The 576716-nt window shown below is 36.9% G+C and overlaps 1 protein-coding gene and 2 long non-coding RNA genes across 6 annotated transcripts; 2 read left to right on the top strand and 1 right to left on the bottom strand.

Moving 5' to 3' along the window:
• Nucleotides 1-37514: 37514 nt before the first annotated feature.
• FSTL5 (follistatin like 5) lies at nucleotides 37515-362125 on the bottom strand. 4 transcript variants are annotated; one of them, XM_080370934.1, is made up of 16 exons: nucleotides 362015-362125; nucleotides 335750-335888; nucleotides 312555-312585; nucleotides 265765-266013; nucleotides 195668-195864; nucleotides 181973-182093; nucleotides 145146-145312; nucleotides 123986-124106; nucleotides 112770-112931; nucleotides 110462-110596; nucleotides 93639-93665; nucleotides 86950-87068; nucleotides 79804-79953; nucleotides 73043-73150; nucleotides 71415-71539; nucleotides 37515-44162 (listed from the first exon to the last, which is right to left on the bottom strand). In XM_080370934.1, exons 2-16 carry the CDS (start codon nucleotides 335870-335872, stop codon nucleotides 43460-43462), a joined length of 2538 nt encoding a protein of 845 aa, XP_080227060.1. In that variant the 5' UTR covers nucleotides 335873-335888; nucleotides 362015-362125; the 3' UTR covers nucleotides 37515-43459. The 4 variants fall into 4 exon arrangements, with proteins under 4 accessions (XP_080227060.1, XP_080227059.1, XP_080227062.1 ...); XM_080370933.1 differs by having other exon boundaries at nucleotides 312555-312588; XM_080370936.1 differs by lacking the exon at nucleotides 93639-93665.
• LOC308056117 lies at nucleotides 266020-282136 on the top strand. The gene is made up of 2 exons (XR_013924711.1): nucleotides 266020-266957; nucleotides 266992-282136. It is a non-coding gene; the product is annotated as an uncharacterized lncRNA (long non-coding RNA).
• Nucleotides 362126-554517: 192392 nt separating the features above from the next.
• LOC308056122 lies at nucleotides 554518-575215 on the top strand. The gene is made up of 2 exons (XR_013924713.1): nucleotides 554518-558538; nucleotides 565344-575215. It is a non-coding gene; the product is annotated as an uncharacterized lncRNA (long non-coding RNA).
• The last annotated feature ends 1501 nt before the right edge of the window (nucleotides 575216-576716 follow it).

The following is a 576716-nucleotide window of genomic DNA, read 5'->3' on the forward strand; positions in this document are numbered from 1 at the left end:
TGACTCTCTAGCATCTTTATGAAGTTTTTCATTTTATCTGGAAGCAAATCCAACTGTTTCCTTTGATATGCATTCTAACTCATAAATGGAATATAAAGGTCGATATTTTCCCCACTGACATTCACAAGAGTACATGGGACATTTCACATAAAAATGTTGTTTGTTGCTGATTGTCAGACAAGCCTGCCTTCTCAGCTTCCCCTGCTCTCTGCTTTGTCACCCAAAGGAGAACTTGCAGCATAGAGAATCGCTGTTTGGTTTACTGAGTAACTACCTATGACCACTAAACAGGAGGAAAAAAATCTAGCGTACATCACATGGACATGTTCTTAATTTTGTTTAATAGTGGCCACTCAGCAAACAAATACTTGAATAACCCTTCTTTTTCATTTGTATAACTTTCTTTTATACAAGTACTGTGATTTTTAAGTGCATTTTCACAATACTCTTCAAAGATTACAAGTATTGTGTATTCCTACTTTTATATATATACATATATATATGTAAGAAGTATTCCTACTTTTAAAGAAATCTAAAAGCTTAGCCCACAAAATCTACCACATAAACAAAACAAAAAACAAAACCAAAAAAAGTCTACATTTTCAACTGGTGCCTAATACTGAAACAACCACAACTCCTTTGTTGCTTAGGTTCCTACTGAGGTATGGCTCCCTTTACGACCCTGCATATGATAAAAACAGAAAAGCTGCCTGAAATCCTTGATCAGTACTATCAAAAAGCATTGCTTTATCACCAGATCATCCAGGCCTGATTCTAAGCATCTTCCAAATACTCTTAAACCAGGCACAACCCCCAAAGACAACAGCACCAGGAATTGTTTCTCCTTCACATTTGCCTCGTAGCTGGAATATTTCGTTAAGGAGTTGAAGATAAGGTTCAAACCTCCTCTTCAGGGATGCTCCCAGGTATTTCTAAACTGTGGTCCAGCTGCAACCACAGCTCACTCATCTGGATATACGAGCCAATTTAAAAACACAAAGGCGATTACCGTAACAGCGTAACTATGTCAGTATTTAACCCAGTACTACTGTTGTGGGCAGCATGCTGAGCTACATGCTGTTAAACCAGTATTGTTTGACAGTATCCAGGTAGCCAGGTGTATGTACAGGTAAGTTTTAATTGTATTTATTCTCTTTGGCAAAAAGTGGCATTAATTTTTTAAAAAGGCTTCCAGATAAACAAGAACCCCACCAAAACAAACAAACAAACAAACCACCAAACAAAACCCAAAAAAGAACTCAAAATCCAAAACACATTTAAACCCCCATTGTTAAGTATGATATCAGATAGAGTCAGGATGGCTTTTCTAAAGTGAAAGAGCACTATTAGGCTTGGGAACTAGCATTTAAGATAGCTAACAAGTTCATGGATAAGGGAGATCAAACAGATACTGTCAGCTACAAGGCTTTCAAGAAGATTAGTTACCAAAGCCTCTTAAACAAACTAAGTAGTAATGGGATAAAAGGAAGGTCCAATACAATTTGTTGAAATATATTGTGAATTTTTACTGCATAAAAAGGCTGTGAAGACTGTTTCACATGTGCTAGGTTGCATGCTATTCAACACTACAAATACATAAATTACCTGGAAAAGGAAAAAACAAAAACAAAAACAAACCAAACCACAAACAATGAAGTAGCAAAGGCTGCTGATGAAATTACTTTGTTCAAAATAGAAGAATTGAAGGATGACTGCAAAGAACTACAAAGGACTTTATGAAACTTACTAGATTATAAATTGGTAGATGATATTGAACACGAAACTTTGAAGTAATGCAAGTAACAACAATGAAATATAATCCCAGCTGTCTATACATAGTAATGTGCCTACCATTAGCAAAAGAAAACAAAATTTGGGGCTACAATAGATAGCTCTGGAAAAAAATGGCAGCTTAAAGCGTAACAGCAGTGAAAATCAACTTAGTAATTAAGAAATCTGTTGTGCTTAACAGATGCCGCAATGAAACTGTTTGGATCTCAAAATAATCAAATGGCTCTCAAAAGCCTCAAAAGCTGAAGAAGTATAAATTAAGAGCTCAGAAAAATCCACAGTTGAAAGGCAGTTGTTTACAGAAGATGTTAGAAGCCAGCTATGTGGAATGTTTTCTTAGTAACCATAGCATTGGCATCAGCACCAAAATAAATGGATTGGTAAAGAGGAAAGCGTCTTTCAACAAACATAGTACCACAGCTTGCTCTGACCACAGAAACTTACAGGTACTCCCTCAGCAGCGCTTACGCCGTAGCCACTAGAAAAATTCATATGAGCAGCATTGTAAGATCTTAGAGGATGCATCTTCTGTGTTCTACCCAGTACCTGTTTTGGTTACTCCTAGAATTGACTTAAGACAGAAGAATTTGCTCTTAAGTTACAGAAAGAGTGTGACAGTCTCGTGATGGCTTCCCTTCCATGGTAGGGGATAGAATTGCTTTATTTCTGGTATTCAGTTTGTCACATTCTTAAACATTCTTTAAAATAGTTGTAGTCAAATTTAAAACATATCTCATGGGCTGGTCTTGTAAATTTATTTCATGCTAAGATAGGTTTATTTCCATGTTAATATTTTTTTTTTTTTTTTTTTTTACTCTTTACTAGTCATGAAGTCATTTACCCAGCAGAACTCTCTGCTGTTGCCCAGCTGCTCTTCCTACTTTGATGCTGCAGGAATAAACTGAAGAAATAGAATGTTACTTGATTGCCAGAATTATCTTATATATTCACAAAAAATACAACTCTTGAGTATTTCAAGTGAAACACTTAACTTTAAGCAGACCCTTTAAAAACGTAGAACTAGAGGATCGTGGGCTAAAAGAAAGACTCCCTGTTAGTGATCCTGGGCACAGAGTATCCCTCATCTTACAACAAGAAGCGTACCGAGTAGTTTGGATAGTAACTTTGAGCAAAATTAGAAACCCTTTGATTTTCCACCAGGCATATACTACAGTTCTCTTTTTGGTAAAACAACAAGTTCTAGTACACACTTAATGAATAAACCCCCAAATAAACAGTGTTAGAATACAACCCACAGTTAGAGAGAGCACAAGTCAAGTCACACATGCGTCTCAGTATTTGTAAAGCATTGACAACTGTAAAGACTTATCAAAGAGACAAAAATCTGTAAGAAGAATTAGGCATTTTGCTTATCATCCAAGGAACTAAACATAAAAGGCAAAACTTAGTAGATTAGCGTATTATGTAGCGTGTTAACTACAAGACCCGGGTTCTTCTGCTATTCTAGTTACAGTAACCCCTGCGACCACCCCAGGAGAATTTTGGCTTACCTAGCAGAGCCTTTAATCATATCTACAAAATGCGCAAACCTGCAAAGTCTCTTGGTCAGTCATACTTTATAAACAGTATAAGTGCCTTTTTCAAAGCTTATAATACATGATGACATCTGACGGGGAGGATCCTTTTCTATAGCTTCTTCTTGAAAATTATGTTCTGGTACCTGCTGGTCATTAAAGAAACAGTGTTCCGTAAAGAATCCTGTAGTTTCAAAGACTGACATTATTTCAATTGTGCTTTCTTTACATTAAGGAAGAAGATATTTTCATTTCAAGTGTGCTGGGCTTTTGTGGAGATCTGAAAGACAGCTGAAGGCATTAACTTCATACAGAGAAAAATGCCTAATTATTAATAAATATATTTTTCATTAACTTCATTACCTACTAAGTAGGAAAAATCCATGAATAGGCAGGTTACTAAAGCCAGAGAATACTCTCTATTTAATAGTATTTCAAGTATAATAGCCTGGTCATGTTACTTGTTCTGACGCTGCTGTGAAAGGAGCTAAGGGCACCAAGGCCTTTTTTGGAGAGTGCAGTGGAAAAGATCCTAAATGAACTCACATGCTGCAATATTTTGGGTAACTATTTATTTTTTCCTTTCTTCAACTTTGCTTTGACAGTTGCATTGCTTTCACTTTCTTGAGGTGAGATAACCCATCTCAAGGCAGGCGTACGTGGCCCCTCCTGATGCTGTCCTGCCCAGCACCAGCAAAACTGTCAGTAAGTGGAAATATCACGAGGTGTGGTGACTGACACCAGTGTAGTAAGATGAGTAATCGATGTATCTGGCTAAGCTATTCTGTATTTATTTGTCAGGCTCCCAACTCCACATTTAAATGAAGAGTTTCTTCCACCTATTCCCCTCTATGACAGGCTAGCCCACCAAGAACATAGTCTCTTCAGCTCATTTGAAGACTACAAGCAGAGATGGAGCTTTCACTTAAAATGGGTGGAGAACTCTGATCAAAACAATAGCGTTGCCTTTCCTTTCTCACGGAAAACTGGGCTAGCGTAAGGGATGCCGAGTCCCAAGAGATCTTATTTTCAATTAGTCTTGCATTTTTTGCTGTTCCTGTCATCATTGATAGTAAGCTAATGGTATGCTTAGATTTTCTGTGGAGAATATGCTTACTGTCATTCATCGCTTCAATTTATGTAGATCACATAACAGCAATTAAAAGTGGTTGTTTAATCATATGCAGTCAGAATAAGATATAGCCTGTAGAGCAGAATTATTCAGAGGCCTGCAAATATTTTATTTGATAGTCACACTTAAAATATGAGCCAAACAAGCATCACTTTTGGGGGCTTTTGCATATTTCAAGAAATCCAGAATTCTTGGCCAATAAAGAGTCTTTCATTTAAATACTTGTTTTGCCTCTAATGTCAAATAAAAGACTTTATTAACTAACTCTTAACCAAAATTCAAAATTATAAAAGGCTGACTGGCTTTCTTTGTAAGTAATTCTGTGTTGCTACTGGTAACACTCACTTGGTGCCAAACAGAAACCTGAGTATAAATACCAGACTTATCATTCATCCCTTGGTCAAACAGCAGTTGCACGATGCACAATTCAGTGTATAAATTGCAATAATTTTTGCTGGAAGATTTAGACACAAAGATGATGAAATAAAAAAGGAAGCATTTCTTTGGCTCCACAGCTCAAAGCTGTTCACATCAGGGTTTCAGAGACATATAAAAATATAAAGCATTGGATCATAAAGATCCTGTGGTGATACATACAAAGGAGAATTTAAGTTATGGCATTACTAAAGTGAAAATAAACAAGGGGTTTCATACAAGAATAAGACTTTACCATGTGTCCCATAATAAATAATTAAAATCTCTAATAAGTACAAGATACTCTTCATCAACTCTCTGCTGTCAGGGCACGCTTCAGAGATTTATAAATATCTGCTCAGCAAGCTCACTGGAGTGGTGAAGTAAATCCCAGAGAATAGTTCCAATCAATAACAGAAAGTAGATGCAGAAGTGTCATGGCAGGAGCTGCCTGCAGCACTGCAAAGGACTGCTTCGGGCTGCTGTGCAACCGTACGGGCACCCATGGAATATTCAGTGAAACAGCATATCTACTTTGATAGACTCAACAAATCAAATAAAGGTTATCACTCTTAACTGGCATAGGAAGTGATGCATATCCTATAAAAAAAAAAAAAAAGTTTTATAGAAGCATGTCTACTGTAAGTCTCCAAAACTATCAGTGAAATAGCAGATGTGACCTTCGGTTTCCAATTTGCAAGTATTTTTAGCAATCCATAACTATCACATTTGATGAAACTCTCTGCTACCATACCTAAAAGCTTTGTAAAGCTTTCATTATTCCTGAGTAATTGGCAATAATGTGCTCTTGTTCTAATGGGTACTTATGCGTGACTGCAATATTAGGAACATAGCCTTTGATGTAAAGCAGATTGTTTTAAACAGGAAGCAGTATATTAACATTCAAAACTTCATAGTTGGTTTACTTTAACATTTCAAAACTTTAAATAATTTCTTCTTTTTCCTATATAATATTTTAATAAACACTAAAAATCCTTAAATTTATCTGCTTTCCTTGTTGAAAATGTAATTTGTACAATGAAATCTGTAAGATAGGGGAAAAAATCATAACCCAAGGATCTGTTGTATAGATCATTACAACACCAAGTTAAGAACTCATAAAAACTAAATTTCCTAAGTCAAACGTAAGGTGAATACAATCACATTTTAAAAATGTGATTATTATTACCATTATCATGGTTCACTATTATAACCAAAGGAAAATCTACAATTTTAATTTAGCTAGATTTATCTTCCTCGCTAAGGTTACAGGAGTTTCAGTGATTAATCCAAACAGTTCTTCTCTCTTTGCATATTTTTGTAACACTTAAAAGTAATTTATAGGAATTATTAAATAGTTTATTTGTGAACCAGGAAAAGGAAAGATAAATATCCTTTGAAAAATCTTCCATTTTCAGTGTGGATACCAAACATCAGGTCACACAGGCAGTTCACTTTTCCTGCTCCTCTGGGAAAGTGTCACAATAGAAAACAGAGAAGAACCTCATACTACTCAGTACATTATTAATCAATTATTTGTATTGGGTTTAATGTGATGAGGTGATTGTGGGGTCCTGCAAGGGTAGCTTCTGTGAGAAGTGACCAGGAGCTACCCCATGTCAGATAGAACCAGTTCCAGCCAGTTTCACCACCGTCCAAAGCTGAGCACACCAACACCACTGGTGGCACCCCTGTGAGAACATATTTAGGTTAAAAAAAAACAAACAAAAACAAAAAAAAAAACCCACAACCAAAAAACACAAACATAAAAAGTGCTGCATGCCAGTTGTGAGAGAGGGGAGTAAGAACATTTTGAGAGAAACAGCCCTGCAGACACCAAGGTCAGCAGAGAAGGAAGGGGATGAGGTACTTCTGGCACTGGAGCAGAGATTCTCCACCAGCCAACGGAGAGACCATGGTGAAGCAGGTGGTCCCGCTGCAAGATGTGGAAAGGACCACATCAGAGCAGATATCCCCATTGCAGCCCACAGAGGACACCACACCACAGCAGGTGGATATGCCATAAAGGAAGCTGCAATCTGTGGAGAACCCACACAGGAGCAGGCTGCTGGCAGGAGCTGCAACTCATGGAGAGAAGCCCGTGCAGAAACAGTCTGTTCCCAATGGACAGTACCCGATGGCAACCACCACGCTGGAGCAGCTCACGAAGCACTGTATCCCATGAGAGGAAACTCTCAAAGGAGCAGGGGGACTGAGTGAAGAGGAAAGAAGCAGAGATGAAGTGTTATGAACTCCCATTCCCCACCCCCCTGTGTTGCTTATGGAGGAGGATGTAGAAGCACCATGAGCAAATTTGAGATGGAGAAGTAGGGAGGAATGTGAAGAAAGTGTTGAAGTAGGGAGGAATGTGAAGAAAGTGTTTTTACCTTTGTCTTTGTTTCTCACTATCCTACCCTTTTTAACTGGAAGTTAATCTTCCCCAGTCAAGTTTGTTTTGCCCTTGATAGCAATTACAGAATGATCTCCCGGTCTTTATCTCGTCCCGTGAGCTTTTTCATCTTATTTTCTGTCCCTGTCTTGCCGAAGAGAGGGAGCAAGAGAGCAGCTAGGTGGAAAACTGGCAGTCAGCCAAGGGTAACCCACCACAATATTGTAGAACTAGGACAAAAAATATCTAGCTATAAAACACTCTCAAACAGCTTTCCAGAGTCACCTAAAAATAGAAGTTAATTGTTTTATGAAAGGGCTGATGTGATATCCTTACCTGCAGCAATGATACAGGACATCAGCAACTCCAATGTCTTTTGTACCGATAGTCCTTCGAAAGCCAAACCACGGGAAAAAAACCCAACACACAAAACCAGCTGTTGAACTGTTCTGATCTGCACTTAGTACAAGAAATCCAGTGCTATGCATAAGACCTTTTAATCAGACCCTTAATACATCTCTTCAGATAAATCTCTTTAGAAATGTATTGATCGAAGACCATTATCAGCATTTTGAAAAACAGCAGCAAGTAATTACCCTACCCACAATTTCAAGAACTGCCAGTGATTTTTGATTCCCAGTTTGAAATCACTTAGATTTCTAGAAGGCAGGTAACGAGCACTGTCTGAACATCCTGTACATCTGGCAATATATTTAAAAGAAAAAAGAAAAAAAAAGTCACTTCAGTATTCCCACCCCACTTTTTACTTACAGGTAATTCTCAGCACAAAGGTGTCATTACTTAAGTTTAATGAAAGCAAACAGTAAGGAGGGGGGGCGGGGGAAGGCTCTATGAAAGAGTACTAGCTACTAAATGTAATAGCTTTTTTTGTGCAAAAGCACAAAATGTCCTGCTTTACTGAGCTGTAATTTAACATTCTTTGCTTATACCATTATAGGTTTGAATCAACAGTATTAAAAAATTTCCATCTTTAAGGAACTCAATTGAGTATACTCTGTGTTTCAAATGAACATGGAAGTAAGAATAATTTCAGATTAAAACATATCACTATGAAGCCAAGTATGGGGTTTATCATGTCAAAAGAGAATTCGAGATGTTTTTACAATACCCACATGAAAGCAGAACGTAAATAAGACCTGCCAATATACACAAATATCCTGAGGAGTATCAGTCTAGGGGAAGAACTCCGATTTCTACAGTAGTTTGTTCTCATAGTACTAAGACTCTTTTATTGCGCCTTTTTTTTTTTTTTTTATCTGGAAGACACTGGGTGTCAATCCTGGTTGTAAGCCCTAAAGTAAAGGATTACTGTGATAGAGTCAAGCAGTTGTCTGTGTAGAGCATTTTAGATTGTCTACAGCAAGAAAAAAGCATGAGAGCTAGACGTAAGTACAGGAAGATAATCTCTCTGGTAGTGTTTGACATTAACAAGCAAAAAGCTCTCAGACTCCTAGACTGATGCTTCTTCCTAGAGTTCTTACCATGTTCTTTCAGATTTCAAGGTGCTGAGTGATTTATTATTTTTTTTTAGTGGCAAAGAGTACATGATAGATTCTTCTAATTTTATAGGACAACTCAGACATCCACAGACATAAAGTGCTGAAATCATAATCACAGTATATCAAAAGAATAAAAATAAAAGAAAAATGTTGAACAAAATACTTACTATATAAAAGTACAAAACTCTGGGGAAAGAGATATTACTGTAATTTCCCAGTGGCTGGGAAAGAATTGATTCCAGGTGCTACAATTAATTCATTGGAAAAGAAATAAGTGAATAACAGCAGCGAATACCAAATTCCAAAGATTGATTTATTCACAGTTATTTATATGCCTGAGCAGGTGTCTTGATAGCAACATCAGCAGTGAATTTTACAATTCACAGGTGTAACGCCCCTTTCAGAACTGCAGCAAAGACAGCTGTGTTCGAACAGCTTCAGCCTGCCAGCAAACATTTTCTCTTACTCCTGCTTTTCCCAAGACACTGTCACTAAAACTGCTGCAAGCTTGTTCCACCCTTTCACTACAAAGAAACTAAAGGTTCTTTGTGCTTAGGCACAATCATAAGGTTATTTGATGTATTCCTGTTTTGCAACTACATATATAGCAAGATCAGCAATTCCCCAGGACACAGAAGCAAGGTTACTATTTGCAGCCTGAATTTTCCTCACTTACAAGCCATGCAAAAGTCCAGTAAAATGTTTGGAGTTTGCCACAGAACTTATACATACATTTTAGCTACTCATAAATGCCCATTGCAAAGGTGGGGTAGCTTCCCAACCAACAATTTATGCCACCTCTGTGGAAGAGTATTATCTTGGTTTTACAGAGTGGGACATGGGGAACACGAGTCCTGAATCCACATTACACAACTGTGATTTAAGTGACTATTCCTTAAACACAGGAAGAAATAGCCATTTTATAACAGAATTAAAAGGCACCTAAAAAGCTCCATTTCTAAAAACAAAACTGCCTAATAGGAAACATTGTGCCATGGTTGCAAAACTAAAATATATTTTTTTCTGTGCTGTGGCTGCTTTACTTTGTTATGTGGGAAGAAAATATAGTCTTATTATGAAGTCTCAGCAGAGAAAGCTAAACTTCTACAAACCCTCTAGAAGTGAAAAGGTATTTAAAATGCAGATTACACGTGCTCTGTACATTCTCAGATACAACATCCATACTCTAGTTTGTTTGGGTGTTGGTTGGGGTTTTTTCCAAACAGTTCAAGAGATTATGATTTTAATGGAGTATTTGAACAGTGTAAAGGAAATCAAGGAGAGGAAAGTCTTCATTGTACCTCTAATCTGTCAGAAACTCTCATGCTCAAGCAAACCTATTAAAAGTCACCAAGGCTTGAGGTACCAAAAAGCATGCCTGCATTAATTGTAACATCATTTAGACACAACAATGCAGTGGTTTAGTTCTAATGAATCTCTTCCTGATATCCGAGCATCTCAGAAGTACAGCTTTCTTGTACGGTCGTGATCGCAGTTCCTTGCTCCTCAGCCAGCAGGGGCTGAGATTGACAGCTCACTTAACTTCATAGAGAGAAAGACTACCTCTTACCTCATGTAACTTAAAAGTGAGCCTTCTGGCTGGATAAGAGAGACAGATTCCAATGGGAGAGACATCTGTTCTTACTCAGCTAAAAGGAGCATGGTTCTGATGCCAAGATTCAAAGGTAAAATAATGAAAATAGGGCAGAGTGGAAGAACCTTTCTACACTGAATGATACTTACAATCCCCTAGTGGATGTCTCCTATGTTAAACTTCAAATTTTATTCATATCTACAACATCATGAGTCTTGTTCATTAAAATAATTCAATAACATTATACAATGATATTTTACTATGAAATATGCTCAGTAACTGCAACCAGGTCATAGTTACTTCACAAATACATTTGGAAAAACTTAAACAGGCCCTTAGAAAACTGCAGCCACCCCTGGGAAAAAAAAATATTAAAAAATCACCCTAACAGCATTTGCATGAACCACATATTTTAAAAATCTGCATTATATAACATCTGCTACTGCATAATAATGTGTTTCTTTACTTAACATTGCCTGACTCCCCAGTGGCTGAGAAGAGTTAAATATGTACTAGCAATCTCACATGTATCAATTAGTCATGTTAAATAGGAACAAGTCAAAAGGAAAAGCTTTTCAGTTCCACAGAAATAATTTTTTTTAGAAATTCCTCATTGGTCTTATGCTGTTATTGCTAAGTTTACAAGTAGTCCAAGCATGACATTTGCGATAACTTCTGAAATGCAAGTATTTCATGGCCCTCTTTTTCCAGCCAAGGCATACTTTAGCATTAAACTGTAATACAGCTTTAGAGACAGTTCAGATAAAGTCCTAAAAGGAAAATACCTGTTAATATTTTAGAGCTTAAATAACTAGGTAAAAATCAAAGAGCAAATGTATTTATAAATCCAAAGAGAGGGAGAGAGTGGGGGTGTAGGTGGTGTTCTGCATAAGTATAACACACTTGGATAACTAGGGGGATGGGGTGGTTTGGGGTTTTGTGTGTTTTTGGTTCTTCTCCCCCCAGCAGGTTCATTTAGCCTTGAATTTCCATTTATTGTCTCTGCAGTAGAACCAAAGGGCTAAGATATTGCAAACAAACACTATAATCTCTGATAATCCATTGATCTAATGAGCTCTTGTGGCATTCCCAGCTAAAGTCACTGAATAAAGAGATTTTGGCTATTCAGAAGGGTTTTCTCTCCTTTGCATATGTTACAATCAGAATGAAAGGGTGTTATTTTCTTTATTAAATTCTTTATTCTGACCAAGCAAAGCAAACATCAAAACCCTAGCTGAGCAGAATTTGACCCATTAATTATAGCAACCAAATAAATCACACAATCACAGCATGGTCAGGGTTGGAAGAGACCTCTGGAGGTCACCTGGTCCAACCCCCAGCTAAAGCAGGGTCACCCAGAGTAGGTTGCACAGAGTTGCCTCCAGGTGGGTTTGGAACGTCTCCAGAGAAGGAGACTCCACAGCCTCCCCGGGCAGCCTGTCCTGGTGCTCTGTCACCCTCAAGGTAGAGAAGTTCTGCCTCATGTTCAGACAGAACGGCCTGTGCTGGAGTTTGTGCCCGTTGCCCCTTGTCCTGTCACTGGGCACCTCTGGAAGGGGTCTGGTCCCATCACCTTGACACCTGCCCTTGAGATATTTGTAGACACTGGTAAGATCCCCCCTCAGTCTTTCCTTCTCCAGGCTGAGCAGGCCCAGCTCTCTCAGCCTTTCCCCATAAGGGAGCTGCCCCAGTCCCCTCATCATCTGTGCAGCCCTCTGCTGGGCCCTCCCCAGCAGTTCCCTGTCTCTCTGGAACTGGGGAGCCCAGTACTGGACGCAGCTCCAGGTGCAGCCTCACCAGGGCAGAGCAGAGGGGGAGAACAACCTCCCTTGACCTGCTGGCCACCCTCCTCCTAATGCACCCCAGGGTCCCCTTGGCCACCAGGGCACCCTGCTGGCTCATGGGCAACTTGCTGCCCACCAGATCTCCCAGGTCCTTTCCCTCAGAGCTGCCCCCCAGCAGGTCAGCCCCAGCCTGTACTGGTGTGGGGGGTTGTTCCTCCCCAGGTGCAGGGCCTTACACTTGCCTTTGTTGAACTTGATGAGGTTCCTCTCCACCCAGCTCTCCAGCCTGTCCAGGTCTCGCTGAGTGGCAGCGCAACCTGCAGGGGTATCAGCCACTCCTCCCAGTTTTGTTCCATCAGCAACCTTGCTGAGGGTACCCTCTGTCCCTTCAGCCAGGTCACTGATGAATAAATTGAACCAGACTGGACCCAATACTGACCCTTGGGGAACACCAGTAGCTACAGGGCTCCAGCCAGACTCTGTGCTGCTGCTGATCACAACCCTCTGAGCTCTGCCATCAGCCAGTTCTCAATGCACCTCACTGTTCCCTCATCTAGTCCACACCTCCTGAGCTTACCTGTGAGGATATTATGGGACACAATGTCAAAAACCCTGCTGAGGTCAAGGCAGACAACATCCACTACTCTACCCTCATCTACCCGGTCAGTCATTCCATCACAGAAGGCTGTCAGGTTGGTCAGGCATGATTTCCCCTTGGTAAATCCATGTTGACTGCTCCTGATAACCTTCTTTTCCTCCCCATGCTTGGAGATGACCTCAGGATGGGCTGTTCTATCACCTTTCCAGGGATGGAGATGAGGCTGACTGGCAGTTTCCTGGGTCGTCCTCCTTGTCTTTTTTTAAGACTGGAGTGACATTGGCTTTTGTCTAGTCCTCAGGGACCTCTCCTGTCCTCCATGACCTTTCAAAGAGATGATGGAGAGTGGCTTAGCAGATAATTAGTAATAGCTATAAGAATTTGGAAAGAAGAGAATTCTTAGAGTGCAACAGTTCTTGAATCAACTGAGAGTTTAGCTGTTTTGTGTAAAAGTGATCAACATAAACCTGGAGCCAGAAAAAAAAAAAAAAAAAAAAGAATTAAAAAATCACTCCAGTAACTCATTGAAGGGTTTGGAAATATTCTTTCTTTTTAAAAAAAACCCTCACCTCTAAGTTAAATTTTGACCTGTTTAGATATGACACCATTTACCTTTGTGTACTGGGGAACTGGAGTTGCCTTAATGCTGGAGCTTCTGTTTTGCAGAAGCAGAACCCCTGCCCTCTGGAATTGTCCATTTCATAATCTTGAAAACAATGAAGATGATAAATATGTTCACAGTAGGGGACCGGCTGGTCTACTAACCTGTCCTTTGGGAATCAGCTAATAGCTTTCTGTTTGTCAGAGCTGTCAGAAACAATGCAAGTTATTTTGAAGTTTTTGAGATACCTATCATTCATCATTCTCTAGGGCTGCCTTGAGAACAGATGTATAGTTTCACGAGAAAATATCAAAGTTTTCATCTCACATTATAACAAAAAATGGTATCTTTGAACTTCTTGGAAAAATACACAAGAGAAGAAAAACAGCTATAGACCAGGTTACCATCAACACAATGGATTTGAGCACCCGTTTGGTGTACTGAGGGCTCAGGAGCACATGCTTGCCAGGAGGAAGGAGACACACACACACAAAAATAAAAATCAGACAGAACCAGTTTCTTGAATTCCAAGTAAGTGCTTTAACTGACTGATTCCACCATGCCACCCTCTTTGCACATTCAGCCTCCCCAAACAACAATTTTTGCAAAAAATGATGCATTTCAACAAGACAGGTTCGTTTTCCTGAGTTAGAATTTTTCTGACAGAAGCAGTCTTCCAGTGCACCTACTCACTGATGTTCTGCACACCCTGTTTTGCCCATGATAGCTCATTGAATTGCTCGGTGGCTATTCCTGGGTTTCAGATTTGGAAAGCAGGCAGGCTGGCTCTTACCACAGAAGACATTCAGCAACTGCTATTTTATGAAAAAGCAGCAGCCTCTACTGTGAATCAGCGTTAGATGGACACCACAAAATATGACTAGAAGCTACTCTGACTTTCAATGTGTTCTTCTTTGTGTCCACTTATGGAACAAGGACCTCTGAATAGTTTTCAAGTATGTCTATTCTAAGGTGCATGCACTTAAAGTGTAAGTTTACATGATCAGGTTTTCACCATTTAAAAACACACACACGCACGCACGAACCTTTCAATCTTGCCATCTGCCTTCCTGTTCCAGTTTGGGGTTTGGTGGGGCTTTTTTGGTGTTTTGTTCCCCACCACACTATCGAAATGCTACTTTGAAGTGCAGAAATGGCAGAAAAACATCCATGATTTTCTCATACTGAAACTTTGGAACCATTCGATAACATTTAAAGACATCAGGTCCTTTTAAAAAATGCTTAACAAAGGTCCATCTGTGCCATAATATCAGCTATAGCTATCAACTTAATTCTTCATGAGTCCCTTCAGTATGGCGTGTCAGGACAAGGTCAGTTTGGAAATTGTCTCACCCAAAGTTAGGTGTTTACATCAAAGCCAGGGCTCTGAACTCAAGAGAGTTTAGATACAGAGTTACTCAGCTGAGTCACCACCATGGACATAGCTCAGCTCGTTCTATGTTGCACTGGCTAGATTGCAAGCATGCTTAGCTAATATTGGAAAAAAAAATCCCCAACCAAAAAACCAAACTACCACAACCAACAAAAAACCCCACACACAACAACCAACAACAACAACCACAAAAAAAACCCAAACCAAAAAGCCCACCTCACACACTCAGAGACTGAAATAGCTGAGAAGGAACACATTTACTTGGCTTGCTATTAATTTTACTTTTAGCTAGTGAAGCTTTTAACATTTTACTTTACAAATTCAATCCACAACCTTAACCGTGGGAGGTTTTATTTTAAGAAAATGGTCACAGAAACTTCAAGCTCTGCCCTACTTTTGTTCTAAAAATGTTTTAAATATATTTTATGTTACATATTTTTAAACAAAAGCAAGACTTGACTAAGACTCTATCAGATGCATTATACTTGAAGAATATTTCAAATATAATAACATAAGATGGGATGCTTGTAAACATTGTCATGACATTGCCTGAAGACATTTAATGAAAAGATATTGGTCAAAGCTGCATGCTTTACATAAGTAATATTATCATCCAAGGCTTTCTTCTTTCTTACACAGGAGCTGGAGTGATTTTCTGTAAAGAATATACTCTGTATATATAGTGGAATTTACTTTCATATTTTATTTTTTTCCCCTCAAAATCTGAAAAGCAGATTTATTACTATTTTCGGTCTTCTGCTATTAAGGGTCACATCTTTAATAGGAATTTTAAAGAATGCTTCGTATGTATTCTTTTGGAATTATGCATCTCATCTGTGAAATTGAAATATGTTCTTTAGAAACAAGAAAAGGTGCAGTCTCTTCTCACGAAAGAAAGAATATCGATATTTTGTAAGCAGAGATCGCCCTCAGTACAAAAACCTGTTTTCAATAGGAAGTATTTCAATCTGGTCTATTCAGAGATTTTCAAAGCAAGAAGCACAATACAAGGAATTCTGTTCTTTCGTTCTTTGACCATGGCTAAAGGCAGATGATTCTGGCAGTGAAAGTGTAGAAAATAATAAATAAATTAAAAAGTGAAAGGGGGGAATGGGCACTTTTCCACTTAATGAATGAAACAAATTCACAAGTCAGGTGACTAATACCACAAATTTAAAACGCGTGGAAACAGATGGAAAATATGTAATCTCAGCACGTTTTTCAGTAAAATGGTTTACCTTTAGATCTTAAGGAATGGGATTAGCTTCCAAAACACTACGGTGAACATTTGCATTTCTCCTTTTACATTTATGATCTTTCAATCCAGTCCACCAGATGCAGCAAACAGATTTCATAATTGCTTCACAAGTATTTTAAGCTGGGATGGGATCGTTTCAAGATGTGTGCCCTCACCACTCTATTCACAAATCCATTTCACCACGTTCTCTGCCGACTTCCAGTGTTCAGCCTAAACGTATTTGTGGAGACTGTGTAACTGCCAGCTTTTCCATCATTACTGTCCTTTACCTTAACCACCACTAACTTTCCCCTCTTGAACTTCAGGAGAAGTCACACAACCCCTTTGACTGTTGTTATACCAAAGTAAGGAAACCAAATTATTTATTTTTCTCTCGACCCACAATATAAGTTTCAATTTTATTGTTATGCTGGCTGTCTTTCTTCAGGGTTGTTCAACGTGAGAGCTGTACACACAAGAGGTCTCATCAGTGACTTACAAATCAGTGTTAGGACTGCGTTTTTTCCTACTGGAAAAAAAGTGAAAAACTTCCGTAACAAGTTACTTGCAAAACTTTCTAATTTGTTTCCCAGTAGGTATGTGGTTGTTTTATTCACATTGGTGAATGTGTTAATATAAAATTATTTTTGTTTGGATTTGATCCAGATAACCTGTGATCTTGACCCCAGTTCTCACTGTACAACAGCTTTATGTCTTTCCTCATGTTCATTTTATTTTTCAAGCATTGCATGCTTTATTTTTATTTTCATAACTAATTCAGTTTTGTCCATTCTTTCTTTATTTATATGCTTTTAAAAAAAAAATCAAACACAAAAATACCCAGCACCTTGTTTCCTCCATTTTTCACAGAATATATTCTTAGACATCTTGTTTATTCTTTACACTATAAATCTTTTTTTTTTTTTTTAATTGCAAGTATTGACAGGGCACCATTTATTAAGGGTTAGGACATCAACAGCTCCTCACACCTCTATGCAGAGCTCCACAGTTCCCTGACACAGACCATCTGCATGATCATATGCCACTTCACAGACATGTGATTTATGAACAGTCATATCGTCACCTCTGAAGATTTCACTCTCTCTCATAGTATATGAATCTCTAAATTGCCCACACTCTGGCTGAACCTGCAGGAGGACCCATAATAGCATATTCTGGTTTTGCTTATCCAAGGTATTTAGGAAGTATCCCAATAGATGTACCCTTGAAGGACATGTCTGTCAGGAATCTTAAAAGACCTGTGGTTCAGTCTGTTCTTGGAATCAAACAAAATCTTGGTTATGTGGAACAGTAAGTAGTACATTATGTTCAGATGCACGACTTAACAGAGAGTGGAAAAATAACATTTTACATAGTATCATTCCACAGCTACATAGAGCTTCTGAGCTAACTACCACTGTACAAAACATTCTCTGATAACATTTCTTACCACAAAAAAAAAAAAAAAAGTCAGAATTAGTTTTCTAATAGCAAGCATCTCATCAAAACTGAATTAACCAAGCAATATAATCTTATGAACAAATTGATACAAACATTTAGAAAACAAGAGAAAATAAACCTTTTCTGTACTTTTTTTCTCAGGAGTTTTCTATTTGGCTATTATAAGCCAGATAATTATGTTCTGTCATCCGTGATAAAGCATTCATCCAACTCCACTCCTACAGTCTCTACTAGAAGTGAACAACATCGTGAACAACACTTCTAAAGCATCCCATTTTTAACAAATTTGGGTTACCAAACACCAAACAATTTCATGACTTTTTTTTTCCTCCACTATTCCTTTCTTTCATCTCGCATTGCCTGCGGAAAGTATTGCCGGCTCCACTCCAAGACTCTGCCCTCAAACACCACGCTGCCACTACAGCGACTGCTCGGTTTTGTAGCAGGTTGCTGCACCCTCTGAGATGGAGCATTCAGAGGCAGAAAGACTCTAACCACCACCTGTGCGGGACACATTTCGCCTCTGCCACTTTCCAGTTTAAGTAATGCAAAAGAATGTAAACAGTCTGGGAACTCCCAGGAGATGCACAAGCTTCAAGGCAAAAGGTTAATGCAAACACCACCCGATTCCATTTCACCCTATCTCATCTCTATCATCTTTTCAGAACTAATAGGGGTACTGTACGTCATTAAAGTCAGCAGCTCATATCAAACACACATAAAGGTCTATCCATCATTACAGACCTCACTGCACACTTTAAAGACACTTGAAATCTCTAGCTCTAGTTAAACGATTAGATTTTCTTTTAAAAGAAAAGACACGAGGTTCATCACACAATTACCTTAGCCTCCTGCTGCGACAGAAAGGGTCTTCACAACCTGCCTTCAGCTGTACACTTTGGTTTTCATATAACGGCTGATCAGAAGAAGAGTAGTCAGCCTGACTCTGGAGCAGGAAATCTTAAAAGGAATCTTTAAAAACCTGCAGTGTAGTCTGTCCTTGGAGATAAAAGAAAATCTTGGTGCTGTGGAATGAGACTCTCTCCTGGAGGGACAGCAGGACTCCTCCCTTCTGAAAGCACCTGAACAGCTTCAGCTGGGCAGCCACACCACCGCCCTGGAGCACCCCACAGGTGTTGGAGGGGGCAGGCAAAAAGAAGCTGGGGTCAGCCGTCAGAATTAACGAACACAGGGAAAAGAGAGAGCAGGGCAGAGTTTTGGGTAGAAAATCTGTGTTTGTTTACAACTTGTTTGAATTTTTCCGTTTGAAAGAATTTCATTGTTGCCACCTGTCATTGTTTTAATAAGCTTCAAGTGCAAGCAAATTAATCTCAAAGTTCTGTCTTGTTTTCAGCCCCAGCACATCTTTACATCCCTTTAAGGGTTTCTTCAATAATTATTTGTTCTACCAAGGCAAAGAAGAGATAAACCAAATTAATTTTCAAATCCACATTCTTTGTGTAGTCCTTACAAACAAAAGACATAAATCTAGTTATGTTTGTCAGTACCAAGTGAACCATTTAGCCATGCAAAGATACCATATCACTTTGAAAATAGCTATAATTAGGAAAAACATCAATACATAAAAAAATCCATATTTTCCAGAATTAAGTGTTCAAGGAAAATTAATTGGTTTCAGCAGAACAAATGTTTCTTGGTTCTAGATAGCCATTTAAAATTCAACAAAGATAAAATAAATAGACAAGGATTTCCATTTAGCTACAGAATATTTTAGTCCAAATATTTGCTTTTCCTTAGTTCTGAGTGGAGCTAGGATCTGTTGTCTCTGGCCATCCCTCTTATAATCATTCATTTATTGCCTTTGCAGCTGCTGCGTTCAATATTCACCTGGTCAAAAGGGACAGACTCTCGTTTGGTGGTCAGAACATACACCTGAGTCAAGGATAAAAATGACTGCTCTCAAACTGTAAGTGTAAACAGCCAGTGCATCAGGCTGGTCCAGAATGTTTTCTTAAGTGGTTTAGTAAAATGTTTTTTTAATAGTGTATCTTCTATAAAAATATCAAATCTTGAAAACTGTCTATGGGTGAAAATATTTTTTAGCTGCACCCTGTTCTAGGAACATTATTGAGAAATTACTCCTAAGAAGCAAAGCATTTCCATTAACCTTAAAAGAAGAAAATACCTTTAACAACTGGCACTGCTAATCATAATGATGCGTAGGGGAATTGTTATGGAAATTTAAGAAGCATTTCCCTGACATCCCAACAGGGCAATAAAGGCTTTTTCTAAACAATAGAAATGGGTAATGGAGAGTAAGACCTGCCTCTGGATTTTTGTTGTCAGATTCTGTTGGTATTTTGGTCATACTGAACAAGGCTGCAACATGAGCCTTATTCCTGGAAATAATTTCTAAGTGATAGCCTGAGAAATAGAGAAGTCTTGCGAGAAAGTAGGGCTGATACTTTCCCTCCCTACTTCATGTTTCAAAGGTAGTGAGCAAAGATTGACAACCACTTTGCTCAAAAAAACTTGTTAGTGAAAATTCAAATTTGAGTATGATCTAATACAGCATGACCTTGGCAGTGTATAGATGTGATGTCCTTATTGCTGAAAACACAAAGGTTATCATATATGGTATCACAATTTACTCTATCCAAATTAATGCTGAAAGACCAAAGACAGTTTATCTTGCATTCTAGTAGTTGTAAGAACTTCTACAGACTTAGCAAAAATTTATCTGGTCTCCTGTTTTGCTTTAATAGAAGCCAGTAGTCATTGTTTAAGAAACATATAAGAAAAAGGGAAAGAACAGAACAATCTTTTCTATCTTCTGATAAGAATTTAGGAATTTCTTTAATTAGAGATTTGATCTGGAGTGTTATTTGTAATGGTTATTGGGAAAAAGGGGATGTTAATGCTCCATGCTGTTTCATAAGCTGATCTGAAGATTTGGCCCAGAAGTAATAGATAAGCACTTAACCTCTGAATCAGAGAAGAGGGACATTTTGCACTTACAGCAAAAGCCTTCTAAAATTATCTAGCATCAGTTTCACAAAAGTAGGATTAACCAGCTTGGTAAACTACTTGAGTATTTATTAGACAAGTCATGCTTCATGACATTTTTGGATTTTTTTTTTTTTTTAAAGATAATCCTCTAGAAAATCACTAGTGGTACAGAAGCCTCCAAAAGACAGCTAGAGAAAGAAAGAAGTTAGGATCATACAGAATAAAATATATGATTGTGAACAAGAAGAGATATTACAAATGTCACTCTAACATGTATATTTTTACTTTTATCTGAAGGAACAACTTGAGACAGATTTGCAGGTTGCCATTACACTAGCAGCGTGTTTCATCATATGAATGTCCTGACTTGGTCCTTCTGATGGACACTCCACAGGTCCAAAGGGGTTCTGAGGACTCAGGCAGCTTCTCCTAAACACGTTTTCCACGTGTCACTTTTCCAAATAAATTTATTTTCGAGCTTGAATATGTGTTTTCCTCTAACAGGTAGTAGCTGCTAACATGGTATCAATAACAAGTAAATTCACCTCAACCAACAGTAGAATAATAGAATAATCCTGGTTTCTAATTTCCTTGCGGTAAAGGAGACTTAAAAGTTCATCTGTCACACAACTTTTCTGCTGTGCAGCTGTGTTTCTGATAAAGGCCCAGGTATGTTTGGTTGGGGTTTTTTCCCCTCTAGAAAAGGTGACTTTCAAGGGACTTGGACTATGTTATCTGGAATAGAAAAGTTTTGAAGCAGCTGACTTGATCTGGATTGGATTCTGTGGCTCTAACTACATCATTGCAAATTACAGATCAACGGCAGTTTTGGAGAAAGTTTCTAACTCTGTGCAAGAGTGAAGTCAATTTAGAGGACAAAAGTATTTTGTTGTATTAGCACAACACATTTTTCTGGAAAATGGCTGGGTTTCTTTTTCATGCAAATTTGTAGTTGCTAATTTTTTGCACGTGGTAGTAACTTACAAATATCTGAAAAACCAGAATATAGTCACAATTTCATTTTCAGCAACATAAAAAGATACTGGACTGTTCCCTGCACCTCCCATCCCCTCTGCCCCTCTTCTATTTCCGAAACAAGACCAAAAGATAGGTAGATAATTATTGTAATTATTGTAATGAAATTTCCTCAGAACTACTACTACACTTATGACAGTTCTCCAGCAAGGAACATGAACCTAGAACCAAATTCTTGATGTTGCATATCAGTGGATTTAGACACTGACACTTCTTGCACGTAGCCTCATCACTGTGAATCCTCAGCCATTTGCTTTCCAACAGATCTTAGAAACCTGGTTGGTATTCTGTAAAAAGGGATCGGGATATTTTTTTTTTTTTTAACCAACCCATTCCTGTAATTTTGAGAGCAAATAGAATGCAAAAGTAACTGCTATGAAAGTTTGGAGGCAAAATTTTCTAGTATCTTTTGTGAACTATCTGCATAGCCAGCACTTTATTGTATATTCAGACTAAAAGCTAATCCATCTGTTATTGGGAAGTCTTAAAAGGCAATAATTTACAGAAACAGTAAAACCTAACAATATCTGTTGTTTGAGGGGGAAGAAAAAAGGAAAAAAAAGACAACACATTATTCATTATGACAGCGACAGCAAATGCAAAGCAAAGTTCTGGCAAAGCATTTCCAGAAGGAAGAGTTTACTCTATATGACAAATCACACCTTAATGGCTCCTTCTTGAAATATTGAATTCATGCTACTTGCCCTGGGAACCCAACAGCAGATATTGTCAAACATCTAGAAAGTGTTAAGAAGACACTAAGAAAACATGTTTATATTCACAAAAGCTACATATACTGACTTTCTGACTTCTGGTAGTCTGCATAATAATGGAACTACCTTTTGTACCCCAAATTCTTAGTCCACTCTTGAAAATAATTTTCCCTTAAATTTTTTTCCTCCTCATGGAAAATAAATTAGCCTTTCAAAAAATGAGTCTATATTATTTATTTCATCTGTTTTCAAATGCTGGGACTGTTAAAAGAACTGGAGTCGATACAATAACCCATCTGTATGCATCTGTGGAATTTATAACAAATATTGCATTTCACACAAAGGACGAGATTTTTTCAAAAAAGACATTTTTAACATCCTAGTCATTTTAAACCCCAAATGGTATAGTTGGGACCCATAAAATTATATCAACCCAAGATATAATTCAGGTAGATTAGTACTTGATTTTTAGTGCTGTCACTTATGTCTCCAATTGATACAAGACGTAAATGATGCTTATAATGAAAAATTATATCAAATGAGAAAGAATTGGCATCATAGATCTCATAGAAGACATAGTTTTTGCTGCAGGGGTTTCATAAACCAACAACAGTAAGTGCTTTTCAGTCTACCATGTTCTTCCATTCATTTCTCTTTTAGTATGGATGTGCTATATAAGCGTTTATAGGAAGTTAGTATGGACAGGTTGTGCAGATTGATCGTGTCTTCAGGAATCAGAAAAGGATGAAATGAAATGAGAAGAGGTGAAATAGGTCTCAGTTCTCATGCAGAGGTGATAGTGCCCATTATGTGTATGCTATACTCAAAGAACCGTTATGGCCAAAAAAGAACATCATGTTACATATGTAGCCAAGAATTTATTTGTATCCTTAACAGTCTAATTAAAATACCACCAGCTGATTAGTCTAGCTACAGCAATACTAACTCATAGTCCAAATTCATACTGAAAAGCCTTACTGGTGCTGTCATTAAAATTGTTATCCAACGCTTCCTGGTATCTACTGCTTTTGTTTGGTGTTACGCTCACTGCTCACATGTCTCCTGGGTCACAAGGTTGATGGCACTGGTCTCCATCGAGCCAAGGCAGGCAGCAGCGGCAAAGAGCCTTGCAGCGGCTGTCACTATCCTGAGATGTTTCCAGTTAGGGCTTTGGTTTAGGTGTGTGTACAGGATCCTTCTGCCTCAAAACTGGCATTCACCTGTGGCTATTTTGGCATGCTTTCTTAGGACAGTCTGCTTCTTTCCCTGGTTCCCAACTACAGTTTGAAAGTCGCACCATGGGATCCCTCAGCTTGCAGTCTGTTCACAGGGCCTAACTAAAACAAGCTAGGCATTAATCACTAGACTGACAGAGAATCATTAAAAGCAGCTAAAAACAGCTCAAGTCAGGGCAGGCCCAGACAAGTCCTGACACCGGCAGTATCATGTCAATACAGAACCTGTGGCCTTTTACCGGGCACGGCTGAGGTAACACCTACCGGCCTACAAGCAGGGAAAATATGACAATAACAGTCAGGTGGAACTTACCAAAAGAGCAAATGGCAGCCACAGAATTTGACTGCTCAGTCATTACAGTTTAAAATGAGGAAAATAACTGAACAGGGCTTAAGATGCAATGAAAAATGGAAGGATCCAAATAAGAGATTAAAATTGTGAGGTCAAAGAGTTAGGTAAAAATGTATTATGGCAGGTAAAGCACTTTGTAGGTGGAAAACCATGCAGTATTGGCAAAAAAACCCAAACAAACAAACAATAAAAACACGAAAGAAAAACCTGCTCACATTTGCAAACACTTCCAGAAATTACCATGAATTGAAAGTCAAATTTTTGCGCCTTAAGAGTATTTAGATGAATTTTCCCTGTCTCTATGGATCCTTGTACAAGAGACTTAGACATGGGATTTGCTTTCAAAATTGTCATATCCAAGATCTTAATCCCGGAGGTGCGTTTTACGGTGCCCACAGGCGTTGAAGTCCAGCCATGCAAAAAAGCCGCCTTACAATGCCACCACTAGATGGCTGTGGTGCTTGTTGGAGTGCACCGCCTTCAAGGCTTACTGTGGAAACGGCTTCTTCAGGGTTACATTCGATTCTTACTAATCAGTATCTCATCTCTGTATTCACGACTAAATGGAAAAATGAAAATAGTGCACATCTGGGAAAAAAAAACAAAACAAAACCAAACTGGATTTGCGATGATAAAGCAGGAATTTCTATATGAACTGGATAAGAATTTGGAAGCTAGGATGCTCTTGAATGCCTTTCATGTTTGATATATTCAATGAAAAAGCAAATTATATTAGAAAATCACATACTGATCATACACAGTATTGTATGCAATTGGAAAGTGCAAAAAAAGTGTTTTAATTCTACATACAGACCTACAGAAATTATTATAACATCTGCTACATAGAACAACACATCTCTTCTTACTTATTGTTATGTATTACCACTCTTGGAACCTACTTTTCTATGGAAATAACATATTCCAGGCAGAATGGATTGGTGAAGCCTAGGGAGGAAAAAAAAGAAAAAAGATATTTCAAGAAACATTTGCAACTTGCTGATCTTAAGCAATTTCAATTGTGCATGCAGTCATTCAGGCAAACCCCCTTGTGAAGTTTGCAGACTAATGTAAAACACTCACTTGCAGGGAAGCCCCTTTGTATATGCTTCATTGAAATTCATTTCCATGATTGCAGTTAAACTTCAACAAATCTAAAAGTACAAAAGGTTGCCACATGAATTTAAAGACAGAGAGAAGGTATTCCAGCATTCAGTCCCTTCAGCCAAACTGCCCAGAGAGTGGAGAAGATCCCAAAACAGTCTATGCAGACTGTCCTGTGTTAGACTGACAGCATTGTCACTGACCTGGTTGCAGCCAGTACCTCATATAACCTCACACACGAAAAATGAGATTTTATTCTTTAAGACCTAAAAACCCCCAAACACTTTAACAACGTGTATTTTAGTAAAGTCTAAAAATTAATCCTAGAAACACCACTTAAAGTATAGCTTACCCGTGGAGGCAGCTAGCCTACATTTGATTTTGACTTTGAAGTTCCCCCATCCAGAAAGGTCCTAATTCTGCTTTCGTGCAAGCCTACCCCCATCTTCGATAGCAATGAAGAGCTCAATGTTTCATTCACGATGCAGTGTAATTGGGGTGAAAAAAGTAGTAGACCCTTCACTGAGCTTTCCTGAAAAGCTGAATCCAGCAGAACCCTTGATTAAAGGTTTGTGTAGAAAAGTCATTGTGTACACAATGACTGGAGTAACAGAAACAGTATGAATTTTAACAGTTTATGTGTGGTGCTTACAAACCCAGCAGCACTGGTTCAGGACTTCACATGAAGCTAGAAAAGCAGAATTCTACTACTTGGACATCAGCTGCCTCCAGGTCTCCATTGATGTGGAAACAGCTGTAGGAAAGATAAGCAGTTTACTAAAATACAGTATTCTTGGTATTTCCAGCAGATACATGATGATACTAAGGCCATTGTGCAAGGTATTTATGAACGCTCATGTAAAAAAAAAAAACATTCATCTATACATTCAATATGGAAAAGTTCAAAAGTGCTAAAACAATAAGAAAGCCTGTCTCACTAAAGAGCATGAATTTGTAGTTTTTGAAATACAGTCACCTTTTTTCCATGAAAAGCTCAATCAAGTAATCCACTGGATAAGCGTCATCTGCAGCTGTAACTGTGACACCTTCAAGGGTCAAGCCCCCAGACCAGCTGTTGAGGCAGTGTGCCAGGAAGCAGCAGGACCCAGCTGCTCCGGGGGATGCCAGGCAGCAGCAAAGGGTAAAAGACAGGCTGCAACATCACCAGCAAGCACTTCAGCCCCATAGGTCCAAAACAAGAAAAGAGGAAACAGCAACAATGAGCAGGGTCAGGCAGCTGTCCATAGAAATTACCTGCTGCGACAAGGCAAGCCCAAGGTCAAGCCAGGAAGCCAAGCAAAGGCCAGGAGTAGCAAAGAGCAAAACAACAGAACTCATGCAAGGGTCTGAGCTCAAGTGCTGTTCCAGGGCTGGGAAGGGCCCTAATGGGACTTTTCACAGCTGTTTCTCATCATTTAGCCAATTTCACAGCAGTCTGGCCCAGGATTATGCAGCTGTACTGTAGCAGGGATGGACCTGAGCACAGACAGCCCTTGGGAGTGGAGGGAAGGGGTTACACAGTCTGTGGGTGTTCTCAGGGCTCTGACACATCCAGAAAATACTATGTCACCACCCTTACATCTTTTTCACTTCTTCTCTATGTCAAACACTAGTCTTAGCCTCTACAATGTAAGATGAAGATTTTCCCTCTCTTTACAGCTGGAAGGCTGCATTGCTGGACTTCAGGCTCCAAATATGTCAATAGACTCAGAACTGCAGTACTATTGCTCCAGACAAGCCTAAATGTTCTACTAAGCAGCTAGATTTTAAAATGTTGCAGTGTCACCCTGCTTTGGAATGCAGGAGGACCTATACCCTACCCAGCTCATGCCATGGCAGTCCACGGAGGACCCATAGCTCTGCCCTGAACGTGGTTAGGTGACCCTCGTTCAGGTAGGCATCCTGTCCGCAGTCTGTCTTCTGCAAGGAGATCCCAGGAATTTTGTATCTGAGTAGGAAGAATTTTTTTAACTATCCAGCTGGATGACTGACTCTCAGGTCTTTCTGTGAAGGTGGGCTATGTCCCAGGGCCTTCTATGTGCCTGACAAGCTCTGCAGCAACTGTGCTATACCATGACCAGAAAGCCAGTTTTAGCAGAACAAAGTACACGGTTGTGGCACTTACTTACACAGGGCTCCACAGTCTCCCATTGTGAGTCCAAACTCTCATTTAAGAATGTAGAATCATAGAATCATTTAGGTTGGAAAAGACCTTTAAGGTCATCAAATCCAACCGTAAACATGCTCACCAAGGTGTTAGTGTTCATGAGATCTTCGCTTCCCAGGTAGCAGTACCATATATTTTTTTCTCCCTCACTGCTTTATTCATTTGGTGTTATGAAGGAAAGAAAAGCAGGAGGAACTGGAGAGATGCTGCTGATGGGTGGCACCTTACCCGCACATAGCATCTTGCCTGAGACTGTGGCAAAAGCTACTGCCAAATTCAGAGAAATCTGGCATCTTGTGCTGAGTAAGCCAGTGGATCCCGTTGAATTCTTGTGGGGTTCCAGAATGAAGGCATTTGCCTCAGAATGTCAGATGATGCTTCTGCTCAGCATAAAAACATGATATGGCATACAGCCACGTACTGCTCCGCTTCAGGTATTAGCATTAGAGAATAACATGGAGAAAAAAAAGAAACAACTTTCAAATTTTATAAAACAAAGGAATGCTAACAGAGAGTACGTTGGCATTATTGTGACTGAGGATTCCAGTAAGCTGATTAAAAGGGCGTTTTTTTGTCCTAGTCATACTGATTTTTTAACTGGAGTCTGACAGTATGAATGTAACAAACTGAAGGTGGCTCGTTTTTTCCTGCTTACAGGGCCTTGTTTGCATGTTTTCCCAGAGATAACAGACAAGTCACAATAGTTACTTTGTGCAGCAGAGGAGCAATTCGTAGCAACTCTGGCATTTGCTAATAATCTGCAAAAGTGAGGAAATGAAGTGGCTGCTGTTGCAGTGAAATAGTGCAGAGTGCTCTCAGCTTTTTCATACTGTCACTTATTTCTATTACTTAAAGAAGGAAAACAACATGCACTACTTTCCTGGTATGTGGTTATTTCTCACATTCAGTGTTCTAAACCTTATGGGTCAGAAATGGCAGGATTTTCTTGACCTGCCTTGAGATCAGCCCTAGTATGCATACATACACACATATAAACATATTTCCTTTGTTTGTGCTCATAGTAGCAATGCATGGACTATATTGGCTAGAATTTGTACACCATTTCTTTGGAAAAAAAGTTCATTTGTGACTGGGTTGGTGAGGCACAAGATATTTGGGTGCTTAAAACCCTTGCGTTTTCTCACTAAACTTCCATTCACGTGTTGTGAATTCCACTGAGTGCCTGATCGTCTAAGTGTTAGACCTACAAAACATGTAAAATGCCCGAGTACAAAAGGTAGATCCATAAAACATGTGCTTACCTGCTTCCACAACCTGGGTCCCTAAATGCTCCTGTGTGTGTCAGCTTCCTCTGACATATTTTCCAGAAGACAGTCAGACCTTGGTGTGCCCAGAAACAAACGATATTTTAATACTGCTAAGAAATTTGAGAATTTATTTCAGACCTAAATGTCAGTAGAGAGTAGGCTCTTTCTATCCAACAAACAGTGGGGTTTAATTCTGCAGGGTCTTAACCTGGGCTTGATGAAATTTTAACATAATTAGATCAAATTAATAAGTATCTGTCCACAATATCTACACAAAAATCTAAAAGCAGCTCCTAGAAGGCTGGAAATCACCACCTAAGTTGTTTACATTGACATGCGTAAAATGAGAAAGTCCATCCTGCTGCCTCAGTCCAGCCCTCCACCACCTCTGTTTTTACAGAAATGCTCAAACTATATTAAGCAAATGCAAATGCTGAGGTGACTGTTAAGCCTGGTAACAAATTTTACCCTTCAGCAAGCTAGGACATACAATTCATGGTTCAATTTATTTGGTGAGAACTCTACATATTAACAGAATGGACATCCCTGTGTCATGTCCATCTCAGATGAAACCACTGTATTTCTTCAGTGTAATGGCTCTGTAGCACTTGGCTTTGCTACACTCAGCCTTGCTTTGCTTCCACTTTTCAATCTTTCTCTCCTCTCAAATCAAAACAGATCATTTCATTCTCCACAAATCTCAGATATTCATCAGTTTCAGAAACAGTAAGTTGAAACTGGGTCTAATTTGTCCTACTGGAAGACAAGAGCTACTTCACTAAAACCAATGCAATCACACTAAGCAGCAGGTGAAATCCAAATGGAACACCGTATAGTATTCTATAGTAGAAAAAAATAGCTTCTTTGTCATTCTTAAAGTAGATTGGGTACTGTATTAGCAGAACATTTTTTTATTTAGGTAAATGCTTCAGCCTCAGATTCATCTTAGACTTTGCTGTATATCTTCTTCTCAGGTCTGTTCAGGATCTGAATTTGCCAGTAGAGTGTGCTGAGGTTGTTCTCCTGTCCTGGTTATTAAACACCTGAAGGTAATGAAAAGTCTCTTGAAACACAAGCTAAATAAAGGTAAATCACTCTCCAGCTCTTTTCTGCGATTCGAAATGCTTAGGCTTCTGCACAGGTATAACACTGTGAGCCCACACTCTCCCATCAGCATGTTCTTCTGAGTATCAGGAGGAAAGGCAGGTGTTTTGAGGTTTCTGTTCTTCTCAAATGAAGCCAATGACATATTGGGTTGAGTTCATTTTTTTAATCTACTGGTAGAACAACATCTTTCAAACAGCCAAAAGGAAAACAAACTATACTTTGTCGTGCAATTATCCATCAAATACTTTGCTGTATTTTATATACAATTCTAAAGCCATTCCTGTGACTGTTACTGACAAAAATTTCCTGACAGAGGGACTTTTCTTGAACTGAAAATTACCAGCTTCTCACTCAAGGGGAGAAAAGGGAGTTGACAGAACTGTGAACTAAATGGCTTTGTTAAACTTCAAGGAACAAAGCAAAGTGTACTATTTCTCCCCAGACAGAGAAGTATTACTTAATACTTAAAAATCACTAAACTATTCTGGATGTAGTCATTGATGAGGAGACAGAGGATAAGCTGCATGCACAAAGATGTAAACTGTTGGTATTGTGAGCACTGAAAAGGGAAACCTGTAAGAAGCAGTTCAATACATCATTTAAAATTATAAAGGAAATTTAAAAGCATGAATAGCATTTTATTGCAATGATTAGCAATCTATGACAGGCCTAACACTGTGTATATTTGAAAAAGCTAGGAGAATTACTATATTGACTCTCAGAAATCTTCTCAATTGATACAGTCTAACTGGAAAGAACGATACATCATATTACAGCATTCATAATCAACAATGCCCCAAACCATTTTGAATTACAAGGGAAAATGTCAACAGAATAGCATATAGTTCATTTTCTCATTTCGGCTTCCTCCTGTACTGTGGGTACTCTAACGGTTAGGGTGTAGCTGAAATTTTAAAATATTTTGCTACTTTCCTGATTTACCTTCATTGTTAAGAAACTTCTGGTGACCACCACCAGTCACACATTGGTATCATCCTCCCTGTTCACTGTCTGGTGCTGGAGTGTGTTGATGCAAAAATACTTTGTTACTCGACAGCTAGAGAAAGGGAGAGGCATATTTTAGGTAAAATACAGTTGAACTCTGTGAAGCCCTGATTCCAGATAATACAAAGACTTTTTATTCTGTTGGAGTGAAATGTTTTTAATTAAATGAAAGATTTCACAGTTGTTCTGGTCCATGTTTAAAGGAATATAATAAAACTATGCTCATCCTGCAAGCTAACTGGTTCTCAGGTACAAGTAATAATATAAACACTAATAGAAATCTGAGAGTTACAATTAAAAAAAGAAAGAGAGAGAGAGAGAGATCACCTTCAACAACAAGAGAAAAGATGACTGGTAAAACAGCACTATCTGAACACTAGAGTTGTTGAATTTCAGCATGCAGTTTATTGTATAAACTAGTAATAGTAAAAATATTTCAGAATTACTGAAGCTTTGAGTAAAGAGAAAAACGGTTTTCTATTTTCCTCTCTTCTATTTTATGTCTATGTGTCAGGAAAAAAAAATAAGATTCTTGAAAAATGATTTGGAATTATATTGGTATCAAATAATGAAAGACAGAGTGGGACTACAGTACCTTAAACTCCTCAAAAGGCTGTCATTCCAATGGCAGTATATTTGGAGGAGCAACAGGGAAATTTAATTCTGTAACTTTACATATTACTAAATTATCATCTGCCTGTGAGGTGTGTAAATCATGATCAATCTCAGTCAATGAAAATCTACAGTCAGTAACTGAACCTCTAAATAAAACTGTGTTTACTAGATGTTAAAAATAAGTTTTCTAATTAAAAAAAAAAAAAAAAAAGAAAAGAAAAAAGGATAGATCCAGTGACAAAACTCTACATGACAAAGTGATAGGAGTATTATGGTATTAACAAAATCCTTAAAGAGCAGTCATATTTCTTGAACTGAGAATATTCAGCCTTTGGCACATGAAAAATGTTTAGGAAACCAGAAGCATACTCTATAGAACACCAAGTAGATTATTAGATACTCTAATGTATATGTGCTGATTAAATAAGCTCTTTATTTTTTAGGTAAAGCTCATCAGACTTTTAGTTTTCCTTGAAAAAGGGCTTCATTTATGTACACACTTTTCTGTTGTTTTCCACATTATGGCAAGTAGTTAATAAACAGTTTATCCTCTCCTAGGAGACCATGTTTCTGTCCTTAGACTACTACAGCTTTACTGTGTTTTACTATAATTACTTATGTTGGTAAACAGAATGAGGGCAAGCATGAAAAATAGGGACACACAATCATTTCTTCCATCTGTGAACAGCCAAGATGATAGAAATAGCAACGTTTCAGTAACAGAACAATAGGATATGGGTGCCAAAACCAGTATTAATGGTAAAAGTGATAATGAAAAATAGAATAATAATAATGAAAAAGTAAAGCGACCCTACAGACTTTTGTGTTCTCTAAGAAAACTTCCTCAGCCCAAGAGAACAGTGCCTCACCATGGATTGGAGTCCTGTTAGAACCCATGTTTCAGAGGGCTGGGTGCAACGTTTGGTTTGAAACCTGGAATCAACGTTTGTCTTCATCACTTACTGACCCCCCAAATTACAGAAGTTTCATGTGCAGAACTGAAGTTGTTGTTCCACCTGCTTGCTCCAGCCACAGTCAAAGCGCACCGAACAGCCACTGCCGCCTCCCTGCAACTGCTGGCACACTCAGCATGTGAAACAGCAGGGGTTTAACATGGGATGGAAGTATTGCAACACCGCTTGCTTTTGTGTCCTGCTACACACGTCTTGGCTGACGTGGTGCTGCCTCTCTCTTAGCCTTCCTCCTCAGTACACACAAAGTACTGCTGCTAGAGGACGTAAAAGACTAGCTCCACAGGTTATCCATTCTCCTCCAGAGTAAACAAAGATGCAAAAAATGAGGCCACCACCTCCCTTTAGTGAACTGGATGAAAGATGTCTTATTTGGGTTTGAAAAAAAAAAAAAGAAAAAAAAGAGAGAAGTAGGAAAATGTCTCTTCATCTCAAGACTGAGGTTAGCCAAGGTAAATGCAGCTTGACAAAGTGAGCGAAGGAAAAGCAGTAGTTTGTGGAAGTTTAATAGGGTTTAAGAGAAAGTGAAAGTCATTTCAGCCAAAATTGATTTGGGCAGCAGATAGAACTGGAAAGGTCATGCTGATCTAGTGGGGAAGAGGTTCACTTGCTACCACAGCAGTGCTGAATTTGTGCTTGTATTTAACCTTACAGGGAAAAGAGGACCAGACAGCGGGAATGCCACCCCAGAAGTCCACTTAGCTGGAAATATGAAGGACCCAGAGGCCACCAATCAGTGGAGGAGAGATCTGGATGTCTGACACCAGCCTGCACAGTGTAGGTGATGTAGTTCTGCTCTCAAAGTATCAGCACAAACTTTCTGTGTGGAAAGGGTACCCACGTACAGTTTACAAGTGTACCTTCTAAGTTAATATTTACAGTCATCATAGAGGAAATGGCTATTTATTTACAGTTTTAATTAAGACACTTCAAAACTAATTCTACAATGATTTGGAGACCTAGCGCCTCTTTCCTTCTCATTTATGCAATAATTTTTCCTTATGCAATCTTCAATATAAAGATGGTGTTGATTTTACTTCCTCACAGTGTACAGCTGCATCATTAAGAATGATTTTCATCTCAATAGACCTATGCTAAAAATAATGCTGATTATTCTTTCTGCGTTTCTATAATTATGTTTACAGTTTATATTATCTCTTAGAGTATTCACATTAGTAATTTGCATTACACACCTTGCAAAGGAAGCTGGGGCTGGAGGCAGAATCCTTTTTTTAAAACTTGTGACAGCATTTCACAGAAATAAAAGAATATCTTTCATTATTATAATATGATGAAAACTAATAAATTTTGTTCATGAGTGAAAACATGTAGAAGACCAGTTTCTGGGAAGGGAATGTTCTTGTGGAATACTCCAGGGAGTTGCTAGGGGATAGTGAAGCGTGGTTTGTGGTTTTGGGTTGTTTTTTTGGGGGTGGGGTTTTTTTGTTTGTCTGGGGGTTTTAAACACATAAAAAGAAATCACTGAAAAATATTGCCAGGTGATTACATTATTTTTTGCCATAGGTTTAATACACATTTAATAAAAAGGAAAGCATATACTTAAGCTTTCACTACTAGAGAAAATTATAAAAAGAAGTATTGCAAAATGAGAGAACTATTTCCCATCCTTATGAAAAGATAAAGGACACACTACCTCAGGAAGATTAAAAATAAGAACATTAACATCATGACTAATAACAAGAAACTATTTTTTCATCTATTAGATTAAAATAAGAACAATTTTAATATTAATAAGCTAGAAGAAGCAATTTTTCATGCATTACTTCTAAATAGAAAAAGGCAATTTCAGTATCTTTCAGTCTTTTAGCAGTAACCGAATTTGTCATACTTTGTGAAAGATAACTCACCGAAGACAGTTTAAAATAATTTTTAAAGTAGTGGCACAGCAAACAGGGCATTTAAACCATTAAAAAGTGACGGGGGAGACTCAAGTGAAATATATACTTTTAAATCCTGGTTTATGAATTTTTATAAAACTGATGTCAATACATTTTTTTCCTGAACACAGTCTTTTTAGTACCTTCTCTGAAGACTTATTTTTCCATGTTACTGTTGAGAAAAACCCACCACACAAAAAACTTCCAACAATCTGGAAGCTGGTTTCAATTACCTCTGTGAAATAACATAAACATCTCTGCCGTGCAGTTATAAGACACCAATTTAACTCTTAGATTACAGACCCATTGCAATCTCTTCCTTCCCCGGTGTAAGAATGGAATAGTTTACCACATTGTCTGTGTTGCCTTTACTGTTATGTGTAATGTGATGCCCACTGATATGAAAGAACTCCTAATACCAACATAACTAAGATTTTACCCATTTCTTCCAGATGTCATTCTTATTGTAATACCATAAAGCACTGTAAGTGTTTTTTGTGCTTGGTTTTTTGGGTTTTTTTCATTCCAATATGATGTAAAATGGAGTGGTAGTGGGTGAATGTCAGTCCAGTACCCTCTGACTAGATTCTTTCAGATATTCAAGATAAGGAGGGTTTCAAGGTCAGCATCAAATGTACTTATCTGATGTAATTGTCATTGCATGGGATTTTGATTTAATAGAGTGATACGGCAGTATACTGAAATCACAACACAAGCACAATATAGCTATTGCAGCAGGCAGCAGAATCACCATGCAAACATGATTCCCATTACCAGTCTCTACGTGCTCACCATCATGTGCTGGGTGTGCCCAGGCGCCAGGAAGGAATATGAACATTGAAGCCAGGTCAAGCTCGTTGCTCTCTTCAAAGTTCGTTTTATTAGCTGGCCAGTTTTTAAACTTAAAATTAGGTTGTCACATACACACTTTCTCTCCCACACTGCTCTGACTAGCTCAGAAAGACATTAGTCTCCACTAATTAGCTCAGGGAAAGCTGTTTATCCAGTTTGATGAGTCACCGGTATAGCTGTATATAGAAAACAAAGGTTACTCTCCAGTCCCACTAGAAGTACAGCTTGCTTTACAATAATTAGTGGTCATTCTTTACATTCTTCCCTGAGCTCATTATTTTTGGCCTCCTCCTCCGAGTCTTTCTCCATTGTGGGGAGGTCGGTCGCAGTGAACCACTGTCAGTGTGGTATAAATGCAAAAGTCCTTGACTGCTGGACTCAAATCACATCTCTCCAATTAGCAAATATTCATGTTCTGAATGAGTTTTTCCTCTCTCTCGCCTAGTACATTCTGTCTTGTATTTTCTGAATTTGGCTGAAATCGGGATTTTTGAGATGCAGAGTTAAGCCTATGCTTTTCCCATCTTGACAAGTGTACTCACAGAACATTTAATTCATTTTTATGGATCATTACAGCTGAATAGTATTTAAGTACATCTTTTTTTTTTTTTTTTTTTTTTTCTTCCTAGATATTCTATATTTTTGTGGCTAACCTCAAAACACAAGCCATTAGTAAGTTTCCTTAGGACCTGCTTAAAATGAAAACCAAAATGCAAAATACAAGCTGATAAGGGGTGAACAGGGCTTTCTCTGTATTAGTGTTTCCTTTATACAGAATACTGTAGATACGACGAACTCTTCTATTACAAATTGATTAGCAAATTAACAAATCTTTTATTCCACTACTGAATCATATCATAAATGTACACATTAGGTCTCAATTAAATGCCCAGAGCAGACTCATGTGAAGAGTTGTGACCAAGGATACACCGAAACGGCTATGTTCCTGTTTGGACATGCACCAGCTGAGTGTGATGAGACCTCACCTGCAGTGGTGCCCTCGGGAACCCTTCCTTGCTACCACTGCTCTTCGGGTAGTCAGAAAGGAGCACTTACCCTGAGCCTGGGGTTGCCTGGAAGCCAAGAAACGTATTCCAGATTTCAAAATGACAATACCTTTAATACAAGACAAGATGTTTAGAGCTAAGGATTTTAAAGTGCCAAAACATAATTACTTGTTGAGTTGTGCTCAGGCCATATTTCAGCCTAACCTTAACACTTGGGTTTTTCATTTGCAAAAGTACATTTAAATACTTGCTGCGCAAGCTGAGCCAGAAACTTAAACAACTGAAACAAATGAAGATTGCTATTGTTTCCAGTCCCAGGTGATAGAATCACAAGATAATTCAGATTTGAAGGGATCATGGCAGATCTCTAGTCCAACACCCTGGTCAAGCCAGTTCAGCTAAAGCTTAGATGGGCATAATCCAGCCAGGTGCTGGTAACCTCCAACGATGGGGACTGCACAGCTTCTCTGGGCAACCTGCTCCCACGCTTGGCTGTCCTCACAGCTTTCCCTTATATCCAGTCTGAAACTCTTAAATCATTTCATACTGTTGCGTCTTGTCCTCCTGCTACGCATCACTGTGAAGAATCTAGCTACATATTTTTACAACCTCCCCACGGGTACTAGCAGGCTGCTATTAAGCCCCCCTGAAGATGTTTGCTCTCCAGGCTGAACAAGCCCCTTTACCTCAGCTCTTCAGAGGGTTGCCAGGAGCCACGATTTAACTCCAGCTGGTGACTGAAGTACCACACAGCTGCCCACTCACCAACACCCCAGCCCACCCCCAGCCCACCCAGCAGGATGGGGAGGAGAATCATAAAAAAGGTAAAACTTGTGTGTTGAGATAAGAACAATTTAATAATTGAAATAAAGTAAAATGTAATAATAATTGTAAAGAAAAGGAGAAAGAAAAAGGGAAGAATAAAACCCAAGGGAAAAACAAACAAACAAACAAACAAGTGATGCACAATACAGTTGCTCACCGCCCGCTGACCGATGCCCAGCCAGTCCCCGAGCAGGGACTGGCTGCTCCCGGCCAGCTCCCCCCAGTTTATATACTCAGCCTGGCATCCCCTGGTGTGGAACATCTCTGGCCCGTTCAGGTCAGGGCTGCCCTGCCTGCCAGTTCCTTGTGCACCTGCTTGCTGGCAGAGCACAGGAAACTTGGGAAGTCCTTAACTTAGGGTAAGCACTGCTTAGCAACAACTGCCACATCATGTGTTATCAACAATATTCTCATCCTAAATCCAAAAATACAGCACTGTACCAACTACTAAGATGAAAAATATCCCAGCCAAACCACAACACCAGCAAAAATGGAAACTGGGGTTTCAGCTCTTCCCTGTGTTCAGATTAATGCTTTCAGGCAGGCGGGCCACCTTTATTTGAGAAAGCCGAATTTCAACTGGAACAGCTATGAAAACAGCCATGGTGATCAAGTATTTGTCTAACTTCACTGGAAAAAATTATGAGAAATTGTGACAATTCAGTCTGGAAAATATTATCAAAGAAGCAGTGGAATTATTGAAGGCAAAGAATTGTACCACAACAATTGGCATAGTCATGATTAAATTAATGCTGGAAGCCCTCACTGTTTTAACATGGAACTTGGTACAGTTTTGGAGGATTTTTTATATAAATGTAGAAAATAAGCTTGTGATAACAATCCTATACAGTCCAGTATTTTACAAAGGTGTTTTAAAGGAAAGAAAATTATTCTTCTTATATTGATCCCTGGTTTAAGCATTTTTCTGGTTACTTGTGCAAACAAGGAAGGTTTGGGTGTTGGGGTATTTTTTTGGTTGGGTTTTTTTTTTTGGTTGTTTGTTTGCTTTGTTTTGTTGTTTGTTGTTTTTTTTTCTTTTTCTCTTCATTTTCCAAAATATTTATTCTGAGTTTATTTCCTTCAGTGAAGCTCTGAAATTGGCCACAACCTGGCAGAAACAGGGTGCTGTCAGGTCACATTGCTGCTGGTTGATACATGCTGCTGGAGTACTTAGAACTAATTTAGAGTCAGAAGTGCCTTAGGGTTAGGTATTGCTGCTAAGTGGTTTTCTTGAGCTTATTGTTAGGAGTCCCCTGTGTCAGTGGAAACTCTTGAGTGCCTCAGAATCAGAGCTTGGAAAGGCAGAGGATGAAAAAGACCGTCCGGAGGTAGCTAATGGAACTGGCACAGGGTGTAGGACCCTGCTATGACTTCAGTTTGCTACTGAACAGCTGGAAGGTGCCTCCCGCTGTTTTGAATCCAAGTTCAGAAAGCTGAAAACAGCCATCTACAGTCTTTGAAGATGTGGCCTTTCTTTTCTTTGAAAACGTGGATGCAGGAAGAGTGGGTGAAGGCTTCCTCCTTTTTGTACCCAATCCAGTGGTGACAGCACTGGTCCCCAATAAGCACAGCCTGGTTCAAATCCACACATTTATACAACGGAGTTAAATCAGACAACATTGGAATCTGTTGACCTATAAAATAGTTTACAAAGCTTATCCATCTGTATTGGTTTTTCCTAGGGTTGATTGGCAGAATAAGGACAATAGGTGAAAATGTTAGTTAATAGAATTTTGAATTGTTATAATATTCACTAAGCATGTTCCTGTAGCAACTAATGGATTCATTTTTCCAGAAGCTCTTGAAATGCATTACAGGTGTTCAGTTTAAAATACCATGAAAAAGGGGGAAATGAGTACAGATGACTGGCAATCATATGGGGGTTTAGAATTATTTGAGACCTTCCAATTCATTAACAAACTAATCTTCAAAGTATCCTGTCCCTGGTGTTTCATTAGGTAAAAATATATGTCCCAATTAAGCTGTCAATGCTCTTTCAGTTGAAATCAAACCGAGTACCTTGTGGTAAGTAGGAAAAATGATGTAGTAACTATGTTATGTTCTTAATACAACATTCATAATCTGCTATTCTGTAATCCATATTCAGGCATACTTGATTTCTAACTGAAATGCAAACACTACCTCTGTATAACAAAACAGCTGTTCAATAGCACAAAGAAATATCGCATTCAAGCTCAGAATATTCTGTTAATTGAAAGAAGTTGAAACTGCTGATGAAGAGTCACTATTTAAAATCTAAATGCTACCACGATAGTCTTAAATATTCAGATGCCCTTTAACATGTATTTAACAGTCCTAATGATATGGTGTGAGAAGGAGGCTCAATAAAATCTCAAAATGACATTTTTAACCTCATTGATACCACTTACAAAAATACGCAGGGTTCTTTGAAACTCATTTAATGATTTTTTCCATTGAAACTTTTAAAGATATGCATATACAAGATATATTTCTTATGTATTTGCATAGATCTTATTTTTGAATTTATGAACTTTTTGGCATCATGCGTCTAGATGTCGAAATAATTTGTTTATGGGAAATACAATTAGTTGCACTGAAGGGGTTGTTCTGATATCAGTTTACCTATTCATGCAGTTGCTTACCAATTTCTCTCAATTTGATATTATAAACCAAGCAGTCAGAAAGTACACAAATGAAGACAGATAGACCACATGCAAGAAGTTAAAAACTGCAAGACCATACTTTGAAATATAAATCTCTACTAGCTTATAAAAAAGAAACTTAGGAAATCTCTGGGTTTAATTCCTTATGCGTCCATATAGTTGTGCAGCAAATAACTAGCTATTTATCAGCATGGAAGAGCAGCTTAAAAGATTACCTTCATGCATGGACTATTGAAAATGTCTACTGCCAAACTGAAGGGAAAAGCAACATTTCTTTTCACTTTTGCACCATTTTTTCTTTCTTTTGGTGACTCTTAAAATAGCCTGACAGAGCCTTTTGAACATGCTGGAGGAAAATGATCCCATCCAGAGGGACCTTGATAGGCTTGAGAGGTGGGCCCATGTGAACCTCATGAAGTTCAACAAGGCCAAGTGCAAGGTCCTGCACGTGGGTTGGGGCAATCCCCCCATATCAACACAGGGTGGGCAGTGAATGGATAGAGAGCAGTGCTGAGAAGAAGGTCGTGGGGGTGCTGGTGGACGAGAAGCTCAGCATATCCCAGTTATGTGTGCTTGCAACCCAGAAAGCCAACCATATACTGAGCTGCATGAAAAGAAGCATGACCATGAGGTCAGGGGAGGTGATTCTGCACCTCTGGTCTCATGAGACCCCATATCTGAAGGGCTGTGTTCAGCTCTGGGGCCCCCAACATCAGAAGGACATGGACCTGTTGGAGCGAGTCCAGAGGAGGCCACAAAACTGATCAGAGGCTGGAGCACCTCTCCTGTGAAGACAGGCTGAGAGAGTTGGGGATGTTCAGCCTGGAGAAGAGAAGGTTCCAGGGAGACCTTCTAGCAGCCTCCCAGTACCTAATAGGGGCCTACAAGAAAGCTGGAGAGGGGCTTTTTACAAGGGCATGTAGTGACAGGAGAGGGGGGAACGGCTTTAAGCTGAAAGAGGGTGGATTTAGATTAGATATTAGGAAGAAATTCTTTTCTGTGAGGCTGGTGAGGCGCTGGCCCAGGCTGCCCACAGCAGCTGTGGGTGCCCATCCCTGGCAGTGCCCAAGGCCAGGCTGGACAGGGCTGGGAGCAGCCTGGTCTGGTGGAAGGTGTCCCTGCCCATGGCGGGGGCATGGAATTCAATGGTCTTTAGGGTCCCTTCCAATCCAAACCATTCTATGATTCTATGTCTCATAAATATATATTTTTTTAATACCTTAGCAAAAGCAGCTCTATCGTCATAATCCCTGGTAAAGAGCACTCCATCCCGTCCTCACCACATGTGCTTCTCAAATTTGTTAGCATTCAGGAACGTAGTGTAGACTTTCAGCAGCTGTAACACAACTTGGCACATTTGGCTTCTTCCATTACATTCCCATTACCTTCCACTACTTTAATGTATTCTCGTAAGAAAATCCTAAATCTTGAAAGTTTGTAAGAGCCTGTGAAAGCAAACATGAGTGTTTACCATGAATTAAGAGAAGGCAATTGTTGCCTCTGCTTCCAACAGCAACAAGGAACGACAGGACTCGAAGCCAACCGTTGTTACATCTGAGTTTGTATTAAGGGAAAATTGAAACGCTGAAGAGTGTTTGATTTTTCATTCATTCAATGGAACCAAACAACTCCTGGACACCAGAAACCTGTTCCATAGCAATGGGAAAGAAATAAACCCTGGTCTTCGAGCTGGAACACCGGACTAGCTACACAAAATACAGTGAATTGGCAACAGCCCTTTACTGAACTGCTTTAACGTGAGTCAGAGATATTCTTAGGGTGGGAACAGAGATATTGGTTTCAAATGAGAATTGTGAAATGAGGACAGTTTCTGTACTATACTGTGATATTACTGATATTGTTAAATCTGTTAAGTTTATTAATGGAGATATTGGTCTCCTATTTCATGTAATGATCAACATAGTTTATTCAAGTTCTAAAGCTTTTCCTATTGCCAGATGTTGCTAATACAAAAGAGTAAGTTGCTGCCAAAACTGACCACTAACTTGGACTTGAACAGACTGGAAGAGATCACACACAACACAGGACAGCTTTCACCCTCAAGGTAATCTCACCATCGTCATGAGATTCAATTCTTTAACGTTATTGGTTAGGCAAGGAGAGGGCATGGGAAGCGCCAACTCACCTGCACCGAGCAGCCTGGCCAGGCAGCGCCTCCGCTCTGCTGCTGCGGTGCTCGGTGGGCGCTTGTGTGTTTGTGCAGCTCCTAGGCTGGAGGCTGGCGCCAGGGGCTGGCCGTGAGAGCAGACCTCTGTCGATACTCTAATTACTCTGTGCTTAATTGATGAATAGATGACCTTTTCTTTGTAGCAGCCAAAGGAAACTTTTCCAGTTAGTTAAGCTCTTCTAAAAAGTTTTCTTTTCACGTTGTATATTTTATATATACATATATATATATATACAAAAAAACCCTAGTAATAGGCAGATAAACTTCCTTCTACCTTGCTTTCAGAAGAAGTCTGTGTTACACACCACCCCTGTGTGGCTACATTGGAGCACTCACCAAAGTCAGGACTCTTTAAAACTGATGGAGTTTATTCTCCTTTTGTCAAGCATTTTCTACATACAGAACATTCACATGGTGTAAGTTACAGAAGAAAAATGCATGAGACAGACTACTGCAACTAACTGAGTAGCAGACAGATTACATGATTCTTTGTTCACAATGGAGAAAAGTTGTGATAAAGGAAAACAGATTCAGTACCTAGAAATGTAATCAAACTCTTATCTTAGTTATATCTACCTATCAGGAGGTTTGCTCAAGCTGAAGAGAGATCTACTGTACCACACAGGGCAGGATGCTAAATGCACACAAGATTGCAATGCTAGAAAATTCCAGATTCTAAGCAATTTTACACAATCTAAATTGCAGTAAAATTTTGTTTAAAAAAAGATATTTCTTCTTCAGTAAATGGAGGTCAGTTTAAGAGCTTATAAGCATTCTTTAGCAAAAACATAATAAAAATAAAAATACTCCCAAACTTTTAAGTCATTGCTCTAAGTCTGGATAGTTGTTTACTGCTGGCTTTCTGATCCTACTGCCTTGTTACTCTAGTTCTGGGAATCTTATTTTTCCCATTTACATGTTTAACCATTGTTAATATTAGAATTCTAAGTAAACAAACTATAAAAAATACAAAGTTTTTGTTTGTTTTTTGCACTAATCCAATTGGGTGCATGGAATAGAAAACCCGTTGAGCTAACCTAATGGTTTAACAAATATGGATCAATGGTACAATGTATAAGCAAAAATGTTATCTATTGGTTGTAGACATCAGCTCTTTGCAATTTTAGTTTCTTGAAATACATTTTGTTTGTTTTTAAGTAACAGTTTCCTTGATGATATAAGTGAAGCTTTGTGATGCCAGGTTTTTGAATGTGGTTTCCTCTGAAAGGATAAGTGCAATATTTCTCTTTAGTGAACTGAAACTCCTTGCTGATGAAGCCCTGTGATAGCTGAAAAACCTAACATCTGTTTTTTTCTAAAAAAAGGTTAAGCTTCTGCAAGCAGCTCTCTCAACTAAGACTTGCCATAAAAATAAACTCCTCAAATTGCAGTGATCAGAAAACACTGCAAATATAATTTCTCCTTTTTTTTCTCCCCATGTATGTTCCACAACTTGAGACTAGAAATTTGATACCAAAAAGTTTCTTTCCAATGACAGCTAATCCTGTAGCCACAGTGGGAATATATTATACAATTTTTATGTTTTACCTTTCATGTGAGACTTTCGCTTCAAGGCACAAAAAGATTGAACAGTGGACTGGACAGAACAGGACATAAAATTTCAGTTTAAGGAGTCAAAGGTTCCACAACAGCTCTTATTTTGTGTCTGAAGCAAACCAAACCAATAATTGAACCGTACTTAAGTCTTCCATTTACAAATGCAAAGTATCAAATAAAATTCCCTGAAGCTTTTGGGTGTGGTTTTTTCCTAATTCCTTTAAAATAACGTATGGCATTTATAATCAATTTTAATATTTTGTGATTTCAGTCAAAGAACACAATCTTAGCTGACAATTAATAAGAAGTACCATTATCGAATAGCCATTGTTTTAGTAACTCTTATGTAGAAGTTGATTCAAATTGTGTTCAAGTCAAAGAATTTACAGGTATAGAAGGGTCTAACAATTTAAAATTAAAATTGTGTACATTTGAATAACATGTAATTTAAGTGCAATGTACTGTAAAACTATTAATTCGGTAAATATCTAACAGATCTTTATGCTTCTCCAACCCAAATTACTGTGTTGCCTCTCTCAACTTCAGTGATTTCACAATTTAACTTATTGAGCCGTCCATCCAGGATAAACAGAGATTCCTTGGAAGGTGTCATGAGATACTGACCAAAAAGGCCACTGTCTTTAATAAGACGATTCTTACTGTTCCAAGGCCATTCGCCTGCCTCGACAGGCTCCTTCAGACTCTTCACCATCTTAACCTTGCCAGAGGAGAGCTCCATGAAGAGAACATCAGTTTGTGTGCTGGAGCTACAGTAGACATTGTATTGATTAACTTCAGTGAATGATGGCTGAAAAGCTACATCAGATATGTGCAAATTAGTGTGAATGTCAAATGCATCTTGTATTTCTCCTCTCATTGTTATGGACTGGATCCTCATGAGACCTTTCGCATCATCAATGCTGACAAGGTAGCGTCCATCGGGAGAAATATGTGGCGTGCCCGTTACATCGCCGTTGTACCCAATCACTGAGTCAGTAACGCCATCCACTATGAGCTGTGGCAGGACAGCCCCAGTGGTGTCAGGCTTGCAGCAGATGAAAAAGTATCCTCCGAGATGTGTATAAGCCAGTGACTGAGGAATGCAGTTATAATCCTTTAAACTAATTGTCTTGATGTATGACATAGTTTCTAGATCAATTTTCTGGAGCACAGGCTCATCCTTATGAAGAATAAATCCAAACCTGGAAGGAAAAGCACAAAATCAAAGTCAGCTACTGTGTGCACTATGTACAACTGGGGAGAGCCATTCTAAGCAAAGTAGATGAGTTACTATGTGCAGTGGTGTATTGCTATGTATCTCAGCCTCAGATGTTCCAGATATTAAGCAGTTTATAACATTTAATTTTTAGTGTTCTTGTAACTGTAATTTAGAGTGCATCAAATAAAAAGTCTAAAAAACATTAAACTGATTGATGGAAAAGTATTTTTTCCTACTGACATAGGGGAAAGGTAAACATTACTCTCAGCTATCTATTCAGTTACAACTTTTACAAAAGCCAAGTAGGAGAAATAGATCCAGCATCAATAGATAGTACATCCCACATATTTTAATTCACTTCATATATTTCTTCAACTTTCTTGGGAAGATCAACTTAACCTAGCACTCATTGTTATTCAGATAATTATCTGAATCTTCTTCATTGTAATTCATGAATATCATAAAAGGATTTAGGTTTATGCCTCCCAACCATCCAAGGCCCATATTTCTTACAATTTAAATTACCCTTTATGCTTTTCCATACATCAAGGAATTTTCACTGAACATGAATAGTATGGCTAAACTTTAAAATCCTAGAGCTGAATGTTTGTAACATTTTAAGTATAAGCTATATGACTGTTCTCTAATGTTAACATATAAGTTCTGACTGCACGATCATTTGACTGTATATAGGCAAACCCCACCACTCTAAATATTATGGAGTCATGTGAAAGTATATTAGTTTTGCTTATCCAAGTAGCTTTCACAGCACTTTTCCTGAACATCTGCTTTCCTTTGGCACATTTCTTAACATTTGCCACTGAATCTTTGATCCTAAGAATATATAATCTAAAAATACCTTTCATATCTTGTTGATATAAAAAACTATGATGGCTAGAATGTTCCAACAATTGAGCTGAAAATAGCACGAAAAATTTCACACAATACCTTGCAACCTCAATATATATACTAATCAGTGAACCACCAAAGTAACAGGCAAAAAGGTTTCAGGACATTGTTCAGCCAGCTCCTCCCACATGAGACAGGGTGAACGGTATTCGCATTTCCTACTGAATTGATATAAGGACATTTTTAATTTTAGCCCCAAAGTTCTTGCATACTGCTTCAGTACCATAGGATCACAGAACTACAGAATTATTTCAGCTGGAAGGGACCTCTAGCTATCATTTGGTCCAGCTCCCACCAAAGGAAGGGGCAGCATGAATCAGGCTGCCCACAATTATGCATTGAGCTGATAACGAGATCATTTTTGTCTTTGATTGTTCAGTCACTTATATGTAATCTGAATTAAATTGTCTTGCTTAGAAAAAGGCTGAGTGAGCCATTACAAAAATTATGCAAGAGAACTTGACAATCACTGCTACTTTTCCATTCACAAGGTTTGGTTTTTTGTCATGGAGGAAGACTAGGATCATCAAGCAAAACCTGATTTTTAGCTGTTTTGGCCATCTAATGTCCTTTCCTCAGCCTTTTTGGGCAGGCATAAAGTTGTTGATTCTTGATTCTGTTATTGTGTAGCAAGCATTTGTTGGTCATGAGAAACAAACTTGTACTGTATTATGTACAGAATCATCCTGTAATAGAAGACATTAAATAGCAAGCAGCATTCTGACATTTCAAATGTTTACAGTATACCTCAGTGTTAAATAACCAATGTTATACACATGAGCAGTGGTTACAGAAGGACAAGAGAATTAGCTTATTGATTATCTTTTACATAACAGTCTCCAATGTAAAGCAACGATCAGTGAACTGTCCGAGAGCATTCACAATATTCTGGACAATGACTTCAACATATTTGCTACTTAATATTTATTCCTGAAAAACAATAACCAAAACCCCCAATGCATCTTAAAAGGACTTTGGTCTGGATGAGAATTGACTGAGGGCTAGATATTGTCATCACTGTTGGCTTCATTAATACCAAACGCAAAACAGAACTGAAATATCTAGGTTGCTAAATCAAGCATTAAAAACTCAGAAAGCATAAAAGCAACAAATACAAATACAGAAAGTAATGTTAGAGATGATATTATATGCAATATAAACTCGGCCAAACTTCTTGACCTGTCAAGTTTATTGTGTATAATCAATCTTCAGCCTTATTTCTACTACAGCTAAGTTTGGGTAATTACATGCAAAAATTACATGCAGAATTACACACAGAAAACTCTTCATCCCTGCCCTACTCCAGTGCTACTGCTTTGGAATCCATGGGGCATATCTGAGGAGCACAGGCGGTGCATGCGGAGCGGTTCATGTGCTGTCAGTGGGTGGCTGAGTGGAGGATAACTGTGCTTTGGCAGAGGGAAGCGTGGGGTCAGCTCGGCAAGAATTCATCCTATGGCTTCCATTTTGCATGTACAGGTGGCAGGTTAGAAAACGTAGAGAAGGAACGTGGAGAAAAGTGGACATAATGCTGTGCAGGGAGATGGGTGGTACATGCAAGAGAGATTAGCGCGTTTTTAGAGGGAGAAACTGGATATGTGGGAGAACCTGTGATTATTGTAGAACAGTGTAACATGGGACAAATATTACACTGGCTAATCCAAGCATGGAGAAATTTGTCTAAGAGTCACTTAACTGATAAATTCTGGGAAGACTAATTCAGTAACATAAATTGATGAATACTAAGAATATCAGCAAGGCTTACCTGCTAATTTAAATCACTATTAAAATGAAGGATTTAAATCAGTTTGATCCAAAGAAATCTGCCTAACTTATCTTGATTAAGCAGTGTTCATGATAAATCTATGTGATGTTTTTGCATTTAAATGTAATTGATTTCAAGAGGAATATATGTTATTGATCTTTGCTTCTCAAATATTATTCCCAGCATAATGTTTTTGAACCACAAATACATTCAGCTTATGTTAACTCGGGTTGCAATAAAACTCTTGATTTGATAACAGCGAATATGTTCTCCAAAGTTCAATTAAACATAATGTCTTACATACCTTCCCCAAGTGTTAGATCAGTTGAAGGCATGGAAAGACTCGCACTTGACAGCTAGCTTTCCCCACTGAGGAGGATGCTGCCATGGGTTTGTCCCCTAGCTTCTCATTAGCTGGTGGTACCTTCTGCCAGACAGATCCCCTAAATTCTGCCAGGTAAGAGGTTGCAGAAGCATTCCCGCATGCATGTCATTAAGATGAATGTAGCTATTGTGGAATCATTTAAATGCTTAAAATAATACCTGTTGATTAACCTGGTTGGTATGAATGAAATAGTTTAGGAGCCAGAGCAGAATGTGGATATAAACTTTCCCACTAGAACAGGCAGATCTAAAAAAAGGATGTTTTTCTATAGTAAGGGACCCCAGATCTTCAGGGTTAATCACATCTTTATTCTACAGCAAATCGGCAAACATTTTAAAACATAAAGCAGATGATAACATATAATGTCCCAAGCATTCTAGTTTCTTGTGCAGTTTTATCTATCTCTTTATAACATTTAGTTCCCAGACCTAAAGCCACAAGTAAAAATCTTACAGTATCTTGGATAGATTGTTCTTGCAACTGAAGTAGTGGCTTCAGCTTTAGTAACTGAGTTTACTTAAAAAATAAATAAACTGTGTTCAAGACTGCAATAACCTTACCACGATGCTGTATTTGTTGCGCTTAGGAGATCTACTGTCCCTTACTCTGAAGCTATTAAGATAGCTTGATTTTATAACCTCCTGCTGCAGCAGCTATACATATATATAGGATATAGATATATATATGTCAGAATACATATTCTGACCATCAGCTATACCCGAGTACCCATTAACAATGTATCTTATGTTTAAAGTGTGCAAGAAGCAGTTTAATACAGTATTTTTTTTCTACAATTGTTCATTTTCGTATTTTTAAATCTTCCTAACTTTGTAGACTTCAAATTATTTATAATTATCCATGTTATTTGTTGTGTTCTCTTATTTCTGAATTTGAAAACACAGCTTTGTGAGATAAGCCCTCCCTTCCTTCAAGTAGCCATTTCTCTAGCCCTGGAAAAATATAATTCTACTTTCTTGTAATGTTAACATGCTAAAGACTTTTTGCTTTATAGTGTTTTCTGGTTCAATCTTTAAAAACCCACTACTTCAGACATATCTGTGAGGTTAGCCTAGAAGGTGATGGTTTTGGAGCTGGGTACACTAAAAGACCAGCTATGCGAGCAGAATAATACATTGAACTTAAGCAGCAGCTTTTAGTTATTGATTTCAAAGCACTTTACAAATATTACAGCAGACGAGGAAAGAAGCTGAAGGCCTTGCCTAAGGCTATATAATGATCCGCTGGCAACGTCTGTGTGAAAATACAGGTTATCTGAGGCCCAGTGTGATTTCTAACTGATCAGGCTACAGGCTACCATTGCAGCTGAGGTCCTAAAAAGACAGACAGGAGCAAGAAAACTAAAATATATAATTTTGAGTAAGAATATACAAATGTCAAAACATTTTTTAATATTAAAATTAGACAGACTTTTTGAAGTGGGTGGGAGAGAAGATCCAAAGTGGGAAGCTGGTAAACCTTCTCGAAGGGCCTACCCATCCCCAGAACCAGAACTATGGCTGCAAAAAGTAAAACCAAAATCAAAATAAAAAAGAACAAGCAACAACAAAAACCACAAAGAATGCGAAATTATACTTTTTTTTACCTAAAGATGAGGAAGTATTTTGCAAGCCACTAGCAACTGAGAAAGATGATAAACTCTTTTTTTTTTTTTTTTTTTTTTTTTTATAGGAACACATACCTGTTAGGTCAGATAATTCATTCCTGATAATTTTGAGAGTTGATTATCTCTTAACATCTTAATAAATCTCAGAATAACAGGAAAATTAGGAAAGTCTAGATGAAGGTTGTTGAAACATTCATAAGATAAAGGCAGGTATCCCAGCTAAGCTGAATAGCTTGATGCATACCCCGGGGAAATAATAAAATAGAAGATATGAGAACCAACTACAGAAAAACATGAACATAATGCAGTTGACATGGGTTTATAGAAAAATGAACTTTTTCAGCTTAACTTATTTTTTTTTTTTGGAAAACCTTGCTGAATGTAACTGAGTATCAGGAAGGCATACCTTTCTTGGAATAAAACCTGATACCCTCAAGGAAAAATAATTTGTCTGCAATAAAAAGCAGTTGTCAACGCAGAATCAACATTTTGTAGGGGAGTTTTGCTTCTCCTTGGTACCAACTCTGACATGTCACAAAATTTTCAGGCAATTTGGATGTGAATATATGTCCATGACACCAAGGTTGTAAATAGTGACAGGAAAGTTGCTCCTTGTATTATTCAGTTGCTCATTTAAGAAAAATGTGTTCAAACATTGCCAAGCGTAAAGTGGAGCAACTTCACATGTGAATGAGGAGTGTTGGACATTCATAGAGAACAACATCCTGAAAAGCAGTGACTATGAAGGGATTTCAGAATCATAGCAGACATGAGGTCAATATGAGATCTGAGTCTGATGAGTCAAAAAAAAAAAGACCCCAAAGTCCATGTACAGTCCTTGGAGGAATATAGAGAGAGGTGATTAAGAATAATACAACAGTCTTATATCTGTATTCTACACTGAGGAGACCAAATTAAGAATGCTTTATGGTGGTGGTGGTAGTAGTAGTAGTAAATTTCTGCCCTTCTAAAAAGCAATATTAAAAAATTAGAGGTAAGAAAAAATCTGAAAATTCTTTAAGGGAAGGAGACATTGATTTTAAACAAGAGTCTGAGAAAGTCCAATATATTCAGCTTAAAAAATACGTAATTGAGACATGATTTACAACATATATATACCTGAACAGAGAGAATGTACTGTTTAGTAATGTTTTCTTTAATTTCAAAGAAAAATTATAATAATGATTGCAGACTGAAACCAGACAAATTTAAATTAGAAACAGGTAATTTTTTCTAACAATGAGGATAATAAACCATTGCAACAAACTACTATAGAAGTGATTAATTTTCTATGGTGGAAATCTCCAGGTAAAGACTACGCTCTTTTTTGGAAGGTTTGGCCAAACTCAAGTAGACGTAGATTTAGAAATATCAGGTTTGTTATCTGAATCTCTGGATGACTATTTGAAATGTTTAAAACCTATAGTATACACAGAAAGTCAGACAAGATGTTCTTGTGGTCTCCTCTAGCCTGTGAATATATGAAACACCAAATTTTTGGCTTTGTTAATACAATAAAACTTGCATACATACAGTAGATTTTAATCTTATAGCACTCAGTCATTTGATGCCAAGATTTTAACAGCCAATTGTTTAAAATCTCCTGAAATTAGTTGTGCTTTGACACAATATCTTGGCTTATCCACACACACAAGAAAAAAAGTAATATGCAGAGGAATCTCTCTTTCTGCAGATCTGAGGTTTACACTTTTACATCCACTGTACAGAAAAAAAGCTGTTTTTTTAAAAATTAGTTTTACACTGTTTCTGGTCTTAATTAATTGTGAATTTTACATGAGTTATTAGTAACTTTTACAGCTACTGATCTTTCATATACACACATATATCTGTAAAATAAGTGGCCCCCTTGACAATACATTGGTCTCCAAAGTCAGGAAGTTTGTGAATCACTTGTGTAATGTTACAACTACACAACTATAATAGCTATAATTTCACTTGGGAAGAAAGATGTTGTAAGGCTGGGATGGTCATCCCTTTGAGGGTTATTGATCTAAATATGACGGATCATGGTGGAAAGGTTGGAGGAACAGTGATAGAACACAGAGACCTGCTTCACAACAGTTACCTGCTTGCACACAGCAATGATCAGTTGCAACTAAATCGTAGCCCACCGTCCAATAACCCGATTGCTGCCTTCTAACCACCAAGTGAATGTCTACACTTCTACTGTCCAATGTTAAGAACCTTCTCAGCATGCCAGTGTCAGATTATCAACTCTGCTTCCATTACCAGGTTGACCTTCATCTTTTTGATGAAGAGGGAAAAGCAATTGTACAAAAATAGTACTTACCAGATTTGTCAGAAAACAGTATTGCAAGGCAGTAATGTTAAAGGCAGCTTTGGATTTCACAGGTGAGTAGAACTGGGGAACCCAAAAAAGCTGTATGTAATAAAAGTGTTATTTACCAGAGCTGTAACAAAATGTTGTCCTCCAGTGGTGTTTATAGGCCCAGTATAACAGGGACATTTCACAAAATAGATATTAGTAAGAGAGTTTTGTTGGACATCTTGGTAAACCAAATCAGCAAGTGTATGGGCTGTGCTCTCACTATCCTGATTTTTTTTTTTTTCCATTCAAAGTAAAATAAAGCTATTAATCCAAGTAAAGAAGTCTGCACTACTGCTCTGTCTTCTACGGATAGCTGAGCTCAACCCCCACAGCTACCATAATCTTATAAATTTTCAAAACCAGTTATTTTTTTAAAAGGATTAAAAAAAAATACAGCTATTCATGATCATGTGATGAAATTGCCTGTCACCTATGTACTGTTAGCCTGGGCTTTACGATTAGGCTGTTGGAAAATAACAAGTGATACCTGAGAGTACCTTCACTTTTACCAAATGCTTTATAGATGGTGGTGTATTTAATGCAAAGTTTCCTCTCATATAGATTGATATGCAGAAGCCTCCCAGTGTTCATTAATCCCTGATTAATATTTATGAGAATCCCAACCCTCATGTCTTTTCTATGCAGTGAAGTCACACACAGTATCAGACAGCACAGAAAGGTCAGAGTGCATCTCGGGACCCTGCCCAACACAGGCTTGCAAGATATGACAGCAAATCTTCACATTTCCAATAGTTTATTTTACAGTTAATGCAACTGGGAATCTAGCCTCTGAGCATACCACTTTAATTGGAGTAAATGCTAGAACTGTGAAATCTGAGATGGTTTCTTTCTTCACTCATTCTATATGAATGAATAATAACAATTTTAACCCCAGTTTTTTTTCAACCACACATTGTAACAAATAGTTAAGAGAAATAGGAATAATAATACTTTGCAACTCTATTGCACTTTCTGTATGAGTAGTACACTGGGTTTGGCTGGGATGGAGTTAATTTTTTTCTTTACCAGCCTGTATGGTGCTGTATTTTAGATATGTGAACAGAAGTGTTGATAACACAGCTATGTTTTAGTTCCTGTTAAGCAGCGTTCACACGGCTTCGAGGCTGCCTGTTCCCCACTCTGCCCTCCACATGAGTAGGCTGGGGGTGGACAAGAAGTTGGGAGGTGACACAGCTGGCACAGCTGACCGAAGGGACATGCCATGCCATGTAACATCACGTTCAAATTCCTTCCAAAGTAGCCATTGCTCCTGCTAGGATGTGGGCTCAGCTGCCAACTGGGAGTTGCCACAGGGAGTAATTAGCTTTCCATAAAAGCTAATGAGCTTCACAGAACCCAGACAAAGGTATATAAAAATGGTAGATAAAAATGAATTGACCAAACTAACTTAAACAAGACAAAGAATATCCTAAAAGATGTTGATTGCAAAATGCATTTTTAAAAAAATAAAAATTAAGCGAAGCTCATATGGATGAGTGACTTATTTTCCTAATTTTAATGGAAAAGCCCACCCACATTTTTAAGAGCAGAATAATTATAATTACTAAGTTAACAGCATGTCATGAATTATTGTTCTCCTATTGTCTCACAATATAAGTTCAAGACCAGATTTTTTAAAGTATCTTTAAAGCATTTTAAATATATTTAAAAATAGGATTTGGTCCTAGTTTTATGGAACTGTAAGCCTGTATGTACCACAAAAACCGTGAACAGTAAACCCATGACTCATATCATTCTTTTTGCAAAAAATAGTTACCATAAGTATCACTATCCTATTTCCCTAACCTACTGCAAAATGGTTAACCCGAAAACTTTCACAGCCAAGCCGACAAACAAAGGACTCCATATAGCAAGTCCGATTAATGCTCTACCAAATCTAACCCTCTCTCCGTCATCAGAGTATCAAATGCCTCAGAGCATGGGAAATCTTTCAACAAGTGGATTTGGAATAACTTGTTTGCAGGAACTTGCCCATCATTGAGAAGTAGTTTATGCCACAAAGCAGGAATGTTAAATTCATATTTTGAAAGGTATTCATTTTGGAAATCTTACTAGGTATTATTGTTATATATCTACATTACCAGTTTTTACAAGTCTTACTCTCCTCTCTCTTATCATGTCCAGTTTTCATATTATTCTTCACACAATTTTCATCACCTTAAGTTCCATCATTTGTGACAGTTATAAAGGGTAAAAACAAATTTTCATTTAATATAAATCCTCACATGGTATAACAAAATGACTTTCCCTTATGAAAAAATGCGCTAGTGCAGAGTATGTTACCACAACAGGATTTATACAGCTAGTTCCCTTTCACTGTCCACAATATTTATTCAGTCACTGTCCTTTAAGGTGGTGAGCTAGTTTCAAATGAGATCATATCCCCCCGTTACTGTAGAAAAAAATAGTTCATTATGGTTTTGAAAAAGTAATGTTGGGTTTATATAAAATTCCTGTCAAGTCTGTTCAGCCTAAGTAGCTTTGACTATTGTATAGCACAATGGGAATACTTTGCTTTTGAGAAATACACAAGAACCTCTTTTTTTTTTTCTCTTAAACACCTCACTGTTCTTACATATCTGTTATATCATTGTTCTTTCTATGACAAAAATGCTTTGAATGTGGTTAAACTATTTAAAATGTTTAAAATTTAAAAAGTGTATAGCTTCCTGCTCTGTTTTCTGCAGGTTTGTTCCATAACAAGAAGCTAGATTTCAATAAATTAATTACAGAATGTATTGTAGAAATATCAGTGGTAGAATGTGTTATGTATTGGTAGTGGTAAATTAACCTGAAAACCAGAAACTTGACTGAAATCTTCAGTGACTCGCCCAGTTCTGTGGGAGGTTTCTGGTTCCTAGATGTCACGCTATGGGCATAACTCCCCATCTTCATCTCAGTAAAGTACCTAAGTAAAATTTTTCCTGTTTTCTAGTATTGGGGAAAGGCTTAATGAGAAACACATTCCTAATGCCAGATGGTGGGTAATTATTGCCTGCCTGAACTTCAGCAGTGCCACATTCTGATATCCCTTTCCATATCGGGAAAGGGTTGACATTGTTTTCAAATCAAAATATAAAGCCATTGCACAAAGAGGTTGTACGCTGTCCAGCCTACTCTGAAGGCAGTTGTTACAGCCATACAGCAAACATTCACCTTGTGAACTATTACATTTCATAGTTAATGTAATGCTGACTAAAACTGACAAAGTTTCTGCTACCATTTCGTTAGGACTGTGTATAGGTGTGTAACAAAATATCCTTAACTATCTAAGAATTCCTCTCTCTTCAGACCCTCCTTCTGTCGTTTAAATCCTACAGGACAGGGGAGTAATAAGAGGGTAAAAAAGCCACACCAAAGCAGTGCTGAGACTGCACGAAACAGGACTCTCACATACCTGCAGTTTACTTACTCCCAGTCTGCAGAGTTTTAATGGAGATGTGTATTATTTGATATAAAAAGTGCATGTGTAACATAACATAAATATGCACACATGGGTATGTGCATATATAGTAGCTACAATACCTCACTCTGCAGTTGAAACACAGGGCGAAAAACATGCACTGAGGGCATCCCTCCTTTCATTCTATTTTCTTTCACTACCAGAAGTGGATGAGTAAAAATCATTTTTGTCTCGCCTATTCTGGGCTTCATTCCTAATGCTCCAAATGTTTTTACTGCTCCTCCCTGCACGATCCAGTTTCAAATTTGCCTATGAGGAGCCCACTGATGCTTTTTAAGGTCAAATGGTAGGATCCTTGAAAGTGATGACCTTTCCTTGTCCTCTCAAGGGATAAGCATGCTGCCTCCTCTTAGGATTAAACATTTTAATGACACAGTTGATGAATTGGATAGTTGAGTGCTCGTATTTTGGTATCATACATCACTTGGAATAGCAGTGCTAGATCTCAAGCCATGCAAAGCTGAATTTTAGGTGGTGGTGATAAGGATTTCAAGTAATACACCTTAAAGTTAAAAAAGGTCTACTTTAAGCACACGTGCAAAACGAGTACACTGCCACAATGGCCAGTGCAATTTAAGTACTGCATGGTTTTATAATCTGGTCTTTTCATCAGTTTATTAAAAATCAATATATGAACAAAGAAATTAAAAAAATGACAAAAAAAATACATGGCTTAACCCTGTCTGTCTCTTTCAGAGTACACAAAAAAACCAATCTGATATTTACATCCTTACTGCTTTGAAATAAATGAGAAAAAATGTATTTCTGCAGCCCTAATCAAGCACAGCCGCTTCCCTCCTCTATGATCATATCAGTAGGCAGTAAGGAGGCTGAAGAATTGCCATTATGAGTGTTCAGCCTCACCACAGATCCTCACTACAAAAATCACTCTCTACAGGTAGTATTCCTTTCCTACATTTTGTGCATAACCATGCATGCCTGCATATGAGTCAAACATCTAAGTTGCTATTTTTGCCAGCAGAGATCTAGTTCATATAGTCAACAGAGTCTACAGGATTTGTTACTGTGACTAGTGCCAGAGCCCTGCAGGGGGAAAGCAAAATTGCCTTCTAGACTCCAGCATCTGTATAGGCTAGATCCCTATTGGATATAGCAAAAGACAGCTTACAGCCATGGATACACTTTATTTTCACACCTAAATCTAGGTGCCTACAACCTTGCATTCACCATAAGCATCCTATCAGAATGAAAGCATATGAAGCAGAACGAAATCAAAACCAGCCTTATAAAAATTTGCACAGGTTTGGAAAATTGAAGTTTAAATGAGTAAGACTGTACCAGAATGTAAGATAAACATACAGGTATACTTGAAATGTGCTCATGTGTTTCCCCAAACCATTGTAAGAAGTTCAGGTATCACATAGCTGTAGAGGTTACTATATCTGCCCTTTGTGGTCAGAAATTAAAATGACTCCTTAAAGAAGCAGCTAGCACTGTTACAAGTGCCTGGATAGAGAGAAGAATGTTGTGTAAGTCTCCATGCAAAACAGCTAAACACAGAGAAAATGTCCACCCCAGAATTTTCAGGGACCTCTGAAGATGGTTTTCACAGCACTCAAAGGGTAACTTTATCAGAAAACCAAGAATTCACTTTGCTTTCCACAAAAAGTGTATTCTTCCAACCATAATGATCAGCTTCAATATTTTCTCAAGGCTACAGTCATCAAAAAGACAAATAAAAGCTCTTCATAGCCTGCCTTTCATTTTTATTTTCTTAGGGTTTTGCAGAGCTCTAAGAATTGCATGCAAATCTTATAAATGAATTTTCCAAAAGCAATTTTATCACTCTATCTTAGTGAACTACATGTCACTATCAAAGTATTTGACACACTATTAGAACTAATACCGTAGTCTACTGCAAAATACCAAGACAGAATCACATCGTATGACTTCTGTCATTCACACACTGTATTTGCAAATTATAACAAATATTTTTCAAGAAATACTTAATATAATGGAATGTGGTTAGCTATCATGCTATACCTGCTGATTTTAAAAGTTTGGGAAATTTCCTGTTCTTAAAAGATGAATGTTAAAAGTATTTTTTTTTTTTTTTTGTGCAGACAGGAACTATGAAAGCTGTGCAAGGGAATGGTGTACCACCGATGTTACACAATTTTTTACATTCTAGAGCACGGATCCCACGTCGATAACCCAGGAAGGAATCCCAAGCCTGCAGAGGCACTGTTACTTGAAGTAATACCACAGCTGGGCCCAACTTGTCTTACCTTTATTTATTGCCTTTATAATAATGTGAGATTTATACAAGGTTATTGGGCAAAACACACTAAAACAAAGGTCACAAGAGAAAAAGAAAAAGAATTAAAATTCCAGGCAGGACTTAGGACAACCCTGTATGAATAAAGTTTATATTCATTTGCTGCATTTGAAAATTCTTCAGTTCATCCTCTTCGTGCTGCATCTCCAGCAGTTATGCAGATTGAAGGATAACATGAGACCTGTAGCTATAAAAATCAGCGAGGATGCAATCTGAGTTTGATGGGAAGTTCTAGTTCAGTAAAGTATGAATTAACAATGGACCAGATACTCCATACAAAATTCCAATGTCATGTGAACTCTGACGTTACATCTTCAAAATTGTTTTTGCAAGGTATTTCTTTCCACCCTTCCGATAGAATAAGTTAGTTTGCATCTCCTATGCACAATGAATAGCCAAGCAAGATTCTAGTGTGGAGCTGCCAACAAGCAGTAAATTAACAACCTGGCTTCCCGTATGTTATTTTCTTCCTTTAGACAAGGCATATATATTGCTTACTACTGCAACTGCACTTGTTAGAAAAAAGGAAATATCTAAGGACTGGTTAAAAAGATGGAAAAAGAAAAGCCTAAGAATGTTTCTCCTAGGAATGAGGATAAATTTCATTATACTTTTTATAAGATCAACAGAATAGTTCAGAAAGATCGACAGAATAAAAGATTACAACAATGTAAAAATTATGGCCTCCTTTCTTTTTGTTTCTGGCCTTACACCCACAGATTACCATCATAAAGTCAACAGACAGTTTTTGAAGAGGTATCTGAGATCAAACACTTACGGAAAATTATGGTCTCAAAACTGAAACCCAGTAAAAGTGAATTAGATGAGCTACAATCAAAATTATCTGTATAAGAAGGGAACAGTAGTAATATTGTACAAAAGAGAAGTTTTTTAACCTGTATAACTTAATTCAAGAAAATAATAATAAACATTACCTACTCTATCCTGAGTGAATAACATTTGCTTTTAAAGCCACTCAACATTCTGTAGATTAGGGACCATTTTTTGAAAATTTATGCAAAAAAGTCAACCCAGGAAGATAAAGCTCTATTACTACAAAGCTTGATCAAATCTGCTGACCAAAAGTTTTCTGGGACTCAAAGTAAATGCCATTAGCTGTCCAAGGACAGCCTGTTAGAGGGAAAAAGCTTCTACTCTGGCAACATGTGAAAGTCTAACCAATTAAACAAAATTCTAAAGTAGAAGTGTGTTATACAGCAAACAGGTTTTTTTTCTGATGAAATTCAGTTATCCACAGTAGCTCTGGAGAAGGAAGTATTAACAATTAAGGAAAGGAAAAAGGAACATTGGTCTAAGAACTGTTTTCTTAGCTGTATAGCTCAACTGCCTTCGCTGGTCCCTTGATGTTTTGCCACCAGCACAACAAAAAAAATATGCACTTTTCCCTCTAAGGATTTTCTAAGAACTTAACATACAACACTGCAACCATTTTTTCCTTTATTAAAATTACTCTTCACTTTATATCCGTACATAATTATTTCTGAGGAAGGCAGTTAACATTGATTTATTTGACTTCAGAGGCCTTGCACGCATACCATTTAAATCATCACACAGTTAATTTTCCTAACTTAAGTAATTTTAAAATACACCTTTTCTTTTTTATTGTCATTTTCTATTACATTTACTGTAGTTTATTGCACAAATAAAATATTTACCTCTAGATAAAAACCCACACTTTTCATTTTGGAAGTGTTTCTGATTTCAAAAACTGTCAGCATCGCAAGGGCATACCAGTCTTCCCCTCAGGACTTCCAAAATTACTGTTGCCTAGAATAGTTCATTTCTGGCAGGCTGCTGAGAAAATACCTTTCTTAAATTTCTGCAGTTCAGAAATGGTCGTTTGATGATAACAAAAGGCTAAGTGGATTTTGCCCGGTAGCTGTTGCTCATACAGCACAAATGGCACCTTTATTTTGGGTACTATAACAGTCTCTGACCTTTTAAGTTTGTTTTCCTAATTTTGTTCCTCATGCTTTTTACAACATTAAGAACACTTGCTTCATATTTTTGTTTTCCATCAGACAAGAGTTTTTTTCTCCTTCCTTTGTATTTCTATATAACAGCATTAAGCACAAAGCATCTTCCTATCTGAGGACACATTTACATCTTAGAGAACATCTGATAATTCGCTAGTTTTGTGTTTATGTGTGTGAACATAAATATTCACACATATATCTTTAAAATATTTTTGTCCTTTTCACCAATTTTATTTATTTACTGGTAAATTAAATATTTAAAAGTGCCTTCTAAAAAAGACAGAACTAACTTTTGCAGCAGTAATGTGGGACTGCTGGGAGAGCAATGTGTGACACAGCTGGGAAATACTAACATAGCAGTCCTAAAAAACAGGAATGGGGGGAAAATTGGTCAAAAAAAAAAGAAAATCAAAAAACACAGAACAAAAGATTGTGGCATCAGTCATGGAAAATGAGTAATTTTACTGTAAAACAAGATCACTATCAATTCTATCAGATGAATAAGAAGATCTGTGGTGATGAAGAATGGAATCTGATCTGGCTGGTCTCATTTCTGAATGCATATTCTAAATGTATTGACTATTTTGTATTGACAAAGAAGTTCTGGGTTTTGAAAACTCCAGGTTTCTGAATTCTTACAGCCTTGCACATTAAATAGCTCATCTGTACCTTTCCAATTAGAAGCAAAAAATGTCTATACACTAATAGGAATTCTCTGAAATTTATAACTTATGTGGGAGGAAAGATGAAAATGAATATATAGATATAACTTGCTTTCAATGAAAAATAATACTATTTTTATTTTTAATTGTGAATGTGGATTTAAGAATACCTTTTCAGGATGAAAAATATGCCATCAGAGATCAAATCCATCAGAAGTCATATATGCTTTAGAAATTTACTGGTTAATATTGTTACAAAGAAATACAGGTCTTCATAAACTAATTCAGAAAGGAACTTAATATTCAATTGTAAAATCTATGAAACCAACATTTTTAGATCTATGAGAGTGGATTACCTTAATAATGATAGAATTCCTGATTAGATCCTAAAATGTATTGGAATAGAAGAGGGATGACTACCACAAAGGCTGGGGGTGGGAGTGGGGAAGATCCCATGAAAGGCTTGCTGTGTTTCACAGAGGCGGTAACAACTGCTGGACATCACCTAAGAGATCTGAATGGAAGGGAAGGGATCTTTATAGTAAGTATTCAAAGATTTCAGAGATGGCTATTCACAGATTTGCTCTGGAAGCATTGAAGATCTTTATTCCTTTTTGCTATTGCTTTGCACATACCTCATTGAAGTGAAAAAGTTTTCTCTATTTCCATTCTCAGAGAGGGAATTCAGTGTAGAGAGGATGGCTGAGACCCCACAGTCAGTGATGGACAAACATACTAGAATGATTCTTTCTTTTTCTGTCTCAGCACATACTAACCATTATTTGGAAAAATAAGGATATCAAGAACTTCAAGACAGCTGTGCAAGACAGAAGGGAAAAAACAGTATTTCTACAAGGGCTTGAAAATCCTGAAAAGTGCTACAGTCTTAGAAGAAAGGGGTCTCCTCAAATTAAGATCTGTGCTCAGAGCTTGAATTTGAGTAGAAAAATATCCATTCCTAAACAATAAGTGATGGGGACAGGCATGAATGTTGTGAAATAAATTGTTTTTGAGCATTAGTAAGTATTCAGTAAAGGGCAATAATGGAAACATAGTTTCTCAGTTTATCCTACATATTTTTTAATAAGATTGGCTCTAGACTAATAAATGAGTGTCACAAATGTAATGCTGCTGAGCCAAAGTGAATGACATTGTAAGTACCATCAAAAAAATACTTATTTTTATGGTGATAGTTTTCACTCAGGCAGAAAAATCACAGGTGATACAGTCTTTCAAACACTTATTTGTGGGAGAGACTCTGTGCCGATTGTCTTCCGTAAATCAGATGGATAAATGATGGAAGTGCTTACAAGTGAAAGATAAAAATTTCTTAAAGTCTCATCTTGATAACAAAAATAGCATGCTGCCTAAAATCCTTTTAAAATTATACTATTTTCAATTTCTATTTCTTTTTTCTTTTTTTTTCCTTTTATTACTATTTCCAATAAAAAATTTGCTTGCACAGCATTTAAGTCATGTCTCACTAGTGATTTAGAGCAAGGAAATGGACTATAATCTCAAATTCATGTTGAAGAATATCTTCAAATGACCCATGTTGAAAGAACAACCAGGAAAAGTTCCCCACAGTTGACCAGATACTGTGGTGGCTTCTTCAGTCAGTTTTTTACATCTTGCTGGGAGAGTTGACTTGTTTTAACATGTCATACATAGCTAAGAACTTCTGACTCACATTTAGTGTACATTTGAATAGGATAGGGATAAAACCTGAATTTTCAGGGTCCCAGTGATGGAGGAATCTATAAATTGTCCGAGGACTTTCTCATGGAACACCTGCAATGTGGATATACAATACGCTTAATTACTGAAAATTGTTATCCAATGATTACAGCACTCACAAGAAAATAATCCCAGAAATTTTAGGTCAAAGGAAAGCACCTTAACTTCTAGAATTTTATAATCCAGGAATATATTAAACTACTTGTGTTATGTAAAAAAGGAACTTATTCTCAACAAAAGCGTATTTGTAGCATTGGCAGCAAATGTGGTTTCCTTTCTTGTACCTTGTAGGGAAGGAGAGCTAGAAATCTAATCAAAACCCACTCACTTCATTTTTAAAGCAATAAAAATCAAAGAAAGGGCTAGCTACACAGACACAGTGAACAAAAGACATTCCTAAAGATGGTCCTAAATGTCAGTACAAGGTAGGATAGGATTAAGAGGATCTGACACTCCAGAAATTGTGGTAACATCAAGGTGGGCAGATGTCATATGGAATGCACAGCCAAATTTATATATGCCAAAAGAAATAGCCAGCACTAGCAGAAAATGAATAATGAGGTAGAGATAAGGACTACAAAGGTGATAAATTACTTATGTCAAAACAGTCTCAAAAGATCTTTTTCTTCATTTTAAAAATGAAGTTCACATACTGTTATAGCTGGGAATATACAAATATTCAAAAGAACAAATACTGAATTTTACCACAATTCCTGTCTCCCTTTTTTTTCACTAGTGACCCAAATTAAGAAAACGTTAGATTGAACCAAGAAAAGATTTTTTTAAATGTAAAAAACCCAATAAATTATGATTATTTTCTTACATAAAACCACCAGACATAACATTTGTATTGAAAATGCAAGATTATCATTGGGAAAAAAACGTAAGGCACTTCATGGCAAGTTGCTGTGTTCTAATTTGTAGCTAATAAGGGGTGGGATGTGGTGGTGGTGGTGGCTCTCTTAAGATGGAAGTTTGGATGTTTTATCCACAAGAAAATGTTGCATGCTGACGCTTAGCAACCCATGGAAGAAATACAGACAAAACAGTCTATCTGTGTAGATTTGGAAGTTTCCGTAAAGTCTTCAATTCATATGATCTAGCAAGAATCTCAGCTTTACTAGAAGTTAAAAGTTACATTTGTAACATAACATCAAATAGGTAAACTTAAATGTCATGAATAAAAATATTTTTTAAATGCTTAAAAATTGAAATGTACAAATGACAATTTCCAAAAAGATTTTCACTATTCCAAAGTCTCAGATCTAAAACACAGCACAATTCCGGCTGCTATCAAGAAAATCAGCTCCAACCAAGCCAGACCCAGAACAATTTTTTTTAAAATAATTTTGCCCTGGTACTTTATTAGCAAACATATATAAAAATGATTAATTGCATAATTTTAAGATTGCCTAAAAGCTAATAAGTGAATCTTTATAATTTGCTTTATTTGGAAAACCAATGAGTGTTAGAGGCAGCACGAAGATAAGGCAACTTCTAGTCACTGGGTACAACAAATTATGTGCCATAATTGCAGGGGTTACTTGGTTACTTTCTTATATTTTTGTACTTTTCACTGCATCATGTATTTTCACATACTCATACATACTGAATATTTAAAAGCAGGTAGGTGATAGGAAACAGGTACAACAGTTAATTCTTTATAATAATGGTTGGTTTGGCCATGGGCTGCAGATGGGCAGCTCATATTACCTCAAGAGTAAATATTCCTGTAATGACTACTGCATGTGCAAAAGGCAAAAAACCCCAACTTACAGTGTGAAAAACATCTACTGTTTAACAAAACTACCCTTCACTTTAGTAGAGCTCAATAGACTTGCTTAAGCCAGGTTTTGGCCATTTCCTCAGCTAATGGGGAAAGACAAGTAGAACGTAATTTTCCTTTACCGATGCTACAGTTTTATAGCACTACAAAGGCTGGCTGCAATCCCATGTTTTAGGTAACATTTGAAGGGCATTTTCATTTCTAAATAGCCACACTGAAGTGGAAATGTTTTTTGATAATATCTTTTTTTCTCTTGACAGCTGGCATTTTTAGTTTGAGAGCTTTGTGACATTTTACTCAAGCTACCTAAGAGGAAAAGATTTAAAGCCTGAGTTGAATAAATTGGTCAAGCAGCATTTGTATTGTACTGTCAGCTGGCATGGGAAAAGGCATGCAGAATAATTGATTCCAGAAACAAGATAGGTTTCAAGACTGATTTCTTATATACTTGTGTGTGTGCATACGTACATAAATATTGCAAGGTTAGAAGCAATCACAGATTGCAATGCATTATAAAAATATTTTTATTTTAGCTAGATTTACATATGCCATTAACTAGTGATTAAATTTCATAACACTGATCTGAAAATGAACTTTAAAATTCAAAATATTTTCTCCACGAATTCCAAAATGACCTGGCTTAAAAGATGTCATACACACACATCAGGACATCAGGCCTTTGCTTGATTCAGTGACAGCAAAACTAAACTGTAGTTAGGGAGTGCTGGCAGTTGCTTCATAATTTCTGTAGGTACTTCTCCACAGACACAGGTGGGAATTCTTTCTGCCTAGCACATTCTAAACCCTGCAAACACAGGTCTTTTTGATTTAGAATATAAGAGTGGAGCTGAAGGATGATATAGACAAACTAGAAGTATCGGCACATGGTGTACCTTGTATGTACAAAAAGGATTGGGAGTTTCCTAGTTTGAAGATACGTGGTGGCTGCATTTATGGACTCCTAGCTTTTTGGGAGGGACATGTGAACAGAGGAGGAATGAAGTGGAGAATATAGGTTTGATACGATGAAGAGTACCTGCACATTTTCTAAAGAGGCACTTTTTCAACAGTAGTTGCTGTTGCCAATGGTAGTAGTTGAACAAAGCAAGTTTCAGAGCATTTAAACTGTCTGAAGTGAATCTCTCAAACTTTCATTCTCCATATTCCCTCTGGAGCAAAGATGCTGTAAAATCCACCGCTTATAGCAAAAAAAATCCCCAACAAAACAAAAAAAGAAAAAAAAAATAGTTTTTAGTGCCTCCTCTCCATCCTTCCCAGAAGTTCCTATGAATTCCTTTTTCAAAAGCACTACATTTATGGACCAGAAGGGTCCTCCTTTTCAGGGGCAAATTCACAGCGAAGGGGAAATTCCACAAGGTTTCCATTTAGCACTGACATAAAATGATTAAGGAGTTGATTAATAAAATCAAATGTATTGTTAGAGGTTTGACTTTAAGACAATCACAACAAATGAATTGCTAATGGCTAATTCCAGATTCAAGCACTTTTGTCTGTCCTGCTAAGTGCTCTGGCCAGCAAGTTCCCTGCTCAAAGGAGGAAAGCACCACCCCAAGGTCACCCCAAGGTGAATGAGCTGACTGGCAGTTTCACTAACTAGTGGAAAGGTAATTAATTCCAGCAGGGGCAGATGGTGACCCCCAACTCATCGACCACTTACAAGAGAAACCCGCCAGACCAAAAACGAAGCTGAGACTGAGCATGCAAACTAATTAACATGAGAAGTGACAGAATTACTTGCCAAGTAGAAAACTTGAGTATTAAAGGAATAATGTCACTTGTAACCAATGAAGACTGATCAATGTCTTTGCTCGCTATTATATAAATAAGATAAAGTTTTGACAATCAGTGAGCTAGGCATTTGTGGGGGACCACCCAGCTCCCTACCTGCACAAACTACAATAAAGGAACAGAAATACCTCGACTGGGGGTGTGAATTGATGATGTGCACTGAGCAAGGAACCCGCCTACGGGACCAGAGCACTGTCCCCACAAGGACTACTCACAGAGTGGGTGACCCCAGAGGGACCCCCAGCACAGAGGGGTCTCCTTGTGTGCTGTGCTGCCGGGTAGGACTCGTTGATAGATTCCACTATCATTACTGGAAATCGCAGCTACTGTCCAGATCCTCCTTCCTTGCCCTGGTAGTGCCAGGCTCCTTTCTCCAGTTCCTCAAGCTTTCCAGTTATTTCCCCTGTAGTACTATAGATGTTTACAGCCTGATGACTGCGAACTGTTCCAAACTTTCCACTACCCTAATGTGCCTTGTTAACTGAATTTACAAAATATTAAATTGCCCCCATCTTTGAGCTAAATCATATTCTTTATGTGAAAAATTCAACCTCCAAATTTGTTGATGCTTTTTCCTCTCCTCTTTTGTTGATGCTTTGTCTACAGTTGACTCAGCATTTAACACTTCCATTGTTTGCCTTGCAAACCACTGAACAGAAATTTCCTCCTGATTATGTAGGGGTTTTGAAGCAAAGCAGTATTTCTGTTTAGTTATTTGCATAGAAATAGTGTAAATGCTCTCATGGTCCTTCAACTACTTCACACCTCTTAGAGGGGTAACCTCTGGAATGAAGTGTGAATCTACTGAATCACCATCCCACAAGGGTTTCATTTAAGGAGGAATGCCTTGGCAGCACATTCCAATTACCTCTTAAAGGAGAGCTTAGTTTTTGGACTCTTTCATGCAAATGAATAAGTATAATTTTAGAAAGACCGCTTCCCCATACACAACAGAGAAATAAAAGAATAAAAAATCAAACTGATAATGTTTTAACTCTTCAGATCCTGAGCCATCTCACTGTTGAGCTGATTGCTCTTTCTTCCACTTGTTAGGTCACATAACTATACAATATTTAAAATACTTGCTAAAACATTTAAAAAGTTAGAGTTACTCCATTACAGTAAGTTCATTTAATATTGCTTTTGAAACATTTCACAGCAGTGTAATGTCAGACCCTAATTTATTCCAATTATCTTTTGTTCACTTGAATTTATGAACAGTGGAGCTGAAATAATCAGCCCTTTTGTCCTTAGGCTTCCAAGAATATATTTTCATGACTATTGTACAAGTCATCTTTTTGCAGCCATCACACACATTAATTGCATATGTCTATTTTTATGATAAAGAATGGTATTAGCAGACAATTAATGACAAGATCATTGGTTGCTCTGAACTGCTTTGGCACAAAAAATAGTTCACTGAGTAAAATCTTCTCAGTAAACCTATAAGGCCAAATATTGAAAATCTATATATCAATTCTTAAAAGGTGTATCTACAAAAGGAACAAGCTTCAGTAATAACTGGGGAAAAAAACCCCCAAACCCACCCTTGCGGATTTGTACCATTTATTAAGGATTAGTAGATCTCATCCTGTCTACTTTGTGGCCACAGTGTCTGACAATTTTTGAACGAAACGGGGGGAGGGGAAGATTTTTTTCCAAGCTGTGTGCACTGAAAATATGGGCATGAAGGTGTGCATGAAGAACAATGATTTACATTCATTCATTCTTTTGGTATAACTCAACATATATCGGCAGTGAGTGCACATCAGAGGCAAAATAAAGCCAATGTTAACAGCAGGACAAGGTTTTTTTCAAGATATGCAAGATGAATATGTAATTTTTCCCTTTCAAAATCTTCAGACTTTCAATAGTAAGTCTGGGCAAATTTCCTCAAGGGCTCTTTCTATCAATAATTATTACTGGTTTGTGCCATAGCCTCTTTTTAATTGCTGATTGACTAAGAATTTTTGTGAATTGCACTACAACTAGCTGGCACAGGAAACTCAAGCCCACAGGAAACACTGACTTTCTCTAAAGTCTAAACTTACATTTTAGAAGTTTTATGAGAAAAACGTGGCTTTTTATTTCCATCATGAAGTATTGATCAAAGCCACGAGGCAATCCCTCCCTTAGTCTTGTAGAAATTCTAGAACTGAGTCACCTACATTTCTCATGCATCTGTAGCTGAGAATCTGTACAAACAGATTCGCTACTTGGAAACATCAGTGGGGTGCTCTACTCACTATTAGGATGGTAATTAGTAGATTTTTACTAAAACTAATGTACATTTTCTTTTCTTTAATAGATATATTTTCATAAATGGTTAGCAGTTACAAAAATAATACAGCCCAAATATTTCTTGATTCCTAAGGTGTCTGACTGCACAAAACTGTTTTTCCTTCATCTTATCAGGGGAAGGAAATTGGAACGTAAAAGAGAGGGAGACACCTCCCCACTGCAAAACTAACTGATGGTACTGAACCTACCACATTTCTTTCTCCAAAATTATAGTTTCTTTTCCTGTCCTTTTCTGTGCACATAACTATCCTCCCATTACAAAAGTATTTTAAACCAACAGGATTGGTCTGTTCTTCTACTTCTTTTGTCTCATGCCTACTTAGTTTGCTTAGCTGCTGCTTTGATGAATCACCTCAGTTGTTCAGAGCATGAATGTTATGCTTGCTGGTTATCAAATCAAAAAGTTATTTGCCCTAACTTCTGCTGTACTGTAAGTACAACCAAACATTGCCTCAGTCTGTGGTAGGAAAACTCTGGGAAAACATTTCTTTTTTTCTTGGGATCTATTATTGTTCACCTCAGACCAAAATGTGTAGTACCTCTTCAAATGGCTGATCTGGGGCAAGTGCATCCTAAGTTATTTGCTGACCAAGAGAGCAGTAAAATGTGTGGACTTTTCTTTTTAATAATGGCCAGACCATTTCCATCTTCATACATAAAAATAACCCACCTAGGTAATGCAAATATGTAATTCCATTACTTCTTCAATAAAATTAATTTGCAACAAGTTTTAAACATCTATATATGTATTATTGCCAATTAATATTTTAGATATTATTACAAAGAAAAAAATTAATGACCCACCATAGCTTTAAATTATTCACCATATTTCTGTATGTAAGTGTCAACAAGCCTATCTATCTTTACTTTCTGTCCCTTGTTCTTTACAATGATTAAAGAATAACTGATTGGTCAGAATACACAGTAGATGGTAATATGCTGCAGAAGGTAGCAGACGGTTTGTGTTACCTGCGCTACAAAGCTCAGTCCATACTTTTACATGATATGCCTTTTTTGCTTAGAAATGCCATTATTCAGACAAAAAGTTTGGTTCTGGATGCTAATTTGGTAAGCTGTGCACACTCTATATTCTGCTCCATCATTCAGAATTTTAGCTTACAGGTGACAAATGCACCTAGCTACAGAAAGCTTTCATTTTTCCAGAAGGGCCTGGTGTTGCATGGTCAAGGGGAACCAACTTATAACAAAGACTAAATAGGGCCCTTGACCAGTTCACTGTACCAGCTAACGTAGCCAGTGGGGTTATTTCCCTTGTAGCTGTTTTTCTCAGTCGCACTCATAAAATGCTCCCGTGGCTGGTACATACACCAAAGAATTATAAGCTTAAGCTTTATGTTTGTTGCTTATCATCTTTAATAAACACACGCTGTTATTGAGCAGTTTTATTGTTGACTGGTGACAAGTTAGGTTTAATAGATAGTTTTTTCTACATCGCTACTAATTTGATGAATACAGTTAATGTAAACCTTTTCCTGAGACACTACCGACAGTTCATGTTTATTTAAAAAACAAAAAAAATCTAAGTACTTGAAGGCCAAACATTTTATGTAAGGCAAATTATTTAATGACTGACTAACTTCACATGAATAGCTCTTGAAAGAATACATAAAAAGTAGAAATACAGTATCTGTCTACACAGTATTTTGTTGGGTTTTTTTCTTTTCTAGAAAATGCACTTAAAATTAGATAACATTTCAGAAAACTAAAATAAGATTCTCTGCAATTCAAGCAAATTGCACTATTAGGCAAAACCAGATAATTGCTGCTGAATTGATTTTGCCTGTTGAAAACCACAAATCTATGGTTTTAGCATCAAACTACTGTAGGCTTTTTCTCAGACTTCAGAAATTTTATTTTGGTCTTTATCTGTCATGTGAATACAAAAAAAAAAAGCCCAAAACCCAACAACCAACCAAAAGTCACAGCAAGATAATTATACTAGGCCTGAATTGATGTACATGTTCAGTATATATATGTATTCATTTATCCAGTTTTATTCTTTCACTGTTGAATTTCATATTCCTTTTTTTATTTCTGTGCATTCTATTTTATTCTCTAATTCTCTTTTCTCCTAAGTTGCATATAGGACAGGTGAAATGACTCATCAGCTGATAGTGACTGATCAGGCAAAACAGAAACCACCTTGACATGTTTAGGCAAAATACCAACTTAAAACTGTTTGAGTTAGAGTTCCTCACTAGCTTTGGACAGGGACTATTTTTTCTTTTCCCAGTCCTGGTTCCCCTCCTTGTATGATGTTTACTCGTATCCATCTTTTTATTTTCCTATTTACACGACATTATGTATCTAAATGCCAGTTCTGTTGCGATAGTTCCTCTAGTACCTAGTAGTTTATGCAGCAGTAATGTTTGTTCTCTCAAGGCATACCTGTTCCAAATGTAAATTATTTAATGCTTTTCTAAGGCTGAGCGTGAGCACTGCAGATTACTTCAGGGACAGAATGTGTATTTAACTACTCAGTTCAAGAAATATGGCAGTAATGCTACTTAGAGTCAATTTACTTTTCAGCTGTATTAATTTACACATTCTATTTTAAATTGCATATGGCTGATTGCTAATTTGCTGGCTAAGGGTTTTGTAGAAAATTTTGAAAAAAAATATCTTTCATCAACAGCCTTCTTAGGAGAAGCCAAATGTTTTTTTGATACAGAAGACTAGATTCATCACAGGCATGTATAAAGTAAATTCTGGAATCAACTGTAAAATCATCCTAAATTTTCACATTTAAAATACTACTACTCACTACAATCAGAAATTATACCTCTTTTAATGGAGATGCATGTTTACATATGTGATTTGAGATTTTAGCTAAAAGTGAATGATGGTGTCTCGTAACTGTAGGACAATCATCCTAATGAAAACATTTCTACAGAAACTTGAACTTGGAAGAGCAAAATAAACAGTTGAGTTAATTATTTGCAGAGGTGTTTTGAGCTGAAATAGGTCTGCGTCAGGTTGCAAAAAAAAAAACCATACCAAACCATACAAAGTCCTAATAGATGTTAATGCAATATTCAGATGTACAAATCGTGGACTGCAGAATTTTTCAATCCCTACAGATAGAAATGTTACAGAAAAAGTATGAAAATAAAATTGTATTTCACATCCTTGGCAATGTATTTTGAGGAAGAAAAGTAGATTTTCATTTAAGAGGCCTTGGAAAGATCTTTAAAAGATTTCTCCTTTATGCCTGTATTAAGTGTTGCTCTCTTTTCCCCACACTCTTTCTCTGTCCTGTATGTCTTTTAAAATCACACTGGCCACCTTGTTGCATTCTTCCATCCTTAGAGCATTTCTATCACAGTCATAATTTGTCTGTTCTTTGAACAAACACAAAGACAATCCTACAGTCACTAAGAGAAATAACTAATGTCCTAAGAATGTACAGTGTTTCCTGGCATGGATTACAGTATGAACCATTTTAACATCATATACTCAGTAAACATGAAATAAGACTGATTTTATTCATGCATCTAGACAGAGTTTATGTTACCTGCTCAGTCATGGTTTGTTTCAAAAACAGGGAGCCTAATGAAAAGACAGGGGGTAAGAACTCCATGAGCAGGAAAGGCCAGTTCATAGACTCAAGTTACACTGCATCACAATTCCTTTTAAAACTCCGAAACTGTATTTTGGGTTTTTTCTGGTCCATTAATCAAGACAATAACTCCAATATACATGTAATACAATATGGCAAATACTATATATGGCAACTTTTCTGAGCAGTAGAAATTGTTATTTTCAAAAGCCTTACTTAGAAATTAAGATTTATGTTCCTAAATTACGGAATCATCTGTATATAAGAAAACCACAGATAATACTACACCTCAATTTTGGTATGTAGAGCAGTGGAACTTTTGAACATTGGTGACATAAGTATGAAAAACTCTACTAATGTGTTTATTCTTATATCTAGCTTGCTGTCAATAAAACTCACATTTAGTGTGTTTATGAAGAAGGATATTCCAAAGCAATATTGAAGTAGATGGCATGGTGTCAGATTTTCAAGGTCTTTAAATCATACTTTCTTTGAAGACAATGCTATAGGTCCTTTGAAAGTTAGCTGTAATTCAGCTAAAACCTACCTTATATGTGTAATGATGAGGGTTGTAGCTGGAATGAAAAAGTCATCCACTCTGTCAAACTGCTTTCCCACTGGCTGAGTATGGATTGTGTGATGAGAAACACTCCCGCTGGCTTGTGTTATCACCTACATGAAGTAACAGCGTTATACTCTGTAGAAATACTTTCAAAATCTAATTTATATCCAAATAAATTAACACAGTATTGCCTCTGTGTTCCATCTCTTGTATTATCTTTCAGTTATCAAAAAAAACCACCCACAAATGACAGTGAATGAAGCTGATTGGTATTACAGATTTCAGACAACTGTTACACATTTAATCTTTTTCTTCCCCCCCCCCCCCCCCCCCCGTTAAGCCTATATTTATTCATTTACATTATTAAAGCCTCTGGCAGTTCTTAGTGCAAATTACATTTTTTTATTACCTTTTTTGGTTTGGTTTGGTTTTTACTCTAGATCCTAGAGTGAGATTAAATTCCTAAGCACTTCAGCCAGAGTGAAAAGATTAGATGTTATCAGCTAATCCACAGGAAACTATGGCTATGCATACTCCCAATTCTTATCAATCAGGAGGTAATTCAACACAGCACAAATATCTTTCAGAAGAGCAAGCTGATTTGAGTTTACACATTCCTGAAATTGCTATAAACCAATTTGCCTCACATCCCCAAATCTTGGACCTTCTCTGAGGTAAATGTTTGTGGGTCAATAAAAGACAATTCCATGTAATATCCACTATGATATTCATATATAAGCACTGAGAAGCATGTTAAAAAACAAGAAAATGATCTATTATCTATACTGTGAAGAAATCAAGAGCAAAGATGATCAGTTGCTTTAAAACATGCTGAGACTGACTCAGTCATCAGTCATTTTCTGGAGACGAGTGACAGCTAAACTCCCACAAATTACTTTGCATACTCATAGACACTAAGAGTCTGTAGGTGCTAAAAAGGTATTTTCAAATGTTACTCATTTTCCTGCTTGAACCCTGTGTTTGAATTTCTCTTATTCATTATTAAATATATATTTCTAAATACATAAGGATTTTATTAACTTCTAAAGAAAACTACAATAAGCTGAAATAAAAAGGAATTTTGAAATTATGATATGAAAACAATCACCATGTTCTCAGCAAATTACTTTAAGTAAGGAAAAGAAAGTAGTGAAAAAGTAGGAATGCAAGTACAGATTCTTGAAATGTTTCTTTAGTGACTGTCCCTAGGCTTGCCAGTGCTCAGAGGTATGGGATAAGTAAAGATTTTGAATATTTTACATCTGGAAAAAGCAATAAAATAGGAATATGCCTCTTAAAATCCAGTTTATCCTATAATTAGGGACAAAACCATAATAAACGGCAACGGTTTGCTCTCAAAAGAACATGCTGCTGCTTTCAGCTGTATTCCTTATCTTTCTGTCAATTAACATTGTCACTTCTGAGTAACGGTGTTGAAAATAACGTTTTTAGCAAAGTCAGTTGACTGAATTGTTTTCTAGTTACCTGAAATAATTTCACTGCACATGCTGGTGTCATGACAATGCTTAAAGGAAAATGTACAAAATGTTGCAATCACACAAAAGTTCAACTTGTCTAGATTTCCTTACATCTAATCATTGTGATCACCTCACCTGCAAAGTTGGTGAATTCTTTGCCATGTTTCCCCAGCTCAGCACCCAGACTTGATCATGTGATTTATCGTAGTGTAGTTTCACTGGAACAGGATCTGTACTTACTGCCTGAAGCATAATAAAAATAAAAATCCTTAGTTTCTGTCACATTTTCCAAAGAAAAATAATAGATACACTTGAATTAAAATTATGACTGGACATGCATTCCCTGGTGTTTTCCGATTGTATTATAAAATTATGTTTTGAACTGTTGAAACAGCCCTCTTAATGTAAGATGAAACATTGCATGGGTCAAAGTATAAGGTCAAGAAAACCATAAAAAGTATGCCTATGAAAACAAAATAGGAATTAGTTACCTATGAAAAGTAACTTAAAACAATAGGCCCAGAGATAAGACCTGAGACTGATGAACCTAGGGAGCATACCATGAATTGTTAAACACTTTGAAGTGAATCATCCTCATTATATGTTAGTTTTAGCAGGAAAACACACCTCCTCATTGCGAGCCACCCAACTCCAGAAGGAGACCACCACCCAGAGAACATGCGTAGTAAAAATTCATAGACTATGCCTTTCAACTAAAGTGAAGAATGTTGTAACCAAAAATATATGAGAGCAGTGGCTGTAATGGGCGTATCTATAGAAATCTAAATGTATAAATATCACAACATTGTAAACACTGGTACTAGCTTTGTGAATTATTGCCTCGCACCCTTCACTGCACAGATCTGTAAAATAAACTAATACTTGGACTCTGTGGGTGTGATTCTGTTAATGCACATCAGGTAACGATCCCACTTTTGGGACAACACTCTGATTAATAAGAAGTTACTGAATTGCTGAAAAATTTTTTATTCATTATGTGCTCTAACATTTGGCATCAAAATTACACTATGTTGAAGCTGTGATGAAGCTGAAAACAAGTTTTAAATCAAACCAAAAGTACGTATCTTCCTTCCCTATCATCATTCTCACTTTATACATACCAGTTTAAAAACTACACCCGTTACTGGAAAATGGCTAAAAAGGGAAGAGTATTCTCAAACCACATACTGAAATCAGCGTAAGGTGTTACTACACAGTCCTGTGTAAAACCAGCACAACGTTGCTACACCCAAAGCTTCCTGTCTCTGCTAAACTGAGTATATTTTGTTGAAGTTGGAAAGATTGTTTCCCTATCTATTCCAATCACAGTTGCCACTGTAGGTAGACTTGTGATCAGAACCAGAGTTTTCCCTACAGTTTGGGCACTGTCTCTTAAGATCACAAACCTTTCAGACTGCCAGCTCTACACTTCCTTTGTTATGAGAAGAACTGAAGACTTCAAGAGGTATGAAATGGGAGGACAATCTATTTGATTAAGAGACATTCTGCATGAGGTAAACAACTGCGGGGATTGCTTTTCTATTTTCATCATTAAAGCAGAAAACAATAGGTGGAAATTGTTTTTTAGTCTCACCATTATGGAACTGTAAAGCACAGCTTGTTTATCAGTTTGTCAAGGAGAGTACCAGCTGGCTAATTAAGTGAACCTAATTTAAACTAATGATGTAGATCCTCAAGATAATGCACTAATGGCTGGCTGAGACTGCTGATGATACTTAACAGTACTCCTGAGGTGTTGCAAGCCACAGCTTCATCTAGGCAGAATTTGTTTTTCCTTTTGAAAATGGAAAATTAAACCAGGTTGCTCTCTGCCTCATTTAAAATTGGAAAGATACTCCTTGAAAAAGGTCATTTGTGTTTGATAACATTTTTCTGCTGTAGGCTAGGAGAGAAGTTGTCCTAAATAATACTTGGGCTGTTGTAGAGCTAATTTTGTCAGGTGTGTCAAATTTCTTTTTGGCTTCCCCAGAGAAAAGGGCTGACCCAGACCTGTTCTGCGGCATGAATGCCAGCTGTGTTCAGGGTCTGGGCTGCAGCACTGCCAGGAGAAGGCGAGAAGAAGGAATTGCCCGTGGAGCCAAGCGCAGGTAACACAGCTCTCAGGGTAGGCGGCAGCAGCAGAAGGCCATGGAGTGCCGTGGCCGCAGGCCTCCACCGCTGGACCTGGCCAGCCCAGGGGGCAGCTACCAGCACAGCCCAGGCCGAGGGTGATGAGCTCTGGCTCCTTCAGCATGACCTCTGAGTCATCCCAGTCCACCGTGCTCTGCTAAGCTGTTACTGGACAACCGCAGGCAACGGTGCTTGCTTTCAAGAATTTATGAAGAAAGCAAATATTTCTCTTGAACTTTATAATGAGAATTACCTAGCTAAATCAAAAAGTCTATGGATATCTCTCTAAAGATACACCATCCATGTTTCCCATACATTCCAATTTAGTCTGCTGTAGAACCTTCTTTAAGTACTTATTTTGATAAATATAGTTGTCATAGAAACAAATAATCCTCAAATCTAGCTGTGCACCTGTACACACATCTTTTATGTTAACTTTCATAGCAGAAAGGAATAAGTCTAACATATATATTAGTACTTCAGAAAAAACACCATAACAACCAAAACCAAATCAACATTATTTTTACACAGAAACAAGCATAGTTACACAACCTAAACCCCATTCAAATATGTTTTTAGTTGTCTTCAGGTTTTTTGTACCTTTCCAGAACTTTTATTCTGGAATTCATTCAAAACATTCAAAACATGAGTTTTTCTCCATATTTGTTCCTTCTAGAGTATGCATTTTTAAAAACTTGGTTTTACAGAGTAGGTAGGTGGCTTCTTCTTTAAGAAGTAGACTAGAAATAGTTAAAATGTAAATAATACCCTCTGTATTAATGATACTTAGAGAAAAGGCAGTCTAGTAACCAAAATGCTCTTATTCCTGAACAGTTTAGTACCTGTTTTCCAAAAATCAATTACATTTTGGTATTTTTTTCTGTACTAGACAATACTGTAAATAATGAAAGCAGACTTATCTGAGACATTCAACTCCCTTACTTGCTTCCTGTTTGCATAAGTGTTTGTGTACATGCATATGATACAAGTAGAGCAACACGTAATCATTAGAAGAATTCTTTCTGATTGCAAAAAAACAGCACCAAAGATAAATGCTTATTGTTAAAACTTAAGGAACACAGGGCCATGCTTGTTATATGAAATGCTGAACAAAGTATCTTTTGACTTGTCACTAAATTCCAAATTAGCATTATTTCATCTCTAAACACCATCTGTGAATCAGCAGCAGTTCTATTTTCTATAGTCTTTTCCTATGTGTAAAAGATTGTACAGTTTTTATGCTGTCATGACTTGTTCTGTTTGCAACTACTGTTACTTGTCTTTTTTTTTTTTTTTTTTTAACTTTATTTTGAATACCAGCATGGTTAAGCTGGACACAAAACAAGTCTCATAGCACTTTTCCCATGTATTTGGCTAAATGTGTATCCTAGAAAATAATATTCAGGTCAGTAATAAATAGCAGAAATTCTGCTCAGGTGCCCAAATGTGACAGTGACACATTTGGTTTAATTTACTTATCTAGTTCATGTGTTACCCCTCAGTTATATTGTCTTACTAAATGTCTGTGTTAAGTTTTGCAACATGGAAGGGTCATTTATCATTGATATCTAAACATCCCTGAACCATTAAAACTGAGACTTACATTCCTGCAAAAGGTTTCCAAAGATGGGACAGATTTCATTCTACACTTCCCTAAGTTCAAAAGTTGGATATTATTAAAGTAATGCAAAAGCAATGCTGTTCTATCCCTCAAAATAAATAAGTTTCTTTGAAAGTGAAGGGGTTTTTCTCCTGGACTAGCATGAAGGCTTGTGGATATCTGGTTTTAGCTCAATATATTTGCTAAGGAGCACAGACTTAGTGCACAAAGCTCTGTGTAACACCTAGGCATCCTGTATGTGTTTTTCAGCTCACTACAGAAACATGATGATAAAATTTGTTGAATTTTACCTTTTAATTAACATACATAATTGAGACAAGTATCTCTAAACATCCAGTTAATGCTAAAGTACTTAATAAAATAGTAACTAATGTAACTGAAGGCAAATTAGAAGAGTGTACCAATCAAACTGTTCCATAAAACCTAAGTTTTTTCTGTAAAACCTCCAACCCCTCTAGTATTTCTCAGTGAGCTGAAACAGCCTAAGATGCTCTTGCCACTTAAGTGTAAATGCTAATAAATGCAATTACATTGGTATTTCATACAGCATCTGTAGAAAAGCAAGATGACACATGAATGTCAGCCAGAGACCAGGGAAGCCAAAGCCAGAGATTCTAGTCCTTCAAAACTGTAGATTGTGGTAAGACTAGGTTTTTTTAGTCTCTCTGCCTCCAGAAATATGTTGAATTGGTTGTAAAAAAAGCCTTGTTTTCAGAAAACAAAAATGAATTACCAACCCAGTTAATCTCTACTTTGATCTGCAAAGGTCAATGTAACCAAAAAAAAAAAAAAAAAAAGAATAAAAAAAATGAATAACTTCTTATTATTAACCTTTTGAATAAAACATTTCTCAGTCCCTGTCACCATTTGGATAGTTCAGGTTTTGAGGAAGTTATGTCTGCTGAGCCAACAGACATAGAATATAAAAGGAAGAAAATGCAGATGTTTAAAAAAATGCAAAATTAATAAAATTATAATTATTTGTCAAGGCAATGTAATTTTAAAATTGCAATTTTGCTATGTGTTTTTACATTTTATATTAACATATGTAATACATATGTATAGTAATATAATAGAATCATAGAATGGTTTGGTTGAAAGGGACCTTTAAAAGTCATCTAGTTCAGGTCCCCTGCAATGAATAGGGACATCTTCAACTGGATCAGGGTACTCAGAGCCCCATCCAGCCTGAACTTGAATGTTTCTAGCCTTGGGGCATCTACCACCTCCCTGGGCAACCTGTGCCAGTGTTTTGCCACCCTCATGATACCCAAATCATCTTTATATCTAGTCTGTACTCTCTTTTAGTTTAAAACCAGTACCCCTTGTCCTATCATCACAAGCCCTATTAAAAAAATCTGTTCTCTTCTTTCTTCTAAGACCCCTTTAGGTATGGAAAAGCCATAATAAGGTCTCCCCAGAGCCTAATATGTACTATATAATCTATACATTAAAAACTTATGTTCGTTTATCAGAGAAAGGCAAAAGCTTTATTTAAATATTTTTATTAACAATTTAGAATTCTAATTTAAAAAAATGTTTTGTTTAGCTAAAGAACATCTGTTGCCTATTAATGTGATGATACTATAAATAACCCTGTAGATGTTAGACACATTCGTATGATTAAAATTTGAATCAGAACACTCAGTGTGGTGTCACCAGTTTCACATAAAGTGTCCTTTCTTCTGAGAATCAGAGCAGGACTGCTAACAAGTTTTTAACTAGCTTCAGCACTCTTTGCCCAGGAAATAATTTTATTTCAGGAAAAGAAGAATCTTGATTTTAGAGCAAATTTCAAGATTTTATGTGATCTGTAATGTACTTTAAAAGAAATCCCATAAACACTTAAGCCCAACCAAAAACAAAGCCCCTTGTCTGCTAACAAAACTGTTGACAGTCCCCAACTATAACTGATTGACTTTTTTTGCCAGTGAAAGTGAAATAAAACTAATCTTTCTGCATCAAATGGCATCATCTTGAAAGACTAAAGCTAATATAATGATATGTAGTCTACTCTATTTGTCTGATTAAAAAAAAAAGGTGTAGTATGATGGGAATACTAGGCAAAAACCAAATTAAAAAAAAAAAAGATTTTTCCTTTTCCATATGACTTGTTAACACAAATATTTTAAGACCTTAAAAATTCTTTTCATAGTCACAAAATATATTGGTAGAATTCAAGGAGTTTATGGCTATTATTTTCAAATGCATTTTCATATGTTTAAAAGTTCCACAGACTAAAATCTGTCCTTATGTAAATCCCCTATTTAACCTCACAGTACAACAATATCATCGATACCACTGGATACATAAAGGAAAAAAAAAAAAAAAAGGAGAAAAAGAGACAAGAGTACAGCAGTTATAGTATTTGATTTGAGTGGTGGCAACTAATATCAATTTTTTACTCCATCCCAGTAAAACTACTGATCATATTGTGACTCTCTCAGGCTTTCCTGAGGAAACTGTACTGCTCCAAAAAAACCTAATATTCATTTTAGCTTTGCCTTGTACCTTGGTCTTCCACAAACTATACAAGTGCATTAATCCCCATACCATAGCATCGATTTCTCTCTTTTACCCCCAAAAATGTTTTGATTAAGCAGAGTAACTCCAGCATCGCAGAGACCGAGAAACTGATAGTACTACCTACACACTAGAAAGGAATGGAGAAGTAGTTTAAATTCATAGTCTCCAGTCTTGGCTAAGTGTGGTGTTGGCTCTTCCACAATTCCAGTAATTTCTCTGTCAAAATGCTTATGGCGTAACAGTCCTCAACCTTCTGTAGCCAAATCTAACCCCCGACCTTTCCTGTCAAAACTGACATATATGTTCCTGTGATAAGATTCTTAACAAATCTTCATTTTCAACTGGAAAGTACCTCAAGCCAGAAACTTCCCAAAGAACTCATTTCCTCAACTACTTGATTAATAAGAAATATTTTCACGTTGATTCTCTCCCTCCCAATTGCCTATTGGCAAGAACAGTCACTAAACATAAACTTCTGCTAAATGTTGAAAGTAGATCAGCTTTTTTCTAGATATTGTGTTTATTCTCAAGCTAATTGCATTTTTCTTCAAAATATAAAGGAAAACCTTAAAATCTTGTGTCCAAATTAGATAATAAATTAAAAATGAGAAATAAATACCTGTACAACTTTCTGAGACTGTACATCAACAATAAGGACTCTGTCAAGTGTGGGCTGAGACACATAAATGAACTTGTCTTTCACGTTAACGGCAGTTGCCCATACACACCGCTGAACAGGATCTCCATCTGCTTTGGGACAAACTTCATCCTATAATTCACCAGAAACAGGGAAAGGTAAGAATCAAAACAATCAACAATGCAATAGAAAGACAAATTATACTCTTTTTCTTCTTTTTTTAACTGTAAAATAAAACCTCAGAAAATTTAGGGAAGGAAAAAAGGACAGGTGACATTAGGACATAGACTAATATTAGTCAAACTGCAAGTTGTAAGCACCACACAACACAGAAGCACTTCAGAGTAAACTATGCACCAGCTTTTCTGGATGTTTTCCAGATATTCAGACAGGTAGCACCGCTGTCCTGAGAAAGAAATGTAGAAATGAAGTGAGCGAGAGCCAGGAAACAGTAAAAACAGAAAACCAAATTAGACACACAACGCCTTGCTAGCGCGCAGTCGCTGGAAGCTGCCCCATTTGCAGGGTCACCATGCCTTGCCTAGGCAGGCAGGGACAGACCGCTCACACTTGCATCTGAGAACACAGCAGGCACCAGGGCAAATATTAAACTGGGCAGATAATGTATAAATGGAGAGGAAAAGGAAGAGGTGTGGTGCAGGCTGCCACATGGATTAGGGGCAGAGCAGCAGCAGTAGTTAGAGGAATCCGCTTTTTTGGTCACATGGAGAACTGATCTGTTGCTTCAAAGGTCAAGCAGTTTAGCTACGTCTGCCGTAAGACATTCTCATGGCCTATCTCACTAGTGTTAAACCCAACACGAATCAAATAGCTTTTTACTTTCAGTCTTTCGCCCTCTGCCCTTCCATCTCTGCAATAGGATCTATTGGGGGGGGGGAAGTAAAATTCCTGTGGACTTCAGTGAATTCATATTTCATAATACATGTATTTGTAACTATGCACTCTCACTCAGCATAGCTATCCTTAGTTTACATGCTTACTATTCATATTTTTATATAAATATATTACCACTCTTATTTCTATATATTTATACTTTATATTCCTGGTGAAGACTTGCTTTTATCAAAATTAAATGTTATCTGGTCAAATACTTCACCATTCTTTTTTATACCATATATTTTTATATATATAAAAAATAATTTACCAATTTGGAAATTCTCTTTATGAAATAACATGTTTTTTCCTATAATGGACATCAAATTTATGTTTAAAAAAAAAAAAAAAAGGACTTTGAAAATATTCTGCTTGGACAGGTACAGCATGTGTCAAGCTTTTTTGCTTTCCTGACCTATTTCACCAAATCTGAAGTATTCTTTCTTTTTAGCACTTATCTGCTGCTTATTCCTAATTTAGAATACTCTGTCTGATACATCATAACTGGACACTGCAAAAATAATTATGATATATGAACAGGTGATGACTTCTATGTAGAACGCACAACAAGAGTTGATGAGACCTTAAACAAGAACTCTGTTTTTAAGCACGTCTCCTTTTAAATGGAAGAGGAAAAATAATAGGACAGAAGAGCGTATCCAGCACCAAGCAATGCTTTTCAAGAAGATGATGCATTTCAACACTAACTTTTCCGTATCATTACCATTCCTTGCATGCTGTGCCTCTGTGTTTGAGGAAATACACTCGATCTTTATATGCCAAAATAAGAAATAAATCAATTTCCAACTCTAACAGAGGGAGTTTCTTTACAGGATATCGAAAGATACTGCTTGTTCCTACATGGTTCCTAAACTTCCAGAAACGGAAGGTCTTTCAGGAATTGCACTACTAAGGAAAGGTTACTAAACTTAGGTACCTTGGGATGGCACATAATCAGGAACTTCAGCAGAAATTAGAAACAAGTGCAAAGAGTAAGACTTATTTTGCACTGCTAAAAAGCCATGCACTTAAAGGGAGAAGTTGTTTAAAATCTGTTTTTTAAAGAATGATAGGCATGGTGACAAATAACACTTTCATTCTTACAAGTGGCTAAAAGCTTTTCATCACAAGGAGAACTGTCAACATAACAAATATGTCTCCAATATGATGTGCAATCATCAGATCAATGATCTGATTTACTTTCTATGAAAGTAATTTACTTTCTATGCAATTGTCACTTCAGTAGGAAAGTTGCTTCACTAATCTCAATTTTTTATATTCTAAATACACCTTGTCTTAGTTCCATGTTTTATCTGAACAGATACCTACTTTTAGACTGTTCTAAACTGTGTTCTTTCTTCCTCAAAGAATATGTTCTTCAAATAATGCATCTGTAAATATTTACGACAACTCTATACTGTGTCATTACTTTCAGTTATGTCTCTTAGGGACTCACCTTAATATACAGCAATTTTTGGTGCTGTGAAATATATCAAGACATATTCAATGTATTATTAAAAAATAAAACCAAATCTTGCTGATGCTGAAGGAATCTAGGTTTCTCTCACATAGCATAATATAGATTAGTGTAAATGACTCCACTAATCCCATTGTGGGAAGTATATTAGAATGGGAAAAACCTGTAAGTTAAGCACTTATATCTATATCCATAGTTAATCCACCTCCTTAAATATTTTCCTAAATCTGAGTCTAAACACTGACTGAAGCATATTTCTAAATATTATTTCAATGTAAAAGCAATATAAATATAGTTTTTATATATGTATATAGATGTACACTCACATACATATTTTTAATTAGAAACTACAGGGTATGACTTATCTATATAATTCATAAAACTTCCCCCTCTTGTTCCACTTTAAATACAGCAAGTAGAAAGCATGACACCTTATCAGAGCCAGATTAAAAAATATGAAGTAAAAAATAAATTTACATATGTGAATGCAGTTTACTGTTCTAGAATATGTTGTCATAACTTTCTACAAGCCAATGACAACTCTGCCCCAAAACCTAAAGAAAAAAAAAGAAAAATAGGGTTTCTCCAAAGTAACAGTGAAAATTATGCACTAAAATTCTTATATCCAGAACAGTCTTTCTCCTCAGCATGAATCAGTTTATTTAGTTGTTTCTCCAGTTATTCAAATCCATATTTATCTAGATGCCTCAGAAATAGCTTCAATCAATGGAAGTGAAATCTTGCTTTTGAAAAGTTAACATTTAGCTGATTAGACAGTTTGTTTTTTTCTTTTACATTGCAGGCAGGAATTCTGAGGCTCTGTATTAATTTCCCCAGTGGTTGGGTAATCAGTTAAAATAATTTCTCCTTAAAATAGAGGCATAAACCCACCATTTTCTTCTTCTAATTAAAATGTGAGAAATTTACTTTTTCCTAATTTATTCTCTCTAAAAAATCTAACATCTGATAAAACATTAATTTATTTCATTGTTTTTTTCCCCCCAGACTTTTTAATCAAAAAGTGACTTGCCCTGTAACAAGTCAGCAGATGGAGGAAAATAAATCCTTAGAGGAAGTTTTTTGAGGTAGTCTGGGGCAAGAAATTCTCAAGAGAAAACATGTACTTGCAGATTTATATGTGCAAATTCTATGACTAAATTTACACTTGATGCAAGGGTCCTCAGCGTTTTAACAAGCTGTGAGTCAAGCTCTTCAGGCAGTACAATGGAATGCCTGTCCATGCTACAGCTGTCCAAGCGTCAGGTCACTTCACCAGGTTACAACAGTGCATGTATTAAGACATGACTTTATATAAAACACCTATTCTATATTAAGTTACTGTTTACTTGACATTATGTAGTAAAAATCAGACTGTGGACCTTTTTCACTTTTTTTTTTTCAGCAAAGGTTGATAATCTTGCATTTACTATACCTACTGTGCTGTAAGAGGGTAAACCAAAGTAAATTCTGTGGACTGGTAAGTGTGATTCAAGTTCCTTTCCTGTGGAAACTCCACTCTGCCAAGTAGTCACATTAATTATTTTGCAATTAAGTATTTTGCTCCCACCTCCAGCACATACTGAAGTGTGAGATGGCCTAGATCACTGAAATATGGCCATTATGCGCTAGTTGTAACAAAGAGGAAATCAGGGTTAGTTGAAACCCAAAGGATTTTGCCATTGGTCTCAACAAAGGCATGTTTCAATTGCTTCTTTCCCCACCCCTAGCCTCCTGAAATAATTATTCTTATTGGGATTCATTGGGAAGGGAAAATAATGAAAAAAAAAAAATTGTGTAAGAATTTGACTTTCAAGGCTTTAGATAATACCAATTTGCAGAAGATAAATAGAGGTTGCATGTTAGTGCAGAAAATGTCCCAAACACTTCAGAATGATGAGACATTTAAGAGGTGAAAGACTCTACTTGGACCATGGTTAAGAATCTATTTGATGACCGGTTAAACAGCTGTCAAAAATGGTATAACTAAATAGTTCGCATCAGAAAACAGAGATGAGTTTTTTTCTGTCCCTGTGCACCTAGAATTGTGGCTATCAGCCTAATAAAAGTCTACTTTCTTTTCACATTAATTTAAAAGATTCAAGTAATTTAGGAGATTCTGGGGAGCAGAGGAGGAAGCTCTTCATAACATCCTGTGAACCATGACGATCCAGTAAAGCACTAAATCTTTTGGTCACTTTAAACACAATGAAAGTCTAATTGATTCCCATGATAGATACACACTAAAGTGCTTTGCTGCATTGACACCCAGTTGCATAAGAGGCAATTAAATATTTAGATAAGGGTTCTCTAGTATATAGTTACAGAGAAATTACCTTTAGCAAAACTAGCATACCTAAATATGAACATGTGTAACTACTGCAACATTTGTTCACAATACAATACAATGCCATGCAGAAACACCTGAATTCATTCTTTTACAACAGCTCAGCTAAAGGTAATATTTTTTTTTTGACAGGCAAACAGGAAACCTGGGGAGGAACAATATCAGGTGTAATATTCACACATTTTCTGTAACACTTCTAGTACCTAAACTGTGCAGCAGAATTTAGAAATGTTCCTACACTTTAGTAAATGTCTGGCAATGAAACAGGTCTATTGGTGTTTTACTTATCACTTGAATAGCTAATTCAGAAAAGTAAAGAAATGGGAGAGGTTTAAGCAAGCATGTATTTCCTTTAGGTATATGGTAAGAGATAGGAGAACTTATTAGCAATAGCTGCCATGGATGTGAAAGGCTATATAAAGCCACCTCAAAACACGTAGTACACCAACATCTCTGATTAGTAAAGTTATAGGACAGAGACAAAGAGAATTGCTAACAAGTAATTTACGACATGAACTCCTACTACTAAATGATCGCATGCTGAACTCGATAAAATATCTGGTTCTGGGGCAGAACAGGGGGTTTTTTTAGTATTCTTACTCAGAGAAAACAGCTTTTCCAAAGAGGCTTGAGGAAGATATTAAGTTCTTCAAAGGAGAAAACTGTTGTCTAAAGCTTCATAGTCAATGAGGTTTTTTTTTCAAGAATACGTTACCGTTGTCATAGTGTAAGCAGTAAGTGTAGGGAATTCTTTTAAACTCATGTTTCATCCTTCTTGTAGGAGAAAGTAATCTAAAGGATTTTTTCAAAATTTCAATTTTTTTTACTGAAAACTATTCCTCATTTTTTTCTCTTTTTGGAATGCAGACTGAACAAGGATGTCAATATGAGCAGAAAACCAGATTTATTAACCACTATATATGAGGGAAGATGTTTCCAGTGTTCAGGGAAGCAAGCAGAAATATTGTTGAATTTAATGGGCAAAATGACACGCATGCAGGTTCAAAGCTTAATTTCTGGCTGTATATTCACCACACCTACCCACAAACCAAAGGTATCCGAAGAATGACAGGTCTATAGCTACTTTAAAATGAAAGTTATCAAGTACCCAACTCTCCTTGTCTTCCCCTCCCCCCTGCCCCCCCCGAGGATATGATTATCATGCTACTTTAGATTTGAAAGGTACAAAAAGGAAACTAGTTTGACTTATCCACCCTGATTATTACCTTGCTTCAATAAAAATAAACTTAAAATCTAGGCTATACTTTAGACCAATAAAATTTTAACAGACTTCTTAAATAATGAGCTTTTGAATTAAACAGCTATAAAAAAGCTTTTTGACTTATTTTTGGCTGTGTCAACCTAATTTTACTTAAGCAGCACAAATCAAGGTATGATTAGCTGTTCAAAGCATAATTATTCACACTAAAATAAATCTTGCTAAGTACAGCAGCCTTTGACATCAATAATGATAACTGAAGAGGCAAATTCTGTTGAAACAGTTCTGCTATTATTTCAGTGTGCTTTAGGTATTAGGGAAAAAAAACCCCAAACTCTACAGTTTATAGGTTATTACATATTTCAAGGTCACTCATTCAAATCCAAATAATGAGAAAAAGTTACTATTTTTGAAAGGTTATAGATCATATGGAACAAGTCTTAATGTGGTGATGAGTACCAAGTGTTCCTGTGAGAACATGCTTCATATCAGCCAGTAATTTGATTAGCAGTAAAGGAAAAACATCAGAAAAACAAATGGAAGTGGGGAATACACTACTGGTTTTATGTATGCTACACATGTAAACTACTCCATAAACACACAGAATTTGGTGAAATATGCTATAAGTCTATTAACAATAAAATTATTGAAACTACTTATATGAATTGTAAGTTGAGTCAAAACATCAATCATCTCTACTAACTTCAGTGGAGGTGTAAATGTGTTTATCAGGACAGGGATTTGCCTCATTGTAGCTGACAGTTTAATATAGACAAACATCTAGTGAAGGAAAACAAACCATTAGAAATAGTAATCTTACATCTTATATTTAATGGGAAGAGAATCAGTCCCTGCACTTAACTCAGGCAGGGGAGAAAAAACAACCACCAAACCAGAAATAAAGAGTAGAGAGCAGTTAAAGGAAAGGACTGGAAGAAAAGAAGGACAATCAAAGAAATTAAAGGGTTTGAAAAGTATACACAGGGAACATTAAATCTAAAAGAAAGATTGAAAATTTGAATTTGATCAAGGAAAATACAGGAAATTTTGAGTCCACCATTATCAGCTACTTATTAATTGAGAAGACATGTCTGAATTTATCAAGCAGAAAACACTAAACTAGCAATAATAAATTACTACCTAAAGAAAACCATAATTGAGAAAACACTACAAAAAATTGAAAAAATAACTTGCCTGAAAACCGAGGAGTTTTTCACTAGGCTTAATATGTCTCTGAAATTCACATTCCACTGGTTGTATTACTTTGATTCCATCTTCATAAAAAACATAAAACATGTTCCCAATTCCCAGACCTTAGGAACAAAAACACATTGAAATGTATAAAATTAAAAAATGACAAAAAAAGAAAACCCTTATCTTGAACTAAAAACCTCATCACATTTTTGGTATGAGATCAATTTGTTAATGTGTATAGTGCTAATACAGCTCATCCTATGGGATCCTCTGTTGTAAAACTAAAAGAAAATTTTTACGTTATTCAGAATTTCACATCGTTTTCTCCATTGGGAAGACAGTGTCTTTATGAGTACAGATCTGGAAATACATAATTTGACAGCTGCAGTAACAAAGATAACCTTATGGAAGCATTACACTGAAATCGAATTAATATAAATTCTCCATGTAGTCTTATTTTTCTTTTTCTGAGGGATGGAAAAGTTGAAGTAATTTCTCTATAAAGTTGAAAGAGAAGTTCTGAATCTTTGTTATAAACCCATATTTGACATCACTTTTGGTCAAAGAAGGAAATATTCTGTATTGTATTTTATTGGAAAGCCAGAGCTGGGCAGATACTCATTCCAAGCTTGAAGGGCCTCAGATGTTTATAGAACTATTAAATCTTTCTACTGCAATGTTGCTAAATGAGAGACATGATATAACATTTCGTGGAGAAGGTGGGAAGCAGATCTATAGCTTGAGGTCTCATAATATCTGTGGTCATGCTCATGACCACAGAAAAGGACATTCTCCTTACTTTGTCATGTTCCAATTAAGACAGTTTTTTATTCGCTACGTGGATGCTATGATGGGTGATCTGTTCATATTTGTATAATTCGGTGAAGACAGTCACTCATAACATTACCATTATAACTGACTCGGACAGCTGAACCATGGTCTACAGTGATAAAAATGTAGATGTATCTTGGGTACAGGGCCCAAGCTTCCACGTGACATAAAAATATTTGGTATAGGTACACAGGAGAATAAACCCCAGGAAAAATAAATGAGTCTAAAATTCTGCTCATCCTAAATTCTGAAGAAAACCCTGTATCACTAGAGAGAGAATACACCTTAATATCAAATAAATTAATAAAAACAATGAGGGGCAGGGAAAAGTGTGTGTTTCTGCATAGATCAAAGAATCACAGCATGGTCAGGGTTGGAAGAGACCTCTGGAGATCACCTGGTCCAACCCCCAGCTAAAGCAGGGTCACCCAGAGCAGGTTGCACAGAGTTGCCTCCAGGTGGGTTTGGAACGTCTCCAGAGAAGGAGACTCCACAGCCTCCCTGGGCAGCCTGTCCTGGTGCTCTGTCACCCTCAAGGTAGAGAAGTTCTTCCTCATGTTCAGACGGAATGGCCTGTGCTGGAGTTTGTGCCCGTTGCCCCTTGTCCTGTTGCTGGGCACCTCTGAAAGGGGTCTGGTCGCATCACCTTGACACGTGCCCTTGAGATAATTGTATGGATTGGTAAGATCCCCCCTCAGTCTTCCCTTCTCCAGGCTGAATAGGCCCAGCTCTCTCAGCCTGTTCTCATATGGCAGATACTCCAGCCATCATCATAACCCTTTGCTGGACCCCCCTCCGGTAGTTCCCTGTCCCAAACTGGGGAGCCCCAAGAAGGGCACAGTACTCCAAATGCAGCCTCACTAGGGCAGAGCAGAGGGGGAGAACAACCTCCCTCGACCTGCTGGCCACGCTCATGGGCAACTTGCTGCCCACCAGATCTCCCAGGTCCTTCCCCTCAGAGCTGCCGCACAGCAGGTCAGCCCCAGCCTGTGCTGGTGCGTGGGGTTGTTCCTCCCCAGGTGCAGGGCCTTACACTTGCCTTTGTTGAACTTGATGAGGTTCCTCTCCACCCAGCTCTCCAGCCTGTCCAGGTCTCGCTGAGTGGCAGCGCAGCCTGCAGGGGTATCAGCCACTCCTCCCAGTTTTGTTCCATCAGCAATTTTGCTGAGGGTCCCTTCAGCCAGGTCACTGATGAATAACTACTGATCCCAGTACTGACCCCTGGGGAACACCAGTAGCTACAGGCCTCTAACTTGACCCTGCGCCGCTAACCACAACCCTCTGAGCTCTGCCATCAGCCAGTTCTCGATCCACTGCACTATCACCCATCTAGTCCACACCTCCTGAGCTTACCTGTGAGGATACTATGGGACACAGTGTCAAAAGCCTTGCTGAGGTCAAGGCAGACAACATCCACCATTCCCCTTTCATCTACCCAGCCAGTCATTCCATCACAGAAGGCTACTAGATTGATCAGGCATGATTTCCCCTTGGTGAATCCATGTTGACTACTCCTGATGACCTTTTCCTCCCCATGCTTGGAGATGACCTCAGGATGAGCTGTTCCATCACTTTTCCAGGGACGGAGGTGAGGCTGACTGGACTGTAGTTTCCTGGGTCCTCCTTTTTTTCTGAAGACTGGAGTGACATTAGCTTTTGTTGAGTCCTCAGGCACCTCGCCTGTCCTCCATGACCTTTCAAAGATGATGGAGAGTGGCTTGGCAATACCATCTGCCAGTTCCCTCAGCACTTGAGAGTGCATCCCATCAGGGTCTGTGGATTTGTGGGTGTCAAGTTTGCTTAAATGATCTCTAATGTGATCCTCCTCATTCAAGGGAAAGTTCTCCTTTCTCCAGGGTTTTTCTGTTGCTTCCAGGGTCTGGGATTCCAGCAGACTGGCCTTGGCAGTAAAGACTGAAGGAAAAGGCATTCAGTAACTCCATCTTCTCTGTGCCCTTCGGTCAGCAGGGCACCCACCTCATTGAGCATCTGGCCCACATTTCCCTAGCCATCATTTTCCTGCTGATGTACTCAAAGAAGTCCTTCTTGCCCTTCACCTCCCTCACACAGATTTAATTCCAAACAGACCATAGCCTTCCTTGTTGCCTCCCTGCATACTCTGACAGCATTCCTATATTCTTCCCAAGTGGCTTGTCCCTTTTTCCACATCCCATAAACAACTTACTTTTGTTTGAGGTCTGCCAGGAGCTCCTTGCTCATCCACACAGGTCACCTGCCCCCTTTGCTTGATTCCTTACTCATGGGGATGCACCTACCTTGAGCTTAGAGTGAATGATTCTTGAATATTAACCAGCTCTCTTGGACCCCCCTACTTTCTAGAGCTCTAACCCATGGGATTCCTCCAAGTAGGTCCTTGAAGAGGCCAGAGTTAGCTCTCCTGAAGTCCAGGGTTACAGTCCTACTTGTTGCCCTGCTTCCTCCATGCAGAATCTTGAACTCCACCATTTCACCAGCACTGCAACCAAGGTTACCCCCAACCTTCACATCCCCAACCAGTCCTTCTCTGTGAGTACAAAGTGTAGGAACACACTTCACTGTTGGCTTCTGCACCACCTGTGTCAAAAAAATTATCATCAGAGATCTGCAGGAACCTCCTGGACTGTGCGTGCCTAGCTGTGTTTTCTTTCCAGCAGATATCAGGGAGGTCGAAGTCCTGCATGAGAACCAAGGCCTGTGATCGTGGGGCTGCTTCCAATGGTCTGTAGAAAGCCTCATTGACTTCCCCTTCCTGATCAGGTGGCCTGGAGCAAACACACACAAGAGTGTCACCCTTGTTGGCCCATCCCTTAGTCATTACCCGTGAGCCCTTGACTCTTTCTTCATCCATGCGCAGGCAGAGCTCGATACGTTCCAGTTGCTCCCTCACATAAAGAGCAGCTCCAGCACCTCTCCTCGCTGGCCTGCCTTAACTAAAAAGTATGTGGCCATCCAGGACAGCATTCCGGTCACGCTAGCTGTCCCACCATGTCTCTGTTACTGCAACTGTGACCGCACGCAGATCTCTGATTTTTCCCATCTGTTCCCACACTGTACCTGGGTGCACAGGCATTTCAGAGAGGCAACTGAGCACACAGGTTTCCCAGGAGGGAGGTAAGTGGATCCACCACAGCCGTGGCCACCCTTGACATTCTTGGCCTTCTGGTTCTCATCTTGGGAGGCAGCTAAGGAACATTTATCACTGCTCTGGTTGGCCTGGCTTGTTCTCCCACTAGATGTGATGGTGTGAGCATTGCCGCTTTGGACCCTTCCCCAAGTCCTTCAGTTCAAAGCCCACCTCACCGAGCTGGCCAGCCTGCTGCCAAAGACGCCCCTGAGTCTTCTAGAAAGGTGGATCCCATCCCTCCCTAACAGGCTGTAGCTAGAGAATGTGCCATTGTCACTGAAGCCATAACCCCTCACAATGGCACCAGCCATGAAGCCAGAAGCTGATCGATCTGCATTATAGTCCTATTTCTAGCTGCACCCCTTCCTCTTACTGGTAAAATAGAAGAAAAAATAGCTTAGGCACCAAAATTATTCACTTGCACCCCCTGAGCTTTATAGTCTTCCTTGATTCTGCCCAGGTTCTGGCTTGCAGTGTCATCCATGCCCACGTGAAAGAGTAGCAGAGGATAGTAGTCCATGCTCTTGACAAGTTGTGGCAGCCTGTCAGCAACATCTTGGATCTTAGCTCCCAGAAGGCAGCATACCCCACGTGAAGCCCTGTCAGGTTGGCAGACAGGCACTGCAGTATGTACACAGGTATATGGAAGTTCCTATTCCCCGTTAGGAATCACACAGGTACCACTGTCACTTAAAAGGCAGTGATATGCATCAGGGTGTCTGGCAATGCCCACAACAAGTGAGTTCAATTATCTCTGAGAAACCTTGCAGAATCATTTCCCACTTCTGGCCAAGTTTTCCTAAAAAGAAAAAAGGGGCAGTCTCCAAGCAGAGTTTTCCTCATCTTATATCAAACATATCTATTAATAGGATACCAAAAAGTGTGAGAGGAATTTGTCTGTGCTGCATTTGATGTAGCACAGAAGCAGGCTCAGGTTTAAGGAAATTTGCCAATCCCGCCTACGCTGAGCACAGGGTGCACCAAGGGCAATATGCCCACTCTGGGCAGTGGGTACTTTCATGTGCCTTTGCAGGTAAATCATACAGCCTCCATAAGATAATATGTCAAGGTCTTTCTTCAAAGAACACCCGACACTGCGTCCTGTAAGAACAGCTGGAATTTGTAGATAAGCCTGTCTGAGGTTAGGCTGCCCCTACCAGCGAACACAGTGTGGAGATCAATAGCTGAGCAACTGGCTTATTGTATCTTCGTGAGAAATAAATATGTGTGGCTGGCTGAGGGGAAAAAAAAAAAAAAAATCTTTTCCTTTCTCCCTGGTCTACTTGACTAAAGTATATTATAGTTATTAGTGGGATAAGTAATACTAGACTGTTAAGAAGTAAATCAGCTGATAGCCCCAAGCGACACAGACATCTGATAAACAGACTCCTGAAACTTCCCCCTCAGCTGCACATACTCCAAGGCAGCCTTTCCCACGCACCTGAAAAAACACTCCTCAAAAAAATCAAGGGGTTGCCAATGATATTTTCAGTTTTATTCAGGAGAAAATAAAAGTGATACCTTCCCAATAAGTGGTGAAAATACTCTACATTTGAAAACTTTCCTGTTAGAATCTTCTTGTGCACCAGTTTAACCATTAACAGTGGAAGTGTATGAAGCCCTGAACATGGCATGTTTACTCTGCAGGGCCAGCAGGGAGGGGGGTCACAGCTGAGCCCCACTATAACCAGGAACTGACCGCTTATACCAGCTGAGAAACTAGTGAAACAGGGATATTAAAAAAATAAAACTAGTTCATATTTGTAAACACACTGGGAAATGCCAAAGGTTACTATGTAATTAGGCAAATGAAGTATCACATTTTTGAATCTTTAAATTAATTTAAAATAAATTTTTAAGAAATATGCAGAAATGCCATTTGCAGCATGAATTCATAGCAAAGCTTGATCCACTTACAGTATTATCAATCTTTCAGTGGAAGTAATTGAAAATATTTCCTGTTCCTGAAATACATTAATTCCTAAAGAGCAACTTTAAATTAAGAACAGGCTACTTGGAGCAATGGAATAAGAGCTCAACACTTCAATTACGATTTTTTTTTTTTGCAATACCCTTTATGAGACTATCTCATGTATATGAAAATTAAATCTCTTTGTCAGTAACATATCCTTTCTGTACTTTCTATTAACAGCTGATACTGTCTGTATTTATATCTATCCTTCAGCTGGTCACACACCACAAACCTCTGTTACTCCTCCCAACATTTATTTACAAATCCTTCCCTGAGTGTAAGAAGAAAATGCTTTATCTCATTAAGCATGAACAGGTACCTCAGTTTTAATTGAAATGTTTCAGATTATAATTTTGTCAAATAAGAATGATTCATACAAGAAAATTGGTCCCAACAGCATATAGGCTGATTGGTTGGAAGCTTTTATCATGTCAGAAACAAACAAAAGTTAAAGGTCTAAGTTTTAAATCTGAGCTTTTTGTTGTACCCCTCTGAGTAATGTTTGAACAGCTTATTTCCTTCTCTCTTCCCAAAAGGAAAAGCAGTTCACAAAGGTATGAGCATTTAAAGGATTATTTTCCACAATATTTTTTCTTTATATAAAATTCATCAAACATTGCAAGAGGGAAGGTAACTGCTGTAACTGTAGAGTATGAAAAAAAACCCACTAAACCAAAACCCACCAAACACAGAGGAAAGGAACAATAGATGAGCATTTCATCATAATATGGAGAATATAAAAAAAGCCATCTGTATTACTACCTTGCTCTCGCCACAATATGTTTGCAACTGCAGCATGTAAGAGAAAGAACAGAAAACACATATGAACAAGAAAAAACCCTCATGAAATGATATATCAATTATAAAATTATTATGATTCTTTAACCCCTGATTCACTAAAATACTTCTACGGGTAAATCAATGGAAACAATGAATTAACAATAAGGTTAAATAAAGTTCTTTATGTCACATGACAAAATTGTGATTAGCTGTCATGGCTATTGGGGTTAGGGTAAACCCCATCACCCCCCATTATATCTGCCCCCCCAAGATAACTCCATTAGCATTTATCAATAGTGTGTTTCAAAGTCCATTATAAAAAGCACGTGGAGTTTACATACACGTAAATTATGTATTATTAATTACAGGTGATGTAATTTTCATAATTTCCTTTAAAAGCACTGGACTTTGAAGAGATTTATTTCAGGACATAGTTATAAGAGAAACATGTAAAGCCGAAGTGAATAGAAGATATTACTCTGTATTGCTGTAACACAGCCATGCTACTAAAGTTGTCATGCTGTATAATGTTTGCCATTATCTTTGGAAGACCAAGCTGGGAACTGTAAGATGGCATGCTAACCAGCTAAGTGCTTAAGTTGTTTCCACATATTGCACCATCTTGTTTACAATTTCATTTTACACCTTTGAGATGAATAAAACCTGATTATCTTAATTTTGCTCTTTCTGCCTGGGGAGAATAAAAAGAAACATAAATATAATGTTGCAAATTTTAAATTTTTAGAGCTCAGCATGCCATGGAATAAATTGTTTAAAATACCATTACTGAAAACCAGTGTTTTGCAAAGTAATGATCTTAAGAAATACAGAAAAATTAAAGGAAAGGAAAACAACACAGAGAACAGGTATATGTCACAGAGAGACAAACTGAAATTGTAATGTTCAATGAAACGCAGCATTTCAAGACCTAAAAACATTAATGTATTTTTTAAAAAAGTTTGGAAAAAGTAATGGAAGACACATTATTAAAAATTATGATGGTATACAGAAGACCCTCAACTGCTGACTGCTTAAGGTTAAGAGTAGAAACAGGAACAACTATCATTCCTGAATAGTCCCATATACTATGATTTTCCCAAGCATCTTTTACTGGGCTGAAGGCAGGACCAAGATAGGTCTTCTGCCTTATGCAGCACAGTATTTCTCTTGTTCTTGAGCTCTGAAAGAATATACAGATCTGCAAATATGTAGAAGGGTCCTTGGAAAAAATGTCAATCTGCTTTGTGACAAGCTCAAGATTTAGAGTCTCAGGAAAACAGAGCTACTGGGCTTTTGTTTTTTCTCTCCCTCTCCTCTACTATTTTTTGTCTCCTGATTTTTTTACCAATTTTCTCAACAGAGCGATCTCATTATATGACCTTAGACACAGTATTTAAACTGTGTCATTCAGTTATCCCTTGATAAAATGATTACTTTTTACCTTCAGCGCTCTGAAGTGTACAAATGAGAGATCCCCACATAAGCAGAATGTAGCAGTTTTACTGTTTAAGTGAAGTGATACTGAATATTAGAATTAAAAAAAGTTCCCCTTTCCCAACACAGAACATCAATGCAGCTTTCAGACACGCTCAGTCTTTGGTTTATTATCTTTAAACCAGTTTAACTCTCTGGATTATGTGCGCATTATTTTCAAATACCGTCCTTGCGTTTCCTTTAACCATTAGGATGCAGTAAACTGCCAAAAGCCAAGATTAATGGAGTGTGCCATCTCGTCACTTACTCAGGCTGAGTAGTAAACCTTTACAGCAGGAGGCAGAATTTCTGTTGAACTGCTGCTAAAGTGGAAATGGAGTCAACATATTTTAAATTTATTTCTCAGTCATCTGCTTTTATCTGATTTCAGGTTGTTACTTTCAGGAGAGGCTGGCTTTGAAGGAAGTCTTGACTACACTGGCCGAGTATGTGTCCTCTGGACATCCAACTGCTCTGAATGAAACTTCTTGGCAACTAAATCGCTAACACCACTGTAAGTCTTAGATTTATATCCAGTGCTGACAGCACTGAATAGATTTGGTGTACTGTATATTTCAGTGGCAGACATGAACAAGAGCATTTAACATGTCTCTTCTAAGCAACGTTTGGTTGCTTGTGTTTAAAATATTTGATTATTCTCCTGAACTAGACCTCTGACTACAATATGAGTTGCAATCATGAGATGGAGTATTAGTTTAATGCTTTATTGGCAGCTATTATTTTTTAAATAAATACGTGATCAGTTGGTCCTTCTCATCAACTAAATAAGGCACCTGCTTTGCAAGCACTATGCAGTCAAATCTTTCTGCATAAAAGCCAACAACTTCAAAGAGGGAATGTCAAGATGTTTGTATTTGTTTTCTTTTGCCAAAGTGTTAAATAGGTCATTTGTACTTTGACAGACAGGAGGAGGAAAAACACAGCCCTGTGGTATCAGAGGCCGCTGATAACTGGCCTCGGAGTGGCACTGGTGGCACTAATCACAACCTTTGGACCTGGCAGTTCAGCCAACTTTCAGTTCACCCCACTGTCTGTGCACCTAGCCTGTACTTTGTCAGTTCTTCTTTGGAGATGTCATGGCAGACAGTGTCCAAAGCACTTCTAAGGACAAGATAAACATCTACTCCTCCCCTTATCCACTCCACAAGTCACCTGATTACAGAAGGCTCTCAGGCTGACTAGGCACATTGTTCATAAATCCATGCTGACTGCTCCTAAACACATTCTTGTCCTTCATGTTTTTAGGAATGGTTTCCAGGGTTATTTGCTTCCCAGGGATCAAGGTGAGGCTGCTGGGCCTATCATGTCTAGGATTCTCCTTCTTGCCTATCTTGAAGAGTGACACTGGCTTTCTTCCAGACTGCAGAAACTTCCCCTGATACTTCAAAGCCAATCCAGAGTGGCCTCGCAATGCCATGGGCCAGCTTGCCCAGCACCTGTGGAGGCATCCTACCCAGCCCTCTGACCTGGAAGTGTCCAGTTTGTATAAACGGCTTCTAACCTGATCCTATCCACCACAGATAAGGCTTCCTTGCCAGAGGTGGAATTTCTTCGCAGACTTTCCCAGTGGTGTTACATTCCTGGGGCCATTTTTGCCAGGAAAGACTGGGGTGAAGACGACCTTCAGTACAACTTGACTCTTTCCATGCCCTTTATCACCAGGTCCCCCGCCCCACTCGGCAGCAGGTCCATATGTTCCCTAGCTATCTTTATGCTGATGTCCTCATACAAACCCATTTTTTGCCCTTCATGTCCCTCACCAGATTCAGTTCCAGATGGGTTTTGGCACTTCCTTTATCCCTGCATGCCCAAACAGTGGCTCTACAGTCAGTTGACAGTTCTATGCTTGTCTATTTCATCTTATATGTCTTAATAACACAAATTTATTTCACCAGGGCAACCTGGAGGATTTTCTTTAAAATTAGTTTTCCCTTCACATTGTGAGGAAAGAACCATGTAATGTACGGCATTGAGACGCTATACATTTAGCCATAAAATTATACTATTTATCAGTCTTTTTTCTAGGGATGACATTGGAATAAAAATAAAAAAGTAATTACAATTATTCAACTGTGTGAAACTACACAGCATCAAATGAAATGACTTAAGATGCTAAGTACAGAACACATTAATTTGTGTTAATGCAAAATGATATGTGTGGTTCTGAGCTTTGCTCACCTAATACAGATCAAGAAACCTCACATTTTTTAATAGGTCCTATAACTTCTATTCAAGAAAAATGTCCAGTCTTGAAATAAAGACTGTAATGCTGGATCAAGAACAACATCTGTAGATGAAAAGTATGCTAAGAAACATATTCTTTACCTTCCTTTATGGTTAAGCTAAAATTCACGTATTTAGTAGCCGGACCCTATACTCAATTCTCACACATTTATAAACTTCAAGACATAAAAGTACATAATTATTGATAGATTTTAGTAAATTTTTCTGGTTTAAAGACAGAACACAGCCCATCTTCTCTTTGCTTTATTTCCCTGATGTATAAAAAGGAGGGTATTCAGACAACATACAGTTATTAAATAATATAAGGAGATGTACTGAGAGCCTTGCAGAAGATACTGTACTCAAGGGGTTAGTGACCTTGAGTAGGCTATGTCTGCTACATCGGGCCTCATACGTAAGGCTTGAGAAGCCTGTGTGTTAGCATGGGTAGCTGCTGCAAGGGTATATGCCACAACGCTTGTAACAGACTGCACTGCACACTGCACACTGTTACGACAGAGGTAACATTGTGACCTGTCAGAAGATACATGGTTTTGTTTGTCAAACAAGATAAAAGCCGCCATCATATGGGAGGGAGAAGGAACCTCTCCATGGACAGGATCTGCACAGCATGCTGTGGGAAAATCCATCTGGAGTTTGTCTGATGCCATATGCATGCAGGGTACCCAGCGTCTGAAGAGATGTGAGATTTACTTGCTATTCCTCTTTTTACTCTACCTTAAAGCAGCTATTTTATTACACCATTTGTTGCTGGGCCTTTTATATTGACATCCAAAAAGAAACCTGCACCATGCCTCCCTCTCCCCCCACCTACTCAGTGCAGAACAGGGGAGAATCCATGTTTGAGGATATCTTACTTTTTTTTAAAAAAAAAAAAAAAAACAAACCACACACAGCTCCATAAATACCACTCTTCATGGCCCTTACATAGCTATTATATGCTTTTGTGCTCAGACCCAGCCTTTGATTATGAGTAGCTAATATAACACCCGAAAGCCTACTCTTCATCTTCGTTATTCATTTTGTGTGTTGGCTGAACAGTAATAGGATGCACATTTTTCAGTAAACTCTGTCCTTAGTAATTCATGAAATTCTGCAGCGGACAGTAACAGCAGTACAGATTCTTATCCTCTTTGGATGAAAACAACAACTGCAAAAACCCATGGTATTTCTGTTACTAAATGAATAACAGGGTACTACAATGTCACTTTCCAAATAAATTCTTTATCCTACTCCTTATCACATTGGTAATAAATGTCATTACATTCACCTTTCTGTCTCAACAGCCAATGGTAGAGCTTTCAACTGTGTCAACTACAGTGTTCTTCCTCCCTGCTTTTCTTTTTCTCAAACATTTAAGGCATAAGAATTGGAAATAAAGTATGTGTGTGTATATATATATGTACATAGATATTTTGCTAAGAATGACATTCAGTGAATTTGGAGATTAGATTTAGCTCTTCTGCTCCCTTTTGGCCATATAATTACATGTTCACATTATCAGTAATCAGTACAGAATACTATATATATCCGAAGAAAAACAAGATCAGGGCAATAAGATTCAGAAAATAAACCTGTTCTTGAAGTACAATACTTCATTTTCTTCCAGAAACAGTTTTCCGTCCATCACATGCATCAGTGGTCATTATGCAAGAAGATGTTGAATGCACTTTTAAAATATTTTAACTTTTAAAAACTTTTCTTTTAAATTAAAAACTGACATTCTTTTGCAACGATTTTATGTATGTGTGGTTAAATAATCTGAAATTTTCCTTTCTTTTCTTCTAGCATTATGTATGATGAAAATAAAATAATAAATTTCCATAAAATGTTATTTTGTGGCACTGGCACTCAAAAAAAGTGAATATCCAATAAAACTTTAACACCTGAGAAGTTTCCTAGCTTTCTGCACTAAAAGAAAAATCCAGTTTAAAATGGTTTTAAGAAGAGGGAAAAACAGCAGAAAGCCATCTTTTCTGCATTCTGTATTATTCTGATAAATGGGGTGGGGTGGGGTGGGGTGTTGGAACCATTGACATCTTCTGAATGCAAATAATGATTTTTCATTAATATAGAACCACTGTTGTGGGCTCCGGGTTTTGTCTCAACGAAACAGAAGCCTTGTGTTTAAAATTATGGAAATATTTACCTGAATTTCTCTAAGAAGGTAACAGCTGATAAATAACAGTCAACAGGTTTATATCAGCTCATTATGCTAGACTTTGCACCACCACATCAGAAACCACTGTCCCTTTCCAAGCCTTCAATCTCATAATGGCAAGAGGTCACAAGCAGATGTAATAGAAAATAGGACAATGAAGAAGATGCAATAAGGCCAAATGGCAAAAGCGTGGAATTCAATGTTATTTTTCACAATTATGCCACCGTAATCTGCTATACTTCTAATTGTACAAAAAAGTAATTTCAAGTTTGAAGGGATGTTCTCTGCTTACTTCATTGATGGCCACGAACACTGTCCTCACTAATCATATACACATCATAAAGAGAATGTATCTTACTCTTTTTTCCAGTATCTCTAATGTATAAACACATGTCTTTATGTTACAGGGTAAATCTATACCATCATTACTATCTGGTTGCTGAGCCACACAAGGTTTTAATTATCGTTTTTATTTTAAAAAATAATAGTGCTAAAAGTGAGGATGAGATTAAGGTGATTTACTTTTTGCTCAACTTCTACTATCAAGCAGACTGGAAACATATATGCACATATCTGCTTTTAATTTTATTCTTATTTCATAAGAAATTCAGATTTGTTGGTTTTATATACAAATACCTATAAACCTTAATTTTTTAATGAAGCAAACTTTTTTCCTGAAGTTATCTGTTGCTTGCTTCAACAATTTGTGAAGTAATTATCCCAATACACATTCTATCAAAAATCCATTCTGTTCTTATGTGACATGCACTTTAATCTCATGTAAGATTAATACAATAACCAAATACCTGTTTTTATGACTCTTAAACTGTTGTTCAGAAGTTATATGTCAAAGTTAACTGCATTTGGTCAAATATGACCATGTTACCTTATTGTTCATTGATTTATTTTCTATAAATCTTTATAATTAATCATGCTGAAGTCCCTTCCCATAGCACATTAACTCAATCCAGTCTACACTAGCAGGAAGAAAAAATGGTTCATGAGCTGAATTTCTACCCTATAGATGGAAGTTTAAAGTCTTTGCCTCTGATGCTGTCAACAAATATAAACTTGTTTAGCTCTGCCATAAAATTAAATGCCAGCATAAATTATCTCTGAAGAAATTAGGTAAATAGGTACCATTCAGTATAAGATATGACAGGAAGCTTCTATTAACATTGCATAAAGGCTTTCAGAGAAAATTTAGGCCATAAATCACAGTCAAAAGGCTTTTAGTCTCATTCCAAGTTCTAGACAGTGGAGATGCCTGGTTGCTTATGATGGCCATAAAGCTGTCAAGTCAGTAGCATTCAGATCACATAATCCCTTGTTAGGTAATAGGTCTATGTTAGGTAATACACAAAAAAGGCACAGTTAGAAATAGATCTACTTAGTGGTATGGAACGGGTATATTATTTTTTAAATTTAATCACAAGACACAGTACATAAGGCAGATAATTTTAATCCTGCTTTTTGTGACTAGTTGGAATCTGTAGGAGAGGTTGCTTTGCAACACAAGAGTCCGTGATGGATGACCAAGAGTAAAAGCAACCAAATATTAAAATATCATCAAGTACTGTCAAATTGGTCTTGAAAATGCCTTAATAGCATTACTTGATAATTTTCTATCATGATAGTTTTCTCCCCAAGGTACACACGTATGCCTCAATAAATTTTAGAGAAATACTTAAGAAGTCATACTAATCAATAGTAAACTAAACTGCATTTTATAAAATGAAGTTTTGGAAAACATTAAGAGAATGAAAATATTCTAAAAACCAGAAAATGAAATAAACAACAATAAACCCACAACACTGTTTAAAGGGAACAGAACATGTTTTCATGATCTATGACTAGCTCGATAGGATTATGCTACATTGAAACTGAGAAGAAACCAAAGCAGAACTGATAAATATACCTGTCAAAGTCATTGAGAAAGAAGAAGAAAAAAAAAAAAAACCAATGGATTTTTAAAGTTACTTCACTTCCAAATATTTTACTAGTATATGAATTTTAAGTATCTGAAAATCACCCTGGAAATATTCCCTTGTCTTTGATGATCACTCTTTTTTATTTTCCTGATTTCTGAACTGCCAGATTTTCTTTTTTAGATCTATAGATTACACTGATGGTCTCTATTCCATTATTTCAATTAAATATTCCCATGCTACTATAATTTTTCCTTCCTATCCTTTTTTTAAGCTTATAAAATGATTTATTTATAGTCCTTAGCTATGCATTATATTCCACATTCAGCTAACTTTATTTTGACTAAAAAATGAAATTTGGACCAATTCCATTGGTCCTACTACTACCTGAATCTAACCTAAATAAATAAATTCCACAGATGGAAGTTGCCATTCCTTCTTCCTCTATTTGTGATTATTACTGTACTTTGTATCAAGAAAAAAGGCAGCAACATCTTGCCAACTCAATCTTCCTCATAAGTGTATTGTCAAGATACCATGTCAAATTATCTTTGGTCTATGTTTGAATTCTTCTGCTTCCCCATAGTGTTTCAACAAGATCAGGCTGATGATTTTCATTTGCCTTATGGCTTCAAGGAGTTGGGTTGATCCAAATCTGTGTTTGTGACTATCAAAGGTAGCCATCAACATAAATCTGCAGTGGGCCTGTCAGCTTGTGTGCTCATGCTTTAAATGCTGCTAAATCCAGTAGTATGGAGGAGAAAGCTATCAGTTACTAAAATGTTTGAAAATTCCTTAAAGTACATCTGCATGTACTGCAAGCTAGAAAATGAAAAGCCACCTTTATCAGTTACTGTAGAGATGCTGGAGTGCTAGAATGAGGATCCTGTTTACAAAAAGAGAGAAATATCAGTCCTCAAGAAAAGTAGCAGCTTTAGTTACAATTAACATTCCATTTTTGTGCTAACAGATGAAGTTCCAACAGCTTGACATTCCTTTACATCAATGTAGCAGCAAAGGACCCAGAAATCACCACAAATGATTGCTCAAGGTAGAAGTATTGTGATACCAGAATTATTCAAGGTTTAAATTGGACTGATATGAACGTTTTTTCTTAATGTTCCATTGAGAATATACCTCTATAAATATTTTTCCTTATTTTCACAGAAGCAGGATAATAATTAAAAGAAGAGGCTGATTAAATACTTTCTACCTTACAAAGGAACCACAAAGAGGGTAAATGATGTGTAGTCAAGACAAACATTTAAAATAAAAAGGTTCAAATGAAGGACATAAAAATACTTGCTAAAAGTTGTTTCAGATGTTTGGTCTGGTGCTATTGTTTTGAATAATTTTCAGACTATATCATGAAGTTCAAGAGGAGTACTGCTACATATGCCCCTAGAAGCTCCCCCACTCCTTGGAACTTGGTAACTTGAGTAGCCGCAGGTTAGACTGAAGTGTATATCCCAGACAAAAGAATAGACAACACTCGCACAGAATTCAATTCAGTAAGAAATCAAAGGAAATGAATATGATTATAGGTCAGCTAATACATTCTAGCAGAAACCAGGTCACCCCAAACAAACCTGATTATATTCTTTAGATGCAATTAGAAGTTTGGAATGTAAAAATCCATACAGATGTAACTCGGAATTTTGCTAAACATCTGATTTGTTAACACAGAATATTCTGATTAAACAAGTTATACTATAGTAGTAAAGTACATGTTAATTGAATAAAAACTGCCAAATTGATTAATCTGAAAAAGTAGCTTTCATTGTTAAATCATTAGTAAAGGTCAAGACAACAGTGCTGGAATGTGTCCAGAGCAATGGATAGTGAGTTGTCTAAACATTTTCATCAATGATCTGTAAACAAACGTAAAATAATTTCCTAAGAAGCCTGCAAATCACCTGTTATGATAAATGCCAGTTTCAAAAAGTTGTTTCAATTACTTTTTCAAGTACATTGCTAAAATGATTACATTTTGATACAGCCAAATGTAAATTTAGACATCTAGGGAAACATAATACAGTTGATGTTTCCAGTGGGGGGCTGAGAATGTGGGAAGGCACAGGATTTGGAAAGTGAGGCCTGATAGGATATAGGGCAGGTGGTATATAAACATAAACTTCCACTGCTGATACTGCTGGAAAAAAATGGCAAGGGATCAGTGGACATGGAAGTAAAATGTTACCAAAATTCTATTTTTTTCTCCAGAACATTAAAGATTCAAATAATAAATTTCCTTCTGCAAAGAGCCGTTCCCGTTTTTCAAGAAAACCATACCAAAATCAATTACAATCCTCCAGGCAAGGAGACCGTCTGAGTCCTATGGTAACCATCTTATTATGAGAAACATCTACTTAGTGCATCTGAGAGTAAATAATCAATATTTAATGATGGTATATTCATAGGGCAAGAATTCTTGAGGTCAATTTATTGGGGAAAAACTGAGAATCAAAGGAAGAAACTGAGGGAAAAACTGGCTTCAATATGAAAACTAAACATTATTCCACATTACTGAAACTGGTTAATTAGTAAAGCAAAATACAAAGAGAAACAAGGGATTCTCTGACTCTTTGTCTTTCTAACTCAAGCAGATACATTTCTGGGAGGATACAATTCAGACAAACAAGGCATTAAATCTGTACTGAGGCAGAGCAGGATGCAATCTTGTGAAATTGAGAAGATAGCGTTAGATGAAATGGTTGCATCATGCTTAAATCTATGAATCCATTAAATATATGTTCTGAAAAATCAAGCTACATTGGAATGAAACTAAAACCAGATTTTAAACTGCTAGTTGTATTATAAATGTGATTACGCCAGAGGCTCCTTCCAGCACAGCTGAATTCAGGTATTATTAGGGGATCATGACAGTAGGGGAGACTCTGCTGTCTTCAATGAGCTTTAGAGCAGGTTGTTAATCCCCAGAATGTTTTCACCAGTCACAGCAGGGGTTATCCAGCTATCACCCAGACCAGCTAGCTCATTCTTGATGGCTTTAACTGCAAAATTGAGGGAAAATGTAATTCACAGCACAAAAAGTTTCCAGTCTCTAGAGAACAGTTTTTAAAACAACACAGTTTTTGCATTCAGAAATATTTTAGATGCTCCTGTTGTAAGAGTAGGATATACAGATCTATTCACTGTATATGCTGCATGGCTCTTGTCAACTATCAAACTCATGATACTTTAAAATGAATGTTCTGAAAAGGTACATAAGGAGCCAAAAAGGCACAAGAATTACAGAGGTAATTATTTTTTTTTTCCTCTTTATTAATTTAAGATGCTAATTAATACAGAAAAGATAAATAATCTAGTGGGAAAAGCAAATAAATGTTTTACATCTGTATAAAATATCATAATGATCATAAGTAGTTTCCAGTTACAGGAGAACATTTTCTTGAAACATTTACTTTCATCTTAAGGCTAAATCTTCTCAGATTAAAATATAGATTTTCCAACAGATTTTACAAAATCTAGAAGTTCTCAGGCAAGGGCCCTGTTGAGAAGAAGGTAGGAGAACAAAGACCATATGAAATGTATGCACACCAGGAAGAACATTAATGAGAGAACTGGGCTTGTGCAGCCTGGAGAGCAGGCAGCTTTGGGAGCACCTAATAGCAACCTCCCAATGCCTACAGAGGTTCTCAAGAAGACAGTCAGGCTCTCCACAACTGGCTCTGCAGCGACTGCTATTAGAAAAAGCAGACAGCCTTTCACACACACAAGACCTTCAGGTCTGACACAGAAGCAGAATACTTCAAAGCCTAAAGAAGAATTACTGAGCATTTAAATAGTAAAACTGCATTTAGACACATAGATCAGGGAAATCAACTACTGACAGAGGTGGTCAAAATGATACATGAACAACTAGATAAATAAATGTTATCAAAATTATCTCACACTACAGACTGTTCCTACCTAAAAACCTTCTTTTGACTAATTCTTTTCACACTTGCAGATTTTCCTTTAATATACATTTACACTCCAATATGCTTTATTTCTTAAAAAGGCAAGTTAAATACAATGTTCCACCTACTAGAACAGTAGAAAGTTCAGTTTCTCAGATATCACTCTTATTTATTCTGATTGGTACTAGAAGTGGTGGTGTTGTCCACATGGATGAAAAAGGAGCAGCAGTATAAGACATACACTGCCACTGTGTGATCACAAAAATGTAATGACATTAAAGTGACTAGATACTCCTGGATGCAATTCCACATCTTATATAGAGGATTATTATGTATCTTTTAAGGATCACTTTGCCCTTGTGCTCCTATCCCTTTTCCTTCCACCCTCTCTCCTGCAGTGTTTAAATGGTCTCAGTAACCTGTCCTCTTTCACCTGCTGCTACCTGTGTCCTCCCTTTCTTCCTCACATTATTGGCCTCTTCCATTGCCCCTCTCCCCAGGTCTCTTTAACTTCTTCAATTTACTCAGCCTTATTCCTCCTTACCTACCTTTCCTTGGATGCTACTTGGAGGACCACTCAAAGAGCCAAGAATAGCCAAGAGCGTAAGAAGAAAATTATCCTCACTTTCACATCTATGTAAGTCCATAGAGCAAAGAAAAAGCAGATACATTGAGAATCTGCTCTATTCTGGTAATCCTAAAGCCTGGGTCTACTGAGTGCAAATAGTATCTTCAGAACTCTACTGAACTTCCAAGAAGTGTCACCCCACTGTATAGATCAGTGACTGCTTGGAGATTTTTACTGTGTCAAACACATTATTTTTGTGGCCATATGTTCTAGTTAGAATCTCACTGCATGAACCATCAATACCAAGTCCCAGAGTGTGATGTACAAATCTTTCAATAAAATGGCGTAGCATTTTTTAACATGAGTGAAATCATGTTTTCTTCCTAACATCTCTTTTAGGACTGACCACAGTATATTAGCAGAAAAATTAAAAACTAAAAGCAATAAAAAACCCTGTTGTTTGAGACAGCCAGCACTAAAAGAATGCTTCAGTCTAAATGGTCAACATCTGAGGAATTAAACAGAATCTGATAATAGACAGGACCAGATGCTTATCACTTGTACTTGTGAAAGTATTTATATAGGTAATATAAACTAAAAATTTCCATTACAACTTCAAAAATCTAGCAAAAAGTGTGCATGTGTTTGGACACGTTAAGAATATCAAATTTAGCTACAGAATGAGTTAACTGGTAAAAGACAATGCTGAACCTAAGGTATTTTAAAGAAAATTTAATTCCTCTCACCTGAGACAATGCCAAAATGAAAGCATAAGCATGTTTTCAGAAGTTTTATTTTTAGTGCACACTGGAAAAGGCTGACATGTTAATAAGAGGTCAAACTATTCTTGAGTCTGTCATCCACTATTAAAAATTGTACTTAAGTGTGATAGAACGATGGTTCAGTGTTCAGTGCTGGCATCTACTGAACAGATCTGGATGAGAAAGCACTTTTACAGTATTTTCCATTCACTTCTATGTCAAATTACCACCTTGATGATAAATCATTACCATTAAAATATGTTGATTTTTCATGGGAACTGGAATTCAAATTTCTGAAACTGCAAACTTCAAAATAAACAATGTCCTGACAACCCTAAGTCATAATCTACATTACATATTTTTAACTTTGCTATTAGCATCACACTTCCCACAGTGTGTTCGGTATAGGTTTGCCATTCACTCTCTTTTCTGTTTGTAATACAGACAGATGCATCAGATGCCTCTAATCAATGCTGTGAATTTTGGAAAGCTAGCAATCTGCTAACACTTTTAGCCACACAGGTGAAAGAAAGCTTCACTTATTATTTAACAATCTATTTATCCATAATGTCACTAGTTTTATTTTAGGTAGAGGTGCCAGAAAATATAAGCTTTTCTCTTAGGAGCTGTTTATACCACCTGTTCCCAAAGGAACGAGCTAGTCATGCCCTTTTTACTACATATATTAAAGTTTTCTCAAAGCACTGTGCTGAGTTTTCTGCATAACAAATTTGGGATGTGTTGAAAATGAAATTCCGCTGATAACTACCAAAAATTTAGCTTATCATGCAAAGTAGCATTAAAACCCAAAAGCATTTGTATGCATATAAACAATGGGTCAGATAAGTACAAAAGAGAACGTTTCCTTTGACTATTAAAATTTCTAGAAAATAAAATCCATACACTGGTAAAGACGGAACCACGTCCCGAATTCATTAGGTGGCTTAAAAAATGACTATCAGGCTCAGTGCAGTGCAATTGTAGTTTACATTTTTGAGCTCCACTGCAGAAGTTCTCACTACCTTCTCAATAGCCAATCAACTCAATGTTCTGAAATGCTTTTGTTTTGCTATGATTTCTACCTTATGTAACACATAAAAAGTATACAAATTCAGATTAACTGACAAGCTAGTGAGAATGTGTTCTACTTTCGTTCAAAGCAATATCCTAAGAATTCCAAAAGGGAGTACTTCAGTAAGGAGAGGGGGAGGAATAAAAAATTATAAAGGTAAACACATCTGCTTTATTCTCTTAAAGGAGGATAAAAGCAAAATTATTTTTAAAAATGTCACCTATGACAGGCATATTCTATATCAGATCATATGAAATCACATTTACATCACCAGAGACTATCTTTAGAGTGTAACTTGTGTGACCGAATCAGCAGGTTTTAAATTAAAGTAGTAGTAGTACTGTGTTTAAAATGTGTAGGTGGGGGAACAAAAGCCTGCAATCCTATCCATATGGTTTTACCTGTGTCATTTTCTTCCCTAATAATCCCTAATCCGCTGCATGAACTCATGTTCTGGGAGAAATATAAAAACAAGCAGAGAAGAGTTAATAATAAAGACCTTCTCTTAATCTCAGTTTTCTAATGCTAGCAACTCCTCCCTGTCAAGGGGCTTTTTTTAAAACAGAAGCATTTTTTTTTAAATTGCTTGTATGAAAATTTGTACCTATGAAGGCAGTTGATTCATGTAGTTGTGATAATGATATTGATAGTAACTACTTTTTTTTTATTAGTATCTAGCTTAATCTTCTTGCATGTACAGAAATAGGTTTCTGTGCCAAAGCAAGCAAATCAGAGTATCAAAGTAAGCATCTCATGTAAATAGCTATTGCACCTATATTTGAATAATGTAATTATGCAGCTATGGACTATATATGTATTCACAAATCCACCAATTTTTAAGAAACCATGTCCAGACATCAGGGAACACAATGGTAAAGTTCTTCCTTTCAATACACACCACAGAACTTGAAGAGTAAATGACTTCTATAGGAAGAAATTAAGACTATGTCTTTTGGATTGTCTTAGAAGTAACTGGGTTTATATTACGTCTTCCTTCATTCACATCTTTCATGACACTGAGGGTCATCATAACTTACTGCCAGTAGATTTTAAAGCACTTGTTGCAAGTGGTGCTCATTCCATAGCATGTGATTTTACAAATCCTGTAGTTAGCTGATCTAAAATTACTGTATCACATTACAATTCCTGAAAACAGGATTTTGCATAGGTGTGGCTATTTCTGCATAATTGCCACAGATCAGTTCTTTAGAGGATACGACAATTAGGTAACTAAAAATCTTGGAAACTGGACAGGTGTATATAAATGTCTTCTTGTTAAGGGTAAACAAATCTTAACCAAACATAAACAAATTCTAGTTTTGTAATTTGGCAAAATTCACAGTTTTCACAGACTGCAGAAGGCAAATGGAGGTGACCAAGCTACTTCGTATCACCGGATTACTAGAAATTCAGCATGATCAAACAATTTATTTATCCTCAGCTGCCTTCTCAGAATGTCTGAGGAGTCATTTTCATGACAGTTAAAAAAAACAAGTTAAGACTTTTGAAATGACAGTTATAATTAGTATTACTGAAAACAGCTAAGTAAAGATATTGACATTTGGATTATAAAATTTTCCTGCATGGAAGACTTCCTCTGAAGCGTTTAAAGCTTAATAAACCCCTGAACTCAGTATCTTGTCACAGGAAGTGTCAGGCAGGTTTCCAGCGCTACTAATTCTGCCTCTGGTATCTTCCGTCAAGTACTTGGCACTGTTGAATAAGCTTCTAGATGAACGGGAATGCCTTAAGTTAATGCAATCAGACTCAATAGTAAAAATAACTATCATTTTACTAGATTTACTTCTAATCAATATGTAGTAGTCATTAAAGTAACATATTTAAAAGGAAAAAAAAAAAAGGCAAAACCAAACAGGTGAAGTGTAAACTCAGGAATGGATTTTTCTGAGCAGAGGAAAGAAATGGAAGGGGAAAGAAGAATCAAGGCAGATAAATGGCAGGTAAACAAAGTTTATAGGACCCACTACCATTCAACAGAGGATAAAGGAAGCTATGTCTTGGTAGTGGTAGAAATTTCTTTGGCACATTGAACTCCCAACTTAGCAAATGAATGTGATCACTGTTGCTCCACATTTCTGGATAGCCACGGTTATCCAGGCACAAGGCAGCATGGGCAGGCTGGAACTGATTTGGACCTGCTAAGCACTCCAGCAGGTGAGATGAAGTCCTGTGATGACTCTTATGTCATGAGTGCCAAATTTGACACTTGGTTTACCTCAAGAACATACAGGAAGAAAGACTGGAAAAAGTCTTCCTCCCACACTACCATCAAGCCCTAGAAACAACACCATGACTACTGCTGCTTTGCCTTATTCAGGCATCCAGTTCCTTTTTCCCTTCATATTCCCTTCATATGCAACACATCCATCATGAGGAAGCTATCCAAATTTTAACAGCAAAGTGAAAAATATGTCAGTTCACAGAATGAATCAGAGATTTCATTTTACTTTTAAATAAACTTCAGATTACACACTCTGCATTCGATGACTCTTGGATATCATTATGTAAACTTTTTAAAAATCAAGTTATCTACACATTCTCACTTTAATGTATTCAATGTTTCATAGTTTTTAATATGAATTTAATGTTTAAGTGAGGACTACATGTATTTTTATACTTCTCATAATACTTACGGGTCTTCCGAGCAGAATCTTCTACAAAAAGAGAAGAAATGTCTTCATCCACCCCTGCTTCATTCTTTGCAATACAAGTATACGCTCCTGTATCTTCATAGCGCACGTTGCTGATGTGAACCTCACTACCATTTGCTGAAAGAAGAGGAAAAATTCAGCAGGCGGACATGCTACAGTGCTTTCAGATTATACATTCAGAAGGTTTTTTCCGCTCATGCTAATTAAGCCATTTTCATTTCTGAGTTCATAACTTGGATGCATGCCAAACTAATCTAAATGTATTCAACTGGCTAGTGAATTCCACGCACTATTATTTATCTCACAGACAACTGGAATACCTCAGTTGATTTTGCACTTCAAAGCCAAATATCAGCCTGAGGTTTTATATATGTTTAAATGACTATCACTGTCTTTAAATTCAGGTAAATGCTATGTTTTTATTGTGTTGCATTTGGTCAGTTGCCACTATCACTGACTTTACACAAAATAACCCAAGCTTCCATGGAACATAATGGGCTAAAGTTAAAACATAAATAATAATTTTAATAAAATTATCTGTTTCTAGTAGACACCTCATTTTTTTGTGTGTGTGAATGCAGTGTAATAACAGAAGAAAACAGGCACATTGGAATTTTACACCTACATCAGCGTAGGAGTCTAAGGAAACCATGAATTAGTTGTATGTCGGCTTGAGCAGGAATGTCAACAAACAGTCCAGGTTTCACAGGCAAAAGTATTTTAAATAATGTGCTGTGAATAGTGATGTGATTCCATGCATTTTAAGTATAGTATACTTGTTCAACTGTCAGACCTATCTGACAAAAACAGCTTTATAGGTATTCTGAAGTATGGACAAGAGAAGGCACTAGGTTATGGTGTAATGCTCCTCTTAGACCACCTTTTGCTTGAAGCTAAGACATAGATAGTTCAACCTGGGAAAAATTCAGGGAAAACACAACGAAATTTTCAAAATTTTAGTTTAAATAATAATATTCTAGAAAATGTATTTTGCTTGGAGAAGAAACCTTTTTATTTATTTATCTCAAATATACGATACAGAGGTAATGGGAAAAAAAATCCACTCAAATCCCTACCGGAGTAATTAACAGGGTGCTACTACGGAAGAGGAGTACATCACTTTCTGCTCATTGCTGAAAGTGTTTCTGCAAGGTAATTGTTCATATACACCCAGAAGACAGGGCCATTAAAGAACAGAGGACTATGACACCTATAGGGAATGTAAGACTCTCTTCAGAGAAGCATTGCTGTCTGCCTGTTCTGCTGTTTCTCACGCTGACTACTGTCTTATCCTAACACACATCCTGTTTCTGCAGATGAACAAGAGAAGGCTTTGAAAGGAACAATGGCAGCATTACTTTTTTTTTTTTTTTTTTTTTTTTGCTATGGCTAGTTAAAAATCACCAGAAGGACTGCAGAAGCTAGAAGGTTTTGTACTGGGCAGGTTCATTGAATTTGCTGAGCCCTGAGGATTCACAGAAGATTCATAAATACCAGTTTGGCTTTTATTGTTTATTTATTTATTTATTTGATAAACTTTATTGTTGATTAAAAGTAAGACTTTCCTTTAGGGCTTGGGTTTGGTTTTGGTGTTTTTGCTTTGGTTTTCCTGGTTCTGTTTTGTCTGTTTCTTTCTCCTCGTGTGTGCAGTGTCTTTGCACTTTCCTGGAGGCTGTCTGAGACCCCTCAGAAAACAGCACATGCATTTCAGGTATTTCTTCTTCTGTCCTTTCTGCCACCAGGTCCCCAAGTCACACTAAGATTCCTACCAGTTAAAAAAACCTTCTGTTTTCAACTGAGCTGCAGTACAAGTAAAGTTTGGTCTATGTTCTGATTTATATTTAAATTTGGACTCATGAATAATAACTAGATCAATATAAATGCATTAGAATAAATCCTTACAGGAAAAAAAACATTGCCTCTTACTTTAAGTATTAGTGTTGAATACTCGTTGAATGGCATTAATATAGTTGTAGGGGCAAATTCTAATACCAGGTTGGGACTGGGTCTTGGGCTGCTTGCTCTGCTCAGAGGCTGCACTTTTTTGAACAACAGAGAAGAGCATATTGGAATTTGCTGGTAATCCTGCCAGTAAGTACAACTGTTATTCTAACAAAAAGAAAGCAGAGAAGATGTGTGTCTTGGGGAGTAACTGGAAGATATCTTATGAAATATTTTAGCTTAGACTTCAACCCTTGATTAAAATGATGTAGGAAGGACAACTAGTAGAGAAAGGATGCACTGACAGAGCATTCTCAACCTGTAGAAAACAATAAATATGCCCCTTTACCTTGAAGAGTTAGCTGTTTGGATAACTTCGGAGTGATATCAATTCCATTCTTCAGCCAACCAAGTTGTGGGTTGGGAATACCTTCAGCATGGCACCGCAGGCTAGCCGTCACCCCTGGCTCCCTTGCCTGGCTCTCTGGATAGACTCGGATGACTGGTGGAACTGAAGGCAGGAAAAAATTACAATTAGTAGAAAAAAAGCATTATTTTCATTTTAAGAAAAAAGAATTCTAAGCAATTCTGAAGGCTCCTGCAGCTATATATAACAACACACAGAGGTGGTATTAGTCACATATTCAGTGACATTTAATGCTGAACTCTATCACAGTAAATTTATGAAGCAGAAAGAATGTTCTGTGAGAAAATCCTCAATTCACTGCCTGTGGTATCAATGAAAAAAGCCTGAATTCTAATTCAATACTTTGGGATTAAGTACTAAGATTTTTATTTTTCCTTATATTTATTTATAAAATATGAATAGTGTACAACCAGTAAGTTATGATGTGATGTACAGAGATTGTAACTGCCCTGTTTTACAAACCCTTTCTTTAACACTTCATCCCCACCTTTCCCTGCATCCAAAACACCTATCAGCAATCCGTTTTACCTATACAAAACATTTAACCACAGAATCATGTAATAGTTGAAGCTGAAAGGGACATCCAGAGGTCATCTTTTCCAGTGCCCCTGCTCAACCAGGGTCCCTTAGAGCCAGTTGTCCAGGACCAAATCTAGGTTTTAGCCAGGCGTCCTCAAACTTTAACCAGGGGGCCAGCGGATGAAGTGGCAGGCAGTCATCTGTGGCTGCTTGGTTTCCCCCCTCAGCCCCTGGCGGGGGGGGGGGTGGGGGGTGGGTGGGGCGAGGGGGGTCTGTACATACTGGGGGCCGGATTGAGGACCCTGGGGGGCCGTATCTGGCCCGCGGGCCGTAGTTTGAGGACCCCTGCTTTAGAGTATCTCCAAGGAGGGAGAGTCTACCACCTCTCTGGGTAACCCAAGCCAGTGTTTCATCACCCTTACATTAAAAAAACCTGTTTCCTGATGTTCACACAGAACCTCCTATGCCCAGGATACCATTTGCCTTCTGTCACTACATAGGCACATTGCTGGCTCATGTTAAACCTGGTCCCCATCACGACCCCTAGGTCCTTTTTGGTCAAACTGCTTTCTACCTGGGTTGCCCTCAACATATATTCGTGCAATGGGATGTTTTTCCCCAGGTGTAGGACTTTGCAATTCTCCCAGTTGAACTTAATGACATTCCTGCCAGTTCATTTCTGCAGACTGACATGTTACTTCTGAATGGCAGCATGACCCCCAGGGGTATCAGGCACTCCTAGTTTGATGTCATCTGCAAACCTGCTGAAGACACAACTCTGCCCCATCATCATGATCATAGAATCATTTAGGTTGGAAAAGACTTTTAAGATCATTGAGTCCAATCATTAACCTAACACTGTCAAGTCCATCACTTAACCATGTCCCTAAGCACCACATCTGCATCTCTTTTAAATATTCAGGGATGATGACTCCACCACTTCCCTGGGCAGCCTGTTCCAGTGCTTGACAGTACCCTTTCATAGGATTCATCAGGCTGGGCCTGATCCCCTGGTTGTCTTGTATGTGCCGCATGATAACATTGAAGATGATCTGCTCCATCACCTTACCCAGCACTGAGGTCAGGCTGACAACCCTGTAGTTCCCTGGATCATTCTTCCATCCCTTCTTTTAGATGGGCATCACATTGGCTAACTTCCAATCAACTGGGACCTCTTTGGTTAGACAGAACTGCTGATAAATGATGAAAAGTGGCTTGGTGAGGACTTCTGCCAGCTCCCTCTGTTCCCTTGGGTGGATCCTGTCCAGCTCCATAGACTTATGTGTGCCTACATGGTGTAGCCAGTTGCTGATTGTTTCCCCTTTTGAATATGGAGGCTTCATTCTGCTCCCTGTCCTTGTCTTCCAGCTCAGGGGCTGGGTATCCAGAGAAAAACAGGTCTTACTATAAAAGACTGAGGCAAAGAAAGCATTAAGTACATCAGCCTTTTCCTCATCTTTTGTCACGTTTCCCTCTGCATCCAATAAAGGATGCAGAATCTCCTCAGCTCTCCTTTTGTTGTTAATGAATTTATAGAAACTTTTTTTATTGTCTTTTATGGCAGTAGTCAGATTATGTTCTACTTGGGCTTTGGCCCTTCTAATTTTCTCACTGCATAACCTCATGACATCCTTGTAGTCCTGAGTTGCCTGCCCCTTCTTCCAAAGGTCATAAACTTTATTTTTTTCCCTGAGTTCCAGACAAAGTTCTCTGTTCAACCAGGCTGGTCATCTTCTCCATCAGCTCATCTTTTGGCACATGAGGACAGCCTGCTCCTGTGTTTTTAAGATTTTCTTCTTGAAGAGTGCCTCCCTTCCTGCACTTCTTTGCCCTTCAGGACTGGCTCCCAAGGAACTCTGTTAACCAGTCTCCCAAGGCCAACGTCAGCCCGCTCTCCAGAAGTCCAAGGTAGCAGTTCTGCTGACCTCCCTCCTTACTTCTCTAAGAATCAAAAACCTCTATCATTTCATGATCGTTATACCCAAGAGAGCCTCCAACTATCACATCGCTCACAAATCCCTGACTGTTAACAAACAGCAGGTCCAGTGGGATGCCTTCCCCAGTTGATTCACTCACCAGCTGTGTCAGGAAGTTATCTTCCACTCCAGGAATCTCCTAGACTGTTTCCTCTCTGCTGTATTGTATTTCTAGCAGGCATCTGGTAAGTTGGAGTCCCCCATGGGAACAAGGGCTAGTATTATGAAACTTCTACCAGCTGCTTAAGGAATATTTTGTCTGCCTCTCTGCCTCTTCATCCTAGTTGGGTGGTCTATAACAGACTCCCACCATGGCGTCTGCCTTGTTGGCCTTCCCCCTGATTCTTACCCATAAACACTCAACCCTGTCATGACCATCATTAAGCTCTAGACAATCAAAACACTCCCTGACATACAGGGTTATCCCACCACCTCTCCTTCCTTGCCTATCTCTTCTGAATTTATAGCCATCCACTGCAGCACTCCACCATATTTCCGTGACAGCAACTATGTCATAGTTTTCCTCCTGCACGATGGTTTCCAGCTCCTCCTGTTTGTTTCCCATGCTGTGTGCTTGGGCATGGCCGTTGGTGTGGATGCACTTCAGCTGGGCTACTGATCCTGCCACCTTACTGGGGGGAGAAGCCCTAATTCCTATGTGACCATTCTCAGACACTTCCATGGTTTCTATCACATCAATAACCCTTGTGTTTTTGCTGCCACATGGATCTCCACCCCCTGCCTGCACTTAGACAGCAGACTGGAGGACCTTGCTAGCACACTACCCCTTGAACACTGGTATGCTGCCCCCAGGCTCATCTCTAGTGAGCCTGGTTTTATCCCCTTCCCCCTTCAAATCTAGTTTAAAGCTCTTTCAATGAGCCCTGCTAACTCCTGTGCAAAGATCCTTTCCCTGCATTGGGACAGGGGTACCCCGTCTGTCACCAGCAGCCCTGGTGTTGTGTAGACCAACCCATGATCAAAACCCCACAATTCTGCCGGTGACGCCAGGCTCGGAGCCAGGTATTGAGCTGCTGGCTGTTCCCGTTCCTTCCCTCACCATTCCCTGCAGCCGGCAGGACAGAGGGAAGCACAGCTTGTGCCCCCGATCCCCTCACCAGTCGTCCCAAGGCCCTGAAGTCTCTCTTGACTGCCCTCGACTTCTTGTTGCAACTTCACCGCTGCCTACCTGAAAAACCAGTAACGGAATATTATCCGAGGGCTGTGCCAGGGTAGGAAGCTTTCTCCTCACACCTTTAATCCCGGCCCCAGGGACGCAGCAGACCTGCCCAAGAGATGGGTCTGGTCCACACACTGGGCCATCTGCTCCCTTCAGAAGGGTCCCCTGTGACAATGGCCCGTCTGTCTGTCTTTATGGAAGCCGTTCTGATGTGAGGCGCAGGCTGATGTAACCACGGAGATACCTCCATGCTAAATGAACCATCACCCTCATTATTGTTTGGTTCTACTTACAGAACCTCACACTTACCAAGCGAGGGTGCTGGGAAGGTGGGGTGCAGGCCCTGTTCTCCTGGCCTGTTGGTAGCCCTCCCAGCTGCTGGTGCTCCCTGGCGTTCTCTTTTATACACCTGTGGGGGCTTGGCTGCCATTACTCCAGGCCCTGTCTGAGTCCCATCAGCCACTGCCACGTGAGCTGGGGGCTCCTGGGGGCTCCCTTGGCTCCCCAGTGCGGGGACCCCCTGCACACCATGCTAGAGCACCGTGCAGCACCAGAGCTGCTCGCCTCAGCCGCCACCAACGAGGATGTTACACAGCACCGAGTGCTGACATCACTTTCCCAGGGTTTGGAAACTTGCTGCGGAATATGCTTGCCAACTACAAACCTGCCTCATTCCACACGTCAGTATTGGCAGACAGAGGGTATATGATGTCACGACGCACATATTCCTATTGATAATCGCTGATTAAGCAAGATTTTAAAATCTTTCTGTATAGGTTTTTTTAGATGAATAGCTATTGATTTTATCTTTAATTATGTACAGAGAGAACTTGCTTGAGGTTGTTTCTAACAATAAAAAGAATTAACTGTAATGAAGGTTAAAGAAGTGTATTTCCTATTCTCCAAAGTTTTGTTTAAAGCAGCTTTAAAAATGTGGAATACTTAGTTGGTGTCACAAAACACAGCTGGGTAGAGGATGAAGTATCAGTTGATAATGAAAGAAGATAACAAGATCAAAAATTAACTGCACCTATTTTGGCATGAGATTAAATATTTTCAAATGCTATCCAACCGTTTACAAGAAATGTCCCAGCATGCTGTCCTATTAGAGCACAGAAATGCCTGAGATTTTCTACGTTGCAAGAAATACACAAGTGTACTGTGTCTCAGATAGGATGTAAAAATCAGTCCGTTTCAGGGATATTTTAAACCCAGTTAGAGATGAGGGTCTTTTCAAATAACATACATGGAAAATTACACATAATCCCAATGTGCAAACTGCAAAAATACAATTAAAGAAGATGGAGGAAGATTAAAAATATGAAAATTATGGCTGCTAATTCTTTAGACTACCAGCTGAGAGCAAAGGCACATAAAAATCAGGGATTACAGGTTTGTATTGAGTTTTTGGAAGGGACTTTGCTTTTACAGACACAGATCTCTACTTTTCGTTTCAAGCATGACATTCCCATTTCTGCTTCCCTTCTATTTCTTCCGTGTTCTGTGTCCTTTCCCACAGGATTTGTGTTCCATACCCAGACCTTGCCTTCCCTGCTGTGCTCCTCAGACCAAGCCTCACTTGGCCTGAACCTCTGTCAGTACCTCTGCTGACAGCCTTATTCTGCCACACTTCCCAGGGTCCAAATTTCACGTCTGCCCTGATCAGCATTTCTTGACAGAAAGTCTACCCGCTGTTGCAGATTCCCCACTGCATCAAAGCCAAATAGTTTATTTCTCCACCTTGCCTTGAGGAGCAAGAAGCTGCTTCTCCTTGGAGACACAACTGCTGTCATTTAATACTCTCAAGCATCTCAGCAACACAGCATTTAGGCCTAACAGCAAGGCATTGCAACTCACTGCATTCTAACTGCATAGGATATTTCTCATCTTTTTTGTGCCAGTGAACTGTTCTCATTGCACAGAAAATCTTATGGGTATTTAACTATCACTCCTTGACAGACTTTTACTGAGTGTGCATAAAAAGAAAATTTTTAATAGTTCAATTCTGGTGAATTTTCATTGAATATATAAAAATAAATCTATTAGTTCACCATCAGGAAAAGGCAGAAGATACTTTTAGGGCAACTTTACTCTTAGCAAAGTTCTAGCAAATACTGTAACTGTTATCAAATACTTCCTAAACAAAAGCAAACCCTGCATCACAAGATGCTATTGTTGCTAAATTAACTATCAATGGTCAGGATATGGGAAGGTGAGGACCTGCTCAAATGAAATCAAGTCTAAGTTTTCTTCTACTATCTCATATTTCTGTAGTAGATCTTGTTCTCTTTAGCAATGTTTTCCCACACACAGAGGTACCGGAATGACAGAGTTTATTTCTTGCCCTCTCTTTCCTCCATTTGCTGCCATTTCCTACTTTCATCAGCAAATCTATGTCTGATAGGTTAAGTATACAATGTGAAAAGTTTTTGAACCCTTGTTTTGCATTGTATTTTTTTATTTTATATTACCCTAGAGCCTACCTTTAATATGCCACCAAAAACCGTTCACCTGAGGCATGCAGGCAATTAAAATATTAGTGCAGTGTGGGCTCAGTTTAAAAAGTTAATTTGATATGACGGGTTTGATGTAAACTCTTTGGGTTCATTTAAATCACTTTTTTGTGTAACTGACCACAAATATTACCAGCAAGAAAATTTTAATTACACAAATAGTGTGATTACTTATGCTGACTTTCAGAGAGGTATGTTCTCATATCTTAATCTAAAGCAGCCTACTTACCTCTTTATGAGGGTTCATTACATAGGTTAAAAAGAGAGGGAAGGAAAGACACTGCATGACTGCATTTAGCAGAATCATATATAATACATAATTGAATGGATCTGTACATCCCTTATAATTTAGTTCAGAAAGCCATGTGAGACTGTTGGTTCCACATATGGTGATTATGTAACTATTCAATACATCTTAAATTGCTATAAACCCTTCTAAAGATTATTTCAGTCTGGTACAGGTTGGGGGGAGGGCAGAGGGAAGAGAGAAAATAGTCTGTTCAAGCTGTCTGGAGTCAGGGGAGAATGCATGTGTTTAAGAAACAAACATAAGACATATAGTGAGCTAGGTTCTTCTATTACTGTATATGATAACTCTTCTTTTTGATAAAACCGAGATACTTTGTTTGGAAAAACAAAGGTGGTAAACAATTCTTCAGACACTATGACTCAATGATTTATAGCTGGCTGAGCGTCCTTTCTTCTTTGGTACTTTAAGGTACCAAAACTGTTGGCCTTTTGTCTTGGAACTAAGGTGGGGAAAATTCTTGTCACCTCTCTGCAAAGAACTTGCCTTGTAAATCAATGTGAAAGCTCAGGAGTAGGATGCCATTGTTAATATATATAAACAGAAAGGAAAATGTCACATCGGTGCTACGTATATATTAAGCCAATTTGTAACATACACCATAAACACATATAATTTTTAGAGAGGGTTGAATTTAAGGCGGTCTTCTTTTTTCTTTGTAATATGGTTAATGGTGTTTTGTTTATCGAGAAAGAGCTTCCCAAAAGTGAAATTCTTCAGATTTATACTTTTAAAAATCTAGGCTATGACACATAAAAGCTTGTAAAACAGCAAAACTGAGTTGTAAAAAATTAGTATTTAAACTCCTCTAGGTATCACGTCTATAACTGCCAATGAGATCAATAATGTTAACATCTCTGGTTATGGATAGCATAGATCTGTAACTCGATAAACATAAAGTTAATGAGAAAACACAAACTTCTAGGTATTTCAGGTTTTTCAATAGCAATTTTCAAGACTTTGAGTCAGATGTAGATACCATGTTTGTGTAATCCCAAGAACTGTAATAACAAAAAGATCGATTATTTTTAATAATGATCTTTTAATTAATTTAACCAATAACATAAACATAAGGAAAAAAAATCTGGTTTTATTATTCAAAATGTTTTTTCACTTAACTGATGTATAAGGTTCTGTTGTCCTAAATAGCTGAACATTAACATATGACATGCTTAACCAAATATGTTAATACCAAAGGGCATTTTAGAGACAGGTGGCCCCCTACCAAATACAACAACCCATATCACAAGAATATCTGAGTTTCTTACATATTTCTTGCTCTGATCACTGTTTACTACTTTGTTTAGAAGAACTTTACCAGCATTCCCCTATAAACTTTTGAACGGCTGCTGCAGAAAAAAACAGAGGCTAATAAGTATAGGAGTAATGATACAAATCCTTCTGAAATTCAAATTAAGACAGATTTTAACAAATTATGGACTTACTATTATAAATATTTTTGGGGAGACTGAACTACATAGCTCCTTTTTTTTTCAGTGATACTAAGACCATCACATGCACCTATCATCTGAGAACAGACTTTCTAATCCATGGGATTTATGACATGTGATGTCAAGAACACTAAAGGAAAAATACGTAATGAAATGGATCTCAATATCACAGATATATGGAGAAAAAAGTAAAAAATAAAAATGACAGGCTCAGATTCATATAGTCATATAGCCTCAGAATCATTTAGTCAAAAAATTATACACTTTGAAAGTTTTTAAGTATTATGTAAACTCTAATGCTTAGCGTTTAATGAAAGAGTTACTCCTGCCCTATTAAAACTTTGGGTTTGGTTCTTTTTTTAATATTTTATATGAAAAAGGATTAAATAACAATTTATTGTAATATTGCTTGCAACAGTTACTTTACCATATTATTTGTATAAGATTAGACTGAATTTTCTCACCATAAACCATGTCTTTTATAGTGCTCATTATCTGTACTGTTAAGACTCCAAAGGAAGCTCATTATTCTTTACTACTGTACCAGTCAATTCAAAACTCAAAAAATTCCTGAAGATTTTAATCTTAAAGAAAAATAAATAAAAATTATATATCTTTAATATATATAATAATATATATATACATATTATATAAAAATATAGTATTTGCAAACTAGTTGCTGTAAAAAATAATTTTTTTTCCTAAAAATATACAGATTTACACAAATCGAAATAAAGAAAGAACATAAAATCCAGTTACATTGTTTTCATTGAACCTTCACACTGGATCTTTGTGATCAGTGAAGCTTCAATTATCACATAAACCTTTTGTCTGACTCTCTTGTTAATAGAAATATCATTATATTAATTAGTCATTATCAAAGCTACAAGCACTGACCATCATGCCTGTGCTTTGGAGGAAGATTACTGCTTAGAAGTACAGATTTAAACTGTGGAAGAGCGTTCTTTTTGATTTTTAATCTCAATGGTTTTAACTCAGTTTATCCACAATATGCAAAACAAATGATCCTATTGCTCAAAGGGATTTCTTTCCCCTTTTCCTTGCTCCCCAAAAACTCAGCATCCAAAATCATGTTGGAAGGTACCACTCCAGTGCTGACTTGTGGAACAGCAGCTCTCTGAACAGAGCAAACATGGTCTAGTCAATTTGTTCAGACAACTTTAAGTTTATATGAATGATAAAAAGGAGTAACAGTAGTGATTGCCTTTGGCACCACAAAGGTTTACAGTGGTTTCCAGATGAGAAATACAATTTTCTGACAAACACACTGTCACCAGAAAAATCTGCAGTTGTCCTTCACCTCTCTCAAATTATGCTTCTTGGTTTTCTAGTCTCAGAGAAAACTTTCTCCAACTTAAGTGGAGTTTTACCTCATTGTGTGCTGAACTAACACAAACATGAAGAATCATAGTATTTTAACTGTTCCAATGCACCTCTTCAAGATTATTAACACATTGAGATAGGCAGGGAACCTGTCAAGAATATTATTTTTTTTTTTAATAAATTAGGGTAAAGCACACATAAAACAGAGGAGGAGAAAGCTGGTCAAGGACCTTCTATTGTGCTCAATCACCAATTATTCTGCTATGTCTGCAGGAATTAAAATATGAGTAAATGGCACTTCAGTCTTGTCTTACTTTAGCCAGTGTTTTCTACCTGACCTTTTAAATAACACAAAACAATCTCTCAAGAAAAATTTGAAGGAGCAAAAGATGTTGATGCCATGTATTGGCTCACGGAGGACACTCCATTTACAAGTGTTGGAGGTCAGGAGGGTAAGACACGAGAAAAAAAATATTTTAGAGAGATGGATGGACCAATACTTTAAGCCAATTTCCTGGAGAAACACAATGGCAGAGACAACATGTTAAGAAAACCACAAACCACCACTAAACATCAAAGTATTTTGAAGTGTGAAAAATATTAACAACAAAAAGTCAAATAAAAAAGGCTATTGGAAGAAGAATGAATCATATTAAAGGGCAAAGTAATTTGGAAGCTTCATTTGGTGTGAATATCAATGAAAGATATTCGTATCAGAAATTATTTCAGCATTTTTGGATAAGACATGTCAAGAAAAGTCATTTATAGTAGGGATTTATGCAACTGACTAACAATTAAAAAACACCAAAAGAATGATGACAACTGCAGTGGCAAAGAAACTATAGAGTATGCTTCAAGAGAAAGCTAAAGCCTGCTAACGCAAAGGAAATTTGCAGGAGAATATTGAGTGCAAACATGATTCTGGATGGGATTAAATATCAAAATGGAATGACAAACACTGGTAGTTTACTGCAGAAAGGTAGACTTAAGAGTCAAAGATAAATATGAACATTGAAATAACAGGAAGGCACAAGGTCACTCACAAAAATAAGACATTAAACCTCACTGGGGATAAAGTACACTTGGAAACTTCATCAGTGGAGATCAATTGCTTAAAATAACTTAGGAAAAAAATCACATCTGGGAATAAAAGCTAGGAGAGGGTACTATTGGTCAAGAGAAGGGACAGGCCTGTCTTCAATAACCATTGCAGTCAAGTATTGTCCAAGTACAGAGTTGAGGAAAGTGGTTCTTAAAACTTGAACAGATGTAGGAAAATGTAAAGATGAAGATTTCAAGTCCAGATACCTCAAGTTCATCTACTAAAATGGTTAGATTTCAAAATAATAAATGTGAATTTAGAAGCCTACATCAATTACAATACTTTCAGGGTAGTGCATTTTTTAAATCTTCTATTAAATGCAACATTCTTAACACAAGAGACCTATGCACTTAATTTTTCCAATCTCTTCTCCAGAATTGCTAAATTAAGGTGAAAAGCTACTTCATCTCTATATATCTATATTTATATATAAGCCTACTTATTATTCTGCAGATAACATACTGAAAATCCTCACAGGTGAAAAGTTCATAGTGCAGAATAAGTCCTCTGGACTACCTTTAATCCTTTTAATAACTATTATTCATATGGAAAGAATAAATGAAAATTATTATACTTTATTGTTTTGTAAGGTTATTGATAGGAGAATAATAAGGAAAAAAATGAATCTCTTTTTCTGTTAAGCTGTAACACAATATAAAAAAAAGTAAAACAGCAACAACAGATCTGTTTAACAAAATCTAAATCCAAGCCTCTTATGACTTGGTAATTAGAACATTTTTCCTTACCATTCACTTGGAGAATATGAGTTTGATAGAGCTTATCATAGCCATCAGCAAAGCAGGTGTAATTTCCCATATGAGTTGTGGTTACCTTAGTAATGTACAAGGACCCATCATCTCCAAAATCCTACCGGGAAAGATTAAAAACAAGGTTATCATAATTATGCCTGCATCCCTACATTAATTATGCTCATCATCTTGGCAACAAAGCTGTGATGCAAATATCAAGCATTGCAAATATTAACCAGAATAGCTGACAGTAATCTGAAACCCAAACATTGTATTTGTGAGTGGTGGAGTTGTTTGATCTTGCCACATATATTGTGTCTGTAAAAGAAAATACAACTTTTATTTTAGCAACCAGTTAAACTCTGCAGAAGCAACACAACTGTTTCTTTAGTTTGATAGTTATTTGCGGCAGAAAAGCTGTTTAGGACTGGATCTGATCAAATAGAAAAACTAAAGCTTTGCACAATTTAACAAGGTAAATGACATCCTGTGGAAGCGTGGTCATCCTTTAAAATGAACAGATACACAGGAAAAAAATTCTTACTCTTTCTTCAATTTAAATCACAATTTTTTACTCCACCCTTTTATATATCTTTAATTGGCATATGGGTTCCACTGGATTAGAGTGCAAAATTTGACCTTCATTTAAATTCCCAGTCCAATTTTAATTAATACAACATAATTTAAAATTTACAACCAGTTGTAAACTATGCCAATTATTGTAAAAATGCATGGAACATTAAATAGTGGTTTATTTTTCTTTTTATTTTCATGTCTGCAAGTCACTGCAATAATAATCCTAGTCTAGCTGCTTCCTGTCTATGTCTCATATTCTGAAGTGCTTGTAGAAATCCTGCTAGAAATTGTTTTTTCTAAATTCTATTTCATGATTTACTTTTTCAAGGACACTTCATGACCGTTAGTTTCTTTTCAATCTCAGCTTCCAATCTTTTTATTATTACATATGCAGTGTAATTACACAAACCAGCAATTATTTGAGCAAAGACTATGAAATAGAAAGGTAAAAGTCTGAAAAATGTCTTCCAGCCTCATAGATGTTTCTGCTGTAAAATATATAAATCAGAAATTAGAGTGCATAAATTAAGACATAAAACGTGCAAAACAGTCAGCTCCATACTAGGAAAAAGTATGCTGTATCTTCTATAGTATGTAGGTCAGCCCCTGTTCCTGAAGGGAACCCATGTGCTATAATTGTATGCCTAACCCTAACAGTCTATTCTTATGTATACAGTCTTCTTTTTATTTTTATCCTAAACTTATTCATGGTCCTCTTACAGCCATTTTATACACCTTAATGCAAACAGCCTTTAAAATCTGTAAAGTTTGTGATTTACTACAGGATACAGTACTGTAAAGTATACAGATATACAGATTATAATTAAATGCAATATTCACACACACACAGAGGCTTACACACAGAGGCCAAAGTATCCAACAGGTGTCCAATTCATTAGACTAGGGATAATCACCAAGCTACACCATCTACAGGTCTCATTAGATTCTGTGACTCATTACAGGAGCACTAGTTTCGCAAATGCTTTTCGGGGTTCTGGGACTACTGAAGGCAGGGGTTACTGGTAAAGACCACAGCAAAGAAGGCTTCAGTACATCAGCCTCTTTCTGTTGTCACCATGTCCCACGCCCGCTCAGCAGCAGGCTCCTGTTTCCCTACTCTTCCTCTTGGTGCTGACAGAGCCCTGAAGCCCGGTGGAAGCCCTTCCTGTCCCTCACCAGATTCAGCGCCGCCGGGGCATTGTCTTTCCTAATCCTGCACATTCAAGTAGTGACTCCACGTTGTTCCTGGATCACCTGTCCTTGCTTCCACCCTTCTTCCTTTTTACCTGTGTTCTGTCAGGAGCTCCTTGGTCAGTAATACAGGCCTTTGGCTGCCTCGGACAGACCATACTTGAGCACAGAGCAGATGACCCTTGAAAAATTCACCAGCTCTCTTAGACCCCTCTTCTTTAAAGCATGGTCTCTATTGGATTCTTCCAAGCACGTTCTTGAACAGGCTGAAGTCTACTCTCCTGAAGACCAGGGCTGTGCTCCTGCATTTTGCCTTGCTGCCTCCTCTGAGGCTCCTTGACTCTTCCCATCTCACCAACACTGCAGCCAAGGTTGCCCTGACCTTTACATCCCAACCATCTCCTCCTTATTTAATTCTTCACAAATTTTGTAATCTTCTTTGTAAATTCCTCAAATGCACAGAACAGTCTAACAAAATATTTTAAAAAACAGAAACTCAGCTGTAATACCTCACTCAGGGCACCTGTAAGCTGCACAATAAAAGAACTTTGATAAAAAAGTATTACTATATGCTGCCTTATTCTTACATTCTCTCCTTTGAAGGTTATCATGACAAAATACTGGGCCAGATTAACCTCTGGTCCATTATGACTATCCTTATATTCTTCCACGATCTCACCTACCACTTCTCCAATTTTTTTTGGATTAATTTTTTTCAGTTCCCACTTCCCAATTTTTCTTCTTTCCCAGAGAACATAATCTTAATGATTTTATGTTCATATTTCACTCAAGCTGCCTTTCACTATAAGACCTCCAATCAGTAAATTTTTCTGGTTTATTTCATTAAATATACTCAAAATACTATTCAGAAGACTTATGTCTCACTGTATTACTTTGCCCAAAGGGGTTTGGGCAACTAAATTTCACATTGCACATGTGCTTCAGATCATTCTGCTAGTTGCTTATTAAGAGAAGAAAATAACCCATTGTAAAAATTAATCCATCTGGTAAGACCCTCAGTAACTTGCCTTTCTCAAGGCAACTATAACTTTCTGTACTAGCACTTCAGTTACACAGACAGTATTTCTACCAAATCTTAGACAGTATTTCTACCAAATCTTCAATATGCCATTCCATGTTACCATTACAAAATCAGAAAAGAACCCCACTTAAACATTTACTTTTCAACTTTGATTATGTGAATCAACTCAACTAGATTTCCCTTCAAAAAAACCCATGTAAGTAACAAAAAATGTTCCTAATTGGATATTTTTTTATCTTTATCTCTTTCTTAAGTGTATAAAGAAGTAAATTCAATTAACTTTCCCCCCTTACTAGCTAAACACGTTTTCAAAGTGTTGCTCTTCAATTTACGAGCAAAAGAATGAAGAACAGCTGTTCAAAAGAGCCACACTAGCGGTACTTACATTTTATCTAGCAAATGGGTAATATTATTGCTGTCTACATTGTTTTGCCTAATCTCTGCCAAAGGTATTTGTGAACAAAACAGGACATTGGATGGAGTGTATTAACATTTAGCTGCTACAATGAAGTCAAGACTAGTTTAATTTAACATTCCTTATTTAAATTATTAGATATGCTTTGAAGCACGCTTACCTATTCCAGGCCTTTGAGTGATTCACTGTGGTGTGATGATACCTTTAGGTACCACAGTGATTTTCTAAGTAAACTGATGTCTGTGCTACGGCTTCTCCCTTCTTTGTCATAGAAACCATGGGTAAAATACCCCTATGGTTATTTTACTGAGACATCAGTATTCCAACAGGATTCCCACATGACATCACTTGGTTTTTTAACAACAAAACAAATGTCCCTAGCCTACTGTTATACTGAGTTCAATGTTTGTCTTGTTAATTAAAGCAAACAACTCAATAAAAAAGAGCAGTATTTGGAAAGGGATGGTGAAGTACAAACAGCATTCTTTGACACTGAATGTTGACATATATTTAGTGTTTTATAAAATAACTTGCAAGTCTGAAGAACAAGCAACTGAAAAAATCTGCATCTATAGAGACACACACACAAGCATCATAGAAGCAGAGCCTTCATACATCAACTGCAATAAGTATAGAAAAGGGTTTGTTTTTTTCCTTTTGAAAAAATATTTGATGACCCTAAAAACACTGCTACAAGCTCATTTTTTGTTAAATAGCCTACTGATCTAATAGAAATGGCAAAGCACTTCTACAATTACATTGAGAAATTGTAATTATTTTTGTTATGCATAAAAAAATTAGAATTGAACAATTATTTTAACAATGATTCCACTGCAACTCTGTTCTGTTGAAGGACTTGACATTTAAGAATCATGATATGTGTCATGAATAACGAGTAAAGGAATATGGAAATAAAACATTCATTTGACAGTGAATCTTTGCTTAGTTGTCTTAGTGTTAATACAACAGATACCTAAAGGTGATACTTGTTTTTAAATCAACAATTATTTCCTTTGGTTTTATAAGTTGCTGTCATAATGCTAATGCTTTGCATATGAGAAAGTTTATGCTCATCTGCCTGCCCTTCCTAACAGCCCTACAAAGGCTGTTGCCAGCTCTCTCCCCACAGGAGAATGTATAACAAAACAGACTGCTTGAATTTGTTCATTATCATAGAAACTAGGTGGTTTTCTTACACAATAGTCAATTTATTGTCAATATACTGCTGTCTTTTTTTTTTTCCTTTAGCTAAAACCCCTCTATACTCCAAATCTTGAGTATTTTTTCATTTAGAGATCACAACCTTCCCCCCAAAAAAACATCTCCCTCAAAATGAAAAATGGCATGTCTTCATTTGCCTTTTGACTCAGTGCATCCACACTGTTCCCTGCCAAAATCTCACTTGTAATGTCTTGTAGCGTGTAACAGAGAATTTAGTTCAGAGAACATAAGAAGTCCAGAAAACTGAATTGGGAATGCATTCTAGATTTAGGTGGTCTGAAGCCATTACACACAAAATTGACAAAAAATGTTTAATTTTTATTATTTTTTTTTTTAATCAGAGAACATTATTATTCCAAATAAGAAGGTCTAACTTCCTCACAACATAATTTTTGATCCAGTGCTTAGAGTCCCAAATCAGATATAGGTATGCCAGAGTGAAATCATTAACACACATAATTCAAATTAGGGCTTGGTACCTTAAGTTTTCCACTTAAGTGACCCAAAGGGTTCAGCTTGAACTCAAAAAATAGGAAATATTTTCTTTCTGGGGGTTTGGGTTTTTGGTTTGTGGGTTTTTTTGTTTGTTTGGTTGGTTGGGGTTTTTTGGTGGCTTCTTTGTTGTTTTTTTTTTGTTTTGGGTTTGTTTGGGGGTTTTTTATAAGTTTTTTTGTTTGGTTGGTTTTGCTGTTTGTGGTGGTGATGGTGATTAATTATTTTTTACTTGTAATTTTTCAGACCTGATAATACCTTTCTGACCAGCATTTCAGCCTCAGCCTTTCCCATGAAGATATAAACTTTTTATAAAACTGAACATACTGTATTTAAGAGAGCTACGAACTGGTTAAGAATCTTGTTTTGAAATCTCCCCTCTCTAAGCTCAGTTTCTGGCAGTCGATGCACTCTGTGTGTGCTTCCAGGAACACCAGTGAGCACCAGAACCTCAGCACCGGTACACAGTAGAAGGTGATGGTTAGCACCAAAGTTGACACTTACACATTTTCGCAGCACTGATCTTATGGGGCCTGTTTCATGCAGGTCAGAAAAAACAATTGATACAATCTTCTCATGGCCTTAAAATTTTCAACTTCTAAAGAACTGAAAAATATTAATCTTAACTCTAAAATTCCACACCTTTGGGAAGGAAAGAAAAAAGCAAAAGAAAAAAGAAGAGATAACAAGGACAATAAAGAAAAGAATAGAGGAATGAGGACATGAGAACTGGAGATGTGAATCCTTACCTATATGATGCTAGAAAAAACATGAGACAAAAAAATTAGCTTACTGGGTCCTTAATAAATGGAATTAGCAAACATGAAGTATTTTGAATTAACAGCTTTTAGATTAAATATGAAACTTCTATTTCTATTTGCAGTCTTTGGCAAACCTACAACAAAGAAGAAAATTACATTGGTTGGTATCTTTTTTACTGATGGTTAATAATGTAAACACTGTAACCCTGTTATACTAGCTCAGCAATAATGACAACACAATTTGGGTAAGGACTTTCCCCTCATCGTTTTTAAAGGGAAATCATGATTATTTTTTTTTTTTTATGGGAAAAGAGGAAAAAATCATCTGTCTCTGAACTGATCAGAAGAATTATTTTCACTTAAGAATTAAAATATTGCACTGGTCTGCTAAGGGAAAGCTGCCTCAATAATTGCAGCCATCTAGGTATTTTTGAAACAACTGTCGTTTGCTTGTAAAAGACAGCCAGTAAACATAATCACCTTTTTTTCCTGTATACCTCCCCACAGTTTCTGTATTTGACTTCAGTCAGATTGGTACTTATGGAAGTACCAATAATACTAATGTTGCATTTTTGTTCGTATTTTACATAATTATTTTTCAGTATCTGTAATGTACTTCATTACTACAAGGACACAGAAAGCAAATAATCCTTTGAAGGAAACATTTTTTTTAAAAAAATATTAATGTATGCTTGGTTTGCTGGGTAAATTCGTCTCAGACTTTTCATGCTAATGTCAATGTTACAACTCTGGTTTGCTATTGCATGTCAGAAAGAACGTAAATTCCACGAAGAAATCTGAGAATAACTGCATTTGGCACTAATGCAAGATTATTTTAGCTTCCCCAATAGCTCAAGAGGGAAAACAAACCCTAAATTTCCTAAGCGCATATTTTGCATACCTTCTCTGAATCTCCTATCTTACAACTGCAATAAGAACAAAACATGAATCTCGTGTAAAACCACTAGTTGCAGAACCAGCCTGACAGAAAACTGTAAATCAATTAAAAGCCCAAAGAAAGACCGCAGTGTAATACAGTAAGTAGTAGCACAGCATATACAGTAGAAAGGGCCAGGGTCTTAAAAGAAACTCTGTTCTGAAGAATATAACGCCAGACAGCAGTCTGTGGTTATTAATGCAGGCTAACTTGAGTCAAGGGAAATTAATCTTCCTAAGCTTCTTTTTACAGTCAGTTGCAAGAGGTAAAGGTAGCAAAATCCTTTCACAGGACAGTTCAGTGGGTCTGTCTGCTCACTGCTTTGAGTTACTGTCTACCTCTTTCTTGCTGACCACAGAAATAAGCTTCCTAGATATAATTAGACATCAGAAGTATTTCATTGCTCTGTGTTTCTTGACACTGGGGAGACAGTTACAAAAGCTGTTTTTCAGCACAGCACGGTAGCCTCACCAGCATCGCTCTACTGCCAAGGGGAAAAGAGGTGATCGTGCAGTGATTTAGAACACCCTCACTACTGCTCAGACTTTGAGGAAGCCTTCATGCATATCATCCTAAACCTGCCTTACAAATGGTCAATGCAGAGATCACCCTCTAGTATGTCTTCCTACAATGAGACTTTGTAATGCATGAGTCCTGGCCATCACTTGTATTGAACTGGATTTGTCCATATTCAGCAGGTCTGAGAAAAAGATTATTTCTCTGACTATACATGAATAGAAAAACACTGTACCTACTTCTGAAAACAACTTCATAATTACACTGTGATAAGATTGAACTTATTCTCGATCCCTTAGCTTACAAGCACTATTGTTTTAAATTTACAGAGTTTATTGGAGGTTCTGATCTTCCTATTGCATAAAATACTGGGTTTCAGTTTCATGAGTGCAAACCCCTTTTCTTAGGTTGACGATAAAGCATATCTTTGGTTCCTGAACTGCACTCATCTTAAAGTAATAGAACTCATTTTATTTCACAGAAACAAATTTATCAGGTGCTTCTTCACAAACTTGAAAGAATCTACAAACAAGTAAAAAACTAACCCTTTAATTCTGCGTATTACTAAAACTTTCATCCAGTCAATCTCCTGTATTCTGAACTATCCAGGAGTCGGACAGACATGGAGGTAGAGTGTCCTCAAGCTTTATGTAGTCCGAAAAAGCTTGGTGGGATAAATTTCCTTTTGCTACAAACTGCCCTGTATACATATGATAAACCAACCAATGGGCAATAAAATATCTTCTCAAACACATACATCTTTTAAAAGTCTTGCAGACAAAACTACCTAAAAGAAAAAAAAGATACAGATTGTACGGAATCTTTTACTATGTGGTAACTGAAGAGGAGACATAGAGGGGGAAAAAAGCATATTGTAACTTGACTACTTTTCTTTATAATGATCTCTCATTTTATATGTATCATTAATGTATAGTCCCCAGGCAACAGCAGGCAGAAAACAGAGCCACACACATTACTTGGATTATTAATACAGTGCCAGTTTTGTCAGTTTATCAAGTATGTTCCATAAGAAATTGGCACATACATGCTTAGAAATATATTTAATGGCATTCCTGTACAAAAGATTATTTTTTTAAAATATACACCTGAATACATACAACAAAGGGAGTAAGATCTGTGCACTGCATTCTTTTGCTCTTTGTTTATAAAATCAAAATATTAGCAGCTTGAATGCTAGCACAGCATCTTCACTTAAGGGTCTAGTCCAGACTGACACACCCAATACTCATAAAAACATTTCTCTTGGAACCTTTTAAGCAAACAGCAAATTCCAGTCAATCTGAACTAAGTACTTAGTATGAGCTGCAGTACAACAGCAAAGGCTGAATTATACCAATAAAAAACTGAAAGCTAAGACTATTTACCTTTAATACCAATTGTAGCTGTCTGCAAGCATCACACATATGTTGCCTTTGCTCAAACCACTAATATAACATTACATGTTCATCAGTCTAATCTCTTATCACAGGAAAGCTTTAGTAGGCAAGATCAATTGCTGACGTCAATGAAAGAAGACACTTCAGTGTCATTGGCAGATACCTCAAAAACCTCCACTGTAACCACTGAAACTAGTTATGTATGAACAATTTTATTGTTTTTTTTTCTTTCTCTCCTTTTCTCCTCTCTACATAAATTAATTGTGATGATACTTTTTAGTGATACCATTTGTATCCTCTGGTCATGGTTACTGATCAGGTAAAGTGAAAGACGACCCTGGTACAAGACAAGGCAAACTACAGTGTTCAGAAAGCTGTCTGTAGAGAAAAAAAAATAATCAGCATGTGGTGGCACTGACAAGCATATTTTACAGAGCTGTACCAAGTATGACCAAGTATGTTCTTTTACTAATACAAAGCCAAGATGTTATAAAGAAAGTTAGCAAGCCTACAGGTCCCATATACAAATACAACAGCATAATTTGAACTAACAAAATCTCGTCTTTTCTACACATTATGACCAGTAATATACTTGTGTTTCTTCTTTCTGGTACCTATCTTTCTCATAGATCTAGTCTGCTTTCAAGTCACAGAAATGAGGATGGAAGTTCCCCATTTCCTAAAGGGATTGTGAATAGTGGTCGCTAATATTTTCTGCCTGTAATTAACAAAGTAAGGAAATCTTGCTGATATTTAGCAACTTTGTTCTTATTAAACACTCACATCACTTGTTATATGTATAAAGTTTACCATATTCTGCTCCTTGCAGGATAAGCTGTGTATTATTTTGAAGCAAAGTGCCTAATTGAGGTACACGTGTTTCCCATGCATTGTAAGTTTAAAAAAAATGATAAAAATCAAATGCAAGTACTTTCAGTTGCACAGTTGAAAATAAGACCATAAACTCCAGTTAAACAAAACACGTACATGAAAGATTTACATGCAAATCAGAGTATCACCCTGAGTCACGACCATATTCTTGTGCTCTCTGACTTGAGTAACAGGTTCTCCTTCCTGTGAGACTTCCATTGCTCCAATTTTACTACTGCTGTGCCAACCATAAGTAATCCTCTTTCGCTGCAACACTAGTTACCACTTTGTTAACATCAAGTTTCTATGAGAGCTACCAAAATAATTTTACTTCTCAGTACACCATTATTGTTTATATTTTTATTCTGTATTTAATTTTTGCTTTTTTAACTATTGCTTTCTGTAATGGACCCAAATATTCATTAGAGGTACAGGTCCTTTATGAACCATGAACCTATATTTACTATACCTTCTTTTTTCACCTTTGTTCTATGCATTTGTATTAAACAATGGGACAGCAGTATTCATTGCAAAGCTTTTATGCTACTGTCACTGTATGTAGCTGTTACTGAAATACCATCATACAATTTTTTCTTGTATACAGTACAGTCTCACTGTGGAAGGCTGAAATGCACAGTTGTTCTTTTCCTGTTGCTGATCCTCTAGCTAACCCTTGGTTTCAGCTATATTTCACTCTAATTATAACCCTATCATCAACAGTTCCTAACTGATCATAGAATTCATGTCAGAAATAAAAAGGGTGGGAGAAAAGGTGGCATTTTCCCCTTGTCTTCCTTTTACTATAATTTAAAATGTTAATTTTTTTAACACAAAGCTTAAACTTACAAGCCTTCTTCATGAATGAATGTCTCGTCTGATGTTAAAACTAATGTATATCATGTCAAAAACGAAGGCAAAACAGGATTTCTGTCATCTTTCATTAACTGTGACAACAGCAGGAGCTTCACAGGAGTCCTAATAAGTTACCAGATTGCTGCACAAAATTTAAAACATCTCATAGACAAAAGTGGTACAGTATCAATATTTTACTGTGCCAGAGTATGGCAATTCCATTTCATTTCTTGTTAACGTAAACAGGTCTGCAAAGACAGACTTTTGCCTGGAAGGAAGATACAGTCTTATCCCAAGTAACAGGACAGCTTCAAGTGAAATGCATAACTATTGCTGTTATTGTTCAGAATGTTACTCTTCAGAAAATTTATTCTTCAAGAATACATGGACACCCAAATCCGATTTTAAACCAGACAAGACAACCTACTCCAGATGTGAGTGGGCAAGAATGTTTTCTTTTATTAAGATACTCTGAACTTTATTTTAGGTTTAATTTTTCCCCCCCTTTCTTCAAGGGCTTAAGTAAGTATCTATGAGAAGAGACTTAACACTGGAAATCATTAAGATATTTTCCTTAGACAGTTCTAGAAGGAAAATGTTAATCAACAGCAAAAAAACATATTTGCTAAGTATTTTTGGGTAACTGACAAAAATCCAGTAACTTCTACCTCATTTTACTTGCAAAGATGGCAGATTCAGTGATCCTCTGTAAATCCACCTGAATTTTCCTTACTCTAGTGTAAGATAAATTTTTAGACCAAACCAAACTAGGTATTTATTTACAAATGCTGTTTCAACTTCTCTGCTTCTGGCTGGAGTTTGAAGTGCTACATAGCCAGGAGAATAAAACCATAACTAGCAGACATCACTGAGAGCTGTTCCCTAACACAAAAATGCAACTTGCTTCCTGTAATTCTCACCCACTTCCAAGAATCCATCTCCTACGTTCTTTATCAGACTCGATACAGCCCAGAGCAGGCTTCAAAGAGAAACGTAATCGATTCTTCATCAGGGCTTGACAGAGTGTTTTGCGATGCAGAAAACAGAAGATTGAAGCATCCACGTCCAGATATAATAAGTCCAACTCAGGCATGTAACCACCAAAATATGTCATCACTGTACAGATGTGCCAAAATGTGTGTAAAAATGTATGGTTGTATCAACCTTAGTACCTGTAAAATACTGCCAAAATGAGAGTCAGGAGAAGACAGAGCAGCAAACATAACGAAAGGAGCTCAGCTGAGAATAGCCAGAAGGAAACTGTAGGGATGACCATCCTCAATTTTCCTTCAGCTCGGAGCTGAAGCGTGACCAGATGATGGATGGAGAAAGAACACCACTGCTTTACTGAGCAGTTGTTCCCAATGTTTCCAGTGTTCTAAGGTTTTCATGATCATGGCTTGCAAATCTGTCACAGTATTAATCATAGCGAATGTAAACAAATAAAAATTATTTACTAAACCCTGTAGAATATACTACAGTTAAAATTCAGCATTTTGCCTATACAGATGGGAACTAAAATCCTGCATGAAAATCAAGCAAAACTACAGGAACCATTAAAAGTACTGACTGATAAAGGCATTGCCCTAACTCATCCTAAATTTAGGAAAACTTTTACTTTATTTTATCTCCCCTCTTTAACAGAATAATGAAAACACTTTGGATATGGATACAAGGTTAACTATATCCCAATACAAAAAGTTCTAAATGCAAGCTTTTAAAAAGGAGCTCTAGATTATTGAGATAGCTATATAAAAATGGTATAAAGATCATAAGGAAAGGAAGAGTGCACAGGAAGGTGATAAAATTTACATATGGCACAGAAGTTTGGGCAATGACAGAGAAATCAGTCTGTACAAAAGCAGATCAGTAAAATTTAGGTATGAAGGGATACATGGTACTAGGAGTACGGGTAGATACATCACTGAGCAGTTTGATTCAGAAAAATCCTAAATGTCATCATTTGAAAATTGTGGCAGACATACCATCTCCTGTTGCAATCCTGTCACAGCTCACAAATTAAGCAGCCTTGATCTGGGTAAGTAATTTGCTTCATGTCACTTTTGCAAGTAGCAGTACTGGCGATTTTAGAGGTGGGTGGCAATTTTCTTTTTAAGTCAGTACTGAATCAATACCCTGGTGCACTTCTGGAGGATTTGTTTTGTAATTATTATTTTTAAAGATATTATAAATGCCAGTTAAGCCAAATTCCCAATAGGAAATTATGTCCTACCTATCTTAATTCTTCCTCCTGGGAAGCTTTTTTTTGGTGTTTAAGCAATTGTGCTTCTGCGTTCAGTGAAGCAGACTCAGATATCAAAGCACTTCTGTTACTGGTGACGTGACCCTCCTATTTAATGTACTATAGAGATGATTTGAAAGTCAGGGCTGTGAGCCACAGGAGGCCATTAGTAACAAAGCATCTGTCTCATACTTTTAAGGAGGACTGACCTTTCCTGCTAGCTGTAGCCTAGTCTGGGCTGCTCTTTGGAGACTTCTTTTCTAAAATAATAACCTGAAAAGCTTAATATTCTTTCTGTGTCCTATAAAACTCTTTCACACAATTCTTACCAAAGTTGTGGAAAGCATTAAGTCTAATAGGATAGCAAAAGTACTGCAAAATTACCTGGATGAGTTGGAAAAATAAATATGTAACTAGGAATACAAGCGCTCAGAAATGATGGTGTTTTTCACCCAGCTGAGGAAATGTATACTGCAGAAAAACCCAAAAAGAATAAGTCTATAGCTGTACATAAAAAAATCAAACTGCAATTTATTAATGCACTAAGTAGAAATTAATAGCACAAGCTGAATTTGCTAGTATCAGCAATATAAATATATATACATATATAGAAAAGAACAACGGAAACATTGAATTCAAACTGAAAAGAAAGGGTTGAGGAAGATTCTACGGTAGTGAAAAAAGATGCTTATGAAAATTCTGAAAGCAGCTTATAACATTACTGATCAAATAGATTTCTGCTAATTTTAAAATTCAGGGAAGATGGCTAAGAGAGAAAAGAAAGATAGATGTGATAGAAGTCCTGGTGTCTCTGAAAAAAAGGAGTACAAGTTACTAGGAAATTCCTAGATTCCTCAAAAAAAAAAAAAAGTGTCACTGATGTATTCTGGAGTCCCCAATGAAACTAGACAAAATCAACTTTAGTGTACAAGAAAATATGTCTGTGGAGAAGAAGGCTAACAATGTTTTGAACACCTCTGGTATTCATGTATTTCCTGCTCATACAGAAGACCCTCCTAAACAGCTAGGAGTAAAAAACTATATTCTCAGCTGCTCTTCTAAAGATGTGTTCAGTGCACTGTGTTAAGAAATTGGTTTGGAAGAACCAATCAATTCGGAAATCCACAATGTCCCTTTTATTTTATTAACAGTGTCTGTCTGTAGGTGTCAGAACCATATAGTGCTGCCTTCCAGGTAGTTTAACATGGCTTGCCTGGGGTTATTTTCAAGGATTCCTTCATGGCAACTGGGAATGGATGTACATGTTATATTAACACCTTTCACTGTCTTCTGGAAAACAAACAGGAAAATATTAAGAGACTAGTTATTTTGGATATGATTAGCAGAAACAGCTCTAGAATGCAGAATTATGAGTAGCGCAAGACAAGGGACTCAGCTGTACAAGAAGCAATTACTTTGCCAGACTCTGATAGGAAAAGGACCAGCTCATGATCCCAGTTACGCTGTTGAAAGCATGACAGCAGATTATGGTCCACAGAACATGATTCTGTTCACCTCTGAAATCAACACTTCCACTTCTAATGAAGATAAAATGAAACAGACCAATCTAGCACAAAAGAACAGAAAGACCACGATGATACTAATGCTTCTTCATCAAGGCTGAATCAACAGCTGGCTCAAATTTAAAATAGTCCTCACCATAAAAAGATGTATATAATAAGTTGTATCATAAAGTCCTGCTGTATTATATCTTTAATTAAGCTAGAGTTATAGAACTTGCAAGTCCAGATTATTTTAATGGGGATCAATATTTGTGAATGAAACACCTCACCACAATCTTTTTCACTATATTTCATTAACAGATCAATGCTGGTACCTCGTTTAAATGTGTCTTTACAGTGTCATGAAAACAAGATGTACAGTCTAAAGCAGCATTCATCATGTCATTACTAAAATAAATATTAAAATAATATTCCAAAACAAATACATGTAAAATTCTGCAAGTCTTACATGTATCCAAAGTTTCCCTCCTATGTGATATATCCCACTGCTAAATAATTAATTAGGACACAAAATTAGATTCCATGAAAGGGAAGAGAAAAATGAAGGATGGAAGAGAACTGAATGAGATGATTGCTCTAGTGGTCAAGACTTCTGTCATATCTGTAAGTAAATAAAATATTAGAGGTTTAATAAAGCTGATTGGCATCCTTAACAACAACTATATTAACTTTACTTTTTAAGATGAAATCGAGAAAAAAAAAAGATATTTGACCTATTAAATAGAAGAGAAGATTCTACTTATCCTTACATCCTACTTAAAGACTGTGTAACAGATAAAGGGTAATTAAATACAGATAAAAATAGAACTGTGCTGCATTTGAAGAGTCACTGTTAATAAAATCCAACCACTTCATTAAAAAAATCAGTAGAAAAAGAATGAAAGAGATGTAACAGATGGGTTTAAGGGGTGTCATAAGCACAATGTACAAGGAAAACCTGCAACTATGCTGTTAAATTTAACTTCAGATACGCCAGTTGTAACACACACAGAATAGCGCTCAACCATGCAGAAGACGTGACACTAATTGCTGCATCGCAACTTTACTATTATTTACCAAGGAAAGTTCAAAACAAGCTGGTCAGGAACCAGTTTTTCTATTGAACAAGATTGGTAGCTCTTCCCTCTGGTATTATGACTGGTTTGATTTGCTCACTGTTGGACTATGAGTTACTGTCTTCCAAAAATGAAGAGGTTAGGAGCATCATCTCTGAAGGGAAGGAGATCCTTGTGCTCCCTTCACATCACAGGACCCCTACACCTTCCCTCACACAGGGGCAAGAGGGTCAAGCAAAGACTCTGCAGCATCAGCGGAGCAACGGCAAAGCTTTAGGGAGGATGAAACCTTCCTGAGGAATGGAGCAAGACTGTGCAGAGCTTGCTGCAGCAATTCAGAAAGTCACTGGGTTGACAGAAGCCAGACCTGGAAGCAGACATTCCCTCTTTTAGGACACTGGAGAAAGAAGAAATCCTGTTTATTAGAAGCTTGAATTTCTATTCTGTTTTGCCTATTAATCCTCACTGTCTTTAAATTCAAGTCCCCTAGTTTATAACCTAATAAAGCTTTTTCAGATATTTTTTTTTTTACTTTTAAGAACAGTTGCCTTCAGGAAAACAAACAAACAAAAAAAGATTGAGGCATATTTCTCTGTCATTTCTGGCTCATGTGGGATTCTGTCATAAATACAAACACACACAGAAAATTCTTGGCAGACAGGGCATTTGCATTTATGACCAATGCCTTCAAGTCATGCCTGTGACATACTAAGAACCCTTTAACCATGTGTAAGGAGAAGTTTGTATGGAGGTCCAAACTATTCCATAGGAGAGAACATGAAAGGGAATAATTTGTGAGGTTTTCCTGAAAAATTTCTCAAGTATAAAAAACGGGAGAAAAAGGATGAGAAGTTGGAAGGACAATAGAGATGCCAGGAGTCCTTTCTAGGAATTGTGTTTAGCATTTTGGACAATCTGAAAACATTTGTGTCACCAATTGCTGAGCAGAACTCTCCAGAATGGAAGGGAGCATGTTCTTTCAAAGGGCATTAGCTTTTTGTGGCATCTTCTGGAGGGGGCAGGGGGAGAAGGAAGGAGGATGGAGGGGAATATAGCAATAAGAGAATGCAGACTGTTAAATGACAGCAAAAAAAGTGAAAGTTGTAATCTGTAAATTAATTTTAACAAGATGAACAAATAAGTTATGAAAGAAAGATAGTCTATACATAACTCCAAAAGCCCCAAATGGAAATATTACATGCTTCCCCTGAAGGCAACCTCAAGAAAGATATTATGAGCTTTTATCAAAAAGTAAAAGTTGAACTTTAAAAAGTTACTAATTTAAGTACATTAGCAGTTGTTAAACTTTACATGTGGACAAGTCATCTAAGTAGATCTCATACTACTGTAAGAACAACGGGTAGACATCTTGTAAAAAAGAGGAATTGCTGACAGGTTTAAGGAAGAAGCTCAAGGTAAAACTGGAGTAAAAGGTCAGAAAATGATAAAGTAAAATGAGATTTAAAAGCTGTTAAAAACGAATGAACTAACATGGAAAAAAAGAGGAAAAAATGTGCTATTTTAAATTTTTCCATAACTAAGAATTATTTTCTGTAATGAATAATGAGTTAGAAAAACATATTCAAAGAGGGAAGTGGAAAGACAGATAAGAAATCTAAGATGCAAGATAACAGCAGGGAAAAAAAAGCTTTTGTAGATGTGTACTAAAATATCAGCAAAATGTCCCGTAATGTTAATTCTGTAGTGAGTCACAGCAAAATTATATTATAATTTAAGTAAAATTTGCAGAGGCATGCAATTTTTCATAGTTTCATTCAGATGGATGCTGATTATCTCTGACTCCCATCAGTTTCAATAAGAAAAGATCAGTAGCAGGATGTATTACTTCCACAAATAGTAATCATAAGTATCCTACAAAGAGCCGAGGAGTACTAAGGACTTCTAAAATTAACTGGATATTATTAGTAACATTATTAATATCTGACCAAACACTTGATAGCATTCTTTAAGTTATTTTATTATTTTTTAAATGCACTAAATAAAATTTTCATTATCATCCTTTGAAAGTCAAACAATATGCCTTACTATTTCTTTAATATGTCTTAAGAGTATACAACACTCTTCATTATTTAAGACCAGCACTTATCCACTCCATACTTGAGAGCCTTAGACATTATCCCCTGTATACTTTCAGTAGAGGAGTAGACTATTTTTCAACAAAACACAAATTTAACAGTCACAATTTGAGTTTAGACTTGGACTCTTCTGCTGCTGCTTCTTGCATTTTTCGTTTGGACAGCACACTAGGAGATTATATTGTTCTGAGTTTGTCCTTCCCTGAAGCAAATAGCTTAACTCATGTGAGAACTGCATAGTGTAAAACTTAACATCTATGTATGAGGCAAGCACTTGCTATGATATACAAAATCACAGTGTCACTACTGCTTAGTCTAATTGGTTTCCTGCATATGTGTTGAGTTCTGGTTATGACTCTCTCTCATGTATTTTGCTGGAAAAAAAAATTATTTATCTTCCCAGGTGAGTGCTTGTCATGTTTTTTCAGAAAGTGCATTACTATTTACACAACATTATTAGTCTTGAGATGCACGGATGTGGTTCTTGTATAACTGAGTAAATTAATAACTCCCAGAGTTAGGCAAACATAATTGTAGTTTATAATATATCCATAGTAAAGCCTAGAATACTTTGCCTCTCAGAACATCTTAAAATATACAATGACTTAGGTCTTTTGAATGTTTAAAATTACCTGAATAAGTACAACACATTCTGTGGTGATTACATTGCAAAATAAAATGGGCACACTATGTTTCACTGTGCATTTGCTCCTTTGAAGTTAATATTTACTTAAGTACAAAATCATTTTCCATAGTGAATTATAAGATACTGCTCTTTTTTACCCAATTATTTTTTTTCTTTTTCCCAAGGTTTTATCTTTATTACGCTGCCTGAATGGATACTAAATTATGGCTACATAACAGCCTTTAAGCAAAGGTGAAATTGTAAGAACCAAACCGGGAATATATGATGAACAAGGTTCAGAAAGGTATAGAATGACCAGAGAAATTTGGAAGAAAAAAAACCAATAAACCAAAAGAAGATCTAGAAATAAGTACAGGGAGATCAAATCAGTGCAAACAGTGAAACACGTAAAATAAATTTTGAAGAAATAAGACTGGGGACCAATTTAACTCAACGTCTTTATGCCTGATCCTCTTTTTTTTTTCTTTTCTGTTTAATCCAGACTTCATTAACTCTTTCTTCTAGGCTTTGTTAGTTTAGCTACAAAGACAGATTAGATTAATATCACATATATGTATATATTTGAGTGCTATTTAGTGCCTCACTCGATGGATATTGGATCTGTCATTCTCTTTCTATATTTGAATCTTAATTAAACTGTCACTATTGAAGAACTAAGCTGTAACATAATTTTGGCTTATAAAAATTTCCTACCATTCCAGTTTGTTTATGTTTTTCTTAAGCTAACAAATAAAAGATGAATACATTCATCTTCAGAATTATGCGTTCCTGTCACTAGAAGCTTCTTCTGTCATTACAGTTCTTACTGCACTTGTGCACAAAATGCACTCCCAGACATCCCCCTGGCACTCAGGTCACTTTTCACAGACCTTTCTTATATTTGTGGGTGGTCAATCCAGTACACTGTCACACATTCTCCCTCTCCTATTAAATGTAAACAAACCTGGGCAATTCTAGCAATTCCACCTCTGCATATTACATCACCACTGCAATCTGACTTCAAATCGGGTACCCCATGAGACTTCAAAAGTTCCATACTTGACTCTTTTCCAGCTGTATCAATACTTCAGAAGTGTGCTGGCTTGGCCCTGGCTAACAGCCAAACTCCCACCCAGCTGCTCACTCACTCATTTCCCTTCCACCCCCCACAGTAAGATGGGGAGAAAATAAAGAGGAACATGAATGAGAAAGCTCATGGGTTGAGATAAAGACAGGGAGAATGCTTACTCATTACCATGGTGGGCAAAACAGACTTGACCTTGGGAAATTTAGCTTAAGTTATTGTCAACTAAAATAAACAAGTAATCACTAACTTCGGTGGTGGGAAACAAAAGGGCAAACGTTATTAAAACAGCTTTCCTCCCTGCTTTCCCCAGGCTCGACTTCACTTCTTCACCCCCAACTCCTTTACCCTCCATCCGAGTGGCGCAGAATGCTGGAGAGGTACGGTCAGTACACAGCAGTTTCTCTTTGCATCTCCTTTCTCCTAACCCTTTCCACCTGCTCCAGCCAGGACTCTCCATGGGCTGAAGTCCTGCAAGATAAACCTGCTCCAGTCTGGTCTACCATGCAGCACCTCCTGCTTCTCCAGCCTTGGACTTCCCTCTGCTGTTTCTCGCTCTTTTTGATCTCTGCTCCTCTCTCTCCCTGGTGTTTTATGGCCTTTTTTGAGTGTTTTCTCTGAGGTGCTACGAGTGTGGCTGAGGGCACAGCTGTGCCCTGCGGTGGGTCCATTGGAACCAGCTGCCCCCAGCATGGGGTAGCCCCTGGCCCGTCCCCCAGCAGCCACCCCTGCAGCCGCCACTGCCCACACCCAGGCACCTGCACCAGCACTAGAAATTTCTCTGATTTGCTTTTTTGTGGTTTGTTTTTTTTTTTTTTTAAGGTTGGTCTGTTGTTTTTTTGTGGGTTTTTTTTCCATACTTAAAATGTATGTATCGGGCTTTGGAAACACTTGCTCTTTTCCCAACTGCAAATACAGTCAACTGAATCTTTCAGTTTGAAACTGAGCTATTATCTTCATTATTTCCATTCATCATTTCCCTTTTATTTCTGTGTCCAGATGCACATTCTTGTTTCTACAGCTCATGCCATGTATTATACTTAAAACTGATTAGTATGAACGCCAAATCATTATTTATGAGCATCATGAATATTTACAGAAAGCTAACAAACACTGCAGAAAGGAGCTTGTGAACATGGGCAAGACACTTTTGAATGTCAGTCAAATGATTAATACAAAACTAACAAAAGCAACAATTATTTAACTGAGAACTTTTCAGAGGATGCTGGTTTTATCCTAAGCCTCTCAAGTGACTTAAAGCTACCATTGAAGCAAGATGAGCTGTGAAACTGGGCTTTGTTTTACAAAGCACCACTGTGAGGAAGCTCAGTTTACAAACAGAACTAATCTAAAAAGAGCCAATAGAACAAAGGTGATGTGAGACTACAGTTGCCACCTTGGAAAGAAAAGCATTTGTAAGAAAATGAAATAAAACCTAGATATTTGATTATGGCAATATTCCACACACATAACAGTTCCACTGATTTCTGACTCACTTGAGTCACAGAGCAAGCGCAACTCCCATCGCAATGGTTTGTCCACATTTATAACTTTGCTAATATAAAATAGCTACAGCAAAGTAAGCACACCCATAAGGCAAAAAAGTATAGCTGAAAGTTTTAGAGTTTTGCTAGAAGGTGCAATTATGTTTCTCATTTTCTATTTTGCTCCATATTTTGAAGTCATGACAAGGGTAGCTGGCAAAAATTTGCCTTCCTAAAAAGATTTCTAAGTTATACTAATATTCACTGGTGATTCTTTGAAAAGTACCATATATACCACTGAAAATTTGGAGGAATGAGCAAAACAACCAATTTCGTAGTAAAATACTTATTTTGGAAAAAACACTTTTTTATCAAATTATTAGAAGATAAGGCTATTATTGTCATCTGCACATATTAAGTCACTATGAATTTCTTAACATGTTTATTTCACTTTTTTTTTTTTTAAGATATTTGAAGACTGTGTAATCCTGTGAATGTATAATGTTGACTGCGTTTTGGGCTGCAGTTTTGACCTGATGAGCTTTTATTATCATATTTATTCTTTCAAATTATTGGTCTGTGAAACATGTTTTTTCTACATTTAACAGCAAGGCTCTGAATTCACAGCGAAATAAAACCAGACTGAGTTTGGCAGGCATATAAGTTCCGTCTCTTTTCTTTAAAATATCAGGAGTATGGAGCTGGTTACATATCACTTTTCTATTCTTTATGAAACGTTTTGATAATAAGATGTTAAATACAGCTTCCTCTTACTTACATTGATATCTTCCAAGTCTAAACTATTCAGAACAACATTGTTCCTCTTCCAGATGATGGGGGGTCTCAGAGTTCCCTGGATCGCACAACTTAAGACAGCACTTTGTCCCACTGTTGTGGCAGTGGTGCTTAGTTTTTGATCTTCAGGCAGACTCAGCTGAACCACCTCTGCAAAAGATACATTGTTTGTAAGATTAATTAGCAGGCAGTTTCTTAAGGTTAATTAGCATGCAGGTTTTGTACACTGGTAATTTAAGGATTTTAATTGGAATCAAAGTAAAAAAGACTTCTAACAACCACAGGAAGCTCGGAGTATTTCAAATAAAGGTCAGCATGACATTTCAATTAAATTGACTGACAAGTATCACCCTGGAAGAAGAGAAACATTTAACATGAAAATGAATTTCAGAGGTAAGACTGTAATAAACATGACAGTGTATCCAAAATCAGATGCTGAAAGCTATTTGACAGGGGGGGCCAACATAGCAGGGCAGTCAGCACCTCCATCGGAACCGAGATGGCAGGAGTGCTATGAAAGTCATTCATGTGAGGTCATTTTCAGAAAAGAAAAACACAAATGGAGGTCAGAGTACAAAACATAGGACAGACTGAAATGGATAACAAAGGAAATTCTGCATTCAGAATATAAAATTAAGGTATAAGATTTATTTTCTAGTAAGCTGGTTTTTATGGGGCTTTTTCCTTGATATCAGTGAAAGCACAGTTTCCAGATCAAAGTGACATCAGTAATTTCTCCCATTTCAGTCTCAGAAGAAAATGTATTAATCACAGTTCAAACACATTAGTTTATGTCATTTTTCAAAAAACAGTGTTAAACCAATTTCTATTACATTTCTTTGGTCAAGCATGGTTCCTTTTACAACAACTGCAGAAATTTAGAGCCAGAAAAATAAATACTTGTGTACTTTAATAAGTCTCCCTAAATACAGAAAGGGGGGGAAAGAGAGGAGAAAAACCAAAACCCACCCCAGAGCACCCCACTGCATCAATTCCATACGGCTCTGTGTGCCAAGGAGCCTAAGCAACAACCAGGACGGACTATAGCAGGGGGTAAGGACAGGGGACAACACTGTGCAACAGCTAAAGACAAACCTGATGTAAACGCAGTGTGTCACCTGAAATGTATTGTGAATTATCTCAACCTGCAGATATTTGCTGTCTATTATTTGCATTTACTGAACAACACAGTTAGAAACTGCTAGTTTTGACAAGCTATTTCACAAGACTTGCCAAGCCACTTTTAACTTATTTAGTATTACCTAAATTATCCCAATGTAAAATATCTGTATAACAGTAAATTTAGAGGAGGCAGTTTCAAACGTGTCTCACGGGTTTTATTTTTGGGTTGGAATGTGGTTTGGTTTTGTTTTTTTTTTTTCTTCAAGACAGACAAATTGCTACCCCTTTTAGAAGCAAACCCAACAAAAATATTATGCAAACACACATGCTCTGCATGGAGATGCACTTGTATGAGAAAATTCAATCAATATGAGAAATTTGAGGAATACAAAACTGCTTTTTCACATTCATAGTTATTGTTTGAATCATGAAGAAATTTCAACCTCAGTCTTGAGAAGTATCCAGCATTTCTAAAAACAACACCAGTGCAGCAAATTCAAACTCACTTAATATCCTGTGAGAATGAAGACAGTTTACAGCATAGTATGTGAAACATCTAAACAAAATGTGTGATTGCAATACAAAATAAATGTTGTAAAGTTAAAAAAAAAAAAAAAAAAAAGGTAAAGAAAATCCTAATGAAATTAAATTCAGTAGAACAAATATGCTGGTAAAGAGTATGAAGCCTTTAAAGGAAAAGTCTTTTTCTATTTAATTTAAGGAAACCTTAAAATCTACTTGAAGCAAAAAACAGTAAATAAAATTATTAGTAGTAGAGAAGTACTCTCACACCTTTCAACTTAACACTATCAAAGTATATCCTGCCTTATTTTTGATTGCTTCTGGTATTTCATATAGCAAGAAAAACAATGTGTGACTTCAATAACTATCTTTGTACCGTAACACAAACTAAAATCAAAGTAACTGAACAAATTTCCCCAAGAAAAACATAAATTATAAGAACATCCATGTTCATTTCAATCCAAGGGAAAAAATTCTCCCTTTTTCAGGTTAAGTAAAAGTTCATCATTATTCAAGTTTTGAAATAATCCTTTAAAAATGTAGACATATGAGATGGGAGTCCAGACCTTGAAACCTTCTCTGCTAATCTATGTACTAAATAGCTCTACTATTAATGAGCAGCCACTTCACTGCTATGCTCCACAACTCTTTCGGACACTTACATAAAAAACAGTGTGATACACATTAATTTGATGACACTGTATACTCTTCACTCTTGTGTAATTGCTTATAGGTTAGAGGCTGAATAGCTGAATTGTCTTTTCACTTGTGGCATGCCTAATTAAACATAACCTATTCAAATTCTGCATTTGTAAGGATTTTTGTCATATTAGACAAAACAGCTATACAGGAATTGAAGATCATCCAAATAGCAATTTTTCCACTCAGCTGCTAAAGCATGAAAAATCTCTAGGTATTTTCTCTTTCATTTTTTAAATAAATTACAAAAAAGCACCATCTATCTATTCTCTTTTAATTACCAAATTACTTTCATATGAGACACACTAATACTTCCATTATAGCAAAGCAGCAATCTATAAGCAAGCTAATATCCTTTATAGTCTTTTTTAGCCTCATAAAAAAAAAAAAAATCAATACCTTATAATTAACACTTTTTTTCTCCCCACTCCCCCCCCAGAACACAAGCATCATAAGGCCATCTCAATATCTTCAGGGAAGAAAGTTTTGTTGTTCTATAATTAAACTAAATGGTTCCATTTTGTGGGATTCAAAATATTAACTTTATATTTACACAAAAAATATCCCTTATTATTTTCTTTTCCAGAAGAAATATTCTTTGACTCAAAATTGAAGTGATACTGCCCCACCAGACATTGAGATTGTAGGAAAATAAGATTGACTTATTTTTTTCTAACTAGATTCATTACCCGACACAATTTGTTACACTATGGAAATGCACGCATTAAGGTGGATATTGTTCTATTTACTGTAGTTTTTAAAGCATTTCAGCTCCTATGTTGGAGGAGATGGCTCCTCAGGGACAGTGTCCTGCAGACCCTGAGACACACCTGCATGGCTACTGCACCATCCAAAACTTCTGGTAGAAAACTGATCGTACAAACATTTTCCTTCTTTAGTGAATTCACAATGCAAAGGTCTCAAAAGATAGAAAAATATTCTGATATGCCATTTATGAAGGGGTAATTATCTGTGTTTTCCAAAGTCACTATTTAATTTAGGAAAGTCATGAGTAAAGATCATGAAATCAGCTTGTGCTATAGGGACCTCTGAAAAATGTTACCCCTCCCATGATAAACTGATAGCCAATTTAAATTCTACAAGACTTCAAAATCTTGATACAATTAAGTCCAGTATTACTATGGATGCCTGTATACAGAAGGCCAGTAACTATCACATACATGTTTGTAATTTTAATTAGAATGAAAATTATAATTTAATTAGAATTTTAATTAAAATTCCCTTTCAACTAGAAAAGGGAGTATCTATCAATTTTAAAACTTAAAATTTGCTACCTTAGCAAAGATTCTGAAATCAAAATAGAGAGAGGCATTATTGTATTATTTTGTTGACACTAACTGTTCCTCTGATTTTAGTATTCTTTTAAACTGCCTTATTTGTAACAGTAACGATAGCTTTACCATACATAATAAAAATAATAATGTAAGATAGTAACACTGTTTTTGCCAGAGCAATTCCCTAAGAATTATTCAAATAGCTCTCAGTCTTCAATACAGTATTTTTATATTTCATTTACAACTTCTACCACATGCCTACACTGTAATAAAACAGCTGAAGGCAAAATTTCATAAAACCATGAAACAGTTGTCCTAGCTGGAGCTAGTCAATTCACTGATGTTGCACATTTCTTAAAAGTTATGGAAAACCCCTCACTTTAACAAACACACTAGAATCACTGCTTTCCCTCAAAATACTGAACAAAATTTAAGTAAGAATCTTCACGGATTACACAATTAGGTACATTTTAGATTATTATTTCATAGGAGCAATATTATATATGTTATCTTGTAACTTTTTGTATTTTCTAAAGGTAAAGCTATTGTGTTTATGTCCTCCTTACTGGGTAGTCCCACGAGCCCCCTGGCCAGGAGCCCTGGGGCTGCAGAGCAGTGCCTGGAGCAGGACTCGCTGGCAGGGACCCCCCCCCACCCCACCCCATTTGTGAGCCACCTGCAGCCAGGGCACAACAGGCAAACACTGGCGTGCGCGGGCAGGCTGGGCATGCAAAGTCTTCGCAGGTGCACAGGGCAAGCACTGAGCTCAGGCTCCACGACACTCCTTTGGAACCAGGAAAGAGACGCCCAGGAACTAAAAGATGCATTTACCATCGCTTTTCTCCCTGAAAGAAAGAAACCTGGTTCTGAGAGCAAACGTTTTTTTACCAGAGGCTGAAGCCATGGCACTGGGAGATATCACCTACTAGGATGACTCTGATTTCTCTCCATCATCCGGGTGAGAACAATAATTCTTTGAGGTTTAGTTTCACACATTTTTTTCATTTAATTTTAAATGAAAAAGCAGAGTAAAGGTTCAGAAAAAATGAAAGTGAAGTGAATTCATCTTACTAATACCAACAGCAAGAAAAAAAAAAAAAAAGGATATTGTTCATTACAGAACAGTAAATATTATATATAAGTAGCCAGTAGGTTTTCCCTTTTTATGGCTTGCCATTATTAGAAGCATGAATGCTCTACCATGGCACACCATATTAATGAGTTTGTAACTCCTGCAGATGCAATATCAGTCTGATATGTATCCCTGGTTCTTGACTCCAAAAAGTCCCTGGCTATGTTCTTACAGATATTAGATAAAGGGGAGAAAGGCAAACAAAAAAGTGAAAGAAACCCATTTAAATAAAAGCTAATGTTATAGTTAGGACACGTGGACAACAGAATAGGATACAGACAGCTGTGTAAAAATACCTGGTTGGAAGTAACATGAAAGGAGGTCATTTAAAAAAAGAATATAAAAGTAGTGAAACCAGAGTAAGTGCCAACGACTGGGAAGACATTTTAAAACATTAACACTGACCAGGGGAAAAAGAACTCTTGCTGAAGGGCGTCAGAAATACCCAAGATTAAATAAAACCTTATAGTTTAAATATAAGACACTGGTGCACTGGTTGAGGAATGTGTGTTAGATGGTTGAAAGGGTCTGACAAATCTTCTGGCTGCTACAGACACTGCAAACTCCCCCATCCTTCATTCTGCTTTATGGTACCAAGTCAAGTTCTTCTGGTTCCTCCCATCAAGTTTTTCATTACTAAAGTTATCACTGTATTTGATCCAGCTTGAATTTATCCTTCTTGCAAACATGAAATAAAACTGTACACAGTATTTTGAATAAAAATAGTGCCATGTATCAACTTAGCCGTATCTTTTCCTGAATGACTTCAGTCAATACATCTGCAGAATGCAATTGCCATTTTCATATTGATCTCATCTGGTTCCTCACAGTCACCCTGTGATTGACAGGTCTGCAAAATTTCCTTCTGTTCTGCTCTTTCCAGTAGATTAGTTCTCATCTTGAAGTATAATTTCTTACTGTTAACCAAGTATAAAATCTTGCACTTTGTAACACTACTTTTCATTTCACTTTTACTGTGCCAGGCTGTCCAGTTCCTCTATTATTACAGTAATCCAACATTTCTCTGTATTGATGATGACTCCCAAATCTTGGTCTTTGAGAGAGTTACTCGTTTGTTGTTGTTTTTGTTTGTTTTTTTGGTCAGGGTATCAGTAAAAACATTAAATAAGTTTGCTTCCTAAAGTGGTGACCCAGGTGGTCACTGAAGAACTTCACAAACCCCTTCTCAAAGTGGTATTTTCCCATTTCGTCGAACCCGTATCACCTCCCTTTCAGCCAGCTCCTTATTCCTGATTTCTCTACCAACTCCCAGTGTTTTAGTTGACTGAACAGGTTCTCATGTGGCATCATACCAAATGCTTTACTGAAAACCATGAAAGTGTTTCATTTCTCATAGCTTTTCTTTAGTTATCTAGAATCTATGTTATAGACCCAATTTTGTTTGTCCTTCAGTTAAAATTAGATCAAATAAAGTCAGTTTTTCAATTATGATTTTCTAAATGTTTTCTTATATAAATATATTTCTGATATCTTTCTAAAATATCTTCAGAACTTACTGCAACCAAATGCAAACTAACATTACTTCTACTGAATCAGCAAAGAAATTGGACAATTATCTTCTGGGGTTTTGGCTATGCTTTGTTTTGCAATATGTCATACCATTGATATACGTCACTACTACACACACCATTGTTACTTTTGGTTTTAAGCTTAAAGTATTTGTCCATCTCTATCACATGTCCCGGACGGGAATCTTTGGAAGATACAGACAATGCATTCCAAGTGCTTTCCCTAAATAGCTTACAACGTAAAATACATGAAGACCTACACAGTGTGTGTGTGTGTTCACTCATAACGCTTTTAGCTCCACAAGCAGCCCACCTTAGGAAAATGTTTAAAATTTATTGATGAATACAAGTGAAAGTAGCCAAGCATAAATAATTCTGAGGAAGATACTACAGTATTGCAAATGTTGATCAATTAGAAAAGAGTAAGTGCTTTAATTTTCTTAGTTTGCCCAATATTTAGTAATTAAACTCTGAAAGGCAGGGAAAAGGCGTTTTCAAAGCCGACACTGCAAAATTATCCCAGCAGCAATAGGGATAAATCAATAATGGAACTTTACTTTAAGCATTATTTTTTCAAAAGCCATATATAACTCGGGTTGTCATTCTTCATAGAAGTTAAGCCATTTCAGTATTCTTGTAAGCCCACAGATCAAAAGATATCACTGTATTTTTAAAACTTAGCAGGAGGGGTGGGGTAGTGCTAAGGAACAAACGACAGTGATAGCTTAGAGTGCTTTGACCAACCTTTCTGTTTCCTTAACCTTAATTACAATGGGCTGACATCCATAACATGGAACATTCTGAACATCTAAATTGAGCACGTTTATAAAAAGAGTTGTTATACCTGTTTTTATTTAAGTTTTCTGAAGAAGTTAAAGAATAAATAGTAAAAGTTGGGGTATTTCAGTTCGTTCCTACACATGAAAAAAAATCTTACCTCCTACTACTTTGATGGTCCAAAACAGGCTGCAGGAGACTGTACACAATCATAACACTAATTTGTGATCTTAGAATACCGTAGCAGGCTACTAGGAGGAGAACCTAGGAGAAACCCTGAAGCACATTAAATTTCTTGAGGTTAAGTGGTTCCTTACTGTATGACTGGTAAATAAAAGCCACAATATCACCCTGAATAAAAGTTTTGAAAGCTAAGTATGAGAAAGTGTCGTATTGGAACATATAAGGAAGATCTTATGCAACTGTAGACAGTTTTGATTAATTCCATTAACAAATGTGCAACTTGAACCTTCTCACTTACTTACATGAGTTTGTGTAGTTAATTCACAGCAGCCACAAAACACTCTTCCAAGACTAAACTCATGAACATTATGCAGACTTGTACCCACTATATAAAATGAACACCACATCAAGCCTGCATTTATTCTGTTTGCCTATTTCAAACCTAATTTAAAAGCAATCACCTTTTAAAATCAAGCAAAAAAAGCCTTTTTTCCTGTGGACTACAATAAACTCTGTACTAAATGGATAGCTTTACTTGGTGGCTTGAAGTAACTGAAATGCAGCAAGGTAACATGCCTTCTACTCTTGTGGGATTGATCCTACTTTCCTCAAAATGACATAACAAAAGCTTTTTCATCAGTGTCATTTTGCTGTTCTTTCACAGCAGTTTTAAAATCAGCACACATCATGATTAGCATGACTAATTTTGTCATTTTCTGCTGTATCTTCTGCTTTGAATATGTTGTAAACACATTATTCACATATCTAGTAGAATGTTTCAGTATGAGAAGTAACAGAACCTGGTTCATGAGTGGCTGTTCTCTAGGGTCTTACACCAGCAAATTAGTCTTGCTGTTTAACAGCACACACACAAAAAAAGCACAAAAAAAAAACCAAAACCACAACTTTTTCATGACTCCTTAATGTTTCAGCTACAAAACTTGGATTAAAATTCAGGAGGTCTTATTTCCAGCCTTATGGCCAGCATAGCAAAGGATTCTACTGTTATATTACAGTAATATGGTTTCTATTCAAAACCAAAACTTTTAACAGACTTGCCATTATAATTAACATCTATTCATCTTTCCTGACAAGATACTTGAAAATAATTTTTTTTTGACAATTATATTGTAACTGCTCATGTTTTTAAGAAGTCCTGTACAAACCAATTCCATAAAGAAAATTAACAGAAACCATAAAAAGCCCACAATCCTGTCTGCATGCATTTATACTGCTTGTCACTGAGATTTAATGAAGAGTGATTGATAGGTCATGATAAAGAATTATTTTATGGAAGAACTGAAAGTGTTTCTGAAAGACAAATATGAATCAAATAACCTATGGTTTCTATTACCTCTTACAAATATGGATGCAATATTCTTTATTGATACACCTAGAAACACTAAGAACGCTTCAGGTTTTAAAAATAAGGATAAAATACTGTATGTCAGCTGACATCTTGGTTTAGAGAATTTACCATCAAATTATTTTCTTGTTGAAACAGCTTTCATCTTCTAGTTTTTTAAGGACTAAAAATGATCACAAAAGCAAAATTCTTAAAAAAAAAAAAATCGCAAATCAGCTGAAGTTAATAAAAGGACCAAATGAAATATAGATGATTAAATCTTACAGAAGTTCATAGATGTATGCACTAATAAAGTGTTTACCATTAAAGAAAAGTCTATATTTTTTAATGGTTCTTTGAAGTAGTAACAAAAAATGTAGACTGTGAGGAGTAGCTGAGGGACTTTATGAGACTGAGAACCTGAACAATAAAATGGTAGATAAATTCAATGGGGGTGAAAGTATTATACAACAGCAAAAGCAATCCTTCAAATCTAGATCAATGGGCTGTAAGTTTGCTTGGCAGGAAAGAGACAGTGGAGTGATGATAAGTGGCTTTATCAACTGTTCTCTTCAGAAGAGAAAAATTCAGATTAAAGATAAGGAATTCTTGGGAAAGGAACTAAAAGGAAACAAAACCCATAATTTTGCTCCATGGCTTGTCCACATGAATACCATACACAGCTTTGGGTACTCTGTAAAGTAGATAAAACTCAGAGAAAAAACAAGTATGAAAAGGCTATAGAGCAGTTTAAATATGAAAAATGATCAAATAGGCTTAGATTTTTCTTTTACAGAACAGATGATGTAGAGAGCTTTGACAGCAGTCTACAAAATCACGGCTATCGTGGAAAAGCTGGAAAAGATATTGGTGGCTTATTGCTTCTTCCAAGACTGGAAAGCCATCAAAATAAGCAAGTGGGAGGCCAGGTTCAAAACAAGGACAGTAGTTTTCATGCTTGAAGTGACAGATCTGAAAAAACTCTGCTAATGGATATTCCAGAAGCTTACACATGTAGGAAGAAACTTGTGAGAGTTTGAACAAAGTATAACGCTTCTTCAGATGTCAACTTCTGACTGTGGTTGAGAGAAAGTATTGGACTAGCTGTACCTGGGACCAATAATGGCATTTTTATAGTCTTAAGGCATGCTTCTTTATTTTAAATGGAATTCACCCAGAAAATGTGATCTCTAAGTTTTCTTTACAGTGTTTACATGCTCTAGTTTTAAATAAGTGAAACATCATTTGAAGTGTTTTAATGAAAAAAAGTAATTTAACTGTAATTCGGTGGAATGAATAAACAGCTGCCTCCTGAAAATTGTTTTACTCTGCAGTTAAATTGACCTTTCTGATATTTTTAATTGCTTTTAATAGGATTATCTCTGAATGGTGAAGAATCTTTTCTGCATTGCTTAAATATTACAAATGTTTGGTTTAACTGATTTTTTTTAAAAAAATGTCAATGATAGCAATCATTATGAAAATCAGCGATAATGACTTTTTTCTAATTGACAAACTGAAAAAAACTAAAACAAAATTTAAAATCTCATTATACATCTTTTAAATTTCATTCTTACTTTAATTAAATGAATTGCACTTCCTACATCCATTGGATCAAACGCCTCCTCAAACCTCATGTTTCTCACAAACCTGCGCAGCTCAAAGCACTCAACAGGACTCAAGTTATAAATGAGTGCAACATGGACTATAATGATTCACTTAAGTCTTTATAAAAATCAATAAAACATATACTTGCACTTGCTCTGCAGGGCACTAGAATCATTAAAAAACACTTCAGAAGCATTGTTCATGGAAATATGTGGAGTCGTTGATTCTTTAAGACTCTCTTGTCATTGCATACAGAAACACAGGATGCTATGCAGCTTCGGCTGCACCTCATTTAATACATCACACAAGATCAAGAATATCCAGAAGTGCAGTGTGAGCAGCACTGACTGACAACCCAAATACATTCACAGGGTTTCTCAGGTGACCACCCTGTTGCGGTTACTTTGCATCAACATCTGAACCAGATCAGACAGTTGGAGAATTGCTTTATGGACAAGAAATAAATAAGAAACTTGTAAAGAAACACCATTCAAATTTGGCTAAAGCCACTTCAGAAAATACAAAGAAGTATCTATATTAGTGTACTGGGTCTGGCTGAGCTCTGCGGCAGCCCTCATAGCTCTCACAGCGTCAGGGCTGTCTCCAGCATTCCCTCCTCACCAGGACGATGGAGGTGGGCAAGGTCTTGGGAGGAGACACGGCCAGGACAGCTGACCCAGAGTGACCAAAGGGGCATTCCGTACCCTATGACGCCTGCTCAGACATAAAGCTGAGATAAAGCTGGAGGAAGGCAGGCACTCCTTATTTACTTTGCCTTCTGGAGTAACCACTGCTCACAGCGCAGCCCCGCTTCCCAGGCACGGCCCAAACACTGCCTGCTGCTGGGAAGCACCGAGAAACATCTTGTGCTTTCCTTCATGTCCACGTGCGTGGCTTTCACTATTGCTTAATTAAACTGCCTTTATCTTGACCCACAAGGGTTTTTTTCCATCTTACTTTCTCCCTTCCTGTCCTCCTGAGGAAGGGAGCAACAGAGCAGCTCGGTGGGCACCTGGCATCCTGCCAAGGTCAACATACCACAACCGGCTTTTGCTGAATATTCTTGTATTGGTACTACCAGGACACTGGGTACCGCTGAGCATGTTTTGGAAAGTGTCACTACTGCCTATGGTAAGGATATTTACAACAGTGCTGATGAAGGGTTCACCCTACAGATTAGCTTGTTATGAGGATCCTTTGAAGTTACAGAGGCCATTCAGGTCTTCAAAGAATGTTTTTGGCCTAGAGGAAAGCACAGGTCAAGAAAGTCAACTCAGGATCTATATGGCTTCAAAGTCTTCTGTTGTAGGGGAAATCATCAATCGACAGCCTGTGTCTCATGGACTATTTATTAGGGATAAGCAAAACAATCCAAACTTTGCATATCCTGACTGACAGGCTAGTTCTTTCTCCTTCTGAAGAACAGAATCACAGCTTTTATGAATTTACATCTCTTGAGGAGACAGTAAACGAACTGGTAAATAATAAATCTCTCTCCCTCATATTTCTACTATCATCTCACCAGACTGAAACTGCCTGCCCAACCTTAACATATCCTCTCAATATGTTCTGTAACTGATTTTATGCATCATTCAATGAAACCTAAGGAAAATTTCAAAATTATTCTGATGGGTTAAAATTTGATTTGATACATGTTACTGGAATTGCTGATCTGAATGTAGTCAGATATGGTATCTTAGGTTTACGTGCATATACAAACTTGCAGCTTTCATAAACTCAACATTCAAAGCTATACAACAATATCTTTCTAGCCAATAAGGTTGTAGCAAAAGTTAATTTAAAAGTATATTTAGAAGAGAATCTCAGAATAAATGGAACACTAATTTCCTAATACCCTAATGCCATTTTAGACTTCAATCACATTTTAAAGGCCATACCTAAGATTAGTAAGATACAATTTAAAACAGTTGTACTCTAAAAATATTTCCAAAAGAAACCAAAACCACAGCAGACCAGAAAATATGATAAACCCTTTCACCTATGTTACATCATTCTTTAAGAAAATATGTCAAATTACCTATTCCAATCAAACCTGTTTTGATATTCAATGATATGACACCCACAGCTTACACATCTTACCTGTCCAACCATTTGTATGGACACACTAACTGACTGCGCATCCTTAGCATTGCAACCATTTCTGGTGTTCATCTTCGCCAAACATAACGCACCACTCCCAAAGCATATCTCTAATTTTCCTTATAACATCACATTAACATCAGCTTCCCTATGCACATCGCCAAGTCTCTGAACAGCTTCAGTTTGATACTTCTATGCATCCTGTCAACTGCAATACATTTTACCAACTCCTTCATGACATGTTTCTGTGCACTGGAAATTATCTACAAATATCTATCTATCTATCTATATGTACCTCAAAATATATTTTAAGGGTTTTTTGTAGATACCGGAACTACTCACTACTGTAGTGAGTGAGCCTATGAAAGAAAGGTAAAAATAGATATGTTTGCTTTCAACAGTCACTGTAAATACATTCTTACTTCATTAGACTTACAAAAGAAACAGGGAAAGGTACCTGCAGCCCTAAGCTAGGGATGCTGTGGATCATGCATCATAAGCATATATGTGATTGCACAGATACCACTGTCTTCAAATTATGATTATCTTTAATTACTAGGGCAGAAAACGTTCAAGTGAAAGTCTTTATTTTGCTTGTTTTCTTTTGCTTCTTCAGTTAAATATCAGTGTGGGTTTGTTGGTTTCCAGAACAGAATTATAAACAACATTGCATTTATTCATCTGAGTTTGGGGTTAATCGTAAATTTAATAGCTTGCTTTTCAGTTTTGGAATGATGTAGACAGAAACAAGTAGTATGAAGGGTTTGTTTTTGTTCAGCCAAAGACAACACTGAATGTTCCTCTGCTGCAGCAGAATCTGTAATGAGCAGCAACAACAGCTTCAAAGAGGAACAAGGAAGCAATGGGATGGGGCCAGATCAAGCTACAAACTTCCACAACAGGGCTGTAATTGCAGCTGTAAGCTGCTAAGCAATGCTTCTCAATAGCTCAACTAAAAGTCGGATTTATCAAGGCAGAAAAAACCTCTTAAAACCAGGATACTTTCCCCCAGAGAAATGCTTTGAAAAACACCTGTAATTTGATGCAATCTGTTCCACTCAAAAGACAAAAAGATTACTTTTCAATAATACCTTTCACAAAAATCTTTCCATGAAAAAAAATTATATTAAAATGATACTTCATAGGAAGAAACAAGGAGGCTGACGACCAACGACCTCAGTGTTTAGCTGCAAATCAATAATCACTCCAAAAAATATCCATTCAAATGTTACGTATACACAGCCTTACACAAGATTGTTATATTTAAAAGCAGTATTTTAGGCAGCTTCTCTGATTTACTTCCATTTAAAAACTGCTAATAAATATTTGCTTTTTCTTCTAGTTGCTTTGACAGATACACAGAGGCTTGGATACATTTAGAATAGGCTCCACTTTTTAATTTCCCTCTTTCCACCCTCTTTCTTTTCATTTTCTTATTCTCATCTCCTTTTATTTCTCCCCAGCCCTTCATCCATTTTATTTCTCTACCTCACTACTCACACCCAATGATCCTATTAGTTCTACTTATCCTTTCCTAAATATAATCAGATATACTATTTATGCAATAACTGTAGACATCGAAGTGAACATCAGCTGGTTTCTTTTAGAGCTGGAATTCATTTATCTAGATTTATCGCTGGATGGGGTAGGGTGGGGGGAGGAGCGTTCATGGTTACACCTACCTTGTGGCTTGGAGGCACAACTCTGCGTGCTTAGAGTTCATAGGAATGTACCCTTGCAATTCCTGCCTGAATTCTGGGCAAGACATACCAAATTCCCACATGCACATCTCCTCAAGTATGAGAAGAAAGGAGCTGTAATATTCCAGTAAGTAAGCAAGTCTGGACAACAAGGAGACCATGACAGTGAGGATTTCATTTTACATCCAGTATCTTATCTCAGATATTTCATTCAGATTAAGAACTTATTCTGAATCAACAGTACACCCTTTACAAGATGCTCCCAGACTACAATTTGCTGTCAGAATAGCAGGAGTATATCCAACAATTTAATATTAAACAGATCTTTTCTATTGCTACCAACCTTTAAATTTGTTCCAAGATGAGAAAAAAGGCTGTTTTCGAAACACAGTTCACTGATACATTAGCCAGCATAAATCACTACTTAGAGCCTTCCATTTGTGTATCAAATATGTAACAATAACTGTGATTATGTCTCTCCATGTGCATCTTGTAGAGGTCGTCTGCTGAAGTCCCGCTATGGACCCAGACACTGGGTCCCCGTGGCTTTTAGACTTCTATACGCCAAAGAATCTAGAAACAACTCTTCAGATCACTCTTTTCTGATCTTCCTGTATAACTTTTTGCCAAGACCTGGAATGGTATTCAGCTATCTGCAGTGTCAAATCCCAACATCTACAGAACACTTCCATAGCTTAATACAAATTTTCACAGCATCCCATCCAAGACTGTGCAGTTTTAGTTTATTTTCTCAGTCATGCATAGAATAAGCCAATGCATATTGCAGATGCAGATTTAAAATCAAGTATTCACAATTTTTTAGAAATGTAAGCCTAGTCTCACTTCTCCCCACTTCAAATAACTTTTTTCTTGAGAATCCCTAAGGATCTGGGCTTATGAAGCTTGGCCATCTCATCAGGCTCCAGATACAGGAAGATACAGCTTTTCTTATTAGCTCCTAAAATATAAAAGAATCCTACTGAGTGACAGTTGATAAAATGCCCAGTCTGGAAAAGTGCTTCTTGGTAATGCTTTTCGCTAAGTATGGTTAAAGATAAATGATATAAGGGAAGGGGGCAGGGCGGAATGGGGGACACACAGATATGACAGGGAAAATACCCCAAAAATTAACCTTTGCAGTCTAAACTCCAATTGTAGTCTGAATTTACAACAACAAGCAGAATCCTCCATAGCTCTACAGACACAGTCTGTGATCTGTCACAGGAACGCAGCTGTATCTTAAAGCCGCCCTAAACACTTACCAAAAAATCCACAAGGTCAGAGCAGAAGTATCCTTAACTGAATGGCCAGTGCCAAATGCCCCGGGAAGGAAACGCTGGGAAGCACACCACAGTAATCCCCCGAATTCTGCCTTGGCACTGAGCGATACAGTACTGCGTGAGCCAGAGGCAGTTTATGACTGTGACACTAAAATAACGAGTTAAAGCAGTAAATTACCTGGCACGAATAGGAATATAGACCAGCATTAGCTGGCCTGTTAGCTGAACAACTCAACAATTCCACTGTCTTAAACTGAGGGATTCCATAACTCGGAATGGAAGAGGTAGCTTCCCTATGAGGATGAAAGAAAACAAAGTCCTGTCTTCACATTTGTAAAACAATATGATGTTAAAGGAAAAAAGAAAAAAACCAACAAAATCCCAAACCAAAACTAACACTTTATAACTTTTTTTCTTAAAGAAAAAAGCTTGAAATCTCAAATGTCTAGGATTTTGTAACAATTATGAATGACCCCTAAATTAAAAACAAACACTGCTCCTAAGTTATTCATATCTAAGGAATTTATTTTGCATAACATAGTTTAAAACTGTAAAACTGAAATCTTCAAAGACTAACGAGATACTGACAGAGAAAAATAATAGTAGTTTTTATGGTAACTGCTAATTTATTCCAATTATATAAGCACAAAGTCAAAGGATGAAGTTTTGGGACGTGTCTGTCGACGCACACACAAATAGAAAATCCATTTGTGAACAACTTCACTATAAAATATAAATAAAAGAAATTATTGTCTAGGGTGAGTATGACCAGTCTAACTAATAAACCCACCTTGAGTTGCAAATATAAAATTTAAAAAGTTCCATTAGAATTTGCTTTAAAGCAGAAATGGAAAGCTTTTCACAAGATTTTCCTTATCAACCATCATGAGTCTGCCCTCCCAACCTATAACGTATTACTTATTATAAATTGTAAGTTCTACCTTGACTCAGTCCAAGTATCAGCTTATTTGCTTTCCTTCAGCCAATCCCACTCACTTTCCTGGGCTGCTTACACCAGAACATCAGTTTTGTTTCATCTATTACCCAACTCCCATCCTAAATATATCTGTTTGCTCTCTGCTAAGAAATTCATCCTAGCTTGTACACGTCCTTGGAGTCCTCTTTCTTTCAGCTTCACAGGAGGTCACCTTTTGCATCAGTTTTCTTACCCCCTATCATTCTGGGAGAGAGGTCTTCCTTAGGTTTCTTGTCATTTATCTGGCAGACGAGAGACCATATATTCTCCGTAAGCTATATGGGCAGTGAAATTAAAACTAAAATTGTGCCAAAACTGAGTCAATTTAAAATCAGTTTGTCTATCCCTAGTAAGTCTCACTTTTGATGTAATTCTAGGGCTGGTAAGGAAAACAAGTAATGGAGAGAAGACCTTGTATTAAAGCCAATTTTGCCTAACAGACGATATTCAATTTCTACCTTGGATATTTTCAACAGCTTTTGATTTGCAGGACCCTACAAATTTCCAGCTGTTGTGAAAGCTGTTGATTAGGGAGCATAAACTACCGATAACAGATTTCTTTTCTTAACTTTCACCAATGTCTCAGTCATAACTTTGACCTTATATTCTACATGAATGGGATATAACTGAATTTCCTGTTGTAAATATAGTTCTAGATAAACAACAATAGAGTTAAAAGGTTGAATTCCTTTCAATAAAAAGAGTATCCCATAATAACTGGGTTAAGATTGCTGATTTAGCAAATCAGGTAATGCCACCAGATGTTGAAAAAATTATGTTGAAAAAAGCCAAGCATAAAACAAACACTCCCACCCTTCAGGTTTAATGCAACACTAAAGGACACCTTCTCACACTGACATTTTAATGATCAGGTGTATTCATTGACTTAACCACTGATAGTAGTTTCCTTTAAAGCATCTAAAATATCTAAAGATGCATACAATTAATTAACCGTGATGACCGACTACTTTCAAAGACTTCAATTTGAAGAACGCAAAAAAGACTCATAAGTATGAATAAACACATAGAAGGATTATATGCTACATCTTCTAAATCCTCACAGGAAATCTAATGAGGAATAAAGTCAATCATGATTCATGATAAGACCAATTGTAAATGTTTAGCACATCACCGCACAATGTTCACCCAGCACCAGAAATCAGGAATGATGCAAATGGAATGCCATTAAGTTGAAAATAATGCTTTCCATGGAAACAGTGGCATGCATAAGTATTCATGAGTGGTGTTATATGACAAAAATGATCTACATGGTAATTTTTTGAACTTTAATAAATACAAATTATACACCCCTGTGACGATGGCAAATTCAAATACAGAGACTGGTAATGAATGAATGTTGAGGTTTAACCCCAGACAGCAACTAAGTGCCATGCAACTGCTTGCTCACTCTCCCCCCTCACCAGTCCCCCCCTAGGATGGGGAGGAAGATCTGGAAAAAATAAAACCCATGCGTTGAGATAAGAACAACTGAATAATTGAAATTAAAAAAATGTAATAATAATTGTAATGAAAAGGTAATGTTTTTACATTTATTTTGCATTACAATTACAAAAAAAATGTAATGTAAAATAAAAAGAGAGAGGAATAAAACCCAAGAAAAACAAGTGATGCACAGTACAATTGCTCACCACCCACTGACCGATGCCCAGCCAGTTCCCTAGCAGCAATCAGCAGCTCCTGAATAACTCTCCACAGTTTATATACGGAGTGTGATTCTATGGTATGGAACATCCCTTTGGCTGGTTGGGGTCAACTGTCCTGGCTGTGCTCCCCCGCCCCTGGCTTCTTGTGTACCTGCTCACTGGCAGGGCATAGGGAACTGAAAAGTCCTTGACTTAGGGTAAGCACTACTTAGCAACAACACATCAGTTATCAACATTACTGTCATGCTAAAACCAAAACACAGCACTGCACCTGCTACTAGGAAGAAAATTAACTGTCCCAGCTGGAACTCAGACTGTGAATGATAATTTTATATAATTTTTTTAAAAGTCCAATATCAACAAAATTGCAGGCTGCAAAGACAGACACAGGCGACGTTAACAGCAGAAGACTTCCTAGTAAAGTTGAAAAAGCTGTATTTACTAAACGGTGTAGGGGGAACGTTTAGCAGTTAGAGTTAGAGTATACGCATGAAATTTAAGTCTGAACTGGCTTCTGCTATGAAATGAGCCATACGGTTAATGGAACAGCAGTGAATGTCATTTGCTTTAGCCAGGCTTTTATGTAGTCACTCAGGGCACAGCCGGGCCCCAGCTGGGGAGGTGTGGAGAGCAGAGTGGACCCCAGGCAGCTCACTGCACCTTCAGGTCAAAGGGCCGTGGTCAGCATTTCACAGACTAAGGGTCAGCTCACTGCAAGCGGTTTCAGTACTGGGCTGATACCGTTTAACGTCTTCACTGGTGATTGGGATGACAGGACAAACACACCCTCAGAAATCTTGTAGCCAGCACAAAATTCACAGGATAGGGAATCAGGCTTCTACAAGACTGCCCTTCAGAGAGATCTCCATAAGCAGGAGGAAAGAGGCTGACAAACTATGAAATACTACCAAGACAAATGAAAAGTCTTGCAGAGACAGAGTAAGCCCAAGAAACAATACAGAGGTTCAGCTTAGTGGAAGTCAGCTTTGCAGGCAAGGATCCAGCTAGACCACAAGTTGAACATGACTAAAGGCGTCTGGCCAAATGCCTGCCAGAATTCCCCTCTGACATGCTCTGTGAATCGATGAGCCCAGCTATAAAGGAGTCTGTGACAGATCTGAATTACAAATGGCAGTGGTAACGGTTGTGACAGGCAAAGGTGATCCAGTTCACGTAGCCTAGCTGGATTTCTGAAAAGCTTTTAACTGTATCCCTCAAGTCTTCATCAAGAGCTTTGAAGGGACAGCTAAGTGTTTTACAAACCCTGCCAGCATGCCTTCATGTTTCAGTGTGAGTCTAGGGAGCAGTAACATTAACAGCATATAGTTCACTCATGGAATGAAGCAAAGAAAGGTTAAATTGTCCGAAGTGTTCAAGAGGCCTCGGTTTCGAACATGATACTCTTCTTTACTTGGATACCATTTCATTTGTTCAAAGTGCAGTTTCAGTTAATTTCAGCTTCATGTAAGAGTACTCAGAACCTTTGCAAATGCCTCCTTGTCTCAAACTTAACATCCTGAATGTGAGGAACATGCAGTCATGTCCAGTTAAACAATTCAGCCCGACTGGACGAACTGTTACTCTGATGCATTATGTTAGTGAGGAGCTTTGATGCAAAAGCAAAGGCAACTTTGCCACTTAAAAACACATTGGTTTACCGTCAGCTTTCTCTTTTTTTCTCATAGTAATTATCTTCCTTGTTCACTAAACAGCTTCAGCTTCAATAATAAAAGAGGCAGAGGCCTTAACAGACAAAAGTTAGTTTTACGCTATACTTCTAATTCATTCTCCATTCTCTTTATCAAATAAGACAGGAACACTAAGGCATATGTGCAAATACATAATTAAAATTTGCTTCATAATGCAGTAACAAAAACTCAAGTAAAGATGATACATTATTTTTTTTAATATCCTAATTAAAAGTCTGTAATTATACATTATACTAAAAGGATGACGATAAAAATCCCACCATCTGTAACTACTGAAAGCCCAGCTTACATGGATTTAGGCCTTCAGAATGTATAAAACTCCAAATTGATCCAAGAAACCGTAGACTCAAGAGCTGCCATAGCTTCTCATCTTTCTACCAGCATCATCCACTATTCCTGCAGTGGACCCCACAACTGTTTGGTGGCAGCCAAGAGAAAAGACCAAGGATCATGGCTTTCAATTTTAGGTTCTGAGGGAATGTTTGCAAATTATAGGCTCTTCTGGATCTTCTTGCTTAGCAAATTTCTTTCGCTCTCTATCCATCACTGTATTAAACTGCCTTCTTGTGTGTTTTGTCTCCAGCAAGTCCTGCCACCAGTGCTCTCACTTACCCACTTTCTAGTTACATTCAATTAAATCAACTGTCATTAATGGCAGTCTCAACTGAGTAACACACAATCTCAGAAAAACTTAGTAGTCAGATGGTCAAAGGGGTCCACTGTGGAGTATAAAACTATCCAAAATGTCTTGCTTCGCTAGGAGAAGCCTTTCTGCTGCAGATTGCTCTGCATTAGATCATGCAATTAACATGTTGCACTGTCCAGAACCTACTTTTATCTAAAACAGTTAGTTTAAAGCTAACTCAGCTATTTTTAATCAACCTGTAGCCTGCAGCATAAATATTAGGTGCTTCTACTGATATATTGTCCGAGATGCAATGAATTTTTGCAGCTCCTTATTTCTACAGGATCTGTTAAATCACTGGGAAGCAGAGGACAAAACACCTCAACTATTATCAAATGTCCTCTTTCCAGTAGCCTGCAAAAACTTGGTTCAAATACATAAATTCTATCATTGTAGAAGTTTGGTATATTAAGGTAAATGTGATCAGAGAATGCTTCCTTATTCAGTTTTTCAGATTTACAACCGAGCAGTTAAATTGAACCTCAGAACCTCTGTAAATCTAGACCACCTTCTTGTAATGCAGTTGTGATGAACAAATTGAAAAATCATAGCACTATAGTATTCAAAAATAGCTCAAGAACCAAATTTTGCTACGAGCAATGCTTGTACTGTATATTGAAAACTACATATCTTGCAATAAACTAATAAACAGCATTTGGGTGAGTATGGCCAGTAGAGTAACATGCATCAAGAATAATCCATAATTAAAAAGGCATACTAGTCCATTACTCCTTATAACCTTTTTTGTTTTCCTCTAGAAAACGAATTTCACAGGAAATTAGGTATTAAATACAGCTTTCCTGACCAGATAACATGGAAGTGCTAATTTATAAAATTAATAGTGATAATTGGTTTTGACCTTATTTATTGTACAATATGTTGAATTTTTCAAAGGAATTTATGCAAAAAATCGATTTCTGTATGTTCATTGTGTTTGCACATGACTAGTTCAAGCAAAAACATTTTATTTAAATGCTAAGAGTTAGCATAAATATTTTCAAGTCATTTTACTAGTATAAATCCAGATTTAATGCTCCTTCTATTTATTGCAAATACAGATGCTGAACATCAATACTGAACACTTGCAGTTACCTCAAATGAAACACTTAAAATGCAGTGGTTCAATCTATGAAGTATTTTTGGAACTAATCAATAATGAAATGGGAATTTTAAGAGGACAGCTGACAGCCCTGGTAACTCACAGTTTTATGTACAAAGATTTCAGTTTAAAAATATAATAATTTGCCACTTTTATTTACTGTGTAGCTTCATTTCAAATTTCAAAGCTTCTTTCCCAGAATGGTAATAAAATTCCTAAACATCTAAGATCGCTGGACTTATCCTGAGTTCTGTAATAACCCAACTTTGAAAAAACTATCTTCTCCTCCAGTTCTGTCAGGAAAATGACAGGACAATATTCTAAAAGATTAGTGCAGGATTAAATTACCTGAACTGCAAAGGCAGTTAGAAAGCCTGAAGCATAGCAGTGCTACTATATTTCCACTCAAAAAGAGGAGGGCCATGCAACTGTTACTTGACAGTTCCCTGCAATCTGAAGACTAGAGTTATGAAGCAGCTTCTCATAGAAATCTTTAACATAGAAATAAGCACAGATGGGAGCAGTTTTAGGATGAAAGAGGTTCTGAAAAAGCTATCAACTGGCTTATGTGACTGTTTAAATTTAGAGGGGAAAAGAAAGACACAAGACACAAGAAAGACAAGGTAGGCTCTGTTACCTGACTGTACAAAGGCTTCTTAACTTCTGTTACTTCTCAAGTAGAGTTTTACTCATTTTAAGAGCAGATGTCAGTGCAAAGGACCGTGACTTCGTGTTGAGCACAGTAGCACGTTCCAAGAAGAAGCAGGACTCTGAGTATTCCTCTCTTGACTTTGTGTACCTGGTATACCTCCCCAAGGTCAAAGCAGACAATGGGTTATGTATCTAAGATCAGCATGGAGGTTAAAAACCAAATTAAAGACCAACTAGATTAAGCTACAGTTCTTACCACTTTGGTTTTGTATACTACTGTTCTACACAGTACCTTCTGATGTACCCCTTCACAAACAATGTTCATCAGATCTTGTCATGGCCTGGGAACTGATCTTCTTCCATTCTCCACTGAAAGTAGTCTGCTATCAGGTCTCTTAGGAAGAAAAGTCACTAGTGGAGTTCCACCTGGACCTCCACTGGAACTCATGTGGTTCAGCATCATTCAGGAGAAGGGGTGACAAAGTGAAGTATCAAAATTGACTGAGAGAGAATTTTTGGACAACTAATCAAGTAGTTTAGGCAGCAAAGATAAAAGCTAATTGGCTTAAAGACCTTACAATCCTGGCATGCCAAATTCACCATCTTTAATTCAGTATTCAAAGTACTGCAGGAAGAGGAAAAAAAAGTGCCCAAACTTGTTCACACAGTGATGGGCTCTGAACTAGTTATTATTGCTTAGATATGAGACCTTCAGAGTATAATTTGCAGTTTAATGAAAACATCCACTCAGTCCTGAAATATGACAATAAAAGGAATTATAAGGCAAAGAGTGGTATCCAAACATAAAAACAACATTATGCCACTGTATAAAAACATGTTGCATGACCAATTTGACCGTTTGCTTTTTGTCCCTTCCTCTGTAAAAACCTTGCAGTACAATTTGAAAAAGAACAAAGAAACACAAGAATGCAAGAATGTGGGAGGCTTGAGAACAAAGATATGTCAGGAGCCTAAAAAAAAAAAAAAAAAGAAAATAGAAAAAAGGAATAATTCAGTTGTTCATGGTTCCTTATCATACATGAAATAAATAAACTAAAAAGGTGTGCACAATGAAGAAAAAAGATACGTATTCTATCCATATGTCATTAAATTGTGAAAGTCTCTGAAACAGAATGTTGTAGACACTATTTTCACATGGGTACAAAAAGCAATCAAATTTATGAGTAAGGCATCTATCAAGACCTATTAAAGACAAGCAGTCTCTGAGACAGAAGAGAAAGTATACTAGAGAAATCTTATGTGTTTTTCTTCTTCTGTTATCTTCCCCAAATATTCTTAGAGCAAAGATACTGGACTAGATGTATCTTTGTTCTAACCCAGAGAAGTTGTTAATACGTACATGTTGTTACTCAAAGCAGACATTAACTCAGCACTTCACAAACACAAACAAAACATTAATCTTGTTTAGCATCAACTATTTCTCAAATAGAGTTCAGCAAGTTTTAAAATACTGTAACTATTCCCTCCAACAAATACATTGCTACCATATGTCTAGGTTGTGAAGAATTATAATCGTAATGCAAGACATTTTTTTTTTTTTTTATGATGCTTTCTCCAATCATTTATTCATGGCAGAATGGCAACCAGAAGAATTGTTTGGATCCCTAACATCTTAGGCAATCATTTTCCCCAATTCTTATACTAAACTATATAAAGGCGGCTGACGTGGTTTTCCCTTCCTCTAGGTTTTCACTGTTTTGCATGTTTTTAAGACATGTTTTGACACACTATTACGCTATGTATACCTCTGCTTCAAAGGCTTTGTATGACACCTTTTTTACTATGGCAAAAATTGCATTTCCATATAAATCACTTGCAAACCTACTGAAGATAAGACTTGTTACTCTGAGAGCATGACCTGTATAGAACACTGGCTTGAGAATCTATTGACAATTCAATTCTGTATACAACACAATCACGGGGATATTTTATTAGTCTGTGTCTTTATTTCCTTTGGTGGAAAAGTTCAGTTTTTTAAAAGGAGTTTGGGGGGAAGAGTGGGGATTTGTGTGGGTGTTTTTTAAAATTCAAAGGCATCTAAAATACATTTGGATAACTGCACACATGATTTTAGGCCATATATAAAATATGCAATAGTCACCCAACTAAATAAGGGTGCAGTGATCAGAGGGAGTGGAGCAAGCATGATATACAATTTGATTAAATACATGCAACCCACATGTATATAAACGTTCCTACTGAATTGAGCTCACATGTATCTCTCTAATAAATACATAAATAATTATTATACATAATTATGAGATGTTAATCTCTGAGATGTTAAAAAGCCAGGAGTGATGACAGAGATCAAGACTTACTGAAATAATGTTAAAAGAGGGGGGGCGAAAGACCTTTTCACACATCAAAAACTTAAAATAACAAGATGTAAAATATGTTTTCCTTCATTCATGACATCAGAAAATGAAGTTACCAGGTAGACAGAAGTAACAATTTGTCACGCCAGAATCACTTTATCTAAGCCTTGTGAATGCACTAAAATGAATGTCATCAGCTAATATGTGTACTAGCAACTGCTACAAACTAGACTAATAAGATTATAGATGTGTTAACAATATTTTCCTTTTAAAAATCTTCAGATATTTTATTAAAGCAAATGGTTTTCAAATGCTTTTTAGATTACAACATCAATCACACCACACACACCCCCAAAAAAAAAAAAGTTAAGCCTTAAAGATCTCTTATAAGGATTTTTTTTTTAATCATGTATTCCCACTGGTTATTTGATAAATCTACTCATTTCTGTAAAACAAAAACAAATTTAGAGATAATTGGTGTGTTTCACTAAGGCCTGGTAGTATAGTCTTTTTTTTTTTCCCCTTAATGTTTCTGAAGTTAGAAATCAACTTTTTATTATGCTATGCTTTGTAAAGAAAAAAAACTAGGTTGAAAAAATAAATAATGCATTTGTCATGTTTAACTAATATTGCAACTGTCCTACCCTCTCCAAACTTTCTAGCTTTTGATCTTTGGAATGAGCTGAGCATTGAAAACTTACTAGAGCCATGATTTTGATTTAGAAGCACGCCTCTCCCTCCCTACAGTTCAGAGTAGTGCAGGAGATGCAAGTAAGTAGGAGAGATAGACATTTCTGCTTTCCAAAGGGATGCAGCATGAAGCCTCTTGCAAATCACTGCCTTTTACATTTTTCTCCCTTACCATATTTTATGAACAAGCTACAGCTGCTTGCCACATACAGGGTAAAAAAACCTTGGAAATCCCATGACTGCCCTGAGTTTTTCCCTCGTATTCTGTAGCACACTTCAGCATATGGGTCAGGAGCACTTACATGAGCACAACGTTTGCATTTAATTAATCCTTGTTGACCTGGGAATGAAGGGGAAAAGACAAAACCAAGTCCTGAAAACAGTAATTAAGAGGAAACTAAAATGAAATTATATTAAGTTAAAAGATATAACTGAGACAGAATATATGATAAATTGAAGACAGACAGGAAAATGGTCCATCTCTGAACACACTGAAAGTGTATTACCTATGAAGGTTACTGCAATTACTACAGTTTGATTGTCCCCGTAATAAATGCAGACATAACAGGAGTATAATAACTGGTAAGCTGGATGTTCTCCTCTGGCCTATTAAGTGTCTACTTGTGCTATTTTTCCCTTGGAAAGTTTGCAATGGAAAAGACAAATATGTTTGCAGGAGTCACCAAGCAAGGAACACTCAATTCCTTCCGATACTTCCACTCTTTACCGTGGACAGGGTCTGAGGCAACTTTAGAGCCCTCTAGTGTGGAACTGGCCAGAAGGTTCTCTCAAAAATGACATAAAGAGGGCATTTTCAAATAGGAATTTAAAGTTTTAAGTGGTGCCTTAAAAAGCACCCATCAGATTAAATACATACCTATACACTTTTATATAAGGGTACATATATCTTATTTGTACACATTTCTATGTGTACAGCATACATTTAAAATTAAACTACTTCTCTTTTATAAAATAATAAAAAAAAAAAACAGGTAAGAAACCTCAAATTGTTATTGAAGCATTTAATTTAGGATGCCAACATAAATCACTTCACTTATTTTTACTTAAAATGTAGTATGTTGAAAATTTTCATATTGAAAAATCATTTATTCACAATTTCACTGAAACTTTCTATAAAATATTTAGATCAAATATTTTATTTACTGCTTATTTCAGTTGCCCAAAAATAGTGTCTTATTGCCAATGGCATATATGGGTGTGCTAGGATAGTAGTAAACTGCAAAAAAACATACAACATAGCAAACCACACTACCAAAGCACAATATTAAGTGGGAAAAAAACCGCATATGACAAAACAAAAAACAAACTCAAAAACCATGGAGAAATACTATAGTAAAACTCGAAACTGTGCTATTATGTTTTGGAAATGAAGTTAATAATGAAATTTTCTGAAATAAGAACATTTTGCCAGAACCTCATTCACCATGAACAATGGAGTGAACTATAAGGGTTTCTTCTCCAATATATTTCTTTGCAATTGAGGCAGTTTTGAGCTAATTTTTCCTTATTGTATGTCATGGATACCTGAGGGCATTCAACCAAAAAACTTTTCCAATATACTTTTCTATAACACAAAGCTCTACAGAAAATCTCACAAGTTTTGTAAAAATTGGAATTATTTTTTCTATTAACCCCATTTACAGCTTTTCCAAAGTACTTTCACATAATCTAGATGCAAAAGTGTCTTCAGATTCTCTTTTAATAGTGTAGATGTCAGATATGCTTAAGTAATCCAGGTTTCTCAGGAATTACTAAAAGCCTTTTACAATACTCTGTCTATAATAATTTTTCTATTTTTGTTTACCCAGATGCAAGAACAAAACCAAAACAGGCAAGAAGAGTAGATGAGTTATCAAAAAACCCCCAAACCACCCCAAACCAAAAACTCAACAACCTTCTTTCAGGAAAGCTTGTTCCTTTGGACTCCATTGGATGCCTCAGAGGTATAAAGATGAAACAATATGTTCTAAATTTCTCAATAAAATTACTTAGTAACACTTTTCTAAAGTGAACATTAGTGCTGGATATTTAAGAATCACCAGTAAACTCAACCTTGTATGGAGCACAAAGTAATACAAAGCAGCTCAAAACATTCTTCAATGGGCAGGAAGAAAAAAAAAGATACTTGGGAAAAAAAGATATCTTATTCAGTCTTCATCTGATATACTTACATTATCTTAGTGATCAAAACATTCCTCTTTTGATGACTTGGGAAAATGATTTAGAACCATCTTTTATTTTTTTTCCCCCCTCTGTTTCTTAAGTTCAATTGACAAATAACCAATGAGTCTCATCACGTTATAGCAAAGGTCCTTCAGATTTCAAGTTAGCAGTGCTTCTGATAAAGGTGGTTTTTTTTTCATTTTCCAAATATTTCATTATTTAAATTTAATGCTGAACTAATAACCATTTATTTTAACAGGCAGTAATGATCTCCTTTTCTTAAGTGGATTTTAAATTGGTGCATTCAGCCTTATGGAAAATAAAACAACTATCTAGGCACATAAGGAAATACCTGAGATGTAGTTTTGACTATTTCACCTATGTCTTAAATTCAGACTAAAACACTGGTTTTTGCAAGAGGAAAAGGATTTCTCTCTGATGTTTCCTAAAGAAGAAAAATACTCAATATGATTTCAGTTCTTTTTAAAGGAAAGCTAACTTGTATTGAGATTTCATATAATGATAAAATTAAAAATTATTTTAAAAATTATTCTTAATTGAATATTTATTGTTATTTAGTGCTATGTATATATATTGCTAACAGTAGCCAGTTACTCTGAAAGTTGAAATCAGTGACCAGTTTTAAATATGAAATCCAGATAAAGAGGTAGTGCCATGGGTGCAAAGGAAACAAGTAATGCAATGGTTATTGAGACTTTCTTGCTAAATAATCTTTTATGAGCCTATTAATATTCATTATAGCTCCAGAAGAGTTATTCTGCCTGCAAGTAGAGCTACTTAATGCTCTTGCTTGTGGATTAGCTAGTCATTGTCTCCTTTAATGGACAGTTAATATTCCTTCTGTTCTGATAGTATTTCCTCCTTTTTCCCACCTCTGTAATGAGTGCTTCCTTTAAGACTGTTAATAAAGAAAACTGTGACTATAAATTATTATTTTAAATTTGCCTTGAAATGCTCATTACAATATCTAGATAAAGGTGTTTATGAATGTTGGCACATCAGTCCTAGCTTAATCCTACAGGTACACTGTTTTGCAAAGATGAAAATATTCTCAGAACGAGAAACATAACAAAATAGTTGTAACAATACTGTAACTCACCGCAGGTAACCGATTCCTGAGAAACAACTAATAGATCAATTAACGGAGGGACTTTGCTAACCATAACCAGATATACATAATTGCTCAGCGTTTATTTTTTCCTCAACATCCTGTTCCATTCTTCGTAACATTGAAAGGCACACAAGACTTCATTCTCAGGCATTTTGAGCCAGTAACAAATATTATGCAAGTCAATCTCTACCAATTCTCTTGTCTGAAACAATGGCACTGTAATTAAGGTGTTTGATTCCAGTCTTCACCCTCTGCAATCCTATATTTCACAGAGCTATTCTCTGCCAACTTACATCACTGACCCGAGCAAAAAAATCCCAGGTAAACGCGCTGATGGGATTAGAGGTCAGCAGAACTCAAGGTTCATTAACAGCGTCTCTTAATTTCCTCATTATTTCCTGATAGCCAAGGACCTTGTGAAATATTTTTTCATCTACTCATCCAAACCTGATGTGGCCTTGCATTTGTTACTTAACTTGCCCAAAACATGAAGAAAAAACCTTTGGCACCTGGACTTAGCAAAAGGCCAAATTGTAAATTTAAGAACTTCAACACATTTATTTAGCATCACAATGGAATCATGTTTTATCAGTACCCCATTTCTAGCTATCTGGCCTTAGGAAACAACATCTTACTCACACTTACATGTGACCGGGTTCATTTTGACACCTTTTATCCAGTTCTTAAATTACCTAAGCCAGCGCAAACCTTCTACGGCCCAGGAGAGATGGCCCCAGGACTACATAAAATGATGAACATTATACTTCATCAGAGCTTCATGCCAAGCACGTACAATACCTGATCTTACAGTACCTTGACATAATCTTTCATTTGGTGTTTATCCAAAGAAGGCAGGCAAAAATCAAGCAGAATTTTAAAAGAATAAAAAACTTCAGCTGCACGATACTATTTAAGTATTATCAAATGTTTTGAATACATGCTACAAAGAAGGTATGTTAAAATCAGTTCTCTCCTACACTGATCTGGATCCGAACTGGCAAAATATACCAACAGCTTAGTATTTCTCAGAGGACTTCTACATTGTCAAGCAGCAACACTTAAAGATTACTTTTTTAAGAAAGGGCCCTTTTTACTCAGAGACCTTTTGTAATTGAAAAAATGAAATATTTCTTAAAAAAAAAAAAAAAAAACAAAAAAAACACCAAAAAAACCCCCCACAACCACAAAAACCCAAAACCAAAAACCAAAGAAAAACCAAAACACCACCAATTAAAAAACAAACAAACAAACAAACCCAAAAAAAAAACAACAAACCAAAACCACACAGAGTCTTACTGAGGAAGTACCAAATAAACAAATTTATCATCACTTGGAAACTCCTTGACATCAAAATGAACTGACTTAATAGCATAAGATAAATTTCTGGTACACTACTTGAATCCATGAAACAACATTTAATACCTTACATAACTACTTGTTTTAAATGGTCAGTTTAAAATTCTACCCATTCAACAGAAGAGGTTGTATTCTTTTCCAGCTGAGAATCTCTAGATTTAAAATACATGTAGCACAGGTAGGAATTTGAAAGACAGATTAGGTTGAGCAGAAAAATATGACCACTAAATCCAACAGCTCCTATTCGGTATGATGTTAACTGGTATTTTCAGAGGTTAGTGCTGAAATATAACACCCTCTGGAACAATCTAATACACAATGGTTGTTGCTGAAAAGGAATTAAGGAGACAGAATACCTCTTCCTCCCTCAGAAAATCTTTTCTCTACTATTTGTTAACCTGTTTTACTGATGTAGACTCATCATCGTTATAAAGCTCTGACTCAGATTCCACATTAAATACAGTATTTGGGACTTCATACTGAAGTTATTGGAAGTCTAATGACAATAAGAAGGTTTTGAGTTAGGCTTTGTGGACTTGATAACTTATAGAAGCCAATGGGAAGTCTCATTTATTTTAAGAATAATTTAGTATACACTTGTATTTAGATTTTTTTGTTATTGTTGTTAAATTCTGGCCTATTTTGTTTCAGAAATAGAGACATATTTCAAAAAAGGATTTTTGAACATCTGCTTGTAATAACTGCATTTGTCAAATTAAAAAAGAAGCAAAGCTATCATAATGAAATTAGTGATGTTTTAGAATCTTTTTTGAGGACTGAAAGAATGGAATAACTAATCATATGTGATCACAATGAGCCCTGTATTTATGGAGACTTCCTGCTGGTTGCCTTTCCACATGATTCAAGACAATGAAGCACCGAGTATGACAATCTTATTAGGCACTGGCCTCACATTTCAAAAGCTAAGCCCAAAGACAAGTTCTGTACTTTTAGCCCAGATCAACTTCTGTAACAGCTACTGTTACTGTAGGTTTACATATGACTTCAATCACATACCCCAGCAATAAGGATGCTTGAGATCTGAATCTACGTGACCTGAACGGTATTTCAAAATGGAAGGTACTTTTAAATATCTAAAGCAATAGCATGTATTAATGTATAAAATGTATAATAGTAGTAACAATGCAGGTGATCCTGAAACACAGCTGCATGACAGACTAGGTATTGTTGATAGGCTTGAGTGGTACCTGAAAGCACAAGTAGTACCAGTGAAACTATAAAGCAACACTAAGAAGAAGGGACTATAAAATTAGGTCATATCTTATTTTGGCTAGCTAAGTCTTTCTGACAATGTCTTGTACATCTAGTGGTAATTTTTACACTCAAGTCCTCAGTGTGAGGGCCTTCCATGGACCTGTTTTTGAGCATAAGGTAACATCAAAAACAGTTCTACGCTAATGATAGAAAACACTTCTGAAAGATATTGCTATTTTTTCCCCCCATTTTATGTAGGATGTCAATTCATACATAGAGCATTTAGTTGTATTATTTACAATAAACTTGTCATTTACATTCATTGTATTCAATCAGTTCTATCTATAAATGTCTAAATTAGCATCATTCTTTCTACTGCAATCACAAATGGAAGTGCCTACATATACATCTGCACCTGCTGAGTGATCAAACAGAATTTATTACTACTTACTTCTTTGTGGTATGCCTTGAAATTTTGCAACCCACCATGAAGGCCACCTAAAGTACCTACTTTGAAATGTCATTTTAGATGATACTTTAAAGGACACAAACACATACGATTATTTATTTTAGAAAAAAGCACAAGGCAAAGAAAAAGAGATAGCATTTACAGCAAACACAAAATTATCTTGATACCATAGAAAACATTACACAAAGGAAGAAAATAATTGAAAAATAAAGGAAGTACATTGGTTGAGTTTCAGTTTATAGAAGATAAAGCTTTCAAGAGTCTATATTCCCCCTTTCTAGCTTTTGTTTGTCTCCATCATCTTAGACTTTCAGTCACTCTTTCAGAAAAAGTTAAATAAATTTTTCCCCATCTAAAAGAAATATTTGCTGATAGAAAATCCTTTAGCTTGGGGCTGGTTGAGGAAGGAAAACAAAATAGGAAAACAAAACCCTGCAGTGCAGCTGGATCACTTTAGAGGTTTTTACATGATGCAGCTGAAGTAGCTGAGGACCAAAACAACTGATTCCTTCAGTTCCAAGCTCCCAAAACCTAGCCAGATCTAAACTTTCTGGTTTGTTTTCTTATATTAATGGGAATAATTTTTCAGGCTCCTCTCTGAATACACTATTGATCTAGTTAAACTGTTATGGCATCTAGTAGACATATCTAGTAGGCAGAAGCTATAGCACCAAAAAAAAACCCTCATGGTATGAGGGAAAACAGCCAACATCCAGAAAACTGCGTCAGTCTTGCCAGTATGTAAAACACTCCCAAAGGCAATAAGCATCTTCATCTGCTTGTAACATTTCATGAACCTGGGGCTGGCACAAACCTCCAAGGCAGAGAGCACCCTCTCAAGTATTTTCTTTCTTTGTTACTGCCTCAGCATCTGACCTTCTGAAAGGCAAAAAGGACTTTTATTTCACTGCACAGTTACTCACATTTGCTTGTCCTGTTTATTTTGAACTAATTTTGTCAGATAAAATGAGACTGTCAAAAGTAATTCACAAAATACAAGCAAGCATGTACATGCATATATGTATTTATGTGCATGTTAATACCTTTTAAACAGGCAATGATTAATCTTTGCCCTTAAGATGGTTTATTTTCTGCCATGAGAGAAAAAATAGATTTGCCGTTATTTGTGGGGAGCTCTTCATAAAACAGTATAATCTACAGTCACGTTTGATTCTGAATTTACAATCTTTAGATGACAGTCAAATTTCTAATTAAGTATGCCAATGAAAAAGAACCTCTTACCTGCAAATGCTAATAAAAGAGTACTGATAATTAATCCTGATATGCATTCATATTTAAATAAAATGTAATTGCCTAATCCTTTAAAAAGAAACCACTATAAGGGAGTAGGCTGTTCAACAGCATAGTGAAGATAGCTTTTAATCCCATCCAACTGTGTTCAAAATCTTATTCAAGTGTTTTTAAACACCATTTGAAATCACAGCTAGAAATGTGCACGCTAGTTGTATGCTTGATTATCACTATCCTCATTTTAGGCTCAGGCTGATGACACAAGTATCCCTAACGTCTTCTCTCAGCCCTTTTCCAGCCTTCTCATTTTTTTCAAAGGTTCTTCTTTCTGTGCAGCATGATCCTGTGCCAAGTAAAGGGTGTTGATGAACAATTACATGTAGAAAATGAAGGCTGTTTAAACTTTACCAAATTCAAATATGTCTTAAAAGTACATTTGGTTTTCTACAGTAAATTTTATATTTTAGCAGCTTTAGGTACAAACTGTCCTCAAAAGCACACTTGGGGAATTGCCACATATAAAAGCATGGTGCTGGGGCCCCTATCACCCCCCGCTCCCCCGCCACCTATTCCTAGCATTTCAGTGCTCGCCTGACTCTGACTTCACAAACAAGGCATGAGAACTGCTTCCTTTCTGTGCCTTTTCTTCCACTTTGTCTCCATACTTGAAAAAGCAACTTCTTAAAGTTACAGAATTAAAGCAAACAAACAAACAAAAGAAAACCCCTTTGAATTCTGTGCAGCAGCTCTGAATAGGATCAATTTCTCTGGCACTACAAACCCACATTTCCTCCAGCGCCATTCCAGGAATAAACGTAACTCTTGCTCCAGCAGTTCAGCAGGCAAACTGTAATAAGGAGAGTTCAACAGTTCCCAAATCCACCACCTCACTGCTACTAGGGATAAAGACAAATCCACTGGGAGCAGCAGGTATTAATCTCAGATTAAGTTCTAAATGTAGATGAAGAAGGTGGAGATAAAAGAATGAAAAAACAAGTGACAAACACACTGTCAAGCTCAACGGACAGAGGACCAGGTAAGAGGTGAAAAAATTTACAAGCATGTTTCATTTAAAGTAACAGTTGTCATTTAAACTTCTTTAAATAACAAATAAGACCATAATATTTTAGAAGATGATCACCTGCAAATACTATTACTCACTTACAACCTTTCACTCATTACATAATTATGAAAAGTATTTTTAAAACACCCCTTCCTATTTTGGTTTCAATAAGTTCTACATGTTTGAAAGTGTCCAAGCTGGTAAAAAATAATATTTTCCAGTATAGTAGTACAAAATGATAATTTTAATTTTATAATATATAATTAAAATGTAACAATTACAGCTTTGGCATGCAAAACTGAAATTATGAAATACTTCAAGAAAATTCTGGGGGGAAAAAGCATTTTTATTCCTGTTTGGAATAAATATTTTCAACATTCCTATTTCAATTTATTGAAGAAAATTAGAAGGCTTCATTCTGTTGTAGGTTGATGCTTAAATGAGGAGATACTTGAATGGAATGCTGTGTGGAAAATGTGACATCAGTGCTTCTTGCGTATAATTTCCTTACACTGACCTGGTTCCCTGTGTGTATTAACTCCCTGTGTCTGGGTACGCACAGGCTTGCCACTGCCAGGCACAGGACACAGGCTTTGCCTTGAGCAAGCAGCACCGGGCTCTGGCCGGGGGCTGTCTCAGTCCTTTCGCCTGGGGTTGGCTTGGCTTGGTGGACACCTCAGTTTCAGGTCAGCCTGTTTAGCTGCTCTTAGAGCAGCACTTAAACGACCAAGTGGCTATCATTTGATTTGTTTTATTTTTACTTAGTATACTTTTATAGAATTACATAATAATGCTGTTGACGTAGGTCAGAAAGACTGAATTCAAAGATTTTTGAGACCAAATGCAATGGAACTAGAGTTAAGCCTCAAATTTATTTCAAGGGTACTTGTTTTGCCCTAATTACAGAGAACAATGGTACCTCACATTCCTTTGAAATGTTGGGCACACAATGTACAATGAACTATTAACTTTTATAGGTTTATTTCTTAAGCAGTGTAATGAATATGTAGATGGTTTGTTAAAAAACCCTGTGCAGAAGAATGAATCTTGCTCTAGAAATCATTTTCCAAGATACCCTTATAGTTTTAAATAGGATCTTCACTATTGTATTGCAACAAAGAAACCTAAATAATTCCTAACTTTATGTAATCTAATGTTTCCATTATCATCCCTATTAAGGCAATGTTTAACAAACCATATGGAAATTATCTGCATTGTTCAAAATTCCATTAAAAATATTCAACAAAAAGCTATCCTACTGTCTGGCGTTTTACAGCTATGCCAAAAAGTTAATTAAAACATGGTTTCAGTGTTTTCAGACAGCATGCAAACACTTTAAAGATGTCTTTAACCTTGTGGATTGATATATATCCTACATATATATATATATATATATATATATATTCCACGTGCATATAATCAAGATCTACACATACAACATCTATTCATATGATCATACATAATGTATGGGTATGTTTCTATAGATGCTATGCAATACTGGATGTTTTGGTAAGTCAGACTTCTATCACAACTTTTGATAAATAAATTCAGGTATTTCCTAGTGTTTTGCTGATAGAGATGAATTAATTTCTCTCACTGCCACAAAGCCCTAACATCTCCCATTCCGTCCTTCTCCCCCTTTAGTTTTTGCTGTCCCATCCTTTCACTTCTTTTGCATGAGTTATGGTCTGACCCTTCACTTATTTGATTCAGGTCACTCAAGTGGCAGAAAATAAGCAGGACTGGAGGTGGAATGGGGACGTGGGTGAATATTTTTCTGCTGGTTTAGTAACTCACTCAGAGGAGAGACTGTGAGCGTCAGGACATTGCAAGAAAGGCAGTCAGATAACATCAGGAAGCAGCAACAAGGGTTTTTTAGGTGCAGTAAGCCATTTGTTCAGCTAAGCAGTATCAAAAAATCACACTTTCTGAAAGGCTTTCAGGGAAATAAAATAATTCAATGGACAAAACTAGGAAACGTTCCGGCTGTTTTTCTTGATGGTTAATTTAATGTTTATTCTTATTGCTTTCCATGCAGCCTTTTTTTTTTTTTTCTTAATATTCATCCATTACTTTTCAGTATTAAACTCTGTAAGTATTTTTGCATCTTTTTTCATTTGACATCATTTAAAGTGGCTGAGAGCTGTTACCCAAAGGTAAAGTACATGAAGACTAAAGCAACAGGCTGTAATAACTCAAAATGAAGAGGTATTAACGGACTAGTCAATGTATAATCGAACTATAATTATAGGAAGAGCCGAGCACAAACTTGATCTGCTATGCTGCCAGGTTGCTGAATGTGGAGCAACAGCTACTGCAAACAAGTCAGATTTCAAGATACAGTCAGATTTGAGACAGGTAAGTAGGAAAAAAATCAGTTCTGACCGGAATATAACAAAATATATGGATGTATCTCACATGACCTGTAACATACCATATAAAAGTTCTCAACACCTTTCTCCTTTCTGCTACTCACTACCACACTGACCCATACCACTGTGGTTTGGTCAAGATGTTCATCTGTACTGTACACACTTGGCCCTGGGCATTCTGGGCATTCAGAGAACAAATACCTGGCAAAACTGCACCACAGATCTTTGTTTCTCTCTGAGTCCTGTGAAGACACAAGGCGCCTAATATAAATAGTACATTTGTTGCTGGGTTTGTCAGAAATGATCTTATCAGCACTCAAAAACACAGGCTATGGGAAGTGTTCTAGCTTTTTCAGTTCTGTTGATTATTCTTGACCACACTACTTTCCACTTGTGTGCAACACAGACTTATCAGTGTACATCAGCATTAAGAAAGATTATCTATGAATTCTTCATTACCAAAATCCCTCAGAAATATGGACAGTAATGGATCTCGTTGATTCATGCTGAGAAGCTCTCTACTATATCATAACTGTGAAATTGTACTTGTTTAAGTGCAGCTTCAGGATGTATCAAGATATAAAAAGAAAAAATACAATTTTAGAAAAACAAAGCAAGAGAGAGAAAAGAAAACTGAAATAGGAATAGGCTAATCTTTGTACTTACGAAAAGCTCTATAGAATTCTTCCAGAGTTAGGTGCTTGTCACTATTATAATCATCGTATTTCAGCAAATCGAACACAGAGCAGTCAGACAAATCCTTGCCAAGCTCATCCCGTTTTATTACCTGACAAGAAAATTATAACCATGAAATTACATTTGAGCTCTTAGAGTTCTCTGGTATAATTAATTGTTTCTAATAATCATTTAATAGATCATTTTAAGGTCGCTGTGGGGCAATGAACCGCAACTGTGTAAAGTCAGGGATTTCTAGTTACTTTGTAATCATTTATTGCAGTTTTTAAAGTTAGGACAGACTCACTGAGATTACAGAAACAATTTTTAGAACATATATTATATATATAATGGCAATAGACAGAAGCATTATAAAGACGCTGTGAATGATAAAAGCTGATTTTACTTTACATGCATAGGAATGGTGATTAAGAAATGCGCAAACATACTTGAGATAATAATTTTCCCAGTACACATGACAATGTCTTTTTCCTCTCAGTCTAATTCCTAACCACAAAAACCAAATCCAGACATTTTCAAAAATAACTAAACTCCTACTACCCTACTAATTGCATCAACTTCTTACAGGCTTTTTGACAAGCCAATTCTCTTCCCCAAAACCTGTCATAAAAGCAGCTGACCTGAAAAGGTTCCTGTTTCTCAATACACTTTGTAAACAGATCATAATTAATAGCTATTTATTAAAATTAAATTAAAATTAAATTAAAATAAAATTATATTAAAATTAAAATTAATATAAAATTAAATTAAAATAATTAATTTTAACTCCAATGAACTTCTCCCAGACATATGTTCTTTAATTTGTGCACCATTTCGGATTAAAGTTTATGTATGTTGTAGACATCTACCTTGATTCTGTCCAAGGAATTTTTAAGATGTTGATAAGCTCAAATATCAAGAATTCTCATTTTACATGGTGCGTGTATTAAAAACATTAACACATAACTGAAAGAACAAAACCTAATGTATCTCCTTGTTGTAATGTTGCACAGTTTAAAGTTTTGTACCAGGCACAGAAAAAAATTAATAACTTTAGTTAATTCCTCTCTAAATAATTACCCTTCCCACCCTCTACCTGCCTTGCAAAATAACTGCAAAACCATTACATTCGTATCATTATACAATAACTTCTGAAAAACAGGGGATACAGAGGGGTTTGTGTTTCACTTGCTCTGCAAAGGAATCAGCAGAAATATAAAGGAATGAATTCAGTTATTATTCATGTAAAGACAAAATATCTAAACAAATAACAGAGAATAAAACGAGCATTAGAGCAAAGAGAAAGGACACAAACATTTTATCCTACCAGAAGTAATCTTCTGTATATTAATATAAAAGCATTATAAAAGATAATAACCTTGGTAGTACATTAGAAACTATGAAAACTATTCACAAAGGAAAATCACCACAAAACCAGCTTCAGCTATTCTTAATTAAAGGTACATACTATGCTACCTGAATACTAGTGCTAGCTACTTCTCATACTTTAAAAGCCTGTTTATTAAGTTCACATTAAACTGAATTAAGGAAAAAAATGAAATAGGATAGATTTTACAGCTGGTACATAAAGGACAAAAATGTAGCCTATGAAAAATTAATAACTCTAAACCCATTACAAAAATGCAAGTAGTACTAAATATATAGCACTGTGTATTGAAAACTGCACTCTAAGAAGAAATCTCTGAGATTTCAAGGCCATCAAATGTGCTTAAAATCACAGGAAAAAGGAACATTTAGGGTGAGAAGTACTGTTCCTTTGTTTTTCATAAAAGATGCTCTGAAATAGCTTAAAACATTTTTTCCCACTAGCTTCAATTATGCAAATAAGGATTAAACTTTACACCTAAGGTGGTACTATAAAAACATTTGTTAAAGCCCAACAACAGCTGCCACTGTAGTATCATATTTTTAATTGAATATTAGAGTTTTCAGCTTCAGTTCTGTGAGTTGAAACCTGTTGTATGATGCCTTTCATTTATAATTGGTCAATTGTATTTAAAATAACAATAATCTAAAAAAGATTAGCAAAAATTATTGAGATATTTCCAGGAATCATGCTATGGACAGATATAATTTATATTCCTGGCAATAATTTAATTTTCATCTTCAGTAAACCCATAATTTTGATTACAGATATAAGATACAATGTTTGTTTATATATACACATCTTTATGTTGGTGTTATACCTCAGGGTTCTTTGGAAAATTGACTCAGCTTTGATAAACCCTCCAAAAATGTCCCTGAGGACAGATTTTAGAAGGTACAGAAGTGATTTCATATCATGTTTGATCTTAAGTATCTGTGATTTGCTGTTAAAAGAGCTGCTCCATTTTTTACCCCCCAGGAATCCTCTTGCACTGGATCCAGCCAGCTCCCAGCTCTGCACTGTGATCCGCAGGTCACATCAACTCACTGAGCAAAAGGAAAATTAATCTTTGTGGAGATTTTGGTTGGTTGGTCGGTTAGTTTTTTTCTCTTGAGGGGGTGAGGGATCAATATTCTATCAAAAGAAGTACAACTCAGAAAAGGTGTTAGGGTGCAGGGGTTTCACCTGTTTCTGTGGCAGCCTGCAGTTAGATCAGATTGACTGTGATGTGAAATTACAGCCTCTGTGAGACTCTAGCCAAGCAAAGCCCGGCACTTAACCGAGCCATTAGCAAAAGGGCAGTTGTTTAGCAACGTATGTTAGCACGGAGTAAAATCATAAGGATCAAACTGCCTGTTCACGAGTCCCTGGCTCATGTGAACCCACTGGCTGAGGAGACCTTTTTCCTCTTGATCTTTACAACTTCTCTTCATGTACCAGTAAAATTCCAAAAAATGGAACATATAACACCACAATGCAAATATTCCAATGGGGCATGAATAATTGTCAGTATTGGCTGAAGAAATAAGCAGCGTGATTCACAAATAAAGACTGCGAATACTTATTGTTTCTCTAAATCCTGTCACAACGTGGTATTTTAACACCATCTTCTAGAAAATACAGCCTGTCAGACAAATTTATTTTTCATTTTCTTTTAATTATGTAAGGGATTTAATTTACAAAGGCAGCTCTCTAAACATAATAGCTTCTTGTATGTATTTTTTTAATTTCACAACCTGTATCATTACAAGAGAAAACTAATACTATGAATGGAAAATAACGTTAGTGATCACAATACATGAAAAAAAAAAGATTTCATTAAGAAATCATCAATGGCTGAAACAAACCAGTGGGCTTTTGGAAGTCTGGGGTCTCATTCCAATCCTTTTTTGATAATTTAAAAATAAATAAGAAAATTGGCAGATGGTATATACTGTTGAGGTGATTAATAATGAGAAGAAGGACAGGGCAGCATATGGAATGAAACAGATTACATGGTAGGATGTTTTCATGAAAAGGATCTGTGTTTTCATACAACCAAATGTAAGGACATTCATCTAAAAATAAGAAGCTAGATCATACCTTAATGAGGACAAATTGGCCTTGGAAAGGATTTTATTTGATAAAGAGGCAGGATTTGCTGTGGATAAGGAAGTCGCTCAAATTCCAGGATGATTCTGTGGCCTAACCAAGCAGTATGTTTTTTTGAAGTGTAACAAGGTAACTGGGGGTAAAAAAGCCATGCTGGAACTGACACTGAAACACAACATTCAGTTTCGACTTGCATATACTAAAACTTAATGCTGAGAGACTAGAAGGGAACTTTTCAAGTTAGAAAGAATACATAAAAGTAATTGGAAGCCTGCTGAAAATACTTTACATTAAAAGAGCTGAGAGAAATCAATCTTTATGGGTTTGGGGTTTTGGTTTTTGGGGTTTTGTTTCTGGTTGGATTTTTTGTTTGCTTGTTTATTTTTCCTCTTTTTTTAAAGGGAGACTAAGAACGGACCATATCACATTCTATTAGTACTTTCACGGGGTGGGGGGAAATATGGATATTTCAATTTGGAAAACAAAAGTTAATAGGACAGGGAAAATGAATAACATCTCTAAAACAAAAAAAAAAAAAAAAAACAAAAAAAAAAGAAAAGAAAAGCTACAGGAACAATTAACCTTGAATCCTGGGACTTTTTCGTTCTCCTTGATGTTTTCAAATCAAGGCTGCACACTTCCTTGTAGACCTTTTTTGCTTCAGCCAATTTTCTTTTGCTTTCAGCCGATACGGTTTTTTAATTAAAACTGTAGGACAAATAGAATAAAATTCTATGTCTATGAGACACAAGTTAGACCAGATGATAATGTATAATAGATGATCTAACAATGTGCCTTAAGTTTTAAATTCTATTAATCTCTGTCCATGGAGGAAAGAAGAGTAAAATTCAAGAAAACTGATTTCTGAGCCAATTCTTTAAGCCCAGCTTGTCTACTCCTTGATTAAATTAAACAGACAGTAATTAGTTAGGGAAGCAGGATAGTAACAGGCAAAGTTTTTAGTAAGTCACATGCTAGAAATTTTTAGCTAGAAAATTCTTACTATAAAGGTTTAAACCTAATTAAGGTGATTGGCACAATTTTATGATTGTGCCATATAAGTCATACATGAGACTGTTCAATTTCAGACTTCTGAGCTAAAAATTCACACCACAAATATTTATGCTTACAAATTTTACTTTACATTTCCATACAGTGAAGTATTTACTTTCCATGTTGTGAAGAGGTAAAAGGTAAACCATACAGCAAAACTGCTGCTCTGTTTATGGCTCATTGTGAAAACCTTGAACACCGAAAACTTAGAAACTTACCTAAATTTTCAAACTAAATATGGATTTTCTAAACTATAAACCTTATCCTTGAAAACTAAAGGCTCTTTGAAACATAGAGGACAGATTCATACTATTTGGAAAATACTGTATGTTTTAAAGATATAGCACATAACTGTTTATTTCCTGTTAAACAGCATACAGTTAGCTGTTCAAAACCTCTCAGGAATTTAGTCAGTCCTCTGACTTTTAGGAGACTGGGAAAGGTAATCTGATTAAAAATTACAAACTGCATGTCAGAATGGGTTGTTTCATTCATTTCAATTTGATTTCTGACAGCCACAATGAAAATTCTGCAGGTTTTATGAAACTAGATCACAAATAACACATTTCCTCTATTACTCTACCTTACTTTTTTTTTTTTCACTTGCCAGTGATTAATGGTGTCTACGTACTTCCCTAAATAAAAACCTACAAAAATACAACTACAAACAGAAACTTCCATTACAGTGAATATGTTGGTTCAGTTAATGTGTGTTCATCTTGCCTAAGAGCAAGTACCCCATCACAACAGTACCACTGAGTGCTTGATCTAGAGTACATCAAACACCAGACATGTGGGAACTGTGCTTCAAATTAATCCTGACTCCAGCAGAGGGTTCAGTTACCTTGTTACGCCATCTTCCACACAATATAACTTTGTGGAAATTAAAATATTTGATCAATAAAATTAATAATAAAGGTTGGTAAACTGTTCCTTGCTTTAACTTCTCTTAACCCAGTTAAATCAGTATTCTTACAGCTTACCCACATGTTCTGTAAGGCAGCAACATCATCCTTTGATTGGTATCTATAGCAGTGTTACTTTCTGGAATTTGAGGTAGCGTAAGTAAAGATGTAGGACCCGTGCATCACAGAACTGATCATGACACAGAGATCCCTGAGCTAACAGAGATCTGAACTAGTAAACCCATACAAGAGTGGTATGTAAAGGCATGGACTTAACTACAGTTAAGGGTATTATCTCAATATTGTCCCATAGTGAGTTATGCTACCCAGATATGAGGTTTCTCTCTGCAAACTACTCCATCGAGAGTCACACTTCCCTGTCTTTCCACTTCCACACTTGGCAGGCAGAAGACCTAATCTAACTCACAAGATGTAAATACATCCTTAAACGTCTGCAAATATAATGCTGAAGTTGTAGGTGTCCAGCCCACAGTACAGCACCAGAATAGGCATTAGGACCACATAGATGGCATGCATAAAATTCTGCATCTCAGAATTAGACCCAGAACTAACAGCACCCTGAGCCTGTGGCTTTGGAGTTAACCAACAGAAAACAATGTTGACACGAGTGCAAACAAGACCCTGCACCATTATACGTTGTGTCCAGTTTCAGCTGGCACCAGCCTCAGACCTACCCAGGAGATGAAGCTGGGTCCTGCTCCCTTCTCAGCCTGTTGCTACGTTTCAAAGGACATAGCTTCATGGGACAGAATTCAGGAATCGCTGAGCCAGAGAGAAATAACTGAAGGAGCATAACTGCTTGGCCTAACCTCGAGGTAATTGGCTAGAGAGGGATATTCCAGGTAATGCCGCTTCAGAAACTGCTTCTTCTATATTTTGCATTAGCAAACCACAATATTTTGCCCACACAATCTGGTGTCTAAGGTCCTCTTGTCTAAACATATTTTTTCTCAGACTTCAGGCATGGGCTTTGTTCCTAGCCAGAAACTGAGAAATTAGTCTCTGCAAGATCATCTAGCAGTTAGATTTTGCAATGCTTTGACACCTCTGAGGATCCTAAATGCTCCATTTGGACTCAAGAAAATACTTCAAAGCTGTCTTCTACCCAGGTATATGAAATATTCACGTGTTGTAAATAGATACACTAGGTACTGATCTAATACCTAGCTACAGGGTATTTAAAATTTTTAAATCATTTTAAAAGTTATTCATAGCCCTTTTTTTTCATTAGATGTCATTGCAGTAGCTAAATAACTAAACTATAATCCAGCAGAGTAACTGAATTACCCGTTACACAAGAAAACAATGGGAAGTGCAGAATTCTACTTGATAAAAGCAAAGGCAGCAAACACTGATCAGGGTGTAAGGGTTCAGTACTACGATCACAGTGTTTGTAAGCTGTATCTCACTACTAATCCCAAAAAAGTTCTTTCCCCCCAATTTTAAAATTTCATGTAGTATTCTTATCTTGAATCTAGAACTGAATAGTGCATGTTCAGTCTTTCTTAGATTAGTGATAGCAAAAATGGGTAATACAACCTAAATAATAAGGCATTCCTAATAGGCAGAAAATAAATAGAACTATAGCTTAACATGCAAAATATGCTTCTGCCTATGCCACATGTAGGAAAAAACAAAGCTGATTAAAAATTACAAAAGAAGAACTAGGCTTATTATACCTTCTCTCAGTTCCAAGTCCTCCAAATAACACATGGTAATAACACGAAGATGCAAAATCAAAAGTCACAAAGGTAAAAATTCAAAGGCCAGGGCTCCATCAAGTATTTTGATCAGAGTTTCAGAAGCCAATGCTGACAGAAAAGATGCAATTTGCATTAGTTGTAGCTGTATTAACACATGCCACAAAGTATCAGCTAGTATGAAGTGCAACAGTATTATCATTAATACAGAAATAAAACCAGAGGTTTGGTTTGTATTGTTTTCTTTCAGACCTCAGTGGCACAACATAGGCAACACAGTTTAGGAATCTTAATCTTGGAAGGAAAAAATGGAGCCATATTTCAGGCCAAGTTGTTGCATAAAAAAAGACACATATATGTTCTCAAGTCACAAAAAAGCAGCAGTTTGTTAGTAAACATAATAAATGACAGTGATTGAGGCAAATCTGAGAAAAAAGAACTTAATGAATAAACAGCAGGAAGAAACTAAATAAAATGTTATCTTACCTACACATTTAGCAGCAATTAATGGTGTATGAAACAAACCAATTAAATGTATAATTCCCTCAGATCACTTTTTTTAAAAAAAGATGATATATAGTAACCAAGTCCTTCACAGATACACCTCTACACATCTACAGAGAGTGCATTCTCTTAAAGGTACGGCATATTCCTGAGATGCCCCGATAAGAACACATCCCTACACACAGCCATACAGACAACCGTACTTCATTTCCTACTTAAAAGTTTGTTTCTGTTTTAGTACACTTTACATAAGAACTTCTGAATTGATGCTTTAGATAAAGGTAATATATAGTTAGATACACACCCCTACACCCCGAGCTTGCGTTTATTTACACACACATGGATATGTAACACTATTCAAAGGTTCATTACACTTTAAGAGAAATCTGTATTTATGATGTCACCTAAAATTGGAGTATATTAAACTGATACGTGAAAATGACATATTTAATCTTACTGTATTTCCCACAACTTCACTTCTTATTCCTTGAAACAATGACGAATTTAGTACATGAGGGTGAGCGGTTAATTTGGCTGTTTCTTAATTGTGTTTGGTCTTGCTAACTGGAATTAAATGACACCAAGAAAATGTCAAAATAAAATACAGAGGTAAGGATGACTTTTTATAAAAATGTAACGTATTCTCATTTGCCCTATGCTGACCTCACAAATAACAAATATATCCAGGTATTTGAGATTATAGATAAATAAGGATGCTAAATTCATTGACTCCAGAAAATAGATCATTAAAAAGTTGGAAAGGAAGAGGAATATTTATCATTATTATATATTCAACTTGCTTTCAAACTATGCCACTTTCCTCTAAAATTTTGTTTTCTTAGTTCAGTACGATAAATAAATAAATACAAGGAAAGCAGCTCTCAGTCTAATCAAGTATAGATTATTTCACTTTCACACACTGAAGGTACTTGAATTTCACTGCTGAGCAAGATGAAATATTCTTAGAACTTATGTACCCTTCACTGATGGTAACCAGAAAAAGCTTACTGTCTGTAAAATGGCAATTCCACCATACAGGAATAACTGCATCCTCCCTGGAAGACACACATTTTATTCCCATGTCTCCCCTTATCCCTTCTGTTCTTTCTCTTTGATACAGTAAAAACAATATAGTCAAGCAGTTCATAGTGATAGAAACACTAACACTCCATTTATAACTTTGTATTTAATTCTAATTTGGTTTTGCATACGGTAAAAGAAAATAAACAAGTGAGCATCTTAACTGAATATTCATTGCTAACCAGGAGAATCAATTATCTACCTTTAGTTTGGATTAATTTAAATATTTTAAAGCATTTTAAAACCAAAACAAACCCTTCAAGGAACCATCCCCTTTTACCAGAAATCATGCAAATATATTGCATTTGTGTTAGGTCAGCAGTGAAGAAGATGATGAAAATTCTGCCTGTTTCATAGCCCACCCTTTTGGAAGGGTGATTACACTTTCCAATAAGTACCTACCTCTCAGAACTGAGTGGTCTGAAAGGTTAACTTCATCAGTAAGTCCTTCCAAGTCAAGCCACATCTGACTTGCTAATATAGGATTTGAAAACTAGAACATTAAATTATTTCAGCTCAGCAGCAAAAGCAGTCAAGTCAAAGAAAAATATTCACTTCACCTGCATGGAGCTACATAAGCCCACTGCTTTTCTGTCTTCATTGCAGACTGCCTTGTCTGACATTTACACTGTCTAATGGAGTTATAATTATTTTAACTGTTATTCTCCATTAGACTACAGAGCCATGAAAAAAATTACACCTAGTTGCCAGAATTGTTCCAATAAAAGAAAAAAAATAGCCTGACAATTCTTAATTTATTGTTACAACACTTGATATTTTTTTTAATTATCTCGCTATTTGAAATAGCTTTTTAAAATAAAAATCAATATTTTTGCTTTTTCTGGAGAGAAACATTCATTTCCTTGCATCAAGATGCAAATAGAAGAAACTTATGATTTCTGATCCAAAATACATCGCAGAAATTGCAGTGTTGCTGTCACCATTTCCAATTTCCAACTGATTAATTTCAATTTTACATTAGGTAGGATGACTATACGGACACCTATGAGATAATACAATGCAATCCAAGAGCCTCATTGCACAGCAAGATCGAGGAGATATAAAATTTAAGAAGCACTAAAAACTGCACTTCAATATTCATGTGAACATAAATTAACTTCAGAAACTCTTGTTGTTTTCTACAAGTACATTATATATTTCATATTCCCTTAACATGATTAAATTTAAAATGCAGAAAGGCACTATTACTTATGACAGGTCAGCAGATTTCAAAATTTTGGCTTTATTCTGAGCACAACTGACAAAAATTCTAATCCTGAGAAAGTTTTCAAGAGTACGGTAATGTCTCCCTGTGGTGGGCTCCCCTGGCTGGATGGCAGGTGCCCACCAAAGCTGCTCTATCACTATCCTCAGCTGGGCAGGGGAGAGAAAATATAAGGGAAGGCTCATCGGTCGAGGTAAGGACAGGGAGAGATCATTTAGCAATTCACATCAAGAGCAAAAAAGATTTGAATTTGGGAAAAATTAATTTAATTTATTACCAATCAAATCAGAGTAGTAGGATAATAAGAAATAAAACTAAATCTTAAAAATCACCTTCCCCCCACCCCTCCTCCTTCCTCCCAGGTTTAACTTCACTCCCAGTTTTCTCTACCTCCCCCACAGCAGCACAGAGGGATGGGGCCTGTGGTCAGTTCATCACACGTCATTTCTGCTGCTCCTTCCTCCTCAGGAGGAGAATTCCTCACACTCCTCCCCTGCTCCAGCATGCAGTCCCTCCCACAGGAGACAGTCCTCCACAAACTTCTCCAACACGTGTCCTTCCCACGGGCTGTTCTTCACAAACCACACCTGCGTGGGTCCCCCCACGGGCTGCAGCCCTTCGGGAACAGCCGGCTCCAGCGTGGGTCACCCGTGGGGTCACAGGTCCTGCCAGCAAACCCGCCCCAGCCCGGGCTCCTCTCTCCATGGGGCCACAGGTCCTGCCAGGGGCTGCTCCAGCGTGGGCTGCCCACGGGTCACGGCCTCCTTTGGGCATCCACCTGCTCCAGCGTGGGGTCCCCACGGGCTGCGGGTGGGATCTGCTCCAGCGTTAACCCCCACGGGCTGAGGGCACAGCCGGCCTCCCCATGGGCTTCCCCTGGGGCTGCAGGGGAGCCTCTGCTCCGGCCCTGGAGCACCCCCTGCCCCTCCCCCTGTGCCGGCCTGGGGGGCTGCAGGGCTGCTCCGCTCACATATACTCACTCCTCCCTCCTTCTGCTGCTGTGCAGCAGTTCTTCTCATCCTTTTTAAATGTGTTGTCACACAGGTGCTAAGAGTCACTGATGGGCTCGGCCTTGGCCAGCAGCAGGTCTGACGTGGAGCCGGCTGGCAGGGGCTCCATGGGACACAGGGGCTTCTCACAGAAGCCACCCCTGTAGCCCCCGCAGCTACCAAACCCTTGCCACACAAACCAAATACACTCCCATTCAGCCTTGGGGAAGTTTACAGACCTTTCTAATGTTCCTCCACCACCCCCACCCTTTCCCCCTCAATAACCACGTTCTCAGGAACCTTCATGGGCCCAGCATTCTCCCAGTGGCATGGACCTCTCCCACTGTGAGTCAGTATGTTCTAGACAGCGTATTCAAGATAAGGTCTTTTTGTTTCTTTTCTCCTACTACAGGAATTCCAATTTTAAGAAATACTGATAGCTATCATATACACTAAGGGCAGAAGAGAGCACGAGTCTAATCCCACCTTTCAAAACAATCTTGATTTATCAAGCTTTTATGCTCAACAACAACAAAAAAAACTTTCACTGGGCTAAACCACAGGAAGATAAAAAGTGTCAAGTTTTCAACAATCAAGGACACTGCTCTGAAAAAAATGTGCTTCATTTGAAGATATCGGTCTAAGTTCTTTTTGTTTGTCATCTTGTTTTAAGTCTTCAGAGAGAACCAAGTCACATGGTTTGTTTTCAGTAAATGTGCAAGCTAGAATCTTCCTCCATCAGATGAAGGCAAGGATTTGCAAATACTGAGATTATACAGGAGCTGGGTTCTTACTGCAAAGCCGCACAATATTCTGTGTTGCGCAAAGATGACTCAGTGTTTCCTTTTCTCATGTGAAAGAGACATAAAGGTTCTCAGCTGAAGTTTCTGCTATCGAGAAGGATTCACAGGAAACAGTTATAGCTTCTGGTTTTTTCTTCTCTGTTCAAACTGACTAAAAAACCATTTCTGAGGGCAACAGGTTAGTTCATCATGGCTCTCATCAAAGCAGAATAACAAACTACACAGCCTAGTAATGAACTCATTTAACCTTATTCTGTAGATTTGAGTAATTTGATGTTTCTGTAACAAATTTTAGCAAAACTGCAAAACACCATGTTTGAGTTTTAAGGTTGTTTGACGTGTTTCGATACCCCTGAAAAAACATAACTTTAAAGTTGGCATTATAAATTAATGTTTATAGAAATAATTATGTGGGGAAAGTATGTATAGAGAGTTTGAAAACACTATAATGGAAGATTTTTATTTTTAAAAAACTATGTTTGGCACAAAGGAAAAAAAAGGAAAGAAAAAAGTATACATGTAGTAACTGAATACAGAATAATTGTTTCTTCATACAAACCTGGAAATTCTACAAAGTATTTTTGATACTGACGTTCAACACTAGTATTTTAGTCCTGATTTTCTAATGAAAAAGAGAATGATTCACTCATAATTAGATAATGGATTTGTAGTGGTAAAAGTGTTCAGCCATTTTCCAGTAGTTATATGAGGGCTATGGCAACAAAATCAAGCTATTTTAAAGTGATAAAATAAAGATTTAAAACTCAGTTTCTTAGATTGCCAACCAATACACTAATCACTACCACATTTTTTCAAGTGCTGGTGATATTTATCTATAAGCGTTACATAAAATTTGCACATCTATACCCGAGTCCTATGTATCTTTCGTATTCATATAGCTTATTCACATAAAAAGTTTTATTTGTAAAATATATACAGGCATCATATTAGCTTGATAGCTGAAGTTCTGAAAGAGTCTTAAAAAACAGCAGGAAAACCCAATCTTAAAAATATATGATTTTTCTATGCTTTATACTTTTTTTCAAAACATGTAATTTATTATTTGAAATGATACCTTTATTTTCATGCAGCCTCTGGTCCCGAAAATTGCCACTAAAATTTTAGAAGTTAACTGTATGGTAATGATAACTCCAGCCTAATACTGTAAGTATCATATATTCACTTGTACATATTTCTCAAGACTGCCATGCAACAGAAAACAATGGATAATGATCAAGAGTAAGATTTGTTAGATGCCACGTGTTGAATTTTGAAGCGGTTGCCTAGTATTAGACTCATTAATATAGTTCAGCCGTGATTAGGTTTCTCAAACACAGACATTATCTACTAAATCAAAGTACATGTGCCATAACAACAGTCTTTAATTGAGTTAACCCTTCCAGGTAGATTAAAGCTAGTGCTGTCATGCCTACCAGAGAATCAATTACTGGTTCAGACCTGTAATTAGTTAAATCTTGTTGTTTAGAGACTACCATGAACTCTCTTTCCAAGACCACTTCTGTACTTATCTAGTCCTAAACTGCATAAACAATAATGCTTGTTCAGTGTTGCAGAAGTGATTTAAAATATCATTTTAATAGTTTTAAACCTCTAAAATATATCTATACAGTTGGCCTTCATGATAGCATGCTGTGGATAATAAAATCACTCATGGTCAAAGCAACGTATAGCGTTGTAATCCCCTACAGCATATCCCAAAGCACAATATTCAGAGTTCTAAATAATCACTGTAGAATCTTTAAATAATTCAGTTTTTCTAAAATTCTTGAATGAAGTTTTTCACCTCAGAGACTCACATATATTTTCTGAAGTGAGAGCATCCTAAAACATAACATTCCACATGTGTAAGTCCTGACAAAGACAACTGAATATTTACCGTGCTAATGGAAATAACATCTAAATCTTACCAGAGATAATTCATTAGTGTCCACAAGTCCATTGTTGTCTGAGTCAAAAGATCTAAACATCTGATCTACAAGAAGCTTCTTTAAAGCCATTTTCTCATCAATGATTTTATCTTTTGATTGTGCAATGTATCTCCGATTTTGTAGATCCAGTAACATATTTTTCACTTTGGTGTATTCAGTAGGCTTGCATTTATCCCCTGAAAAGACAATAAACAAGACAAGTTTATTTTGAATTTGATTTCTTATTAAAAGTTTAAAAGTAATTTAAAAAAATAATAATTGTAAAAACAGAGAGCATTAATTTCTTATAACAGTACCAACAGGGCTGCTTTACAAGGTAAGGAATTTGATCTGCGGTAGTTCGATTCATACCATTTCCCTTGTCTAGTCTTCAGATTAAGGCAAAAAATTACTGCACATTTAGATACTTTCTTAATAAAACATTTCCTGTGTATGGAAACTGAGGAAAGTTTTAATAGTTTCCAAGCCAGTACTTTTAGATCATTCTGGAAAAGTGCATCTGAAGATATTTTTTTTTTTTTAACTTTTACCTTTGGTAAAGCATTTCATATAAACTTTCATAAAATGAATACTGAGATGTAACGTTGGCAACAAAACCTGCAAATATGATAGAAAATGATACTTTATAAAGAATACATTTCACAATCATGTTTGACTTCAGAAATAACACTTGGATGCTCATAAGCTATCTCTACCTTTTAATTTACTGGACATAACAAACTTATTTGAGCAAGAGAAGGCGGGATTGCCTGAAGAAGAGAAAGGATATCTTTAACAAGATCTAGTTTATTCTTCTCATTATCCAGTCTTTTACAAAGTGGAAATTGCTACAGCAGATGTCCTACATACAGTGATTATAATCACTACTTATTCTAAACCAAAGCACAATATAGTGTACGTTTGGTACTCGCTTACATCAGTTGTAAGTTCAGTTTTAAACTGAACAGAGAAACAGTTTAGAAGTTTTTGGTTTTATTAAGATAACCTTAGCATTTCAGAAGTTTTTTGGTACAAAGAGATACGTAGATGTGGACCAGCAAAATACCATGTATTTGTTGTTAACATATCTTTACAGTTTGCTACTACTACAGTTAACTTTGAGTAGTGAATTCAAGGCTGGAGCAATACAATGATCAGCAAAGAAAGCTATGTTAGATCCTTTTTAGGTATTAAGATGAAAATGCAAGTAATAATGAGGAACAACTATCACACAAACTGCTTATAGGTACTCATTCTGTTTTGCAAGTGGGTCCCATTTAAAAAAATATCTAATTTACAGGTGTGAGACTGGAGTTTATTATTTTGGTGTATTTAACGGTATATGCACTATTATGGTGACCATACCACTATGTACACCTTCATCACCATTTCTTCAAGCAGAGAGAAAAAGTTCCTAAATGCTTGTCACTATCCTAGTGAGACTCGCATCTAGAAGAGAAGGTGTCCTGTGATAAAAGTTAAATCACAGAAGTAGACAAAATAGTTTTAGGAATCAAAATGACTCTAGCATTTTTTTTCCCTTCTAAAAGCCATGGCTTGTTATGTAGCTATCCAAAAATCCCAACTGAAGTAACAAATTTGCATGTTTCTCCTTATCTGGCAGAGGCATGGAGATTGAGGACATACAATTTATAGGAGTTGATTTCTACATGACAGCTTTTCAGGGATCTAATGCAGAAATACTCTGGTAGGGAAACACGTTTATTCCTTGGCCATTCCGGAGCTGCACAAACCTCTCCAGCTGACTGGCTGTGGGCTCCAGGCGGTGGGGAGGGAAGGGAGCACCGAGAATCCTCTCACTCATTTGGGCGAGCTCCAGAAGGCTGGGCCAGGAAAACAAGTGTCATCTTTGTCTCCCCCAGATAACTGTTCTGGCTGTGCCATCCTCAGATAGAGACAGTTTGGTTTTACTCTGGTGCAGCTGAAATCTCACATCATTTACCTATACTTCTGGCTGGGGGAGGGGAGACAAATCCTATTACTTAGATACTATACTGCTCAGACCTAGTAAACCACACCCACATTTAATTCCCTGAAAATTATTTTTGAACAAACAGTTCTCATTCCAAAACTGCAAAGAGACATTTCTACAACAGAGATCAACATCATAAGTAAAGCAGTTTATTTCTTAATAACATACATTAAATCCTGGACTTGTCACAGTATCCATGATGAGTCACTACATGTTTTAGTTAGAAAAAGATATGGAAAATGAATGAAAGTCACACTGACAATTTTTTTTTTCCCTTGAGGTGCAGGACAATGTCTCTCACTTTAATGATCCATCAAGAATTGAATATAGGTTCTCATCTCTACAGAGGCAATAATGATGTTAATGTTCATTAGAATATTAAAATTTATTAAATATGGACAAGTTCTGCATGGGTTACACAGATTTCTACATGAAATATTATAGAAATTAGTGTAAATTTAGAGAGAAAAAATTATGTATCACATGATCATGCAAAGGATTGTAATAATTAGTTGCTTTTCCTACTTTTAACTCAAAAGTGTTTATGAAAAAAAGCCTAAGGAATGAGGCAGTATTGTATTCTCCAAAAATACATCTTCAGAGAGAGAAGAAAGAATTCAGACAATGTGTTTTCTACAATATTTTTTCTACACCTCCCATTGCATAGCACAAACTTCTGAAACTAGCATAATAGCCATATAAAAGCACTTATGTATTACACGTTCGTAAGATATTTTTTACATTTTTCCAGAAGGGAAAAAGATTTGTACCATTCTTTTTAATATACAACATAAAGGCTGCCTAAGAAAAAGTTATCTGAGAGACTGCTATTCCCACAAGTTTGACTGCTTCTCGTAGAAAAACTTCATTCATAAATTAAGAATAGAAGGCTGTTAAAACTTTTAGTCACATTCTACACCTAATAAAGGTACTACGACACTGTCAGCAAAATATCTTAAGTTACATTGCACTAGTGTATATATGGTTTATATTACCTCATCAGCAAAATAATTTCCTAAGAACAGGTTGCTAAAATCTGTTATCAGTGTTCTACACTAAGATAGATTTTCATTTTTATTTTTCCTCTTCCTGTAATGTCCTTTGAAAGTATTTTTTAACCTGAGAAGTTGCTCAAACTTACCAATACACTGTATTAGTTACTAACAGAAAATATTAATGTCTGTTTAATATTATTGAAATTAGAATTAAGGAATGATTATGTTATTTAATTATCTGAAAAGTAGCTTTTTTATAGACATTGAAACATTAATTTCATTGACAGTCTGTTGAAAGCCAGATGCGTGATTTTATATATATATATATATACGTAAAATAAAAATAAGGTGAATACAGTTCACAAAACAATGTCATGTCTCTACAACCCATCTTCAGCAGATGATTACTTTATATTCAGTGACGGTGCTAAAGCCTACTCGCTATGGGGTTGTTTGTACCATGCCTGTGAGATAACAGCTGTAATCTGCTCTCAGTGTGTCCCTGCTCTACAGATCAACCAGACTGAATTACAGTCCCAACCGCAATAGTCCACTGGCTTCTAGTGCAGGGTTTTTATGTGTGCTAGAGCCTAGAGTGCTTCTTGTAGTGCTTCACTAACTCGTTCGAAAGCCAGTCCTCATGATGAAAATACTGCTAAGACCTTCCAGAAAAATCTCTGTTGGGCATCATTTATGGTTTAAAACAGATGCTATTTTGTTTCTCACTTATCTAAATAGGTTAGCCTGACCCATATACAAGACAGCCTTATCAAGAGCAGCTTCATACTCCCTGCAGCCTCCCTGCACCACAGTTCTCTGTACCACGGAAGCAGTATTCCCTGTTCCTTTATCTGAAAGGGATGCTAAGGTCACTGTGCAGGAGCACATGATTAGCATGTAACAGTGGGGAGAATTATACTCAGGCATTTAATGCACTGGTAGTACGCTACAGTATCTTACAATGACCTTACAAAAAAAACCCCCAAAATTACAAATAAATGCTTTTGTTTCTGTTGCCCTAGAGTTTGGTTTGTCTTTTGGTTTTGTTGTTTTTTGTTTGTTGGGGGGGGGGGGGGGGGGGGGGCGGTGTTGGTATTTCTCATTATAGATCATAATAAGTAAGGCAAAAACAACCTGAACTATTTTTCCTCCTAACACAGTGTAAAACATACCCATCTGATAAACCCTGGGAGGAGCACAGCCACTCAGGGCTCTGGGCAGACACAGGGTACAAGCTGCAAGTGACAAATCATTAGTTAACTTTCCTGTTCCCCACCTTATCATAGTGATTGAGAATTTCAGACTTCAAAGTTTGTGATAAAAACTAGGTGATATGCTATATGAACATGTAAGTTTTCATATACAGGGAAATTATATATAGCAGGTAAGTTACCCACTATATACACATGCAGGTAACACACTTCAAAAAGAGCCTGAGCACTGTATAGCAATTCTACCCCAAAGCTTACATCCATTTTTTTCCTATTATCACTTTCATTTTCATTATGTTCTGTAAAGTAATCTGTTGTAATAAAATTATTATATTTTGATCTAGGACCATGTTTAAAATCTTGCTATGCATTCTCATAGTAGATTTTAGGCTGGTGACAGATGAACCTTCAAGTTATGACCCAAAATAATCACGGTTGTGGTAAAACAGGTTTACACAGCTATACTACATTAAAATATTTTTAGTTTATACATAATTCAAAGTAGTCTTTACACCAGACTCCACAGACTTGAACATAAGGACAAACATGATCAATGGATGCAACTGATAGATAAGAGGATCACAAAGAAATGTAAGACACTGCTAGTCAACACAATGCACAGTTTCATTAACGAATCACTCATCTCATTGTCATGACTGCTTTTTAGTGTAATATTCAAGGAAATTTGAAGCGTATGTTTAAAACACAAGAATGAGGCTCTGTTTGCAAGAGACCTCCCCTAATCTGGAGTAGCAGCACAAAGAAAAACTTAAGAGCTGCTTTATTTATGTTTTAATTTAATAAGCATTACTTGTGAAATAGTTGTCTCAATGACATACAAATTGTAAATGGGGATTAAGCATGACAACCTCTATAGTGAGAAAAAGTAATTTATGCTTAACATAACTGAGAAAGACACAGTACTGAAAATATACTACAATTACATTACTTCTGAAAAGACCTACTGAATTCTGTATCATTATCTCTATAAAGGAAAGAGTAACCTACACATTGTGCATAATTTACCAACATAATTCAGTTTTCTAGTACCTTTTATTTTTTTCCATTTGTGAACTAGGCTTGCTACACATATATATAGTTAATTTCTGAAAAATTGCTGAAAGGCAATAGCAGCAAATATTGTGGTTTCTTGCTCTTTTTTTATTTCATTCATGGAAAGGACCAATTGTACTACACACCACATTTTGTCAAACAAAAAAAAAACCCAAAAAAAACAAACCCAAACCTGAAAAAAAACACCTCTGCTACCATTTGTTTTACAGGTTTTCCTGACATCACCTGTGCAGTCTTAAAAGGCACGAAGAAGCCTAAAAGTGATAAAACACACTGGAATTGAAGTGCAGTTCTCTAGTCCTATATCTTGTAATTTCTGAAGTAGTGTAGTCCTAGGATTTACTTAATTCAAACTTAAAAATAGTAGAAAAATGGAAATGCTTAGCTGTTTCCTTCCATTCAGTACAACAGTTTTGCAGCTGTATTCCTGTTACCTAGGAAACAGCTGAAAGTTACATTTTGGGTGCTATTGCCCTTCTAGACCATACTGATTGGATGATGTTTGCCCATAATACAGAAAAAGTTGTGTTTGACAATTTAAGTCTTACTCAACTTGCAAGAGAAAGACATACATGAAAACTAGCTAGTTATGATAACTTGGCAAATGAATATACACATTATTAACACTTGTAGAAAAAATATTGAAGAATCAGCCAAGAAAATAGTTTAGGAGTCACTACTTAAATCCAAATTCAGATATCAGATTTTTGTATTACATAGTTTTTAGAAAAATTCTAGTATACGGAAAGAAGGAAAATCAGTATCAGTTTAAAAATGCAATAAAGACAAACCATTTAATTTCTGTTCTCAGTTCTATCACCACTTTCATGGTTAATACAGGCATCTTAACCTTTCCTTGCCTTAGCACCTCCATAGCAAGAACAACACTTCTGTCAGAGTGCTATCAAATCATTAATATTTATGGAGTGTCTATCTCCACGGAAGTCATCAGCTGCTGAGATACAATTGGATGCCGAGATATTTTATTATTTTAAGTTGAGTTATATCATATAGTACAAATGGTTTCCATTTTTCCTTCAAAATTAAAGTAACTTCGAATCTCCCAGAAGTGGTAACCCCATATGAATCACATATGAACAGGTTTAAGCATTACAAAATTGATATATACATAAATCAGATTTCTGGAAATGGAATAGACCTGATAAGCAGCAAGCCTACTGTTAATCTTCTGCATTTATTTTGAACATATTCAGAATAATCTAATTAGCCAAAACTATTCTCTGCAAAATTACAATTATAATCTACACAGCAAGAATAACTTAATCCAAGATAACATACAAATATATACATATACACACAAACTAATAGATATGCACATACACACTCTCATACACAAGATAAAATGTCACTACAGGTATGGTCTGATATCAACTCAATTTCAAACATTACACAAGAAACGACTTGAAGGTCTTCATCCATTCAGCTGTTTTACAAGATCTAGTCTCTATAGATGAATGAAATTTGTATTCTTACTTGTAGCCCTAACAGATAAAGGAATGTTTTAAAGCCACCAACATTGTTTAGGTTTATCTGAAAGAAACTTCAGGTTTCAATATCTTTACAATATCTTATTTTCCAATATCAAACTCTTATTTTCCAAATACAGAGGTCAACAGTTTTGACCTTTATTCTCTGCTCTCCTCACTGAAGCTCTCGAACCACACTTGAAGAGAAGCAATCCATTTGTACGCAGACCTGACTTGTTCTGTGGTCCAGAGGCTGAGGGGGATGGAGAGCAGAGCTTTACACTCCAAACTAGAATTTTTCAATAAAAATTCCTGGATAAACAGAGATTAAGTTCAAAACCTGTCCCTGTTGCAGCTATGGGTTAAATAAAAGGTGAGAATTGTCTACAATTTTTTAAAAACATGACAGTTAACAGCTGCAGATCTTGGCCCTGCAGCTGCTTAGCTTCAGATATTCAGAGTGCCAAAAAAAAAAAAAAAAAGTTTTTAATCTCTCTGGGTTTGGCTTTTGGGCTTCATTTTTGCTTTTTTTTCAGCTAAATTATACACCACTCAATCAGCACATGGGCTGCTTTAAGTCTTATTTTGTACCACCCGTGATTTCCAAAGACTTATATATAATTATCTAAATCTAAATTCAGCATTGCTGTCAAAGTTAGATATTTGGGTGATAAGGACTTCAGTTCTTTAAGTTCTTCTGTGTAAATCAGTCTAAGTAACTAAAGAAATTAAGAACTTTCAACACAGTGTTATCCACTAAGATGCCATATTTGTATGAAAATACCTCGCACATACATAAATACCCTACCATCCAGAGACAGACACACAAATACAAAGTTTTAAAGCTGTATCTGTCATTCATAAAATAGAATTTAAGCTAGATTTGCAAAGTCTTAGTTCTGCTTTGTAAATAAGGAATAATGCTGTCCTTTCCTCAAATATTACTGGTCAAAATGCTCTTATCCATTCTGACCTTTCAAAACTATAAATCATAAGACAGAGATAATAATTTTACTTAATTACAAATACCTGCACAACTCTAGTGTCTCATCTTATCTGGAGACACATATAAACAGCTTTTCAGTGCTTAAATAATGAATAGTTCAGACATATTATTCAGATTTCCCTTAAAGATATACCAGTAAGGTTAAATACCATTAGAAGTTGAATCAAATATGCATTAAGGAAATATAAAAATATTTAATACTATTTCTTTTCTTTTTTTTTCCAGGACTAGTTATAACAAGTTATATGGAATGAAAAAGATTAATTGAAAAAGTAATTGGGAAATGAAGAAAAGCACTAAAAATCAGCATTTGGGACAGTGATGTGGAGGCAGGACTTCTTAATGCAGAGCAGTTGACATAGCACAATCGCTTGGCAGAAGTAAATAGCTCATATAAGCTTTCACCTTCAAGATGGCATGTAAAAGCTCTAGGAGGCATGGGTTGTACGGACTGCATGTTATAGCGCAAACACCGTAAGCAGAGTTAGTATGTAACTGGCAAATGCAAAACTGTTCTACGACCAACTGCCTTCAAACGACTGATAAATTCGCACTGATTTCAACCAGTGATATCAATTCTCAAAATTTCTTGATGACTCAAATATTTACCTCAGGGTTTTCTACCACAAAAAAAGAAGAGATGAAAATGAAGGCATTTATTAAATGTCAAATTTTCCAAACATATCATATATGTTATTCTTTTCCAAACACATGCTAAAGAGATTACCTATCCCCTGATTTTTTGTTTTCTGGTATCCAGCTCAAGCTTTTAGATCAGTTTTTCTATTTGACTTATAAACTAAAAAAAACTCCTCTGATTTTGTAAGTAAAAATTCATATACAAAATTAATAAGTTTATCTGGAGTTCCTTGTCTGTCTTATTAAAAAAATTGGGGGGGGGGGGAACCAGTGTGCCCCAAAGGCACTGCTAAAACTGAGGAGTTTAATGCAGTCTTTTTTTTTATTTTCCCCTCTAGCGGGGTTAACCCAACCATTGCTGTTAGCCTTCCTTCCAAAGGGCTTCAACTATTTTTGACTTGCAGTATCTACTACATAGATTTTACCAAACTACAAAATGCTATAGGCTTTCATTAAAAAAAAAAATTAAAAAATATTCCAAATGCAGCAGGGAAATACTTATCAGATGCAAACTTAGCCATAAATCTATGCAGAGTTCCACTTTTGCTTCTCAGGAAACATGTGTCAGAGAGCTTATTTTAAAAAAAAAAAAAAAAAAAAAAAAAAAAACCCAAACACGCAAAAAGTTACTGAAACAGGTGGAACACGACTTAAATTAAGTTACAATTTTCCTTTTCCCAAGAGCTTCCCAGAGATGCAGAGTATTTACAATTTGTAAAGCTGGGGTCTCAAGACCGAGTGAAGTACTACAGTTAAAAAGGACAGTTCTGTTGCTCCATTTCCATTTCTTCCTCTCCATTGCATATTCTCACCACTTCCTTTGTTCCACCTTTAGCTTTTGGTTGCTAAATTCACAGTTGGTTTTGGTGTTAATTACAGAAATTCTTACATTCAGCCTTTTACTCTAGGAAAAATAATTTTATGTGTGTATCTATATGGAACCAAAATGTTACTGTTATTCTAATTAATATTCTATGCAGTCTATTAGCCCAAATTAAATAATTACTTCAAAAAAGTGTCAACACCACAGATCTAATTACTTTTAAAACCTTCCTAGTATCCTCTTGAAATATCTGACTTGTGCTTAGCCTTGCAGGATTTTTCTGGTTACTAAGGTTTCAGTCTTCTCCTCAGGAAAAGCGTGGGGCAAATGGCCATGAGAAGCCAAGAGCATTCCAAGTCCATCATCAGGAGGAATATGAAGGAACGGCAAGAGGTTCTTCATCCTCAGCCCCACCATCTGCTTGGGTTTGTTTTGGAAGTTTCGTTATCAGAACTTGCTTCTTTTTGGTAACAAGGTTAAGTATGAAAAAGGACCAATCCTCCCCCTGCCCCAACTGAAATAAAAGGCTATCATTTGTTACAACTAAATTATCCATAAAGAGTTTGGAGAGAGCTCAGGGTAAACAAGGTAGGCAACAGTCATTTGGCCACTAGGCAGTTTTTGACCCTGGTAAAATCAGCTCAGGCTGAGGCAAGACCCCCTGCACCATCAGGTCAACGCAAAGTATTTTGTGGGGGCTTTTTCTTGTTTGGTTTTGGTTGCTTTTTTGTTGTGGTTTTTGTTTGTTTGTTTGTTGGGTTTTTTTTGTTTGTTTTGGGGTTTTTGGTTGTTTTTTTATTTTTATTTTTATGGGGAGTGTGTGCTTGCTTGCTTTTTTTAACAAAAAAAAAAAAAGGAAAAATGAATCACGTTCTACAGGGCTATTCATCTTTGGGGTATGATTACTGTATAAACTAAAGCAATTCAGATAAATCCAAGTTACAGAGGACCAAGGTCAGTAACCATATGTGATGAAACTTGATTTTAGCCAGCCTAAGCAAGAGACATAAATAGTGCTTCCCAGGCTGAGCATCACAGTTCTGTACTTGTTCTCTGCTTTCTCCATTCTTCCCACAGAGACACAAAGGAATATGCTGGTTTGGCAACAGAAGGAGGAGAACAAGATTTGTAACTTGAAACTCAAGTAAAGGAGCGTGCATTTGCCTTTGAATCCACACCAGAATGTAACCTAACCATAACCTAACCATACTGGTCTGGCACCAGCATCAACGTGCCTGCACAACTTCATGTGCAACTTCCAGATTAAGTGTTTCTATACTCTGTTTAGTGGAGGCTTGAAATTTTATCTTGATGTTTAAACAAATATCGAAAACTGATTAGTTATAGTTGGGAAGATTATGTCAAAAAGGTTTTAGTGAAATCAGAAACCTTGCTGAGACCTGTGTGTAGCCCCATTTATTTTAATGTTACCAGGTCATCTACTTAAATTTCTAAATGATCAACTAATTCATTGCTCCAGAAAGAAAGAAAGGTGATGTAGGAAAAGACAGCATTGTACTATGAAGACTGATATTAGTAACTCTGTTGGCTATGAATGCAGGGCTTAAATATTGCGAACATGCCTGCTATCATTTTATAATGACACTTCACAGGCCTTGCAGTATTATTATGTGATGGATGAGGTGAAAGTAAAGTGCTGTGACAATCGTACATCAGTAATACCCACTGTGGAGGTTTTATATTAAGAACTCTGTTCTTTTAAAAATAATTTCCCATCACACACACTTGTATCAAAATTTTGGCTCATACTAATCCTTGAAGTCAGAGTTGTGTAAATCGATGCAAGAGAAAACCTAGCCCTACGTAAGCTCACTTTCACTTACTTTTAGAGATGCAGAGTGTCTTGCAAAGTTGTGGGATCACACACAAATGTATTTTGACCAGTCATCCCTAAACAGAATTTGGATTGTTGTTTTCTTTCAGTCACAGAAAAGGCTATCTAGAGAAAGTAGATCAATAACATTATTCTAGCTTCACTATATAGAAATAAATGTTTTAGAGATTTCTCTATACAACTACAGAAAGCCTGATGACTTACTAGTTATTTCAAGATGCTACTACTGTCTCTCTCTCTGTACAGCTTTGTATCATTATTCCTCATTTGTGGTTTGACACAGAAAGGCATTAAAAAAAAATTGGACTCTTCAAGCTTTTCACCAATTGCAGTGAAATTCGTAGCTGTGTTTTCTTACAACTGAAGCTTTGCTTTTGTTTAAGTGTTTCATTCAGCACGTAACATTCAGTAGAAAATGTCCTTATTCACATAGACTTACATATTTAAAAAGTCGTTTCATTTCTATTCGGTTTCATATTGATATTTTGTGTTTCTAGATACAATCCTTCATATACTTCAAGAACTCTCTGCTGGTTATCACCAGCTTATGACACCCATCTCTCTCAAAGTGGTGAGCATTTATTCAAAATTAACTTTGCCAAAATTTAAACAAGAAATGAAACCCATCTTTTCCATTACTGTTTAGAGAAGAAATGGTATAATTAGACAAGGCTCACTTTAAAAACAATGGGTTTGATTCTTTAAAAAGAGACACAAAACCCAAAAAAATCCTCCAAACCCAAACAAGAATCCCCCTAAAATGCAACACAAACAAAAACAAAACACACCAAAAACCAGAGCAAGTAAAGCTGAAATTTAACTTAAATGCCAGCATTTTATCATTGTCTCTAGAGTAAGGCTAAAGCCCAAACTTTAAATTACCAGCTTTCTATCACATTCAATTTCTAACCTTTAGAACCTAAGACTGTATCCACATCACAATTCAAAATTCCAGAAAGAATTACATTAAGATGTACTTTTGGAAAAATATTTGTAACAAGATTAAAGACAGACAGGCACAAAATTTCTACTCCAAGAGAGTAAGTATGTATACACACATTCATATAAAAAAACCAACCAGATGCACATATGCAACAATTGAATATATGTATTCAATTTTTAAGCTTTATATGTTTACACACACAAAAAAACCCAAACCAGTCAACAGTTGGAAAGTTAGGGCAGAAAATTTCTGAAATTCTGTCAGGTAACGCTAACTCAGTGGTTTTATTTTTTGCTAGGCATTGTATGATACAAATTTTCACAAGAATTGCAGAATTTTCACATTTAACCACTCATCTCACTTGTCAGAATCATGTTTTCTTAGGTTTGGTATAATTCTTTCTGAGGTAACACCATTTGGTTTAGAAATACATTACCTCCAGTTCATTTTACTAACCTAAGAAACAATTTGTTCTAAGAACTTCCAGACTCTACTGTCACACCTTCAATTTACTCTTGTGTTTAACCTCTGAATAGCTAAGTTGCTATGGTAGAGAGTACTGAAAGTTCTACCACACTCAACTCTCATGAAAACTCAAGACACTTTTTACACAATCGTATTTTGCCTGCAAAGTGTGCAATATCACTTAACAACCCAAGTTCCATCAAAAATACTTTTCAATAAGGTATGTCTATACTCTACAAAAAGTAACTATGATTTATTTCATAGTAGTAGTTCATACAGTAGATGAGTTCCAGCTGAAATTTAGAGAGAAGATATTAAAAAAGGCAACCTGGATGAATTTGGTCTTGATATGCTTCATTTTACTTATTGAAGTGATTTCTACATGACGTTATTTTAAGACAAATTTTGAAGATACAGAAAGTAGTTTTTTCCTCAGAGCTTTTGAAAAACTAGAGGAACACTTTTAAATTAATATTAATTCAAATTAAAAAACACAGAAGTAAGCATAATAAAATCAGTAATTAAAAACATACTTTATCTTTTCTGCAAGTAGTCTATCTCCTGCCTCTTCAGATATTGCTGAACTTTAATTCTTTTTTTATTATTATTATTACAGGTACATACCAGAACTGAGGTTTTATATTCAATAAAATTTCATATTGTGACCTAAACAAAAGACCTTGTGACAACTTCAGCTACAGGAATTCTATAAGCAGCACTAGCCACACGCCTTGGACTCAGGGCATTCATCACTGCCAACACCTGTGATAAAGATCCTGACAAGCAGCACCTCCATCACAAACTTGAATATATATGTGTTCCAAAGAAAACACCAAAAAAACCAACTAATTCTGCATACTCCATTGGTAACAAAATGGTTATTTAAAAGATATGCAAACCAAAGCAATCTGAAGGTAACAAGAATCCAACAAGATTTCCTACCATTTTAAGACCTTCTCTGCTTTTCATATCATTATTTTGCTTGATCAAAGTAGAACGAAGACGACTGATTTTTTTTTTAATTTGTCCAAATATTAATTTCAATTTATTAAAACCTTTGTGATTGTTGGATAGTGTTTTGTTGCTAACTCAATGTAGCTGCCTCCCAACCCCAATGATGACTGTCTCCTAACCATAACTCAAGACAGGTATCAGGCATACCAAGATGAAAAGCACAATATGTATGTCAATCTTTACTATTAGGATGCCAGAAGTAAACTATATGCAGGCCATCTTTTGCATCTGAACCAAAGAGAACACATTTAAATATGTTACTCCAGCATTAACTTAATTTTGGTGATGGATTCTGACATCTGTCAGTGTACACACCAAACAGTGCTAACTTGCAAAGTAAGCATGGAATGAAATTACAATTTGAATAGTTTTAATGATTCTACAATCATATTACTTTTCTGCAACAGTACCTTTTGGTTTGGTTGTCGTTGTTTTGTTTTTAAACAGGAAAAGTCTCTGACTTTACTTATCCAAAGCTTTAGGATAAAAATAGATATTTAAAAAAAAAATTCAAGCTATACTCTTAGTAAATGACAAAAGCTGACTTGAAAAACCATTTGTGGGTCAAAATACCATACAATTCTTGTCACATTTTCCAGATGTTAAAAATATATATTCCAGATCTGTATTATTTCATGTCAATAAAAAGTGGAAAGTTTTTTTAATTAGCCCCCCAATATAAATAAAATATTTCTTTGATAACAATAAGATTTCCTGATGTGTTGCCTGGTTAATGGCTTTTCTTGGGATCATTCTAGGGATCACTGAGCACAGCACTAAGAGATTGTGGAAGCTCGTCTGTGTAATACCTAACACATATTGCTTCCTAAGCAGGTATATATTACAGTTACTGTATTTGTATAAGAAATCTGAAAGAGGTGGTTTGGTTCATCTATGTAAACATGACACTGAACACACTATAACATCTAAGGACAGTAATAGCTAAGGACTTTCAACCTGTTTACTAGTATGGGCCATACAGCAGTTTTGCGCCCACCTGTCCTCTCACAACAGACTACCGGTGGCAAAGCTGACAGAAGGTTTTAATTCCATGCACCTCCTCTTCACAGGCAAATGAAGGGAGGTGGTATAACTTTTCAGAATATTGAACCTGCAAAATGGATACAATTCTTGCCCTTTTATAGAAGATTTACACCCATGTCTGCCCTTTCTATTCTCATCTATACACCAGTCGCTACTTAAATCTCATCTAGATTTTTACTCATTCAAAACAGCTTCACTATCTTGTAGCAAGTTCTGAGAGTTTTCAGAATCCAGCAGAGCGACAGGATAGAGTCAGCTGAAGGGCTGAGATGGGGCCCTCCTTCCAAAGCAGTCATTTCAAAGTAAGTAGGCTGCCATTCTCTAAGAACAAACACTGAACAAGGAAGGGGTAACATTACAGGTTGCCTTCTAGGGTATTCCTCTCTAAAGCTATTCTGTTCTCAAACCATACTAAAATGCTCTACCCCACCATACATTTTGTGAAGCTTCTATACAGCCCCGACCACACAGGCTCAGCTGGTCTATGGAGGAGCCACGTGCTTCCTCCAAGTAGTTCTACCTGCTCAGTGCAAACACCAAGACAAAGAAAGCAAGAGCAAAGCAGCTTTCAGTTACTGAATTGTACTAAAATCTACAAATTGAAGAGACCCATAACTGTGAAAGAAAATTCTACATATTTCTGAAGAAAAAAAGTGCACATTTAATACATCTGACATCTCTAAAATAATAAAGTAGGAAAAATGGACAATTTTCACTCAAAACTAAGGAAGCAATCATTTTCTTCAAATGCTTCCTTAAAATAATGGAAAAAATAAATTTCAAAATACCTTTATCATCAGATACATTATTTTAGAATACAATCAAGTCCAGTTTCAAATGTAATATTCCAGTCACCTGTGTCAACAAAGAACAGTAGCAGCTATGCTGGTTAACAGAACTACAATTGCAGGGAAGTAATACGAAATGAGAGGCCTGGACAACACAGAAACTCCCAAGCACAAATTTATTGTGAAAACATATTTGTTTGAATATTCAGACTGCTAAATGACAGAAACAAATGTCAAACAAATTCAAAAATTAGAGTAGCTACATTCAACAACAACTTCCATTAAGAAGTCAGCCCCTGGTATGTGAGACTGCTGTTACTGTCCCAAGGAAAATATGATGTTGGGAAATTATGTCAGAAACAGAATGTATGCAAACATGTATACTTACATGCACTAAAATAATAAATCCAGTAAGTATTTGTTCAAAGTATTTATTCTTCTGAAAAGTATGAATTATCCAGTTAAGAATGGGAAAATAATAACTGGATAAGACTGCTTAAGATAACTACATTCATAGCAGGACAATTTTAGCTGCTATTATATTTTTGTTGTTTCAGGAAAAAAAAAACCGATGCAGTGGGAACACTACAATAAAATACTAGCAGTTGCACAGAAGTAATTGTAAACAAAAATTACCCTCAGTTCTTATTTTTGTAGTAAATAATCAACTCTGGAACCTCATTTAAGAAAGTCTACAAACTTTTATGTAAACATCATCTGCGGTGGTTGCTTAAAATAGCAGGCACAGATATGATTTAGACAATATTCCCTCCATTTTAGTTTCTTATACTAAATGACATTGGTAATGAAAATATTTTGATAAAGATATTTCCTTTTCATAAATTAGAAAAATATACAGATACAATTGTACCACTACTACCAGATTACTTAGTGGGTTTGGTCAAACACTATTCTATTTTCACAAACACATTCTAATTTGCCGTTACAGTACAAGCAATTAACAGAAAACTCATGTACTGTCTAAACGCATACTTTATATGCACTGAAAAATGGTGACAAAAGTGATTCAGTATGACTGAATTCTGCATATCGATATGAATTTTATTTGGGGTTAATGTCCTCACTAATTAGACCCCCAAAGTGTATTTTCAAAAATTCCTGTCTGGGAATAAACACTGTATATTAACCGCTATTAGTCTTGAAGTCTTCTAATTCTAGTACCCATAGGCATACAAAACTGATTTTGAAGACTGAAGTTTTCAGAAAAAGCAGTATGTTGGAAAGAAAATTGTGCTGAAGTCCCCCACAGTGCGAAGGGATGACACTCTTACTAAAATGATTTCTAAGTTTGAGTAGGTTTAACCTAAGTTTGCCTCTAGACCTTGACTGAAAAGGGACAAGGGAAAAAGGTGGAAAAGAGCTTTATATTACTCTAATTCCAAGATTATTTTCAGGTCAGGCAGTTTTCAGAGCTTTCTACCACTGACAGCTAACCAAAACCTAGCCTGTTACCAAACCTGGAGACTGAATTCTATGATTTTCAAACAAGGGGCTCCACAACATTCACGTCTTAGAGACAAGGAATACTACTACTATTATTATTTTATTATTAGTAGTAGCATTATTATTACTATACACGCCCTGAGAAAAGTGTGGGATTAAAGCACTATGTAGATTTCCTTTGCAAGACTAAATTTGTTTATGAGACAGTTCCAGTTACGTATAATGTGCATCCGTGTTCAGTGCCCCCTGAAAAAGCTGGATTTCCTGCTTGTCCTCCAAACCAGCTAATACACTGCAGGCTTTCCAGACAGTCGCTCCACAAATATCCTTGAGAATGAAACAAACTTTTTTCTCTTTTTTCCTATGCCCCCTAGCTGGTAAAGGGGGAGTGGGAAATGTGGACATAAGATTGCCTATTAGAAAGAATAAAATAATGCTGAATTTCTGAAAAAGATGAAGATGTTAAAGGCCATTGGTGGTATTGCTCCATTTCTTTTTCTGGAGCTGTAAGTATGGACATTCCTCGTCCCTGTGTTGGCAGAGGGATGTTCTTGCGTTTTCCTTCATTTTAAAGGAAAACAGGAATACAGAAATTCTCACTTCAGTACTTCTCAAAAATTCATTATTCTCCTATTAGATATATTGGCAGGAAACATGAGATTAACAGCATTTAGATACCAGTTTTCACCTTTATACATTAATAAGCTTATTTCACCTTCTAATTCATCTGCTCTGTTGTTGGAATAGTTAAGATCCTTTCCCAAATATTCAAAATATGTTTTTGAAGTCTCAATTAAATTTTCTTAACATTTACAATCTGTTTGTCAGTAACTAGAATTCTCTGAGATTCAAAATCCACATGTGCATTTATACTTTGTAACTGCTACAATGAGTTAAGAAGTTTTTTTCAGACTTCTAATAAGCAGGCCAAAATATTAGTGTGTAAATCATAACACAGTCCCTTGCGCACCTACTGCATACAATGTACCACTGGATGAGACCGAACAGGAAGAGAATGGGAAGCAAGTACACGAGTCATTCAGGTTTTTTAAGAATTCCCTTTTTGTTGAATTAATGTTTCTTTAAAACTCTAAGGAACTGTCACCACAACAGCTGAAATCTTTAGCAACTCCAACCAATGCCTGATCAGTTAAAAGCACTGTGAATTCTTCCTGTAAGGATCTTCGTTAAATGCTGTCAACCACAGCTAATTCAGCAAGGGTACACTGCTGTGTGAGAGTAAACAGGAACAGAAAGAAACCATGATCTACATCTCTAAGAAGGGGATGCGCTAGTTATGGTTGTAGGTCAGCTGAAATGTGTTATAAGCCTTCAAGGCCGCTCCATCCTTTCTGACTTGTAAGAGGTTTCAATACAATCTGTTATTCTTCAAAAATCCACCAAGAGAAATGGTCAAGAATTTCAGGACTGCATTTGAGATCTAATGCGTGATACATGGCCAGCTTCGTAGAGACACAAGTCCTTCTGCAAAAAGTATCAGTTTAGATAAGAAGACATACTACTGAAGGTGGAAAAAAGGTTACTCAATATAAACCCGTTACCTAGGCCAAATGCATTGCTTGCATTTATTCCGAAGAGATGTGGATGTGAAGGGGCTTCTTCTGGAAGGCCCTTCCAACTTCAAGAATAACCTAAATCATGAGGAAGATTTAAAGAAGTCACTTATGTCAAAGTACTTATTTGCCTAGGCAGATATTCAATTCGTCATCTCACTTCTCAGATGAAATGTACAAAGGCTGCAGTACTTTTTTTAATCCTCTTGAAGAATGCTTGAAATTCATTTTGATACAGCATGTATCACCAGAGACAGGTTACAGAGTTGGGGGACACCCTTCTCTATTCTAAGTAACAGGGAAATGATCTCATGAAGAGGACACTTGGCCTTAATTCTCATGTTAAGTAAATCAGTGTGTGCCAGAGAAGTGACTTACTGTCTGTTCTCAGGGCCTGTACTCCTCATGATAAAGCCGATCTGACCTTAAAGAAGGTGGACTCAGCCTTTCACCCTGAACAAGTGCCCAGGCTTCAGAAATACCCCCGAGTCATCTTGGCAGGCTCAGCTAGTGAACGGGGGCCAGAGGGCACCAAGAGCTTGAACAGAAGGAACTGGGAAAGAAAATCTGTTTCAGAAAAGATTTAAATGTGAGAGGTCTGAACTACAGTGGACTCAGAAAAGTCCTATCGCCCCACCAATTCATGCTCCATAGCAGGGCAGACGGCGACAACTGTGGCACAGGCACACTGCTGCTGCTGCTGCAGGCACCTTACCCACTGCCTCAGACCAGCCCTTTGTGCTTTCACAGTGGAAGCTTCTGATGACAGGCCACGAGCTCAGGTGCACCTCAGGTGGTAAGAGCAGCCACTCCGGCTATAAACTAAGAAACAAACATATATCCTAACCGGGCACGAGCTTCTAGGTTCCCAACTTCTGACAGTTCTGAGGGACTATGAAAAAGACAGATTAAAAAAAAATCTGCTGAAAATTTACAAGTCACACATTCCAGGTGTGTTACGAACAACAGCCCAAGCAATTCTGGAGCTGTGAAGCTCACAGGTAGATTAACAGATCTGTTATCACCTCCCCCCAACCACCCCAGGGAAAGAGAAGAACACGTACAAAGAAAATCATAACAGTAAGAACAAACAATTTAAAAAATAAGTAGGTCTAATTGAGAAAAAACAGATTTTAAAAGACAGAATTAAGGATGTGGGAGCACAGTGACTTTTTCTTCTACACATCAGCATAAAACAACCCCAAACAGGTACTGTTGAAGCCAAAACCTTACCAGCAACAAATATTTCCAGCATCTAGCATTTCAACATACATATAGACTACTCTTAAAAATAAGTACATGCTTCAATTCATGCTGAACAAAACATCATCCTTGCCTTGCCACAAAGCTTCTTGCAAAAAGTCAAATATAGGAATTGACTGAACACAAACTAACTTTATAGTGTATCTCAGCAAAAGAGTTGAGGAACACTTGAATTCTTCTGAGCAGAAGATTTCCCAGTATAACATTAACAACTGGGTATATATTTAGTCAGTTTTCTGAGTCGCCTTCTATCTCTTATCATTAACAGATGCTGCTACGGTGTGACCTTCTGGAACAGAGTCTGTAGTCAATATCTTCTTTCAAAGCTAGGTCTCATCTCACAATGCACAATACAGGCAATTACTTTTTTGCCAAAGGTAGCCCTCTAAGCAGAGTTTCACCAGGCATAACACAGTATAACCCTTTCTTGGTGTGTATTAGGATAGTCAGACACAAAGAAAAATATTTTGTCAGAAAAGAAATATTTTGTCAGCAACAAGAACTGGTTGTTTAAATAGCAGCTTTCAAAACAGATGTGGTTTCTGTTATTGTTCTTTTGCCATCTAACACTAAACTCAGGTCCAATGTATTTAGATTACTATTTGTTCAATGCTAAAAAAAATAAAGTCATGCTTAGCAAATATCTTTTTAGAAAATCTTGAATCATAAAGGCAAATACACAGAGCATGATCACACGTCTCTCTCCCTTACCCTATACTATTTCTCTACCACTAATTTTTCCTTGACAGCTTCTGACTTGTTATACAAATTGGTTTACTCACTATGGTAGAATTAATCATGATTAGCACTCAATTGTTGGACTATCATAACATGTTGTTCCTGAATTACCCAGTGAACTAACCTGCAAAGATTCTCTCACAAACACACACTGAACATTTCCACAAATTCCTGCAGCAGTTCTAGATTATCACCCCTCCTAAAGCAAAGAGCGGTAAAAGACTCAGTATGCTTTCCCGGTGGGCATAACGTTTCTATCAAACAGATGGGTGGATTTCCTCAATCTTTCTAGTAAGAATTAATGGAAATTAAAAAAGGATTTATTGACTGATGGCAGATGGCTGAAGGATTTTGCAGAGGTATGACTCAAAACAAACGCAAATTCAACCTCTTGCTGTGGACAAAAGGTTAGTTCTGCATTAAATTAGGAGCATTCTGCTCAGATGTTACAAGCAAGTAAACACTTTTTTTACTTTGTCAGATATGACCACACTAAGACATCAATGGCAATGGTCCCTTGATCATCATGCACAGTGCAGGCTGACTTTGCAGTATTGGGAAGAAGCCTGTAGAAACACTCATGATTAAACCACGTTATGCTCAGGCTTAAAATAGCTGCTACCCGTGTATTTAAAATGTCTCCTGCAGTCCTAGCTCCTCAAAAAATACAGCTTCCTCTGTGTCTGCTAACAGGTTCCATTGTTTTGTGTTCCTCATGAGCACAGCGAAGGCGAGAGCAGCTACACAAACACACAAACAGCAGAGCTTCTTGTTGCAGCGTTACCCCATCTCCTGCAGATGGGAACTCATTCGTACACATCATACTGGAACAGTTATTACTCACAGGTCTCGGAAAGACTGACTTGCTGTCTGAAGACAACGAAGAACTATCAGCTCCTGTTTGCACAGCTGAGTTTGGATACCAATAGATCAAAAAAATTCGGAGAAACGTACACATTGATGCTACTGAAGCTTCACTGATATCAGCAACTAACTGCAAAGCTACGGAAAACCACCCAGAAACTACCTGCTGGCTAAACCCACCCGTACTAAAGGCAGAGCACCACAGCAAACTGCTCCTCCAGTCCTGTAGGCACGTGGTGCTCGCTCTCTGTCCTATGGTTTCCTCACTCCTCGGAGTTCCTTCATACTACTTTCTTCAGGACAGGTGTAATACAGGGCATTCTTTGCAGTCACATCATGTTCCTCAAAAATGTCAGAACACAGCTTGCCAAACCACCTTCTGTAGAACACCGTTGTTATAATGGCAGAAAATCCTCAGCCCAGTATTTCAGTTCACAGCTGAGTGGGTTTTATTCCACAAGGCACACATTTGTGAACACTGGACGAAGGGAATACGAGATTTATTTTCTATTTCCATGCTTAACAGTTCTGGGAATAAAAACATTAGGACTGAAATTATACAACACAGTCTAGTTTTTATGTTCTCATAATATATTACTATACAGAAATTGATTTGTTCTTTCATAAAAATTATGTATGGAATGAAAATATTACCTCTGCAAAGATAAAAAAACATTTATACCCAAAAATCACTTTGAAGAGGTTTCATGAAATGTCCTAATAATATCTTTCTTCCTCATCCAGAAAGGTCTTGATAACCAAACATAATGCTAAATTACAAGCTCTGAAGCCTCAGAAATTATACATTAAAAACTAAACATTTGTTTTTAGGCCCCATTAAATGTTTGTTTCTTGACTTAAAGTTAAAAGGAACCCTTTCGCTCTATGTTGTTATATTTAAATAACCTAATCTGAGAGCTATCCTTATTTCTGGTAAAACAGTAAACTAAAAATACCTTGTCCAGACAGCGTTTAAACTATCTGTATTTAATAAAATGTACATTTTAATATTTTCCTGATTTTATGATCCATTCCATTTTTAAAAGCACGCTGGAAACAGGTTAAGATGATGGTGTTGGGGCAATGGTTTACTGCTTGCTTTTTTCTCCAGAACAGCCTAGATAGTAAGAAAACTCAGGCCATGTAGACTGCACAGCTAAGAAAAAAATCCTACGTGAACAGTTAGAATAATTATAATTACTGGGGTATCTCAGCTCTATCTAAACAGTAATATTAGATGCAATTCCAAATTGTTAATGGGTCTAGTGTTCTAGATTTTAGGTGAATCTTTCCTTAATCAGCTTTACTCCAGAGAAATTGCAAAACTAATCTTAAAATTACCTCTATGGATTGTTACCTCATAAAATATATTACTGGTGTATTTCTAAAATGAGCAAAGTTTTTGCCAAAAACATTCTTCCTACTTCTAATTATTAATGTGCTTCTACAAAATATACATATGTCACCAATCCTATCCAAACCTGTTCAACAATTCAAGGGTGGGCAGATTTTATGATCTGCTGGCAGATGGCCACATTCTGATGAAGAGCGTGCAATTTAGAGTAGCCATCCCTGATTGCGAGTGTAATGTGTGCTCAGAAACTGTTTTGTTTAGTAATGCAATACAGACACCTGAGGAACTTGATTGGTTTATAAGCACAGGTAAATTGAAGGATATCATGCATAAAAAAAAAAAAAAAAAAAAGATTTATCCAGTTTAGTTAGTGATAATATCACCCGTCTGTTGAAAATAGTAGCAGGTTTTGCTTTGCATGTTTAGTCTACAACACCAAAAGAAACACAGCAAACTCACAAAAAGGCACTAAAACTGACAAAAAAAAAAGAAAAAAATGCTTATTTTTACTTAACACATTAAAACTATTTTAACACAAACATATACACAGAGAAATTTTAACTTTGGCAGAACCCAAAAAATCCTATGAACTTAGCCAACAAATGAAGAATCAGTTTACAGGATTACCTTCCATTCTGAATAGGTCCATGGATAAAATTCAATTAGTGGAGTCAATTTGTCACATATGCTTACTGCTGGTGGTTTTTAAAGCTGTTTTCCACGCCCTGTTCTTAGACCACAGTGAGAGCTACATTATTAGAAAATTACCTGTAGAACTGGTTTGTGAAAAAAGTAGCTAGATAATTTAAAATTGTCGTTCCCGCTAACACGATGGGAAGATACATGTTCCTTATCTTGTCTCACTGAGTTTTAACCCATCTAAAGGCTAAATATTTTCATTCAAAAAACTTGAGCTTTTCTGCTATCGTTCAAGTACAGCTAAAAACTAGTCCGTACCATTTATTTTGTATTTACTATGGACTTGAACGATTTAAAACTTAAGAAAGTGGAAGTGAAGCAGTTGAAATATTTAACGCTTAATTGGACTTAATGAACTCTTAAGAGTTTTTAAGCAAGTATGTGTGGAATGAAAACCTGAATGCTAAAAACGTATTTTCATAGAGCATTCATTCTGAGTAACCTAACTTATCTTTTGAAAGCTGTGTTGGCATTGTAATGACTTTTTACTATTATAATTGAAATAGATCTGTTACCTCACTTGATTTTTAAAATCATTTTGAAAAGCCAGGTCATTCTGTAAGTTACTGTTATAAAATATGACAATTAATTGTATTAGATAGTTGTGTTTTGTCTTGTTTAGACTAAGCACCTCTAGCTTTCTTCCACAAGGTCGACAGTACCAAATATAAGATTCAGTATCACCTTATATCTTTTGGTCTACCTTGAAAAAATAAGCATACGCCAATTATGTTCAATTTATACACAAACATCTCTGAAAAAAGTATGATATGCAGAATAAATGATTTAAAGAAATTCAGCAGAGCAAGTTCACATATCAATTATTTGGAACAGATCAGTTTACAAGCAATTGATCATGAAATTCAGAAAAAGAATGCATAGGACAATGACATGAGGAACCCAAAATATTTTTAAATATGAACTAGGAAAATATGATGTGAGTTTTTTTGAAACCATTCAGCCAATCTATCTATTCAATGCTAGGAAAAACAAGCATAAATTACCTAAAGATTCTTATAACACTTAATTAAAATTAATTGTAAATACATTGCCAGAAAAAAAAAAAAAAAAAAATCAATGCAAAGAACTGCTTCCATTGAAGCTCAGATATTAAGAACTACAGGGTGTAGTCACATGTTATTTCAAGACAGAAATACAACAGTATTTATGGGGAAAAGTAATTTATTTTGCACTGAATTCTCAGCAAAAACACTCAATAAATGTTTCTATACACCCAGCAATATCCTTCGATCTTTCTTCAACACCTTCAAGCCTCCTGAAAACTTTTTCTATTATTCCGTCATCTCTCTAGTATTTTTTATTCTCCCCATTATGAATAGTAACATATTCTTCTTCTTCTCGATCTTTCTATTAGAATCACATATTCAATTTACAAGGGTCCACAGTACCGCTTCAGGAACACTTTGCACTGCATATGCAGATTCCTCATAACCGTTGATCCCAGAAGAGGATTCAAAGAGGGCAAACATTTTCTTCTGTCTCCCAGCCTACACTTACTTTTAGATGTTTGTGTAACAAGGCTGCCTCCCTCCTCCCCTTGCCCCATCTACTCTGAAATGGATCTTTCCAGTCAGAGGCCCCAGAAAAAGTTTCACACTCGCTGTCCAGCAAAGTTCCTCAAACATAATTCCAGAGTTAAAACATGGGAGCTAAGGGAGAACAAATGGAGAAGACTTAGTTAACGGCACTATACGTTTCTGCATTGACGTATGCCAGACACATCAAAACGTAGCTTGGATTTCTGACAATTCAATGTTCTGAAGATGACATTTTAATCAGTTTCTATTAATTTTATAAATAGCACAACTGCAAAAAAGGAGACAGACTTTGAATCAAAAACTACAACAAAATCTCAACCCAATAATCAACCCCCGCCCCAAAGAAAACCCCTTAAGATTATAAAACCCACAGTAAGGTGCAACTCATAATAATATGCTACTCTTGGGATTATGGGAGGAAACAATGTAATACCTCATCAAAAGACTGACAGAATAAAAAAAAAGAGGCGTATGATGTACTAAATCACCAAGCATTCAGAATTTTCCAAAACAAGGTACTCTCAGAGACAAATGGGTCATAAGAGAGAATTCAAAAGCCTACCAGGAGCAGAATTCAGTGTCAGAAAACAAATGCCACTGTGAGCTACTCTGGCAAATGTCACAAGCTAGGATGATACCTAGTATCCAGGAAAAAAAAAGATAAAAAAGCAGCAATCTCTATATCACTTTGCCCGAGTTGAAAGGTTTCAGTATAATATGCTCAGCATGGACAAAAAGGATAAGAAAAGTTTTATTGACTAAGATGAAAGGACAACACTCAAGTGTAGTATAAGCAAGCCACCAGCCAGTAAATAACTCACTGCTCCACAGCCCGTAAGCTAAACTTAAAGCCAGTATGGTTCCAAAAGCACTGACAATACTGGAAAGTACACTGCAGAGAAGTAGTTTTGCAAGATCCTCAAATAATAGAAGAATAAGATGATTGCTACTGGAGAAAACTGTGCATGTGCATGTCACTATGGCATGGCAGTCAGACATGCGTTTAACTAGCAGCCCTTCTGGCAACTGGATTGCATGTGTGATCACAGAATATTTATTACCAGGACAATCCCAGCTCTCAGACTATTTTCAGCTGTAAGTATCCCAATTTAATGCTTTGTCAGCTGCCGAAAGGGATAAGAAATCAATCTCATCTCTACTTAGGACTTTAAAACTACAAAACTGTACCAGTGAATCATGGACTGTCACCTGCTGACATTTTATTTGGGGAGAAAACATACAAACAAAGCCAAGACAGGTATGTCTTCACTGTTAGAAACTAATGTCAATGTCACTGTGGTCCTGTAGAGAGATTAAAAAGCAACAGATAAGGCAACAAAAACTAGATGTGGCTTTTGGGTTTAGGAACATCAAAATAATACAATTTTCTAAAAGAAATGGAGAGCTGCAGGTTGCAATCATATAGGAAGCATCTTTCCAGAGAGAGAAAAACATTTTCCTCTGAAGTTCAAGAAAATATTTGTTTCGTTTTATTTCATTAAGTCCAGATGCACTGCGCCATCATGAAAGCTCAGCAAGTTACGAATGAATTATACCAACAGTAGCAGTGCTAGTAACTCACTGAGATCTACATATCCCTTTGACATGTGAAGACACCAACTCAATATTCATTTTAGTCACATTTTTATGAAATGCTTTATGCTCTGTATTGTGCTACTTTAAATGTCTATGATTAGTGTCTTCAAAGGCTTTAGCACAAAATAGAACACTTCCTGCAGGATCAGCAATAGGAAAAAGAACACAAACCCTGCAACTTTATTTTACTTATAACACAGAAAACCTAAAACAATACTGCTAGAATGAACCAACAGTTGGAAAAGATCTCTCTAAGCTTTTAGGAAGAAAAAAAAACCCCATATGCTTACAACATGCAAATTACTCTGGCACCCGAATAGCTTGTTATTTATACTATTAGGCTTCGCTGCTCAGTGCTGACAGTATTTGTGACCTCCTCTTTTGCATTTTTCTCTTTGAGCACAAGCGAGCTGAAAAGCTTCAGGCTGACAGGCTGTGCTCAGGGGTCCTGAAGCCCCTGGTAGTTTCATTATTCCAGCAGAATGTAGTTCTTATGGGAGGTTATAGCCATGGACTACAAGAGATGGTCTCTCATAGCTCAGACTAATCCTATGAATGGCTTTGATGGTTAAAACCTGGACCTTGAATTGAAATAATTTCAATTGATATTCAGGATGTGAGCTGGTGTAGCAAGCACCATACAACTGAGGAGGGGCAGTAGTGCTCACTATTGTCATTAACCAAACTGCTTAATTCTAAACATGTTGAAATATTTCTCAGTTGAGACTTTTATTTCCGTGTACAGTTATCAGCAATTGGTAACTTGAACCATCAATCATCAACCATACAAGCCATACGTTACAAGATATCATATCTTTCAGGTAGATTTTTTGGTTTTCCTTTTTTAAAAAAGAAACAGACACAACTACATGGTTAGTAGTGTCACTGAGGATTCCACAAGTGCCCTGAGGTGCTAGTAACTCAAGGACAGAAAATGTTTGCTGAATAGAGATGTTAGAGAAATATAGTTCCACTACATGAGAGGTTTTTTTAAATATCCCCTGGAGCTTTGACCTTTGTTTCATTGTTCAGCTTCAATTTTCTGCTTGTCCTCCAAAAGCCAAGATCTTTTAGCCACTGAGATTGCAGTTTTAAGGGATATATGGATCCAACTATATTCAGTATATTGATATAATTTAAGTTACACAAGTGAAAAAAGTAGCATTACTAGGACATTTTGGACGTTCAAGACAAATATTTGTTAGCTGAAGTAGCAAACAGCAATTCACAGAACTATAAATAATAGAAGAAGCAAGACCCTTAAGAAGTCAGAGCAGTACTTCTTGTCTATTATTCCAAATGCATGGCAGGTACCTCTGCTTGTGGCAGCAAGGAATGCATTCCTAGAGAATAAAGTGTCAGAAATTCAAACGAGAAATATTTTATGAAGAATATACAAAGTTAACTTTTTTCTCGTTTTGAGATTGTAAATAACAAGTTTGAAAACAGTATTAATAAAAAAATAAGTTATACAATACAGTCACAAGTTCCCTACAATAAGTGTTTCACACATGCCAAAACAAACTACTGTAATAGCAGGAAGACCTCACAGCAGGACTGTTACAATAAGAACCACCATGTTATTATATAGTTAGCATCTGTGCTTCCTAAATGGCAAAGTAAATGAACATAATCATTATTGCACTGTATTCGCATTTTGCCACCTGCATATGCATGGTAATATACCGAGTAATCAAATCCAAAAGAAAAAAAAATTAAAAATCCCTATTTCTGTCTTTCCGCTTTCCTTTGAACATCAATATAAAATGTGTTTATATGCAACTGAACAATACACCAAAGTTCTAGAGATAAAGTGAACCAACCAACAACCACCAGCCAACACTACTGTAATAAAATAAGGACACAATCAGCAGTGCACCTTTGTATCTTGGCAGGATGGCATAAAAACACTGGAGTAGGTCCCACTTGCTTGTATATATTTAGTAGTTTTATAACTGTAATTATGTAGTAATGCTAGCGATGTCAGTAAAGCAATTACTAAAACCTTACACATCTGAGACTTAAGACTAGAGGTTGCCAGAAGTCTTTTGAATATTATAATTTAATCCTCAAAACCCTTAAATAACATTCTAGGGCCACACCTGTTGACTTCTACACCTGTCAGCATTTTAAAGCCAGTTAACATCACTTCTTTTTAATAAAAAAAAAAAAAAAAAGAGAAAAATGTCTACCCATCATAGGCGACTTTTGTCAAGGGGAGAGAAATACGGGCTGCCATTCCCCCAGGAACACAAGATTTAAGACTAGGATTTCAGTTAAAGAGAAATAAAGGAAACACACAATCCTCTTTCCAAGAGATCTGCTTCTTTCTGAGACTGGATCCTACACATAGTTGAAGCTGCATCTTTAGAGTGCCATAAATCTAATTCTTAAAATAACATTTCCAATTCATTCCATGATATCTCAGCACTTTGTAAATAGTTGCCTGCATTCCATGTGAACCAGTACGATTCAGAACATTGTTGCATCAGTGCTCCCAGAGAATGGTGGAGTTGCAATGATTTGGTCTTGATGCTGAATTACTAGAACAAACTGTCGAACCACACTGCTGCATAATAGGACAAACAAAACTGTTACTAAAACTATTTAACATGTACTGGAAAAGCACTGTTGTATACCGATAGATGAACTTTCCTTAGCTCTTAACCTTTAATTAGTAAGACTTAATCTTAAAAAAAAAAATCTTTAGAAAGTTGGTATGGGGTTTTTAACTTATGAATAAACTTGGTGTGATTTTTTTTTAAATTAGTTTTAGTCTTTACATGACTTTAAATCTTTCTAAATATTATGATTAGTCCCTAAATCATAAAGTTATAGCAGCCACACAGATGGAGCAGCTATTTCACTTTCCTGAGCTTAAGAAATGTGATGTGCAAGCATTTTTTTAAATTGGGGAGGAGGATCCAAGACTGTTCACCCTAGAGAAATTAGAATGTGGTTGTTCCTTATAATTGGTGTCAGGACTTCCATAAGCCTGAGACAATCAGACTCCAAAGAACATTAAGTATTTGTTCTATATTAGTTCCATGAATGCTGACACAATGTTTACAGAAGTGAAAGGGCTACGTACCAACTATCTGTTACCCTCCACAAAAAAAATTATATAAATCTGGAATAAAATTATCATCAGAAATGCAGTGTTATGCACACTAGAAATATTAGGGCCCCCCGTATGTTTTCAAACCCCAATACTTGCAGTAGTCAGTAAAGAATCATTTTTATCCACTTCAGAAAACACTTAATAGACATTCCAGTCCTAACTGTGGGTGGGACTTGCTGGGCATACAACAATTACATATATGCATTACTGCCTCCTCAATGCTTATGGTAGATTAATTTATAATAAAATTAAGATTGGCAAAATACTGGAAACAGTACAGCTAGAAGTAATTAGCCCAGCTAGAAATCCATTCTGAGGAGTCTTGTATGAGAAGTGACATAAGAGAGATGAATACACATTTCCAAAAGAGTACAGTGCAAACAAGAAAGCATCAAAAGTAGTTGGCTGAATTTTTTATAAGAGTTCAAGCACTGTTTGTAAAATGCACTGTAACATTGTTTAATTTAGTTTTGCCCTTCTAGTTACACATGTATGTTGTTCAATGTAAAAAGATACATATTCTTTCTAAATTCTCTTAAAATTCCTCTATGCAGGATTATTTACAGGTTTGGCTGAATTTATAATGAAGATAACCCCACAACCGAGAAAACTTAGAATTAAAATGTTTTTAATTTTCCAGAAAATTAGTGAAGGTAGGGAGAGTTCTGTTCTAACTCTTGAGCATGTAACATCCTATCACCAAATCTTTTCCTGTAAAGAATGTGTTGGCTCAAAATAATAAAAACAACCTTTATTTTCATCAATTTTCAAATTGAGCATTCTTTACCTCACATGGTCTTGGCACAAGGTACTTGCTTTTAATGACTTAAGATCCTGTCCTTTATAATCACCCTGTGTCATGAACAGCTGGCAGTTTATCCTGTTTTCTCCCAACTTTTCCAAAAAGTAGTAAAATCTGAACCTTTAAAATACTTCACCAAAATTCTAGGCAAAACAGAAGTCTATATAGCATTTACGTAATAACATCATGTAAGATTATATTGATTTTAAGGTAATTCGTATGTGGAAGTTTAAGCTTATACCTTTTCACATGCATTTAATCATCAATTTGTCACTGAATATATATATGTGTATATATGCATTTCTTAGATTTAAAAAAATTACTAAAAATCTCACTGAAGAGATCTATGACTGTTAGAATACATAAACCAGCTGAAAGCAAAATGATTAAGCAGTGCCATTGACTTTTCACAAGCAAATATTACTGACTAGAAATTAGGTTTAATACTCCCAGTATTATAGGGGGAAACATTCAGATCTGATGATCACTTCAAAGTACATCTCAGACTGATGTTGCATCATTTTCTGTCTTTACATAAATAATTTAAGCTTATACTTCTAAGAGTATTCCCATAAAATCTGAAAGACCTTTTAACATTAAATATACTTGTAACAGGGAACTGCAAGTGTTTCCAAGATAAACAACCACTCTACCTTTTATCTTTACATTCTCCCTTATTTAAGACAGAGTACGCATCCACACACGGGCATGTAAGAGTTCCTATAAACCTTTGAAGGAATATACAGGTGTAGATATATAATTACATATTTTTATAATATGTATTTATATACATATTTATTTTCTGGACATATATGTTGTAGAGTGTTCTCTTTTCAATTCTTCCTAGTAATATCAGGATTAGCATTGCAATAAACCAAAGTAGAAATGTATTCTCCTTAAAATCTCAGAAACAGATGTGGCCTCAGAATAAACTAAACTTTAAATTTATTATCTCTTTAAGGTAGCACAGTGGTTCACTAAACAGAGTTGGCATATAAAAGCCTTACTGCAGTTGATGTCCCTGTGCATTAGCAGGTGTGCCGCAAGATCATAATTTTGAATTTCATCAGCTCTGATCATTAACTTATTGTGGGGTGAAAGAATATTTTGAACTGACTATAGTGCCAAGACATATTGTAAAGGCTTCAGAAAAAGTACTCAAGCAAGAACCAACAACAGGTTTTGTTTATAATCAGGGACTGAGGAAAAAAATCATTAACACACTACAGTGTTTTGAAAGACAGATGGCAGAACACTAGACTTAAATTCAGCCATAGAACTAAAATCATATACTACATAAAGGAAAAAAGGTGCTTGGAATATAGTTTCTTTGCAGATACAAACACGTACATATTTATTTAGTTCTAGTGTATTTACATCATTAAAAGAATAAAGATTTGGCCTAAGACTTGGAAGAATGGTAATTTACTAAGAAGAGTCTGCTGGTTTGGGTTTTCTTTTTTTTACTGAAATGTTTCTTTATATAAATTCATCCTAAACCCATCAGAAAAGTGTCAGATTGTATTTCAGGATGTGCATCAAGCAATGGAAATTACATGACATGCACTTTTTTGCGCTCACATCCTCATCAGAAGATGCACAAAGTGGAATGACATACTTCATTCCCATTTTTCCTTCAAGGCAAGCACATCTCCTGTTGTACATGTATTTCTGCTGCTAGAGAAAGCAATGTTAAAGAAAAGTGCTGAAAAGAAGCGACGTTTCCCTAGACCCTGACAGAGTTCAATTCACAGCCTTGAACAGGCCTCCAAATAAAACTTGCTCCCTGAATAGGTAAGACTTCCACATCATCCTTTTCAAATGACTTTTTGCTTGGAGGAGAACTGTTCGTCATGCTTTCCACCCGAGATCATCAGGTAGCCCATTATAGATTAACGACATGCAATACAGTGAAGCAAAACTTTGACTCTGGATGTTAGTATATACTCAAGTTTCACACTCATAATCACATTCCAGAATGCAGCAGCAAAACACACCAAAAGTCATTATTGGGGCAGACTGGGGCAATCTAGCCCGTCTAGATGACAGCATATACTTCAACTCCAAGTCCTCAGTTAGCAATTTCCCTAAAGAATCTTGTATCACTCATAATGGCTATATAATTGTACAGTCCATCCACCAAAGTAACTCCCCAACAACTTATTAAAAATCATGCCTTAGATCATCAACTCGTGCCCAGTTTGAACAAAGATCCAGACTAAAGCTGCATGCTACCTGCCACTTCCAGCAAGTAACTGTTGCCACTGCAGCTACTACTTGAAAAAAAAAAGACAAACCTTGGACTGAATTTGTCTTATAGCACACTGTTTGGATTAACCAATGACTTTTAAACATATGGATGACCAATAGGTTGTGGGAGGGATTCCAACTGGATGGTTTTTGTTGATTCAGATGGACAAAGATGCACAGCGCTTCTGTATTAGGTTAATACTAACAACTGTTACTGATAAATTCTGACATGGTTCATTGATCTTTTAAAACAGATCAAGCAATTTGTTTTGCATCAGCAGCAAGCTCAGATACTGGGTCAGATTCAGTGGAGACAAAGAGAGAAAGTTCTCCAATTCACCACACAGCCTGGATAGCGATATATCCAGCTACTCAACAGATAATCAGGTCTCACAAGTACCGGACTCCAAATCATATTCAATGGCTGCTCACATGGCCTGTGGTTACACTCCTCAGACACACGTGCACTCATCCTGATAAGCCTCTGATCTCACCCACTCCCAGTACTGGGACGTATAAATAACCGCCTGCTGGGTCAAGCAGTGCCAGAGATGCTGCAGTGCTGGACCACAGCGTCATCTCTCTTATCACCCCATGTTTGACACCACCAGTGACCACCCTCACACACAATCTGCTTATCAGCTTCAGTGCAGTACCACAAAGCACGAAAAAGGCGCCGTCATGTGCAGCAGCTGCACATCTACTGCTCAGCAGTGCCCTGTATTCAAAGCAACCTTGGTAATAGGCTCAGCCCCAGTATCAGCTTAATGCCACAGTTGCTCTTCCATAATGGCAGGCACAGCATCTCACAATGGGAGACGGGGTACTCAAGTCTAAAAGGTCAGTTTGATTCAGCTAGCAATGCAAGAAAAGCTTTCGGTACAGTTTTACATATTTTTGTGACATTTCACAGTTTTATTTTAGAGACAGAACCTATAGGACCTTCAACAGAAGTCGTCATGCACTATTAAAATCACGTGCTTACTTTGCACAGCACTTCTAGCAAAGTAAACCCCATAAATCTAGTACAGCAGTATTTCTTCTGGTTCACAGTGTCTTCTTTAAGCAAGCTTTCTTCCAGTTTACCAAAGCCATACATTTAGACCGAGAAAATAAAGTGTAAGGTTTTGTGACCTTCTCATCTGACTATGACAGTAAGTGGCATTGAGGCAGAGTTCTATACATTTCTAGGGAGTATGTCATTTTCCACTGAAAATAATCCTCCTACATCAGTTATCAAACCTAACAAGAACCAGCATACAGCAGAGGTGTTTGTTGGGGATTTTGAATGCTAATTCAAGAAAGGAGGGTCCTTTATCAAATATTTTAGGAACTGGCCTCAATGCTGAAGTAAATGCCGTAAGAGTGAGTAATAGCATGGGTAATCATACATATAATGAGGCGAAGCGGATTATGACCTATATGACCCAGTTTCATAAGAAAAACAGATTTTTCTTCAACAGTGACCTCTTTCCCACAAAGGCACAAGTACGTAAATCATAATGAAAAATACCAGCTTTGAAACTGGACAAAGGGAAATCTGTCAAACTTGTTTGTGATTAAAACACAATCAAAGCTTATGGTTTTGTAAAAATTTTGATTCTGAAATATTTTTGCACATTTACTGTTGCATTTTCTCCAAAATGGCCACTATTGGTGCTTTCAAAAGGGTAAATGCAAAAGTTACATTATGAGAGTTATTTTAATAAATAATAAAGCAGTAACTGAAAGGATTTCTTAAAAGGAACCTTACACTCTTAGAGGAGAACATCTAGGAATAACGCTTTGATCTCCAGTTCAATGCAACAATAGAATGATCAAGTATCAAGAATTATTGTCATTGTAAAAATAGGTTATAAGCTGTCAGCAGAAGATAACTCACAATAACAGAAGAATTAGAGAAAGCAATGTACTAAGCTTTTGCCTACAGTGTTACAGTCCCTAAGAGATGAAAGAACAGATATTCTTTTTTCCCCTCCTTGAGTGTTTCACCAACTAAGAAAAGCTCAAATTCAATGCAAGTTTCTTTTGATTTCTTTTTAGAAAATATATCTAGACAGGGTAACCGAATACTACTAAGTTTAATGTTCTTCCTCACTGGGGACATGTTTTTCCACAACTCCAGCCTCTTGGAAAAAATCTTTATATATAAACACCCTTCATCAGTGGAATTTATAGTACTTTGCAGAGGAAACAAGGTATCATTTTCCCCTCAATTTACAGCAAGGAAAACCATACAGAAACCCCAATACAGATATCAAGGGAGATTCTCAAGGCTGGAACCACCTAAGAATTTTCAAACAATGTTCCAATACTGACAGCTAACTCCCATAACTCTAAAGGGTTGCAAAATCTCAACTTGCTTTGTCTAGACATCCACGGAGACCAACAGAAGTGTCTCTACCATTCCCCGTAGTTTCTGGGACTATGGCTTCCCAGAAGCTATTAATTTCCAGTTTTACCCCAGCTCTATCCAAAAACATGCTAACAAAGCCAGAAATATAGGCCAAGTCTCAGAAGAGAGAGAATGATGATTACCCACTAGCAAGCCTCATAGGATAGAATGTGTTGACTTCCAGATACTGATTTGGCCAGCATCATATAAGACAAAATAAATGAGACTGAGCTTTTAATTTTTTTTTCATTAAATTTATTACATTTTATAAACACAAACCTGATTTCACATTATTAAGACAAAAATTTTTAAGCAAAAGTCTTGAAGAGCAGATCACTGAGATCAAAATCCCACCAAGAGCAATGCAAAACATCAAGGTAAAACCTAGTAAAACCCTGGCTAAGGACTTACCTTTCCGTTTGATACTTCCATGATACTTAAATCTAATCATAAGTATCCAACTGGAAGTTGAGCTTTTATGTTGCTAAGGTATCTATTTTTTAATAATTTAAATAGTCAAATACCAAAAACATGGATGCCATCAATATGGAGGAAAACTAAAAGAGAAGAGCTTAGATTTCCATAAGCCTTTTATATCTAATTTCTCTAACACAAACGGACTCCCTTTTCACTGAAAGAATCCTACTTGATTTGCAGAGTATTAATAGTTGCATTTAATCTATGAAATACAATGTGATTAGTAATTATTCTCAGAGATAGATACCATGCATCACTCGTGCTTTCACAAGGTTTGGAAATCATTATTGCACTACTGAAAAACAGGTTTGGAATGTACTACAAGTTTAAAAAAAGGGAGAGTAAGGTCAAGATCTTTTAGAAAGTTTTCGAACTCCTGACTTCATAATATTGGCTTATGTCCATTCTCTCCACCAGGTTCCAGAAAAATCACTTGGAGAAAACTACGTATCTTCAGGAAGACATTTCTGGGTCTGGGTATGATGCTTACATTCTCTCCAGTTCCTCCATTTTCAAGAATGGAAGCAGTATCTCTCAGACCCAGCTTTGCACAGCTAGACTCTTGATTGACCTCTACCAATTCTCCAGCACCTTCTACAGAAGCAGTTAACATTGTCCGTTTTTTAAAAGATAATATTCCAAAGTAACTATGGCACAAAGAGGTGCAAGAAAGATCTAGAAAAGGGTAAGGGTGCAGTTTCATAAGCTACTTATGCCAACCTATATCCAAACTGCTGCTGCAAAAAAGTGATAAGCAAGCTCCTCTGCTCCTCCCACCCAGTCAATGTGTTTCCTTCTCCTCACTTGTCAGCACTAGATTTCCTAATGCCCTGCAGACAAATGAGAAAACCAATCCATATTTAAATGTTTGAAACTTTAACTCTCAAATTAAATTTTATTTCAATTTCTAAAGTTTCCATCAGTGTTGGCCTAACTCGGCTATAACTTCCCACAGGTTCCTGCAACTATACTTGATTAGCATTGATAAGCATGTGAACATTTGTTATAAAAACAATCTCAGCTATCTCCAACATTTGCATGACAGCTTTCTAGGTTTGGTAAAGTTCCCAGTTTGCAGGGTATTAGTATCAGGACAACAGCTCCTCAACACTAGATCCAGTTACCTTTAGCTTTTCTTGGTCAGGGTCTGTGAACTCAAGAGTTTACAAAGATTGAGAAACACATTGGTGAGACCCTGGCCTTAGCCATTTCACTTGCTCCAAAACCACAATCAACCAAACAAAAAAAGCCACACAAGAAAAACCCAATCATTAACAAAAAAAGGATTTGCAGCTTTTCTGTTAATTATCTCCTTTGCTTTTTTCAGCTGTTTATCATTTAATTAGCCAATTCTCCATTCCCCCAAAGTCTTAAAGAGGTTTTCCAGAAGAGGGTATTTTCCTTTATGCATACTCACAGAATTAGCTGTCAAATCTGAACGTTTTCTTCTTGATGTTCTTGAGCTGCTGTTATGCAAAGAGGGTGATGCTTGTTAAGGGCTTTGTTCCATGGCTGCACAGTTTGAGCACCTCTGATATGGGAACTGAATGTAATTAACCAGACTACATAAGATAGCCATACACTGATTTCTCAGAATAAGCACACATAAATTGCTATCGTTTATCGTAACACCAAATTTGCAATGGGGATTTACATACTTTGAGGTACTGCTTACATATGAAATCTGTACAGCACCAGTGACTTTAGTGGAGCTATGTTTATATTGTTAAAGGATGTGATCCACTGTAATTTAAGACTCAAACACAGATACAATAAAATTTAATGTAGCTTGGGAAGGATCTATTCTAGAAACAGCTTGCAAGCATCAGATAATTGCTCCCTTCAGATAGTTACAAGGGTGGATTAATTTTATATCCTGCTCTTTTCCATTTAGTATAGAATGCAGGTGAATCAATGCTACAAGGGGGAAAATGCTGGAATATTTGTCAAAAACTGGAAACATCTTTACAGTCATTTTCTGTATGTTCATTCAATCTAATTTTTACCAAATTACAGATATGCTTGAGTACCAATGAAGAAAGCTTCTGAAAGAATCCTTGCTACTGAACTATGAAATTACAAAGCGTGACAAAAAGCCTAGTTCTTCTGTAGGGACTCACTTTATAAAGGTCAGTGTTGATCTCATGAGGGTATCCCTCCCTATTTTTTCCCTCAGTTATATAAACAGATCTATTTTTAAAAAGATCTTTGAGATGTCAAAAAGCCTAGGAGAGAGGGAGAGCTTTAGACAAGAGTAATTTTCCCTTCTACCAACTCTATTATAAGTGCAGTACTTTGAAAATGGAAATTGCTATGTAAGAGCTAAATACTGTCTCCATTACTTCATTGTGAAGGGACAGCTGCTGTTAGGGTCTTTCCCTGTACAATTATTAATGTAGCATTTTCTATTGCATACCCTGCTTTACATTATTCTAACCATGCTAAAGTTTAGCCATTTGGACTGAAATATTGTTTGTAATTTTTCTCCTTTTAACTGAACTATGACCATTAGATGTTTGTACAATAATTTATGCAAAATCCACTGATTTTAAAGGTTACAGCTTTCCTATAGTATCTGGAGCACTTATTTCCTATAAATATAAAGAATGTCTCCAGCACACTCACTTGAAACCTGGCTGGGAACAACACATTTCTTCTGCAACTCCAAAGATGCATTTTCCCTTCAGTAATTCCTCCAGCATTACCCAATGTATAAATCCAAAAAAATATATATTCAACATTTTTTTCCTGACACTGGTAGCTAAGTAACAAGAAGATTCTCACTTCAACAAGCATGTCTTACATCTGGGGAGACAGGTGATAACAAAGGGATTATTCCATGCCCACCCTCAGCTGCTTTTGCTAAAAGCCAAAGGACATTATGGGAAAAGAAACTGAAACCAAGTTGTAATTCTTTATATTGCAGCTGTCTTCTCAGTGTTTTTCTCGTTCAGACATATTAAAAAAGAAAGCATCCTACTGGGCAGATAAAAGGGTAAGGAGCTATAATAGGAACAAGAGGACAGCAATGGCTGTAATCGGCAAACTGGAATAGTTGTACCCAGGTGAGGTGAGGAAGGAGCTGCTACATGAGAAGGGACTAACTGTATGATAAAGGATGGGACAGAAAGAGCAAAAAGTTGAAGAGTCATTGGAATCTATAATCTATCAGAGACCTTGAGCTGCTATTTTTCCAATTGACATTCTAGGAAACATCGTCAAACTCACAGATGAGTATGCACCTCATTCATGCGAAGTGAGAACCCACCAGGGTCTGCCTGAGCAGGCAGGGGATATGCCCCTGGTGCACCTCTGGGCTAGGTAGGAGCAACGCAGTAGCACACACTAACTTGTTCTAGTTTATTTATTGAAAGAATTAATTTTACAATATTAAAGGAACACAGAAGCTATAAAGGACACCATAAAGTTTAGGGAAGTGTTAGCTACTGCTGTTTATTTATAACTTAGACTTGATTGAACATACCCAATCAAATAGAGTACTAAAGGAACAAGTGCTAATCTGTATCATTAAGTCCACAATACAGAGTTGGGGGGGGGGGGGGGGGGAGGGGGGAAGGGAATGTTCAGGCTCATATAAACAGTTATCATCCCTGCCTCAGTATAATACATTAAACAGTCTTACATAAAAATCAAAACATTGTTGTTGGAAGGCATTTTATAGGATACATTCCTTCTCTGAGCTGGCTTTTCACTGGATTGTTGCCTGCTTTTCCATCTACACAAAAGCTGAAGAATTAGTACTGAGGGGCACATGGAGGGAGAGAAAAGAGCTCATTCTCGTAGGAGCCAGAAGATGTCCAGGTAGATATTTCTACACTAGATTACTCGCTTGCTTACAACTAAAGGCCTTATATTGTAAAGTCTTATTCATGCATGTGCCTTCAATGATGAGAAATGAAACAATATGCTGAATAAAGCATTATTTTGGGCCCTGGAAACTATATTCCACATATTGCAAAAGAGGACATACCACACCAGTTAGGGAGGGAGAATTTTGATTTTTTTTTCTAGACCCAATGCAAGCATATGCTGCTTTAGAGAATTGGACCTATAAAATATTTTGGGTCATTTGTACCTAAACTAGCCTAGTAGCCTGCATTAATAAAATGAGACAGCAATATGAGAAGGCAGTATCAAAAGTTAATCTAAAAAAAAAGCAGGTGGGGTGTATCAATCCCCAAGGAAGAAAATAGTCACTCAGTTCTGTCATATGGTTTTTCCGATTGAATTTCATTGTTATTCAGAAGAGCGCAGGGGAAAGGAAAACAAAACTGTCCAATGAATGAAAATATTCCTATTTTAGTGAGTGCTTTAACAGAGTCACAAAATTAATTCATACTTATTTGAATTCATAAGGCAAGAAAATGCTAACAATCTATACTCTTGAGTTTTAAGACATGGTGTGTATCGAACAGGGAGAGGTCCCTTCTAGGATGATATATAGATCTTTATTAGGCCTAGGACTCAACATCTTCAATAATGACCTAGAAGATTCAATAAGTAATAAGCTGAAAAAATATACAGATCACACCAGAGAGAGAGCAATACCAGTAAGACAAAGATTTTCAAAGCATAATTTGAAAATAATGAAACTGGATTAGACAAAAATAATTTTGAAGGGTTCTTGAATAAAAATACGTTTTTAGAACAACATCAGATTGGGATAGTTAAGAAAGAAAACAATATATTTTTATTGGTCTAAATTGGTAGCAAGAAAGCCTTTGCAGTGTTAGGCCGTGTATACCAAAAGCTACATATGGCAGTGTTTGGGTACTTGGTATACGGCACTGCACAGCTGCTTCTGGAACAGCATGTTCAGTTCTGGGCATCTCACCAGAAAATTATGGCTGAATTAGAGCAGACTTGAATAGCAGAAAAGTTAAACACCTGAGGGAGTTTTATGTTGAAAGATTTAGGTGAACTAAATATGAACTGCTCTCCTTAGCAAGGACCAAAAAACCAAACAATTCAACTCTAATAGGGTTAAATAATGTGGTTGGAGAGGATTTCATTGTCATAGAAAACAAAAACAGTTAAAATATAATAAATATTTAAACTCTGGGAAAATATTCTAAAAGACTAGAATAAAAGTACTTGGTGCAATTTTCTCTCTGTGACACCGAAAAAAAAGCTTCTCTGGTAAATCTAAAACTAGGATAATCCAGAACTTTCCAAAGTAAAAGAAGGCAAGGAGAGGCACCCAGGGCAGGGATAAAATTAGGATATAGCATGAAATAGCAAAGGTTTAACATCTAAGAAAAGAAAACCAGTGCAAAACCAGAAAGAGCCCATGAATAACACACTCCTAAACAAAATTACCATTTTTCAGCACTTTACTTGGTATCTTAGGACTTCTGTGATTAGTAGTTTCCATCTGTAGCACCTAGTTCTATAACATACATTTTTCAATACTGTAGGTAAATTTTCAGGCTATTCTGACCAGAAAAATCTGCCATCAGTTATATGTATTATAGTGCAAATGAGAACTGAAATAGGAAGGTAACCCAAATAAAGAAGTTTAACTTTTATACAAGCCCAGTCTACCTTACTCTGAAAGTAATGAGCTCATCCAGACTCCAATGAACAAACAGATGCAAAATATTTACTTCAGAGAGACACAACTTAAACATGAGCTTGCCATGAAAAAAATAAATCTCTACTGCATGATAAAGTAAGAAAATAAGTCATTCCAATATACTTAACCTTTTTAAAGTTCCCATCTTTCATGCCTGAGAGATCTTTGAAGTGTAATTTCAGCTCTCAGGTATGCCTGACTAAAGTCAGATTACAATAAGAAATTGCTTTAATTATGGCAAGCCAGATAACTATATCCCTAAAGTTTTTAGCTCTAATAGTCACAGTTAAGGAATTTTGAGTCATTCTATCATAACCACTGCATTCATCTCAAAGCACCACGTGAGACTGAATTTCCCCCTGTTACACCACTTCAAATTAGTATTAAACTCTACAAATTAACTCAGATTCTGTTTACAAAAGCCTTCTGACTGATAAAAAAAAAAATCAGAAATTGAGTGCAGCTTTAGTAACTAAAAGAGTGGGGAGTACTCTTTACAATTCAGACATTCACATGAAAAATGAAAAAACTGAAACCTTCTTTAGACAAATTACTCCTTCTCAGATATCATGTCCCCAGGAAGATTCTTTAGCTATGAGACTGGAAAGCATTACCAAGAAAATATACCTTTTAATCATTTTGGTTACTCTTTTAAGCTATGGAAGTTCCACCAGAGCAAGGACTAGGAACTAGAGAACATTTCCCACCCATTAGCAGGCACAATGACTTTGCAAGACTCTTCCAACCAGAACAGGCCAACCCTCCAAGTTAATCACAAACACTGTTGTTGTGAGATGCAAACGTGCAAATATTAAGTACAGAGTCTGTACCTGAAATTAAGCAGAAGGGACATCCCATTCTTGTTTCCCATATCACTACCTGATGAATGCAAGAGGGACACCAACACCTCCATTTCAATAAGCTTTACAAGTGCTTCAACAGAGCTCTGAGTGCACCATGCAAAATTAATCCCCACAGGCAAAACACACAGAAAAACACCAACATTCTGAACCAGTCTGTGCCAGGCAGATTCCAAGCAATCTGATCCAGGACACGTGTAAGCCACAAACCTTGGCAGCAACAAGCTCTTGGGTCTCTATCTAAGGAACATGCGTTTTTTTATTATTATTTTTTTTTAATCTAAGTGTTAAACTAAGATTCCAGAGGGACAGTAGAACAACACAAAAATACCCCAAAAAAGAATTAATCTGGTCCTTACTCTCCAAGGAACTGGTATGGATTTGGCTGGGATTGGAATCATTACTTATAAAGAGAGTTACTATGCAATTGTTTCAGCAAACCTTCCCCTTACCTTCCTGAAGACATCTTTCTTGTTAGACTGTCACAGCACTCTCAAAACTAGCTGGCTGCAACAAGGCTTGTACCATCGCACGCACGCACGCACGCACGCACGCACTCTCTCTCCTCCCTCTGCTTCTTCTAGGTCTCTCTTCACACCAGGCTCCCCTTCCTTCCCCCTTGGAGCTATTTAACTACTCAGCAGAACCAGCCACAGCTGCACCTTGTCCACATCAGCCAACCCACCGCCCCTGAAGCCAGCCCACAGCTGTATGTCATCAATGTTCATTAACCTGCCTTCATTCCTCTATAGTTCCTCTACAATTCCTTTACATTAGACTATGTCATTTGAGTATTTTGTGTGCTTTGCCTTCTTGACATCCTTTCCTCTCCCATTATTTGTTTAAATCAATCTTTTCAAAACCTGTTTCTTCTGCTACTGTATTTTCATCTTTTACTAGTTTCCAATGTTGTTCAAATGTAATTTTTCACAATTACTCATAGAAAGCTATATAAACACCAAAAAAAAAAAAAACACAAACCTACAAGGCAACATTTCTCCATTAGAAAAACCAACCAGAATATTTACTTTGAAAATTACATATATATGGTGTCTGAGACCTATAAATTTTGATATACTGAAGCTAATTAGTAGGCAATACTGTATTATTAATTAAAAAAATAAAGGAGAATAACAACAGCAAGACAAGCAAAATAGATTTAGATTTCAAGAAGCTATATTCTGAAAGAACAATTTGCCAGTATATCTTTCAATATTTATTAAGGCAAGATTTGCCATGGAAGTAGTACATTGATAGTATGAAAATCTCAAATACGCATAGTTATGCGGGATATAGTCATGCCATGAATTATCTGTCTCACTCAAACAATGAAATTGGAAATAAACTTTCCAAGCTGCAGATTTAAAGTAGAAAAGGAAGGCCTTGTCATATATGGCACAATTCAGTTAAAGAATTCCTTCTTACAGAAGGTTGCCTAGAAGCATGCATGGGATTAGTTGCAGAACAGGCTAGTTGGAGGGGAGGACGGGGGGCAGATGATGAATATCAAACGTGATATACAAACAGAATTTTGAGTTCTGAGTCCTTAAATCCCTGGTTACCAGAAATTTGAAGACACACCTGGGGAGAATGACTATAGTCATGTTCTATTTCTTTAATATTTTTTTTCAGAAGTACCCACTACTGGCTGCCAACAAAAGCAAGATACCAAACAAGGCAGATATTGAATCTGACTTAATCACTCTTACCATACTTATATGCAGCCAAAAATGATGTTCATATTTCCTTTACAATAAGTTGGTACGTGCCTTGCTGTAGTGCCAGTACATCGAGTAGAAGAGATATCATAAAATAATAATTTTAAAAAAAGAGATGTATTTGAAAGTCTGTGCTTTCTTAAGACTCAGCAACTATAGGTTTGTTCTTCTCAGCATTGAAGATTCAGTGCTAATTTAGATTATGTCCAGATTCAGAAAAAATTCAAGATGATAATAAATCAAATAAAAAAAAAAGTTACCCAGGTATGACAACTAACTGAAGAAGAGCTAAATCTAGATAAAAGTTTCTAAAAAAGTATGTTTTGCAATAATGGATAATTTAAAAGTAAATGGAAAAAGCAATATGCAGAGGAAATGAAAAAAAAATTTCCATAAAGGAAAAAAAAAAAAAAGTTAAGATAGCCAAGAATATTAAGTGCATAGAGGAATATATACAGTATCTCAGTATACGGCTTTAATTTGAAAAATGCTACTAATATTTAATGCTCAAATAAAAAGCAAGGGCAGCTATCAATTACAAGACCCAAGCAGATCACTCAGAATTTCTAGAAATGTAGTTATGAATGCATTTGTGAGAGAGAAATAAAAACCTTGATTATTAAAAATCTTGAAATTTGCAGTGGCTATTCTTGTGCTTCTATGTGAAACTGTAATAATAAGTAACAATACCTTTTACAACTGGATAGCTACATGTAAATCTATTCTAAGAAAGTATCAGAGAATAGGTCATATGGCAGCCTTGAGAAGTGGCAAAGGAGAGTTTTGTTAAGGCAAAACAAAATACTAAATGTATTGGTCAAAGTAGGCCTTGATTATCTTTGTATCTGCTAGCTATCCAGGACTTGGAACCTCAAACTGTTGAAGCAAAACAACATTACCTTTCAGTCCGAGGACAGCCACATGTAAGAATAACTTTAAATGAGATGAAAAAAGATCAGTTTCCAGCAAAATATATCCTTGATAATTCCCAAGAGGACTTTCTTTTAATTTCAATTTCTAAAAAAAAATTAACTAATACATTCAATGTCAATTAGCATTTTACTGATCATAAGTCAGGAAGGAAACCAAGTTCCATTGTGCTGGATGTGAAGAAGTTCTCTGTTCCAAAGAATTTACCATTTCAAAACTTTGAACATTTGCCTACATGTTGCTAGAAATAACAAAGAATTGGTAGTGAAGTTTATATACACTCAGTGTTTCCGATAGTTAATGCTGTTTTAATGAAAACTCCAAATGAACTGAAAAAAATCAAAACCGTCAATGAGTTAATGAGAAGGTAGCTTCCTTGTACATATTACAAGGCCATTATACCAAGGCATCAGTTTACTTTCAAGAGACTTCTAAGCAAGTAAGTATCAACAAAAAAGTTAGTAAATAGTCTTCTACCTCATCACACAAACCCTTGCCACCAAAACCGCAGTCCCTACCTAGGAAATGCTTAATAATTTGAAACAGTTTTCCTTTAACAGTGAAGATTAAGGTTATAAGAAGCTAATTTTAACTCCTACACACTGACTATGCAAGGTAAGGACACGGAATACATAAAATACTTTGTACAAAGTGATGCCAATTAACATAGAAACAAGTGATGTGATATATGGTATTACTTTTGCCTCCTTATGAGCCCTTTTCTTCCCTCTGTGATGGAATTTACTGGCCATAACCACGCCAACGAGGAAACACTCAGTAACTTCAGCTGAGTCAGCTCTGGGTGACTCCTTACTGCAAACTAGAAAACAGCGTAAACCGCGTATTAAATCCCACTGCCGTGACAAGTCCATTATGGAAAAGATACCGATATATTTTAGGGAATCCAAAAATGTCTTGATATCTACATATTGGACAACATCAAAACTATACTGTCCAAAACAACAAAAATCAGGACTCTGAGGATTTTACATGCTCCACTGTGTTCATCCTGCTGAAATTAATATGCACATAGTGGCCAGATAAAAGGAACATGAATTGTCTTATACTCGGTCATATACTTCTTAACTCAAAGCAACTACAAAAAGAAAAAGAAACAAGAAAAGGGTCCAACAACTAATTCCCTGAAGTATTCCTAACCTAGCTTTTATGACACATCTACAACTTACAAATTTTAAGGCACAGAGTATCTGAAATACAATTAGAAAAAATATGAATTAACTGAAATTTCATCTAGTTGTTCCTAACAGAATTTAAATGGATAGTCTCATAGGACAAACATGTATTATATTGCATCCAGAGCAGCTGTCATTATAAGCTTGTTTTCCAAACACAGTGATATAAAAAAAGGAAAAAAATCACCAAAAAAACAACACTATGATATCTTACAGAGCCTATATTGGTAGAGACATCAATTGGATCACTCTCTAGTCAGCAACACTACATACATATAGGGATGTTTACAGGATGATACCCATACCAAAAAAAAAGCTATACATGAGGAATTTGTCTCTAAGGATGTGAATTTGCCAGAATTATGATCATTAATGCTATGTCTACTTTAGCCATCAGCTTCAGAGAAATACTACAAGTTTTAGGGTATCTATTCAATTCTAGTCTATATTGCTGTGAGTAGTGGCAAGGGTACCTCTGGGTTTTTTTCTACTACTAAAATTCTAGCAGGAACTTAACCACAAGAGAGATCTCTTTGCAAACCTTCCATCTCTGGGCTTCAGCACATTCAGTTCAGATTAAATCTTTGGAGATTATTTTGTGCCAAATTTAACTTTCACTGAGCATGCACTAGTGCAAGTTAACCAACAGGTTCAGCGAAAACTGAGTGAATTTTTGAAAAGGACATGAAAAAGTGGAGTAGGTACTCAAGTAGTTACACAGAATTCAAAGCTTTCTCTCTAAGCATAGAAATGACACAGAAAACTTACAACAATGTGTCTGAAACAGTAAGCCAGGGCTTACTGTTAAGCAGAAATGAAGAATTAAAGCTTCCTATGCAATATTAATCCTATGCAATTCCTTCTGCAAATACATTTTAAAATCATTCTTCATGACATCATCACAAAACACTGTTTCAGCTGGGACAGAGTTAATTTTCTTCCTAGTAGCTGGTATAAAGCTATGGTTTGGATTCAGTATGAGAATAATGTTGATAACACACTGATGGTTTAGTTGTTGCTACGTAGAGTTTACTCTTTCCAAGTTTCCCATGCTCTGCCAGTGAGCAGGTGCACAAGAAGCTAGGAAGGAGGACAGCTGACCCAAAATAACCAAAAGGATATTCCATACCACAGAACATCACGCTCAGTGTATAAACTGGGGGAGTCAGCTGGGAGCCACCCATCGCTTCTCAGGGGCATTGGTCAGCAGCTGATGAGCAACTGTACTGTGCACTGGGTTTGGTTCCTCTCTCCCTCCCTCTCATTTCCATTACAACTGTCATTAGTATTATATTTAATTTCAATTATTAAATTGTTATCTCAGCGTACAAGTTTTACCTTTTTCCAGTTCTCCTCCCCAGCCCTCTGGGGGAGTGGGGAGAGAGTGAGTGGCTGCGTGGTACTTATTGTGCCGACAAACACACACATACTCGCTTTTCAGGGGTCATTAGTTTCATTAAATGTGCCATGATGAAAAAGTTACTCCATATGGAAACATCACCAAGGTGATATTCTTCAGGTCATAAATCACTAAGCAAGCAAAATCCAAGTATATGATCACCAGTTCAAGTCAAATAGTGCTTTACATAAAATTTATAAAACAAAACTTCAGCCAACTAATTATGGATATTTGCAGCTCATAAACAACTTAAAAATAATGAGAATCATTAACTCAAACTCCAAGAGCTAACAGTTTCACCTTGCATAATGTACATGGAATATGAAATAGATGTTGGCAAAATATACTTTGCATATCTTGTACTTATTAGTCAAATATTTGTAATAAATTTGTCCTGCTTTACAGTTTATCTCCTAAAAAATAAGTTTAATAATGTTTTTCCATGTATAAAATCATGATACCTACAAAGAAGGTCAGCCTTGTATTGTTTTATACATGGACAGAAGCAGTTTCCATGTAACAATTATTTAACTGAATCATTAAGCCCAAGTGTGTCACAACTATTTCTCACTTGTCTAGAAGACAGCTAAGAGCATAAAAACCATTGTATTCCATTTTCAAAGTCTGTTTTGCCATCCAATGTCAAATTCAAACCAACACTGCACAAAAGCAGGCTATGCTTTCAGAAATTCTTGATGTTAAATAAATACAGCAGGAGCTCAAGGGTGTTTTATCTAATTAAATTTATTGGAAAAATCACTAGCACATAAATTACAAATTCTAGCTAAAGGACTGTGGTAGCATACAGAAAATGACTAGCTCCTCAGTTAAAGATCTCACATAATTTTCCTGCAATTGTTTTTCCCCTTGGATATCATATTCACTAATCTTCCAAGAGACATCTTGGATACCTCCATGAATATTGCTTCCTTACCTAATTAGTCAAAATAGCATTGCTCCTTCTTGTTAAAAGATAACATGAAGGATTCAGAGCTCAGAAATGGATTTCTTAAAGATCTATTTTAAATAAAGAACAATTCTGTACATGAATCATATAATATTTGTCTTAAGATTCAAAAATCCTGCTGAAGGCTTTGATGGTATTTGTGTTCATAGAATTCACTGTATTGCAGACTGCAAGTGTCAAGTCTGAAAATATTTTCTTTATGAATTCTTATTTTCCCCATTTTTTTCTGGGTTTAATTCTTTAGCATTTTTTCCCACTTCATGATCACTTACAGAGATACTTTATTTTGCAACTACTTGCATCAGAATTGCCTGAGTCACACTTCATCCATTTCTCCTGATAGAGCTCTGATTACAGTTGTTCAGGAAATTTTTCACTCATCAATCAGTGACATCCATTCTAAGACTTCATTTTCAGTCTCTTTTCCCCTGCTGGACATCGCTATCAGTATGGCTAGAGATGTATTTGCCCCTTCTTAGAACACACAGATACTGTACTCTGCTGTACTTGTCTTACCAAAATTGTTCCTAATTCAGACTTTTCTTTTTTTTATTACTACTGACTAACTATTCTAAAACCATAAATTATCTACTAATTCAGCATTGGAATTATGTATCATGTACAGCAAAACTCAGTTGTTGTGTACACTTGTTCATACCATTTCAGATACTGAATTTTGGTTTATTAGGATGTATTTTAGCATGACATTTGTAAATCTCACTCTGGAAAAGTACACAGAGGTAAAAACAGAGATACTTGATGGCCTTGTGTTCCCTTCATGGAGATGGTTCGTAGCTGCTATCTTAAACCTTACACGGTCAAGCAACTACAGGTCAACCATTCTTAGCAGACATGCCTGAGTTTGTAGTGTATAGATAAAACGTAACTCCACATTGTGACATAATATAAGCAGGCCCATTACGTGTGTCCTGGTTTCAGCTGGGATAGAGTTAATTCTCTTCCCAGCAGCTGGTGCATTGCTGTGCTTTGGATTTGGCCTGTGAACAATGCTGGCAGCACACGGACGATGTTTTTAGCTGTGATTGGGTGATGTTTATATCAAGTCAAGACTCCTCAGTTCCTTGGGCCCTGCCAGCGAGAGGCTGGAGGGGCATGGGAAACTGGGAGGGGACACGGCCAGGACAGCTGATCCAAACTCTCCAAAGGGATGTTCCATACAATACGACACGCGCCTCTTCTAGTGACTGCTGCTAATATTTACCTGCAAGTTACAATTCCTTCTATTGAAGACTCACGTAACTACACCAGATAACTATAATTTCCATTATTTTCTGTATTAGCAAATAAGGTAGAACAGAAATGGAACAATGATGTCACTTCAGGCAGACCATTGAACATAGTTCATATTCCCAGCAGAAGAAATCAAAAGTTTAAAGAACTGTAATACCCTCCTACAAACTGCATGAATTACTACGCACTGTCAAATGCAAACAATTGTTTCCACTGCACAGCAGCAGCTTCCTACAGAGCTTGCCTGACCCTTGGTATATGAAGTCCAGCTCTATGCTAGAGATCACCCACTACTTCCAGTTAACAACAGCCAACAAGTTATTTTTCAGCAAAAAAAAAACCCCAAAACTTTAGTTCTCCTTGGACTCTGCTAAGAGACCAAGACACCTATAGATAGCATGGGGTGCACACTTTTGTTAGTTCAGTATCAGAGACAAAGCATATTGGCTAAAGAGCATGAATGGGAAAATTGTACAGCTGCTGCCTGTTTGTCATTTGAAGAATTTAATTACAGTAATTTCTAATAATATTTCCTTAGTCAGCAATAAATCTATGAATTTAAAAAAAACATTTTCATCCTTTTAAAATGATTATGTGGAAATGGGCTAAGTATTTTATGCAGCATATAATGCCTAAAGCTGATCCAAACTTGACAGCTAAATCTTTTGTTGTATCCCTTCCTAGCAAGTGACAGTGAGAAGTCTGGTTTTTTTACTGAGATCAAGACTTACCATTGAGAAATGCAACTCAATTACTACCTTCACCACAAAACAGCCGAATGCCATTAAGTGATTCACCAGCTGATAAAATGAGGTAGATTTAGTACAGTCATTTAAACTGTGTTTAATTGTTGCTGAACACTCTGTGGAGTTGCTCAAGTAGCTACTGAAGTCAGATGAAAGATTGCAGCTGACATGGCTTGTGCATTAGCACATCCTGATCCTCTCCTTGCACCAGAAATACCGCAGTCCTGTCCTTGTCATTAGCAGTGCTGTATGTTATCTACATGATATCTACAGGTAATTGTTGTGTTACTTTAGACACCGATAATCTTGTTACTTTTACATACCAGGTAATTTACCAAGATTTATGTTTTTTTCCTTTTGGTTGAATAGGAGTTTTTGTGTGTTTTGTTGTTGGGTTTTTTTTATATATATATAAAAAATATAAACTCAACTAAAATGAAAATGGATTTGTAACCACAAGCAAGATATTGCGCATTCCCAACATATGATAAGTCAGCAAAAGGCTTACAGATATATATAAAAAAATTATTTATTATCCCATAAAAAACATGTCTGCAGGGCTGTTCAAAGGCATTGTTTTAAATTGTGAACTAAAGGAATAATTGTACATTAGGTTGACTAAATGGCTCTGATTGTCACAGCGGTATAGGATGTGCTTGAGAGTTCATACTGGATGTCAGCAGAGGAAGTTAAAAATAGTTCAACTAATAGATTTCTACCTTTAAGAGGTTTCTTTTCTATTAAGAAAGAAAATGGTCCTATTGCCTGTAAATGCAGTTAAAATGCTATTAAAATGCCTGTAATTTGAAATACATACCAAAGCTATTTGACATCTCTTCCTGCGTATTATTAGCAGTCAAGAAAATTCAGATTGCCAAAACATTTAAAAATGCTGCACAGAGCAGATCAATTTTAATTGTCAGCAGAGATGCTAATCAGGTTATCAAGGAACTTTTTTTCCATAGCTAAGTCTGAACTGGTCATTTAGTGCTCATACTGATGAAAATATTCCCAGCAAAAACAGAGAGATGGAAACTCAATCTCAGCAGCACAAGGAAAAACCATCATGGCTCCTTTAAATAAATCCTTTGGATTTAAGTCTGTGTGTAACAAATGGGTATCTACTAAAAGGAAGTGGTATAACAGGGCAACTTCTGGACACTGAGACAAGCATGGAGGAAAAGTGGAGGTAAGTGAAGAGGCAGAAGGAATGAGGCAATTTTCATTCTTTCCTTAAGAACTTCAAGAACTTCTGAGATTTTTCTTTTCATCCATCTCTTATCAGTCATGTAAAAACCGTAATTTTCTTTACCTCTACTTCAAACATTTTATTTCTACTGTTTCACCCATTCCTTTATTTTTTTATTAAAACTAAAATTCATAGGTTATTTGGGGCGGGGCAGGGGTGGTGGTGTTTGGGGGTGGGGGTGGTGTTTGTTTTCTAAAGTATCCTGGAAGTTGTCTAAACCAAGGTGTCACTTCTTCATGACATTTGTGTGTCTTATCTCCCTATCAGCTCCAAAGGATTGTGACAACATATACTCGTGGAATGCTGGCTAATTACTATCACTTTCTTCTGGTTACACAGTTGTCATTCTGAATTTAAAAAAAAAAATATGCACAATTAGCGAAAATAAATTGTCCTCCTCTGCAGTCACAATTCCACACCAAAGATGTCTTTTCAAACATATTCATATGCATAAATACATAAATATAAATTTAGTAGTATTTATTAGTTCGTATATGCACACACATACATACAAACAATAACCTATGTGGGTTAATTTACCTTACAAAGAATTTTCTTCATCAGGCACTTATGTACACCAACACAAAGAAACTGGTTTGATAACCTGGGCTTCAGCAACTGCAGCACTATAAAGAGCAATTCAGAATAAAACCTTACAGTTTACAACAACAAAATGAGTCCACTGTGTCCTGGTTGCGGCGGTGCTGTTTAGCTGCTGTCAGGTTAAACCACAACAACTGTAGGAATCCCAGGGCATTACAATTCCTTCTACAGCTGTAGAGACTCAGGCGCAGATGAGAAAGAAGCATTCAATCTTCAGAAAAACCTTGACCAAGAACACTTCAAGGAAGACCAGGCAGATCCTGAATACTAAACAACAGAATACTGAGGCGACAGCAATTTGTCTCAACTGTCACACTTGCCATGTGAAAGAGGGAAATAGCTCACTGATGCACTTTTCAAAATGCAGAACAAAGCAGAACAATAAAGTTCCCAGACTCAGTGAAGTATCTCTGCTAGGTCTTATTCCCTAAAATATAAAGGAAGATGGTGGGTTCACCCAATGGAAGTGCATCCTCTCCAGGACAGACAATAAAACCCTTTGTCATTCAGGGAGAAAAGTCCTGCAGCTTAGGACAGTCTCACAGGAAAGAAAAACCTACAAAATATACCATTATACTAGATTTTTTCTGGACTGAGACCTAGGAAGTTTGTCAAGAGGAAATGCATTCCTCAGAAAATCTGCATCCCCGTACTCTGTTCCATCTCAAACTGGTGTTAGTTCTACCTGATCCTTAAAATGCCTGCACACCCAGCTGAACATCACTACTCCTCACTTACCAACGGGCACGTGAATTTAAAGTGAAGCACACAATTTGCTTCTCTGGCAACGTAACAGTCTACATTTTGCAGGCCCGAGCCAATAGTCCCAGAGTAACAATTTAGGAGTACTTAAAATGTGCATACACTAAAAATTTAATGTTAGGAATGTGCTAATTTGAACTTCAAAACATGGTGATTTGTTGAAACAAGCAGACCGAAATGCATAGAGCCTCTGCTCAGCATTCAGAAATAGTTTTGAGAGCACAACTCGTTCTGAAATCTCTAAGGATCTATGAAAGTCAGGTGGTTGAAGTACATTTCACCGAGTTAAGAGAACGTGTTCCGTGCCTTAAGTTAGGAAACTTATAAGGGAAAAATGCATAAAATTGCTATTAGATAAATTCTACAGCCTTTCACTTGCACACAGAATTTATTCCAGCAGCTCGTAACAGAAGAGAAAATGCCCATGGGTTTTCCACTGCTCCTATGAAAAGATACTTTTAAAAAACCCCATACAACCAGCCACAGTCAATGAGCAGCTGCCCGTTTCCAGCCGTCAGACAGCATTGTTACCTAGCTCAGCTTCACGTACCAAGGAAAAGATTAAAGACTATAACCATCACAGCCTGTGAACCTGTGCTGCTCTAAGACCTCTGATTCTAGGATGCTTTTTAATCTAGTAATCTGGTACTAAGATAAACCACATTTAAACTAATATCAGTGGTTCATTCTGATCTACTTTCTGGCCTGAGTACTGGTATGTGTGACAGACTTGAGAGGGGAACAGCAGTACCCAGCAGCCAACACAGACTGGACCAGCCAACATTTTTATGCCAAGGACAACAATGAAATGCCTGTAGGATCCATTTCTTAGAATTTGTCTTGACAGAAATTCCAGCCTGACAGTTTCTTTGCTTCACAGGGGTTTTTTTGTTCTTTTTTGTTTGTTTTTGGGGGGTTAGGGGGTTGTTTTTTTGAGGGGGGGGAAAGTGCTTGTTTGTTGGGTTTTTTTGATGTTTGGGGGGTTTTATTATTATTTGGTTGGTTGGGGCTTTTTTTCTGGTTAAGGGCTATGACTCATATTTCCATTTTAGTATCTCAGTTTTTTAGCAGTTTTGAGCTTTTATTTCAAAAAAAAAAAAAAAAAAGGGGGGCAATAAAAGTAAAAATTGTTGCAAGTCATTTGGAACCTAAGAAAAAAATCAATAAATTACACACAACAACACTCCCAATCACCAGGCAACACAGTAGCGTACTGCAAAGCAAACGGTAAAACTACTTATCTTAGAGAAGAAAAGGTAAGTTCTACTCTCCACAGAAACATTTTTCTAACTTTACAAAATTCCTTTTTTGATTGGTCCAAATTGTGGCTGAACTATCACCTGCATAATAACAGTTTTTGTTTAGTGAAAAGATGGATCTCTCAACTCTAAATATTTAGCTTTTACTTGGAGTTTCTTTTGTGAACAATCTTTCATTTTTTTGGACTTGCGTGTAAGTAAATATTGTAAATAAGTTTAAGCTGATGCCATTATTGGAGATACATTAAGGCCTTAGAATGCGGGCTGTATGTATTGATCACCCTGGCTTTACAGTATTGTGTCTATTCAGCTCCATATAAAGAAAAGTCCTGTCCACCTGTTATTTGCCAGTATTACAATCTTTAAAGTAATTGTTTCAAAATACAATTTTTCAAAGTAACAATGAAAGAATTTTCAGTAAATATTTATGTTAATTTTTATTTGCACATTACCATAAATTTACTTTCAACTTCTTGTGAAGTGAGTCTCCTCTTCCCCACTAGTCCCATAAGCAAATAAAAAGGGTTACATATTGAAATGAAGGTATTTAACCTTTACTTGTAATCTTACATACATTCACTTTCTCTTACAAGAGACAGAGAATTAAGATCCTTAATTCTTTGATTTCTCTTCTGGCTTTTAGAAATAACAATACCCGATTCGGCCTTCTGCACTGAAAGTGCAAGTCCTTAAATTATGCATTATAAGAGAGCATTTAAATACTGCAAACTTTAAACCATTCATCAGGTGAACTCAGTATAAATTTTTTGTGTCATCAAGTTATCATTTCAGAGTCCCATTCTCTTTGTCAAAATAGGAGTAAAGCACTGTATGAAATTTAACAAGTACAAAATTATAAATCTATCTGTGCCACCATTCACTTTTCAGTTCAAAACTTCCTTTCACTTCAAAGTCCAGAATGTTTTGTAAAGCATTTGTATACAACTCAGGAAAATAATCTTAGTAGATGTAGACTGAAAAATGCATCCACAAGGCATCCTAGAGTCCCAATCCTTTGATCATCTAAGTAACAGCATTGTTCAGGGAAACAACCCTTTTTAGTCAGCATAATCAAATTTTCATCTTCCAGAAAGAAGTATGCAATATGCTCCCCATGGACTGGCCCTATCCACAGATTGTTCATGGTACGAAACAGGAATATTATGATGCACAACCAGGCCCCATGAGACTTTAAAGCGTCATTACTGTCACCATTACCGCTAATATTTGCAAATAGAGTAAAACAACTGATAAAATGAAGCAATGATTTTATTATTTTTTTCTTTAAACACTATTTTTGGGGGAGAAGTAGGAGATTTTTTAACTGATATTGAAGTTATATGTGGATGTACAAGTTGGCATTACAAAGAGGCTATCAGGACAACTCTAATAGCAATGCATACTGTGCACAGACATATGGTCATTTATCTATCAATTACAAAAAATAATAAAGGTTGTAAGCTGTTATTACTATGTATTTCAGTTGAGCTCCAGGGTCTCCCCATTAACTGTTAACTCAAGACTTGACCTATTAATGTCTTTCTATATTTGGTCTATTAAGACTTCCCACTGTCTAGAAACAGGAAATGCATATTTTTTTTAATTATTTCCAGAGTTCTTTCCTAGCCTAATACAAACAGAATTAAGCACAGGCAAAAAAAAAAAAAACAACCCACCCCCCCCCAAAAAAAAAAAAAGAAAGGAACAAAACCCACCACCACCCCACAAGAAACCCACAAGCAGCACAGGGAAAGTAATACAAGTTCCATCTGATCCCTTTTTTTGTTTTTGTTCTAGTACATATTCTCTACAAACACTGCATATAAACAAAGCAAGTTAACTATATTTTCAAAGCATCAGAATTTTCTGACCACTTTTAAATTTTTAACACTTTAAACGGGTCATACAAGAATATCTTTTAAAAAATTACTTAAACTGTGAAGTCAGTTTCTAAAACAGAGAGTAGGTTAGCCATATCCTTGTAAGTGAGGAACCGCCAGCAGCTGTGATGCTTACTGAGCCATCACCCCTCCAGAGGCAGGCAGTGTCACAGACCGCTGCACCTCCTCACTGTGGAACTACACCCACTGTCTAGAAGAGTGGAACTGGGAGCGCTTCCTTCCTTCTGGGTCTGGATTTACATTTCAGGAAAATCCTGAGACAATTTCAGGACAACACTGAAGTAAACTAACTTGTGTCCTTTTCCCCAATCCTTAATTTCTGTGGAACACGTTAAGCAGATAAGGGAGAAATCAGGATGTGCTCCTACATGGTTTGGGATGGTGATCCTAGGGCACACCAACAGGAAAAGCCCCAGGTCAGCATACAGGCACTCTACAATACATGACCTTATGACCCTCACTGTCAGCTCCCTGCTACTCCTTGTCCATGAACTGCCTAAAATTAACTTTCCTACGCAGAAAAATACTTCAAAGATTGAGTATTCAATTTTGTTCTGATGTTAGACAAACCCAGCACCTCTGGAAACGGTCCAGGGACCTAACATATCGCTAGAACAACTGCAGCAGGATATTAACCAGCTTTATGAAAAACCAAGGCTACAGCTTCATTTTTGACAGTTTGAAACAAAAACTTTGTCATGCTTCTTCTCACCTTTAACATTAGTGCTTGAACCACGAGGCCTCTGAAGAACTATTTAGAATCTTCAGTGTTTCTCCCCTTACTGCTATTCCTTACTGTTGTTCTGTACCTTCTATTTGAATACTAAAATTAGCAAACAAGACAAGTGGGCAGCTGAAGACTTAAACTTGGCCTGAGACAAGGATCTAAAAGCAGGCTTCGGAGCAACAACCTGATTGCATTTTGCATAAGAAGAGCAACCATCACAATGGTACAAACAGCACAGTCTCAATAAAACAGCATTTTCCAGTTATCTGTACTTCTTTTCAAGGCTTATTTATTTAAAAATTTAATACAGAATTTTCTCTTTTGAACTCCTTTTATACATCTTTTATGCTTGCAATATACCATTTATTCTTCAAGTAACTAACTTCAATGAACCTAATCTTCATCAGACTCGGTAGGAAGGCTTGATTCTGGCCTTGAGCTCATTCAGATGATGTCAGAGAAACCTCCATACCAGGTAGAAGGGTTGGTCCCGTCCTCCCCCTCCCCCCACCCCCCATGATCCTTAGCACTTAGATTATTTTTTTAATACAAAAGTCTGAAAAACATGATTTCTAATTTCTTTAAAATAAACCTTAATTTAAAAATATTGTGAAAATTAAAGAAAGAATTAGCATTCTTATATATAGCATGTCACTTATCCTTGTGTATCTAATATACACTGATTTCATATATTCAGCTTTATTAGAGATTTTAAAATCTTTTAGAGTTTTTTTTTTCCTACCAGGTTTATTACAAAAGTATGTTTTTCTAACGACCATAGCTAAAATGTCTGTTTTAAAACTTCATCATACAGTAAAAGAGATGGATATATTCCCAGTGTGGCCATTCACCATCTGCTTAAGCAAATACACTTAAAAGATGCTTCTACAATTGTGACAAAATGACAGCAAATATAAGAGCACACAGACCTCATATTCTAGAATGATGATCATACAACTATAGTTTGCATCATTAGGGACCAATAAAAGTCTTTATGTTTCATTTGAATGGCAAGGACCTTTACCAAAGGGAAGCTGGAATAGGAAAATAACAAAGAAAGGATCCATTCAGTAGTTGTCTTAAATTTAGGAGCACTAATGAAACAACTTCTTGACCATAATTAGTATTTAACACTGCAAAGATATTTTTCTCACTTTCAGATACTTTTTTAATGATATACAAAACTTGCCATTTTACTAGATTCCAGGAGAGCTTTTTTCTCATTTTCCAGGTGGGATTAATCATAAGCACAAGTAAATTCCATATTCTTAACAGTTCGGTTAAGAGTCTCTGCATATTCAGACCGGTATCCTTTAAATTTTTCAAGTGATTAACTGGGATGCTGAATTCATAGCTTCTTCTTTGCACAGTGAAATATCTTACTTTATAAGAAATGAAAACTTGCAATTTTTGTTAGTCAGTAGCACTTTTTCTGTTCTGTACAACTATCATCATTAGATATCAAATCTGTATTAAAACACTGCTAAAAGCAAAGCCTCTATACACTGCATGTTTACTGGGAGTCTCTGTAATAACCCCATTGAGAATACAGCTGAGAGCTCTACTGCTTTAAGGCCAACTTCAGCAGCTTTCTTTGGCAAAACCACTTTTTCTTCTAGAGATTCAGCAGTCTTGGTCTCTAAATGGTGGAAAGAAAAAAAAATCCACCATCTGTTCCAGCCCTGAGGGAGACAAACTTTTCTGGCAGAATATAGTTCAGGATTTAATTGCACCCAAAGCCAATGCAAAAATACAAACCATCATTCTTAGCAAGTGGAACTTTTGTATCATTTTACTTGAGCTTTTTTTTTTTTTTTTTTTTTTTTTGGGGGGGGGGGGGCTACAGTCCACCCTGTTTTTTCTGTAATTTGTTTTCCTTTATTTCTGTTGTTTGCTTTCAACAAATTTAAATTAAATCCACATTACCATTACAGATAAAGAGAAAACTAAGGAATCTAATTAGATTTCATTGCCCAGTTTATCAAATTTAATTTACTCTATGCTTGAGTATCAGGAAGAGTCCATTTGCTAAAGCCAGTGAGAGTAGAAACATTTTATAATCTCAAATAACTTTTTTCCCAAGCAATCTAGTTTCTACATTAAAAGTAAAAACTTCAAATAATATAAATTTTATAAATATTAATATATTTTTTCAATACCAGTAGCAAAGCTCTATAATTTCAGTGACAGCAAAAGGGAGAGTCAAACAGAGATAAAGAGTGAAACAAAGAGAACTAGATCACACTGAGGCAAAAATTAACTATTTTGCATTCCTAAAATTAATCATCTTAAATCAGTTTCAGCTGGAGGATTCTTTGGTCCATTCCATATAAATTTCAATATGAGCCAAGTCTGTTTTACCTCAGGACAAAATCTCTCCCTTAATTTGATCATATGCTTTATTTAAATTGTAGTTTATGTTAAAGAGAGTACTAGTAAAGTAATAATAAAATAGTAAAAATAAAGGCATCAACAATTCCATAACAAATAAAACGCTGTCACTGGATCACTCCACTTATTACAGGTCTCTGCCAAGCCTCAGATCATTGTCTTTTGCTGGCAATGCTTTCTGCTACAGTGGTGTAACTACCTGATTTTTTAAAACTAAGGTAATGCATTTAGTATATAAAAACTGCCAAATCCTGGCAATAATTTGAATATATCAAAACCATGCTACCTTAGTTATTTTATTTACCTAGCTATGATACAATTAACAGAGTATACCACCCCAAGTCTCCTTCTGTTAGAAACTGCCTGTAAACAATTATTTTTTGGTCACTCCTCACATTTGCCCATACCATAACTTCGAGGGGGGTGGGGGCTGGGGGGTGGGGGCTGGGAGGTGGGGGTGGGGGAAATAACAAAAAAATCTGATAGCTGTCATCTTAAGCATGGATGGAGGCTGAAGGAAGTCATCTTTGTAACACAATGTGTTCTACTCACAAAACGGAGATGAAACAAAGCCAAAAATTGGAAGTTATCTAGGTAGTGATCTACTAAGAATTTGAAGTTGGATGTATCCAGTTCTTGCCTCTCATTACTTATATTCTGCACTTTCCAGTAGATTCCAGGAAGTATGAAAAAACCTACAATATTTACAGAAATTTAATTTTGCCTAAACCAGGTAATGCTACCTATGTAGCTTAAGACGCTCTAAATCATATCCCATTTCTCAGGTTCCTCGAAGGCACTACACATTAAAATAATGCTGAAAAGGCAATGCTACTTTCCTACTTTCTGTTTACTGTGAACCCATAAATATTTCTACTATCCTATGTTAAGGGAGAGTAAACAGCAAACCACCAGAGGCAGCTTGTAACTTACAGGTTTTAGCCACTGTAGCTGTACTTTCCCCACCAATTATTAGCTACTGAAATTGGAAATGTAGGCTCATTTTTGCATGTCTAATTCTCTCCAGTGTTTGTTGAAGAAGCTATCACTTTTTTCAGTTGGTATACCGACTTGAATTACAACTATTATGCCAATGCCTTGTATTTGTACCCAATTGCTAATGATTTTTTAAAATCCAACAATATGTTCTATTAGACAAATTTCCAAAAAGACCTAATGATAATTCTGACATGATTTTAATTAAAACTTTTTAAAGTTTGCATTAGACAAATCAATGTGCATTAGTTTAATGATTTGTTGATACTCTAAACAAAAAAACTCAACTCAAATATCTGCCTAAAGATAAGACTTGCTATGTTTACTATACATTTATGACAAAAGTTTAAATTTAGTTTGATTAGTTGTGTAACAATTTTTACTACCCCATAATGCCCAAATATTGATATTTAAAAATAACCTGATTAACGAAAATAATTTGAGAATTACAATTGACAGCAAGAAGTTTTAAGTTTGGAGTACATGCAGTCATTGTGTGGCTACATAATGGACCACTGTTGCCTTGCCTGTTGTTTTTCCATTTCTGAGCACATTCAGTATTCTCAATATGAGACTATACCGATATTTATTTTAGAATGTCATATAAAGTTGTGTGGTGTCTATTTTGCCTTTCCCAAAACTTTTTTTACAGGTCATATGAGCACAGAAATTGACAATGCAGAGATTATTTGACCCATACTTGTGCAATCCTTGTACTCCTAGCAAGGCGTTAATCTTTTTATGACTACTGCATTAGCAGGGGAAGAGCAAAGAAGATCTGTCCCAGCAGCAACAGGGAAGCTCAAGTTATCAGGTTAGAAAGGAGGACACTAGTAGGTCTTTAAGGCTACTTCTCCACTGATCACATTTGGCCAGGAGTCTACTTCTGTTTCTCTTCCTCTGTTCTCTGCAGTTCTCACGGCACAGTACTGGAAATTACTGGCTAAGGCAGAGCACTGCACGCTACTTTCTGCCCCTTCAAAACCAGGCCGAAGATGCACAGGTAAGGGTGTTTCTCAGAGACACATATCCACAGAATCACAGAATGGTTGATGTTGAAAGGGACCTTCAGCCGTCACCTGGCACAACCCCCCTGCCCAAGAAGGGCCACCTGGAGATGGTTGCCCAGGACCATGACCTGTCAGGCGTTGAGTATCTCCAAGGAGGAAGACCTCCACAACATCTCTGGGCAACCTGTGCCAGTGCCTGGTCACCCTCACAGTAAATAAAAAAGTTTCCCAATGTTCCTCCTGTGTTTCAGTTTGTGCCCACTGCCTCTGGTCCTCCCACTGAGCACCACTGATGGAGCCTGGCTTCATCCTCTTGGTATCCTCCCTTCAGATATTTATATTCACTGATGAGATCCCCCTGAGCCTTTTCTTCTCCAGGCTGAACAGTCCTTGCCTTCCCTCACAGAAGAGGTGTTCCATCCCCTTAATCATCTTGGGGCCCCTCACTGAACTCCCTCCGGGACACTCTTGTCTCCCTTGTACTTGGGAGGCCAGAACTGGTTACAGGACCCCAGGTATGGCCTCATCATATCAGTCCTATACTACACGGTCCCTCTCTGATCATGGTCCCGTCTGTGAAAGGAATGATAAAACAGATAGCTGCATATCATCTGCTTCTATAAAAAACATTTAAAAATAACTACTCTTGCACTATTTAACCAAATGCAAATTGAACTGCCAACTTTACGCTGTATTTGTTACAGTAAAAGGTGAGTGAGGCACTTCATTCAATACTTAAAAAACACAATGTCCAAGAGCAGCTTAATTTAGGCCAAGAATTAACAATATATGAATATCTGATGAAAAAGATTTCAAGGTTCTTTCTTTTTCTAGTAAGTATTACCCAGGTATTCTGATTTGGAAGAACTCTTGCACTATGTTTGGCAAATATGTAGGCATTACCAGCTTTTGGAAAACCACCCATGCAAACACAGTATCTCTATTTGAAGCCCAAAATCACTAAAACCGTTTCATTTTTCTCCCCTTAAGCACTCTTTCTCATTTACCTGGAGAAGGGTGGGGAAAAAAAAAACACCAAACCCAAAACCACTAAATGTAGTTTCATTCCAATTCCTGAAGCTCATACAGTCTATAAAGTATATTATCACTAATAGGCACTAAGTTGCCACGTATACAAAGAAAATAGACAACCCGCATAATCACATCTACATACAAAATGTTGCTTCTCTGATTCAGTGATATTGACAGAGACTTTAGAATGCAGCTTTCAGTATAAATGCAGCTTCTTTGAACAGATTCAACATCATTACTGGTAGCAGAAAATGTTTTAAAATTCAAATTCTTCTACCAGTGAAACATCTGTGATGTCCACAGACCCATATCTTTGTGTGGTAACAAACAGCAGTGATGCCCCGACAAGCAATTTTAAACTTCATTAAGTTTTTTACAGAGATTAACTAGAGAACACTAATTCCTCATCACTATATGAATGCAGAATACATAATAGGTTAGAGTTTCTTTTATACATTTATTCCAGTGTTGAAGGAATAAATATACAAAGACTGGGACTACTCCAGCTACTGAAAACATCTTTGCAGTATGTCTTTAACAAGTCAAAAAACATCCTAGATTTATAATGTGTTTGAGACTTGTTACTGCCCCATCCTGCATTTTAGAAACATGAATTTAAATCAAAGGAGAAAGGAGAGTAGAGTTCTAGGCTTTAGTTGCGAAGCGGTACAATATCACCAACAGCAACAAATGCACGGTATGTTGAATATTTAGGTTTTAGATTAAGCATGTTATATGTGTGTTCTCATAAATATCTTGCACTCAGCTTCACTCTGAAGATTCAATGGCACATATTACATACACAGGCCTTGCATCTCTGTTAGTTTAGGCAATTTAAGATAATTGTAGGCAATTTAAGATGTTTGTGACAAATCTTGCACAGATTGTTTGATGAAAAACAACAACAGTCTTCAAATCTCATGAGTAATGCAACTCAAGAAGATGAATCACATCGGGACAGGAGACTAGGGGAACTGTGCTAAAATTTGGGTCATGGTTTCAACAGGCAATAAAAAGAACCAGTATTCCATTGGTTAGAGCATGACTTTCCAACAAAATGCTGAAAGAAGCAGAATATATACCTGTCATTAACAGTGATTTTTACCACTCTATGAATATGCAATTACTAATGTTAATAGTTAAAAACATATTCAATCCCTGCATGAATTAATACTTGAGAAATTTATCTTAAATCGTAAGTGTTGCATTAAAGTGAACATATGTAGATTGTGGGCTGAATTCCTAATATAAATCAAATAATTCCTATGTTCTTTCAAACATGTTTAAAGACCAAGCAGAGTCTGTCTTACTTTTTAGTCTTCTGATAGTTCTGAAAGATTTTTCATAATTCTTTTCATAATCCAGTTTATGCTGAACATACATCTGGAGTGATAGATGAAGCTTGACAGTTTATCAGCAGCATCCTTAAGGGTGTATGCTATCTGCAGAAATTCAAGCTTTCGAAAAGAGTGTAACAATGATGTGTTTGAGAACTTCAGAGAAGCCAACTGATAGCTGGAGAATCATGCAAAGACATCTTCGAAAAGAAGTTACTTTGCAATGAAAGCACTGGACCAGAACATCATTCGGATTAACATATCCTAAATTTCTTTTCAAAGACTGGCTAATGATCAACATTAAATAATGAGAGTTCAAGATTTATATTTAAGACCAGAGGAAATATTTCCTGAAGAGAAAGTGATGACAGAGACTTATATGCTTGCTTTTGAAGTATATGAACATCAAATAATATTAAGTCTGTGTCAGTGCTTCTAAATGAGTATGTCAATATTTCAGGAACCAGACTAAGACCACACTCACCTAGGGCACAAATCACATTTAAAAAAAAAAAAAAAAAAGAATTATTGAACTAATCCTGTTGCAGTCACTGGTGAGGCAAGAGCAGTATTCTAGATCTTTTCTGCAGGCTACTGTTAGGATTTAGTTCACTCACTTCCCTCTGCCTCCTTTCAGAAGAAAAATCCTACAGCCTTCCCCTAGTATTTGCAAAGTCTGCTTGTGAAATCCTGTGTTGCTTTTACTCACAAGATCTGCCTGTGCACAAAACTAACACCAAAGCTCGTTTTGAACCTCTTCCTGCTGCTTTATTTGATATTTTTTAGTTCTTCTATTGGAATACATGGCAATCTACTCACACCCACCTTCAGCATGCCCTGATGATTTTGTAAGACTCCTTCATATCCCTTGGAAGCCATTTAGTACTTCTGAGCATTCTTGTTGATGTCTTCTGAACTTTCCCCAGTTTGCCCACACCCCTTTGCTCGTAGTCAGCTCTTACTCTCACTGCCCTGAACAACTTAGTAACAGCAGCAAACTTGCCTACCTAAGTTTCTACTTTCTCTTTCGGGAACAAACGGAAAAGCAAACACCACAGCAGTCTTCAGAAATCTACCGATTTCAGCAACAGCAGTAAGAAATCTGAAGCTCACAGACTTTAACAGACTAAAAGATCCACCAAATGAGAAATGAGACGAAAATAGAAATAGAAGTAAAATAACATTAATATCATAATGGTGCTATGGAAGCTACTTATAAGTCAAAAGCTTACACATTAAATGACCTTTACTCCAGAAATATTCTATAAAAGTCATAATAGATAGGAGCATGTGTTACTTTCCTGAGGATTCCGAGTAAATTGCTGTTTGTCATAATGATTGAGAGCATCACTGTATAGAAATACATTTAATGTAAAATGTAGAAGCAGCTCAGGGTGCAAAAAACATAAAATAAATAAAAGAATGAGTTTGTCTTGGGGAAGTTTTTTGTCTCTTATTTAGATTTCCCAGCCTGAATTTAGGAAAATTAAGTAATTGAAGGCAACACAAAAATGAAAATATAACTGAAACTTATCTGACACCCCATGTGGGGCATTCACCATTCAGTACATTGTCTCACACAGTTCAAATGAACTTTTAAGAAACCAAAGAAGAATAATGCCTCCAGCCTTCCACATTCAGCACACAGGCATTCACCGTGCCCCTTCACAAAGCAAAGCAATTTAGTCCATCTGAACCCTGCGGGGTTTCTTAAAGCTACGGCTAGTGACAGCCAGGAAGGGGTCACACAATAGTTTCAAGCACAGAGTGAGCCAGACGGTCAGCTTTCTTTTCTGACACAAAACAATCAGCTGCTCTGACACACAAAGTGCAGGGCTGGAGAACAGTCCGGACACTGGAAGCTGAGAGCACGCAGAGGCCACCTGGCCAAAGAACCGTGGTCAGCAAGCCAGCAAAATCCGTGCCAACTCAGAATGGCATCAGCATATCAGACTTCTCAATGCACACTGTCGATTTTGAACTGATTTTTGTCACTAGTATTTCCTTTCGTTTATCATCCATGGTTCTTCTTCTCCCACCACTGAACTCACCATGCTGGCACTCAGCCATCTCTCTTTCCTCCTTGATATACTTGTTCCTTAGCTTCACTCCATTATTTCCTTTCCTTTGCTTTCTCTTTTCTCTTACTTTCTGCTATATTCTGTTAAGGATTTAAAAACTAATAAAGCCACAAATATGATAACCACCAAGGCTAAGTAAAGTAGCAGCTAGCCAGCTGTTCACTTCCCCGTTCCTTCGCTCTCCCAGCAGTTGAAAAAATAATCTGAGGTCACTCTTAGACAGAGAGTTCCTTAGATTCTTAGCATAATCTTAACTATTGTAAAACATTTTTAGACGGTTAAGGCCTGAGAGCACCTCTGAATGTGTTTGTGGAACTTGCACTCACCAACATCCAGTCATAGGACACTGGGCTTCACAGGCAGGAAACAGAGGACTCAACAGGTATGGAAATGCTTCTAATATAATCCCCTTTTCTATGGATCTGAAAGCAATTCGCTTCTCTGCAGAATACATTTTTCCTCTATACCAGAAGAAACTGAGACAGTTTATTAAGGAACTCAGAGGGTCACCGTCAACATCTAACCAAGCCATTCGGAAAAAAATCATTCAGTGTCTGATGTAAGACATCATGACTTGCCAATAATAATGATAGAAAAATTAGAAGAGTGGAGAAAAAGTAATTATCTTGATCCATGTCACAAATGCACAATTTTTTTAACAGCCTCAATCATCAGTGAAAGACAAAGAGATACTTAGAACTTTCTACTTCAACTACTCTTTTATGCTTTTGTTCCACATGTATTTGAGAAAAATGTATGAGAATCAGTGTGAGGCAATAAAGACAGCAAGTGACAATGAAAAAGGAAGGAGTCCAATGAATCTGGGCATAAAAGAAGAAGAAAAATGTAGCTAACAGATTTAGTGGCAAATAATCTACATAAAAGGCAGGTAAGGGACAAGAATCTGCAGTTTTAGTTTTAGAAAAACAGCATATCAGGAGAGAACAGTTTTGACATAGGTAGCTTTCACTACTTTAAAATGCATTTATCAAATGGTTTAGACAAGACTCTTTGAAGAATGTGATGGTTTTTGTCTGTTGTTTCATGCACAGCTTAGGGAAGACACTGATTTCTCAGCGGTGTTAATGGAGCTTCAACATATAAACCAAAGATCTCTTTCATTTTGTGAGTCAGCTCTTTAACTTCACTCATCATGTAAGCATTTAAAAAGGTAATTTTCAAACCATTAAGAAGAACTCATGATGTTTGAGATCAACTATAAATCATTCTGTTACAAGACGTATTATTTAAATAATTATAGCTACTTATCTGCTATTGTAATGTTAATCAGGTATACAGAACATTTGATTATGAAATTTCATTCTCCAGATACAGAATACTAAATCGTTTTCTTGGTAAGCTTACTCCTTTAAATAATGTGTATTTCACAGCTTCTCTGATCTTGAGCTTAGCACCCAATCTGTTTAAAACTTAAAACTTATTCATGACGAAATATTTCCCCTCAAGAAGGAGGGGGAAGGGGGGAATCAACCCAGTATGTGGAACTGAAACCCAAAACACCCAAAGCATAGTCTTGTTAAGAGATAATTATGAAACTTAGAACAGAAAAAAAAAAAAAAAAAGATAAAGTGACCAAATTCACAGTTGTTTGATCCGAAAATAAACCAATTAGCAATAAACCAGAAAGCGAAGATATTTCATTGCAATCATCACACATATAGTCATTGTTGTCAGGGACTACAATATCATGTAACAGCATCTTGTAGGCATACTGACACTCTTTCCCCTCTTGCCTGCCCCAGTTCACATTAGCCTTTATTAAAGAATTCTGTGAAAGACTAAACAAAATGCTCAGAATATTTGTTTTCTGAACATAGGATCCTTTTTGATTTCTTCTGGTGTCAGAAGCAGCTCGTTGAAGTGAGATCATTGGTGCTAGAGGATGCCAGCCAAACTAACAAGAACAAACTTAACAAGGAGGCCAGGTACTTCTGACACCATGGATATTGATGGGGATATTGATTCTCTAGCTAGGAGTCCTACTGTTGAGGGGTCTTTTTCCTATTAGTTTTTTAATATTTTTGACCTGCTAACTGCTAGGACTTCAACCCTGCTGAAGGCAATGTACTAGTGGCTAGCTCAGAAGTGTTTTGTAAAAGGAAGGAATCGCATAAAAATAGTTCGAAATCTTCTGGCTCCTTCACCATATCTACATAGTGAATGCTGAGGGACATATTCAACAGCCATGAATGGCTACAAAGCTTTAATGTCACTGTGCTGCACTACAGTAATGAATGAGCTGAAGCTTGGAGGCAGAAATTGAGATTGGTAAGGCCCATATATACCAAATAAAGGAAAATAAACAAGTGGGACTGGGGAGAGCTAACACTGCTGAAGTCAACGTAAGATGACAAAGAAGCAATAAAATTAAATATTTCACACTATCTGCAGGCATCTAGTTATAGTGCCCAAATGAGATGACTTGAGTATCTTGATAAGTAACAGTTTTCAGAAGGAAACTCAGAGAAAGTCACTTGGATACCCTTGTCCTTTTCTGAAGATGGTCACTGGCTAAAAGAGAAACCTACTTTTTAATCCAGCACCTAAACTAGGTATCTCAAGTTGAACATCATTCAGTAATTCCATTGACCACTACAGGACAGATGAAACTGATGTGGTAAATTTAAAACATAAATATGAATTAATAAAACTTTAGGCAGTATTTGTATATTTCTAGCTAAAGTACTGTCTCACTTTCCATTTCATTAAGTACCTCACTAAATTTCCCCCCTTCAAAAAAGAACCACTATAATTTTTCAAACATGTTCTGAATTTATTTGTATTGTATATAGCACACTGAAGAACTGAAATTAGCCCCATGAATTTAAACATTTTCGTGTTTGTTACTGTCATTTGCTCTGTCAGAGTACTACATCAAAAGTTTTTTAAAAGAAGAGATTGTGATTGTTAAGACACAAGACAGAAGCATGCACATTTTGCTGTTATTGCACAAACCATTCCCTACAAACCCCATGCTAATACTCCTAAAATCAACTAATTTTCCACTACCTCCGAAAACCATGACATGTATTGCGGTGACACATAACTTCTATACAGTGTCCACATTTAGTGTTGAGCAAATTTAAACTTTCACTATTACTTACAAGAATATTTCCCATTATAAGATTTCCACACATACCCCTTCAGTCTATGAACCCCTGCCCCTTAACGTGTTTTGACGAAGTTGCTGACTTAGCATGTCTGTTGAAGGAGGTAATGGAGGAAAGTCACTTCACCTCAGCAGTCACCTCATTTACTCAGCAAGAAACAATTCTATAAAGCCCACCTGTGCAAGCATTATATTTTTTTTCTTTAATTAAGTTCATGAGAAAAGATAATTTCTGGTTGATTCCCCCTGCCCACTCCCAATATTCGATTGTTCTACTAAAACCTTTTCATAATAATGAAGATACTGATATTTGTGCGTGACATGGGATGTTTGGATTTGGTAATATAAAGCCTAGTTTTCCATTTAAAGGACAATTCCTCAACCATAAATTTAGTGAAAAATTCAGCTTTGAAAATACTAAAATTTCCTTCATTTGAACAAAAAAAGTACAGAATCTTGAAAATTCTGATTAAAGTATAAGTGGAATATTGTAATTTAAATGAATGTTCCCTACAAGGTGAATTTCATTTAACAGAAATATTTTAGTAGACTTCTCTCTGTGGTACTAGTTACTAGATGCTATTATTACGAAGGCAACTATATCCACAACATATAGTAATGTTAACAAAAACAGGACAGTCTTCCAAAACAATGTGATTTACTTCAACCCCTAGGTAGACTCATTAAAAATGGCCTTATTTCAAAACATTTCCTGTCCCCTCCCAAAAGCCATCTGCCTGCTTAAACCAGGAAAATCATGCTGCTGCAAACCCATCAAAGTACTCATAAACATGATTAATCAAGGTCTGTATTGGCAGGGTTCCAGAAACCTGCAAGGTGTGCTCAAATTACAGAAAAAAGAGCAAGTTGCACTTGTTGACATCTTCAGTATAAGATGCTTAACATATGGTCTATCTCTCAGCTAAAGTAGCTAAACTTGCATGTTTTGGTAAATATGCAGGTAAACCTCTTCATGGTCCAAATTCAAAGCAAGGAAGGTCCATTTAGCCATTAAACAAGCTGCTGGTCTATCAACTTCAACACCAAACATAAGCACAGGTTCTGCAGGCTTACAAAACCCCTCTGAAATCCTAAATTGTTTTTTCTAAAACAGAGATTAATATCCTTTGGGTCTGTAAGTACATTCAGATGAATGAGGTCAACAGCCACATTTTTAAGATGCCATGGATTAATTTCCAAGAGAACTGGTTTATTCAGGTTAAAAATGGGTGATTGCCCAGAGCACTAAGTAAAAGTAGTAATAATAACAAAAAAAATTAGAAGAAAAAAAAAAAAAAACAAACAACCACACAACCAAGCCATAAGATATTTCTGGAGTGAGATACTTAACTTCTTGAGTCATTTATTCACTGCACACTCTGCCTAGCCTCTATAAAGCTTTAATTGAACTGTGTGAAAACACATACCTAATAGAAATATTCTAGATATTGTTGAGGTGCACTTACCTTTGAAGAAGCAATCTTCATTGTGTACAATGGTGACCTTTTGCTTTTTCAGACAGGCAGCCCTGTGCACTTCGCAATGGTTTTCATAGAATTCTCCATCGGAACCGCACACAGGCTTGTAATGTGGCTTGCAGTGCTCCATACACAGACACTCAGCTTGGCCAGTCTCCCCATTCACAACGCAGCGCCTACCAAGACCGCAGTACTTGTTTTCGCATGATTCGAAATGACCATCTTGACCCATATACCCTATAAAATAAAAAAATAAAAAAGCTAGCTTTGAGATATTACTTACATTGTGTTTAATTGCATGCAAGACACAAAAACGATTGCATTATGTAAACAAAGTGAGAATATATCCTTTGTTGCATCCTTGACATGCTTACCATAGGTCAGCCTGAAATGAAACCAATTTAATCTTGTTATCATGACTAGGTATACTTTTAGTCATTGTCATGTGTTAGATTAACTGTAATTAAGAGCAACATCTAGTAACAACACTAGAATTACACTTCATTATAAAAAAATACTAATAAATCATGTCTTCTTAAATGTAGATTGAAGTTTCTTGCCTTAAAATTGCTACACTATTGCATGCAAAAGAACAATGTATTCTCTGGAATTTAGATCATAGAGTATCTCAAGTTAGAAGGGACCCATAAGGATCATCGAGCCGAATGCCCTGCTCCTCGCAGGACTACCTACAATTAAACCATATGACTAAAAGCATCATCCGGATACTCCTCAAAGATGGACAGGCAGATAAAATAGACATTCACACATCAAGACTGGTATGCAAGAATAACTAGAGCTGTGTCAAGGCTCTTAACCAACATGAAGAAGAAATAAAGCCCCAACCATCTGTGGTGGCAAGACAATGATGCTTCAGGGAATAGAGCAGGGTGGAACAGCAGGACTGATAGATCAAGTGAATGGTGTCTAGAAGGAGTCAGATGAGCCTCTGGTGGTATTTCAGTTAGATAAATGGGATCTGGATAACAAACACAGCTTTAAGAGGGCTGCAGTAGAGTTAAAGGAGTTTCTACTGCCCACAACTCACACCTTCTTCTGCTCCTAGAACATGGCAATGGATTGCCTACATTAGACTACCAGAGCCATCCATCCACTCTCTATCTTATTTTACGTGGTGGCAACAGCACAAGTAAGTACTGTGGTCAGCAGCAGTTCTCTAGGTAAAAGTGGAAGTGCACCGCAGCAGTTCTCTAGGTAAAAGTGGAAGTGCACCGCAGTAGTTCCTTAGTATATCCTCAGTTTCCATCTTGGCTGCCACAGAACTACGTAGTCACTTCTGGGTGAGGAAAAGGGTATGGCAAGAAAAAAAACCCAGAATTGTCAATTGCAATTACCAAAACTTCAATTACATAGGTGTTCTGATACCATCCTTGTGTCCAAAAATAAGTACAAAAATACTAAATGTCTCCAAATGTGGGAACAGACACTGCCCCTCACAGTTACTCCATTTTATTCTCTTGCTGTACACTCCTAATCTCCAGAACAAATAAGAATTTGATCTCCAAATACTATACACACCTAGTTTTCTAACTCCTTGCAATACTTCCCTTATCCTCACAGCCTAGCTGAATGACACTTGACTGCCCCATAAAAAAACAGTACGAACAAACAAATGGCAACGCATAATTTTGTTGTATTACACTGCAAGGTGAAAAGCTAACATGTCAAGACCATAGTTTGTCACACATTGCTCCTAGCCACTAAGAATTTGTTTATCACTTCTAGTGGCAGAAGCAAATTCTTACCACTTTTTCTTCCTAAGCCTACAGGTCTATTAGACCTAAGACAACAGTGCTTTGACTCTACTTTCTCATACAGCACAGATTTTCTGCAGACAAATGTACTACAGAAAGTATGCAACCATGAAATTTGGCTCTAATGACGAATGGTTTTGCTGTATTATTTTATAACACTTTGACAACAAAGTTGAGAGGACTATGTATTCACCTCGGATGTTGCATATCTGATATAACTACACTACAGGGATTTTATACACTTGCATGAAACAGTATAGACCAGGCTGATGGCGAGTTTAACTCCTCATGTACCAAACTGACTTGAAATGGGCAAACCAAATTCCACATTAAAAATTTCCAGTATTACTCCTGTGCCAGCGTATCATCACTATATACAAGCAACAGACATTAACTGACATAAATGAATGTAAATCAAATTTCCTTCTACTACCGCTACCTCAAATAAAGTCTTGCAATGTCCCAGAGTACTTCATAGCACAGGTCACGTACACACATTACAAAATTGCAGAACTTCTCTGAAGTGATGGAACTGTTGCAGTTTGAGACCAAGGTCCATAAATCATTACTATTTCTGCTTTCTGAATTGGAAGATAAAGATCTCAACCTGACAACTGCCCCAAATTATTGAGAGGTGTCTCAACAATACACTGTGCTGTGTATTGCTGTGAAAGTAGACACTGATTCAAGATTTCACTTGGGACTTCATTTTAGTACTATAATTGAATCTGATGCCTGAATGCAAAATAGCTACTTTCAGATGAGGGAGAATGACTTGCATAATATTTATCGATATTTATAATATCGGTATATGTCAGTGTATACCAGTCACGTACATCAACAAACAAACAAGCCTTTTGCCCTAATGAAAAACTGTATTGCTTTGTTATGAAATGTTTTATAAATGTCTCCATTTTACACCATTAACTATTCCAAACCAATACATACATTTGCATACATCACTGCACACAAAACTCCTTCTACTGAAGCGGACAGTGAAATTCCCATTGACCTCAACAGAGGCTTGACTCTTTCTTCAGATACAGTCTTTGTCTTAAGTTCAGCTATTTTTAATGCCTTCAGAATAAATTTTCTTAGGCAGGTTTTTTTAAGCAGTTAATTATTATTTTTTTTTAAATAAGGTAGTGACACAGATCTAGGAATTTTAAGACTACCAATAGAAAACAAGGTTCTCTGTAATGGCATGGATTTGATTCCTCTTTACATTTCTCAGGAATTATTAATGAAATATTGGGACAATCAGACTTCTAATTCACAGAGGAATAAGCCAGTGAAACAAAGGAGATACCGGACGTTTTGAATAGCCTTAGTAAGGGGTGATTTACAAGCTACGGATAAAAAGCACTTGCATTTTGTTGTCAGAGCTGAAAAAAATGCAAAACATTTGACCTAATATAATGATAAAACATTGTCAGTAAGCTTTCTGTTTACACAAATTTATCCCCTTAGCTCATTGCCAAATAAGCCTTTAAAAATACAGCTGTAAAAATCCGATATACAAAGAACTTTTGTAATCATAAGAAGGTTTCATTGATAAAGGCAAGTAAAGCACAGCTTCATTACCAGTCTGACCCAGTATGTTTGGTTAGACAGACCTGAGCGAGGTCTGGCAGGGGTACTGCAGGGTATTCAGGACTCTTACCTAATAGGCTTTTCATCGAGTTGCACAGATCTTCCTGTCTGTGCCATGGTAGGAAGAATGAAAACTCAGTGTATGAACTACTCCTCAAGCAAAACCAACTTCTGCTGCTTTTCACTGTCCCAGCCCTACTTGCAAGAATCACTATTTTGGCAAATCATTTGATTTTTAGTTTCCAATAAAGGTAGTTCCTTTAGGTAGCAAAAGTTTTCATCTTGGAAGACAGCTGTTTCCTGTTGAGGTATAAAACTACAGGAATCTTGTTATTATCAAACAAGAAACCATCTTTTAAACCCATTTGGGCTGTGGCTTGCAGCTCGTTCATGAAACACCTGACTATTCCACTGACTCTCAGGAAATCGCCATTACTATTTTTCCTTCCTGGAATTGTTATTAATGGAGGTATACTTTTGCTAAAGGTATAATGGAAGGGGTTTGGTGGTTTGGATTTTTAATGCCAGGACAGGTAAGTCTTCTGCGACAAAACTGCTCGGGTTGCAGCACCCATTCAGATGGCCATCACCACTATCTCCCTCCAAGTTATAAACCAAAAAAACACACCAAGTTTTTCTGAAGGCTGTTCACCTATCTAAAGCATTTAGATTTAGAATGTAAACTCCAGGATTAACTTAGATTCCTATATCTGGACATAATTCATAGAGAAGATAAACAACTTAGCATATTCAATATTAACAGACTGAGAGCAAGTAAATCAATATGACAAATAATCTACCCATGAATGCTAATCTTATTCCAGCAATTACATTGGTATTGCTTATGTGATGATATGTAAGTCTGCATTTGTCAAGTGCCACAATGCAACAATAGGAAAATACGTACCCATATTAGCTACCCAATCTGAATTTTCAGCAAAAAAAAGTGTCATACCCATGCATTCTGACAGGGTCTATATACTATGGGAAATCAAACGTACTTTGTTCAATTTGAAAGTAAGTCAGGAAACACTCAAGTTATCATAGCCTTAATTTTTTAAAAAATACACTTTAAGAAATATCATTAAAAATGTATTATGCCTCAGACAGCCAAAGCAGTCATACAGGTTTTTCAGATTCTCTTGAAACTTAAACATTTATGTCTAAACAGACATAAAATGAAACAACAAACAAAAAGAAAGACTATTTATTTCTAAAAGAATTAAGAAAGTGAAATTGTTTTGGCTTCTCCTTTAAGACAAATCTTAATAAACACAGTTTCAAGCTGTCAGTTAGGTTTCCTCACACAAGTTTCCTACCTAAAAGTCAGTTTAACAGCACCCAGAGTCAAGCAAGTTTTAGGTCACAATGGCATCACTTACACTTGGGAATTAAGTGGATTTTTTAACATGCAAACGGCTCACAGGAGTATATAATTTTTCCTTTAATCAGTTCAAAGAAAAGTTGTGCATGGAAACTGGAAATTCATGAGTGTATGAATCACCACATTCTCCAGTTGGCCCTATGCTGAAACACACACAGGTTTTCTGCATGTTGAGCCCTCTCCCATAAACTCAAGAGTTTTTCTTTCATTTATTTCCTTAACAGAATAATTTGCGTTCATGGCTTCTGTCATAACTTGCAGCATTATCTATATGCCCTCTAAAACACAGTTGCAGCTATTTTTGGAGACAGCACAGTACGTCGATATCTTGTGTACAAACAACTGATGCTGATTTCTGGGGTCAGGAGTCCCATTCCCTCCCCATCCCCTTTTATTTAAAACAATTCTGTAAATGACAATTTCAACTCTGCAGCTGCATTTTGATTCAACATAGTAACTATGAAAGGCCCAACCAAGACTAATGTTGGTAAGGGTTCATTAAAAGAAGTAAGAGGGGGAAAAAAAAAAAAAAAAAGCTTGATTACCACCTAACCATTAACACTGGTAGGGCATTAACACTGAGCATGACCCCAGAATGAACAGGGTCTTCCCATAAATACTAAAGCTCTAGACTTTTTTTTTTTTTTTAAGTTGTAGTATTTTAACAGCAGTTCTTCGACAAATTTTGTTATCACTAGCAAGAACAGCTTGTAATTACACTGAACATGACACTAAGTTTGCATTACTCATTATCCAGCACTCTTAGAACATGAAATTCTTCAGTAATGTAGCATTTTTTATTTTATTGCAGTTAGGAATATTTTAGGCATGGTACAATATTTATAGAAAAGGGTGGCTTATTTGAGAGTAAATAAAAATTATTTATGTTTTGTCAATGTAACACGGTAATAAAGTTCCCCTGCATAACTATCAGCACATACCTTAAGAAACTAAAGAAACAGAGGTTTTTGAACTCATGTTACCAAATAGTCTCTAAATATGTCATTAGAGTGGCTTACCACAGCACATGCCTTGGTTTTAAACGGTAGCAGCTTTGGTTGAATGGCTGTTGCATGAGCCTGTGTTCTATTGGGCAATACAGTTTTAACGGCTGGCTACTACATGATCTGCATTCCAAACTAACCAGCTTAGCCAAACTTTTGGACACATTACTAGGAATTTCTATTCCATACATGTTTCTGAAGATACCTCTGGAATACAGTCATCTGGGGCAGGGTGGTGGTGTGTAAAGAAATCTCACTTATGGTCATGTTCATGGATTTGCATGCAAAGTAGTTTTAATGCACATCTTCTGTAAATTCTATACAGGCAGTTATGTATTTCTTACACATTATTTAAGTGACAAAAATATAAATGCATGCCCCCATGTTTATTCACTTCTCTCACTATTCTGTGACTGACCCTTAACGATTCCAGGGCATCTTCAACTTAAATAATCTTTCATGCCACTAACTAGAACATGAAGCTCATAAAAGTAGGAGCGATAGTAAATCATACACGTGGCTGATCATTACTTTGCTATGCTATGGTTTTCTTTCCTCATCAGCCACGTAATCTGGGGTACTTCATACAACAGTTTACTTTGCCTGTGTATACAAGCAATTTTTGGCTGTCTTGTATTGCTGTCTCCTCTATTCTTCCCTGCCTGACACCCCCACACACACACACACCCTGCAAAAACACTGAAGCGCCCCCTCCTTTGTAGGGGGCCTGGAAGTTCTGTAAGGATTTCAACCTTCTTAGAATTTGATTGAAATTTTCTGTCAATATTTGTCAGTGGCTGGCTAACAGAAATAGATATAGACATTACAACAGCATGTGTGCTTTTTTGTTGTTTTGTTTTTACCTGAAAAGTCAGGCTAAATCCCCTTAGGGGAACAAGCAAGAATGCCTGTCTTGTGTATCCAAATAAAGTGAATTTCTTATTCTTAAGATAAATTAGGAAAAAGGTAAATTAGGAATAAAACAGAAAAAGTACTACACCTCTAAAGAAATACGCAAAACTACAGTGTGTAAAAGAAGAAAACGCCTGTAATATCAAGAAGATTAATAAGTGTTGCATACCCAGCTGTTAACCTGAAATACTGAAACTTTCCAAGAGTGTTATCTGGCGGTCAGAAACAGCTCGGCAGCTCCGCCCGTGTGCGTCCTTCTCTGACTAGCACCTCGCAGCTCCCTTCAGCTAACCGCACGGAATTTAGTTTCCCCAAAAAAGAGAAAAACCGAATCGCACCTCCTCTGCTTGAATGCAACCGAAGACCGGGAACAAAAACACCACGAAAGAAACAGAGGCGAAATGGCAACACAACGGCAACCACCGCTGTGTAAAGGCAGCTTCTGCCCTTTGGGCTGAAACGCTTCTCACCTTCCCCAGCCTCCAGCGGCCGCCGCCCGGCCCCCGCCCCGCCCCGCGCCGGGGGCTCAGCAGCCGCCCCAGGCCGCCCCCACGTTAAGGACCCTGCGTGGTGCCGGACCGATGAGCCGCCCCGTTTACGCGCGGGGCTGTTGGGCACCCGCTGTGGCGGCGGGGCGTAACGCGCCCCCGCGGAGCCGCGGCGCAGCCTGGGCCCCGTGCCCGCCGCCGCCAGTGCCACCAGCGTCGTCAGTGCCACCAGCCCCACGCCCAGGGCTCGGGCAGCAGGGTCTCGCCTGCAAGCCCACGGCCCGGAGGGCTGTCGGTCCCCGCCGGTGACATTGCTGTCCAGGCTGGGGCTGTGCGCCTGCCCGTGGGAACCCGGGAAGCGCTGCCGAAGTGGATTTTCCCTGCCAGGAGGTGACGTCCCGGCGCTAAGCCCTGTAAACCTGCCCGCGTTCGGCCGGTGACCACTGCGGTGGCAGAGCCGTCCGTGGGCTCGGGCCAGGCTGCGTGCCTTACCCCGGGGAACGGGGCACACCTGCGCGGGTCTGGGGTGCCTGCGCTGCTGGGTTGGGTGCAAACAGACTGATGGCCTTACCGCAGCTTCAGCAATTCCTTACATTCAAGTAAAACCCTCAGCTGTACCTAGCACTAGCACTCACCGTGTCTTTCTTTCTCACCTATTGTCTTTGAAAAGACAATATAACTGTTGAAAAGTTACTCATTTAACATCAAACCGGTGGCAAACAGCTTACATTCCAAAACAAAGTGGGAAATGAGATGTTTGCCTCCTCACGGACACGCGGACCTTTATTCAAATGGCTGGTCACTTTTCAAATGGCTGATCGCTTTTCAAATGCTTGATTGCTGTTCAGTTGCGGCAGAGCAGGCAAACCTCTGTCCTGCCTGATGCGTCCCCAATGTCACCAAGAGCAGGAACCGTGTGTGCATCACAGCAACAGCAGTTTTGAAAAGGTCGTAGTTTGAACATTTTTTCACACATTTTAATGCTCATTTGAAATATATCTCACTGACAATCACAAAGAGCACTAGCTTGATTCTCAGTCAGACAAAACACCCTGAGTATTGCTTTGTTTAAAAACCACACTGATTAGTTTTAGCAACAATGATCAAAATAAGCAAAACTCGCAGCTAAATTATGGACTGGAATTCCCGTTACTTTGTTAAATATCAGAAAGGCTGTTAGGATTTGGTCTCAAGAACCAAGGTAGTAACTGCTGTATGGCACAATAATATTAACTGTTCCTCCGTGGTAACTTTTCACATGAAGAACAGATTTGTCAATTTTGAATAAATAGTGTAGTAAAAGGCTAATGGTTCCTCCATAGGCATATGTAGCTTTCCTGGAGTTAAATATGCTCCTATATGAAACAACAGTATAAACAGAAAATGTAACTTGTCCCCTGATCAAGTACCTGGCACTAAAGAGGTAATTGAATTATCCACAGTACAAACTATCATACTGTAATCTATTTATTATACAATTCCTGTGTTAGGCATTGAAACAACACTGTTGTGAAGGGTTTTTTTTTACTTCAAAACCCTCCCTGCAGAAAAGAGCTGTGATGGCTTTCTGCTACCTTTCCCAAAAAGCTCAACTAGCAAAAGTAGCGTAGACACAGACCAGCATTTAAATCGTAAGGTCAGATTGCAGCAGCATTACAGATCAAGGAAAGCTAAAAAGAAATGTCAAGCATTTTCAGTTTTAGTGATTAGAAATATTTGCTTTAGTAAATTTGACATTGTCCATTGTTTTCAAGTTGTTACTAAGGGACTGTGGTGGATTGACCCTGGTTGGCAGGTAAGCACCCACCCAGTCCATCCACCACCGCCTCCAGGAATTCAGGAGGAATTCAATAAGGAATTAATTCATTAATTTCCACGAGCAGGCAGATGCCCCACCACCTCCTGGAAACCAGCCCATGTAACAGGGCCATGTCTTAACCACCAATGTCTCCCCTTCCACCCTCTTTCCCCCAGCTGATACTGCTAAGCAGAACATCACAGGGTAAGGAATATTCCTTCGGTCAGTTCAAGGCAGCTGTCCTGGCCATGTCCCCTTCCAGCTTCTTGCTGTGAGGGGGTCAGAGTAGCAAAAAGTAAAGGCCTTGACGCTGTGCAAGCACTGTTCAGAAACAGCTACAGCCCAGCACTGCCTTGGTCACCCGTCTGTAACACAGCACTGTCTGGGGTGCTATGAATAACATGAACTCCCAGAAATACCCAGTGCGGGAAGTGCAAGAGCTTTGGAAGTGCGAGAGCTTCGGAAGTGCGAGAGCTCCGTAGGCATCAGTAAATCCAAGGAGGCAATGGCAGCACAGGGGGGTGGGGAGTGAGTTAAACTAAACTAATAGTCAGTGGATTTTTTTAAGGAATAAATATATTTAGAAGAATATGATAATAATGTTTATATACAGAATTTCTAATTCAATTTGGCTGACAAAAGTGATAAGAGACTAATTATTTTCCATGTCCTTTACCTGTGTGGAACATAAATACATGCAATTTAACACTGTAAGGTTTATTAACGCGAGCTGTGATCTTTACAAGTCCTTCAGAAAGAACAACAAAACACTGCAGACTTGTATATATGACTGTAGCTCTCGAAGACACTTAACTCAGCTAACAAACTTTGACACAAGTGACCCATGTGTGGATTTCTAAGAGATAAAACCCCAAAACCAAACAAAAAACCCCACAAAATACAAATGTCATTCCAAAAGGTATGCAGTATCTGAAAACAGTGCTTCAAAGATAGTAAAGATGAGTCTTAAAAAGAATGTCTTTACAAAGAATAGACATGTACATGGTGAAGCAATACCATTTGCCTCTGGGCCTTGTGAAATTAAAATAATTTCCAATAAGCTTGAACTTTCATGACTTAATTCTGCCATTTTAAGTTAGATATCTAAGTGATGCATAGCAAAAATGCACTGTGTATACATCTCTTTTTTCAAAGCAGGACTGATCATATGTGTTCCACACATACAGCAAAGCTTTGTTTTTTTCTGAAGGAGTTAGAGTTAACCCAAAATATCTACAATTACCAAAAAAAACCCTTAAAGGTAGACTGCACTAAAATGAAAAGGCAAAATGCTTTTCCAGATCTCTATTAGGAGAGAACATTGCTCCATGAAACAAAAAAATACATGGAAAAGTAAAGTATCAAAAATCTTCATTTTGACATATTATATTAGAATATTCCTTTTTGAAAAATTTATAAAAGCAATAGTGCACATAAACAGTCTATTTATTTCTACATCTACGTATAAGTCTGTGTACTTATTAAAAATTACTTGTTAGGCCTGAAACATCCATTCAAATAAATATCTTCTTTCATAGAATATAATGCGCTAGTGAGATGACTCAGTCAAGCAATGTGACTAATGAAAAATATTTCAGTCTAGGAAAAAAAGAGGAAAGTACAAATATGAATGAGAATGGGTACGCACTTCTTTAAAAGCACTTCAATCCATAAATTGCCATAGCTATTTCTGAAGAATTCAGATGTCAATGTACTTCCAGTCATGCTGGTTAGCACAAACTTGCTGTTAATTGTGTCTTTAAAACTATCCATTATTTTATAGAGAATTTAATCTGCATTACTTTTTGAATGTCCAACCAAAGCTTAATGTCAGTTTAATAGTATTGCTACACATGCATTCATAAAGGAACTTCACAGAATTCTGTTAGTGCTATAGTTTCTAAAAAAAACAGCAAAATGATGGATAATGTATTTGTGTGTGAAGCTCTATGGAGCTCACATATACTTTTCTTGAAAAAGAGTTGGAAAGCCCATCACCTAGAAAGGATGCTTTTGTTTACTTTATAGTTATTCTTAATTTTCCACCTTACTTTAATATCTCATTTAAAAAATATTCATAAATATATATGGCCTAATTTTTTTCAACATAACTTTACTGGAGTGGGGTGATTATGTCTGAGTATCTATGCTATGACAATGTACAAGTGTTTAATTCAGCTTTTGTCTTCCTCCATTTTACTCACCCCCACAGGAATGATATGCTTTTCCATCTCATGTTTCCCTTCTTGAAGGAATTTTTTTGAGTGTACAATTGGCTTAACAGGTATATTTCACTGACAGGAACAGCACAAAAGCACCACAGATTAACTCACCAAGAAAAAGTCATTAAAGTCTGGCGAAATCTGCAACATGGTTGAGTCCAAATGATTTTTTCAGAGGCAGAGGGAGGCATATTCTGCTGTAACCTGTTACCTGCGTGCTCTGGGGAAACAGGTGATGTTCAAGGCAGCGATGTCAGCTCAAACAGGTAAGAATGTGCTTGTTTACTGCCTTGAATTCACTCACTCATATTTGATAAGGTTAAATTTATCAGTATAAATATAAATTACACATTTCTATCTGCAGTGCTTGCAGAACTCTTCTATTGTTGATGTAAAATGTGACAGGTAGTGAGCCAGTAAAGTTTGACAGACATATTTAGATAGCCTAAAATGTTACTGTTTTCTGAAAATGTGTACAATTGCTCCACATGTGTATAATAGTATAAAGAATACATGTAAACATAAGTATCATTCTCCAAAATAATATCATGGTTAATGCATATAGCGTAGGACAGCTTAAAATATATTTTAATCAAATCTATGTTGTTCTAGAAGTACTGGGAAATTAAATTGTGACTAAAATAAATTTAGTCTGTTGAAAGCTAGATTTGGAGAATAATCTCATGATTTTGATCTGCTGAAGCTGTCAGTCCTGTAATACTGTGTCAGTGAGTATGTAAGATGCAGAAATCTTTCATCAAATAATTACCCTGACTCTGGGTTTCCTCCATTTTTAACTGTTGTAAGGAAGTTATTGTGAAGTGACTAGTTTTCTCCCTGTTGACCAAAAGTTTGATTTTGGAGGCAATAACTCTATCCCAGTAAATGTTTTGCCACATTTCCCCAATATATCCTGTTATCCTAACCTTCTTCCATGAAAACAAGAAATGGAAAGGTTTCTTCTTTGAGAAATAGTCTATTCTAAAGCTCCATACATCATACATCTGAGGAAGTGAGTCAAACCTTGCTGCTATTCCAGTCTTTGTGGTGATCTGGGGGTCCCTAACTTAAAGAACATGCGCATATTCTACATAAACTGCAAAATGGTATTCAGACTAGGTCTACACCACTTACCACATTTACACAGAGAGCTTAGATTGAACTGAAGAATGCTGGGGTGTTGGGACCATCTATGGCCACAGAGAACATGAGTTTCTAATTCTGCATCACGAGTCGCTGCCCAACTAAGGAGGCAGTGCCAAGGAGGGTAGTTTTTGTTTAACCAGTGTATGACCATTAAATAATCATTGATGAAAGATAAGTTTAGAAGAAAGTTATCTGTTATATGGTCTTTTTGGCTAAAATTTTTGTTTTGCTTTAGTTTGGTTTTATTTAAATCCAGTGAACCGATTAGTAATTTATATTCTTGAAATCAACGCTACAATGATTTCCAGCTTGTTTTTTCACTTCACCTTATCACTTACCATCATCTAGGAAGAGACTGGTTGGTCTGCTCTGGACAATGCTACCTGCCATGAGCACTGCTAAGACTCCTTGACAACCCCAATAACTGTAGGAGTTTGCTAGGTATGATAATAGCTCACAAGTTCATCTGCTTGTTTTGTGTTTCTGTAGCAACTAGATGCAAATGAAACCTCCTCAGAGGTGGAAGCTGCATTTTCTACCTTTGATAGCCTTCTCTTTTCCTGTTCTGTGCTAATCCTGTTTTGATCTTAAAGAAAAAAAGACATTCAATAACATCAACAGCTTGAGACCTTATAAAATTAACATTCTTTCTTCTCATGACTACCATGTCATTAATAACCATTATACAAAACCAAAATAAAACAAGGGGGCAAACAACTTTGCGGGGCGGGGAGGGGAAATCTTCTGAAAAGTTGTTTCCTGGGTAAAAATACTTGATAAAGCTGCAAATTAATTGCATTTGAAATTCTTTGACTCATGTTAATTTTTAAAAGCTTAAATGCTTTATGTGTTTTTCCAATTGAAATTCACAAAGTTCAATACATCCATGTTTGTTTTCATTAGTGAGCTAGCCACTAATGGCTGGACACAAACACAATTCCTTTTAACTGTTTAATGATGTAATATTAAACAAGATTACTATTAACAGATACAGTGGCACTCTCTATTCAACACAGTCTGTCTATTTGTTGCAAGGGCAATCTCATTATTTATGTGTCCATTTACAAAAAACTATTAGGTCTTTGTGCTTAGGCTCTTATAGAACAATTGCGCCTAGAAGAAAATAATTGTATATTTAGTGTTATGCAGAACTTTCAAAGTGCATGAAAGGAACAAAGACATGAAATCAGAATATTCAGCATAATTGAACGAAGTGTTAACTGTACCATCTGAAGTTCTGTTGGTACCATCTGATTCCTGCAGCTAACACAGAAAGCATTCCAAGTGCTAGTAACTAAACTTGGCAGATTTTCAAGGTCTAGTTTGGTTTGGCTTGTTTGGGTTATTTTTCCTGTAACTGGACTATTTATCATTCTAGTTTAGCATTTGCTTAACTTCAGGATTGTAAAAATGAGAAGTCATTCTGTGTGGGTTTTATGCCTCTATCAATTTCTGTTTACTGAAATCAGGGAAAGATCATTTTACAGTACAGACATTAACAGACAGCTCATGAGTGACCTTTCCCAGATTATTGGATCTACACTGAGATGAAAGTGGAGTGAGCAAGCTGTATTCTTTGTGAATTCATGCAGGGTGAACAGCAGATGTTTTAAAACAGTACTGACAGTGACCTAATTTCATACTGAACAAATATATAAATACATAAACAAATAACAAAACAACTGACGAAAAATATTTAGTAGAGTGATTTTTCTAACGCTATTATTTTTTAATATTGTATTTTAATAAAAAAGGAAAACCTCTTAGTTTCTCAGGTAGTATTTAGTGCTTTTGTTGCAAACCAATGTGCAATCACATAACAATATCTAACAGACCTCTTTTGAAGCTAAAACACCTGACAAGAAACAACACTTGAACAAAGTATGACTTTTATTTCCGCAATTTTTGATTCAGTCCCTAGAATCTAATTACCAACAGCAAGAGCCATACTCCTATTTCTCACTTCTGAATTCAGCCTCAAGATCATTCTGGCTACCTTACGTTTATTTTCTTTATTGCAGTTTGTGGGAGGGAGGAAGGACCTTTGCTGCAGAGTTCAGGCTTCTTGGGGAATAGCCATCAGCTTGAAAAACCCAGTCAGTGAAATGCTTTGAAAATAAATTTCTAGTGACTGAACCTGAGCTTGATGAAAGATACAAAGTCAGGAAAAAAAATTAACTGAAATATCTTAAGGATGAGATTTTGGTTCCTAACTTCACATCTAAGGAAATACACAAAACACAGCCAAAGAAATAATAAAACATCTGGTCCCTTTTGTTTAGTTGATTCAGCCAAAGCATATATAGAAAAGGCATGTCTGTGCTATGATCTCAAATGTGTTAACAACCTACACACGACTTGCTTTCAATCCCGAGTTATTTGAAATGTTTTCCATTGCTATATTGTTTATATGATGTACCATTCCATTGCTAGTAAGTTATATAAAAAAAGGAGGGAAAAGGAAAACTGAAGTCCAAAATGAGAACCATTCATATTTTAACCTGCTGTAATTTGAAACATTTATCTGTCAGGGTTCTATTGAACTCTCCAATTTGGTTTATGATATTCAGAGGTTCTGGGTGGACTTGAATTAAGCATTCAGTGATCATGCAGAAAATAATTCAGCTTCAGATTAAAAAAATGAGGGAACGAAATAAGGCAGCTTTTTTGCAAAACAAAATAAAACACAGAAGCCTTGTACTGAACTACAGGCCTTATCCTCTTCAGTACCAAAGACAAAATTTGATTTTGCAATGTAAAGTAATGTAAGGATGTGTGTATTGCTTTATTGTCTCTCCACAAAAGCCTTACTTTGCATGGTTATGTTTCTTAGCTGTCCTAACTTTACTAATATTTTCCAAGAGAATTGAATTTTGCGTTGATTCACTTGGGTGTAAATTCTGGGCTTTGAATTAGGCTGAGTTTCTACTCTGGGTAGAACAAAGTAATCATAAGAGACCTGGAGATAGCAGTAGGAATTGATTCTTGAGATTACGAAATTATGTGAGCAAGATGAATTCCTTCAAGCATGGCAGTTCTTAAAAAAAAAAAAAAAAAAAAAAAAAAAAAGATAGTGACAAGGACTGGAATATGAGGAAAGTCTATATGATTTCTGCATTCCCTCTACAACAGAGGAACAGTAGAAACTAGAACTATCTAAAGAAACTCAGTGTTTATTTTTCTGTTATTGTTGTTGAACCATTCTGAAACAATTTCATTGAAAATTTAGCTTTCCTGAAGAACAGTCAATGCAAAACTAAAGTAAAGCTAAATGTTACCAGCATGTGAAGGAATGGGAGGAAAGTAGAAGGGCTACAAACTCCAAGCTGAAGTCGAAAACAGTAGAATATTGACAACCCAAAGGCCAGGATTATGCAAGTGTTTAAAAAAGCTATGAAATCAAATGAAATAGAATCTACTCTAAAGTGAAATCTACTCCTAAAAGACAGCATCGCAAGTATGCATGAAATAATGCATAATTCATCTTATATAACATCTCATAAAATCAACTAAAATAGCATTAAAAACTAGATTTATTTTAATTCTAGTGCTGACACAGTCTTTCAAAAATAAACACCAACAAAATCTGAAGCTAAACTCAAAAAATACATTTTATGAATAGGTCTGATAACATCTATCACCAGGCAAATAACTCTATATCCCTATATTACTATACATATCCAACTTTTATAAACGGTGAGTTCTAAGGTATTACACAACTGAATTTATAGAATATTGATGTGCATTGATATGTTCTGAGTACAAAAAATACAGCAATGTGTGTAATTCTGAAGAAGTGAAAACAGCAAAGGAAAGTGAAAAGAGGTGAAAAGAGTAGTTATTGACAGCTACCTGTCAAATATTCTGTAACATGATTCACATAGCTTGTGTGTAAACAGGGAGGCATGAAGAGCAAGGGGTGCTTGCATTCTTCTCTGTGTTTTAGAGGGAGAGAGCTGTTATCCTGGAACTCTTTCGTTGTTTTGCCTCATGCTGCTGTGCTTTCCAGAAAATAAAATGGAAGTTTAGCAAAGTAAAGACCACATATATTTCCCTTCCACTCCTCAAGAAAAAGCTGCTTTATTGCTGTGACTCTCAGCCATCCTTATAGTTGCAAAAAGTAGCTAATTGCTATTTTGGGGAAATATGGTGTTCCAGTCAAGCATTTCCCATGCCTTCCCTCCAGAAAGCTTCTTTCCTTTCTATTATCTTCTCCTGTGTGCCAATGAGAAAGTTCCCTCTCTCTGAGATTCACAACTCTCAAACATCTACACCTTTTTGCTTAGCCAGTCAAAACTTGCTCAATGCAAAGATCTTTGGCAGGCATCTTTGTTATTCTGTATTTCTGTTTGCAGTTCTGTTAATGTAATAATAAAATCCATCACTATGTGATGCTGGAAGTTGTGACAGAAAGTCATCTTGTTTTGGTCTACCTAGGCCCATCTTTCAGACTTACACTCTGACAAACAATGCGTGATCAGATGACTTTTGGAATATATTTTTTATTGCCACTATGTGAGAAATGCACAGATTGTAAACTTCATAGACACAAGAATAATATAGAGAGGAGAAACAGACTGTATCACAACTCTACAAATTAAAGAGAGATGTGTATACAGAGCAGGATGCTTCTGGCTTTGTTTCAAAGAAGACTAGCTTCGGAATGAGCTTCCAATGACCTGTAGGCAAGTCAAAAAACCCTGTTCATAGAGAACAGGAAACAGATTCAAGCTTAAAAGAAATTACTATTTCTCTTCACAAAATTCCATTGTAAAACTGTGCAGTAACATGGGCAAATTGCAATCTATGATTCATTTTATTTTTTAAGTAGAGTATTTCTGAAGGATCAAATTAAACTAGAAAACATCCAGACCACACTGCTGTCAACAGTTAACACAGGTGAAGAAGAAAATATCGATCATTAAATAGTGAGCTGCCTTTTTTCCTAAGAACTTAGGCAATTATAAAGATACAGAACACAAAGAGCCCTTCAAGAAGCTAGTAAGGGTCCATATAAACAGGGAACTCTCCTGACAAAGGGGAGTAAACATGGGGGAAGGTGCCATCAGTCATATATTCCAGTTCATGAAGAAAGGTCAGTTAGTTGCCAAAATCCATCCAGAAAAATCTCTTTAATGAGATACCAGGACTCTGCAAAAGGAGGATGCACTGACCACTACACATCATCTTGCTGCAGACCCAGCCCATTTTCTTTTCATCCATAGCATTCAGATTTTGATCAAAAAAAGCATCCTACTTAAATCATCATTCTGAAATCAAAATATTGGAGTAAATTGACACAAATGGACTCCTGGGCATACCAAAGGCATTTCAAATACATCTAGTACTTCTGTCATTAAATGGATGATCTAAAATCTTTTCAAATTTTGGATTAATAAATCCTGAAGTCCAGTACTTTGTGCTTGGATATAAAATGCTGCTGTATATATGTAATGTAACAAAACTAGAAAAAAAAGGTAATCAATATTTTAGCATTACAAAACCATAAAAAAAAAAAAAACAACCAACAAATAGATCTAGTAATATCTAAATTCTTCTTGTGCACAGTAAGGCCTAGTCCTCATTACTAAGGTGTTCTTTTTTTTTCAGTATTGGACATATTCTCATAGATTCTTCTTTAAACACAAAGGTGGGAAACACCACATTTCACCAACTTTTATTAGCTGGCGTATTTGTCGGGCAAATCCAATCTCTAAACAATAGTCTTTTATATTGCCTCCAAGAGAGTTACATGACAAAAGCTACTAGTACTTAACGACGAAACCCAAAGTAAAATCACTGTAAATTATCTACCTGGCATTGCTATGAGCCTAGATTCTTTTGCCATGCTCCATCATACATGGTAGCAAGCCCTGTAAATAATGCTGTGCACAAGAGGTAAATTTTAGAATAATTGCTGATAAAATAAGTAACTGCTCAACATTTAAAGAAAGCAGAAGAAACTGATTGAAAGAGAAAAATAACTCAAAAGGTGAATAAGAATTTAGTATGTTATTTAAAAAGGCTTAAGTACATCTTTAATATTAAAAGCTAAATAATTCATAGAGAAGGTAGACCCGTCAGGTAAGTAATATGTTACTGTGCTACAGTTCTCATGCTATGTTTGTTAGGACTCTTATTAATATAGTCTTATTAATATATGGAGAGTGATTCCACAAATTCAAAATTGAACTTATACTGAATAAATATGATACACTTAACAACATGAAGAAAAAACCAAAAATCTGTGTTCAAAAATAGTCTTCCTTTTTGTAGGGATTCTGATAAAGAACACTGGAAAAGCCACATTGATCTTTTATGCTTTTATTAAGTTCTTTATAAAATCAAAATGAAAGAGTAAAGAATCCTGGTGAACAAATAAGTATAAATGCAGTTTCCTGCTAGAGAGGAGTTTATCTTCAGATTTTCAACTCTCATCACATGTCTTCCAGCATGTGATAAAATCACAAAATAAAGTAAAAGTCATCTCAGTTGTTTTATTTACTTTTCAACATACTTAACAGTCACAGAAGAGTTTAAAAATGCACTAGTAAGCGTTTTGACACTAAGGATGCTGAGAGAATAACGATGATATTGAATGAAGCTGACTGGAAAACACCGTTCTTGCCAGAATTGCTTAATGTTTCTCAGTTATGCAGATTTTTATTAGAAAATATAAATTTGCTGAAAAACATCTCCATGTGAAGACAGTCACTTGAAAAAACTGACCAGGTAACGTGGTCAAGACTGTAATAGACAGTAGTCTGATTTTTGCTGAGGGCACAGGATGCTAAAGCAGCTCACATTTAAAATACTTGAAGGCAATGGGATTTACTGAGGGTAAAAAGCATCTCAGCTCCCAACAAATTACAGTAAATACTGAGAAGTTTCAATTTACTATCACCATGGAATATTGATTTATTTCTGAAACAAAAGAGGACCAGCAACTTCAGTCAGAAATTTGTCCAAGCTTGAGTGTATTTTCGATTTGCCCCATATTGAGAAATTTTTCTTTATGTATCTCTGAAATAGCACCGTCAGCCTCTGTACTGGAAAGCAATTGCTGTTCCCTTCACAGCTTGCTTCCCATTAATACTATTCACATTAATGGTACTCAGTAGTGTAAAGCTTCTTTACAGAGGGTACACCTAGGGTTAAGCTTTAACTATATAAAAATCTGACAACAGGTAACACAGTACAGGAGTCTTATAATCTGTTCAGAGCCCTCATTTCTTCCATCCCCTTTCAGTGAAATGAGCATGCTTTCTAGTGTCATTTCAGAAAAGGAAAATTATGAATACTGGTCATTCTGCACTAACACACATGCACATCTCTCTTCTCTGCTGTCATTTGCAATACTTTAGAATGGAATTTTGTCTCATTACTCTGAAAGTACAGAACCTAGCACTTCTTTCTTTTCATTTTTTCCTATTTCTACTACTCCAACTTTAAATAATCACATCTTCTGAATGCCTCCTGCTACTCCTTCTACGTTAAACGTTTTTAAAAGTACAAAAAAGTCATCACCCACCCCAAGGCAGTTTTCATATTCATTTGTTGGATTCTCGTAAAGCTAAGAAGGAATCTTAATAATTCAGTTTCCCACAGAATACTGTGCCACTGTAGCTGTTATTACACAGCAATGCTCCCATAAACAACATATTAACAGCACAGAAAAATACTGGTACTTCATAAACAATGTAGTTATTACAATAACACTGTATGCAAACCGATACTGGCTGCCTTTCTATAAAATTTATTTAAAATAGCTGAGCTTCATGTAATAAAAATCAATCAGAAGGCAGATTTAAGCCGTGCTAATACTAACTTCATTCTCTAAACATTAGGTATTCTCTTGGTCATTACAGTACGACAAAGCAGTTCAACCCACTTAGAGCGACAGTAAACGGTCTATGTAGGTCATTCATCCCTCTGAGGAAGGTGTGGAAGCCAGACATGTTACCCCCTGCTGGCTAATGACTAATTTAAATCAGGTGTTCAAAGCCCACATGATCAACCCTGAGATATATGGACAAAAATTAACATGAAGGTCCACATATCTGCTTGTATAAGGATTAAGATTCAATGTTTGAGACACTTTTCTGGTTAAATCCTGAGTACTACCTACACCACACCTAAGGTGTACTCTATGGGAGGCACTCACGCCTCCTGTTTGCAGAAAAATGAAGCTCATGATCCATTTTGTCTTCTCCATCTTTTTTATGAACTGGCATAGCTTCCTTATTGAGAAAATTACAAAAATTTGGCAATATCCAGCAAGAATTAGAAATAAAGGATATGGATTACTCTGGTCTTTCCAGTTCAAGAAAGACAGGGAACTGCTGGGGAGGGCCCAGCAGAGGGCTGCGCAGATGATGAGGGGACTGGGGCAGCTCCCTTATGGGGAAAGGCTGAGAAAGCTGGGCCTGCTCAGCATGGAGAAGGGAAGACTGAGGGGGGATCTTATCAGTGTCTACAAATATCTCAAGGGCAGGTGTTCAGATGATGGGACCAGACCCTTTTCAGCGGTGCCCAGCGACAGGACAAGGGGCAACGGGCACAAACTCCAGCACAGGCCGTTCTGTCTGAACATGAGGCAGAACTTCTCTACCTTGAGGGTGACAGAGCACCGGGACAGGCTGCCCAGGGAGGCTGTGGAGTCTCCTTCTCTGGAGACGTTGCAAACCCACCTGGAGGCAACTCTGTGCAACCTACTCTGGGTGACCCTGCTTTAGCTGGGGGTTGGACCAGGTGACCTCCAGAGGTCTCTTCCAACCCTGACCATGCTGTGATTCTGTGATAAGCTTCATTTTTGAAAGAACCCAGACTATAAAAGAAGAAAAAGAAAAATATAAGGAATCCTCAGGTACTAGTAAGTACTTAACTATGTGCTGATTAGGAAGCAGCTAATTTACTTTTGGACAGAGCTGATTATTAAGGGAAAGAAGCAACCTATGTAAGGTAGAATAACTACCATGGGTTTTATTAAAGAGAGAAAGGATTTAAAAAAATGTAATGCTACCTACAGTTGATACAGCAGTTCTATAAGACTTCTTGTAAGTAAACATGTTCTTAATGGTACTAAATAGTTTTACTGTAGTCCTGAAAGACAGTCATCTTATGAGTTCAACATGAGCTCACTTTAGCATTGTCACTAGATTTGTCTATTTCATTGCTACTGTGTAATTTTGTCATTTCTCTTAGAGGTTAATCACCTGCAGCATCTTTTAAATAGCCCTAAGTTCCATATGAAAAACACTCTTAAATTTTCTAAAAATTTGTACAAGACTCTTATCTGTGGCTCACTGAAAGTGTGGGAAGGTCAGAGCTACAATCATACAACCATATGCAATCTTCTTAAAATTAATTTCTCTCTAACTTGTACTTGAATCACAGATAGCTTCTGTGTCACGTGTTGATATAGAGAAATATATATAGCACTTTCCCACCATTTTTCTTTTCAATAGGCATGATAAAATTTAAATCTTATCTGCAATAGAAATTAAACTTCGTAAACCTGCTGCTATGTAAAATCAATGTATTTAAAGTATGATTCCTGATCTGTAATTTGTATATTAAAATATACAAAATACATCTTGGTTTTTTTTAAGAGGATGGTGGGAAAGGACCCTAGTGCTTTGGAATAGCCTGTGGACAATGCAGTAGAAGAACATGAACAGTTCACGTTCTAAATACTGACATCAAACTTTCAAAGCCTGAAATTGCAGACACCTTTTTTCCTTCAGTATTTGAGGTAGATCACATCTTTTAAAGTATCAATTGTGAAATCAACCACCAAAAAACTGATTATTGCTGAAAGCTTACTGAAAGTCATGTGTCAGCCTGAAATCTCATCCATCTGATCTTCAGTTTTCTCAGCACACCAACATAAAACCCTGCCAAACTTTGTACCTTCTCCTCCGGGTTAGAAGCTTTCTTTCTTCTCTCTCTTTTTTTTTTTTTTTTTTTTTTTTTTTTCCCCCTGAGTTCCAATCATAACCAGGCTTGGCGGTGTATCTCTGCTGCTCTATAATCACAGAGGAACTGACATCCTACTTACAGACCACAGAAGGAAATCCAGAGTTATCGGGACAAATGACAGAACACAGCAAGGCCACAGGAAAAATATTGTTTCAGAGAGGTGAAAGAACACAAGTCCCTCTGTGTCCTCATTTGCCTTTTTTATTTTTCTTTGTTGTGGAGTCTAGAAAATTTGGTAGCAGCCAGACTGTTCAGACTGTGGCATGTAGCTGTGAGATGCATAAGAGTTCATTGTACACTTTGAGTACCGCATCGTCAACACTATGATAGTGGGTACTGAGGAGTAACAGCTCTTTTTTTTCCCTAATAATTATACATTCTTGCTGCACGGTACCTTGAAACTCCTACTCAGTGGATTTCAGAAATTAGAACGTTTCCTGTGTTAGGTCAAACTTTCCGGTTAAAAATACCTTAACTAGGAACACTGAACTCACACTTTATGTTGAAAACTCGCCTAAGGAAATCCCAGTACGTATTAGGCAAGGTCCAGTTTTTAAGTTTTGGGGATTTTTACACAAACGTAAAATTTTTCTGCAGTAAGGAGATAATGTGAAAATATAATTTATCTGCTCCTGTGGCTTTATCTCGTTTAGTTTTAAACATATGTACTTTTCATGATACAGTTTACTTGCACTTTCACCATGTTTCACTCAGGGAAAAAAACCCATATCCAAAGAGAAATGAAACCTTTTATAAAGAAAACACAGCATCAATACTCAAGGAATATACCTAGAAAAGAACTCTGTTTTCTATGCACCGTACAGACAGATGAGGGATGGAAGGAAAGTGACTGCGAGCATAGCAGATATAGCATAAAATTCCTATTAACTATGAAATGTGGCACAGAAAATTTATTTATTATTGTGGTGGGTAATGTGACCAGCTTCCAGAAAAAAAGGGAATTAATACCAAACCACCACACATCAGCTAGTGAAATTAAAATCTGTTCTTATCTGCATAATATTCAATCCAATTTTAGCTTCAAGAAATAATACAAAATGAGATTTGGAAAGAAAAGGGAAACACTGTTTTCAGATCATCAGCTTTTCCACACTGTTTTTCATACTACTAAAAATTCTGATACCTACAGGTATAGATATGTTTCAGAAACCATGTTGTCTAAGGTATGATACACTGGGCTTGAGATCTGGTGACTTTTGTTGCATTTCTACCATTGTATCTAAACTTTGGAGACATTAATTCAAACTTGTTTGATTTGTGATGGTGTTCTGGTTTTGCTTCCATAATTTTTTTAAACTATGTAGAAATACACTCAAGGTGTACAGATAATCTTGATCAGAATTAAACCAATAGAAACATATGCTCCATTGTACTACATTGCATATACACTAATCCAACATATGCTACAAATACCTGAAAATAATTGCTTTTCAATCTTGGTATCTGTCTCCCTAAAGCTAAGAACATAATGATACATTTTTAGGAATGTGGTAATGTTGTACAACCCCTGAGAAGGAACACAAACATTCAAAATATGTGCCTTCTCATTAGGTTCTTGGCACTGCTTTGTGTCTATGTCATGACTGTTGCTAGGAGCTTGCTTGTCAACTTCTGTCTTTCCTGCCCCTACATGTGTTTTGTGTTGCAACTGACACTTGTGTCTTTGTGTTGGTTTTGGTACATAAATGCACTTTATACACAGAACTAAACTCTGAAAGAGAGAGGCTGATACACACTGTTGTTTCCCAGTTGTTTAATAGAGAAGTTCACATCAGAAACCAAACTGTCATCTGCATGAGTTCCGTTAACCTCCAGGTAGAATTACAATTTTAACCTCAAATGGTTTGGGGAAATATAAAAATTGCCTCTCTTCTTTGTGATAGATTGCCACATCCCAGAACAATAGAAACGTTGAAGTATATTTCTGCTACTGAAATGAAAAATAAACAAACATAAGACTTCATTTCTTCAATTCAAATTGAAGGTTGTTTGTCATGTTAGGCAACCTCAATAAGAATCCAGTCGTCATCTTGCATATTGACATAAATCTAGCTTTTCTTTTGCAAATTCTCCTGTAATTACACGCTTGATTCAGAGAAAACATAATAGCTTAAGCATGTAGTCTTGATTAGATAAGTTTTTTAATGTCTGTTGTCCATCCTAAATTTCCAGCAATTCTCTCAAGTGAAAATTGGTGATTCCAAGCAAATTTATGAATAATGTAACCAAATAATATAACCTTTTCCCATTCACAGGCATCTTACACTGTAATATAAACATTTAACAGCAGCACAGCCATTTTCTATTGTAATTAGATATCTGAACCATGTTCAGCTGAGTTGAGTAAGACAATTTTAAGAAACTGGAGATGTTTTCTTCCAGATCAAACTTAAGATACTTTTTTAGTTGGTTTTCAGTATTTGTTTTACTTTTGAATGATAAACATGTGACCTTATCAACTTTAGACTCTATGTGGGTTTGTTAATGATGATTCGATTTTTTAATGATTAATTTGTATCTTGTATATTATTTTTGTCCTGTGTATCTTAATAATGTTGCCTCCAAATAAGGAAATATTAAAGAGAATCACCAGCCAGTAGACTTGCCCTAGATAAACAACAGAAAATCCCTGAACAGATTAGTGGTTTGCAAATATTTTAATGGTTTCCTCTGAGACAAAATTCTGGACCCCTTTAATGCATGCAAGGATTATAAATTTAATCTCATACTAGGGCTAGCTCTTCAGATCAAACTTCTGCTACCAAATCAGTAAAATATCTCTTAGGCAAAGAATATGACTTGTGATCCACCTAGTGTTTAAAAGTTGGGAAGCTGGTTTTGTATATTCTAGGGTAAGGAGGTACCGTGAGAAAAGCTGACAGGAAAAAGTAGAAAAGTAACTCTCATAGCAAAACTCTTGACGACATTAAAGAAGGACAAGCAAGATCAGTGCAGGTGTATATTTTTCCAGAGATACATGATTTCTCCATGAAAATCTGAGGAGGGTTGATGTGCTATAAGTGCAATATGTATTGTCATTTAGTACCAAAAACAAAGACACAGAAAGTTTGTAACTTTAGTACAACTCTCGCAGTATGAACTGGCTACACAAGAGTACTGCATCAGCTAACAGTAACTCCTGCGTTTTAAGACTACTGGACTCTAATGTCTGTGGTTAGACAACCCATACACACAGGAACCTTCAATGCAGAGATGTATGTGGCATCCTAGAGCTGCAAATAGCAGATACATTGGCCAGGTGAGCATTCAAAAGCACAGTGGACCAGAGGAATTACAGGGATTATAGCAGTTCATATGTAGGAAGGATGCTCAGGACAGTCAGAAACAGTGGTTGTTCTGCTGCCTAAAAAAATTTTATAGGCTCTTTCATGGATTTTTTTTTTTTTAAGATTACAGAATGACAGCCACTAAAATGCAAAATATCTGCCACTACTTCACGAACTCAACACCTTAATCTTTAGAATAACTTCTGGTAAGACTTTGTTGACAAACAACAGTCACCTAAGGCTGAATTGAAAGAAGCAAAGTATCTGCTAACCTACAGGGTCAAATTCTCTCTCACTTACAGTCTTGCCCATCTTTCTTTATGGTCTAATTTCAACAGTAAAATAGGTAGGACCTTTCAGATCTTTCACATCCTAGAAGAGTGTATTAACCAAATGGGAGCATAATCTCCAATTCAGAAAGTGACTCCTGCCCAGTGTTTAGAACAGGAAAAAGAGAAAATTAAGTGACAGGGGTGGCAAGTCATTCTGCATAAGCTACTCAAAACCCAACATTAAGGGTTCATACCTCTTTCCCAAATCTTCCCTTCAACTGCAACAGCTGTGCACTGTGCTAGTGGACTTAAAGCAGCTTCTTATTCAATTAATTTCCTCTTTTAGACTTTGTGCTGGCAAAACCTGCATTAATCAACAGAAGAGTAACTAACAAACTAATTTTACCCATAAAAATTCCATGTTTTGTAACACTAGTTGGACTGGTTTTGCATTAAGGTTAGAGTTGCCATCCGACAGCTGTCAACAGATAACATTTACAGGCTACTTCATGTGTTTCTTGCCTAACTATATAACGAAGTCACTACAAACATAACTTTATCTGATTTTTAATTACAACTGTGAAATCAATCTTTTTTCCGACCAGTTTCATCTTTGATATGCACTCAAATTCAGATTTTACTTATCTGGCTCACAATTCTCACAGGCTTCTATCCTAGTGATGTTTTGTCCTAGCAGGTATCTTTGGTTTTTCACTACTGTGCCTAAACTGGCTGCTTATTTTGACACTGTATTTTCAAAGATATTTTAAGATGTTAAATCCACTCTACCCAAAAAGATTTTCACTCAAACAACTATTTTAGTGAAAAAATATTTTTTCAGTGCTTTTATAGAGAAGATTACAAAAATTGAGTGTTACAGATAAAAATTCTATTTGGCACCATTGATAAATTGAAATTTTTTTCCAGGAAAATTCAAACTTTTTTAAAAAATATCTGTAGAAAATAATTTTGCAATGATATTTCATGAAAAATGTATATACATATATATGGCATTAAAATAATGACCTTTTTTTCCCTCTACTTAGATCTGAATTTGGGGGTTTGAAAAGTTGCAGCATAGGAAGATATTTTTGTATTCTGCATAGGGTTTACATACAAAGAATATAAACATCAAGTTTACCCTTATGTAGATGCCTGCACTGAAGTTTTGCTCAGAAAGCTTGCCTAGGAATCGAAATTATATCTCCCACCCACTTCACTTTTACAGCATGCATGCCTTTTGCATAAGTCCTCTAGGGAATGCAATCCTGTAACCTTGGCCTCCTCTATTAAAAGTCATATTTTGTCTGGAATGAAAGGAAGCATTTCCATAGTCATTTTGTAGCTTTTTGATTTGTGCCCATGTATTAAAAACATTACACAGTACACAACTCTTTTTGTCAACAGCCTCAATAGCACTGTAAGTTCACCAGTTAGCATACCAAAAGTAATTTCTATATTTATTAGTTTCTCTTCAAAAGTATTCTACTCCCTTAATAGTGAAATGACGATATGCAATATAGACTTTATCTGTCCAAACAATAAGCTTGGAAAACCAAATGACAATAATTAAAAATTCCAATACATTATTTCATTAATTTCAACATCTTTTCAAACATTTATAATGTTAGTGAACAGTGTTTAAAAGTTAAAAAAGAAAAGGAAAAAAGTGTTCTAGCACTATTTTATGGCATTCCAAACCAAATGGTTGCTTGGATTTTCTAGATTTTCATCAATTATTTTTAATAGAATTTTCACAGCACTGCTCAAAACTTTATGTTAAAGAAAAGAGATAATAAGGAAAGGAAAGCAAAATAAAGTTTTCTCACCTGGCTTATAACCATGAGTTTTTACATTTCTTATAGTACAAGGTCTTCACTGCAACAAACCAATTTTATGTTCATTTTTCCTTGTATTTTAGTTTAGTAAAGTTATTACTTTTTTTAAGGGAAAAAATGCAAATCTGTCATAAAGATAGAAGCATTACAGTCTTTAGTTCATAGGTTCATCCAGAAATTTTTTGTGTCATTTGGATTAAGCTTTAAACCATTCTGGCAATAACTTACTTTTGAGGTCCTAAAAAACAAATGAAATATGAACAACAGAAGTACATAATACATCTTTGCTGTACCGTGTATTTTATATCAAATCTATTCAGTTTGAAAAAGCACTGCAAAAGCTCAGTCAAAATTCCAGCACATCTTGAAATTCACAAGTAAAGCACACACAGCAAAGGCATTACCTTAAACACAATTACCAGAAGAGAAGCAACCTAGCATTTGACATCTCCTGGAGACATTTCTGTCTAAATCTGCATGTCAGGCACATGGCTCTCTGTCGGTGATATGTGCAAACTGGAATCAAGGTAACACTAATTTTGTAGACATTACTCGCTACTGAAAAATTAGACAATGTTATACCACCTATTCACTGCAGTTCTCCTAAAAATACAATCAGCAAATATAGTTTTAGTACCAACCAGTTAGCTAACATATTCATATATTTGAAGAAATCCCAGCAACTATTCAGGTTATCATTTAGACTATTATCAAAGGCTGTTACTCTTTTAAGGGCCAAAAAACTCCACCTTTATTTTTCAAATATCTGTTTTGTAATATAAATATTTCTGGGTTTAGAAATAAGTACATAATACATATTCTCCTAAACCTCATAGTTTTATTGCTGAAGGGAAGAGGCAGATCAAATCCAAATGTATTGTACATTTTCTGTACCTGAATAATGTAAAAACCACAAACTAGTTATCAATTTTTTAGATAACATAAAATGGAATTGTTTATTTTTTCATTATATGAATTTCATTATTTAGTAGAATAAAATGACTACTCCATTATTTATCATTTGCTGCTTATTTATTTAGTATAGGGCTAGCCAAACATTTCGGCCCAACAGCCAAAAAGTCAGTTTGACATTCTTCAAGATGACATTCTTTCTAAATCCAGGAAAACATCAAAATATAAAGGGTGAACAAACAAGGAGAAAGACATACCCCATTCTCCTTCACTCAGGAAAGCGAAATGATACCAAGCAACCAAAAACCCACACAGAAACAAAAACAATGAAACCATAGAATATTTAGTAGTGAGAAAATAATAATGAAAAGGAATATACAAAAATTAAGGCATTTCTATGTGCCTTGAAAAGCTGAGTGGAAGAATTCTACCCATTAAAATGTTTCTGATTTTTCCATTCTGAAACTGGCTTTCAGTTTGTGTTTTACACATGGCATGACCAGGTTTCAGAAATCCATACATAAGCACTGGCACGTAAACGAATGCAGAGCATATTTCCAGCTCTGGGTCACGCCCGGGTGTGTGGGGCCTGGCAGCCCCGTGGGCCGCAGGCCGGGCCTGCTCCGTCACCTCACCCAGGCTCTGCCGGGCTCTAGCAGCCACTTGTGGGTCACTTCAGCTCCCACTTCGGAGAGGCCCACCTTACCTGAGAGAGCTCTCACAAAAACAAGAACCACTAACAACTGAGGGCATACAAGTACTGCAAATAAAGGTTGTTTTCACTACCTGGCTGCATTAAATATATGCTCCATAACTTTGAAACAACCAAGGATTAACATGACATGAGCACTACTTCAAATTAGAGGACGTACATCCTATAGACAGTTTTAAACTTAATGTTACCCTTGCAACTTCTACTGTTGTATTTTGTGGCTGATAAACTGCTACTGTTTATATTTTATTTAGAAAAAAACAACATATGTAGCCCCTGGGCTCTCCTGTTCACTGAGTTCTAGAAAAGGTTTTCCCTCTGTGTATTTGTTTAGTGGAAAATCCTAATATTTCTCAAAGTAGTGTCACCATCTCAACTTAAAAAAACATTCAGGACAGAGTAGAAAGTTATGAGTCCGTTAGCTTTCTTTGTATGCAAGTGATTCATACATTAATGTATGAAGCTCACAAGTCCCAAGTCAAACACCAAGGAAAACCTAAAGCACAAATAACTAAATCGATTCACTGGTGTCCATATTTTCTCTCTTATTTTGAAAATGGTGGCAGAAGACGTGCCCTGGTCTCTTAGTATCTTAAAACACTTCCCTGGTTGCTCTGATGTCCAGCTCCATCTTCTACAGATGTCATCTTGGATGACAAGAGGCATGATTAAATTGACTGGTCAAAATTATGTTTAACACACAGGTATTAATTTAAAAAGAAAACTTTGAATTGCATTGTTTCCATTTGTTGCTGGAAGATGGCAGGATTTTCTTGGCCCCTATTTTAGTGCTAATTATAGCCCACCTTTTCTATCTCACCTTAAGCAGGACCTTTCTATACATTCACACTACTGGCAAGTGACTTCATAATGTCTTATGACAGCCTGTATCACTGGTATTTGGAAAGCAAGAGCATTTTCATGAACTGAATTAGTCTGAAAAGAGCTACAAAGTTTTAAATGACTGATCTTTACCCAATATTTTCCAAAGCATAAGGGAGCAATTTTGTAAATGTATTGCTAGGATAGTTTCATGGATCTTTGAAAAGGACTTTTGCCTGTGTTATAAAACCTTTCAGAACGATATGCTGTGGTTTAAGTTTCTGTCTGCACTCAAAATCTGGCACACCTCCAGAATCTCACTGGTGAGTCAGGTTCCAAATATGTATATAAAATTCTGACCATACAGAATACCTTTTGACTCTATGACCTGCAAAACATGATTGTACACCAGTTAAAAAAATCCTCATATTAAAATTAGTTTTAATTAAAATTCCCTTAATTAGATAATTTTTAGAGCATTTAAAAATCAGTAATCTATTTTGCATCACTGTTTGCAGGTAAACTAATGTTTCTCAGTAACCAGTATTATTCAGGAGTTCTTAAAAAAGTGATACACACAAGCATACCATGAACTAAAATAACTTGTCTGTATACACTTAATATTCTATGAATGAAAGCATTTTTCACTGTTTTTCTTGAAGTTGTCCTTCCAGTGCCCTAGCTGAAATTAAAGAACATCAAATTCTAAGCCTGTTTAATTTAGAATAGCAAAGAATTAATCCTAATAATGAAATAACTCCATATGGCATTGTCTTTGAATCATTAGAGAATTTGCAGATAGTATCTTGTGAATGCAAACAAGATAATCATACAAGCACAGATACCAAATAGCCCTTTTTACAAACACTGGTGGGCATGCATATTCAACAAAATGCAAATATTGACTTTTCTGATAGCAACTAGATTAGATTGCTAAAGTGTCTGATGGGACCCTGCAATCCCAGTGTGGGAAACAGTACTGACCTTCGTGCTCTGTATGGCTAGCATGCAGCTTGCTTGCATTTATGATTCCCCCAACCTCTAAGCATTTGCCACAACTGGAAGAAAAAAGTAGATGTGTGGAAAAGGGCGGGCAGTCTCATTCACTACAGAAAAGCTTGAAAGAAAGTAAACAGGCTTCGTTGTCTCATCTCTCTGGAAAGGCAAGGAGAGAAGCAAATGTCATGTGCAACTGACTGATTACAAAGATAAGTGGGCACATAAAAATACTCTTCTTTCTTAATAAGCAAGGAAAGAGGATCATAAGAAGCCGCACACTTGTATGTTCAGCAATCAGTATATGCCCAGCAAGTATGTTAGAATATAGATGTATGAAAAATGATCACGTTTTACGGAGCACTGATCCCGACCGAGCATATACAGTCATGCAGATAGTCACATTTTGGTGATACACTTTACCAAAAAAACTCCCAGCTCCCCCCACTCAAACAAACTTAAACTGAGAAACATCTATATTACCAAGAAACATCTATACTACTGGATACTTCAGCCGATATGCTTTAATCTTGAACTACATTATACTTCCAAATCTTACCTAATCCATCACTTCAAATTGGAGTGAAAATAAAGAAATGGATGGGAAAAGACTCAGGATTTTCTGCTCTTTTTATTACACTAGCAGTAGTTGACATGATACCTTCCAATGGTGTTTAAAATTTGTGTTGAAAGCTTATTAAAGGTTCACAAAAAATGCTTTTTCCTAGGTTCTCATTTCTATTCTGGGTCTCTATTCTACTGGGTTTCTATTCTACTCTCTTTCTAATCATTTTTTACTAACCAAAAGCAGGAAATAAAGAGATGGTACAAGACAAACTTGAAGTAACAATTTGACACTTTTTCCAAATAACTTCTTTTTTTTAATCAAAGAATATAACATTATTTTTTATTTTTTATTCATCACAGCAATAACATCTGCCATCAGAAATTTGAAAATCATATGATGCAATTTGCACCAAAAAACATCTTACTCTTCCAGTCACTGCTGATTCTGTATGCATTTTGGAATATGCCACATTCTTTTACTTCAAGCACAGACAGAAATATATTTTAAATAAACAACAATCCCTACATCATTGAAATATTTGTGAGTGAAACCTTTGAGAAACAAGTGGTTCCCTTGCTGTGCCTCTGGAAAATTTTATTCCTTTCTACTCTAAGTTACTGTATGAGTCTGATGGCATGTCCTTAACTCTATCTTTCATTAATGTTCTTTTATTCAACAATGCTTTTATGGAGGCACATCAAAATCGTTTGCATCAGATATGGAGATGATGAGCTGTTGGGGTTTTTTTCTTGTTTGTTTGGTGTTTTTTTAATTTATTGAACTTTACCTGCATATAAAGGCAAAGCACAGAAGGTTCAGAAAATAAGGGAAACAAACTATTTCCCAGTCTTCTGGAGCAGAAAAGAGCCCATGCCCAGGGCTGTATTAAGGACTTCAGATAAAACCTAAAAATCCTGTTATGTCGTAGGGCTCATCTTTGTGATGTGTGCTCATGACATTGCTTTTACTGTTACACAAAGGCAACCTGACCACTTCCCTCAATAGAATGAAATGCCACATTTCAAGAACAGTTGGGGGTTTTTTACATTGAATTATTTTTAAAAGCAAATATTTAAACTTCTACTGTAGAGATCTGAAGTGGGTTCTAATAATACAGCCATTCAACAGGTGATAACAGTCACTTTTAAAAATTGCACTCAGTATGGTCAAACATATCTGCTGTTCACTTAAAAATTGCTGATACTTTTTTCCATCCAGCAAATCTTATGAGACTGTGAAAACAATTTATTATTAAGTAACTTTCTAAAGATATTTTTTGCATCATTAAAGTTCAGAGTGGTCTCTGTCAAGCTAGTCATATTTTTAAGCAGTTAGAAATGCACAGAACAAAGAATGAGGGGCCATAAGTAGTTCAGGTTGATGGGGACCTTGTGAGGTCTCCTGTTCTTGCTCCTGCTCAATGCAGGGTCAGGTATGAGGTCAGACCAGGTTGCTCAGGGCTTTGTCCCGCCAGGTGTATTTCAAATTTATGAACAGCCTAAATAATGAGCAGCCATGTGCAAAATTATCTCTATTACTACCAGCATCCATCCCAATATATAATTTAAAGCAAACTTTACCACGTAGAGAAATTTCTGCATTCAGCATCGTTATCAAGCTTTCTATGGAAAAAAGTTTCATACTTGTTTCAGCATGTTCTCTGTCTGCACTTACACTAATGCGAGGTACAGAAACTATTTGCACTGACTGCCTTAAGCATCTAACTTAAGCTTCTGATTTATTTATTTTTTTTCCTACATTGAAACTAAGTTTTTAAACTTAAGGCAAAAACAGTCAGTACCTGCACAGGGGTTATAATTTCATTAAACAAACATGTAAAGAAGTGTAGATCATGTGAAATCATGTGAAATCCCCCTTTGTTTAACAGTTTCTTTTAGTCTCTACGTGTAAAGATAACAAATGTTTCAGTAATTTGCAAGAGAAATAAAAGATCAAATTAGTCAGTGTCAATATATACTATTGTATTTACCAAGTTATAATAAAGACAGTTTAAAGCTAATCTGCATTTTTACTGAAATATTGCAGAGCTTAGCAACTGTGCCACTCTTCATTGTGAACAAGTGGGAGCCTAGATTCACTCTACAAACTAATTCCCCACTAAATTTGCAAAAACCAGCAAAACTAAAAACTAAAACCCCATCCATTTATACAGAGCATGCTGAACCACCCTAGAAAGACTAAGCAATATAAATATATTGTTTAGATTTTATTTCATTAATCATACCTATAATTCAATATATTGCTTTTATTTTCAGATGTCAATGACAATTATAAAGTAGCAAGATTTTTCAGTGTTTCTGAGGAATGAAGGTCTGATTACTGCTAATTAGACCACAGTGCAAGCTACATATACTACCCCTTGAGCATAGAAATTATGATACCAGAACACTATTTCATTGGGGGTTTTTTCCCCATTTGTAGTGTATTTTCAGTGAGCAACTATCCTTGAAGCTACAAAATCACAGCTTTCACATTTTTTGAGGAAGAATCAATGTATACTAATTAGAACCTTGGTGGCACTTCTTTATTCTTCTATTCCTCCTGACAGCTTTCATTTAATCAGCAATTTAATCAGCTAAGAAAAATACTTGGTTTAATATTCTTGAATCTATTTATTTTTAGCCATAATAATTTTTTTCCTAGATTTCTATTCAAGCAATGTCATCATTGATTTTTATGGTGTTTTAAGAGAATAAAAACATCAAGATTTGACTGATTATTGCTAGTGAGGCAGTGTTCACAATTGTATCTGTGTGAGCCTTATTATCAAGAATTTTTGTATTGAGACCCTGCCAGCATAGTGGTCAAAGACAATGCTTAGACTAAGTCTAGACAGGAAGCCAAATGCTAGAAAACAAAAAATATATAACCAGTGCATCATATTTCCACATAGATTCTACATGATACAAAGTCCAGCAAGTATGAAGAGGAGAAAGCATCCTACTATATCACTTTGCTTTTGGATACAAAGACACTTCCTTATAGAATGGTATTTAGATGTGCAATCATTTGTATCAAATCTCTTAAATTATTTAACCAAGGATCACCGAGAACTTTGTCAACCGTGTATTTACCTTTCAACCAATCCTTGTGCAAGAAAATTCTGCTAGATGTATGGACAAAAATCTGTCCTATTGTATTTCTTTCCCAGGTTGGAAACACTGTTAAACAGCTTTTTAATCAATAACTGTTGCCTAAACAGCCAAATGCCTGCACTTGTAGTTATGCAGGGCCACACAGCATGACAGGCTGTTACTACCACTGCCATGATACCATATGGCTATCCTTTCAGTATCTGAGCAAAAAAAAATAAATATTGGCAAACCTTATTGTCAACTATTACCATTTTGTAAAGACAAACTTTTTCTGACAATTATCTGTACATCATATACATTAAAAATCTTTAAGAATCAGTAGGAATTTATCTTATTAGGTTTTCAGATAACACCATAAAGACTAGAAAAATATCTGAATGAGTATTAATTAATAAAATACAATTATTTCTTGAAGATTCATCAGGCTCTCCAAGGTGATGGAAGTATGGATCAAATGACAAAATATATGCAGGCAAAGACATGAACCAAACTGAGTGTTCACCTGAACTGTTTTCACTCAGAATATCCCATAAAGTCCACTCCTCTTTGGAATCTGATACTGAAAACTGTGTTTCCTATGACTACGAAAAAAGCTAGAAGTTACTCCAAATACTTGATCTTTAAAAAGCTTTGGAAGTTCAAAGGCATATCCTACGCTTGGATATTCAAGATAGGCTGTTCTTTAAAGCCTTACACATATTCTGTCCTGAGAACATGGATTGCCTTCAGCCATATCAAATCATCAGAGATACGAATGGCTGGTATGAAAAACGGAGACTTAGCTTAAACAAAATGGTGCACAGGTGGGAAGAACACTGAAAAAGAAGGCTTTAGGGAAAATTATCCAGGCCATGCTACACAAATAGTGTTATGTTTACACAGGAAACAGAAGGCAGCAAAACAGAGGTTTTATCATATCCCAGATTAAGCCTATTACCTTGCCCTGTAAACACATTATCTTGGATTAGTCTTTCACATAAGGGAAGTCTTGCTTCAATTTAAAGGAGAGGCTGTGAGTTCTTCTACCATCTGCTTCAGGCAATTTCCTGAGGGTTTTTTTTCATTACTGTATCACTTTGCATGAACTCAAAAAAAAAAATGCCGACTGACAATGCACAAAATCTCTTCCTTAGTTCCAGAGAACCAGTGAAATTCCTTCTGAAACAGGTTTCATTCCATTTTTGCTATTATCATTCACACACATTCATACATGAGATTTTTAAATCTGGTGCTATTATATTAATTCATGCAAAGTGGAATAAACTGCACATAGAAAAATATCTTGGTTATGCAAGGAGAAATGCCTCTGGTTTAAAATAATGATAGTCTAGCTAACTCTTCATCTCTGCAGTTCCATACTCTTTTCAAACATTTTTACCAAAACACTTTTCATGTCTTCCATTCTGCTAGGCAAAACAAGTTGAGTTCTTGAGTTTTCACTTATAAAATTCTATCTGATCACTGCAGTAGCCCTTCTCTGTACCTGCTGAAGATTAAATTCAATTCAATCTGAAACATGAACATTCAGACATAGATACAGTACGACAGATGAGGTTTAAGTTGTGTCATATATAATACTTTTTATTATTTCTCTATCTCTGCTAGGAAAACCTTCCCTGATATCTTATTTATGAACACATCTGTTTCTTTATGACATGTTGGTTACTCAAGCCATCATACAATTGGTTAATTTTTTTCTCCTTTTTTCTTTGTTGTTTCAAAATTATAACCTTGTTTATAGCAAAAAGGGTATTCTGGTTCCTTGAAATTTGTAGCATCATATTTGATCTCATTTTCAATTTAAACCTGAAAACCATTCAATTCCTTCAGCAATTTATGTAGATCTATATCGTAGTAACTTGACTGGCAAGTCCTTGCAAAATCAGTAGTTTCCTTTTTCTTCAGGAGATGTTATAACTTTTGTTAATTTATGTGAATTTAAAGGAAAAAACCCTCACTTTTTTTTAATATCTCATTCCTTTTTACATTTCAACAAACCTTTTAAAAACTATTTACAAAAATGCCCAGAATTTCATTATTAGGAAGAAAGTCTAGAAAGTTGCATTCATTTACTGAAAGTGTATGCAACTGCATAATCAAAGCAGCATATCTTTTTGTACTAATTACTTGAGTAGCTGCAATGTAACTATAGGTTTTCACTCTAACCAATTAAATTTTAAGGTACAAGCTCTCTAGCCAATTAATTTAAAATTTGATTTTAAATTAATCAAAATCTTTAAAAAGTTAAACTGCTTGTAGTTCTAGCCTCTAGAATATCTATGGCTAGCCAACCACCTATATGGTTTGAAAAGTACACCTTCAGAAGATAAAATTTTCCCCATTTAAATGCCAGTAATGTCCCTTTGTGTTGAAATTATTTTCTGGAGAAGTTGTGCATAAATGGGGATCAATTCCAGTGTAAATTTCCTGGGGAAAAGAATTGTTCTCTACCTGGCAACAAAACTCTGTTTGTTTTCAAAAAAATGTGAAACACTAGAGCTCTTTTAAGTGCCAAACAGGACACATACCTGTAATGTTATGTTCATTTGTGTAACATCCATGGGGTCTTGCTTAGTCATATATCAAGGTACTAGACTATTAGTACGGTATTAAATAGAGGGATAGATATCTAATATGGTATTAGGTAGAGATATAGACACCCATACAAGTAGCTTTTTTCCTAAAGATCCCTAGGTACTTCACAGTAGCAATAATAAGAAAATGTTTTTTCATATTTCTGTCATGTAGACAAAATAGCAGGAAACTTGTTCACCTTCTGTGGAAAAAAAACCCACTATTTCTTTAATGAGATTCTTGAAAATGCTTTTGAATCAAGAAAAAGGGAAAAGGGGGAAAAAACAAATCACAAGTTTCATTAAGCTGTGTTGGAATACATATGGCTAGGTCTATTATTAATATTTGATGCAGTATAGTTTACAGCTGGTTCACCTAAGGAATTAGGTTTTCAGGTACTTGGGGAGCTATTTAAAATTTAAGGATTAAAAACTGAAAGGGGTTTATAAAAGAAACCTACATTTCATATTTGTAAGTTGGAAAGCTGAAAGACGTTTGACTGACAGCAACCTCTGGTTTGAATCTCTTCAGAAAAGGGTCTAACAATTACCCACATTTAAACTGCTAGTTGAAATGGATGCATTCGTTCCTTGGAAAGTCTCCTTAGAAACACTAGACTAAAGCATAATCAAAACAGACAGCTGGGTCCACCCTTTATGATAATGTGCCATGTAGCTTTATTAATCTGACCTTTGGAAACAAATTAGAAATTTAATACTGCCCCACCATAATTATTAGTGGCAGGCTTTTTAGCACTCTTTAATTTGAACTTCACTTTAATATCTGCTTCCAGTTATGATGTAAACGTTAACAGGATCTGACACTGTTAATTCTGTTCTAGTGTCTGAAGCAATGGCAATAGAGTGTGCTTGGAGTAAACTAGAACATGACCTTAATGGATAATGAAATGCATCAACCCTTGCTATTCAACAAGTAAGGCAAAAAATTAATACTATAATTGTTTCAACTGGCATCTGAGTGATATACAGTGCTGCAATAATTAGGAGTGAGGGTAGGGGTGGAAATCAAGTTCACAGACTTATCTTTGAAGATTATGTAAGCTGATTGTCCTTTAAGTAGCTTGCGAGAGTTACATGAGAAAATATGTTCCTGATATATAATCAAGAGCATTCTAAAAAAATCACAATGAATGCAAAAAGTAATTCTGTTTTAGATGGTATGAGTAAGGAAACTTCTCCTGTGTGACACAAATGTGTCATCTTTTCCTGCATAACTGTTCTTAAAAGAAATGTCTTATAGACTATAAACAGCACAGAAAACCTGTCTGCAAGTTATGTTGATAGCTATTAAACTTTAGTGTTACACATGTACAACAAAAAACAGTGGCACAGTAGCTGAATTAAAAAGACATCTATTTATAGGTATTTATTTTAAAACAATGTAAGTTAAACAGAAATTATTTCTGAAATATCAGTACGTGTGATCTGTTGCTTCTGAATGTTATGCACCAGGACAACCACTTCGTTCCTTTAAATACTCCTTTGTGAACCGTAATTGAATTACTTGCTATATTGTTTTTTAAATTCGTATTTTAAAAGCCATGCTTGTAGAGCTTGTAAAGATCCCTGTGGATTTTTAAAAGGATCTCTATGTATATCTTTTTATATAGTGATATAAATATCATAGCCTCCTTTTTGTTCAGGAACGAAGTATCACAGCAGAGTATTTTAGATAAGCCTATACTGAGATAATACTGAAATTTTCTGATAAAGCAAAGGTTATGCTGTCAGAGGGAAATTTCATCCCCGTCGGTGGGTGCACAGTTTTATGGGATGAAGAGGGTTTTCCAGCCAGTGTTGGTACAGTGACAGAAGAATGGAAACAAATAATGAAAACTGTTTTCCCAAAAATTGTAACATTGATTCTTTAAGCTGTTATATTGTATACTTATTTACAAATAAAATGTAAGTTTCTAGTGTAATAGCATCGTAACAGTTTCTAACATATGCTATTCTTTTTGAAAAACTATTATAAAAATAAAACTTCAAGGTGTTAAGGTATGAAGATTATCTTGCTTCAGCAGCCTGTAACACAAAAAACAAGTTGCTCTTTCTATCATGCTATTTTGATTATTTGTAGTCATAACAATTGCCTTCACCTCACAAGTACTGTTCAGTAACCTGCCCCCACTGGCTATTATACCAAACTTAGCTAAGACCTACGGTGCGGACGTAAATCACGCTTTGCTCCTCAGTATGAGAACAGTAAGGTTCTGCCAGGGAACGAGGTGTGCAGAAGATGTGGACAACAGCTCAAACCAGTGTCTCTGAACACGACACAGCCACGAGGGCTCTAAGCTTCACAGGGAATGACCCATTTTACATTCCTAGATTTCTGTGTTAGCTTAATCAAACGAATATTCGCTACGTGTGAGAAACATGACACACATACCCTACAGATACTGCACTAACGTTTATATTATGTATATTAAAGGATCCAAGCGTACTTTCTCATTGCATTGCCTTCTGCCTATGAATGTAGTGCAAGTCCTTAGTGCTCGAGAGCTAATTCAAATTACTTCATAAAACCATCTGTGGTTGGTGTACCTCTTTTAAGAGGAAAGAAGTAAACCAAAGCTAGAATTATTAAAAATACACATTTTCTAGAATATTTCTTCCGTAAACTGAAATTCAGTCTTATCTTAATCACAGAGGAGAATCTTAATATTTGAAATTACAGAGCTTTTAGAATTAATTTTTAACTCGCAAAACTCAATATTAGTGACAACAAAATGGACTAACTTAAAGAAGGTCATGTTCATTAACTCTTCTCAGCCTGCACCAGAAACAATGCAAGAAACTCTCCAAAACATTTTCAATAAAATGTTCAAGTTAAACAGTAGCTACTTTTACATGGAAGCTTTTAACCAAGATTTACTTGGAAAAAAAATCAAAACACTGAGAGTGCTAGCTGAACTCTACTGCTATTCAAAATCATTTGTGGGACACAGATCATTAAAATTCAGACTACTAATACATTTAAATAAGCAAAATTACTACATTCATCCTTTGAATGACTTCTTTAAAGCTAGCAGAGTCTTAACAGGAATGAATATGTATTCCAGTAAGTATTCAAGGACTCCTTTCCCCCACCCTGCTGGTGTTGAATCTCTTCTCTGTTGTATCTCTTCAAATGAAGTGTTTGTGCACTACAGGGAGAAACCTCATTAATATCGCTGAACATATTCTCTCTAGTCAAGTTCAAAAGGTCTATGAAATAGATTTAACAGTTTAACAGAATGTAACGTAAATTTTAGAAGGACATGGGTGAATTTAAAAAAAAAAAAAAAACAAAACTAGATAAGGGTACCCATCTCTTGTGTTAGCTCTACAATGCTACTACATACAGAAATAACCGTTACATTTCTTGTTAGTATAGGTATAGCATTTTGCAGAGTAAGAGTTCTTGCTTGGAATTTTGACACAGGCTATTTTTTTTCCCCTCAGATGTCCATTTCTCTGCCATAAAGAAAACTGAAAGAAGAAAGAAATTTTTTGTGTAAATAACTTTAAAGCTGCTAATAAGTCAGATACACCTCACATGAATTTCATTCTATTATGAATGCAATAAAACACAGCTGGAGAACATTTCTGTCTTTACATTTAATCTATTATCATTGTATATATAATACGTATTTATATGATAAAATATATGTAATATATATCAGTATGTATCTGTGTAGTAGTCAACAGGGTATGTGTGACCCCCTCACGTCACTCTAGATTAGTGGTAGAAATAATGAACATATGCATTTAGAAAAATTACAGACATAGCTTGTTATTCCAATTCATTTTCTGACTATACAGCGACAGCTGTGAATTTCTGTGTAATTTACAAAAACTTTTCAGACTCATTCTGGCTCTTTTGTTTCCTAGTTATTATCTTAGTATACATACTTGTTTGTAGCACAAGTGGATTTAGAAACTTTGGAGACAGCCAATATAAAGTTAGAAATAACTCCTATGCTGAAATACAGACATAACTTGTAATGTAACACAGAAGAAACTCTACGCAGTGCTCTTGCTCCCCTGACACCACCATACTCAAACTGCAGTTTTATGGAGTTGGTATGGAATATATGTCTGCATTTTAAAATGTGTTAAATGCTGTCATTATGTTATATCTGAGCCATGCTGCATTCACTTTTTATTACTTGAGTACTTTTGTTTACTTTCCTAACATAAAGAACATTTATCTCAATACAACAACTGGTGAGTCAAACATATTACTGCAGTTAACTCTGTGGCGTCAACACTGGTAGGCAAGTCTGACTAGGCTACTGTATAAATACTGTGCTGTGTTGACAGATCAATCTCAGAACTGGAATGCAGCTTCATCAATTAATGCTTTGTTTAAAATAAATATGAAAGTCTTTTCACAAGTCTGTATACTATAGCACAGAACTTACTCTTAATGTATATTTGCAAAGTCTAAGTCATTGCACTGTTATCAAAGATACTATCTAGAACTGATATCTCTCTCTGACCCCCACACTTTCTCATAATGAGCTTCTGGTCTGTTCAAAAATTAGATTGTAAGAAAAATTGTTACATTAAAATTATTTTCACATACAAAGAGATTTTTTTGTTTTCAATGTTCCTCATAATCTGACTCTAAACTGATTCAGAACCTAGGGAAAAAAAATGGCATTTTTTTAAAAGTTAAACATGCTAAAGCCATTTCAAGATAATAATAATTTACTAAAAGCCCTACAACATTCAATTAATAACACTCTGTCTGTGGGTCTCTTGTAAGAGCATGGACACAAAAAGGCTCGGAGATCTGTGCAGGTAGAACACCCTGCATTTCTTACAGCAGTTCCTGAGTGACAGAGGAGATTTGAGTTTCAGTTGACTGGGCTTTGGAGGTGCGTGGAATAGGAGGATAAAGGGGATAGTATTTGGCACACTTAATTCAAGCAATCCTCTTATCACCTCTTAAAAGTTTATTCACTCAGGTAAATTGGAACATAATGACAAAGAAAAAACTTCAGAATAAAAAGGTAGGTCCAATTTAGCAGCCGTGTTCCAATGAAAACAACACGCTCAGATAAACACTTACTAACCTGCCTGCTGTTAGGTATATTCTCTGAAATACTTAGAGAACATAAGCATAAAATGAGAAAGTCTGAATACAATTAGAAACTCAGGTTGTAATTAAAATACTGTCAGTCAGTATCCTCTAAAGTCTCTTTAGCTTTGGGTGTTAATGATGTTCAAAGTTCAGATCAATAGCGGTTAGCAAAAATTGTAATGGTATACTATAGTCAGTATCTAAAGTGTACTTAAATAAAGTAAAAATGTTCAAGTTAATATCATTTAAAATTATTTGCATGCACATTTTGCAAATGCTATAAAAAAATTTTTATATCTTTCAGTAACTATTCTTTAAGTTGCTAGAACAAATAGCTAGTTACACGAGCTGCGTACAATATCATCTTATTGTTCAGTATCAGCAAACAGACCACCTTACTCTCAGCCTAAATTCAAAACTAGTGGTTAGCTTTTTTGTTCTGGTAGGCTTTCCCTGGTTTTGTTGTTGTTGGTTTTTTTGAAACATACATTAAACATTGCTTTTCTAGACTGAAATTAATTTTGCTTCTTAAAAAAGAAAATTACTGTACCATAGTTCAAAACAACAGTGACTAGTTTAGGAACTGATCATCTGAAATGTTACCAGTTAACAAAAATATTTTATGACTCATTATTTCCACTCTGACCATGCTTTTTTTGAGCAAAGAAATAGAGAAGACTTTGAAGTTTGGCAAATAGTTGATATGTGTCACTAGTAAACCTTCCGGTTCTTCAGAAATAAAAATTTTCCAGAATACTGTTGTCAGAAACAATTTCCACTTAAGCTTATCAAGTACTTTATTAAAAGCACCTGAAAGCCTCCAGAGCTAAACAACAGCTGGGAAGATAATTCTGCACATTGCTTAAATACAACACAGTTTTTCTATTTCCAATTCATTGCAAAAATATCTATTTTATCATCCACTGTAGGTTTGGAATAAAACATTCATTTATCTGAAGAAATTTGCAGTGGGAAAGAGGTGAGGAAGGTCAAACTGTTACTCCAAACCAGCAAGAAAAATTTAGCAATGTTTTAGTTTGTGATTGTTTGCCTTGTTATTTCTTTCATATTAAAGATGTGTTATGGAACTAATTTCATTTGCATTTTGCACTGGTGATAATAATTTTAATGCACGACATTTTCTCATAAATACAAGGAAGTTTGCCACTGTACACTAAAATTGTAAAATGTTAAGGTATTAATTTAAATAAAAGTAGCATCGCTTTTTTTCTCAGTGTACACAAAAGACCTGATATCCATTAAATAGCAAGAGAACACCCATTAAAACAAGAAAAAGAGTATCACAAATCAGAGAGCGAGGGGATTAGCATCAGAACATGGCATGTTTGAGTATTGGCTTCTATTTTGGTGTGATCGACTTAGCGGCTGACAGCAGAAGTAACAGATGGGAAAAAAAAGAGGGTCAGAAAAATGTCAGGAGAGCAAACAAACACTAAAAAACAATAACAATACCAGTACTAAAATACTACTAGTAATTCAGATTATTTTTTTTTGTGGCAATAAATCAAGTAAAACGAAATATTACTAGGCACTTATAATAAAAGATGGGCAATGGTGCTTGTTGATAATGTCTTAGTCCTGCTGAAGTCAAAAGGCATTTGACTTGAATTCTGCTGTAATATCCTCCTCTTATAAAAATACAATCTTAAAGAAATTCTTGATAAAAATTAGATACTGAAATACTGGTGTCAACAGAAGTTATGAGGCACACAACAGACTCCAGACTCATTTGTGAGGGATGGTTCACATGAGCTGTAATTGTCCTCTGAATTAAGATGACAGCATTGGTTCTGAAGGTTTCAGAACCTTTAAGGAATTTGGTTTTGTCCTTTTACCATATACAGTATCTGCCACATGCAAAAAGTGTAAGGAATGTTGTTAGAACCCTGTTGCCCCATCCCTGGCAGTGCTCAAGGCCAGGCTGGATGGGGCTTTGAACAACCTGGTCTGGTGGAAGGTGTCCCTGCCCACGGCAGGGAGGTTGGAACTGGATGATCTTGAAGGACCCTTCCCAACCCAAACCATTCTATAAACACTGTATAACATAAATTATCCTGAGAACCTGGGGACAATTTACTTATCTCACAAGAACATATACACAACACAACACCTTTAGATACTCCATGTGAAGGGTAGTTGCTCATTGACAACAAAGAAATGTTTAGACTGAAACATTAATTTAGCCTTGTTTCACCCAAACCAACCAGTATTTTAAGCAGAAACATTTTACATATCTTATACGCTGTAAGTTACAACTGAAATAAAAATATCTTTATGAAACTCTGCAATGACATGGAAAAAGAACAAATAAAAACAAGTAAGAAATTTAAAGAATAGGAAGAGAAAGCCAAAAAAAACCCAGCCACAAAACAATCCTAAAGAAACATTAAGCAATTAAGCATACCTGCATATATATATTCCAAAACCTACCCTGTGTACAAGTAGTCTTTCAGACCCCTGAAATCTTCCAAGTTGAATTGTCAGTTTAGGCAGAGACATGCACAGCATGCAGGAAGTTTAGCAGATTAAAAATTTCCTCAAGAGATGTTACAGATACAATCACAACAAATTTTGTGCAGCTGAGCATCAATTTCACTGCCTGTTTGGAGATAATGGATATCTCCCTTCAAGTAGAGTGTAACACTTTCCTTTGGCTGTAGCTGTGGGCAATAAGCCCTTGAAAATTGTTTCTGTGGTTACTTAACTAAACTAACAGCTAATGAATATGATGGGTATTCCTAACTAGCTTATTATATTGCTCCTACTTTTACTTGTTCCTCACATATATACCATAATGACCATACACCTGGCAATACAGTGGGGTGGGAGGGGGAGTGAGGGGGAGCGTAAAACAACATAATATAACTGAAACAAATCATAAAAAGTCACAAAGAATGGCTGATACCAGGATCCTTCTTTGTAGATAAAGGCTTGAAGTTTGTAATTTCTCTAAAATTAAGTATTTACAAATATCTTAGTTTTGTAATCTAGTCTGAGCTTTCACAGTCCTTTATATAATTTGTATTAAGTCATAATACTGGAAAGGTTTTTAAACAATATATCATGGATACATCCACTACATCTAGAGATGATTCAACTTTATATTGAATTACCTCAGAAAAGAAAATTATAAATCACGAACGGGTTGAAACTGAAGGGGTTTTTTTGGTTTATTTTACCATGCACACTCTTCAGTTGAAAGACCATAAGTCCTGTAGATGATACAAATTACCATATCACCATGAACAATGTAATTGTCCTGACAGAACTCCAAACAACCATCAGATTTAGTTTGCCTTTAGATGCCCATGTATAACCTCAGTGTAAGGCAAAGCAAGGCAATTTTGATAAATGAGTACTGTGATACATAAATAACTGAATTAAGAACAGCTAACTCAGGTGATATGATTAACCGTTTCTTCCTAAGACAATAAAAAAATACATAGGTTAGTTTGTCACTCAATTCCCTCCTCTCTTTGTAACCTTTAACTAGGTTCTACCTCCTTCCCTTTGTTTTCCTTTGAAAGTACCTCATAGCCTATCTCTAGAGGCAATTAAAATATCAACAGAACAATCTTTGCCTCTATTGGCAATTTTGACTTTCATTGCTTGCTTAGCAAACTTTTAACTGAGATTCGAGTGTTCTGTCTCTTAACAGACTTAGAAAGAAGCATAAAATCCACAGTTTGGGTTTCTGAACTCTTTAATTTTCTTGATACACGGCTATTTCTTTAACCTGGATATTCTCTCTCTTGTAGTGCTTAGCCACTGGCACAGAGTGAGGTGCAGTGAAAGTATAAAAAAATATATGCAAAACCCACAGATGACAGTAGTTTTGCAAGGCAGCCTACTAAGGACATGATTAATTTATGCATAAACTGGAATCACATGCAGTTAAAGATGTATTGAATGGAAAGGGAGAAACTAAAGTGATGGTACTGATGTTTCATTGAAGTATAATAAGCACCCACAGTCGAGGACACAAACTTGGTGAGAAGTTGTGCAGCCAACCCAATCCAGACTACAGCAGGCAGCTTTGTTCATCTCAAGCAAAGTTCCAAAAATAGTAGATTATGCATTTACTTTCTATATTTCATCCCCCTTTCCTGGATATTATTTTTGTCATTTCAAATACAAAAATACTGAGCAAACAATTTGTCTGGATAATTTTTTACCAGCAATGGATGTTAGATTTGTGATATTCGTAAGAATCTTCACATTGTGAAAATAAATAGCGCTTACCTTTATTTCTTGAGCTTTCCTGATTCTTTTCCTGCTGCAATTAAAAGTAGAAAAATATATTATTTACAGAATTTGTTAGCACAAAAAAGCATAGACTACAGATCCAAATGGACTGTCTAGTTCATGATCCTTCCTGCTCCAAGATAAAATCAGCTACACTTTACTGGCTGCAGGAAGAATCCTACATACCCTGTTGTTAAACTTCCCTAGTACTTTTCACATTTTTTTCACAATGACAGTGATTAAGCACTGGAACACATTGTCCAAAGAGGCCATGCAGTCTCTCAGACTGTATGCTCTCAGATGCTCATTATTCAACTGAACAATACACTGAACAACCTGACGTAATTTTGAAGTTATATCTGCTTTAAGCAACTGGTTAAACCAGGTAACTGTAGAGGCCACTGTGAGCCTAAATTATTCCATGATATGGATAGGGTGTTCCAGAACCTTGTAAACCCTGAAGCAGTGCTTAACCATCCTCCGTTTCATCCTGAAAGTAAATTTGCCAAAATCTCCTCAACTACAAAAAAAAAAAATATATATATTATTTTTACTGACTTGCTAACATCACAGTGAAGATAGACATCATTTCATCTTTAAAGCAAAAAAAGTCATCTTCTCTTGCTTCAGTTACCTTCCAGTCTTCTCCATTTTTAACAATTTTAATATGCCTAAATCATTCCAATATTTTAATTCAGAATTGTCTAGAACCAAGGATTTTTAAAAATACATCAGCTCTATAACTGCATCATCAACCCATAACATATATTGACATATTTCAAAATAACATTTCCCTTCCAAAAAACCAGTATAACACAGCTGCTTTCAACAGGTTTTTCACTATGATCCCCTTACTTGTTCAGTCTTTAAGCAACTTTAACCAACCAGTCTTTTTCGATAGCACTGTTACCTAGTTATTTTTTGTATTGGATTTTCTTTGAAATACCATTGTATTATTTTTCTGTAAAAATGCATTTTAAAATAACATAAAAACATGTTAGGAGGTAACAGGAAAAGATTCCTCCTGCTGAGGCAACACCACACAAAAATGGATGTAAACTTCCATATTTAGAAAACAGTCAGCTGGATAAAGCCTCTGAATCTCTTTTTTTTATGAATAAGCAGAGCAAGTCATTCTCACACCTACATCCAGAAGACTAAACTGGAGGCAGCTGTTCACGGAGTGAGAGACTTTCTATTTCTTGTTATGCAAAAATACCCATCTTTTACCTCTGGAAGACCAAATTTGTATTTCTGTTATTCCTTTAAAAGTCTATGTTTGAGACATTGGTCACGTAAGTCTTTTAGTTATTATTTCTAATGATGAGGAACAGTAAAGGAGGGCAGAGGGCAGGAGAGAAAACTGAGACAGGAGTTAGCACTGGGGTGCATTGCAACACAACCCATTCTATGATTCTGTGACTGACCAGTATCACATCATTTGCACATGGTATGAAACAACTCACAGGCAATTTAGAATCTCACAGAGGTGGATATTTCTTTCATATTCCAGTAAAAACAATAACTTTTAAAATCCTTATACATATTAATATAGTATTAATTCTCAATACTGATACCAAGAACTGAAATAATGTCAACCAGTGGGTATGTGTGAACGTATCATATGTATGAAATGGGTCACAGCTAACTTAGGTAGGCACTAGACAGTTTATGAAGCAATAAAATCTCTGAATCCTTTCTATAAAAGTATAAAAAAATACTTTTTCCATCAGCCATGTACTATGCTATCTGGGTGTTAGTCTCAAATTTTGTAAATATTTATAGAACAAACTTGTTAACCAGAAATCATGAAAAAGGTACTTGCTCTAATTATGTTAGATGTGTTGATTTATTGCCTTCAAGCTAACAAAGCAGCATGGCATCAAAAATTACTTATAAAAAAATTTGTTTTGGAGTTAACTCAAAATCTTTAAATGGCTGAAACTTATGTTTTTACTATTTTGAACTAAAAATCATCAGTGCAATACTTTACTGAAAACAGCCGCCAACTCCAGCCTCAAGCTTCCTTCAAATATACATTCCAATAATTTTTCAGAAAACTTTTTACATTTTGTATTTTTACTTGCACAACAATTCCTGTACAGTGGTTTCTGAATAATGAAGCCTAAGTGCTTCTGAAGTTATTTCTTTTTTATTTGAGCAAGTACTTATTAAGCCACATTTTCCAGTTGTATTACTTGTTTCACATGCTAAAATATGGAATGAAAATCCATTTGAAAATTAATGGTATATTTACATAGTAACTTACTCTTTAAGCAGCTTACTTCTTAAATGCTTTACATTCCGTATCTAAACCATTATGATGTCTTACTAAAAGGCCTGATTTCCCTGTTTAGTATTAGTAGTAGAAACTCATTTACAAGAAAGAAACAGATAAAATACAGGCTGAACCTGGAGGGGGTGGGGTGGGGAGGGGGAAGCAGCAAGTTAATTAAGTACATTTACTAAAGGACTCACTGAATGCTCTGAAACTACAACTGATGCCACAGCTCTTCTGTTTATTCATTTTGATTTCACTGTCTGGCACACATCTTTTGTTTGCTTGGCAAACATTGAATAATTATTTTCTACTTGGGCAACAACTGCTACCATAACCTGTTCTCCTCTGTCCTCCTCATTGAATTTTAGGTTTATTTGATTTTCTGACTGATGAGTTATTTCTTCAGAAATGCCAAAGTCCACATAACATGAAAGTTTGAAAGTATGTTTTCTTTAGTATCACCTTTGTACCTATAACTGCATGTGTTCATTAAACGCCTTCATACCACCTACATGAGAATGAACACAGTAAAAAATCTGCCACATAACCTGATATTCAGTATTAAGTATACACTGAGCTAGTTGTCTTCAAAGACATAAAAAAACCCTATGAGAATTTACTCAAGGCAGTAATCTACCCACAAAATTTCAAACTTTGCTTTTACACAGTTATACAAAGAGATTATCTTTGTTTTGGTACTGTAATTTTTCAAATATTTGATGCTTTGTAAGTTTATGCCAGTAAAAATGATATTGGAAAGAGGCTAAGTCCAAACCAAAAGGGCTTGTTATTACGCAGCTCTTACCACATCCATTTAGTCTTATGTATGTCCAGATTATACATATAAATCGATGGAAAAAGTTAATGTCTACACCAATATGTATGTCTTTTAATAGTATATCTTTTGATAGCACTTTTCCCAGTTACCATGCAAATAATTTCAAAATAAGACTTATTACCTGTCTTTGAGTAATATAGAAAAATATCACCTGAAACCATTTCTCTGCATTCACATTGCTGTTTAAACTTTACCAAGGAGTTTTGAAATTGATGAAAAGAATAAAGCTATAATCAAGTATTTTATAATTCACATGGATGTAAAAATGTTTAGCTACCATTAACTTAAGCAGTGAGGCCATCTAATCTGCAAACAACTAAAATGTATTATTTCAGTTTTTCTTATTTTGTAAAATATGGGTAGTGATGCAATATTTGTGTTGTTCCTGCAATCTGATCTTACAAACCCAAGTCAATGACTTTTCTTCTTGTTTCAAAACAAACAAGTATGTCTAAACCTATACCTATCCAGAGAGCATGTTTTCAGATTTCTCCATAACTACATTAGAAATACTTGTCATATATTTTTTTAGATTTATTTTAAAGAAAAGGAAAAAAAATACTTCTGCCTTTATGAACAATAAAATATAGTGTACTAGATTGTAAAGCATTTTCACTTACCCACTTAATGTTTCCTAAATCAATGAATGCTTTTTCCTGAAATACAGGTTATGTTATGACAGGCTGAATTTACAAGTAAATCTAAAGTCCTGATTTGCATGCTGCATTAAAACTATAGCAGTATTTGTAGTATTGCTTAACTCCTTTGACATTTCTTTATAAACTACAGTCAGCATTTGGTTTAGAAGAACTGTCTAGTACTTTCTTCTAGTCTTCACAAAGGAGCATTTGCTTTTATTTTGATTTTATACCTCTTCAGAGGTCAGAGAGCGAAACTTAGACTTTAACAGGCCAGATCATTGTAAACTCAGTGGAATTTTATGAGAAGCAGTCTGTGCTTATTAAAAAAAAAAAAAAAAAAAGGAGGGGCTCACGGGGGTGGCAAGATTTAGTGCCAAATTGTAGCCAAGTCATATTAGCACTCAGATGCTAGCATTTATAGGTTCCATGAATCCTTTTTAGTTCCATGAAGCTCACTAGTCTTCCCCCCCCCCTTCTTTAGTTTGCAATTAGAAGAACAGATTTTTTTCCAACAAAGTTGCAAAGCCTATAACGTCTGCTCCATACACTACAGTAAGTAGATTCTGAAGTCTTAATCCAAGCACTAATTACTGTATCAGAGTGGTGTTGCAGAAAAGCAATCTTAAAAATCAAATCATGGCATCAAAGGCAAAGAGAAACACTGAAAAGGATAAGGAAGACTTTTTAGGGAAAACAGTACAACGAGCTCAGCAAAGTTAGGAAAGAAAATTGCCTAGATAAAATTTTAAAATAAAAAAAAAAACAGGACTTCAATGACTCCAAACCCCCCACATTTCAAGGAAAGAAGGCATTAGCTGAAAACATCTTTCATTTTCTTTCATTTTTCTAACATCTTTATTTTTTTTTAATTTCAGCTGAAGATTTTTGAGCAGCTTTTCATAGCTTAGTTCTCTCAAAAGACTCAAATTTTAATTTTAAGTTTTATTTAATTTTAAGTTGCTATTCCATCTACTAAGAAAAAAATTTGCTAGCAGATCGTAGACGAGCCTCAGTATGATACATGTCTTGGGCCAGCAAGACACTTGGTAGCAGCAAAGTGAATCCAGATGGAAAGAGAAGTCCGTAAACCTTAAGTTATTTCAAGATTAATGGGTGGTTAGACTAGGTGTAGCAGACTACGTGTAGTAGACTAGGTGAACTGTGAAATTAACCTTCTGCCTAGGGAAAGCCTGCTATATTAGACTTTTCAACTGAAAACATGGAGTTAAAAAATACAGAAAAATTTATACTGAAGGTGCATTAAATACAGACTCTTGCTTATTATTAAAAGATAAAGTATGCAAATCAATCTATACAGAAAACCACTAAGCAGCAATGATTTGTGTTAGTGAGTAAGTGTTATAAGCACCTATAACTTAAGAAAATTAAGTACAGATGCTCAGGGAAATAAGAACTACTTGTCCTGATGGGAAACAAACAAACAAACCTCTCAGAGTCCTGGAACATGAGAGAGGTAAACAAACAACTGTTCATCAAGACAGGTATTTCCACTTAGATATTTTCACTTGCATTTGTGCAGGATGTTAGGGTTCTGATGTTAGTTGGCCTTAAAATAAAATAAAATAAATCTACCCATATGCTATTAGAAAGCAAGTAAAAATGTGCAAACATCACTGTACTAAGTAAAACATGATAATTCTGTCTAAACACGGTGGTGTGGAGGAGTTAATAGACCTGCATTTGCACACATTTCTGTTATTTTTATCCTGTAATGCATTATGATATGCATACAAAATATTTTCACCTCATTTATTAACAATCAAAGATATTATATATATTTAGTGTCTAAATAACACCAAGATGATTACACAAACCACAATATTCTATTGTTATCTATTGCTACAAGTAATCTGTAAACAGGACAAATTGTCATGCATCCCAGGATTTTTTATCTGCTTCAATACAGAAAAATAGTTTTGAATTTAACAATCTCCAACCAAATTAATCAGACAAGTTGTGTGGCTTTGCATGGTTTTGTGTTGCATCACATTGTATCAGCCTGATGAAATGTGATGATGCAGAACATACTAGAACTGTAAAGAAACCTTCCTGAGGTGTCCAAACGACTGAATTAAATGTAAACTTTTCAAAGCACAGTGGATGAAAGTGGAGAAAATGTTAGATTTTCTGCTGTGTTTGTGAACTAAAAAAGATCATGGATGGCTGACCACACAAATCACTATTCTGGCAAATCATAAGTTATAAACTATTTGCAATATATATCAAACTAGGCTCTGTAAAGAAACTGATTTAAATACACACAGAAATGCTTTTGCAAGGTTTAAAAGCTGCTTTTCTAGTGCTATTTTCTCTTTGTCTTAACAGACAAATAGTATTGGTATCTCTTAAAACATCCTAATATTTTGACATCATCATTGCTTAGAAATGGCATTATTAGTAACTAATGTTGGCATAGTATCAAATCTTATTTAGAAAAAGAGCTTCATATTAGCAGTAAGGGGAGTAGAGCAGGATGGTCAAAGGGACTGTTAATGTACATTGATTCCAAAGAAGGTACACAGCCATTTATAAAAAAGACCAGAGCTGATTTGTAGAGGAAGATAAGATTCTAGGACTAACAAAAATCCACCAGCCATTTTAGAAACAGTAAAGCTATTTTCTTAGTCCCATTTAAATATGTATCATGGGCATTTTGTTTGGTTTTCTGTTTTTGACAGAAGTGTTGGTATTTATAAACCATGAATGCTGCATATAGAAGCATATTGACTTCCACTTAATTCTGTTTTTAAAAGGCAAACTACATACTTGTATTGCATCTAGAGCTTCACTCATGTCTCCACCTGAATCATCTGCCAAGACTCTGCGTATGTGTCTGCCACAGGGGGCTAATGATAAAGAAGAGGAGCCTGATTTCTTTCTTGCAAAACTCAGTCAAAGTCTCTTTTCCCGTGGTGGCTGTATTTAAAAAGTAGCTGCTGAATTAATGGAATTCTTAAAATAAACAAAGTGCTAATTAGTCTAAAACCTGGTAGATTGTCCTTGATATTTGACAAAAATTAAAATAATTTAATAAACATAAGCCACTAATAACAGAAACTGATGAAAAAGGGAGTGCAAACTTATTTGCTTGATTAACATTTTATAATTAAGATTTATCATTAGTCATATCATAAAATGTAGTTAAAATGCAGAAAATTAGTTTTGCGATCATTACATTTAATGTTCATTCTGCAGTAGGGGTGCTCTGTTACTATATAGTAAATCAAAATAATTAAAGGAATAATTAAATATTATCTTTAATAACAAATGAGAAATACCAAGAAAATTATTTCTATTTATAGTTTCATGTTGTTAAAACATACACAAGCTATAGCGTAAAAAACAACATATTGGCTTATATTGATACAACAGCTTTAATTATAAAAAATCTGAATTATACGTGTACAGAAACTTTTTATTCATGGATGAAATAGTAGCATGGTCACAGCCACAGAAAGCAAGTGCACATACAGCACAAGACAATTTGGTATACTATTCTCAGAGCTAATTTGATCAGTGACATTATGCTGAAATTTGCATTTCAAAAAAGTTTCACAGAATCAGACTTCAGACTCTTAGCAACTGCAGTACAATTACAATTTAAACCAAAAACGTATGCAAAGAAGCAGCAAACATTTACATTTGTAAAGCTATTCTGTTAAGTAGCAATAAGCAAGGCCTTGCTTACTACAGTAAGGAAGGAAGAAACAATGAGCAAAAAGCGATCCATTTTCTTGTCAGAATACTATTTACTACAGAATGCTTTGTAATTTAATGACTGCAATAGGATTCTTGCACTAATATTCTGCATACACAGCTCAGTCTTGTTTGAGGTTGACACCGTTTACAGCAGCAAATTCTGGGAAAATAATATGCACAGGTTGTTATTGTATCAGCTAAAGCATCACATGAATGTAAGACTGTGTGAAGGAAACAAGATGTGGGGCAAGGTGGCTAGGGAGAAGTAAGGAAAAATATAAAGCTGTTGAAGTTCTCACCACTAATGACATTCCCAGGATTCAGTATTACTAGATATTACAGTCTTAGAATAAGCCTTACAGGCCTCTGGAGAAAATCTGATGAAGTCTTGAATTTATGAACTTTAATTCGTGGGACCATGCAAGGGACTCAACAGTGTTTGGGAAGCCTAGATACAAGACTGAAAGATTTGTTTAATTAGAAAAACCAACCAAACAACCCACAAAACCCAAACAAACAAACAAACCCCCAACCCCAACAAAAAGCCAACCACAGCGGTGGGAGTGGGGGTAACTGTGAAATCTGTGGATTGGGTTCTTGATTTGCTGATTTAGATCCCCGAGGAATAGGAAGAACAAACACGGCAGACTCGGGAAGGGCAGTATGATGAAGCAGTTGTTCCCCTTTGTGTGCAGCAAATTACAACCCCTCAAAGGAAAGGTGAAGCAGAGAAAAAATAAAGATACGCAAAAGTTCCACATCACCTTATCTACACCTATAGACTTGAAGGAAAACTATTCTCCAGATCAGGCTTCAACAAAGCATGCACTTTCTTCTGTCCACTTTCCATCCAGAGAAGTTCTATACAAAGGGTAATTCACGGTACCTCTATTTAGGCACGTCTGACTGTGCATTGAAGCAAATGGCCTAGCTAAGGCCAGTGCGTGCCCTGCTAAGCACCACAGTGGCCTGGGACTACGTGGTGCAGAGCCCAGAAAGCCTGGCCCTCAAGGTGAAACAACTGCCCTGGGACAGCGGTGCAGTCTGATGCCTCATGTGCTTCAGTACCATCTGAATTGGAGTAGCTTCATGCTGATGTCACCATAACATTGTACACACCATATGTATATACTACGTTTTACATTCTACAAAATAAGACTTCCTTTCCAAAATAAGCAGAGCGAGAAAGATTAATGGATTTTAAAAGCAACAGTTCTTCAGATGGAATTGTTGATGATTCATGTGGACATATTTCCTAGAACTACTTACTCCCTAGTGTAAAACGACCTGCCTGCAGCAGGCGGCAGGTAGCTCCCGAGGGAAACAAGCACCCTCCAGTTAGGCCTCTGCGCCCTGAGGACTACTGCAGCTGAAAAGAAGCTGAGAAGAAGTTATTACTTTTATCTTATTTTTAAATTCAAGGATCTTCATTTCACTAAATCATTGCTTTTTAGTAGGATTATAAAGTTTTCTATTTTCTTTTTTATTTCCGCCGTAGGATCTTGTCCAAAAGGAATCTTAAGGATTCTACTGGCCCAATAAAACAGCAATCTTTCCTTCATTTTACTGAAGTGGAGATGGGCCTGTTTTCCAAATTCTGTCTTTTTTAAAAATGGAAAGAATCAGAGAATCGGACTTCATACTTTGTTCTCCAATGACAGACCAAATAGATGTTAAATATATAAGCAGTTTCATAGCACATGACAGAAAAAAGTTCTACCTATTTTATATGGCTGTGCAGTGTTGTTGGGTTTATAACACTTTAATCATTAAACCACTTTATGCATGGTTTAAGCAGGGGAAGTATCTGCTTTGGCATTGAAACATGTACCACTACAGCCAAAACATCCTACATACTAAAGACTCTATAAGCTAATTTATGTAGTCAAATCCAGGCTAAAACTCTCTTTAGCCAAGCTGGAGGAGCTATGGATGCCATGGAAATGATGGCTACACAGATGTTGGTTGTTGCTATTTGCGCATTTTTTGCACTAAACTTTGAACAGACATTCAGTGTAGAATTACTTCCACATGTATAGACAGTATAAGATGTACTTTCTTCCAGCCTACCAAGAAAGAAATGAGATAACATAGGACATCTGATAAGGTGCTGTAGATGAATATACTTATTTCATATAGTTCTTAATCATATTCAGCATATATACTTATTTTCAAGTTATCTGAGGACACTCCAGATTTGAGTAGATGAACAGGTAGAAAGATCTCCAAGAGGCAATATTTTAGCATACTGAAAATTATAAGGGACAGTATTTAATGGGTATTCTATTATCTTCCCCCTCAGGTGAGCTTCTAAATCTCCATGTACCTTCACAATTACTGAAAATATTTCCTGACAGTATAATGTTATTCTCCCCACCCCTAAAAAAAAAAGAAAAAGGCAAGCAGCATAGATCTTAGCTGCGCAATTCCCATTTACATTAGTGGGAGTAATTGGCCTGAACTACCTTTCTTTATTATTTTAGAGATGGTTTTAAAGTGTGATTTTCCAAAAACCACATAATATGCATTGCATTTTATTATTCAGCCTATCTGAGGCACATTCAGATCTTATCTTTCTTCTGCAAATGTTCATCTAGAAAAAAGAAAATCTGCAGGAAGAATGACAATTGGAGTATAGGCACGAGAGCATCGACATCAATTACCTTCAAGGTAATCAGTTAGAATCCTGGAATGCAAGCAATATTTAGTCTCTGTTAGGACATAATTATGAGTAAAACTGTGGTATATCTACCAGTATTGATTAAAAACAGTATGATGAGAAATTTCTAGGAATAATATTTAGTTTCAGCAGTTCATCTTACAAAGGCAAATAAGGTAGTGTTGCAAAGGAGAAAAAAAGCTCATGGTATGAATATTAATCAGTTACACCCACCCTTTTGTAACTTGTTCAACTATATATTTGAGGAATACATCCATTTTAACCAGAGATCTGATGAAAGTTTATAGCATATTACCCACCGTGTGACATTTAGGAAACCAGAAAGTAAATGAGGATGATTTTTTTTCCTATTGAATCTAAGAAAATTCAGGATTAGCTCAGTATCTGATTGACGAATTTCAACTAACTTTTTAAAATGAATAATGAACTAAAGCTATATACACTACTGATACCAACAATTGGTTACAGCCTCCCTACAGTGAAGCAGACAATCATTATAAAACTTTTAGTTATTTTCTCCTGAAGTTCATAGTAAAAGCAAGTAACTTTAAGAAAAAGAAGCACCAAACAACTATTTAGAGAGCTGAAATAAGATTCAGTAAACATGTAAAATTCTAATGTAATTGATAATATTGTATTTTTTTAATTATATTTCTTCTTTATATAAAAGAAAATATTGATTTTTCCTCCTTGCCCTAGAGTGATGCTAGTAGACACAGCTAAACTAGGGTTTGTTTTAAATAATCATGAATGATGTCTTGCAAAAACTTCCTTGTACCAAATCAAAGACTTTCATTGCATTCTGTCTAATGAGTCAGTAGATACCAGGAAGTAGTCACTGGAAGAAAGATGTATCCAAATTAAAAACTCTATCCTTTACTAATTTTAAATAATAAAACTTCAAAGGAAATTATTTGAAAATATTAAAGTATAGAAAGTATTTGAACACTCAGCAAGTCTCGAGCTAACAAGGAGAGGTGCCATGCTGGACCTTGTTCTCACCAACAAGGAGGGGCTGGGGGGGAATGTGAAGCTCAAGGGCAGCCTTGGCTGCAGTGATCACGAGATGGTGGAGTTCAAGATCATTAGGGCAGTGAGGAGGGTGCAAGATCATTACCCTGGACTTCAGGAGAGCAGACCTTGGCCTCTCCAGGGACCTGCTTGGTAGAGCACCATGGGATAGAGCCCTGGAGGGAAGATGGGCCCAGGAAAGCTGGTTAATGTTCAAGGTTCATCTCCTCCAAGCTCAGGAGTGAGGCATGGATGAACAGGGAGCTCCTGGAGAAACTCAAACACAAAAAGGAAGCCTGCAGAGGGTGGAAGCAAGGCCAGGTAGCCTGGGAGGAATACAGAGAAATTGTCCAAGCAGCCAGGGATCAGGTTAGAAAAGCTAAAGCCCTGATAGAATTCAACCTGGCCCAGGAGTTCAAGAGCAACAAGAAAAGCTTCTATAGGTACATCAGTGGTGAAAGGAAGACTAGGGAAAACATGGGCCCTCTCCAGAAGGAAACGGGAAACCTGGTTGCCCAGGACATGGAGAAGGCTGAGGTACTCAACAGCATTTTTGCCTCAGTCTTCACCAGCAAGTGCTCCAGCCACACCACCCCAGCCGCAGAGGGCAAAGGCAGGGACCAGGAGAATGAAGAATCACCTGCTGTAAGAGAAGATCAGGTTTGAGACCATCTAAGGAACCTGAAGGTGCACAAGTCCACAGGCCCTGAAGAGATGCATCCACGGGTCCTGAGGGAACAGGCAGATGAAGTGGCTAAGCCACTCCACGTCATACTTGAGAAGCTGTGGCAGCCCGGTGAAGTTCCTCCTGACTGGAGACGGGGAAACATAGCGCCCATTTTTAAAAGGGGAAATGAGGAATACCTGGGGAACGGCAGCCCACCCACAGTCTCACCTCTGTGCATGGCAAGACCATGGAACAGATCCTCCTGGGAACTATGCTAAGGTGCATGGAATATAAGGAGATGATTGGTGAGAGCCAACACGGCTTCACTAAGGGCAAATTGTGGCTGCCAATCTTGGCAGCCTTCTACGATGGGGTTACAGCATTGGCGGATAAGGGAAGAGCAACTGATGTCACCTTCCTGCACTTGTGCAAAGCAGTTGACACTGTCCCACATGCCATCCTTGTCTCTGAACTGGAGAGACAGGGATTTGATGGCTGGGCCACTCGGTGGATAAGGAATTGGCTGGATGGTCACACTCAAAGTGTTGCGGTCAACGGCTTGATGCCCAAGCATGGACCAGTGACATGTGGCTTTCCTTTGTGGTCTTATTGGGACCGGCGCTGTTTAACATCTTTGTTGGTGACATGGACCAGTGGGATTGAGTGCACCCTCTATGAGTTTGCAGAGGACATCAAACTGTGTGGTGTGGTCGACACACTGGAGAGAAGGGACGCCATCCTGGAGGACCTGGACAGGCTTGAGAGGCAGGCTTGTGTAAACCTCATGAAGCTCAACAAGGCCAAGTGCAAGGTCCTGCATGCAAGTCAAGGCACTCCTAAATGCAAATACAGGCTAGGCAGAGAGGGTATCGAGAGCAATCCTGAGGCGAAGGACTTGGGCAGGGGTGGTTGATGAGAAGCTCAACATGATCCAGCAACGTGCCCTTGCAGCCTGGAAGGCCAACACTATCCTGGGCTGCATCAAAAGAAGCGTGACCAGCAGGTCAAAGGAGGTGTTTCTCCCCTTCTACTCTGCCCTCATGAGACCCCACTTCTGGAGTGCTGTCTTCAGCTCTGGGCCTTCCAGCACAAGAAGACATGGACCTGTTGGAGCAAGCCCAGAGGAGGCCACAAAGATGCTCAGATGGCTGGAGCACCTCTCCTGTAAAGACAGGCTGAGAGAGTTGGGGTTGTTCAGCCTGGAGAAGGGAAGGCTCCGGGGAGACCTTACAGCAGCCTCCCAGTACCTAAAAGAGGTTTTCAAGAAAGCTGGAGAGGGACCTTTTACAAGGGCATGTAGTGACAGAAGAAGAGGGAATGGCTTTAAGCTGAAAGAGGGCAAATTTAGATTAGATACTAGGAACAATTTTTTTCCTGTGAGGGCAGTGAGACACTGGAACGGGTTGCCCAGAAAAGCTGTGGATGCTCCATGATGATGAGCCTGGCAGTGCTCAAGGCCAGGCTGGACGGGGCTTGGAGCAACTTGGTCTAGTGGAAGGTGTCCCTGCCCACGGCAGGGTGGTTTGAAATAGATGATCTTTAAAGAGCCTTCCAAGCCAAACCATTCATTGATTCTCAGATCTTTAACAAAAACAAAAACCACCAGAACTCAATATCAATTGCAATGGGATTGATCTTTCACAATGTCTAGTACCAGCTTATTGTAATACAGTAGTTACTATTAATTTTAACATACTTCTTTATCCAGTAGAATAGTTCTAACAAATAGTGTAACATCAAATAATGTTAGACATACCAACAAAGCTGAATAAATTCTATTAGAATAATGTAATATAAATTCTGTATTACTTGCATTGATGTATGCGTATAATCCTCAGGTAAGAGTAATATATATTAACAGCACTTCCGTGAACCTCTCTTGAGAGTGGAAGATTGTACTGAGGCCTCAGCAAGGTGATAGACCTTCCTTCTCCTTAGAAATTACACTTGAATTATACATTGTTTAGTCCAGGCAACATACCCAGAGTTACAGACTATAAATTAAGTAGATGACTGAAAAATGTTGTTTGATTTGTGTTTGTGAGAAGAGGGGACATAGAAGGAATAAGCTTGTTAGATTTTTCTTATTTCAAACTAATATTTTGCTGCAATGCATTGAGTAGGGGAGTTAAATTGCAAAAAGTTATGTGATAGAATTAACAATGAACATTAAGTAGATGTTATTCATGTCATGCAATGTTAAAGAAATATTTATTGCTATTATAATTGATTCATATAAATGTACTATTTGTACATTGCATTGTTCATACATGTTCATTCATATGAACAGTCTAAATGTAGCATAGTTAAACCATATTACATGACAACTCAAAAATGCTGAAGAGCTAGAAAGACATGTCCAGTGAAACAATCTCTTGCTTATCTCTTGAATCTCTTTCAACAAGGTCAAATAGTAACATTTTTTTATCATTAAAGTTTGGGAGATCTTTGACTTCCATGGTTTAGGGATTAACCTTTGATGCTCTTAAAAGCAGTTAAGCATAGTTGTATCAATGCATAACAATCAACACAGACATAATTAAGACAACTTTTCATTAACCTGTCATTAGACTCCCCATTTTCTTTGTGTGTCAGGCCTGAGCAGAGCTTCTGAAACCTTTAATATTTTCAATGGGCATCTTAACATTTAGCCCCATTATTTGAAAGGCAAATAAAACCAGTGTTTTGGGGTTGCTTTTTTTTGCAGGTTGTTTTGTTTCATTTGGTTGGGGGGAGGGTTTGTTGTTGTTGTTGCTGCTTTTTGGTTTTATTTTTTTTATTTATGTAAACTATATCTGAACTTGAAAGGCATCACATTCTCTTTGCTCTTAGTTGAAGGGATTTGAGCATGCAGATGGATCTAGTGTTCTTGTCTGGTAAGTTTTACCAGGGAATCAGTTATCAGAAACAAACAGAATGCCCTGAGCTGTGCTATTTATATGATCCCACCAGCAAATATAAAAGAGGAAGAGTAAAAATTTAGATGTCGTAACAACTATTGTAGTATATGCAGTCACCCTGCCCAGAACTGGAGACATTTTAAGGTAAGCATAGACTACTTCAATAACAAAGGCCCACAAGGTAAAAGGACAGATGTCTATAAGACTTTCTTAATAATATTTTGCTTTGTAAATAATGGAGATAAAGTCACAGAGCTTTCCAGCTACAAAACTCTCAAAAAGAAAAGCTGCTGAAGGAAGCTAAATCAAATATACCTAAACCTGACATACATAAACACAGGTCTATGTTTCTTACTATGGCTCCTTTGCAAAGCTTTCAGATTAAAAGACTTAAACTGATCAGGAAAATAAACACTAAATAAATAGCTTACATATTGTGATAGCAAGTACTTTTACTGCAAAAAACCAAAAGCCATAAGTACAAATGAATTGTTTAACTAAACATCTTTGTAACAGGTGATCAGGACAGTTGCTATTGTAAAAGCTAAAAAAGTATAGTAGCATTTCATCAACTATGGTTTTATCCAAAAAAATACCAGATGATGTGCTCCCACTGCACAACACATTCTCAGTAAAAACTTATCACCATTCAAAATTACTACTGAAAAAATTGTTAGGACATATTAACCAACGAAGAAGAAAGAGTTAAAACTAGTGATATATTTTCTTAGTGTTAAAAACAGATAATTTATTCTGAACTTGTTATTCCACCACGTAAAGTATAGGAGTGAAAGTCCTAAGGATATTTTATAATATAGATATTGAAAAGAGACATGGATGTAAACCCTAATATTTAGTCAATCTAATTGGAGCCAATTTAAAAGGTGTCTAATTGTACACAAATATTGTACTTCAATTTTATACTCAAGGCCAATGTAATTAAGTTTTCTTACAAAACGTTAATGCTATATATCAGTGCTGTATTTACTCACTTGAGAATATATCACTGTATACATGCACCATACACTGATGTTTAGAACAAATATTTGAAACATAATTACTTTTCATTTAAAAACAGAATTTAAATCGGTATTTAGAATCAAAAAGGTGAAAAATGAACCGTAAAATAAGTGGATTTTATAAGTTTAAAAAATGAGGCTGGGGTACATCCCACTTGGTCTGCACACCAATAAAGCTATTATACATAATTTAATTATTAAATAATATTTGTATATTGATTTTTGCATATTTTTTCACATTATAAGCACTGTCTACAGGCTATAAGTTTCATTGTAACAAACCAATATAATAAAGGTGAATAAACATAATAAAAGTCTACATCTTCTAGGTAATGAAAATAGGTATTAAGTCAGTGGAAAAAATTACTGAGAAAAAGAAGCAATGGAAAAGAATAAAATTAAATATTTGGCTGACAGAAAGCCAATTAAAATAGATTGAACTATGTACAGAGTCGTCTTGAGGATCTGAAGAATAAGAGACAGCAAGGAAGGCATGGAAAAGAGCCGGATCTCATAAGCCTATGTAACAACACACACTTGAAGTGTCTGGCCTCTTTCACAATCTTAGAAATCCAAACTGCACAAATTTGAGCAGGAGTAAAGCATCACAAGTAAAACATAAAACAAACCTGTTCTGGCTTTGTTTTGCTACTACTTTGATTGCAATTTCTGATGATGATTTGCCATTGTAATAGAATATGGAAAAACACATTAATCAAGAATCTGAAATTTTAGCCGATATAGATTGTGTTTGCATCAACTCCCACACACCAGAAAGGCCCTAAACCCACTGTGGTCTCTATTCAGAGGTAACCGGAAATCTGTCTAGAAAGCCATGCGAGAAAGCCAAGCTGAGTATTGCAGAAGGTAATTCACTGCTACTTATTTTATTCTTTGTTGCTGAGCCGACACGTAAAACGAAAAGGCAATATTAATCAAAAGATAGATAATGCATGTGGATCTCATTATCCATTAAAATAATTGAGTGAGATTAATGTTTTTCACAGTGGTGATTATCGGTTACGGGAACACAAAAGATAGGCACAGTAAGAGGTTCAGTGCAGTATCAAAGATGTACCTTTTCTCCCTCACTAGCCCCATAGGTTTGAATGAAAGTTATAGCTAGGTGTTAAGAGTTAGCAATGGAAGCATCAGCAGGCAGCTTAAAAAAAGACCTTCATCCTTGCCTTAATTCCATCTCTTTTTCCCTCCACAGTGCATGACTAGTTGGAAGGAGGACTATAGAAGAGATTTTACAAGCAACTTTCCTAAGAGTTTTTAAAAAAATGCTTTGAGCATGTACTGAGAGAGAGCAAAACTAACATGTTTAATTGATAGCAGCTTATTAATAGACAATTATTTTAATGGGACTTAAAAAAAAATTAGCCATGCCTTTTGAATTCTGTTGCCCACAGGAAAAAGCAGATTAGAATGCAGAACATACTCCCTTTCCCCAAGAAAAGTAAAATAAAATTTAAAGTTTCATGGGATTTCTTGACTACAGTTCGACAAATGATAAAAGGGAGAAAAAAAGAAAAAGTGAGTCTTATTACTTAAATGAAATCCTGGAATTTGCATAGGACATAGATACTGTGTTCAGGGAGCCTCAGAAGGAAGAAAATTCTCTTGTTACCTTAAAGCTGAGCACAGCACTGACATGCTCAGGAAAAGCTCTAGCTCTGCTCTTAGTCCTCAGAATTCACTCTCATCTTACTGAGATGGATTTTTTTTTACCCTCTCACTCTCTCTCTAGGACATAGGATTTTAGAGGATTAAATGTTATGACTTCTCAGAACCTGCAGGCAAACAGACTTTCCAGATAAACACCGTGAACTATAAACCTCAGGTTGTTTGGAGACCAGACCACACAAGGAAAGCTCAGGCTGGTTTTGAATCCTGAAGTGCTACTTTCTGTGCATTTTTTCACTGGCTATGATACCCTAAAATAAAGTAAAATCATCGAACACTCAGCTTGTCTGTATTTTATAGGTATTTCATTACAACACAGAATGTGCTGTTAATTGAGGGAGAATATTGTATAAGCTTTGGGCAAAAACCTAAATGCAGAACATGTAGTCTATGCTTTGTGCTTATACATTTGAATTTGTCTTTAATAAACCGGGAGAGAGTGCTTATGCCACTATATGTTTTTCCCCTTTCTTTGTTTCATTCAAAGTCATTGCCTAATCACCTCTAAACTGACCTAACCCTGAGGCCTAAATTAATGAGAATCAGACTGAACTGCCTCACTTAACAGTAAAGAGCTGCAGTGAGAAGGGAGGGAGGGAGAAAAAAGGAGGCAGGTTTTTCACAGGAAGTTAAAAGAAATATTTTAGTCTGAAAAGATAACACAGATGAGCGGCTGCTGCACATCTGATTCAGATCCTAAAATAAAAACACGGCTGGAAACAGTTTGAATCAATATAATAAAATCAGTTGTTAGAAGATGTCTATGAAAGCTGTTAAAAACAGAGCCCTTTACCATACCTCTGTCCCCACCTGCTCAGCTGGACAGAGCCCTTTCTGGACTGCAGCTCCTCCCAGGCCCAGGCCAAATTCCACATTTCCTCAATTCTTCCCTCTCTTCTTTACCCAAATTCCCCTGACCATTGCTTCTCCTGCCCCAACCCACCCTGCCCAGCCAGCGCTTGCTCTCAGGCATTACAACCCTGACTATAATGAAAGTAACAGCCTTAACTCCGTAAGGTCAGAACTGGGTCTGAGTAACAGGTATCCAGGTGGCGATGACTAACTTAGCAGCCTTCACTGACCATCCCCTGAGACTAAAATCAAACAACTTTCTCCCCATAATGATATCGTTCACAACCAGGCACTGTTGTTAATATTGTTCACTGCTAAACCATGTGAATCTCCTGGCTTGCAGAGGAGGGCTGTGCCCGCACGTGTTAGATACGCAGAGCTGGCATGCTCTGGAATATGCACCTAAATGTAGAGCTATATTCCGTACTTGCTAGCCTCTGACAGGGAATCAGGAGCCACCAGCCAGCATTCTGTGGGCTGCCACCTGCCTGGGTACACCTGGAAATGTCAGAGCATGTACTTTTTCAGTGAAGATATTGCAGACGCACCGCTCTCTGTCGGACCCATGCAAATTACAAGAAGAAAAGTCATTAGGATGCTAGAAGTACTTCCTAATGATTTCACGTGGGAACCTAGATGTTAACAAATTGCTTGCAATACTTCAGCAGCAATGCAAAAAGACTCCCCAATGGAAAGTCTCTTACAAACTTCTCCAGTGTTTTGACAAATGGAGAACCAAGGATTAACTGGCATAACAATTCACATATTCAGACATAGCCTAATATTTTCCAGCATCACCATGTAAGTGTAAACCATGGCAGCTTAACAAGGAAAAGGGACTTAAAATTTTCAGGAGTGCTTTATAATATTCTTCCACCATTCTAATTCAAGCCAGCTCATCTCTTTCTAGTTTTGACTACTTCATATATAAATGATGCAGTCAATCATTTGATCTTTGTCGCCATTGCAATGGCCATAATAATGAACATCATTATAATTATAGTTTGGGCCATGATTATAATTTAGGCATTAACTGCTGCTTAGACTTATATTTTATAAATTATTGCAGATTTTCTGTTAGAAAACTTCCAGAAAAATAAACCTAATACTTAAGGTCAGCACCTCATCTTAGCTACTGGATATTAAAAATTCCACTGCAATACTAGAGAAGTTCCAACTATCATACAGTAGAATTAGAAAACCTTTCAATTAATACAGCATATGATAAATTAGAAAGTCTGCTAAAGAACAGTCTGTTAATTCCTACAGATCAAGATAAACACAAAAAAATACATTTCTGCACAGTAAGAAATTGCTGCATATTTAAAAGATATAAAGAGCAAAGTGGGGTAATTGGCAATATCCACAGTACTAGTTCTGACTTTTGGTTAGTGTCAAAACATGGCAACTTCACATACCATCAGTGTGCTCTGACATTACCCAAGGAAACACTCCAAACTCCAAAGTTAGTTATCTGTATAATTAAAGCATTTTTTGCTATGATTTTCTGCACAGTTTTAACAACAACAACAAAAAAAGTAATATTTGCAACTGAAAAATAATGGTTTCAATTGCCAGTGAAAATGCTGGTTTCTTAAAAGCAGCACAATTATCTTCTAAGGAAAAACTGCATGCAGGCTCTCACATATTGAAGCACTGAAAAATTCTATCAGTAATACCAATTCTCTTCGTTATTTCCACCACTGAAGAAGGATATGAGTTCCATACAACTGTGGTATAAAATTAAATCATCTATACATTCTATTCTCTCTAAAGTACCATGAGATATCACCATATAATTGTTAAAGTATCTGTCCTGATAGTTAATCTATTATAAATTATCTTAAAAAAAAAAAAAAGTGTGGAAACCAAGAATACAGGCAATGCTGTCTGTGGAGGAGGCGATAATGATATATTTGAATATTCTGTTACTGGGAAAATGTATGTTCACAGGGGTTTTTTGAATGCAACATAGGTACACACAGAAATCTGAAAATTCAAGAAGGCAATCTCTCAACTGGAAGGTTCTCTAATCTCTGAAACTGGAGATTTGGGTATTTTTTTAGATCTCCCTGAAAAGCCAGGTGGCTAACCTGGCAAAACATGCTGGGACTTCTCAGTGATCTACTTGGCTTGCTTTACTCTGGAAGCATGGATGTAAGGAACCCCACAGCTCTGAATCACACCAAGATAAACTTACCCAACAACCAAACTAAATACCTCCTAGACCTGAAAATGAATAAAAAGCTACAGGCTAAATAGCCTTGTATGAGAGCAGTGGGGTGAAAATGTGGATGAATGATGCATAAAACAAGTAATAAAACCCTCATATGTACTATTAGTCCTCTGAAACAGGTTAAACATTTCAACTGTCTCAAGTTATGCAAATTTCATTATTTGTTACAGGTGAACAATGAATACCATTCAAGAAAGGTGGCTTCATTAACTATGAAAACTGTAGAGGGGGTTTGGAAGTTGGGGGAAGCTAAGGGACAGTACAAAGGTAGATAATATCAATGTTTTCCTAAGTAAAATGATTACAAAATGTTTTGAACAACCTATCAACCAAATTTGTGCTACAAATATTTGTTATGAAAACATAATTAATTCTTCACACAATTTACTATCAACCTACTAAAGCAGTGGATTGTCTGTCTTTTGTTATCATGACATTTAGGTTTCCTACAAAACTTTCGTAAAACTTTTTTTAAAAAAAGATTTTGATAAATCTCTTTAAAAGTCTCTTGTAAATTATTTTCTAAAATGTTTTTCTAAAACACAGCACTGTACCAGCAATTAAGAAGAAAATTAATTCTATCTCAGCCAAAACCAGAACAATTGACTTCAGAAGTTTTGCATTCCTAGGGCTTTTGTATACTAACACATATCCATAATACCAAAACAGAAAAACCATACACTAAAACATTTTTTTAATCTAGCTATATTGCCTAGAAAAAAGCTCCCACCATATTTTCTTTGGTTTTCAGAAGAAATTTTTATACCATATTTTCATTATACTTTCTCCTTTTTCTTTGTGTTTTTTCCTAGCATTAAATTTCTTTCACCTTAGATTTTGCATTTCTAAAAGAAGATATTTACAGGATGTGCCATTTGCTTCTGTTCTGTCTGTATTCATATTTTTATATATGGTTTTCAAAAATATATAAGGAATGAAAAATAGAAGAAAAGTCTCTCTGCCTTTCATGTGTGTGTGTATATATATCTGTATGTGGACAAAGGCATATACGTGTGTGTTGCCCCCAATATTGAACCTGAAATGCTTATAAGCCTATTTCAAATATTATACAAGACTTATTAGATGACTAGAAGTATTATTAAGAAACAGTTACACTATTAGTTCTACATACAAACATTAATGTCAGAGACTATCTAAATCTCAGAAATTATTTTTACTGTACCTCACGTCCTCCACTTAAACCCATGAAGAATGTGAGCAGAATTGTTTTAGGGTTTTTTTGGTAAATGTGATTTCTGTCTCACGTGGTTTATGCCACAGTTTCATCACTAGTCTCTCTCTCTTATTCCTTCTAGATTTCAAGGTATTTTTCTTGTGTTGTTTTGTTGTATTTTGTTTAAGGCTGACAAATGGAAGTAAACTGATAAAACGTTTCTGATTTTGCAAAATATTCAGTGTAAACACCTACGTGCTTATACAGTTACGTATTTACTTGACTGAGGCCTGATGCATTCTTTATTCTGATTGAAAAACATTCCTTAGAGGATGCAGAATTTTGTAATGAAATTTCAATTTTAATATTATATCATCCATTTGTTAGAAACTTGCCATATTTGACCTACATAGTATAAAATACTTGGCTAATAAGCAAATTTCTCTCATTTGAGAACTCAGTTATCAGTTCCTACTCCTTATATGCTGAGATAGAATCACATGATAGTGGATCATTTTTTTCAAAGTTAGGACCAAGAAGAAATAGCTTTCACATTTTATAAAAAGTATTGAGAAATTAAACTAGCCAGATCTTGAAACATTATTAAAAACTAACATTTAGAGTTTCTGGCTACAACTCAGACTATCTAGTTGAAGCACCCAGATTCAGAAGAAAGGGAAAAGAAGTTCATTCCATCATCTTTGCTGGCCTGATTGTAGGCCTTATGGCTCCTCAAATGTTGCTCCTAGGAGTACCATGATAGGAAGAAACTAGGAAGTTGATCAGACCTATGCTAGCTTCAGACAGCCCATGGAGATATTACGACCCTTTTCCTTGTGTTACAGGATCACCACAGCAGTTTCCCTTCTAGCTACCAGAAGAAGAGCAGGATTTGTTAGCTGAGAACTCTTTAGGGACTCATGGATTCATGGCAAAGGTGTGGCAGATGGGCAAAATTTAAACCGTATATAATGTTTGAAGCTGGGAAACCCAGTACCTCAGGAAACATCTATATTATGCCACAGTTCAAGACTCTTAAATTCAGCAGGCAGTGAACCTCTACCTTATGCAGACAAGTTTTTCTTCGATCAGTTAACACCACCGTGCTTCACTGACAGGCAGTTCCCATGGTTGCTGCTTGGTCTGAAACCCAGTGATTTCTAGGACAAGTTGTTGCCTTAAGGGGATGCTGACCATTGCTTTGAGAGACAGCCTCTCCTGGGTCTCTGAGTTTGTGTTGACATTCATGATCTCTGGTTTGTGAAGCTAGAACGGAGCTTAGTTTACTATCTTTGAAAGATTTCTGGACTTTCAACCGAAACAGCTCCTGTTTACTTGTCAAATCAAGTCTATCTTTTTGCAGGTGTTGTTACTCACAAAGTTTATTTCTGAACATTACTCCAATAAACGCAAACAAAACAAAGCTGGCATTTATCCCTTTGACAATGGAAGAAAAGCCAGAGGTGCTAGAGAATAATCTGTACCTTGTGGCGTAATCTGACTAGGGGCTGATAGGGCCTAAAGTCGTATCCTTCCTTGGCTGGCCACCCGTCTGCTCCCAGCAAAATGCATCCAAGAAGTAAAGCAGCTGACCACCACATAAACATCTTTACAGGTCGGTTCCTGTCAAAATAAAATGTAAAAGTTCAGTGACAGGCTGCAATATTGCTTTTGCACAAGTCATACCATAAAAGTTTACAATACTGATATTCCATTTGTGGGCTTGAATAAATATAGTAGAAATAGGGTACTCCATCTGGCACAACAGCAAAAAGAAAAAAAAAAAGCTAGTAGTATTTGGGACATCAATATCAATTAGGTTATGCTGAACTGAACGGTTTCTTATCACTATTCAATACTCATACAAGAGGTTCACTGAGGAAACAACCAGGAAAAGCATCAGAAAAGATTGGAATAGTAGAACAGTAGTAAAAATGTCAACACTTTTTCTCAAATTAAAGAAAACTAATCGTTAGTCACATGTTCATCAATGTTCTCCTTTAAGCAGTCTTCTGTGATGCGCTGTTCACAACCTAAAAGTATTAAATATCTAGCATACATCTATTATTATCTTTCTTCATTTTACTAGCACTGACATCTAAAAATGTAAGCAAAGCACTGAAATTTCTGCCAGTATTCTGAAGAGATTTTTAAATTGCATTATTGAAAATATGTATAGTCTATAAGCACTGTTACATATGTCAGCATTGTAAGAATTTTTCCAGTCTATTAAATAAACTCCCCCCGTCTTTCCCCAGAATTCACTCCGATCAGGTGCAAAATTCAGGACAGGTTATGTGAAAAACTTTGATCAGTTTGGGGGTTTGATGGTTGTTTTTTCAGAATCCCACAACTTGTGTTGCGGATGACCTGAACCAGCAAAGCACTACCATGGTAAATGCACCAGCATTCTTTTACTTGTTAGAAACAAATCCAAATTTGCTAATGACATCTTTAAGAACTGCTTGGTCACAGGACACTTCAGGAAGCTACATAGATACATTTATATTAGTACTAATGATATTTAGTGAACATTGTTTTCAGAAATAGTTGTTTCAAACACTGTTGTTGGTACAGTTTTGTACAAATGTTTTGCTTCATACTTGTCTAATGCTATTTTACAATTAGCAAGAAAAATATTGTCATCCTGGAGAGGACTTTGCAATAATTCTTAACAGACACTTCATAACACTGCAACATAGTGTCTTTTACTGTGAGTACAGTTTAGTAACTATTCTTATTTGCATAAACAATAGCACCTTGTTGAAATTTGTCTAAGAACAGTAAAAATCACGTATTTCAAACAAACCTATGAAACTTTATGAAGATGCACTGAAAATTGAAAGAAGTACTGTTTACGTCTAATTTTCCTTCTTACACAAAAGTTAAAATCGTAGACTGATTACACATAGTTCACCTTCATAAATTGAAACGTTATATAAAGAAATGAGGAAAAGGAGGGACAAGGCCACTCTCAATATTTAATGTAACCTTTTGTTTCACAGAAAGAAAATAGCAGAAGGATACTCACCTATTTGCAATTTTAATATTAAGCCAGAATATTAAATTAACAGTTTCAGACATCATTATTTTAAAGATACGTTTTAACAGTAAGTACCAATATCTACCTGGTAGATTACATACAATATGGTATGCATACAGTTATAGATCTTATCTACTTCATTTGCACTCAGCCCATAAGTTTGTCATCCTGCAGTCTTTGTGACAACCTAGCTTGTGCTGATTGCAGTGTTGTGGTACGTTTTAAACCAGGTTATCAAAAAAATTACTTTCTATTTGAATGAACAAAAAAATGTGATTTTTCCAGAAAAAATTGGACTGGTTTGATGAACTAGTCCAATTTAGAACTAAAATTATGATATTAGATACTGATACTAGAAAGGGAGATACACAACAATCTGGAAGAATGCGTAGAACTGTTTCTAATATTAAAGGCCTTGACAGAGTTATATTCTGAATTTTATGAGAAAATGCTCGCAGGAGCTGCTGAAAAAAAATCATAGAGAATTTGTATCAGAGCTGCTCTTGCCTGGACAAAGACATTATACCTTCATAAAGATAAGATCAGAACTATGGAAGGCCTATAACAATCATACTTACAGATTTTATAGATAGATATGCCATGAGAGTTTCCTTACTGTCTCCTAATGGACCTAAAAATGTACATTTCATAAGTGGCTTCAGTACCTATTAGAGATATTTGATAGTTATTATTGATATTCATCATCCATTTTGAAACTATTGTTCCAAAAAGACAACACAGCAAACTGATCCTTCATCACTTTGACACATGTGCAAATCATTCTGTTTAGTCTATATCATTTAGTCCTGTAATATGGGACAGAGATGAACAACTTCCGTGCAGGCTGACTTATGCATGAGTGTATTATTTTTTTCCCTTTCTATCTTGCTTCTAATGCACTTACACTACTAATGTAGAAACCTCTGATAAGAATAAAGATACACATGAATAAGTATAAAGCATCAAAGTGTGGCCTAAGAGCCCAGAATGTGTACAGAATGTTAAAGTCTTGCCTAACATTCTGGTTTTTATAGGAAATCAGCTGAGCATAAAATGTGAACAAAGTGGGGATTGCTTATTATTCAGTATCATTTACGGTCATGCTCCTGTCAATACCATTACACAAACCGTTGGTTTGACTCCTATCATTCTTCATATAGCAGCAGTCCTCAAGGCAGGGACTGCATGGAATTACTTCTTGTGGGAGATAGCAAAGGTATGAAATGGACTTTAGCTCTACCTGTATTCACAGTCTCAGTAACGGATCTTGCAGAAGTTCGTTAGCCGCCTTTGGGGACTAGTCTACCAAACTGGGGGTTGCTGCCTGCTTCATTCTCCTTCTAGCTGACTTCGCCAGCCTGCCTAGCTTTCATACTTTTAACTGAAATTCAAGCTTGATATTAATATACCATACTACTTTGACACCACCTTTCTTTTGTTCCACCAAAACCAATCTCATTTTAGTCTCCCTATTAATCAGATTTAAGATTTCTTCTTCTTCATCCTTGCTTATTCTAACAGTTCCTACTTCAAGTACCTTTTTTCTACTACTCCAGCTTTTCTAATATAGATAGTAGAGGTATCTCTCCTAGGAGATCTCTTGCAGAATATATTAAGCAGTATATTACTTGAAACAAAGACAACAAGATCTACTAGAGAGAGATATTTTACATAAATAACTTAATGTCTTTTCTTTTATACCTGTTCAGTAACTGGATATTAAAGTGATGATAGGAAGTGACACAGTAAAAAATATTTCTCAGGTTCCCCTCATATATCCACCAAAACAGAACTGCTAATCATACGTTCTGATGGACCTTTACTATGGGTTTATTACAACAAATCTAGCTCACCGACTTGAAGCACAGGAAAAGATTATTTCAGAACTCTGAGAATTAACTATGTAACAGAATGGCATTTTCCTTCACTGCCTCTATGTTAGCTCTCAGTATCACCATTACTGGAACAATAAATCCATTGTGTACAAAAATAATAAAAAATCAGCATCTTGACTTATAATCTCAAAGAAAATACCCCTTAATTTTTGTTTGTTGAAAAACCGTTATTGACAATGGTTTATTGTTGACTTTCATGGACAGAATCAGATTAGTTTAGCAGTTGTGCATACTAATACTAGTTATGCACAGTTGAACCTTTGTTCCCTTTGTGCACTTGTGGAGTATCTCACCGTACAATGAAAATTAGATTGGAGAACAGTCATTCACAGAAGACATTAAGGGCAGCCACATTCCACCCTCCCATCTGAACGGCATATATTTTAGCCTCATGTGGTGTAAAAGAATAGAGTCCTTATAATTTTGAAAATAGTTTGACCTTGAAAGGCTTCTCCTTTGTACTTGTCCAAAAGAAGAGAAAATGATTACATGCTCAGTTTCTGACTTCATTGCCTGTTACTTGGATGAACACTTAAACTTTAAATTAAAGAAGTCAGCTTTTTGGACAGATGTCACGTAACATCCCAAAAGTAATATTTGCCTTTTCAGAAATAAAAAAAATCATTTTTTTTCAAAGTATCATACATTTTCTATTGAATTTATTGCACAACGTAAGTGGCTATTTATTTAAAAACTACTACTAAACTCCTTAAATCAATGCCATTATTAAGCTATTATTTTAAGAAAAAAGTATGATTTTCCATAAAGACTTACATTGTTAAAAAGTTGAATTAAAGAGACAGAATAAAAATCAGTTTTTGAAGCTTTATTACAACTCCAGATTTTGTTGCTGTGTATGAAGAAACAGAAAGAAAAAAGGTATCAACTCGATAAATTCATGATACCTAAAAAAACATGTTTATTTCTATTTGGAAGTACAGCACAAATGGTTACATTCCTTTTAGTGGTTATATTATCAAACAATCAGAAACTGTGTTTTAAATTATGCTTATATCATGCACTCTGGGGCAAAATTACATATTTCTGAACTCTAATGTGCATTACTGATCTTGATCTTGTTTAGTCATTGATTATAATCTGACAGAACTTCATGTTTCAGTGTTTGGGTAGCATTCTTCCGTATTTTTTGCTTCAGGAATTACATATTTGTATAGCAGTTACTTTTAGGTTTTTTATTATATGACTACTTTTATTTGAATTTGTGTTTGTTTGTTCCAAGTCAGGGTCGACATACTGAGTTTTAAGCTGTCTCGTTTCTTCACAGATCATTAGATATGAATGTATGAATGACTACAGTTAGCATGCATTATTAAGTGCACAGGGTATTACATAAAATATTCACAAGAACAAAAGATACGTGGGGTTAAGGAATTTCAGAGTCAAACAAATGGTTAACACAGTTAAATGTTATAATCAAAACTGTTTCATAGGAAAATGCTTAAAATCAAATACTTTAAGCATTACCAATATAGATGTAATAAATATTTTGAAATATGAGACTTCAACCAATATAGAGATCCTGAGTACAAGCAACTTCTACATTTTTCTGCCATTACTCTCACACAGAAAAGTAGAAAAAAAGTTCTACTTTAATCTCCCAGACTATATATATTTCTGAGAACTTTGGAAGAAGCAAGGGAGATGGTGTGTGGGCCTTAATCAAAGATGAATAAGGCATTAATCTCACTTTCTGTCTCAGGGGACTTGCCACAAACTGAAACAGGATCTGAATTAAACAGCTGCACAGCCAGAGAAGACAAGGGAGAGACCAGCTCTGAAAGAAACATTCCAAGAAATAAGCAAGTGTTATTCAATTATATTCAACAATTTCAGTGAAATGCTGTTGAACATATAGTTTCCTTCCTGGGCTTGCTCCATCGCTGAGGTGTCACCAAGAAAGCACTGTAGTGAATTTGCTTGTGCTGCGAGATCAGACGGTCAGGCAGATATATTCCTGACCTTTACCTTTTTTTTCAGGGATGTGTTTGTTCATGCAACATATTTAAATAAATACAAGTTCCACATATTACATACAATACAGCTCTTACATACCTGTAAGGATTTTCAGGTAAGAGAAACTAACAACTTACATGTTGATTAATATAATTATGAGTAGTCTGCTGTTTTCTAGAGCTCTCGATTGAGTATTACCTGAGTATTACCTTCTGGTCTCCTGAAATCTTTTAAATATCAAGTTAGTTCTAAGGCCTTGTAACATTTTTTTTACTGAAATGTATGAATTATGAAATATTTGATTTTGTTAAAATACACTCTTGATTAAAAATATGGTCATTTACTATATTTGGTACAATTCAATCAAACAATTTAGTATGCTCAGCAGAGCAACTGGGGCTAATCTTGGAGCCTTCAAACTATCAGACTATCTCAGAAGTGGTTTATGCTGCAAGATGCTCAGTTATAGTTAAATCAATTATTAATTACTATTAAACACTATTAAATACTATTTAGTAAGTACTATTAAAGTACTTATTTAAAAACAAAAAAGGCAAAATACCATAAAATCATATATTACCTTTTTACTTAGCTTAGGCTATTGACTTTACGGCATTAAATTCTCTGTTTCCAAGTCGGGTAGTTGATGCTGAATAATCTTCAATATTTCCATTGCACGCAAACTCTCAAATAGCATTAATCATGCAGACAGGATTCAAATGGAAATCCGAAGTCTGAGGCAGAGTCTTACATAAACTGAATATCTAGCTACTTTGAACTTTAGCTATCACTAGTAAATTCAGTGTACTTTTTCTGTAAGCAAAGGCACATTAGACTGATACATATCAGGACCTGTACATTATACTTCAATATGCATATGCACAAATTACAGATATTTATGGTATCTGTGCACCATGTACATTGTGTGCTTTATCTTAAAATTAATGCCAGTATTATACTCAGTAAGAAAGTCATAACTGCTCTGAAAATAAGTAGTTCATTTATTCAGCTCCTAAGCCACCAGCATCAACAAATTTTGGTGGTGAAGGAAGGTATTTTTAACCTATTTTTATTTCCATCAAACAGTGTGTAAAAACTATTATACAAATTAATTCAAATATTCTTCAGTGACGTTTTTTTAAGCAAAGAAAAGAAAACTGCATGAAAAGTTCACAGAATTGCCATTTATCCCTGTTGATGAGCTAGTCACCCCTGAGTTAGACAATTTATTTCAATTCTTAAGTAAATGTAATGTGAACCTCTATCTCCCTTTTCTCCCCTGCTAGTGCTTTTCATCCTTGCAAATTCAATATTTTGTGGAAAACAAACTAAATCCCAGTTCTGACACCTTCCTTATGAACATCTAATCATGATTAATATATTCTACAATACCATGGTGAGTGCTTCCTTTCAAAGTTCATTATGCTGTCTACATCCCTTCAGCAGTCCATTGGTAAATTTTGTTCTCTGCCTGACTCTTCGCCTGGAATTGTTGGACTAGGAGAGATGTTGCTGTTATGAGAGTTTAGCAAATATTTACTAAGCACTGTTTTACCTCTTCCCATGCTGTAATCTTCACAAACCAGACTGGAAAAACATCCTATTATACAAAACCAGTCCAGATGTGATGAAGTATATCAATACAGTGCATTTAAAAAAAAAATAATCTAATGAAACCTGGCTTAGTCGGAGTTTGTATGAAGAGCAAAAATATATACCTAAATATGAGAATGCCCTATTTTAAAATGCATATAATTAAAAATCAAGAAACTTTCCACTTCCAAAGAAATTGTTTCCAAAATTCCTTAGCTATTACGCTCATGTTCTGTGTTAGTATATGGGGACTAGCCAGGATATTTGGCGTTAAGAACAGAGATGTAATTAATTTGAAAGTATGACCATTGCACCCCAATACACTGATTTAATCAACTTAATGCACCTACAAAGTATGACAAATGAAATCTTAAATACTGGCTAGATCACTGCATTCCTCACACCTTTAAGAAAGGTGACGCATCAGATATTAACTTGACATTATTTAAAAGGTCATTTTCAACATATCAAGGAGAAGTACTGTATACCCTCAGGACATGTCAGTCTTTGTCTATTACATACTATTAATCTGAAAAAAAAAAAGAATTAAATTTTCTATTTTGTGTGGATCAGAAAAAAAAACATAAGTTCTGTCACCATATTCAGTCTTATTAATGGCTTTATAATACAGCTACAGTAATAAGCATAAATCATGCTTCATTGCCTGTGACTTTGAGGACTTCATTGTATATACTGATGAATGCAAATACCTGCTGGGAAAGAACACTCTGCTACCCTTTCTCAGAACGCTTTTATCTACCATTATAGTTTCATGGCAGAAAGGCATCTGTGAACAAGGTGGATTTTGTACAAACAGAGATTATTCCATTACGCGAGCTTTGAACAAGTAGCAGAAGTTTTAGCCAAACGCGTGTCCTCTCCCGTGAGCCTGCCCCTCCTGTACCTCCCCCTCGTGCCCCCACACCTTCTCCTGAGTTCTGCGTCCTCCAAACCCTCAGAGCAGGTACCTCCAGCCCAGCGGTGCTATCACACCAAAAATAGGGTTCTTGTAAAGCAATCACAGTATCAGATTTTCCTCTATAAATGCAGGCATAATCCATAGTTAGCTACGTTTGTCCTCGCTGAAATGCTACATGGAAAGCAGACCACAGTGTTGTGATGGCAGCTCTTGTCCCCAGGACTTGCTGCCAGCTTTCATGCCTAGTGCACCTCATGCTGTCACCCTCTAGTTCTCCTCCAGAACTGGCAGCTACGCTCTGAACCGGAGTTGTTAGGTCACCTTAAGGATGTACAGCAGGCTTGGGGCTTGCACCAGCGAGATGCAGCACTGCCACGGCAGCCAACGGCTCGTACATCTGTGTACCAATCTGTTCTGTCTCTCAGCAGCTACTTTATGCGGCTACAGCCACCAACTTCGCAGGCACACGCTCGTCATCCTTCACCCACACTGAAGGAGGCTGGCACAGTCCTTTCCGAACAGCCAGCGATGCTGCTGACAGCTCATGTGCACGAACACACAAGGAGAGGAATAATTTTTTTAAAAAAAAAATCTCACAGAAAGCACTCACCATGCCAGATGAGCCCTGCCTTCTGCTGATTCCCGTCCATCTCTCCCTCAGTCCTTTCCTGATTTAATTTGCAAAACTATCCTGCTGCACAAGCAGAAGGTGGAGTGCAGACCCCTGTGCTTTTGGTCCTGTACTACCATGCTTGGTCTTTGATTAGACCTTACAAACACAGGTGGCTCTGAGATGGGTCCCTCAGGGCACCTTCATAGTGAGCAACCAGCACAAAAGCCAGGTTTTCCTCCCTCCCCCAGAGACATCTGCTCAGGGCTTTTCTAGAAGAGCTTCTTTGGAAGGGGCCCTGAAGGCTTAAAGGTGGTTCCCGTGAGCCCACCCGGTGGCCTGAGTGTGCTGAGGGCATTTCTGAAAGGCCAAAACACCTGGAACACAGATGCAGTGGAGATACATATTAGGTGAGATCTTTGCTGCTAACTTCATGCTCTAATTTAATCTTACCGTTTTAAGTATACTTATTTATTTAAAGGATGACACCAGATATCTTAGTGTCAGTGACCCACGTTCCAATGAATTATAATGAAACGAGAAATTGCGATTTTAAATCTTTCTTATCATGTTTCACATGATCTCATGACTGCAATCTCACAATTTCTTTAATATTACAGACAGAAAAATATTAGAGTACTATATTTCACATATCTCAGAGGAGCTTTATTTAATGGAACTGAGCTGTGCATAGTGCTCTGATTTTTTCTCTGAGACTTCAGTATCAACCACAGAAAACTGGTGTTTTTACCATCATTGACACATCCAAGTCCTAGTCCGGGGAAGTTATACTGTCAGCAACACAGTCTCTTTCTTTCCTCATTAAGAAAGCTTGTTACAGCTGGTTCAATATCCTGGAGGATTAATGTTTATCATCATGGCAGCATCTCAACCGATGGGAATTCCAACTGCTTTATCTTATGAAATCAGAAATATAAAATCTGCCAGCTTAGCAGTCAGACAAATATTTTGGTGCTGTTAACATTTTACAAAATTTGTAAATTAACACCTAATACATCACTGTGTAACTGTGTAATCTGTGCATGCTAGAAAAAAACTGAAAACCGAAATACTTATCTTATTTAGTCTTCTTAAATAAAATACCACAACCATTAATTAAATATAAGTAGAAACAACAGCTGTTGACACTTCCATAGTAAATCATTGCCTGTATTTTTTAGCAAATATGTCATCCTAAAGGAGGCAAAATGGCCACTCAAGATACAACTTCCTTTAAAACCGGTAAACTGCTAAATTAAAGACTAAAATTCCTCCATATTTGCTATGATATGCTAATCTACTACCCCTAGTTCTCCCTTTTATTATGCAAGGAAGTTTTGGGTTTTGATAAAATATTAGTTACCAACAAAAACAATGAAGCCTTGGCGTTATTGAACTCCTTGAATGAAGGCTAAACCACAATATCCCTACTATTAATTCAAACTACCACGATAATTTGGAGAATCTCTTTCTATTAAGTAAGTATTCTGGTTAATATTATGGTTTTATCCTTTTACATCTATGAAACTTGCTCTATTGAAGTGTTCTAGCCAACAGAGATGGGTCCCATCTTTGTTACCAAGTGGAAGAGATTTTTCAATAATTCAGCTGGTTTAAAGTCAACCCACCTGGAGATTGTGGCTCAGTACCACCACGAATATGGCAACGATTTGAATGGAGCAGTTTGGGTTTTTTAAAAGAAAAAACCCACATACTAATAACAACCATATATATAGAGAGAAGGTAGTAGTCTGGGGCCGGGGAAGTAGTGTTTCAGCAATCTTCGTAGCATAGGAAGATAGCTAGAGGACATACCAGAGAGAAATGTGATACGGGAACATCTATGACATGCAAGGAACCATGAGATCCCTGCCTCCTTAAACACAGATGAACACTTAGCAGAAGGATGTGGCTGCACCCTGGTATGATGTAGAGGAATGTACATAACAGTACAAACACTCACAGAAAATATCAAATCATCAAACTGCGGAGAATAAAGATGCACATGGATTTTGATATCACTGGATCGAACCACAGTTTGATCAGTGACCAAAAGGACTGATGTATGTTGCAGCTGTTTAAACAAACAAGGACTTTTTGTAGCTGAGGGTGGTCTGTTCTTATCAGGATTGAACAAAAAATACATTTGCCCTCCAGTGCTCTCCCTCAGTGCCTGCATTAATATAATTAAGTAAACTACAGATGAAATCCTGACCTAATTGGAAACATGAAAACAACTCTAAAATCCACATTTAGTCTGTTGGGTCCAGAATTTTACCTTATTTATAGGGCTTAGTGACAATGACGTTTCAATGAAACTTCATTGGGCTTTACTATGAAAAAGTACAATTACTATGAAAAAGTTCAATGAAACTTTATAAGGCTTAGTGACAATGGAAACAAAACTCTAAAATAACTCCATGAACTAAAATGAATTAAATCCAAAATTGCTTGTGATTATCCTAAAATAAAAAAAAATACAATTGTGTCTAATCAGACAAATCCACTGAAACACAGAAATAGGGGAAAGTGTTCCGTAATTGAATAGCTAAAATAGTTATAGGCATTTTCTCTTTTTTAATTTAACTGCTTTGGAGGTTTTTGCCTCTCTTTTCCTGCTTTGCAGTGACTTGTCTCTCTCTCTTCTTTACTGCCACAAAGGTCAACTTTCTTCATGAGCCTGAATTCAGCATAGTCAGAAAGAAATAGAGAAGATTGCACTTGTTCTGTCAGTCACAAAACTGGCTTGGGTTGCCAGGGCAATTTGTTGTATTCAAGAGCTTTCTTAGATCCATCAACTGGAGAAGTGTCCAGAAACTGTCAGCTTAGCGGCATTCTTTGGGAATACTGTGGGAACAAGTTTGCAGATATGTTCTTGACCCCTATTTGAATTGAAACTCTGATGTCTGCTAAAGTTGCTGCTTCACTTGGATGTTAAAGTCCATGTGAATAAAAGAAGGATCTTCTCTCTTTATGAAAAATGAAATGAAGGGACTGCTAGAATATGAAGCAAACACATAGAGTTCTGAGATTTCATAGAACAAAAAAGCCTCACCCTCACTGTCATAGCTGAGAGGAAAAAAAGTTTTTTTACTGTGACAGCTGACTTGGTCTTTTACATTCTACTACTTACAGTAAATTTAGTGCATCATTATAGATCAGACTCATTTTTCATTGAACACCTGCAAGTTTTTAAAAATTTTGCATAGATATTTCTAATAAGATAATGCATTTCTCTTATTGTATGCTCACAATCCCATTCATTAGGATCAGAACCTTCATTTCCTGTTATGTTGTAACTGCTTTATATTATTTTACAGTTTTATTGCTTATGGTTTTATACCGGTCTAATATATCTACTAGACAAAAGCCTTCCAAATGGTTGCTGGAAAGCTGACAGTAAACCAGAAAACCTACAATGTCCTGATGAGCCTGTAGCTAAAATGGATTGTAAAATAAGATTTTTCACTAATTCACCAGCTCAAAAATTTGTCATTTCCAAGAAGAGTGAAACGGAGATAATACAAAACAAAGAGGAGCAGCCAATACATGGTGATTAAACTGTCAGTGTGTGAATATGTGAAAGGAATTAATTTTGTCTCTCCTCTACCACCACTGTATAATGTATTAACAACAAATTTTTGTGTTCATATGTTGACCAAAAGAAAAAAGTTCTAAATATTGTTTCTTGGTTTTGGGGTTTTTTTTGGAAAGGCAAAAAGATTAACACCTTCAGTTTTATTTATACAACAGAAATAAAGGGAAAAGTTAATGCAAAAATCAACTGGAACTAAGTTTTGACTACCTATCGTGCCAGGAAACATCAGGAGCCTCTTAACAGAAAAAAAACCCAAAACTTAGATTTTAACAAGAAATTAAAGCTCAGATGGCTTAGGTATGGCCATCACCAGACACTTCGTACCATATCTGGTATGAATTGTGTGTACAGGCAAGAGCCTCCCATCTCTCTTTTCGCACAAAATTATGGCTCTGAAACTACAACCTTGAGAGTAATCACCCCACCTCCCCAGGACATGTTTGTGCTCCCTTTTTCATCCCACCCTGATGCTGCTCCCACTTTCTGAGTCAACCACATAGACTCTGGGGTTGCCAAGAACAACCGTGAAGTGCAACACCAGGACGAGGAGCCAGGCGACACTGCTGAACATCGCATTCCTCCTGCTCAGCCACAAATGCAGATCATCCGGTGGCAAGTGTCCAAGTACTGCAGCTACACACACCCCTTTGTTGATGAATCGGTTAATGTCGGCATGAATGCATCCGCGGTGCTGACTCAGGTAAGCATCCCCACACAATTAGAATGGAAATCTCTTCTTGCCTCTGTCCATATCTCAAAGGTCTGGGAATGCCTACCCTTCAGCAGTTTCAAATATTTCTTATTATCCAGATGAGAATTTCTGCAAACCACCACTGACTAATCAAAAAGCTCTCTTTCCTTTTTGAAAGTTTTTTCTGCACATATAATCTCCAAAATCAGGTTTTCATCTTGTTCAGCAACACATAATGTAATCTGAGAACTATTACACTTGTACTCTTGCAGCTCTTCTATGGCTACTAAGCAGAGAAAAGAGCCTCAATGGAGGCTACTCAAAAGAACGCAAGCCTCTTTTTTGTCTTTAATTAATCACTTTCATATTAATCAGTTTCATATAATCCTCACAATCTCAAAATCTCTCATTTTGGCCCATGGTGGAAAAGCAGTATTACCCTGCCTAAAGTTATAGGGAAAAATCCACCTTTCTCATCTTCAACATCTTAAGCATACAATTGCATAAATGAGACAATCAGTACGTTCGATGAAGAGAGGGGATAAGAGTTTCTGTCCTCCAGAGCAAGAGAACACACAGATCATCTTTAATCACTGCTGACGGCAAACCCCAGTCAAGCCTTCTCTCTCTGCCTACTCCAAAAATAAGGCCTGGGACCAAGTTACTCCTGTAGCAATAGAAAATTCCAGCAGGAAGACGACGGTACCGAAGAAGGATAAAGACAGTAAATGAAGGGGACTGTACTGAAGAACCAGGTTCACTTGCATGGAGCAGTAGATGAAAAGAAGGGATGATGATGCTAAGGAAGGAGAGGAGCTAGCCCTTATAGCCACGCATGTTGCTTATATTCCCCAATTTCTCACTTAATAAAGGACTGTCAACACCGTGCTGGCACTGTAGCCAGTGGCTGCAATTTCTGGGTTGAATGTTGGGAAACAAAACAACAGACTTCTCTATTCATGGCCCATAATAATGCTACAACCTCCAAGTTCTCCACAGTTGTGAGTGCACAGTATGATAAAACACAATATACTTGGGGGAAAAAAAGAGAGCCCTTAAAAGAATCCAAAATTATCTCGTTTCCAAAGTTACTTGACTTCTTTGAACATCACCCATGAAAGACAGCTTAGATTCAGGTCTACATTTTACCCCAGTTTTGGCTGCTGAAAAAGCCCAAGAGAGATGCAAATCTAGAAAGGGCATATTTAAAAACTACTACTCCAGAAGAACCATTTTGTAGACAGCTAGGCCAGCTAGCCCCTTCCAGCACTTTGGAGTTTTTAACCATAATGGGATACCAGAAACATGCCTGGGAGGCTAAAAGTAGCTATAAAACTCTTTACTTTCCAGCAATCTCTTACTATAACGGTCCCATAAGACTATTATCAGCCAATTGAATTTATACCATAGGGACAAAGTATCCCACTAGAAGCCCTGGCAAAGAAGCTTAGAACGATGTCTTGGGGGTGAGGGGGGGAGTAGTTACCTGCAGCTGGGTGACTGAAGTCACAGGACTGTGCTGTTCTCTTCAACTCTTATCTTGGACAGTTGTTACAGCCCACTCACTGAATGGCCACAGTAACTCACTAGCTCAACTTGGCTTTACATAATTTTGAAGAAATCCAGTTTGTTTCATGACAGCTTAAGCTGATCTTGGCCACGATACTCCAGCTGAGAAGCAGCTGAGGTGGCAGCAGTGGAGGGAGAGGGTAAATTCGGCTGGATCAGTTCCCTGGCCCAGCTCATACGAACAGTGTCGGTCAGCAGAGGGAAAGGAAACACTGAAATACGGGGGTAACAGGACAGAAGGAACAGCAGTGGCCTCAACACAGATCAATTAATACACCTCTAAAAATTCGCTTTTTGTTTTATGGTATAGTACTTTCTCTTTGTAAGTATTATAATAACAAAAATATATTGTTTTTATGAAAGCTTTACTAATATTTTTAATCTTAACTCCAGTACATGCTGATTGATACTTCTTAGCGGTTTAATGAAGCTTTATTTTAATTTTTAGGTCTGGATAAACTAAAGGGTGTCTAAACGGGTCTTTAAAACATTTAAGTAATTATACTATTTACATGGTTTGTGCACCACACCTACTTTCTCAAGATCTTCACACAACAAGGGAAAAGCATCCTCAATTTAACTAGACAAAGAATATTTTAAATTATTCCACTAACTCCATTTAGTGACTGTCCACAAAATAATGGATTAATACAGTTTAATACTTTTACATGTGCAAATACAGAGCTGCTTCTCTGATTCATGGCTTTACTTGCCCTATTACGTCAAAGTGAGCACTGTAAGTTCTAAATCAATATACTTAAGATATAATTGAAATGCTGTTTAAGCAAGCTTAGTGCATGGGTATCTGTCTCATATTGTTGTGACTATAAACTTGACCCTGCAAGACGGAAGACTTGTCTGCTCTTAGGACTCTGAATTACCTAGACAGAGGTAATAGATTTTCATCCCACCAACATCTGCAAAGTTTTGTTTCCACTGTGTGAGAGTAATTTAGCTTGATGTTGTAAACATCCATTCTAAAGCAGCGTTCTAGGTTTTGAGGGTTTATTTAATTTCATTACATAATGGAAAATGTTAGATTGACATTGTGGGTCATAACACACTTGGTAAGCATCCAGTAATTTAGGAACCTCCTTCAGTAATACAGACTTTTACCATTAATATTCTTCTGTTGTTAGTTACCCACTGACTCTAATTTTGTAATATTTCCTGCAGATGGCCAGAAATAATATGCATGCAAGGATAAAGAGGAGGAAGCAAATTTCAAAACAATGCCATAATCTTCATTACAGAAGTGTTCTTTTAATAATTAAGTGTGGAGCTGCACATATGGTGTCTGATATATCCTCATATTTTCACTGATGCAAACCTGCTATGATAATATTAATGTAAATGAAACCTCACCAGTTTTCCGTCAGTCTGGGAGCACAGAAAAGCTTCCCTCGTCCCCTCCCCCCCTTTCTTTCTCCACAAGTAATTCCACAATTTTTTTCTAATAGAAACTAAGAGAAAGAAAATTAGCCACAACGTCACAAGTTTAGCTGTTGTTGATTTCCCTTCTTTATGTCTTTAAAGGAAGTAACGACCTTATTATTTCACTGTCTTTTGGTAGGTCATGAGTTATATTCCTCTGGTTTAGGATTATTTCATCAATGTTTTTACTCTTAGCAAATGTTATGATACCCAGCAAACAAGACGTTTTTCCAGTGAGAGATGTCAAAGGCTTCTGCCCTCTGCCTAAATATTTTAAAGTAAAATCTAATTCCTGCTGAAAAGAAAAACGGCACTGTCTTTTAACATGGAACAAGAGGAAAAATATTTCTAAGCCCATTTTTTTCCCCCTAAGGATATTTAAGAGCACATTCTGAAGCTTTTGTTAATTTATAAGTACAGTTACTTGATTTTTGTCTTTACTTTCCACTCTTCTTTAATCCCAAATCTGCCAAATTCTGACCCTTCATTTGTGAGCAGTTATGTGGCTTCTTCTGGTTACAGATGTATATTAGTACAAGCCAAAACCAGTAGCAGGATTCTTACTGTCCACCTCCTAGAAAGAATAGCCTTTTCTTTTCTGTTCTCCATTTCTTGATAATCTTGACACACTAGGTAAACTCAGAAATTTATTAAATTAGAAATTCATTGGTGACACTTCTTAAAAGGTACTTTTTCATGTTTGAAAACTGAAAGATATCGATTCTTCATATACTGATAATTCCAGCTCTACACATACACACACACATTCACTCTGATTGGCTTTATATAAAGGATAATTAAATTCTAAAAATAATTTACTATGCAAGAGCCTTTCTCTGGATTGTTTCTCCTCCACTTATTAACAACTTCAGATGAATGTACTTTCCTAGACACATCATTTTCATTCAGGAAGCTTCAACTCTGAAGCTTCAGTTTTATCACTCATCTTTGTAAATTAACTTAACCTTCACTGCACATTGCATGCTCATTCACTTTTGCATTGTATGTTGACTGAAAGGAGTTTGACTCTTCTGTAGCACTTTTCCATTTCTTTGTGCCTCAGTTGAACTTACTTGAAAGGAGGTGTTTTAACTTATGAAGTCTTACAGTTGACATTTTGTATTCCATGAAAGGCTACAAGGTGAACATGTTAAAAATTGTTATAAATAATCAAATACACAATCTTTAACACCAAAAAATCTGATTTGTTTTATTCATAGAGGCCTTTTGTGAAATAAATTACTATCAAAAGCAGGGAGAAAAAAATAATGTAAAAATAACACAGGAAAACAAAAGTGCGTAATTACTGCTGGACGGAAATACCAGAAATAGAAGTTAGTTATGCGTTACATCTATCACATACAAATAATTCTGATATAGTTATTACAGGATTGTGATAGAACCAATCCCTCAGAAACTAGCCAAAAGCAATGAAAATTTCATGATGATTGTTGGTTTACAAACCTAGTCTATACACAGAAAAAACAGTAGGCTGAGAAGCTATTTGCCTCTGAATATTCACCAACAAGAGTGACAGCAATAACTCCTTTCAGCAGATGGTACTCTTATTGCCCTCCCTAAGTAGCTGTGGCTTGTAGATCAGTGGACCTTACCAAAGGCCACCTCAGAAATCCAGTTCTGGTGAGAAATGGCTAACCAACACTACAGAACCCTAAAAATTACCAACCCTTTTCCTTCTTAAAAACACCAAACGGGATCTTACAGAGATGTTAATGGATATAAATCAGTGTGCTACAGCATCCTTATGTTGCATGATGGGATAAGAAAACTGATGTTGAAAATCAAACTGATAAGCTGAGGCCTTAAGAACCTCTGATGTATAGGAAATATAAAATGAGTCTCTACTTTAAATCTTAAAAAAAAAAAAAAACAAACAAACAAAAAAAAACACCCAAAACCCAAATCAATGATTTTTCCAATATTTTATATATACATCGTCAGTCACTTCGAAAAAACTCAATTTAATACTCAACAAAGATTTTTAGAATTCAGAATTTCTATGCATGCATACAATCTACTGTTCGCTTTCTTTTCTTGAAAAAAAGAACAAAGGTACAGGACACTGTTGATGTTTTAACCATTAAGAGCTTCACAATCAGATCTTCAAGGTTTCTTCCAGAATTTACACATGATAACTCCAGGAACAAACACCCAATTTATCAAAATTGCAGGACTACCTCACTAAATTTAGACCTTTTGTCTCACAAGGAAAGCAGAGAATGCTAAAACCAAAATCACTGGCCATATTACCTCACATAGTTCATGGAGGAGTCAGAGGTAGTGCATAATAAAAACACTAACTCATTACAGTCAGCGAATTATATCACGAACTTTCATTCATATCTCATTATTAATAATGGCAGCTGTTCTAGCTCAGAAATATGATAACATGGCAGGGTGTTATTCTTGATATTGATTTCTGAGGCTTTGAATATATATATCAAATTTTCAGTATAGCTTTATTAACTTTTTACTGTATCTACTACATATATTTTTACAACAACAAGCATGGAAGCCCTTTTCACAGTTTACATATGCACAGAAGAAATTACAGAGAGCCTAGAGCAGTAGGCGAATGTGACTATCACACTGAAAAGATATAAAGGACATAAATATATTAAAATATTAGATTTCTGGTCCATAGGGGACACCGATTTTAAGATCTGATGCCTGAAGCACTTTACTAATGCTTCAAATGAAACCCCCAAAGTGCAGCTAAACTCCCTCCACACCCCCTGACTGCAATAAGAACATACAAATGTAGACTGTTAAAATATTTTTGTGACAATAATTCTTTAAGCATGAAAGAAGAGAATCAGCCTATTATTAGACAGTAGTAGACCAAAATGTAATTATAGTTAAGCAACACAGTTGAAATTCACTTGAAAAACTGTTTCCAATTCAAAGAATAATTAGCATAATACAAAAATTAAATCTCAGGAGTAATGTTCATTTTTTTTTTCATTTTGGTGTCCCAAGGAAAGAACTAAATCAGCCCCATGTATCAATGTGTACGACAATTTTTACAGATTATTACTGTTTATCAAAAAACTGCCTGCAGCAAAAATCATAAAAATTAAAATAAAAATATAATTTTCATGTTAAAATACTACCATAGTACTAATTATTGCTGGGTTTCTGAATTACATAAGAATATAAAGGTAGATTAAATAGAAGACAGACCCATAACATGTATGTTGGAGGACCAACAAATTTAAAATTAATATTTTAACTCTCCACTATACCAGTTGAGATTAATTCACTTTAAAAGGAATAGGAAATAAACGCAAAATATGATCAGTCTTCAAACTATCACAACCTGGTGCTGTGTGTCTTCTGGTTTATTTCAAACAATTAGCTCTGTCAAAGAACTTGATCATAGGGAAGAGCAGCAATGTGATGAACTGTATTTCAATTTGGAAATCCGCCCTCAGGATGAAAACCATCGATTTCTCACCGAAGGCGAGGTTATGCTAACCTTGGCTGTTGCAAGGAGAGGGAGGACCCCCACAACTTAATTCCATTTCACAAGGACAAGGCAAAAATGCTGTCAAGTAAGAGCCTTTCTTCCTTCTCTGTGGCTTTTCCACTGCTAAAACAGATGAACTGAACTCATGTTTCCATCTTGAAACAGTGAAGAAAAAAAGAAGGACTAGCTGTTAAAAGAAGATGTTACATTTTATTATCAGGGTTTGCATTCCCATTAATACTGCAGGGCTAACGAGGCAAATATTTGGAACTGATGCTGTCTTTCTGACCATGTTCTGAGCATTCACCTCTCAGACCTGAACCTGGACAACATTGAGAAAATCTGCTTTTAACAAAGGTGCTTGGTCTCTGATTTCATTCTACAGGTTCAACAATCTTAAATCTTTCCTAAAAAGTGAATAGTCACCAAGATGTTGTACAAACTTTGTGTCTTATGAGGCTTCTTGGTTTTATTGACTTGAGAGTTAAACCAGACTTTTAGAACGGAAAAATTAGATGCTGCTAGAAGTGGCAATACATAAATGAGGAAAAAAAAAAAAAAAAAAGGCACTAAAATGCACCAAAATAATTCTCCTTCTCTTGAAGGCAAAACACAAATGCAAAAAGCATTTTCAAAATTATCATGGTGCATCTATTCTGTTACTTAAGTACAATTGGTGGTTTTCTGCTATATTAACAGCAAATGGGACTGCTACTACTCTAAAAGATAGTTATTTGCAGGTTGGTTGTTTATTCATATGTATTGAGCTTTCCATTACACCCAGCGTGTTCTCAGAAAGCAGATACTAGTCTCTTCTGTTTATATACTGAAGGTGTTTGAATCTTGCATAAAAAATAAAATAAGTACATCTTAATTTCTTATTTTAGTAACTTTTCCACACAGAGAATACAATCTTTAAAATTATATATAGTTGTATGTGGTGCACTCTCATCTGGAGTTCACACAGGGAACAAATACACCTTAGGTAGGACAGCTGATGTAGGTATTTCTATGCTGGTCTTGCCTAGAGGCCATGTTGCTAAGCTTTCCTGGACAAAAAGAAAACTTTCATGGAAAATTATGGAATCTATAAAACAGAAGAAGTTTCTTTCTAATCAGTTTTACTTATCTTCTTCAGTTATTTATTTGCTTTTTGCCTTTGTATGTAGATACATGTTGCAACTTTTCTGAATGATGGTCAACAACATCTTGAGTTAAATCGCATCTAGAGTACTGCCTCTTGTTGTGCAAGAAAACTACAGATAACCGGGAGTGAGTTCATCAAAAAGGCAATAAGCCTAAACTGAAATGGGAAGGTCCAGAGCGGATAGAAGAAGTAACTTTTTCATAGCTACTCTGCCCACTTTTCTGCAGTTTGTTTACCTTTTTTCCTAAAGAAATCTTCTTAGGTATCATGATATTTTCATGCATCCAGTACTTTTGTTGCTTCTGTTTATTATTGTCACTGGAAGGGCATGACTGTCACCAAATACAGTCTTCATGATAAAGGATTATTTATATAATTGCAGTATTGGTGGTACTATACTCAGTCTCTAATAGAAACAAAAGTTGTACTTATTTTTTTTTTACTGCTTTTGCATATGAATTAAGATTTATATTCATCTGCCACAATGATGTGAAAGGGCCTTTTTTCTTTCTTTCCTAGTAATTATGCTTGAAAAAGTTTAGCAAAACCCGTAAGTAACATATATTGTTGGTTATAGTGGTGTTTTAAATAAAGTTTATGAAAGATAATATTAAAAAAAAATACAGCTTGAAATGTTCAACTTTTAAGTATGTCATATTCTGCAAACTATTTGAAAAAGAAATTTATTTCCACTACCCATCATTAAACAAGAAAAATTTCTACCTGCTTTGGTTTCATCGGTCATTGATTTGTTTAAATGTGATTACAAGTAAAATGATTTACATATAATTTAGGAAGACAAAGTTCTGTTATGGTGAAAATACATACAGTTCAGAGTTACAATGCAGAAAGTATCTAAAATAGTATGTTTCTTAATGGAAGCAAAAGTATGCAAAGTAATAAACTAGGCATTCCTATCATTTAATAGAAGACCTTTTTTAGTAAGAAATAACATTTTATCTGATTAATGTTATGAGCTGTTTTAGGATTATTTTACTTCTTTTTGTAGGTATTAGAAACTTCTTTGTGAAGAAACTAAAAATTATTTCAGAAAGTTTTTAATATGCTAATTTAAAAATGATAGTGGCTTTTAACACAAGACCGCCCATTCAGTGGTAAAAATATTTCAGAATTACAATAAGCCTTACTTAGAGGAAAATGAGTGAAAAAGCTTGCTCTGTCAGAAAAAGAAAGAAGTATTTCAGATATCCTTCATCTTCCAACTAACATTTACAAGTACTTTATTATACAAAAAAGTCTTTCTGAAGCCTGTTCTGAAAAGCACTGCTGGACACCAATCTCAATTAATTCAAATGCAAATAAACTGTGAACTTCAACCTACTTCAAGAAATCAGTGCAAGCATTGCCAACTCTTCCCTCATTTAACTCTTTGGAACTTCTTATTTTCTTAAGATTTGCACAACTCACTAACACAGCCAAGTAATTCACCACCGATTACACTTAGTGTATGGTCAAAAGAGTGATTGATTGAATAGAATTACTATGATAATTTCTAGGGTAGTAAAGGTAAATACCTGCATAAACATTGCTAACTAATGGAGCTAAAAATCGATAATACATACATATTTTCAAGTTGTTCCCACACCTGCCTGGCAAGGAATCATGCCTGGATAGACTGCAACAGTTTGGCTGATTTGAACTTACTTCATTACATCTCTTGGCCAATATACTCAGCCAATACAACCAGAGGTATCAATGGCAAACAGGAAATGAGAGATACTGGTCACAGGGTGCATTTTTGCCACACTAACTGTGCAAACATTTCTTTATCTGCACTGGCCCATCCAAATGAAGACTCATCTGTTAATAAATGTAAGTACTGAAAAGGAACACAACCTACCTACCAAGAGACGAGACCTTTTAACTAGAGGTTACTCAATTAACCCAAATCCTAAAAAAAAAAAAGAATTTGTAAAATAGCACAAAAGAGAGTCAGCCTGTGGGTTTGATTTCTCTTGTATACATTCCCTGGGCGTTAGTAATCTTTGATATCGGGGATGTCAGAGGGAGTTTCATACAGCACTGTGTTCAAAGGTGCTGGTCAACAACAACTCTTATTCAACCCATAGCCTTCTCAGTTTCTCTTTACTACAGAGACGAGGTTTCAACTTACTGTTTTTCTAATAATGTAGAAGAGTGTTCTTTGTCTTTTCTGCCTACCAGTAAGCAAGGAAAAGCATGCTGTGTTAAAGATGTATAATATCTTAGACAAACAAGTTCCCAGCCTTTTCATTTCTTGACAGCTATTGCCTATGCTTCAGGAAGAAAGAAAAAAAGGAAAAAAAAAAAAAAAAAAGCTTGAACTATAAAAATGAATTAAACAGATTTGCAAATAAACTCGCTAAACTATTTGCTTTGCTTTAAGATTATGTAGCACAGTATGCCAAGCTACACTGAATAATTAACGATTATTTTCCTGCTTTTGCTTAGAAAAACTGAAGAACAAAGTCAAGAGTGGCATTTGATTCATTACTCCCCCTAGAGCCCATGATTCATTCCTGTGATATTTAATGTCCTGAATTATCCCACAACATTTGCCGGTCTGGAGACAAATATTCACAATTGGCCACCTAAGTTTAATCTGACCTCTTAACTTTGTAATTTTTAAACCAAGTTCAGAGTTATTGAAGGGCAGAACTATTCCTATTGGAACTCCACCTTTTTTTTTTTTTTATGTTTGAAACTAACAAAACCAAGCAGAAACCTACCTTCATTATTATTTTACAGTCTCTAAAAGTCAGAGAAGAGCGACACAAAATGTACATTTTCTAAAATGTTGTATAACTGCATGCATTTATCCTGGCAAAAATAAAAAGTTTGCTATATATTAGAGACATAATTTATATGACTGTAACAGTTCTTTTTTCTAGGATTTAATATCATTGCTTTTTTAAACAAATACTGAGGTTTTCTGGATAAACTCACACACACCCCACAATCAGAATGACAAACTAGCATGATGAGATAGATCTGGAACACCTAGACTGGAGAAACCGCAGGATTTTGGTTTTTACTGAGTACCATTTACTGTCAAAGTCTATAACCCAGCAAATATCCATGTGATCCACTATGAAATGTAAGCTTAGGACACCTGACAGGTTGCATGTATGTTGACATCATCAATAATTGCAAGTGTATGCCCTCGTGCACATCTCTGTGTGCTGGTCCATGTAAGCAGGGTCTATAAAGCAGCACTTTAAACAGGTGGTTTCCCTGAGTACCGATTTTACAACAGAACTCCTCCCCGAGATGGCATTAGTTCTGTAGATAGGTGTTTGACCAAGTCATTAGCAAACACTTTTCTCCAACTTTTGAATGGGGTTGTTGCAGATCTCGAAACTGCACACTATACAAAATCACTTCCTTACAAGTATACAGGTGCGCGAGAAGCAGGATTACTGCTAAAGACAGACTTTTTCTAACTAGAACAGATGACCAAAATGTCTATGAACAACACTTGATATATACGTATATTTAGAACACCATTTTGTTGAAAAATAGCAGTGCCATTTCACTTCCTTGAGAGTCTACGTGTCATTGCAAATACCCATTTTAAAAATATGATTTACAAAATAAAGCAGCCCAATACAAAGGAAGGCAAAACATTACATAAAGAATACAACCAGATATAAGATATAATTTTAAAGCACAATATTAATATCTTAACATCAACAAAAGTTGATCATTTGTCTGATGTTGGTAAAATGACTGATCTCAGCAAGATCAATGACTTTTACTTGGGTAATAATGGATATAGTCCCTTTGCAGTTAACAGGACTATGTGTATGAACAAAGGCTACTTAAATGTACAAGGATTTGCAGATTCAGGCCCTGTATATTTCCAGCTAAACAATCAGAAGTTCAGCTATATAATTAATGGGTCAGGGTTGTTTTGTTGTTGAGAAGTTGTGGGGTTTTTTTTCAGTTAAAGCACTGTTTGCACCACATGCTTCACAATTAACTTCTCCAAAATATATTTGTAATGTCTACTGTAGAAAGCAAGCATCCTGAATCTTCATAGTATAAATGTATCACTATTTAAAATTATATCAAAACATTTCAAAGCAAATTAATATTCCTGCCAATGACAGATGATAAGAGCTGTCCTAGCTGATGGGTAGACTATTAATGAAGATTTATCACCAGCGCAAGTACTGTGTAATAAACTTTCTTTCCCTACCATTTGAGAGAGGAAGGCAACAGCTGCTTTATAATTTGGGTGGGGGCGGGGGGAAGGGAACAGTAAAACACATGATTTCCTAATTCTAAATTTCATTAAAGCCTTGGCAGCCTAGACTTTCTTCTCAATTTGCTTGCTTTCAACTTTACTCCTCGGTAGTTCTGTGCTGCTGCCTGATGGTTATCTTTATATTCTAGCTCATAAAAATATTCAGTAAAAACAACCCACCTCAACATTATATAAATTATTCAGGAGTATAACAATTCTATAATAATATGAAACAGTCTCATCAGCTTCATCTCATCAGAAGTTATCTGATGCTCATAGTTACTACAACTGCTAACACTTGTGCAAGACAATGATGTGAAAAAACCGTTGTAGTTTAGGTCCCAGTTCCAAAGAAAATTGATCACAAGCCACAAGAGTATGAAGTGCTACACAATGCTAAAAAATACCGGGTGGGGACCTCATTCGCCTGCTTGTTCTGTTCAGCCATCTCAGCAGCACCGGCTATAAGCAGCAGCAGCCCATTTGTTCTGGAATCAGCCTTAATCTCAGGGCAGAGTGTCACGCAGGGATTTCTGCACACACAGGGCAGAGTGCCACGCAGGGATTTCTGTCTGTGCATGCAGAAACCCCTGCGTGGCACTCTGCCCTGCCTGTGCAGAAGTCTGATAAACCACAGAAGCAGTAGAAAACTCCTCTGTGAAGCAGAGCACCCCACCAAGCTTGCAAAGGGTTAAACACTGCCGAAACAGCAAGGCATTTCACCTGCCCACCCTGCCCGGTTCCATTCGGTTACTGACAACGGTAGTCCTATAATGCAACATAATACGGTATTATTCAGAGATCCGCGTTTACACCTAGTTGTAAGCTAGAGGAAGGCCTGACATTCTTCAGTCGGCATCAAAGGAAACGACCCACAACTTTCACAGCCCCCACAGCCCCCGCTGACCTTGGAGGCAGAGGCAGGGGTGACCCTCCCCTGGAGCTGGGGGTCGGGAGTTCCCAGCGCTACGGCCCTGGCAGCCGAGCAGCCGGGGGTCCCTGTCCCGCTGCTGCACGCGTGCAGGCACGCACGAGGACACCGAGCAACGTGGGGCTGTGCTTTGAAATCCGCTTTAATTCCGACTTTGCTCTCTACTTCCCAGAATGACCTTACGCATCCCCTCCTCCCCCAGACAGAATCAGTTCGAGCTTTTCTCACCCCCCCACCCCCCACCCCAAACCCACTGCGTCCGCAAAGCACCTCCTGTAATACCTTTCGGTATCTTTTCATAATACTCGAGATTTCTGAAATAAAATATTTTCAAACATTTAAACGTTATCCTGACAGCAAGTTTTCAAGAAAAATAAGCCTCCAACTTCTCATTCCAAACCAACCCTTTGTTTGCAGACCCCTTTTCACCGAAGGCTGCACACCACACACCCCTTGCCGAAGCATCGCCCCTGCCCCGACCTAAGGGCTGACGGGCTCCCAACTTTGCTCTGCCGGTAACCGCCGGCTCCTCCATCACGCCGTCACCCGCCACCGCTTGCACGAAGCAACTAAACAGAAAATAAATGAACGCGCGCTGCCGCTTACCTTATGCAGGAGTCACTGAAGTCCGCAAGGGGAAACGTAAAAAAACCCAAACCGCCACCAGAGCGGACTCGCCGCCGGACCCCGTGCCGGAACGGGCAGGCGCGGAGCGCCCCGCTGCCCCGGGAGCCGGCCGGCCCGGGGAGCTCGCGGCAGGTCCCGTGCGGCGCTTCCCGCCGCCAGCAGGCGCGCGCGGTGCCGGTCCAGCGGCGCGGGCAGGCGGCGGGGGGCGCCCGCCCTTCAGCACCGGCCGCGCGCGGACAGCACCGGCCCCGCTCGCCGCCGCCGAGCCCGACTGCCGCCCCCGCCCGGCTCCGCGCCGCGCCGCGCGGCACGCCCCGCCCCCGGCCCGCCCCCGGCCCGCCCCGGGCCCCGCCCAGCCGCCGCAGCCAGCACCCTGCGTGCGCCAAAACTTGCACCCGACTCCCCCCAGCCTCCGTTTCCCACTTGAACGCCGCGACTGTGCTTTCCTACGGGACGGGGAGATCCGACGGGTCGTGCCTCACCCCCGGCCACGGGGCTCCCCGCCCGCGCTGGGGCTGCTTCCCTGGCGGCACCCGCCTCCCCTCCGCCGGGCACGGTCGCGGCCCCGTACCTGCCACCGGCCGCCCCCGCGGAACACGGGGTGCCGACGTCCCCTCCGCACCGGAGCTCCGGGGCAGATGGCGGCACGGCCGCCAGCAGCAAGGGCCGCCGCTGGAGAACAGCCGCAGGTCCCAACCCAAGCGCGGTGAAGCCCACGCAACACTCAGGTACTGCTCTGTCCGGCGGCCACCTGAGCGCCCGGGGGGGGCGGGGCCCTGCGGAGCCTGTGCCGTAACCCCAGCGCCCCCCGGTGCAGCGCCCGGCGGCAGGGAGCGCTCCTCGCCCGGCACCACCGAGAGCGGACGGCACCGGGATCGGCCTCGGTCAGCCGAGACACGAGGGAGCAGCATCACCCTCAGACTACTAATGACACCCTCCGTTAGGGAAAGGGAAACGGGTCCCTTTGGACAAACAGAAACAAACCAAAAAAACAACCGGAAACCAACGGCCTAAACAATTAGAAATATATTTATGTGAAGTCAAGCAATGAAACAACACAGTCTCACTTGAACCTGCTTTATTGTGAGATAGCAGGTTTAAGTGACTTGATTTATTACTTTTAAATTAATTTCCTATCCCTTCCACCACTTTTTAAAGGGTAGCTACTTTTTTCATGTCTTCCATGTGAAATCATTATGAAAATTAAGTATTCGCTCTTCATGGTATTACAGGTTACTTATGTCACGCCCTTTGGGAAAACATAATTGGGATTCGGCTGCCCTCAGCTCACCCAGTACCGGGACAAAGCCGGGCAGAGGCCAGCTGCTCCGATGCACGCCAGGCGACTTGTGCCTATATGTGGAATAAACTTGTTGTGAGAAACAACACAAGGTAAATCCTGTCCTTAAAGGACTGAGCTAGTTAACATAGGGCATGATAGGACAGGTGGATTGCATTACCCTACCACTATTTTGTCAGGGAGTTCTTATTGGACTGCTAATCAGGGCATGGCAATGCAAGAGGAAACAGGATCAATATTTTTTTTATTTTTTTTTTTTACACACCAATGAAATATGAAACCAATGATCAACAACTACGTAATGCTTCACATAACACAAGTAATGAAGTAGTCAGGATGTCTATCAAATTATGCAAGGTCTAACGTACTATAGTTTATCATTTGGCTTTGCAAATTGGTAGACAAAGAAGCCCAAAAATAGCACATGAAAGACTCTCAAAGAAATTCTGAAAATCTCTAGATTTTGTGAGGATTTGCACTCTTAAATTTGAGTGCAAATAATGAAACAACAGGATACATTGTTACGTTGTCATTCTTGAGTTTTTAAATGTGTGTATCTGATCATGTTAATTTTCTTTGGACAGTCACTGGGACATCCATCCAGTTTACAAGGCTCATATTTAATTATTACTGTGTTGTATTTGTAACACAGAATTTTTCTATTTTCCCTCTAATTTAGCTCTGTATCTGCTATGACAGATAATAGAAACTAAATTTTGCTTCTACTTATCCTGACAGCTTTCACTTTTCTACTTAATGGATAATGTTTGTTTGCTTCATTGTATATTGTTTGCTCAATCTTTACGCACAAACACACAAAAAGTGAACAAACTAAATTCTTTTTCATTGTTTTGTGATCCATACATTACATCATCACTTTTTGCAGTGGAAACATTTTCATCCATACGGTATTGCACTGGGATATTACTTTACTTGGTGTAATGCAGATCAATATACAGTACTTTAAAGGAGAATTTATTTTGTGTTTAAAAATTAATTGTTAGTCAAGAGAGACTGCTGATGCTTAGTAGTATGTTTCTGGATTCCATAACCTTAATTTGGGTCATTTATGATAGCATGTTATCAGAACCCACATAATATGCCACACAATTTTCAGAGTTTGGTATACTTAGAGAGTGCCATGTGCTTGGCAGTCAGTTGTGCTTGGTTTTCATTTTTCTTCCCGCATTACTGTATTTGAAGCATTTGTCATTCTTACTTGGGTGGAGGAGAAGCCGTGCAGTAAGTACTAATGTTTTCTTGTAAAGGTGAGAAACACGGAGGAACTTCAAAGCTGTTTTATGCTCATTAAGGTTATAGATACTAATAATAAAGATTATCTACTTTGTATTTAGAAGACTCTGTTTAATATAGGATCCAATACAGCAGGAGACTTTATGTAACACAAAGAGACGATCAAAGTCTTAATACATTAAGGGGAAACCAATGCAAATAACGCAAAATAAAATTTGATTAGCAACCCATTCATTATTTGTCCAAAACTTTTGCTCCCATACTTTGCAGTCTATCCATAACTCACTGAATTTATAACAACAGTCACTTTCTTTGACTAATTTGGATTTCTTATTCTACCACAAGTAATTCTAGAGAAAGCGTTACTTACCTTGTAAACAATGTTGCATGCAAAATGAATGCAGAATTAAAGAGTAAGTACAGTATTTCAGAAGTGACTCTTTTTCTTATCTTGGCTTTTTTACTGTTTATATTAAAACCTTGGTTTGTGCTTGGGTGTTTAGATTAGCAATCAGTAAGGAGAAAAAAAAAAAAAAGACATTTCAGAAACCTGCACTGTTACTTACTCTTCACATTATTCCAGTGACTTACATATGGCTTGGTACCACTCACCACCTGTAAGTTCAGCAACAAAATTTTATTTTGCTATATCTTTAAACATTCAAAATGAAAAAAGTGTTCCAATGAATAGCATTATCAAATTACCAAACTCTTCAGGATATTAAAAACTGATACTACCAAGTATGAATTATTTCACTGTCCCAGCTAATCTGACCAGTTACAAAGTAGTAAAAAAGACTAAAAAAAAATATTTTTTTTAATTTGAATCAAGAATATGCAACACTTGAAGCACACTTCTGTTTGTATCTTAATACCAAAAATAGCTCTAGGCAATGATATATTCAAATGATAAAAAAATCTTACTTGAAAATATACAGTCCAAAGTACTGCCCTTTGTAGGGTTTAATTTCCACTTCTTTTTAATAGATTATTCCTTTTTTTTTTAATTGGAAAAAGACAGCTGCTCCTTCAGTGCAGCTGCTACTGATGAAGATCATTGATTAGCTTGAAGTCAATGACAGCAAAAGAACTCTCAGCCTGCTCTGACATGAGATGGCTTGAATAATCCTTCAAATCTCTCTCTCTCACACACACACACAGCATGAAGTTTGGACACATGCATCTTTCCCTGGTCTAATTCACTCAATGTCTGTTTAATGTTTTAATGAAAGATGATAACTCATTCACTATAAACTGTCCTGTTCAAAAAGCACAATGAAGTGCACAGAGGCCTGGACCAGTGCTTTTATAACAGCAGGGCATCATAAGCACCAGGAGGAAGGCAGACACTGGCAAGTGACAGAGAGGAAAATTAGCTTCCTTGTGGCTTGGAGAAAGGTTGTGCCAACCGTATGGCACAGGAGATCTCCCTAATGACAAAAGGATCATAAAGGCACATTAAGGTTTACCCCATATCTCCTCAAAGCCAGTTGTCACAAAGGAACTAAATTCCTTACGAGGCATATGCAATAGTGTTCACACAAGAAACTCATCAGAATAATTAAAATGTAAACCAGAAAACAACAGATGTAAACTCGGGGGGGGGGGGGGGGGGGGCGGGGCGTGGAAAGACTAGACTAAGGTTATATCTGTAAATTTCTTCATTTTTTTCTCATCAAATAAATACTGTACTTTCATTTCAGTGTGTAGCAACTTTGCAATGATAATGATTGACAAGATGACACTGCCCCCATTCTCATCTTGTGCATATAAAATAACAACTGATTAAACAGTAAAGAGATAATACACTACAGGATTAATATCCACATTAAAAATTACTACTGAAAAATAATTGAGCAATGAGGATAAATATTTAATTTCTTATCATCCAGCCTTTTAGCCTTTTTCAACTTAATTTGGGATGAAATAATTTCATTATTCATTATCATTGAAATCTGAAAACATAATACGACTCGATAGTAGGTAATACAGATTCTATTAAAAAAAACCAAACATGCACAAAGAAAGCTGAAGATACTTAATTTCAGTATTTAGTCGTGATCTCTTAGGGCATCTATTGGGGAATGTTAGTATTGCACTCTGAAGAAATAGAAACGCCAAGAAAGAGAGAAAAAGTCCTTTATTTTGTTAACCAATTTGAACAAGAACATTAATCTTAACTTTTTTTCTCTTCTGGGCAGTCCTTATTAGATTAACTAGAGCATTTAAAGTAAACATCTAAATAAGAAAACTTCACAGCTGAAAGTATTCACTGATGGAAGAGCTAATTCTATGTTTCACAATTTGGCAACTCATTCAATCTTGAGTACTTAAATATGTATTAAACTGAACATATCATGCTGTGTTTATTTAGAAAACAGAAAAATTATTTTGCATGAAAAAGTTTATGAAAGCCATAGCGAGACATTTAATTCAAAAGGATTAGATATAAACAAGAATGGCAGTTTTTGCATTAGGCTTAATTAGTCTTTAAGGTGGTTTTCCAAGCAACTTGGATACTTCTAATTTTTACCTGTGAAGCTTTATGTTAGTAATCCTGACAACTTTACTCATTTGTCATGATTTATTTCTTTCTACTAACACGTGATATTCTCTGTTCTGTACCTCACTTCTCAAAGCCCCACCAGGGGTGATTTCTAACGACAGAAGTTGTGTTGCTAGCTGTGTTAGCTAGTTTGTGATAGAATAGAAAATAATTGTGTAACTTAATCTACAGAAAGCATAGCTTTTGAAATTTTATCAATAAAGTAGTAAGCACCCTGTATCAGCCTTATTAGGCTGGATTTATTTTTAAGCAGAAGTTCTGTCAGGGCATTAATCTTCCTTTGCATACTTTTGTGCTTTTAATGAGACGGTGACCTGTAACAGCCACCCACAAGCTCTAGGTAATTCTGTCTTGTACCTTGTTAAAAAAACACCACCAGCAGCACCACCAGCACCACCCCTGACATGACACCGAGGCACACCAGCAGTTTGTTAGTATCTGCTGTCGCTGCAGTTCAGGTAAACTTTCCCAAGCAATAAAAGTCCCCTTGAGCAGCAATGGCTAAGTTGGCTCAACAAGACACGAAAGTATTCTTTTGTAGAGCCACAGCAAACTCCTTTGGTTTACTTGATGTATTATTATAAGGATGAAAATTCACAGAAATGTTATACAGCCCTGCAGCCTGCTGTGGTGGTGTTCAAACATCAGATGTGCTCACATGTCCCACACAGCCCGTAAGCATCCGTGAGCTGACCGATTGTTACGACATGAGAGAACCATTTCTCCTACAATTTGAGATTTCTGGCATTTCTCCTAAATCTGTGCCATGGAGATGAAACATGATCACTTGTTTTCAAGTGGATTTTTCTAGAGAATAAGCCAATCTAAACAGTGATTGCATGTCTGGAACACAAGTCCAAATTAATACACATTGATGTGTAATCTAATTCACTCCTAGCCGTGTAGCTGGTCATATATCTGCTTCCATCCCAAGCTGTACTGACAATATAAAGGAACCTGTTCTTCAAAGAATGCACTTACTGACTTTGAAGCAAGCAGTTCTGTGAACTCCAGTATCTGTATGGGGTAAGAAACGTTTTCTACAGTTCTAGAGAACAAGAGATGACTATAATAAGGTTCATAGGCACATCTTACCCTGTCTGTCCTTCAGAGCAATGAGCCTGTCCCAGAAGAGCACAAGGAATATTAAATGGGGGAAAAGATTCTGGCTTATTGTCTTGGTGACTTTGATATGCATTTTTCCACTTCTTTAGGAGATAAATTTCGATGGTTCATACTGATACCACAACAACCAGTCATAGTAAAGGATGAGGTGAACTTTTCAGGTGAGAGATGATGTCATTGCCTTGCATATCAGTTAGTCCACAGTTCTACTTAGCTAGAATCCTTCTTTGTCTTTCCAGACATTATAACAATCTGAGTGAATCATAAAATAAAAAACAGAAAAAAGAAAAAAAAAAAAGAAAGAAAGAAAAAAAAAACCTAAGATGCTCAAGGAATATGGAAATGTCATCCTTTGCATCTCAATCTCTCCTTTCACCTTGCAACTAATTTTGTACCATTTTGCCACTGGTCCCACACAGCAGAGTGACACAATGTGAAAGGGCTAGTGTGCCCGTTTCATGTTGGTAAATCCCCATGTTAAAAAGGTATCTTCATAAGTCTTACCTGTAATGTAATTCCTGGAACAAAATTAAAGTGATAGTTTCATATTCTGTATCCATTTTATTTTATTTTCCTTCCTTTTTCATAGGTCACTGTAAACTCTGACAGTCACAAGAAACCACCTTACTTCTGCCAGGAATATGGCGTAAAGTGTTAACAGGCACACATTTCTTAAATAATATGAAGGATGCAAAATGGTTACTTGAAACTCTTCAGTTCTTGTGTATCTCAATGAAACTATTTCAGGATTCAGCTCATTCTCCTCCAAAACTTAGCTAATTTAAAATGACAGACTTTTAATTACATATGACATTCTGATTAGAAGTAAAAATCTATTTTCACTAGTACAGTAATATTTGAAAAGTTGAGATTTGTCAAAATATCAGATTTTCTCCAAATGCTTTACACAAAAAGGAAAAAAAAGATTGCATTACAGCTTGTTAAATTTTGTTAAAAGATCTCTTTTTTTACAGTATATCCTACTATTCATGTAGGTTTTATTAGATCAGAAACAGACCAAGTAGGTTCTTTCTTTCTGAATGTACAGAAATTTGTTTAGAAAGAATTACTCAGTTGCATATGAATATAATGACATTTGGAAGAAAAATGCCAGAAAAAAAATATCTTATTTTTCTTCTAAAAGCTATTACAAATCAGTAGTTGAAATTCACTGTAAGTGAAATTTATGGGTTTATCCTCAACTTATGTCTGATTACCTTACTAGTATTCACAAACACAGGAGACATTACTCCTGTATAGTTCCACAAAGACAGAAAACATTGATGCCCTCTTTTTGCTTTAAATGGGAAAAAGAATAGAGGCGCTAAGCTGTTTAAGCAGTCACAAAAGAAATCTGGGGCACTGCTGGGAACAGAAGTTTCCCATCTCTTATTCATTCCTAATCACATGATAATCCTGCCTTATCAATCAACATGTAAATTTAAAAGCAATGATTACAAGTCATCAGCAGTGATGATCTAATATTTTTAGTACAATAGAAGGTGACACACAGCTGAACTTCAAAGAGTTCAGAAAAATCAGAGCATGCACTTCTTTTAACATAAGTGGTGCTGCAAGCCTGATATAATCCAGCCTTATTGATTCACTAAAACTCTGTACACTGTAAAATACACCTGCTGAGCTTACTTGCTCAGTGTGTGCTGCAGAATATACATGCACTTTTTCACTAAAAAAGTCCAAAGATACATACAGTACAGTTATGCTGTCAACATTTTGGAACGGGATCAAAATACATGCCAAACTTCTACATCTACATCACTGCTAAATATTTTATTTGTTTTCAGTCAGAAAGTCAACATCATTCTGAAGTTTCAGAATTCATGGATTTCCACGATTCACAGCATACATTATAAAAACATACTAAGCACTACTTGTAAATATAGATATGGTATCAAGTGACATTCATATAAAATTACATTAGAAAGCTTTAATAAAAGGCTATTAAGTTGCCATGTAAATTGCAAGGTTTGGAAGGCAAGCGCAATATGCATACTCAATTTGCACTGCTCTGTGAGCACTGTGCGCTGTGCTCCCTGCCCCTCATCCTGACCTTTGTTCCCAAACTATGCTCAAGTGATAGCCACCTGTGACTTCCCATGGACCTGTCCAGGTCGTCGTGACCATATCTCCAAGGAAATTTGGGGGAGACAGATAATGGCCAAAGAGCCAAGAGCTATTGTTAACAACGTGCCCGCTAAACAGTGCTGGTCAAGGTCCGACCCAAGCTAAGCGTGAAAGAACCTAACTTCTGTGGTGTGAACCAGCATGCCATGTCACCACCCCACAGAGTCAGTCACCACCCCACAGCCGGAGGACAGCCCAGGGCCCGCTGAGGGCTCCTGCACAGCACCGGGCTGCACCCACGGCCTCCCCTTGGGTAGGGACACCTCGCAAGGTTACTTCTCGAGACTGAAAAGGTCCTTACCGCAACAGATTATTGGTAAGTGATTAATAGCACACTAAACTTTGAAGTTTTATCTAAATGGTGTCAAGGATTGATTGCACATGTATCATCCTTTAGATATAAACTTAGTCTGAGACCAAGTCTGGATCTAGCTGCACCTCTGAACTCCCCTCTGAGGAGAAGTTCAGAAAGCAAGGGGGTCCTTTCCAAACCTCATAACTCAACAGGAGTGTCTCCCCGGCAGTTTTGTCTGACCCTGTCCTCTGTGCAGTAAACAATCAAGTGTACCTTGCCATCAAATCTGGTTAAACTGTTACCAAAAGATTGGTCAAAGAAACTTTCTAAAACTGTTCTGAAGTTTAGAAAGCAGGCATTCTTTACTAAGGTGCCTGAAGCACAGGGGATATCTCCTCCTAACCTGCTCATCTTCTCCTCAAATACATGTTTCTTATATTCTGTATAATCATACATATACATTAAATTTTCCCATATCCCACACACATTTGATTATTTTTCTAGGATTCGTTTACATTAGTCCCTCCTTCTTTTGCACATGTGTCGCTCTTTCTGAACAGAATTGAAGGGCTGCTTTTGTGACCACTGACCCAAATTCATATCTAAAAACTTCATGTCCCGGTCATCTTAGTCCTCTAAGTCTTTGGCAAAACCTGCTAGGTTTCCATAAGATTCAATCAGTTCATTTTCTTTCATCCTACATGTTCCTTTCAAGTTAGATCATAAATCTTGCCCATTCAATGCCAGGTCTTCCTGATCACTATCTTAACAATTACACTACTACAAGGACTTCTCAATTACAATCTAATAATTATACCAAGGTTGTATATATACTAAGGTTACACATTAAACCTAAGGTTATGCACATACTAAGGTTATACAATAACCCTCTGGCATCACAGTAAATATGTCAGTGATATTGATACCTATCTACTAAGTCTCTTTTTCATACCATTTATTGAGGGGTGGGTGAGGAAAATCTAAAGTTGAGGTTTAGACAGAGGGGTGCAGCTTAACTTACAACCAATACTGAATCAGCAGTATTAAAAACGGGGAGAAGGCAAGGAGTTGGAGTGCAGAAACATACAACTCAGAGTTCTATTTTCAGGAAATGGTGTCTTCCAAGAGAAACACCAGTGGAACAGCTGAAGAGATTAAATGGCAAGACAGGATCACAGACAAAAGGATTCTCTGGGCAGTTGGGTACAGAAAGTGGAGATAACACAAAGTGACAAAGAGATAAAACAAAGAGTTGAGGATAGAAAAATGTAGGAGAGGAGGAAGTGAGAACCAAATTAAATTCCTGGAACAAGTGGAAAGGCAAGACAGGGAGAACCATTAAGAAAACTCAGTACATACAGTAAACAAAAGGGAAAAGGGATATGGAAAGGCCACCTCATGTTTCACCTGCTTTTTTTCTGGAAAGTACTTAACAAGATTCTGTTCAAAAGGAAAGAAGCAGAGGAGAAAGTCTGAGGGAGGAATCATTAATGGTTCTGCCCAAAGAATGGGAAACTGTAAGCAAAAGCCTATTACTGTGAATTGCAGGACTAAGGAACCTCAGCTCAGTATCTATTTGTAAAAAGCAACAATCTGCAAGTCATGTTAGAATGTCTGCATCTCTTATTACAGAACAGAATAAACCCAGTGTAAACTGGCAATCTTTATAATAATCTATTAAAAACTGCCTACAGATGAAGATTTATTCACCTAATAAATTCCCACATAATTTTGAATAATGAGTATGTTTGAGAACCAGTGATTTGGCAAATACAGGAATAGCAAAATGAATGAGTTCTTCATGTGGCATATTTGCTCAGCTCTATTAGATAGCACTCCAAAAATAAAGGAGGGGGGGTGGGGGGCTGTGTGTGAAGCGGAATCAACAGGACCATATTTGTCATTTACCAGACATAATGGAGCTTATGGTGGAATCAGCAACAATATGACTGGGCAGCAGCTAATTACCCAAAGCCCTTCAAAGTAAAATCATGTTACACTCAAACCTGTGATAGGTGCCAAGCAATACAAAGGCCTATTAGGAGCATTGCTTAGACCAGACATAAAAGCGTAGCAAAATTACATTCTCTTATCTAAACCTACTCTTCAGAAAGGACCATATTGTGGTCTAAGTCTTTCTGGATGTAAGACAAAATTAGGAAGTGTGAAGTTCTTACCTATCCCAGCTGTGGCTGCTAACCTCACCCATGCAACATGGAGATGCCTCAGTAGCTCGTTTAACGCCAGGTCAGGTGCAGGTGTCAGCCTGGTCATAGTAGCAAAGCAGAGTAGATACTGTACAACCTATGGGTAATGCAGCTTTAGGGTAAACATTCTTTGAAATACATGAAATAAAACACAGTATGCAGCTATGAGATGGGCTTTTGCTGAGATTATGCTCTCTAAAATTGGTGGTACGATTATAGTCAGTGGAGTAGCCTCATTTTAAAACAAAATATGCAAAATCAAAGCCAAGTTCATCTTGCTGTGAATATACTAAATCATTCCAACGGCAACTGAAGAAAAAGCAGAGGTAAATAGTTCAGGAAAATGGAAGTGGTATAACACATCTACTTTCAAACATTAAAAACAGTATTATAGCAAGAGCTTTGATTCACTGCCTGTATATCCATTTAACTAAGATGCAGCTCATCCCGTGGATCTGTTTGGCTGTGTATGAAACTGTGCAGCTACATATGAACCAGCGTGGTGGTTGCAAAATTGTATCCTCGCTGGAAAAGGATGAAAAAGTGCATTGTCATATAAACAAAGTATGTATTTTAGATTTTTGTAGACATATTTTGATGCATGGATCTTATTTCTATCCAGTTCTGTGAAGTATTTGCCAAGGTCACTTTTGTCAAAGACTAAACCTTGATATTAGTCCACAGAAGTGCCATTTCAAACTTGTAAGCAATGACTGTTTATTAAACCTCACCTGAATGTACGGCCAACCTGCTTAAAATTCCCTCCTAGCTTTCAAGCCTTGCTTTCAAGCCCCTCATTCATTACCCACCTGAAACAACTAATTGATTGTAATTAAACCCAAAATAAGGTCACCACGCAATTTGCCCTTATTCATTATACATATCTATACACTGAGCAATTCCTCTTAACATACCAATAAACATTCTTCAGAGACTATAATGTGTACAGGTCAATTCATACAACCTACTTTGGATAGACAAATTTGTGTGTAGTATTAGGAAAACAATCATAATGCATTCTTCACTTTATATTGCATTTTGCCATGTGTTGTCTTTAAAAGTATCAAGTAAAATTCCTACTGATACAAGCTGTAATTGATTTTTCCAACCAATTCTACCTTGCAGCTTTTGGAACTGTTGTCTGTTTTGAAACTCAAGTATGAACCATCTATAGATATTTCTGCATCAACCAAAATTGTTTTGATGTACAAGCATCCAACTTTTCACATTTTGTTTTGCATTTTAGCATTATTAACTTCCAGACTCCCTTTGAGTCTAACTGAACATTTAGATAGCTAATTTTAAGCATCAAGACTTGAAGAATAATCATCCCTGTTCTACCTGAGCAATTCCAGCAGCATTTGTTTTGATTAGATAAATGTAAAATAATTAGAAAACTCTTAATATGAATGTTCTGTTGTATTTTGGCACACCTTATCATAATCTTTTTTGTCTTGCTCCATATAGCTCAAAATTTCATGCTGCCATTAGCAACTATGCTTTTTGTTTTAAAACCGAGTTCCATTATCTTTTGTGCCTTTTTCATCAAACATGAAATGGGAGAAACTATTTGGTGTGCTATAATATATCTGTCATATGCAGCGCTCTGCAGAGTAAATGTAGAAGTGTAATCTGTGTTATTGAAAAAATTAATGCGTGGAACAATCTGTAGAACATTAAACATTCACTCTGTGTTGTTTTCCTCCTTTCCTTGCAAGTTTACATGACTCGGAATATGAATAGCACACATAAAAGCATCTTATGTAGAGCTGTAGGACTCCAATGAGCAATTCAGATAAGAATTTTTAGAAGAGAAAGTACTCTCCTGAGAGATGTGGGCATTTCAAGTTTCATCCTTCATCCCAACTAAGATGAAAAACTGAAGTTGTTTCCTTTTTAGAACTTGACATGTATTTAAAATGAATCATCTAATCACATATGCTTTCCTTGCAGAATATGATTAATTCTTCTGATTTTGTGGGCTGTGTCTAACTGAAGAATTAAGGAAGTTTTCAATCTGTTTATCTCCCAGCTATGTTAAAACAGACAGTGCTATAAAAAACATTGTTGACTTTGGTCAATAGCAGGCTGTCTCTTGGTAATAATCACTAGTATTTTTTAAAAAAGCCAAACTTATAAATATTGAAAGCAACACATTTTAAGAATATTGAAAAGCAATTGTTGATTTAGAATAAAGAGTATACAACTAAGATAACTACTTCATAGCCACGTGATTATTTTTATTCCAAACTCATTAAAAACCTCAAAATTATCCCTGTACTGCTTTTGCTTCCTTTATTTCCAAATTCATGAGCCCTTTTACAAGGGCCTCATTTTGGTGTTCTTTTGAATTTTGTCAAGTAATGAGTATCTGGCATTTCTCTAGGAGTTTTAAAAAGCTGCATCATCCCCCTCATACAGTTACACTAGGTGCTTCATCAGCATTACTGAGGTTTTGTCGACTTTTTCTTCTAGGGAAGAAGTTTACATGAATGCTCCTTGAACCATCTGTTCCAAAGGATGTTGAACATCAGCATGTGGAGTATTTGAGGCAGAATTCCTGATTTCTTGAAAACAATTAGAGGATTTCCATTGTGTTCAGTAAACTAGACTGAAGAAACCATGTCCAAATAGATACTTACCCTACAAGAATTCAGCTCAAGTGAATGTTACCAAAACTACTAAACACCAACAATCTGATTAGCCGCAAATCATGTGCTTATTACATACTTTAAATTGTTCTTGGCTCATTTATTTTGGGTGGAGATTTGGTCGAAGTAAACCCACCAGAGAGGGGGTGTAAAAACCATGAACATCAAAGATTTGCTCTACAGTCAGTGTCCAAAATTGCAGGAGTGAGATGCAAGGCAGCACTCAAACTAATTACAGCAACCGTGATTTTGACTAAAATGCCCACGATGGCATCACCATTTTTGGTACTGATGGGTTAGCATGCAGTTCTATTTCAGCAATTGCATTGCTTATGTAGAGATATCCCAAAAATTTTAAGGAGGTTTCAATCTGAAGTTTGCACAAAGTACTTGTGGAAACTCTTTAACAGTATTTTACAGAAACAGGTAATAACAATTCTACACCCTATCCCATTCATATTCTCTAACAATAGCTGATGTTTATTATGTGTCAGTGGTTTAACACAAAGACAATTAAGCATGTCTACTAATTATCAGAAGAACAACCAAAGGTATAAAATATTAATATTATTGTTTGAAACCTATTTTAGAAGAAAAAAAAAACACCAACGTTCTATGTTCCTGGATCCTGACATACCAACTGGAAGAATCACATGTTATACTAAATTGTAGTTTTAACTATTCAAGGTTGTGCACTTTTTTTGTCTGGTTTGCTAGTCTTTTGTTTTCTAGTTAAGCTGGCTGAGGTATTGTTATGATGATCTAAGTTCTGTTTGTTAGGTTGTTAGTGCACTACCCAGAGACCACATTAAAGGAAAACAGTCTCTTTGCTCCCTCACATTAGTCCCTGTGGTAGCAATGCTGAAAGAGCAAAGGCCTTAGGAAGGCAGCAGAAGACTCTCAAAGAAATCAGAGCATTAAGGAGGTCACTACAACTCGTTCAATAACTAATTATTGTCATAATTCCAAATATGATGATGTGATTTACTGAACTTATCCATCTTGCTCATGTGAGATAAACCGTTCCTTTCCAAACCCAAACATGCCTGTGATATCATAAACTCTGTGGTGGAAACCCAACTTCCAGCTACTGGCAGCCTGAATCTTTGATTACCAATTCTTTATGAAATTATATACCTTTTCTGGTGACAAATTGATTTAAGACTGATACTTTTTGTATCCTTCTGGTTTCTAGTGCAGCTACCTGGGGAACTAATTTGAGAAAGAAATGGAACAGTTTAATTTTGTATGAGAATACTTTCAATCTGTAGATTACATAACTTGCTCTGAATTTGCTAATGTTTAAATGACCCTAAGCAAATTAATTTTAGACTTAATAACATGCAAACTCTCATCAGATAAGATGAAGAGTGTTATACAAAACCAGGCTTGCAGTCTCCTGGCTTCACTAATGCCACTCATTTTCCTGATCCTGCTCAGAGTATTTGATGTCTCATACTAAGGAAATCATTAAAATGACAAGAATGTGGAAAAACACTTTTTCGCAAATCTATACCTGGGACAATCTAGAATTGTACTTTGACACTTGTAGGTTTTCTCTGTTTGGATTTTACTATTTTCCTTAGGTAAATGCTTAATCGTGGATTAATCTAATAAACAATTAGATGTAGAATTATACTGTAGACAGTGAAATTATACAATCGCACGCATTCTACAAACACTTTTTTTTTTAAACTAGGTTTAATTTGTTAGGTTTGATCTGGATCGGTATTTTCTTGTTTTGTATGAATGCTTACTAGTAACTCTTCTGAGTGCTTCTATCAGCTCTTCTCAGCAAAATAGTTGCTTGTCTCTTATTTTTATCTCATATTTTTTAACTGTCTTCAATGTTATTAAATCCTCTGCAAGAGCGTATAATGGCCAGATGATTCAGTGGTTCCCATCTGTACAGGAAAAATTCTGGGAGCATCAGTGAGGTTTTTTATTTAAAATCCTCTCATCTGAGCAAGATTATTGTATAGTCTATCTGGGAGAGTTTATGAAACCATAATTCCCTCAAATTCAGGAGAAAGAAAACATCCCACATATTCAAGAGGGCAGGATTTTACCCATTCTGAGGCTTGCCTTGCCCTTCTTGTGAAATAAGAGCATTCTAATTAGAAATATATAATTTAGGGGGTTATTAAATGGGATTTTTTTTTTTCATTTTCTAATCTTGCATCAGTAAATCAGTAGGGTAAAATGAGATCCTGTGTGCCAAAAGGGTTTATCCTGACAGTTTCCTGTCTATCTTTTTATTTTGTTGCTCCTCTGAAACATGCACCTGATATACCTTGAATGCTATGTATGCTGAGTGAGATTGCTCTTTCATTTCCTTTCATTTTGTTGCAGGCTGCTGACCACAAAACAACACAGCTGCTACAGAATGCTCAGGCTCTCCAATACTATTTGCTATTCATCAGATTAAAATTTACCACTTCAGAGCATCATGTTTTCTCTTTCCATCATGACTTTCAGATCTCCAAGGAGCTATCTTTGTTTATCTTTTATTTGCTTCCTATAGCATTATTCCTGCTTGCAAATGATCTCTACTATAAGAACTATAATTAGGCTAGTGGTTTTCAACCTTCAGGCAGTTTTGAATAAATATGAGAACTATGCTGTTTGGATACCTGAAATTGAGTATTGCTGTTTTCATTTGGTCTGATATGTAACCTGGGGCCTGGAAAAGGAAAAAGTAAATGTTGGTTTACTGCTGTCAGTCCCCTGTAACACGGTAAATAATAAGACCCTGTAAACTTGAAATACAGTAGTTTAACTGAGGTTTTAACTTGAAACCCACGTGATCTGCAGGATTCTTTATGGGACTGGAGGATGCAGCTTTGGGCCGTGATGCCCAGCAGAAGAGCCCCTCACCTGGCTGTCCTGCCCTCTGCTCGTCCCCAGCTGCCCCCAGTCTGTAGCTCTCTCCAACAAGCCCCTCCCCTCAAAACAACAGCAGTCACTTCTAGACAGAGAGGGATATACTGGTTTCAAATTGTTCTAGCATTTAAGACTTTATTTCTCCTTCAATTTATTTATTTATTTATTATCCTGAACTATGGATTACTGTTGAAGCCGGGAACCTTAAAAAAAGAAAAAAAGAAAAAATCTTACTGAGAGAAAATTAAAAAACAGAAAGCCATATTTCAACTGGGGAGATGAAAACATAAACTGAGGTCCTACCTAAAAAGAAAGATGAATATGTAGGTCATTATATGTCACAAAGAGAGAAGATACCAGTATGGCTTCTACAATGTAAAAGGACACAAAAAGAAATTTAGCAGAAGGTACAGTTTCAGTAATAAATACTCATAAATGTTCATTAAATATAAGAAAGGAGTTTATTCCACAAACAAAACAACTAAAGGGGCACTTACACACAGTAGCTACTTTCTTAAGTCTCACATTGAAACTGATGAAGGATTAAAATGCAACCAATTTAAACTGAGGTAGGGGGAGAAAAAAAAAAAATGTTGACTACCACTGTGTTGCCCTGGTCTATGCATAGGTTCATCAGCCACACACAAATTCTGACTGGGCTATAAACACTTTGCTTCTAAAGTTTTTTCCCCACAAATGGGGAGCTACTACACTAATTTCTTACACTATCAGGTGTAAAAGTAATGTTCATTTAGTGTCATAACCTTTGTTTCTCTCTTCTTTGGAGATACATTTGGTACCACAAGTCACTGATTAAATTGAGTCAAATCTAGTGTAATGAGTTAGCTAATTTTACACACGTATATCTAGATGATCAGTGCCTATACCAATGTTACTTTCACAACCCCGACTGCAGTGCAAATGTGATGAGTGCATCTAATTACTATCAATACCAACTTTAATAGCACTCCTGGCATCACAGCTGAAAGTGTCTGTGACAGAAACATCCAGAGCCCTTGGCTTGCCATCTCACACGCACGCAAATCCATCCATCACAGTGACAGAGGCATCATTGTCCCATCATTGTTCTGGTATGTTTCGCATTAGTTTACCATAACACAAGAGCAGGAGAGCACTATATTCTACTGAATACAGAATATTAACAAAATGACACAAAGAAACAGTCTAGCTGGGTAGCATAGCCTACCACATCTATGGGTTTTATAATAGATTTTACAGCACTTAAAACTTTTTATTGATACTTGAACTTTGGGGTCCTGCGAGAATCTTAGTATTCAAAACTGACGAAGAAACCCCAAATAAAAAACACAGGTTGCCATGGTTCAGAGCAGTTCCAATTTTGAAACTTTTGTGGGTAATAAAGATTATGCTTTTACACAGTACAAAGAATAATGACTAGTTTGTTTCATGTTAAAAAAATCATTATTGTTAAGACCATTCAAAGCATTTTTAGGAACCTCAAAAGCTGATGCTGAACTATGCATACTCTTGATTCATTATTGTTGCTGTTTTAAAGATGACTGCCAAAACCATGGCTGGGAATGATTATAAAGAGACATAGAACTCTAGAATAACAAATTCCTACGTGAAAGCAACATCAAAATCAAAAAGTTTTTTTGCACAAATACCAGCACTTACTACATTTTTTTCTGTATCTATGTGCAGTATGTATATATATATACGCACACTGCATGCATGTAACTTCATACACAAGTCTGTACCGACATTAATACAAAGCGCAAAAGTGGAACCTCATTTGGATGTAAGATTTTTCATGTCAGAATGTTCTACTATACATTTGTTATTTTATGTCTTTCTTGATAGCAAGTTTATTGGTTTTCAGTTCATAATAATAATACCATAAAAAAATAGGATAACTTTACCTTTGTATTTGGTGAAATATATTAGCATATATTATATAACGTACACTTGCTTCTCATTTGTACATTTGTAGAAGTTAGTTTCTTGATGTTTCTAGAAATCTCAGTCAAATTAAATCTTCTTTTGACCCTCTGTTAACTCCCAAGAGTAGAGGTCACACCAGAATGTGACCTTACTTAAAATTATGGTGTTTTACTTGTGAGTACATCAGAAATACAAATATTGTCCCAAAATTAGATAGCTATGCATTGCACAGTATAATTATGAAAACCATCCCACAGAAGTACTCGCGCTCTTTTTCATCTGGCTACGGTGCCTGTGTTGTGCAACATGGCTTTTCAAACCTCTGACTTACCTTAGCTGCCAGTGTAGTTGCTGGGAGTCAGTGAGGTGCCAGCAGGTCTTTCTTGCTTTGAAATGACAGAACCAAAATGGACTAACCTAGAAGCTGCTTCTGCACCAGTTCTGTGCCATCAGAGGATTTCTCAGGCATTGGCTGACTCTCCCTTAGCTAAGTACAGCAGCTTTGGCTATATTGCACATAAACATCCATAACTCAGGCAGTCCCTTCTTTACCACCCAACCATCTTTAATAAATTCCTGAGCACTTCACTTTACCTTCTGCACTTCTTATTCCTTGTCATCATATTTTTCTTCATAACTCCACACATAACAATAATGAATGGTACCAGTACTGGCTTGACAGAAGAGTTGGTTATCGCAGCATATGCACACTGACTTAACAAAAGGCAAGACTCAGAGCACTCGAACATGCTATAATTTTCTTTGTCACTAGCGGGTTTTAGGTTTTGGTTGGTTAGTTTGTTGGGGTTTTTTGTTTTGTTTTTTTAACAAGATGATATTTTATACTTTTCCACACTCATCATTATTTTTGTCAAGAGACTAAAGTTAATGTGAATCAATGCCTAAGGCCTTAGTCTTAGCTCTATTAAAATTACCCAGTGTTTTTCCTTTGGCTTGAACAACAACATCTGAATAAACAACATTTAACTAATGGTATACAAGCCAATTGAGGGTAAAGTTTGTTTATTTATTATTTCAGTAACTAAAAAGAAACACAAAGTGAAAAATTATGCATGCTTTTCTTATTTGTAAGAAAAAGCCAAGGTTTTGGCTCAGCACCGTACCTCATTTGTATACTACCACCCTTTCAGCAGGGTGAGAGGGTCAGAGCACTGGAGCATGAAGAGGAAGCACAAGAACAGAAGAGAGATGAAGAAAATGGTAACTGGAAGAGGTGCTAGTGTTTCCTGCTTCACACCAGCTCCCTTATCCCTTGGCTGCCCAACCCAGTATTTCCTTTTGTACTTGCTTTCATAATGTACTTCTCAACCAAACAAACTAGTTTCTTCCAAGGAGAAGCCTGACACAATTGACAGGGTTGTATATTAAGACCAACATCTGCCTAGATCCCTGTCACCCAGAATAGCTCTCCAGTTTCATCTCAGCATCCTTTCTCCTTTTAGCACCTTCACATACTCATGCCATCCTATACCTAAAAAGATGTATTATTAAAAGGTGAAACAGCCAAAAATAATTCCACTTTCAGTGAGAGGACTGAAGAAATTTACAAATTACCAAAAAACCCACTGTTAAATGACAAATCACAAAGAGACAGGAATGTCAAGAGTTAATACTGCAGTGATCAGTTCAAATATATTCCTTCACTTGACTTTCTCTGGAGACTTTTCCCCTTTCACCTGAGTTGTTACAGCAAAAGGAAGCTGGTCCTTATGAACTTAAACATATGACTCTACCTTATAATAAGAAAAGAAAGTAATTAATCCATAGGCTTAACTACATAAATAGGTGTTAATGAAAAGTGCATCCTTTGCTATAGATACTTTCACTTGCATTACCTACCTCTGTACACAGATGCCCAGAGTGGTGTGTTTATGCATACATACATGTCCATGTATATACATGCGTATGTATTTTACTGCAGAGTGGCAAATGTGTGTTTATTCTCCACTCTAAGTATGAAGGTTAACCATCGCAAAGATGTGTGCAAAACATTTTGACTAAAAGACTATGGCAATACATTTTTTTGTAAAGAAACAATTGTATTTTAAAAGTAAATAAAAAAAAGCTCAAGAAAAAAAGACAGAAAATTACCTCAGAAAAATAATCAATAATTGTTACTCACAGTAAAATCATTTAAAAAAATAAAATTCATATCAGACTAGTATAGAAAACACTATTATAAATATGTAATTTTTTTTAATATGACCTCAAAGGCATTTCTGTTGCAGGTTATTTGTTTCAAAATAAATTGTACTAATTTTCACTTGGTAAACCTGTTATTCCTTAGCTCACTGCCTATTCATTTGTGCACATGTCCAATGGTTTCTAATCAAATACAGCAAGCCACATCAATTTAGTTTTGCTTTCAAAAGCAATAGCTGACTTAGCTCTGAACGTGGAGACCTATAAGTTTTCCTTTAAAATAAAACCCAGATGCAAGACCACACTACTTTTATTTTTCATTTAGTATATAACTTCTAGTCAGTGACAAATTTCCTATCTTTTCATTCTCACACCAATTTGATTGCTCAGCAAGCTTCTACATAGTTCCTTAAAGTGCTCAGTTTCCAACTTTAGATCTCTTCCTTTATTACCACTTGAAAATTCAACAGCTACCCTATGCTTTTTTTTACTACATTGACAAGACTCATATTTTACATAAAATCATTAGTATAAGTAAAGGAGGACGGACTTCAGTAAAGCCAGACTGTGAAGTACTAGACTGGAAGTAAAATACAAATAAAAAAAGTCATCATAAATAAATATTTATGTTGTTTGATTAAGAGAAATATAGCTTTTTTAATAAAATATTTTTTGTTCATTTCAATAGATCAAATATATACTTACAAAATATTTTCAAGTATCACATTTGTGTAATCAAGCAAGCAATACTATTTTCCACCCAAGATGTGTGATGAGCATTACAATATTAATATTTGAGCCAACTGAAACTGATATTGCAAACAAAGTTTCATGAAGTAATACATAAAAAAAAAAAATAATAATCTGTGTCACACCCATGGTTCACTCTTCATCTGTTTGTAGCCTTATAACCAAAAATAAGCCCCAAACATTGTCTTTCCATACTAGATCTATAAAAATAGACTTCCTATAATTTATGACTGCTTAAATTGCAGATATTCTTTGATTATAGTTAAATGGAATTTACATGTGTTGGAAATAGTTGTTAAAATTCACCATTATCTCTTAACAGCCAAAACTTAGTTAGTTTTGATTCATGTGAATATCTATTTTAGCAAAACCTTAAGCATTGTGAATAGAAACAACCCTACACCCATGTTTATTTGTTGTTGCACACAAATATAGCACTATTTTATGACTGTCAAATTATATTTGAATTAGCACCTTTTTTTTTTTTTTTAAAGCATTTTAAAGCACAGGTTTAGTGCCTGTTTAATGTTTCTTCTCAGTATACTTGTGTTAGTTTGAAAGCCTTTGTTTGGAGAACATTGACCTTTCTAATTGGAATCTCTAGGGAGGACTGCCTCTTCCGTGGGGAGTAGAAGAGCACAAGGTGGGATTCAGCAGGAGCAGCAGCAAGAACCTAGGAATCTGAAGCTTATGCAGACTCCAAGAAATGGTTAAAAGGCCTGGGCTGATAGAGAACCCTCCTCCAGGACTGGAAGAGCACAATTCTACAGACCAAACTGTGCAGGCAGGGCAAAGCCAGAAAACCAGAGAGCTGACTGAAACCCAGCCTGGAAGTGAGGAGCTGTTCATTAGGAAGGGTCTACAAGACTTTTATAGTCCTATTCTGCTCTGAACAAGTCACATCAATTTTAATGTAAAAAATTTGAAATTGTCTATTGTATAAATAAAGCCAGTTGTTTGAGTTTAGCCTCCTTTTTGTGAAGCTCAGAGTCATGAAAAAGAGCTGCAGAGCTTTGCTTTAACGGTCTGGCTGTCTCAGGGCCAGCCTTGAGAGCAATACTAGAAGAAGATTAAAAACAAGTAGAAAAATAAATGTTTTTTGCGTTAAAAAAATTGCAGGCAACAACTTCTCTAGGACATTTTGTAGGAAGAAGTGAATTTGGGGAGTTATGTATATGAAAAATAAACATAAATACAGGAAAGACAAAGGCCTGAAGAAAGTAGTGGCACATGATAGTCTTGTACCGTAAGTTCCTGGAATAAAAAAAAAGGGAAACTACAGTTCCTGTGTAGACATAAGTCTATTTCTACACACAAAACCCCAGGGAGCAGCACACAGTCTCACATGAAGACTGCACAATCACTTGTTTTCAAGGAAGAGAAATTTAGACTACAATTGAAGCAAATAAATGAGTCCTAGGTTGGGGAATAGACAGGCCACAGAGTTACAGGAGGGGATCCTGGCTTGTTTACTTTAGCCAAAACACAGACCAACAGGGGAAAATAACTCATATTTATTAAAAAACCTTTAGATGGAAAGCCAAGCAAACAAAATCCTCTTCCCATGTAAAAGGTAAGGTAATAATGGCATAAACAAGAACGGTATACCCCTGATTACAAATTCAGGCCAAAGAAAACCTCAATCCAACAACCCCCAGGAGTAACCTAGCCCTGAAGGTATATTTAGGCTGAGAAGGTCTCCCACCCCCACCTACTTTAAAACATTATTTAGGCACCCTATGAAAAGGATAATTAAATATCCTTCACTAGTCTATGAAGGAATTGGCTTCTTTTATTCCTGTGTTCCCATTTCTTTGTTCTGTGCCAATTTTTAGGTCAATTCAATAAAACCAGGCAAGATATACTATTAAGGACCTTGTAACATTTCTCTGAAAACAATGAAATATCATTAATACAACCTTTTTTTAATGGAATGAAAACATTAAATTAATACACTTATTTATTTTTATATAAAAAAATAAGAGATTTGTGCTGGAAAACACTGGTACAAGAAGCATCATGTCATGCTACATAGGAAGGAGAAAGTCCCACATTTTAGGCCACATGAGAAAGAAATTTTGCAACGCTGAACTACATTCTATAACCAACTGAAAGCAAGATAAGTATTCCCCTTTTCTTTCTTTTTACTTTATCTATGTCTGCCATTGAAAAGCAGCATCAGAATAGTAACATTTAATAACCAGATGGACTGGATTCAAGCAGGTCCTGTCAAAAGGAACAGGCTGGGAACTACTCACCACTGCCATACCTGCCAGACCTCCATGAAGAGAAGCTGAGAGTTGAGTCTGAGATCAGAAGTTAAGGGGACATCTAACTCCTGCCTTTACCTACCTAACAGGACTCTGGAGAGAAGGTAGACCTGGTCTCTTCCAGAAGTGCTCAGTGAAAGGAGAGGCAACAAGCAGAAATTGCAGCAGGGGAAGCTCAACCACTTGCAAGAAAACCTTCCTCACAGAGCGAGCTGTTAAATTGGAACACATTGTCCAGAAGGTTTGGAGACTCCCATCTTTGGGGATATCAGAACTTGGCTGGACAAGGGCCTCAGCCATCTGATCTAACTTTGAGCAGGAGGCTGGACAAGGCAGCCTTCCAGAATTCCTTCATGATTCTAAAAAATGGTGCGTATTTCCACAGCTTGTTTAAACTGGAAGAAATGGCTGCATGACTTTATGGAAACTGTAATATACATACTTTAGACTTACACCTTTCTGATTATAGTTAAAGATCACATCACAAACATAGTAACAATTTATAGCTTATTGTTAAGGGTATTACTGAAATAGCGTAGAACAATCTTATCGATAAACTCCAAATAAGAGCACAAAATGAAAATAGGTCTGTGGGCTAATTTTACAGAGATTTAGAAACCAAAATGTGGTAAAGGTATAAAAACCAATATGCTGGATCCTCGGTGTAATGTTAACTCTTCATACTAGAGTTTTTGACAAGCTACAGGTTTTGAATTTAAATGCTGTCAATCAACTTTTTTGTTTTGGGTTTATGAAAAAGAACAAGGAAGCAAATATTGTTTAAAATTCATAAAGTATGCTGTAAATATTGAAGTATAGCCAACAGTTATTTCTCCCAAACATTAGCTACCGCTGCTATGCATGCCAACAGCAAAATAATGTGAAAGAATTTTATTTTTTTTTTTTACAATAAACAAGACCTTCTTGACATAACTGTCTGGAAGTCTTATAATTTATTCTGATTAGGAACTTGCACATTTCAGTTAGTGTCAATATTTGCATTGACTACAAATAATGTGTTCTTCATGCAATTAAAATGAGATGTAAATACCAGATCAAAATATACGTTTCCTAGTAGCAGCACTGTTCAGATTTGTCCCTTCAGAAGCGAATGAACAGCAAACTACATGTGCAGCCCTGTGGTCCCATAAATATAGTATTGCCATCACTAGTAGTAAGTCACAGGCTTTCTATTGAGCTTGCAAGGCCTCAGGACTAAGGCTTATCAGGGTTGCTTGCTTTGAGCTTGTCTTGACCTGCCTTGAGCTTTCTTTTCACTTGGTTTATCTATAACAGCAATTTGTTAACAACCAGATGGGTATTCTTAACTTGGTTAAATATATATATGGGTTAAGCCAAGATACATACTTATCTTTGTATGCTACACACAGTTTTTATGTATATGGTAGCAGCAAGTAGCTATTCAGTGTAGAGTAGGGTATTTATGGCTTTAGTAGAATAACACAGTGTAGAGGAATAGAGACCTGGCATGATAGCAGAGGCCGCTAGAAGCAGCAGTACTGGATGCAGCACAGAGTACACAGGGCGTGGGGCACGGTCCGGTGGTGGAAACCCCTGGGTTTGCAAACTGCTCACTAATGGCCAGCTGAGGAAACAATAATCCAACTCTGAACAAAACCAGGTTTGGGGGTAACAGAACAAAGAAACAAGTATCTAACATGTGCAAATGTGCTCTGTGGTGTATTTTACATAACAGTGAAGAAACAACAAGGTGCGAAGATGTCCTAGCAAACATCTAGATGTCCTAGATGTCCACAAAAAATGACTTAAGTTTTGTATGTTCTAGGGCAAGGAAGAATACATCATGATCAGACTTCTTCAGGTGAAAGGATGCTGACAACTTGCCATATTTCCCTCCCTTCTCCCCCCTCACTATTTCTCGAAGCAGTAAAAGATTAAGCTACTAGGAGGTGTGCATTTAACTGTACTATTCAATGTACTATTATTACGTAACTCTATTATAGTTCCTACTGTACTAGTATTCTTTTTATTATTTTCTCTGTAATAATCTCTGTTAAGATTTCAATTAAGAGAATAAATTCTGTCTTTCCTTAAAAGTTGTGTTTCTGTTTTGCCTGTAACAAGATATTGAGCATAATATTTGCTTTAGTTTTGTCAAGTATCGTGACAATAATGAGATCATGGACAACAGTTGAATTATGCCCAGAACACTGTTTAATTACTATTAAATATTAATCTAGATATTAATGAAAATATGGGAATCAGTAAGCAGTCTTTCTATTCTACTTAAGTAAATAAAAAAACCTGCATATTTTAGCACTTCCATTCTAGATGAACATTGCCACCTCCTACCCAGTTTTCGTTGTTTTTCTTTTGTTTCACAATACTCGAGCAGACAACTTTATGATAAGAAAAATAAACTTCTTTCTTTTCCTTCTTTCATGCAAACTCATGAAGAAACAAGATTATTACTTGTCCTGGAAATCAGACATAAATTTACAGCCACCTACACCCATAAAAATTGTCTGAACACAGAAATATACTCTATGGCTAAAGTGATCTTTGAATCAAAACCACCAAATACTTTTGCCCCCCCTCAGAGAACATTTGATGAGTACCTCATGAGGTTGTTCACTAAAGAAAACACACAGAACACCTAGAAAGACGTTCTCTTTGTACAATATGCACACAAGAAAAAGACTTTTTTTCTGATTGGCTTTGAATATTGTATTTGATGTTTTACTGATTCTACACATGGCATTTTCATAAAGTAATCTACACTGCACAAAGAGTCTTGATCAGCTGCCCATCGCAAAAACCTCAGCTGAACTCCTCTCACTCCAGTAAATTCCTTCGTACCAGAATTTGGCTACATGCTAATTAGCACAGAATGAAATGTATATACATCCCATAGGAGTACTACAGATTTTGTGTGTAAAATCTGACAGCGCAACTTATCCATACTGAGAGCTTGTTTTGGAAGATTTCATTTTGTCTTCAATATGCAGAAATGTATGCTTTCTGTGAAACAAATTCCCAGTATCTATCATGCCACACTTATCTGGGAGACTTTTACAGCATCACCAGAGGATGGGAAAAAATGCATTGAGCTCAACAGGAGAGTTTAGGTGTCCCCATATAGAACTTTTCTAAAAAGCCAGAAGACTGCCAATTCATTTGTAAACACTAATTGTGTAATTGTATGCATGTGTGATTGGGAAGGAAGTAGAGGCATTTGGGGAGATTCTGGCCACAGCAGGTACAATGTATAACTGCACGGCAGAGATTCTGAGATTAGAAAATTTGTGGGATTTTTATTAGATTTTTTTTTTGCTAAGCTCAAACTTGACATCTTGCAAGTCTTTACTCTAAAAATACTGTATTTTTGTTATTACTGTTTCTGTACAAAATATATGAAGATACTAAGAAACTAATACAGATAACGCATGCTTCTTACAATGTCAAATCAAGATGGTGACTTTCATACTGTTAGTTACAAAATTCTGAAGCTCAGTGACTGCTTGAGCAGTATTTGCCAAAGTTTGCACTATGCATGTAGAGAATGGCACCCGCATATTTCATTTAATATACAGAAACATGAGCCTATTCCTGTACAATGTGTGATGTGTTAAAGTTCAAATACAGCAAAGAAATTGGTGCGCTCTCGTTTAAAACAACGCTTCCATCCCGCAGGGTTCAAAAAGGCTCAGGTACATATCTAACCTGGCAGGTGCCAGGCTCCTAGCCACAAGCATTCAGTAAAGGCACTAGCAGGAGCTCAGACAGAAGCAGTTCCAGGCAGTAGAACCTTCCGTTACTCAAGCTAGACATGTTCAGCCAGCCTCAGTAGTGATTTTACAGGTACACTGAAAGCTGCTAATACCTGGGCTGAGCGTACACTAGGGTGCCACCACAGAGAAGCAAATAAATCAAACGGCAGGAGAAGTCTAGCTACAGCTCTGTGCAGACCATTTCCAAGATGATAAATTATTCTGTATGGAATATTAATGGACCTGATACACAGAGTGGACCCAAGAGGCTTCAGCACACAAACCCACATACAGTCAAATCAGATAGCTGCAAACCAAATATTACCCTAGGTACAAAAATAATAATAATTTCAAGAAAAGTAATTTCTCTTAGTCCTAATATGTTTTGAATGTGATCACATTAACTGTAACTGTGACTAGAAGTCGACAAGAAATATTTAGTGTTAAAATCAAGGTATCTACTGGTAAAATATAGCAAGCATTTTTTATTGTGTGGCTTAATGCACATTTGAATGCTTAATGGCACTTTTATACTATAATATTAATAGTGATATTTGCCAGTGCCAGGCCAAATTATCATTATTGACATTTTGTTTTGGGGAAAAACCACACACGCACACTACACACATCCCCCCAAAAAAAAACCCAAACCAAAGCAACCAGCCTCCAGTAAATTACAGTATATATTTAGTTTATACTGACAATTATTTTATGAAAAAATGTGTATTTAAATAAAGCTTTCTTAATTGCTTATGAATAATTTTTCTACACATCCTAATCCAACTCCTGCAGCATTCACTGAGAACGATATTAAGCTGAAATACATCCTCAATTTTATTTAAAACTACACCATGAAAATAGTTTATGAAATATTAATAGACAGTTTCACATAGCACTCAGAGATCACTACAAACTCCCACACCCTTGTAATTGCATACATGCAGCATTCGGCTTTATTTATCAGCTCTTTCAACTTCAAAATATTAAAGGTGACACATTTGCCCCACCAAGCAAGACACACACTCATTCAAATGTTTGATCTAAGGTAATTACAAGGCTCAGTTGAAAAATTTAAATAAATAAGACACAGGTATTCCTGCATAGCTGAAGAACTGTTTTGTCTTTCTTTGGACAGAAAGAAAGCAAAAGTAAGTGTGTCAACTAAGGGTTTTATTATTCAAAAAGAGCAACAGAAACGTCTCAGAAAAAAATAACAAAACCCAAGTTGTATAATACTAAGAATTTTAGACTATTATAGATGATGGAAATGAAGGAACACAGATTAGTCTGCTTTACTAAAGTGGGGCTTACTGGAGAAAATGCCACACGTGTTCAGACCTCATATACTTCCCCTGAATGGATGGACTACTCTACTATTAATAGCCAAAGATTTTGAGACCTCTGTATTTATAAACAAAAATTCTGAAGGCTACAGCTGTGAAATACTGAGCAAAATTATAGCTCCCCTCTCTTTTCCCCAACTGCTCCCAAGGTGCTAGATAAGGACAAGATGACTACTCCTGGGGATGGCAACCATCACTACTCCTGGGGATGGCAACCATCACGGAATGTGGCCCAGGGACCCCCTGAAAAGATTAAAAGGACCTGAGAGACCCCTGCAAGCTAAGCAGCATCCAAGAGGAGGGGGCTAGATGCAACAGCATGACAAAAAAGTCAGAATTTGCAACCAACAACACAATATCATCTAAAAATAGCCTATAACATCAATCTCATAAACCACATAAAGCACTATCATCTTAGATGTGCAGCCATTGCTTGTTAGAGATCTTTGTTTCCCATGCCAACCTCTGCTAGGTAGATCTTATTTTGTACACTGGTGTGCCTTTTGGGTTTTTTCCCCCAGTATCTCCAGGGGTGGAGATTCCACAAGCTCTCTTGAAGTAACCAACCTCTGCTTAACGCTAAAAAGTTTGCTTTATACCTGAAAGTAACCAAAAGTTAAGCATCAGTCCAACTGTGTAAAAAGATATCTAAATTAGCCCATAATTTACAGGGTATTTACATTAGACCTTGTTAGAAAACTGTTCCTCAAAGACTTTATTCTACTACTACTTATAACACTTCATCTAAGCAGATTTTTTACACAAGTTCCATGAAATGGCAGCTCAAGAAAATCCTTCTCAAGGCAGGCTTTCTGCAATGAAACCTCAACAAACCTTTTGTTGTTATTGCTGAGATTATAACTGAATGTTTATGTCAAATAAATACCAGGCTCCATGAAATACTTCTTAAAGTCAGCAGTATTTGAATTTCTTAAGTGGGCACTACTTCAATCTTGGATACCTTTTCTTTCTTAGCTGCCAAGATTATAATTTTAGGTTAGACAATGACAGCATTCCCTCCCTTTCCTCCGTACTCCAATTGCTCTTCCTCCTTCAGTGTTAGCTGCTTAATACTTCCTTTTTAAGTATAATTAAAAATCACCCAGTCATTGCCTTGTCATTGCAAGAACTGAACTTTGTTGAGTGTCAGCACCACTGCATTCTCTCAGAAGTCATGGGAAAAAAAAACTATATGAAAGGAAGAAAGACAAATTCCTGTTACTTTTGTACTACATAGGTAATTCTGTCATTGTCTTAATATCTGTTAATGTACTAAAAGATATCAAAGTCTTCATGATGCTCTCTTCTACAGGAAGAATTATTTTATGATAGGCAGAGAAGTATGACTCACTTGCAAAAAGAACATAACATTCTTAAAATAAAATGGAATACTATTCAAAATGCTCAAGTATCTTTTGAATTACCCTTGAGAACAATTTACATTTCAGTCTGGGCATTCTCATTGTAAATTAGAAGCAAATTCTGTAATCATTCAGTAAATAAAATGGAATGTTTTTCAGCAAAACCACATCAACATTTTTTTTGTGAAAGGAAGAACTTTTTACCTTTAAATTGCTGTTGAAATTGCAATCTCCTGTGTATCATTCAGCTGCCGCCTTATCACAAACATCCAAATAAAGTATCTATTTGTAATGATTGTGTCCTGTAGCTCACTTTACTGATAGTCTGATTATTCTGTCTAGAAGCATAAACCGTTTTCACACTGTAAATATCCAGTTTGTACCAACATTTTAAAAACATATACCTAATAATAATTACAGACACCAGAATAAACCATCAAATTTTATCTGTCTCTTTTGAAAGCTACTTTGCATACTCCTTAACTCAGTAGTTCATTTTCCTCTGTTTGCTGAAATGCAGTGTTAACAACCTAACATCAATGAACTAACCAATCAGATATATATTTTCATTATTCATTTTCCTTATATCTGGTCAAAGTTTACTTTATTAAAAGACTGAAAAGTGAAAATGAAACTGACAGATGACCAGAAACACAGTTCTATAACCTTTGATCACCTAGTTTCTCCCAACTGATGTTAGTTGCATTGAAACTGGTGAAATTATTAAAATATCCATTGCTGTAGGAAAGCTCATATCACATCACACAATTCATTCAACTGCACTCTTCATTCAACTGCACTCTCCAAAGCTTGAAGTAGAATTCAGAACTCTTTCTGACTGTAATCTTGAGCAGCTCCCGAAGTAAAAAACCCGGGGGGATATACAGCATATTTAAGAGTGAAATTAGAGGCAGGTATATTAATCACAGGCCTCTGAAAACCAGTGTTAGGTGTGAATGTCAAATAGCCATACATTCTTTTGAATTATCAGAGAGCAATGTGCAAATGTATGTACTCCAGTGTCTTCATGTCAATATTTAATGCTTCCAGTAATACTTAATGTATAATCAGGACTGCAAAATTATTCTCAGATTTTTCTATATTTAAGTTCAGAAATAGCAATACTTAAGAAAAGGTCTTATTTGAATAATGAATAATTTTATCTGAGCCCTTCCAAGAGAAATAAAAAGCCAACAAGTTTATAACTGTACTAAAACACACAATTCAATCTTTTCAAACTTACCAAACAACAGAAATCAATTTTGTTCCCACTGCCTGCCAAATAACATTATTTGTTGTGTTCCACATATATATGGATTAGAAAATCCCCCACCAAATACAAAAACTAAAGGACTGATTCAATTTCTGCTAGAAACAAACAAGAAAAGTTCCTCCTATCTACTTAGCTTAGTATGTTCTTAGCAAAATTTCAAAGACCTCAAACATAAGACACTATACAAAATATGTTTTTAGTAGACATTACTGATTATCACCACCAACGAGACAGCTAGCTCATGGTACTCGGGAAACATATACATATAACTGTAGCTGATGCCTGCATCCAAAATCCTCCTTTGCTCCCGTGCCCATGGGGCAATCACTACTTCTGGAAACGGGGTTTACCCAGTGCTGCCTTGAAAGGGGTGCACCTGCGCGCACGTACCAGTGTGCTAGATGCTCTAGACTGATGCAGCGCTCCCAGGCACACCTGCTCCACCACCCACCTCACCACCAGCCTCCCCCCTTGCTTGGGAACCCACAGGATCAGGATCAGGATCAGGCTTCCTGCAGAGACGTGCCAGCTCTTTATTGCAAAACAATGCCTGTGCATTGACTTGATTAACTTCCTAATAACTCAGAGATGAACATGGAATAATAAAAAAACAAACAACAACAAAAAACCCTAGAACTACTATACAGCAATTTTGCAATTACAGCCTTATAGCTTCTTGCGTATGAGCCTCTTGTCCTGGTAACACTTCTCATACACACTCAGACCTTCAAACACAGTCAACAGTTCCTTTATCAGGTAGGTGTAACAATATACTGTGAACGTCCTGACAGGCACAAAAGGTTATCAATTGAATAGAAAATGTATCATGCTAGAGTTGTTTTCTTTTTCTTAGCAAGAGATATGCACCTCGTAAGAAGATTAACATTTTTTTTCATTGTTATTTTGCCAGCCTGTGGTTAAGATATTGTTCCTGAAGCGGAGTATCTCCATTGATATCCATCTCTTAGTAATTTCATTTTGTTTGAAAGAGCAGAAGGAGAAGGAGGAATGGAAAGGGCACCAAGGGAGCACATACACTGAAAGGAATACAGAAACCTAATCAGGCCTCTGTACCTCAGACAGTAAAGAGATTGCAATAATAAATATGAAGAACATTTAATAAATCCAACTATGCAGTACATTGTGAGTATAAATAGTTAACATATAGCACCTGCATTAGTCAAATATAGATTTTGGTAGAAGCAGAAGGGTTGGTGGTCCCCCTCTTCTCAGAATTTTTATTTGAATTTCTAGATAACTTTTTGTATTCAGTACATACTTTCTTCTCTCCTGTTCCTTGGCCTTGTCAGCACTACTTAAAAAAACTCAAATACGTTTCCAAACTAAAAAGAGGGGAGTGAAAGGTGATTAAATGTGGTAATAAGTATGATTATGCTGCTTAGAGGTTTCAGCAGAGGTTCAAACCCAACATGGAGCAAAAGAGAGGAAAATCTAAGGAGTTGGTCTGCTCCTTACAGTTTCATGATCACATACCAGGACTTCTTAAATGTATTTTTTATCCTTACTAACTATATTCCTTTTATTTTTACCCATACATTTAACAGGTTTCAGTAGAATGAATTATCAAAATGTTGAGAAATTCTTTTTCTGAACTAGTAACGGTGCTAGTTTAAATATTGGTACTTCTCTGCAATGCCATTTCTCTGTGACATCCCGACCTCTGAAGAAGTTATCCAGAACTAGCGTTTCATAAAAGTGAAACTTTACACTTTTATTGCATACTGTCACTGCAGTTATTACTGTAACGCTTTGAAGTAAACCACCACCACCACTTTGCAAGCAGACGTTAAAGTCCTGTTCATGGGAAAAGGAACACACCCCCACCAGCAGCATGACCCCAGATGCTGCTTGGGGCGTTGAAATGTGACTCAGCACCATAATGGTGTTAGAGAGTAGCCAAGAGTCCAGGAGCAAAGAGAACACAGGAAAAAGTTTTCATGCCCTTGTAAGTAAAACCACACAGGTCTGGATGTACTTCCAGACACTGCAGTGACTAAGCACGTGTCTTTAAATGAAGATTTTTATTGCCAAGTTAATAATGGTAATCCTTAGACTGAGGAAAACCTGGAATTGAAATATCACATTCTTTCTCATCTCTCTTAAAAATGAGCACGTGAACACTGTTTTGCATAGCAAGTGGATAAATAAAATACTGTTTGCCAGATCTTTAAATTTTATTTCACTAAACATTTCAATGATTTATTCAGACTATACACGGCTACATCTCTTTTTGCAGTTTTGGAATTTTCCAGAGCTCCAAAAAACCATGAAGTGACAGAAAAAAAAAAAAAAAAGAAAAAGAAAAAAAAAAAGGTATATAAATCAGGAAAAAATATAGCTAAAAAAAGAGCCTTAAAAATGAAACGTAAATCACTGACTGAAATTCTCATAAGATTACATACACAGCTAGTTCTCTGAACATTGTAGGTCAGTATATTCACTGCACTCGTATCAATGACTAAAATTTCATAGACTGCTAGGCTGACAGAGTCAAGCAGACCTCAGTGTGTGAGGTTATTCCACAATTTTGGCTGCAACACACCATGGGAAAAATGAGAATATGACTGAAGGGTGATTCAGTAACCTACTCAGCAAATCAGCCCAGGACTCAGACATTTGAAATAGCATGATGTGCACAGAGGCAAAAAAATTAAATGTAGATCCTTACTTTTCACTTCATTATTACCCAGCCAAACTACACCAGCAGTCTTTGTAAAGCACAGGGTGCCGGTTTTTAGTGTTCTACTGAACGCACACAAACTTTTTTTTGGAGGATAGGAGAAAAAAAAAAAAGAAAGTGTAAAATAGTAAAACACGGAATACAAAAAACATGCAAGCATTTGAAAATATTGGTTTGTTGCTTTGGGTTTATAAAGAAGTTTTCATCTGGAATGAAAGCTACTAGCTAAGACACAAAACACAAACAAATACATGTCATTACCCAGTAGCCAGTACCCAATAAATGGGACAGCATGAAGAGGGCAACATTTTATACTCAGTTCAGAAATGTATTCTCCTAATGAATCTATTTTAAAGTTATGGCACTGGAATTCTCAGCCATTCACCTCAACTACACCGTTAGAAGTAAAAGGTATAGAAATACACAGTTCAATTCCTGTCACTTACATGCCCTTGTAAAAATTATAAATAAATAAGGCAGCTTGGCTATTGAAGAACCTTGCGGAAGCAACTTGAAGTTCAAACCCTCCTTCAGAAAAATTAGTACACAGCTAGAAATATGACAGCTGCTTCTTCCTTTACCTAAATTGGGTTACCAAAAATAATTGCCTCTTAAAATGTTCATGTAATTAGAACATGCAGTAATCAGCCAATTTTAGTCTTCAGGATACAGGTAGCTTAAGTTAGGTGCTAGCAGAGACAAGTATGGTGCCTTAAATAAAGAAAATACATACAACATGTATGTATCTCCTTACAAGAATGCTGTAAAAATTATACAGTGTGACAGAAATTCTTTAATAGATTCAACTGCTTGATAAAAAATGAAAAAAGGTGTTGATCACAAAAAAATACTGAGAAAAAAAGTAATTTTAAGATGTTTGTGAAAGATATTCACAATAAGGAATGAGAGGCTTTATTTAACAGATAACACATCAGCTTGTTCCTGTGAGTCTTAAGACACTATGGTATTTTAACAATTAAACTGAAGAGAGTCCGTATTTTATATATTTATATACGTATATATAGGCCCACTTTATTGCAATAGATCTTAGAGTATTTTGTTTTAATTAGAGTTACATATTAGGGTTAAAACTAACCTGCTCATGAACAGTATATGAAAGTTTTTTAATTTAAAAAGATGACTAAATTATTCATATTTAATGAAACTGCCAGGAATTCTGCAGAAAAGTTCAAAAACATTTATCATATCATTACACTAATTAACTTGTTCTTTCAAGTTAATGAATAAAAGTTCATAAGACTTCATAGAAATTTCTTAAAGGATGATATATCTTCAGGTGTATAAGAAAAAAGCCCACCTCAGTGTGTTCCCAGGCCTCAAAAAAAAAAAATCTTTAAAAAAACATTCACGAAAGCATCATAATGAACAATTTTTACACATTTTGACGGGAAACTGTGGAACTGTCAGATGTGGAACCGTAAGAGTATTTTCAAGAAAAGGACATGGAAAAATACAGTATGTATAAAGATGCTAACAGCAGGAGGTACAGATGAACTAGAAAGAACCATTAAAAAGGGAGGATAATTAATAATAGAAAATTGAATTATCCCGTAACTGATTAAAAAAAGACACAAACATAGTTATTGATAGGATAGGAAAGATACAAGCTCTTGGCCTTCATCATTACAAATAAACTATGCAAAGTAAGAACAGTGAATATACTTCATCTTTCAAAAAAATTTCTATTGGATACAGTGACTGACTTCCTAAAGGTAATGGAAGTAGTCAGAAAAACATAATAGTAGTTAGAATAGGCCTAACACAGAAACAAGTACTAATCCTATTAGTATGACAAAATTATTAGCATGGACAAAATGACAAGGAAAGCTACAGGAGGAGGAGGGGACCTTGCTCATGTTTCCCCCCCACATAATTGGGTGATGGCCACCTGCTGAGATGTTGAGTGACCATACCTTCCCTTTCTCGGCCCAAAGGTGAAGTCCAAATGTTTAAATAAACCAAAATACCCAAGTGTGTCAGTATCGTTGAGAAACAAAACAGAACAATTCAGAAGTGCTTCCATTTCCATAAGACACAACTGGTATTTTACATTCCATTGATATGGAGAAATAGTGTGAAATGGGGACGCTTAACACCAACTGTGATTGTATATGTCTACTCAGAAATGTGGGTATGGTGACTAGTCATGGGTGCGGTGTCTGGTCACATAGGCACACAGCTCTGAGGAGACAACTACAGTTTTTGAGGAGACGCCTGCCCCTCTTCCTCTAACAAAGGGGAGACGGGGAGACGCCTGCCCTTCTTTCTCTAACAAAAGGGGCTATTTAAAAGAGAATGAGAGAAGATGAGAGACATTCAAATGCTATCTAGAGGGAGGGAGTGCTAAGTCTCCTTGCTGGAGAAGATTGGATGGTCACAAGGACATGAATCACCTTTCCTTGCTGAAGAAGATTAGATGGTCACAAGAACATGAATCACCTACAAACCTGCAAGACCACCACATTCCAGGAAACGGACTGATAAGCTAATTAACATACGAAGCGGGGTTTAGGTAACAAATATGTATAGGCGCTAATTGAATATTCATTTGTTTCATTGTATAAATGTGGGATGGTTCGTCACTTCGGGTATGCACGCTTGTGGAGGAGCGATCCCCCGTGCATCTGCGCGCAATAAACATACCTACTCTATAACTTTCGAGTTATAGAGTCTAATTCCGCACGTCACCATGCTTTACTGAAACACATAGCTCATGCTGAGCGAAGTCACCAGTGTTGGTACCCACTGTTCCCACGCCGAGGCACGGCGGGCTGTCTGCTGACTGCCTGCAAACAGGGTACGTAAGGACAGACCAAAGCTACAAGGAGCAGATTTGCATTCAGGGTAAGAAAGAGTTAAAGCAGAAGTGCTGTTGCAGGGGCAGGCACTTATAACCTGCAGAGCAAAAAGAGCATCTCCTGCCCCGATCCTTCTGTCGGTGAGGCGGAGGGGGTTGCTGTTGCTGACAATTGAGCAGAAGGACCTGACAATGTCACCCCAATTGCTGCAGCATTTGCACAACAGGACCGGTAACGGCCCCTTTAGGGCAGGCAGTGGGGGCGGGGGGCCGGCGAGAATAATGGTGAATCTTTGATGGAGACATTTAGATGCTTGGAAGTTTGTTGTGAAAGACTATCGGGATGATCTAATAGGGCTAGATAAAGGTTCGAGTTGATTGTAATCGTGATGTAGAACAGTTGATAGAAGGAACAGGGAATGTTGATAGAGAAGAGCTGAGTTGTGCTAAACTGGCAGAGAAGGAATGTCAGGGAGAAGTGAGAGAGTGAATCCCTCTCCTGTGGGATCGGATCAGTGGGCACTGGAAGCGAGATTGCCCTAAACCGAAGAACCGTCAAATGGTTCTGCTGAACTAGGGACTAGAGAAAAATGAGGCAGAATTTTTAGTGGATACAAACCCAACTTATTTGGTGTTAAACTCCAATGAAAAGAGTTTGTTACAGTTGTGGGAGCTGCTGGCCACCAGGAAAAAACATCCGGAAACCTTTAAAGTACAAATTAAGAAAACAAATAGGAATGCCAAATTCGCCAATATCTTTGTTGGGATGAGATTTATTAGAACATCTAGACGATTAAAAAAGGAGAAATGGAACTAAAAGTTAAAACATTATAAAGTAATTGAAATCTTTAGCTTATCTTTAATTCAATAGAAAAGTGGAAAAGAGGACCTCCAGAAGTAAAAGAAATCTTTAACCAGGTATATCTGGGAATAAATTCCAGGTAAGGGGAAAAATGTATGGCCTCTTACAGTAAAAATGCTAAGCGGGAGGCCTGCCTAGTTCGGATAAAACAATATCCCTTGGTCAGCAGGGCTGTGGGGGATATTGGCATAAAAACTGAAATAAAATACACTCTATAGTAGTTCTACTAATGTAAATCTGTGTGCTTTGCCATGGCAGTGACTTGTTATGGGATGCGCAAATGAAACTGCATTGACAGCAAAGTACAAGGAATAAGGTTGGTCAAGTGCCTCCTACCGTAGTTGAGGGCAAGACTGGGTTGGCCTCTGTGTTTGCCACCAAGAATCTTGAGCTCCGCTGTTGGCTGCAAGCCAGTAGGTGCTGAGCGGTGGGAACACGTGCCATGCCAGACCTTGACGTCAGGAATGGCACCCTCTGTTATAAAAGGGTCATCCAGGAAGGAAGAACATAATAAGACCCATTGGGTCACTGACTCATAGAATAAATATTTAGACTGACAAAATTCTAGGGAGAACATGAATCAAACTGGGACAATGGGAAAAGGAAATTGTCCAGGGCAACAGTGACAAAATGATTTCTCAAACTCCCAAGAAAAGGGGGGTTTCAATACCTGCTGGTCAATGATGGATGCCTTTTCAGGGTGGCCTGAAGCACTCTCTTGCCAAACCAATAAAGCTAATGAATTAACCAAAGTACTATTATAAGAAATAGTACTGAGATTTGGGGTTCCAGCAGTAATCTCTTCAGATAGGGGCTCACACTTTTGTGCACAAGTCGTACAAGCAATAAATAAAGCATTAAAAATTAATTGGCAACTGCATACCCCCCACAGAACCCAAGCAAGTGGGAAAGTAGAAAAAATGAACCATCTTATTAAACAATAAATTGCCAAAATATGACAAGAAACAAATTTATATTGGTATCAAGCTTTACCTATCACCCTAATCAGACTGAGGGTCAAACCATGATCAAAAGAGAAGCTGAGCACATCTGAAATCTTGTATGGCAGACCCTATGTGATACAAGTTATAAATAGTGAAGCTCTAGATCAAATAGGTAGCCAGTATGTGTATGATTTATGTTGTAACTGTAGGGAAACAATTAAATAAAAATGCTACAGTAGGATTTGAACACCAGCCTAAGCAACCTGACTATATACTTACATCCATTTAGACCTGGTGATTTGGTATATGTTAAGAATTTTTCAGGAAACCCTCTGCAAGAAAAGTGGGACAGACCCTTCCAGGTGTAAGAAATGGTCCAGCAATTTGTGTCAATGGTCCAGCAATCCGTGTCAATAGAGTGTTTAAAAGGTAAACATTGGGACCTGGATCTAGGGGGCAGGAGAACAAAGGAGTTTCAAAATGACTGTTAACTATCGCACAGGGTGCTACACAAGTCTCTGACATCCAGCCAAGAGATTACCAAAGAAGGAAAAAAAGGAAACTGAAGGAGGACTGGAGGACAAAGCCTGGGAGGAAGACTGCGAGCCTTCAGCCCAAACGACCCCCAGAGGGACCACTGAGAACTGATACGCATGTGCCAATGGAAGGGGTCAAATTCCAGAAACTAATTGTAATAACCCTGCTGATGAATATGTATTAGCTTAAGAACATAAGAACCAGCCGCCCAATGTAACAGGTGCTCAGGTTATGGGAGCCCTGACTCCCCGGGCACCCAGCGCTGTTTACTTGCCTTTTATTAACCCCATAAATAAATCATATAAAACTAAAAATTTACTCGGAATTTATAACACAGGTGTTACTGACTACGTTCACAGCAGTACGGATAAAGGAGTAACCCACTTGGATTCACTACTCCCAAGTTAAGAAAACTCCTGAGAAACCTGGACTTCCAAATGAGGAGGAGCAACTGCCCTCAAGCCTTCCCAATGCTGATTCTTGGACTTTTGACAAGTATAACTTCATCTCAAGCTCCCATTTTAGAATGGCCATGGTCTGATACACAAATTATTGAATCACTTCCACGGGTTGGCACACTGCTTTCAATGGTCCTAGAGCCAAACTCAGGTCTAGCCAGTCATGTTTTATCTAACAACAAATCATATAACACAACAAGACTGGAATAAAACTCAGAATTCATTAAAGGTGTTAATATAATAGAACAAGAGACAAAACAAGTCAAGCTAATAATAACACCTATGAAGAACCGGGCACTTACATTTAGTAATATAGAAGTTATAGACAATAATATTTGGTAAAACAAACAAAAGAAAAAAAGTAAAGAAAAGAAAAAGGAAGGACCAGTTTCTCCCCTGTGATAGTGTTAAAAAGGATAAAAAAAACCAAAACCCAGTGCGAGCTTAAACTATTGTTAGATCAGTCAGTTTCAATTATGTATTTACAGGCTAGCAAAGACAGAGGTGCTTCTGAAATGTTTATCATTAAGCTTGAAGAAAGTCCTACTACTAAACCACCTATTAAAGATCACCAGGCTTGGTGGCAACTAGTAAACTTCACCTACAACCCACAAAAGCGCATGTGCTCACAATTAGTGCAACAAAAGAACAGTCTTTCCTGTTTTGACACCAAAAAGTCATTGTCAGACTGTTTGGACCATAATGTTTGGGCAAGTTATGATCAGACCAAAGGCAAATAGCAATAGATTAGCATTGAGGCATGTATCCCCAGAGAACAACTGGGATACATCTGTGAAAATGCAGTAATAGAGAATGAAGATCTCTGCCTAGATATTGAAAAGGGTACGTGTACTTTTGAAATGTTTCCACATATTGAAGCCAAATAACAAGTGTTTTACATAGGAAATGGATTTGCATGTGTTAGAACTTCTTGTGTTAACATTACTATTGATGATTGTCATGAAAAAGCCAATGGTACTAATTTTTGTGCATGTAATTTTACTAGAATTGTAGGCTATGACTTTGATTATGTTGTTTCTGTAAATACTAGAGAGTTAATTGAAGCTGATTATACCTTTATCACAATGTACCTAAATTACAGATAGGCATGAACATTAGCCTCTTTAAAGCAATGCTCAGACACCCCGACATAGAAAAACTGGTCCAAGAAATAAACAGAATGTCCCAGAGCATGCTTTGGCATGTAAAACTTGACTCTGAAAACATAAAATCTGTCTTAGCCAATGCAGAACAAGTAGGAGAACATTATTGGTAGGATGTCTTCGCAGGACATTCCCCTAAAACACCACAAGTACTCCACTTTTTAATACATCCCATACTAATCACGTTGGGAGGAATGATCATATTATCCCTCTTGACCTCCTGTCTGTAGTATAAACTAAATGCCATAGTTAAAAGAATGCAAATAATATGGACAATGATACATGTCTACCAAAGCCCTTTGTCTTTGAAACTTGATGAAAGAATTCATAAGTCTTAAGAAAAGGGGGGAATGAAGCAGAACAAGGTCTTTAAATAAAAAGATTAGTCAGGATGAGTTTGGTACAATGCTCTGGGTGATGCTCTGTTTGTGTTGAGAAAGGAATATACTCGGAATAATTAGAAAAGATAAGGTGGGCACCTGAAGGAGATAAGGAGACCATCAAGTCAGGAAATCGTTGAACAAAGAAAGTTGAAAGGTTTACTCCACCTAGATCCCACCTATTGTGAATGGAATGATTGGGTGTCAAAATCAAGTGAGTATGTATGTAAAGATGTTGTGTAACCTCTCACAAAAACTGTATAAATTACCTGACTTTTCACTGAAAACTTCAGAGCTAGTTTGTCCAGTGCGAACCGGCCAGCTCCCCGACGTTGCACAAAATAAATACCTTTGCTGCTTAAAGACAAAATTCATCTCTGGGCAGTTACTCTGTGCCGTTTTGGCATCAGAAGCAGCATCTTCACAAGTCTTATAAACTGTCTTAGGCTTGCACATCCAAGCCAATCCTTTCTCTTCACTGAGGCAGGATCAAGTAACCTTCATTCTTTTGTTTGACATCTCCAGTTAACAATTATAACTTTTATTTGCAATAATAGAGAAATAAAATTAAGGGTTGTTTTTCTCAATCTTTGACAGGGCAGATTAATATTTTATCTAACCTATCCACCTCCAACGCTGAAAGTTCTCTTCCAGCTAGTGGTGGGAAGCATAAGTTCCAAACCAAACATTTTATCCTAAAACACTGGTAAAACATGCCAGAGTATGCTGTATTTTATCACCTCAGTTACAAACGTGTTATTTGTGTTCAAGTCTCTGCAAGCAGGGATGCACAACTCTGTTTCTGTAACTTTTGCCACACTGTTTTATAGCTCAATACAACTAGATAAAAACAACAGGTTTTACACAAGATATTAACATGAGTCACTGCAAAGTATCATTTGATATTGCTTGCTTTGGAGGGAGTAGTAGGATGGCATGAGCATGAGTCTTTTAAGCCTATACCCTGTTGACAATAGCAGTAGAGTTAAATCCTTTATTCTCTACTTTATAAATACCACAAGCGATCATGTTTACCCTTTCAATCGCCAGAGGCTTTAGTTTCCAGCTCCTTACTCTTGCTATCACTGAAGTTATCAAAAGCAGTCAAAAAAAAAAAAAAAAAAAGAAAGAAATCACAGTGCATGGTTGCAAAGAGCACCTTTAGATGAAAAATTAATTAAAACAAAAATCAAATCACTTGTAATGGTTTTCTCTAAATGCCAGCACTTCTGAATTTCTGTCACTGCTTTTCCACAATCTGCTTTTTTTCAATGCCAAAATAACTGTCATTATAGGGAATGAGCTGTGCATAAATAAAATACTATTGCCAAGAACGTCAGATTTTGAAAACACTCATCAAATGGGTGGCTGTTTAAGACAACTATTGTATGTGACTCCCCAGGATGTTAGAGCAGCTTGATAGCTGTGATCACCCAGTCTGATGTAAATATTTCTTAAGCTAACATTTGTTCAATGTTTTTTTTAATCCCCAAGCTTGGTTATGAGCAAATCTAATTCTTAAGGGAGTATGAAATAGGAGAAGCTGAGAGGAGAGATGAGCATGAGTGTTTAGGCAAGGAAGGACAGAAAAAAATATTACCACCATTACAGCACATCAAAACCTGAAGCCGGAGGGAACGTGAACCTACAGCCATAAGGAAGGATCTCACATTCACTTCTGTCCAATTTGAGCATATATGCATGAAGTATAGGCACAGTAATATCCAAATACTTTATCCTAAATTGTTTCCATTTCTTGCTGGCATCTGATAAACATTTGGAATTTCAGACACATAACAGAAAGGATAATATTCACATCTGAATAATTCTCCAAACATTTGTAACAAGATACAGGGTCAGCCACCCTTCCCACTCCAAACTGTAAATAGCAGAAACCTGGGAAAATAAAAGTAATATTCTTTTGTCTTCTTATGTCTTCTCTAGCAATTTTTCCCCCCTGAACTTTGGTTTATAATTAATTTCAACAGATGATACTCTTAGTGAAAATTCCCTAAGAAAAAAGCACTAAACTAACAGTTGCAGTTTGTATGACAAATCAAGTCTATAAAGAGGTAGCTTGTTATTGAATAAGACCCTACAAGAAGCAGGCAAAGTTTTAACACCTAGCACTTAAAAACCCCATGGTTTTCATATTCATCTACAATTAATATGAAAAAAGAACTTAACTAGCAAATCTCAAAAAAATCTTTAAAGATCAGCAATGAAAACAATATTTAAAAGCTAGAAGTTACTCCAGAATTGTGAAAACTTCCTCCAACAGCAGCAATAACTTTGAAGTTTTGCTTTACAATTTTTGAATGCTCAGATTGTATACTTCAATTTTCCCTACATGCCCCCCTTAGCAATAAAGCTTTGTCTTTACACCTCTTGTGTCTAATTAAAAAAAGCAGAGCTATTTCAACATTTGTTAGCTTCTTGAGATACGTAACCAAGACACTGAAAGCATTTTATTAATTAACAAATAAAACTTTAGTACTTACAGACAGATAGCTTCTAAAGTTGTAACCTTATATATATATTTACCAGTGCTCAACAAAACAAGCAACATCTTGTGTCATACAGCTGTTAGAAACAAGGAAAAATGCTTTTAAAATCTTGTTGATCCTTCGGAAAGACATCAGGGATAAAAAAAAAGTTGGTGTTGTGCCCTGGGAGAGGAAACTTGCTTTCTTGATTGGGTGAAGGTGATGGGGAGGAGCAGCAGCAGGTGCCTCTAACACTAATTAGCAGGATGAGGGAGTGCTGCAGCACCTGTGTTAACTCCTGTGCAGCCCCAGTCAGCCCCTCCAGGAGGGAGCTGGGGGCTTGTGCGGTCCATCGCTGCTGGGGGGTCTCCTGCTGTCCTGCCTATGCATCCCATGTGCATGTGTCTCAGGTGCCAGCATGCAGGGGCAAGCTGGCAGCACGTGTCGTTGGAAAGTGGCAGAAAAGCTCATAGCGTTACCTATTTGTGTTCCTCCCTGTGAGTCACCAAAAAGAAGTACTTCAGACTGCTTCATATATTTAAATGCAGAAAGGAAATCAGATGTTCAAGGGCAACTGAATAAAATCGCCATACGTTGGCTTACCACGTATGATGCCTTTCCTAGACCTGTTAAGCAATCAAAACAACAAAAGCAATTCATTATTTGTGTTGCAAAACATCTTTGATTACGTACTGATTATGTGTTTATATGTTGCTGTCATAGCTAACGGACACAAATAACAAGTTGTTCTGAAAGCAGTATCTTTATATATTGTCCATCTGTGTATCTCCTAACGGCATCTAGTCTATCTTTGTATAGTCAACTACACTACGACTCCAGGACAAGAATATATGTCTAAACAGCTTCTGCTAATAAAACACTTGTTGTATTATCAGGAAATTACAGCTTGATCACGGGAGAAAATAAAAGGTGACCTTAAGAGAGGATCCCACCAGTACAAGCAGGATGATCACAGAGGCCCTGGGGGCACAAACACCAGCCTGTAAGGGTCTGTTAGCTGTTGCTGGAGGGATGCAAGCCGGGTAGCAGGGAAAAACTGACTTTTCAGGGTGACAGAGAACAAACAGCAGGTATCCACTGTAAATGAAACATCCTACAGACTGTAAGAGTCAGACATAGCATGGAATTTGCAGACCAACAAAGAAAGAGCAAATAAAGATTCTGTTAGAAAATACATACATAAAAACCCACAGCTGAGCCCTGAGGAGGAAGAAAACCTCCGCATCGTACACTTCTAGTCAAGAACTACCTGTGACCACCTTCTCCATTTACTAATCAGACTAGCGACCAATTTCTGGCTCTGTAGGTAAGTGCATTTATTCAGCCCACATCAGCTGCCCATGATTTTTGGTTTCATGACCCACTCTAGAGATTTGGTTGCAACATTTGTTCATCACAGTCTGTGGAATCACATCAAACTGTGACCCTTACAAGCCTAAATTTGTAAAGCTGCACTTCACTACCATTTTTCGGATTTGACTTCTTTAAAAGTCCAGCCCATTTTTAGGGATGTGACGTTCAACTACAGCTAATCTGCAGAAAGATGTAGATTCTTCCGTGTTTGGTAGAAGTAGCATTTTTTACCATTATGGAATGATACATGAGTAATTTTTATTCATGTAAACTCGCTTATATTTTGCAAGAGACCTTACATTTTCCTCCCACTGAATATATGGCTTTCATTCTATTTTTACATTATTAAATTTAAATGCATGTCCTCTTCAGCTTTTGTTACAGTAGTGATTATTTTTCTGTCTAACTCAGTTTAACTGTCCACCGCCACATTTCTAATTCTATTTTAAGAGAATGCTGCATTCAGAATGGTTGTGTTTTGTTTGGGATGTGATTCTCCAATGGCACCTCTCAGTAGCAAATGTTGAACAGCTGGAAACTACCTAATTAGAACAGGAAGGAAAAAAGAAAAAGGTTGTTTGAGATTAATAATAATCACATCCATCACACTCATATTTTTTTCTTATTTATATAGTGTACACCTGTGTCTCATTGGCAATGAAAATGTTTGTAAGCTGGCCTTATATCATATTTCTCCTTCTGTGAGCTTTAAATAGATTTTGTGTGTTCCTTTAATTACATAGGTAGATTTGTTTACTGAAGCATTCATGTTAAAACTCATTTCATGCAAAGGGGCAAATTACGTTTTTAATTACGTTTCTTTGGGAGGGCTACATAGTTAAAATGATTTGCTATCTTCTATTCTCCACAGATGATAATCATGGCAACTCAATGCAAAACACCTTCGCTGGCATAAAGTTTTCATACAATAAATACGTACACATTTTTAAAGGTATATCAGAGTATTAGGGTTTTCAAAACCACCTGCATTAGTGTCTTTTCTACATCTTTAGGTAACAAAATGTTTTTATAAAAAGGGCCCTCAGAGCCTAACCCAAAGCACAGTAAAATTTCTGTTGAAAGACTGCAATTGAAAGATCCCTCTTAACTTCAGAGAAATGAACTCAAGCAGAACTACTTACTTGGATAATAGTAAACAAATAGAGAAATGGAAATGCTGCAACCCTTGGTGTCTCCTGCATTTTTTTCTAACATCCTAAAAAACCCACCACTTTTTTTAACTTTAGTGTAAACTCTTTTCTCTCCTGTTTATAGAATAAATCTTGGAATTGTCTCTGAGCATATGTTAATGGCTCAAATCTAAACTGCAAGAAAACCCCCAGAATAGATGGAAAACAATTATATTCTTTGTTTTGAAAAACACTATAGGATTTTAAAGCAAATCTCCTTGCATTCTTACCATAGAAGACTTCTGATCAGATTTTCCAATTTTAGAACTCCATTAAAAATGGCTGGGAGCAGTTATACCCTTGAAATTACCTAACTCAATGTTCTATCAATTCAAATTCAGGTAATAACTTTCCAGCTAAATTTGAGAAGAGATTATCTCAAAATTAAAATGTACTCATACACATTTGTTGCTAATAAATGTTTCAAATAAGCTAGTTAGCTAGGAGCCAGCTGTTGTCTTAATGGATCTAAAAGCATAAGCTATTTCAAAAGTAGCAAAGCAGGCAGCACACTGAAAACTGGCCTGTAGTGAGTAGAGAGAGAAAAGATGTGATGTAGAGCAGACGGCTCTCTTCCAGGCTTAGCTCCTAGTTTGAAGCATCAGGTGTATCACCAATTTAAAACCTCCACTTCTCTACTGATATTCCAATAATCTGGAGGCATGAGCCGTGGTGGTCGCTTTGTTCACTAATGCACACTGCAATCTTGCATAAATAGAAAAATAAGCAAGTTCAGTAATTGATGCTTTTTGAGAAATACAGTGCATGGAACATTTACTATACATCTTTGAACATGAACATATCTGTAAATGTGAATACCTGCCATATTCTTATTCTATGCTCTGGATGACTACTAAATTTTCTAATGGCAACAAAAATGCAAACCCATTTCAATTTGGGGAAGGGGGTTTCCAGCTGTGTTTTTTTGACAGATTTTTTTAACCTCAAAAACTATTTTGTAAAATTTTACTCTGCTTTTAGCCCAAACACATGTAATTCAATTGCCATAGTTATTCCTGTTGATACTGTTTCCTATGCACTTTGACCTTTTGACTAATCCCACAAGGATATAATCAGGTAATTACTAATTCCCTTGCAGAGATGTCTTGATTTACTATGATACCTACCATTCAAATCTCATTTTTACTTTTGTTACGTAAATATGCCCTTCCTCATCAAAGTTCATAATTTCTTTTAGTGTTAAAGCTTCATTCTGTATCTCTTACTATAAAGTCAAGGAACACATTATAATTGTTCAGGTTGTATGGCATAAATGCTATGGCTTGAAGTGTTTGCTTTGGTTTTGTTTTGTTTTTAAAATGAATGTATTTCTGAAATCTACATTGTACATCCTGTTAAACACTTCTCCTCTAAACAAGTGTAAAAATAAAATTTACAGTAGCAACAAGAGAAGGAGTTGAGGTGACATATAAATTCAATCACCTCTGCCTTGTTTTATAGAGGCACAGAACACATCAGATTTGGAGAACTGTCAATGTGTTTGGCAGTTATTACCATGCACTGATTTCAATAAAGCAAAATGGTAAGAAAGTCAAAGTTGCTTATCAAATGCTTGTGTTGCATATGACTTTGTGGGGCTCTTTCTGTTTGACTTTTCCTCTCTCTAAGGAATGAAAATAGATACAGTAAATTCAGTCTGACATTACTTTTTGTTCCTTAGTCACAGAAGAAAATAATTTTAAGGTAATGTTATTGCTGGCTGTAATACTTGCACGTTTCTCTTCCAGCTTACTCATACTCTGCAAAATACTGCTCAGCTTCATGCTGGAAGAAATACAGCTGTCAGTGCCTAGTCTGACACAGTAGGCAGGTTTATTTTTCCCTTCTTACAAAAGCCTGCAGTCACAGCTGCCTGCTACTTGAACAGTTGTGAGGTTTTTTTCACCAACTTGCTGCTTGCTTATTGTTCATAAGCTCCAAGCTGTTAACTGTTAAAAGGCCCCCTCACAGCTGCAACTTTCATAGTTTCATATTAAGTACTACACAGAAAATTCAATAAAACTTTTTGCCCTTGAGTCTTGGTGGTGGTAACTGAAAAACAGATGCCAAACTTTAATGCTTTTGTTGCAGTACTGGCATTATGCCAGCATACATCAACATCTAAATTCAAGTCAAGATTTAGACTCTTAAATATTATCTTTGATAAACCCCAAAATGAATCTACAAAACCCTGCTTAACATTCGTCTCCCAGTCTAGGGGTGCTTTAATTTACAACATGGCTCCTTATTAAAATAAAAAATGTTCTGGGTGTGTAATTTTCTGCACAACAAAATGTCTGTGGTCTGAACAGTCAGGAAAATTTGCCAAACCCTTTAATGGGTAGAACACAGGTGCAGTGGCCAAAACCTCCAAGGAGTCCCAATTCTTGATGTGTAGAAGAGCCCTAACCAGCAGCTTCTGCGCTAAAGCAGGCAAGGCTGGCCTCCAGCTCTCTGCTGGAGAGAGATTCCTAGAACCAGAAGCACAGAGAGCAAAAAACAGACCCAAAGTCCAGTTACTTGAAATTTAGGACTCCTAGCTCTAATTCAGAGAATACTTTCATCTTTTTCTTTGATCCTAAACTGTAAAATGTGAAAACAGTCGTGGAAGAACGAGAGCTTCCTACCACTCCTTTCCTTTCTGTTTCCTTCTGTCAGGTGACATTTACCCAGCTGCAGGGGCCAGCAGGGCCACCTGGGCCTTTAGGCCACCGGGATACTTGCCTAGGAGATGGCACTAAACCTTCCATAAAAGTGGGGCAAACCCCAGGCCCATGGTCTCCTAGGTGAGTTCTGCATGAAGTTGTGATGTAAAAGATTGTGATTACCGCTTTTACAATAAACGGTACTGTTAATTTAAACAAAAATTCTAAACAGATGCACTTTAGATTAGACTCTACGTTATCCAGAACAGAGAATATCTCATGTTTTCTGTTGTCAGCTGCATAGTTGCTAAGCAGGAGTTTGGGACTGTCCTTGTGAGATGCTTTGCTTGAGTAGAAGCCTCTTTTACCATTTCTGGGCTCTATTTCCTCTCACTGGGAGCAGATAATTAAAAATACACACTATTGAGTAACAGTTTGTTCCTCCTCTTATATCTAGGGCTAGGTAAAACAAACATCTGGAACTCCAGATTGCAGTCAAAAACTCTGTTTTGAATTCCGCAATGTTAAGCTCATTGCAGGAAGTGTTATACCATGCATGTGAGTTTTGATGTCAGCGTTTGGGAGTTTACACTACAAAATATGTCAGTATGTAAATGAGGTTTAGAAGTAATAGCAGGAAAGACCGAAAGAGAAAAAGATAGCAGCAATGAAAGCACTCTACCATAAAGGAACATCCCTGATCAGGTTGGTTATCCAGAACTTTTGACAACTCTCCCCACCCCTGTGCAGAAACACAAAAGCATTCCTTAAAAGCTGGAGATCTGAAGGTAGTTTTGTCATTAGGATTCACTTGGGTACGCGAGGATTGTCACGGGCACCAAACCCATGAGACTCCTATTGATTCACTGGGAGTTCAGCACTTACCTGGGTATGTTTTCTTTATGCAGTGCAAAACTGGTAACAGTATCAGTGAACTTCTTATGGATTTTATCACAAGATGATAGAGATGATACTATACTCACCTGACCAAGAGAAAGCCTTCTGCAATGGATAAAGGAACACAAGAACATAGCTTCTAACCTGCTATTGACATTTCAGCCTGTCTTCATAACACTTTGAAAAGATCCGTTGAAAAAGGTGAAAACTTCCGCCTCCCACAGAATCCACAAAGAACAGTAGACACAAAAACAACTTTTGTGTGATGCGAAATTGTCCATTTTATCTGAATTCTCCAGGTCAGATGCTTCAGGATGAGCAAGATCAGAGCCGATGGTTTTTAGAAGTAATGATTCTCTCACAAAAAAATTAGAAGGATTAGTGGGGGAAGGAAGGGAAGTGGAAGAAACATCAGATTTCAGATGGCTAATTAGCAAGTACATCTTTAAGCTTGCATCTTTATGACAGCTAATTATGTTAATAAGCCACATAGTCACTGACTCCTATTTTAGAAAGTCAAAGAAGTTAGAATTCACTCTACAGCTACCATTTAAGCAGACAGCTGTTGAGGGATACATTCTCAAAGCTGTGTGAGAGTTACAACAAAGGTAAGGCTCGCCCTGACAGCAGCTTTCCCAACTGTTGATGTTGCAGCTCTTTCTATTCAATATTAATAAATTCAGCATGCAATTATTTTGCCATCTGTCTCCTGTAGAACTGTTTATTTCTGTCCTTCAGGTAAGTAAACCAAGAAAATATATTGACTAATTTCCTCAAATATAATACCTAATAAATTACTATAAAGAGGTTTTGTATATTGTAAAAGAAAAAAATGCAATTATTAACATTACTTGTTGCCTTTTTTCTACTATGCATAATTGCCAAGACAAACTGCTTAACTGTAGAATAATATTATCATATTAGCATGTGCTAAGAGCTTTTTTAAAAAATGGCCTATGAAAATTACTATCAGCCTAAATTCTGCAGTGCAAGCTCAACTGGTTCAGATCTGCTTTACAGTTTTGTGACTGTTAATATTTCAACAGGAAACTTAGTGAATGTTAACTCTTCCATTTGCATTAGGTAAAACAACAACAAAAAATGACTCTGTGGGGACATAGGCTTATTGAAATACAATCAAATGTGTGTGAAACTTCAGATTTCTGGTTTGCAACTTTTAGCATTTTGCTGCAGTTGTCTTTAGGAAGGAAAACTTACCAAAAGGGAACATACATGTAATCAAAATAAGTGGCCCTTCCTCCTCTAATTATTTGCTACCCGAAAGGACCAGGGATATTTGGGAAATGCTGAGGAAATAGAAAAGTGGATGAAAACATGAAGGAAGAATAAAATGTGGTGAATAAATAAGTATTCATGTGGAAAACACTCAGACTTGTAGAACTTAAAAAACACAAGTCGCCACTATAATCAAAACTGAACCTTCTAAGTAACCTTTTTTTAATTCCATTTTTCAACTCTGTTACATGTCATATTGTTAAGGAAGTATATGGTGTAAGATTCATCAACAAACCCACAACACTGAGGAGCAAAAGCAGCTAACCTAACCACAGAGAGTACTAGAACTGAATGGTCTACACATATCTGGTCAACTCAGGGGAGTAAGGGGTGATGGCTCACAGGGAAACACGAGCCTGCTGTTGTACCATCATGATGCCCATGACATGAAGAAAAGGCAAGCTGGGGGAAAAGAAATTTAAAAAGGTTTTATAAGTAACTTATTTCTAGCACTTCTATATTTTCTTATTGCAGGTTATTTGTTATTTTTCCCATAAACTGTGATGCATCAATAATGTGTGTTATAAGTAAGCAATCGGATTTCACACTCATTCCTTAGAAAAGGATTTGAACTACCCCTTACTACTCTGGCTTGAAAACTGAGCTTGTATTAAACTATGCAAGAAATGAGATTTTGATAATAGTAAGATGTTTCAGATGAAGAATGAAGATTAAATATATGCTGCCTTAATACAAGTAGCCATGAAAGCTCTTGTAATTGTTATAAAGAGCTGGTAAAGCAGCTTTTTTTTTTTCCCGTTACTGTTTTGTAAAGTCTTTCAGTTTTTGAGCAGCTTCGCTTTCAAATGTTGTTGGTGTTCACTTGAATGAATTAAGCAACTATTAACTTTGTTCCACATAACTGTTAACAATTTCCAGCTTTGACTGGATGAGATATGTTTCCATTTGTTTACAGATGAGATTTAAGTTAATTTGCATATTGTTTTGCCAGCTTAGAGTACAATCACTTTAGAGCACCGAAGCATATAAAGCTGCATTTTCCTTTCAAAGTTGTTAGAGAGGTTATCAGCCTTGAAAAGTTCCATTCCCAACTCCAGCGCAGGTTTGTCATGACCTAAAGACTACCTTCTCAGGGCTGAAAACACAGCAGGTTAACACTTCCTAACTTCTAGGTTTCCTTAAGTTAAAACCAAAAGTGAAATTGTACAACTAGTAATTCTCCCCAGAGTGTTAAATCCTATGTAATGCGTGTGCATAGACATTTTTCTGTGAGCTATGTAAAAGAAGTATAATGTGATCATTTCTTCTTCAGACTAGATTGTTTATGTTTCTTGTTCAGAGACCATGCCATCCACTAAGAAATATTTCTGCCATCCTGGTCACTCATCAAAGAAAGACATTATGCCTTTATCCTCATCTTTAACTTGGATGAATATTTTTCTATTGTATGTTTTTGTCAGAATATTGTCACTGAATGTTTTACCCATTGCTCATTCTAGCATGCATATTCTGGGCATTTTTCCCTCTTAAAAATCTATCTTCATGTAAGAGACTGGTTTCATTATGTGGCAGTTAACAAGTACTTTTAATCTGAAATTCAGCCCAAATTTTAACACTTACAGTTTCAAGACTGTAGACAAAATTCATGTCAATAACAAAATTGAAGTTAGAAAATTAACTTACTAAAAATGTCATATATGTAACTTAACCACTTGAAAAATGCTTTTTATATAAAAACAATAGAATCTCTCATCAATATATTGTTACTCCAAGTCAGGAGTATTTTTCTCTTAAAGCTTTAAAACATACTTATAGCTAAAGAAAAGTTTCAGGCTGAGAACACTAATGAATAACACAGTCCATTTATTTCAAGATTGAATTATTCCACTGTACATTGAAATTGAAAGAAAGGAATCTTCCTCCCTATGCTGTCTTCTTCACCCTCCAGTTTCAAGAAGCTGATTGAGTACTTATTACTAGTGATAGAAGCTCGGATCCCAAAAGAGCAAGTACAGCATCATAAATGAAAGTGAAGCACTCTGAATTACCCTAAAGATGCATGTCAGACCTCACCTAGTAATAAATTTCCTGTCTATGACTCCTCACTCCTTGGTCTCTGGGCTGAAATTAATTCTGAATGAAAATAAAACCAACTGCTTACTTCTCACAAATCACTAAAGGCATTCGACAGAAAAGTCACATGCCTTTGGTTCATTTTGAACTGCCCTTGCAGAAGTGGGGACGGGTTATTGCATTGCAGAAGAAACGCTTCCCTTCTAGACCCCAGTAAGCGATTGATAAAGATTTAGGGGATCTAATGCAATGGTCCCTGGATTTGATACATCACTCCAAATACTATGTAAGCCAGGGTAAAGTTTCATATTACTTCACATAGAAATGAGAACTAAGTGTTCTTTTTCTTTTACTTTTTTAAATATAAAAATCTGAGACAAAACATACCACATGCAAAAATGGCAACCTACCATTTGTGAAAATATTCCTTTTTCAGTTCCTATAAAATGTATGGTTGCTTCTGCAGATGTCCCTGGTTTTATTCTGTTATTTTCTGGTATTTAGTAAAATACTGAAGTTTTGATTGTCTTGTCAGCTGAAAGTTTAGATAACCCTGGAGAAGAAAGTTGTGTTCCTTTCACACGGTGATAGAAATGGGACAACTTTGATGCTAATATTCACTTTCTTTCCCCCCCTTCCCTGAGTCAGGTAAGCATTTGAACTGTGATCACACTTTGGAAAAGAAGTCACATACTGGATCTTGACAAACTTCGTGGGACAACTAATCTGAAATGTTGAGTGATATAATGTCCAAACACCTGCAGAAATGGAAACTAGATCCATTGTGTTGCATAAATCTGTGATGGAAGCAATTAAGAAGGAAGTATCTGAGGCTGAAGTGACCTTGCTGTATGGTATGATTTCAACATGACGTTCCTTACTATCTTGTTACGGCAGCCTCCAAGTCAGAGCCTCAAAGCCCAGGAGGCAGGGAAGGGAGACAAGGGGCTGCAGCTGTGCAAGGTAATGCAGGTCTGGTGCCAGCCCTAGTGACTGGCAGGAAAACAGGAGTGATGCAGATGAGATAGTTCTTAGTGGAAAAAGTAGATTAATGAGGTACATAATGTGATAAATGCAGTCATGATTCATGTCAAAAATAGAATGTACTGTGATAAGTGTAATTGTTGTACCCTGTGTAAATCCGGGACCTGTATCGCAGTTGTGGTGAGTGGGCACGTGTGGTTCTCCTTTAAGACAATGTGATGGCTTCCCCTTCCCCTGAGGCAATTGCTGCTTGGAAAAGCCCACTGAAGGAGATAAGGAAAGCGAACCAGCCAGAGAAGGCCCATCGAAGGAGACAAAGACCTTGAGATTTGAAAAAGCGCGCCAAAGGAGAGCCGATAGGAGGAGAAGGCGTACCCTGACGGCCCAATGGGGAAAGAGCAGGACGGACATCCGGCAAGAGGAGATTGGTCAAGATCCGGGGGTAAAAGACGCTGCTTTTAACACTCAGGTGTGCGTGTGGTGGAACTAATTGAGTTCTCCACACACCCAGTGCTGTTTTTGCTTATTGTTTCTCAACCTAAATTGATTGAACCCAAAATAAAATTGTTTTAATTGTTATCGTTTATAACAATAACAAAGAGGTCTGAGTGAAGGAAAAAGGAAAGAAAACAACCCACAGCAATGCGATCCCAGCAACAGCCCCAGTATTGACATCAGTGGGAATGTCTGCAGCAGGCACAGAGTGCAACGGAGCGGTTTGCTTGCTAGCAGCCTGTTTCTTTTTATTCCAACCTGTTGCTAGTGCTTAATTCAAGGTAAACTGTAACAATGAGTGATTGTACTTTCTTCCCTATAACCCATCAAAACTTATCCAGCTATCACTGTTGTGGTGCCCATAAATAGGGGAGGATCTCAAATTGCAGCAAAGAGGCACAGGACTCATTAACAAGTAATAGTCAGCAGCAAACAAGACAATTATCTGAGTGAATGCTCCTGATCTGCTCTCATGATGGCTTAAGTTAACCTGTTTATGACTGGATTGAAATAGGAAAGAAAACTTCAGCTCTCCAGCAGAAGGCAGAGAGTCAGCTAAGATTGAAGCCCAACTTTAGGATCCTTTGATCACACGGTTCCTAGGAAAAGAGTAGCTAGCCTCATTATTTCTAGTTGGTATTTTTTCAAGGCATAGATTTTTTCCTAAGCCACTTTAATATTTCAACTTGTCATTTCTTCCATTTGAGAATCAACAGCAGTGTGTTTACTTGCTCTAACCCCAGGCATCCAAAATGTTTTAAGACTCAGCTTATAAAGTACATTTTACCTTGAATTAGAAGTGAATTGTAGTTCAGATTTAGGCTCCAATTTAACATAAAGTGAACATCTATATCCTGGCATAAAAAGGCATTAAGGAATCTGAAGTATTTTCCTCAAAAAAACCCACCTTTTTGATTTCACCTTCGTTTAATTACATTTTATCTTTTTTTCTTCAAGAAACTCACACATTTAAAACATTCCATCAATAAAGTATAAGTAAATTTCAAAGATAACAAGAACAAAAAATACCAATTGTGGACCATTCATGGCAGTGGCAAATGGGTGTATTTTTACAGTTTGAGCACATCAGCGTTTTTAACTTCCACTGTTGCTCCCAAAGCTCTTTAATAATAGAAGTAACTACTTTTGATATAGGTGGCCAAGCCACAGGGCTGACACCCCTCATTCACAGCTACAACAAATGCACTAGCTTGGGACAGATGGGCTCTCTTTAGATTTGTAAGGTTTTGGCACTTTACCAGACATTAAGTTATTTCAGTTCATTTGTATGTTGCTGGTTTCCATGCCTGGTAAATGGGAATTTTAGTGCATCACTGTTATTTTACAGGCACTGATGTAGCAGCTGTGCAGTCAGCATCACACCTCTCCTGTTATAAGGAAATCCAAGCAGGCGTTTGTGTTCTAAGGCATCTGATCCATCTGATCCCGACTCCTCCATCTGGCTAAGAAACGAGACCCCAGAGCTGAAGGAGCTTCCTACATTTCTACAGTGTAGAGCTCATTTATTCTGCAGAATTAAAGAACCATGTACTCTGACCCACAACAGATATGAAAACAATAGGCATCTTCATCCCCAGTGTGTTCATCCTACTCTGTAATAACACAAACCCAGTTCCTGCCTGCTGCGTTGTTTGGTGGGAGATTAATGCTGTACCCTTCAGCGGTGCAGCGTTTTGTACAAACAGCCCTGCTTTCTGTGAGTCTGAATCCATGCGCACCCAGGAAGCAGCTGATGGAAAATTCCAGTATCTTACTGATTTAATTTTTAATCTTCCATCAGTCAACAAGGGCTTTAAAGATATTCTGTCAACCTGTCTTCTCAGTAGCTAAACATGGTTGGGAAAATAGAAATAAAGGGTAATTAGCAAAATGAAAAGCAACCACATTGGAATATTTAGCAGAATTTTCTTTTTTCTGTTTTTCATCTCCTTTGCATAATCACACACTGAGAGGGATTATATTTAATCTAAAAACTTTTAAGGCTAAATAATTTATGATTTTGTCCAGGTATCCCAGGTTTTTTTTCCAAACTTTTTGTTCATCAGTCATACTGCACCTACATTCAGTACACAATAAAATATACATGACAGAATTACAAATATTTTTTCTAAATACTTTAAAGCATGAAGGAAAAAGAAATACCAAGAAGTATATATTCAAATTATTATATAAGAATTATCCAGTAATGCTTTTTGAGCTGAGCAACTTTGAATTTTAAAAAACAAAACAAAACAAAAATCAATTTATATATCCTGTATTGTAATCTGGGATACTAAATATTACCATCTTATAAATTCATTTGAATATGTTGTATGGAGTGAGATAGAAAGGCATCAGTTTAATTCTTTTAATCTTTGAATCAGCAAATTTAACTTCTGCTCAGATGCTATCATAATAAATATAGTAGAAGTGGAAATTACACAGTTCATTGCAGCACATAGAAAAAACATATGGCTTCTGGATAGGTTTAATATAATTCTTGGTTCTTGGTCAGCTTTCCTTCCCTCCCCCACATAATGAAAAAAATGAAAATAGTGTTTTCTTCCAGATGACCACAGAATTTGAAGTACATACCAGTATTTAGAAACATAAAACTGAGGTCAACTCTACTGCATTTAGAAAGATGCTTTGGATTTATTTGGTTCCAGTCATGAACCAGGTCTCTGACCATCAGCCAGCCTAACCCTCTCTGGGATGCTGAAGGCTGCGCTGTGGTGAACCTGACAATACAGAAGTAGCAAGTGTTGGCCCAATGACTTCTACCACCTGCCCATGAGGGAACATCTGTGGGAGCCATTTTACATTTTTCTTTCATTGGCGATGCACAACTTTTCATTCCAGAATAAGAAGATCTGGGCAGGTTTTCAACAACAAAACATATAGAGGCATCTTCCCCATGGAATAGAAACCAAGATTTTATGCACAAATTACACTTCTAATTATTTTTAACATAATGGGCTAAGTTAGACTTTCAGAAATATTTACAGATTATCATAGCCTTTTAATATTAATCTGAAATCATCTGTTTCCTGGGGTTTGTCTTAATAGTTTCATAGGTTTGGTTTCATCTTGATATTGCTTCTCACTGAAGGTGCCATTTGGCACAGATTCTAATATACTGTGAGCGCTGCAGTGATTTTCTTGATACTGGTAAGTAGAAATGCTTCCCATACAGACACCTGTCCTGCTGTTCCTTAGCAGAATGGCCTGTATTTTTCACCTACCGGCACTCACAGTCACAAACTAATTCTTAGAATAAATAACAACATTTTTGCATGCTCAGCAACCGGGTGCTTCAAGCAGCACAAACTGTCAGATCATATTTAAGAAAAATTGCTGATAGCCTAACTCTCTACAGAACCAGAGGAAAATCCTCATGCTTCTAACTGACCCTTCATGTGTTTAATGAGGGAGCATCTAATATAAGAGATAAACTAGTGAACTGGTGAAGACAAAGGGCTAGTATTTTGCCATGAAAAAATGTCCTCAGAAGAGTAATCTGTTGAGCATGTCTAAATGGGGAGCACAGGTGAGTTTTAAACACTCTTATACAGATTACTCTTTAGAAAACCCTTTTTCTTTATTCCTGTCTGTGTAAAATGAGACATGTAAACATGTCTACTGAACAAACCACAGACACAAAATTTCAATTTAATATACATAATATTAAGGTTAAAATAAAATGATCATTCTACTCATCCATTTATGTCCAGCTTCAGAGACAAAAATTTTACTGATAACTTTAAAATTTTAGATCCCGAGACGTTTTTGTCTTGAGAAGCATATTCTAGAATTAAATAATAGACATATATATTAAATTGCTTAGTGTCACAGCATAGATACGATTGGATACAATTATCAAGAGCATTATTAAACAGTTCTATCCGTACAACCCAGGGAATAACTCCAAGCACCATCTCCGAATTCCCTGCATATAAATATTTCTGATCCTCTCTCTGTAACTGACAAAGCAAATTAATATTTGATTGGTCTTCAGAATAAAATAAGCATTTAAATTACAGGACTAGTAACATGGCTTCTATTGCTTTTTGAAAAAAAACTCAGACTAAACATGGTCACCATCAAGAGTCCACCTGAGGCTAGCTGTTTTGCTGCTAAAGCTAGATTCCAAAAGGATCATCTACCATGAACAAAAGTGTCTTGGAAAACCATTGGAGAATTTGGTGTCAGAATCAATATGAAAGTACTTCATACTTTAAGATGTTTATCTATCAGGACTAACATTATCATCACATTCTTTATTCTTCGGAATAGTTGCTGCCACAGGAAGTTTTTGCTACATATACTCTAAGATAGTATGTGGTTAAAAATAAATGGGTAGTTATAACTGAATTAACGTGACATTCCATGTTACACATAGGAACATAAAACTATAATTAGAGTATATTGCATACTGCCATTTAATTAACATATTTATGAGCACAGATCTTTCCAACCAGAAACACTATTTCTAGTTAAATAGACTGTTGGAAATAATTGCTAGTATAAGAAAATAATTCTTCTCTGTACTCAATTTCCTGATTAACTCATTTAATAAGCATCACTGACTCCCTCAGAATCCAACAGAAGCTACATACCTTGGAGATCCAGCCAGCATCACTCGGACTGAATTTTGAGGAAAAGCTGGCTCAGATCAAAGACTGCTTCCTTGGTCTGTCTCCCGCTACCTTGGTGTCTGACTTGCCTTGGTCTGGCATATCAATTGCATATAAAACATATGTAACAAAAATAAAAACATTTGCATATAATTAAAAAGACAATTTCACAACATACATTAATTCAATGTCCAAAAGACAGGAAATGCCCTTAATTGTGAACACCTGACTTCAGTTGAAGAATTGTAACACAAAGAAAAACGTGTTATTCTGCCTATTCAATGTTGCTACAGGACTATCCATGAGCCCAGGCAAAGACTAAATTGTTGGGGATGTTGGGGTTTTTTTCAGAATGTATTTGAAGAATGTGTCTTATCAACAGAGTGGAGAAAAATCATCAGCACAACAAGAGATTCAAAAGTCTTCAGGAACACAAGCCTGGTTACCACGACGCTCTAATAATTTCCTATAAAGCTGAAATCAGGTTTGTTGTGGTTTCTTTCCACATGTATATCACCATGACACAGAGAACATTCCCCCCTGGAAAAAAATCAGTCTTACCAGAGGAAAATGAAATTCAAAGTGGCCTTCAGTGACAGTGGGCGAGCAACTCCCTTCTGGTTTTCTGTACTTCATTTTTCTCATCTAGAAAATTGGAGAATTGCTGGTAAAGCACTAATAGAATGACTATAGATTATTTTTTTTTAAGATACACTAATGAAATGAACATTAAAAACAAAAAAAAAAGGGGGGGGGGGGAAACCCCAGACAACAACAATAACAAAAAAAACAGAAAGAGATAGTCAATACTTCTGTAAAGCTACCTGAAGCAAGTGATTAGTGACTTGAAAAAAATGTGGCAAGTCAATTTTGATCCTGTCCTGTTTCTTGTTTTTTCAGACAAATCCAAGAAACCTCAGAAAGATCAGTAGCCAGGGTAAGCCAAGCTGTCTCACACTCCTTAATCGTTTAAATCCTCTTGGTTCTAGAAGATGCATTGCTTGAAGAAGGTACTGAGTGACTGGAGAAAAAAGTAAAGAAATAGAGTGCTCTCAGTCCTACAAGAACCTTTTGACAAAATCACTTAAAAAAAAAAAAAAAAAAAAAAAAAAAAGGGACAATAAAAAGGCTGGGGGTGGGGGAAATGGGGAGAAAAAAAGAAACTTTATCACTGGAACTAGGAAGGAAACAATAACCCAGAAAACTGGTTAGAAACCTCTGGAAAAGCGCCTACGTAGGCCTATTACAAGACATTTCTTTCTGCTTAGCTAGAACCATTTTGGCATTAGTGAGCAGTCAGCCATCAGGAGAATAATGTCGCATGCAAAGACATAGCAGATGTTAAAATGCAGGCAGTGGAGCTAAGAAGTTGTTTGCTTGGCACCACAGGAGAGAAGAGACAAAACAAATGTTAAAGTCTCCAAACCAGAATGTCAAGCATCTTAAACTAAAGATGTCTATGGAAGAGAGAAAAACATGCCCCAGCAAGAGCCACATCTGTAATTCATGTAGATACTTATTTGATAGGACATATATTGAAGCCGGCTTTCTGTTATACTCCCAAAGCAACAACAAAAAAGAAATACAGAAAAGCACTGTCATATTCTAAGTACTCTCCAACTGTTACATGCTCCTTTCCTACACCATCTGCCAAAATAATTTTGTTCTTTCCTTTTCTCCCCTCAGATTTTCATTTTTAATTTAGGCTAATAAATTGTGGAGGTCCCAACAGAATAAGAACAAACTTTGTTTAAATTTTCAATGCAATAAATAAATTTAATAATTTCTCCAGTAATAAATGCTCTAATTTAAATGTGACAAATATTCATTTGGTCTATCATATTAGAACATAACCAAATACTAATTTATAATACTAGAACAGCTCTGTAATTTGTTGGCCATCTGTAATTATATACTTACAGATTAGATAGCCCAAGGATAGATTCTACTTTTTAAGTGACATTTGCAAATTATGTCAGAGAAGAATAAATACAAGCTGATTGTTTTTTCCATCCATCCAAATCCCTTCCCTTCTTACCCACGTAAGTCAAACCTTAACCCAAACTATAATACAGCTCATTACACTTTTTAGATGCATGGCCAGGCCAGTTACTTTTGCTTTCTTGTTTAAGCAGTGCATGCACAGGCATGTGGCCATATTAAGTCTCCTTTGACTCAGGAATGCCACTGAAATTCCGTTCCTCTATACATCGCTCTGAAGCAGAAAGTGTGCAAAAGGTTCAGATTCCAAGTGGATATGTAATAATCCAAATCCCAAATGTACTTGGAGAATATTGCTGCATTGTCTCAGCTCTCTGTCCTTTATTTATACATGCATAAACGCTTCCCCCATCTGAAGTTCTCAGCACTTTTCATAGGATTTTTTCTGGGCAAAAGTACAGCAGAGAAATTAAAAGCAGGGTGCACCCTTACTATAGTAAGCATACCTCAGCCTGCTACAAAATAATCTTTAACAGAAAAATAATAGCAAGATTTTTTTTTTTCAAACAGCTGCACTGAGATGTTTTATTATTGTTGGCAGTCCCCAGCTGGAAAAGGAGAGACTCGCAGAAGCAGAGTTCCTGTATAGCTTGTGCCTATGCAGGACAGTGTCACCACACTGTTGGATTAGGATTATGCTTATAATTATGTGACACATGAGTTCATAGTTGATTTTGTTATTATATGCCTGTACATTAAACAGAATTGTCAAAAACTTAGCAAGATTGTAGACATATCGCAAAACCCTTTAAGGATACTAATTTCCAAAAAGCTCAGGTAATTCAGTGTGATTGGCATAGTATGAGAAATTGATCTAGTAAAATTCTTGATTTTTTTTTCCCGGTTTTTACCATATTGCTGTTGACTACACATTGTGTTCTCACTGCTGGTGAAAAGACCATTATTTCTGTCTCAAGTAGTTTTATATGGCTTTTAAAAAGCTTTTAGACACCATAGTGACATTTACTTTAGAATATTTTTGAAGTGTGTTCTGCAGACAAAGAAGGAGGCCAGTGTCTGGCGAGACACATCACTTGTTTCCTATTACAGCACATGGGCATGGTGATTCATCTGACTTTCCCTGAGCAACAACTGCCCAAACAAGATTTGTGTAATACGTATTGTCAATTCCAACAGCTAACCATAAGGAAAATTTAAGGGTTATGAAATATATTTTCCATAGTAAAAAAATGAAGTAAGTTTACAATGTTCAAGGTTTTCTGTGTGACATCATTAACCTTCCGGTGACACTAGATCAAAAGGGTAAAAGAACAAGGAATAATAGCATTTTTTGATACAAATAAAAAGAAAATTTAGAGCTAGAAATAAGTTATTTGTAGTGGTTGTGGTCTTATGGCAGCTAGGATTTGGCTTTGAATAGTTTTCTCCCTTAATCTGCTTTTAGTCCCTCAGAATTCATAGTTACCACAAAGAAGCCCAGGCAAGACTGATCAAGCAAGGAAGAATGTAACTGTAAATAATGAAGGGAACCATCATAAAACACGTCAGGGGTTTTAAAGTACATGTGGGAAGGAATTTTAGTGTTCTTAAAAAAAAAATCAAAACAAAAATCAGAATTAAAAAATGTAGTTTATCCTAAATTATGCTAGCCAGCAATCAATATTGCAAATCTGGAGAACAACTGATTTCCTAACTGTTTATTCTATGGCCCTTATAAAACTCAGGCAAACTTTATATTCCAAAATGACAAAATAGTAAATTTTATCATCAGGGATTATTTCAGTGACTTTGCAGAGTTGTAATTAACTGTTAACTTCAAGGTCATAGTGAAGCAAAAAAAATTGTTTTAAAGCCTTATCTTGCACCTTTTGTTGCTATTTTAAACTTTTCTGTTAACTGTAATTAATTTATCTCCAGAAATAGAAACCAAGAGGTTATACTTGACAAAAACTATAGATCTACAACATTTAGTTTTCTAAGACACTAGGAGGTTAGTTTCTTCTCCCTGTATTACAAGGTATTTACATACTACAGCTTTAAAAATTCCCAGTTCATTTAGAAAACAGGAAAATAAAATTTAAAGGAGCAGCAAAAGAATAGAGAGAAATATAATCATCAAGAAACTGGGGAAGGGGAAAAGAAAAAAAAAAAAAAAAAAGAGCAGAGAAGGCATGATAAAAGACACAAGTACCAGGCAATGTAATGCGGGTGTGATACACCCTTTCCAAAAGCTGTTGCACTTCAGCTCACCCTGCTGTCTATTTGAATATCAGGACCACTAAAACTTTTGGAGATAAAACGCCAATAAAACAAGTATCTGAAATGGCACTGGACTGCCATAATTCTGCCCCAAAGACAGGCGGCTCAGCCATTTTCCTATTGATATTAAACCCCCAAATTGTTTCCTACGTACAAGCACGTGAGTACCAGGGGGCTGACTTGGGTCAGCCAGGCTGTGACTGTCCCTCTCACAGGCACGTTTGGACAGACTTTAGTTCAGTGTCAGGACAATTGGGCAATTGATGGCCATGCAGAGTTTTAGGAATTAGGCTGGCTTCATACAGGAAGCGTTCATGCCCTTTCCTATCTCTGAAAAGCAGCGCACTAAGATTTCATCAGTATTTGACACCGCACTGATTTATTCTTCAATGACAAAGGTAGGTGTAAAAAAAAAAAAAAGAAAAAAAAAAAAGAGTTAGTATCATGGAATTAAGACTATATTTCCATAACAAAAAGGAAATACTGATCAAGCAGAGCAAAATCATCTTTGCCAATAGGCTGACTGATATGGCAAGGAGAACTTCAAACTAGGAGTGACAGGGGAGAGAAACGATGGCCAGCAACCAGCTGAGGTGGACCAGGCTGGCAAGAAAAAGCACTATGGGCAGAAGAAACTTTGATAACAAATAGGGCTGAAAGGGGTCCGCTTCAAGCACATGCACATAAATACGTGAACATCCACAGGACAGTATCATGGGACAAGTTCTTGTACTTTTCCTGGGAGTTCAGCATGAGCGGGTGCCTCTCCGCAGAGGCTGCACATACACACACAGCACAGAGAACAAACAGGAGGAACTGGAGATCTGCATGCAGTTGCAAAGTTATGACCTCAACGGGGTCACAGCTGCATGATGGGACAACTTACATGCCTGGGCTGCTGCCATGAAGGATACAGGCTCTTTAGGAAGGATAGGCCAGTTAGGTGAGGAGGAAGGGTCACCCTTTGCATGAGAGCAATGAGAATACATGGGCTAAGCTGGGGATGGACAAAGAGCTAGCTAAGAGCTGATGGGTCAGGATTGGTAGGCATACATGGGCAACACTGTGGTGGATGTCTGCTACAGGCTGCCTGATCAGTATGAAGAAGTAGATGAGGCCTTCTTAGACAGCTGGGAGAAGCCTCATTTTCACAGGTTCTCGCCTTCATGGGGGCCTTGAATCACTACTATCTGCTGAAAAGACAACTCAGCAGGCATGGGAAAGGGCACAAGGTTCTGGAGTGGATTGATGACCATTTCCTGAAACAGGTGATACAGAACTGAGGAGATGCTCTACTAGACTTCATACTTACAAACAAGAAAGAATTGGTCAGGGATATAAGGGTTGGGAGTAGCCTTGGCTGCAGTGATAATGAGATGTTGGCCATCAGGAGCCTAAGAAGGGGAAAAAAGGCAAACAACAAGGTCACAAACCTGGGCTGTAGGAGAGCAGATTTTGACCTGTTCAGGCACCTGCTTGGAAGCATTCCATGGAAGACTGTCCTAGAGAGAGGAGGGGACCAGAAGAGCTAGCTGGTTTTCAAGAATCACCTCCTTCAAACTCTAGAATACTCCATCCCAATGAGCAGGAAATCAAGTAAAGGTGGCAGAGGGCCTGCATGGATGAACAAGGAGCTCCTCCTGACAAAAATCAGATATAAAAGTGAAGCGTACAGGAGGGTACAAGCAGGGACAGGCGACCCAGGAGGAATATAGATGTTGCTTGATTGTGCAGGGTTAGGAAAACTGAAGTTCTTCTGGAGTTGAATCTGGCAAGGGACATGTAGGGCAACAAAAAGGGCTTTGATTTGTACACCAGCAACAAAAAGAAGACTAGGGAAAACATGGGCCTGCTGCTGAATAGGGCAGAGGGGCTGAGGAAAGGAAAAGGCCAAGGTACTCAGCACCGTCTTCACCTTTAATACTGGCAAGGCTTCAACAATCCCAATCCCTAAGACCAGTAGAAAAGTCCAGAGCAAGGAGGACTTAACCTCGATGGAGAAGGATCACATTAGGGAAAATTTAAACAAATTCACAAATTCTATTTGCAGCTTGGCAGAAGAGGCCCTTGTGGACAACAAGTTGATCCTGACTAAGCAATGTGCCCTTGTGGCAAAGGAGGTTAACGGCCTCCTTGGCTGTGTGAAGAACAGCATTACAGGGAGCGAGTTGAGGGAGGTGATCCTTCCCCTCTTCTCAGCTCTGGTGACACATGTCTGGAACATTGTGTCCGGGTCTGGGCTCCCCAGTACAAGAGAGACACATACCGATAAGAGCAAGTCTTCAAAGGGCCGTTGACTAAGGGACTGGAGCATCTCACATATGAAGAAATCCTGAGACAGATGGACCTATTCAGCCTGCAGAAGTCTCAAAGGTGATCTAATCAACATGTAAAAATATCTAATAGAGAGACCAAAGAAGAGAAGCAGAATCTTTTCAGAGGTGCCCTGCGGTAGGACAAGAGAAAATGGACACAAATTGAAATACAGACAATTAATTTTAAATGCAAGGCAAACCCTTTTTTTACTGTGACAATAGTCAAAGACTGAAACAAGTTGCCCAGTCCATCCTTGAAGATATTCAAACCAACTGGACGTGGCCCTGAGCATCACCTTCTTGCCTCTTAAATGGAGAGAAATTATCCAATGAACAGCCCACTTGATGCCGCTAAGATTCTTTGGGAAAGCAAGTAGAAGTCAATTGTCTTATGAGACTGAGTGAGATCCCAGAAGTTTTCCATTGAGTTTCTTTTCTCAGTTCTACAGCATTAGAAAGCTCTTAAAACAACTTCATGCTCCTGCTCTCCATTAGAACTTATTTTCTAGAACCTGCAGAATCAGACTAAACAAGATTGCTTTAGCAGTTATTGAGATCACTAGGCCTGTTTCATACTTGCACATACTACAGGTTTGGGCTGGTACCACACATCTGCTACACATCTGGTGCCACCGTATTTAGGAGATGACACCTCTCCAATCAGCACTGCTTTGCAGCATTCCTGTGATGCAACTACATGGCAGATTACCATTGATACTCCATCCCTAATACCACATGTGATCCCACTACCTCCTACTTACCAAAATCATGGATTGCAGAGGAAAACTGCATTGTCTTAACTAAAATTCCAGCTTGGCCACATTTTGTATCAATACTTGCTCTTCTGAACTATGTGAACAGAATGAAGTAAGCGAGGAACTCAAGCTCAATGAATCTTAAACTTAGGTATATTTCTGAAATGCACATGGGATGCATATTTGTGTGGTGTTGGTAATGAAGAAGGCTTTACATGCAGGTGATGATGTCTCATTGTTAAAAAGTACATTCCATATTCTTTTCCTTTTATTGTTCATCCATCAGCAATGTAGAAACATCTACACCATGTGTACAGCTATTTATGATACTGATAGTAGAGAAACCACAATCACTTGTTGCCTACTACTGCAATTCTTTGTAGTTTTCTACAAAGATTTAAGGAGACTTCCTTTATTTTTCTACTTGCCACAGGCAACTTTTGATGCAAAGCTAGCGTGCCTCTTCTTCACAGAATAATCATTCAATCTGTGAAGTGGGTCTATCTCGATCAAAATAATATAAAATAAGTTGTATTGCTCTAAATTTTACCCATTGCCTAGTGAAGACTCACCAGGCTACGTTATAGTCACACCCTTCTTTGCATGTGCTCTACAAATAGAGCACAGTTTTCAAAATATGGCATCATAACCTGCAATGTTCACTAGATAATAATTCTATCCATTCCTCTGAGCCTGTGTAATAATCCATTATGCTACTTTTATATTTCCTCTTGCCTTTCAGTTATATCTCCTCACACAACAGAAAGTTCTTTATATATTGCATGTGCATGAGGTGTAATCTTGCACTAGGTAGAAAGTCTGAAAATGTTTTACATGTCAGCCCGCAAAATCTTCTCTTGTGGATAAAAGGCATTTCACAACTGAACCATGTATTATGCAGCACAGTGTAAAATATGAAATGAAATGCTGTAGAACTCAGCTTACTGGCAATATAGGCTGTGAATAACAATCACAAAACAATTTACCAACACTAGTGTTGAATTTCCACCTGTAAGCCACGAGGCTGGACTATGGTATGTCTTACATGTCAATGTAACATATTAGCATATATGAGCTTAAGATTTTGTCTGTCATGCTATTGAACTTCAGGATTGTTCTCTGCAACCACACCTTTGAGATTTTATATGTTTCTTATCAAGCACTTATTCATGTTTATGGACCTCTCCTCCCTGTTTTTTGTCCCTGTGTTGGAATTTGACTCATGTAATATTGTTTGTATTATCATCTTGCGTTTTCAATGACTTGGGTATTTCTCATGATTTTGGAGGAAAGCTTAACAATGCAAGTCTCATTAGCTAAATAAATTGCAAGTGCTAGCTAGAGGAGGTTGATCTATTTATTTTTCTGAAGCAACTGGAGCAGGCAATACTTTGAATATGATAGATACAGATAGTATTACTTCTCACTTATTCAGCATCATGCTGAGTAATTAATTCTTCTCTGTAATTCCTGCCTTATGGTAATAGGATGCCAGTTCCTTTCTGCAGCATCAAGTCTCTCTCTTCCTTTAATCCTTTAATATTAAATTAGAAATTAATAATGTTAATAAACATTAAAAGGTGTTAATGAAACATCTCTCTTCTTTCTCCTTATGTCTTTTAAATAATAAATAGTAGATGTCAAGGGAGAAATAAACTCCATAAGGCATGATAAATAAAGTTAACTGGAAAAGTTTTGGGTTTGTTCTTGGGTCTTTTGTTGTTGTTAAATAAAAGAACCCTGTCTTTGATTATTAATGGCTTCTATGATCACAAAGTTAGTACATTCTTCTCTTATTAAAACAAATAACTTAATTCTCAGACTTTATGGTTCCAGTAAGACATTTTTCTAACAGCATGGGAAGTGCATACAGTGCAAACCATCTATCAACAGCACCATTCATGGCCATATAACCAACTCTTCCAGCACTGTATAAAAGAAATGGCAATTGTCTCTCTGCATCAATAGGAACACACTGAGACACATTTTAGGGCAAAAGAAAGTCTATTATATCTTTTGCCTCATTGTCTGATGATCCACCATACTGATGTTTCTAGGAATTCCTGTAGACTTCCATGCTGGAAACGCCCTGTTCAGCAGACACATGGGTTAAATAAATGAAGGTCTGCTAACTTGTAAAGTCTTGTGCTAACTTACTAAGAAAATTTTCAGTTCTGAGTAAAGACAACAGTTGACTGAAAGTAAAGAACAGAAATGAAATCTTGTACATGAAAAATAATCCCATTTATGAAAATGCAAGCAGCATGACCATGATTGAACAGTGCAGAAACAAACATATAGAAGGTAGAAACCAAGTATATTGGCTTTTCAATGTAGATGTCTTTCAAGGAAGTAATAAGGTAATTAAGTTCATTATGTTTTGTAAAGTGAGCTAAAAAAAATACAGAAATATTATATTCAAAATAGGAAGGTATTTGACGAGCATAGTTTGGCCCATTCCCTACTTCTTATTGTGAAATATTGACTCAACAGCTCCCACCACCTGTGCAGAGCCAGGACTGAAAAATGATCTAGGGACAAGTTAGTATATTTATTGGCATAAATAAATTTTAGTATCATGAATTGTGAACACTGTTCACATCAAATTATCTAAAGCTTGGACTGTAGTTTTGTTTCTATACAAGTGCTGTTTTCTCATGGGTCAATAATCTTGACAAACTGGTTAGCTGGAATGGCTTTCTTACAAAGCAATAAACAACAAACACTTCCTCAGCCAACTCTAAGAAACAACACTTAGAAAAGAGGTGATTTGGGGCATATTTATTGAAAACTTGTCCTCTTCCAAGCTGACTTCATTATTTTGAAGCCAGAATAATTACTCCTTATAGTACCTACAGGAAAAATACTGGGAGCACAATCAGCTCAGTGGGACATCTGGTCTTCTTTAATAGCATTCATAATTTAAAGAAGCGACTTTATAGATATAGCACCTAACCCTTCCCAATCCCCAACTATACTTTTGAGTATGTGGTTTATTGGGCAATAGGAATATTTTTATTTAGCCATTTGAATTTTAATTGTGCCCCCACAGCTCATATTGCTCTGTTAGTAAAAAAAAATAAAAATCAGACTTTATAAATAGGCAAAAATCTTTGAATTTTGGTAGCACAAGACCATCTGTATTTAGTAGTTAGCTTAGACAAAAAAGATCAGCAAATATGAATGACTGGGTTGAGAACTTACTGTTCCCACTGTGTGAATTTCATAGGTTATTGCAGCTAGCTCCACTCTGACCCAAGGGACCACCTACCCACTGATGGCTGATGTGCACTGAGCACTCTCGTGGAGACCATCTGTAATCCAGTTGTTTTCCGAGAGGAATCCAGTTCAAGCACTCAAAGGCTCCTCCACACCATTGAAAGCACAACAAGCAAAGGCAATTGGCTATTCACTTGAAAAGCAGGCTTCTGTTCCAGACCAAAACACTAATGTTCCTCACACTGACACCTTCTCAGATGTATCAGTCTTTTTCACAGGGTAGAGCTAAACATCAGTGCTCATCTGATAACAAGCAGATTTGTTCAGGAATAATGATCATGCTGATAATGTTAAGAAACATAAAGCTACGGGGGATGTTACCCTAGAGAAAGTAAACTTTAAACATATAATCAGAAAATAAAATACTTTCATTCATAGTAGGAAGTAGCTATTCTTGAAAGTCATAGACATCTAGTCCTCTTTATCAGACAGACATTAATTAGCTGTCATGCAGCATTTAAAATCTCTACAGATATCAGTTTACAGTTATTGATTATTTCGGCACTCATACAAGGTTCACTTTTTCTCAGAGAGGAATTTCTCTCTATCCTGAATACATATAACAGGAATGTTTTATCTAAGGTTTCAGTTTTTACTTCTGATAGAAAACAATCTCACCAATCTGTTACATGGAAATTTCTAGTGTACAGTGCTTTTTGAAACCTTGGTTACCAGCCAGCTTTACTTCACCTTTAGTGTACAGGTAAATCGGAGCAGCCACTGAGCAAACCCGAGGTGAGTTAGGTCTTGCTGTCAGTGATTTTGACAAGACGATCACCTTGAATTCACCACATCTTAGATTTGCAGTATAATGGCCCTAAGTTGAAGAACATTGATAAATGCTTCTTCAGCTAAGGAAAATAAGAGATGGAAGTCTCAATGACATCTGTGAAGAGTTACATGTTAATACTTACACACAGGTAAGTCAAGCCAGATAGGAACAGAGATAACCCTAACTTAAATGGGGGACTTCAGAGCTCCGGTACATCATGGGGATGGGGATGCACAGGACCACATGTCACTGACAGAGGGAACTGGGGCCTCTTTCAAATCCATGGGTGGACCAGAAGCCTCACAGCGTTGAGGTTCGGGTACTGAGAGAATTTTCCATGATGAATGGAGCTATATATACACGGATTAGCAAGAACTGATAGAAGACATCTAAAAGGTTAGAAAACGGCACTAACATAAAATGCTTATTAGTTGCAGATATTTAAATTACACAGAATTTACCAGAAATTGAAAAGATTTACAGCCTTAGAAGTCTGAGGCAAGGTAAGGGGGCAGAAGGAGAAGAAAGAGAGTGGAATAGTTCAGCTGTCTTCTGGAAGATGCCAAATTAAATTCCAATTTCAAAGCATGTATTGTTTTGGGCCTGAAGAATGTTTTAAGCTTCAGAGGTGAAATTCTATCCACTGCAAAATGAATGGAATTTGTTATTGTATTGATGGGATCACTGAAATCAGTAGAATACTTGTTTATAATTATTCTCAGAACTCAAAACTATTAAGTAGCCCTTATTCAGCAAAACTCATATGTGTGCAATTAAATGCCTGGTAAGATGTTTTACTGAATAGACTTTCAAAAGTGTAGCTCATATTATACACAAATACATTTTCCATGAAGTTACATACCCTTCTCGATGGCAAAATCTCCAGTTCTAATCTGCAAACCAGAATCTATTGCACAGTGCTGCTGAGATGGTAGGAAATATGTAAACACACATACCTGAACCAAACATTTCCATAAATTCTTTTTCCAAAAGCTGCTTTGTATCTTCCTGAACTGTTTCAAAATATGGCTAATATTCTCCTGTTTAATACAGTACTATAAAATGGTAGCTCCATGGCATCCTCACTAATGTACAGAACACAATGCATTTTGAAGTAAGAGGGTAAGGTAGGAAAGGTTACTGTTGAATATTCTTTACTCAGAAATGGCTCTAATAATTATTTTGAAATAAAAAATTGTTGCTTTTTTCCCCCGGTTTTGCATAGCTGGTGGATATTATTGCTTCCAGACTATATATACCTGCCGAAATGCAGCTTTCAGTACTGCGCTTGCAGAGCTGGTCAGGTTCAGCATGTTTGAGCGTTTGTGTCGCCATCTAGTGGCGCTTGTAGGGAATTTAGGCAGCACGTTCAATGCGGCTCTTCGGGTTTTGTAAGAACAATACACGCAGATGTCTTCTATTCACGTTCGCTCATTTAAGCACATTAGTTAAATATTTGGCTAACGTTTCAATGTGGAATCTAATTATCATTTATGCAAATGGAAGCCCCATAATATTCGTAAAAAGCTAAAATTCGTCTTTTCTGGCAGTTTGCTTCCCCTTTCTCATAGATTTTTTCACGTAACATTGGGAGCTGGACAGATAACTACCAACAATATTTAATATAGAGTATTGACATTCTAATATTTTTAATTCCCCTATTTTACAGAATAAGTTAATTAATTGCACACAATTATTAGTGTATTGTCATTTTTCTTAAATTTATGTCGGCCTTAGTCTCACAGAGGATGCTGTGTACCACTGTTTATAGACTGCTCTCAAGGTGAAATACCTTTGTAACTTTGGCTAAGAAACAAAGTTTGTTCAATAGTATTGTTCCAGTGTTGCATATAACACTTTTCCAACCCATCCGTTTTTTTTCTTCTCTTCTTCTTACTTTCCCTATTTACAATCTTTTGGTGTACATAGAATTAAGGCTTTTATTACATGGTAATATAAGTAATAACAATTTCCAGTAAACAAACATGTGCCTCTATTAAATGCCATTTCTCAAAGTCATTGTGTAATAGTAAAATCACTGGACTTCACTGCTTATTATTCATAGAATGAGGATATCATTATGTATTGTCCTGATATATTATTTCTTTTCCTTTTCAGTTATAATAAACAAACACTGACAGATTGACTTGACTTATTAACCACTCATTTTCTTTGACAGTGCAAAAATGTTTGGTTTTATTTTTTTGGGCAAAACACAGGAGTTACCATGCCAGCCACATCCATGAGCCTTTAGAGTAGATAACATAAAACCCAAAATCTATGCCATCTACCACAGGTCTCTAAAACTTTTGTTTACCATGTACTCCAATATATTCTCTTTCTTCAGCTCATTAATGACATTTCTTACTATTTTGATGTTTTGCTGGTTCCAAGACAAGAATCCTCTACATTGCTCTGAGAAAATCTGGTTTGGTTTTCCTTCTTGCTGAAAAGCCTCTACCTCAATTTTTTCAGGTAATTTTACCATCTTACTCTATAAAATGATTCTTCCCTTTCCATAATTGCCATTTTTTCCCAAACTGCTGCCTTCTTTTCCTCTGCTTGTTTTTTTTGTTTTGGTTTGGTTTGTTGGTTTTTTTTCTTTTTGGTGTACACAAAAGATTCTGCAGATTTTATGACTCCAGCAGGTACTATGCAACACAGATTACTGCTGCCCTCATCAAACTATTAAACCTCTCCTTACCTCAGTGCACAGCATTTCGTATACTTTACAAACCATGGCATTCTATCGTTACTAACTTAGAATGCACAGAATAGCCACAAATGCTGTAGATGCTAAAAAATTATCCCAATAGGACTGCAAGTTTTATTACAGAATCCCCCCCACTAGTGTATAGATGTTTCGGTTTACAACCACAGGCCAGTCTGCATTGTAAGAGCCAGAAACACGGACAGCCCATGCTATTTACATGTGCAGCATTCCAGCCAGAAAAGGCAGTGGAAAAAGGGCACCCCTCACTCTGAGATCTCAAGTATATTATACCAGAACAGCAAAAAGTCAACTGAAAAAAAATACATAAATGTTTTGGACAGGGAAAGAACATGGCAAGAAGCTGAAAGAAGCTGCACCCTTTCTCCATTTTCTTGGGAGGATGTAGAATTGAGGGGAGACAGGTGGAGTCCCCACCCTGATACAGGCAATGAGCCTCGAGGCTTTTGGAATCTACAGTTCAGTCCACCATGAATGCAGAGGAGATTGTAAATTACTAGACACAGTCATTCAGCAATTGCAATACTATGATCCATGAAAAAGTGTCAGCTGGCAAAGCTATAGGAGATTTTTAATGTTTTGCTTTTGGAGAGCCAGCAAATATGCAAAAGTATACAAAAAGTACATATACTTATTTGCTCTCAGATTGAAAAAAAAAAAAAAAAAACAAACCAAAGCACAACAGACTTACCTGCAAATGCTTGTCTACTGAAGATTAACATACATTCTTCAAATGACGTAATGAAACATGTAATGGACTAAAAACCAATAAGGACATTATCTGTTGCACTAATACATGTCCTTATGGATTACTAAAAATACTGATATAATGTACAATCCTACTAGCAACCCATGATTAGGAGAAAGATGATTGTAACTAGACAGTGCAGTTGGCTATTACTGACCAACGATAGATGCCATTTGGCCAGTGTCACAGTATATGTCATTTTAATAAACAGTTTCTTTTATCAACACTTCTGTTATAGTGGCAGTATGACATGTAGGGGTGTTTATGAGATACATAAGCATTTTTAAAACGAACTTCTGCAGGCTCTGCCAGGAAGTAGCAGCACAGAATGATTTCAAGCTCATGTGCTTTTACTAGAAGCTGCCAGTTTGGGATGCAAAATTGGAAAAAATTCAAAAGTGCATTTGCAGCCACATGTCCTCTGCCTGCTCTCTCTGTATTGCTACATTAATACAGTTTGATCTGCTGTTCATTTTCCCTTAAGTCCATCTAAGTTACATTATCTCTGAGAAGGGGATTTTCTGCAACACAACTTGCATGACTGTTCTTCAGAGACAGCACAGTGATTGAAGGCACAAGCTGGAAACGGAAGGATTTGGAAAGTGAAGGGTAGGAAGTGGGAGAATAGGAAGTAGCAACGATTTTTTGAAAGGTATTTGGAGAAGCCTGAGGCAAGTAACTTTGCTGGATACATGACCAGAAGTGTAGGACATCGACTGGTGTTGAAAGTAGTGATGTGTGGGAGAACAAATTTTGCCATGTTTGGAAGGATTTTATCATTCTCGTTCCCTTCTCTGTAACATTTTGCTTAGCAGGAACAAGCTAATAGGGGAAAAAAGTATACCAAGTCTCAGGTCTCGCCAGGGCTGCCTGGTTAAATGCAGTTTTAAGATATTATTTCAGTCCACATATTAACCATAAAGTTTATTTAGATGTCTTCAGTACAATGCTTTGATCAGTTACCCTTTTCTGAGAAGATGACAGAAACCCAAGCAGTTTCAAAACCTCTTCTATTTGCAAAACCGTAAGACACGTTGATTTACAAACAGGATCCCCTTTCGTGCACCTCCAGACAGCTCTGGAAATTGCAGTGAATTTCCTTTATTGACTAGACACAGACAGGGCCTCAGAAGGTAAATTGATGATAAAAGATTGTTTTTTAAAAAAAACTTCTACCAAATTAGACTGTTTATGAGGCAGTTCATACTAGAAAGGCATCAAATACGAATTATTAGTGGCTGGCTGCAGGGGTAGTTTCCTCTTTTACAATTTATCGTTTCCCTTGTTGCCAATAAACTGAGTTTGTGTTGCTTTTATGGCACATTACTTTTCCACTATGCGAGGTGGGTAACAAACAGCCAAGATATTACCCTCACTTGATACTTTCTTTTTTGGCACTTTCTTAATTCTGTTTAGAAAACTAGGAATTTCTACTTAGAGAAGGGAACTAGAGAAGAGATGGGAGTTACATGTGACACTGTTAAACAACTGAGTATGTCAGTTCATTAAGTAACAGATTTTTAACACCAGAGGGACCACCTCTGATCATCAAGTCTCATCTTCTACATGTCACAGGTGATGAAACCCCAGCCCGTAGCTCCTGCAGCTAGCCAGCATGCCTGCAGTGCCACTCTGTTCCGTATCACTGGCTCCCAAACCGAAGTTAAGGCTCACACGAAGCAATCTGCAGTACTCTGTGTTTTGCTAAAGCTTCTATTTTCCTGTATTACATGTCTTTTTATTCATAGAATCATGGCCTGGTTTGGGTTGGAAGGAACCTTAAAGATCACATAGTCCAAGCCTCCTGCCACAGGCAGGGACACCTTCCACCAGACCAAGTTGCTCCCAGCCCCATCCAGCCTGGCCTTGAGCCCTGCCAGGGATGGGGCAGCCACAGCCGCTCGGTAGCCTGGGCCAGCGCCTCAGCACCCTCACAATAAAAATTTTCTTCCTAATATCTAATCTAAATCCACCCTCTTTCAGCTTAAAGCCATTCCCTCTTCTCCTGTCACTACATGCCCTTGTAAAAGGTCCCTCTCCAGCTTTCTTGAAAACCTCTTTTAGGTACTGGGAGGCTGCTGTAAGGTCTCCCCGGAGCCTTCCCTTCTCCAGGCTGATCAACCCCAACTCTCTCAGCCTGTCTTCACAGGAGAGGTGCTCCAGCCATCTGAGCATCTTTGTGGCCTCCTCTGGGCTTGCTCCAACAGGTCCATGTCTTCTTGTGCTGGAAGGCCCAGAGCTGAAGACAGCACTCCAGAAGTGGGGTCTCATGAGGGCAGAGTAGAAGGGGAGAAACACCTCCTTTGACCTGCTGGTCACACTTCTTTTGATGCAGCCCAGGATAGTGTTGGCCTTCCAGGCTGCAAGGGCACGTTGCTGGATCATGTTGAGCTTCTCATCAACCACCCCTGCCCAAGTCCTTCGCCTCAGGATTGCTCTCGATACCCTCTCTGCCTAGCCTGTATTTGCATTTAGGAGTGCCTTGACTTGCATGCAGGACCTTGCACTTGGCCTTGTTGAGCTTCATGAGGTTTACACAAGCCTACCTCTCAAGCCTGTCCAGGACCTTCAGGATGGCATCCCTTCCCTCCAGTGTGTCGACCACACCACACAGTTTGGTGTCCTTGTCCTCTGCAAACTCATAGAGGGTGCACTCAATCCCACTGGTCCATGTCACCAACAAAGATGTTAAACAGCGCCGGTCCCAATAAGACCACAAAGGAAAGCCACATGTCACTGGTCCATGCTTGGGCATCAAGCCGTTGACCGCAACACTTTGAGTGTGACCATCCAGCCAATTCCTTATCCACCGAGTGGCCCAGCCATCAAATCCCTGTCTCTCCAGTTCAGAGACAAGGATGGCATGTGGGACAGTGTCAACTGCTTTGCACAAGTGCAGGAAGGTGACATCAGTTGCTCTTCCCTTATCCGCCAATGCTGTAACCCCATCGTAGAAGGCTGCCAAGATTGGCAGCCACAATTTGCCCTTAGTGAAGCCGTGTTGGCTCTCACCAATCATCTCCTTATATTCCATGCACCTTAGCATAGTTCCCAGGAGGATCTGTTCCATGGTCTTGCCATGCACAGAGGTGAGACTGTGGGTGGGCTGCCATTCCCCAGGTATTCCTCATTTCCCCTTTTAAAAATGGGCGCTATGTTTCCCCGTCTCCAGTCAGGAGGAACTTCACCGGGCTGCCACAGCTTCTCAAATATGACGTGGAGTGGCTTAGCCACTTCATCTGCCTGTTCCCTCAGGACCCGTGGATGCATCTCTTCAGGGCCTGTGGACTTGTGCACCTTCAGGTTCCTTAGATGGTCTCAAACCTGATCTTCTCTTACAGCAGGTGATTCTTCATTCTCCTGGTCCCTGCCTTTGCCCTCTGCGGCTGGGGTGGTGTGGCTGGAGCACTTGCTGGTGAAGACTGAGGCAAAAATGCTGTTGAGTACCTCAGCCTTCTCCATGTCCTGGGCAACCAGGTTTCCCGTTTCCTTCTGGAGAGGGCCCATGTTTTCCCTAGTCTTCCTTTCACCACTGATGTACCTATAGAAGCTTTTCTTGTTGCTCTTGAACTCCTGGGCCAGGTTGAATTCTATCAGGGCTTTAGCTTTCCTAACCTGATCCCCGGCTGCTTGGACAATTTCTCTGTATTCCTCCCAGGCTACCTGGCCTTGCTTCCACCCTCTGCAGGATTCCTTTTTGTGTTTGAGTTTCTCCAGGAGCTCTCTGTTCATCTATGCCTCACTCCTGAGCTTGGAGGAGATGAACCTTGAACATTAACCAGCTTTCTTGGGCCCATCTTCCCTCCAGGGCTCTATCCCATGGTGCTCTACCAAGCAGGTCCCTGGAGAGGCCAAGGTCTGCTCTCCTGAAGTCCAGGGTAATGATCTTGCACCCTCCTCATTGCCCTAATGATCTTGAACTCCACCATCTCGCGACCACTGCAGCCAAGGCTGCCCTTGAGCTTCACATTCCCCCCCAGCCCCTCCTTGTTGGTGAGAACAAGGTCCAGCATGGCACCTTTCCTCACTAGCTCCTCTAATCACTTGGAGAAGGCAGTTATCATCAATGCATTCCAGGAACCTCCTGGATTGTTTATGCCCTGCTGTGTTTTCCCTCCAAAAGATAACAGGAAGTTTGAAGTCCCCCATGAGGACTAGGGCTTGTGAACATCAGGCTGCTCCTGTTTGTCTGTAGAGGGCCTCATCCGCTTTGTTTTGTCATCTGGTCGGGTGGCCCATAGCAGACCCCCATTATAATGTCCCCTGTCCCTGCCCTCCCTTTAGTCCTGACCTGTAAGCTCTCCGTCTGCTTCTCTTCCATCCCCAGGTGGAACTCCATGCACTCCACCTGGTCATCAACATAGAGGGCGACACCCCCTCCTCTTCTCCCCTGCCTGTCCTTCCTAAAGAGCCTGTATCCTTCCATTCCAACACTCCAGTCATAGTTTTGCAATGTTGCAGGGGTATCGAAGCCGGGCCCCCAGTGAAGCTGGAACAGCTGGAGCAGCTGGAATACCTTTGTGCTGCTCTTCTTATTGCTTAGCTTTACTACTGTCCTCCTGGAATTTGAAAACCTTATTTGTGCACACACGTAGGTGCCTATTTTACTCTTTTAATCATTCTAGTGTTCTAGCTCAAAATCGAGCTCACCTATTAGAAGGCTGCAAACTCAGCAGCACAGAAGCCTCCAGCACCGCTGCCTACCCAAGGACAGGTCATCTGCAGGAAGAAGCACAAGAGCGTATTTGCACTCCAGCCCTGCTGGAGCCTGGACAGCTAGGTCAGAGCATCACCCGAGCATCCTGAGGTGGCAGATGTTCTTTGGAGACTGAAGACCCAACAACATGAAGCCTACTTTTTTAACATAATGCTGGATATATTGATAGTTCCCTTTTGCACAATACCTTAGGAAAGCAAGAAATCTGAATTGTATTCCTCTGAGTTTTGAAGCATTTAAACTCACACTATTGATACTACATAGGATGCCTGCTGCAAGGCTGAAATCTTTCCTCAGTTATCTGTATTCAAGATCTCTGCTAACGCAATGTAAATACTGGAGATAAAAATATATTTTAGATTTTGGGGACATCTATAAACACAGTCCAGAAAGCTTTGGTTTTCTCTGCTCCACAGAATATTATTGTTCAAGTCAAAAGTAAATATCAGCAAGAGACACAGGCTGTCCTGGTGACCGGGAAGGTGAGGCACTCCTTGTGAAAGATGTGGTTTTTTAGACTTGCTATTACCTGAAACAGCTCAGTAAACATGGCATAAAAGGAAGAGGATTTTTTTTCCTTATCTTATTTTGGAAACTAACCCATAAAAAGGAGAAATTATATAATCAATTTTGTTCAATTTTGTGATTTCTCGGGCCCTTTTGATTACTGAAATAATTTTCACATGGCATATAATTAAATTTATTCAACTCTAGCTTGGAAGAAAGCAGAAAGTAATAAGGTTGCCTTGTTTATTTCAGTATAAACCAAAATAGAAAGAAAAAAAGAAGTATCAACTCAGAAAAGGAACTTATTTCAAGAGGAAAACACCAAGACTGACACCATAGTTTCAGTCACCTGAAATGAATAATATCTTCATTAACTAGAAAACACTTCACAAGAGCAAAAAAAAATCATAAAACATTTTTAGACCACAGATAGATAAAATTTAATGTCAAATACAAATAGCAAGACAGCAATAAATTATTTTCCTTAGGAACCAAAAATATTTCTGTCCTGTATACAGAAGCAGTTTTTAACACCTTTTAAATCAGAGAAATCTACTGGGAAGATAAACATCAAATCTGAAGCAGTTTGTCAGAGGAAAATACTGTAATTTTCCAAAATATGTTATGTATTTATTCTGTACTGCTTTCCTGTTGTGTTTGCACACATTTTTTTTTCTTCATGAATGTGTATATCATCTGAAATAATTTAAAGTATAACCTAGGGGCACTGATTAGAAAAATATGCCAAAACCACTGGTAGCTAACAGGTTTTGTATATACTATGAGTCTTATCCAAACTAAAGGTCTGAAAAATACTGACCAGATAATGGTTTAAGAAAATAGATTTTTAATACTTTTTTTAAACAAGGAGCAGGGGCTTGTCCAAGGGCTAGTAAAAAAGGAAATATATAACAATTATAAGGGGTTGTCTACTTAAACAAAAATAAGAAAATAAATAGCTACTGCTTTTGCCTGGCCCCTCTTGCTTCCTTTACCTCTAACACAGGTGCTGCAATTGTCTGTGCTGGCTCTTGTAGCAAATTCCTGGCTAATAAGAAAAAATCAAGGGAAACAGGCTTTTGGAAGGGTTTCTGCAAGCTTTTGGAAATGGTGCAGCTCTTTTGATCCAAGTCAATGGTTGTTAATCTGTATTTTAAAATGCCTTCCCATTCTGTCCCTCAACACACACATACCCCAACCCCAAGACACATATACTGTCTTCTGGGACCACCTTCCCTCATCCAAGAGAAAACGTCTGATGTTAGGAAGGAATGAAAAAGGCAACACCCTGGAGAGCATGACAGAGTATTCTGCCAATAAACACTGGGTCTGGAGTGCAGAGGCACTGAAGGTGCAATAGCTCGGTCAAGGCTCAAAAGGGACACAGCCTTCCCAAGCCTGCAAAAGCCCTTCACAGCCCAAAGGACTTCCATGCTCCTATACCAGCATCCTAATCTATACCACTCCTACACCACTACCTTAGCAGTATCTTTGGCCACATGCTCCTTTCCCCACTCCTATGCCCTCCCTTCCCCCGAAGCGCACCCTTTTACTTCTCTAAATCCCTAAGGATCATTCAGCTATTATTGGAACCACTGATACATGTTAATATAACCAGCTTCCATTTTTATTTTAAATACTTTTTGTGTTTCTGGATTTTCCATTCAAGAGATGTTATTCTGTGCTTCATTTCATATGAGAGATTTCTTTGAGATCATTACATTCATACCCTGATATAAATCTCATCTCCCTTTGGTTATAGCATTTTTACTATAAGCTACCATAACCAAGCATTTGAACATGGAAAAATCTCTCTGCAATGTTATTTAAGAGAAGTAAGTTATTCAGGTAAAGGAGTCTTTAACTTAAATGGCAGTAGAGGGAGACCAAAGCAAAAGAAATAATAATAATAGTAAGAAAAAAAAAATCAAAACCAAAGCCTTACAACTCTGTAGCACTGGCTCAGCTAATTGTTATTAGGAATGTATTTTGCTTTTGTACACATGCAAAACTTGTTCAACGTACTTGGAAGTATAAGGAGGAAATACATCATTGCCAGTATCCTAGCAGAATAAGGGTAGAAAAAGTAAGTCCCTGGTGCTCTAGACCATTTTTAGTGGCAAGTTAGGATTTCATGTTGGTTCGACAACCTTGAAGACAATTGCTTCTACCATCTAGGTGATGATCTTCCTCAGATACACCTTGGAGAATCTTCCCTTATGGGACATCTACCCCCAAGCACATTCTGTTTCAGGTAGGTACTGTTCACTCAGATGCTGAACTCCCCCAGGAATGGCAATTATTTGAACTGCCTGTATAGAAAATGGCATGTCCCAATGGATATAACTAATAATGTCATGGTTCATCGAAGCAGAAAATACCAAACAGCCTAGAAATATTTTGGTGGGAGAGCTTCAGAAAAATAACTCTGGGGAAAACAAAGCAACAAAGCAATCCAATCTCTCTGTAGAGTCAATGCATTTTACTGCAGTTAATGAGAGGGTTTGGATGATGTAACCTAATATGACAAATTCACTATTAGGAATAACCTTCCCTGCCACAGCTATGAAGGAAATCTTTTTCAGACACTACAATGTGACCCTTGCCTGGATTCTGGGTTTATTTGACACCACCCACCAGATTTTACTAGCTGAACTACTCTATGGTTAATATAACCCCTTTATATCTTACTTGAAAACAAGTTATCATCATTATTATAAATATATTCATATTTTTATTCAAAAACTTTTTATATAAAGCATCTCATGCATCTTCTTTCATTTATATACATGTGTCTCTTGATTGTTTTATATCTTGGCTTTATGTTTTATAACTTTCCCAGGTATTTCTCAGTCATTGTACAACTTATTCTACTATAAATTTGAGAAATATCTGTGCACACAAGAAAAAAATGATAAATCAGATGTGTCATTTCTTTAACAGCTACTATCTATAAATCAGCTGTCAGGGCTCTCTCATTCAATCTCCAACAGTTTGGTTTTATTGTTTGCATGACTGACTTCCTCTGAGTACACTATAACATTGGCCTTTACTTTCTGTACCATTTCCATGACTGATTTAGTGTGCTACATCCAGCACCTTCCCACTCCCACCCCTGATAATTTCTTTTTTTTTTTTTGACAACTGTTTTTTATAGGGCATGTTGGCATTTTAAATGCATTTTTCATCCCCATCTAGACAGGAAAGAAAGACTGCTGTGAGACATGGATGTCACTATAGATCTTGGTGCAAGCTGGAATGAGAAGTGGGCCCAAAGGCTACAGTGACCTGCTGGGGCTTGCTGGGGGTTGGTGGCAGGGCTCCAGGTAGTGTCTCCGGGCTAGACCCCCATCCAGCCCCCTGAGGGAGTGCTGGCATTCTCCCTTTGGTGCACATTGAAGACTTGGGGCCAACATGTCACGGGGGATGAAGGGAAAGGCAGGAGTAATCATACACACTCTGGGTTATTTCTCATTGCACTAACACCGTAAGGCCTGTTGCACACGCACAACCATGTTTTCTCCTGTATTAAGCAGGCCAAAAAAGCAACCGAAGTCAGCACAGTACCAATAGAAGCAGTATCTGTTGCCCAAATTGTTAGAACTGGCAGGTAAAAATTGGGGACTGGGCACAGCCTCTTAAGCTGCATGTCCCCGCTGCTTTAAGCAGCCCAAGTGATTTTTTAGGAAAGGGATACTAGAATTGATGTATAGCACTGTGGGTTTACTGAGAGAAGTAAACAGGGTCACTACTGTTTAATATTTAGGTCTGAACTGTGCATATTCAGGAGACAAAAAACTTTAGTAGACTAAGCTCATACACAGAAAGAACAGGCTTAAAAGTTTGTGACTGCCACTGCTATCAGTGAATATTATAACCATGCACTGGCTTAAAAAAATAGCAAAGTTAAGTATCAGTTATTGCTGAACAAAGCAGCATTCCACTTGTTCAGTGCCTTATTAGATCTACATGCATTTTTGACATGTTGCGTACATTAACCTTTATGCTAAAAGACTCTGTTAGTTTTACACAAGAATAAACTTATTGACTAAATTTACACTTGACTCATGTCTGTGTGTGATTAAAGGGATTTAACCTGTTTTGTTAAAGGGTGGTTTTTTTTGGCCACTTACATTAATACCTTTTTTCAGATTGTTGGTGATAAACATTTAGAAAAAGATAGACATGAAAGCTCACCACTAGTAAATCAGACTGTATTCTTCAATTCTGAGGCCACATGAGCTCTCATAGTACATGATGACTAGCTTTCATTAAAATAGCAAATTCCAGAAAGGACTTGAATTAAGCCAAAAATGTACAGAGCCAGTAGCATCACTGGAGTTAATGGAAATACATATTTTTTTGTGGACAGTTTTAACTAGTGTAGAAAAAGAAATAATCAGAATTTTAATCTCTGCATTATTCATGGTAAATTAAGAACCTGAAAGTATCTACCAAAACCATGAAGCTTCACATGAAAGCTACTAGTCGTCATTTATTTTTAGTGTCAATTAATCTTGTCTGGACTGAACATCTTGGAGGGGATGGGAGGGAAGCTTCTGAGCATGTATTTAGACTACTGCTTTTGGCTTCCTAACTTTTATAGCAGAAGTATTTACTACAAACCAGGCTATAGAAGTGTTAGAGGTACAAATATGAAGATGGAAGTAACAAATGGTATTATATTTAATTTATAGATTTGTTTTAATTCAGAGTTAAGACAATAAGGGACTCTGGATGCACAAGAAAATTCTTAGAGTACATGCTAGAGACAGCATTTTAATCTGAGAGAAACCAAGAAATGAATCAAATGTAATAAATGGTGGGTGATGTCATATGACTTACAGCAATCATCTTTGATGTGGTAAATTTGTTTAGCAGTCTCATATAAACAGTCTCTCAGCTTCAAAAACTAAGCAGAAAGCAGAGGAAATTCAGAAAATAGAAACTGGAGTTACATATGAAAGATATGGCAAATGAAGAGAAGATGCGTAAACATTACATTGTTTTTGTTGGTTATAAAGCTGAAGAGCTAGATATATGATATACACACCAAAGAGAAAAGAATGGAAAGTCAACGATAGAAACACCTGGTTGGATATAAACATGAAGAGTTTTGGCACTTAATTTATCACAAAAGATGGCGACGCTCAGGAATAAAGAGAACTCTGCATTTGTTGTCTATTTCTGAATCATATTATGCAAATCTGCATTTTTTAAAGAAAACATGCATATGGTGTGAAAACACCGATTCAGGAAATTTCCCTTTTCAACAGTAAAGTTTATGTCAGATCCTGTAACCGTCTCAGATGCGACTAAAGGCAATTGATAAACCACTACCTTCAGCAATTTCTGTCTTGTATCCGTCCTGAACTTTGTTACAGTTTAGGTTTCTACTGCTGGGCCCCGTTTTCTCTTTCAGACCCCTTGCCTTTGACCTACCTATCGATGCTTATTCTAATTTTTAGGAAAATGTCAGTGTCACAGTGTACCTTGGAATTCAAGAGGCAGATCTTAAATATATTGATGTGGAAGGGGGGGCATCACTTACACAGCAATTGCTGTACAATTATTTCATTTGTTAAAAGTGAGACATATGAATTAAATAGATAAACAATACTCTGAAGGATATATACTTAATAATAACCCGTGCTAGTGACTGGAGGGTCTTGTTCCTCTAAATGTTTTACTAGAAGTAGGTAGTTGTCAGAATTGTATTTTCTATGCCAAGAAAGTCAGAGCAGTTTTCTAACTGAAATGTATCTCAGTTGTGTTCATATTCCACTTGTACTTTAAAAGCAGACAAATATTTAAATACAAAGTAAAGCTTAGTGGAGGGCTATGTACAACTAAATCACTTGCCATTCTTTGCTTTAAAGCATTGTTTAAACATTTTTACTAACAGTAAGTAAAGGGGAGGGAAAAAAGGCACTGAATGATGTTTCTACCATACACCACAGGGTAGCAGTAAAGGATAAAAGGAAAGAAGCTGGAAAAGTAACCACTAAAGGCCAGGGAGGAAAGGGCAGGAGGGAAGAAATTAACAGAGAAACTTCGCAGTTTTGATGGACCCCCCCCAACCTAATTACACGCATGTGCAAATGCAAGGATGTCTAACTTGGTGTAAGCTGCATATTAATCAGGCAGGAAAAAAGTGATGCCTTGGGTGTGATTTCAGCCAGACAATCAGCTGCAGTCTTTTTTTTCTTGGCAAATCTTCGGTTTTAGCAATTCCTTGTGTTTGGTAGCTGAGCTAAGATGCCATTATTCTGTTCAGTAGGCCAAGATCGCCTGAATGAAAAAACATTTAATGGTGTTTAGGACTGACCAAATTGAGCATGTTTGTTGTTGCATTTTGGTGAACTTCCCTCTTTCCCCCCAGAATACGAGAGCAGGGAAAGTAATCATACTCCATTTTAACAGAAATATAATCTAAAGGTCATTTTTCAGTATTTCCGAGTGCATTCAAAATTACATTCATTAGAATTACATCTGTCTCTTACTGATACCAGCTCTTTGTAGTAACCAAAATTAGATGAACTTTGTGGACCTGCTCCAAATGGGCACCTTTCTGTCCCCACTTAATAGCATTTCCTTGCAGGCAATGAAGGGAGCCCCCGACATCGAGTATCCCGTTCTTCACCTTTAAATTGCACCGCTCGTTAAACCACCAGATGGCAGATACTCCCCATCAGACTAACCGCTAACGTCACAACGCAAATATTTAAAATACTAGGTTTGTCTGCTCTGTTATCTTATTAACTTTTGTTACGGATCCTATTCTGTCTACAACAAATAATATCCTATGCAATTGGACAGGGAAGAATATTTTCTTATGCTTTTCAAATGAAACTTCTTAGTACTTTTGTTGCTCTCCCTAACTTCAGTCAAAACACTTTTTCCACACAAGTGTGTGTCATAGTATTAACATTAACACAAAGGTAGATAGAAACAAGTGACACGACTTCATTGACTTAAACAAGAAAAATGTGCCAGTATCTGAATTTATAAAAAAAAAAAAAAAGGGGGGGGGGGGGGGAGGGCATAATTCTTGACAAGACATAGATAATAATAGTACTCAAAGTCTGCTACCTACTCCAGAAGCCTATGCTCCTGTATTTATTTGTTGCTTTTATAGTCTGTGATTCCTTGGTAAATCACGATTTCTAATTTCTAGCGCTGTGTGTCACCTAGCAAGCAGTAGAAATGTTGATCCTTTCCTGAGGTGATTACTCCCTTACGACTATTTTGTTAAAAGACAGGAATACAAATTGGGTAAAAATTATGAAGACATAGGGGTGTAAAGACATATAATCTGCCATAGATTGTTATCAATAATACAGAGGTGTATAGCCATACACTGTAATGTTGAGAAACCAAACATATGCTTAACTAGAAAAAACTCTCTTAGGCAGGTAGGTCCTATATCACAGTAATACATGAAGCTTCTCTCAGAAACATCTGCAGGTATGTCAAGTAAATATATATACAGACTTGCAATATGAATTTCTGATAATGAGCTGTTATTTTCTTCACCATCTTCAGTTCTCCAAGTGATTTCACAGACAGCTAGTATCAAAACTATTATTATGACCGTACAGGCGGCAAAGAGAAGCATCCTGCTCAAGGCAAACAAACCTGAGACTCCAAATGGAAACGATTCTGGCAAACAAATCACAAAAGACCAGAGAGGAAGGAACAAAAAGGCATTTTTCTTCTCATCCTGCTGTTGTACATTCTGTTACATATGTCACATAACTCTTCTCCAAGGTTTAATCTCTACTCGGTACCAGTTAAAGAATGTTAAAGTAGTGTATATATGAGAGAAAAAAATGAATGTCCAACATGTGTTGAAGACACATTGGACCAGGGTTCTCGCTATTCTTTTTCATCCCTGTTTCTGCTGTGTGCCAAGTGAAATGCTTCACTGATACCCTCCACAGTGAAGTAATTGAGATAAAAAGTACAGGATCGTACAACCCTTTCTACAAATTAAGGAAATATATACTTTTGCTTATGGTTTTCTTGAAAATTGAGAAAAAATTGTGAATTTTAGTCAACTATGTTTAAAGTAGTCACATAATAAGTAGTAGTCCATCATTTCTCAGTGCTCATAAAAGCATGAAACCCAGTGGAAGTCCCCTAGTCACTATATGTGTGTATATATATATATATATATATATATATATATATATACATATATATATATATAACATACAGGGATTCAGTGTCAACTTATTCACCATTTAGTTACTTCTTGCTGATGTGGTCAATTTTTTTACACTTAAAAACCCATAAAGGAATAGAAACTTTTACTGTGAGTCTTCCTACAGCAACTGGAACCATTTTTAGCTGCAGTGTGTTAGGAACCTTTTTACTGCAACTATTTTATATTTATTATTCATGGCAGGGGTGGCTTAAAGGTTTTTCGAGTAATACATTATTGAAAAAAAATTCACTGGTGTTAGCTGAATTATTTACTTAGAACTCTTATTCTTGTAATATTTGTCTTCCTCTAAATTGTGACATATTTTAAATGGAAAGAATTGATTGAAATAATCAGTGGGGGACATAAACTTAACAAGTCTGTTGTCCTTTAGGTAACCAAATTATATTAATCTCTTGAGGTCTGTAAGGGACTGAAACCACCTCAGTCATTGAAGGAAAGATGAATATTGCATTATTCCCTGTCTCTCAACAGCTCAGTTTACCAACGTCTATCATCTCAAACTTCTTGGGATCACAGAGCATAAAATTATCTTCATAGTTAGTCTAAGCATGAATCAATAATGAGCTACAATCATGTAGCTAGATGTTTGTATCTAGCGTGTCTGATCATATGCAATTTTATGTACAACAGGAAATTCACATAGGAAGACGTTTTACCATGAGTGATGCCTCACACTGGAAGTTAGGAAACAGTTTAACCCTTTGTCAACCCAAGAAAATGTTACATAGAGATATCCCCAGTTACATCAAAGTGACACATAAATTTCAGATGACTGAAACTCCTTAGTTTAAAAGTGTGCCAAGTTTTATTCTGAAACATTTAAACATAAATATATTTGAGAACCAAATGTAGTTTTCTGGGCCTTTTGAAGGTTTCCAAGGAAGTTTTGCTGTAAAATTCAGTGTACAGAAACCAGGATAAGACATGGCTCTCCCTCAGAGCACAGCCTGAGATAAGATAAATTGAAAGACAGAATCTCCAAATAAGTCCATTAAGGAGTTATCCATAATGCCAGTTAAACTCTAGAGCCAAAACACTGCTTAATCAAAAGGATCTGTCTTTTCTTCAGTAATGCCTTTTATATAGAAATACAAATGTGGTGTCAATTTGTATGTTGCATTCAAATAGTTCATTTAAACTTTACTTATTCTGGCAGAAGTGAAGAGTGGTTTTAAAGATAACCAATTAATGCATCTCATTTCAAGTGTGAAATTCAGTTACTGGAATAGTAAATTGATTTCTTAACAAGTGTCTGTCTTCCTGATACATTTAACAAAACTTTAAAAGGGCAGGAACACCTACCCTTAAAGAAATTATGCAGAGCAGATTATGGAAACTACTTAAGAAAACCCAGCTAAATATCATCCATTTTGCCTCTCCCTCCAAACACAGTTACTATGAAACACTATCTCTTTAGGAGCTATATTCCTATCATACACTTGGTAGAAATGAGATGCTGGTTGCTCTTCTCATTCATTCTGCTTCCTTTCATGAAATACTTAAATCTAAATGAGGTACTAGATTTTGAAGTCTTTAGCATTACCAAAGGCAAGTAGATTAGGTAATTTCTGTGTAAAAATAAAATATCCTATATTCCACTCACATTGGGCTTGGACAGGAATAGATCCAAGAGTTCCAGAAAGTCAGTAGATTTGAAAGTCTTGTAGCATCTTAGGAACATATGGGCTCGTCCATATGAGTTGTTCTTGCTACTCTCCCCAAAGAGTCCCAAGTCAATGGCTTTCTAAAATATTTTTTTCTTTTCTTCTTTTTTTTTTTTTATTATTAGAACATACCAAAATAGAAATACCTAAATAAACACATCATTAGAAGTGTTTTCCTGATGTTTATAACCTACCCTATAGCTTGCAAAACTACAAATTGATACTGCTAGTTTCGAAAGTACAAATTAAAAAATTTCTCTCAATGACATCCAGGTGTTTGCTTGAATATTCCTGAATAGTACACTTCCAGAGATGAAGGTGATTATGCAAAACTACACAAATTTTTCAAAATAATTCCTATTTTCTTATTCAGTAAATGACCAGATTTTCAAAGACTAAAATTTGTTAGGTTTCTGTCAATTTCTGTAATAAACCCTCTGAAATAGGAGATGTAATTGTAACCCCACTAAACTGATTCTTTACATTTTGTATTTTACTGAGCAGCTAGTAAATGGCCACAATTTTCAGACATTACAGCTTGACCTGACGTAGCCTTGCTTAAATAAAATTTATAACAATCTTTGGAAGGATTTTGCAATATCTAGCTTTTACCAGTCGGCTGGGTGTTATTCACGTCAGTCCTCCTCAGTGCTGAGCCTGATCCCTGTCCATAATTATCCATAAAATGAGCTCCTTTAACAGGATCTACACTTTATCCTTGTCTTACTGCCCCTCTGTTATGGATAGAGCACAGAACATACTAATGAACCTGTTAAATTAAATCTGCAAAACCTTACATAATATTTTATATAGTACAGATTAGAAGATTAAATCAGAGGACAACTATTAAAGCTAGAAGTCAGTCTGGTTTAACCTTCTAATCTCACTAGTGGTTTTTAAATAAAAGGGTCAGAATTTTAAGGGCACTCAGCACCTAGAGTACCCTTTAAAAATGATGAGAAGTGCTGAACGTCTTGGAAAATCTAACCATATGTATTTAAGCACTAGTTTACAAGCTTAAGTGCAGGCATCCAACATGTAAAATTCTGGTTAGCTTTCTTAAAATATATGGCTAAATAAAGTATTATTCTTGTCCTTCTGCCTAGAAAAAATCCCATTTCACTCCCAGATACATCCCTCCACCATGCTTAAAATGGATGATGGGAAGCAGCCCAATGCAGCATTGTTTACATAGCCCAGCAATCTCATTCTTTTATGAACACAAGCACAGAAGAGCAACATTTCTCACATGCACTGACAAAGCAAACCCTTTAAGAGACAGAAGGCAGACTTTTAAACATGTACCTGTGTATCTCCCCAAAACAGCCAGACCATTTACAGTGGCTCCATCCAAGCAAACAAGAGAACATATGCATCAGGCAAATAATATTGAACTTAATTTATATATACCATCCATTCACACAGAGAAAACCTATAACCATTAGGTAATTTTGAATTCAATATTACTACCAATGACTGCTTTACAGTCCTCACCATCTGTCATACCAGGCTGCATATACTTTTTCCACAATGTCATATTCTCGTTCTGCCAAATAAAAATGCTTTTTGTTTCCCTCGTAGGAACTGCATGCACTGTGCTTCAAAACATGACAAATTTTAACAGCCTAACACTGACATTTAACGGGTTTTGAGACACAAACTACACACACAAACTAGCTCAGCTTCAGACACAAGTTCACATACTCCTGGTTTCACTTTATAAATAGCAGTTTTCCTTTATGTCATTTGCGTATTTTTCTAGAAGATGGTTTGGTTTCCTTGTATTTAGTGCTATCAGCAAGTGCTGAAATTTTATCCTGCAGTACAAATTGCCACAGTTTTTCTAATAGAATTCTATGTGTTAATTTATTTCTGTGACACATTAAAAAACAGATGCTGAGAAATGTATCACCCAAAAACTTGTAAAAAAGTGAAAAGTTGGATGTGGAAGTACTCTGCCAGAAAATCCTGGAAGGGACTTGCTATTTTCTACTCTCCTTTCAAAGCCCAAAAAGAAAACACCAGGCAAAATGTTCTAAGTTTTATCATAATAGAAACACCGAAGAATGGTTCAGATCAAATAGCAAATGGTTTTCATTTTTTTTTCAGTAAGTTGCTACAGAAAGCTGGAAGTGAAAACAAAATGGTAATAAAATACACTGTAGGACATCTATGGGCTTTTGCAGTTATTGTCATCCTTTCTCACTAAGCATGTCACTCAGCAACTCCACACAGACCGTGAGCCTACAGTTTACACATAATAAAGTTCACAGTACCTGTAGAATCTAGAAGGAATCCAAGATTTCTCTATTTTTTCCATTAGCACTGTTTCCCCTGTACTTCCTATTTGCTGAGCTTGGCTTAGTTAATACAACAAAAACAGACTGTCAGTTCTTCAAAACACCAGGCCACCTCTGATATCCTCCCGAACCGCCAGGTTCCAATTTGTGAAAGGCACGTATTTTTTGCCTACTATGAATCAGCTCAACTGACACAAGAGCTGGGGAAGCTGGAAAGAACCTGTTTTACCGGAGACTACCAGACTGCCAGAGAATGCCAAAGCCACCTTTAAGTCTATGCCTCCCTGTGTACTTTCATTATATCGTTAATGGCATGATGTAAAAAATGGCTTTAGTAACAGAAAGAACAAATACCTCTTTGATAAAGCATCAGTGGTAACAGATGTTATCATAATATTCTGCATTTTGAGTCTCAATGTTTGCTCCCAGGCCTTAGAAACTCAGAATTCATGCTGAGTTAAAACAAAACAAAAAGTAACCCCACACAAATAAACCCCAACACACCAGTATTTCTTTGTCCTTCTCCCCATCCTCTCTCAACAGAGACAATTTTATGTCTTATTATTTGACTATAATATTGTAAGCATTCTGTGACCCTGACCTTTATCATTATGTATATGGCGAGTGCTTTTAAGCTTACCAGCAAATCTGCAGTAACTGATTTATTCACTTCTTCATAAATGGCTTCTGAAGTACTAAATGAACCCAAACCGTGAAGCTGTAAGTCAGGTCCATTCAGGATTCCACTTCTCGGGCCAAGTCATCTACTCTGAGTACATACAGAAACAGATCTGTCCTGACCTTTCATCGAACAATTAAAATGTTGAGTCATTCTTTTGAAGTGAAAACATGGCTTTAGGACAATTAACTCATATTTTGTCCTTTCAGATAATATAATAGTCCCATGTTTTGTTCCTTTTATGTTATCAGCACAGCTGCTAGAAACTAATCATTTTAAAGGTACAGAAATTTTGCTATTCTTGTCCCTGGTAGGAAAACTGTCAGTATACCACCTATAAAAACCATTAGTTTACTGTGCTTCTGTATTTATTGCTCTGCAGCAAAATGCATTAAAAAAATAATCATGCATTGAACATTAAATTGACTTTTAAAACCAGATGGAACACTATTCCTTAGTAGAGGCTGGTTGGAGGGTCTGTCAAAATGATTTTTAGTTAGTAAAGTGAATTTCTTAAAACAGACTTTTGTTGGGAACAAATTGATACTGGCAAAAAACCAACAACACACCAAACAAACAAAAAAAATCAACAACCCCCCAACATTTTAAAAGAAAAGAGACACACTGTAGTTATAACCCAGTGAAAAGGCACTCCTCTTCGAGAGAAACAGAAAGGAATTAAACCAAGCTTTCTCTGTATGTGACATAATTATTCAGCTATTAGATACTTCGGGATGGTTTGCATGCCTGTGTTTTCTCCTTTAAACCACACAAGAACACAAAAGATTTGATTTCTGTTGATACCGACTGAAAAAGGCTGTCAAAACATCTCAAAAGTGTTCGCAGCCTTCTGCCTGTGCTGCAGTGCTAGAATACTGCTGGGCTTCCACGGCGTGAGCAGCTTTTCACAGCCCTTCCGTAAAAAAATAATGTGCACCCACGGTGACAAATTACATATTTTGTGATTTCTGTCTATAAAGCCATTGAGAAGACAAAGTGAGTGCTGCTTTCATACACCCAGCCAGAATAAAAAAAAAAATAAGAAACTCACGCAATTTTGAGCATACGTGCGTGATTTGTGCAGGGTTAATATGCAAAGAACTCCCACAGTTTCTGGTACTGCTTGATATAACTTTCAAGGTACTGTCCTTTAGTGTGGATACATTTTATCAATTTAATGTTTCTGTCTCAATTTGCCATAGTTCTAATGTAACGCATTTTTGTATTAGAGCCCACTGCAGAGCTGAGGTGTGTGAATAATGGATTTTTCATTGTGCTGGCTGAACCACAAAGAAAAAAAGAAATGTCTTGGATCAAATGGAATATTTAATTTGCTGGCTGTTTGGGGGTTTATTGCCAAATTTTCCCCTTTATTAAGCAAGTCTCCACATAGATATTTCTCTTTTTTTTATTTATTTATTTTTAAGTTAAGAGAACATGCATACCTTGGCTTAAAAATAATTTGCAATACTTTTCCTCCCCTAAAATATTCAACAGATTACTTAGGGATTTATATCTATAAGTACTTTGCCTGGTTTTATTGCTGAGAAAGCTTCTGTTTTTTTCATGCCATTTTATGAAGCTCTGGGGACGAACAAAGACAACTACTTCTTCCAGCAATATCTAATGCTGTAAGATATGATTTTTTTTTTCAACTTCTTTGAGATAAGTTTATTTTTGTTTCCTTGTTTTATTTATTATTGAGAAAAAGGCAAATAAGTTGTGCAGATTTAGCTTTCCAGTTGGTTTTGTTAAAACATTCTTCACTTTTAAATTTAGCACCCCTTTTTTGTCCAGTTTAGACCTAGGTGGAACAAGATAGTAGAATATATTGTCTTGACAAAATTAAGTAAAGCAACAACAAAAATCTATCAAACAATTCTCCATACTTTCTGGAAGCAATTTAGAAAGAGCTGTTATCTAAACTTAGCCATTTCATACTAATTACATGGAGAATAATAAAGTGTGTTAAGCAGAGAGATTAAAGATGGGATGCAATGCAGTCTCTCCCATCCCTCTTATTTTGAAATCTCAAAAGCTGGGAAAAGTGATACCAGGAATAGACTTCAGCATTTTTGTCAGACAGTTAATGTATTCTTCCCTCTTGTGGTTGCATATGTAAATTCTTTTTTTTTTTTTTTTTATTTTTTTTAAGCACCTTAGTAAAATCCAGATTTCAAAATTCAGAATGTGTAGGATTTTTTACAACCAAAATTTAAAAAGATCAGTGACATCTCTTACCTTAGAAAAAATAAATTCAAATCCCTGTTAGAGGGATCAGAAGGAAGAAGAGGTACTGGTATTGCATTTTCCACATCCAAGCAAGTCCTCCAGCTACTGGGGACTGACACCACTTTTATGGACTCGTAAGCATCGTTAGGCAGACTGCAGGTAGTGAGCTGCCAGGCACCTCACCCTCACCGAGCTGGGAGCTCGGCACACTCCCCGTGTAAGCTCATTCCCTGAAGTGGGATAATGATTCGGAGAAGATCATCTCAATGGCAAAGTCCCTCTGAGTTTTCAGACTCCTAATTTATCTTACTCTCTCCTGCCTATAAGCCTCACTTTTGCCTTCTCTGCACGGATTGGAAAGACTTCTCCCCTGGTCTGCCTGTGTCCATCACGGGTCACTTTGTCCTCAGACACTCAGAGCAACCCAGTGCAACAGCAATGCAGTTCTAGGTCAAAGCATACCCTGTATAGGTAGCATCTCTGAAGATACACTTGCTGAGATATATATATATGTATATACACACACAGACACAGGAAAAATCCACCCAGACACCCTACTAAGTAATGACAGACAAAGCTGTATGTTTTGAGATACCACATTTTCTGTAGAGTCACTATCTACTAGAGTGTTTCTGCGTTTATTATGGAAAGATCACCAAATGCCTTAAGCAACTGAAGTTGACAGCAAGCGATTTTCAGAAAAACATGTCAGTTCTGAGAATCTGAAAATATAGCCTGTTTATATAAAACTGATCTGTTGGCTTTATAAGAATCACACATGCTGCATCCCAACATGTTAAAAATCCCACTAAAAATTAAGAGATCTTCATGTTTCTTGCGTACAATTTTGTGCTCACTCCCCTTTCCTACGTCTCTCTGAATACAAAATTGTTCAGGGGAGAGAAAACTAGACCTTGTATCTGACCAGAACCTCTTAGAATGATTGCTGCATGGATTACCCATCACACCGATAACTATTAAGTGACACTGGTTCAGTCTGGGAGCAAAGACCAACAGTTCCTACAGACTGACTGGCTGGGAGCTCTGTAGAAAAGAGGGCGGCATATTTGTTACAGTCAAGTGTATACAGCATGCTGCACAGCCTTGCTGAAGACTGACAGCTCAATTTAAGAAGCAGATGGAGAGTCAGAAAAATAGATAAAGCAAGCTTCCTTTTGGAGCAAGATTAGTTTAGTCCCTGTATCATTTTTCTGTATAAATAAATAAAATGCTTATATACCCTTACAACTGTGCTATCTCGTGGCTGTTGTTATTCATGTGATCTGGCAAGATTACGTAAGTAGTACTAAACATTTAAACTAGTGTTTCCTCAGACTTCAACACCATTCAGTAAAAGTCTTTCATTCATAACAGAACTCTTGACATGGATTGGTGTTTTATCTTGCTGTTGAAAATCAGCTGCCTCATTTACACTTCAAGACAAAGCTGAAATACAAATTCTGCTGCAGAAACATAATTTAAAACTTCCAGTATGGATAATATTTTATTTTCAGTGGAGAAGGATCAGGCTAAGGAACATTTAAACAAAAAGAACCATTGCATGTCCATGGGCCCTGGACCAATATTCTAGAATTCTCAGCCTCATGTTAATATTTCAGACTGGTTCAATGCAGAAGAGTTATCTGCCAAACCATGAAACCTTACAGGCTCAGAGATTTAACTGATCTAACTGGTAAAAGGGGAGAGAAAAAGAAGCCAAAGCTCTAGCTTTTGCTTTTTGCTTCAGAGTTTACACAAATAGTTTTCAAGAGCTTGATGAAAAACAAAAAAAACAACAACAAAAAAAGGCAGAAAGCTATCCCTCCACTTTTGTCCGATATGAAGAAATCTAAAGGTTATGCTCTGCAACTTGGCAAAACCCCCATGGGTATAACGACCATTTCAGTAGGCTGCTACAGACCCACACCACAATATTTCTAGTATCAGCCTCAGCTGAACAGACGGAGGAATTTAAACTGGAACTATTTGACCCAAAACCATTTGTTTAAAGTAAGCTTTTGGGAAGTGAGTGCTGGTACTTTTGCAAGACTCAGCTTGGGTTCATAAATCTGCCTACAGAAATAGCTTCCCCTGAAGACTACAGGAATGCTGGGTGTATTCATTTATTTGGAGTCAGCTCCACCACAGCAGGACATGGCAGGTTATCTCAGTCAAATTTGTGGGATTTAAGGAATCTCTGGAGGCTAAGAAGACATTTTTTAGATTATCTACCGATAGGAACACCACCACAACTAAGTAATTTTATGGACTTAGCCCTTCATGTTTGCTTTCTACATCAGAAAATGTTTGGTTATTGCCATACTGCTTTGTCAGTTTACATTTAAGATTTCAAGTAACTGAATTTGACCTTGTTTGGAGGCAATTCTGCAAACCATTAGATTTAATTATCAGAATGTAACCTGTTTAATATAGCTCTGTATCACCCTAGGAGCAGTCAGCTTTAGTACTTTCTCTCTCTGGTTAGTGTTTACAAATTTTGGATGCTCATGTAATTGTCTGCTCAAGTCCAACAAAAAAATTTCATTTGCTGTGTTCAATAAATCAAGCTAACTTTTCATAGCATGGTGCCATGTTGTTGCGTTGCTTCAGAGAGGTTTATTTTTCCTCAAAACTTCTAGAGTACCAAGGTATGTCTTTAAGGGTTTCCTACCATTAGGACTTTAGCTTAACAAGTTAAGGAACAAAGGTATCAAGTAAATAAGAAGCTGTATGTATATACACATAGAAAACATTATAATAAAATCACCATTGTCACTATAACAGAAGTTTGCCCTGCTTATCGCCTTCACTTTGTTCATCAAATGTTAAGATACAAGTATTCAAGAAGCTTTCAAACAAAGGATTTCAAACAAGAAATTTTATGAAAGAAACCAAAAGCCAAGCCCCCAGAAAAGCAAATTCAGACAGCTGCTCTTCAGTCTTAAGCAGTCCCAAGTCTAAGTATTTCTCAGCTGTCCTGATTTGACTAAAGAGCATCATTTACAAAGTGATAAAATTGAACTCTCAAGAAGATATCACGTTATCTTTGGGTCGAGGAAAGAAATAACTAGATAACAGTAAAAAAAGAATGCCCATATAAACGATAAAAATCTTGTCTATTATCAATAAAAAAAGAGGCTAAGTAATCAATCTTTAGGCTATCTGTTACTGGAGAACTCTGTAACATTTTTCCAAGTCCAAAAGAGATTTCCCCAGCTCTACAGGACCATAAAGCACACTTGTTTTACAGAGTTCCCATGGCATCTTTAGACTGTAGGTCATGGTATAGTCTTTAGGTTTATCCCTGTGGGACTCCATCAGTCAGGAGGTACTGTATTAAAGGGGTTTTGTGGCTTAACCCCAGCAGGCAGCTAAGTACCATGCTCAGTCCTGATTTAAAACACACATAATGAAGGCTAGTGAGCTAAGCCAGCCATTCAGGACGTAAGGCTGTAGGTCATGAGTTTCTGAAAATGTCCAGTCAAAAGTTAGCAGGAATCAGAAAAAGTAAAACACAAAGCTGAGAACAAACCAAAGAACACTCCCATGCTGCTCTGCTCCGTCAAAACTGCGTTCACAATATAACATAGCTAGAAGAGATACAGCAAAAACAAGTAGGATGAAAGATACAGAACCTTTTTTTTTTTTTTTTTTTTTTTAAATTAAGTCCAAGTATAGAAGGGCACAGACTGTAAAAGACTTAACTGATCTAAATATCATAAAGGTCAACAAATCAGGAGCAGTTAACAGAATGTGATCACTCATTTTATTTTCAATTATAAAAACCTGATACCACTACACTAACCTAGGAAGCAATAGGCTCAAAAACAAACTAAAGATGTCTCTTCACATAACGTGCAATCAGCCTATAAATTCCTTGCCATGGGATGTTCTGGATGCCAATGTTATATATAAGATTTCAAGAAGTCACTGCACAGTTTCAGTGTGGAGACAGCTCTGTAATGTCATACAAAGATTTTTCCTGTGGTTAAGGAAGATTTGAGCCACAGGTTGTTGAAGGTTGGGAGAGTATACTGAAAAGCATTCCTATGTATTCAAATGACTGTTTACTCTTCCCTGCACACCTCCTGATGGTCACAGTCAAAGGCGTTCCAGGCTAAATGAACTTTCGAGTTGGTCACCAAAACACCCTGCCTGCTTAGCAGCAAATCAGTTCTGGAGTCCAGGGGTGTAAAAGTGAGTGCCAGCAGAGTCAATTCACAACCCTCCTTAGAGCTTAAACCTGGGGAAAGTATCTGTGTGAGACTGGACTCCGAAAGACCCCCCCCGGCAGTAGCCATACCCTTATGTATATCAAGATCCAAGCACATGTAAGAAAGACATTACAGACTTGGTCTGTATTGCACATGGTCCACCTGTTGCAGTTTACTACATATAGGAAACTATCTTTCATTTTGGAGTCAGGGGGCCTTAATTAGCTGTCAATAATACTTGTAGTTCATTATAACATTCTAATTAGTCATTCAAAAGCGCATATCAATACAGTGCTTATCAAGTCTTTGGAAACCAAGATATAATTTATATTCCTGTTTCATTAAGATAGTTAATAGCATGAAAAACTTTGTCTAGTTAGCTACAAAAAGAAGTTATTTCTGAATTCCAAAATCACTAAATTGTGTGGAAGTAAAACTGACTTTTGACTGTAGCTGGCAGGCAGGGGAAAAAAATGAGAGGGATAGCAACAATGTCAAGCTGAAGCCCTCTTAGGAAAGCATCAGAAGCAGACAACCAACAAAGAAATAAATTTAAATAGACTTTTCAAGCTAACCATTTCCTCCAAATTTTATTTATTAGTCTATATATACTTTGTTTTGTTTTTTCTTTCAATACCATTCAGTGTTAAAAGGTGCTACTGATAGTAAAACACTACAAACCCTTTAAGTTCTGGTGAAATGCATTTGTTCTACAACTATTCAAAACAAATGTAGCTGCTGGGAAAAAACAAAGGGGAGGCTTTATAAGAGAGACTCTATACTATGTCTTGGCAGAGTTAAAGAAGATAGGTTGATTTTGGGGTTTGTTGTTTTTTTTCTTTTGGCTGGGGAATTCAAAGACCTCATACATACTGGTGTGTGATTGAAATGCGATTGAAACAGTGGTGAAAAGAGTCTCTGCATTGAAAACTGAGGTTTAGGAAAAAAATAAATTTAAACATGCTTTGGGAGAACAATGACAACTTGAAGAAAGAAGCTAGTGCATGGAAAGAAACTAGTGCATGTTTTCACAGTATCTTCTGTGAACTATGCATAATAATAAAGCAAAAAGCCCGCACTGCCAGCAGATAGTTTCCTTTCGTTATTAAATGTTATAGGATCAGACTCGGGGTGGGGGTGTGTGTGAACCAACACAACAACAGAACTCCCACAGTCTCTATGTGGAAGGACAATGGTAGGTGTCCTTGCTACTCAGATTCATTCTAGTACTGTTCAGGTTAATTGTTCACAGACATTATTTAATCTTCTGCAAAAATTTCTATTTCCTTAAAAATTTCTTCATACAAATTTGATATGCTTTTCTATCCAAACTTTTTATTCTGTCCTATTAAAGAAATCCCACCATTCTACATCCGCCAATGAAAAAAAAAAAAAAAAAACCAACAAAAAAACCACCAAAAGTTGGTAGTACAGAAGCTTTCTTTAAACAAGGATTATATTTATTTTTAATATGAAAATATCTTCATTTTTTATTGACAATCAAACCTCTTTTGAACCCCTGCACATATTTTGTGGCTGCTTCTGGAAAAGTTTTAAGTGATATATTCAGGTGCAAGACACGTATCTGGGAAATACACTACATTTTCTGTTCTGAGGAAATAGGATGGAGAAGGAATATTTAAATCACCATAGCTGCAACAAACTACTTGACATTTCATATCAACAGAGGTCTGGAACCTCTGGGTAAACTGCATAACAGATGACTTCATCATTGTGAGCCTTTTGGGGGAGAACAGCAACCAAAAGCCACCATCACACCCACAGCCTCAACATTCATCATAAACCGCATCAGAATGATTTTATAATGCAAAAGAGTAGATTTTTTTTAAAAAAAGGCAAGTCTTGTGGTTGTTACAAGTCTAAGAACCCTGGAAATATGTTCATGGTATTACAGTTTTCTCGGATAAGCCACTCTAAACTTCTGAAACTTACTTTTTAATTAATAATTACTTTTTTAAACTTTCCTCCCAGCCTCATATGCATTGGGCATGGGAGAAGTAATTATATGCATATGTTGAAGGTTAACAAAAAACAAAACAAAACAAACCACAAAACAGAAAGACTTTGGGAGCTGTTCTTTTAAAATGGAGCTGAATGGTTCCGGTTTCACTTGAAGCATCTTGCCTCTGTTGAATGCCTTAGCTATGAACTCTAAAATGGTCAAAAGACATTACAGTACACCCACAGCAGGCTGGCAGGTAACAGGCAGTCTCCAGACCCTGACAAAATCATTTAAGATTGTGTACATTACCAAAAGTACTGTAGGCGATGTTCAGATAAAATGAACAGGTTTAATTTGTTGTTAATGACTTACCATTGATACAATTTAGACTATCTGTGTAATAGTTATGGTGTATGGCTTCATTCATTTACCAACATTTGAACAGCCCACGACCATGATACAACTGAGGAAAGACATCCCTATAAGATACTGCTATAGACTTTCTACTTCTGCAAGTAAATTAGGTATTTAACAGCTAGAACATACTGAGATTACAGGCATTAATTTAATTTTAAAGCTAAAGGTGGACTTTTCCTATTTTGGAAGGCAAGACAAGATACCCTCATTCTGAGGGCATTTTGAAACAAAAACCTGTCAGCAAGGTCTCTCTCTGACTCTGTTTTCCAGAGAAAAAACAGGGACAAAAATCTGCTGTAAAGTCTCTTAATATCGTACCAGCCTTGGAAAGGGTAGAACAGTGCATAAGTAAAGAGGATTTTTATTCTCAGTATGGTAAGAAATGACTAACAAAGATTAGAGCAGCCCCCCATTCCAGTCTCTGCCTCCATACGCTGAGGAGCAGAGCAGTCAGAGGCTGGAAGGGGTATCTATGTATCTCCTCATCTGTTTTTTAAAAAAAGGTTTCAGTATCTCATGCTGAAATTCAGCCTGTATCTTACACGTTCACTGGCAGGTAACTAACTGGCTACATACTCAGTGCTGCTAGAAATGCTTAACAGGGAGGGAAACGCCAACTTTCCTTCACACCTTGATGGCTCAAAAAAACCACCAAAAACCAACCCCAAAAAACCCACTCTCCAAAAAATAACCAACTTTCCATACAGAAATCTTGTCAAAACCCATGAAACTCTCCCATTTGTGGAAACATAGGCTTCCAGGGAAATAAGATCTTGTAAAGCAAGAGCACTAAAAAGGATGAAGACTTTTTTTCTTGGACCTTTTTTCCCATACCGGTAACTCAGTTTCCAGGAAAAGCTTATGTTTATGTGTTGAATATTGCACTATTTCAGTACATGACAACAACCAAAAAAACCCAGAAAAAAACCAAAACCAACACCTGTCTTCACACATATGAATATTTCACTTTGCTACATGCATAGAAGGAGATATTGAACTCAAATTTTCTCTGTCATTCACAATGCAATATTTACTTGTTCAATTATTATTTTCTATTCTAGATGGATACAGTTAGGTAACAACCCATCATTTCCAAGGCTGTCACAACATTTTAAAGAGGGAACAAGGTTTTGTCTGTAACTTCCTGTGAATCAAGTAGGAATGGCAAGTGGCCTTAACTGCTGGTATTAGCTCAAAAATTCAAGAAAAAAACCCATGTAAATTTGGGAAGGAATTTACAACTGTGAAATTGCAAAGCCACAATTTTGGATATCAGCTTGTTGTTCAAACCTAGCTGTATTACAGAAACCTTGTCCAGCCTTGTGAAGTTTAACTCTTTATCCCTAACTAAATACATGGATGAGAATAATACTGCATAGGTACTAGAGATGTGCGTGACAGGCACTTAGGCAAGGAAGGAAGGACAACTTTTAGACTGAAATTTTCATTTTGTGTACCTTTATACTGAATCTTCTGTTCTTTATGCCTCTTGTTTTCTAATTGCCACATGCAGTATGGTTAATACTTAACATGCCTGTCATCACATGTCTGTCAAGGTAGATACAGCAAAACATCAGGCTGCTTCTGCCTCCCTGACACCACAGGGGTTACCCCCCGAGTAAATGCAGGCACTCCGTATCATCCAAAATGAAAGGGTAAGCAAGACCAACAGAGGTGAAGGAGGGGCTGTCATTACTGTCTCTTTTTCCTCCCCTTCCTACCACATCTCAAGGATGTGTACATGTGTGTCTGAAGACAAAAGAGTGGGAAAAGCAGCAAAGAACACCATGGAAACAGACGCAGCAGAAATAGTCATGGGCTCAGTTCTGATTGCTTCCTTATTAACACAGATAAACCCAGAAATGTTTTACATTGAGCATTGGCTGAAAGGGTCTCTACTAACAGCTTGAAGTTTCTATCTTTATCAATCCATACTGTGCTCAGCGAGACATGAATTTGCACATAATTCTGTTGAAAACTGCCATTTACAAAAGACATGCAACTCTGTCACCTCCTCCTGCGGATTTAAACAGCCCCCAGAACAACATCAGAAAACTTCTGACTTTTGTCAGAGAAGGTTTTTTGTTTGTTTTGTTGTTTCATTTGTTAAGAAAAATGAAAAAAAGAAAAAAAAAAAAAAAAAAAAAAAGATTCCTAAACCCACAGCCAGCGTAGTCGCTGGTTCCATTCACAGGAGAAGGTAAAGTACCTTCTGGCTCCTGCTGCTCCCAGGTTTCCTTTCAGCCCTCAGCAGGATGTAGACATGCGGTGGGAAGGCTGGTGCAGTCAGGTCGTGCACCAGGATGGCATCACAAGAAAACTAGGCATACATTAAATTAAAACCAGGAGATCCAGAAAGGAAACACTCTCAGATCATGGTGTTTAAACCTTTTAAGTCAATTGATTTTAATACATTTTTGTGATTGGTTGTTATCATTATTAAAGACTTCACTGAAAACTGGAAACTGTAAAGATCCCCCAGTAAATTAACTGTGAAAAGTAGTATCAGCTGCCTTTTCCTTTTCTAATAAGAGAGAGAGCATATATATTCAGAACCCCCCTTAACTACAAGTCTTAGTAATCAAGGACAGGTTTCAGGACCAAGGCTTGCTGTTGCGTCAGTAGTGACCTTATATGCCATTACAACAGCAACAAGAAATCTGGTTAGCCAACTTTTCTCCTCAGCATGTGTTAGAAAAATATAGCATCACAGTGTTGTACAACATCTGTTTGTGTTAATGGAACTGAGAAACCTGTCAGAAAGTGTGGCGCAATCTGCTCAAGAAGCATGTGCTGAGGCTTACGGGACAGCCAGGGACAGACAACATGTTGTCCAGAATCACAGAAGCTTTAGAACATGACACATGCCAATCAAAATGTAAAAGATCAAAGCAAGGATTACCAAACCTGCATGTGCTTTACAATGATCCTTCAAAACATTTTAAAAGGCTACATGTACTTATTTACTGATAAATATTTTTTTTCTGCTAGAAGGATTCCAGTGAAATCCTAGAAAGCCATAATCAGTGTCCTGGGTATGGCTGGGATAGAGTTAATTTTCTTGCTAGCAGCTGGTACAGTGCTGTGCTTTGGATTCAGGATGAGAATGGTGTTGGTAACACACTGCTGGTTTAGTTGTTGCTGAGCGGGGCTTACACCAAGTCAAGGACTCTTCAGCTTCTCACACTGCCCCACCAGCGAGCAGGCTGCGGGCATAAGAATGTGGGAGGGGGCACAGCCAGAGCAGCTGACCCAAACTGGCCAGAGGCATGTTCCATACCGTACAATGTCATTCTCAGTATATAAACTAGGGGGAAAGCTGGCCAGGGGCTGCTGCTCAGGAACTAGCTGGGCATCATCTGGCAGGTAGTGAGCAACTGCATTGTGCGTCACTTGTTTTGTATATTCTATTTCTTTTATCACTATTATTGTTATTTTCCCTTCCTTTTTCATCCTCTTAAATTGTCTTTAATCCATGCATTTCACTTTTTCTCCCCCCACTTCTCTCCCCCATCCCACTGGGGTGAGGGGGTTGGGGGGCACTGTGCAAATGGCTGTGGTGTTTAGCTCCCTGCCAGGCTAAACCACGGCAGTCAGTCACAGGAACACCTGGTCTCCTGAAGGATGCATCCTATTGTGCAGCCACACAAGTCAGAAAAGAGGAAGAGAGCACATAATGGGTTTAAAAAAGCTAAGTCAAAAAAGTAATATAAATTTGCAAATGCTGTACAGATACACTACACAATCTTAGGGGAAAAGCAAACAAACCAAACCAAAACAACAACATAAAAAAAAAAAAACAACAAACCACCAAAATAAAAGAGCATCTGTCTCCTTCGCTCAACTTTAAATCCAGCAACACATTTAAAAAAAAATTGGCATTTGGTCCAGCAAACAGGTCCTGATACATATGCAGTAAACTTCAGAGTACGGCACTACCCAATTTTATAATATTGCTCATCTCAACACCGCAGAACACTGAACTGTCACATTTCATAGACTTATCCAACATACAGGGACAGAATTAGGAGGGCAGGTTGGGTTTTCTTATTTAGGCCATTTCCAGCATTAACTCTTCTCCCACTGTCATTACAAAACATTGCTAATACCGTACCTCTCCATAAAATAAAGGAAAAAATCCAGACGAAAACCCACAAAGTTAGATTGTATGGTTCTCATAGATGTAAATCAATGTTTGAAAAACTGCTTTGAAATCTTCAGGGACAGAAGTGGTGTGCGTGTGTGCGTGTGTGTGTAAATCCATAACAACCATTCTGCTACTTTATCAGACCAGGAAGAGGGTTCAGATTTTAAAACGAGATCAATCCCCTCTGTATGCAGGGACATTATGTGAAGTTGTTGTTTTCCAAACCTCGTGCAATTTACTGTCAGACTCTCCTAATCTGTGGTCACCCTGGCACGATGACACAAGTTACACATCTGTGGTCACACAGCTCTGGTTCTTCTCTATTTAAATAAACAGAAACAGAAGCTGTCACAAAGGGTGTATAAAGTGACTGTCGCCTGTCTCAATTAAAACTTCCAAGGAAATCCTGCTGCTCCAAATGGATCAGAAAGAGGATTTGTGTCCAGCTTTCTTAACACATAGGGTGCACAGGCACTGAGCTGTGGGAGCACGGAGCTAGCGCAGCACTCACAGCACTGAAACCCCCACATCACAGAGGACATCTGCGACTGGTAAACCTGGACCAGACTTTCTGAGGTGAAAGTTTAAAATGAAGAGTTTCAGCTTCTTATTTTTCTCTTAATTTAGCTTCCCAACTTAGTTTAGTTAACATTTTTCTGAAATTCAGTCTAAACTTGAATACACTGTCAGTCACCTCAACATAATATATTTCAGTATTAACTGACAAGATAATTTGCCATAAAAATACCTGACACTCAGGGAGAAAAAAAACCCAACAAAACTGTCTAACTTCAATTATAGCACATAACACTGCAAAGCATGTCTATGCCACCATTTTATGTAAATCATTCTTTTGATTCCCATGCTACAGAAAAGTTTTATTATAGCATTTGCAGTTTAATAACAATTATTTTCAATAAGTTCCAGAAGTTAAGGGTCAGGGGGGGAAGTTCCGTGTTACCATGTTTTATTGAAGGTATTGTATTTAGACTTACGTGACTTTTCTTTAAGTAGCGTGTGTCCTCTAAAATGCATTCATTTATATTTTTTCCAAATGCGAGTGATCATTCTTTATGTTGTGTTATAAGACATGACAGAAGCTGCTCAAATACTGGAGTCCAAAATTTGAAAAATATCACCAAGTTCACAGCCTGCTTGAAAAAATTTTAAAAGCCAAAGATATACTTGAGAAGGAACAAAATCAGAAGATGAAGTCCACCTGTAATTATCAGAATACATTTTGATATGTTTTCATCCCAGTACATGGTATAGGGGAAAATATATACATACTATTGTATGCCTATATAAAAATTACATAAAAGCCACCCTGCCTTTCAAGTTACTTTAAACTATCCTCCAAGTTCTAATAATGTTAGATAAATTGAAACGTGTTCCCAAATATTATTTTATATTTGAAAATGACCAGCTATTTCATTTTTATGCAGGTTTCCTCAAACCAAGAAAAGCATTCAGATTTTCAGGATACAAGAAACTAAAAGCATTTTAAAGCCTGGATTGCCACTGAAATCTCTAATCAACTCGTGCAGGCACAAATCACATACCCAAGACTTTATTCTCTTTCTTCTTTTTCAAGATCCCTGCTATATATCAGATATGGTTCTTTTTACCAGGAAAATCTCATTTTTCCAAAGTAATTCCAATCTTTGTCATTGTTATTTAACTAAGAACAAAATATATGTAGTGAATGACCTTTAATGCACCATGCAACGTCTCGTGTCATATAGTCCCCAGACAAGTAAAATAACCATTTCCCTATTTATAGCCTCTAATTTCACTCAATTTTGGTGTATTAAATTTTCCCCATATATTTTTTCCTCTCCCAAACACAACATGAATTTGTCTAAAGCCTTGTCTTCTCTCTCTTGCAGCTGAGCTGCAGATGGCATTATCTCTACGGGTACTAATCAGATATTTGCTGCAATAGTAGGTATATTTTACTGCACAGTCATGTATTTGAAAAGGATTATGTTTTTATGTTTGAAGTTTCCCTACTTTCTTTTTCAAGCAGCAGCATGCTTTTACAGACACAAGATTAAGCTAAAAGTACAGTGACTTTCTTCACTGTTGTCAGCTCAGCCTACTAAATGTTTCCTGGTCTGATTGCATAACTGGTTAGAAAAACAGATGAGTCCAAGTTTAGAAAAATTAATCAAAAGATGTGTATTTAGACATGCTATTCTTTACATGGAAGGTATACTTCCCTTCACCCCCACGTATACTCAGTAATATATTGTCTTGGAAATACAAGAACATGAGAAATAGAATGAAGCATTGGTAGAAGCATTTTTATCAAGCAGAACAGACTGGGGGACTTTGTTTGTTTTAAAGTTCGTTCAGATACATTGTATGACCAGAGGAAAAGACTAAGCCACAGGAAAGACCTTCCCTACACCTGCCTGTAGCCACATTAGAGGCTTCTGAAGGAACCTGCAGCAGCAGATGTCTAGGATGAGGTAGTACAGCCCTTGTGGCTCGAGGCATGGGGGATGACCTACCCTAGGCAAAAGCCACCACCAGAAGTGCAGGCGCCTGCTGCTTCGGGGACTTGTTCATGGGAGTTTAAGCCTCTGTGGTTTCTCCTTTCTGGTCAAGTGTCCTTACAGAGTCAGCCAGCCATTTCACCCTAGCTCATTACATGGGAAAAAAGTCCTCCAAAAACTTAATTCAGGCTCTTTCTGTGGAAGGCTGAGATTAAGATCCTCCAAGACATTGAGAAATTAGAATTATTTATACTGATTGTTAGCGATCACTGTGATAAGTAAACACTGATTTAAAATGTGCTTGATAAAGCTCAATAAGATAAGTAGCTGGATGTCAGAAATAAAAATTGGAGGCAATTTCTTTTGCTGGGGTCCTGGTAAAAGTAAGTTGAATTACATGAGAGAAATTAAAAATGAGAAAAGCATAATTAGATATAATTAAGATCTCATTATCTTAGTAAAGAATTCTGAATTGTAACATAAAGAATGGTTAACAGAAAGGGTAGGATCAACAGACACTCCTGGAGAAATATTTTTAAAGTTTCTCCAAAACACTACCAATATATATATAAAAAAGCTAAAATAAACAGTTTCAGTAACATTACCATTTTTCACTTGGTCTAGTGCACTTTCCATGAAAGCTTCTTAGAGTATTTTACGAACACCTATTTAATTGTTAAAGTCGTTTTTGTACCTTCACCATGTTGGTTCCTGATTAGTGCTGCTGACCAGTACAGTACAACGGCTAAAAAGAAAAAGAAACTGCTGTGCTCTAAGGCTTGCACTCAAAAGACAAGCACATGTGGATGATTACCAACTCAGCTTGGTCTCATACTTTTATGCCACAATAATTTTCTTCAGACCACAAGTTACCTCTTATAATTAAAATTAGAGCTTCCAAATAATTGTTTCATTTCCTAAATTAATTAAAAATAAATCATAATATTTTCTAGAATTAATCAAGGCCTAATATAGAGACAGGGCTGACACCTTCATTTAGTTGTCTTTTCTGGCACATAGTTAAACCCTTTTGTCAGGCTTAGACTCTAGTTTGTTCTAATAGTTAATTTTTTCCCCCATTTAATAAAAAGCCTGAGAATTCATGGTAAACACATTTTGGTTAAATGTTTCATTATTATCTACCAATAGGTAATATTGAAACAGGTACTTATAATCAATCCGTCCTTGGTCCTACCCAGTAAACAGCCTTTGAGAAAAGCTTTGAACTTCCCTGGGTAGCGATTTGTATTCAATCCCATCCAAGGACCAGCTTGCTCTCTGGAAACTGGCTTTAACTGTTAAAAGTTTTGATGTTTGCATCTGATATATCTGCAAGGCTTCCGAGCCTCCTTCAAAGCTGAACTCACTGACCATAAAAAAAAATAATAAAAATCTGCATGTGTTGACTTATGTGCAGTCAAAGGCCACTTTCAGAGGAATGCAGAACACAGATAAGCCTGTCACCTTTCTACAGGATTAGTCAATTTAGCACACTGCCGAGTGACAGGGTGACAACAGGTACTTAACCTTTCCTGCAAGGTTTCTTCTACCCTCTCTGTTAATAAGCGGGGGTAACTGGCAATGTGCTGTGCTCCCCGCTGTTTCTCAGACCCTCCATGAAAATGAAGATCTGATACTTTGAACTGATTTATTGCTTTTTTAATGTTTTCACTGTCTCTCCTAAAGACCACTCAACACTTACCAGAAGACTACAAGGCAGCTACGGTGTGCTAGTAGGAAATAGTGATGGCAGCTCTAAGAATTTCATGGAAACCTACACAGGAAAAGCAATGCCCCAGTGGGGTGTGTGGCACACTGTCCTTTGGACAAGCATCATCTGCAATACTCTGCTTCTACGAAAGAGATGTGCTAGCAAAATTATGTACAGTTGACTTCAAATTATTATTTATTCTGCTTGTGAAGTTGCTATACCTCTGTTCATTGTCTTCACAAAAGAGATAGAAAAAAAATAGCTAGAAGGCAGCACATTATTATTGCCCTTCCACTTCACAGCATTGCTAGTTACACAACATAATTGCTAGTAAAATCCACAGCAATAAGCACGTTGCATTAACATATCAGTCTGATATACTGGTATCACCAAGGACATGCTGTTCCTCATCTACATGCTGTTCCTCATTCATCTATAAATTAAGTTATTCTTACTAGTAATTAAAAGGGACATACACATATTTTCCTGTACAATCTAATCAGATATAATTTTATTTTATTTTTGCTCCCCCACAAAGCTGTAGCTAGATGCACAAACTCATCAAGAAATATAATTTCAGCTATTCCTGTGGGAAATTACTTCTTCAGATTTACCTCATTCTTTCTCAATATACAGAGGGGGGTTTGCCGATTTCGAACTGGAATTAGGAGAAAAGATATTAAGGACTGAATTTTAAAAAAAAAGATTCAAAAGGGAAAAGAAATATTCATATTATTACAGGAAACAACGTAAATGTGGTTTACCTGGAGACCAGCCTCTGTCAAAAATTTTCTGTTGATAACATTTACTTCAGCAAATACTGATTGAGTAGGAAAAAAATCTTGCCAAAATGTAATTGCTTTAATGAAACCCTCCCCAGAAACAGATGTTTTCCTCAGGGAGAACATTCTGGTCAAGATCAGGGAAGGAAATTCTTAACCAGCTCCACATGGGAGAGTGAGTTTCATCACATCTCAAGTGCAAGTGAGGGCTATAATTACATGGGCAATAGCAATCCTTCAAAGGGAACTCCTCAAGCATTACTAGTAGAAGAGATCTGCTGTTTATTAAATACTCTACAGGTAAAGAAGTTAATCATCCCAAAATAACAGTTGTAGTATTGATCAGCATGACCACATGGAAGACATGATCACATTGTCGGACCACACAAGTACAGCAACTTCAGATGGAAACACAGAGAAAGAGTATCAGTGACGTGGTGTTAAAGCCACTGGTCAGAGCTTTGAAAGGTTCTGTGGAGCCTTTGGCAAAACTGTGTAAAATGAGATTTTAAGTCATTTCTCCATCATCTCAAAAAGATACCGCAGTGGCTAACTACCATCTGGCCTAAAGGTGTTCCTAAAAGCCTTCACAAATACTGATTTGTCCTAAGACGGTATGAAAGCCAAAGAAAGGTGAATCTCAAAAACCTTCAACAGTCTTTGCAGGAGGAGACTTAACATTTAGCACGTTTTGTGTTACTATTTAAGTGGGGAAATGTCATTCTCTACTCACTATAGTGAAAAAAGATAAGTTCTTAATCAAGTCAGGTTTCATTTCATGTAGTTAGGATGAGTTCTGCATATCTCTCTTTGTATATGCTTATAACTATTATAAGAGAAAAATGCTTTTATTCATTGGTAGGACTGTGTTTAATATACTGTGGTAATTGAAAGGGTCTGGTGAGTACAAAAATTGTTTTGAACAAAGTAGAAAAATATTTAGTACTCCAATCTGAGAAATAAATATTTTGCTTTTACAAGTAAAATATTGACAGTTTAAGCCAATAAATGCTCTATCATTCAAATATAATGAGTAAATAATCTCATTTTAATTTTTTTTACAGTTACATTTTTCCTGCTGTCAGGGTGTAATCCCAGCTGGCAGCAAAACACCACACAGCCACTCACTCACTCCCCCTGCAGCAGGATGAGTGGAAAGAAAATTGGAAGGACAAAAGTGAGAAAACTTGTGGGTAGAGATAAGAACAGTTTAATAATTAAAATAAAATAAACCAATAATAATAAATTCTAATTAAAAAAAAAAAAAGACACAGAGAGAAATAAACCTCGAGAAACACAAATGATGCAAATGAAAACCAGCTGCAACCAACTGATGCCCAGCCAGTCCCCAAGCAGCAGCCCCAACTTTCCCCCCAGCTTTATATCCTGAGCGTGACACCACATGTTCTGGAACACCCCTTGTGCCAGCTGTGTCCAGCTGTCCCGGCTGTGCCCCCCCAGCTCCCTGTGCCCCCCAGCCTGCTCGCTGGGGGGTGAGAGGCAGAAGAGCCCTCGGCTCTGTGCCAGCGCTGCTCAGCAGCAAGGGAACATCCCAGTGTCACCAGCACTGCTCCCAGCACAAATCCAGAGCGCAGCCCCACACCAGCTACTGGGAAGAAAATCAACTCTGCCCCAGCCAGACCCAGCACACCTGCAAAGTCTTTTTCCATAAGAATATTTTTTTACTAGAAATTCAACATTATTCTTTATAGAGAGGTTAAAGAATTTGTAATTTAGCTCCCTATTATAGAAAGACATTAAAGCAAAAATGTAATAAATAGAGATGCTTTCCTGAAGTGATACATTGGATTGTATTAAAACATCATTCAACATACTGCTTTCTCCCTCTCTTCTCTGGAGAAAGCTTGTCTTAAGGAAATCTTAATATTAGCTCTTCAATTCATTTGCTGAAAGTGTGGACTGATGGTGGAAAATGTTGGCTGAGAACTGATGATTTATGGCAAGGCATTAAGGCTCAGCTTGTGCAGGACTGCTGCTGAATGTCATTGAGCTGGTTATCTCTGCTGGAAAGTGAACAGTTTTGGAACTCCTCTGACTGAGGGGTAAGTCACTTACGTGCAAACTGTATTCCTAGGTCTATTTCAGAAGATTTTTCAGGTAAATTATTTGAATGGTTCTCAGCTTGTCTACTGTTGTGTCCACTGGTAAGATTTTGGGGGTATTGTATTCTCCACAACGCACAGGAAGATTTGGTAACACTCTAAGGGATGTGACTTAGGATACTGTACATGTTCTTATACAGAGCCTCAAAGGCTCAGTCTGCCTAAGTTACAGAAGTAATTGCAAGATTGAAACAGCAGAGCATGGCAAGGTGGTATGGAAGTCAGAAAAAAAGGAAAGTATTTGTTTTTCTAAAAATAAACAAGCATGTAGCAGAATTCAGGAGACTTTCAGAGATTTCATTAGATCCTACCTTAGATACAACTGACATGAGGGTCTGAGATCTGCAATGGATGTTCATTAGAGAAGGATGATTTTGACAAGAAATCATGTTCAAGGATATGCAAAGTATCAGCTAGTTTTATTGAAAATAGAAAAGGTGTAATGTGGTTGATTTGTTTTCTTTTTTTTTTGGGGGGGGGGAGAGGGGAGGGCATGAAGAAATGGTTCATGCCACCTTTTTTTTTTTTTTTTTTTTTCTAAGTGAGTGTCCCCATTCTGTCAAGTTTGGCTTACAAAATTCTGCCGGATCCAAATTACATGTAGGTTACCAATGAAATGAAATGTACTGCTGTTGTGAAAATTTGGGAGGGTAGGGAAAAAAGGAGAGGAGGGGAGGGAAAGGGAAGGAGGAAAACCTCAAGTCATTACAGTAATAGACCTAGAAAATGTTTGCCTTTTAAAAAATTCTGTCTTCACTTTTACTGATGGAATTGATCACCATTTATGTGACCCTGATAACATCAGTCTAAAACCAATGGCATTTCAGTAACCTCTGCTTTTCACTAACACCATGAACTTACCCAGCCTGATAAAAAGATGGATACTTTTCCAAATAGAATGTGTTACATTTTAGATAAAACAGCTGACAAAGACATATAAATCAATATTTAGGAATCTAAATATGCAACTATAATTCTCAAGGTATGGAAATCAAGCAGTTCTTACAAACTTCAATTGTTGGCACTTGTGGAGTTCCATCCTCCTCTCATATGCCTCTCTCCAGACATTCTCTGTCCTCCTATCTCTTATCTCCCATCAGTAATGGTCAGACATTCTCCATACTCCTCTCATACATCTCTCTTCAGACATTCTCTATCCTTCTCTCCCACAGGCACTTTCAAAAATTATCATTGTCGATACAAGAGTGAAAGAGCATGTACTCAAGTTCTCCAAACCCTAAACTAGTTATCTCACAGTGAGATCCATAACTGTCTTTTCCTCATTTCAGGAACTGAGCTGACGCTAATTCAGTTCACAAAATTTGAGAGAGAGATTAAACTTTCATGAAGGCTGGAAAAATTTCGTACAGTAGGAATATTTTGTGTTCCTCACATATCCTTAGCAAGAAGTATTTTAAATCAAAGCTGGTTGAATGTTTATGTCAAACCCCATTTTCACCTTTTACGCAAGAAAGGACATTCAGAAAAATCTTTTTCAACCTGTGAAGAACCATTCACTGGATTCAATAGCGTGAAAAATAAATATCAGTGAAGATGACACCATTGATGCTTCTGTGTTTCCATAGTTACCTTTTTTTTTTTCCCCGACCATTGATACAACCATGTAAAAAGACATAACAACAGGGAGAGATCATCTGATAGTTTATTTTCCTGTTACCATTCACACCTGCTAAAGGCAATAATAGTCACACACTCATAGTTCTTTACAAGAATTTCCAAAATAACCATCAGGTGGGAGCAACTCTACACGCACCCTGTGCCTCTCCCTGTGTGGTGTGGCGAGCCATGGTGGGCAGCATGCAGGCCCAGCAAAGGAGCGTGTGGCCTGCACGTCTTACACATTGCAATCTATGTGACATTCCTCATTTCTGCTGTTCCCTACAGCCATTCTTAGTTTGAGACTTAGGGTTCTTTGGGGAACTGATAAAATTCCCACCCTTGCTCTGCTCTCCCCTCTGCAGAGATGCTTTCTTCTATTGTTGTCATGTGCGTAAAGAATTTGCCCTCCCGTCATGCCCAATCAGCTACTGCCACAAGTGTGCTGCTTCCTGCCTGAGTACACGAGGAGCTGGTAACCTAGAAGAGCAACACAGCTCTCTGAACTCTGTCTTTTTCTTTCTTTGCCAACAGGATTTTATCATTTCTTCTACACGGCAAATTCAGACTTTTGTTTAATCCACTAGCAAGGAGGTCACTGACAAAGTCAGACAGAGAATACAGGAGCGGTTGAACCTTACAACTAGTCACCAGCTTTCACCCTGTATTTCAGATGTGGTGGCCCCGTGACAAGCAGTCCCTACTCTTTCCAGACCCTGGGTAGGCTTCACCCACTAGCAGTTTAAGACAGACCATTCCACTTTGCCTAGAGGAGCACTCACAGAGACCACAACCCGGTAACTTTGTGGAGGATCTGTGTAAGACTGACTGCTTCACTGATATTTGGCGCCAAAGTTCGAGACCTTAGCTTTAGTTGTTAGCCTAAAGTGGCACTGATAATTTCTGGATTATGGATGGCCTTTCTGTAATGAGTAACAGCCCTGTTTATTTTTGCAGTGGAATAAAGCAGCCCAAGAGGGGCACCAAAAAAAATCTCCTGGGTGTTGTGTCAGCTGGGAGTTGCCACCCTCCAGCTGAAATACATCTGAGAGCACAAAACAGCCTGACAAGGGCAGGAGTTCAAGAGATGCTAAACTGCAGACCTCATACCTGATCATGCAAAATGATCATGCCCTTCATTATGCAATGATTTTTACTTCTTTACATAGTAATGCAATATGGTGGTCGTGTGTACTTAATTCCCATCATATTTACTTCAAAATCAGACATAGTAAATTTTAAAATTTGTAATTTCTTTTTGAGATTTTGAATCTGTGGAAATAAAATACCTTTAAGTGTTATTTTTAAATTTAAAAAATCCATTTCTAATCTGCAGAGTATCTCCGCCCTTTGTTGTTCTCCCTTTCCAACCCAATGTGAAGTCACAAGTGATGATAAAATTCAAGGTTACAGTAGAGGACTGGTAGACCTTGGTGATCATGTAATCTAATGGATGTCATCACAGACAAAGACTTGTCTATTTTCTAGAGTAATCCATCACATATTTTTGGGTCTTACATTTTTGTCTTTAACTTTGAAAAATAATTTTTCCCAAAGAAAAAGCGGCAAAGCAAGGAAGTAGAAGTTAAGAAAAAAATCACTACTGTATTTTTTAATTTTAAGGGAGAAAAATTTCAGCGTCTAGATGGAAGGAACAGAAGAGCAATCAAAAAAACCCAACAAAACAACCCACCCCACAATAACATAAAACCGCAAACACAAAAGGCTTTGCTACGTGCCTGAAAAACAGCAAGGAAAAGCTAGGGTACAGCAAGTGCATGTGCTTGTTTCTTCCTGTGCATATCCATAAATACGATGCTTTGTCTGGAATCTTAAAAGCTCACGTGTACCTGCTAAGCTTTATCCCTGGTCCTAAAAACAGGGAGCCCCTGAGCTCTACCTCTATACTACAACCTGCTTAAAATAAGAGCACACAGCTGGAGGTACTGCCATCAGCTCCAGCGGAGTGTCCCACGCAGGTGCTATGTACAGCATAACAGCGTCAGTTTATGGCGCCTGTACCCCTGTACTCCTGCAGCAGCTTCCACCCGCAGCTACCCCTCCCAGCACTGTGAATCCTATACTGCCAAGATACATTTCACCTGCAGAATTTTTGTTAGTGATGCAGTGGGAAATACAGAGCAAGGCACTTAAAAATTAGTGAAGTATCTACAGATAATGGACAAAATATTTTTTGTAAAGTGAGAAAAATGCTGTAGGGAAATGGTTTAGATGCAAGAGAGAGGACTTCTATTGTCATTTCTTCAGAATGTAATGTGACAGCAAGAAGATAGAAAACCAAATTCAGAGATAGTGCAAGTTCTGCTGGAATGGAGCACTAATTAACTAATTAGCTTGCTATGAATTATTCAGTGTAATTTAGACAAATACTGTGAAGAGTCCTAAAAACTCTGAATATCTCACACAAGGATGCTTTACTGTGCCATTTCCTACTCTGTGCTTAGAAAAGGCAACAGGACACCATATTAGCATGAAATTATCTGACACAACAATTTTTGATAATTTTGGTTGCAGCTGCTTGCAGGCACTGCAAAGCAGGCATACTCTTACTGAATTTTGCAACAGATAATTTGTTATTCTAATTGTATGCTCATATATTTTAAAAAGTTCCTCTCTGCTTTTCCATATGTCTCATTCCCAGCTATATCTATATCACATAATCAGGCTGAAAGGGCTTAGAAGACACCATCAATCACTTAGTCTGCTAACATGGTAACATCAGTTGCAAATCTGAGCCACTTCTTAATGTTCCTTAACAGAGACAAAAGTGCATCAAAGTCACAATAAAAGATTCTGCCTCTGTCCAAATCAATCAATATGTCTGGCCACCACATAAAAGCTTCAAAGATTATTGAATTATTGAGTACTCTTATTACGCTTTTCAGCTAATTGAGATGCATGAGTTAACCTGGTGGGCGACAGTGCGCTATGACCAGAATAAAAAAATCAGCCCCTAAAAACCATGGCAGTTTCTTTTCTGAATTAGCCTGCTGTTAGCAGAGCTTTGGGAAATGCTCCTGTTCTGGCACACAACCTGTTCAGTTCCATCAATAGCCCTCTACTCAGTCCCTGTTTGCCACCCTCAGTATCAGAGGAAACCGTAATTTTGTGCTCCATGAAAGGTAGATTACGTCCTGACCACATGCTGATTTTCTGGATGAAATTCACATTTTGTATCTAGGCAAAAAAAATGGTTCTTGGAAATCTTGCCCAATAAAATTCTGGGTAAGATCTGAATGCTAAACATAAGGCATACCATGACAAAAATGAAACAATACAGTGCTTGAAAATCAATGGCAATGAAAAAGAATTGCTGAAAACTGTCCATGTTACTTTTATTTTAATTTCAGCATATTGTGCTTGGCTCCATTTACACATAGCTGCTAAATGAAAACAAGTCTGGTGGGAGAATTTACATCTATGCACACTTCAAAGATTGTCATGTTTAAAAGAAAAATATGATTTGTAAAGCTCCATCTATAAACAGCTGATTAAGTTGAGCAGTTCCATGTTCCAGATTAATCATTTATTCATGAAGATATCTCTTGAAATCACATACACACACTATAATCCCCCTCTGAAAAAAACAGATGAAAACACAAGATGAAATATGAACGTTCAGCAGTACCATCTCATGCTCTGCTGTCACTGTCATAGGAGTGAGACCATTGGAGGGCAGTTCTTTATGGTTGCTGATATGCCATTGCACAGTCATGAAAGCCAAGAAGCCATTTAGCCACGCCAGGAGACAGCAGTGCTAGCGGTAATAAAGCCGGCCTTTGCACTGGGCTTGCACAATGCCAGCACAGCGCCGTATTAATGGCTTCCAGGTGGGAAATGGTTCATGCCCTAGTGTAAAGCCAGCAGACGTGGCGCATATCTGTGAGCCTGAGAAGGCCAACATTCTATAGCTATATTCCCTCTGTAGGGAAGAATATGTCACGCCATTTTGCACTGATGCTTTCAATATAGAGTTCTGATAATAGCTGAAATGAAAGGACTTTTTTTTTTTTTTTCTCTTTGCTTAGGCAATTACAAAAGCTTTTGGAGTTCTCATCCTTAAAACACATATGTTATGCTATGAACCAGTAACTGCTAAACATCAAGCCTTAAAGGATATACAGTATAATACTTACTAGCAAGATTAAGCAGCACTGGAAGAGAAGGCAGGACAACCAAGATAACGATTAATATCTTAATTATTTGGAGGTAAAGTCCATAAAGCATGGAATGCTTGAAATTGTAGCAGAAATGGGGAGCCTCCTGTCGGAAAACTACTACATTCTTCTGTAGCACCCAAATAAAGCTGATTTCTCTCTCCAAAGGGTTCCAGCTCTAGGTATATATGTCCAGATCATGTCTGTCTAAACAAATATTGATTTAATTGATTAAAAAAATATTTATATAATTTTTGTGCCATACATTAACAATTACTCAGAGCAGAAACTGTGCAAAGAATTGTGCATTCACAGTCCTGGGTAAGCTGGAGCACAGCATAATTCCATCCTGTTTCTTAGCACATTATCATCTCTTTTGCACCAAATGTGACTGCTTGGGATCCTTTGTCAGCCTGTTATTGAATAAGTACTTCCAATAAAGGAATCACAAATGAGTTTGTGCAAACAGATTTGCAATATTTCTTTCTTCCAGGATGGAAAGAATGTATTTTATAACCAAATTATCACTTTGACTTCCCTGGGCAAGCAGAAGGAATGGCATTTTACCCAGCCCTTTGTAGAAGCAGCAAGGATTGGCATCACTGCATTGGCAAAGTCAAGGGCACAGCAAGGTCACAGAGTGAAATGATGGAGGGATGGGTAAGCAGTGCCACAGCTGTGGGGGCTTTTCTTCTGCAGCTGAATCAGGTTTGGCCACAAAAACTGTGAAGGGAAAGGGAAAAAGGGAAAGGGAGCAAGAAAGGTTTGGTAGCATTCAAGTCTCTGTTAATTCTACCTTCATTAAATGAAGACAACTCCCAAACACATGAATCTTCTTTCCTGTTGGGGATATAAACAACAGAAAATACGGGCTCCTCTTCAGCTAGCATAATTAAGGAAACAGCAAATATTAGAACAGAGATGATATAATGTTACTTTTTCTGATGCACAAAATATTAACAATTTTCTTACGGTTCCTTCATTAGATCAGTCAATATGTATCCAAAGGAGTAATGAACATTCTGTGAACACGGATTTATTGTGTGTTATTTAGTTAATATATCCCTTCACAAAAAATGAGAGCTATACTTCCACATGGATGTTGTTGAAATGTCAGTTAGTTCTAATTATGTAACACTCAGATGATTAAAATTTCATTTGCCCCTCTGTTCTTTGAATAGTCCTTCCACAGCTCTTACCATCATCTTTCTGGCTTCTGAAAGCATAATTAAATGTGCCTTTCAAAGAAGTTGTCTGTAAGTGCTAGAGACAAAAAAAAAAAAAGAAAATAAAAAAAAAATTAAGTTAAACATTGAATTTCTTTACAATATTCACTGTTGAATATCATTCTGTTCTATTGATAAGTAACTGTGGGATTCAGTGAAAACATCATATAATCCACTTATTTCTTTTGCTAAGAAAAGGATTTGAAATGTTTTGAGATTTTAAAGTCACTATTTCAATGGCTGAATTGTCTAACCTTTTCATGTAATTTTGTGAAAGAAACATGAACCTCCTGGTGAGTTATACTAAATGAAAATGTCAACTGAAAAGTCACTGAAAACAAAATTTGTCTTATTCTCTTTTCACTGAAGCTAATAGAGGCTGCAATGTAAAATTAAATAAGAGGAAAGGAAGGGAAAGAAAAATAAAGGAAAACAAATACAGTATTTTTTTTTCAAATATGGCTGAAGGCAAGCCATCTAAACGTGAAATTCAAGATCAGAAAGCTTTTGTTGATTTACTGAATTTGCATATCTGTCAGTTTTAAGCTTCCTAAAGCTCCCTAACTAAAATAGTGTATGACTGTGCTACCTGGAAAGACATGGCAGCTTTTTAAAATTAAGCTGTCACTATGTTTCTATTCAATTTCTCCCTGAATGATTCGATAGTCAAATCCTAACCTCACTGATTGAGGGGAAAAAAATTAAATAAAAAATATCTGTTTGTAGCAGCTGCTACATTTCATTTCAATATTTAGCCAAGCAGTTTCTCCAGGATAAGATGGGTATTTTTAGAAGCTATTTTACATAAAAATGGATGCCATACGTTCTGTGAATCAGTTCAAGCTCTGTTTTGATAATTTATTAAAAAAATTACTGTCTTTTACCCGTATATTAAAAAAACGAATTTCAAACAGTAGTAGTAAAAATCACCAGCTTCTATTCACTCTCTACTACATAAACTAAGGATTACCGTTAAAAAAAAACCCACAAAACAAAACTAAACCAAAAAGAAAATTAAATGTCTTCAGCCTGAATAGAATATGATCTTCAATGGAATGAACATTCACAGGGACAGCATTCACCTCTGCCCCAAAGCCATCATAACTTCAAGACTCACAAGATTCACAACAGGACTATGTGAAAGAGCGATGTCAGCAAAGGCTTAACAGGTGCAAAAAAGTGCCGACACAACAGAACCCACCAAAGCAATTCAGTGAAGTTTAAGCAAAAGGTCAATCCTCCGACAAACTGTTTTTTGGAAGAACACTGAGCAACATGAATTGTTCCCAAGAGGTTCAACAAGGAATGATGGAAAACTTACTTGCTCAGCTTGCATGAGCATGCTAAACTACCTGCGTATAGCCTGGCTGACAGGAATTACTTTGACTTTTCTCATTAAACTCTTAATAGAGTTTCAGAGCTCAAACCCCCGGAGCACCTGAGAACTTCCACCATATAGTCAGTATACACATAGCCAAGCATACAAGTATACTTTTACTCTTATACATATACAAGTATACATAGATACACTTATACTAGTATGCATATACAAGAATAGCCAGCCACATGATTATTGTGTCACAAGCAGATTTTTCATAGGATCAAGCAGCCTTCCAGCATTCAGTTCACACAAGTTAGGCAATTTTCAGCTGGCAGAGGCCCTTCCTTTAAAGCCCCTTCCCCTAAGAGATAGCTGTGCTAACTTTTAATTCCTGTTTTTCCTCCTCATATGACTGCTATACTCAAAAGCCTTTCTTTCCTTTGGATTCCCTGGCTACCTGGCACATCACCAGTCCATCCTAGCTGTCCCTGTATTGCTTCATGGAAATGACTGTGACAGTGTGATGTGACCAAGTTGTAGCTCCTACCTTGCCAGGGTGGGAAATGTGGTGCAGATGCTCTTTCTTCCACCTTTAGTAGCATTGTTGGGAATCCTCTATTTTATTATACAGTAAATAGATGAAATTATGGATGGATACAAATCTTCTCAAACAGACTCAAGGAGATAACAGATTAATTTCTCATCTGGCAGTAGGTTACTATAGTGGGTTTTTTCCAACTTCTCAGAAAGATAAAACCACCTGATTCTACAACTAAAACAACTCAAGGGAAAAAAATATCCTCAGTCTGCTACATTTACAGTACAACCAACATGGGCACAGAGGTTTCAGAGAGGCTTAACAAAACAGAACAGATGGGTGAAGATCTATGGCTGGCCGGTGAAAAATTGAGAATTGTCCCCAACAAATACTCAAAAACTGAAGCAGAATTGAGGCTGTGCTTTTTACATACATCACTTTTACACTGCCAGCCACCTATTATGTGAAAGAGCAGGCCATAATTACCAAAAAATGGGTTTTTCTATGCTTTTGGCCCCAGCTGTATCCCACTAAAGACAGAAAAAGGGGGGACTCCACAGAGTGGAACTTCTGGGTGAGGTGGTCCCTGCATCCTAACACAAAAAAAAAGAGACACTGTGTTCCTTGAGGGTCAGCAAAGTACGTTTGAAAAGCAGACATTCTTGAGAAATTGCACTAGGAAAGATGCACAAGAGAGATTGGAAAGCAAAGGTGTAGCAGAAAGGTTGAGGAGCTGAGGAAAGATATGCTTTTCAGTCTGTAGCAAGCCCTTCAATAAATTTCAAGGGCCTGGACCATTCTTCACACATATCCAAACCACACACTCCTGCGCTCTTAGCTCTTGATTATAAATACAACTTTCATACTTTCTTAATGTCAAGTAGCTATTGCTTTAGGCAAAGAAGTACTTAACAGTATTCTTGAGCATTTGAAATTTAGTGTAAGGGGGAAAAAATAACCTAATTTTTTTTTTTTTAATTTCCAGCCCTGTTTAGAGTAAACATCAGTTGTCTCATCAGATGCTATTATGAGGAAGAATGTACTCTAAGTGCACAGATGTGGATCGTGGAAACAAATTAGGCCTAAAAGATCTTTTTTTTCTTCTTTTCATAAAAAGCACTAAAAGGAACAAGACTGAATTATGCACTGATTTTAATAACAAACAATACTGGATGACATTTTTCACTTGACAGAGTGGAATTTCTTCCCAACTGTTATTATTTTAGCCTGTGGTTTTCAGAAAGCATTAACCCCCTAGTAACTTCTATGTCTTCCGGCTGGATTAAAGTGCAAAAGAACTTGACTTGAATGAATGCGCAGTACTGCCCTACCCTCCTTTAATTTAAAAATTTTAAAATACTGAAATTCTCAAAAGTATATGCTGTAGGTAATTTGGTTTGCTGTCTTTGTTTTCACCTGAATTCTATGGAGGAAAAGGAAATGTTATAAAAAGCCTTAAAGGCTTACATATTTCACAGCTGGATACCACAGACTAACAGGAATGTCTTTCTAAGCTAATCATTCTTTTCTGAACAAGCTCAAGATACTGCTTTTATTCTGAGATAATAGCCATCGCCATTTCCTGCATATAGGAAACTACAATATTTATAGCAGGTATCACAGATATAAAAGGCTTACCCTAATCAGAAACTCTCAGAATAAAATAGGTCAAGCAGCAAAACAACTCCCAGTGAGGGCTTCTGCCACATTTCCCCCAGGGGAAAGGCTCTGGAAGCTGAAGCATGAGGCGAAAGACTCCCTGGAATTTTTGGAGGCACACCAGGGACAGAAGCACCACTGCTCCCAGTAACACAAATGCTGTCCATCCTTACCAGCAAGGTCACCAACCCAAAAGGGTGCTTCCCTGCTAGGAGACGGCTGTGTGTGAGGAACGATGGTGGTTTATATTAGTTTGATTTCAATTTTTGTCTAGGAGGATTTGCCCAATCCTTCGCTCCTTTCTCACCTGCAGTTGGTTGGTTGTTCAACTGTATCAGCCACCCCGAACATAACAGAAATCCAAAGATTCTAGTTCATGAAAAACCCACAAGCTTCCCACTTCTACTTACCTGCATTCTTTTATCTCTGGGGCTCAGAGAGCGGTTTGGTTCACATTGAAGCGTATGGCATTTATCAGGGACAGCAAAGCTTGCAGGTACCAGCATTCTCCACATGAAATCTCCACTGCATAAGAGGTTTATCTCTGAACAGGGTTTGAAAAGGAGAGCAAACTGATCAAAAGTCTGATGATTATCAAAGTATAAAAGCAAAGCAATAGTGAGGTAGGAAAAATAAATAGGGGGAGTGGAAGTGGGAGGAGAAATTGAATGCAAGTACATCCCAACTTGAAGCTCCTAGATTTGCAAGTTTACAGTCTTATAACTGGAAATGCAATTGATATTTTATTAGTATTGTTATAAAATAATCATATTGTTATAAATGATACTGTTCTAAAATAACAGTTAAAATTACAAATTAAGAAAATATCTTATAGGATTTATATGATTAGCAGTAGATTCAACAGTAATTGGATCTTTCCTTTATCATCCCAACACAGGTGAGAAGAGCACAGTGTATTAATGATTTCACAGCTTTAAATAATATCTGACTTTTTCCTCTCTGTTTTCCCTTCTAAGAAGTTGGCACAATAGTATTATCTAAATAATCTTACTTTATTTTGCATGTTACTACTTGTTGTGACAATTACTCCTTTGCATACAGTCCATTAAAAAGACATAATGGAATTTTGGGGGAGACGTTTTGTTGGTTGTTTTCGGTGGGGGGTGATGATTTGTTTGGTTTTTTTTTTTTTTTGTTTTCTTGTTCATTCCAGGGTTTTTTTTGGTGGTAGGGTAAAAGGAGAAGGCAGATAGTTAGAACAAGAAAGAAGCATTTTAGAGAAAATGCCTTTCCTCAATCCTGTTCTTTCCCCAGAGTTGAAAGTATGCTGATACACATGAAAGGGAATTTGTTCTTTCATAAAGGGTAGACAAACAGTCTGCAAATACCAACAAAATTACCTTCAGTCATTCATCAATTCTAACAAATACTGGAACCAAAAAACATGTTAAAAAAAACAACAGTAAAAACAAAGTTCCATGTCTGGAACAAAACATGTCATAAACAGCTGAAAGGAGGTTGAATTCCTAATTGTGCTAATTGTCCCATTAAAACTAGGCTCAAAATACTAAGTGAGCTAACTGTGCCATCAAAAACAAATTCTTCCATATTACATTCATCCTTAATAGAAATCTTCCATGTAATTTTCAATATTAGAAAGATTATTTCTCATCATACTCTGCAGTTCTGAAATATGTAAATAGCTGTATTCAACTCTGTGGATATTTACAATGATTTATTTACAAATAAATAGGCAATAACAATAAAATTTCATCTGGTGTTCTGATAATAAGGGAATAATTCACAGGATACAACTCTATTGGCCCAAGAAAATTGCACGGTAACCGATACTTCCAGTAATCAATGTTTGTTGCAATTTTCATCCTGCACATTTGCTGTATACAAGCCCTGTACTCTCCTTCACCTTTGTGTAGGGATTGTACTGCTATAAGCAGTTTACTCACTGCAGGTCAGAGACAACACATTACATGTAGTTCATATACCATTAAAGAAACCTCTAAGTTTAGATGAAGTCTGGGCAAAGGGGACATTTCTCTTGTTTGATCTTCATTTCTGATGACCACCCCGCAGGAATGACCCAGTACTCCTGAAGCATTCAACCTGTTTTCTTAGAACTGTCTAAATTCTCTGCTCACATAGACTATTCTTATGCCTTTAGCTATGACAAACAGATTTGCATTCAAAAGAGAGCTTCTTATTCAGGAAAAGTGGGAAATCACTCTTTGTTCTCCTTTTGCCCGAGTTTGGGCATAACTGATGAATTAATGTATTTTCTATGATTAGTTCCCTACTGTGTAACTACAAGACATAGCTATGTTCATCATACTAAAGTGACAGATCATTAAGATTGCAGCCTGCTCCAAGAAACCTTACTCCTAACAGTTCAACAGTATAAAAACAGGTATTCCTTGTAGGTGCCCTGCCCTTCTTAGCTGTGCTGACTGCAAATTTCCAAAAAAGAACCAGCAATTCTCTAGATTATTTCATTGGATTCATTACCAAGTTAGCTATTTGTATCCAATTCAACAGGATTTGTGACTTTTTCACCATCCTTTGAAAATTCCAAGATCTACTAGTGGTAAAAGTAGATGAACAGACTGGGTTTTTTTATTTTTTATTTAAACAGGGGGTGGATTTGATCCCTTAATTATATTATAAAACTATCATCTTGGTTTATCTTTTTTACAATATTAGGTGATTTTGTTAACAGATTAACATTTCAGTATGGAAATATATCCTGTTCTATCACACAATTAGAAATTAATTTTGTATATGGGATTTTTATTGCTTAGTGGTCATTTTCTTGGAACAAGCCCCTGCTGTATGCTGGGGCTTAGTATGTCATTACAAGTTCAAGCAGAAAAAGAATTTTCACACTCTGACTGTTGCAGTACTGTATCTCAATTCCCATAACAATGGTGGCAAGAAATCTTGTAAACATGCTTTTTTAAATATACCTCATTCCAGAACAGAATGAACAACTGGGGATTTTGGGTTTGGGGGTTTTGGCTAAAATGAAGAAAACCCATTACTTAATATTCTTCCATATTTCTAAGAATTTCTTTTTCACACAGTCCTTTCTCAAGTAAAACACAATTAAGTCAATTACTATTGACAAAAGCATTGCTCTCAACAATGCTAAACATTGCTTCTCCAAACAGCATCATTCTTCTGCAACTTTGCTTCTCTGGTTTTCAGAATCTTCTGTCTAATCAGATGTTTACTTTCAAAAATGCACAACGTAGTCATCTCTGCTTATTGCCTCAGTGAGAATTTTGGGATCTTGGAGAAGTCATTGCAGCAAGAGTACTGGTAATGAAAACTCACTAAACATTTTGGAATATTTTTATGTCCTAGTGAGAAACAACATAGCCTTTACATGTTCTTTTTAGTCACTTGATGGCAGCATTTGCAAGGCACACCCAAAAGTTTTCCTGCCATGTGAAAAAAATTATCCTTAACTTGAGCTTCATCACTCAGCTATGCAAAGCACTGTTGCTCTGTCTGATAAAGCTGTGTTTTATACCAGTAAATTTAAAAAAAAAAACTAAAAATATTTTGTGACCAGTAGCATTATGGTCCAACAACATTAACTTTGAGTTCTGGTGGGTTGCTTTAAAAAACATATGTTGCAAAATCTTAGCTAATGACCTGATTTAAATATTTTTTCCCCCTCTGAATCTGTAAGATAGAAATACACTCTTGAGAGGCTGCAGCTTCCAGTATTATGTCATTCCCACTTCTGTTGCTTTTACAGCTCCAACACCAAGCTGTAGGATGACTCACTTCCCTGGGGACCTCCTGGCCCTGTTCTCCCCAGCCACCAAAGGCAAAGTGCTGCCCTACTGAGGTGCTTAAAACCAGTTTACCATTTTCAGAAGCGTTTGTGTTTCCCTTTTCTTTTTTCTTCAAACCGTTTCAGAAATCTGTAGTAAACAGGGAACAAAGCCAGTGTTACTTCGAAATACAAAAATATTTATGTGTTCTTGACTTTTGCCCATATCAGATACACATATAGATATTAGAATAATAAGCATATATGAGTAAATGTTTGTGTACAAATTTAACATTTTTTTAATCTAGAGAAGTTGCTAACAAAATAATTTATGAACTACTATAATAAAAGTAGGATTTGGTAAATTCAGATAAAATAATGTAAACTAGAGCTTGGATAGACTGAATTTATTCAATCTCACAAAATTCAAATTTAAATTTGTCCCAGATTCTGCAAGTCTCACTGAGAAAAGTAAAATCAGTGGAGCTCTTCCAAGTTCACAACTTTCCTGATTCCTATGTAATGAAACATACCTATAAATTTACCTAAGTTATGAGAAATAGTCCAGTATAACCTACTAGAAGTTTATAAAGTCCCTGTTAAAGAGGCAAGAACTGGAAAGGTCAAAAATTGCAGCATTTCAGCTTTACAACTAAGCACACAAATCTTAAAGACATTCACCCTAACAAAAACAGAGCCTCACAAACTTGAGTCTGAAACATAATGGCAAAGCTGCTGCAGAGCAGTAACATTAATTATTTTTTTTTTATAACAGGGTTCTTTTAAAATAAAGAATCAATTTGGCAGTACAAATCAGCTACAGCATTCTAAGCCCAGAATATTTTATATCATCTTGTCATTTTATTGCAGAAGAAAAGACTGGAAAGCAGTACTTTCACAACCTTAATAGAATACTTCCAACCCCAGTTAAACTTGTTGCCACACATGACTATTAGATCAAATTTTAAAAGGTAAATAAAAATTGAATCACAAGAAAAAGAATAGTCGCAAACAACTAATGCATTGGTGAACAATGTCTGTCCTTCCCTTACCTTATACAGATGCTGAGAACCTGTAAAAATTATTAGCTATGATCACTCCTGCTTGTCAATAAATCAGGCATTCAAGACCAGCTGCATTACCCTATGAAAACATCATCATCTGAAGCACTGTACAACACCCACTGAACATTAAACTTCATTCTAATTTTCACTTCAGCATAAAACTTTTTTTTTTCCTTTTAGGTTGAGGACATCTTGGCTGTTATCTGAATACTAATATTCATAATATAAAAACAGAGAGGTTAAAGGCTGGGAAACTTCAAAACAAAGCAAGTGAGGAACTAGATGGGTCCAGGGGAATAGAGCCAAACACAGGTCACACTAGAATCATCTCTTTGGCCCATCATTTCTTTGACCCCCAATCATGTTTGTGGTCCATGCAAAAATAGGTTGGGTGGTCCTCTGTCAGACCTGGGATGGGCTCCCTGCACCCTTTCTGACAGCACCTTCATGTGGCACCAAGCACCACAGGCAAGAAACTGATGTAGGTGCCAAGCCAGACTTCCAAAAAACTCAAGAAGCCAGGAATTACATCACACCATGGGTGCTATGTTTTAGGCACATGACAAAGAATGTGATCACAAACCAGGCCCAAGGAAGGCAGATTCTAGGTAAAAGAGCTGACAACTCTGCTGCAAGACTGGGCGCTTCCTCAGGAGCGGGAATTGGGTTGAAGCCAGCACGAGGAAAAAGCACAAACGCAGCAACCAACAAGCGGCAAGCTGGGCAGCCCACAGCAACACCTTCTGATAAAGACAGCTCATTGTTACCACTGAGGTGTGGTTACAGTGGCCTTCAACAGCACACACAACTCTGACAGCTTTTATAGCAGGCTCAGAACAAGTATCATATGAAATGGTTTGCACACAAACTGCCCTTAATCACCACGTTCATCCAGAACATGGTACTTTCTCCAGGTTGGCCATGTGTCCAGCCACTTTCATTGTACCTGTGAGCCCAGAAGACAAACTCTACCATCTTCTTCAGATCCCCAGGAGAAGGATTTTTCCGTCACCTCTGGGGCTGCTGTGGCTCTTCCCCACATGCTCACAGTGAAAGTTGAACTGCTTCAGGAAAAACGAATATTTACCAAATCACATCAAAGTCCCTGTGGGTACCACAGACTGATGCCTTGATAGTGCATAGTGACTCTTATGTTTCAAATCTATTGTGAACAACTAAATAGCTGTTCCTTAGAGATATTTATTTAGTATATCCCATTTACAGATGTATTATGGGAAGTGGCACTACTTAATGTAAAATCCACAAGATATTTCTACATTTAATTACTGTTTTTTAAACTGCCTATGAGTACGCTTATGCAAATAACACTCCTTATATAACTTAATGTCTCAGTTCAGCAAAATACAGAGGCATGTGTTAGCTACTGAAATTGCTAAACTGAGCTACAATCCAGAGGTGGGGAAGGCTCTCACAGTGAGATAAGAACACTCAATTTGCAGTAAGCACTCTGAAAGATCGGTTCTCTTAGTTATGAAAATCTTAGGATTTTGTTGCTTTCTTTTATTGAAAGAGAAAGGGACACTATATTATTTCAGGAAAAAGCCTAAGGGCAGTCTGTTCTTCCAAAGAGGTTTCTTCCCTTAAATCTATTTGTTTTTCCAAAGCTGCCATATCCTTTCTCAAAGGTTGATGGTGATATCATTTGGGCTTAGAAAATACAGTATTACCATTACTTTGATTTTCAGGGGCAATATTCCATTTTTCTTCCAATTAAATAAAGGTCTCAAACATGTTACGGTTTTATTTTTATATACCTAAATTAAAATAGAAATAAACACAAAGCAACTCTTCATGAAGCATGTTAAGGTTGCAATCAAATATCAAGAAGACCAAAATTAAGATTATTTATAGAGTTGGAAGTAAACTTCTCTTTTCCAATCTAAAAATAGAGTCTCATCAATTAAAATTTTAAATTTCTGACTATACTTAGCTGGTGTATATATTTTTCCTTCAAATCTTGTTTCTCCTATTTCCTTCCTCTTTTCTTGGAAAAACACTGTTTCCTGCCTCTACAATTTCCTGTCTGTCACAGTTAATGTCAATGACCTACACCTGCTGCACTCACGCCTTAGGAAATTCAGTACCTTTAGAAATTTCTAACATTTAGTATCAGAGTTTAGTAATAAGATAGGATGCTCAGGTTTTATCTGGTTCCTGAAAGAGAAGGATATCTTCCACTCTGAGGTGTTCCTAATGTTTATCACAACTAGTAAGATTTACACGCTACCAGAACAATCTTGCTTTCCCCTTCCAGCAGATTAGAAAAAGAAAACACAGTTATACTGAGACCCTGATTTATTCTGTTACAAAAGAGCATTTACATTAACAGAATGGATACCTTTGTTACCTTTATTGTTGTGGGTGATCTGTTTATCTAGATTATATTATTTATTTATATGGCCAAGATAACACTGAAGAAAATACATGGCTTTTTAATACAACTACAAAAACCCTACCTGTTTTTTCCAGGTGTTTATGAAAAAAATAAAGGATTAACTTAATTAAAGCTCTGTCATATTCTAGTGGAAAGCTAATACAATTCACTATCATACTATGTTATTTCCAATGAAAGGAAAATGAGTATTTGGAGAACTGGAATACATGAAAATGTAGAGCTTCTAAAGTTGGCAACAAACAACAAAAAAAAAAATTGAATCTACAGGTGCTTGGAAGTGCTAAAGAGCAGTACTTAAAGCATGCAAGTTAGTCATGATCCCATTACCTTTGCAAATTAGCTGTCAGTCTTTACTATAAGCTGTAAGAAGTAATTTGCTTGCACAATCGCTATTGAGTTAAAGTCTGTCCAAACCTTAAAAAAAAATATCCATAAGTCATCATTCCCAGCATACATAAATCAATATATACTTGATCAGTAGTCATTTATCTTACATTTTTGAAAGAAATTATTTTGAACTGATGGAACATTCTGCTACTTAGATTCAATAAGTATCAGGCTGAACTTTCTTTAGTAAAAAGTTTAATTTAAACTTGGCTCTGGACCAGATGACCTCTGGAGATTTAATCCAACAGAAATTATTCTATGATTTAAATAATGTTCTTTGTATTTCTTGCTTAAGTCAGCCTGAGGATGATTGACTGAATAATTTTTTATGAGATCAGTTTTGCCAGACTACCTAGTTAAAATACTACATGTTGAAAAAATACTTAAACTTCAAGGCCTTTTTTTAAAAAAAAAACAAAAACACAACAAAACAACCAACAACAGACATGATGTTAAATGTTTCAGGCCATTAGTTAAAGGTAAGTCAAGGGTTTTAAAACAGCACAAAGAACTATGAAATATTTCACTTTAGCAGTAAGAACAGTTTAGCAAACTGTTCCCAGACACTACGGAATACAAGAAAAGAAGTTAATGTGGGAAATAACAAAGATGTACTGAGCATACTGAAACCCCTTTTAGATGCAGTAACGCATATTCCAGTGTAACACGAACTATGTAAAAGCCTCACAGAATTCTAGGTGCTTGGAGAACAACAGCAAGTATGTTTTCCTTCTGACATCTATATGAAACATTTTAATTGATATGAACTGATAAATATCCACACTCTAAGTGTAGATTCTCTTGTATGAGACCAGTAAAATGTCTAAAGACAAAGTTTAGAACCTCTAGGCTGAAGCTCATTGATGTAGTTACTTCTCACAGAAAATTAATACTGCACCTACAATTACATCTAGTCTGCTTTATCAAGTAGAAATAAAACCAGCCAAAACGTATATATTTTAATGTAATTTGGCAAAAAAACAAAGCTTGAAAAATAGGTTCTCTGACTAGAAAAACTGAAATGTGTGGAGCATTTTGCTATATATGATTATGTTTATTAGAAATCAAGAAAATGTTTTTAAGCTCTCCACAGATTTTCAAGATGTTATGAAAAACGTGAAATGTATTTCACTAAGCATGAAGAATTCTTCCCCAGAAGTAATATTCACCAGATCACAGGATAATTGAGGTTGGAAGGACCTCAGGAGACCTCTAGTCCAACCTTATGCTCAAAAGATGCTTAAAACCCTCTTTAAGTAGCACATCACAGTACAGCTTCACATAAGGATAACAGCACTATTGAAAACTCAACTGCAGAAATAAGCTGAAAAGCCATGTCATCTTCATACATAAAGCTTGCTCTGCAATGGCAGATCCATACCAAGACCAGCAATCGTTTCACTAATGCCACTCATAATACTCAGCCTGGGAAGTTACTCTATGGAGGAAGCAGGGTGGGGGAGGAAAAATAAAAAAAGGAACCCCAGACATTTTTAATACAACTCTGTGCTTGTCACTAAAGCTTCAAAGAAAGGAAATCCATTGAGCTAAACCTGAAAACAATACACATTTACATATGACTTAGGTATCTATCAGGGAAGGGCATGAGGTTTAAAGTACCTTGAACTCTAAAGTATCTTATGTAGTCCCCCATGTGAAGCTGAATTCTGACAGTATTGCTGCAATTGAATTGCATTTCGTTCCCATTTCTGAGCTACAATTCTGAGGTATTATTTAGTGTAAACAGCATCATATTCTTATCCAAAATTTCCGTAGTACATTATGCAAATATAGATATTTTAATTTTCCATTTTGAAAAGTTGTGTGCATATCACAGGACAAAATGAGAAATTTCAATTTTACTCAGGTCTGAAGCTGCTCCTGTTCATATATTGCACACTTCTCTCCAGTAGAGTAATTATCTGAGCTCAGGTTTTTTAAAGGAAATGGTCACCAAAGAAAACAGTGAAGACATGAAAGTGCCAGCATCATAAACACTTAATTTACATTTACACAAAAATGTAAAATTGATTTACAGTTACTTTTTTTGATACTTGCTTAAGAAGCAACACAACAATATATCCTTTGAATAGAAGTACAGCTCAAAGATTTCTTACTAATTTATTTATAAGAAGTTAATATTCTCAAATCTGTAGCATTTGCATTCTTTTCTACCACCACAGAGTTTAGGCATTATATAGAGACCTTTAATTCAATTTTCCCATTAAAAAGCCCTTTAAATTTTCCTCTTTCTTTCTGCTTTAGGTGTTGTATTTTTGCATCATAGACACACAATTTTGGCATTTTCAGCCCATTTTAGTGGATGGGGGAGAAAAAAAGAAAAGTCAATAGACAGACACTGTCTTCCAGAAATATCATGTGTTCTAAAGGAATTTTAATTTTTATTCCAAACCTGATCTTCTTCAATGTTTCTATCATCTCAGTTTTCTGGAGACAGATATAAATGAGAAGGTAAGATTCATACGAGGAAGTACCTCACCTGGAGGGGCTTTCAGAAGTGGTTGACTGAAAAGAATTGAAAAGTGAAATTGAGTAGAATGCTTTTGTTATATTCATGGACTAGCTAAGATTATTCACACACTCCATTACAAACTAGTTATGTTATCATATGACACTCCAAATGACTCTTAACTACAATTACATGAATGTTTTGCACATCTACATACTGGTTTACTTTACAAATACTAAGAAAACACTCATTCGTAGTTTGTAGAAGAAAATATTTTGTTACTCTCATAGTCATCATTATTGAAAATGAAACAGATTACTACAAACTTTAGAGTGTGTGTTGGACCCCATATCCAATGCATGAAACCACTGAAACTGTAGGATACATCTGTGGAAACTACCTCACAGTAGACTTACCTCACACGCACAGGTCTGTTGTAGGCCTTACCATTTACAAGAGGAGTCAGCTGTACTGAACATATACCATGAACACACATATAGCATGCACACAGTAACCGCTACAGTAGGACTCAGGATCCCCTGGAAAAAAAAATAAAAGTAGGAAAGAACATTAATAGATTTTGTGAGACTGCAAGGAATGACCATTCATGAACTTCTCTGCCATTGTGCTATTGCCTCACTGAGCTAGCTGCTGTTCCACCCTGAAAGCAGCTTTGCAGCAAAATGAGATGTGAAGGGTCACATAATGAGATGATTTCCACAGTGGATTTGTGATCCTGTGGTCCTTATATATTTGACTAAAGCTCATGGGACCATAAATCCACTATGTCTTATTTTTATCATGACAGAAATAAAAGCTGACTAAACCAAGATCTCCTGCCAGGAGCAGGGAAGAGTGAAGAGAAACAGACAGACCAGAAAAAGGAAGGCTTGCAGTAGTCTGATATCGCTGCAAATTCCATTATTAGATCATGGGCACCAGTAATAACCCACATTACAGAAACAAAAGCCTACCCTGCTTTGCATCACAGTAACTTTTCTGTTCACATTATGCCAATCTGTCACCTGTTTACAACACACCTGACTTTAGTCTGGAATGGCTGAGTCACTACAGTATCTTTCTCAAACGGCCATCTGAAAATTCCACCAATAAAGGAAATTACTTCAAGCTGCATTTTTTTTCTAGTGGCCAATGACCTCTTCACAACAGCATGGTATATGCTTTTGAATTATGTCCTCTGTAACACTCACAGGGACTCTCACCGATAAGGTGGTTTAGGCTGTATGACAGAAATTCCCAGACCTGTGCATATTTTCTTCCAGATTTAAAATAATGCAAAACAATCCACATTTTCTAAGCATAATAATTCTAATTCTGTGTAAGAAGCTGAAAGGTTAACATTTGATTTTTTGCTCACTTCACTATCTTGCTAAGGCATGTTCTAAAGATTCTGTATGTCTTTCATAGTGCTACCCAGCCATATAACAGGAGAAGAATCCATCTCTAAATCCTTGGCTAGAGTCGTGAACAACTCTGCAGTTTGTCTCTGTCTACCAGGTAGGCAAAACAAAACTTTCAGGAATTGAGAAAAATGCTCCAGAACAGTCCTCTTCAGCCTTGAAAGTAAATGGAGCATTTGTCTTCACATCACAAATCATTTGTAATGCCTTTAGTTCTTTGACAGTTCGTTAGCCTTATCTGTTCTATCATTTTGGGCTTAGCTCACATTTGTCCATCCTCCCACCTGCTGGAAGGACCTTCACAGTCTTCAAAAGAATGTAGACAGAATTTCTCTCCCTACACTACCAAAAATACCAAAAAAGCAGAGGAGGAAACAATGACCCCTGTTTAACTCTGCCCTCACCCACCTGCTTACCCTGCTGTGAGCTGCCCTTCAGCAAGGCAAGCTGTTTTCCTAAACATAGCGCTACTCCGTATATTCGTCCTTCAGAAGGTGTCCTCTGTGGCCTAGCTGAAGTCATCCTATGTTTCTTCTTCACCCAGAAAGCCTTGAGTTTGCAAAAACATGTTGCCTTCAGCTGTGCAGCACTGCTAGAGGGTGAGTGTTTGTGGCAGGATCCCCCTCAGCCCCATCACCAAGCAGCAGTTGATTCCCTGGAAAGAAAAACCAACAAACCCCATGTCCTCCAATGCTGGGACAGATGGCACTAACCTGGACAAAAGGCACTGTTAATGATGACCTGACCACACGTGCGTGATCTTTCTGTTGGGTACAGTCGCGGAAGCACCGCTATTGCCTTTTGATGGGAACTGCCCTACTTCTCCTCCTTCGTCGTCTGAGCAGGAAACCACTTCAGGTTGCTACTTTTAACCTTCTCTTTAAATCTTTCCAGAAAAGCCTCAGCTGCCCTCCTCTCTGCAAGGATTAAACAAGTCAGAATCTGAATCAGCCCAGAGGATTCAGGAAAATCTCCCTTATACAGGGGTTCTCCCTTACATGTAACTACCACCACAAGCACCTGGGGAGAGGCTGCCGTCAGTACTGTCACCTGTGCAAGCAGGAGGGCTCGGCATGGCTGTTGGAAGGGAATCGACTCCTGAGTGTGAAAGCCTGGCAGCTCCGTGTCTCAAGGAAGGGTTAGCAGGCCAGCTGGTGGCCAGGTAGCAGAAGCTAGGACAGAATCTAACGGACTGACTCAGGTCTTTAATACGATTTAATACAAATTAATACTAATACCAGGAAGCCCATCAGAATGGTTCCAAATGAGGCTCTTTTGGTGCTATTATCTTGGTTTTAGCAAAGTCCTTGTGTTGCAGTAATGGAGGTGTTCCTTCCCATCATCTGTCTCTAGCTGAGGGCCACCCACTGCATGGTGACCTTGTGGTCCCCGGTGCTACAGGACCTCCAGGAACACATTGCATCTGAAGCAGTACTGCCTTCCTGATTTTTTTCCGTGGGTGTCTGAACTAAGGCTGTCTCAGTGTGGTACCAGAGAACACTTCATCTTCTAAAGATTGTTGAAAGGCATGAAAGGCAGCTCCGACCGTGCTGCCAGCAGTATAATAGAAAATGTAGTTGGAAACATAGTACCACAAGGAATAAACTAGTGAATAGTTTGCCATTGTTCTAAAAGAGATAGCAGTCTATAACAGCAGATGGCAAGAAGGTTGAGTGGAAGCAGAAATAAATTTGACAGTGGTACACCTAAAAAATCCCAAGTTTGTTTACTGCACGCTAAAGGAAAAATGCACATTTAGAACTTGAAAAGCTATATGGGCTTTTGTTAGGGAAGAGGAATGAAATCTGCAATGTCGGCAGTGTTGGTGTGATAGATCTTCCTATAGTGCCTCTGGCAATGCATTTAAACACTATTTTGGTTTAGAGCTAGATTACAGTATTTTATGCATGCATATAATAATACAATTTAAAATCTTTCTCCATAATTCTAGGCAAACTTGATGTTATGACTGTACAGGGTTTGTCTCCTACATTGGAAGAGAGATACATTCCCTGAAGGAGATGATTACACATATAGACCGTTACAAGAAGAAAAAAGGGGGGGACAGGGCAGGGTGGGTGTGGGTGGGTGTGACATGGGAAACGGTCTCAAAAAAGGCAGAAGAGAAGCTGATGTCAGCATTGTCCAAGAATGACCCTGTCTCTGGAGAGATGATCCTTAATGAGCATAGTTTGAAAAAAAATGTTCCTTCATGAATGAAGTATGAAAGAATAAAATAATTGTAATTGCTTGAATTATTAAAGGTTATTTCCAACTTCAACATTTTAAGAGATTTAGAGCCACATATTACATAGGCAGTAGAACATGATTTTTTTAACATGATAAAAAAATACTGCCCACAGCTTGGTTAATGTGTAGAACAATTTGATAGTAGTCTTAAAGGAAAGCACCAGCACACACAAACTAAAGACAAGCTAAAAGATTTTACAAAATATGATCATTATTCTTAGTTCACAATGAATCCATGCCCGAGGAAAAGAACATTCACCGAAGAAAAACTGTCTAGTTATAATAATGAAAAGATTGTCCTGAAACCTTTTAAAGCAGATATCACAGACCTGTATTCTAGAGACAGCTACAAATCTGTAGTAGTTTTACACTGAACAGCTAATTCTATTTTATACTGGTTACAAGAAAAGGGTAGCTTTCTGCTGACCGTATTCTGAAGCCTACAGACTTTCATAGTATAGCATTTCTGTGCTTCAGATGATCAGAGCGGTGCTGAACCTGTAACCGTTACTGAAAAACCCACACTGAAAATTCAGCTGTGACTGAATTGCTTACCGAGTCCTGTTTCCCTTATTTAACAGCTATTTCGTAGCTTTTATTTCCACAACTGCTATTGCATTTTTCTGCTGTTTTCCCCTACAACACTGATTTAAAAAAGGGATATCTAAGGGGCTGAAAGGAAAGGGAAGAATAGCAGATGTGTTAATGTGTTAGAAAATGAAAGGGTAGCTTATAACAAATAGACAAGACAAGCAGAATTAGAAAAAAAAAAGATGGGATTTAAAAGAGGAATCTAGAGAAAGCGCCAGGGAATGATTACAAATAGGAAAAACATAAAGGAACAGCTGAAATGAAGCAGATGAACTATTCTTATGGTTTGGATAATAATAGGATTTGCTATCAATTTAAGTGTCTCAGCCGAAAATTCAATTTCATTACAATTAAATTTTATTTAATTTTTCAGATTAGAAGTCTTAATAAGCTTCAATGAGTGTTCTTTTTATAATACCCTTGAATGTACATATAATATCAAAAACCTTAAAATGAATAATTTTGGTGTAATTAAAATTAAAGCTATATTACTTGAAGTGTCCTTCTCCCCCTCCCCTCCCCCCCTCAATCTTTAGATAGCTGTAGGATAAAAGTTATCAGCAATCACTGCCTAATATAGTTTTTTGTCCTTCACATGTAGTGAAATTCCTCATTCTCCAACAAAATGGTCTGTTTAGTGAGAATTGCAATTTTTAGCTAGATTTCTATAAGTATTTCCTGATTATCTTTCCTGTTGCTTCACTGGTATATTGAATACCAAAGAACAAGGAGACTTTATAATAAGAATAGAGTTTATGTCCAGACTAACCTTAAACCTTTCATTCCACTGCAGGAATAACATATTGGCATAACAAATTAGACTACTGTGGAGTTTAGCTTACTTTTGTGAAAGCATAAAAGATCCTTTAACATAAGTGCTCTCCTCACGTAATATTTTTTTCACGCTTTTCTGGAGAACAGTTATTTATTGTTTCTTAAGGTAAAGCAAATAAATGTTTAAGGTTTTCAGATAAATATTAAGCATCAGTTAGAAAAAAATCTAATTAACTTTCTGATTTAATTTACTTTGCATTTAGACTTTGAGTTTTGGAGTTTGGACTGTGGGTTTAGCACATAAGATTTAAAGGTATTAAGGAAGGATAAATACCACGTCTTGAAGCAGGAAATGACAGTTTGTCCTTTTCCTTTTAATAGTACAATTGTAAAGTAGTTCTTTAGTGTGTAGTGTTGATCAGAATAGAATTTTTTAAAGCTTTGAGTATTTCTGCTGTCTGATCAGCTACATTGATAGTATGGCTCAAAATCTGGATACTGCTGAGGCGTTCGGGTTTGTCCCCTCCACCCAAGCCATTCACTAGATGACACTGTTGTGTCATACTGAATTCTCTTGGTATGAAAGACATCGGACTGGCCCCTTAAGATGAGAACACAGATTTTAACGAAAATAATTGAAGATGCTGCTTGATTTTTTCATGAATTGCTATGTAAAGAACAGTTCATACTGACAAGCTATCATCAAACTAAATTTAAAAACGATTTAATACAGCACCTACTGCTACAAAGCTGTCTTAAGCATAATGTAACAGTCCAGCAACTGTACGTTCATCTGAAGCTGACATGCTCAATGTAAGAGAAACAAATGACAGTGTCACTTCATTTTTTCCCATTAAATTATTGCAAATATTTCTTATTGTAGATCCAAAGTACAGTAATAGATTCTGCGAGAGAGAGTCAGTATTTTTGTATACAGCCTGAAGTCAAGAGCAAAGAACAAATTACAAAACACAAGTAACTCTTTCAATCATGGATATTTCTTTCACCTAGTTAAATTGGGAGACTGAAGTAACAAATCCTGTTACTTTTTTTCTCAAGGCTTACCTGAGAGGTTAGGATTTCTCCAGGAACTTATGAGAACTTCTTCTGTACTAATGAAAATAATCACTAAATATCTTTATCAATTCCAAAGCTATTTCTCCAGCCACTTTCCAAATCCCCCTCCCCACTGGTATATTTGACAGCACTGCATGTGAAGGCTGCAGAAGAACGGATTCATCATAGTTTATTTCCTTGCATGAAGAAGGTCTATGAAACAGGAGCACCTAGTGCTCTTTGTGCAATATTAGAAACAGAATACATGATAATATAGCAGCCCCCTAATTCTGTAATGTGTATAATCTTTAACAATTTTTCATGTTCTAAACCTGGTCTAACACAGAGAGTGAAAGTGGTTAAAGTAGAATCCAGAGCACTGTGAAGGCTGAGTTACTGTGTCTTAGCCAGCAGTTACATCACTACAGGAAGACTACCACATCTGCAGAGTGCTCTTAAGCTTGCAGTTACAGATACTGTATTTTACTCTTTTAAATAAATCCATTACAATATTTCTTTGCTGCAGGGGAGATCATGATAAATGAAGTTTAGATCTTTGTTTTCTTTGTACGGTGTTTGGATTTGTAAGAGTTACATGAGCATAATGTTTTGGTAAGTACTGTAATTCCTTCTTTGTAAGAAGTATGTGCAACGCCACTTTGTTCTCAGAATGGGTGAAGTATTTCAGAAAAGTAATTTACATTTATGCTTCCATGAAGATTTAAGATTAGTTTTGCATTAGAAAAGTTTTGTAAACCTGTTTGCCAAAGCATTTGTACAAGCAAAATTGTTCTTTTAGAGATATAGTATATACCCAGTTTTCAAACAGAAAAAGAGAGAGGCAGAAATTTTTCAGCCAATGAAGTTACATCAGTGCTATGGCTTTTGTCATTATAATTTTTTGAGTCAAAATATTCATTGATTACTTGGATTTAGTTACCTGGCTGGAGTCATTATGAATAACACACGATATTTTTTCATGTATTTTGACTGAGCAAAAAAATAGTTTCTCATTGCTTATGTAGCACATTAACTCCTGAGCATGTATTTTATGGATTGGGGTTTGGGCTTTTTTGAAGAAGTATATAGACATCAGACACAGTTGTAAAAGTGTGATTCTGTTATCTAAATTGAGAGCTATGATGGCGATCAAACAGAAGGATAACACTAGCAGGCAAGCAGAGAAGAGGGAGAGAACTGGAGGTACACGCACCCACACGCTGTCATTCACTGCCTCAGAGGCACATGTGTTCGGGAGAATGTGGAAGGAACCTGACAGTCATGGATGCCTGAAGAGATGCCCATCAGTGCTGAAATGTCACTTCATGGTGTGACAGTGGATAAGTAGCAGCCAGCCTTTTGCCATGAAGAACACAGAATTCAGGTGCTGAACGTGCTGGAAAAGAGCCTACAGCCCTCTGCTCCAGGTTGCGGTGGAGGATTTTAGTGAAGCAGCACAGCAAGGCTATTAGGACTGTGCCCACATTTGCAGTTTTCTTCTACAGTTTAAATTAAATTCTTATGCTATAACAATTTTTAATGATCGATTGTATAGATGTGCATTACATTATTTAAATATAAATGTTGTAGTCATGACAGATTACAAATTTTGTAGCAACTATTTTACACCAGAAAGTAACACCAAATGCTATGAACCTTGTTATGTCCAGTGACAGGTATTGACAGTTTATACCTAAATTCCCTAAAGTGGACCTTCCTCAGAGACAGTGAAACACAATTTTTTTACATCTTAAATTTAAGATGGTGTTGACAAAAAAATCCAAACATTCACTTAGACACTTACAACCTTTAAGTTTTCTAGAGCATTCTTCTTCATTTGCTTTTCACTATCAGTCATAGTTACCCCTTAATTAAAGTTGTTTGCCAAGAAATATCCTAAAGAAAAAAATAAGCAAAACAAGATGGACTATTTGTCTAAGTAAATGAGACCTAAAAGAATCAAAATGTGGCTTAGTACAAGAGTAAAGCAACATCTAAGTTACTTGCTAAATAGCTAGAAAATAATGGTATATCATTAGCTCTTTTAGTGTGCACCGAATCATGACCTTTTCAGCTCTCTGAAGCTGTAAGAAAAAACATTTATAATGACCACATTCTGATTACATTTGTTCAAGGACCAAGCATCTTTATTTATATCTTTTGGGCAAGGCTGTACTACCTGTACACATATTGGCCTGTGAATAATGTTTCTTTCCATATGTTTGTTTTTGTTAGTTTCTTTTCTTATTTTATTGCCAAAGTTTTTTCATGCAGGAGAACCAGCTTATAATCCAACATAATATATTTGAAGATGTCCAAATGAACAGATAAACTACCTGAATAAGAAATATTGTTTACATTATTATGGAAAGATATAGTCCTTTTTTTACTTGGTTAGCCAAATGAAAATCCTACGCCACTTGACTAAAGTTACAGAACTGCTCTATATTCACTCCTCCATAAGAGAAAAAGAAAATCTTGGATATATTTCTTACCTGGAACAGTAGAACACACTAAAACAAACAAAAAAATCAATCAAGCAGATTTTACATTTCTTCAGCCAGTATATTATTAAAAAGACGACCAGAATATTATTGTTTCACATTAACTGTTAGCCCACTGAAGCAGGCTAGAAGCCTTAATTAAAAGCAGACCATTTTTTATGCATTTATTTTTAATCCTGTTTGTGAAATCAGCAAGCTGATTTTCCTTCTGAAAGACAGAGCAAGTCTTACCCTAGCCATAGTCTCCTCATGAAAAAGTCATGTTAATCTAAACTTATTAACAGAGTATAAGGACAGTGATATTCATTCAGACCAAGGACCATTCCAACATCTTTTTACCTGCAGGCCTATGTAAGGTCAACTTGCAAGAAGGTTATTTGAAGCATTATCCAAGTAATCTACTAAAATATAAATGTTTGCGCTCAAAGAGTATCCTGAGCTTGATGCTCTTGATTTCTTTAGGAACCCTCTCAGTGGTTCTCACCTTGAACTGTGAAAAGGATAAAGCATGTTTCTGGCAAAATATATGTCTAAAAATATTCTTGTTTCCAAAATGTGCAATCAAACCTTTTATGTATTAAGTAATTTTAAGTATCTCACCACAGTGTTCAAGCTAAATTAAGTTTTCTGTGTGCATTCATGCACGCAAAATTCATGTTTAAAGCATTTGAGGACAAAATTTCCAGAGGAACTGAAGGTAATATATATTTAAATAACAAAAGGAAAAAGGCACAGGATTTACTTGAAACATAAGCCTAGCTTAAGTCATAATATGAAGGTCTCTTTCAATTAATAGAGAAGCAGGGCAAATTTACAGAAATTACAACAATTTAGAATAACTGAGTTTTTTAAGACCATGCAGGTCTCTTTTAATTAATAAAGAAGCAGGGCAAATTTACAGAAATTACAAAAATTTAGAATAACTGAGTTTTTTAAGACCCTGATCCTTTACACTGATGAAAAGTGGGCCCATGCTTAAATATGGAAGAATGGCATTTCATGGAATGGTCAAATGTGTTAACTTTGGTGATGAGGAATGGCATTTAGGTAATTCTGACAACCACTTTCTGATATTAGTTGATCTAGGTGAGTTACACTACAACATACTTAGAAAAATTCTTAGATCAAGAATTTAATCCAATATTTCAAAATATCTGTGCTTTTCAAAACACATATGAATATTTAAATTAACATAAGTTCATGTTATTTATTACTTCTAGTCAATAATGCCCCAGTCCAGATGTCTAATACTGTTTGAAGTGATATTTGTCCCACATTTTTAGAAGCTTTTTTCCCTTTTAGCCACGCCAGCCGCACTGCTTACTAACTGCACCTCTGCAGATCCACTGCCAACACCACTGCTGAAGCCCTTCAGTCCATTTCCCACCTAACGAAAGCTGGTCCTTGTAACCTTCATACCTGGTGGGCCATGACATACTGTCAGCAAAAGCAGACAGACCTGAGGTCATCTTCAGTAGAAAGGTATTGGATATCTTCTGTGGGAAAAGTAATACACAGCAAAAGGAGCGACAGAGATGGCAGGAGAAATGACCGAAAGCATGATTAATTCCTCCCTTTCTGTTAGGTCAATTAGGTCACATGAGTATGTGCCAAGTAATGGGCTTTTCTCCTGACCTTGTACAGATTTCAGCCAGCCATCCTTCTCCAAGCTTGTTAATTATATATGTCAAGGATGTATGATTTTGAAGACAGCTCTCAGTTTGACAGTGCAAGATGTCTCAAACAATGATTCAGAATCAGCAAAAATGTTACTGATAACTAGGCGCTAGAAAAAAACCACTTTATATCTGCCAATAAAATGAAAATCTGCGGCACCAAAATGTGAGAAAGAAAACCTGATATACATCTGCATTTGTTCAGAATAGGAGGACAAAAAGAGGAATAGTTTAAGCTATAAAAAAGCAGGCAGACAAGATGGGCTAACACAGGTATCTAATCTTTCGAGTACATTGTCAGCAGCAAGTGTCAACTGTTTGAGAAAAAAATCTTTGCTGAAAGTTCTCATACTGAGATTTAATTTCCTGTTAAATTACTCTGCACTATAATGTGTTGATTGCTTAAGAAATATAGTGATGCTAACTAATAATTAGTAACTCCCTAATTACACTGCTTCTACACTGGTGCACACTTAAGCACCAGGAGAGAGAGTGGCCAAACAGACATGAATAATCCTAAATATTTTCACCATGAAAATATATTTCAGTAATTTATTATATCTACTGACATTAAATGTCATCCCTTGTAATGACAGTTGTGGCAAATACTTTGAATTTCAGATGCTACATCATGATAAATACCATAAAATACCTACCAAAAAATTCCCCATTAGATTATGTCTTCCTGGGAATTCAAATCTGACTTACATGTAAATTGGTGTTCATTTCTTAGTTATGTCATGTCTTATTTCTTTTGGGGTGTTTTCTTGCAGTAATTTGCTTCTTCTATTACTGAAATTTGCCTGATCTTTTTCCACATGCAAGATTTGGGGTGTTCTGATGCTTTGTTTCTTTCAAATCAAGTATCAGCTGAGAATAAATTAGATAGTTGTATTGTAACAATTACTCTGCAGGCCCGGAAAAATATCAATTATTAGAAATTCATGGATACTCAAATAATTTGAAAGTACCATTCAGTCTCCTCTTAAGGATTAACTTTGCTACATCTAGGTTTATTAACATTCTCTTTGCCAGCCTTATTCTCCACTGTGGGGTCAACAGCAGAAATCGTGTGGTTTCAGCAGAAACTGTGCACTGCAAGATGCTGAGAGGTCCTTCAGAATTAATATTTCTTATTATGTAGTAAAGGTCATGAGACTGCTGTTCAGTCTTGCTTTTGGGATTGAAGGAACAAAGTATGAATTTAAATTTTTTTAAGATGACCTCACCACTAATACTAAATATCTGATGTGGCAAACATAAAGGATGAGACAGTCTTAGTTTTAGAAAGCTGGTTTAGAACACTGGGCTGTAATGGACAGAGTGGGAAGAATTAACACGTAGAAGCCAGGTGGTCAATTGATGTTTTTCTTTTGTATTGCTTAGTTCAACAGGGACCTAATATACACAGAGATCTTGTAACCCTTGTTTTTAAAACTGAAGGGAAATTTCATATTTACTTCATATACATGCTATATAGCATCATGATTCAGAATTCCCCTGATCAAAAGAGTCAGATTTTACCAAAATATTCTGAGTCAAAATATTATCCTTATCATACTTCCCTGAGGCAAATATTGTTTGATTTACTGACATTACTGTTTTGTTTTGTTGTTTGTTTTTTTTTTTAAATATCTTGGTGTTTAAATATCAAATCAAATTATCTTTGATTTACTGACAACATTTTTTCTAAGTACCAATATCTGCAGCAGGCTACAGGAGATGCTTCAGCTGAAATGTTATGCTGTAGTCACTCACAGTCTCTCATTTTTAGGTAAGTAATTTAGATTCTGTATGGTTCCTCAGAGTCTGCATAGAGTTTATGTTATTCTTGACTTTATGAATTACGTTATTAATAACTATTTCATCAGCTGAAAATTATCAACAGGGAAATAATCCATGCATCAGATGTTGCATTTTTAATTTTTTAAGTGTCTTTGTTTCCTCCAGCCTTTTTCCCCAATATATGTTACTTTCTCCCACTACCTTCATCCAGCTCAGGAGCACAGAAGTAGCAGGACATTACGGAGCCAGATACAGCTTAGTAACCTTCGACAGACGAGATCACAGCATTAGGCAGCTGCAGTCCTCTCCCTTTTGCATTCCCCTTCACAACGTCCCAGAGGAATTTTGCAGAATCTACACCCATGTGTATACAGTGCTGCAGTCTGGACTTTACTGCAATGTGCATCCAACTGCCATATTGAATTGCTGTTTAAAAGAAAACAAAACACCATAACAAATCAAGAATAACAAAATAGGAAGAATCAAAGCTTTATCTACCAGAAATTCTAAGAACAGTAACAAGTGAAACACATGACTAGTGATAAGAGATGCTTTTTTGTATAAGGTTTAATGAAAAAGAAAAAAGTGGACTTAGTACTGTAAAAAAAAAAAAAAAACAAAAACAAAAAACCCACAAACAAATATCAAGCACCAGCACTCTGGAGAGGGACTAATTAAGCTACTATGCAAATTTTTGAGGAAGGAAAACTTGTAGAGGACCACTACCTACTGAAGCACACTTTTACTGTCTCCAGTGTTATGGCTCTACTCAAGTTCTATGATGAACTGTTTCTTCCTAAAAAGACTAGGAACCAAATGGTCTGGAAAAACAATGAGGGAGCCACAGGGCTTTTCTTTTGATGTGTCGTTCTTGAAAGGTCATTTGGGACCTTCCCATTTTTGTCTGAGGTGCCAGCAGGTATCTGATTGCACTGAAATAACTCACCTCAGAAAGGCTAAGTTAGCATAAGACAACTGCCCAAAGCATTTCTGTGGCAGCTCTTGAGGTGATGTTGTGCAACAATAGGTGTCCACGGCACGGGTTGTTAAATTCATTTAAATTAGTCACAGGGTTGTTTTGACACCCAATTGAAGGTGAAACTTTTCAAAATCACACACATGCACAAGCCTATGGAATTTTAAGCTTTTAGCAGTTAACTACTTATGTCAAAAAAACTCCCAGTAATTTTTGAGTCTGAGCACGTTACCAGTTCCAAACTTGATAAAAACAAAATCACAAAAGTTTTAGTCAAGTCACATCAGCACCTAGGAAATATTAACAATTCAATCTACTAGCACTACCTTTTAGTTTATGTCTTGATGGCCTTAATTTTGAAAATTTAAATGAGTCAGATGGAGCCTGCCATACACCTTGAAAGTGAAGAGGAAGAGTTCACATTCCATAGAGACAGGGAAGGTGTGTCAGGCAGGCAGCATCCCCAGCTGAACATCCCAACACAAACTGGTCTTTCTTATGCAAATTAAATGAGTGGAATCCCCTAGACCAGCCACATCTCTCAGCAGATGTGTCTGGTGTCTCACTGGATTAAAAATGTGACTTACATAAATGTCCAACATACATTTACCAATCACTTTAGTGAAAGACAGCTATATTCCTACTATCCATAACCAAAACTGCTAAAGGTTTTCTGCATATTTTGATGAATATATGTCTAAGAATCTTTTGATATGACAAATAAAAAGGAAAAATTGAATAATAAAACTAAATAAAACATAAAACAACAGACTTAGTATTCTTGGGCATCTGGATATATTACTTAGAATATTAGATTATCTTATAATTAACAAACTCTGTTTACTCATCCACCATCACAGCATCTGTACATCCAGTACAGTAAAGGTTATGCTCTAGTTTTCAGTTTAACAGAATATTTGTTATTTCTAGAAGGCCATAGAAATGGGAAAAAACAAACAAATTTTTTGTAGAATCGATTTTTCCAAGGATATATGAAAAATCGTCCTCAAATGTCTATATAGATAAATTAATAACAACTCAAAGATCACCTTTTGGTGTTTTCCAAACGGTCACTGTTCTTTGCACCTCTTTTTAAGGAAATCTATAAGATTGTCCTTTGTCTTTTTTCCTCCTGAAGTCTTTTATTTATGAGTTAAAAAAAACCCAGCACCTTATGGAGAGAGTATTTGTTAACAAACCCGCAAGAGTATCTTGAATGGCATTATCGTCTTTCATTTAAAAAAGACAATTTAATGATATGGAACAGATACCTGTATCACCAATAGATCAAAATCTGTGTTTTCTCTTCACTCATGAAAAATAGCAGCTTTTTCTGCTGTCTTCATTCTCAGACGATAAACAATGAAAGCCATTTGAAGTCCTGCTTTACTGAAATTCAGACATTTTAGCAAGTGAATTAGATTACCACCTCCAAGAGGAAAAACTTGTCTGAAAGCAAATTTCACTGATGTTGATCCAGGAAATCACAGAACCACACCAATAGGTTCTCTTAATATTTTCATCTTTTCAGAAAAACAAAACGAGAAATTTTGGGCTTGAGAATTTTGACTGACACAAGTCTCTTGATTAGGAAATACTATTTTTATACAGAGGAACTTGTAGTTAATTAGAAAACAAATAATATGATACTTGTTTGGTTGGGATGTGTAGGCTCAGTCCCAGCACAGTTTTTGTACCTGATATTTTGACAAGCCACTTGCAAGGTTGAATTGTAATTATGTAACCATGGTAACATTGTTGATGTAGGATTTATGTAAATATAAAAGATTGGTCTGTAAAGCAAATAAGAATTGGGCTCCTGATGTATGAATTATTATGGTTATAAAACATTTGAAAAAATTATATCTAGAAGAAGACAAAATGTTTATTTAAGAGAATGAATGCTTATAGCTTCTTTATTTTTTCCAGGAAATGTGTTCACCAGACCTTTCTTTTCAGCAACATGAACCTGTGAGTTTTAAATATATGAAAACACAACTAGCTGAATCACAGGTGCTTAATTTGCTCTCTTTAAATCTGAAAATAATCTGGCCGATTGCATGTTTTGTAACCTGCTTGAGGGGAAAAAAAGGAATAAATATGGGAAGGGAAAAAAAGGGAACTGAATTTTCCCTTAAGCCTCTTGCAGATGGATGAACTTCACTACTGTGGCCATGAAGAATGAGACTTAGATCTGCAGAAAATGCACTCAGCCAGTATTGTATTTTGGAATGCCAGAAAAAGCAAGCAAACATAAAAAAACCCAAACCACAAACACCAAACTGTGGTTAAGTACAACATTAAAAGGAAGAACCTCTTTGTATGTTTTTTGCTTTTTTCTCTATGTACCAAAGCAGCAATCAAATGTCACTACTTCGTTATTCCTACTGAAAAGATTCCAGATGTAGTTAAAGAGAAGTTTAAATACTTAAGATTTAACCCAATAGTGTTTGTCATTTACTCATTCACTTGTTAGTAAACCTGACTAAAAATAGTAGTGAGAGTTTATCAGATTTTGGATTACATTTCCACATTGCAAAAAGCTTCATTGTAACTGGAACAACAAACATCTAGATTTGTTATATGGAGCTCTTTTGGTAACTTTGAGTACTCATAACCCAGGATGCATTTCATCTATGATAATACAAGGTAGAGAGAGAGAAATTAATAATTAAAACAAATAACCAGAAATATTTTAAATTCTTGCATCAAAGTAGCTCAGTTTCTAATGTCAAATACAATTCTGGAAACGTTAACTATTGCATTCTACAAAGAACAACTATTATAGGGACTAAGAAATGGTCTACAGTTAGCATTTGATATCACCTTCTTATTACTGGGTTGGAATTGTTGTTGAACCTGCCCACAGTTCCGTAACTTCATGGATTCACAAAGTTTATACAATTGGGACTGAATTTGTGTTTGAGTCTTGAAAGACAAAGTGACTTTAGCCATTACTCTGAAACCAACTGAAGCTATGGTGACCCTCACCACAGCCCACAGCTTCCTTAGGTGGGGCAGTGGAGGAGGATCTCTGGTGACCAGCAATAGGACATGTGGAAACAGTATGAAGCTGCGTCAGGGGAAGTTCAGACCAGACATTAGGAAAAGGTTCTTCACTGAGAGGGTGGTCAGGCACTGGAACAGGCTCACCAGGGAAGTGGTCAGAGCACCAACCCTGTCAGAGGTCAAGGAGCGTCTGGATGCTTTTGGTCATATGGTTCATTTTTAGGTAGTCCTGTGAGGAGCAGGGAGTTAGATTCAACGATCCTTATGGGTGCCTTCCAACTCAAGAGATTCTATGATTCTATAATTACTATATGTTAACATTTCTGCTTTTCTTTAATTTTCACTAAATTTTCATTGGTATTAAACATGAAGAAACTGAGTAAAAAAAAAAATGTTCTATTCTTTATGGTCATTAGATGTAGGTAAAGTGTTTGTGATTTTTTGGACTTTTTCATATTGGCTATGATCAGCTTGGTTAGATGTGGGTTTAAGCCACATGGTCCAGTGAAAGGTGTCCTTGCCCATGGCAGGGGGGTTGGAACTAAGTCATCTCTAACATCCCATCCAACCCAAAACATTCTGTGATTCTGCAATGAAACAAGGAAGAAATCAAATGTGTGAGAACTGACTAGAAATAGAAAAGCTTCATACTGAATTACTGCAGTCTTACATTTTCCTCTAGAGAGCAGTTACAACTCTAAAGAGTTGCTGCTAATACTGTAAGAACTTATCTTATTATATAAACTTATTATATAAGTTTATCTGTCTTAAATATACAAGTATAACATGTTTCCGTTTATCAGACAAACAGACATAAAGATGCCTTGGAAAAGTCATATAAAATACAGAACACAACCTCAGTTTTCAGAACTGCCTGAGACTATGCTTTCTGAAGGACCTTAATGGCAGAGCGCTCTTCTCTAGCATTAAAATTTCATCAGGTCATTGTGGTTTTGCCAATATATATTCAGCTAATCTCAAGAGACCAAAAAATAACTGTCACAAGCTGAACATAAATGACAATATCAGAGCTATACAAATCATGTCTATTTTCTCCACTTCAGAGACCATGAGTGATCAAGACTTTTGGGGCCCTATTCCTGTCACCACTTAAAATGATCAAAAGAAAACAACAGAAAGTCCTGCCTTGGAGATGAGCGGACCACTGTTAATCAATGAAAAAGCCTGCAAATGACAAAAGGAATAATTCAGCCAAATCCAGGATCAGAGTTCGCTTGTGTCACATGTGCGTTCAACAGCCACAGATCTGCTGTTTTGAAATAGGCCATTACAGTTTAGAGCTGGCAGGGTGTAACACAGGTGAGGAGTAAATAACTGTAAACTAGGCATATGACTTTGTAAATCAAAACACTTACTAGGTGGCCATCTCATAACTTCTGTGTGATGGTGCAGAGCAGCCAACATGAAGTGGAGTGTGTAGTTGCCAACAATTTCTAAAATAAATATACAAAAATCTCTTCAGGTATGGCTATATTCTGTCCACATCTTACCCCTTCATCTTTGTACACAGTTTCTAGTCAGTTTTCTAGGATGGTTAAGTACGTATTAAGTAGTAAACCTTCTGTTCTGTAAAAAATGCCATTGGAACATTATAAATTTAAGAAACCGCAACACCATTAAAAATTAAAGATTATTATATAACATCTTATTTTGTTCATTTCTCTATGGAAAGGAAGTCATCCCTTCCATAGCCTCCAAATTCTGCTCCTCTTGCACTATTCATGTTTGTCTACTCTGCCTACTACATGTGCACTGTCTACTCTGATGCTACACCTATGTACAGCCCTTAGTGAAACTCCTTGGATGCAACTGGGGACACAATTTCACATGTTATACTATTACATGGAAAATGCATAGTCAGAGAAGAAATAATAAGCATTTAAAATGTTATAGCTTTTCTTTAATCTTTGAGGGTTTTTATATTCCACCTTATTTTACTTATTCTATTGATTACAATTATATGAATGTTGTTGTTATTAACTGTGCAGGTTGCCTTTCTGTAAAGGGCTAATGTTATGTATATTCAAGGTATAATTCCTTGATTTACTTGCATTTTAAACATGTTATTTTATTGCCTATATCTATGAGAAATGTTCATAAATTTACAAAAAAAAAAAATCAACTGTGAGTTAATAAATTAAAGAGTAACAGTCTGTGTACTTTATTCTTTCAGATAGCACAAATAAACAATGAATTTTCCTACCATACAAGCAGTTAATGGTTTAACATTGAAAACGTATGTAAAACCCCATCTTTGTTATGTAAATCTGTTGAAAAATCACAAATTTGAAAGAAATTTGGGACTGAGCAGCTTTAGGAAGATCCTAAAGGATGCCTTATTCCATCTTTTTAATTACTATACATCATGGAGAACCCACCCCACTGTAATATATACAACACAAAGAGCACAGCAAAAGGTGGCACTCTACGCAATTGCTGAATTAGTCTTTATTTATTGCATGATATGTATAAACTATTCAATGTTTTGCATATACTCTATATAAGGCAGATGCAATATAGAATATTGAGTTACTTGGGACTGAAGCATGTCTTGACAGTACAGGGAGTACTGCCTTGTAAAAACAGATCAAATATTAGTATAAAAACTGTTCATCAGAAAAATATATTTGGCTATGGCCAAATGTCTGGCATGGATTGCAGTGTTGAAAAGACGACAAAGAAGGAACTGCTTCTGTTAAATCCCATTTTTTGATTCACAGGAAGTAAAAGGTGGGACTACAGTGTGAAATGCTCCAAACAATTACCTGAGAAGTGCTCCAAGGCCTTTTATCCTTTTCCCCCTTAAATGCTCAAGGGTTATTTCTGCTTTGTTGATGTGATTTCAGAGATGTACAATGCACATGAATTAACATAAAAATAGGTGGTTCAGTGTTCATGGATGTCCTAAAATCTACTCCTTAGCTCTGGTTCAAAATATACCCTTGAATATTTGATTTAACATCAACTGAACCCTTACCGTTCCTGCCAGGAACACTACTGAAGAACTGAGCAATCTCTCAGATGAGACCTGGCATCCTAACAAGGTCTCATCTTGAAAATATGTTCATTGGATCGTTCTGAGTAATTCTGGTTTGGAAACACTCTGATCACAGAGTTTGTAAGTATTATTGGGTCTGACCTATCAGCTGGATTCCAAGTAACCATCTCTGGTCATTTCCTTGGTTCTGTTAACTTTAACCTGGATTGCTTCCCTAACTCATTTTAACACACCCCTGCACAAAACCTTGTGCCAACAGGAGAAAAGTAAATGGCACAGATGTGAGACTAAGCTAATAAATGCTTCTTAATAAGTGCTTCTTTTAGTTGCAGCACAAACTTAAGCTGCCTTAAGAGGTTTCCTAGAAGCCTGGCTAAACTAACTCACCCTTCTGAAATAAGAGCAGGCTTTATAAAAGCCTCTGTGTTCTTTGACAGTAGTTCCATTATATCCAGTAACAAGACAGCCCTGAAGCAGCGCTAGGGCAGTAAATGCCTTTCTCAGCTTGTTGCCTGCTCTACAGACCGGTGGTCCACATAGGGAACTTGAGAGAGGAAGGAGAGAAGGCCCCACAATGGTTCTCCAGCAGGCACAGCTTCCCCCGGGGGAAAGGGCAAGTGTATTCCGAGAGCACATTACCAGGGATGCAACTGCACTGGAAGTGCTAAGATAAATTTAGAGTAAACCGTTTGAAATGTAAATAAGCTTCAGGTTTTTAATCAGGTTCTGCTGTAGTCTGAAAGTTACAGCAGCTGTTTGGTTATTAGAATGCGAAAGGAAAAATATCTTGCTGTGGTTTATTATAGTTATGAATATGTACTTGGTATGCCAATAGCTTTCAAGAATGTTCTTTAATTGGGACAGTGAGTGAGGTCTTAATGAAGTCAGATTGTAGACATTTATAGAAAATGTTTCGGATTAGATAAGAATAGCTCTCCAAAGTTACCAGTAATTTCTAATAAACAAGATCTTTGATTAACTAACCCGCCCCCCCCAAAAAAAACCACAAGAATGAGCGCAGCATGACTAGTGTGAAGCCACAGATCACAGTGTAATAGTGTCAGCAAAAGACCCAAACAGCTGACTATGAAAAACACAGCAAAAACTGTCTGAAATAGGAAAAACTAAACATACTACGAGAATTACATTACTTATATGTCCTGTTCTGGAAGCGTTGACTAAAATGAAATCTTGCAGATATTACTTGCCAGCTACTGTATATTACCCAGAAAAATGCACCAACTTTACGGTATAGATAATAATGGTAACTCAACGCACAACAAGCTTTAAGATATTCCTCTATGTGAAAATGTTGCAGAATCCTAAGGGATTCAGTCTCCACTATCATTTGGCTGCTAAGAACAGTTATAATTGCTGCTCTGAGACACATCAAAGAGAGTCAGTAATTTTATAGTCTCATTCTAGTATTAGGCTATCGTTGAAAAAATTAATGTTCAGACTGGCATTTCTGCTGGAACAGAAAGTTTGCATAAAAAACCCCACAGAATATCAGTATAGCAGAATGCAAACACCAGTAACACGGTATTACCAGTGAACTGTGATGACACAAAGCAGGAAGAATTCTCTTTTTTTTGTGTGTGTGCCATGCAGACTTACCATTTAGCAGGTGGAGAATGAGCTACTTTGTCCAAAAAAGCCAGCCAAATGGTGATTTGCATGATTACACAGAATTTGTCTCATTAAAGCTTCAGTGCCTGGATTATCAAGTCTCTTTTCCCTCCTTTGCGTTTTTGGCAGAGAATACTATGTGACTTGCATCATTAAAAGTGTAAAGAATCCAGTTGAGCAGCTGATGGAGACTAATTTCTTTGAGACAAGCACAGTGTAAAAATATATTTTATCCAATAACCTGTTTTTTAAAAGTTCAGAAGGCAGAGGTAGAGACTGACAAGACTTCTAAAAGGTTTCAGGGTGAAAGGACTGATGGAGGGAAGAAGTCACTCAATAAAAGCTAGTTCCAAACTTGTTCTGTCTAGTGTTAGAGGCACCAATATGAGGCACAAAGATGTACTCACTTTAAGAAAACGGGGCTACAAGAGCTTTAAGACAATATAAATATGCTTTCAGCTAACAATCACTTGAAGAAAACAATGAAAATAGCATGTTTCCTTGTGGCAAAAAAAAGGGAACAGTTGCATCCATATTTCTGTTGTTTCTAGTAATTTTCTATTCATATCTATCATATTTTGTATCAACACCTTCCAGTGCTATAACTTCCATCAGAAGACAGAATATCACAGTTAAATTACCTTCCATGGCTGTCTGGACTTGGAGATAGAGTCACCTCCAGTACGGTGACTGCCCTATGAGTAAGAAAGCCATTTGTACTGTGTGACACAGATGCTTATTCATGCCATTGGTAATTCAGAAGCAGACCTTCCTAAAGTAAAGGAAGCCCTCTGTGGCTTCGCTCGTGCTCTAACTTACCCATATTAGATGTTCCCTCTAAAACATTGGAATTCCAGCCAACTTACTCCTTCTACTTCGATTCAGAGAGTGAGGGAATCATTTATCTTCCTGAAAATTGTGTTTACTCTACACAGATCCACTCAGTCCTTGGACAAACTGTTCATGAAAAACATTTCTTAGTATTCAAAGATACCATCAGTCCAAGTCCTAAACAAGAACACGTTAACTTTATGTGCAATTTAATAAATAATGATCATTATTAATACCAGCCCTTTTATTTTCCAAACATTTGTGATATAAATATTATTTCAAAAAAAAGATATCATGCATTACATATGGCTTTAGCAGCACTAACTGCGACAAACTACTGTATTAAAGCTCCAGAGATGACAGAGATGCTTAGAGTTCCTCTTAATCTGTTATTAGAGAAAAAAATGCAATAAAGAGTAATGATCCTCTTGACCTTGGCATTCCAATCAAACCCCATTATTTCTCTCCAGGACTTCTGGAAAATAATCTGTATAGTTTCTTGGCACAGATCAACACAGATTAATAAGCCGTACGCTAAGGATTTCAAAATTATAAAGACTGTAGAATTAAGAATTTTAATTCTCCTTTTTTTTTCTTTCTTTCCTTTACCACCATCTATATAAACCAGCATTGTCCTATAATCTGCACAGTATTACCAATTATGTTCCATTTTATGCTTAATGAATATATGTTTTCAATAAATCTTGACAGCATAAATACAGATTTATGCTTAGGAAAGAACACTAAAAGATTGGAAACTTCTGTGTTATTAAAACCAGTAAATTTTATTAAATATTTTAATTTAATTGTTTAACATAAAAGAATCATGCATGAAGAATGCACCTTCAAAATCAAAGATTCCATTCTGTTCCCATTGAAAATAAAGTTGTTTGGTGATTTCTCTGTAACTCTTTCCTGGGAAAAGGAGGGGTGCATTTCATACAGGTTGTGTTACAGAAATAACCATGAATACTGAATAGAAGTATATTGGAAAAATGTTATTTCTAGTTTCAAAATCTAGTTTCACAGATTTTTGGTATAAATTTCTATTGCTTTAAGTCAGCCCACAGATATTTTAAGTCCAGAAAGCACCTGAAGTTCTGATCCTTTTTGCACAAGCATCATAAGAATGACTGATACTCATATTGATGGCATTAAAAGTGAGTCAAGAATAAGGATCACTTACATGGCACCCCAAACACAAGAGCTACTAAGCATTACGGTTCTTACTGTAAACCAAAAGAGCTGTTGAAGACTTGGCACTGATTCGGTGGGAAAAGACCACTCTGTAGAATTTATACTTATAAATACATATGAGAAATGCAACATGCCTCTGATATACACTGAATCACTATACTTTGGAAAGATACCTTAAAAGAACCTCTCTGCATTGATGTACATTTAGCATCACATCGTTTTTTTTTTCCTCATGGTAAGAAATACTAGGGAGAGTAGTTTCAAGCTCTCTGTTTGATTCAGTTCATCTTTTGATTTAACCTCTCAATTCCATCAAGGCTCAAAAAAAGTCTCATCTAAACATCATTTTAAAGTAATTCCCCTTTAACATAGACTCCTGTACTTACGCCTTTGAAGTCAGTTCTTAATCTAGTTATTTTAAAATTCATATCCCATGTGTTTTAACTAATCATTGGAAAAGTAACTTACTATTTTGAGTTTGGACAAAAAAAAACTGATTTAACTTTACCAGATAATAACTTTCCAAATTAACATATTATTTTCATAACTATGTACCTTATTTTAGTTTTAAGACTGACTGATTTTATTATTGAGTAGAAAATATGTTGCACCTACCAAATTCCTCTTATTTCAGAGTTGCAATCACACATCTCAGAAGTAACATACTTATGTAAGGAACCAAGAAGTTTCATATCTTTGAATGGGGAATACAAATTCAAAAGTAACTGAAGTAAAATTCTTGTCAAATTTTATATTATTTCCAATGTCCTTAAAACAAGAAAATTAAATTTCTGGTAAAATTTATTACTTTCCACAGGAAACTCACTCCTTACTTAAAGGTAAAACCTCATTCTTTCACAAAGCTTTTAAATAACATGAGCTTTCCAAAAAGTAATTGCTTTGGATACACTAAAAAACAATTTTCTCTGTACTAACTGATACATTAGATTCAGTTATATTGATTTTTTTACTGGTAAAACTTGTGTTTCTTTTTGAGCTATTCTCCTTAGATTTTCTATGTATGTTACTTACAATTTAAAACAAATAGATCTAGAAAAACAAAAGGAAATAAACCATAAAACCATAAGACCTATATATATTTTCCAAGATACAGAAGAATGAATGTCACACAATTTTTTAAAGCAAATTATTTTAAAATGTGCACCTAGAATACGTGTATACTGCAGGTTAGTCCATTCAACCCAGCAAATAACTTAAGTGTTTTGCCAGTCTGAATAGTTCAGTTAATAAAATACCTGAGCAAAGCTACATGCATGTACTATAACATTTTCTGGACATAACAGCATAAACTAACTCTAAGCATCTTGAAGTTGATTATGGATGCTGACCAAATGTAGCAATAAATCTTCAGCAGTAGAACCATATTACCATCACCAACATTGAGTGTTACTCTGCCAGTAAAGAATTTCCATCCATATTTCTGTGCTTCTTGTCTAAAATTGAAGTATGTATTTACCACAAACCACATTGCTTATATGATTATCTTTTTTTTTGCTCTGAAGGAAATATTTCTAGGAGAACACACAATCTACAGTTCTTAAAACATTTAAGATACTTAGTTTTGCATATGTACTGAAGTTTTGTTCGTTATCTTTTTCCCACCTGCTTTCTGAAAGCTTTTTATACCATGCAGGTCTGAACTTCTTTGTACTTCTTGCATCAGTGCCTTCTCTGACATCACAAGAAAAGACTTTCTATTGAAAGTCAGCCACAGGAGAAATATAATTGGGAACTGAGTCCTTTCCATCTCCCTTCAGTTAGATGTCATTCTGCTAAGTGTTTTCAGAATGAAGATCTTGAAGTCTGTATTTAAAGAGAAGAAAGAGAGAGCATCTCTCATTATAGCAATGATATACTGATACAGTAATAATACCATAATGCTTTAAAGAATTCCTAAATTTCCATAAAAGGAAGCCCTGAAAATTGAATTTCCCCTTCTTCTCCCCTTTTATCCTGAAAATACACTGACTTCATGTCTACCTGTTCTCTAACCCCTCAATGATTGTATCATTTTTTCCCTGTTTCCAACAGGACTTCCCTTCTTCCCATCACCCAGTTCTCCCCAAGTACAGCTTTCCCCTCCCTTCTTCCTAACATAACCTCATAGTCAAAAGTAGCATGGCTTGTTAGGTTATAGAACACATATCATATAAATACAGGTATATAAAGGAGTCATGTGGCACTGCAGGACAAAGTCTCTTGCAAAAAAAGGGATTATGCAACCTCATTCTGGCTGCTGCAGGTGTGACTCGTGTTTCTTTGAACTTTTCTCTTTAGTGTTAACAGAAATTGTTGTGGGGAAAAAGCCTGAGCAAAAAACCAACACCATACCCCACACACCCCAAAACACAAGAAAAAGAAACCAAAAAGATGTTTTGCTGTTCATATTTCTTTCCTAGGGAGAAGATACAAGAACACAGAATCTAAGATGCATTCTAGTAATTTTGATGAGCGAACGCCATAGAAGGTGCTCAGATAATGAGGTGACATTTTAGCACAGCAAATTTAAAGTAGAAGGGGTTAAAAGGTCTCTTCATTTTTTGATTGCTACCTGGAAAGAAGCCTCCCATAGTCCTTTTTATTTTACCTACACACACATTTTTATGAATAATGTTCTTTTTGTGTGTGAATTATGTTACAATTAACAGTTATTTTATTAATAACATGAGAAATTTTCAGTGAAGAAATGTTGCTGAATGCAATAGGAATCTTGCAAAGATGTGTAGTAATGGCTGCGTATCAATAAATATGAAATACAAAAGAGAAACTCATAACCGCCTGAGTTGGAAAGAATCCATGAAGGTCATTGAGTCCAACTCCAAAGTGCATGTAGGGCAAGTTAAACCACTTATCTAAGAGCATTTTCAAAATGTTTCTTAGCATTCACTGACTTGGTGCCATGACCACCTCCCTGCAGAGCTTGTTCCAATGCTTGACCATCCTCCCAGTGAAGAACTTTTTCCTAATATCCAGTCTGAATGTCCCCTGACAGATGTAAGCCATTCTCTCGCACCCTATCTATCACTGGACAGCAGAGAGATCAGCATCACCCTCTCCCCTCCCCATCATGTTGAAGTTGTAGACAGCAAAGTCTGAATACTGTGACCTACTGGTTGTTTTTTTTCACAAAGTACTACTTACTTTAACTCCAAACTGTGAAAAGTCAGAATCATTCTAACTTGCAGAGCACTACGCAGATTTGTAATGTTGTATTTTAGAGAAATACAGATTGTCCAGTTACCAATTGGTTGAAACCAAGATCCTGAAAAAAATAAGAAACTGAGAGCAGAAAGGTCACATTTGCCTACTCTAATCAACTATTGAATAAATATGCAATTGTTAATAATGTTGTTAAAAGCTTTCTAAATATCTCAGGATTTTACCTGTTTTGCAAAAGCTTACTAACAGTAAACTTGGCTGTAGACATTAACAAGCTTTTTTTGTTTTTATAAACTATGACGCTCTTTGGTTTTATGTGACAGCCAAGAATAATAATTCATCACTTTGGCTGCAAGATGATTCCAAGCACATAAACACAACCTTAAATCAAGAACTACATGTCATGCATTTGCCTGGATTAATCTCAGGACTCTTACTTCTTTCTTGAATCTAGAATGCAAAATACTAATTAAAAAAGACAGCTTTAAGCATTCAAACAGAATGGTTTCCTAGCAAGTGAAAGGCAGAGATCTCTGAGAAGATCAAAGTGAAGGCGGGAAGTAAATGAAAAAAGTAAAATTATAAAATATGCATTCCACTTTACTAAACTTTCCATGTAATAGTGCTGGATTTAGCTTAAGAAATTTTGCATATGCTTTAACTGGTAAAGTTATTGTTCAGGTACATTAAAGACTTCTTAATGCAATATGATTGTTCATTACTTGAAAAAAAACCGTATATTTTTTCGATCATCATTAACTTTCAAGCAAGAGTTCAGCAGAAATCATTAAATGATCTTAGGCCACTGCAATAATGCATTATACAAAACCTGGTGAGAAGTGAAACATTTCCAAGAATTAAAAATAACAGATAAGTGGATCAAAATGTAGGAGGATGATAGCTATTTAACAAAAATTCAATTTCCGACACAATCTGCGAAGGTCTGTCAGCCTTCATAATGAGAACAGGAGCCTTATCCCAAACCCTCACCCCCAGGAGCAAAGCATTATTGTTACATCCTGAAATTTCTTGAAGTCTGGATTTCAAATTTTTTTTAAGTTTGAACAAAAATTTTTAATTGAACAAAAGTTTTTAATCACATTAGACACTGCACTAATCAGGATAGCAAGACTACTCTAGCTCACATAATCTGTAAGAACAATCACTTGCTTTACCCCCCAAAAAAACCCAAAATTAAAGTAATTACAAAGTTTTATTCACAGTCTAGTTAACCTGGTGCCCCACCAAAAGAATGGCCCACTTCTCTTATCAAATCCCCTTTCAAATTTGCTCTCTTCTGACACTTGCGCTCCCCTGGATGCAGGTCTGGAAGCATATATTACAAATACCCTTAAGACTGCACATTTTTATGAGCATCAGTACAAGTGAATTAATTTTTAATGGAAATTCAGCTTTAATCAAGTCAGTACTGCATTGTTTTCCGTAATTTCTCCAGGTGTTTTGTACAGAAACATGTATTCCTATTACTCTTGTATTTAATATGCAAGAAGAATATTGGCTTAAGGAACAGAGAGGACAAGATCTGAAGAGAGCACAACAGACCAGATGAGATTCCTCACACATTTGCATTCTTGGTTTCTTCCATATACAATAGTCCTTCCACAGTCTTTATTTATCTTTCTAAACTATCAAGTGAATTGCTTCCAACTTTTCACAAAAGAGTCAAAATAACTTTCATCTTCTTATCATTTGTGGAGAATGTAAAATGAGTATTTTCTTAATTAAGAAAAGTACTTCCTAAAAAAATCTTTCTAATTGCAGACGGAAAGACAACTGTTTGGTAAGGACATGTTCCAGAAACTGTTAAAGCATTTACTTTTGTAATGTTTTTGGCAGATGGATAAGACGATTGAAAACTTTTGAACAAATCATGACTTCCTTGAAGTAAAAATTGCTGTATTAATTACTGCATGAGCTGTATACAAGAAAAGTCTTTCCTTTTTTTTTAATATTAATTTGTTGATGGTGCCCACCCACCCCACCCCCAAAGATAGCTGCTTTTTTATCAGTCTCAAGTAATTATACTTTATCAAAGCTCAAACCATTTGACTGGAGAACTTTTTTCATATATTCTTGGTGCAATGTATTTTCATTTCTTGAAAACAAATCAAACAATTCATTTTTTCCCACTTGGATAGTTCCATGATCTGACGTTATGTTCGCATATAGGAAAACATACCTTTTTTTTTTTTTTTTTTTTTGTACCAAATCTTCAATTTCCTCTTCTGAAAGAGAATCTACCATACCCTTGGTAATACACAAGGGTTTTTTCCTGCAAAGATAGACCAACATGTAGCTAAAATGATGTGACATTCAGTCATAATCAAACTAAAGATGTTTCAAGTGTTGTTTCCTCAGAAGATGTGCCACGATTGCTTTTCCAAGACACTCCCATTGCATGACACTTCGCATTTGGTACTCAAAATGAAGAACAGAGAGGCTTCATGAACTACAGTTAGTGGGTTTATTGTTCTCTTTACTGATCTGTACAAAACCATTACTCATTACAGAAAGGGCAAAATCCCTCGTTTTCAGGTGTGGTGATTTTACAGCAGCCCACAGCTGAACATGCACACAGCCACTCACCCACTCCCTCCATCCCAGCAGGACAAGGGGAATGAACAGGAAGAGCAAAAGTGAGAAAGCTCGTGGGTCAAGCTAGAGACAGGTTAATAGGTGAAGAAAAGAGGGGGGGGGGGGGGGGCGGGGAACAACAAACAAACACAAAAAAGCAAAGGAAATCACACCCCAGTTCCTATAGGCATACCAATGTCCATCCATTCTCTGAACAATATCCACCTTGCAAGCAAAAAAATCCCTCATCGTTGTCTTCCTCTACCTTAGTTTTTATTGCTGAGCATGATGTTAGGTGACATGGAATATCCCTTTGCTCAGTTTGGGTCAGCTGTCCTGGCAGTGTCCCCCCTCACACCCTTGCTCAGCCCCAGCCTACTTGCTGGGGGCTGGGAGGCAGGGCATGGGAAGAGGAAGCCTTGAAGCTGTGCAAGCGCTGTTCAGCAGCAGCCAAACACTGGTATGTTATCAACATTATTTTGCCACAAATCCAAAGCACAGCATCTTACAAGCTGCTATGAAGAAAGTTAACTTCATCCCAGCCAGACCCAGTACACCAGGAAATAGTTTGGTTAATGGAATTTAACGACCTTACTCTCACACTACTGGTCTACACAGAGGATACAAGAAAAATGACTGAAAATTCATATGTTAAAAAAAAACCACAACTTCAGCTCCAGCACTGTTCATCATTGTTCTCATTTGGCGATAATTACATGAGCATAAGCTGTTTAGTTTGTGTTTCTTGCTTTGCCCCAGCCATGTTCTTCAGTTTTTAAGCGGTGATCCTGATGTATCATCTAAGTTTGCAATGCCTACCCTCAGCAAACGGAGAATCCATTTCTTGAGTGAGTTCCACCACAGATGTCTAAAGCCTTCATTCTAGACACCTTTCAGCAACCTGCACACATCAGCAGCACCCTGTGGGTAAGTTCCATAACCACTGTAGTCCTCCTAGATTTAAAGTCTGCTCAGCCTGCACAGGCATTTCTACGGAGCTCGGGAAAGGCCTTTCTCCAGAAGCGGCCCAAATAAGTGGAGTTACCACTGTGCTTCCAGTGAAAATGGACTTCAGTTAAATGGTTACTTAGATGCTCTGTGTTCCTTCACAGCGACCTGATTCAGCCACCTTCTTTTTTGTATCAGAAAGAAAAGGAAATAAGAACTGTCCCTTAAAATAAACATTGAACTAAATATTTGAACTAAACAAAGAACTGTTCTTCAAGGTACGATGTGGGTCGTTAATTTGGTCATGATTCCCTGAAAATCCACCTGAATATGTGGATTTCTAACCTAGGTTACTTGAAAATTAGTCCATTTTCTGTGAAGTAATTGTTTCCACTAAAGGAATGACTGTTTTAAGCATGGAAAGAGGTGATACCACTAATGGTTATTAACTCATTAAAATATTTCTTTTTATGAAGGTCTGTGTGAAAAATTTCTACAGAGAAAATAATTTTGTGCACCTTTTCTTCCAGGTTCGTATAACAGGAATGTATATCAATCAATACAACAGACATCCCTCTTTTCCTTTTAAAGTCATGGACATTAGGGTAAAGTCATTTGCCTTCTATTCTCAAGACTGATAGCTCAGGAAATTCTATTGGAATTATTTTCTGTTAAAATATTAAATAAAGGACATAATAACAAGAGTATTTGTCATTAAAATTTTCAGGGTCTAGTGAAGTGAATTCTATTTATTGTGCAAATATTAGGCACACCAGCTCCCAGAGATATTGCATACCCAGAACCATGTGTGTTAAGCCTAATGTATACACTTCATGACACCAAAAAGAGAGACCAACAAATATCCTGGAAAAAAACAGATTTGACTGATATAGCTAAACAAGTACATTATTTCCTAAGAACATTTGCTGTGTGTCGTTTCACAGCATTCTTCTCTGCTGACCCACCAACAAAACAAGTGTAAGACATCGATGACTGACAACTGCCAGAGCAAACTGAAACACTGTGCTACCAGGTAAGCTCTGCAAAGGGAGGCAAAACTGTGACCAGTGCCAGTAGTGAACGATGCCTTCAAACCATAAATGGTATCAAATTAAAATAATATTGTATAAAGGTTATATTTAAAAGGTACACGCAGATACTGCAGTGAATGTGGGCTTCCAGCAGCATAAGTAAATGAAGGCTTATTTAATAACAATGTAGAAACCAGACTATGAACGGAGGTTGTGATTGTAGCTCTTCCAGGCAGTTACACTTATATCACTGCCAAATTTGCTACTTGCAGTTTTACTGTCAAGAACACATTTCCCCTGATTTTAATGCATCACTTAAGTTTTATACTTTCAGGAATGTTCACGATAAGACATTGCATCTGATAGAGGGTAAATACTATCTGGTTTTTATTACATTTCCCGTCACTTTTCATTAGTTTACCACTGTTAGGGTTGTTCTTGCCCACTGTAACAAAATCTGCTTGGATACCTCCTTGATACTAATTGGGTTGAATATTTCTCAAACTTCAGCCATACCTTATAGCATCAGCTCTGAGGTACTTCTCCACATAGTAGCACCCTCCTTAATATGAATAAAGTTATCAGAATCTAAAACCTTCAAAACACACAGAGACATTGTCAGATACCCTCCCACTAGTCATTTTCTGCCTACATTCACAAATACTGCTTTACGGGCCCATTGGATGTGCGGTAATATTCCAAGTAAGTAATTAGTAGCACAGTCTGGCAACACACCAAAATCTCTACAGAGAGCTAATCCTAAATAAAATTAATTGATGAATCAGAGGGCCTATTTGGTAACCAAGATTTTATACTTAACTTAAGAGTCTACAGAAAAACCCCAACAAACAACAACAAAAAAATTGTGATTCAGATCTTTGACTTCTTTTAGGCTCTAGTGTTTGCTAACAGATTATTATTGATCTCTCACTGTGGATCAGATAATGAAAAACATCCTAAGCAGTGACTACCAAGCAGTTTGATGAAGTACACGTTGGCCCAGAGCATAATTTGTCTGGATGGCAGCAGAGCTTATCTTGACGCCAATTTGTAACATGCACTAGAAGCTTTGGCTTCGGTTCAGGCCTGTAGCTCCACAAACAGCCCAGGGACCTGCCGAGTGCAATGGGAAGTCAAGAAAAGAAGCTTGCAGATCCAATGGTCTGCCTGATGTCTCCCCACCCCCTTCTCAGGAGGAGTTTCTGAGCCAGGACATAGATTATGTGTCTCTGCCAACCATCTATCTAGCAAAAGGAGTAAAAAAGATGTGAGTGGGTGCAACTTGGATTTGCTAGGCTCCTGCTGCTGCAGGGATAATAGCCTGGGAACTGACTGGGGTTACAGTGGGGCAGCCTAAGCTAGCATCTGAGTTACAGAGCTAGCACCAAAAGCTGTCCAAAAGTATATCCATATGATGATGTCTTGCTAAAATAACCATTAGAAAGTCCTACAGGATGTCTTAAGCTCCATATCTTAGGTCTACAAAGACCACTTCCCCTCTAGGCACTGAAACCCCTAATTCTCTGGAGACAGTCATAGAAACAACACATTTGTCTTCCAATTATCCAGTAGCTCAAGTATGAAGTTAATACATTAAATATTCACCAGCATAGGAATATGAAACTCCTACTCCCCTTCCCCAGGTGGATGTCCCAATTACTAAACACATTCTTTTTCTTAATAATTCTTGGACTTGGTCTGTGTAGGAAGAAGTAGTTTTCTTAGGAAGAAGAGAGGAATACCCACCCCTTCCACAGAACATCATTTAATTCAGCATTAGGGTTCTTTCCTATAAATAGTGGATATGGGTTCAAAGTTCAGGAAAGTAAGCCTGCATGTCTCAAAAGTGGGATAAGTAATAAGGCAGCACTGCAAGGAGTGTTATAAATCATGGGTGTTCTTGGGGTCTGGCAATCCATTTTGCATTAAGAATTGGGAACTGCATAAGCCTTGCTAAGATTTTTGTTCTTAATTTTTTTTCAGGTTTACAAATTTTGAATGTAGCCACAAATGTAGCCCTGATTTGTAGTATCTAATACATTTCTTTACGTATTCATCATTTATCCTTCTGTGTCTTGTGTTGTAAGACTTTACACTTTAGATATACAATTTCTTGTTATAAGACTTCAGACTTATTCCGTGTTTTCTGAATACAACAGCATCAAAATACTCTTAACTTAAAGGGACAGGTACTTAGGTAAAATAAATTCTATCAGGACCAGAATTCTTTTGCCCTCCCAACTTTCAAACAATCCAAATAAAGTATATTTCCCCTTGCATTTAGTTTTTACCTCCTGGTGAAAGTTATCCTTCATAGTATTCCACTCTTTACAGAGTAATGTAAGGCAGAAAAACTCTGCATATCTAACACATAAAAAAAGGAAGAACAACTTTTAAATTGTTGTTTAAAATTTTAAATAAAAAAGGGAGAACAAACCCTCCTCCCTTTAGTAATTCAGGCCTACCTTGCAGAAAAGTATGTAACCATGCAATTCTCATTTCATTTTTCTATTTCCATTCAAGACAGCACCATCATCTGTGAAAGCCTTGAGACTGTCAAATACATATAAATCAGATCTGAATAATTTTTTTCCATAGTGAATACACTATATGTGTCATTAACCACTGTGTATCATCAATCATACCAGTAATTTGTAACTACTCCTTTGTATGAGGTAAGAAGCACCACAGTACTTTATATCATTGATGAGAACAAGTAGCTCAGTTTCCTCTATCTGTAATTCTATGTCATCTCAGCTTTTGAATACTCAGCTATAATTAACTGGCTTCCTACGGTAAAATCAGAGTTTCAGTCAATATTGTTTAAGTTTAAACAATAGCTCCTGAATTCTGTATAGCACCTGCCACTGTTCTGTCTTTGAAATGCTTAACAAAGGTGCTCAGTCTTTCTCAACAGCCATTACCACGAAAAACCAACGTAGGTGGTAGCCTATATTATCACATTCCAGTTAATTGCCTTTCTGTATGCAATTTTCCTCCTAGCTGTTTAGCATGCAATTATTATTAAACCATTGCATTCAGATAGCACCCAGATGCTCAAACTGAAATCACAAGCACTTTTGTTAAGAGACTGTACAAAATATTCTTAAACTAATTTCTGTCCTCAAGAGTTTGGAGTCTAAACACACAAAGCAGACAAACAAGCTCATATAAATGGAAAAATATGCTCACATGGAAAAGAAGGATCATTACAAATGTTGTGCTTGTTAATAATCACAATGCTTACCAGTAACTCCTTTCACTATTGACCTCTAAATCCTGACCTTGCTAATGAGAATATTTTAATGACAGCTAATGAGAATTTTGCAACTAACTGCAAAGAGATTGGGATTTTACCTTATGAATCCAGATCTTGTAGAAATCAGATGTATGTGACGATTAAATTTTAAATGTTGATTCTAATTGTCCTAAAGCATTATTTCATTACTTTATAGAAAAGCTCTCTCAGCAGATGGCTATAATCCCAACTCATTTCTTGTTTTCTTCTTCCTATGTTTTCTTCTTGGTATGGCTTGAGACTAAATATAACACTAAATAAATCACTTTAACAAATATCCTTAAATAAAGAACAGGTTATTGACTATAACATCATGATTTGTGACATATTAAAAAATCATACCTGATGACTGTAAAAAAATTTATATCTGATTACATGATATAGTCAGTATCTGTAGGAAAAGAACTTTATATCTCATAGGACAGATACCAGTTGATGGCTTGTCCTTCCTTAATAGGAAAGACAGAAAGACAGAAAGAAGGAAAGAAAGAAAGAAAGAAAGAAGGAAAGAAAGAAAGAAAGAAGGAAAGTAAGAAAGAAAGGAAGGGAGGAAGAAAGGAAGAAAGAAAGGAAGGAAGAAAAGAAGGAAAGAAAGAAGGAAAGAAGGAAAGAAAGAAAGGAAGGAGGGAGGAAGGAAGGGAGGGAGGGAGGGAGGGAGGACCAAAACCAAATCCCTACCTTAACAATCATTAAAAATTCACTCTAAAAAATGTCAAGTATCATTATTCCTTTTCAGAAATCTAACTAAAGCATCTGGAAATTGACACAGTCCTATCTTCTACTTATTATTGTTATATAAATTACATGACATTTTACCCAGTAACAAAGAACATGATTTTTGCAATCCACTCAGTTAAAGATATAGGTCAATCCCAGTAAGCATCTAGAAAAAAACAACTGTTTAATACATATGTTCTTTAAAACTAATTGATTGTATTCTACATGACAGATCTTGCAAAACCAAAGTTCTTAATTGCAGGTATGTTTTATATCCAAAATAAAGAAAGAAAAAATTATGCTCTATTGTATCATTATGTAGAGAGATCATAAATTTCTCTTTGCCAGATACATTCAATTATGATCATTTGTAGCACTAAGAATTATTCCAGAGACAGTTTGACAAATAGAGAATTCAATGAATGATACAAGAAGTAAACTCCCAAATGTGAGATTATTATTTGGAGAACTGCAGAAGACTTTCTTTTAAAAGGTACCAAAAAGGTACTTTTTCTAAATTACAGTTATTGTTTATTTGTCAATCCATTGACTAAAGTTAAAAACACTTTAGGTGATTAATCATGCAGAAAGTAAAACTCCTTGAATAAATGTTCCTACCCAGATTTTTCTTGTCATTTATTGAGCATTTCTTTGCTTCCAGTTTTGGTATGCACTTAGCACTTCAGTAGGACTTTAGCATATACATAATTGCCTTCCCCAACAGAGACATGTTAGGCATGATTTACTGACACAGACTCTTTAGTAGAAAGGACCATGAATTCCTACAGTAAAAATGCATGCAAAGGCAATTAAGCACCCATCAAAATGGGTCATTATCATATTTTATGCCCTAAAGGGCTGTAGAGAAGAAATGAGAATTTACTTCCCAAAAGAATGCAGGGTGGCTTCTACTTGACGTTAGCAATCTGCCAGAATTGTTTTCGTGAGGATCATTTTAATCTCCTTTGGCTGTGTTTTATTGCCAAGTATGCTATGACACCTAGATTTTATATAAATTTATACCAATAATATCTCTTTCTATTTAAGATAAACTGATTGAAAGGGAACATTCCTCGTATGCTGCAACAGAAGTTTGTGAAAATATTTAATATTAGCAGGTCAAAAAGTTTTATTTAATTGATTTGACTTTGTTCATTTTGCCTTCCTATTTCAAGTATGTTTATGTACATAGTCTGACATAAAAAACATCAAAAGACTTTCTATCTCTAATGACACGGTGCGCCATAAATCATAACATTTGATCCTCTCTGAAACAAAGCATTTCAAAAGTATAATTTCAAACTATGTTATTCAAACTGTCTAAATTGTGTCTTTTCCTTTCACTATGGAACAAAACATTTTTTTCCTAAATATCCTGATTTTTAACACAAACGTTATCTTTCTACACACTCAGTACTGGGAATGGAGGAAGTGTGCATTTATTTTCCATTAGAAATTGGAATTACAATACAGAGCTAACATAATTCAAAAGACTGTTTTAATGATAGTTAAAAAAACATGAATTCATGTTTGGAACACAAAGCTAATTTGGTCCTCTTCTATTTTAAACTGTCTTGAGTGACATTATAGGTATAAAATATTAACATTTTGCATGTATTTCTGATTTTCCACCTTTAATTAAGTTTAAACTTACAGACACAGGGTCTATTCATGTAATGCCTTGCACGAGGAGGCTGAAATCCTAATTAGGCTTCCAATAACAGTTTCACTGAATATTTAAGTTTTTACTTTGGGGGTTGGTTTTGGTTTTGTGGTGGTTGGTTTTGTTTTTTTTTTAATAAGTAATTATAATACAGGTTGGTATTGTAGCTAACTGTATTCAAGATGTGATTTTGCCTCTATGAATGAATCAATGGAAAACCCCACTAATCAGTAGGGGCTAGAAGTCATCATGTTTGATTGATTTTGTTTTGGAAGAACAGACGGACTTTAACATATAGTATAACTAAACATGAGCATGAGACACTTGGGTGTGGGATATATAAAACTGCTTTTGTGTGATGTTTGCTCTTTATTTCTCCTTTCTCATTTCATTTAAGTCTGCAGCCAGAACAAGTGAGTGCAGGTGTCATGCCTTCTGAGGCTCTGGCATTTACTCTGCCATGAGTGCTATTTCTCACTTATCTTTACCTGGATGAAAATCTGTACTGTAATAGTAGGTAGTTTATTTTCTAATGCTAATATAAACAGGATTAGAAATGTTAGAGAACTACAGTTACGAAAAGCGTATTAAGATTTTATTATATGCCAAGAAACGTGACAAACTCCCTGCTCAAAAATACATGTGTGGAAAAAAAAATAAATTTCAGCCCAAACCCAGAAACATATAGGTTATGAATAACATCAATTCTAAAACTTTTTAAAGCAGGCAGTCCTCACAAAAAGAGGGGGAAATACAAGTCCCCAGTCAGTACAATTACATTGCTACTCCAAATTCCAATACTCTGTGAAGTCTGTTAATTTGCAAATCAAAAGACAAAACCCTATTGATTTAGTTTGTCATGCTCCATATCACAGGTCATTAGATCTCAATCGTGTATCCCTATGTTCAACTGCAGTAATTGGCGCTTAATTAATGGAAAACTCTGAGAAAGCAATCCAATTTGGCTTTGGCACAACATTTACTGCAAGAAGAATCAGGAAGACATTAATGCTTTCCTCCACCCCAAGCAGCAGGATTTCAGCGAAAACAAGTGCAGAACGTCCTACACTGTGACTCGTTCCAGACATGCTGAGGACTTTAAAGACAGTAAACTTAGCATCTATAGTAATTTATTCCAGCACTTAATTATCATCATTGTTAAAATGCTGTCCCAAATTCCTAATACAAATTTCAGTAGCTCAGCTACCCGACTTTAATTACATCTTTCTCTGCTGGATTTAAGTGTTTTTTACTAACTGCTATATATTCATATATTGTAATCAAGTGACATCTCAATTTTATTTCAGATAAACAGATTGAGCTCAGTTACTCACAGAAAGACACTTTCTAATCTTACAAACATATAAATAGCTCTTTTCTTCTGCTGCTTCAATTTTTCAACATTCTTTCAAAATACAGATTTCATGAGCAGCATCTCAATGTCATAAACAAAATTCTAAGGCTTCTCTTTCTTATCAATACTTTGTTTACAAATTATAAGATTTCATTAGTCTTTTTTTTTTTTTTTTTTTTTTTTTTTTTACCAGACTGAACTGTGGGAAAGAATTTGGAACAAGTTCTACTTCGTTCTGAGAAAAAAAAATAGAGTGGGGATAAGTGGAAAAAACCTTCAAATTCAGCCAGGTAAAAACTAATTATAGACACCCTAAGAGGCAGTCAATCAGCAATATGAGCAAATGGGCCATTGTTAAACATCATTCAGCATCAGTTCCTGATTGAAAACCATATCTTCCCCAAATATATTTTTCATCAACAAAAACTGTGTTGCAAAAGGAATACTAGAAGTCATTTCCAATGTTAGCACACCGTCCACATTATCATCATATAATTTCAGACATCTAATTTAGTTTAGGATCACACCTTTCTTTCCTGGCTACACAGGTAGGTTTTAAGTTAGATGTTTTAAGTTAGACTATCAGAATACTTACTGTTACATGGAGGGCTTTTGAGTGTGCCAAAAAGCCACATGTACCCTCTGAGAATGCAAAAATGAAAATTATTTGGAAAATTAGTTCAAATTATGATTATACAGGTGGAGGCTCTGAGATCAAGGGCAGCATGCACACAAACTGAGGTCCAAATTCCCAATGAGATGCATCCACAGATCACAATAGCCATAAAAGTTGAGTCTTATTTGACAGAACATAAAATAGAGGGACATGGAAGTACAGGTATATGTGTTACCTTGTGTTATAGGATTCCTTTAAAATAGTTGCTAGTAAAATAGGGTTCCTATTACGAACAAAGAACCATATCTTTAGTCCATTTTCATCATCTTTGTTAATTTAGCAACTACCAATTTCATCAGATAAGGACTATATCCTCTGGAATTTCTCTGACAAAGGAATCCCACAGAATCTGGAAGATGATGCAAATACATTTTAAATAAAATTAGAGCAAGGGTGACTAAAGATAGAAGTTTCTCAGAGCATCACAAAAAGGAGAGTACAAGAAAGTGTACATGAGAGAAAGGGAGCTTCAATCCTGACAGGAGTAAAGTGAGGAGAATTACACCTGTCCTTAAGTTTTGTGGTGAGTGGATTCAAAGTCCCTGGTGTTGCATTTGGACCTGCTTGCTTTCCTTCCTTTCTTCTTCTACTTCTCTCCATTTTGCTATGTGTAGACCCCATATTTACACAAACAACTTCTGTTGATTCTTAAGGAGTCTTTTTAGATTTATATGTGTTAAAAAATGGGGGTCTTAATGTAAAAGCTCTGCTTGGGACAGTATGGGCAGAGAATAAAAGATTAAACCTGGGATGGTTCCTTCTCCTGTGAACACAAGGGAGGTTCCAGAGAGCCTGTACCTTGGAAATCCCTCCCAGAGCAGGCTCATCAAGAGCTGCCAGCTCTCCCTAGGTACTGGGAGTTGTCCACAGGAGACCATATTATCACGCCCAGAGTGAGAATTGCCAGATCATTTCTCACCCCATCCCATGTACCCTGTAAGTACAGTGATCCTTAGGCTGGCACAGAAGTGTCCAATTGATTCAGAAGCATTTGAAATCGGCTGCTAATCAACTCCATTTATTCCTTTTCATGGCTAACACCTCCCACATGACTCACCCTTAGGCATAGTTGGGAAACTTTCCTGCAGTTTCAGGTCGGAACTTCTCCTTCAGCCAGCATGGCAGTGTGTCAGTGGGCACAAGCTGGGTACAATGTCCTACACACCCGAAGTATGTATTAATGTGCACATATTTTAATATTGAAACCATATTGGACTATGTTGCTTTTTTGAGCAAATAAAAAGGTTTCACTGATTGTGGTGACAACACCAGATCACTTACTCTTCAGGGGACAAAAGACAACAAACAAACAAAACAAATGCAACATAAGAATCTCAAGTAACAAGTTTAGAAATTTTAACGGCCAAGCTTCACCAAGATTTGCAAAAACTCTCCTGAATTATAAAAACAGAGAGCTTCTAAGTTTTAAAAATTCTCAGAGAAAGTGGCAATGACTGCACGGTAATAGCCATTTGTGCGTCAAATAACACATTTGGTTAATTGCAAGAGTCTGTCAGTATCCATTAAACTAAAAATACCAATAATTAATTCCTCAGGTAATCTCATTCTATAGTGCTTGAAAAAATAAACTGAGAACCATGTTATTAAAGATGTAAAGGACAAAAAAATCAGCCATTCTAAAGCAGATTACACTTAAAATATACCTGATTCCTGATTCATTTCCACACAAATGTAAACCTTCTCAAATCTTTGATTTAATTTTCAGATATTAATAAATTATAAAACAGTAAACTGTCAGGGAAGCTTTCAGTCCACTGCATAATTATGCTGAGTGTGTTTTAATTGATATCTAGGAATGCAAAAAGTATAATACAGGAACAAAAAAATTTTGCCTGATAAAGAAGCCTCTCAGAAATTTCTGTAAAGCTGAGGCTGAGAGCTCAGCATTCAGATATGATCATTTATTTATTTAAACTATGATTAAAGTTAAGAAACCTGCTTGAATTTCAAGGTTTATATTATCCCCTCATATTTTCCATATTTGTTTGTTATTATGGTTACTTTTCACATTACATAATCTAGTCATCGCAGAAGCAGAATACATATAAAGAGAGGCCTAAAAACTTTTACAAGTGTCACTTTTACAAGGAGGCATAGCTGAGCTATGTTATAGCCTTGTACTGTGAAAAGACACCAAACTCCAAACTGTTGTTTCTCCAGGTGAGTAAACTGAGATATATATATATATACACACTCACAGAGGAGATCATCTTTTAATATTCCAGCCTGTGATCGTTACCAAAGTGCCATACTAGTACCACTGGGCTGGATTTAGTCCCTCGTCTCTTTGAGGAAAAGAAGTGAATGGGGATTAACTGAGCACCATCAACCATGCGTACTCACTTTTTACACGGCATCATTTATCTGTGATAGGTAAATGATTGCTCATGTGATGGCTCAGTGACACTCGCCAAATTACAAGGGAAATCCCATATATTCATCGGCAACTGTTCACTTATGTTGTTTCCATATTTAACCTCTTAAACTTTTCACTTCATCCAAGTCTACTCCATCCTGAAGTGAAATGTAGAAGAAAAAGTTATCCAGGCACAATTTAGCAATTTGCTAGCATTTATAGTGCTACAAATCATACATTCTGCATGTTATCTGAAGTTTGAACTCTAGGTATTATTTTACATACGCAGAATGCAGAAGTTCAATATTTTTGTCAAAGTACCTTTTTTCTATTAGGGTATTACTGTTTTCATCTCTTTCATTTAAAAAAAATCTGTTCTGATGGTTGCATAAAGTGGAAAGCTTGAGTTGTAGAATTTATGTTGTTGCATTTTCATTTGGCATTTAATTCTAGGAAAGCTAGAATCTTTGAATACTTCAAAGAAAGCATCAAGCAAGAAGTCATTCAAGTGTGTATTTTCTCAACAAGATAAATAAAAAATGAAGAGGGATAAAAGATCAAAAAGTGGTCTCTTGAGCATCTGTTCAAATAAGCAAGACTTGAAAATTGCAAATATGTTTCAGGATTTTTTTTAATATTTTTTTTTTTTTAGTTTTCATTGTTTTGAATATTTTTTCCCATTAAATAAGTCATATTTTTTGTGAATGTGCTCTTAGTTTTCTCGGGGACTTCTTAAGGCCTCAGAAATGCTTAATGTAGGTTGATTTTTAAGATTCTTCCTCTATGAGTCTGCTGAACTTAGACATTCTTTTCTGAAGTTGATATTTCATTAGTCAGACAACAGCCTCTTTCCCTACAGAAAAAGAATTAAATGTGTTGTGCAATTTGGGGAAATTTTCAAATATTTTAATTTTTTGTGATCCCTTGTAAATCATAAACTGCCACAAACTTATTTTTGTCCTGCTTGCAGAGTGTTATAAAACACCAAAAAAATAAAACAATACATATTGAAAATAAGGTTAAAGATATGTCAGGATGCTAATTTACACATTATAATATATAGCTTTTTCTTCCTTTTTCTACTTTTGGAAACATTGGTACCACAAACAAAATATATATTTTCAGTATTATAAGAATTGATTAATATCAGTTAAACTACTCCTGTGCTTTAATTAAAGTGCTTAGATATTTTTCTGAAGTACTTCTGATTTCTCATCCAGGATATAGTAAATAAAAGCTTTTTTATAGCATCATTTTTATTTTGTAATTTTTTTAAAATTTTTTTTGACTAATCTCTGTGAAGTTTCAAATGTCACTATGTTGTTATTGTACTGCTGTACAGTACTATTGTACGCAAAGTCATGCATCTGGAAAGGAACACAAAAGATCAGCTAGTCAATCAACCCTCCAAAAGGCAGGATCTATTCATAGCCACCCTTCAAAACCATAGACAAAATGTTTATTTAACCTATTCTACACACTATGGATGACAAGGTTTGAACAGATCTGCTAGAAAGTCTTACCAGTTTTGTTCTTTTTTTGTCATATTAATTTTGACCATTCCTTGCTGCCTTTAACATCACATATGAAGCACTGAAAAAACTAATTCTTCCTTTCCTCTTCTCAGTGGCTTTTTATACATTAATTTGCATATTCATTTCCCCTCTTTTATGACTTCCTACATTTTTAGAAGCTTGTCAGAATTCTGCTCTGCTTATGCAAATCTGCTTATACCCAAAATAAAAATGGCAGGAACTGAGCTATTACAAATGCATAGCTGGAGCTGGCTAGAGGAACTTCAGCATCCTTGTGAACTCAGCACAGCCGAGCATTACGAAACATTTAGCAGCCTTAATGCATCTGTCTATGAGTTTTTCATCTGCAGCAACCTTTCCCTGACTTTTCCCTGAAGTAGGCTGCTGAAGACTCTTTTTTTTTCCTGAGAAGCAGAAAATTGTACCATTTGCCTGTACCTCATAAAATCAGATTATGACTTAAAGCTGCTCAATGAAACTTATATAAGCAAAAATATCTCGATCAAGCAAAAGATTTCAAAACTTGCAAAGACAGCTTGAAGACTCCCAAGGTAAGATAATTCTGTGGGTCGTTGGGGTTTTGTTTGCTTGTTTGTTTTGTTTTAGATTTTCATTGTTAGCCCAAGCTTAGAGCTAGTTCAGCAGTCATGTGGGATATGAGACCAATTTTGACTCATCAACTGTCCATTCCAAAGACAGACTGCTGATACCATCAGTACTAGTTCTGAGGTATCGTTCTTTGTTCAAGGCAGATGTATTCCCCCAACTCTGTTTTGTCAGGCTCTGAGGAGGCCAGATCTAACATCACTCTAGGATTTGTAACTGAAGAATCAAATCTTATTAGGTTTTCAGTTTTTGCAATTTTAAGAAATTTATGTTTATACAGCTTGTAAGATCACAGATTAGAAACATTTTCTATTTGTAAATAAGTTTTAGTTGTGTCGAAACTTGCTCAGTAGTCTCTGAATTTGCACATAACTGTTTAGCACAAAACCAACAAAGGTATGTGTCTGTATAGCTAGCTTAGGTCTTGCTTGTAATATAAATAGTAGTAAATTCAAAAAGAAGCAATATAGCCACCCTACAAAGTATCTTCAAAGGCACTTTCAATGGTTTAGATACATATGGGTGCAGAAGTTACCCTAGGTTCACAAGGGATCACTTACCACCACTCAGCAATGGACATGATTAGTTATTGATGAAAGCAGAATGTTAATTTCTGCACAGTGGAAAGTTGTTTGGATTTTCTGGGGTGAAAACCTGAGTAATGAGGCTTTGATTATCTGGAATAACATAACAATGTTCTGAAGCTGTAAAAAGTCAGAACATCCTATGATACTTTTTCCATACCATTAATACTTCTCACAGATGTATATATTCTCCTACTACTCACATAGAGCAGAGTGCACACAAGTGCAGAGCACACCTGGGAAAGAGCTGAACATTGATACCATGATGGATAGTAAAGGATTCTCTAATCCAGCAAGCAAGGTTGAGGTTAGACAAGGACTCCTAATGGGTGGTCAATTACCAGAGCAAGACCTCTTAAAGGTAGATTCCTTGTGAAAAGTCTTTAAAATGGGACTGGATGTCTTTCTTAAAGATGAGTTTCAGTTTTATCAGTCTTATGATTTGAACATTGCAGTGGAAATTTTGCTACATCAGAAATAAAAAAAATTATTATAGAGATACATTGTAACCTTAAAATACACAGACCTATGGCATTCCCTAAAGAAACAGAAATGGTAGCAATGTATCTAGCTACAAAAGCTTTTTTTCCAACAGGAAACAGATATTAAACAAACAAACAAAACCAACAACAACAAAAGCAAAACTAAACACACACACACACACTCAAACAAAACAAATGAAAAAAAAAAAACCACACCAAAAAAACCCAAACCCACCACAGGAGAAATATATACATCTAGGTAAACAAATGTTCATGTACACACACAAACATGTATATATGCATATCCACACATAGACAGAAATATATCAGAGAATCTGTGGATATACTTTCTTCAAGAATTACTGCAAGAAAGGGAAAAAAGTAACCTCAGAAATCATCATCATAAAGGAAGGACGGATAGATACAGGGAGCCTATGAAGAGTGTTGAAGTTTATTATAAAGTTCATGGAATAAAAAGGAAAATATTTGTTAATTTGGGTTTTGATTTCTTTACTTTAAAAGTACATTGATATTCCCGTGGGAGCTTTGATACTCAATGCTTCACAGTCCAGTATGAATCCTGAAGTTAAGAGTATCTCGTAAAGAAAAATCAGGTGGGTTTTGCCAATGGGTGTAACTTGCTTCTAACCCCTTCTTTATAATACTTATTTCCAGGCTTTTGATGAGTCCTAGTTTAACAGAGATATTTTTGTTTCTAAAATGTATACCAATTAAAATATATATGATATTATTGTGGAACAGTTGAATCTCCACATAAAAAAATCTCCACATAAAAAAAAAATCTCCAATATAATTTTCTTTTTTTTTAGCCTTTTTAATCCATAAAACTGCTCAGCTTCACCAGCCCCATTAAACATACATTTTTGTATGAAAGCTATTGACTTGCCTATTCATTATTGCTAGTAGAGTCTTGGTAATATCAACACAGAAACAATAATAAATTACAAACAAATGGAATTCTTCTTTGCAAGGCAGATGATACTGTCTCCACTCTTCTTGAGCACTTTTGGGTTTCCACCAAAAGCAACTGAGCAGTGGGTTCTGGGTCAGGCCCAATGATCCCAAGTGCTACAGGGAGAGGGCCAAGGATTGGTTTGCGTATGATGTGGAAAATTGAAGACCAGTCCCTTGAGCACTTGTGACTGAATTGCCAGCTGTCACAGGCTCCTGAAATTAAGGTAATACTGAGAGCCACTAACGTAATTAAGAGTCAGAGTCCAGAAACGGAAAGGAAAATGGACTGAGAAAACAAAAGCTATTGCTATTCACACAACAGCAACAACAAACCAGATCTCCTCTGGAATTACGGTGACATTAAGGATAGCTACGTGTTTCAGTCACCACACAAAATAACGTAGCACACCGCAGGCAGTTCACTTTCACCTTGATCTCCATAACAAGTGTTCTATAATAAATGAACACATTACATGACAGTAAGTCATCCTCCAAGCAACTTTGCTCCAGGCACACACTCAGCAAGGAAATGCAAGGTCTTTCAACTAACTTCATTTAAAAAACTGCTGTTCTATTAAGTTCCAGTTAGTGGCACTTTAATTCAAGGAAGTTCTTTGAAGGATTTCTTTTTTTGATACATGTTTCAGGTATTTCAGTAAAAAGCTCTCTGGGAGTTCATGTCACGTTAACTGCAGATTAAAAGTGAATTGGCAGTGCCAAAGCAGACCATTTTTATTAAATTAATTTCTAAACACTAGGGAAACTTCAAAACAGATGGAACAGACTAAAAGCTAAGGCAAATCCCAATCCTTAAAAAGCCTGTCATTAAAATTGCCACAATATGCTTAATTTCCAGTGGTCCCCAATTCATTTACTATGTACAGTCCTGTTTCCTATGTGCCCTGTCACACACGTGGGACCATACACCACTTGAAGCTGGATATGTTATTCTAAGTATAGTAACAATATCTTTCAGATTTTCTATTTTAGGATTTCTTGTAGTGTTCATTGCTGTTATATTACAGTGATAGATACTTGTCTAAGCAAGTGAGGCAGTGCAACCTTACAAAATGATTCATCTTACCAAAGTCACTCATCTCACCCATCCTATGTGTTCTGTGTCTAAGCTAACTATCCTAATGTACCCAGGACTGAAACCCAGCCAATGAAGATGTCTAACCTGCTCAAAAATCCTATGATGGTTCACTTTCATGACTTAGTCATCTAAATTCTACACATCCTATCTGTAATGCCCTGTTTTATTCTGCTCAGTTTATCAGCTGAGCAATCAGCTAATTGGTAAAAGCCAGGTCAAACCCAGAAGCATCTATGACACCTGATACTGTTAAGACACAAAGCTTGGAGACTTTTCATACAAAGGACTCAGTTCCAGTGGATGGATTGCATCTCACACTTATATATAGATATATGATTCCCATTAAGATAAACGTGTTTTTTTACATTTGGGAAGAGTGAGAAACTCTTGCGGATATGCGAAGGATGTTAATTCTATATGAGTTCTATTTCTTACTAGTAATTTTAAATTTTAAATTTTAAAATTTAGTAATTTTAATTTAGTGGCCAATTTTCGTCAAATTTTATAGAATATTCAACACTGACTCCAAATTTTCCTATTAAGAAATAAGGAGAAGTCCTCTCAAAATTTAAAATAGTAGAAATCTCTAGAAAGAGGGAAGTCACTCCCTTTCCTTTCATTTCCTTTGGAATAAATTTAAAGTGAATCAAAATATGATAATAAAGTTACACTCTGTAAGTCAGGCAACTGATGATTTACAGAAGTTTCCCACATTCTTTTCCAGACAGGCTTTTTTTTCCCCCTGATAAAGTACCACAGCCATCCAGGAAAGAATTTATATTCCACAGAAATATCAAAGTGCCAAGTATCTGCTTTTTCCTTTGCCCCTCTTTTTATTGTAAAGGCATTTTAGTACTGCCTTTTTCCCATCTTGGTTTTCACACTTAAGAAATACAACTAGCTTATAAATTAATCCCTTTGTTTATTATGGATTAGCTAATTTGTTAGCATATTAATACCCTTTGTTCATACTAGCAGCTACTGGCTGGTAATGGAGAAATTACTGAAAATAAAGTAAAGCTATCAAGCTCAGCTTCTGGTAAAAGACAGGAAAATAACATCTTTCTCCATCATATGAACTGACAAAACAAGCTGCAAATATAATGCAAAATCTCTTAAATGGGCATATTGAAAATGCTGTTCCACTTGCAAAATTAACTTTGAAGCAATTGAAGGTGGCTTTCAGTGGCTCACAGTCTGCTGGTCTAATTGATGCAACCAATGATAATCACGGCCCATCTGCTCCCTCGAGTCCCTTCTGCGGCTCTCGGCAGGTTCAGCTGCAGCGTACACAGCCTCCGAGGCGCCCAGCGTCTGAAGGGGGTGGAAGCTGTTTGTTTGCTGCATTACGTTCTGCTGCCAGAGAAACCCTACACAGTTACGTATCTCAAAAGCTACACTTCTGTACACAAGGAACATATAAAAGGACATGGGGGGGGGGGGGGGGGGGAGGGGGTGTTCTACTTTTCTTTCTTTCTTTCTTTTCTTTAAAAAAAATACTTTTCTGTTTGTGGAATAAGGAAATACAGGTTTCATAACAGCCCTGATGGCATGTGACACAGGGTAAATAGGCAGCATTCCAGGCAGGTTATAAGCTTGTCCAAATCTACAGTAGGCACAGAAGTTGCTCTCTCAAGGTAGCTGCCATGCAGCCTGACGCAGCCCGACGGGACTGTTCCTACACATGAAGGTTCTCACACACTCACTGGATGATGCCGATTCGGACTCCATGTAACTGTCAGGCTACTCCATACTGCGTGACCTGGGAGTGCTTACCCAGACCCCAGGTTTGGATGTTCTGTGCCCTACATGATTTAAAGTTTGGGAAAAAAACAAACCCCATCCCTTTCCTCATGCTCATTTTTCCTCAAGAAAGCAAGCCAAGTACTTTTTATCAAAATATTTCACTGTTTAGCTTATACCAAATATATCTCAGAAGATATATTCTTCTGAACAGACAAAAAATACTGGATTTTTTGCAAGACTTGAGGGGTTACAGGATAGAATCAGAAGAGATTTGCCTGACACAAAACCAATTATATGCCTGTCAGCAATATTTGCAAAATGTTCTGCCCTGATCTATAATTCATTTCAACATTGGAAATATAAAATCTCTCCCTCTCTTACTGCTTTCACCAAGTACAAAACCAATTAGAACTCTGTGGAGGAATCCAGCCTCTGAGGTTAGTGCAGGTGAATTGTATGTTTTGATGCATTAGCTGAAATATTAATGTAGCAGAAATAATAACATTACGCACTGAAGGCTGAGACACTAATTGTGTCTTGCATCTTTATATACAGCCAACACTATTTAAAAGGACAAAGAGCGTGGCTTAGAGAGGGCAGCAGCCCTTATGGGGGAAACGGGAAGCATCTCCCATTTCAAATGGACCTGCAAGGAGAGCTTGCCTTTGGAATTGTTCCTGCCACAGCAAAAGGTTAGCAGTTTTTGTTTAGAGCTAGTCAGAGGTTTCCCAGGGAAACAAAGTCCATCAAAAGTGCTAGCTTTTTGAGCTTCAAATTATTAGTTTGATCAGCTGTGTTTGTTCATCTGTGCCCAACTTGAAAGAGTTATTCTGCCAAAAGATCTATTTTAAACACTGAGGAGAGGATCTGCATGTCTACATCCAAACTATTCATCCAAACCTCCTTTTATGGTCAGCAGAGAAACTGGCATGTATCATAAATTATTTATCCGCATGGTTTTAGTCCTGTAGGAGGACTGGAGTAATGTCCCACTCTTCCTTGTTTTTCTCCACTGACTGTAATGGAAATATAGACATCTGGTTTGCATGTAGGCATCTACATTTCATCAGATGAATCATTCCCCTAAAGACTTATCTACTGTCTCTTCTCAGTATATTCTTGCCCTTAGATTAGTCTGGCCAATGTGAAATTACTACTGGAGTTATAGGGAACTTGTGTAATTGCATCATACACTTAAGAGAAGCCCTGCAGTGAAGGACAAAAATACAAGCGTTTCTGTCAGTGGATCAACAAAGTAAAGACTGGAGACTGTACTATTTGCTGCGCTGACCCTCAGGAATCTAGCAGCCAGTTGCACTTCTGCATTGCATCGCAAGAGCCCCGTGATCACATTAACTCGCTAATTATGCATTGTGTCCCAACTCACTTTTTCCTTTGCAAAGCCAATCTAATCTAGACTTGAGAACAATGATCCAAATTATTCAGGCCATCCAGAATCCGAAATTATTTTAATATAAAAGGAAGAGGAAAATCACATTTTCCCAAGGATAACCGATGAAACCTACAGATGTTCATATTCTATTAGTGTGTGCTGTGACGCTTCCTAGGTGTGGAGATGCAACTTGGTGGAAGAACATCTGATTTCTAACACCTACTGAAACTCTTCCTTAATCTGCACTGATAAGAAATCCACTGAAAAGAGGTGTTTATTCTCTGCCATGTGAAAGGTCTGCATGCTCCATGCTTTCAGTGCCCTCTCCTCATGTGAATTCTGATCAATCAAATACCTGTGGAAACTATTTGCATGGTTCACTCCTTAGCATTCCAAGCTGTTTGAAAGCGAGCTGGGTGGTTCTGTAAATGCTTGAAGTTACAAAGTTTAAGGTATAAATTCATTTTTTCTTAAACCATATTGAAGAGAGTCTTGATTAACACAGCCACAGGAAAACAAGAATATGGTATATTAGCACTTAGGGAGCTGATAGATTTTGGTCTTAACATATTGAACTCTGTTGGATCATCAGAATTCTGCCACTGAATAATAAAAACAAAGGAGATAAATGAGATAGTGCCATTGCACTAACGGCATTGGATTCAGCTAGGCTAGCTGTGGAGGAGCTGTCCCAGCGCTGCTGTAGCTCAGGATAGAGTAGATTACTCCCAAGCAGTTGCCTTACCAGTGTCAAGCTCAGCAGGACAGAAAGGTGTCAGAAACGTCTTCTCCATCCTTCAGTCAAGTTGCACTCTAACACAGTAAAGTTTCTAGTCCACAATAATTTCAATATATCTAAGTTTTCACTTACGGAGGCTGAAGTGTCCAAAAGCAATGAGCATTTTGTAGCTTTCCTGAAAAAGCAGGATGAAAGCGTTTAGTGCTCCAGAATTCATGGTGGTATTGAACTAGAGTGTCACCTTACAACTGCAAATGTTAGAACTGAACAAGATTTGCACTGCAACTGCACATAGTTTCTGTCAATAGGTCTCATGTGCTGCTGGTAGTAGATATGTACATGGATTAAGATGACTCTACTGCCTCCTGCATCAGCAGTTCCATTTGAGACAGTTAGTTTGAATGACACCAAGTAACTATAGTCCTGACCTTCAGCTTGCATAAACTGGAGGAAAAAGTGAATCTGCTCTACAACATGAGAGTACATAAGCAGTGATCATATAGAAGTAAAAGAAACTAGTGTGAAAACAGTGCAAGCAGTAGTACCTTAGGAAAGCATTATTCTTCCAAGTAGTTTAAAAATGTAGAAGAGAATAATTTGCCATGGGATAACTATGTTGGAGTGTAATTTCTACTTTTGTGTAAGTATTATAATTATCATTATAGATTACACATAAGCTTGGTGGGCATTGCATAATTATCTCCTTAAAATGTAAACAAATATCTGCCTAAGCTGCATTCACAGCCCTTTCAGTTTCTATAAATACTCTAATGACAGCAGAATTTAATTTAAGCAAATCTAGCTGCCTATCTGGAGTTACTGTTGTTCCAAAACTTTCGTTGTGGAAACCTAGTTCAAAAAGTTACACCCACATAAATATGCTGAAAACACAGCCACTATATACAATAAGAATAGATTTAATTTTTTAATATTCCCAGAGAATATCTAGAGTGTACAAAACAGACTAAGAATCCTTTCATAAACCAGACTGAGCCTGTGTTTTAAGCTCTACACGAGCCTGACTAGTTGCTATGTCTAAACACAAAGCTTCAAGAAATGCCTTTGATTCAGATAGTCACTCTTCCCCAGCACCTCTCTTGTTTCTAGGGTGACACACTTCCCCAGCCGCAAACCATTTTCCCTTAGACAGTCTAGTTCCACCTTGCAGTGTATTGTTTATGTGGATCCAAGTCTTTCTACTCACGAGCATCTTTCTCTTTTCCTGTTTTCACTAAAACATATATGTGGAGCCTGAGGGCTCAAGCTGAAGAGACCATTGCATGGTTCGCATTACAGGGTACTTGCCAGCCAGAAACCGAGCTCTGTCAGAGCCAGATTTGCATCAGACACCTTGAACTGAGCAGTCGGTGGGTAACACTGAGGCATCGTAGTTTCAGCTGGGATAGAATTAATTTTCTTTTTAGTAGCTGGCACAGTGCTGTGTTTTGGATTTATTATGAGAATAATGTTGATTACACACTGATGCTTTACTTGTGGCTAAGCGGCATTTACTCTAAATCAAGGGCTTGTCAGGTTTCCCCATGCCCTGCCAGGGAGGGGGTGCACAAGAAGCTGGGAGGGAACAGAGCCAGGACAGACCCCAACCAGCCAGAGGGATGTCCCACCACAGAAGGGCATGCTCAGGACATCAAAGGGGGGGAGCTGGCTGGGAGCCACCAGCTGCTGCTCAGGGACTGCTGGGCATCGGGCGTTGGGTGGTGAGAAATTTTACTGTGCATCACTTGGGGTTTTGGTTTGGTCACTTTCTTTTTCCCTTGGATTTTATTCCACTCTCTCTCTTCCTTATTGTTGTTGGCTTTGTTATTATTCTTACTTTATTCCAATTATTAAAACCGTTCTTATCTCAATCCACAGGTTTTATTTTTTTCCCAATTCTTGTCCCCATCCCACTAGGGGCAGGGGGTGTGTGGGCAGGGTAGCGAATGAGCAGCTGTGTGGTACTTAGCTGCTGGCTGAGGGTAAACTGCAACAGAGCACTAGTGCTGTTGAATGAGATATGCAACATAAAATAAATGTAAGAAATTAGCAATCTTGTGGTATTTTAAAAGAAAGAATAAGTTACTTTACCTCAAGCTGATAGCTGATTGCATTGCTTGCAGAACATGGTGATTTTGGTCCTGCGACTTCTGTGCATGTGATTTGTTAGCATGTTGCTTCATCTTTTCAAACTGAAGTACTACCTACTCCTATTGTGGAACTCCCACACACACCTCAACAAATCTGGTACCCTTATGCACCTCCGCACTTTGTGTATAATGAAATATGAAGATACTATAAAAGAAATAAAAAGATAGTAAATCTTGAATATTCATACATTATTATCCCTTCCATTTTTGTTTTTTTACTGCATGCATGAAAATGTGTATGCTTATTTCCTTTTTATTTCATATTTGTGCAGAGTGGGTCCAATGACTCACTGCTCCTATGCAGTAAATTCAATGTTCTTTATGTTTCCTACTTACCACACACGCACACACCAGCTGCCTAACATATACGAAGTAGATCTTAGATGCATCAATCCATTTTTCTGTATCTAAAACTGATCTGCACATATTGAGTGGCTATTTGTCCAAGATCTCTGGGTGTCCAGCAGCCCAATCACAGCTTACTTGAGACTTCAGGAAATCCTAGGCAGGTGGCTGAAGTTTTCCTAGACAGAATTTCTGACAGAAACAGAAGGTGTTTCCCAGACATCCTAACTCCTGGCAGTACAAATGATGTTCACAGATGTAGATACAGAAATTATATAAAAATCCAGTCACATTTTAATATATAGTATCCTTTAAAGGTGACTCACACTAGGGAGTCTAGAAAAAGTATCCAGAAAATGTTCAATAGCCTATACCAAGAGATGCTTCTGTGAAAAAGACAGGTAAAAAATACTGCATCCCTCTTGCATAATGCCTGGAACGCTAATTGTAAGTAAATTTTGAAAAGAAAGAAAGAATTAGCAGCTGCTTAGGAGCTAGAAATTTTTCTTATGAAGTTATCTTTGTTATATATCCAAAAATAACACAATGATTCTTTAGCTATTCCAAGCTATAGACAATTGTTACCATGTATTTTCCTTTAATAAGCATCATAACATCTCCTCCAACTTTAGCTTTTTCATGGAGGATCTCATTTTCCCTGTCTTAGGCCAAGGGTTCTATTGTTCTCATTAACCACCAGAACAATTAAAACAGATTTACAAGTTTAACTCTGAAGTATATCTTAGTCTATCTTTTGTAAAAAATGGACCTTCAAACCAGTCCCTCATGCACAAGATTATCAGCTGGATTAGATGCATTTCAGGTGACAATGTGTCTATGTAGTTTGCAGAAATTACTTAGGCCAGACCTACTACACAGGTTTCCAGATGAAAAATTGTTGTCAAATGGACAAAAAAGAGACAAAATATAAACTTGATGAAAAAAGAGACTTAGTGAAAAAAACTGCATTGGTCAAAATCAGAACTAGAGAAATAACATGTTTCTGGAGTTTCACAGTTTTCTGGAACAAAAGCACCCTAAAATTTTTGTTTGGGTCCTTTAGAAGTATATCTTTAAAAATGAAGGTAACTAAAGTGAGGGTTTGGGAAATTTTCTAGGTCATCATAAAAGGACTGATTTGACTTAAAAAGAAAAATCCTGTTCATTTTCAATTTGGGGAAAAACTTTATTTTAAATTGCTTTTCAGAACAAAGCATTCGAGTTGAAGTGCTAGGGCATTTTGATCTAGAAGTTTTTAAAATACAAATTGGGTGTGGGGGAGGGATTTAATCTCCTTCCAGCCAAAACTGTATCACAAACTTGACATGAATTCACAAAGTGTTTTGTTTAACACAAATCTTTCCATCAACATAATCTGTGCTCTTGAATCAAAAGAAAATCATTTTGACTGAGATAAAAATGCTTGACCTCCATGAAATGATCTGTAATGTGTTCAAACCAGAAGTATGACAAGACTTACTTTCATTTTTCTACTAAGTCATCATTCTCGTTAAATTCATGGGTACTGCAGGTCACAGACATAATGAACATTTTGACCTCATCATCATCTTGCTTGGAATTGAAAACACTATGGGTATTCAGACCTAGAGTGTATCCTAGAAGATGCTTCAGGGCTGACAGTCAAGATTTTTTCCTAATCCGGAAACAAAAATATGTCAAGATTTTTAATCAAACCAGAATGATAAGTTCTGATTAGATACAAAATTATAAATCAAAGTGGAGGCCAGTCTGGGAGTTTGGCTTTAGCTTGGCATCTAATATCCAAAATCTCACTAGATACTGGATAATGTGTTCAAAATTCTCTATGAAAAACAAGCTATACTTCATATATACAATTATCAGGGAAACAATCATGCAAGAATAACACGTACACATGGACAGCCAAATTTATTAAGAATTCTTTCATAATAAAATGTGCCCAGTAGAAGAAATGGTAGATAGATGACAGCAAAGAGAAAATAACTCAGAAGACAGAAAACTCTGAATATCCTAATCTTAGCTGGCAATTGCTGCTTTGGTTCAGTTTCTTTTATTAATGACTATGACGATTTACCTTTATCTTGAAGGTCAGAGAAAGTAATTCTTCATAACAGATGTCTCTGAATATTTTGCTGTCATTACTGCATGGGTATACAGTACATTTGTGAGAGTCTGCTGCTTTGTCACAGTTGGGATCTCTAATGCTAAGAAATACATTATCTCCATTTGTACTACATCACAGCCTATTATTACAAATTTTCAGCTACAGTTCAAGAAAGCGCATGCAACAGTGAACAAGAGGTTCAGAGGAACAGTTTTGATATATATAGCAACTGCTTTTCTTATATTTTAGTTTGTGTTCTAGACAAATTGGAACATGACTGTCTTCCTACAAAATGCATATTATGAAGTTATGATATACTTCAGACTGTTTTAGGAACCCTTTCATATTAATAAAGTTTCAAGTCCTGGAAGCACTGCATCTGACTCCATAGTGTCTTTCAGACCAGGAGTTGAAAGCAAATTTCCAGACATAATTAAAGGCAGATGGACTTGAAGCTATCCAAGAGTCAATTGCCATACTTGTTTTATTAAACCTATCTGTAAAGAAAAGAGTTACATCATTAGAAATTGAGTAATCTGATGATGAAATACAACTGCCTGAATCTCTGTGTAGTTTACAGACTCTGCAACTGTATGTATAGAACATATCTAGCTTCCAGAGGAAAAAACATGAATATTTGTATATAGGAAACAGCTATAACTTCTTTTCTCATTACACCCTGACTTCTATTGTGGGTCTCCTTGCAGGTACTCGTATAATTTTAACAAAATATTTTTACATGAGGGGAATCAATTCTCACCTTCACCCTACCATAATTTATTAGTTCTTTACTTTTACAGGTGAATATGTAAAAAAATTCATTAGCACTTTTGAATACGTGCTGTCATAGACTAAGATCATGTATATACGTCAAAAAGCAGAAGGTAATGGTCAGTAAAATGCATTTAATAATCTTCAGTAACACTCACTCATCTCTAAAAATCACCTATTTGCTATTAGGTCTGCACATATCCCCGGAACTGACCTGAAGCAAACATATGTAAATCTATCCAGAGTAGTTGAAACAGGTTGAGGACTAGGTTCTCACATTGTCAACAAGCCTGGTTCTCTAATAAGAGTTACTAAGTGAACATCTAAAGCATCTTCGTACCTGTCTCAATTTTCCTTTGCATCAGTAATGAGCATCTCCTCTTCACTGCTGCAAGGAGGGGTGGTACCTCTATAGCAATTCCTTCTACGTAGGAGCCACATCGTTCAAAAAACCTGAAGAAACAGGAAATTCAGTATAATTGTGCCATTAGAGCTCATCAGGAGTACTCTGTCCTCTAGCTCTCATCTGAACAAGGACTTTGCCCAACTCAGCATTTGTTTTACGATGTCTATATCAAGTTAACACCAGAAAATTAAACTAACCTGGGAGGAAAGAAAGCAAATTCTTCTGGATTTTTTCACTAGTCCATGGGATCAACAAATAGACAAAAATAAGAAACAACTTTAAGAACAGTGTTAATGTAGTAACTTTTTCCTAATCAGTTCTTCATGGTATAAATAATCAGTCAGAAAACATCTGCTCTCCAGAACAAATGTAAATTAAAGATCAAATCAAACAGAACAGCCTTGTATAAGCTATTTCAGCTATTTCTTCTGCAAGTTAATAGATGAGAGAGATTGCTATGCTGTTTCTATTTTATGTACATGGGATGTGCAAGGAAATCAAGTGTAGAACCATCTAAATAATTAAATATGTCCATACATAGGCAAATATTGCTAACATTCTGCATGGCTTTCATCCGGGTGTCACATGATAACCATTTTGCTTAATCTTGCTACACATTCACAAGCCAATTTGATTAAAATCAGCCAATATGTATGTTTTCATATGTGTTTTTAAATATTTCTTGGAGCTTTCAAGGTCTCACATAAAAGTGAAAAAAAAAGAAGAAAAAAATGTGATAGAAAAAAAGAAGAAAGAAGTGCTGGTAAGCCTTGTGCAACTCACACAACAAATCAGAGAAAATTACCCAAATTGCCAACAGTCTTGTCATACTATACATGAAGGTACAGAAGAAGTATTAATGACAAACAGCAACAGCTTCTCCAGCAAAACTGCACATGACCATTACTGCTAATGCCGCTGCTAAGGCAGATGAGGCACAGTATCATCTGTGTCACGACCAAGTGTGGGCTTGTTTAACGGCAGCATGTTTGGGGCTCTGGTCAGCCTCTGCACCGACTGTTTGTATGGCACCTCACAAAATATGGACTGTCACAGTTGTTCCTTAAGCATGCGGGGAATCAATGTGGTAATGTGGTTAGTTATAGTAATTAATAAATGAGCATCATGAGTAATATTTTACTGCCAAAAGAATCAACAATCATAATTTGTGTTTGTGCTAATTATATTTCCACCACGACTGGTAGATAACTAGGGCAGAAAAATAGTCTGCAGCCTATATTTGATGAACCAAATCAATATATATCATTTTATTCTGTACAGAATACAAAGGAGAGATTTGGTGGGAGCATCTTCTGACACACATTTCCCTGCTAAGTTTCAGGCCAGACTGGAGAAAGGATGACACTGTTTTGTATGAGTCTGAGGATGCTTGGAAGTGCCTGAGGCAAGGATGCTCGAAGGGAAGCAGCTTTCAAGAACTTCCTGCAAACACAGTTTTGAAAAGGCTGTCAGAAACAGCATCCACACTATCAGAAAGGAACGCACCTACAGCTACTCCTACCCTTCCTTATACAGTAAGTATCAACTGCCACTTGGAGACAGTTAATCAACCAAAAGAGATATCAAAAAAATATACTGGAGAGGAAACCAGGGGTATGAAACAGGGGGAAAAGAAAGTTCAACACTTAATTCCCAATTCTCCGGTGCAATTTTGTGCTCCATGCATATCTATATAAATCTGTGCATGTACACTCATCTTCCCATTTTAAATTATCATGACAATAATCATGTGCATGTGGTCAAATGTGATACATACATGTTACTGGGAGGTTAATTAATCCACACAGAAAAATTGAGGCCTAAGTGAAATTTCTTGGAAAAATAGTTAAGTTTGACTACCCTCTTACTCTTCAGTCAGAATAACTTCATCTTAAACATTATTTTAGTTCAGCAGCAAGTGCTAGCACTATAGTCTGGCCTCTTGGATAATACCTGGGGCAGATCAAGGATGCTAGACCACGTCAGTAACAGCCTTGTAAGCTTTGCAGCCTTCCACCAAGTTCATGCTGTAAAACCAGACTGGAGTGACTGGGAGTGTGGTTCATCAGTAAGAAATAAACCTTGCAACTCAGTGAAGCAGATGTGCTGAATGAAACTGCTGCTTGAGACAGCCATGTCCAGATGGTGATAATCTATACACTTATTTATATGTAGCCTCTCTCGCTTCTGATTAGATTTATTAAGGTTTATTTTCCTTAAGGGGTTTTAAGGAGTGATTATGTTAGCAGCTCACCTTCATAAACAGTAGTTGAAAGCTTTTCCAACTATTTTTGCAGAAATTACAGGACATAAATATAAAAATGTACATAAAATAATTTCCCCCCACTTCTCTGTTATATATATATTTTATATATATATATCTTATAACAAAATGCTTTGCTTCTTTTTTTAGTGATAAGTTTATTGACACGTGAACCCCAGCTCCTGTTAAATTTCTCATAAGAAAGTATATCCCATAAAATGGGAAACAAAAATAAGAAAAAACCTTTAAGTTAATTTTAAAGATTCCACAAAAAAGTCACAGCAGAAGTGGGTAGAAAACAAAAAGTAGATGTAATACTTTGCATATTCCTTAAAAGAATGCACATTCATAAACTAAAAATATGTATATCAACTTACAAAGCAATAAGTCACTGAAAGAGTGGTAACAGCCAATTTATTTTTCATTCAGCAAGTCCTGACAGGTACGTGGTTTATTCCTCTGGAAAAAACTACAAAAATGCAGGTGTAAACACTAAAATGCACATTCAGCAGTACTTTTGGTTCCATTTTTCAATTTTAAAAGCTTTTCACAGAACATGTACATAGTTCCAGTGAGGTAAAACCTTTCAGCAGAGGACAAAAAAAGAACAAAAAGGGTAACTCTTCCAGAAGTTGCCATGGCCAACTCAATTTAAGTCTGATGTGATGATGGAAAACATCATAAGTTGTCCTTAATAAACAGTTTGCCACTTTTCAGTTTCTTGAGGTTAACAACACATGGAAATAACATACTTACCCACTCTGAAAGTAGTATTAGAAATGCATCAGTGGAAGACTGCAAGACTGCTTGGGGGGGGGACGCGGAAATTACTATCTCTGTGTGCCATTTCACAGCTTCTTTCTCCTTTTAGTTCACCTTGAAACTTATCTGCTGAGACATGCAAGTCTCTTAAGTCTCCCTTTAAAAACAATTAAAAGGCAGTACCCATCTTGAAAAGATGCTGAAAAATAGCTTATTGCAAACCTGAAGACAGCTTACAGACCTGAACTCAAAAACTCTGTTTTTTCCTTTTACGCAGCAATTTCTCTTTGAGATCTCTGTGCTTGCCCAACTCCTAACATATACATTATACAGTATCTATTCAATTATATCAATCCAAGTATAATTAATCTCCACAAGTTGTACACAGCCCATATGCATCTGCTAAATGCAAGGCCATATAGGTAAATATTTGATTTTAATCCTTTTAATTTTTTTCTACTAACAGAAAGGAAAAAAAAGTCAGATTAATTATTCAAATTCTCCTGTAACATTTAAAAGTAAATAATTTTCATCTGATCGCATTACATTCTGGAATGTTTCCCTCCGTTATAGTTCTATATAATATAACTGTAGATTATTCTCTTAGATACACCACAACATTGGAAAACTGAGGTTAGACACAGATAAAATCAATCTCCTACCTTCTATACTCTGAGATACTGTATGAAAGAATGTAAAGCAAGGCTGAGTCACTCAGAGATTCAAGTAACAATAACATGCTTTTCTTTGCATGTGTCTCTACTATTACTCAGCCCACAATACCATTGTTAAGAGAAGTCATTTGTATAACTTTGTACTTAACACCGTATGTTGCCTTTCAACAAATTTGAATGTAAAAGTAGATAATGATAAATTGCAATCTCCAAATCACTTTCTTTAAATGACTAGCTCCTGATTTCTGTAGCTTTTGAACACAGCTCCTTTGACAGTCTAAGTAGTCAAGGTAGCAAGCCATGTGAAATCTGAAGCTGAGGGTTCACAACCCCGGGGAAGCCTTGGCAGCCCATGCAAGAACTGAGAGCTGGTAAGTGAAATTGGTAAAAAATGTTATTTTTGTGAAGCAGCTACTATAAACCTGAGGAGCACATCTGCTTTAAAACAACATGAAAGGAGGAAGAAAAATTTAATTAAAGGGTTCGGAAAACATTTTGAAGTAATAGTGTCACCCATAAAGCTGAATATCCAAAAAGCATAAAGCAGAATATCCAAAAAGTGGTTCAATTGCATTCAGTATGTGTGAGAGCTGCTGGTAAGGCATCGCAGAGGCAGAAAGACACTACAAGCTGTTTCCCTCTCCTGACTGGAGATGGAAGTAACCGGTTTGAACAGAGGTTATCAAAGCTTGTTGGGAAAGATTTAAACTGTGAACTGAAGGAAAAACAAGGAAAAGCACTGACTGCTGTAAGAACAGATGTCCTCCTTTCTCATCCCTCGCTTTATGATTTTACCCTGATAATTGAGAATATCATTGTTTTAATAAAATGTCACAGATAAGAGGAAATATATGTAGAGGTATTCCTATTTTTTTTAATCGCATCTGTGAGAGACAGATATGTTTGGCTGAGGAGGTTAATTTGTTTCTGAAGATGCTTCTGAGCCTTTTTAATCAGCTGCTATCTGCTGGCAACCAAGAGAAAAGGGGAGAAGAATGTGGGTCAAAACTGAATTTTCTAACATTAAAAAATGCCTTTTATGTACAGATTAGGGATGAAAATGAGGATCTCAGATTTCTACAGAAAAAAAGGAATAGAAACTGGAAATGCAGGGCAATAGGTGAATTATCTTAGTTTAGTTTTTTCAAACCAAGACAGGACAACTGTTATCCTGTGCTGGAGATCTACTTCTTGCCCCTGACTGTGAAAATCCCAGGAGATTTCCAGCAGCTGGAGAAGGCTGAGCTGTTTGCTACAGGTGTTTAATAGAGCCCCAAAAGCTGAACCAGCCAGAGCCACGGCTGCTACAGCCGTTCAGCAGCAGAGGTCCTGGGGCCCCCAGGGTCTACAACACTGTCCCCCTAAGACAAAAGCACATGTCCAAGGCAGAATTATCAGATTTCTGAGCTGCTATCTCTGCAAGAGAAAAACACAGGCAATACACCACAGATAGCTCAGCCTGAACCAGCAGAGCTGGCTGATGAAAAGTGCCACTGAGCAGCATGACATTTTACATTGCCACTGCAGTCCCACAGAGATACACCACTTAGTTAACTGCTCAGCAGACACCTCCTTTCCCCTTCCCACCTCCTGCTCTAGCTTGGGTGCACGAGGAGGCACGTCCTCGGACTTCCCTAAAACTTTCTCAGACTCAACCTCAAAACAGCTTATCAAGTACATCCTATAATGTAAGGATATAAGAAAATCTAAACAGACATCTGCATATACACCTTCTTCTGGGAATCACAAGGCAGACATAACAACAAAACAACGAAACAGCTTGGATACTTGTGCTGGGTCTGGCTGGGGCAGAGTTGATTTTCTTCCCAGTAGCTGGTGTGGGGCTGCGCTCTGGATTTGTGCTGGAAGCAGTGCTGGTGACACTGGGATGTTCCCTTGCTGCTGAGCAGCGCTGGCACAGAGCTGAGGGCTCTTCTGCCTCTCACCCCCCAGCGAGCAGGCTGGGGGGCACAGGGAGCTGGGGGGGCACAGCCGGGACAGCTGGACACAGCTGGCACAAGGGACATCCCATACCATATGGCGGTATGGCGTTGTGCTCAGCGTATAAAGCTGGGGGAAGGGGGAGGAAGGGAGAGAAGTTTGGAGAGATGGTGTTTATATTCCCAAGTCACCGTCACATGTGATGGAGCCCCGCTTTGCCAGAGATGGCTGAACACCTGCCCATGGGACATGGTGAATTAATTCCTTGTGTTGCTTTGCTTGTGTACATGGCTTTTTCTTTACTTACTAAACTGCCTTTACCTCAGCCCATGAGTTTTCTCACTTTTACCCTTCCAATTCTCTCCCCCATCCCACCACGGGGGGAGTGAGCGAGGGGCTGCATCATGCTTAGTTGCTGGCAGGGTTTAAACCACAACAATACTGTAGGAAAAGATATAATTTATAGAAATAATTAAATGAATCTCTAAAATAAAGTTATTTCCCACAGTTTAAAAAAGGAAGACATATTAGCTGATGGTCTTCTATATCAAAGTAGCTGGAGGTATAGCTTTGTGGCAGAAGTGAGGGTGAGAACAAAAGAAAACCAAAAAAGATTATCTGTGCATGCTCAACAGTTCTTGGAAAACTATATTTTCCTCTGTATTTGACTGCACTGTTTTGCTGCCTAATATTTCACCAGAAATGTACAATTTTCTTTTTCTTTCCTTTTTTTTCTTCTCTAATTGAACAATACAATGTTATTTAAAAATAATGTCTAATATTATCGGCCAGACTCCAGACAAAGCTGGCAAATGCAAGTGTTGTAAAACAAAAACATCATACAGAAAAAATGTAAGTGCTTTTTTGTTAAAATAGCAGACCTAGGAGGAAAGTTAACAGAATGCTTTACAGAGATGTATACCACAATAAGAGAAAAAAAGTCAATATAAATGTGATTATCTCCAAACACTAGGAAAGGGTATAAACGTTCCTCAAAGCAGTTTACCATACAGTAAAATATGTATTTAATGAAGCTGTCTGTAAAAGGGAATGCACAAAGTGAGCTAAAGAAATATAGAATTACAGAATGGTTTGGGTTGGAAGGGACCTTTAAAGATTATCTAGTCCAACACCCCCCCCCCCCCCCACCACAGGCAGGGACCCTCCCCTCCAGCCCAGGCTGCCCCCAGCCCCGTCCAGCCTGGTCCTGAGCCCTGCCAGGGATGGGGCACCCACAGCTGCTCTGGGCAGCCTGTGCCGGTGCCTCAGCACCCTCATAGGAAAGTTCTGATATCAAAAAGAAAAGGTAATTTTGAGAAATGGAAGGAGACAGAGAAAACTGAACAGAAAAGAGCCTGGGAACCAGCCCCTTTGCCCTGCCACCACCCTGTGAACACCCAAGCGTGTCTTCCAGCTATAAACGGAAATGGTTGTTACGCACCGGTGGAAATGTTCACAAACTTCCTTGTGAAACTGTGAAACCGAGACTGCAACCCCAGCCCCTCACTGAAAAGTGCGCAGCGGGAGGAGGAACTGGCGCTTTTAAAAGCAGGAGGGTTTTAAAGTAGGTGCGTTACAGACCTTTCTGGAAAGATGCCTGAACTACAACAGGCCGAAGGGCTGAGGCCTGGGACATAACGTTCGCAGAACAAAAATACGTAGGAGAGCAGCCACCCCAGTTTTTCAAGGGAGATCCTCAGCCCGTGTAGCAAAGCTGTCCGCTCAGGGCTCCTCTGGGTTCTCCAGGCAGGCAGAAGGGCAGTGGCGGGAGGGGGGAATGTGGAAAAGAAGAGTAGCTAAACAAGAAAAACAAAAAGCTTCAAAAGACAGCAGACAGGTTGCCCTCAGCACTGAATGTATTTCAAAAAACCTTTGTCAAACTAAAGATCTTGCTGTACACCACCTCAGCCAAAGCCCCTTCTGCTAATATCCTTAACCTCACCCTGTACAGAAAGCCAGCTGCTGAAGGGTGCTTTTACAGCTTCAAAAAAGACAAAAGCTCTCACAATATGTCAGTAAGTGACTGAAGGGAGTATAAGGCCATTCACCTTTAAAATCTTCACGTAGGCAATAATGCAAACAGCCCTTCCCCACCCATGGAATCGCTGCTCTCCCCCACGCCGGCGCAGCAGTCATTCCAGCTCAGTTAAGTACATACAGCAAACGTATCTTTAGATTCCACTGCCTTTAAATATGTTTCACTTTAGCTGAACTGTTGCCAGGAGGAACTGGGTCAATGACACAGGAGAACACTCTTGTAATGCAAGTTTATCTCTGATTTCTGTCCCCAGTGCCCTCTCAAGACTCCAGCCACGTTGCAGAGCACATGGCTTTCTGCTCTAGTAATTCTAGCAACTGGGGAAGTTTTGGGATTGATTTTGCTGATTTTGGACTGTGAGGATGCAGTGTGAGCCTTCTGTAACACAGTACGAAGTGGCATCGAGCGCAAAGGAACGTGCTGTCGGTAGCAGCTGCTGTGAGCCGCAGAGCCGCAGCACCAGGAGCAGCAGCGGGGACACGCTGCTCAGGCAGATGGGTCTCCCTCTGTTCTGTACAACCAAGGGGTGCTTGGTAGGTACTTCTGCCTGTGCAATGAGTATTTTGGCTATTTTGTGTCTTGTTTGAACTTTTGCTGGTGTGATCAGAATGGTTTTGGTGTTTGCATCTGCTGGATCTGGTTAGTAAATGTTTTTGGTAGTTGCAGAGATCGTTAAACAAAACAAAGGGAGTGGAACACTTACCTGGCACTTTCAGTTTGCAAGACAGATGGGACTGAATGACAGTAACTGCACTGTTGCATCAAGAAGACAGCAGCAGAACAGTTCAGGTTTATTTTTTCCTATGACAAAAGGAAACAAAAAAAAGTCTAACTCTGATTGCTGTGTGTTTCTTTCAAGTATCAGTGAAAATTCTAGACATAGCACAGTATATAATGTATTTTAGTTTTTTTTTATTAAGGCTGATCCTTATACCAGCTAGTATAAAATATTCTGTTAATGTTACTTATTTAGTTAATATTGATTTTAATTAATTAATAATGTTAATTAAAAATTCTGTTACTGTGGCTTATTTTTATTTACAGAATGAGTATATAAGTTTGGTCTTTGAGAGATGTATAAACCTCTCTGATCTTATTTCCAAACCAAGAAGCTTTGGATAGAGCTGATTCATAAATGCTGTTTCATATAAAATAATTAACACCTGAAAGAGACAACAGCCTCTGAAATAATTGTTTTAATTAAAGTGCTGCAGGCCCCACTCTGGCATAAAGCCAGAAAATAGTATTCGGCAGAAGTCGGGGTGGACAGAATGCTCCAAAATCTCGTTTCCCAAAAGCCAGATGCCACTACCCACCCTCCTTAAAGGAAAGGGGTTGTTCTGAAGTTTAGATCATGATGACACACAACTGCTGGGACAAAGCTGTACAAAGAGAACAAGGATGCAGTTGGAGCCTAAAATTTCACTTTCATCACAGCAAGCATTGAAGAGGAGACAAAATTTTAAGGGTCAGATTATCTTGTATTACATTTCAAAAGTCTTCACATTTACTAACTTCAGCTGCTCTGATGTACATTACGATAAAGAGCAGGAGAAATCTTTACCATACCAACAAATGTCTAATATTTCTGTCTCCTCGTCTTCAAGGCTAATTAGGTAATTGCATTGGCCTTACTTCCCACATGGCGGATGTTAATTAAGCCAATGATGCAGCACATACCCCATCTACCTGAACACAAAACCTGTTCCATTTTCTTTTGACTGACCTGTGTTCCACTGTTCTCCAATTGCGGAAATGCACTTCACCTTCCTCATCCTTTTCTCATTAGCATGCTCGATGATTCTTATATATCAGTCTTGAAACAAGCCTTTATCAGTAATTACCTGTTCACAGGCAGTAACTTAGAATAAGGAACTATTTTGATTCCCTATACAAATTGCTTTAGCAATATAAATCAAATAGAATTTATTTAGATAAGAGTTAACAGGTATAATCTCACAATGAATTAATAGATATGCTACACAATATGTCTGTGCAGTTATTTGTGTGTTAAAGATGTGTATATTATACAAATATTGCGTTACTACCTCATGCAGAAGTTTTCAAACACCACCAGTCAGGGGTAACGTGGTAAACAAGTTCTAAAAATTATTCTATTTAGCAATTGCATATAGCACATCCTCAGAGAAAACCGAAGCAGTTTGTGAATGTGGAAATTTAATCCTGAAACCCAGCTATCGTATTTGGAATACAGTTTCTTTATATTGATTAGTAAATAGAAACCATCACATCTGGATGGAATCGTTAGTTAAGCAAACAAAAAGCAGATCCTAACTGCAAACTAAGCTGTCTCTTCCTTACTATGTACTCTGTAAATACAAACTCTAATTACTAGCGTTTAGGAATCAGTGATGTCTGATACACAGCATCCCATGTGTTATAACCTAATTAAAAATGAATGGTCCCTGAAGACATTAACACTTAGCCTTTAAATGCTTTCAAGAGGCATTTTCTCCTCTTAGTGCTCTGAGAGGCAATCAAGAGCTGCTTTTTCTCTTTAATTACTATCTTTTCATCCTTTCCAGGAAAACATAATTGGCAAAATGTTTACATCCTGTTACAGCAATGAGACAAATTATTTTCCACATACTAAGGTGTTTTGACCTCAGATATGATGGCTATAAGGTCTCCAAGGAAACATTGAGTTCAAACCTATACTTTAATTAAAATTATATTTGACTGCAGTTACTGGAGTCACAAAATTTAATTTTCTGTGTCACTAGTCATTACTCTTTCAAAACTGTAGAATTACTGTGCACAGTGGACTCAATCAAAGTCTGCTTGGGTAATTGCCTCGCTTTGTAGCTCCAGCTAGATGGACAGTGGTCGTTTCTCATTATGTTACACACACGTATTCAGTTTCTCTGCTGCAGTTTGTGCACTGGCAGAGGACACTTCACCCCAACAGTACTTCTATTTCAATGTACTTCTGCTTCCAAACTAAGGTTCTTTGGGAATCCCATGCCTTGGAAAGCTTTATATAAATATCCCTCTCTTTCATATTTTCTGAAATATGTATTTTAAAAGGGCCTTTTTAAATCTAATACAGAATGCTAAATACTAATCACTTATACTGAGTAAGATGCTTGTTAGCCTTTTTTTTTTTTTTTATGATGAATAAAACATACAGAGTAAAGACACCTAGAATTTCATAGGACATCTAGCACATGACATGCAGACTACCAGGTGTTAATGCTCACACCTGCTATCACAAGTAACTATATTTGCACAGAAGACTTAAATTCTTCTGGACTGATGGAAGTGGCCATTCAAATACCATAATTAAATACCTGGTAGTGAGCCTACTAGCTTGTCAATGAGTAATACTGGTATTTATCTTTCAACAATTAGATAAAGATGTGGAACATGACTATGTTTTACGCCCTCCAGTCAGCACCTCACAGCGTAACTTATGGAGCCTTTTACTCCTTACATGCTCTGAGCAAGCTGTGCAGCTGAACAAATTATATCTACAGAACAAGCCACTAGCCATTGCAACCAGAAGTCTGTTAAAGAGCATCTGACCCAAGAAGCAATGACTTAACTTGAGGACAAGTGGCACAAAGGCCCTAGGGGACCTCTGATCTGCCTGTGATGCTGCTTTGGCCATAAGAGACTGATGTTGATGTGTATGTGATAGTTGCAACATGGCTCACTTTTAGAGAACTCAAAATGAAACTATGAGTGGTCTTTTCATGGCAAGAAAGTGGCAGTATTTATGAGCTTCACGCCCAGTGATTTGACATAGAAGTACGTAGAGGAAGTTTCAAAAAAAAAACCCATGGTGGGACAGTAAGGAGGAACTCTAGAAGGCAGAAAATAAAAACCTGGTAGATTCTCACCAGGAGGAGTTCATGCTGGAGAAAGCTAGCAGGAACACTCCAAACCCAAGGTGGGCAAAACCCACCAATTTGAAATACAAACAATCCAGTGCCTGAGTTCACTCCCTGGCTTTTTGATTGGTGCTGTCTCCAGAGGCTTATCCTGGACAGAACTGCTGGAAATTTAATAGGAAACTGGAAATACTGGAGTAGATATATGCTGTACTTTAAAGTGGAAATGCATTCTGAGATGAGATCAAGGTTTTCACACTTGGCAATAACTTAGGAAAAACTTGGCAAGTCATTGTTCCTTCTGCTTCTTCTCATCACCTGCCTAGGCTTTCCACAAAGCAAAACAATGTCCTTAAAACTAGACCTGCTGCTACTGTTAGTTAACAAAGGATGGCAATAAATGATCTTTTGACTGCTCAGGAATAATCTACTAGGCTCGTCAACAGAGTTAGTGTTCCATGAACTACGGTTTCTTGCAGTGGCCATGGAATAAATAGGAATATAGGCAAAGGCATGGACCTGTTGGAGCAGGTCTAGAGAGCCATAAAAACGGTCAGGGGGACAGAACACCTCTCCTGCGAAGCCAGGCTGACAGAGTTGGGGTTGTTCAGCTTGGAGAAGAGAAGACTCCAGGGAGACCTTATAACAGCCTTTCAACACTTCAAGGGGGCTTATAAGAAAGGTGGAGACAAACATTTTAGCGGGGCCTGTTACAATAGGACAAGGGATTTAAAACTAAAAAAGTTTCATTTAAACTAGATGTAAGAAAGGTGTGTGCAACACACTTTCCTTTATGTCTGTATTACACCAGTACAGTACTGGTGAAGATGCTGCACCCTGGAGGAATGCTAAAGGTGATATCCCATATGAGAACTGTATTACCAATAAGAAAAGATATTCACTAAGAAATCCAGTTTTACAGCTGAATTTACTGTGCTTAGCTGGAAATTGTCGAACCTGATTTACTTGTAGGGTCCATGGCTCCACTGGCAACAGTTGCCTGGGGAATAGAGAGATCCACTGCATTTTGTAAGCACTGTGTTCCAGTTTGAAACAAAAAGGCTTCTTTTCCTTCAGGGATTTCTCATGGGAAGCATTCCTGTGAGACTCTTCAAAAGCAAACTGATTAATCTATGATCTAAACTCTGAAGAGTTTTAAAAGGAACACTATTTTTACTGCTTGGGCATGGGTATTGGGGGGGGGGGTATTATTTTGTTTTTAAACTTGAAAGAATAGCTTTAGCAGAACAAGAGCTTCATGTCTGTCTCTGCATGGCCTTAAGGCTGCTGACAAACACCATAACCGCCATCTATAACTACGACAGACAACTTTCAAAACAGGAATAAAGATACCAGTAGGTGATGCATACAGGGTAGGCTGATAGACAGAAGTCAGCTTCTAACCAAGTCTCTAGAAATATCCCAGATAACAAAGTAAAAAATTTTTCAGTACTTTTACTAAATGTTCGCTGTGCTCCATTACGCAATTGGCATATGCCCACCCCCAGAAGGCTGCCTCTTGGCTGTCTATAAAATAATTTTCATTCAAAATTAATGCAGCATTTGTTAACCAAGTCCAAACTCCAGTAAAACATTATCTACATCAGAAATGTAACAGGAAAAAAAAGCCCACAATATCTTATTAAATATCTCAAAACACATTTGCTAAAAATGTTTGGTTTTGGCAAACAAAAAAAGTGAGGGGAGGGATGGGGGATGGGGACCAACACTCCCTCATTAAATAAAACACAGCAAAACCTTGAAAAAAAATGTGATTGGAAAATAAATTAAAAAGCATTGAAAGGGAATTATTTTCAGTTTAACAGTGGGCTATTTAGTCATCTCGTGTTCCTTTAGTCCACTAGGGCTATAGCAAAGATACACATGCATGTTTAATCTCATATTAATTACTTCATTTGCATACACAGTTATTTAAAGGAACTGTTTTCAACTACCAGGATTTGTCCATCAAGCCATTTTTGGTACATTGAAATAAAGGATATTATTAGAATAGCCTTATTCCTTCAAGAAAATGTGTTTAAAGTTGCAGTAAGAAAAATATCACGTTCTTTGTAATATGATGAGCTAATAAAATGATTGATAACGAGCAGGATTTTTCAAATTACAATGGTTAAGTTCTCTAGTTCTCCCAAATGCTGGTAAAAATTAGACTGGGGTTTTTTTCCCCCAAAAAGAACTTCTCATGCAGATCTTGTGTATAACTTCCATGCTTTATGGTTGATGGGGTGTGCTTTGTAAGTAAAAAGTGACATACCCAAACGGAAATACTGCCTATTTTCAGGTGCATGTCATTTCTGCAGTGACAGGTTTTGCTGGAACTTGTGTTAGTAGCACAAATTGACACCACCAAAAACAAAAGGCTAAAACAGAAACCACAACTTCACAAGAGAAGATTTTGAATAGATCTCTCCCATATAATCTTCATAGTCACCTGCAGTTAGATCACTCTCTCATTCCTTACTACTATGAAGAACAATATGTAAACCGTATAGATTTCAAACGACAGCCTGCCTTGCTGTCACCCTGCACCCCCAGCTCACCCGCCCTTGCAAAGCAGTCCGCGCTCGCTGCTCCCTGACACACGAAGCGGGTATTCAATTTTACAAACAGCTGGGAGAAATATTTTAGAAACGGTTTATCAAAATGCAGGATCCCTCCCTCTCCACCACACACTTATCTCTCTACTCTTTGCTGTAGTTCCAGCTTGAACAGAAGGTTCCTATTAACGCAAATGTACCTTAAAAAGCCCAACCGTAGACTGATGCTTGTCTTTCCATGGTAGCCCTGGGTAGCACAACAACTTCTGGAGTGCAGCCATCGTTCAGTCACACTGACCTTCAGTTACACAATGAACTACAAGCTTTGTACATTTTTAATAGAGGGGGAAAAGCTTCTAAAGTGGCCATTTAGCTGCAAGTTACAGATTTTTTTTTGGCATTTGGGAGCTTTATATTCTTCTTTCTAAGAGGTTAAGTGATGGGAATATAAAGCAAACCATTACTTAGATACTGCTCATGCTGCAAACTAGTATTCTGTAATGAGAGAGAGGTTATTTGGTAATTTAGATTAAGATCCAGGAAATACATTTGATTGTATGGGATAGAATTTGCAGACAAAAATGTTGTGACCAATTTACAGAATATATACAAGTATGTGCATATGTGTGAATGTGTATCAGATGACAAAATCTTACCTACAAGAAGTTTCAAAAGAAATTTCAAATCTCCCTGAGAAAAATATAACACTAATTTCCCACTCTAGTCGCTTAATAATATTTTAATAATTTAACTCCTAGAGCTTTCACGCAGTAATCAGGCACCACAGTACTTTAGCAAACAAAAAAAAAAATTAAGTAAAGGGTCAGGAGAAAACATGGGAAAGCTAAAATTACAAAGGAAAAAGCTGTAACTATGGACATGTAAGATTAAGACACGGGTGTGTTTTTTTCCTGTCATCCATGCAGTATGACCTGCATTTTCTGACGTGATCTACTGACCCTACTGAGCTGGATTCTGAGAAACTGCTCTGGTTTAAGCACCATGGATTAGCTTTCTGTATGATTTGCCCATAAATATGTAACTGGAAAAGTGGTCTCTAAAATCACTTAAAACATTGTTAAATGTAGAAATAAAAGATCCTTCTATATTTCATACCTATTAGCAGATATTTCTCTTAAGTTATTTTGCCTTTAAATTTGACAGTTAATGTTGGAATGGCTTGGAAAGCATTAGCAATCCTTAAAATGTGATCCTTTATTTCTGGGGATTGTTGTTTACACGGGTGGCTAAAAATACCACCTTTCTTTTATAATTAGAAGAATGAATCCCATTGAAGTGTCACTTTTGCACACACCAGAGACACCCACAGCCAGCGGAATGGGGAACCTGGAGGAGGGTCCGGCTGCAGTTCTTGGAGAATCTGGAACAAAAGACTGAGCTTCGCTATTCTGTAGCTGTGTCAGTGCTGGGACCAGAATCAGGTGCCACTAGCTGCTTCTTCACTTGGGTAGTTCTTCCTCACACGGAGGTGGTTTTGGACATGTATATATACCCACCTGGGTAAAATCAATCTACATAATCACTCAATAATCATAATACAATATACACAAGCAATACATTTATGTGTATGCATATGCATTATTCCTTTCTTTTATTATGTAGAATAAATAGTTGATAATTACTGCATTATTTATCATGTAACTTTTTTTTTCTTTTTTGAATCTTAACAGTGCCTTTTATTTTTCCAGCAGTATATACAAAAAGGGCATTTCACTGAAACCAACAAAATATCAAACAATGACATATTTTTGACACGCAAGACATGCTTGCCTTTGGACAGGCCTTAAATATTTGGCATCACTGACCATTTTTAACAATGCTAATATGTTGCTATCACTTTTGGAAGGCTTTTGTATTTGTGTGAGCTCCTTCTGAATGACTCAGAGATAAAAGTCTGGATTTTCTTTATATTATAGGTTCAGAAAAGCCAAGCCAGGGAGGGAGAAAGAAGGAGCATATATTGACTTCTTTCGCTTTTACCTGTTATAAGTATTTTTTGGCTGTCCACGATACATGTGAATACAAAATTTTCAGTAACTTTCCTGTGCAAACAAGAAAATTTTATCAATAGTCCCTGGATTGTACATATAGCTATCTATCTATATCTGTATTTTGCAACTGTAGGGAAAAGTTTAGCTATACAATTATCTTGGTTTTGATCACAGAAAGAGTTACCAGATTCATACTTGATTAGCTGAGACACGTAGCTGTAGCTAAGCTTTCAGACATCTGCGAGTGGAGCATGTCTAATGGGGCTGGGATGCTGCTGAAGCTGGGGACATCCCCGAGTCTTTCAGCAGAGATACAGGTTCCCAGCTGTCACAAACTAGGCCCAGGCTGCATGTTCTGTTAGTTTGCCTTCCCACGCTGTAGTGCTGCTTTCGTATTTCATACCCTTCTCTGTCTCTGCTTTGCACCCAGCAAAACAATTTTTTTTTTTTTTTTGACCCTGGGTAGGAAGCACGCCTGCAGCACAGCCCAGCAGCCGGCCCCACAGCGCTGCGAGCCCGCAGGGAGCCTTCTGGGAGGGTTAAATGAGCAAGCAGAAGGAAGAGGTGGTGGTGGGAAAGGTTTACATTTGGGTAAATTTTTAACCAAAGTATTTGTGCAGTGACAATACATTCTCTGGTCGTCTCTTGCACTGAAAGTGAGACCGAGTCCTTTGTAGGGCAGCAGCTTGTACGTGTGTTGTAGTGGCCGGTCCAAGCACCACCAGCCCTCCCAAGGCCCTCACGGCTTCCAGAGCCTTCCAGCCGTGCCCAGGGAGCTCCTGAGCCACCTCTTTGTGCTCCTTAGCCAGTGCCAGGGCTCCAGTTTGGGAGCCGCATGATCATGCCAAGGAAGCTCTACTGAGAAACAAGTCTGTGTAACCACACGCTTAACCCGACCACGGCGCCTCATGGAAACCTGCCAGTTACTGCCGCCTCCTCTGATATACCTCCAAAGCGCACTTGCTTACTCTCTTGAACTTAACCTTCCCCTGGCACTGTGTCAGCATCCTGAATGTGGGCAAAAATGGCAAGAGAGGATGCTGAGTGCCTGGGAGGCAGCTGTCCTTCCCAGCCCCAGACACCAAGGTGACCGCTTGCCCGGGCCGGCTGCTCCGCTGCTCCCAGCTTCCCCACTGCCTGGGGTGAGTTAGCAGCAGGGGGTGAAACCGGCTCTCCTACACACAGCGGTTCAGAAATGCTCTACTGATACAATATTACATTAGGAATTCATTGTATTCATTAAATGACTTAATGACCTGGGAAATTTTAATTTACTTTGGAGACCTATATGAGAAGAAGTGTACTAGAACTTATTTGAGAATGAGATTTATTGTTTTATAAGTAATTTGAAATATTGACATATTTACTCCAAAGAACTGTAATAGCCTTACTACTTACCAGTCACAGAATCTCTTTATTAGTAGCAGTACGTCATAAGGTATTGTTTTTATTATAAATATATATATACACATACATAATTTGTATTTCTGTAAGTTTATATTACCTGTTTATAAGTTAATATGAAATTTTTGAAGTGGCTAACATTCTTTGATTTTACTGCAGTCTGTCTTTTTAAAATATTAAGAACTGTTCATTTTGAATGTGATACTGGGTCATTACGTTTTTAAACTATAGTCTTAGAAATACATGGGGTTTCTTCACATCAAGAAATTAAAAATTAAATGGTAAGTGCCAGATATTTTAACTAACAGTAGTGACACATTACTATTCAAATATACTCTTTTTAGAAATCTAAGTCAATTCTGAACTACTGCATTTGTAGTGTAAATCAAACAAGAAGATATTCCTTAGAGTTCAGCTTACAAAAATGACTACTTTGCAGCTCTGATTCCAGTGTTTCAACCAAATAAAATCTTTCTGACGTCAATGCAAGAGATAACTTTGGTCGGGGCACAGGCTGAAAATAAATGCCCCAATTGCTTCTGCTTCACTTAGAGTTCATACAAATGCAGAGTACATATGTCCCTGGCTGTAGAAGAGACTATACAAGATAGTGCACACGGTTTGGCCACAAAGTTTTTTCTTATTCAGTGAATATTAAAAAGAAATTACTGTACAGGATTGCTGTTCTGGTGCCTTTTTCTGTGCACTATATTTAAAATATTTCTTGATTGGGTTATAATTTTTCTAGAAAACAAAAATTTGTTCCTTTTCCTTTAAAGCTTTTTGCTACCTATGCTGCTGATATATTCAAAGTTATTATGGTAATCTAGCAACCATGAAAACATAGCAATCAAATACCGGCTTTGTTAATTTCTGTCAGGATATTTATAACAGCAGCATAAAATATATTGGTACACTATTATTATGAGGACCTATCTTTCATACAGTTAATCAACTTTTCCATCAATATATAACTAACCAGATATTACAGCTCACATATTAACAACTGAATAATAATACTGGTTTGATATTAAAAAAATTAAGATTCCATCTTTTTACACTGTACTCTCACCTGGGTGATAAATTACAGTTAAAGAGAACACAGAGCAAATAGTACACATACCTGTTTTTCAGGAGACCTTCTGGGCTGATAAAAGTACAATAATTCAGAAATGGTTAGTTGGATCAAATTTGTCCTTCATGTAATTTTCAAGAGAAAGTTATGACTCTTTAAGCAATAAAAATCTCCTGTTCAAGAATGATAATCACAGACTGAAAGATTGTTCTGCATTTAGCACATTCACGTGGAAAAAAGCCAGTTATTGCAAAATATTGTCTACCATCTAAACCAAATCAACCTTTTCTGATGGGGCAATGTGGGTGCTAGATGGAATAAATAAGTATAACATGCTAAGAGGATATTTATCAGTTCTATATACCCTGGAAAACCCAGAAGATCAGTGTATTGGACACATCCATACTCTCCTGAAAACATCTATATTCGAAAAATAATTGGTTGGATCCACAAGACATTTACATTTAAAATGTACTATTCACTACTCATTGTGGTCCCAAAATCTTTTTCTGTGATTAGTGCCTTCTCCCATTTCTTATGATCTTCATAAAAATCATGCTATATGTTTGATCTGAGGGTGTTCATTTTTTTTTCAATGCATAAGAAAATTTGAAACCAACAAAATAATCTAATGTTAAGATAAACATATAACTGATTATTATCAAAAGCTTATCTCTTCTGATTTTTAATTCTACAATAAAAATTAGTATTTTTATGATGGTAAGAGACATAACTCAATAAGTGAAGCAGGAAAAGAATTTTTTATTTATTATCTGATGTATAGAATGCCCAGATTTCTAAACTAAATTAAAAAGAAACTCTTTATTTCAAATGAGAGGGAGCTTGCATTTTTATACTGCTTGGGTACATAAAGCTCTGAGCTTTTGTAAGCCAGAATCCAAGTTTTTACCAATGAAGTTTTAAAAAAAATAAAGACAGGTTTCTTCTAACAAAAAGCTATACAAACAAAATATTGGATCTGGAGTTTCAACATGTACTTGTTTGGTTCTTTGGAAAATGACCAGACAGAAAAAAAAAAAGCCCACACTACACAGAGCACTATTCTTGTGAAAACTGGAACTAATCTTGGAAACAAAGCTTCACTCCTTGTACAACGTTAAAAAGATGTTCCAGCAGGAAAGGTCAACAGTTTTCCTTTTCCTCCTTCCTAAGAATACATCCAATAAATTGGCTACTATTAAATTCCTTTTAAAATGCCAAAATAGGAAAATTCATTAGCTAAAAACAAAATAAAAAAAAAACCAAAACAACAAATAAAGGAAATATGAACTCAAAGGAAACTGCGAAGACAATCTAGCAGAATTATTTTCAAATATTCTTATGACCCTTATCACACAGCAAACTGAGTGAGGGATCCCAAAAGCCATGTTCTTAGCTCCAGTGCCCAGGTGTGGTGGGATGAGCAACAGTCACTTCATTTGAGCCATTGCCTTTGTGCGTGGCACACCACAGGGAGTAGTTTTACAGTACATGTGGTGCTAGAGTACCTCACTGCTAAATAAACCTTAAATTTTTGTCCTAGATATTCATGTGTCTGAGCTCTTCAGACCAATAATATGGTGAAATATCCATCTCCATGCTAAGGCTCTTTTTTCACTCTGATTTTTTTGAATATGGCTACTACCAAATAAGTGTTAATTTGGTATCAGTAGTGGCTATTTAAATAAAAGGATGAGAAGAGAACCTTACAAACCAGGGCTTTTAACCTGATACTGCTATGAAAACTGAAGAAAAAAAAAGTCCTGCCAAAAGAACATAAAATATTAACATTCCTGACTAATAATGCTTATAGTTACTATACCACAATGTTATCAAACAGTTATCTTTTTGTTAGATTACACTGCTGAAATGGCTGTAAATGGTTATTGCAGTAGAGTATGTAAATTTTAATTGAACAACTCAAGGAACAGTGTGATGTAGTGATGCAGAGATACCTTCTAAGTACTCCTTTCCTTGTATTTTAAATGTGAAGCTACTGAACTTGTGCCAACACACATCCAATTCATTTAAGTAAAATCATTCTTTGAATATTTAAAAAGTTAAGGGAAAACTTGGGATAAGATCCTGGAACAGTGAGTAATGAACAGATAAAAGAACACATTTCTGAGATGTTAAATCTGAACAAACACCAGCTTTGTACATGATTTCTGAATTTGGATAAGAAAAGGTCAAACACAAGATTTTTCTACGGTACAACACTTGGAATATAGTGTATAAGTCACTAGTTTTCTTTTTTTAAAGTCAAAGAAATATATTTCAAATATGCTAGCATATGTTGAAGACAGACATCAATGGAGAAAAAAAGCCCAAATAAAAGGAACCACAAATACTGGAGGCATACTGACTGGACCTGCTTTAAAAATAGGAGTAAACTGCACAGAAGTAAGGCAAAAGTCACCACGACCGTTGTAAAGAGATCTGCAGTTAAAAGCAGCAATGCCAGGTTGCTACTACAGCACTGCCTGCAGCCCTGGGCCTGATACGACCTATTTAGTGCATTCTGTTCCTTTGTCCCCAAAACAAGTAGCTGTTCATATTTATACATAAAATGTATAAACGCATGCATAAAACCCCAGTTATGCACGATTGAGCTGTCCCATCCATGTTTTCTTCTTAATCTACAACTCCAGTCATTACATTTATGAAGATGCTAAAATATTGCAGAAGAGCAATCTATCTAGTTATAAACATATCACATGTTCTGAAAGAATAAGAGCTACTCGGCTTATTGCTTGACCTGCAGTGGCTGGTAATACTACTAAATAAATACCAGCATGAAGAAAAAAGGGACCCAGCTGGGTCACACTATTTCAAACAATTTCCTCTTATGGTTTGAGCAGTAGAAAGGAGAGTACCTAAGACTGAATTGAACATTCTCAGTCAAGAAGGGAGTGCACCTTGCATTCAAGCACAACCTTAAATAACATTGTAAGCAACTTTGCAAGCATGAGTTTGGAAGAGGACAAATCTCGAGTCCTGCCCCCAGAACCTTGCCATGTGCCTGACCTGTTTGTCACATTAACCTGGATGTATTTGGAATGGCCAGGGATTTGCCATGTTTTGCCCTTCACAGCAAAGTGAATGCTGAATGCCTGAAGAACAGAGATGGAAACAACAAGCATTTGAAAAGTACAGGAGCAAACGGGGGGGTGGGGGGGGTGGGGGGTAGTCAAATACCAGAATAGAGCAAAACTGTTAGTTATAAAATAAAGGTAGTGAAACTACATAATTCAGATATCTGGACCAGCTTTGCAGGTGGCCTCAGAGACAGCAATACTGGGTAAGATAACTTAACCCAGGCTGGTATGACACTAATAAACTGTGATAACTTCACACTTGAGAATGGAGGTGGAGGAGAGAGAGGGCAGAGCAGGTGGGAGAAGAAATTGTAAGCCTTTTCTTTGGCTTGTTTTCCTATCAGATTTCTCTGATCAGAACACTATTATAAAATTTAAGAGTACAAAGGTTCCTTTTTCTAGGCAAAATAGAGTTCTTGGAAATAAAGTACTTGGTTTTCAAGAAATTCTATTCTCCATGCAATTTCAAAAGTTTTTGTTGGTCTGGATGACCAATGGCAGGAGCAGATACAGCTGGGAGCAATCAGTGATCTTCAGAGAGCCTGCCCAGGAGGGCAGAGCTGGGTCAGTCCTAACTGCAACAAAGAGAACCCCGTGGCAGCCAGATATATACATACATAAATATATATACACACACATGCATACATAAACAGACAAATGTATGTTTGTGGATGTACATTGTTCTCAGGTAAGAATTTTTTACTGCTTCTTCACACCTACGTACTTGGTGGTACTACCTGGTAGAACACAACAGTAGCAACAGTAAAAAATCTAGTAGAAAAAAAGAAAAAGATTGTCCATGCTCATGTACAATCCAGAAGTGGAGAAAAGTAATTGTTCTAGAACAAGGTTAACAGAAAGAGTCAATAAATACCAACTATTATCAGGTTGATTTTTTTCCATACTAAAAGCAAGCCTCTAAATTTCCATTATCCTTTTTTAAACCATTGTAAACTACAGCCACCAGACTTTGGATCCCCACATTTGTGCTATAACTATAGCTGGCTTTCGTGCACAAAGTAATTTCTTCTTTTATCACCCTGCCAAGACAAATAATCAAAAGGATCATAAAGCCAAAAAGTATCTGTCTTTATCATAGAGTTAAGCAAGCTGGCAGGCACGGCTTGGGGATTATTTTTAGACATGAAGGCCATAAATATTTAAATGTGGTAGATTTATAATTTTAAAAGAAAAGACCATTAGAAAGTATGCTGTTGGAGAGATTGGTTTTCTTTTTCTTTGCTTCATAGAGCTTGATTTCATTACATAGTCTACTGATTTATTTTACATCTGAATGTATTTCAATAAAACATCTGGGAAATATAACTATACGTCATTTAAAATCTATATATGTATTTCCCCAAGAGTCCTTCAAAAGAAATCGGTCCTGTTTTTCTATTAAGCATGCATTTCAGGTTCTTCTATATTAGCCTAATTAGTTTCTGTTAGGATATGGTGATAAATAATCAAAGAACATTATTTCTAAGAAGTTGGGGGGGTATTTTATTTTATCATTAACTTCTGGGTTTAGCAGAAAAAAGTTTAGCAACTTTTCAATTACTAATTTGCACATTTCTTCATCTAAGTTTAATTGTATTTTTTTATTTAGTATGTATTTAGTATTCTTAATTAATTTTACTCATCAGTTTTTGTTCTACTGCTATCTTTAGCTTTTCTATCCTGTTGCCACACGGAAAGCACCGCTCAGGTACAGCTCAATGCAGCACGGTGGTCTGAACCACAACAGCAACCAGTCTTGCTGGTAGAGCCAGCGACTACCAAGTCTTTTGTTTATGGGGCTGTACCGTGGTTCACTGCATACATGGGTGCACTGGTGTACTCTAGGCTCCTCAAAGACTGTAGAAAGAAAAACTGCAGAGCCAAAAAAAAGGTCACAGTTGTCTTTGAACTCAGCATTTCAGGTTACATGAAATAAGACTCCTTCAGAAATTCAGCTTGAGACTTCATTAGAGCCCACAAAGAGGTATCCACAAAAAAAACCAAAGAACCTAACAAAAACTAATAAATAACTAACTTTCAATAACTGGACATCTGTTCTGAATGCTTATTGTTGCTGAAGGAACCCATATGCATCTTGTGTATTTGATAATGCACATCTAAAATATTTAAAATACTGAATATCTTGAACAACTATACAGTGGGAAATCTACATGATCTAACCCCCCCACTCAACACAAATATGAAAGTAACTATCACAGCAGCATTCCATCAGCATTGCCCCCAAGAGAAGGGACTTTGTCTCTTCTAGAAGAGCTCCAAGAAATACTTTTGCACAAATCAGGCAGACATAACATCAGGAAGACTAATATACTTTATGCAGAAAACTGTTAGCCATTGATGGTAAACCGTTAAGAGGTACAACTGCAGCACTTGGGGACAGAGGTCTGCTGTTTCTGGTAAGCGGTCAGTCTTTCAACAGGACACTGTTAAACAGAATCTGATCACCAACAAATTACACTCAAAACAAGCATAAAACTTCTTAACACCCAAAATCCAGTTCTGGATGTTTGTGCCCCTTACACTTAGTACTATAATGACCTATAACTTCGCTATCCCATCCCATCACCATCCCACAGCTGTCCTAAAGAATTTTTTTCCTTTACATTTTTTCTGGTAATAAGCTGGATTTCTCTTTCAGTTTAATGAACTGATCCCTTCTGTACTACACCAGAGGAGGGTTTTCTCAGAACTCATATTCTTTATCATCTTTCCAGACCCTTTTAATACTACAGATGTCAACATAAAACCATTACTTTGAAGTATTTCTCATTCTTAGTAACCTCCTTATCAAGAAGAGGAATAAGTACCTTCTGCTACCAAAAAAAAGCCCGTATTGCTGTCTATACATGCACAGCATACATGCCTGGATTTCGTAGAATTTCTAAGGAGTTGATATATATAAATATAACTGTCATACACAGCATCATATCCTTGATTATATAATGTCTGTGTACCTCATATGTTTACATGCAATGAGGTCATCTTGGGAGGTCTCTAATATAGATGAAGAGCTGGGAAACAAGGGAAAAAAGCAGATTTGGCCAACACCCTAGTTTAGGCAAAGGTAATCAAAACATATTTTAAGTCCTGATGTTGCATTTTAGTTATTGAGTCATCAACCTTTGAAAGACATTTAAGTGTTCTGTTCTTTGCACATCTTAATAGGTACAGACAGAAAAAAAACCAAACCAACCAAACAACCAAAACCAAACCAACCAAACAACTATGCTAAAAAATACCTGTGCCTCTTCCTTTCTGTTTATCACCTTTCTTTGCAAAAAATAAACAGACTATTTCAGTGCAAAAGCTCTGACTTTGGGACTGCTGATGGAAGAAAAAAAATCTGCTGTCAGTAGAAACTTTCACTTAAAACATGACTAGAGATTACAGTAAAGTACAAACCTTTGTCTCTACGTTGTCACAATGAATAGGGAAACAACTAAACCCAGTGACATCTGACTAAATTAACAAGGTGCAAGCCAAGGTGACCTGATTTGGAAACTTTGGGACGGCTTGAAGCAACACAAAAATCAGCTCTGCGCCAGTGATGGCCGTTTCGTACATGGTACATCAGGGAGGAACTGGCGTGCTTTCTGAACACATCCCTGTCCCTGCACAGCCCATGGCTTACGTTTGCAAAGACTGTGCCTGCTCATCTGTGTGCAGCTACTGCCTGAGTTCTTCCAGCTTTAAGCTTCAGGTTTTGCACTTCTCACAGTCTGCGGTCGGTGTGAGACAGTTCCCTCAAAATGGGTGCAAATTTCTCACGAGTGCATCAGCAAAGCTGGTGGAAGAACTCTGAACTAACTAACTAACCCCCACAAAGGAGGAAACATGATCCTGTGGCTTCAAAAATGTCAGCTATGAACACACTGGAAGGCTCAACAGAAATAAATACGGACCATGGTCACAAATTATCTCAAGTCCAAACACACTAACTGTAGGTTCGTCTTGTCTAGGTGAGTAGAAAATTACTTTTGAAAATATATTGGGTTGGTTGGTTGGTTGTTTTTAAAAAAATAGTGCATCATTCAGACACTGGTTCTGAAATAATAATACAGTTTAAGGTAAAAACCTGACAAGATTACATAAACACTGCTCATCATAACTGTGTCTTAAATTAAAGGTCTGGTAGCTCAAGACCTGCTGTGCAGCAAACAAAGGCTTGCTCCTGCTCCGACGCGTCTTTCAGGGTCCTCGGTTTCTGGTTTTCTGTAGCAGTATGCGCACACAATCCCGTCGCTGCTGGTGCAAACATCTCTTCCTCCGCAGCTTCTGTCACGTGAAGCTGGACTTCTGTATGGCATCCGAGCCATGCATTTATGCTTAATTTTTGGAATTTCATTCTTTCTTTGAAACACTGTCCCAGTTGTCTTGGTAATCTCTTTTAATTGTGTTGTTTACAGTTTAAGATATTAACTTTAATTCTCTCATACACTGCAGAACAGGTTTTTTGCTAATGAAGTTTACCACAGATTACCAAAATCAGTAGATAATTCTCTCGGTTTAAATGAGTTCTGAATCAATCTTTCAGCCATGTAAAAGCCACAACACACTTAAGATGCTTTTGAAGCTCTCCTCCTCCATAGAAAGTTTGGTACGCACCTAAACAGAAGGCACTCAGCTTTCAGCTATCGTGGCTTGGATAAAAGCCCTGCACCAGCTCTTCCAGTGTTACTACCTTTGAGA

The sequence above is a fragment of the Falco punctatus genome (genome assembly GCF_963210335.1).
Source record: "Falco punctatus genome assembly, chromosome: 1".
Lineage (NCBI taxonomy): Eukaryota > Metazoa > Chordata > Aves > Falconiformes > Falconidae > Falco > Falco punctatus.

Coding starts and splice junctions, on each gene's coding strand:
- FSTL5 (XM_080370933.1), bottom strand. CDS start 335,872: ATGTTTATGTGGTGGTCAGCTGCTTTACTTCTTGGATGCATTTTGCTG. Junction 195,865..265,764: donor TGAAGATTGCTTCTTCAAAG/GTAAGTGCACCT, acceptor TTGTCTTTTCAG/GGGATAAATGCAAGCCTACT. Junction 124,107..145,145: donor TAGACTTGGAAGATATCAAT/GTAAGTAAGAGG, acceptor CTTTCCCGGTAG/GATTTTGGAGATGATGGGTC.